This window comes from Manis pentadactyla, chromosome 13 (assembly GCF_030020395.1).
Source record: "Manis pentadactyla isolate mManPen7 chromosome 13, mManPen7.hap1, whole genome shotgun sequence".
Classification (NCBI taxonomy): domain Eukaryota; kingdom Metazoa; phylum Chordata; class Mammalia; order Pholidota; family Manidae; genus Manis; species Manis pentadactyla.
The window spans coordinates 69,650,691-70,227,406 of NC_080031.1; the positions used below are offsets into that span (position 1 = coordinate 69,650,691).

At 40.7% G+C, this 576,716-nt stretch overlaps 4 protein-coding genes and 1 long non-coding RNA gene across 20 annotated transcripts; 1 reads left to right on the forward strand and 4 right to left on the reverse strand.

Moving 5' to 3' along the window:
- Positions 1-101,471: 101,471 nt before the first annotated feature.
- PRDM6 (PR/SET domain 6) lies at positions 101,472-195,534 on the reverse strand. Of its 2 annotated transcripts, XM_036903169.2 has the most exons (9): positions 195,201-195,534; positions 194,129-194,720; positions 185,061-185,368; positions 131,858-131,985; positions 128,188-128,312; positions 117,210-117,552; positions 108,947-109,123; positions 102,554-102,702; positions 102,316-102,440 (listed from the first exon to the last, which is right to left on the reverse strand). In XM_036903169.2, the coding sequence occupies exons 2-8, from the start codon at positions 194,703-194,705 to the stop codon at positions 102,567-102,569; spliced, it is 1,794 nt and encodes a 597-aa protein (XP_036759064.1). In that variant the 5' UTR covers positions 194,706-194,720; positions 195,201-195,534; the 3' UTR covers positions 102,316-102,440; positions 102,554-102,566. The 2 variants fall into 2 exon arrangements, with proteins under 2 accessions (XP_036759065.1, XP_036759064.1); XM_036903170.2 differs by lacking the exon at positions 102,554-102,702 and having other exon boundaries at positions 101,472-102,440.
- A 26,322-nt stretch (positions 195,535-221,856) lies between these two features.
- LOC118921415 (uncharacterized) lies at positions 221,857-258,103 on the reverse strand. Of its 2 annotated transcripts, none has more exons than XR_008993188.1 (5): positions 257,709-258,103; positions 236,134-236,322; positions 234,635-235,419; positions 232,669-232,882; positions 221,857-221,913 (listed from the first exon to the last, which is right to left on the reverse strand). It is a non-coding gene; the product is annotated as an uncharacterized LOC118921415 (long non-coding RNA). The 2 variants fall into 2 exon arrangements; XR_008993189.1 differs by lacking the exon at positions 221,857-221,913 and adding an exon at positions 230,982-231,904.
- On the forward strand, positions 257,088-269,798 carry PPIC (peptidylprolyl isomerase C). Its single transcript, XM_036903152.2, has 5 exons — positions 257,088-257,301; positions 263,373-263,486; positions 263,930-264,023; positions 266,127-266,311; positions 269,115-269,798. Exons 1-5 carry the CDS (start codon positions 257,185-257,187, stop codon positions 269,241-269,243), a joined length of 639 nt encoding a protein of 212 aa, XP_036759047.1. The 5' UTR covers positions 257,088-257,184; the 3' UTR covers positions 269,244-269,798.
- Positions 269,799-282,058: 12,260 nt separating this feature from the next.
- Positions 282,059-480,212, reverse strand: SNX24 (sorting nexin 24). Of its 11 annotated transcripts, none has more exons than XR_005028328.2 (9): positions 479,625-479,818; positions 370,213-370,296; positions 354,292-354,396; positions 290,613-290,707; positions 289,204-289,236; positions 288,625-288,689; positions 288,382-288,413; positions 283,531-283,594; positions 282,059-283,122 (listed from the first exon to the last, which is right to left on the reverse strand). XR_005028328.2 is itself a non-coding variant. In XM_036903156.2 (9 exons), the coding sequence occupies exons 2-9, from the start codon at positions 370,269-370,271 to the stop codon at positions 283,092-283,094; spliced, it is 519 nt and encodes a 172-aa protein (XP_036759051.1). In that variant the 5' UTR covers positions 370,272-370,296; positions 479,625-479,654; the 3' UTR covers positions 282,059-283,091. The 11 variants fall into 11 exon arrangements, 9 of the variants coding, with proteins under 9 accessions (XP_036759051.1, XP_036759050.1, XP_036759054.1 ...); XM_036903156.2 differs by lacking the exon at positions 288,382-288,413 and adding an exon at positions 369,131-369,197 and having other exon boundaries at positions 479,625-479,654; XM_036903155.2 differs by lacking the exon at positions 288,382-288,413.
- A 15,574-nt stretch (positions 480,213-495,786) lies between these two features.
- Positions 495,787-550,425, reverse strand: SNX2 (sorting nexin 2). 4 transcript variants are annotated; one of them, XM_057490314.1, is made up of 16 exons: positions 550,267-550,425; positions 533,761-533,878; positions 529,285-529,448; positions 527,856-527,916; positions 527,488-527,531; positions 526,290-526,431; positions 522,627-522,705; positions 514,323-514,398; positions 513,246-513,359; positions 512,900-512,993; positions 511,380-511,585; positions 505,768-505,911; positions 504,473-504,557; positions 504,287-504,354; positions 503,035-503,092; positions 495,787-498,535 (listed from the first exon to the last, which is right to left on the reverse strand). In XM_057490314.1, exons 1-15 carry the CDS (start codon positions 550,372-550,374, stop codon positions 503,042-503,044), a joined length of 1,554 nt encoding a protein of 517 aa, XP_057346297.1. In that variant the 5' UTR covers positions 550,375-550,425; the 3' UTR covers positions 495,787-498,535; positions 503,035-503,041. The 4 variants fall into 4 exon arrangements, with proteins under 4 accessions (XP_057346297.1, XP_036759045.1, XP_057346296.1 ...); XM_036903150.2 differs by lacking the exon at positions 495,787-498,535 and having other exon boundaries at positions 502,929-503,092; positions 504,287-504,358; positions 504,477-504,557; XM_057490313.1 differs by lacking the exon at positions 495,787-498,535 and having other exon boundaries at positions 502,929-503,092.
- Between the last annotated feature and the right edge of the window lie 26,291 nt (positions 550,426-576,716).

Here is a 576,716-nt window from a genome sequence, read left to right on the forward strand (position 1 = left end):
TAACTAAGCCATAACTGTTCCAAAAAAAATAAAGTCAGTTCAGTAAATGTCATATCATAGGCCAAAATAAATCCTACCAGGGAAAAGAAATAAAAAAAAAAAAACTTCAGGGTGCTAAATGTCTTTTAAAACATAAAGGCAAGGGATGAATCCCTTAAGGAAAGGATTGATAGATTTAATTTCTTTAAGTCAAAAGAAAAACATAAATAAAACTAAAATGAAAGCAATAAATTAGGGAAAATATTTGCAACACATATGACAGATTTATGTCTTCATTATAGAAGGAAATAATAAGAGTTGTGTGCAAAAATGTATGTGAAAGAATTTCATAATAATGATAAATTAGATAATTCAGTTTATAAAATGGGAATAGCTTATGAAACAGTTAAAAAGTGAATAGCGTACACTTATTACAAAATTTGGTTGTAAATGAATACCTTAAAACAGTCACTTGAAATATATTTAAAGTATTTAAAAATACTTAGAAAATGTCTACATCTAGCTAAGTGAAAATTATGTTGCACCACAGTATGTTTAGTATGATACACTTCAAGTAAGCATATATTTTGACAAAATATAATTACGAAGATGTGATTATAGGTATTTAAAATTTTCTTTTGCTTTTCTGTGTTTTCAAAAATTTCAACAGTGGATACAGATATTTAAAGCAGAATCTCAATAAATGTTATTTTTAGAACATATTATAAACAGATTAATAGTAAATGATGACTGAGAAAACTATTGCAACATATTTAACAGAAAGTTAACTTTTTTACCTTGGTACAGCTTCATCTTTTCTGAGCTAAATCTTACCTTTATCCAGTTAATTGAAATACTTGAACAGATACGCCACAAATGTTGTATTTATGAATGTTTACTGCAGAAAAAATAAGTAGAATTGATATAAATGTCCAACCATGGGGTTACATAAAAATATGCTTATTCATAACATAGCATGATGTACATTTATTACATAAACATGCTATACTCATATAAACATGTTAATATAAATAAAAAGAATAATGCTATGATCAAAGCAAATTGCAGTTGTCTGTTTAAAATGGCCCCAATTACATCTTTGTTTAACTACCACCTTTTCAAAAAAGCTTCCTTGAGCACTCTATGTAAAATTCACAGTCCTGACTCATCTGTGCGCTGCCTATAGATGATTATTTTAGATGTGAGGATACATACAGACTAAGGATAAAGGGATGGAAAAAGATACTCTTTGCAAATGGAAACCACAGGAAAGCCAGGGTATCTATACTTACATCAGACAAAATATATGACTATAATGGGAGACAAAGGAGGGTATCATCTAGTGATAAAGTGGATCAATCCAACAAAAGTATGTAACATTCATAAATATTCAGGCACCCAACATAGATGCACCTAAATATATAAAGAAAACATGAACAGATCTAAAGGGAGAAAAAGACAGCAATATAGTAATAGTAGGGGACTTAATACCCCACTTACATTAATGAATATATCATCCAGATAGAAAATCAATCAGGAAACATCAGCCTTAAATAAACATGAGACTATCTAGACCTATCACATATATACAGAATGTTCCATCCAAAAGCGACAGAATATATTCTTCTCAAGTGCACATGGAACATTCTCCAGGATAGATCACATGTTAGGCCACAAAAGAAGTCTCAATAACTTAAGAAGATAGAAATAATATCAAGTATCTTTTCTAGCCACATGGTATGAAGCCAGAACTCAATTACCAGAAGAAAACCAGAAAATTCACAAATATGTGGAAATTACACAACATTATGAACAACCAATGGGTCAAAGAAGAAAAGAGAAATTTAAAAAAAGTATTTGAGACAAAAGATAATGGAAATACAAACACCCAAACCTATGGGATGCAGCAAAAGTGGATATAAGAGGAAAGGTGATAGTGGTAAACACCTATGCCAAGAAATAAGAAAATCTCAAATGAACAACCTAAATTTACACCTCAAGGAACTAAAAAAAGAGGAACCAATGAAGTCCAAATGTCATAGGAAGGAAAATAATATAGCTTAGAGTGGAAATAAATAGAAACAACAAAAATAATAGAAAATCAGTACCACTAAGATCTGGTACAGATAAAATTGACAAAGCTTTAGTTAGACTCACCACACACAAAAAAGATGTCACTAAATAAAATCAGAAATGAAAGAGGAGACATTACAACTGATACCACAGCAATAAAAAAAAAGTAAGAGACTATTATGAACAAATGTATACCAACAGTTTGGACAACCTAGAAAAAATGGACATAAAACCTACCAAGACTGAAGCATGGAGAAATAGGAAATCTAAACAGACTGAATACCAGTGTGGAGATTGAATGGGTCATCAAAAACCTCAAATCAAAACAAACAAACAAACAAAATTCCAGGACCAGGTAGCTTCACTGGTGAATTCTAACAAATACTGAGAGAAGAATTAATAGCAATCTTCCTCAAACTCTTCATCAAAATAGAACTGAGATCTTTCAAACTCATTTTTTAAAGCCATCATTACCTTACTATCAAAACCAGCAAAGAATATCACATGGAAATTACAGCTCAGTATCACTGAGAACATGCAAATATCTGCAGTTAGATATTAGCAAACCTAATCAATAATAATTAAAAGGATCATATGCCATAATCAAGTGGGATTTATTTCAGAGATACAAGGATGGATCAACATCAGCAAATCAATAAATATGATACAACAGATTAACAGAAAGGAAGATAAAATCCATATTATCATCTCAAAAGATGCAGAAAAAGCATTTGACAAAAATTCAACATCCTTTCTTGATACAACTCTCACAAAGTGGGTATAAAGGAACATACCACAACATAAATAAAGGCCATACATGACAAGCTCATAGCTAACATATAATGATGAAAAGCTGAAAGCTTTCCACAATTAGGAACAAGAGAAGAATGCCCACTCTCTCTACTTTTAGTCAACATAGTACTGGAAGTCCTAGCCACAGCAATTAAACAAGTAAAAGAAGTACAAGGCATCCAAATTAGTAAGGAAGGAGTAAAACTATTACTATTTGCAGATAACACGATACTATATATAGAAAACCCTGAAGACTCAACCATAAAATTGTTAGGACTAATCAACAAATTCAGTAAAGTTGCAGGATGGAAAATCATTATACAAAAGTCTCTTTCATTTCTATACACTAACAAAAAGTTATCAGAAAGAGAAATTAAGAAAACATTCTCATTTATTATTACATCAAAAAGAATAAAATACCTAGAAGTAAATTTAACCAAGGAGCTGAAAGACTTGTACAGTGAAAACTATAAGACACTGATGTAAGAAATGGAAGAAGACACAAATGAATAGAGACCTATTCCCTGCCTATGGATTAGAAGAATTAATATTGTTAAAACATGTAGAACACCCAAAGCAATCTAAAGATCCAATGAAATACCTATCAGAATTTCAATGGCATTTCTCACAGAACAAAATAAACAATCCTAAAATGTAAATAGAACCACAAAAGATCCTGAATAGCCAAAGCAATCTTGAGAGAGAAGAGCAAAGTTAGAAGCATGCTCCCTAATTTAAAACTACGTCACAGAGCTCTAGTAATCAAAACAGCATGGTATTAGCATAAAAACAGACACATAGATCAATGGAAAAGAATAGAGAGTCCAGAAATAAACCCACACATTTATGGTTAATTCCTTTACAACAAAGCAGTCAAAATATACAATGAAGAAAAGATGGAAATAAATAGTGCTGGGAACCTAACCAGCCATGTGCAAAAGAATGAAACTAGACCGCTTTCTTACACCATACACAAAAGTAAACTCAAAATGGATTAAAGACTTGAATGTAAGCCTGAAACCATAAAACTCTTAGAAGAAAACAGGGGGCAAATTCCTTGATACTGGTGTTTGGTAATGAATTTTTTTGATTTGATACTAAAAGCAAAGAAACAAAAATCAAAATAACTAAGTGGGAATAAAACTAAAAAGCTTCTACAAAGCAAGGTAAACCATTAACACAATGAAAAGGCAACTTACTGAATGGGATAAAATATTTGCAAATCATATATCTGATAAGGGGCTAATATCCAAACTACATAAAGAACTCATACAACTCAATAGCAAAAAAACCCAAATAGTCCAAATCAAAAATGTTCAGAGGACCTGTATAGACATTTTTCCAAGAAGACATATAGATGGCCAACAGGTACATGAAAAGATGCTCAACATCACCAATCATTAGGGAAATGCAAATCAAAACTGCCTGAGCTATCACCTCACATCTGTTAGAATGGCTGTTATCAAAATGGCAAGAAATAACAAGTGCTGGTGAGGATGTGAAGAAAAGGGAAATGATGTGCACTGCTGGTGGGAATGTAAATTGGTGTAACCACTATCGAGAACAGTATGGAGTTTCCTCAAAAACCTAAATGAACTACCACATGATCCAGTAATTCCACTTTCAGATATTTTTCCAAAGAAAATGAAAACATTAGGTTGGAAACATATGCACCCTCATATTCATCACCGCATTATTTACAATAGCCATGATATGGAAGCAACGTAAGTGTCCACCAATAGATGAATGAATAAAGAAAATGTGGCATGTATATATATATACATGGAATATTATTCAACCATAAGAATAAAATCTCCCATGGACATACAATGGGGAAATGACAGTCTCTTCAACAGATGGTGCTGGCAAAACTGGGCAGCTACATGTAAGAGAGTGAAACTGGATCACTGTCTAACCCCATACACAAAAGTAAATTCGAAATGGATCAAAGACTTGAATGTAAGTCATGAAACCATAAAACTCTTAGAAAAAAACATAGGCAAAAATCTCTTAGACATAAACATGAGTGACCTCCTCTTGAACATATCTCCCCGGGCAAGGGAAACAAACGCAAAAATGAGCAAGTGGGACTATATCAAGCTGCAAAGCTTCTGTACAGCAAAGGACACCATCAATAGAACAAAAAGGAACCCTACAGTATGGGAGAATATATTCGTAAATGACAGATCTGATAAAGGATTGACATACAAAATATATAAAGAGCTCACACACCTCAACAAACAAAAAGCAAATAATCCAATTAAAAAATGGGCAGAGGAGCTGAATAGACAGTTCTCTAAAGAAGAAATTCAGATGGCCAACAGACACATGAAAAGATGCTCCACATAGCTTGTCATCAGAGAAATGCAAATTAAAATCACAATGAGATATCATCTCACACCAGTAAGGACGGCTACCATCCAAAAGACAAACAACAACAAATGTTGGTGAGGTTGTCCAGAAAGGGGAACCCTCCTACACTGCTGGTGGGAATGTAAATTAGTTCAACCATTGTGGAAAGCAGTATGGAGGTTCCTCAAAATGCTCAAAATAGAAATACCATTTGACCCAGGAATTCCACTTCTAGGAATTTACCCCAAGAATGAAGCACTCCAGTTTGAAAAAGACAGATACTCCCCTATGTTTATTGCTTCACTATTTACAATAGCCAAGATATGGAAGCAACCTAAATGTCCATCAGTAGATGAATGGATAAAGAAGATGTGGTACATATACACAATGGAATATTACTCAGCTATAAGAAAAAAACAAATCCTACCAATCGCAACAATATGGATGGAGCTAGAGGGTATTATGCTCAGTGAAATAAGCCAGGCAGAAAAAGACAAGTACCAAATGATTTCACTCATATGTGGAGTATAAGAACAAAAGAAAACTGAAGGAACAAAACAGCAGCAGAAGCACAGAACCCAAGAATGGACTAGTAGTTACCAAAGGGAAAGGGACTGGGGAGGATGGGTGGGAAGGGAGGGATAAGGGTGGGAAAAAAAGAAAGGGGGCATTATGATTAGCATGTATAGTGTGAGGGGTGCACGGGGAGGGCTGTGCAACACAGAGAAGACAAGTAGTGATTTTACAGCATCTTACTATGTTGATGGACAGTGACTGTGAACGGGGATGTGGGGGGGACTTGGTGAAGGGGGGAGCCTAGTAAACATAATGTCCTTCATGTAATTGTAGATTAATGATACCAAAATAAAATAAAATAAAAAAAGAATAAAATCTCCCCATTTGCAATATGGATAGTCATTGGAAGCATTATGCTAAGTGAAATAAGACAGAGACAGATGAATGCCATATGATCTCACTTATATGTGGAATCTAAAAACAAAATGAATTCACAGATACAGAGAATAGATTGGTGATTGCAAAAGGCATGGGATAAGGGGGTGGACAAAATGGTTGAAGGGGGTCAAAAGGTACAAATTACCAGACATAAAATAAGTAAGTCATGGTAATGTACAGCATGGTGACTATAGTCAATAATACTGTATTGCATATCTGAAAATTGCTGAGAGTAAATCTGAAAAGTTTTCATCACTAGAAAAAAATTGTATCTATGTGTGGTGACAGATGTTAACTAGGCCTATGGTAATGATCATTTTGTAATACACAATATCAAATTGTTACGTTGTATATCTGAAGCTAATATAATCTTCTATGTCAATTATACCTCAATAAAAAATTTAAAATATAGAGGATCCTATTGACAAAATAAAAATATTTCTCTACCTTTTGAAAATAATTGCAGTTCTCCCAACTCTGTCCTAGCATCTCTGACCACCTTACTCAACCTGCATTATTTTAACACCTACCATACTATGTAATTTTCCTTTTATTTATTGTTACTTTCATTGCCTTTTCTCCATAGAATGTTGGTAGGCTCCTAATAAGAATTTGCTGAATGAATGAACAATTGCATTTGACTAAACGCATTTAAAAAATACAAAGAAAGATAACAAAATACTAACTGTATCTCTTTTTGAGATGGTGTGATTATGGCTAGTGATTGCTATTTTCTTTACACTTCCCTAGGTCATACAAATTTCTGCAATGAATATGGATAATTTTTATGGTAAGGAAAATGTGTGTGTGCATGTTTGTATATTTTTAAAGAATGTTAACCTACATCTCTAAAAGGATCTTTACCCTGAATCATTCTAGATCTTCCACGTTTTCAGAGACCTCCTGGGGAAATGATTTTACAGTCTTTCTCATCAACCTGTGTCAGGGTTTAAGATCCCTGAGAATGAAGTATTTCTTCCTATCTGACTCAGTTCCATTTGGCCATTGGCAAGGTTAAATTGGTCTACTGTCAGGCAGTAAGGCATGTGTTGGAGACAGGAGAAACGAGCAGGAGAGAAACGTGTTTTTTTTACAGTGATGGAGTAATAACGATGAAAACAAGGTAAGTTGGAGAGAGAGGGAGAGAGGACTCCCCTCCTAGAAAGGGCCAACCATCACAAATTGCAAACATTTATGTGCTAGCAGCCAGCGTTGGTGATTTGCTAGAAAAAGGTGATTTCTGCAAAGTCTCTGCTCTCAAGCAGTTTATAACACAGTAGGGGAGCTGTGGGCTAATGTTTATGCCTAGTCTCCTCCCATAAATCAGCAGGCATTTTTGACGGTAGGCATCCTGCTTATTAGTAGTGCATTAAGCGGGCAGCTGCTGGGGATGGATGGGGATGCTAATGTAATAACTAAATGTAATAACACTGTTCAGATATTGTAAAAAGAGTTTGACTATTTTCAATTACCCTTCTATGGACTGTCTCCTCTTTGTACCATCTGCAGCTTTATTTTATTGGATGGTGTATTTTTATCTCATTTTATTCCTTGACTAGCTTGTCCTTAGCACAATTATGACACATGCCTGCAAGATTCCAAAATAACTTCAAGCCTAGATTAAGTGAAAGATAAACAGGCAAAGCTGGGATGGAAAGGAGCACCAGGATCACGTTAGAATTCCAGAACCAAGTATCAGTGAATTAGTTTTGTGGTTTGGGGCATTTGGTCCTAGAGTGCCTCTCTTTCTCCTCAGGAAATGGAGAATTATTTGCAAGGCTGGTGTTTAAACCCTTTCTGCTTCCTGATTTCTGGGAGATGACAAAACTAAGCTGGTCATTTTCCATTATATAATGTTCCTGACAAGTAAGCTTTGAAACCTTTAACAGGAACCCAATTTCTTTGGCTTTCTACGCTGAGTACTTTCTAGTTCCTCACTCCCTCCTGAAGCTGCACAGCCCTGTCCTAACATCAGTGTTAAAGGTGGTGTTTGAATTCTGTCAAGTTCTCCCAGTCCCTAGGTCTTCACCATGAGTTTGAATGGTACTTCATGTTTACATCCAGACAAAATGGATTTCCTCAGCACGAGTGTTACGAGTGAGTGTAGCTGGGGCTCCGCTGCGTGCCTGAGGCACGTGCACCCTGTCCTTTTCGCCATACTCGCGGCACATGCCCTCCACATGGTTCTGCTCCTTCCCTAGGCTGCTGGGCCGCTGTGGTTTGGCGGAATGGCTGTGGGAACTGGAGTCAGGAGACCGAGGTTCAGGTCCCAGACTTGCTGTTTCCTGTCTGTGGCCTTGGTTAAATTAAGTCTTTAAACCTACCATGGGTGGTTGTGAACATTTAACACGAAAGCAAATGTGAATATGCTTTGCAAACTGCAATCAGAAATATAAAGACCTTTTTTTCTGGTAGTGAATTTCTTGTATCTCCTGTTGCCCCTCCCCATCAAAAGGGGTTCCCTTCATTTAAAATTCTCTGCTAGCCCTTTGTCACCTAGTTAATGCCTCCTCTGCCCTCAGATGCCATCTTAACCATCTCTACCTCAGCCTCCCCTGACCTCTTACCTGGGTAGTTTCCTCTTAATGTGCTTCGTAGTGAACCTCTCCTCCTACGCTCTTGAACTAGTCATAATTTTCCATCAGCAAGATTATTTACTGGTTATTGAAAGTCAGTGTAGCTGTGGAGGCAGACAGCCTGGATTCCCACCACGGGTGGTGCTTCCCAGACGCGCGATCTTGGGCAAGGTAAAGAATCCATCTTTGTGCCTGAACTGCACCTTAAAGGTATTTGCAGTGCCTACCACATAAGGCTGTACTGAGAAGGAATGAGTCAGTACATATAAACTGCTGCATACTGTGTGTGCCTGGCACAGAGTCAGCATCCAGGGAATGTTGTCCGCCACATGGAGAAAGGTGTTACCCCTGTGTGCACCACTAGTGTGGAAGCTCCCTGAGGACCAGGCTCTACCCTTCAAGTGCAAGCACAGGGCCTGGCTTAGAAAGTGCCTCAAAGAGTTTTTGAATGTAATAATGAATACTTGAATTAATGGATCTAAATTCTAAACCTGTCCTCATCTGAAAATGATGGGATCATGCTTTTATTCCATTATCCATGTTACATTAAGTCTCAGAAGTCTAAAAGACAGAGGGCTTAAAACCAAACCTTTAGGAAAATAATTTCCCTTAAATTGCAGCTAAATTGCAGATTATATACACCGTTCAGTTGGGTACTGCCTAGCTCATTATTTGTGGCATCTAAAATAATAATAAACACTTACAAATACAAACACCTCTGCTAGACATTTTGGATAATACAATAATGAATGACTATCTCTCTTTTGGAGATGCTGGGTGGGAAGTTATAGTATTAAGTTTTAACACAGTATCAGACCGAGGCTCCTGGAGGTAAGTGCCAGCAGAAGAGTGGACAATGTCTAGCCACTGGTGGCAGGCGATGGTGAGCTTTCAGTCACAGACACAGTAAATGGGGAAATTCAAGACTATTCACATTTGGTTCTCACCCCTTCTGCCATGTCCATCATTTTGTTAATATATAAAATAAGTTTACTTTACACTGTTTTGCCTGTATTTGCTATTTTTCCCCCCTAAGAGTTTGCTCTAAAGCTTTATAGTATAGACAAGTTACCCTGAACCATTTCCACAGCAACAATTTCTTAGCCTTAATAAAAAAAGGTATCTTACTAATTTCAAATACAAAAAAAAGCTCCCATTGAAAAAGTATAAGTTGTGTTTAATTCGTTTCATATAAAATACATCATTTTCAAGGATTTGGGTCTCCATTTCAGAGAATTATAAAGAGAAATGTATACTGCAGAAATGGCCAACCTATGGAGACAATAAAATGACTAGTACTTGCAGAAGGTGGAAGGACATGATGGACAGGATGGGAGCGCATGAGTTGGTAGCACACAGGGGATTCTTAGGGCAGTGAAAATAGCTGACGTGCTAAATATCACAGGATGGATGTGCCCTCAAACCTTTGTCCCAATGCATCAACCATACCACAATAAAAGTGAACCCTATAATCAGCTATGGACTTTGGGTGGTTAGAATGTGTCAGTGTATGTTCATCCTCTGTTAAAAAAATAAATAAATATACCATTCTAGTGAATGATGTTGAGTGATGTTGATCAGTGGAGGCTCTGCTTGTGTGAGGGCAAAGGGGATATTTTGTTGTAAGCCTAATACTTCTTCTTAAAGAAAAGTCTTCAAAAAGAGAAATGTATGTATCAAGTTTATGGTTTAAAGGGAGATCACTTCATCAGTCTCCATAAAGTGTCCTAGGCAAGGAGCTATCCTCAAAGTGCTAATTGGCTTGTATTATATCCAATCATTGCCTTTTCTTGGTTGAGCAGATAGATTTAGAGAAAGACAATTGGCCTGAGGGGGTAGGTACCATGTTGTCTCAGCGACCTTTCAAGCCTTTTGTCTTTTTAGCAGAACTCATCTCCCTAGAGAAACCCCAAATGCCTAGATCCTCTGCTTCCCTTACATCTTGACCATGGGTATAAGACTCACGGGGATCTGAGGATAAGTCTGCTAAGGAGTTTCTGGGAAAGCCTTTTCTCTCAAATGAGTAAATAAATAAATAACACTTTTCTTGTGCTTTGATGTTGTTTTGGGAGAAAGTGATGCCTGGAGCCATAGCAGCCTTTTGAGATTTGAGGATCAAAGTCAACATACTGAACATATAGCACAAAGATGGAAAGAACCTAGGCTCCCAAAGACCTCTCTAACTGCTGTACTCAGCCCCTGGGTGTATGAGAAACCAAACATGCTTGTTGCTAATGACCTTTAATTGACTATTCTGTTACAAGCAGTCAAAACTATGTGATTTATTAGTATGCCTTGGCCATGACAATGCAAGACCAAACAGTATCAACTAAGCAACTTACTTATTTTAAAGTGGGCCCACATGAATCACTGAAATGTTTAGAACAGGGCAAGAGACTGGCCTGTGGGGGTTAGGAATTGAGGGTTCTGTCATTCCCATTCTGGCATCAACTAGTAAAGCGACTGTTACTGAGCAAGTCACATAACCTCTTTCATGTGCAGTTTCTTTATGCATATGGTGAGGAATTTGCACTAAGAAAGCATGTAGGTCCTTTTCATCTCTAACATCGTGATTCTGGGCTTACAGCAGTGCCAAGTGGTGGATTCCCCCAGGAAACGGACTGTGAATCAGCTAAGCTTGGAGGAGGTTTATGAGGAAGTGCTCTTCGGATCAGCACCTGCGGACAGGTGGGACAGTTGCAGGATTGGTCAAAGGGAGAAAAAGAGCTGCAGTGCAATTTCCCTGGAGCTGAAGCTGGGATGGTGGAGTGAGGAGGTCGGGTCTTATTACATCTGTGGGTCACTGGAAAGGCTGCCCCAGAACAGTGTGTGACCTTGAGTGAAGTGTCTATAACGGCAACCCTGTGAGCGGCTGGCGGCTGACGGCTTTCTGTGTGGTGCACTTCCAGCAACTGGAGAAACATGCTTTCAGTCCTCACAGCATCCACCATGGATAGGGCCGGTTTACTTGTGTTAATAACATAAGGTTGGTAGCTTTCTTCCTTTTATTCACTGAATCAAGAGAAACAGTACAGAAACTTTCAAACCTTCATAAAAGTAGAGAGAATCATGTAATAAACTCCCATCTACCCATCCCCCACCATCAGTAATGGTCCACATTCTGCTATTTTTGTTTTGCGTAGTCCCCATTTCTACATTTTTCCTCCTCTACTAGTTTGTCTTAAAGCAGACTCCAAATATTCTAATAATTGCTCATGGTTGATTAAACTTAATATAGGATGTCCATGTATGTCTCTAATCTTAGAGGCTTTCATTATTAGATAATTTTAAATCATAGTATCGATAACATATAGCATGCACATTGGTTCCATGAGTTCATTTCAAGGGCTTCTTCTCATGGGCTGCTGAAAAGATACCTTCAGACCAGGAATTCCCACCCACCCTTTCTTTCATCCTGCAGTAGGAAACCAAGAAGTTCGGAACTAGATTTAGACTGTGAGAAGTGGGTCCCATTACCAGCAAAGCCTCGTAGGGTCCCTAGTGAGCAGTGTGTTTTGCGACCAGTGCTCATATGAACAATGGCAGGCTGTGGAGCATTACTCAGTAAAATGATGACTTTGTGGTTCCCAGGGCCCATAGGTCCAGGTTTAAAAATAGTGTTTGTTTTAGCTATGCCCTCACTTTTCAAAAATTCTTCCACATAATGGCCCTTTCAATCATTCTCATTTCCAAACAACCATGTCCACTGACACTTCCAATAACATGGAGGGTATCAGCCCTGTTGCCATAAAAAGGGATCCCAGACCATAAGGGGTTATGAACATAATGGAAGGTTTGATTCCTCTTAAAAGTCAGTTGGAAGGTACAGAAAGAAAGACATGGAAGGACAGTTCAGATTGAATGCATCCCCTAAACCACATGTTATCTCAGGAATTTACGTGAAGGATCTGTTACTTCGTTTTCCAGAAGGTGCATCTTTAACTGTGTTATTTTCTCCCTTGTGGGAACCCTGACTACAAAGCTAGACAAATGTTTTTTGAGTTTCTTAAGTGGTTGTGGAGAAGCATGAAGGCCTGCTGGCTTTAACTACTGCCTCACATTGCATCTTTATCCAGCAGCAGGACAACTGGTCCCTATTTATGGAGTAGGCAGAGCATAGAACATGTGACTGGGGTGGGACTGATAAGGGAGGATGAGAACCTGCAGCACCTATCCTAAAAAAGCTGAGGGCTCAGTTGTGATGAGAAGCCAGGCAAGCACAGCAATCTAATGAGAGTAGTTACTTTGGAAGCAGAAAAGTAAGCTGACTGTATCATATGTGTGGATACAAAATCTGCAAGCTTCTTTAATGCTAAAGGTACTCAGGAATCCAGTGAAAATATGTCACCTTATCTCCATATATCACCTTCAGGCAGTCTAAGAAATTTAGTTTTCTCTTATATTGTTTGCAAAGTCACTCAAATAATGAATTCAAGGTTTAAAATTAAAAGAATGCAGAATATACTTGGAGAGTGAAATACCAACCTTATATAGTACTTCCAGGGTGCTCATAAAAGATTTTTATTTGGAAGCATAAGTTTCAAAATCACAAGATGGAATACAGTTTTAAGAACTCTTCTTAGATTCAGTATCATAGAAACTGGGCAAAGAGGGATAAAATTATTTTGCCTCTAGGAAATAAAGGCTTGGAACATTAGACGGAAAAAAACTTAACAAAAATATCAGCAAACCAAACCCAATAATGTAACATAAGTTATATACCATGATCAAACTGAGTTTTTTTCTAGATTGTAGGTTAATTTAACATTAGAAAATCAATTCCAGAAATTCAAACAGAGAAAAGCCATCTGATTACTTCAATAATGAGAAAGTATTTGACAAAACTGAATATACATAATAGAAACTCTTATCAAAGAAGGAATAGAACTATACATCCTGAACATGGATAAAAGGTATCTACAGCAAACCTCCTTTTTAATGGTGAAATGTTGAGAGCATCCCCTTTAAAGTCAGAAATAAAACAAGGTTACCTGTTATTATTAATTCTATTCAAGCTTTCTCCAGTGAGGTTGAGACAAGAAAAAATAAATAAAAAGTATAAGAATTGGAAAGTAATACATCATTTATTTTCCCAGGAAAAACCATTGTGTAGAAGAAAATAATCTATAGATAAACAATTACAAGTTGCTAGATATAAAAAAAGTACAAAAGTCAATTATATTTCTATATTCCAGCAATGAATACTTACGCGTAGTTTTTAAAAAGACGCCACTAATATAACATCAAAAGTATAAAGATTTCAGGAGTGAATTTAAGAAGATGTGTATAAAACTTCTATGAGGAAAGTTATAAAGCTTTTTAAAAATACATTAGAGAAAGTGTAAGTTAAATCATATACCATATTCATGGATTGAAAAGTTTAACATCATTAAGGTGTCAGTGTTCCCCAATTGATATTTATGTTCAATAATATTTCAGTAAAAATCCCAGGAGTTTTTTTCCTGTGAAACTCACAAGTTGATACTAATATTTATATGGCAAATCAAGGGGTCAGGAGGGAACTTAGTTTAGTAGAAATGAAATAGAAATGCAACTATAATAATTGATACAATATGGTAAGAATAGGCATAACTGATCAAAGGAATAGAAAGTGCAGAAAACGTGTGCTCATGCACACACACACACACATACACAGAGACAGTTTATGGCAGCGTTGTCACTGCTTTTCAGAGACTTTTCAATAAATTATGCTGGGACAATTGGTTGTCTATATAATAAAAAAATGAAGCCTATACATTATGCCACATCTGAAAATCAATTCCAGGTGGATTAAAGACTTAAATGTGCCAGGTGAAATTATAAAACTCTTGGAACACGATATGGGAGGATCTCTTTACTACCTAGGATTAAGGAAGTGTTTTTTACATAAGACACAAAAATGCCTCACACACTATACAGGAAAATATCGAGAAATTAAAACTACATTAAAAGAACTTCAGTTCGTTAAAATTTACCACTAAGACCATGACAGGACATGCCACAAATCAAGAGAAGATATTTGCAAAATATATAAAAAACAGAAATGGGCAATGGAAAACAGGCCCTTCACAGAAGAGGAAATCCAGATGGCCAATGAAAAGACGTGCAACCTCAGTAGTAGTTGGAGAAATGCAAGTAAAATCACAATAAGGCTCCATTTTGTTACCACTAAATTGGCAAAAATAAAATCTGACCATATTAAACATCAGCGAAGGTATGCACAATTTCTATATATATTGCAAGTGAGAGGGTAAATCCACGCATCCAATATGCAAAACAATTTGGCATTACCAGTTAATAAAGATATACATACTTATGACCCAGTAATTCCACTCTCAGCATATCCCTTAGACCTAGAGATATTATAGAGTGAATACCAGGACCAATGTATAAAAATGTTCACAACAGCTCTATCGGTAATAGAACAACCTGGAATCACCTCAGATATCTACCAACAATAGAATGGGGGAAAACAGCAGTAAACAACGAGTCAATGGTATCATGCTACCCAGAGCAAAACTGTACTGCATGCAGCAAAATGGAAGACTCTTCACAACATGATGGTACTTGAACAAGCCACAAAGAACATGTACAATATGATTCTATGTATATAAAAGTTAAAAAAACATGCTGAAATCTAAAAATATACATTTTCTTTTTACAGAGGAAAACACATGGTATTGCGTATTAAAATAGGAAGGGACTGCTAATTGGAAATCCAGGATGGGATGGGATAGAAATCTGGGAGTTCAAAGATCTTAAAAGGAAACAGGTTCTTTACTTATGCTATGTAATCATTATATCCTTATTCTTTATACCTCACATACTTTAAGTATTCTTTTGTATCAACTTAATAGTTGGTAAATTTTTAAAAAGAGGAACTGACCTGTAGCAATCTTCATATTGATTAAATCTAATTTGTGGTTTTTTAAGGGCATACTTTCCTACAGTAATCATATCCTGACATTAATACTGGAATAGAAGTAAAAAATAAATCCTCATTATCCCAATAAACATGACAGAAAATCTTCAAAGAGGAACTTTGAGCAGAGGAGGAAAGAATAAAATAACCACCCACTTGCACGAAGCCAAAAGACTTCGCTGGAAAACGAGCAAGCGAGACACACAACCCCCCAGCCAACAGTGCCTTTAATTCCTTGATAAGGCTGTAAATTCTTCCCTGGCCTGGAGTTCAGTGTAAACACTCCGAGAGCTTGAGCGACCACAGAGAGAGACAGAGAGAAGGGGCAATGCTCACCATCAACTGTTCAGCACAGAGCCCGAACTCTCCGCATCTACCAGGGGCGCTGCTCCCTGCGGTGGGCAGAGGATCTGGGTCAGGGGGAGGCCAGGGCTCGTCCGACCAGGGCCCCTGGGTGCTGGGAGCCCAGGCAGGTCCTCAGCGGGGGCCCAGGCTGCAGCGGCTGCACAGACCTGTCCACCGCGGCCTCGGGTCCAGGGGCCCGGCTGACGGCTCTGCTCGCGCACCCACCTAGCCCCGGTGAATGAGAGCACAGGTCAGGTTCCCGAACTGTGCCGCAACAGCCACTTGGGGGATGAAAAATAGACACTCTGGGCACTAAGTCGACGGATACGTATTTCCAGGTTTGCAAGTGGGAGATTAGATCACATCTTGCAATTAATTTGGATGCCTTGCCTTGTCATTCATTACCAAGAATGAAACACCCCACTGTGTGCAGCTTCGGGTGGGGGAGCAGGCTGCCTGCTGCTCTGCCAGCCCCAAACTTCCCAGATGGCAGTTGGCAGTAATAGCTCAGCCTGTCGGCTGCAGCACTTAAAGCTGATGGATATATATTGTTTTTGTTTGGGGGGGGGAAAAAAGCCATTCTACCATTAATGACTCCTGGAGTATTAGCTCAACAATTTTCCTCTATATTAGAATAAAAGATGATTTAGAAAGATTTCCCATGGCTTCCTATACCAGTATATATTTTTTAAACCAACTTTTTGGAGTTATAATTCACATACTTTAAAATGCACTCGTGTTGTGTACGGTTTTATGAGTTTAATCCGTGTAACTACCACAATTAGAATGTCAAACTTCGCCAGAACCCCTGAAAGTACCCCTGCTCCTTCCCAGTGCCCCAGGGGGCAGACAATCTCTGATCTGCTTTCTGTCACCATAGATTACTTCTGCCATCTACAGAATTTCAAATAAATGGCATCAGCCAAAATATTTTTCATTCAAGGTCTTCCCCATTCTGATAAACTATTTTCTGAGCGGTCTTTCCTGATGCTCATTGCTCAAACAGCAGGACTTGATTTTGTTTTGTTTTTCTTCCACTGGTTTTTCCTATTTTAATCTATTTCCCCCAAAGGGAGCACTTCTGATCTGGTTTTAAACTTAAAAGGTTGAAAAGTTAAAGATTTCTAAATGGAAGTGAAAATACATTTGACTGCCATAGTGATAGTTAAAAAAACAAAAACAAAAACCACTCCAACATATCTGTTCCATATGAGTTAACCAGACATATGAAATGTGCCCAACCCGTGGCCATGGCTGAGTGCAAGTGTTGGCTTCTGGGGGAGTGTGACAAGATGCATTTATAATATCCATGAATAGAATGAAAAAGAAAATGCTGACAGATCAGCCAATTACAAAATAGTGAAAAATAAAAAGCTGCCAGTTGGAATTACCTATCAACATTTCCTCTCTGTGGAAGCCACAAGAAGAAGGTGGTTTCCCTTTCCACATTTCTAAAATGCCTTCTGCAGGCAGGCGAGTTTGGGGTAAAATAACTGATTCCCACCGATTGCCAGCTGTGCCCAGTCCCGGTAGAGCAGAAGTTTCTCTGCAGTGGGCAACGCTGAGGTTCCCGCTCTTCAAAGTAATCTCAGGCACAAAGCTTCTTAGGACTCAGGAAGAGACTTGCCTCCTAACACAATTTTCACCTCCTCCCTCCATCTTCCAGGCCATTAGGCTTTGAGAGGCTGTGGAACGGCATCCACCAGGCAGAAAAGGAGACTGCAGACTGTTTTCCTGCCTTCTATTTTTGTTACCCACCATATCTATTTTAATGGCAATTAAACTCTGGTGCCCCCGCTTATCACTGTTGGCTAATGTGTTTAATTCCACCACTCCCAAAGGGAATAATCCCGAATCTCAAGCCTGTGCTGTACTAGAGACCCATGAATGCTTAATCAGAGCAAACAGAGGATTTGGTTTGTATAAACAGCAAAAGCTCATGTCTTTTATGTCCAGAGAGCAGGACTAAAAAAAAAAAATGACGATAAATCATTAAGAAACAGCATAACGTAAATGTTGTATGTTTATTTAAAACTGCATACAATCATTTGTCTAGAGCTCCAGTCCAGCTTCAGAAAGTGACTTGCTGTAATGAGGTTCGGAGGCCAGCAACGTTCAAGAGCCAAAAGACGTATTGCCTCCTCCCCAAACTGGCTTATGGGGAAAGTGATAAGCTCTTAAAAAGAACCAAAGCGTCCTAGAGGGTAATGTAACAGTAACATATAGCTTTAATTTTTTTTTAAACAGTTCTTTGTTAAGGTGTCAGGTTACACAAAAATCTAAGATGGTTTTAAAAAGAGGATGCAACTTCTTTTTGTCTGGCTTGAAGTGAAAATTCCACACTGATAATAACATCCTTCTATTTGCTTCAAACAAAAAGCAGTATGACTACCAGAAAGGTGGGGGTCGGGGATTGGGCCGCCTGGGGGCGCCCTGCCGCGCCGCGGTGAGGAGCCCGGGGATGGGGTCAGGGATTCAGAGCCTGGCTTGGAATTCTGACTTGGCCGCTTCTCAGCTGAATAGCTTGGGGGAGACCTTTCTCTCCCTCAGTCTCCTCATCTGTAAAATGAGATGACGATAGAGGCATGAGCCTCCGAGAGCGGCTGCAAAGATTAAACCCATATGGAGTGCTTAAATAGTGCCCGGCGCCTAAGAAGTAAGAGTCGGCTGCTCAGAAAGAGGGCCCTTCCACATGCCTTTGAACACAGCGTGAAGAAAACTTCAGGCAGCGGTGGTTTCACTGGAAGGTGGTGACAGGTAGCGACTGAAAAGAACAGTTACGTCGCTCTGGAAACTGAAGGCCAGGTTTCCCGGAGAGATGGGGGCCCAAGTATTCTCAACTGGTCTCTGACGGGAAGGGTAAATACATGTCTGTTCCCACATTGCCTCAGAACCATAATATATGGAAGCCAGAGCAAACCGTTATTGCATATGATTGCACTCTTTTAAGATGCGCCTTCTTTTTTATTTAGCACAGCACAGACTCAGCCAGGCCATATACTGGGCCTGTCATAATGGTGGCACACTCAAGCCTGACTTCTTTAAGACAATGCCAGCATTGGTGAGCTCAAAGTCAGACCTGAGCCGTATCTGAAATGCCCCATTCATCTGCTCGCAATATGCTGCTGACAGGTGATGCGGATTCTCTTTTTTTCCTCATTGATTTATTTGATCGAGAAGGGTGGTTGGGGGAGCCCTTGATGAAGTTTCAATCCCATAGTAATCAAATAGACAGGGGCGGGTGGTGGGGAGTTTGTTTTATTAAGTAGATGTGATATAGGGTAATGTTCTCTGTATGTTCATACTTCTCAGAGATGCAAAAAAATAAAAAAATTCTAAGGAATTGTCCATAGAAAGAGGACATAGTTTATCAGTAGTTTAAGAGAACATATTCTTGGGAAGGAAACAGATCTGAAGAATATATAATACAGCTTCAAAAAAAAAAAAGTTAAAATTATGCAGTTTGGAAGAATATTAAAAACAATTTCAATATGACCCAAAGACAAAGTGTTGTTTCCTCTGTCTCACTGCTATCAAAGGCAGATCTTCTACAGAAGTCAGAAAGGTGAGGCTAGTGTGCTGGGTGACACTTGCAGTTAATGGGCTTCCTCTCTAAGTTTCCCAGGTAAAGTCATAGTGTGTATGTGTATCGTGGGACATTTCTTGTCCAGGTAAATAAAGACTCATTTTAAAAAATCAATTATGTCATTCATTTGAGATCACTGTGTTATTAATGATAAATATATTCATCTAATTCAGCCCTTTTGAATTCAATTTTTGAGACGCTGAACCAGTAAGATCATGTGCCCTGGTGTCTTGGTTTTGCCATTTCCCTTTAGTTTACTTGAATTTAAAGATGACATTTTCTTATAAAAACCCAAGCAATATTTATATTTGTATTAAAAACATTCAGGAAGCAAAGCTGTAAAACTTCTACCTTTCTGAGGCTGAAAATCTCAAAGCGGGGCTAAGATAGAAACACATGAAACGTTTTACAACAAAAGATAATATGTCTTTTCAACTAATGTTTTGAAGAGATTTCATTGTCTGTGTATGATTAGTTCTTCATAAAATGCACTGTGAAATGATATTTGCTGGAGAAATTCAGTTCCCAGGGAGACAGTCAAAGGGAGAATGTAGAACTTTGCTCGAAGGATGGGAGAGGGATGGAAGAGGGGAGGGAAGAGCCTGAGGCAAGCACTAAGAACCGTACATTCATCCACCAGCAAGTATTTATCTAGTTTCTCCTACATGCCAGGCACTGTGCTCATTTATGAGGTGCTGGAGGTACAGGCTGAGCAAACAGGTCCAGTCCTTGCTCTGTTTGAGCTGTTAAAAACAGGACAACGGGCCCCAAATGGCATCGTTTATGCTGAGCCCCACGTCACCAAACTGAGACTCAATTACAGTTCTGGCTTCTAGAAAAGGAATCTTAAACCAGTCCCTCAAGCAATCGCCTGATCAGCCTTGGCTAGGTAATTCTGCCTGACAGACCCCTGCCCTCCCCTGAAGGAAAGGAACCGTGTAATAACCAGCCCACTCTCCTGCCCCATATAACTTCCCTGTTCCTGCTCCATCTACCTGTAGAAGTCCTGCATTTTGTACAACTCCTCAGAGCTCCTTCTTATCTGCTAGATAGGATGCTACCTGATTTGAATAGATTTCTGCTCAGATAAACTCTTGCTTTTTATTATCCCTCAGTTTATCTTCTAACAGAGCTTAAAATAAAACTTTTTAATAGAATTAAGTCTTTTTATTTTTGCTACTGGTCTCGTTTAAACTCTTACTTTAGATGTACCCGGCAGGGGGGAACAGCTGTTGGTTGGTTTTCTCTCTCCTCCTACCTTCTGACCCCTGTCCAAGAATGTGGGTCCTCCTGTGCTCTCTACCTTTCTTCCTATGAAAATTTTGTTTTCATGAGCAACAATTCACATAAAAGATTAAGACTAAACGGTTGTCTCCCTCAGGAGATGTATTTTAACAGGAGACAGTCATAACTAATGGTGTCATTCCAGGTACCAGCAAGATTGCCCAGGAGGCAATTTTGGGGGGGTATTTGGGGAGGAGGGGAGACTTGTGGTTGGGAGGGGCTGCAGAGAGCTTCCCCTCCTCCCTGCAGTCACATCCCACATCCCCAGGCAAATATCCCAACAAGTACTGATTTAATAAACACCTAATATTTCTTTAAAATTGTTTGCACTTCTTCAGTGTCAACTAACCCGTCGATCTCAAAGTATTGCTCTGAAGTCACTTAAGTGAGCACAGAGAGAAGAATGAAAGTCTTTGAGCAGCTTTCTTCACTTCATAGCCCTGTAGACCTGATAATTGATTTCTCTTCTTACTCTTTGCTTCGCTGTGCATTTTAATATATTTGGGGGCAGTTTTGGGGGGGGGTCTTTTGTTTTGGGGCAATTTTAAAATTAGAACATAGCAGTAAAATTTCGTTTAAGGTATTTTCCAACAGTAAGGGCAGTGCTAGAGGCATCTCAGCTAGAGGTTCAGAGGAGAGCTGGGAAGACGGTGTTTGCATGCGCCGTGGAGCACCGTGAAGCTCCTGGGCCTGTGCTGAGACCGCGTCCGCTGCAGTGAAGTTTTACCCCTTCATAAGCTGTATAGCCACGGACAGCTCTTTAACCCCTCCCAGCAGCAGCTTTCTGTTTTTGTAAGATGTGGATCATCGTGGTCTTCTGAGATCGGTATAAGACTGATGAACGAAGGCATCTCAAATGCCTAGCCCTGATGAAGGGCTTCCTAACTGTTAGCTCACATTCTTTTACCGAGCAAGAGTTTATTGCCTACTATGTGCAAGGTGCTGTTTTAGGTATGGGCAAGTAGCAGTGGAGAAAAGTTTCTGCTCTTATGAAGATTGCATTCTAGTTGGAGTCACAAGCCAGACATACATGAACATATAACATGTCAGGCGGCAGTAAGTGCTATGAAGAAACCAATCCGAGGGAGGAGAGAGTAATGCTGGTTGGGAAGAGGAGTTACTGAAAGAGGAGGTCTCTCTGCTGTTTAAGCGGTGGGCTGCCTGAGGTGAGTGGCAGGCCCTGCAGCTGCTGGCAGAAAACAGAGAGGCTGGGGTAGGTATCACAGGACATGCAGACAGGGAGGCCAGAATTCACTGTCCCTTGGCCAGGCCCACTTTCGAGTTGTTCTGTGTCTTCTGGCCTGTCTGCTCTCTTGCTGCTCTTTAATTTCCCCAGTTATGAAATGGAGACACTTTGTGCTAGGAAGCAGCAGCGGCCGTGCGGACGGAGAGGCTTCGCCACAGCTGCCGCCTCCAGAACCCGTCCACATCTGGAGAAATCTGCACTAGCAGATGGTTATTCTGCTCCAGGCGCCTTGTAAACCGTGGGGCCCACCTCTCATTGGCAATAATCTTCCCCAGACCCTGAACTGGCAACCCCTGGGTCTTTTTGCATCCCAGTCAGCCTGCATAAAAGCAGGTGTTCTGAGTTGCAAGGGTCCCCAAAATGGACTTGCATTTTCTTCAAACATGGGCCGACCATTGCTGGAAAGAAATGACTGAATGATACTGACCAATGCCAATCATTCCACAGTGGTAAAAACTGTGGTATCCAAGTTATCTGGAATCCGAATTTGATGCCAGGAATGGCTTCCAAGAGAACTCATTATCTGTCTAAATCATCATTATGTCAAGACTAATGTCAGCATCTAGTATTAAGCCAAGTATAAGCCCATGGAAGCAGCAGGGTGGAGCCTTTCTTAGCCAGAGTATTACTCAGTCTAGCCATCATTTATTGAGATTCTCCTCCCCACAAGGCCTGTCCTAGAAGGCCAGGCCTCGGAGGGCCCTTGGAGGGACCTCACAATCAGGCCGGGTGGTCAGAGGAAAGCACTCTCTGCTTTGGCACACCTGGGGCTGGGATAAGAATCAGGAAAGAGCTTGTAATTATTTTATATACAGCGTCAAGCCCACTAGTATCAATAGCTAATCAATAGTCTCCAATTTGTCCAGATTAAAAGTCCCTCCTCTTGGGAAGAGATGAAATGAAGGAGATGGGCAGACAAAAAGGTGCAAACAGTGCCCCATAGCAGAGGAAGGCGGTGGGGATCATGCCCTTCTATATTCAGTGTGCAAGCCCTGCTTCAAAGGAGCACTGCGTGTACCATGGCCCTCCTGGAGGTATCAGGTCCCTCAAGCAGCAGTCTAATGCTAGATGACAGGTGAGTCATCATCACAGTATGAGCGAGGAGTCCAGGCCCGCACACTAGTCTCTCTGCCTACAATGCCTTTCCTTTCTCTTGTTACCTGCTTGAAATGTACCCTCTTTCTGAAGCCCTCCCTAAGTGAGCCACCTGCTTTTCCATTTAGTTTTCTTAGGAACTTGGGTCACATCTTCTCTTACATTCTGGTCTTCCATGTAATTATTAGTCTACATGCCCATCCTCCCAACTGAATTCGGGACCCTGGAGAGGTGGGTCTGTTCTGGAGAGGGGACTCAACCTACCTCTAGGGTGGGTTTTACAGCAGATGGGTGCTGAGATTCACACCCATATCCTCCTGGCTCCAAAATGGGAGCCTTTAACCACAGCTCTGTGCTTGCCATGCCCTAACATTTTGGTATATCCACTGTCAGTTATTTAACTCAAAAGAATGAAGGAAGCATTTGATCAGCGATTAGGGAGAGGAATTGCAGGGGGGTTCCCAGGTCCCACTGTGTTGATGCTCCCATACTCAGGCTGGGGGTAGAAGGGGCTCAGATGTTAGAATGGAGGGCCAGAGAAGGTGGAGGTAAGTTCCTTCGGGTAATCCTGGGTCATGGTATCTAAGCTGGCTGCCATTCCAGCAGCCTACAGGCAGGAAGCATCGCCTTCAGTGACTGCACACCCTTGTTACACTGATAGATGATGTCTGTGACCCTGGTAAATGAAATCTGTGAGAACTATTTTGAAATCTACCTGGTTTTTGTTTTCTCTGCTCTATATGATGTGTGCTCACTGACAAATAAGCTCCCTTTCTGCAGAGATTGCCTCCATAGTTGGGCTTCCCCATAGCCTGGGAGCTTGAGGGTGAATAAAAGCCCTCTGACTGTTTCCAAACCTGTAAACACAGTTTTTCTGGACCACTTTATCAAACTAGGACTTTGAGTTTTCTTGAATGACTTGTACACTTTGTTTGAAAATGTCTTTCCTCACACAGTGTAATGGAAAAAAAATCGACACAAATAAGAAGTCTGGCTGACAGGTGTTTTAACAGATCTAAAATTATAAAGCCAAGAACTCATTCCCCTCTCTTTAAAAATGACCAGGCCCTGTGGGCCCTGATTATTGTTTTCTCAGTTCTATTAATAGACTTACTTAGCTGGTGCCCTGCAATGTATAGTACATGGCATGTTTTATGGAAACACTAACACAGACTCTATTTTGGAAGTTTTTCTTTCTTTCAGACTTGACATCACATGTTTGATCAGAAGTAATCATAATTTATACATTTTTTTTGGTACAAGCTACTTGTTTTAGCTCCTCAAAGTGGGAAATGTCAGTGCAGAGAAAGGTCTATTTGTGAAGTAAAATCTCTTGAAACACAGAACACTTTTGACACTTGGAGACTGTTCCACAGGTCTGCATGGTTTCCCTCTTCAAAGTGATCAAATGCAACCTGAAGAGGGTTTTAGATGAAAACTCCACTGCTGTCTGCATTCTCCCGGGCTTGATAAACACGCGTGAGAACTAAAAACGGCTCAGCTCTGTAGTGTCACTGACAGCCACTCAGTCCACCCAACTTCCAAGGAACTACTTAATTAATTTTTCACAAAAAGTGATTCATACACATCGCTAAAACCTCAAAAAAGCACAAAGGATCGACAATAAAAAGCAAATCTACCTTTTACACTTGCCCTTTGTACAATTTCTTAGTTTCTTGTGTATCCTTACAATAATTTGTGCATATAATAAACATCATGTCACACATATCGTAGCCTACTATATATGCAGTTTAAAATACAGCTTTCTTCAAACACATTTTAGAAATAGCATCTTATCAGTATTATAACTCTACAGAAATATTTTTTAAACCTGCTTAGGATTTAAAGAGTCCTGTTTTGATGGGCATGGAGGTGATTTTAAGTCTTCCGCTGTTATGGACAGTTTTAAAATAAATCAGAAAAATGAAATAATTTGACTCTATGGGACCTCAAAAGTGTATGGTAGTCATTCCTTAAATCAGGAAGTTACATTCTAGGACAGATATTTTAGTGAATGGTGTACTCCATATATTCTTCATTTATTTCTCTCTTTTCCTCTTCTTTATTTTGTGTCTATTATGCAAAAATCACTGTCTCTATTAGTTACCCAAGACAGTTTTTATCTATTGTTCATAGTAGTTCAAACAGAAAATAAATCATTGATTATTTCAGCATTTTAAAATTCAGAATTATACCCCCAATAGAATAATCTTGTCTAAAGTATTGAACCTGAATCTAACCAAGCCCCAATCTGCCAAATTACAGAAAGTACAGGAGAGACAGGATTCAGTTAAACTGCACCATGAAGAAGCAATTAGCCAAATCAAAAAGTTAAATGTTTTGCAGGACAAATAATCCAGGTTTTTCCATAAGTTTCTAACACAAAAAAGGTAGAAACTGAAGTTTGTTCTAGAATAAAAGAAACTTACTACAAATATATGAATTAGATTTTGATTTTGATTTTGATTCAAACTATCTGTAAACAAACAAACTAACATCTTTGAAATGATCTGAAAAATTTGAATACGGCTTGGGTGATAAAAAATAAATTATTATTAGTTTCATTAGGTGAAATAATGGCCTGGTGGATATGTTTTTTAAAATGGTCCTAAGCAGAGATGTATACTGATATATTTATCAATGAAATGATATGAAGTCTGGGATTTTTTTCAGAATATGCATGTGGTTAAAATGAGAGTTCCTGTGGCCAGGATTCTCACCTGGCCCTGGTTGACCAGCTCACTACACACATGTGGGCAATACATAGCTGCTGACTCTATATGAAGAGCTCTACCTAGTGCTCTGGGCATGACACAGTGGCAGGGCTGCAAGGCTGCAGGAGAGCAGAGCAGAGGCTGGAGTGGTGGCAGCGCCGAGGACAGAGGCCCAGAGGACGGCTGTGCAGGATGACTGTGCAGAGAGGCCCAGAGGATGGCTGTGTGGGATGGCTGTGTGGACAGAGGATCCCAGAGGCAGAGACTGGCTTGCTGCATATAGACTCGCTCTGAGTAAACAGGATTTTAGTGACTGACCTGCCGCCTGGAAATAAAGTTGGCTATAGCCCTTTTACTCGGAGAACGTTTTGCTGTCATTTTCTTTGGTCACATTGAATCCATAGTGAACTTGCCTGGGGCTGAAACCCATTGGCAAGACAATGCCAAAAATAAAAACATTGGAGGAGATAAAGATGATTAGCAAACTATCGGAAATTGTTGAAGCTAGGTAGGTGGTGGGGACATGGGAGTCACTGTACTATTCTCTTCACTTTGGGAACTGCATCAGTTTGCTAGGGCTGCCATAACAAGTACCACACGTGGCTTGGACAACTCAGGAGCTCAAATGTCTTGCCAATGGGTTTCATCCCCGGCAAGTTCGCTATGGATTCAATGTGTGTGTAACCAAAGAAATTGACAGAAAAACGTTCTTTGGGGTGAAAGGGTTATACCCAACTTTATTTCCAGGTGGCAGGTCAGTCACTAGAATCCCATTCACTCAGAGCGAGTCTGTAAGCAGCAAGCCAGTCTGTGCTTCTGGGCCCTTCTGTCCACACAGCTATCCCACACAGCCGTCCTCTGGGCCTCTGTTCTCGGCGCTGCCACCTCTCCAGCCTCTGCTCTGCTCTCCTGCAGCTTTGCAGCCCTGCCACTGTGTCGTGCCCAGAGCACTGGGAAGAGCTCTTTTTATAGAGTCAACAGCCATGTATTGCTCACAGGTGTGCAGTAAGCTAGTCATCCAGGGCCAGGTGAGAATTCTGGCCACAGGAACTCTCATTTTATCCACAAGAGGCCATCCTCCGAAGCTCATGGATGAGTGCTTTCCGCCTCATCTTTGCAGGGTCCTTCTTGTGGGTATGTCTCCTCCTCTCTCATAAGCACACCAGCCATGTGGGATCAGAGCCTACCCTGGCAACCTGATTTCCCCTTAGTTGCCTCCTTAATGCTCTCTCTCCAAATACAGTCCCAGTCTGATGTACTGGGTGGGAGTTAGCAGTTCAACATATGATTTGATGAGGTGGGTGGGGGCACAGTTCAGCCTGTTGTAGGTACTGTGGGGAAAACTGAAGTTCCTATGGCCAGGATCCTCACCTGAACCTAAACTACTTGAGGATGTAACTGGCCTGCTGCTAGGCTACCGCTTCCACACCCGTAGGCAATAAGCTGTTATTGACTGAGTCATTATATAAAGAGCTCTGCCCAGTGCTCTGGGCACAGGCAGAGACAAAGGAGGACCACAGACCTGCAGACTGCTGGATGCAGACGTAGTTCTAGTGCTTAACCTGTCACTGGGAGAACAAGCCAGGTAATAAGGCCTTTTACCCCAAGAACGTTCCATTGTCATTCCTTGGTCTCACTGAAACCACTGGATGCAGGTGTGAACTTGGCTGGGGCTAAAACCCATTGGCAAGACAGGGACCTATGAACTCCTCCATAAATAAAAAGTTTTATACGTAAAAGAGATGTTAGTTTATGCAGGAGACAGTTTACCATGGGCAGCTTTTCTGCTAACACACAAAACGACGTCGGGTGAGCCTGATGTCTTACTTCTCCTCCTCTCCCACCCATTCACCTGCCACTGACCACAATCCAAGTGAGCCAAGTTGTTTCAGTGACTCTGTAAACACAGCAGACCTCGAACTCTAGAAGCCACTTGAGGAGGATTATGAGTTTTATGATTTGCAAAGATCACTCCAAGGTTGGGAAGCATCTGCGTTCCGAGAGTAGAGGGGCCGTGCAGTTCTCGCAGAGCCGGGCGCACGGGCTGATGTGCTGTTTGCATCTGTTCAGCTCCCGTTTTCCTTCCATAACCTTAGTTCTTGACCCCCATCACCCATTCTTCTTTCCCATCCTGCACTTTTTTTTTTTTTGCCCCTCTCCATCTCACCAAGCAAACCCAAGGACCATTCTTGTACATTTTATACCACAAACAAATATCAGACCTCCAGGTGTCAGTCTTTTAGAAAGACAGTCTTCTTGGCATTCTCAGATTACTGGTGGGTTTTCTTTTTGGAAAATTACTTGGACAATCTATTATCAAGAGCCATGACCTGGTAGTCCCACTTCAGAAATATATGCTTGCCCCCAAAATGGAAAAAAAATTACATGTACAAAGTTGTTCATAACACTAGTGTTTAGATTATCTGAAAGTTGGAAACAACAGATACATGTTTAATGGGAAAATAATTAAATTATAACACATCTAATTACTAGAAAATTGTACAACCATTAAAGGAGAATACCATAATGGAAAACCTTGAAATATTTCTTTATATGAATATTTTAAATTTTGATAGAGGGGGGAAAAAACAAGTCAGAATACAGACAGATCTGGGCAAAATTTTTATAACATTTACACAAAGACCTAATTTCCTTAATATGTGGCAAGTCTTACAAATCAACCACAGTAACAGCAAAACTCCAAAAGGTCAATAAAAGAAGGAACAATGACAACATGCAATCTACAGAGAAGGAAACACAAGTGGCTAAACATATGAAACAGTGTGCTCAAAACTGAAGAGAGAGCATCTTATGATTACAGTGAGATACTAGGTCTCATCTCGTGGCAAAGATCCAAAGACTGAGAAGAGGGTTTGGAGAATGAACTGCTGGTAAAAGTATAAATGAATTGTGGGAAAAATGGAAGTTCCTATGGCCAGGATCTTCCCCTGACCTTAAACTACCTGATGATGTAATTGGCCTACTGCTAGGCTAATGCTTCCATACCCCTTGGCAATGAGCTATTATTGACTGAGTCACTATATGAAGAGCTCTGCCCACTGTTCTGGGTCGCAGCAGAGATGGAGATGGATTAAGGACCTGCAGACTGCTGGATGCAGTGTGACCTGCAGCCGTGAGAATAAAGCCTGGTATAAACCCTTTTACCCCAAGAATGTTCCATTGTCATTTCTCAGTCTCACTGAATCCATAGTAAACTTGCCCGGGGGCAAAACCCTCAGGAAAGACAGAATATAACCTTTATGGAGCACAACTTCCCAATATCCCTCAAATTATAAATGCACATCCCTTTCCCTTTACAATTACTAGCAGGGGTTCCACTGCTAATAATTCTGAAAATCACCTTTCTGGGTGCATAAGGACATATGAGCAGCCTTTTTATATAAATGACCAAATTGGGGTCTAGTAGGGTACATTATGGCATATCTACATGCAGCCACACATGAAAATGACAAAGCTCTGTGTTTGCTGCCATGAAATAATGTCTGTAATGTAGTAAGGGGGGGAAGATTTCAGATTTCTTTTGTGTAGCAAAAAAAAATGTCTGTACATATGTTCGTTTATGCCTGCAAATGCTTGGAAGGTGTCTGGCAAGAGGAATGCTGGGCTACAGGCACTGGTTCTCTGGGGAATGAGGTGTGGGGGGACAGGCAGATGGAGGTCACCTTTTGCTTTCTATAATTTCATACCCTGATAGCTTCAAACATGTATTTATTTTTATAATATAAAAGATCTAAGTGACAGTTAAGAAAAATGTTCAAAATGCTGAGTAATACACAGGAAACAAAATCGAATTTGCAAAATAGTAAAAACGCATTCAGCAAATAAAAGGAACCGAATGCTCTCAGATCATCGTAGTTTGTGATTCAGGGACAGCATTATATGGAAATGTTCTTCTCCGTTACCTAAATTTTCTGTAAACTGCTTACATGGCCTTTCCCATTTTAAACTGATTGAAACAAAATAAAATAAGCATACTAATTTTCTCAATTGACTTCAACTGAAAACTGAAACTCCACACGTGCACCTAGCAGTAGGCCGGTGAAGAGCAGACCTGAGTGACAGCTTGCAGCTCCCCGAGAAACCTGAAATTGAGAGGAAAAGGAGAGGTTGCACCCTGGCCATCCAGCCCCATTGAAAGGTCTCATCTGAACATCCAGGGAACCAGCTGTCCATCTTGGCAGTTTTGAGAACCACATCATTTCTCTTGGCCTCAGATCCATGCTGTCCTCAGTGACTTCTCTGCTGCATAAACCATGGCCCACATTTCTCTCCCAGTCTCTCTTTCTCTCATTCTCTCAGCCCCCAGCTCTTCTCCATGTGCCCTCAAATCTTTACATGGGTCTCACTCTGACCCAAAGCTCTCTTAGATCTTCATTAACACCGTCTACTTCCCTGCCACCATCAAACCTGGCTGTCTTGCAGACTTCTCCACTAGGCCTCTCAAGGGCAGGTCACTCCTTCCCTCAGACCCCACCCATCAGGCCCACCTCTGCCTCTCAGGCCGCTGCCATCTCCTAACCGCTGTGACTCCCAAGTATACTGTCTTCCAGCCCAGACCTCTCTTGTAAACCCAAGGGTCATGTTTTGCACGGTCCTGTAATTGATCTCCTGCTGGAATGTCTTGTACACAAATATCACACCACGTATCCCTAGCCTGGTCCTTCATTTTCTTTCCACAAACCTACTCTCCTCCTCTAGTGCTTACCATCCTGGAAAAAGGATCCATTCATGCTGGAAACCTGGGACCCCCTCCACACTTCCTTCTCCCCCACTCCCATATCCAAAACATCACCAAATCATACGGACTCTTATCTTCTGAAGACCCCTTGGGTTCAGCCACCCTGCTCATCTTTACTCCACCATTCCAGCTTAAGCCACTCTCATATCTCAAACAGACCTTCACCATCGCCTCTACCTGGTCTCCCTCATCTTCTCGGGCCTCTTGCCTGTCTGGTCTCTGTAAAGCATTCCTAGGTGCGTAACATGGGGCTACAATCTTATCCTCCTTGAGACCCCTCAAATGCATGTCTTCACTCACAGGAGGAAGCCCAAGCTCCTTGGTCAGCTCCAAAGGGATTTTTACCGTCTGTCTACACTCTAGCCTCCTTTATAACCCAAACATTTAATGAGGAGACCAAGACAGAGATGGTACCTGTACTAAGGGGAATAAACAAGTAATCAACATAACCGTGACCAGGACAGGTGCTATGACAGGAATGAACAAGTTCTGGATAGACACTAATGGGTGGGAAGAGCTGACCCCCCTGACATGGGGTGATCAGGAGAGGCCTCTGGGAGGAGCTAATAGTTAGGCTGATTTCAGAAGTATGAGGAGGTATCAGACATTGCGAGGGCAGAAGGAAGGGTATTTTAGCATCTGCAAAGTGTGGAGGCTGAAATAAATGTTAAGGTAGAGAAAGCGAAGGGTATGTGGCTGGAGAAAGGTGGCAGGTGGAGTGGCATGACAGGCGTTGGGGAACTAGGCACGGGCCTCATAGCCGCCATCAGGGAAGTAGCTGGGACTGCCTTCTAAGGACAATGAAAACCACATTTCCTTCCCTGATGACATACCAGTCCCGTTGGGGCCCTTCCAGTTCTTTGAAAGGTTCAACCACCTTCCTGGCACAGGGCCATCCAAATCGGAGGATCTTTTTGCCTTCAAAGCTCATGTCCTTGTCTCTGGCGGATACCAACATGTCCTTCATGCCTCAGCTGAAGTGCCAGTGAAGCTTCCAGCTCCGCCCACACCCTGTTTTGTTGGTGCTTACCAACAAAAATGAATTGATTACACATCTGTTTGTCCACCACTCTACCCCAAGGACTGGACACAAGCCAGATCTCCAAAAATATTATTAAATAAATGAATACATGCACAAATTCATGAACATTGAGGTTAGGTTAAAATTTGTTGGGCCAAGGCTACCATGACATAGATACTTCAAAGTTGGAAGACATTTGGAATCCATTTAAGCCAAGCCAGTTGGTTTACTGATGAAGGATGGATCCAGAAGGGAGAAGCACATGTCCACAGTCATGGGCTCACCAGCATGACCCACTTGTGGGCCCAGAGATGGGCCCTCACATTTTTCTTCCTGAACTCTGTAGCACTTGAATAAGGTCCTAGGGGAAGTGAATTCCTCAAGACAAACTTTTTCTGGCTGCTAAGAACTGAGTAGGAAAGGGAAAATAATGTAGACAGCATTAGTACTTCCCTGACGGATTTAGTTACATAGATTAAAGTGTCAGCTTGGCAAGGTTCCAGCATGTCTCCGGTCTGACACTAGTTTTAGAAAGAAGGTAAAGATGTCCAGTGCTGGCTCCTTGACAAGCTGGGTAGCGGCGTCCCCTGGGTCTCCCTCTCAAACCCTTGGTTTCGTTTGTCACGGTGGGCCTGCTTGGCTCCAGAGAGGCCTACAGCTAGAAAGAATAACAGGAGTGTGCAGTTCAGGCCCGAGACCTGTTGGCACCAAAGTGTGGGAAAAGTTCTCACAAGGCCTGCCCACAGTCGGCCTGGTCCAGACCAAGGTTATTAATCTTTCATGTCCCCAAACACTCAAGTCCGAGAGCTTTGAGAAGGAAAAATAAAGTGGGATGGCAGGGAGGCAGTGTTGTGGGGTAGAAAGAACAACAGAAGGTGACTTGGGAGCCTGACCTCCATAGAAATTGAGAGGGTCGCACCAGATGAGGTCCAGGCCGACGACCTGCCTAATGACTGGGTTCAGAGATTTTGAATCCTGTTCAAATCTGACAGATCTGAAAGCATTTTCAGGCAGTGGGAGTAGCGCCTGTGATGGTGGAGTCAGACTGCCTAGATTCCCATCTTGGCTTTCCCATACATTACCAGTATGCTCTGAATGGCTTTTTGCTTCAATTTCCTCAGCTGTATAATGGGCCTCATGGGGTTGTTTTGAAGATTACAAGGGTTTCTCTATTAAAGTGGTTGACACATAAGAAGTGCTCAGTATTTTCTGACACAGGTACAGGATGACTAGACAAGACCTGGGCCACAGAGAGTCAAAGGTCATGGTCATTTACACAGAGTAGAAGGGTAATTCCTCAGCAGCCATCTGTTCTCAAGTGACGTCAAACGAAATGGTGCCCGGGACATCAATAAATGAGCAGGTTCCCAGACTGGCCATGCACCTTGACCTCATTTTTGCAAAATTTGCTGCAAAACCCATAATACATGTATAGATAAGGGATGGGAAGGAGGTGTACAAAGAAGGTTAGCAGCGACTCTCTCTGGGAGATGATGGGACTATCTGTGGTGTCTATTTCCCCTTTTATAATTATTTGTGGTTTCTAACTTTGTTCACTAAACGTATTAGTCTTTGAAAACAATTTTTTTAATGTTCAGGTCAGAGAAAAAGGAGAAACTAAATCAAATTTCTGTCAATGGCTTTATTATATGGATAGATTATCTATCATCTGGGAACCTAAGTCATTCTATTTGGTACCTTTTTCGTACAACTGTTTCTAGGTGCAGAACAAAACCAAACGAAACCTGGAGGAGTAGAGTAGCAGTGAGAAACTAAACATAAATGGTAGCACATGATAATTATTTGTTAAATGACGGAATGAACTAGATGATATTGTAGGTAGAATGTGCATGACATGGCAACAAACAGGACACAGAGTGAGATCCAGCTATACTCACAGTATAGCTCAGATTCTGCAGGAACACACACACACACACACACACACACACACACACCCCTCAGGTTTCCCCAGGCCTTACAGCCTCTGGGTACATACGGAATTACATTAACGTCAATAATTCAGATTCCACTGGTGCCGGCCCCTATCTGCTTAACACAGAATTCTTTGAAAATAATGAAGTCAATGGATAATGAGAAAGCAGAGACAAATGTAAAAAGAGAATTATGTTCTGTTGTCTCCTTAAGGTGTTTTTTCTCAGTTGGTTTTTAACGTATCGGGCTTTTAAAATAACTTTCGAAATGTTCTCCTTGGAAAGGCTACTACCTGTTTGCTTCACTGAAATCTGAGGGGCGTGAATGCGTCTCTGCCCAGATGGGGATGCACGGTCTAAATGTTTCCTCTCTTCCGTGGCCCGAGGTCAGCGCTAGGCCCCTACCACAGAAACACCACATTTTTAATTTGAGAAAAAAGGCTTCAAAATCTCTCCTACCCTTTAGCCTAGTGGGATTTCCCAAACTCCCCAGAGCCAGGAAGTCATCTTGTGGTGAGTTTGGGGTTCTTTTCACTAATACTGGGCAGTTTTCATTCCTCTGCACAAAATACTTACTGATTGAAATGGGATCTGGGAGCAGTAGCTGGAAATGCTCCAAATAATCCCTCACAGACCCTCAGTCCTTCTTCTCCTCAGTAATCTGAAAAGTAGAGGAGATCGCAGTGGATTTCAGGATTGAATGAGTAAAAGAAGACATACCCCAAAAGCATGGCTTTCAACACCTCATTCCTTCGGAAATATTTTCAGTAACATTTTGGGGAAAGAAGATGGGTAAATGAAGAGTTGAATTCAGTTCTTTTCCTGTTCCTCTGAAGCATTTTATTAGATACTTATAAGTTGCAGCTTATCTAGAAGAACCTGGAGACCTCCAGGGCTGGCCCCTTGCTCCGTGATGCCCTCCCTCTGCCTTCATCCTGAGCCCCAGTGCCTACTCCCCACTGCTTCTCCTGGGAGGGACCTGTCCCAGGGCATTAATGAAATCACTAATGTCTGGCCATATACACCCTAATACCACTGTTCCTAAGATGACATTTATATTATGCTCTGCCTCCTGTATCTCTGATGAGGGAGTTTTTACATGTCACTAAAAAATACTGGATAACCCTCATTATTAGCCCCATGATACCCTAGCTCATCAATACTTGTCCAGGCCTGATGAGATCATGCTATGGTTCTTAATCAGAGGGAAAGAGAGCAAGAAATACCTTGATTAGAAAATCAATTAAAAACCAGTTACCCCAGGTAAACAAAAAGAATCATCTGGGCATGAAAAGAGAACTAATCATGAGAAGAAGTGGCAGGAAGCTTTGCACAGGAAAAGGCATGGGAGTTTTTCTTTTGTTTTAGATAAAACTCTTGTCTTTAAATACAACAAATGCAGCCACTTGTCATTCCCATGTGCTCTGATTTTTCTGGGAACAGGGATGGAACTGTGCAGCATCATGCATAGATGTATCTGGTCCTCAATGCACCCAGCCACAGGCAGGAGGTCTGTCTGACGTCAGCAGGTCTTGGGTCCCTGCTCCAGAAGCAGCTGGGCTGATGGTGTGAAGTCCAGAATTCAGGGTCTCATTCCCTGAGAGTCCTGTTTAGTCAAGCTGAGAAGAGCTTAGAAATCTGCATTATAAGCAAACATTCCAGGTGAGTTGCATGCAAAAAGAAAGGCCAAGAACTACTCTTGTCAGAGGTGTGATCCTTAGTGCAGAAAGTTCACGATGCTTATGTCTCCCAGTGAAACAACCCACCCCAGCTAAGACGTGGAGCATTTTTGTCCCCCCTAAAAAGATCCCTTGAGCCCCATTGCAGTTCTACCTCACTTCTGACCCAGCCAACCACTGGTCTGAACCACCATAGGTTAGTCTTGCCTTTTCTAGAAACTTGTGTTATAAAATCATATTCATTTATGCCTTGCTTCTTTTGTGCAATACTATTTCTCTAAGATTTTATAGCTATAATGAATGTGTAGTATTTAGCACAGTGCTGGGCCACATTTACTTAATGCCAACTCTATCATCACCATCAACATCATTTCATCCTGGGAAGATTTTTCATTATTATTTTGGTTTTTTTTTCTTTTTTTGCTATTCAAAAATGATGGCAATAAATGTGGTGACCACACAGCCTTGGAAAGATACCTTTTTAGCAGGCTGATGGTCTTCCTGTTGGAAAGTTGAACTATGTCAGGGAACCCCTGAGACATCAGACACAAGACAGTCAGTTCGCCTGACTGCAACGTGGCTGCCATGTATATAGACTGACGGCGAGAGCTCCATGGCTCTGGTTACTGCAGTTTGCCATGATTTCCTGGAGACCTAGGGTATAGTTGTTCTACAAATATTCCTGCTTGAGAAATACTGGTTCATAAAGCTCATGAGTAACAAATGGAACCAGATACCCTTAGACATGTGACGAAAACTTTAACACAAGAGCACCTCTACCTACAATCTCAGCTTCTAGAAAGCTGCCCCTGGAGTTGCACGCATTCCCTTTAATTGCGTTCCAGTTATAATTAGGACACAGAGTACAGGTATCTAGAAAAATAGAGAGAATATGACAGGACACAAATGCTATTCTTGTGTTTGTTTCTGGTTCAACTATAGTTCTTTAAATGGGAATGTAGATAGCAGAGAAACCAGTGTTAGATTTATGTTATTATTGATATATTTATTTTTGTCAAGAAGGCTTTCAACCTGAAGTCACTGCAGAGAAGATTAGAAACTTTCCAGGAAAAGTCAATCCAGGCCTGAAACATACATGGCACTAAGCTCTATTTAGTAAGGTATTCCCCTGGTAGGAAACCTAATATTAGACATAATGCCTGCTTGGAAAAAATAACATTCACATTAAATAGTTTGCATTTGGAAGAAAAAGGGACAGCAACCCCCCCCTCCCAAACTCCCCCAAAAAGCAGAAGTCCTGAGTAAGGGCAAGTTCCATCTGCCATGCTGATGGTGACAGAACGAAGTGGTCCGGGGGAAGGACATATTGCGCGTCATGGCAACTAGGTATTCAGTGGTGATGGAATACAGAGGAGACCGTGAGGAGTCGGAAACCCCTCAGGTGGGCCCTTGGGACAAGCCCTCTGAGGCCCTGCCAGTGCTCTTCACTTGTGGTTAGTTTGGAAGAATCCCTTTGCTTTGTTTTAATACATAATTTTGTGGGCATTCCTATCCATTCATTCATTCATTAAATAAATATTGATTCAGTGCCAATTTTGTGCCTCATGCTGGGCAAGCTGCAAAGCTGCTTCTGGTTCTGTCTTAAAAACAAAATATGTCACTGTCATATGGAATGGTAGACCTGCTAATTCCATGAAATTCTTGTTCTATTTTTTAAAAGTGGAGGACTGTTACTTCTTTCAAACGAATTAAACTGTGGGGTTTGTCTCCTGTCTCGTTCTTACCTGGTCCTCCCTGATTGTGTTCTGCATATCTTTCTGAGTATTGTCTCCCTTGTGTCTTGATCTCCTTGAAGGCAGACACCGGGTCTTGTTCACCTTTCTCTCTCCAGAGCTTAGCACAGGGGCCAGGATCCAGAAATACTCAAACATTCTTGAATAGATGGATGAACAGGGAAAGAGGAGCTTTTCTAATTTGCCTTAGAAAACAAAAACTTACAGAAATAAACACTTACCAGGAGGTCATTCAGTTAAGATTCACCTGGAGCGCTGTTTTTAAATGCTCATTCTCAGGTGGCCCCCTGAGGCTTTATTAGGTTGGGGAGGGTCTGAGGGAAGCAAGTGCTTAACAAGCTCCCCAGGCGGCTCTTACCATCAGGCGCATTTGGGAAACTCTGCCCTACAGTAAAACAGCAATACAGATAGAAGATAAATTGTAAAATAAGGAATGTTTTATCTAGGGGCCTTATTTGTATGAACAATAAGCACTGGCACCTAAAACATACTTTAAAAAGCAAACAAGATAATGCTGGAAATCATTTACACAGAAGATCTGTTTCAAAGCCCGCCTTGCCTGCAGAGGGGCAACGTCACTGAGAATCTGACCGCCTGGTGCACAGGGAACCACAGCCCCACTGCCTCCCTAGTGTCCGAGCTTCGGGGACCTTAGTCCCATTGTTCCTACCTACTTCCATTTCCCTGTTTCAATTCCCAATGCAAATGAGGGCCATTCTGAGGTTGTCTGACACATAAATCTACTGCCCATTGATTTCCAGAAATCCTGTGGGTCCTGTGAAATCCTCTTAAATGAGTATCAGATACAGGAACAAAACTGGGAAATTGAATAGGAAACGCCATAGCTCAGGGCGAAATGTGAACGTTCATCTGTTCCACTGAAAAACACAGGCCCCGTGTGATCCAGCATAAGCCCAGGCCGATGTAGGTAAACACATATTTTAAGGAAAAGCCTCACACATGCCCCAATTATTGTGCAGATGTCCAGATTAGAGCAGGACAAATGTGGCAATGACTCTAATTGACTCCTTGGACAAATTCAAATTTTGAATAAGTCAGAGACAGGGTGAGATTGTTGTACCATCAGGTAGGAGCAACTTATTACTAAACTATTACTGAATTGACATCCTAAAACTTCAAGCAGCGCCTTCTGGAACGAGTCATGAAGCGCCACTTGCATGCTTATGAGGCCGCAGTGAGAAGGCCAGCGAATGGCAGGTCATGAGTCAGCCACCCGTCCTTCCTCTCCAACTCTAGCGCAATAGGATTTCGGGCAAATTTGTCCGTTTGCATTTCAGTGTAATTATAATTGAACACATCCTGTATCTACTTTGTTAGGGCCTCCTCAGCTGGGTGCTAGAAGTATACAGCAAACTGCACCTTGGTCTCAAACCAGGCAGGGTTTGTAATCTGATAGGAGAGTTGCCTAAAGTAAATATCATAAAGGTAGTCCCCACGATGATACAAACCAGTGCTTCTCGAACTTCAATGTACATTTGAATCTGGGGATCTTGTTATGAGGCAGATTCTGACTCCATCCAGCTAGGATGACGTCCAGGTCCTGCCTTGCTAACAAGCTCGCAGGTAACGCTATGGCATTGATCTGAGAATATTGCACTTTGAGGAAAGTGACGCTGGATGTCAGAGGAGGGGGGCCAGGAAGGGGATCCTGTACAACCTCGGAGCTCAGGAGAGAAGTAGACAGTAGACTATACTCTGAGGAGTGGCAGACATATGGATGGTACTTAAGGCTGTGAAACTGACTGAAGTCCCCGAGAAAGTGAGTGCAAAGAGAGTGGACCCAGGAGGGCGGAGCTGAGGGTGCATTTACGGCGCAAATTTGGGCTGGAGCCAAAGGCTCCTTTTGAGGGTAGCAAAAAACAGTTAGGAGCTCAGAGCTGGAGTCTGGTTGTGATAGGTCTCAAATGCCGCTTAAAAGGATTTGGACTCGAGAAGCAGTTCTTGCTCTCGACGGTCTTGGGCAATCCAGCTGTTCGTGTAGCCGATGGCAAGATGACATCAGCCTCATGCAGTCACCCGGTGCTTGTACAAATAGAGTCGCATTAAAGTTAGGCTAATATGCCACTCTGGGGCCTGATAATTCCACAAAACATTTAAGAAAGCCAGTTTGAGTGACTCTTTCAGTGCTGCCAGCAAGCTATTCCTGTAGCCAAGGGCAGACTATAAATATGACACATCTCCGTTTGGTAATTGCCTGACTTCAGATTAAGACTAGCAATTTTCTTGTCAGAGACAGGCATGCAGTAGAGAGGGAGTGGGGACATTTGGATAGCCCACACAGTTTTTGCCATGTGAAAAGTCATCTACAGTGATTTTCTTTTAAATTAACATGGCAGATTCGGCATTAGCACCAAATTTGTTTTTCTTTGTGGTTTTCTTTGGTTTGATACTCTTTAGAGGAGTTAAAAACTTTATTAATCCTGTTAAGTTCAGACCTGTTGTATCCTGTTATGTTCCCCTAAACTGGACTGACTCCACCGCAAGAGATGTGGATGAGAAAGTTGGAAAAAGTGAATACCTGTGAAGTGTGCCCAGGTTTACTAATCCCACCCAGCCTAATCAGGAAACCAAATATGCACGTTTCCAGGATTGCATTTAGCTCTGGTAACCGGTCAGTCAACATGTGTTTATGTGTCTTTTACATGCGAACATGTCTGTGTTAATCCTGCCTTCCCTAGGGCGCCCACTGTGGGGATAAAAAACCATAAATGTGACTAACTCATTCCATTTCAGAATTCCTTCTCCCCCACCCCCCATTTCTGGCCCACCCTATTCTTCCTGAAAATCCTTCAGGAGGTAGAAGAGCTTGCCAAAGTTCTATCCATAAAGTTCTATTTTATTTACGTACAAAAATCTGATACAGAAAAGACACAATGTTAATTTTGTTCATTAATTCTGGGTGGTGACTATCCTGATGTTTGTTATATTTGTTTTCCCTGCTTTTAAACTACTTTAACTTTTTTCAAAATAATAAAAATGCCTCTGCTGAGAACTTGGGATAAATAAACCCCAAGGCACAAGGTTTCCCTCTGACTTGTCTTTCTTGCCTCCACTTGCCTTAAATCAGAAACCAAGTCAAGAGATTAAAAAAAGGAGTGAGGAACTTTTGCACCTTAACTTAAAACTACTTTTGATTATGGTGATTTTTTTTAATGCTGAATTTGTTTTGCTAATTTACATGCACTAACACTCATGCTTTGGGACAGTTGGGTCAGAGTTCTGACACATCCACAGTCTATAACCACCACCGCAGTCAAGATACAAAACCATGCTAGCACCTTGTATAGTCAAGTCCTTGACCCCAGCAACCACCGATCTGTGTCTGCCCTATAGTTTAGTCTTTAACAAAATATTATTATTTTTTGTTTTATTAGTTTTATTTATTGGAGCATAGTTGATATATAGTATTATATTGGTTCCAGATGTACAACATAGTGACTTGATAATTATACACATTACTAGATGCTCACCACAGTAAGGGGAGGTACCCTGTTACCACACCAAGATATGACAATATTATTGATTATATTCTATATGTTGTACTTCCATTCCTCTGACTAATTTATTTTATAATTTGAAGTTTGTACCTCTTTATTCCCTTTACCTATTTCACCTGCCTCCCAACCCCCTCCCCTATGGTAACCACCAGTCTGTTGAATTTATGGGTCTATTTCTTGTTTGTTTTGTCTTTTTGGTTACAAATATAAGTGAAGTCATATGGTATTTGTCTTTCTCTGACTTCAAAACGCTATTATTTTTTAAGGACAGCCACTTCCTTAGATATGATTTTTATTTTCAGATGATTTCAGTTTCCCAGGTTCTAACTGGGGGAGGTTCTTATTCTTCAATCAGCACATTATCATTTATTTTCCAAACCAGTTGGAAGGAAACAGTAACAATAGTATAGTCTCTTATGGTAGAAATCTCACTCCATTTTTCAAGCCCCAAATATACATCCAAACCTTCTGAAATTTGCATTTAATTTACTGATCTTTTTGTGTAAGTGGATTTCACACGGCTCTCCCATAGAGAGGTAATTGAGCTCACATTCACATTAGAATCTCACTTGCAATTTCTGTCAGCATCCTTGGGAAGGGTGCGGAATGATACGACACCAAGTTTATTTCACTCTCAGGGGCTAAACAGTACTTCGTTTCCGGTTTCCACTGTGAGAGCCCACAGTAAGGTGATTTGACACGAAGCTGACAGCATTTCCTTTCTTCTTCCCTTCTATTTAATTATTTTTAGCAGAGACACAAAGACGTTTTAAAATTGCTTTCAGCACCTTCTTTTCAAATACTACATTCCAAGTTCAAGCTCAAACTTAAGTGTAATGAGCCCGTTATCAACACCAGACAGCAAAGAACATAATGAATATGTTCAAACACCCTCTTCACAAGGCTGCTATATCTTTCCTTATGAAAGCACAGTATAGATTGTCTACTTTTTATGCATATCATTTTCATAATCTACCTTGGTGCCTTAGCAATATACAAAGAGTTTCTATGAAAAATTGCTTCACTCCACAGTGTGGAGAAACTTAAGTGATGTAAAGAGAAGACAATTACATAATATGCATTAGGAAAAAACCCCAGAGATCTGAGGCCATATAAGATAGCAAATAGGTGGGCAGATGGACACATGTAACTTTTTATGGGCCTTTCATGATTTTAGCATGCATTATTTTAAAGTGTTTAATGCACATATTTACACATTAGCTTTACTTTGCCATAATGCTTTGGATATCAAATGGAAAGAAGCTAAATGTTTTCTTTCCCAAGAAACAAACCTAATGTGTATACATAAAAATTTCAGAGCATAAGCACTTTTTACAATAGCCAAGATATGGAAGCAACCTAAGTGTCCATTTGTAGATGAATGGATAAAGAAGATATGGTACATATATACAATGGAATACTATTCAGCCTTAAGAAAGAAACAAATCCTACCATTTGCAACAACATGGATAGAGCTGGAGGACATTATGCTCAGTGAAATAAGCCCAGCGGAGAAAGACAAATGCCAAATGATTTCCCTCATTTGTGGAGTATAACAATGAAGCAAAACTGAAGGAACAAAATGGCAGCAGACATACAGACTCCAAGAATGAACTAGTGGTTACCAAAGGGGAGGGGTGTGGGAGGGCGGGTGGGGAGAGAGGGAGAAGGGGACGGAGGGGTATTATGTTTAGTACACATGGTGTCGGGGCGAAGTCACAGGGAGAACAGTGTAGCACAGAGAAGGGACATAGTGGATCTCTGGCATCTTGCTGCACTGACGGACAGTGACTGCATTGGGGTATGGATGGGACTTGATAATATGGATAAATGTAGTAACCACATTGTTTTTTCATGTGAAACCTTCATAAGAGTGTATGTCAATCATACCTTAATAAAAAAATTAAAAAATAAAAAATTTCAGAGCATAAAAAGCCAAATCCAGTACAGAGTTATACGGCTTGTTGGTGTTTAATTTAACACTTAGATCTGTACATGCTTTTTCAACATGAGAACTATTTTTGTATGTGTTCTTTAGATAAAGCAGTGAGCTGTTTAACATATTTGAAAAATTAGCAGCCAAAATAATCAGCTCCTAATCTACATTCCCTTTATAACACTTTGGACATTTTAAATTTATGTATATGGCCTACTTGAATACTGAAGCAAATATACCCTGCAAATATTTATGTACAAATAAACAGTGTTTTAGCCAACAGGCACTCAGATGTGAGGACTGATGTTTTATGACTTGACTCTTAGCCTCGATAAAACATGCTCACAAGGCAACATTTCTTTTTGGGGATAAGTCATAACTTTGCCACAGAGGGCTATTAGGGGACCATTTACTGACATGGGACTGAACCTATGATTCCCACAGAGAAATGATATTTAAAAAGGAAGGCTGATTAATAGAGGGGATTTTCGGGAAAACCTCCCCAGGGGACCTTAAGGGGACCTGGGGCTGCCAGACATGCCATGCAATATTCCTTATTGGAATAGAGAATATTATGTTGCAGCCATTGCTCTCAAGTGAGATATGGCCTGTGCGTTATCACTCAGTGCTGCACGAAAGAGAACTGAAGGTTTAACCACTGGGAAACTCACACCATGACATCACAGTGCTGTTTTTAAAACTGTAACTAGTTTGCACAAGAGAATGTCTGTTTCCCTATCTATGTCTGGAGAGACATGGCCTTTATTTTAAGGCCTAATAGTGTCTCCCTGGGGGGGACTTACCCGAAGGTCTAATGGCATTGAGACCTGGGAGCTATTAAATTGATTTCATCGTGAAGCCACAACTTCAGTCCTCAAAGGGCCCCAGAGTGGTTATGAGAAGAAAGGAAGGAAGGTGCTCTCCCCCCCTGGCTGCTGAAGCTGTGGCAAGAGCTTCACAGCCTAGGTCCACCTGTGGGTACCTGGTGCCATGTGCCTCCCAACGTCACCCAAACAGGGAATCGGGCCCCTGGGTGCTTCGCCCTCTCCTGACAAAGCAACGCAGGTCATATCTGAGTGTTACTTGGACATAGCACTGAATACGGAAAAAAGCAGGTGAAACCCTTCACCTAGTCCCCTGTGTCTCTTGATCTCCTGAAATTTCTTCCTTTGAAGAGGAAAAAGGGTGAACAAGAGGAAATGAGTTGAAGTCACAGCATGAAAATTTGGATTGCATATAAGACATAATTGAAAACCATCTTTCATTTACATACAAGGTTCAACTTTTCCAATTGCTTCCAAATTATTAACTTGTTTTATGTATCCAGCAACCCACCATGGGATGAAGGGGTCTTATTATTACTACTAACTTAAAAATCAGGGCACCAAAGAGAGTCTCATCTTTCTTCTCAAACTCACAGAGTTCCTGGAGAGCTCCTCTACTCCTGTGACTAACAGTCCACAAACAGCAGACAGCATTTATGAGTGTTTACAATGGGAAACATATTCCACCTAGTGTTTTATATGGATATCTAATATATTTATCCAAACCTATGAGCTATGCATTTGATGCACTGTATATATTTTATACATAATTTACATTCATCTAATTTCTTCATCCCAATCCATGAGATGTGCATATGATGGCAAAGAAGTGAAGATGAGAAAAATGATGTACTTTAGTGGAAACAGCACTGGATCTAGAGTCTAATTAAAATTTTCCCAGATCCATATATAGTACAACTGCAAGGTAGGAGGGGCCTGCCTGCTCTGCCAGCCCATCTCCACCTAAGAGTCATTCAAATGAGGTTAGACCCTCATTGAGCTGGGAGTGGATTAAAGGAGTTGGTGAAAATAACCTGCTTAGCACATATAACATACAAAAAGTGCTCCCTAAGTCTTGGTTCTTAACATTGTTTTTACTCTCTAGCTCAGTGTCCTTGGCCAAGCCACTTCACCTCTCTGAACCTAAGAAATTATTTATGATAACCCTTGCCCACTTCATAAGCTCAATATATATGAGATAATATATATGAAAAAGAAAACAATTTTTGAATTATAAGTTTCAGGGAAATTTGATTTCATTTTTATGACTTCGAAGTTGGTCCTCAGCCCTGGTCAGTCTCCTGAGATTCACTCCCAAGTTTGTTATTGTCTCTTTTTGTGTGGAATTAACATGCAAGTCAAGACAGGAGAGAAAACCAATGTTACCCACACAGTAACCTAAGTGTTGTGACCAGTGTAGCTGAAGGGGGCAGGTGGGAGCTGCAGACTCGGGGTCCCAGGAGGCCTCGTGGGAGGCACCATTTCAACATCACATGCTCCCAGACAGCTCATGGTGAGTGTAGTCAAACTTGCTTTTTCCGTGTACCTTTTAAAAAGAAGCGCATTCATGTCCATCTAAGGTGTCATGACAGTTTGCTCTACAGTAAGGCAATGGTCAAGGGCCTCCCACCTAATTTCCTTGAGCCGTCACCCCATCAGGTGGGCCTGAAGGGTGCCGGCACCTGTAGAACTCACCACCAACCTCAGATACAATTTGTCTGGCAGAGTAAAAACTGGGCTTTCTGAAACAGGCCTCAGAAAATGGTGTCTATGATCGTTCTTTCATGAGATACCTTCATAATTTGATACCATTGGCTAGAAAGAGTTATGGAATTGTAATCAGTATTTTTAACACCCCGGACATGGGTCTTAGCCCTGGGCTTCTCAAACTTGTTCTCTAAAGGGCTGCTGATGGCAGCCAGAGGGGCCAAGGGCCTGGGTCTTTACATCAACAGCCTGGGGCCTTCCCCAAGCCTGGCAGGTTTTGAAGTTTCACATTTTCTCCTAAAATAATGTCAGTGTTGCAGTCTAAGCCATAAGCTAACTCTAGTAATTTTAATATTATTTTATACCTTATACTATGTATTATTTTCTCTCCACATCTTGTTTTGTATTTCTCAATGTTTCTATTTATTTCCAATCATGAAAGCATTGTCATTGCAGGAAATTAGCAAATTACAAACTAAAAAAATAAAATTGGCTCACCTATAATTCCCGAACTACTAACCATTGTTGGTGCTTTCCCTTCTAGGGGTGTATGTGTATGTGTGTGTTTATATACATATATACATAAACATTTTTATATACATATATATGTGTATATATATATACATGCATATGTTTATACATACACACACACACTAATACTAAATATATGATTATGTAAATACATACATACCTACAATTTGAGGTCATCCTATGGCTTGAGGTCATCTTCAAGGCAATATCCTGCTCTATTTACCTAACAGTAATTATCTGATGGACATTTTCATATAACAGTTTGATGAGTTGTAAGAGTTTTAAGGATGGGACCTGTAGCCTGGGTTTGAATTCAGACTCTGCTTACTTACCAGCCTTGGGTATCGTACAAACGGAGGTTAATAGCAGTATTTTCTTAGGGGTGGTTGTGGGGAGGAAGTACGTACAGACTCCCCACACAGTGAGCACTATATAAGTATTTAGTGCTATTTCCCCCCACTAATTTAAAAGGCTACCATTGTCATATACTGAATTCTGTTATTTGTTTAGGTCTGGGAACATCTAGGTCTTCTGTTTCCTTCCCCTGAGCACAATCTGAATGTTTATGTGCAAAAGCAACCTGTTTTACCTAACATTTTTACACCAAGAAGCCAAACTGGTCAGGCTCATTCCCCTTATCAAGAAAAAGTAATTTTCAGAATTTTCCTGCCTATTCTTTTTTGTCCATTTTTTCTTATGAACATTAGAAGAGCTTGCTTAAATTTGTCCCTTATTATTTGCATTTAAATTGTATTTGCTGGATGGATATCTGCATATACGAGCCTGCAAATCCTCCTATAATTGACTGCTCTTCATCTTCATTATAGGCTGCTTTATTTATACCTAGGCTATTACATTCTTGAGGCTTTTTTATATCACAGTCTCTCTTAGCCCTGATACTTACTCAGTTATTTGTAAAGCATTTTATCTCAACCATGATATAAAAAGAGAAGAGAGCGAGGCAAATAATATCTTGGCACTTCAGAAACATAATGGACGTACCTATGTCCCTCGCTAGCATTCCCCAGGCACGTTCCTTGGAACACTGGTGCTGTGAGATGCTGACAGGTTTTAATGCACACACAAAAATAGGGCTGTGTAGTTACATGAATTTCAGAAATTCAAAATCACAAATAATTAAATAACTTTCTATTCTGCAAGAACTCTCACAAACTTTAATATCCTGATGTACTTTCTGAATCTCCAAAAAGAGATTTTGCAGAAGTGCCCAAACTTTTGGCCATGTGATCTTTTCTAGAAGGAATCAAGACACACACCCATTTGGGAAACTGCTATAAATGGGCTGCTTTGAAGGTTTGGGGTTGGTGCCAAGGGAGATTTTTTTTTTTCCTTCTTTCCATAAGCACTGTCCAGGGAGGTGGACTATTCATTTTAAGTCTAGGATAATTGGCCTTGAATCTAAAGGAAATTCTTCTCAGATCTGGTCTGTGAGCTGACTGTGAGATTCACTTTTTGGCAATGGTGCTATTTTCACCTCTTCCAATATCTCATGTGTGTTTTAGTGGGAAGTTGGGAGAAACTCAGCAAGCCAAATACTTCTCTAAATGAGAAGCCCAATCCAATATTCTATTGGTTACACGCTGAACTGACTCAACACTGAGTCAGTATTGTTGACGAACAAACACAGAGCAAATGGTTCCTAAAATACATGCTGAATTTATTTTTAAAACTTTTCATTTGGAAGAAAACGATTTTTCTCTGGCAGGGAATTTTTATTATTTAAACAAAACAACACCCTGCACAAGTATTAGGCTATGTACCAAAATAAAGTGTTTTTTTCCTTCTTTGGCTGCAGGAAATCATTTTAATGCAGTCATTTGTTGGACCTTGGGGTAAAATTATATTTCATAGTTCCCTCGTTCCCAGGCTATGGTAAAAAAGAGATTGATGTCTGAAATTTCAAGTGTATTTGTCTTACAAATTTGTTTGATTCTCTTGGGAATAATTATCTCATATTATTTGAAGGTTAGTAATTCCTTAGGAATGACCTCTCTGTTATAATTAGACTAGGGGTATTTACATGCAGCTAGGAAAAGTGAAAGCTGGTGGACTTTGTTTCTGGCATTACTATTTCATTAAACTGTTGTTCTTTAATAGCAGGAGTCAGAGGGACACTGTTCAACCAAGTAAAGATTTTGTTTTTTTATTTTCTGAGAACAGATAATGTTGAAAAACATGGCAATGTTCCGTTAGAAATATCTCATATTACATTATGAGTGCCAAAGGAGATTGTTTTCTTTTTCCCTTCTTTCCATAAGCACTGTCCAGGGAGGTGGACTATTCATTTTAAATCTCGGATAATTGGCCTTGAATCTAAAGGAAATTCTTCTCAGATCTGGTCTGTGAGCTGACTGTGAGATTCACTTTTTGGCAATGGTGCTGTTTTCACCTCTTCCACAAACTGGGGAAGGCATTTCCAGTGGGTGTAGAGAGGTATGTCCAATGATTTCTTATTTCTAAATTTGCTGTTGATAGTTTAGTTAGACCCAGACTTGAGAATCAGAACTTCAGTGGAAGGACCGAATGAAGGAAGGGGGGAAGGGAAGCAGGAACAGAGAAGGGAGTGGGGAAAAAAGGAAGAAAATAACTGGATCCTACAAATGGTGAATCCAAGAAGTCACAATCCTTTAAGGAGATCGAAAAAACAAAAACAAAAACAAGAAAGACAAGAAAGACAGCATTGTGCAAACCACTCAGAACTTCAGCGAATATATGAGCTAGAAAAAGTGGAAAGGGAATTTAAAAGGACCTTCAACATATACCCTCCCATAGCCAAAAAAAAAAAAGAAAGAAAAGAAAAGAACAAAGATGGAAACACCACAGCTTTGGGATTCTGAGTAAGCTGGTTCATTCCCTCATTTCAGAAGATTAGGTTTTGATGTTAGGTCTTCGCATACACGGAGGTTTCTCCAGTCAGAGGCTCTATTCCGTTGGGTGAGGGGCTCAGACCCTAAAGAGACTCTAATCTTGCTACAACATAAATGAATTCTTTCCTACATGCCTTTAGATTCAAATAAAAAACTCAATTATGGAATGCATTATTCACACTTGGAGCACCCATCAATAACTCATCATCAGAGAAAAAAACCTGCACTTAGTAAGAATGTTGGAGAGATGCCGACTACTTCCATCTCCTACTCCATATGGGCACGTCCTTTAATGCCAGACAGATACTAGCCTGTTGTGCCTGATCTGAAACCGTGCTGACCTGGAAAGATAATGTATCTGCCTATAGACTCTAACTACTAGGATAAGCTTTTAAAGCCTATACATTGGCCTGTATGGGTTGAAGAACAGGTAGTGAGAACTTCTTATAAAGCTAGGATCCCCAGAAGGATTGTCCTTCTACTAAAAAAGAAACCTCTTCCCAGGAACAAAAGGAATCAGTTAAGAAAGCTCAAATGTCTAACAGTAAAAAACAGAAGCTGGGAGCCTAGGTCATCTGCAAATATTGAGTCTGAATTTATATCACCATGTGTGATGGATATAATCTGCAAATTTAGTATAAAAACTGTCCTAAGAACCCCCAACAGAAGCAAGCTTCTTTATTAGTCCCATAATCTTGGGTACACTCCCTTAAAAAAAAAATCCTTACTACTACTCAGTCCCTACTAGAACATTAGAAGGCAATGAGGAAATAATCCACAGTAAGTGAAAGTGAGCGAGACATAACTAATGGGATAATTACAGCTCAATAATGTTAAAAGAACTATAAGTATACTTTAAAATGGTTAAAGAAGTAAAGGAAGGACATTTTTACAGTGAAATAAAAGGAGAAAATGAAATTAAAAGATTTTGAACAAAACCAAATCAAACTTCTAGAAATAAAAATGTAGGCACTGAATTAAAAAAAACTTACTAGCTGCATTAAAAGCAGATAGGCCCATAGTAGAGAAAGCATTCATGAACTGAGAGGTAGATTTGGGGAAATGACCTAGAGAATAGCACAGAGAGATTAAACATATATATATTTTCAAGAATTTAAGAAGCACACAGAAAAGAAAGCAAAAGTCTAGCCTGAATACAAGCTTGAGAGATTTGATAATAGAAAGATTGGGAGGGTGGGACTGAACTATCAGCCCTGAATACTTTGAGTAGAGCGTCTGTTATAATCACAGTTGAAAACATAAGGCCATGTGTTTCATCAGCAGTTAATGAAGAACATCAGGACAAATCAGCACCAAGAGCTTTTAAGAATGCAGAGGACTAGGTTAGCCAGTAGTCTTCATTTAGATAAATAAGGCTCTAGAATCAAGTTTCCTCCAACTCAGTTTACTAAGCAAAGCACTTTCTGGTAACAGTAAGAAATTTTCTTTGAGCATTTCCAAGGACTGCTGACTTGTAGCCTTGAGGCCATGATCATTTGTTTTTAGGGAATTCTGTCTTAGGTCATTTATTGTAGGGAGCTTTTGTTCACTTTAAATTGTATACTATGTCACAGGAAGTTGTGACAGTAGCTTCAGCGATTTTAATGTTTCCCATTTTCTTAAGTTAGAAAAAGAACAGGTCTTTCCAAATAAAATAAAATAATGCAGTTATTTCAAAGATTATTTTAAATCACAAGAAACATATCTCATTTGCCCACAGCTTATGTGGGTAGCTGGAGAGTTTTCTGAAGTTGAGGAAGCATGACTCCTTATATGAGGACACAAATGACTCCAGCAAGATAAAAGCATCGCTGCATAGCTGGACATACCACAGGCTATTGCAAAACACTGAATATACACAGAAAGCTTAAACATGACCAGAGTGAAAAGACAGATTGCCTACCAAGGAACAACAATTACAGTGACATAAAACTTACTGATCATTACTGTATTCAACAGAAACCTCAAATATTTATGAAACACCTACAATTTGCTAGACATTGGTGTAGATGCTTGGAGGTAAATCAGCAAGCAAGACTGACAGAAAGACAGAAATAAAGAAAGAAAGGATCAGAAGTTGATGGAATAATATTTTAAATTGAAATAACCTTGTGATACTTAACTTGCTAATAATACTCTCTGGGATCTCCATTATATTAAACTCAATTTGCCTGTTTTCCTTTTTAATATAAAAGTCTATAGTAGTTATATTGGTTGCCTATTGCTGTTGTAATATATTACTATAGAGTTAGTGGCTGAAAACAACACAAATTTAGTTTCTTACAGTTCTGAAGGTCCGAAGTCTAAAATCAGTTTCACTGGGTGGAAGTCGAGGTGTCAGCAAGACTGGTTCCTACTGGAGGCCCTGAGGGGAGAATCCATTTCTTCTCCTTTTTTCAGCTTCTGGAGGCTGCCTGCAGTTCTGGGCTGTGGACCTTCCCCCATCTTCAGAGCCAGCAGTGTAGCACCTTTTACCCTCTCTCCCTTTCTTTCCCTCTCTCCCTCTCTCTCCCTTTCCCTTCTTTTCCTCCCTTCCTTTCTCTCACTCACTACACACACTTCAGCTTCATAAAATTTCCTCCCTGCCTCCGACTCTGACTCTCCTGCCTTCCTATAATTAGGACTCTTGCAGTTACACTGGGTTCACCTGGATACCCAGGATCCTCTGCTCAAGATCTTAATTATATTTGCAAAGCACCTTGTGCCATAGAAGGTAACATTCACAGGTTCCAGAAATTAGGATGTGGATGTGGATGTCTTTGGGGACCATCATTCTGTCTACCAGAGTGGCTGGTTCACCTTGCCTTTTGAAGGACAGATATCCTAAAACTCTGTACCCAGCTAAACAAAACTATTTAAAGGGTGAAGTTCAAATGATATTTCAGGCAAAGGTGGAGAGTTGGAGAAGAGAACCCCTCAAGGATTTTCTTCAACAAGAAGAATGTGAATACAGAAGGAAGAATTGAGAAGCAAGATGCAACTTCAAAAAAAAAAAAAGCATACAGCTGCATTAACTATATTAAACACAGTAATGGAAAATCTAATTCTAAATGTTTGAAAAACAAGGTGGCTTAAAGATGCTGGAAAACAATCATATGGAGGACAAGGTGGGGTTTGGCTTATGAGAGGAGAACCCGGTGATAGGTGCTTAGGACCCTGGGGAAAAGGCAACAATTTGAAGAACTTTAGGGATCACTGAGAACATTTTGAATAATCCCTGAAAAAACCAGAAATATTTGGAAATATGGAGGGGAAAAAAATCACCCAAAGCATGCAAGAACCCTCAGACTCCAAACATAGCACATGCAACTAACAATACAGCCTTTAAACATAGGAAAACGCAGTGGCGGGAAGTGCAAGAGGAAATTAACAAATGCACATTTCAGCAGGAGGGTTTGAATGCATCTCTCTTAGAATCTGATAGACAAAGGAGGCAAGAAATCAGTAAGGGTATAGGATCTAAGAACAATTCAGTAACGGGCTTGATCTGCCGAGCATGTAGAGAGCCTTGTACTGGCTAACAGAATCTGCACTCCTTCTAACGACACTGGAAAATTTGCAAAACTGATCGAACACTAAGTCACAAAGCAAGTGTCAAAACCACCAAATGATCTGTACCAGTGCTGGCCAACAGAAAGATGAGGCGGCCATTGTGTAACTTTAGAGTTCCTAGTAGCCACTTTAAAGATGTGAAAAGCAGCAGATGAAATTAATTTTAATAATATATTTAATTTTGCCCAATATATCCAAATATTATTTCTTTTTCATACTAAGCCTTAGTAAGTCAGCACATCTCGGTTTGGACCAGCCCCGTTTCAGGTGCTCATTATCCACATGCTGCTAATGACTGTTGGAACGGACAGAGCAGCACCACGTCATACAGACTACACACTCATGCCTCAGTGTGGTACAGCCAGAAATCAAAATCAAGAGATAGTTTAAAAAATAACAGATTCTGATGTTTGGAAATGCCAATGATAAATTTAAATTTAAATAAATTGCAAATCTAGACATTTAGAAAATCTTTAAGACTTCTAAATACTTCACGGTCAAAATCAAATGGAAATTATGGAATATTTAGAACTGGACACAAATGAAAATGCAGATATTAAATTTGGGGACAAAATGTATAGCTTTAATTAGCCAGAGACAGGCATATGACTTACATAGGAACTTGGTGTATGACAGAGATTGCGTGTCAGGTTAGTGGGGAAAGAGTAGGTTGTTCATTAAACAATGCCGACAACTGGCTTTTCACATGGGGAAAGCATGTATAGTTAGAATCTTATCTCATGCCATATACAGAAAATGAATTTCTGTTTGGCAGCAGAAAATATGTCCACTTGGAAAACAGGACAGTGTTATCAAATGGCTTAAATGACAGATCAAGGATATTAAACAAGGACAAAAGAAACTGTCTCTAGCCAAAAACCTTCAGTGATGACATCCTTATTTCCCAATTATTGTGGGAGAAGAGGGCCATAATTTATAGGCTAGTATGGATCTAGGATTCGTGAGCAGACAACAGAGAGGAAAGGGCAGTCTTGGAATTGCCTGGAACTGAGTGTGGGCCCTGGGCCAGGCACAACCTCAACTACTCAGTCCTGGCCCCATCAGCGGGAGAAGAGAGGTAAAATGCTTTCCTCCAAGGCGCTAACAGGAATTTACGTAGATCAGGTACACCGAGGGCCTAGAAAATGGTAGTTTATTGGCTCTGAAGTATGAGGTCCAGAGTACACTGGGGCCTCTGTCCTACAGCCGTGCACCCCTTGTGATACCAGAGACCTGAGGATGCATGGTGTCCCACTGGTGCTGTGACGTGGACACGAAGTGCAGGGTGGACATGAAGTCAGGCAAACTTGAATGTTTTCAAATGCAAGCTCCAACTCTTGTTAGTAGTTAGACCTTAGGCAAGTTACTTGACATCTCTAGCCTCAGTATTTATATCTGTAAATAGCGTTAATAACAATACCTGTGTTTCAGACAAGATTTTTAGTTTCAGCAAGAGACACCAACTCTGGCCAACATAAACAGAAGGGGACTGTGTGCATGGTATTGAGTAGTTATGGATGCTGCAGCCTAGATGTCCAAAGTCACGTGTCCCGCTGGTCCCATGCAGATGTGCCTACTGACAGTGCTGCTCACTGGCCACTCAGACTAGAACCACATCTGCTGTTGGAACCTGGAGGCAGCTCTCTGGAATAGCATATGTTCCAGGCAGTCCCCATGTCTTTATGTCATTAGTTCTCTGGTCCAGGTCCAGAACAGGTACAGCTGATGATGGAGCATCAGTTACTAGTCCGTCTCAGCAGCAAGAGAGGCTGGTAAAGTCAGTTTGCAGCTTCCACAGAGAGAGGAGGTGGATCTCTGCTTCCACCCAGACCAGAGATGCTCTCCAAGAGAATGGGAGTTCAGATGCTGGCTGGCCACAAAGGATGTCCACTATGCCTGTCTGAAGGACTACTAAGAAGGTAAAATGAGCTCATGACCATAAAGCACTGGGCACAGAGCATAGCCGAGTTTCAGAGCTCAGCTGGGCAGCCTGAGGGCAGAATACAGGGGACACGAGAGCATTTTGGGAAGAGCAATAGAACATATTCTGACCAGGAAATGGGGCAGACAGGTGAGAAAAGTTCTTTTTGTGTTCCCACCAGCCAAGTTAACAAATATTCCCAGAGATTCTGAATTTACACATAAGAAAGCAGGACTTTGAACAACGTTGAGCTAATGTAAGGTTAGCGACTAAGAAAACCCTGGGTTTGTTTTCCTTTTGGAGGGGACTTACCTGTGATGAGCCAAGAGAGAGAAATCTTATTCCATTTTCCCAGATCATTGGGTGGATATGAGGGCATGGCCTTTCTGAGCACAAGAAGTGAACATTGTTTTTATCCCTGTGAGTTATTTTTTTAAAACAGAACTTGGAAGATTTCTATGGAGATACTTTTAGCAGAAACTTAGAAACTCCTGTATGTTTTTTTTGGTGGAAGAATTTAATTCATAGAAAGACACGTCTCTCTGAATACTTCATCCCTACAATAAGCCTGAGTACATACTTACTAGCGGTTCTCCATTGTTGGGCCTTCAAGCACTTTCCTATGTCGTAATGAGACAGCAAACATGGGTGTCTCACAGTGATGACTTGCAGTGATGGATCACATGGATTTTTGCAATTTTTATTCAACTTCTTCCTGCCTAGACATATTTCTTCAAATCTGCCTCATTTTCTGCAATCTCTGGAACTAAGATTTCTATGAGACCGTAAGTGACTTTGAGGGGGAGCACCATGAATTCTATTTTGCTCTCACTTCCCACAAATGGAAAGGAAGGTTCAGCAAGTATTATTTACTGCAGGCAGTCTGTGGGCCCAGGCTGCACCCCACACCCCTGCTGGGAGAGTAGTCATCATTAAACCGCATTTGTTAAATAGCTCTCGGCCTGGGGTGCTGGGCTGTGCGAAAAGCGCAGTTCACACCCTCTGGGAGCTTACAACATCAACCAGGACATTTTTCACAGCCTGGAGGCACACTGGTGAGGCAGAACACTAAAAGCATCCATTCACACCGCAGGGCTCAGCTTCTGTCCCAGCCAGGAGGCAGCGGGTCACTGTCTGGCTTCCCAGGCCCTGGACCATCATTTAGAGGCAGCTCAACTTGAACTCAGTGAAAAGGCCCCTTATTGGAAGAATTCACTGAAAACCCATGTGCTAAGTCAGTGCCGTCCCAGGACCTCCTCAAGCCCCATCACTTCCCTATGATGAGAGCCAGGGTGCCCCGTGCAGGTCACACAGGTCTGTGCCAGGTGGTCTCTCCTGTCCAGAGACTCCCTGGCCGTCCAGTGCCTGGAATATGATGGACACCATCAGGTATGATGTCCATAATACACAAAACAGGACATGCAAATGAACAAGTGGGAGAGAAACCGGTCATTCTAACTTGTGGGGATCAGAGGAGGCTCCAAAGAGGAGAGGGCATTTGAATTAGGCCTTCAAGTTCGGTGAGAATTTGATGGGCAAAGACAGGGGGCGGAGGCAGGCACTGCAAATTTTTGGGTGAGTCCTGGAAATGTTGAGAGACATGATGACTTTATGAGTCAGGCCGCCGAATAATTCTTTCCCACATAGGGCCTATTTCACCTACTCCAAAAATACGTGGATGTGTAAGGTGAGAATCAGGATTGGCCATATTCCACACGGAGCCCTCCTGCTCTCCTTCTTCCTGCTGCTGCTGCTCCTCCTCCTTCATTCACCTGGGAGATGCCCCACCCCAGGACGACAGGAAGGGCAAGTAACAGACTGACCACAGCCCGATCAGCAGCAGCGCCGGGTCAGCAAAGACTTTGGGATGGGTCGGAAATATGAAACCAGCCAGCCCTCCCCGCCGTTCTGGGTCAGTCAGATGACCCCAACAAGGCGTTCTCACACACTGTTAAATATGTGTCATCCCTTCCTCCCGTCTTGAGAGTCCACAAAGAAGCCTCTAAGGGCACTTGGTCTGCCCGGGTTTGGCAGTGGCATTGACAGGGTAAGAGGCCACCGTCAAGCCTCCTAGAGCTTGGAGGGCAAAGGAACCTCAACGGGTGATACGGCCCAGCCCCCGAAGTTTAGTCTGGAAAGCACACAAGTCATAAAGCAGAGATGGTTGTTTCTTACTCAGTTTCTCAAGAAGATGCAGTTTAGAAATTGATGTGTCCACCCTGATACAAGAGGTCTCTTTCTAGAGCCTCCCTGTACCTCAGGCTACCGCCCTTTACTCTTCCTGTTGATTTGGGGTCACACATCCAAGAGGCACCTGCTTGTTCTTCCACCTCACATTCCCACAGCTACCAGGGAAAAGGATGGCCTTGACCAAGGATCGTCTCAAGAGAGGAAATATCCGCTCTGTACCAAACTCCTATTTCACCACATCCTACAATTTCTTCTGCCCATGGTAGTCTCAAATGACACCACACAGAGATACACTTTTCTATCAGAAGCAAGCTACTATTTCTTCTTTCCTTTTTCTAAAGAAAAAGGCAAATGATGCCATAGTCCAAAAGATTTCACAACTTCACAGGCAAAACCAGCCAAGTTTGAAAGAAAACATTTCAGCAACATAAAATGAGACCTCTAACACGTGCACAGCCAAGATCAGAAAGGACTTATTCTTTAAGTGCATGAGTTACTCAAGACATTCCCTGATTTTGCTGGAAGCTTGCCATCCTCCCATGCGCCCCACTTCTACAGCCATCTGACTCACAATTCTTTTTTAATGTGATCACTTATTAAAACCAAATATGTTCTGCTTCTATAATGTAGTGACAGCATATGTTTGGATTACATTTGTGTGTGTCGTGTAGAAAAAAAACGGATAATGTTGTTATAAATTAAATTCCTCTGGAAGCCTGATAACTCGTAGACTGTGGTTTCATCTTTCCACCTACAAAATCAGAAGAGTTCTGAAGATTTTGTAATGTTAAGAGAGGAGTTGTACAGAAAGGACTTGGAAATTTCTGGTTAAGAACAAGTGGCATTTGGGGGATTTGTTGCTATTATTGTCCTGATTTTTATTACAATTATTCTGACTGAACTTGTTTCTTCCATCTACAAATCAGACACTAGATCAAGTAACCCAGATGGGGTGTTCTCCGCCAGTGAATGTGCAATTCAGACCCATTGCGCCAGATTTAAACTACCAATAAGATTTTTCTTCTTTTGAAAAAATAAATGGGCATGTATTATTTCATCCAGGGCAGCAAGAGAAGAAGCTGGTCTTATATTAGTTTTATACTACTAACTTTTTGCTCTTCAACTTTATAACTAAATAACAATATATGGCAGATGTGTTGGTATTTAATGCATTTAATTTACTTTGATAGTCAAGTATTGTATGAGTAGAAGAAGAGATTAGGCTAAGATGGTTCTTCCCTGGAAAGATATTTTTTCCTCCTTCATTGCAAACATTGCACACTGAGCCACAGTGAAGTAGAAGGAAAAACCACCCACAACATAAATACCCAAAGAACAAGTTACAATGTTAGTAAATTTGTCTGCACTTTCCTCTAATCATGGTTATCGGGGTGCAAATGCTTGGAGTATATACACAGTATTTAAAACTTTATAACCTAACATTACAACATGACAACTTTCCATGCTTTATTAATTCTTTGTACATTTAGGTGGCTGCAAAATAGTGCATTATGCAAATGATTTACTTAAAGCATTAGATTGTTTTCCTCTTTGAAATAACATTACATTGGACATCTTTGTGCATGGAGCTCTCTCCGTCTTTAGAATTAATTTTCACTGGATACATTTTTCAGAAGTATGAATGAAAAAATACTCAGAAGTGAGAGTAAAAATATGTTTTCATCTTTATTCACAAGACTGTTTCAAGGACATACTTGTTTGATTTAATGGAATCTTTGTCCTGGCCATAGGGAACACTCACTCTCTGCCAGGTTGCAGTGTATAACTTCATAACTGCAGAGGATTCCCTCTTCAGAATGTCCCTGTTTTAGGAAAATCACATCCAAAAATTACTGCACTGTCCTTTTTCAAATTCCAAATTTCCATGCTGGGTTTTGGGAATATCTAGGGCTTGATTCAAGTTTGGTATAGAGAAGGGACCTCATTAAAGACGTGAAGGGCAAAAAGAGAGAGAGACAACTTCTCTTGACAGTATTAAAGTATTATTATATGGCGGGACCAGAGTGATTTTAATTTGTTTTTGCACCATTATGTTATAGAGTTCTCTGGAAGGGTGTGACACCAGGGTGTGAGACTGTCTTTGCACACACATTTCACATCTGCTTTGCTATGTGAATGTAACTGCGCCAGGAGCCCTCGATGTCAGTTTGCGACATAGAAATCATGCTATTGAGACTTAGTTCCTGAGCAACTGTAGGAGAGATTCCAGAGGGACAAATTCAAGAATGACTTCGAAATTATAGAGCAGATCATACAACTGTCATAAAGCTATCATCAGTTAATAAAACAGCATTTTCTTTTCATTAAAAAAAGTTGGCTTTTTTTCCTTCTTAAAAAAAAAAATATTGACATTGGAAGCCTGTGGAACTTTGACCCTAGGTCTGCTGACTTTTTCATTTCCTGTTTCTTTCTTCCCTTCTTGCATACAGTAGATATCTCTGAAACAAGCTCCCAATGTGTTATAAACAAATACACGTTTCCTCAAAATTGTCAAGCTTCAATGTCCTCGCTCCCAGATCGCTGCTACTCTGGGGTCCACTGCTTCCGAACGGAAATGTAGCCAGCCTGCCGCACCCGTCATCCCCTCTGCTCCCACAGAAAGAGGCTGTGGAGACATTCATAGGAAGAAATCCAAGAATAAACATGAGAATATTCTGAATGAAAGCAAATCTCTAATAAGGGTGAATACAACAGTCTGTAAAATGCTTCATAAATGAACTTGCTTTAAATGCAAATCCTTCTTTATAGATCCCTGGGGGGAAAATGAGGCACAGATAGGCCAGAGCAGGAAGTTCTCTCTGTCTCTCCCTCTCTCTCTCACACACACACACTCTCTATCCTTTCAGTGTACCGTGTTACCTAGTAGTAAGGTGGCACTCCAGGGCCCTATTTGAGGCCCTGGGAAAGTGCCTCAGCAAGTAGCCAGGCTCTGTGCTAACCACGTCAGCCCGTCAGCTGCCTTATAGAATTTACAGATGCTGAGCAAGCGCAGAGCAGAGTTCTCCTGTGTGATGGGCAGGGAAGGAGAGGTATCTTGTGAGACCCCAGAACAAGGGCACCAAACCTTGTCAGGACCAGGGCAGCCACCTGAGGACCGCATATTCAATCCAGACCTGGAGCGCGCCAGCAGTTGGCCAGGTGGGGAGTGGGATCGGGGGAGAGCATTCCAGGCCCAGCCCAGTGTGTTTGGAGCCCCCAAGCCATGCTGACTGCAGGCAGGGAGGACTGTCCAGGAGGTCTAACACAGATGGGGAATGGGGTGAGAGGAGCTGCAGCAATGGATGTCCCCCAAGACCAGGAGAGATCCTTGAACTTGATCCAAAAGGCAACAGGGAGTAATTACGTGGGGACACGCCACAGCAGATTTGCACATGGGGCCTGAGAGTATTTTGAATAGTCATTTAGCCATTTTGTAAGTTCTTACCATATTCTTCTATATCTTTTCCTTTGCAAACAGATGTCTGACTGTGCTTTCTATTGTTTTAGGGGAGGTGTGTTATTTGCAGGGCAGGAAGAACTACACCCTCCAAGATTCTTAGGCTTTTATTTGAAAAAAAAAAAAAAGCACTTAGGAGAACTTGGAAATTTCCAAAAAGGATATAGGGAGGAAGATGAAGATAGGGGCTTCCCTCCAGGTTAAAAAAATTGATTCCTTGAAGCTGGGGAAGAGAAGAGAGGAGTTAGTATGTTCTAGAACAGCGGGCATATGGGGACGAATTTGCAACAGCAGGGAGACCCTAAGGAGCTCCTAAAAGAAAATCGAGATGGCAGTGGTCATCCCAAAAGACATCAGTTGGATGCCCCTAAAACCTTGACCACATAAGACCCTGGAAGCTTGGCAGTTCCAAGGAGTCCAGAACCTCAAGAACACCTGAAGATAATGTTTCTCTTGGCCTGGAAGGATGGCCCCTCAAAATCAACAGAGTCAATGCATGAAAAATGAAGTGCTGTCATAGCTCCTGCTACTCCCGATGTGCGGACCACGACCCAGACCACATTTGCATATTGAAAGGCTGGGTCTGACTCCCATGTGAAAAATGGATCACAGAGAGGCAGGTGAAAGATAACAGTGGCCTGTACCCCAGTCCTAGAAGTGAGAATGAAAAGAAGTGAATGGATTTGCAAAATATTTAGAATACAGAAGAGTGAGTATATGGCGATTGGTCAGATGTGGCAAAGAGTGAGGCGGAGGAGTCCAGGATGAGGCTGCGTTCTGGCCTGAACAATTAGGTACGTGATGGTGTAATAAATGAGGCCATTTTCTGCAGCGGCTACCTGCACAGGGGGGTTGGAGACGCCCACCTGGAGATTTTCCTGGGATGATGTGCTGCAGTCATATACAGGGCATATAACATTTTACCAAAAGTGTATGAACACAGAGGTAGTAAATGCTCCTGAAGGCAGAAGCTGCAGCTATTGGCTAAGGATATATAAGCTCAGTGGTCAACACATTGCTGGAGATATCACCAAAGTCCTTTCTGTCCAGTGGCTCAAATACAGAAAATGAACTATTCATGTTGGAAGAGCCCTCAGGGGTCCTATGGCCAGAAATGTGGCATAAAGTGGGGATCTTCCTTGAAGGTACATGGGCAGCTTCTGCTTCTGCACTCCCAGGCCCCCAGGACCTGCTGCCTCTGAAGGGAGATCGGATTTGGGATTCATTCCTAATTCTAAGAAAGTTCTCCTTACCCCACACAGAGCACTGCCCCCTTTACCCACTGCTCCTAGTTCTGCCCTCTGGAGCTACACGGAGTAAATCCAATTCCTCTTCTATATTACATTTGAAAGCTGTTATCACATCTGTCCTAAGTCATCTTTACTCTAGGCTAAAACTCTACATTATTCCTTTCATCTATTATTTTCACCAGACATGTATTAACAGAAACAGCAACTGGTATTTATTGCATGTTGTGAGTGTTGTAGGGAGTAGGAATGTCTTTCCTGCTGTATGAGATGTCATCGCCATCCACCTGCTGAGTGGGCAGGACCCTGAAGACCAAGCTGTGCGTGGAAGCAAAAAGTATGGTGGGAACCTGGGCCCCTCTACGCGGACGGCCACCACAACACTTGCATGAGGCTGTGATGTGAGTAAAGATAAATTTTCCTGTGTTAAACCATTGAGAATTTGAAGTTTATCTGTTACAGCAAGTACTACCTTAACTAATACAGTGAAGTCAGATACTGCCCTAACAAAACCAAACATGTGTGGCCACACCTTAGCAGCCAGTTCTAGAAGTTTCAGAAGTGGTAGAAAGGGTCAGGAGGATGGTGCATGGCGGCTTCTAGCTGGCTTTAGGAAAATACTGTGGAAAGAGATACGCTCAGGAAAGAATTGGTTGGTTTTCAAGCAAGGTTGGAACAGGGAACAGGGAATAGAGAAAGTCTAGGGATCAAGGATCTTTCAAGGTGGGTAAGGTGAGTTGCTTCTGGACCCCAGAGAGTAAGAGATGAAATTGAAGAAGGCTTTGGCAATAATGGCCCATGAAGACTTTCCAGTTGAGCAAAGTGACTCAGTCCTGGAGCAGAATCCAGATTAAAGGTACATCACCTACATATCATGACTTCAACGAAGCTGCCATCTGATTGAGAGAGAGGCACAGAGACAAGAAGGGAACAAAATATGAATGTTCAAGAATAACAGCTAAGAAAGAACTCCATGTTTGGTTACTAAGCACAAGGAATGGATTGAAGCAAATAGGAAGCCTCCTAAGTTTTCTGAGAACATTCTATTGCCAGAGAGACCCTGAGCCTAGACCAAAGAACAAAACCTCTTTTGACTGTTTCAATGTTAAACATCTTTCAGCCCCTAAATTTACACCACCAGGGAGCTGAAGAGCCTGCAGGAGATGCTTCTCAGTGTCCAGCTCAGGAGAGCACAGTTTTCTTGAATCAGCCAGATGACCACCCCATCTGGGACCACCCCACACTGGGATGGAGTGAGGAGCAGACAGTGTCTTTGGAATCTATGACCAGTCACAGCACTGAGGACTTTACATCCTTACCTCACTTAATTTTTCCCTCATACCCACTTCACAGATGCAGAAAGTAGGTTTTAGAGTGGTTAAGATCACACAGTACACAGAGCCTATCATCAGCCCTAATCACCAGGTGATCTGAATCAGTAGCTCATATACAATGAACACTTTTTCCCCTAAAGGAAAAGAGAATGAATATTTACTAAGTGCGCACTTTATGCAAGGTGCTTTACTCACCCTACTTCACTGAATCCTTACAACCATCCACTGGCACAGTGAAACTTGGAGGCAATAATGTTAAGAGATTTTTAAACACAGAGTAAATGATGTATGTAGTAAATGAGTCCATATAAATAAATACTGGGAGCAGAAAGAAGGCACCAACTAGATACATGGAGCCCAAGCTCACTAGACTGGGAGTCTCTGAGAGCAGAGAGCCTTGTCCTATGAGCACTGCTGAGCACAGAGGGAGGACTCAGAGCTGCTTGGTAAAATGAGTCAATGAATGTGGGCCTTAGTAGGTAGACATCAGATTCTCCACGAGACGAATGCTTCATTCATACAAGCATTTATCAGGCAGCTACTATATATAAGATATTGGGAGGGGTGGGGCATGGCTCAGGGAAAGGAGAAGTAATCCAAATACACACACACACACACACACACACACACACACACACACACACACACACACACAGCACTTAGACATTAACTACCCTGATTAATTTCCCTGGGTATTGTGGAGCTGAGCTATACCTGGGCCAGCAGCATTATGAGGGAGAGACGCAGAGCACAGTTCTAGAAGCCCTGCATTTAAACCCAATACAAATATCCAGACTTAGCACAGTGTAGGGTGTTGATCCTCTTAAATCAACATTGGCAGATGTTCCATTGGAGTGGAATGACTGAAGCACAACCATACTAGGGGGTGGGCAGGAAGCCAGTCCAGTCAGCCTCTCTCAATGCCATGGAACCTGCGGGCTTTCCAGATTCCCCTGAAACGGACACGAGGGAAGGAATGCCGCATCCACCAGGTGGGGAGTCCTGTTTGACTCTCTTAACGGGCAGCCCTTGTCTGCAGCAGTTTCCCCATTCCTGCTGCTACTTAAACCCTTTCTTGTTCCTCCCTCCCTTCCTCCCTACTTCCTTCCTTCCTACTCTTCTTTTCTCTCTCCCTCCTTTCTTCTCTATATCTTCTTTTGTAATCTCTCTTCTCTTTTTCATCATACTAGTCTTTATCAGCCTCTGTCTAGCAGCCAGTGGAATTGAGAAGCTCCAAAGAGGACTTAAGCATCTCCTTGTCCTTGCTCTGGAGGCTGAGATTAAAGCTGGCAGGGAACAGTTAGAATGCAGTTTCAGGAGCAGCCGTTCACAGGCCACATCATACTTCCTGCTCACAAATCTACCGGCTGAGCTATTCACATACTGTCATTTCAGGCAAAATTGTTTATACATCATATAACGCTAGTCTATGTTGTGTCTGTTGGAGCCCTGGCGAGGAGTCCATCCTGGATTGGACAGTTGGACCCAGGCACATGGTCAACACAAAACACGAGAGATCCATATTTGGGCATGACTTATGCCTTAAACTCTAACGGGGTTTGGCACAACTGTGGTTCTGGAAATCCAGCCCACAGATCAAGTCACACATCAGAGAAAATCAAAACAGAATTAAGCTGGCCACTTTTTCTTTGCATAGACATGAGAGGCATTTTGAGTTCAGTCTGTGAAAGCTTGTTTTTCATGTTCAAGTCAGCATTTGGGCATGGCCAAATGTTATCAATGCCCTATTTTATATAACTTTTTCCCATACACAAATGAAGAGGCCCAGATACAAACCCAGAGCATGGATTCAGAGGCAGCACATGATCAAATGGTACTTTCTTTCCTGAAGAGCTTTGAGGTCCCTGCACAAACGCCCATCTGCCTAGAACAGTTTGCATATTTTCCTGCCTGGTGGATGGGATACAAACATGGCCAGGCCCAGTGATTCTCAGAGGTAGGAAGGCAGACACTAGGTCTCAGAGCTCAGCCAAGATTATCGGCTCGCCTTTGCCTTTGGCCTTGCCTTCCATGGACCCTGACATGTGTAACCTTTTCAGACTTATCCTCCACAATTCCTCTTCATGAACCCAAAGTCTCCATTACAATGGTTAACTCTTTGTTCACCTAATTAGCTTTCCTTCCAGGTCCTGGCTAGTGTGATGTTCCTCTCCATCACCTTCGGCATCTCCAAACTGAAATCCTAGGTCATGTGATTTCCGAATGGAAACAATCCCTCCTCTGACTATAACCTTGGAGCATGTTACACCCCTTTAAGGATGCTTGTCATTTTCCATTGTGTGTCCAATTGTAACCTGAGAGAATTCTGGTGTCACTAGAGAGAGCGCTAGACAAAAAGAATGCAAAGTTCCAGGACGTGCGGGTGACTCAGACTACAGAGATGAGTTTGTGTTCCTTGGCACCCCCAACACCCCTACCCAACTTCAGCATCTGCCCTGCACCACCCTTTCCTCGAACATACACTTCTTCCCTCTTAGTATTTTGGAAGGAGCGAGGTAGGGAGAGGGGGATGATACTGGAAAGAAAAAATACAGCAGGAGCTCAGGAATGAAGCTGTAAGAGAGTTCTCTCTCTCTACCACATGCTTGGCCTAAGGGCTTTCCTAGCAGTCAGTTTAGAAAATAAAGGATCAAGGCTGCCAGTGGGGGAGAGAAGTACAGATCTTAGATGAGCCCAACACAGCAACCTAGAAAATTAGGAGCTGGGCTATTCAAACACTAGCTGCATTCAATACATGAGAGGTCTTGAATGGGAACCCTGGATGGGAAGAAACCCCCTTTCCCTCCCCAGAGATGAGGAATAATGCTGACACACTTAAAAGTTTGAGATTGCTGGCTTCTAATGTAATCCAAAGGCTTGGTGTCTACCTATACCCACACACATGTCCTGGCAGTAAACCCCACTTCTTCACCAATTTTAAAAGTATACTTTGGATGTGAGGAGTTGTTGAAGGGAAAGGGTGGCACTTGCACAGGTCCACTGTAACAGGGAATTTGCCTGGTACCTGTCCTGAGCTTCTGGGAGGGTGCCTCTAAACCCTTGGAATTTCCTGAGTGACACGAGTGTCTTTTGTTATTCATGGGGTGGGGGTTATTCATGGTGTCCCACACCCATCACAGCCCAGTTTGTGCCGGTGAGATGAGTCAGGATGGGTCTGGTGGTGCCATGTGGTATCAGCCCCACGTATGGGGACAGGGACTGGAAATCAAGCCATGTGGATGATGATTTACCCAGTCATGCTTGAGTAATGAAACCCCAATAAAAACTCTGGACATTGAAGGTAGGGCAATCTCCCCTGCTGTCATACATCCATGCGCCGAAGGGTGATGCTCGCTGAGAACACAGAAGCTTTACTTTTGAGAACCTCCTAGACCTCACCCTGGGTAGCTGTTCTTTGTGCTGGTTCTGATTTGCATCCTTTTGCTAGACTGTAAAACTGTAATCATAATTAAAGCTCTTTGAGTTCTATGAGTCATTCTAGCAAATTATCAAACCTGAGGGGGTAGTGAAAACCCTCAAATTTGTAGCTAGTTGGTCAGAAATGCAGATGGCCTGGGAACCCTGACTGTGTGGCTGGTATCTAAAACGAGGGCAGCCTTGTGGAGAACAGCGCCTTCAGCCATGAAGCCTGACTCCAAGCAGTTGGTGTCAAAGGTCATGCCAGCAGTATAGTAGCTATCCGCAGGACAAGATTTGGACAGAAAGATGCTATTTCTCCATCTGGAGACCTGAGTTTCCCATGAAGGAATCAGGACCCAAGTCAGAACTCCATGTTTACATATTCCTGTGTCAGGACCGTATCCTAAACAGCCCTGTGGTTCCCTACATAACCAGGGCAAAATCCTAACCTGTGTTTGTGAATGAAGTAAAGAGGTCTCATGACTAATTCTATGATTTTCACCAATAATAATGCAAAGTTTTGTCAAAGTCATATGTCTTCTATGCCTAGGTTAGAAAGAGAGAGTGGAAGTATATGCATGAACATATTAATGGTAGTTATTTCTGAGTAGGACAGTTGGAATTTTCCAAAACACATATTGCCTCTGGCTTGCTGGTTTGTTTACATGCTGTTTTCCTTTCATAACCTATTAAATGAGATGAGGTGAGTGGGAAAAGTGGCAAGCATCTGGGAACAGAAGGAGCTTTTCCAAAGCATAGATAAGACATTGGGCTCCTTTGTACGCTGCTTATGCATAACTCATGTAATAATAATTTTCTCCTGTTGGTGTCCTTCTGGCTCTGAGACCTTGGGCAAGTCATTTTACCTCAGTTTCACTATATGTTAAATTGGGGCTTAAACAAGATGACTGCTAATATTTCTTTCCACTCTAAAATTCCGAGTGCACATCGAGAGATTTAAGTTTATGTGCCCTTGTCTCCAACACATCCATAGATGTTGGAGGTGAGGCAGAGGAGTTCCTGAATAGGTGAGTCCCCTTAGGGGAATATTTGCATAAAGCTGATTTAGCAAGTGAAAAATGGACTGTGACAGATTAATGCTGGGAGGCATGATCTGCTCTGTATCTGGCCCACACAGCCTGGTCTGATCAGATCTTCAAAGTCATATGGTCCCTATTTGGTTTTACAATGAATAGCTCAGACGTAGAAGTTAGACATCAATTAATGAAATCATCTAGCTCAGAGGTGAGCAATCCTCCTGGGCAGTCATTCTGGAAGCATAGACCATCCACTAGGTTCGCCAAGCCTGGGGCTTTTAGTCCTGCCAGTGACAGCACTGGTAGGATCCGTCCCGATTCCACATGACGTTTGCTCTGAAATACAGCAATGGTTGCCATGGAGGTCAGGGAGGGATTGGGTCCCACAGACTTTACTGATGATGACATGCAATTCGAACTCTGGTCAGAGGTTGGGCTCAGTACCAGGAAGTACTTGGGGTCCATAGATGAAGGACAAGGAACTTCGGATAAAGCTGCGTTTACGTAGTTTGTTGTTATATCCATCCTGAAGGGATCGAGGAAGGACTGCAGGTGGAATGGTTTGGGAAAGCACTTCAGGCTTCATCTTGTGGCACCATGTTTCTGGTTGGGAAAGGAAGCCCTGGACGTGTTCAGAGGTACTGAGAACCAAGCGCACCATGGGTCCTCCATAAATCTCAAGCAATCCATCATTCCTCCAGTCATAGAGAAGCTTCCTCGTCCAAACATGTAGTCATGGAAGGGAGCTTGGCCCCAGACCTCTCTCTCTTTTCCAAATGATGTAGTTCCAAACTCCAGGAAAAGTTCTGCGTGGTTTTTTTCCCCTTCATCCTATAGCAACTGATGGCACAAATCTTGGCAGCCCCAGAAACGGTGATTTCCAGATCAAGACACCAAGCAGTGAAGTTCTGCCACACGGTGGTCAAACTTTTATAACTTAATGGAAAGAGAATCTTAAATGATCACCAGAAGGCTAATTGGAAGTGGCTGTGCCTGTTTTCCAACAAGCTCTAAGTAAAAATGGATGTGATTCTGAAAATGGAAATCTATTATATGGAACTCTTCAGCAATGAAAGCACTTGCTGGCAGATAGCCATAAACTGCATTGATTTAAGTCAATGTTGCATCAGTCAGTATGCTTCACAGATGACACTGTGTTTTTTATTTAGTGATACATATATTACACGTTTCATCCCTACGTGTTGGGAAAGAGAACATCAAAAGTCCACTGTAAAGGTTGATAAGTTACTAACGATTTTTAAACACTGCTACTGCTAAGGTGATTGTTGCAGCTTGAACATTTGGAATTGCCCACTTTCTACTTTCAATACTGAGGTTTCGCCAAATGCAAAATTCACTTCTCAGGGTTCCCCTTTTTACATTGCCCTTTTAAATGATGCATGTTTTAATGGTTCCTTGGGCACATATGATTTGCAAGACCTGTTTCAGCTGTTACTTTATAGACCTTTTGATGGACCATTTGTCATTGGCTTTTGGAGAAAGAACTGAAGTTATGTGATCATGTATGTTTTCTATATAATAGCCATGTATCAAATCTCTACGTGCTTTTTAGTGTGGTGGGAAAATAATTTGATATATTAACCATGTGAGGTTTTCTTTCTTTGCATTTTTTTTCAGCCCTGTGACACTATGAGCATCTCCCGGTAGGACCATTAGGCATATGGCCCCCACTGGAGAGCAATTTCAGAAGGGACGGGTGAACAAAGGGGCAAACTATGAGTTTTTCTATTTAAAAGCTGCTTACCTTTGACAGAAGTGATGGGAATCAGACTGACTAACCTCCATCCAAGAGGGCAATCCTTAGAGCTGGTGTGAGAGAGAGCTGAGAATTTGTGAGTGGCCATGAGATGATGGACACTCTGCCCCGGCTGCGGGATGGGTGATCAGATGCAGAGGACTGGGTCTGTTTTCCATTGTGGTTATGGAGAAGGGCCAGCCCCACAGAATTCCTTTTGTTGCTGTGCCCCTCAAAAGCAAGCTAGATGGAGTGCGAATGTGGGAATGAAAGAGGGAAGAGAGAGAAAGTGCTCGGGAAGTCTTGAAGTGACAGCAAACAGCCACTGCAGAAGGAGATAGGGTCTGGGGCTTCCTGCCAGGGGTCTGCTGAGGCATTTATTGTAGCAGATGCCGACTTGGAAAGGTGGAGGCCAGTTAAGATTCAAAGTACTCGGCACATCTTAACAGAAGACAGAAGCTAAAGATACAAAGGGGCACGTGCACCTCCTACCTCCCCAATATTTCACCCTCTGAACCCTTCCCAGGCACCATATTGCTAAGGAAGACCCCCCTCACATATACCTGGATGATGTGTTGCTAAGGAAGGTCCCCAGCCCGCCTGCTGATGCCCTGTTGCTAAGGAAGGCTCCTGACCCATAAGCCCTCACAGAGGAAGGAAAGCAAAAGAAACCTGTAAGTGACTGAGCCTAATGTTAAAATGACTGACCGAATGTTACAGGTGACTAGATTGTCTTCTGACTGCCAGATGCAGAGGGCAACCCAATCTAAGGAGTGGAGCTATGATTCTTATAAGTTTATAGCTGGGGAAATGCACCTTCTCCCTTAGTGTCATGTGAAACAAATACTGTCCTTATCATCTACACAAACATAAAAAACATACTGAGCAAAGGACACCTTGACTTAGGTCCTAAGTTAAGAATTTACCTGGTGACTGGAAAGTCTCCAGGGGGCTGGGGTTCCAGTCCCAGCGGCGCCACATGAACAGGTGAGTCATCTGGTCTTTCTGAGATTCTGTTTTCTTATCTGTAAAATGGGAATAACACTGCTATGCCTCACAATGACTTGCACAGGGTCATGGGGGAGATCAAATAAGAAAAAGTATGTGAGTGTGCCTCTTAGGTTGCAAAATGCTGTTAACTGCAAGGCATTTTAACTATTTCTTTGTGCACAAGAGCATCATGGAGAGGCCAGTTCCAAGAGGCAAGAAGAGCTTTCGGGAGCCTGTAAGGTCATTCAAACAACCTGCCCTCAAGATCCAAGGCACAAAAGTAACTTGAGATTTCAAATACTTCTTAGCTGGCTTATGAGGAGAATGGCTGGTGGTCTATTTTCCAGCACTGTGATTTTAGTCACACCTAAATCCAGTAAGTATGGAAGGCATGATATTTTCTTAGCCCACCTTCACCCAAAATGCCAGGGTAAAGCCCTTGACATTGGCATTAACCTATTTGCATTTGGCCAAACATGTGTTCTTCTTTCCTTAACAACGATGTTTTCTGACTCCATCAAACTAGTTCTTCATGACTCCATCAAACTAGTTCTTCATATCAGAAGAATGTATTAAAAAGCAGACAACTGAAGGGGCGGAAGATGGCGGCGTGAGTAGAGCAGCGGAAATCTCCTCCCAAAACAACATATATCTATGAAAATATAACAAAGACAACCCTTCCTAGAATAAAGACCAGAGGACACAGGACAATATCCAGACCACATCCGCACCTGAGAGAACCCAGCGCCTCGCGAAGGGGGTCAGATACAAGCCCCGGCCCGGCGGGAGCCGAGCGCCCTTCCCCCCCAGCTCCCGGACGGAGAAGAGCAGGCAGAGCGGGAGGGAGACGGAGCCCGGGGCTGCCGAACACCCAGCCCCCGCCATCCGGGCCAGAGTGCAGGGCGCTCCATACTAGGAAAACAGGGCAGCAAGAACAGTGAGCAGGCACTGGAGGCTGGGCGACAGAGGACATAAGAAAAGCGCGCGACCATTTTTTTTTTTTTTTTTGCTTTTTTGCTGCTTTGTTTTGGCGAGCGCTTTTTGGAAGTCTTAAAGGGACAGGGACCCCAATACTAGGGAAACAGGGCAGAAAGACCGGTGAGCAGAGGCCTGAGGCTGGCACCGGAGAATAAAGAAAAACTAACGACCACCTTTTTTTATTAATTAAAAAAATTTTTTTTTTTTTTAATTAAAAAAATTTTTTTTCTTGTTTTTTTTTTGTGGTCGTTGTTTTGTTTTGGCGGGTGCTTTTTGGAAGTCTTAAAGGGGCAGGGCGGGTCACTTAATCCAGAGGTAGGGAATCCGGGATCTCTGGGCACCCTAACCCCTGGGCTGCAGGGAGCAGGGAGGCCCCTTACGGAGATAAATAGCCTCCCAGCAGCTCCTGCTCCAACGCGACTCCACCATTTTGGAGTAGCTGCCCGAGCCAGGCCACGCCCACAGCAACAGCGGAGATTAACTCCATAGCAGCCGGGCAGGAAGCAGAAACCCTGTCTGCGCGCAGCTGCGCAGCACAAGCCACTAGAGGCCGCTGTTCTCCCAGGAGAAGAGGGCCACAAACCAACAAGAAAGGAAGTCCTTCCAGCCGTCACTCGTCCCAGTTCTGCAGACTATTCCTATCACCATGAAAAGGCAAAGCTACAGGCAGACAAAGATCACAGAGACAACACCAGAGAAGGAGACAGACCTAACCAGTCTTCCTGACAAAGAATTCAAAATAAGAATCATAAACATGCTGACAGAGATGCAGAGAAATACGCAAGAAAAATGGGATGAAGTCCGGAAAGAGATCACAGATGCCAGAAAGGAGATCGCAGAAATGAAACAAACTCTGGAAGGGTTTATAAGCAGAATGGATAGAATGCAAGAGGCCATTGATGGAACTGAAATCAGAGAACAGGAACGCATAGAAGCTGACATAGAGAGAGACAAAAGGATCTCCAGGAATGAAACAATATTAAGAGAACTGTGTGACCAATCTAAAAGGAACAATATCCGTATTATAGGGGTCCCAGAAGAAGAAGAGAGAGGCAAAGAGATGGAAAGTATCTTAGAAGAAATAATTGCTGAAAACTTCCCCACACTGGGGGAGGAAGTAATCAAACAGACCACGGAAATACACAGAACCCCCAACAGAAAGGATCCAAGAAGGGCAACACCAAGACACATAATAATTAAAATGGCAAAGATCAAGGACAAGGAAAGAGTGTTAAAGGCAGCTAGAGAGAAAAAGGTCACCTATAAAGGGAAACCCACCAGGCTAACGTCAGATTTCTCAACAGAAACCCTACAGGCCAGAAGAAAATGGCATGATATATTTAATACAATGAAACAGAAGGGCCTTGAACCAAGGATACTGTATCCAGCACGACTATCATTCAAATATGACGGTGGGATTAAACAATTCCCAGACAAACAAAAGCTGAGGGAATTTGCTTTCCACAAACCACCTCTACAGAACATCTTACATGGACTGCTCTAGATGGGAGCACTCCTAGAAGGAGCACAGCACAAAACACCCAACATATGAAGAATCGAGGAGGAGGAACAAGAAGGGAGAGAAGAAAAGAATCTCCAGACAGTGTATATAACAGCTCAATAAGCGAGCTAAGTTAGGCAGTAAGATACTAAAGAGGCTAACCTTGAACCTTTGGTAACCACGAATTTAAAGCCTGCAATGGCAATAAGTACATATATTTCAATAGTCACCCTAAATGTTAATGGGTTGAATGCACCAATCAAAAGACACAGAGTAACAGAATGGATAAAAAAGCAAGACCCATCTATATGCTGCTTACAAGAAACTCACCTCAAACCCAAAGACATGTACAGACTAAAAGTCAAGGGATGGAAAAACATATTTCAAGCAAACAACAGTGAGAAGAAAGCAGGGGTTGCAGTACTAATATCAGACAAAATAGACTTCAAAACAAAGAAAGTAACAAGAGATAAAGAAGGACACTACATAATGATAAAGGGCTCAGTCCAACAAGAGGATATAACCATTCTAAATATATATGCACCCAACACAGGAGCACCAGCATATGTGAAACAAATACTAACAGAACTAAAGGGGGATATAGACTGCAATGCATTCATTCTAGGAGACTTCAACACACCACTCACCCCAAAGGATAGATCCACTGGGCAGAAAATAAGTAAGGACACGGAAGCACTGAACAACACAGTAGAGCAGATGGACCTAATAGACATCTATAGAACTCTACATCCAAAAGCAGCGGGATATACATTCTTCTCAAGTGCACATGGAACATTCTCCAGAATAGACCACATTCTAGGCCACAAAAAGAGCCTCAGAAAATTCCAAAAGATTGAAATCCTACCAACCAACTTTTCAGACCACAAAGGCATAAAACTAGAAATAAACTGTACAAAGAAAGCAAAGAGGCTCACAAACACATGGAGGCTTAACAACACGCTCCTGAATAATCAATGGATCAATGACCAAATCAAAATGGAGATCCAGCAATATATGGAAACAAATGACAACAACAACACTAAGCCCCAACTTCTGTGGGACGCAGCAAAAGCAGTCTTAAGAGGAAAGTATATAGCAATCCAAGCATATTTAAAAAAGGAAGAGCAATCCCAAATGAATGGTCTAATGTCACAATTATCGAAATTGGAAAAAGAAGAACAGATGAGGCCTAAGGTAAGCAGAAGGAGGGACATAATAAAGATCAGAGAAGAAATAAATAAAATTGAGAAGAATAAAACAATAGCAAAAATCAATGAAACCAAGAGCTGGTTCTTCGAGAAAATAAACAAAATAGATAAGCCTCTAGCCAGACTTATTAAGAAGAAAAGAGAGTCAACACAAATCAACAGTATCAGAAACGAGAAAGGAAAAATCACGACGGACCCCACGGAAATGCAAAGAATTATTGGAGAATACTATGAAAACCTATATGCTAACAAGCTGGGAAACCTAGGAGAAATGGACAACTTCCTAGAAAAATATAACCTTCCAAGATTGACACAGGAAGAAACAGAAAATCTAAACAGACCAATTACCAGCAACGAAATTGAAGCAGTAATCAAAAAGCTACCAAAGAACAAAACCCCCGGGCCAGATGGATTTACCTCGGAATTTTATCAGACATACAGGGAAGACATAATACCCATTCTCCTTAAAGTTTTCCAAAAAATAGAGGAGGAGGGGATACTCCCAAACTCATTCTATGAAGCTAACATCACCCTAATACCAAAACCAGGCAAAGACACCACCAAAAAAGAAAACTACAGACCAATATCCCTGATGAACGTAGATGCAAAAATACTCAACAAAATATTAGCAAACCGAATTCAAAAATACATCAAAAGGATCATACACTATGACCAAGTGGGATTCATTCCAGGGATGCAAGGATGGCACAACATTCGAAAGTCCATCAACATCATCCACCACATCAACAAAAAGAAAGACAAAAACCACATGATCATCTCCATAGATGCTGAAAAAGCATTTGACAAAGTTCAACATCCATTCATGTTAAAAACTCTCAGCAAAATGGGAATAGAGGGCAAGTACCTCAACATAATAAAGGCCATCTATGATAAACCCACAGCCAACATTATATTGAACAGCGAGAAGCTGAAAGCATTTCCTCTGAGATCGGGAACTAGACAGGGATGCCCACTCTCTCCACTGTTATTTAACATAGTACTGGAGGTCCTAGCCACGGTAATCAGACAAAAGAAAGAAATACAAGGAATCCAGATTGGTAAAGAAGAAGTTAAACTGTCACTATTTGCAGATGACATGATACTGTACATAAAAAACCCTAAAGACTCCACCCCAAAACTACTAGAACTGATATCGGAATACAGCAAAGTTGCAGGATACAAAATCAACACACAGAAATCTGTGGCTTTCCTATATACTAACAATGAACCAACAGAAAGAGAAATCAGGAAAACAACTCCATTCACAATTGCATCAAAAAAAATAAAATACCTAGGAATAAACCTAACCAAAGAAGTGAAAGACTTATACTCTGAAAACTACAAGTCACTCTTAAGAGAAATTAAAGGGGACACTAACAGATGGAAACTCATCCCATGCTCGTGGCTAGGAAGAATTAATATCGTCAAAATGGCCATCCTGCCCAAAGCAATATACAGATTTGATGCAATCCCTATGAAACTACCAGCAACATTCTTCAATGAACTGGAACAAATAATTCAAAAATTCATATGGAAACACCAAAGACCCCGAATAGCCAAAGCAATCCTGAGAAAGAAGAATAAAGTAGGGGGGATCTCACTCCCCAACTTCAAGCTCTACTATAAAGCCATAGTAATCAAGACAATTTGGTACTGGCACAAGAGCAGAGCCACAGACCAATGGAACAGACTAGAGAATCCAGACATTAACCCAGACATATATGGTCAATTAATATTTGATAAAGGAGCCATGGACATACAATGGCGAAATGACAGTCTCTTCAACAGGTGGTGCTGGCAAAACTGGACAGCTACATGTAGGAGAATGAAACTGGACCATTGTCTAACCCCATATACAAAAGTAAACTCAAAATGGATCAAAGACCTGAATGTAAGCCATGAAACCATTAAACTCTTGGAAGAAAACATAGGCACAAACCTCTTAGACATAAACATGAGTGACCTCTTCTTGAACATATCTCCCCGGGCAAGGAAAACAACAGCAAAAATGAGTAAGTGGGACTATATTAAGCTGAAAAGCTTCTGTACAGCAAAAGACACCATCAATAGAACAAGAAGGATCCCTACAGTATGGGAGAATATATTTGAAAATGACACATCCGATAAAGGCTTGACGTCCAGAATATACAAGGAGCTCTCACGCCTCAACAAACAAAAAACAAATAACCCGATTAAAAAATGGGCAGAGGAACTGAACAGACAGTTCTCCAAAAAAGAAATACAGATGGCCAACAGACACATGAAAAGATGCTCCACATCGCTAATTATCAGAGAAATGCAAATGAAAACTACAATGAGGTATCACCTCACACCAGTAAGGATGGCTGCCATCCAAAAGACAAACAACAACAAATGTTGGCGAGGCTGTGGAGAAAGGGGAACCCTCCTACACTGCTGGTGGGAATGTAAGTTAGTTCAACCATTGTGGAAAGCAGTATGGAGGTACATCAAAATGCTCAAAACAGACTTACCATTTGACCCAGAAATTCCACTCCTAGGAATTTACCCTAAGAACGCAGCAATCAAGTTTGAGAAAGACAGATGCACCCCTATGTTTATTGCAGCACTATTTACAATAGCCAAGAATTGGAAGCAACCTAAATGTCCATCAATAGATGAATGGATAAAGAAGATGTGGTACATATACACAATGGAATACTACTCAGCTATAAGAAAAGGGCAAATCCAATCATTTGCAGCAACATGGATGGAGCTGGAGGGTATTATGCTCAGTGAAACAAGCCAAGCGGAGAAAGAGAAATACCAAATGATTTCACTTATCTGTGGAATATAAGAACAAAGGAAAAACTGAAGGAACAAAACAGCAGCAGAATCACAGAACTCAAGAATGGACTAACAGGTACCAAAGGGAAAGGGACTGGGGAGGATGGGTGGGTAGGGAGGGATAAGGGGGGGAGAAGTAGGGGGGTATTAAGATTAACATGCATGGGGGGGTAGGAGAAAAGGGAGGGCTGTACAACACAGAGAAGGCAAGTAGTGATTCTACAACATTTTGCTATGCTGATGGACAGTGACTGTAAAGGGGTTTATAGGGGAGACCTGGTATAGGGGAGAGCCTAGTAAACATAATATTCGTCATGTAAGTGTAGATTAGTGATAGCAAAAAAAAAAAAAAGGGCAGTTCCTGTGTGGTAACCTCCAACGAGTTCTACACAAGGGTATAAAGGGCATATAAAAGTGTAGGCAAAGGGTCTGTTTGTGTTTATACAGAGGATCAAAGCCTAATTGGGCTACCCCGAAAATGAACTAAGATACGATATGAAAAAGAACTTCCAAAATCTGCACTCTCTGGAAGACTCATGCCAGAAGATGATCATCAAAAAACCCCAACAAAGATCCACGCACTGCTACAGCTGTAGATGCACTCATCCCACTAGTTCCTGGACTTGCCATGGGAATGAGGAAGGAGATATCTAAGCTGGCCTGTGCATACAGTAAAACAACAAATTTGACTGGATCTATACTGTTGGAACTCAACCAAGAATTTGGAGAAGTGCAAATTGTAGCGCTCCAAAGTCTTACAACTACAAACTATTTATTGTTAAAAGAACATATGGCATGTGAACAGTCCCCAGGAATGGGTTGTTTTAATTTGTCTGATTTCTCTCAGACTGTTCAAGTTCATTTGGACAATATCCACCATATCATAGATAAGTTTTCACAAATGCCTAAGGTGCCTAACTGGTTTTCTTGGTTTCACTGCAGATGGCTGGTAATTACAGATATGCTTTGGTTATGTAACTATACTCCTATTATGTTAATGTGTGTGTGCAATTTAAGTAGTAGCTTAAAACCTATACATGCTGAAGTTACTCTACAAGAAGATATATCAAAGAAATAATCAATCTTCCCATGTTTTCTTCCGCCTGCTACTTCTATAGCTTTTCTTCTTCCTTCCTAATTACAACCCTTAAATAGAATTCGTGCCTCATATCAAATTTACCGAGTATCATAATTCTTCCAAGTGGTAAAGATACCTCAAGACAAATGCTGGGCATAGAAGCCACAGGGCATAAATATGCAAAGAAGTAAAAAGCTAACTTTTTCAACAATAAGGCTTCTCTCTCACTTACCAACTTCACATTTCCCTGTATGGCCCCGGAAGATGACTGGTTAGCCAGAGACGGGTAAGATTCCTCAAGGGAGGAACAACCTAAGACAGGCACAGTCGCAGGGGGGCCATCAGGTGAGAAATTGGGGATCAACAGAGGTGAGGCTTAGAACCTCACCCCCCCGTTCTGAGAGAAATCTTCTGCATACGTGGATGTTTTATTGCCCTGGTCTAGCTTGGATTAACACATAGTCTACAGGCACACACCTGATCATCTACATGTACTCTCTTACAACACTAAACTATGTTTTCTACCTTTATCTTGTATCTACCTACCACTTCAGCATTTTATTAAAAATAATAATAATAAAGAGAGAAATGTGGTATCCACATATAAATCAAGTATAAAAACCAAATGAGTATTCATATTTGAACTGACTGTTTATAGTTCATAATGCATGAGCAAAACCGAAAGTTTCTGTGATGACTGCCCTTGTACTGTTCACTATGTAACTTATTCATTATGTAAGAATTTGTTCTACATGTAAAAACTTGTTTGTTATGCCTCAGAAGATTGGAGACTGACAAAAATTAGGCTTGGGGTGGAATAATGATTGTGCATTGAGCATTGACTCCCCTATACAGAATTTTATTGTCGTTAACAACCATTTGATCAATAAATATGAGAGATGCCCTCACAAAAAAAAAAAAAAAAAAAAAGAAGGACAGACTTCCAATGGTAAAATAAATTAGTAACCGGGATGTAATGTATAGCATAAGGAATATAGTCAAGATATTGTAACAGCTTGGTAGAGTGATAGCTGGAACCTAGAATTATGTATATAAATGTTCTACCACTGTGTTGTACACTTGAAACTCATGTAATGTAATACTGTGTGTCAACTACCCTTCAATAAAAAATAATTATTTAAAAAAAAAAAAAAAGCAGACAACTAATCTAAATTTAGAAATGTTAGTCCTCTTATGCTTTTTCTTAAGGAAAGTAAATCAGACGTCAAGAGGCTATGAGATACTACAAAGAAATGGGACCATAAAAAACAGGACCAGGTGATGGATAAACAAAGTCTGGGAGTGGTGGTATGTGAATACAGAGGACTATTCCACATGGGCCTTATGGCTGCGCACACGCAGGCCTGTGAGAGGAGGGCAGACACCAGCATGCTAACTGACAACAGCTCGGCCACATCTACTCAGACAGTCTGTCTTTTCATGCAATTAGAAATATTATAAAATTGTTTCTTGCATACATAATCTTTGTTATATAGCATGCTTTATAATGAAGCATTTACATATATACATATGACTGTACTTTACATGCATTGTAAGGGGTTTTCATGGATGATTGGACTACACCTATATTTCTGGCCTTAAATACTGACTTTGGAATCAAATCTCCACATAAAGTGTAACTTTATTAACATATTAGTCAATTTTACTGAGTTGGACAAAATTTTCAGTATGAAAGAATCATGCAGATCTCTACCGCAGAGTCATCTTATGTATCTTCACCTACCTTTGGAGAAGTACATTGATTAAAAATTTATTTGGAAGTAAATATCAGTCTTAGATTTACAGACCTTTAGAGAAGGTCTCCTTTGCTAGCCCATTCATTTCACTTCCAGCTAACCCATTTCCCGGGCTAACACTGTTTTCAAAACCACAGGAACTTGGCTTGCAGGGGCAATGGCCTCACTGGGGTACCAGGAGGTAAGGGGAGGCTTCACACTCACCCTCAAGGGCTGGCACGGGCAGGGGTATCCAATTTGACAATCAGTCCATTTTAATCACCTCCCAACTTAGACATGCAATCCTCAGGAAGGGCTCATGCAAGCAGGAAGTCAGACAATAACCTGACACGTCCTCTTTTGCTTGTGCTAACATTCGCTGGAGACCTAAACGAATTTTCGGTGAGAATAATTCTGCAAGCGCAAGGATATGAAATTATTATTGATGTTTTCAACAGGCAAAATTGTGATGAAGTCTGTCTGTTCTTTCTGACACCTTTCAGACTGGTTACTTCTAAACACCAGTGAATTCAGGAATTAGAGAGTGACTGTAACACATGTTTCCCAGCCTGGGAGAGACTTGAGAGATGGATTCTTCCTGTTTTTTATGCACTTGGGTGTTGGTGCACAGAGCAACTTGCATATTACAAGGGAGACGAGTGGAAAACAGTGGCTGCTCGTAGTATCCATTCTGTTCCTAACATCATCATTGATGGCAAAACCAAGCCTGGAAGCTTCATCTCCAGAAATGCTGAGGCTATAAGCATCCCTAAGTGTGGCCCTTTGCAAACAGGTTTATTAAGGATACCTGGCCCATTGCTTCCACATGAAAACACAAATTTCCCCATATTTTTCTATGGGGACCTGGGTGTTTCAAGGGACAAAGAGAAGGCCAGTGAGCCCCCCTTCTACCAATATATATCTTTTATCTCTTTTATATATTGGGATTTTAAGATTTCATTTTTTTAAGGTTCTACTGTTTTTTAAGAAAGGCTTAAAAATTACTGATCTAAACAGCAGTCCCTACAATTAATTTTTTTCATCTTCACTCAGACCTAAATAATACTCCGAGGTGAGGAGTTTCATAGATGGATGATAGACTTAAAGAGTATAATCTTGAATCAGTTTTCAATGGCAGCCTTTGACCTAATTGAATACTGTCTGGGCCTTGAATTATGACAGGACAAAGCAAAAACACCTGGGTGACTATGTATTACTTCAATGTCTGTCATTTCTCCCCTGACATGTCTCATTCTGGCTAAATACTGTAAATCAGTGACTTCCAGTTGGTCTGCATCATCTTCACGTCTTTATATTTTAGTATCCTTCTAACAAGGTAAGCCTCGTAAAAGACAAAGTTAGCTTCCTTTGGCTCTTCAACCCAAGACCTTCCTAGTCTTCCTTCCTTGTCTTGCTAGTTAGAAAAGTTCTTCGTCAGCCCATTCTGGGTGGTGAATTAGAGTTATGAGAGTCATCTCCACAATTTTTCTAGCTATGAGTAAAATGCAAACATCCCTCCAAAGTCAGAGTAAAGTCACATAGTTTGTATTCTCCCTGCAGGAGGGAAAGAGAAAGATCTCATGTGTGTGCACATATCTCTCTGATTCTTGAATACTGGAGCTCATCCATTGCTGGCTGATTCTTATACCACTTTTGGCCTCCAGCTCCTGACACATAGCTCTTTGCACATGAGGAGTCAGGTTCAATGTTGAGATTTACTGTTGACTGAGTGGCCCCATAAGAGGCAGAAAACCTGATGCTTGCTTTGAGGGGAGAGCTTCACTCGGAGGAGATGAGTTTACATTAAGGAAATGCTCTTTGGCTTTAGCAAATGACTTAACACTTCCCTTGGCGCTAAGTCACTTACAAGATCCACCCACTCGTCCTGTGCAAGAATGTTTCACGCCGACTACGGTGCACCCGGGAAAAAGGCATATATGACTCCTGCGCTGTCCAATGTGAAGAGGAAAATGTGGTCAGACAGAAAAGGCGGGGCACCTTACACAAAGGCTCCTTTGATGGAATCAAGCACACCTGACTGGGTGATGAGCCCCAGGCCTCTTACGGTCAGTCACCCTCGGCACAAACCAGCCCAATTTCTGATGTCGGTGCATTCCTGCCCTTTGAGGAGAGGCCCTCTGAGTACACCTTGGGCAGGTGGGCCTGTACCGCCCCAAAGGAGCACCTCCCCAGGGCTCTGCCAGCTATAGCATGGCTCAGGGCCCGGGCTCTCAAGGGCTGTGGAAGATAGGCCTCCAGTATAGCAAAGGCCCAAAGGGGAAAAAAAACCCCACAAGACTCAGGCTCCTGACCCTATCAGAAATGTTTCCACTCACTGGGCCAAACCCAGAAAAAGTGTTGGGCTGGACAGGGTGTTGAGTTTTTCTGTTGGCTTTGCAGGTTGACCCACTGACCAAACACGATACCCCACCACTGCTTAGGGTTTTGCAAGTTTGTAATCCATATAGAAGAAACATTGTTATATAAACCTTGCCAAGACTATAGGCCTTTTAAATTCCCAGCTACGAAGCTTGAAGAAATTTATGGCAATCTTGCTAGAAGGGGAGGCCAAGTAAACTCACAATGTTGATCTTAGGTCTGTTTAAATTTCTCTTGCCTTCTGGCACTTGAACTGGTAGTGGAAAGAAATCATTTACTCCTAGGTGCATTAAGCATTTGGAAACACAGGGGTACAGGGAAGAGCATTAGGAACGTAATTGATGTGACACATGTGGTCCTGGCCTGTGGAGGGCAGGATTTCACTCCAACACTGCAGCCTTTCGTGTCACGGGTGGCACAAAAACCTAACAGTACCTTCATGCAATAAATAAAGTGAATTATATGGAGGCTCCGTTTTCCTCCCAGTGAAGTCTTGGTAATTAAGCAGCCCTTCCCTCGCCCCCATAAAAGGACACACTGCTTAGAAATGGAGCTAGTCATCCTATAAGGAAGATCCAGTTGGCCTCAAAGTGTAAGAACTTGACTTTTTTTGCAGGTTTTCTCTGCTCCTTTGTCATTAGTCCTGGGTCTCTCTCTTCTGCTTTTTTGTGTCTGTAACGGTTGCTGGATTAGCAACAGAAGTCACTCAATTTCAGATCATTTTAGGACTGTAGCTGGTAGAGAATAAGTTGAACCCAAAAGAGAAAAATCAGCATTTAGCACACAATTTGGCCTTCAGTTGTCCATTGCATGCCTCCGTGGGAGAATTGGGCATTCAATCAACAGCGAAGGCTTTTGGCCAAAGGGTGCAATTCGGTGGGCCTCATGGAAGAGCACAAGGCACAGTGTTGCAGGAATCTCCACCTTGCCCGAAGCTGGAAGTGCAATGAAGGAGCCTATTTTTACATGCCAGATTACCTTGACTTCATACAACACGAAATGCAATCTGATATGACGACTGGTAATGACTCAAGTAAAAAGTCATTTTAATGTAAAGTCCTGGATATGATGTATAACTTTCCCAGGAAGCCTGCTAATTGTGCACCCCTAAGGTTCACGGCTACAGGAATTTTGTGGACGTGACGCCTAACCCTTATCTACCCTCTTCCCGTCGTCTCCACTTAAGCGCTCACTTGTGTGAAATCTGAGTGTTTTATGTAGGGGAAAGCTTGCTGGAGTTGAAACTGGAGGAAAATATCTCTGGATAGAATTTATAATTTAACAACCCAGTAAGTCGGACTGGAATTTATTGGAATAACATCTCCTAAGTATCTTCCATATCCCAACGTCCATAATCAGTGACCTAGATCTTTAAAAGGGAAAGAGAAAATGCCCTAGAATGTTTCTCAAGCTGAAGAAAGCTGAACGTATTTAGTCTGTAGGGTTATTTACAGATGTAGGGACTAGAGAAAGAAAAGACAGAGCAAAACACAACAAAACAGAACAAAACAAAGTCTTGGTTTCTGATTTTCCCCTAGCAGGAATGACTTTCTTGTTTCATTCTCTGTAGTCTCCACCCTATTCCCATTAAGTTCTTGGATTTGTGTATCTTTAGATGCAGACACCCGAAGGCTTTCCTTACTCAGGAAGTTACTCTCCTCACGCCTTGTGAGGTCTTGGAATAAAAAGTAGATGAGAAAGAAACAACTGCTGCTTCTCTGTCCAGACAAAAAAAAATTCGCACTGCATCACGTAGCTCAAAAGCAGGCCGATGGGTTTCTGGGTGTTTTGGTGGCTGGGTGGGGACGGGAGCATCTCAGTGCCACATGGGAGGCCACATCCCTGCGTGAACCCACAGTCACTGGGCCAGTGGCGGGTCGGAAGCAAAAGGGCCGAGCAACGTGTTTGGGCGCAACCGCTTCAGTCAGAATGCGCAGTTAGTTTCTGCGAGCATTTTGAGTTTCTCTTTTTCATCTAATTCTTCATTCCTACTAACTCCTACTTCCCACCCCCAAATACTAAGGCTTTTCTCGATAACAAAGAAAAATATTTTACAAAAAGGAGTTTTCATACTCAGAGAGTTCACTGCGCACTCCCTGAAGGAGGGGAAACACGGTTTGGGAAGGCTCTGTTTATTGATCTATAAATCACGGTCACCATGTCTGACCCAGTCGCTGGGGTGCCTGGGGTCAAGGGACCATTTAGAGCTTAGCTCCAAAGCTTCTCTTTTTGCTGGGCTCTTAATCAACCCTCCAAAGGCAGAAAGAACATCAAACAAGCAAGACCCCGAGAAGGACTGGTGGTTTAAGTGACTCTGCTCTGCTCGAAAGAAGGAATTTCTTAGAGATTCTACCCCATCATAAGTGCTTTTTCTGATTATTTGGAGGCAGATGAGGGACCGATAAGGGAGAAAAAGAGATCATTCCAAATAATACAAATGATTTAAAACCAAGAGCAAAGACAATAAATACCAAATCCTCCAAGTTCCTTCCTCTTTAAAATAATGATGAGAGCTTCCTAGGGTCCCTGAAAGGACTTGGGGCAGCCGCCCAGTGTGGTGTGTGACGTCCGGTCTCCCAGTCTGCCCAGGTTGGATCCTGGCTTCTTGTGCAATTTTTATCATCTATAAAGAGGTGTTAATTCCACTCCCTACCTTAGAGGGCTGCTGTGAGAATTCGATGAGAAAAGACACTCACTGTGTTGGGAATAGCCTGGTACATACTAAGTACTCAGTAAGTTAGTTATTATCATAACATGTTTCAAGCCCCTAGCATGATACCGAGGCCCTCAATGAAAGCTAGCTTCTCTACCCATAATTCTGAATTACCTGGGCACATACAAAATGAAGCAGCATGAATGATTACAAGAACATGACTTTTGATGCCAATCAGATCTGGATTCAAATCCTGACTTCTCTACTCACTAGCTCTGTGACCTTGGGCAAAATCCTTTCTATGTGCCTTGGTTTCCTTATCTCTAAATTAGATAACAATGCCTGACTCACAAGGTAGCTCTGAAGTCCAAATGAAAGTCTGACACAGGAAAATATTTCATTTGAGGGGGTGTCTGGTTTAGAAGCTGTCAGAAACCCAAGGTAATGCTCCGCTTTTATGGGTCTGATAAAAGCAGCATGTTCTGAACCCCCATGGGAGACAAGTGCTTTGTGCTGAGCACTGAATATACAAGGGTGCTTATCACACAATCCTACCTCAAGGAACTTCAAGTCTAGAGAAGGGAACACATAAGGAAACATCATTTTGATTCTCTGTGGCTCTCAAATGGTCAAAGCATATTCAGAAGACAAGAGAAGATTGGTTAACCTACTGTTCCCTTGCTTGAAAGACCTTCCTCCAGCTCTTCCCCAAATGAACTCCTGCTGCCCTCTGGTTCTCAAACCAGACTTCACTTGATGACGGAAGCTTCCTCAAACTCCAAGCTGTTATCCACAATGAACACACCCCATGTTCCCAACTTTCTAATACTCATCACATATATAGTGGCTTGTTCGTTACACTCCCTCCTACCTCAGCCCACTAGCATTTTCAGGGCTGTTCATTCATTCACTTGGAGAATGCAGTATAAACTTTTTATATAGGAAGAATTGCTATGCCCCCAAAATTTCTCATGGGTTAATGAACTGATTGTGAGGTACATCAAGTATTATAGGACATCCTGGGGGCCTCAGTGTCTAGCCTCCAGTCTGAAGGTGCAGGAGGCAGTTTTGTGATTAACACAATCCAGTAAGTCAAGAATGACTTTGACAGCTCACAAGTAAACCCTCACATCGATGGTCAAGTGGTTTTTAGTAAAGTTGCCAAGACCATTCACTGGGGAAAGGATAGTCATTTTGACAAACGACATTGTAAAAACTAGATATGCAGAAGAGTGAATGAGCTTGGACCCTTTTTTTATACCATATGTAAATAATAACTCAAATGGTTTGAAGACCTAAACATAAGAGCTAAAATTATATAACTCTTAGAAGAAAACATAAGGGGAAGCTTCATGACATTGGATCTGGCAGTCATTTTGTTGGATATGACACCAAAGGCACAGGCAACAAAAGGAAAAGATTGATAAACTGGATTTTATGAAAATCTAAAAAGTATGTGCATCAAAGGACACTATCAACAGAGTGAAAAGGCAACCCAAGGAATGGGAGAAAATATTTGCAAATCATATATCTGATAAGGGATTAATATCTGGAATATATCAAACCCTTACAACTCAACAAGAACAAAAAACTAGCCTGATTTTAAAATGGACAAAGGGCTTGAGATACCCCTTCACACCATTAAGATGCTACTGTCAAAATAACAGAAAATAAAAATGTTGGAGAGATTGTGAAAAATTGTGCACTGCTGGTGATGATGTAAAATGGTACAGCCACTATGGAAAACAGCATGACAGTTTCTTTAAGTTAAAAATAGAATTGCCATATGATCTAGTAATTGCACTTGGTATACACCCAAAAGAATTCAAAGCAGGATCTCAAGAACGTATCTGTATACCCCTATGTTTTCATATAAGCATTATTCACGATAGCCAAAAGGGCAAAGCAATCCAAGTGTCTCTTGATGGATGAATGGATAGAGAAAATGTGATACGTACATACGATGGAATATTATTAACTTTCAATAGGAAGGAAACTCTGACCAGGCTACAATGTGAATGTCATATGAAGACATTATGCTGAGTGAAATAAGCCTGTTGCAAAAGGACAAATGCTGTGTGATTCCACTAATTTGAGGTCCTTAGCATAGTCAAACTCAGAGAGACAAAAAAGTAGGATGGTCCCTTCCAGGGGTAGTGGGGAAGGAAATGGCAAGTTATTGCTTTATGGGCACAGAGTTTCAGTTTGACAAGTTGAAAGAAGCTCTGGAGATGAATGGTGGTGATGGTTGTATGACAATGTCAGTGTACTTAAAGCCTCTGAGCTTACACTTAATATATTAATTAATAATGGCAAATATAATACTATGTGTATTTTACCACACTTAAGAAATGTTTAAAAAAATAAAAGATCTACTTGGAAACTAAAAGCATTTTGGCAATGGTAAATATTCTGTCATGTATATTATCACATTTAAGAAATATTTTTTAAAAAGTAAGAGACTTACTTTGAACTGGAAGCATTTTGGCAATGAAAAGATGCTGAGAATCCCACCCCAGATTTGAAGTCTGAGGTTTATTCTCCATATGGGTTAAGCCTGGTTTCTCTGAAAGGCTGAAAGGGCAGTGTCAGTCCAAGTAGACAGGTGAGGAGAGAAGGCAGGATGTAGCTTGCTGGTGTTTGGAGCAAGGCTGGAGTGTAGAAAACCCAAAAACACTGGTCTGCATGAGCTTCACTTCCTGCTTCCTTAGAAACTCCTGTCTTTTGCAGGGAAATGGACTCCATCTGGTCTGAAACATTAGCACTTTTTGAAATGTTGCTTTGAAGATCTTGTTGATGTGTGAGAAAACCTTAGCCTCTTCTTATCTCCTTTGTTTTTAATGAAGGAGGCCTTAGTGATTGTCTGGAAGACTGCAAAGCCAGCCAGACTCCAATTCACATCCAAAGCTCAGGCCCCTGGAGTTTGAACACTTTCAAAACTTGGCCCAAAAGAAAAGGGTTGTAAGGAAATGCTGCAGAACTCTGGGTGTTTGAAAAGTGAGCTGGGATGAGCTCTAACTCCTTAAAGCCTTCTGCCAAAAGCAGGGAGAGTGCAGGAGGCCAGGATCCAGGCCTTGCCTCTTGGCTGCGTGGCTCCTGTTCACGGAGACACGGCCTGTGGAAGAGCAGCATGCCCCACCAGGCTAGTGCAGGTGTCCGTGTGAAAAGAGCTCAGTCTAGGAAAGCCATCTTACATGGGAAACAAGCTAGAAAGGGGGAGGAAGCCCGGGATGCTGGAAGGAAGCTCTTCACTGTAGGAAATGGTCTTTTAAGAGAAAAGAAGCCAAACCTATTCATGATTCTTCTAACCTCATTTTTGCAAGAATTACTCAAAGAATTTCTACACTGAATCCAGTTTATTTGTCTCATTTGAGGGATGAGTGGCCTGTTGTTTAGCCCAAAGCACATTTATCAAAGTTGCCCCTAGTCCATAGCAAATGGGAGATACCAAATACATTTGTCCCATGGATAATGTCAACTTTTAGAAAGCAAACTATTTCTAAACCCGAAATCATCTAGCTGTAGATTTTGGCCTATTTCCATATGTTTTCAACTAAGAATAATTTCTCTTAGAGTACTTGCTTTCTGGCCTGTTTTATGTGGGTGGAGCCCTCATATCTGAGACTCAATGGATCTGGTCCCTCTCTGCTCCTAAAAATGAGGACACAACCAAGAGGCACTTCAAGACTCAGAGCACAGGAGGTGCCCATTGAGAGGCGGGCAGTGCATGAGAAGGGGCAAACTGGAGCCTAGCATGAAGAAGGAATTTTTTTTCCAGAGTCATGTACAAAACTCACTTGGAGAAGCTACAGGACCAAGAAACAGCAATTCATTTCCTGAGCCTAAGGAAAGGTGATGTTTAGACACTGCTGAATCAACCGGATGTGTCTGTAAAGGGAGCTATTTAAAGGTCCTGTGGCTGCAGGATGAGTGACATCTCCACCCTCTGAGAAGGGTGAACATTGCTATCCATGACTTTCAAGAAACTTCACTGCACTCTCCTAATGCTTTCAAGTTTGAGCTGATTTTCAGGTTCTCTTTGTTTTAGCCCTGGGCTATTTTTATTATTAAAGGCCCAGAATAAATCTCTGTGGCTTAAAGGTTAAAACATTAGGCCTTTAACAAAAAAATTAAGAAACTGGGATTGAATAATATAGACATACACATTGCAGAGGAATGCTTCTGCAGATCATTGGGAGTTGCTGGAATCCAATTAAGTGGCTGTGGTAGTTTAAAAACATGGCCCCAAAAGTCTTTGACATTCCTCCCATTGAGAAGTAGAAGTCAACATCCCCTCCCTTGAATCTGGGCAGATTTGTGACAGCTTCAACCAATAGGATAGGGTGGAAATGATGCTTTGTGACTTCCAAGGCTGGGTCCTGCTGGGATGCCCACTCATAGAGAAGGCAGTCACCATGTAATGCGCTGGACTTCCCCAAGACTGCCATGCTAGAGAGGCCACGTCCAGGCATTCTGGTCAACAGCCCCAGCCGAGATCTCCGTTGAGCTTCTTGCTGACAGCCAGCACCACTGCCAGCCACGCTAGAGGGCGACCTTGAGCATGCAGCCCAGTCAGCCTCCACTCAACTGCTGGCTGCAACTGCTTGAGTATCCAAACAAGAACCACTCAGCTGAGCCCTTTCCAAATTCCTTATCCACCTATCGTGAGCCACATACAAAGCTTGCTTGAGCTACTGAATTTGCGTAATTGGGCACACAGCAATGGTGGCCTGAGTATGGTCCCTTGGCAGCTGGGTGACTTCAGTGGAAAAGGTGAGGGGACAACTTTGTTTACATACATATCACAAATTTGCAATATAAGGTTGATTAGGGTTTTTGCAAGATCCCATGCTATTCCACAAAAACCATTATATTCGTACAAGTTACACATGCACTATTAGGATTGCATGTAGTCAGCATGGTGTGACTGACTTCAATTAACAGGTACCGTTTGTTATATTTGATGGTTCATATTTACAGTAATTAAATTTGTATTTTTCATTTTGTTATACGTACATTTTTATTTGTTAGATGGCAGATATTTACAAAGTACTTACTATATGAGAGACACTATTTCAAGTGAATACATTTAATCTTCAGATTGGTCCCAGGAGGAAGGGATTATTATTATTATCCCCATTTTATAAATGGGGAAACTTAGTCACATTGAGATTCAGTATCTAGGTCATGGTCACATAATTCTTAAGTGTTGGATTTGAAATCTGACCCCAGGCAGTCTGGCTTGAGTCCATAAACTTTGACTCTGTGCTGCTCTCAATTATGCATTTTATTCCCAGTTCACACACACACACACATACACACAGCTCCAAAGTATACCCTGAAGTACAAAAGAAGAAATAAAAATACACAATTCAGGAAAATGTCATAAATGTAAACAATCACTGGAACTTAAGTGCAAATATAAATTATGCATCTCTATGGGTTGGGATGACTGAATCCCAGTATACATCTGAAAATTAGATTTTACAATATCATCTATCCACTTACCCCTTGTCTCTAGTACCTTATGTTGTCAAACTCTGTCATACAGGCTCATGAAGCAACCCAAGTCTCCCTCTTATTTTTAAACACAGCACCACAACCTTCCTGAAAAGCCAACAACAATTTTTCCAGAACAAGTGTGAAATCACACTTTCCAGTAAGAAATTTACAATTGTGCTGCTGAAACAGAGGCATCATTTAAAGTGGCACTCTGTACAGAAAGAAGTCACACTACTGCCAGTCAGCCTGTAGAGCCAGCTACGTGTTTATTGGTGGGCATCTGCTTGGCGAGACAGCAGAGCAAGGGCGGGAGATGCTCCCTTTCCAACAGCGCCAGGGGTTCGCATAACAGTGACATCAAGTGCGAAGGAGCAATCAGCATCGCGTGTAGTGATTACGAACATGGATTCCACAGCCAGAATGCCTACGTCCACACCCTGGTTCTGTCTGCCACTTGCTGGCCATGTGACCTTAGGCAAGGCACTTACCGTCTTTGTGACTCGGTTTCCCCATGTGTCAAACAGGAACAATAACAGAAGTGCCTCAGAGCTACTCTGGGGATTAAGTAAATCAACAATGTGAAGCATTTAGGGCAGCTCTTGGCGCAGCTCTATAAATGTCTGTCAAATAAGTAAATAGAATGCGTGCTCACAGATAATTTACCCCGCATTTGATGCACAATGTGATACATACGGATACAAATAGGAGGGAGAAATGTATGATGACTTTTGTTCTAATTAACACTGAAAGCTAATAGCACAGAAGAAGAGATTTTTTTGACTAAGCTAACAATTATTTAATGAGCCAGGACATAACTAGAAAAGGTGAGCAGGTTTGAGCAGTGACAGGGTTGCTGAACCACGTGGGCAGCAGAATAAAAGAGGAAAATAATTGATTATTGAATATCCACATTCACAAAGCACCGCGGTGGTCAAAAATATGCCTCCAAATCTTAATTAAATGTTGAAGGAAATAATGAAAATTGTAAATATAACCAACTCACAGCCACTGAAGGTCCTCACGATGTGCTGTACAAAAAGGCAGCGCTGATCACAAACGCTCCGATTCTCCACACTGAGCTATGATGGCTGTTGTATTGGTTATCTACGGCTACAGGTGTGCTCTGTAACAAAGAAGCACAAGACCTCTGTGGCACGTAACAGTCCCTGTACTGCTCCTGAGCAGAGAGCATCTGCAGATTAGCGCGGCAGCCCTGTTGGGTTTGGCTGGGCTCACACATGGCGAGGGGTGGGCTGGCTATCGGCTGGAGCTGCTGGGGCAGCTTGGCTCACTTTCAAGAGTCTCTCCCCCTCCAGCAGGCCACCCCGGGCATGTTCTCATGGCAGGGAAAGAGAGCAACAGACACACACAAAACCTCTTGAGGGCCAGGCTAAGAACTGGCACACAGTCTTCTCCTTCACTCTATCGACCAACAAGTTTTTGAGATGTGGGAAAATAGACTTCACCTCTTTAGTGGCCAAAACTACAAACTCCCATGGCAAATGGAATGAATACAAAGAGAGGTAAAGTAAAAGGCCATTTCAATGATTCAAAACCTTTCCCCCCAAGATTTACTCTCTGAGGGATGCATATTTTAAATGTATCTAAATTTGGTGGGCTGTATTTTTATAAAGTGCTCATAATGTGTTCTGCAGTTTGAGAACACTCTGACTCTACAGTAAGTCCTAAAATATCATGATGTTTAAGTTAAAACCACAATTGCTTAATAAGACAGAACTGCAATGCACACATCTAACTACCAAGCGCATTTCTGATACTTGACTGTTTTTATCATTTGTTGGAGAAAAGAAAATCAATGATGTTCTATTGGACAAATTCTAAAACTATAAACAAATACCACAACAGAACAGGATGAAATAACTCCCACATCCATCTGTGACCAGAGTTAGCACTAAAAAAACCACTTGCCTTTAATTCTCAAGTCGAAATTTCAAGTTTCCAACTTTGAAACCGTGTACGTTCTCTCAGTTAGATTCTGACACGGTACCGAAAGTCATCTTCAGTCAAGAAATTCTTAATTCCTGGCTTTTGTGCCTAACCTGAATGTCAAGGACTCTGTGACAGAGCCATCAAATTACTTCTGCCATTGCCAATTACTTATAAGTGGGAATTAAGGGTTTCTCAATTAAAAGAAACAAAGAGAAAGGAAACGAGATGTGGAAACAAACCCAGACTCAAGCTATCCATCCCGGAGCCAGATGACCAGATCCCCCTCAGGAAGCAAATATGGGGAAAGACAGACACTACCATTCCTATAGGTTACATGAAAAAAATTATGATGAATGTTTAAGTGTTTTATTTATTATTTGAAACTTACAACAACTCTTTTAAAATATACCTGAAATTGGTAGGCTACATGGTATGCTCTGCAGATGATAAAAGGTTGAGAAACAAGTAATGGTTAGTCAACATCTAAGAAAGAGCTTGTTAGCCCTGAGAGTCAGAAAAATACAGATTCTGAGGAGATCCAGGCATTTAACTGATTCAAGAGCAGTTGCCATTAGGGAATGTTGTGATTCTGCACTGCAGAGGCAACCTGCCAAGTCTTACTGACCCATGAGAGTAAGGGCAAATGAAATTCTTCTGGAGAGAATTTCCCCGAAGCAAACTTGATTGTCCACTCACTCTTCGCAAGATGCTGGGTTATGAGCTCCACGGTGAGTTAGTTTCTTTTGGCTTCTGTAACACATTACCACAAACTTGGTGGCTTAAAACAACAGAAATCTATTCTCTCACAGATCTGGAGACTCCAGGGGTCTGAAATCAAGGTGTCAGCAGAGCCATGCTCCGTTCAAAGGCTCTAGGAGAGAATCTTTCTCTGCCTCTTTCATTTTCTGGGAGCTCCTGGCACTCCTTGGCTTGTGGATACATCAACTCCAGTCTCTCCCTCCGTGTGTCTTCTATTCTGTCTCTTATAAGGACAGATTATTGGATTTAGGGCCCACCTGGGTAATCCAGGCTGATCTTGAGATCCTTAATCATATCTGCAAAGACCCTTTTCCAAAATATGGTCACATTGCAGGTTCTCTCTCATGGGGGCAAAGGGTGTGCCATGCAAATGCAGCAGAGAATACAAATAGAAGCTTGAAATTCTTTTATTAAGGGTGTTAAAGGCAAAATAGAGTGCTGTCTCTTACAAAATGTGTATGTGTATACTGGCTACCTGAATGCAGGGAAAATTGACAGAAAGGCCTTGTAAGATCACTCCCCACTTATATGGTGAGTCTGGGACCAAAAGTTCTGTTTTCCTGGTCTGATAGATAATGAAACAATTGATTCTGGTTGTGACTGGGATTCCAAATAATTAGTATTCCCTTACACTTGTATGCACAGTGTGCATAATTGCATAATTTCCATATTTGGGGTTGGGAAAAGGGAATACTCTGGGTTAACAGGTGGGAAAAAGCCTTGGCTAGCTGTGAGTTACTCTTTTAAATGGTAAACAAGTGACTTCTCTAACTTGCTGAGTTCACCTGGCTTTCTTTCTGGGTCCTTATGGGCCTCCTGCTGAGTTAAGCAGAAAAAGAAACTCCTCATCTCTGAGGCAGGCACCCAAGCTCTTTGTCATTTTTGCTAAAAGAGTGAACCAATCCACCCATCTTGTTCTTCCTCATTACTTAGCATCTTTATGTAGTGAATGAAGAAATACATATCCCTTCGTTACCTACTAGGAGTCTTCTGCTTTCATTTCCACTTCATCTTCTGTAGACAGAATTAACAACCGAAAGGCGCCTTTCCAAATGCAAGATCTTGGAGTCAGGGGCCCTTAACTTGAGATCCAGGCCCTCACTTGCTGAAATTCAGTGTCAAGTTTGGTGTGTTTAAGTTTTTCTGTGGAGTACTCACACTCGCAAAAAGGCCATCACCCCAAGAAAGTAAGAATATCCACAGGTTGTCTCAGTGCTGCAAACCATCAGTTTGCTGTCAACCATTGGCAAGTTCTTCAGTCTCTGTGTATAAAAGTAGTATCCATGCAGGGGATGGTGACAATGATACAAATTCAATGGGAGAAAAATCTTTGGTTCCAACGTGACACCAGCATCCCAGTGGAGGGCACACTGAGTGGGTGGGTGGCAGATCTTCCAGATGGGCCATGTGGACGGGGCTCTGTGGTAGCTGTTTAGCAGGGAATCTGAACACTTACCTCTTTTCATTTTGACTCAGCTTAGGAAGCAAGTCTGTGGTCTGGCCTGAACTCCTTCCTCCTCCAGGGAGAACTGATCACTCCCTCATCTCTGTTCCCACCTGTTCCTCTATGGCCTCCTCTATATTTTACTCAATTACAATCTCTCTCTCCCTTCCAGACTTTATTACCTCCATGTCCCATTCATTTTTGTGTACAAGCATCGGAGCACATAGACTTTTAAAGAGATTTGTTAAGCGAGTATGTGAATGAATGGATCAAGGACAGACATGAATTGTCTAAGAACTGGAAGTCCCATCGAAGCTGCTTAGAACCGTCCCAACCAGGAGGCTGAAAACCACAACGGGACCCAGGTCATCCTCCCCTGACACCCCCAGGAGGCACTGAACTGGATATATAGCCAGACCAGACAAACTGGTACATGGGAAAATGGTCCCTTGTGTATGCCCAGAGCACCCTTTAAGAATCTCCTGGGACTACGAGGTATTCCTGTTTCAAAAGTAGATCCTCACTTCTGATGTAATCTTTTCCGGAAGTAACATTTGTGGGTCACTGCCAGGCAACGATACCCATGTGGTAAGACAGAAGGAGCGGCATAAAATTCAACTCCTTGTTTCCAGGTTGGGGGCTGGCTGCTGAGCCGGACCACAAGGGAGGTCAGCAGCCTCGATGGAGAGCTGCCTGCCATGCTTGACCATTTGCACATATTACAGGGGAACTACTCATGGAAGGGACAACCCCCTAAACCAAAAACTCCGTCTTCCAGTTGCTTAGGCCAAAAACACCCTGGAGTCATCCTTGCCTCCTCTCTTTATCTAACACCCCACATCCAACCCATTCCCACATCCCGCCAATCTTCACACGCCCAGGATTCAACCACATCCTGCCCCCTTTGCTGCTGCTTCCTTCACCCAGAGACCATCATCTCTCACCTGCACTGAGGCGTCCTCCTAACCGTCTCCCATGGTAAGCCCAAATTCTCCTGGTCTGTGCTCTACCAGGCAGCCTGAATGGTCCTTTCCAGCCGACTGCCCCGTCTCTGCTCAAAGCCTGTCGTCCCACCTCACTCCAAGGCAACAGCCAAGTCCTCACGATTGGGCTCCATGGCTCAGTCCGCCCCACTTTACCTCTCTGACCTCGCCTCCTGCAATCTGACCCTCTCTCAAGCCACCCTAGCCTATGTCCTCCTTGCTGTCCTTGAAGCTCACATACTTTTTTTCAGAGTCAAGTGGAATTTTATTTTCTAACAGAACCTGAGATAAACCAAACAGCTGACTTTGGCTTCCTAAGAGCCCTGGAGCCCTGGACTTTCTGAAGGGGCACAGACCCAGGCTACCCTCTGGGCAAGAGCTTTCTGCTTTTTCACCAGCTTTCCAGAGGCCAGAGATTAAATACCAGGTCCAGCCTGCCACAGAATTGTGGCTGGGCTTGTGTGTTTAGGCACCCTTGAGAGTGGGCTCGACTTGAGCAAGTGAGCATGCAAGCAGATGAAAGAGGAAAACAGCCACCTCAAATACATCTGAATAGACCACAGGCCTGAATTCTAACTGTGATTGTGCTCGTTAGTTCTCCAAGCATTCTTACTCCATTTTCTAGTTTATTCTCTCCCAGGAAGAGTTTGTTGACTGCCTACTACCTAAGTTGCACACTAGAATTGAACAGCTTGCACTTGGGAAAATGACCAACAGAGGACTGGAAAGACAGAACCCAGGGGCAGATTAAGTCAGCACAGGAATGTTTTATTAATCAAATATATTTACATTTCTTGGCCAATTATCTTGACACGTGTGCCTGCTTTTCATTTACACACAACATATTCCTGGTAGATTGTATCATAAGAGCACAGCTGCATGCATGATCTCACTGGTCCTTTGCAGTTTCAAGATGTGAGTTTAATAAAGTTCAAAACCATAAACAAAAGGGTTGCTATACTAATTGCAGGATAATCATTCTTGTCGTATCAGCACTTCACTTATAGCAAGTGCTCCTCACCACCCACAGTGAGCTTCTCTTCATTTCCATGACTGACTAGCATAAACTTTTCAAACCTCAAAAAGCAAGACCTGAAATGGAGTGCTAAACCTAACCATTTTATTTGGTACAAAGTTGGAGAGAGAGAGAGAGAGAGAGAGAGAGAGAGAGAGAGAGAGAGAGAGAGAGAGAGAGAGAGAGAGAGAGAGAGAAGAGATGTATCTATTCCAATGGGGAACATTCACAGGAAGTTTAAACTAAGCGTATTTAGGAAATTTACACGTGCCTTGAGAGCATCTAACTATCATCCTTCTATTAGCATGCTGCAAAATTGGACATCTTCTTCTTGATATAACAAAATTAACTAACTTGGGGACATCGGGTTTCCAAAATAATTTCTGCTGATCTGAGCCAAAATTTTCCTTAATATTTCAGTCACCATTTTGGCATTTATGCCTGGGGTAGCCTCTTTTACAGGGTACTTAGAACTTCCCAGGAGAAGAATTTTGCCTCTGTTTTGCTATTTCTTTCTCTCCAAGTTGGGAGTACATGAGTATGTGTACTAGGTGGTTCAGAGGAGGTGAATCTGCGTGGGTTGGTTTTTCGCAGGAGACAATGCTCGAATGGGGGTGACCAGGGACTGCAGGGGTGGACACTTGGTGTGAAGTGCTGCTCTCTCCGACATGTGGTGATCACCTGCTGACAGGATTTTTTTTTTCCCCACACACAAAGAGTTCTGCTGTAGAAATAGATCTCCAACTTGTTGAAGTTTCTATCAAGATTGTTTTCAGTCAGGAGTGATGAGCCAATCTTTGGGAGAAAAAGGCAGCAACAGAGATGTCCTGTAAAGCAGAAACAGGAAATACATGGGGAAAACATGTTCATCATCTTGACACACAAATGTGCCTGTTAGAAGCCGAATTCGGGAAAAAAAGCACACTTTTTCAATGCCACAGTAAAAAATTGCATATGATAAAGTCAGGTCATGAGGAAATTTTCTAAGCTTACTTTTTGAGCACATCCCACAAATAATCTCATCTAGATCGTGCCTGAGAACTAGAACTGGGTCTTTGAGCACCTCATGCATGTAACCACGTTACTTGTGTCTCTGACAAACCAAACCTGTAATGACTCCGATCTTTCTCCTTCACTGCTTTAAACCAACAGGCTCACCATGTAACCTCATATTCTTAATGGACACAACTGCATAATTACTCCATTGATGCCTGAAGAGTAACTCACTTAGCATTCAGTCAGAACAAAGAAAGAAAACCAGATTGTGCTCAGCCCCACTCAGGATTTGTATTCGCTTATTAATAGTTTTCAAAAGCCTCCTTCCTTTTTGGCTGCTGCCCGACACAACCTGCCTTTCTGCCCATTTCCATTTGTCCCTAATGTGTACTACACACTTGACTGGATTCTTTTTTCTCCTACTGTGGAATTCTAGTTGCCTGTTTAGGTAAAAAAAAAACAACTTGCCAGCAATGGGCTATTTGAAATTCTGCTGCCCAGCAGCACAGATTTGGAGATCACAAAATCAGTGATTAAAATGATACATATTTTGAGTATGTTAGCATTGTTTCCACAAACACATCTTGTAAACAAATTACACTTGTATTTATTTTTAAAAGCTCTTGTTCTCAAAAAGCACCTTTGAAAAGAAGTATTTTCACTTTTAAAAAATTCCTGTCATGTAGTTTGCAGGGGGAGTAAGACTGAGGCTATAGAAGAAAGAAATACTGACGGTATCTTTGTTACAGGGTTACTGAGAATTAATCACCCATGTCAAGCAGTTAGAACAGTGGCTGGCAGTGATAGCAAAATAGAAGGTGTTACTGTTATTTTCATATAATGATATCATAGTGCTGTCAGCATCTGAGGCAATAAGCTCAGACTTTACTTTTCTGTTCAACTTTACCCAACAGATTCTTTTCTGAGTACGATGCCAGCATCTCAATATAGAGGGAAGATAATTCAATAGTTCTATATGTTTGCCCTCTATTCTGACATTTATTTTTCATCATTCTTCATATTGATCTGATGAACCATCTTACATTCATTACTTAAGCAAAGAAATTAAATTAGTATTTTAAATGCTAAGCACAACCAAGAATTACAGGCTAAACATCTGTGGCAAGGCCTCCACAGATAGAGCAATATTCCTTCTAGCCTGGCCCTTTCTGACCAGTTGTACCTGACAGCCGATGGGTGGGTTTGTAGCGTTTAATCTTAAGAAGGTTTGAAGTATGTGGTTCTTCCTGGGACTCCATGTTGTTATTTTGTGGTAGTTTAGATAAGTGGCAGTGATGGGAAAACCTCAAACTCTTGGGTGGGTCAGTACCCAAACACCTAGTCACTTTGTAAAATGTCTCTAAACCTCTTCACCTTAAAAGATCCTGACAAACTAATGACATTTGTGGAACCTGCAGCCATCATCACTTAAAGAAGCATGTCTCTTAGTACTTCCAGGACTTGGTGTCAGGATCTGGTAAACATTATAGAAAATAAAATTAAAGTCATATCAAAGAAAGAAATAAAATTAAATTATTTAATGGAAAATAAAATTGAAGTCATATCAATGAAGGAAAATAGAAACTAACTTTTTTGAAAATGTGCTTATTTACCTCATTTGTTATTCCTGGCCTGATTTCTGTAGGCATATGCAGCCTTAATGTGAGAAGGACAGATTTGCTCCTAAACACAGGGCTGCTCAGAGCAACCCATGGACCCCACGTTGTTCTGGAAACGCCCTCTTTTGTGAGATGTGCCAGGTTTCCTATTTTAAACAACTCAACACATACTTGGAGTTGAGTTTTTAAATTAGTGCAGAAAAAATACAGTAATGATGCTATTTCTACTATGAAAAGCAATTAAATGTTAGTGTCTCTTACAACCAATCACTAGCAGTTGGTTTTGCAAAGAAGTACCAGAGACCTGGGGCCTTGGAGGGCGGTGCCACTGAAGGAGACCCTGCAGTCTTAGTCCATGGAGAGCTTGACAGTGGGTTCAGAATGAAATCTAACCCAGCAACTGAAGTACCTGAGTGCAGCTTAGGAGCCCCCACCTCTGAGAGCACCTCAGCCACACCCTGGGGCAGGGGTTGTACTGCAAAGGTTTGTCACTAGCAAGGCCCCTCAGACCCCCACAGGGTCTGCAGAGCCCCATCTCTGAGCAACTCCAGTCCTGTCCCTGTTTGTTGCCTTATCACTAGAATGGGGTCATAAAAACCCTAAAGCCCTGGCCCTAACCCTGGTATCTTTTTTTTTTTTAACCCTGGTATCCAGATATTGCTGCTAAGAACTACTAGCCTGGTGGGGTCAACCAAAGACAATCAGTGTGTGCATCTTAATTTGTTTTGAAATGCACTACCTTCTGGTCCCCACCACTTGCAGCAACCTCTGTAACTGAACTGAGATGATGGCCTACAGGACTGAAACACCAACATTACTACCAGCCGCTCACAAGGAGAATAATATTTTCTCACCAATAGTCACTTGAATAATGCTGCCTATAGCAAACACCTAAACAAGAGCTCAATAAATATTTGTTGAGGAAATGAATGAAACAATGAAACAAGCAGTTGATGAAAAAAATTGATGAGTTGGTAAATGTTTGTACATCTTTGTTATCTGGATTAGAATGAAGTTTCTCCACCATACAATCCAATAAGCCGTCAGCTCTGTGAGGGTAGAAGGGGCATCATGATCTTTTTCTTTAGGTTGTACACATACTCTGACTCCCCCTATAAGGCTACACTTGAGTAGACAGTCAATAAATATTTACTAATTGAATCAAATTATATAAATTATACAAGATTTGGTTCTACAGCTTAGTTATCCATACAATAACTCTATGAAAAGCACACTCCCTGAAAAATGTAATTGTTAAAGATAAAGACAACAGAAATGAAAAGCTTATCTTAAGGGCACAGTATTCAGCATTAACTAAGGTTACTGAGATTTTTCTAGAAATGTGATGCGTGCAAGCCCACCTGGCACTACCCTTTGGCTTAGACCCCTAGCTGGACAAAAGATGGAATGTCTCATTCTTACTAAAAAAATTCAATCTCCATTGACAGAAAAGGGCAAAAAGGGACGAATTCAAGAGCCAGACACTGATTCAGCCCTGATAGTCTCCCTTCCTCACCTCAGATAACCTTCCCTTTCCTTAGCGATTTAGAGCTTTCATTCTCTTTACGCCATGATTAATAAGGAAGTTGCTAATACGGGAACTGGCCAGTCTTTGATTGCTGTTTCTACCACCCATTTGTAGGGTCCCAAGGAAATGTCTGTCCACTTTAAAAAGTAAAGGCTAAAGCAGTTGTTGGGAGGTTTGCAGAAGGAACCCCCGGCCCAGCACATACTTTAAGTATAAGCTTTGGGGACCCAAGTGATCTCAGGACCTGCTTTAGGGCTCCACGTCCATTTGCAGGGGTAGGCCTGTCTTAGGGACACATGGCCCAGCCTGGCCTGCTCAAAGCTGGCAATGACTCAGCCATGTGAAAACAGTGAATGTCTCCACTTTGTATTTGCTAAACAGAAAACAGTTCCTGACTAAATTTGGAGGAAAACACATGCCAAAAATCTCCCTTACTAATAAAGGAGAAAAAGACTTAAATGGAGCAGAAGGCTAGAGAATCTTTTGGTTAGGAGGCTGCCGCCATAGTAAGTGGGAGTTTGGGACGGCTGATAAAGCCATTAGAGTGGCACAGACCATTGTCATCAAACCCTTCCCGTGCCAGCTCTCGAGGGAGGGCAGGCATGTGGAGTTCATGAGCACCGAGTGGCGCACACTGTGTTCAATTGGGAAATGAGGCAAATGGCAGAACCGATTTTTCTCACTGAAAAAACAATTAGGAACATACAGGTGAGTCTCTTATTATCATTTTCCAAAAGTACAACCAAATGTTCAACCTTAATAAATGGAACAGCTTGCCCATCCAGGTGGCCCACCTGTCAGTTTCTTGTAGGTTTCTCATTAATACCGTTACATATTCCTTCCCCCTTCCCAGTTAGCACACATTTTTGGGAAATGTCTCCATCATTTAGGGCACAGAACTATAAAATCAGAACACACTGCTATCCACCAGAGACAATATTTTCAAGCAGCAGTTACACAGCAGCACAGACTGCTACTTCCATGATGAGGAGCCGACACCAAGTGGGGGGAAATTCTAGATGAGTGACTTGAGATTGGGCAACAGAGGTCAGGATTTAATCAAGTTCCTCCTTGGAGCCCATAATCTTAGTGACTATTTTCAGATATATATAAATATACACATAAAGTACAAACAGTTCGTGAGGCCCTGTTTTTTAAATGTGGCAGTTGGCTTCTCGGGTCTACAAAAGCAAATTAGAAGGGAAGGAAAATTTTCTATGAACCAAACATACGATAATAGATTAAAATGAAACACACAGTGTCCTTGCCTTTCGGTGGCTACTTCAGTTACGAGTCTCATATTTTTGTTAAGAGAAGACAGTGTAAGGGTAAAAGACAAAGGAGCTCACTTAGAGGGCTGGGTCCTGCTCTCCTGTGCCCAAGAAATCTACTGAGATTGCTGCTGTTAGGCGCTCTAGACCGACCGCTGAGCTTCACCTGCGCCGGCCAATGAGGTACACTCAGTCTCGGCCATGAGTGAAGGCAGGGGCTGTCAGCTCTCCTCAATGTGGGATCATTTCATGGACTGTGACCCCATTTCATTGAGCATCGCTGTTGAACTGCCAAAAGGCTAGATGAAGGTATACTTAACTTTCCTTGCCCTCAGAAAACAGTGACCTTGCATACAAAATCCTTTCTCTTTTAATGGATTAAGCTTGAGAGAAGAACATTCCCAGAGCCAGAGATGAAAAGCTAATTCCTTTTGATCAAATTAGCTGTTCTGGACTGTCTGTTCTAACCACAACCCTCTCCACAGCTCCGTCCTCTCAATGTTTCCTTGCCTGGGCTGTTTTCACTTATTTTTACAGAAATGCTCCCCCCCACACTCAGGAGTAAGTAAAGGGGCCCCCCCCCAGGCTTCACCCATATCAGGAATAAAGATAAAACTGCCTTGACAGAGTCGCTTGACACCATTTCTGCTCAGACATTTGACACCTTCACAGATACAAAAAAAAAAAAAAAAAATTCCTTGAAGCCCAAAACCTTATATTCAGCCTCATACCAACAAACTTTATTTTTTTTTAAGCTAAAATGTTACTGAAAACAAAATTTTCTCAACTAGCTGCTTCGGAACAATATACTGTATTATGAAGCTCTGTACATTTTAAATGTTTCTGAAATCCTGACAGGACAAAGGAAGTTCCCCATTTTTTTCCCTTGAATTTTGAAATTTGAACCATGTTCTTCCTCTTCCAGCCTCTTCTGCACCAAGACCAGGCTGCTGGATGGAAGGAGGCGCGTGGAAAGTGCACAAGAACTGAGTGTGGAAAACACGGAATGGAGCGCCCGCAGGGCTGAAGATGGTGCTGACGTGGGGAAGGTTCTGCATCTGGTTCTTCGGTCCCCAAGGCAGCAGCTGCATCAGGCCAGGTCATACTGGAAGAGCAGGAAGGGCTGGACAGGGGACCCCCTGATTCACGCTACTAAAAAAAGGTGCAATGAGAAAGATGTCCCTGCGCATTCATAGTCATGACTGTGGGCAGAAGAACCCATACAATTCCTCCCTTTGGTATTAAATAACAAGTTTAAAAAAGCTTTTTAGAAACAAAGCAAACACGTGGTGGGACAGGAAATGGTAATCATCCCAGGTCAGTTGTCCACTGAAATAAGTCTCATTCCCTAGTCATAAATAAATAATCTCTTTCCTGGTCTGACTTCCACGCCAGGATCAATATCTCTTAACATCTTACTTATTTTATTACTGCTTTTGGTTTTCTGGGACTGATTGAAAGTTGCTCAGAGGAAATCTTTGGTTTTGCTTAAGTGTCCGTGACATTTAATCATGACTTTCCTTGCAGTTTAATTCCAACCAGTCAATCAGTTAATCCACTTCAATTGATTCTGGGCTCTCGGTTATTGGCTTGCACTCATTGGGCATCCTCTGGTGTCGGCTCAGCTGGGTGGCCTGTGTGAAGCTTCTCTCACACCTCTCGCACCTGGTGGAGGCAAGAGAGAAAATTGAGACTGGGGAGTGGGGCCTGCAGGGTGATGGGCTTCCTCTCATCCTGCCTAATCAGAACAGACACTCCAAAGTGGCTTCAGATTTTACCGGCTCGAGAGGTTTAATTGGTGGCTCCTTCCAAGGCCTGGATGCCTGGGATGGGACAAAGCCCGGCTGATGCAGAACAGAGGGATCTGTCAATAGGCAGGGGGAAGGTGATTTCTCCAGAGAGCCCTGTCCTGCTGCAGCTCTGATCACTGTCAGTTCAAATAGATAAAGAACAAAAAGAGATTTTTAGGAGTGAGCCATCAAAGCAGCAGCTTGTCTGCAGTTTTCTGCTCCGTAACCCCAAAGAGAAATTGATGACAAATAGAATTTCACCTGCTGCTGATTTAAAATCAGGAGTTCTCCCCTCAGCACAGCAGCCGAGGAGCGATCATCTCCGAATTTGGGAACCAGAGGAAGCAGTACATTAGTGTGCAGACTGTGCGAGGTGGGGGTGGGTGGCCGCTTTTTGTTACTGCACAAGCTAGCTGCGGGATCACAGCCCAGCCAGACTTCGGGTTTAAAAGGTGTCTGCGCTGGGGTGGAGGACTCATAAAAACCCCAGAATCCACCAACATTTGTGTGGTTTAAGAAGTTCATCTTTCTAGAAGGCACAGGAGAAACAATGTGCATGCAGGCCATAATTAAGCGGGTGTATCCCTGAGAAGGAGAAAATGTCTCTTCTCCTTAACTTAAAAAAAAAAAAAAAAGTTAATCTGGATACTCCAGGCCCTCCCCATCCCAAGCAACACACACTTCCTAGTTCGATGGTTACTCAATCTGCAGAAGCAAACACACACACCAGCGGTGGCCTCTGGGTTTTCTGTGGTAGCAGTTGTCCTGGCTGGATGTCTACAGCTGTGCGTGTGCGTGTCACCCACACACACTGTAGAAAACTGGGCATGGCACCAGCTTTCCTGTCCCCACCCTGCTTGCATGGGCTGCCTGGAGCACTGGCTGAGCACCCATTGGGGCACAGCAATCACCACAGCTGTCCCCTTACTGTTCTCTCCTCACATCTTTGAAGGAAAAGGTACTCAGGACTGCTAGAGACAGTTGTGGCTCTTTCAAATGATGCAGTCTCCGGTCCTGGGTCCCTGCACCCCCGGGGCAGTAGCAAAGCCATCCTGAGCAAGTCCATACTGCTTGGCCCCATGCTGCAGGACTTGTGATCTGGGGGCAGCCCCCTCTCTCTCCTTTTTAGTACATTATATGAAGTGCCTTGCCATGGAAGTAATTACCCATAAAAATAGAACACATCCATCCACTTTGGGGATTCTTGCACATTTTTTAATGTTGGGGGTGCCAGAACAGGGCTATCATGCTTGATATTTTTCAGGAGTTCTCTGCCCACCGAACGTGCCAGGGTGAAGAAGTTGTGTTCCTCTGATTGTCTTTCAGGGAATATTTTTAGCAGCCTGTTTCACTGTTAAAAACTGCACTGTGATCTTGACAAATGTATAATGTCAGCCTTAATGTATCAGACCTATCAGCTCAATGAAAATAACTCAGAAGTATTGATCAGCTAATGATTTTTGGTGTATTCATTAACGCCATGGGCAGCTCATCCCCTCTCCAGAGCTCTTGAAGTGCTGATGACATGTTAGCGAATTGCTGATTGTTTATTAGGAAACGGATTAGTTACTGGATTAGTGTGTCAGAATATACTACCTTTCACTGCCTGACAAACTTTCAAATTATTATATTCCTTTTTTGAAAAAAATTCTGAAGCCCTAGAATCAATTGCAAAGAGAGCAGAATAGCTTCAGCAAAGCTGAGGAGTGACTATTTACCTGGGTCATGCTTTTGCGCTTCTAATCTTGTGCAGGAGATTATAAAGAATTCCTAAGTGGGAAGTGCTTCACAGAAGCCAAAAGGCTATGTCTACATGCAGTATTCACACATCCAGATTGGAAAGAGACCTTCAGGGGAGTTACATTTTCCTCAAGGGTTTGCCTAAATTCCTCACAGACATTTATGCTATTGGAACAATTTGTTGTAATAATCAGGAAATTCACAAAGTCCTATCTCTAGGGCTTCTGAGATCATCATTTCTAATGCCATCTGCTCACCAAGTGTGAATAAAAACACATGCAGATGTGTCCCAAATTACCTTAGTGTAGAGACTTTTCCCAGGGAATTTCCCCTTCTTGAGGAAAGTAGGCTCCTAGAATTAGTAAATACAATGTGTATAACTGAGGAAGGAAGAGAGTTGGATATACAAATACTTTTTAAATAAAGAAGAGCCTCAGTTTTTATGCTCATCATCTTTTTTAGAAAAGTTATTTTCAAATTAATTCAACAATTATTTTCATAATTTAACAAAACTCATCAGAAGGATGGTTCTGGCAGGTCCAAGCTGGACAAAACTGGACTGGCATTTAATTAACCCTCAACTGCATGGCAATTGAGTGATGGGGCCTGGGTACTTCAAAGCATGGACTTCATGAGGTGAAGCAGAATAATGAGAGAAAGATGTGGGTAACGAGCCAGGAGCAGAGAAATGGTCTTTGCTCCTGCAAGAAATACTCTGGGACACAAGGTCCTTCTCACCGTGCTATGTCAAGCCTTGAAGGGACACCGCAGGAACACTGAAGTGGAAAGTCGCCAAACACACCAGCAAAGACCTTCCTGCCTTCCTGCCTGTATGGGTATTGTAATTAGATTTGATTTCCTTTTAGATTTGAGATCATTCTTTACTTCACAGGATGACTGACTGGATTACAGGCACAGGGAGCTAAACAATTACCACCTTAAACTGAAAGAGGCACCAAAGGATGTCAAGTTCTGGCACACAGGAAACCCACAAGACTCTTTCTTTCCGTGCTTCTATGGCATCACAAAATAGTCCTTGAATTAAACCAAATTGCAACAGGGCTTTGTACATATCATGCATTTAATAAATATTTACTGATGTGCTCTTTTTATCTGCTTTGATTTTGCCTCGATCTTGTCAAAATATTAGACGTTCTTTGGAATAGCCTTTGGATTTTTTTTAATACTGAGCCAAACTGTCTTAGGTTCTCCTGCTTCTACCAAAGATGAAGAGAACCTCTCCTCTGCACAGTCCTGGTCTTCCCAGGCTCTGAAGCCAGGCATCAGTCAGACAGCTTCACGTGGATTCTCCAGGCAGAGGGAGCAGTCTCCCTGAGATCTTCAGAGATTGTTTAGTAAAAGAGCAGAAAGGAGTCCTCACTGTAAAGATAAGTTTTAGACTGCTAGCTGCCTTTCTTCCTCCCTTTCTCCCTCTTCTGCAAAGTCCTTGGCAACTGCTGTTGCATGAAATGATGTCTTGTTTTGTTCCTTGTTCTCCATGACTTCCAGTCTCACGATATAAACCGAAAACCAAGTTCTAAGTCTACAGACAGGTTACCTGAGAGGCCCACCTAAAGCTTGGGGAATGGAGTCATTCAGAGGGATTCCAGCCAATTAGATTGAGAGGCAAACCCTGGAATGACTCACTGATCTCTTACTGCCAAATCTTCTCCAGCCTTCTCAGGACGGCAGTAATCTTGATGTGCCTTCAAAAACCACAGTTCAGTGCAAATCTTAGAAGCTGGAGAGGGCTTTCCCCTGCTGCCGCTCCCCTCACCCCTGAGAATTCTGTGAAGGCCTTCTGGGCCCTTGCATGGGTGGGATAATTTGGGGAATGAGCCATTTGGGGCATCTATTTGGAAGTTGCCCAAGGGTACATTTTAGGGTGGTGCATCTTTACAAGGTTCTTTTCCTCATTTGCAACATTGTTTAAGCCAATACCCATTAGTTGAAGTTGTAAAATTAACTGTTGTGGTGAAACTCATTTTATTGAATAATTTGTAACAAAAATGTTTTTGAATGTTTGCTTTGTATGCTTATAAAAGGGTGTCTTCATAATATTTACAAATGTCCACATGGGATGGATATCCATGAGCTATGGTCAGAATTTCCCAAAACTTCCTTGGGATAGTTCCATCCTGAATGATCTGGTTGTATACATCAAAGGATTTCGTTTTCCATTTTCTAGAAGATGTTTAATTCTGGCACTTTTACAATGAACATACACTCAATTCTCCCTGGGAATATATATTTGATAAGTTAAAAAACAAACCTTATAGCATGTGCCACCTTCATACAATAAGAAGGAACTAAAACATGCACACAGAATCTTATCCAGCCAATTCTGGTTGTTTACTTATTTTTTTTTTCCCAGATGAAATTAGGTTATGGTCACACAAAAAAGTACACTTCTAAAAAGGAAAAAGATACAATTACTGAAGCCTTTCAAGTATTAATTTGATTAATTAAAAGTAAGTTAAAATGGCAACTGCATTGGAAACATGACAAAAACAGGATAAGGGAAAAAAATTGAGTACAGTCAACGAGGTTACACATAAGTAACATGTTAACATTAATAGAAATCTATTTCCCATTTTGACCCTGAAACCTCTTCAATTAATTACTAAAATCTATTTACACAGTAACAAGAAAGAAATCAATCTGACTCCTGGCACTGTCTGTCTGGCTGCCCTCTCTAACCTAAGGGCCAGAAGGATCCTCAGTTCTCCTGCATCTCTGCTTCTGAAAAGGCATGGGGTACGTGCCATCATCATTTTCCACATCCAGAGCAGGGGTGAAGCCAGAATTTTTGAACCCTCGAGAGTCAGGCTTGTGGGCGAAGCAAAGTCCACTGGGCAGGACCCAAACACCAGGGATAGGGCCCTCTGGTACTGTGCTAAACCATCTGCCCTTAGGGTGGACCAGAAAACAGTGACCCCATTGACTGTCGCAGCCCCAGAAGGCAGAGCTTGGCTGGCAGAGCACAGGGTTGTCTTCAGACCCCAGCCTGTCCCCTTAGCCAGGTACTTTTGTGCAGTGGCCAAGCTGTACTCTTGCACAGACACAAATTTAAACTACTTTTGTTATTTATTAATATCACAAATTAAGCCATGATGGAAAAAAGTTAAGAATAATAAATACAGGTAACCGATTCATGGAGAGGTGAGGGATGGTAACAGCCTCCCTCTGCTGACAGACAAAGGGGAGTCAGCCCCCAGCCGAGCCTGGCCACAGGCTGAGCACCGCAGGGACACTGTGCTATGCCAGTAGGTCCAAAGGGAAAACTGTGGGTCCTGAGCCTCTGGGAAGACACCTTGTCTGAGCCTGAGCAAGGGCATCTCCTACTGCCTGAATCACTTCCTTTTTTGCCTGATCTTGTCCTACAGAAGGTAATTAGGCTGTACATCTAGGCCCTTTTGATTGTCCTTCTTAAGCAAGGGAAAGCAAGTGTGGCAAATGAGTAAAGAGTTGTAAAAGGGTTGAACAGAAAGGAGTCCATCACATAGCCAGCAGAAACTGCTTTGAAACGACCCACCGAGTCACACCTGCTGATTCACCTTCCAAGCCTTTCCACATGCTGTTTGGATCACCACAAATGCCTCTGTCCTTTGTATGTCTGGAAAACTCCTACTCATACTTCAAAACACATCTAAACATCATCTCTCCCAGACATCACTGACTATGCCACTTCCGTGCTATCCTTTAACACCGTACGTACATGTCTTAGCATTCCTCACTTTTGCATTTTTCACCCTATGGTATAATACCTATTTATTAATTGGGCTTCCCATAAACTGTAAGGTCTTCAAAGACTGTGTATCTTTCACCTTTGTATCTTTGTGCCCAGCAGGGTGCCTAGTACACAAGCAGGTGCTCAATGTTTGTTGAATGAACAAGCACACACATGAATGTGCGAGTATATGAACAGGCCACCCTGCATGACTCGGATGTCTGTTTTCCTCAAGATTGCGCTCTGTCTAGAAACACACTCTCTTGCTCAAGTAGCCCTGCCTTGCCAAAGCCCTTGGGATTCACTTCCACCTCTTTCCTCATTCCTGGAATCTTTCAGGACTCAGACATGTCCTGTGTTCAGTTGTGTGCATATTTTTTCCTCACCAACGTGGTAATTCTGAGATCCAAAGGGCACACAGAAAAGCTGCTGAGTTGGCTGCTATAATAAATTCAAACATGTAGAAAAGAGGAGGAGATAGCTCACCAGAGCCCAAAGGGTTCAAGTTCCCCAGGAAACGATTATTCAGATGTCCTAACCTGGGGGCCACCTTGCTGGTGTCCGTGGACTTACTGGTGACTATAAGACAACACTCACATTCTAGAAGCACAGACCCTCAGGAACCAGAAGATTCTCAGAATGACTTACTCCTGCTTCTCCATTTTACTGATGAGAAAACAGACCCAGACAGACTGTCTCATGTCCATGTTTGCAGCACCTGAGAGGGTTCCTGAGTCCATCTTCCAAATGTCAGCCTCCAAAACAAGCAGGTCCTTTTGCAGCCTGGACAGAGGCCTTCCAAAGAGCCTTCTCCACAAGCTGGCTGAGGTGCGCAGGGCTGTGCAGATGCGTCGGCCAGCTCTCGGAAAAGGCTGAGAGAAAGAGGGGACCGAGGGTTGGCCGCTACTTACTTGAAGGGCTTTTCTCCAGTGTGGGTTCGGATGTGGTTGTTGAGCGTGGTGGCGCCAGCAAAGGCACGGCCACAGTAGCCGCACTTGAACGGCCGGTCACTGGAGTGAGTGACCACGTGGTTCCTCAGTTCGGAAGGCTGGGAAAAGGACTGGGAGCAGTGGCCGCACTGGTAAGGCCTGAAACGGAGAAAGCGGCCGCCTGGTCATTACCTTCTGTGTTAGGCAGTGGGAATCAGCATCCTGAGGCAGGGGCCAAAACTTCCTGGTGGCGCCTGCTCAGGTTTTATAACAGAATATAGAGCTTGGGCCACTGGGTTCCCATTAATTTACTTACTGTTGCAGGAACAAAATTCACGGAGCTGATAAGACACATTTATTCTCAAAAGAACATTCCTGTCCAATATTAACCATACCATTTTAGGAACCTCTACTTCCCTGTTTTTTGTTCCCACCCCTAGGCATATACTAGGGTCCTTCTGGGAGCATTGAGAGGACAGACTTGATGGAGTAGAATGTCACAAGAGAAAACTGGTAATTGACTTTTATCTTTCCACGGCACTTTTAACTTTTTGAGATGCTTTACCATCAATGATTTAGCTTAATCTTTACAATGATCCTAAGGGGCAGGGAAAGCAGTTGTCCCTGTCAGTTTAGAAAACGGGATGAACTTTCCTCAAACGAAATGTATTCTTGACACTAAGGTCACTCCAGGGTGTTTGGACTCTATTCTAAGAGCCAGGTAAACACACTGGCAAGTTAACAGGTTGCATGAGTTATTTAATTAATAGGAAACTGTCTTAGGGTCCCCTGCTAGTTCACAGAGGAACACAGGTGTGTACCCAGACTGGTGTCTTTGTTAAGGAAATCCTGACTGCTACTTACTCTTCCCTCAGCCCTGACTAATATTTATCCATCAGATCTTTTCCTTGAATTTCACTCCCCAGTTTAATCTGCTAGCCAGCAATGATTTTTAGCAGCACAGAAATGATGGGCTGTCACTACGCTTGCAGTAGGAGGACTGTGAAGCAAAAAGCAAGTGGAAGAAAGTTGTGATGACAAATACCTGATAATTAGCAAGATTATGAGAGCACGTTCTTTCCAGCTCATGAAAAGTAAATCAATTTTTGGTTTTCATAAAATAGATTAAAATTCTGTCCTCTACATAAGTTCTTCTGCTTACTTAAGCAGAATCTGGTGAGTGATAGAAAACCTGGGGAGTTTTCCCTATTCAAAGCTATTTCATATCACTCTTTGACAGGCCTCTAATTTGTTTATCAACATTTTTGTTAAGAAAATTAATAATCTGTCATGAGGGATATGAACAGTGCTTATAAAGCCCTGGGTTGTGGCCCAGACTTTCTGGCTGTAATTAGAAAGTCAACTGGTCTACCTCTAACAAATGCATAAGCTCCAGTGATCAGAAACCAAAACCAAGGACTGGGAGACAATAGTGAGTCAGCATGTACAATTCAATTAAGTACAAAATAAAGTGTACCCTCTCATTTGTCAAGTGAAGTGCTTAATTGTGGCTACTTGCCTCACTGAACACAAATACTATTATTTTACCAGGCTGCAGCACACTGAGCACTGATTGTAGAATTTTTTAGCTTGATTAATAGTCCAGGATTGATCAATAACTCAATACTATACAATTTTAATTACTTGCATTTAGAAATCTATTTAACTGCTCTCAAACAAGTTTCAAAGAAATATATAAGAGTCCTTGGTAAGGAGTTTATCGATCTTGACAAATTACACATGCATTTTATTACAATTATAAAATAATGCTTGGAAAGCCAATAAAATTGTATGTAGATAAAAATGTTCTTCTGCCAAACAAGGTCTTTGTGGTAACCATGAAACTTAAAGTGTTCCTCAAGAAATGATTCTCTCAGGGGTGAATTTTTAAAAATGTTATTGAAAATTAGAAATAAAATAATATATTAATATATGCTATACCCACCAACAATTGATTTTTTAATAGTGAAGGGACCATTAACAGTTATTAGCCTCTGGTTATCTATTTTTAATAGCTATTACAATAAACAATAAGCCACTAAATAAAACCAATTAATCTTTTCTTTTATTTCTAACTCTGCTGTCAAAAGTTCAGGTGATTTATTTCCTATAGTCAGAAGTCAATCCATCCTTTTTATGTTCACAGTCACAGTGGCAAAGATTTACACACCTAAGGGTAGAAATGACCAAAGAGAAGTTTGTGCTGAATTCTTCTATCAAGCTAACAGCCGTGAAAGGCAACAGGATCCCAGCACCAGCCGAAAAAGTGTTTGCTAGGTACCCAGTGGCTATGGCACAGCTTTTAAAAGTTTCCCAAAATTTGCTTGACTGAAAGGAAAGGCCTAGATCAGGGGAGACGGAAGAGGTGAGTCTGCTTCAGCCTCTCACCTCCACCAGCTGTAGGACTTGGACAAGTCATTGTACTTCCCTGAGTCCCCCTTTCTCATTCCTCTGGTCAGGGGAATGAGCAACCAGAAGCTCCCTCACATCTTGTCACGTCTGCTCCTGCTTCCAGATAATCCACAGACGTGGCCCCCTGCAGATCTTCCCAAAGCACCGCCGGGAGACAGTATCAACAGTGTGATGTCCCTCATCATGGGTGCTAGCCAGTCTCCGGTGCACAGAGCCTTCTGTGGATTTGTGTGTGTCACATGCTAATAGGTCATGGACCATTTAAACTTCTTGAGTTAGCAGTTGAGAATTCAGAGCAACAAGAAAATCTCATCCCAACATGTAGGACTAAACCTTAGTTTTTAGTTGTTCTCAAAAAATAATGATATCCTTCCATCCTCAGGTACCTTGAAGCATAAGATTTTAGACCACAGGGTCCCATTCACCTTTGCAGAGGCAGATTTTATGTAGCATTTAGAACTAAAATGAGTGCTCTACTTGCCACTAGAGCAGACTCTCTCTCAGCCAAGAAATTTATAGAAAGTTAGCCCTCAGAAAGCATAAAAGTTACACAGCAAGTAGACAAGATTCCTTCTTTTCCTGGATTTTCAATAGTTCCTAAAAAATGAATAAAAGGAAATGATCACAAAGTAATTAACATTGATGGCATGCATGCTAGGGTCTCATCTCAGGACATAGGGATACATTAGAGACAAAATGAGATCTTCAAGGCCAAGAAGCAGGGCTTAGAAAGCAATATGGCTGCTGTGGAACCTCAGACATCAAACTTCTTTCAGGAAAGCTGGCCCCAGGAGTGAAGACTCTGTATGCAGGCTTCTATTAGGACACCCTAACTCCTCACTGCTGTTTGCAGCTGGAGGCTCTGGGGCCAGAGTTAGTTGCCTTTACTCAGCTTTTTATTCTGATGGCTAACATTCCCATTCATTTGTCAAGGTCTGGCCAGAAGATAAGACCAACTTTACTAAACTTTGAGATACGATCAATTTCAACTCCAAAGTTCTGGCTCCCTTTGATGTGTCATCATACCAGAAGTTTGGGAGGCCTGACCTCAAGTGCTGTGTTTACCTTTACTGCTTCCAGGATCTCATGTCACTGAACCACTAAATGTAGGAATCTCCCTTCTGAAGCGCTTTGATTCTCCCCAAGTCATCATACACAGACAGCATTCGGTTAAGCCCCAGAACAAAAGCAAGCACTCCTCGCGGAGTGGTGACATCTCACAACCAGAAGCAGCTTACAGCTATTTGTTACTGCTGGAGACATCCAGCAATGGTATCCAGTGATCAACCATCTGCATGACCCAATACGGGAGCCACTAGCCACATGCAACTGTTCAGCTCCTGAAAGGTGGCTAGGGCAACTGAGAAATGGAAGTATTACTTCACTTAATTCTGATTAATTTAAATGGAAATAGCCTGGGGTGGCTAGTTGGAACACAAAATATCAAGCTTCGTGAAAAACTGGAAGGTGCTCTGTACTCAACAATGAAATAACTGAAAAATAGACAAAGCCTAGGGCGATTTATGTAGCACGTATCCATGCTGGTCAATTTTTCAACAGAAAGAAAGCAGCAAGACAACGTCATCCATTCCCCAGCATTCTCTGTGACTGGCAGCCCCTCTGCCAGAGATACTCCCATAAAATATGCAGTCTATCTACTGTGAGTCTGTATTTGGCTTGGTGTGCACATAGGAAGAGGATGAAACCTTTAACAAACTTAAGTGTGCTTTGGTTTACAATATTAATCATCTTCCTTTGCTTCTTCTTTCATGGCATGAAAGCCTCCAGGATAGAAGTTGTTCAGCTGGGGCCATGTTCTCTCCTTGCCCCACATCAGTCGGCCTGAGTGCAAGTCTCCCAAGACTTCAAAAGGCCTTAGGTCACTGCTGGCTGCGTGGAGTGGGGAAAGAACTTAGCTCTATGTTAGGAGAAAAAGATTTCAGAACAGCAGCACAAATGCAGAGCCAAAGGTCCTGGAGAGAACATGGAACTCTAGAAAGAAGATAACCTTCACACTTGGGGGAGGGAGGACAGTGGGATACAAGAATACTGACACATTCCAAAGAAACTATTATGATAATGGATTATCTCCTCCCACCAGATAGTACCTTCTAGAGTCATCTTCCCCTCTGGTACCACCGTGGCCAGTTACAAGCAATGACACTCAACACACACATGTGACCAGCTGACAGTGTGCCCAGGAGGCTAAAGGTACACTTTCCCCATGTGGCACAAACAATCAAAAAGGAGGGGGGAAAAAAAAGGAAGAGGATGCAAAATAAAGATAAGCATTAAAAAGACACTTTCTGCAGTAAACAAAAGAGAGTATATTCATCAGAAAATAATCCACTATGATTGAAGTCTTTGCTTACCCCTTTCTGGAGCCCCCCCAATGGGACTGTTGAGAGTTTCTGCAGCAGAAAAACAGAAGAGAAAAGGGATTTCTAACTCCTGGTTCAAACAAAAGTGATTCAAGCTAGCCTGGCCTAGGTCATAAGCTTATGCAAAACCCCAAATGTTTATGGAGTCCCTAAATAAAATCTTGGTTGGTCTAGACTCCAACAGCTTCTTCCCTTTAAATTCATTCAGGAAAAGAAAAGGTCGGCAGTCTGAGAAAAAGGAAAAAGAGATCTCTGGGTTTGTTTCATATTAACAGGAAAAAATCAAGAAGAAATAATTCAAGGGCTCCTGGCCCCTCATGGATGTGTTTTTGTCTCGTGTTAATTCCTACCTTGCCAGGTCAAATGGAATTTTTTTCTGCATTCAGTGTAAATAGCATGGTAGTAAAAACTGGTGATGCTGGAAACCCTGTGAATGCTCGGATCTCTTTCCGTTGTATCAAGGCACAGACTTTTTGATGGTCCCTCACATGAAAAAGCTTATGAATATTAGACACACACAGTCTCTTTGATGAAGGTTCAAATGTCTTGAGTTTCATGGCCAAATATTCAGTTCACTGAGTTAAAAATCTTTTGGACCTAAGTTTTAGGGGCCTGTTTCAAATTTGGACTTGTCTCAAACTCTAAACTGTTTACCTTCTGACTTTGTCTTCTGTCTGTCTCTTTTTTGCCTCTGGTTCTAGCAAGATTTTCCTATCAAAATAAAGGCATTTGAGTTTTTCACTTACTAGGGAGATGGTTTCTGACTCGTAGGTTCTAAGCTTTTTCACTGTACGTGGCTGAAAGGCCACAAACTGCCAAAGAGTAAAAGCCAGCTGATTTATGAAGTCAATCACTAAAGAAAATTTATATATTTAGCAGTTGTAATTCCCCACATGGATAATAAGAGAAAAGGCTCCATATTGTTTGACTATCATGAACAGATTTAGTTCCATCTTAATTCTGTATTCTCCTATTTAGCAATTCAGCCATGTGATTAAGAATTACTCAAGAGTACCTTTTACTTCCAAACTCGCTGATAGAAACAGAAAACAGTTAATTTCCAGTCTCATATGCTAAAAGCAAACTGGGTATCTAGAATGAAACTAGTAGGTTCAAAGTTCATGGGCATCTCCTTCTATTTCCCTGTTTCTCCAAGAATCAATTCAGTTGTGATGGAGCAATTCAAGCATCTCCCATCTTTACTAAGAAATACTGTACAGCTGACCCTTGAACAACACAGGTTTCAACTGCACAGGTCTATTCATACACAATTTTAAAAAATATATTGGAAAAGCTTCTGCTGGAGATTTGTGACAATTTGAGAAAACATTTTCTTTTCTCTAGCTTACTTTATTGTAAGAATACGGTATATAATACATGGAACATTAAAACTATGTGTTAATTGACTGTATGTTACCAGTAAGGCTTCCAGTCAACAGCAGGCTACCAGTAATGTTTTTGGGGGGTCAAAAATTATATGCAGATTTTCTGCACAGGGGTGTCAGTACCCCTAAACCTCACATTGTTCCAAGGTCACAGGGCCGTATTACTTTGCCTATAAAGGAACTACTTTTTTTGAAGTCACAATTCTTAGTTTTGTTTTCTTCATCAAAAATGATGACCACTTCTCAAGTCTTCACCAAAACAACACAGGGAAAGAAGTAGGTCCCGCTCTGCTGTCTTATCTAACTAGGTAACAAGCACTCACTACTTCACCTCATCTGAAAAGGCCTGGCCACATCATACTTGGTTTGGGCATCTGAGTCAAATAAGCCCATTAGGGTCTCTCATACTCAAACCTAAGCTGTGAGTTCCGGGATCTGGGAATTTACAACAATCATGTCATTTCACCTCTGTGTGTTCACTTATGATGGCAACGAGTCTGTACAAACAACAGACTCATGCATCTGAACTCACTCAAATTAAAAAACAAGTTCATAAAATGATTGTAATGCAGACTTTATATTTTAAAAAGCTACTAAAAGGTTTTGCAAACTGAGTAGATACATCTTGAGGCTACATGTATATAAGGAAGGCAAACTTTCACACACACAAAAAATCCTGAGTAAGGAAAATACTTTCAAAAGTTTGTTTCACCTCCAAAGCCACTAGTCTAAAATGTGCATAAATCTGGTGATTTTCACCATGGGGCTCTCCTACTGAAGGTGAAAGATTGTAGACATACTTGCTGTCAATAGTTCTAATGCAAATGTTTCAACATTAATCAGCTACCACACTTGGCATTAAGAGAGTGACTTCTAAAATGACACAAATGGAAACATACACATGCAAATGTGCATATGTACACTAAAATGGATCACTATTATGTTAGAAAATATCCACCCACTTTGCACCACACCTCCATCCTCTCTACCCTGACTTGGGTTTTCTAGCACCCTATTCTGCAGAGATGGGAGTGGGGAGCTTCGGTGTATAAGATATGGAGAGCTGAGTGGCTGAAGGTTAAGCCAAATTAAGAAAATAATTCAGGAGTCCTGCTTCTGAGTCTCCTATCCTACTTCCAAAACTCATCTTCTGCTTTTATATTCAAAGTGCATTTTCAAAGCTATTTCCTATTTTGAATTTAATCAAATATTCACAAGACATGAAGGAGAGATAAAACACAATCCTTTCTCACTGAATTATTTTTATTTTTGTCTTTTGCGCTCCCAGATATCAAGACTGTCAAATAAACCAGTTTTGATTCATAAATAATAGTTCCATTATATCTACTGTGCCACTCGTCAGAGTACCTGAAATTTTAATTCACTTGTTCAGCTAAATTTCATCCTCAGTTCATGGCCATAAAATTCTTTATTGACAAACTTTCAAACCAACTTTGACTCTGAGGTATCTAGTCAACATTTTTCTTCTGTGTGGATATTAGTTTATTGAATAAGTGGCATCTGTTTTCCTCCACATCACTAGCAGAGTAGGTATTTCCTTTTGACAGCTTTGCAGGATTTATGGGTTTGCATGCTCTGAAGAAAAATAGTACTAAGCAAAAAATTCCAATTCATTACCTCTGAGTACTTAATTAAGTTCATACCCATAGCCCACTGGAGGTGAACCCTGAAACTGTGACAGCAGCAGAGCAGCCAGCTCTATTATCTTCGGAAGACAGAGAGGATTCTAATGATCCTGACTTAATTTTTCCATTTATGATATTCATAAATGTTCCTTCTATTTTGCTCCCCTCTAGACCTGGACAGAACTGTTTGGCAAACAAGCACAGATTCCTCTCTGCCCCTGAGCACTGTTTGTGCAGCCCATCTAAACAATAATGCCAGGCAGTAGCCTAACATTACTCTCTGGCCTTCCAGAAAGTGGACACCTCTTACCACAGGGTTTCCCATGAGGTGCGGCTGCAGGAGGCAACTGGCCCCCGGGTGGGAAGACAAGCAGTTGTCTCACTAAGCAAACTCACAGAGAGCAGTGGAAGCCGGGGTTACCTGTCGGGGTTCTGTGTGCACACGTGCATCTGTAGGAGGATCCGCTGTGTGAAAGTCTTAAAGCACTGCCCACATTTCCAGAGATGCCAGTCACTGAACTCTGAGTGGAGCTGGCTTGTGGAAGTCGGGCTCGCGAGGACTCGCTGGTTTTTCACGTTGATTTGGTTAAAACCCGATTCGATGGGCCCAGACTTATCCAGGAGAGAGAAGTTCCTGCTGCAGGGGGTCTGTGGGAAAACGACGGAGCGCTGCTGAGTGGTGGGGGACAGTTTGCTGCTCTTGTTGAATGGCTGCAGGGCATCCTGTCTGCACATGGCTTCCATCACGGTTGAGGGCACATTTACTGGGAGAACAACAATCATTTTAGAAGAGCAGTTTTATTAGCATTTAAACTAAGCACGCATTTTAAAGAAAATTCCTATAAATCAACATTAAAAATTTTTGTTTTTCTAGACTCAGAATTAACCTAATATTTTGATTTGAGGGGGGAAGCACTATTTGTACCCATTAATAACTCATTCAACAACTATTTGTTAAGCAGCTACTATAGACTCAGGATTGTCTGTCCATGATCTTTGCCATCACAGAGTTCACTGTGACTTAAGACGTAAAGACTCCATAATGAAACTCCACAGCACACCCAGGGTTTGAGGGAGCTTAGATGGCAGGCAGAGCAAAAGGGGGAGAATGGGAGGCTGTCCAGAGAGGGTGGCCTTGAGCCGTGCAGAGAAGGTAGATTCGGTCCTTCAGGATTTCACCAGACTCTGTCGGCATAGGGCAGCTATTCAAGAAAAACCAGCTGAAGAGATGAAGGCAGCGCTATGAAAACCACTTGGAGACAGAAGTCTGGCACGTCGGTGGGACAGCAAGTGGAACAGGCTGACGGAGGAGGGCACGGGTTCTCAACACTGTGGGAACGAGGGGTGAGAGGTGGGATAGACTTCAAGGGCCTTTAAAGTCCAAATCAACAAATAAACCAAAGACTTCAGGCCTAGGAAATAGAACAGACTGTTTCCAAGCTGAATGAGTAAGATAAAAAAAGAATCAGTCAGGCAGGGCTTGAGTGAGGACTGATTTTCATACAGGAAGCAGTGGATAAGGTGAGAGGCGGGGAGGCAACAGAGTGAGGTGCTTGCACCTCGGGCTTCGGAAGCAGAAAGACCTGCCTCTGCCTTTTATGATCTTGGGCAAGTCATTCAATCTCCGGGTGCCTTGGTTTTGTTTCCCCATCTGTAAACTGAGGACAGTGGTAGTAACAGAATATGGCTTAGTTGTAGAGACAGCCTAGATTTCAACTCCACTGTTTACTGGCCTTGCCATGGGCAAGAATGGAACATGGAAATCCACAGTTTGATCCTTGGTAAAATTGAAATGGTCATCCTAAGGATTTTAGGAGCATTTGGTAAATGCCATGGTCGCCCCTCCCTAGATGGTGAGCTCTGTGAGCTCTGGCTTCCTCATCTTTAAACCCCTTTAGTGACATTTAAATGAGGTGATGCGAGTATTCATCACTGGGCTTACCATCCACAATGGCCACCATCCTCATCACTATAGAAGAGACTAGAATGAAGGGGCATGGATCTAACCTCAGGGGGTGATGGTGAGGCTGGGGAAAGAGCTAGAAGTAAGACACATTTTTGAGGAGGGAAACCTTGAAATTTGTTTTTCTTTTTTTTTTCAGTTGTTAGTCTATATATAATAAATATCATATGCTCACTATGTCAACCCACAGATAAGAGGTTATTACAACCTAATATGCTTAAAAACTATTATTGTTTTTTAAATAACTACTATCTCAATAAAATGTATTTATTGGTAATTTCAGGAGTCAGAGATGAAAGGTTACAGTGTAATCAAGGAAAGGAAATTAGAGAGCAAAAAAATTTGAAAAGGCTGGTGGACAAAAAGATGGGTGATAAGAGGTCAACTATGGCCTTTGGCCACCTGTTCAAGACCACAGGGAGGGAAACATGAGCTGGACACTCTCATTCAGCCCGGCCACAGACCTTGGCCGAGATTCCTACGCAGCATGACAAGTGTGCCCAGCTACAAAGAAAGAATGGTAGAGGCCCATGACTGCCAGAAGGCTTTGGGTGGACACATAGATGCCACGTGTGCAGACACACAGGGCTCGGTGGGTGCCACTGAGGACTCTCCAAGCCAGAGAGCATTCTGTGTAATCGCAGGCATTCTACGAGCCCACCCAAGGGACGGCTCTGTCCGCAGAGCGCAGTCGGCATGGTCCATCCTGGCTTAGGGAGGAAAAATACAACAAGAGACTCACAGACCTGGAAAGACCCTTGAGTTTGTCTAGTAGGCCTTGTTTTATGCTGACAGCACATATAAAAAAATAATATGTTTTATTAGACTCACGGGGAGATTTAAAAAAATTAAATCAGACCATGGTAGGGCCTCGCCATCTACATTTCTTAAAAGTTCCCCAGGTGCTTCTAATGTACAATCAGAATTGAGAATCATGGATCTAAACAAATCCTCTCTTATTGTGAGTAAAAAAAAACCAGAAGTCCAAGAAAGTCCAATAACTTGCCCAGCATCATATCTTTAGTTAAGAACACAGCTAGGCTGGAAGCTTTAGCTTTCTGTTTCCAGGGTATTTTTTTCTGACTACATGCCTACACTGTCTCTTGTTCACTAGCTGTGTTTCAAAGATAAAAAGGACATTTTACAACAACTGTTTTGAGCTTGTATATATATGTATCATATAGCTATTTATGTATAATTTCAACTTCTGAGGCAAAAGCGTGTAGTCAATATGAAATTTGTCCCTACATTTAAGACTTAAAAAAAAATCTTTGCACACAGACTGTTACTTTTTAAGTCGATAAAGATACGGAAGAATGTTTTACCATGTCTGGTATTTTTAAATAAGAAATAAAAACAGCAGCATTGAAAGGGATTAGGGGAGAACCCTTCTCATTTATTCCGTTTATGACTAACCCAGAAGAAACAAAACAGAGGGAAACCCACAGGTTTTCAGGCAACACGGAGCTCTTGAGGGCTGGGAAATGCCAGACTGACAGGAAGGCAGGCATGGGGGGGAGGCTGTGGAATGAAGACATCATCCACATGCATGAGAGCAGGAAGATGGACCAGAAGCTTCCCTGTTGGAAAGAGGAATATAATGCCCTTTGTGGGAAAATAATTCAAATAATTACTCTAAGTGTAAATGATAAATTCTGACTTCTCATTTGTGCTCCTCCTGGAAAGTAACCTAACGAATCAATTTTCAAACGCTGTTAAGGTCATGTAACCATTTTATTAAACCAAAGAATTTGGTGGCCAATGAGCTGTTGAAAGTTTAATGATCAATGTCAAAAGGGTAATAAAAAAAATTTGTACCAGTTTCTATAATGATCTGGGATACATGGAATCTGAGTTAATGATAATAATAATAGCATTTAGGGGATAATAAGAGTGGGGATGGTTGGAATAAAATTATTCTCTGTCCTGTTATTTTCTTCTCAAGCACACAACTCAAAACAAATGTAATATGCTCCCAAGATGCAGGTAGGAGTACCTGCACTTGACAGTCTACTTTTGGCATGGTCCTTTCTTGCACCTGTGAATAAATGCAGTCCTACTGAATGAAATGATCATATAATTCTGAGAGAAGAAAAGGTAAGAATAGGAATGAATAATTTTCATGAAAACAACCATATGTGATCTTTAAATTGTCTGGCAGAGCTCCTGAACACTCCTACGGGACCCTAGAGATCTACAAAGTGTAAGTTTTTAAAGCAGGACGTAAAGGACACAGAAGATTCTTCTTCCTAAATACCAACCTGATTGGCTCCACCATCAAAAATACTGAACAAACACAGGGAATTATCAGAAAGGGGACAAGATATGAGTCAGCAAACACTCATCCCAACTCAACAGCTTGCACGACAGACAATTGCAAAGGGCCCAGAGATGACTAGTTGACATGATCAAAAAGCTTCTACACACAGACGGAGCTGACAAAATCTCTCCAGTCTGCATGACAAAGAATAAGGGGAAGAGGGCAAACTCTCAAAGCCTGAAAGAATATAGCCAAGAAAGAATATAGTCACTGGATGATTAAAACACTGTGAGAGGCAAATGCAGGATCCATAACACAAAGTTCTACTTTACTGCCTTGTCCATTGATGGAGCCCATAAATGCTCAGTGAGTAGCTATCACGTGCCTAACACAGTGCTGGCGCTGCAGACACAGGGGGGACCAGAAAGCCACAGTCCGGCCCTTGAGCCCCTGAAACACTAGTGAGAGAGACAGGCACTAAACAAGGGTTTTTACAGAGAAAGATCCACTCAGTTTCATCAAATTGAAATTCCCATTAGTTTACCACTAAATTTAAGATGTCAGTTTCAGAAAGATGAAAATGTGAAAGACATTCATTTTAGGATGGACATGACACAGCTACTACAGGTGTGGTAAGTGCTCTGAGAGAGAACAGGGTACCAGGAAAGCATATATCTGGGATGTGTCCCTGAGGCAGTGACCTTGAGGGTGAGTCCTGAAGGGCACACAGGCTCAGACAGGTGTGAAGGGAGGACAAGGCAACGCAGAGACAAGCATGGCGGCCTGGCCATCTGCATGGCGTGCTGAGGGGGAGGAAGCTCAGGGCACCAAAGGAATAGAAAGAAGGCAAATAGGCCAGAGAGAGAACTTGAGAGGGGCCGCAGCTGGGCTGGAGAGGAAGGGGGCACAACCCCCACGGCCCGCAGGGCAGGGCAGTGCATGAAAATAAGTGATGGGGGGCAGGTTAGCACAATATGGGGTGCAGGGTCTGTAGCAAGTTGAATAGGGCATGGCCAGTCTAAAGATGAATTCTTATTCTGTGAAACACTGTGAGCAATACAAAATATTTCTGGAGACTCTATGTGGCCTGTAGGCTGCCATATTAAGAACTGGGGATTTATTATGAGAGTCACAGCAAGCCAAAAACAGGTTTTAAGCAAGGGAGTGTGTGATGATCAGATTTATGCTTTAGATGGATCACCACTCTGCACTGTTCAGTGAAAAGAAGGTGCAGAACGACGTACAGGGTGCGCTGCTGTTTGTAGAAAAGCAGAAGGACCGACGAGAGGAAGGGGAAGACAGGGAGTGCTTCCTTGCATGCTGAAGGGCAAAAACATGTCTGGAAGGATTCCTAAGGTTCAGGTGGTGGCAGCAGAAAGGAAAAGAAATGTACGTAAGCATATATAGTCCACAGGACTGGAGAGCTGATCAGACAGGAAAGTGAGGACGAGTGAGGCGTCTGCGTTTCTGGAAAGAACCACTGGGTGAGTGGGAGGGAGGGCTTCCGAGGTGGGGCAGAGGCAGCTGGCGGGGCCAGCGGAATGGTTTTGGTTTTCCATGTTCAGCGGGAGATGCCTGGAGACACACAAGTGCAGACGTGGGGAAGACAACTGGGTAGGGGTCTGGGGCTCAGGAGAGGGGTCTGCATTGTAAATATAAACCTGGGAGTTCCCACCTTAGTCCCCTGGGAAACAGCCTCTGAATTGGAGGTTTGTGGTTCTGTGTGCAGTTTACTCGGGAGTGCTCCTGGGAGTGAGTGAGGCAAGAGGATCATGCTGAAGAAGGGTATCAGCAGATCTGGAGCTGGGATGATCCTTCGGAGTTTCCCTGCTCTGGGACAAGGGAACCAGTCCTTAGGACCCCCACACTGACCAGGCACTGCATGTGAGCTGCAGGGGGAGGGAGCAGGAACACCGGTGAAGTGGCTCTCCTAAGCAGGAGGTATTTCCAGGAGACAAACTCACTTGAGAGCTGTCAGCCCCTCACATTCCCAAGAATGGGGGCAAGGGGTGCCTCAGTCCTACAGCCTGGTGGGGATCTGGGCCGCACCCTGCAGCACCCCCCAGCACCCAAGAGGTCCGGTCTCGCATGAGGGCAGGTTTCCCAGTGTCTTTCATCATTTATTTCTGTGGACACATTTTCCGTGGAGGCTGCCTTCTGTTGGAATCCTGCATGGACACCAAGGCCTCCCTGTGAGGTGACTGTCTCCTTTGCTTCTTCCAGGACTCTGCAAGGTTCTCCAGTTCTGGACCAATTTTAATAAATGTTTCTTGGCCCAGGGTTTCCAAACCCGGCAGGTAACTGGAAATCAAGCCCCCCACCATAGCTGGGGCTGATGTTTAGAGTATGACTCTAATTAGAGTTTTCACCAACGGCCCAAGATGGACAGTTCCTTGGCTGATGGGCTTGAGGGTATCCTTTTCCTAGTTGTCAGTCAGGGACCAAAAAGGAACCTCAGGTTCCTGGATTTATGAAAGGGCTCTAATCCCAGCTCCCTACTGTGCACAGGGGCCTGGGAGCTTAACCCCCCCAGCTGCACTGATGCTCAGCCTACCAGCCTTGAGCTCAGGCTCACTGGCATGGCCATCTCACATGGCACCTGCGCTCGTTTTGTTTGCAGTTGTGCTCACGTGCCTTCTTCTACCCTGAGTTCCTTGAGGACGGGGTCTTGGTTTCTGGACTCCATCACGATGCTTCCTACAGGGTCTTGCACATTTGATGTTCTCTTGTTGGATTCAACTATACTGTAATCTCCTCAATGTTCACAGACATAAGGTTTGAGTTAGGGCCTTCTTGACCCTGGGCCTCATTTCTCATTATTGGGGATGTGTAGAGAGGTGCCCCTTTTTATTTTCTGCTCTTTAAAATCAAGAGAATAAGGCAGGCCTCCTGGAGAAAGCGCTCACTTCCCGCGTCGCCATCACGTCTCACGTTCACTACCTCACTTTCACCTTCACTTGCCAAGGCAGAAAACACAGCAGGAAGATTTGTTGAACATTTATTCCCAGGGTTTTTTTTTTTTTTAATTTCCTCTGAAATGAATATGAACACACAACGGTCTTTACACTCTGCAGGAGCTAATCCCTCACTGGAAGCTTGGAGAGCCTCATTCCTTCTTGTGTATGAATCTGTCCACACAGGGTCCCCTTCAGGCTTTTCTGAAAGGCCCACAGTGGACGGAGCAGCTCTGTCTTTGGGGCTCTATTACATTTATAACTATGGTTTTTTTAAAAAGAAAATAACAGAAATTGCTTCCAGAACCCAAATGCCTGTGTGAAATGCTGCCTTCTCTTTGAGGCCCAGCGGCTTTCAATGGCTTGTCCGTGCGTGTGCCCCACTGCTGCACGGCGGCTGCTGGAGGGGCAGCTACTGAAGCCCGAACCCACCGCCATGCCCAATAGGAAATGTGTACTTTCGATGTTGAAAGAACCACGGGAAGGAAATGATACTTTTATAAATAAAAGTGCTTAATAAGTATTATTCACTAAGTAAAATTATATTTTCCCTGAACATCTTGGACCATGTATCAATTTTGTTAACAAAGAAAAATCTGGCTGAAACACTTCATCCCTTCTAATAATGGCAAGAAAATCCTCAGTATTTGTCCCCTGAGCATTCACTATTTCCTGTGTACTTAGTACTATAAGGAGGCTCTGTGGAGGTGTTTTGTCAAGTAAGTCTTTGATCTCAAGAAGCTTCTTTTTAAGGCACCTAATTTATTTTGTGGCTGGCTCAGAAGGATAAAAATTGTCTTCGAATTGCTAAACCAGTTGAGATGATTTAAATTACTCAGGGCTGAGGAAGGCTATCTGTTAAATGATCTGTCCATGCCTTTTCACACATTTGTGCTTTTAAATCACAGAATATTTTCCCGGTACAGAATAAGGAACCCTCATTAGAAGGCATTCCCAGGTCTCTGAGTGAATCATGGGGAATGTGAATCTATCTTAGAGTTAAAGTCATATATCTCCCGCACACTGTCTGATGAAGCTTTCTGCTGGTTTCTTAGGTAGCCAATCACGTGACAGATATATGACTCTGAGACAGGAACTGAAATAGAATGCCTATAATGCCCTTAGGGGGAAGGGGGATTGTTACTGTTGAGCCTTTTAGTCAATGACTTAATTCCCTTTCAACTTCCCTCCACTCTAGTTTAGCACTCTGAATGCAACCCCAAAGAGCTGCTAATTTGCCTACTGAATCCACAATACTGCAAGTGGCTATGGCTTTCTAATTTTCTTCCAAGGATTTCAGGTGCTAAATGATACCACATTTGCTCTGGTATAGTTGATTTAATACTCTAATCAACAACCTCAAGCACGTTTCACATGGGTTGGACTCAAGGAGATAGAAGGACTGAGGTGCAAAACACACGGTGTTTCCAGAAAGCACCATTTTTGAAGGCAGTGAGGCACTGCATCTGAAGACCAGATGGTACAGGCTTAGGCACCTATTGTCAGGTGGCTGGGAATAGCACACGGGACCCTCAACATCCTGCAGCCCAACCCCTAAAGCCCTCTCATCTGCGTAACGGCGTCATGAGTTGGAAGCAATGTTCCACTCCAGAGATCCACAGCAAGGGCAAGAAATGTGCTTCCTAGGTAGCCGTTCCATAGATGTTTCCATTTCTGACCCATAACTCAGTGAATGGCCACACCATCCTTCTAATTCCTCAGACCAAAGCCTTGGAGTTATCCTTGACTCCTTTCTTTCTCGCTCAGCATCTGATGTATGAGCAAAATGCTGTTGGCTTTACTTCCAAAACATATGGATGACCCAGCTGCCTCTCACCAGCTTCACCACTTCCACACGGGTCCCTGCTACCACCACCTCGCCCCTGGCTCCCTGTACCAGCCTCTAACTAGATTCTCTACTCAGCCCTCACCCTTACTGTCCAGGCTTCCCTCCGAAGCCAGGTAATCCACGAACAACTGCAGTCAGATTAGATCATTCTTCTGCTCTAAGCTCTGCAACAGCAGGCTTCACCCGAGCCACACAGTAAACTCCAGGGTCCTCTGGTGGTCTCCTGGGCTGTACACTATCCCAGCCCCACCCCACCATATCTAAATTAAGTTCTCCCCACCTCACTCACTCTGAAATACCTACGCTAACCTTGATGATGCTCTTCCAACAGGACAGGAACATTCCCACCCTGGAGCCGTTATACCATTAGTCCAGCTACCTGGAACACTGTTCTCTCAAAACACGCATGGTGGATCCTTCATATCCTTAAGGCTTATCCGCAGGGACACATTCCCAGAGGGCCCAGCCTGACCACTCTCTAAGACTGCAACTCCCAACTCCCAGCACTTTTAGCCCTTCTCTGCTTTGTTATCTGTACAGTACTTATCCTACCTGACAAACCCTTTATTCACCCATTTACTTGTTGAACATCTGTCTCCCTCCACTAAAATGTATGCTCTACGAGGAGAGAATTCTTGTCTGCACTGTTCACTGCTCTATCCGCAGCACTTAGCAGGGCACTGACCCACAGTAGGTGTTCAGTAAATATCTGAGCAATGAATGAATGGATATCTGGACTATGTGCTACATACTTTAGAACTCTAGACTTGGATATGTTTATTCCCAGACATTTCTCAATACCACAATAATGTCTTCAGAGTCTGAAGCAGGTTGTATTAAAGGACGAAACAGAGGGCCTTACAGAATTTCTGGAATCCTTGTGGATCAAATTCCATACTTCAGAGATAAAGTTATATGTCAAAGTTCTAATGTACAGACAGGCCCACGTCAGCAGACTGAGGGCTGCCCCTGGTGCTTTTCTGTGCATGGACCTAGATCTAGTTTAGGGGACCTGGAGTCTGGAGCATCGTGGGAAGACAGAGCATACTGGTCTCCACATCTGTATCTGTCTCCACCTTCAACTGCACGCTCATGTCCAACACTAAGATGTTGTTCTATGAAAACAGACACTTCCTTAAACTGGGGTATCACTGCAGGAGAGAAACTTTCCAATGGAAACTTGGGAAGTAAGAAGAATGTACTGTATGTCCAAAGACTCATTTTTTGATTTGAGATTGGTTTGGGGTTAGGGTAAAGTCGAAAAGGAAAGTTGATAGAAATATGTTTTTTTGAGGATTATATTTTTTACAAAGAAAACAAAGGCAAAATGGAAAAGAAATATCTGACTATCAGCATTTTGATCAGGAGTAACAGAACATTTTTACTGCAGTTTGTGTATGTTTGAGGGAAAGGAAGTAGAGAAGGAAAAAGCAAAATAACGCCTTTTTCAAATTCAAAATGAAGTTTTTAAAATAGATCTGTTGTCTCGGCTTCTTTCTCTATTGCGTAATCCTGAATTGTCTGCTCACAGATCAGTCAATTTGGTGACAAGAAAAAAAAAATACCATCATGGAAACCAGTGTTTCTCACTGAAGCACATCAGAATCATCTAATTCTGTTCCAAATATTGGAAATCACCTTACAACATTTTTCAAAGAATTGATACAACAAAAGTATAAAGTTTTTAAGTATAAAAGTAAAAGTGAAAGTTGCTACATTTGCCTAGGCATTAGATTCTTTTCTTAAAGATAATGATTACCATACGAATAAAGACAGAAGGAAATCACATGGTTCACTTTGGACTAGGAAATTTTAACAGACACAAATTCCTCAGTCATGTATCTACAATTTTCACTACCACTTTTCATTCCAATGACTCCTTAGGAGGAAGCACATCCGAGCGACTGGAGGGGCATGATTCCTGATTAAACAGTATTATTTGCTCATTATTTCATGCCTGCATCTAGTATGACTCCAGGAAAACTGCACACCCCTTCAGAGCAGAAGTTGTATCTTACTCTGCTCTTCCAACACCATTTGTAAGGTGGCAGGTGCAGAACCACACACATAGTAGTAGGTGCTCAGTAAATACCAGCTGCCTTCACATTGCTACCAGTGATTATTAAAAACTATGACAAAGGTTTTGAAACTGTAAACAGGTGAAGAAGGATTGGCCTGTGCAAGTCAAGAGGCCCTGTGAAAAAGCAAAGGACATAGAGGGAAACTGAAAATGATGAAACAGACACATGTACATTTGTGTTATGTATCAGAGTGAACTGCATTTCAGGAGTTTCAAACAACACTCTTAAAAATTACATTAGTTTTGAAATAGTATTTTTGAGATGTGAATTCAGAGCTAAAATAAATTCTTACAGTTTTCATCCTGGGCCATGCATTGTAAGGGAATCCCAAAGAAAGATGTATAGCTGTCATTGTACCACACCAGAAGCTCGGTGCCCCTGGGAATATCTATACAGGCTCGGTAGAATATATTCGACCTATTCAAAACAAAAGAAAACCCAGCTTAGTAATAGGTAGGATCCATGTGCCCCCATCCATATTTTTATTGCCCCAACAAAGTTCTGCCCAGTTCCAGCTAAACAGTTTCTGTTTGTCATAAAATCTGCACCCACCTTATCATTCCCAGCAGCCAATTACAGCCTGTAACCCAGTATGATACACAGCTTATAGTTTATTTCCACAGTGTCCCTCTATAGAGCGTCTGGGCTGAAAAGACAGATGTTTGGTCCAAGAGGCAGAAGAAAGGAAGAGTTCATTTAAAAAACAAAACTTGCAGCTCACACTAATGAGAAAAATCTCTTCTCTTGGTGAATTGCAGGTGCTGGGACCTCAACCTTATATATCAATTAATACCATTGACTTCTTAATTGAAAGAAAAGCATTACAAGTATTCTTATAACTTGGCATTGGGAGTCCCCAAATTTGTAATAAAACTAAACCAGTCTGTGATAGAGAGATGGAGAGTAATAAAAATCTTCCCTGTTGACTTTCTTCTAAAGTTTGATACAGGAGAAGAGAAAAACCTTCTGATGTAAAATAGATGGAAATTCAATAAATACAAGAGGAGCACTTCACTCTAGCTGAAAGATTACACTCTGAAATGATAGAGTGAAGTTACCAAGAAACGTACATTTTTTATAACAGCTTTGGTACTGTAAAGAAAAATCTACAGATTTAAAAATAAACACATACAAGGACACTGCGAATGGTTTTCTCAATGAGAAATTGCTACAAATATTAGCCTCAAGTTCCAGATAAAAGTGTTTAGGGTTGGTGGGCCTTAAATTTAGCCTTTGTGTAAGAAATTGGCTGTAGCAGGGCAATTTGTTCCTTGTATAACATTGCAGACACAAGGCGAATCCTTCACCACATTTTTCATGGCAGTGAGATATGCACTTGTCAACATATTTTGTCACCACAAAGTGGCTCTTGGCAATAGGATCATAAAGATCAATAAAAAAAGTGCAGATTCTCAATATTTTACTTGCAGCTGCAAAATTTTCATTTATCTTGTTATTTTCCTTACTTGCTGCCATTCTGTCTCACGAGGGCACTGCTAGCTAAGCAGAATGTTTTTCCCAACATTCTATGAATATCTGACAAAAACTCCAGCCAGTTGTCCAGACCTTGCCACCCTTTCCTCCCTCCGCATCTCCGAGAGCTGTGCATTTTATTAATTCTTTCCACTGCTACATAAAAAAATCAGAATGAGAGCCGAGCTATAAATCACTGGCATCTTCTAACTTGAGAAAAATTGAGTCTACTTTGTACTTCACCCTTGTAACATTTCATCTCTCGGTTTGGCTTCCCTTAATGTAAACACAGCGCCCAGCAAATGAATGTGCTAAAACCAAATGACACACTTTGCTGCTGAAAGAGCAGAACTGTTTTCGAGCAATGGGTGGTCTTCTGAGGCACAGTGCAGGCTGAAAGGGGGGGAAAGAAACGTGTAAGCATACACCGTTCCTTACAAGCGGGCAGAGCTTCCAAAACTCGCAGAAATCTCTGCATGTTGAAGCACATCAAAGGGATTTTTCCCTTTTCAGATAATATTTCCTCTGCTGACATGCATTTAGTATTGTGGTTGGACGACTCATAAAGATAGCTTCATGGCGTCCCAAAGCAGTTGAAGCAGAACACATGCCAACAAACATTACTGTCAGCCTCAAAATAAAAACAAAACGTTCAGCTGAGGGTCAATCAATCAAGGGCGCTTTGAAGAAAATTCCATTTAGATATTACAAATCATAACAGAATGAATCTAAACCAGCTGACTTTTTGTGAAGAGGACATTCATGTACAATAAAAATTAGGCTGGCTCTTCAGAGTCCAACTTTTCTATTTTCTTACTCTTGGACGTGGTCACTGGGGATGGATGCCAGTTTTTTAAATTGTGTTTTTGTAGTTCATTTTATAAAGATCTGAAGTAATCGAAAACAGATCAGGGGAGAGAACACGACGTTTAAGCGCCACCATGAAAGGAGAGTTATAAAATCCACTTAATATTGACAGATAGGTAATGACTTACTCATGCCCACCTTCCTTTTAGGGGTGTCTTGTTTCCCCCAAATTTGGAATTCACCTCAAGAGCTCCCTGGGTGCTCATTACAGAGCTAGTCTAACTATCTCTCCTGCTCAATGGACAAGCACAATCGTTACTAATTTTCTAGCTCCAAGTTTCATGAAGACTTCATGACAGAAATACAACTGCAATAAAGGTGAGTAAAGCCTGTACATAGCAGTGTAACTGAATACCGTTGTGCACAATTTCATTTAAACCATTATTTAATGAAATATAACTGCATACGAAATTAAGGCAGTGAGTCAATTTCATGATGCAGTATGTTCCTTTTGAAGTGGAGACCTGCAGAGAGCAAGCCAGATTTGTGCAGCCTTTAACCTGTAAGTAAGGGAAAATACAGCTGTGTGTGTGTGTGTGTGTGTGTGTTTAATGCTGTATTTTTAAACCTCCCCCACCCCCAAAAAAAGGAAAAGAAAATAAATAGCTGTAGGCAGGAATCCAAGTTGCCAAGCACAGGGTCTTCTGCTTTGAAGTGTCTTTGGTGCCTAATAAAGCTAAACAGTTGCTTCTGATTCTAAAGGGAACATCGCTGTTTATAACTGAGGTCATATATTTATATGGCATATGTTTTCAAGGGATTTTGAGAAAAGGCTTTTCCTTATGTGATCTGATGTCGCCCTCTCTTCTCCACTCCAGCCTTCTCTAACACTAAGTGTAACTGCTTGGCCAGCAGGTGCACAGAGCAGATGCGGCTCAGCACTTGGCAATCACCTTGCTTCTCGGTCACCAGCCCCACCCCTCCCCCTCCCCAGGGCCTCTCTGGAAAATGGGGCAGGGCCACCTTCTCCTTGTTACTCATAGGTTTTGCCCAAACATCCCAGGAAACTGGGGACTTCCCTGTGCTCTGGACCCACCTCAGCACCTGAAACATATTCTGAATCATGAAAGGGCCAAAGTCAAATGCTTATCACCTTTCAAGGGATCAGGAGAGGTTACTCATGCTCAGCATTGCTGCTAAGCATAATGGTTGTGGAACAGGAGCCCTGGGAAGGTTGAGAGGTCCTGGTTTCCCATGCCTTTGTGCAAATGAAACTGTTCCCTGTGGGAGACAGCTTGAAAGTGACCGAAAGCAAGGGAGCTGGGGCTGCATTTTGGAGTTCCTGTTTAAGTGTGTGTGCACAACTGCTGGGGCAAATCACCCCACATCTGTGGGCTTGCTGGGCTGCTACAGGCCTTTGTGGAAGTTCAGGCAATGACATGGAAGTAACTTCACCATGTGCACTGAGCGAAAAGAGCCTCCTACTATCATCTTTACTCCTGAATTCTCAGGAAATGGCTGTTGCAAGAACTAAGGAGATTTCAGAAGCCTAGCAAAAAAAAAAATATATGCCAGTCTTTGCAGAGTTCCTAGGACCCTGCAGAACTAGCAGCAAGCCTGAATTTGTATATACAAGCCAGAGGCCTCCAGCTCCGTAAGTGGTAAATCAAGATATACTTTACCTGTACTGAACTACTGTTAGATTCTGTTCTCCGCAGTGCCTTGCACATCGGATATACCTCATCCAGCTCGACTTACTAGGTTCCCCACCATCAATAAAGTGCTGTAGTGTCCCATCTTGGTCATATATCTAGAGAAGAGGTCAGAAGGTCAAGTAGTTAGAACGAATCATCAGCAATCATTTTCCCTGCTTCCCTTGGTGTCTTTGTGTGTCAGCTGCAGAAATTTATTGCCCATACGTTTGCTAGTGCTTAGTGAAGCTTGTGGAAACTCAACTGGAATAACAGGAAAATATATTTTGGTGATGCAAGTCGAGCACGTTTTCCTTATCAAGCCAATCTTCCCTGTATTAAACATATTTCTGGTATCTGAAGGATGTGAGTGCCCATGTTTCCCAAAGAATATTTAACCTACTTTGACAGGCTACTCTTAAGTAATGAGCTGCTGGATAAACAAAGCAAGCTGAAAGGAGAGGCCACATGGACATGGCTGGAATAGTCACACAAAAGGCCCCCGGTCCCCCAACACATAGCTGTTCGAAGACATTCTGGAGGCAGTAACCATCTGTTCTACAAGCTGGGTGACCCCTCGCAGAAGGCAGAGAGTTAGGGAGCTCTACAGAACTGATAAAACAGACTCTGATTGGAGGAAATAAATGGACTCTCACCTCGCAGAAGATGGAGGACTTCAGCTGTCAGGACCTGAAACTATTAGGAGAGGAGTCATCAAAAAAGAGAGACCCTCGAAAAGGGAAAGAAAAAAAGAATAACTCTTTCCTATGGATTTTAAATGTCTTCACTGAGCTCAGTTTAGTAATTACTGCCTTAGGTCATCTCAAGCAGATTTCCTTTCAAGATTACTTTCAAGGAAATGAAATCTGCTTCACACCAGGCAATAAGCATGGCACAAAAAGTCTTATGCAAAGCAACGAGCCAGCCCAGCACGCACGTGCGGAGGGAGCCCTGCCAGGAGAGGCAATCAGCTCCCGCTTCCAGGAACCAGGGTGGCCCCAGGCCCCTGGGAGGATGTGGTAACAGAGGAGTGGGAGGTCAGGGGGTACATAGGCACAGCAATGCTAGGACATCCCCAGTCTTAGGGGCATCGAGGAAGCAACGGCTACAGTTCTCAGAGGACCATGGTATTGATGGGACCTTTTAAAACCCAATAGCTTCTGAGATGCTCCCTTGAGCATCCTGAGAAATCAAGTCTCTTTCTCTTGCTAAACAGTCTTTCCCCTTTTCCTTTCCAAACAGACACAGAGAATAAGCCTCACTGGTTACATTTACATCCTCCAATTAGTTGGTCATTCATATTAATTTAGTTCAGTATTTCTATTCTGAGGGCCAAAGGCCTTAGTGATGACAGTTTCTTTTATTATCACCAGTCATTCTAAAACAGCTGATTTTTTTATTTGCTTTTCTTCAAGTCATTTATCTCCACCCCTAACCTTGCCAGTAACCTGCACAGATAAAAGACATCAATCTAATAAAGACAATTGTTTCCCAGTTAAGACTGGGTAGCGTGCCAGAGTGATCACAGCTGATAATCTACATAGCCTGAGAAGAATGAATAGATTCCTGGATTATATTATATTATTATTAAGACGAATGACTCCTTTAAATTCCTTGTTTGGGGATGATGGCAGAGAATGGAAACATTTCGTGTGGGGGCTACAACTGCTAGGTGATCTCTCTAAGGACAGGCTTCATATTCAGGTTAGCTTACACTGTAGTTATTTTGTTCTTGTTCTTATTTTTGTTTAAGGAAGCTGGTTCAAAGATTCAAAATCTCAGTGCTGAGCCTGCTGTTGACAGCTGATGCAATGTTGAACGAAGCCATCAGTTCCTTAAACGCCACTGTTTATCTAGAACAGAGCCAAAAATGCTGATGACCGAGGCCTCTGCCCCATCCTTTCCCCCTGAACAAACCTCCTGGGGGTGCTGCTGGTGAAAACAATTATGAAGCGCTTTGAGAAGTACGATTTTCCTCTGTGCTTCTAGCCAGTGTTCTCAACAGCAGGTAAAACTCTAATATTTACATGTAGTCGTGCTCCCTTGAACCATTTGAACATCAGACACAAACAATCTTGAGAAGGAGTATAAGAAGTGTTTCCTCCTACAATCTTGTTTCAGCCATAAACTCCTTCAACTAAGTATACTGGCACTATAGGCATCCTACACTTCCTGCCTGTTGGATGGAACTGACACTTGCCTACTTAAGGAAAAGTACTTGGCTACTGGTCAGGCTTTCCCCAAACACCACACAGTGCAGCACACGGCATAAGGCTGAGCCTCACTGGCTTCAGCTAGTACTGATCCTACACTACTTCCCGTGAAACTGTGGTGAAAACCCTGCACAGCTAGTTGGGTCCCTCAGCTGTGCACGCACTCGGAGTGGAGGAAACTCATTCCACCTTCATGCTTTCTTGCCCTCCCTCCTCGGATCCCAGTGGTCACCAAAGACAGTTGATGGTGCCCCCAAATACCTCCCAAGCCCATCCATCTCATCGGAGCCCAAGTCAGCCCCGTTCTCTCCTGAAGCCCTGCAGGTCTCTGAACCACTCTCACTGCAGCTTCTCCAGACCCCTCGGGCCTGTTGTCTTCACTGGAGCCAGAGCGCTTTCAGAACACAATCTACTTTCATCTGTTTCACCCGACTCCCTTCCCCCAAAGAAAAGCTTCAGAAATGTCATAAAATGTCAAGTCATAACAACATATATCCACAGCACGTGAGGTGTCCTCATTAGCTCATCATGCTAACCCAGCCAGCGCCTCCTATCAAAGTTATTTAGGGAGGTCAAAAACATACGCCTCTGCATTTGGCTCAAGACAATCCTGGGCCCTTTCTTGTCTGTGCTGTTAAGAGTTAACATTTAAACTCCGTGTTTTTTGAAAGAGAAACAATGGGCCTGAAGGCACTAATGCCTATTTCTGCTCATTCCTCTAGCAGAAGGAGAATAAAATTGGGAAAAATGGGATACCCAAACGGGAAAGCTAAATAGGAACTAGAGACTTCTCAGAAAGTTCTTGGTACTGATTTGCCCTATTATTACTTTTGAGTAAAGCTCAACTTTGTTTCCACTTAAGAGCTCAGTTTTGAAAAAAGAGAGGTGGGCAAAATTCTTCACGTAACTGAACTATATGTGGACACTGTGCCTGCGTCCATCTACTGCACTGTCAGGGGCTGCCGCCTTCCTCCTAGGAGAGAAGGGACTAAAGGTGGGGAAATGTTTCAACAGGTTTCCTTGCAGAGCAGAAACAACAATCTAAGTTCAGGAAGTTGTTCTTGAAGGTTGCATTAACATCTACATTGGTGTAACGCTAAAATGCAATTTTAAGTTAGTTACCTAATAGGCCTAAAAAATTTAAGGAATTTAAGGAGATGAATTAATGTCAAGACCAGGAGTTATTTTGTTTTCATTACCCTTCAGAAGATTTTAAAAAGCAAAGAAGTATAAAAAATCTTGTACAAAGTATTTAGACATTCCCCCTCAGGACCTATGAAAATGTCGACAAGATCAGAAATTTTATTAATTCAAATAGTGAGAAAGAAGACAAGAGAGTTAGTTCATATTAAGGGGAAGATATACTCTAAAAAAACACTTGTAGTTTTGTTGAAAACAGCATGCTTTCTTCTGAATGACCATGAACCACCAAAGTTTTAATATCTGCTCTGTTCTTTCTAAGGATGCTGAGCAAATGATCCTCCAGAGGTAGGGGAAATACATGTAAAGAAACATACAGGGCACTGGGTGGGAAAAGGGTTAAATACTGCCCTGGCAAACCCTCAGAAGTACAGAAAATATGTTTAGCATATTTGTTTTAGAAACCTAATTCCAACATTGCTGAAAGGGAGCATAAAATGGCATGTTCACGTTGGAGAACATTTTGGCAATATCAAAATTAAGTTGACAATGCATATATCCTACAACTCAGTAGTTTTACTGCTAGGAAATTATTTCAGTGAAACTGTGATGTGTGCCCAAAGAGGCAGTTCACTGTAACACTGCTTAAAATAAGTAATCAATAAGACACAATGGAAGTATCCATCATCATAAGAATGAATGAACTGTGGTTTATTCAGTAACACAGCATGAAACACTTAAAGTGAATGAACTAGATCTGTTTGTATTAAGATCCAATTGATAAAGATAAATATCAAAACATAATGTTGATTGAGACAACCAGGTTACAGATTGAGGCATTTGTTAACATTTCCAAAATACATAAAATAACATTTCAAAATACATAACACTCTTATTAGTATATTTGATAAGTGTATAGTGTAATATACATATAAGTACCTTTATAGCTATCCATATAATAAAATTCAGAAAAGATACACCTCGTCAGAGCACTGGTCATGGAAGGGAAACAAAGGGGACGAACACGTTACCTGAAATGTTTCATTTTTCTTACAAAAAAAAATCTGAAGCAGATACAGCAAAGTGTTCACACTTACTCTTTCAGTGGCCTGTATATTGGCATTTTTTAATGTGTAAATTATACTCTCTGCTTTTCTAATCTTTTTCAAAAAATTCAAAGAGAAAAATAAATGAAAAGACAACCTAATCATTTATTTCTTTGTAGTTCAGTTTTTCTATGTGTCATTAAAATTATTGCTCATTATAAACCATGTGTGGCATTAACTGCAAATCACATGCAAAAGGCATTTTATTGCAATCCCTGATATCAGTAAGCACCACTTTGTCCCACTATCTTACTTTTCTAGAACAAGAATCTACTTTAAATGAGAACAGCATGAGTAAAACATACATCAGTATCTCTGTTAAATACTGGTTGTGAGGGTTTGTCCACAGCTTGCTCATTTATAAATGCTGCCAATTTTCATTAACAGTAATAATAATCATAGAAACAAAGTAAGCCATGATGTGGACCCATTTTAACAGAATAAAAAGAAATCCATCTTCTGAATTATAGGAATGTGTGTATGTTAGTGCCTCTGTGCAATCTATTCTCTAAAGCAAGATATGCCAATCAGTGGCTCTCAGGCTGAATTCAGGCAATTGACCAACTTTGTTTTTCCTCCCACAGTGTTTTAAAAGTTTAGAAATTTTACCTAATTCCTAATTTTTCTTGAAAAATTACTAAAAAAAAAAAAGAAGATGGGTCCCTAATCTCTGGCAATAATCTGCTGCAACTGAGAAAATGAAGGTGGGCCCCTTTCAATCAACCATGTGCTTTTCTAGTTCTCCACAGTCCCTGCCACTCCCTATTGTCCTACGTGCTCCTTACTTCACTAATTTACTTGCCTTCCTGGCCTCTTTAAGCATGTAAGTTTGTAATCCCAGCTGTGAAGGAATTATTGCTACCACTGAAAGTTGGTCTATTACAGCTGGGGGGGCACTTTCAAGGAAAACTGCTGGAACTGATGGCCTGGGAACCCTGCAGGCATTCATCATTCCTGAGCTGTCCAGAAGCCATCATCTGATTGAGATCCAAGTTCTCTGTGCTACAGTGCTCCAGGGGTGGGAGAACAGAGAAGAGAGTTCATGTCTTTCAGTTTTACCAGCACAGGTTTTTAGTGATCTTTTTAAACAAGGGAAACCCTCTAATTCAAAGAAGTCTTCAATGTAATGCCACTACAAAAAGTTTAAAAAAAAACAAGGAAGTCCATGAGGAAGCCCCTCGACAGCCTCAGCGACCTCACCCTTGCTCTCTGGAGCAGCTCCTGGGGCCTCACCAAGGGCCTGTGGTGAACTGGGGGACTCTGAAAAGCCAAGGGCAGGGCCATTCTTCCAGCAGACAGGCCTCTGTGAAGGTATCAGTTACCAACCCTCCTGCGAGAAAGCTGAGTACGTTGGCTCAAGTTAGAGCCCAGGAAAATCAGGTTTGGAAAGACCTCAGAGACCATCTGTTCCAACCTGATCAGTTTATACGTAAGGAAAAAGGATCTCCAGAAGTTAGTGTCTTAGACAAAGTGAGACTACTGGTCAGGGGCAGAACGAAGCCCCCTCTCCAGGCCTCCCCACACCCTCCATCCCTCTACCTTCCCCTGGGCTGAGGCCTCTATCACCTCACTTACTTCTACAGATATCCTGAAGAGAGCCAATGACTTTAAACAGAAGGAACTTGAATTACAATGTAAGCATTAATCTGCTCCTCCCAGAACCTGGGTCTCTGAATTTTGGCATGGAAGAAAAAACAAACAAACAAAAAAGCCCAAAGGTGTTACATGAAAAGGATTAGCTGATTTTCAAGGAGGACAGAGAGATCTCAGGCTCCTTCTCCCACGGTTCCACACCTCGGCATGTCCCTGTGCCAAGGCCCCAGACACCAGCATTTGGTTGTACACTGAAATGCCAGCCTCTCTCAGTTTCTGCCAAGCAGCTGACATGAGGGAGAGGATTTCAGATCCAAACATCTAACAGAGGGCCCAGCATACAGAGGGAACTCAAAACACAGCGAAGGGAACTGAACTGAATTTTCACAACAGTTCTGTAGATTCTTAAAGATCTTAGACTTTATTCAAAGCTTGAGAAGAAATCAGCGTTAATGCAATTAAAACTTCATTCTAAGCACTAATATCTAGGGTTTTTACATCCTCCTTGAAACTAACTTCTTTCAATGCTATGAAATGCAAAGGTGAATTTCATATGATGATTAAAATGTAATAAACAACTGCCATAGAGCTGAAAAGAGTCTTTGGGAGTTTTGGGGGTTTAGACCTGAGAATCCAGCACTATTCTAAGTCCTACCCAGGGAAGGTCCAGGGAAGAACAGACCCAAAGATGGTTTCTCACATCTCTCTACCTATTCTCCACACAGTGCCTTAATATGGCCCCATCTTTCTGTAAAACTCCTAAAATTAGGGTTTCAATACTCACTGTTACTAGTAATTTGAGAAACTCCATTGAAAAATACAACATTTCCCAAGAGGGATAAAAATGTTTTACTCTGCGATCCTCTGAGTCAGGACACAGAGGTCCCTTACAGTGTAACCCTTGGATAGCTACACAACTATTGACACAAAAGGATGATTCTGGGCTGTTTTGACTGTGAAAAGTCAAAAAACAGAATTCCTTCATTGCTAAATAAATATCTTTCTCTTGAGAGTATGGTTGTTAAAGGAGACTTTCTTGAATGTTACCAGTGAAAACATGCAATAGAAGTCACTCAGTCGGGAGTGACCTGGAGGGTCAAGTGCACAGGTTAAGAGCACACCCGTGGGTGTCAGCTCCAATGTGTGTGAGTTACAGCTGTGGCTCTGCCTTGGGTAGCTGTGTGACTTTGGGCACTTACACAACCTCTTGAGGAAACCGAGACCCTCTTTGAAAAAACGGTGCTAATGATAGTCCGTATGCCAAAGGGCTGATAGGAAAATCAAATGAGCTAGTATATTGTAAAGGACTTAAAACAGTTCTGGACACACAGTCCAGCCCAGAGAGCACTAGCTATCCTTAGGCCATACCTATGATTAGATGGGAAACAGCAGCCCAGGTATGTCTGCTAACTCGCTCACGGACACTGGACCACAATACATGCACCGTGTGCAAACTTGTTATGACTGATGTTAAGGAACTGTAAGCTCCTTGAGGTCAGGAATACATTTTAATCATTCTTTAAATTCACCTTCAGGCACCTTACACAAGGCCTTGTACATACCAGGAAATCAACTTTTGTTAAAAGAGAAAGAAAAGGATTTGGGATGATATCAGTAAGGTGTAGGAGTAAAATAATCATTCCCATTTATGTCTTTCTCTCCCAGATGAGCTTTGTAAAAAATAAAATAAAATGTTTAAAATGCTGGATGAATGTGAATGCCATCTAGCCAATGGTAAGGAAGGTTTTCTTTAGTCCTACGTTTTCCATTTCCTAAATTTAATCAGTCTCCAGTTTAATGCAATGTTATAAAAATGTCATCCAAAAGACACAGGCACCCGCCACACCCTTAGGCGCACTCCTGGAGCACATCTGTAACTAACAGATAGTTGTTACATATGTTTTTATTAACTGTGGCTTCAGGATCCCAGTGCCTTATCACCGAACATCACCTACCACATAGGACAGGTGGTAGGTGAACACCACCTACCTACCTCTGAAGTCACTGACATTTTTGGCCAGAGGAGGCCCCAACTTAGAGCGCTTCATTCCACCCTGGGCACTGAACATGTTCAAGGGGGGTGGGCTGTCTCTGCAATTAAATGGACCTGGTGGAGGAGCAGGGGACATGTGTGGATGGCAGCCTGGAGCAGCAGCTCAGCGGGGAGCACTGCGGGAGGGGGATTCCAGGCACTGCTTCCCCATCTAGGGAACAGACCACTGGGGTCTCCTAACCGTTTTGCTTTCCAACTTCCAAATCAAGGCTTCAGGAGACACCACAAAACAGAATTTGATGAATGATTGAAAGCATCTGCTGCCATCTTAACCCACAAAACAGCAGCAGCTGCCGACGAAGTCACACACATTCATGTAACATTTTAGTTAATAAAATACTTTCACAAGCTTATTTGATCTTAATTGACCTGGAAAGTAGCTGGAATATTACTTCATTTTACAGATAAGAAGCCCTGGGCTGAGGAAGGGTAAGGGGCCTGCCCACAGTCCTACAGTTGATAAGTGTGTGTGACAAGGATGCAATCCTCCTGAATCACAGGCCACCTTGTTACTGCTATTTTCGTCACATCCCATTTGTCCTATCAGGGAGAAAGAATGGAGCTTTTTCCTTAAAAGCATCCACAATTCTCCAAACGAAGGTCATAAAAATGTTCATAATGATTAATAATGTCATTTATGAAACACGTTCCTATTTTCAAAGCACATGTCAATTTAGGGAGAATTCCTGAATCTGGAATTTACACAAAGCAACCATACAATGAAGAAAGATATAATTACCCAACTCTAGGTAAAAAATCACCATCCTTCCACTGGCAATGTGCCTAATGACCAAGAACATAAAAACATGGACAAGGCATACATTTGTGGATGAAGAAGTACATCTTACAATAAAATCTTCTTTGTTTAAGCAAATTCCAGCTCGTGAGTCCATATTTACTTGCGTTCACTTTTTTCTCAAATAAAAAATACTAGGTTTTTTTTTTTCCCCATTTCAATAATTTCTCTCACCTGTCCCCACTACAATAAATTTATTTTGTTGTTATTTCTAATAAGAAAACTCTCTCCTCTCACTTTGGCTTGTACTATTTTGGAATGTTTGGAATGCCAAGATTTTAAGATGAGGTTTCAAAGGTCAAGTGATAAATGCCCCATAAAATAAATGAGTAATGGTTATATACACCGTGGCTGTATTTTCAGTAACGCTGATAGAAAGCTATATACTGTACTTTGTCAATTCACATTCATCAAGTTCCAGAAATATTAGAAAATCATTAGATGTTTATGTTGAGTTTGCAGATAATACTAACATATAAGTCAAGACTGAAATACGGTAATCAGAAAAACAGTTGAAAAGTGTCAATAAACTGTAAAACACCCGTGGTCGTGTTGGCGAAGCCTGCATCAGACAGGGGCAGAAGCGGCCGTGTGAAGAAAGGGAAATGGGTATTTCGGTCACACTGTGGGTCAGCTGCTGCTAAGCGTCAGGCTGGCCGAGAATTCCAGCCTGGAGACCCGGGAGCTCCTAAGAGCTGCAGAGCGCTTGCTGAATCCTGCTTATCTCCGAGGACGCAGCAGCCGTCGATAGGAAACCTGCCATCCATCAATCTGGAGTCTTCTTCAGACATCTTCTGTCTGCTGATCAGAGGAAGACTTTGGGGAATCAGGATTCCATTATCAGGATTGTGTCTGTGATCTGAACAAGCCACTGAACCTTTAACTTTTCCCTTGGCAGAAGCATAAATGCTGGAAAAGTCCTGACAGTTCATTCATTTTGCTCCATCCTGGAGCCAGCTGATGTCTGACTGGTGAGACCCGCCCTCTTTGATGTTGTACTCTTTTGAGAGTGCCCTGCTGTGAAAAAATTTTTATCCTTCCAAATTAGAGAGAAATATTTCTGCATCCAGCTGTTAGCTGTGACATGTCTGCCATTTTTCAGGGCACTGGCTTGGTGCCATCTGCAGGCTCTGTTGCAAACCTATCTTTTCCCTCTGCTGCAGCATTAACATCCCTCATGCACAACTGTCTCCAGTGTCCACACAACATCAACACTGAAAAGGGAAATACTGCTAACCCTGCATTGCTGGGAACAGCCTCAGAAATACTTTCATGCAGCAAGTTCTTTTTCATTTCTTTTCTTCCTTTTTTAAAAGAGTTATCAGCAATGATGTCTTTCCCAAAGTATAAAATTCTTTGGCACAACCCACCCATTTAAAAATTGCTTCAGTTCAGTTTTTTTAAATCCCAGTTGTCATTAAAGCAACCAACAACAAGTCCTCACCTCCTAAATATATTGACACATAAAATGAATTTGGATCCTGTGAAAACTTGTTCCGTATGCACGGAGTCCACTTTTGAAAATGGACATTCGTTCAGTGAAGAGAACTGTGTAAATGAAGAAAAACTCTCAGGGAAGCTTGAATAAATATTTAGATCTAAGTAATCAAGAAAGCCTGCATCTTCTCATATTTATTCAGTGCCATCAGGGGCTTATAACGATTGCTGCCATGAATTGTGTGTATTATAAACAAAGGGCAGCTCACATTATTGCCACGTTTTTCTCCACATACTGAGATGAATGAGTAAAACACCAGTTTCTAGCTTCTCTCCCTTTCTGGCCTTCTTGCTCTTCTCTCTCATTTTCACTTTTGCTGAGACGGGAAGAGATTGGTGGAACAGATATCAGCCCTCAGCAGCAGAGAATCCTGCCTTGCAACCCGTCTCAGACTCAGACACCACCCTTTCTCATGTAACCGGAAGGTGGATTAGGACAAAAACAAATGATGGCGATGACGACAACATGCCATATGTGAAAAGCTATCCACTTCGAAAACTAAGCCACCAGGACATTTGAATTAGCATCTTCTGCATCTGGAAAAACAAAGCCCTAGTTTTCCACCAAACAGGCAAAAGAACCATTATGGTGCTAACATCATCCTTGAAATAATACTGGTCTGAACGGACAGGATTTGTATCTTTTCTATTTAATACACCAAATAGTTCTACACTTGAGAACTATAAGATATCACATTAAAATGACTGCACACACTATGAGACACACTGGAATTCTCCATATGGTTCATGCAATATACCTTCGGAAGTACTATTCAACCCTTCCTGTAGTGGAAGGTTCTGGTGAATAAATTCTAGAGTGCATGATACCATACAGACCTTGGTGAAAACTATTACTGATTTTACACCAGCATGGTAGCTACTGAAGCATACAATTGCCAAGTCTAGGTGCAAAGTGAAGTGTTGGACGGCAGTCATACTAAATACTTAAAAGGTACTAAGTAGGGAACATCTGTAAAGGGAATGTTGCTAAGAGAGAGGCTGCTTCCATGCATGTGTAGACAAGCACACACCAGGCCCTAGAACTCACCTTCTTTTTTTAGGAAGAACTTTCTGGAGACATACAATGTTTGTCCCCATGAAGTAATGGTTTCCTCTGGTTTTACTTCTCTTCAGAGCAGTCTACAGCTTTCTTTCTTCACTGAAATGTGTCACTCTTTAAATTATTATGTTTTCTTAAGTCTAAGACATTCTTTTCCTAACCACACCAGTAAAGCGTGATTCTCAGACACACTTTGGTAAGGGGAAAGTGACCATCTGTCCAGGGTAGAAAATACATCATCAGATCTTAAATAATTTAGAAGAGATTCCCCATGTCAACTCAGGACAGTGCCGGGCATGGACTCGGTTCCCAGTTTATACCATTGTGCCTGGATCACAGGACAATGCAGAAAAGCAGTGAACCCTCAGTTCCAGGGTGCTCAGAGAGTGAGAGCGGGAGGGTCACAGCTGGCCTAGACCAAGCACGGTCCCAAGAGAGGGACCTCAGGTTGCTCTCCTCCCAGGAAAAACCCAGTAAAATTCCAAGTTTTTCCTGGATCAAAAGACATGGGAGAGGGATGGATTTTGGCTTCTCAAAACCATTTTTCTTGAACGAAGGGCTGCCTGTTACACAGAGGCCTGAATGAACCTAACGACTTGCCATACATCTCCTTCCCATCAACATCCAGGAGAGGAGTCACCAAGGATGGAAGGTGATGGCAGTAAGGACAAGCCTCGAATATAGACCTCTGACCTCCCAGACAGCATTCTTCCAACAAACATTTCATAAGCAACTACTATGTGTCAGCCGCTGTGCTCCATGCAAGGCATTAAAAACTTAAGACCCAGACCCTGCCCTCAAGTAACTTACAGTACAATAGGAGAGATATGCACATAATCAAATCAGGAGACATTTATTCTGGCATGAAAATCTATAGATTTTGGACATTGGATGTCTAGGATGGGGTTCCTAGATGTGGGAATGGTAATCAATTACAATTTTGTAAAAAGGACCAGATTTAGAACTAGGGAGTTAAGCAAATTCTCCCCTGTGAAGGCAACATTAAACATTTCTTTAAAATTTGCCAGACTATAATCTCAATGAAAGCAAAGATAGAAATCTGTCTTGTTTGCCTCAGTATCCCCAGTGGTTAACAACAGAGCTTAGCATACTCTAAGTGCCTGGTGGGCTGGTTGGTTAGATGGACGCTTAAGTGAATGGAGATATGGAGGATCGGTGGACAGTCAGAAGAATACAGATGAAAGGACAGGATGGTTCTAGGTACCCAAGATGGACCGTGTCCATCTGTTCTCTGGGCAAACCAACACAGATAAGGATGAGCTGGATATCCAACTGGGGGAATTTTATGGGATGCAATGCTGCCTTTAAGCGTGTGCTTTGCCTCACTGGCTAAAATTAACACTTTCTTTAAAGATGCCAAACAGTGTCTGCAGAGTTGAGGCCACTGTAGAGCAGCCGGATGGAGACTTCAGTCAACGGCGAGGCCAGAGGCTACCTACCCAGAGCCTGGCACATACCTGTCCCTCTGCAAATGCTAGTGCCTCCTCCCATCCTAAGCCCCCAAACTGCCCCTTGCTGAGGGAGACGGTTGCTATCTCTTTTTGGTAACTCTTGTTCTACCCTCCTTCATGCTTGATTCCCTTTTTTTTCTGGGCAAAGTACTTCCTCTCATCAGGATCCCAGTAGCTGCAATTTACACCTAGTTGTGAACCTAGGTCAAGGTGCTCCACCTGGAAAGAATATTTGCATTTTGAGCTTTATCTTCAAATGAGGCTTGAGAGGGGGATGCCCTTTTAAAGGAATTTGAAGTATTGCATTAAGGGTTGAAGTCATTCTGGGGAGAACAGATGACAGTGTGGGACCCCTCCTACTGCACAGCTGGTACTTAGAGTTCCAGGTGAGTCTGATGACTGGGCTGCTCCACTGCCAGGACAAGAGCACAGGCTTCTGAAGGAGCTCAGAGGAGAAGCTAAGGATTCTGGTGACGGGGGAAACCTCAGGTCCTCCTACAGAAGGGCTCAGTGCAGAGAGGTCCAGAGGTGCCAGCAGGGCCAGTCAGCCTCACTTTCAAAAAGAGCCTCAAATTTAGAAATTGAAGTCATTTCCAAATGAGGTTATATGTACAATCACAGAAACAGACTGGCAGGATTAAGAGGCAGCCTCCTTTGCACACTCGAAAGCTGCCTCCTTTGACCAGACCACACTACCTGGAGTGAGCCATCCATTAACATTTTTATAAATCCTGTAATTAACATATGAATAGCACAATTATGTGTTTCTGGTGTTAAAAGCATAAAGTTGTTCAAGGTAAACATTTAAAGTACACCACTGTTTTTGTAACCCTGATTTGGCTTTTTTTTTTCTTTTTTCGATTTTCAAGGGCCTCAAAAAATGTAAGTGGCTCAGGCCCCCTAAACAGCCCTGGTGTGGGCTTGTGAATAAAGCTCCTTTCACACAGTCGGTCCAGAGGCTGGCCAGCGTGCAGCCAGTGATGGGCCACCGCGCTTCCCACAGAGAGACAGCCCTGTGTTCCTGGATAGGCAGTCAAAGTCCACAAGGCATAAATCCCCGGGAACCCAGCCAAAGATGCAGTCAACTTGACCGTCTAGGGGGTGTCCACAGATCCTCCTGTTAGCAGAGGTGTGACTGACGCCATAGCCCAAAGAAAAGCAGCCATCTAATTCTTACATTGTTATTACCTGTATGCTTTCTAATTATTAGACAAGACAGGATTCCCTTCTTTCCACAGGAAGTAACTGTGGGCTGTGAAAGGGAAAATCTCTCTTACGCTGGGATCCATAGGGAGGTTTCAGGCTAGGTACAAGCAGTTTGAAATCTCAAGAAAATGGTGTATATGCATGAGTCATCTTCTAAGAAGGTTCATAGCTTTAAGTAGATTCTCAAAAGGGGTATGTTTACTCACACACACACACACACACAACCACTAAATTCCACACATTCAGATAGGAGAGTACTGAATGGAGAAGTGGAGATGAGGACAGTGGATAAACTGGAATTGTGGAGATGTTTCAGGTACTTTTGAGAAGATTCTTGTCAAAGTCTGATAGGTTTCTTTGGTCTCTGAAGCACCTGATCTCACTCTCATTTCCTCCTCTCCAGAGCTGGAGACCTGGGCTTCCTCTATTCCTTTTACTACACTTTCATTCTGCATTTGACTGCTGCTGTGTTTTGATGTATTGGTTTTGCCTAAATCTCTGACCATATTTCCAGGACCACTAGATGAATAAACTGGAATAGAGTTCTTTGGTTGGTTTATTACAGAAGACATGTATTTCTAGGTTAGAGGTTCATGCAAGAGGGCCAGGTTACATCAGGTGGCTCAATGCTTCAGCTTTGTGAGCATTAAGCATTGCCCATTGCTGCATTTAGTGAGTTAGTGGTTTATTAATAATGCAAAGCACTCCCTTTCAGTTTCAATCAAACCCTTTGATGCCATCATTTTTTCCTACTAAAAAGAAAGTATATGATCACATTAGATCAGTCCACCCGATAGAGCCATTTGCTTTGTAAGCAGAACAATGTTTATAAATTAACGAGTTGTTTATCTTCCTCTGGCTTGTACCTTTATGGTTCCTAGTTAATTCCTTGGTAGATGATCTGAAAATTAGGAATCTTGGGTTCTAATTCTGGCACAGGCAGTACCAACTGTGTGACCCAGATAAGTCACTTAATCTGACTCTGCATGTCCTCCAACATGGAACACAGACATTAAATTAGATGATCTTTGGGATCCTCCAGCCAGCTTCCATGACCCTATGAATTGATGACTATGTGAAATCTACCTTAAGGCCTGAAGGATAAAAGCCATTTTGAATATATATAAATATATCCAATGCCCAATGAGGGGGGTAGGATAACATAACAGTAAGTCACATGCGTTTTTATTATGCCCGTACCAATTTAATTATAATACATACCTCACAAGCTGTAGAGTATAACTAAGTCAAGAATAAACTCTGAACAGTTATATTGTTTTAAATTCTATGCAATTGCAATTTAATAAATGAAAGTGAATTCATTTATACAAATGTGTACTGGGTACGATTAGACGTCAGTAGAAAGGAAGCATGGTGATCACGGTAATGGAATACAATCAGGCAGCCTGAGTCTGAATCTGGAATTCAGCAATTATGAGCTGTGTCGTCCTAGGCAGAGCACTTAATCTCATTTATATGATGAGGTAGACGTTAACACAACTCCAAAGGTTTCTGTGAGGATGAAATGAGATAGTACCATGTAAGAGCCTGACACATAGTAAGTGCTCAATAAACAGCCCCATCAGCATCTACTGTTACTGGCTCTTCCTTTCAAAAACAAGTTTTGTTCTTCTTCGATATTCCTGAAGAACTAAGTACAGATGGACATGACAGATGTTTTTCCAACTGTTGAGTGTTAAACAGCTCTGAGCAGGGCAGGAATCAAATCTAAGCTGTGTGACATCAGAGAAATTACTTAATTTCTCCAAGTTCATTTTCTCATGTATAAAAGGGGAAAAATAAGACCACAGGGTATGTAAGGGTTAAGAAAAATAAGGCATAGAGAGGACTGAGAAGAGAGCTCACATGCAACTACAAAAGAGAATTCCTAGAAAATGGAATTACTTTTTCTGAGTTTAGTGATCCCATTATCTTAAATACAAAATGTGCCAAATCAGAATGCAATTTGGAAAACCTCTATACAATTGTTCTGAATTATTACAAATGCCAAGACATTCAATAATGTTTAAAATATTGAGGCACATTCAAACTTGAAAATAAATTCCCCAACCACCTCAGTTTTATCTCATTGAATCACACCATATTTCTTTTTAGGTTAAAACAATAGTTTAAAGGCAGAAAATAATATTACTCCTAGATCCTTAAGACAATAAGAATTTCATATATTTATTTTACAGAACAATTCTGAACTTGGGGTATATTACTCAAACCTAGGTTATAAAACCAAGGAAATATAATCATGAGAAGCTTCACAGAATTTATACTTTTCTCTATCTCAATACAAATATTTAGTTTCTATAACTACCCTTGTAATAACTATGAGAATTAACCCTAAAAAAATAATTGACTTCATTAAAAAAATTTAAACTTAGGATCGGAGATTCAATTTAAAAGGGAGACATGTCTGATGAAAGAATGGGACCACAAACAACTTTAAAAACAGTAATAACTGTAATTATAACTTATTTAAGAATTCACAATTTGCCTACTCTTGGCCAGGAAACCATTCGCAAACCAAATTCCCAGCAAGAGTTAATACCTATAAGAATTCCATGTACCAGAAGAAAGAATGAATATAAAGACACGGTCTCATTCATGAACCCCTTTCTCAGACTTTTGCTTTCACTAAAAGCAAAATTATTTCTCAGACCTTTCCTTTCAAAACCCATCTCTCAACCTTTGCTTTCATTAAAAGCAGTTATATATCCTTACCAGGATATGTGCCAGTTTTTATTAAGTAAGAGCATTTCTTTCTATAAGCCAACTTTGCATTTCTTTTGCAATAAATTAAATACATGTCAAATTCTAAATGTCACAATTAAAATCCAACAATATCTGTTTTTTCCTGAAAATGAATTTTGTCCTGCTAAGAAGCTGCATAAATCCTGGCTAGTTCATACATTTTTGCTTTCAAGGATATAATGTAGCTATCAGAGCCTTTATATCATGTAAATAAATTTCAAAGATGGTATTAATATAAAAACTGTATCATATAACCCTAAAAATTTAATATAGCTGCCATGGCAATAACCAGATCATTTTTCCAAACAAATATATATTCCATCATGTCATTTTGAACTTTTTCTGACCTTTTTTTTTCTTTTTTAAAGACAGAAAACTACAATTGAGACCAAATGTTTTGTGAAAGAAAATACAGGCAAGCCAATTTGACCAAGCACAGATAATTTCAGATTAAAGATGTTATTAAATCTTAGAACTTAACCAATTTTTTTCCTAATCCAGTAATTATGATATAATTATGATCTGAAATCAGGATGCCACTTAGAAAGTCTATGAGCTTGCAAAAGTGCTTAGGAAAATTTTTGAATGTTTTTTGATATAAACTATGACTACACAGTTACATTCTTAAAAAAAATTAAATGCAGGGCTTTCAATTACATCCATATCTGTTCATAAACAAACTATAAAAATGCTTATGTCACACAGAGGCCATGCCTGCAGCATCTCTTCTGCCACCCAGCCTTCCCTTGTCCAGGTTGTCCTCCTCTGTCTCCCAGCCCAGCCCTGGTACTCCTCCCCCTCCTACCTACTCAGGTCATGTTGGTTCCAGAATCTCTGCCTTCTTTCAATTCAACTAAGTGCCTGTAATAAACCCCAAGTCCTCAAACCCCCACATTTTAAGCATTGGTTGGGATCAATCCATGGAAACAAGACAGTTGGTGTACTGAATTTAAGCTCCCAGGGTCCAGGAGCACCTGCATGCCCTGAGTGAGTCTGTGTCACCAAGGATGAGGTCAGCATATGCCAGTAAGGGCATGATTCCTACAGCTCACATCACCCACCTCCTCCTCCCAAGCTCATGATGCCCAGCTACACACACACACAAATTACAGGAAAAAATGGGTGCTAATTGAATAGCACAATGGCAAGACCTAACATTCACTAACTATTGTCTGTAAATTATGAGCTGTGCCCCTTCGGAACTGTCCACATGAGAAGAACAGCTCATAGACTACCTGAAAAAGGACTGGCAGCTTCAGAACCAAGAAATTCCATATTATACCTTAAAGTTCATGTCAGCCGGGCTAGATTACTAGTTGGAAGGATAATAAACTTCTTCTCCTTTTTCTTATTTGTCAAAGAACTACAAATTGAGTATTAGAATTTTTATTCATATAAAAATGGCCTAAGGTACTTTAAAGGGCAGGGAGCAAGCCTGGTGCTTAACAAGGGTCAGTAAGAGCTATGTGTGCCTCCCCTCTCTACAAGACCAGTTGACATTTCCAGTGGCTTCCCTCCATTCCCTCAAACACAAACGACAAACAGCACAAACACTGACACAAGACCAATGCTTTCTGTCCACTATGCCCAAATCTTGAACTTTCTGAAAATCACTGCTTTGCTTGAAGAAGAGGTGATACCTCAAAAAATCTGTTTACAAGAGACTTTGCTTGACAAAAAGCTTCACTAGTTTCCTTAAAACATCCAACTCCCAGAGTCCTCAAGTATGACTTGAATAAAACAAGTTCATGGTATTTACATTTCAAAAATACAGCTACTGTGTGAAATAGGGTTTACCTGGTTATACACACAGATAAAGAGAAGAGATGATAGAGGCGCTTAACAATCTTTGCTGTGAGTGGGTGAACCTTCATATGCATGTGATAAGATAAGCTGCTATCAGAACCACTCCTGACATTTTGGTTTTCATATCTGCCTTTCCCTTCTAAAATGCGTGTCACACTTCCCTCAACTTCATGTAATTGCCAACAACTACAGCTGCACTTTGCACTTGGGATTCCAGAACAGCATGTCCTGTGGTTAACAAGTGCCCACTTAAGCTCTTCTGGATTTTTTTTAAGTTATTAACATGAAAAACTCCTCAGGCCTAAGGAGTGTCTTATCTTTGGACAGATAATCATGATTGAAAAAAAAATCTTAAATCGAGAAAACCATGTGGGCTGCCATTGAGTGTGGCCTCTCTCCATATCTGAAAGGGAAGGACAAACCCGTAATGGACAGGATTTCCCAAACCTCAGCAAGGCATTAATGTTTTTCACTTTATCTGTGTATTACCCATACCATTATGTACTTAATATTCTTCTTTAAATGATTTCTGATCAGTTTGTTTATGTTAGCCTCACCAACAGCAATATTTATAAAATTGTGGGTTTGATGCACTATATACATTAGAACATTTTTCTCTATACCACCTAAAATTATTTTGACTAACAACACAAGCACACTTGGGAAACACTGGCTTAAGAAATAAGAAGACCACATTGGCTTCCAAGGCCAGTAATTTCAAGCTCTGTGGATCTCCTGGTTTGCCCATTAAGTAAAATGTCAGGGTGACCTCAAAAGTTTCTTCTCAATTCTAAAATGTGATGACCTCAGACTCCTAGAGTGAGGTGCACAGTCACCCTGCATAGTAAATCAGAGCAGAACTGGATCCAAACCTCAGTTTTCTGGACTCCCAATTTAGTGCTCCTCTGTTCTCAACCTACTGTGCACATAAATGTGCAAGCCATTTGGAAATGAGCATCTTGGGAAATGACAGTGAACATATCTAGTGCATACCTTGTCCCAGGGATGTATTATCTCACTTTATTCTCACAACCATCCATTAACCTACTTCACTGATAGGAAACAGAGGCCTGCAGATAAGAAGCTTGCAGAATATTATCAGGTTACTTAAGAAGTGATGTAGCTGGGAAGTGGGGTCCCAGGACCCTGGCTACACAACTTTGGCTTCTGGATATGTCCAGTACCACACCAAGAATTTGGGGTACCTCTCAGCTGCTGAGGTTCCCGTGCACATTTTGCTGGCAGACCTCAAAGGACATACGGAGAGCAGAGGGAGTGACAGAGAACATTGAAAAATAGTGTGGAAAGTAAATGGCAGCTGGAAAATGATAAGGTAACTGAAAAGAAATATATTACAATGTGTCTTTTTGCATACATCAGTTCAGTAACATTAAATCTTTAATTAGCACTACGACCAACCAAAAAAAGATAAAAAACAAAAAACAAAAATCTACATAACATTACATCCCCAACCTCCTTCCCCTCCAGAAAAGGTTTAAAATTAAAAATTTTGGACAAAATGTTCCAAAATAAGAGTCGAATGTACTATAAAATACATTTGCATTCACTTAGATTTACTGGCTTCTTAAATCATTTCTAACTAGGTTATTTTTTTCTTTTTACATTTTCATTCTTTCTACAAAAGAACAGGAAATAATAACAATAAGAGACACTAGGGCCTCTTGGGGTATGTACTTAGTAAAATAATCTACTGTGTTGTATGAATAACCTCATATATCTCACTGCTGTTGTCGGCCAACGTGAACCCTATAAACACATTAAAACGGTTAGGGCAGAAATAAAATAGAAGTTCACTTTAGGCCTACATAGTTCATGATACATCATGCAGCATGCCAAAGAATACATTCAAAGTTGTAGTCATATGATCATCTTGAAATTTGTAAATGAAATGATTTCCAAAAGGAGATAAAGGTCTGATTTCAGAGCAGGATAGGGCTGAAGATACAGCCTTATAGTTAAATCTTCCCTCAAACTCTTGCAAGGACTTAATTACTCACTTCACAGAGACCTCCGCAGAAGCCATGTGTGTCCAACAGAACAGGGAGACTTGGCCTAAAGAGAAAGTTTCATTTTTATTGTAAGATCTTAGACCATCTGTAACTTAATTTTAATATTTTAATTTCCTTTACTGAGAGTGAAAAAGTAATAAAACTTTTTAAAAATAATATCCCAAAGCAATGTGACAAGTTAACAAAACAAACTAAGGAAACTCTAAAATAATTCTGTTGAACTCTGATGTCCAGATGAATTGGTCTGGGTATTTTAATATCTGTGTAACGTGGATAAAATATGTGTGTGTGAGGGTTGGGGGTGGATGTGCATGAATAGATTCTTAGGAATTTAGAAATTCATCCAAAATCCAGCAGTTTGAGATGACTTAAATGAGTGTGATAATAGAATACAGAAACTTTAATTCTTAAATCATTTGTTTTATTTCAAAGCCATCAGGGGTGATTAATCAGCTTTAATAATAGTTTGGTGGCTGAGGTATAGTTCCTGGGGTTCTGGGCTAGGGAGCTGAGGGTGGTTTGGGGTAATACTGCCTTACCAACGTCCCATCTATAGCAGCGATTAGTGGACACACCCTCTGTTTTATCAAATTCACAGGTCTTTAACGAAAAGCTGAACTGCAGCCTTGGACTATGTGCACCCAGTGGAGCTACGCCAGGGAAAAACTGCATTCCCTCCATGGCCAACAATGCTTTCTCTCTTGTTTTCTTTGATTTGGTTTTTGTTTTGGGGGGGCAACAGCCTTAGCTTTATACCTCGTGAGCTTCACGATCTTTTTGCCTAAAGATTTTCCGCTAACACTTTTATCAGAGTTGATTTCTAAGCCTTTATCTGATAGGGATGAGTAAAATGTTTCAAATGCATATAGGCAAAGGCAGCTTCCTTCATGTTCATAGAACATTTTCCACTTTGCATAGAACCTCATTGTTTTCAAAATCCTTTCATATATTTTACCTGTGGTTTCCTGCCTGTATAAACCATCTAACAATTGCTAATTCTGGGTTGAACACAATCTTTTAAAACAAGATAACCTTTTAAAATCTCTTTTAAAAAAAGAGATTTGTATTTAGCAAAACTTTGTAATTACTTAAGGAGAACAGGGATCAGTGAATCTTTCCTCAAGAATATTTTTGCTCTTTTTGTACATTTATTTCAATAAGATCTGGTTGTCCGTATTGCCTCTGGAAGCTGAATGTGTCAACCACTGCAGGCTAACTGTCCCTGCACGGCCTTGCAATTAGCTTCTTAAAACACTGATGTCTTATATATTGCTATGCTACACATTGAAGTATGCTGAGCAGTAATTGGACATGGACCAATCATTGAAATGTATTCAAAAAATTTAATTCCTGGGAGCTAAACCACATACTGGTCAGCAGAAATCCTATACAGCAAATGACTGGTGGAGATAGGCGGTTAATTATTTCTATGTATGTTTATAGTTATTCTGGCTTAATTTCATTAAATTAATTCATTTTATGACAAACACATGAAAAAGCTCAATTCCTTCCAAAAATAAATTCAAACATGCCCATAAATTAGCTTTCTGTGTGTGCTATTATAATTTAAAATACATAAAAACTTTCTAAATAGACAGATGAGTTCTAATATCTAAATTTATTTACTTACACCAATTCGTATTTTGTTAACAGACTGTACCAACCCACTTCATTAAAGTAAACTTACTCTATTACCTTGAAATTAACAGGTACAATTTTTACTCTCTTACAGATGCTAGCTTGCAGAACTAAAATAAAGATCTCTCCTGAAAAACTTAACTGACTTTGCATGCATTTACATTCTTTTTGGTGTTACATTTTAGAGCTAAACTCTCCAATAACTAAGGCCAATTACAATTATAAAAGAGAACAAGGAACCCAAATACAATGGTAAGTCATGCTAGGAAAGATATATGTAAACAACACATTTATTTTTCAGATACATGTTAAGTTTTTACAAAGGGAAAAGAACTACAACTTGGCTGATAATTAGAAAAAGACATTTGGTAAAAAGACAAAGTAACTCTGAGTTGTTGGAGCTATTTATACAGAAGTAATCCCAAAGTTCATAAAGTGATCCTTAATTAACTGGTTTGATTAAAAGCGGGTAATTAATAAACGACAAGAGAGAATGAAAAGTTCGTTGTGGCATTTTGATAAACCACCCAAGATGTTAAATCAAGCTTTTCTGTTTAATTTCACTATTTTTTTTCCATTTGAGCTGCCAATTTTTTTAACATGCTACAGAAGGAAGAGAAACTTTCTTTTTTTTTTTGATTGATACACATCACAGATTTTTGTTTCAAATCAAATGAACTTTTTCAAGATAATCCTTGCATTTTCTGTCACACTTGTGGTAAAGCCATTATTCCATCAAAATTCTTTAAATAGTCCTCCCTTTTTTAGCTACTTTGACAAGAACACCATAACAATTCACATCACCCTTGACCTTCAGGGTGTATATCATCTTGTCAACATATAAACAAACACACTAGTGGTTGTATTTTAATAGATTTTGTAAATATCAAGATTCAATTTATCAAAAGGTTCACTCTAAGTGACAGCTCTGAAGTTCTGGATTGTATTTGCAATGCTAATTCTTACTTTTAATGGAAAAAAAGGCTATTTTGGTTGTGTTTTGTTCTTTTGTCTTTTTTTGTTTTGTTTTCAAGAAAGTGTAATAAGTTACCAGAACTATTTTTTTTCACCCTTTTCTATGACAGAAGCTTTGACTCTGACTCCATTTCAAAAGTAGACTACTAGTTCTATCAAAGGTGGTTATTTCTCTCAGTTACAGGAGAAACACATGTTTATACAGGAAGAATTTATGAGATCCTAATACTCTCTCCTTATGCAGAATGCGTAAACCTCTGATAATAAAAATACTTTGTTTTAAATGGAAAAAGACATTATGACAAAGGGCATTAACACTATTTCTATGATCAAGTCATTATTTTCTTTTTATTTCCATATTCATGGCTATCTTACATTAGGTGTTGCTGACTTTGTATCTTCTTTACAAAACATAAAATGTGTTATCAATATTAATGTGCCCTCTTTCCTTATCCAGTCCTTTACTAGAGATATAATTATAGGAATACAGTACACTTTGTGGGCTAAGAGAATTGGATGGACAAAATGTCCTTCCTGTTCATTGGGAAATGGTATTCTAGATAATATTTGTTAAAAATAACATGTAAGAGTTTATCAAACTTGAACTGTAATGGTATAGTATGTACATGCTGGCAAAATAGAAAAAAGTTAACAAAAAGCTAATCTATCTGGGGGATTAAAATTTTAATAATGAAAACCTCTAAAATAGTGATCAGAGAAAAACAGGAGTTGGTAGGAGATACAGACCAGCTTGTACAATCACAATTTTATCACGTTAGAAATCACACATGGAGACTATCTTATGGAGACACATTTCTCTGAGTCTGGGCCAGCACTCGGCCCAAAACAGTGATGCATTTAGAAACATTTCAAAGCTTCCCGAAATGTCAACACACTTTTGAGAGTGCTCCACCAGAGACAGGGGGATGATATACCTGCTCTTGTGAAAAGCTAAACAAGGAAACCCATTAGAAAGTACTTACAGAACATGCAGCATTTGGAAACTTCTCTTTGATAAGTTAGGAAGAGGAAACAAACAAACAAAAAAACCCCACAGCTTGCTGTTACTTGGTCAGAGGAATTTGTTTATCCGGCTTATGTGCTGGTTGAGCCAGCAATAAGTCTGAGTGGCCTGAAGTGTTTCTCCACATTTATGCACCCCATGTGTTAATGGATGGGATTCTTGGCCCTGTAAAGACGGCAGTGTGGGAATTTAACTCAAGGAATAGACAAAGGAAGTTTGGATCTCTGTACATGAACATGTTTAATTAGGACATCAAGAAAGCTTAGGTACAGGTATGCCTATACTTAAAAATACCATAGTGGAGACTAGAAATATGCTAAGAGAGTAGACTTCAAGTGCACTCATTGGATATAAAAAAGTAGTAACTCGGTGAAGAGATGATATGCTAATTAGCTTGACTGTAGTAATCATTTCACTATATACATATATCAAATCATCATGTGGTATACCTTAAAGGTACAAAATTTTTATTTAAAAATATATAAATAAATTTTTAAGAAGAAAGGCATTTTTATAAAAAGACCACATACTTTGGAATGAGACACACCTGAATTGGAAATAATGAGAGTTAACATTTACAGGCTGCTTGCTCTGTGCCCAGCACTGTTCTAAGTACTTTATATGTTAACTCAAAATAATCCTCAAACTGCCTATGGAAAAGATCTCATAATTATGCCCAATTGGCCCTTGAGGCATGTGAGACACAAAAACCTACACGCAACTCACCCAGAGACACTAGGTGACAGAGCGAGGCTCAAGCCTAGAACATTCTAGACACAAAACATATGACACTGCACCAGACACATAATAAGCATTCAATATCAATAAATGTCTCATGCTCATTCAGCAAATACTCATCAGAACTTGACATATATTTAAGACATGACCTTTATCCTCCAGTTGCCTTTATTCCGTCTACTGAGAAAGACAGTTATTAAAAGTTAAAAACTACCATGCATCATGGTGTTATGATAGATACAGCCTCTTAAGGCCTCGGTGTTTGATGCACAAAATGGGAATAATTAATCCACCCTTAAAGGGATGATTCAAGGATTAAGATGGATTACGTGTACAAAGTACACAGAACAATTCCTGGCACATAGTAAATGCTGCTAATTTTAATAATGATTTTTTAACATAATTAATAAAGTATAGTAGCAGGGAATACTATGTGCTATTAAGAATAAAGAAACAAAGTAGAATTCCATCTGTAGCAACTTCTCAGACCATCTCTTGAGAGAATTAGTAATTTATTGACTCAGATGCAATTTTTAATCTCTTAATACTCTAAGTACTTTAATGGAACACATGGACTTTATCATTTAAAAAAGACCCATAAATAAGTGAGAGAATTTAAATAAAGCCATTACAAAAAGAGATCCTCTGTGTCTGATTCTAATCCTAAAACACATGTGTACTGATGCATGCATTGAGAGATTAGTTATTCCCCATGCCTGAGAATGTCCTGACCCTTCAAAATGTGTTTCAGGGCTAATTGCTGTTCAGAGAGAGACAGAGAAGAGACAGGAGGGAATGAAGGGAAGGCGGGAGGGAAGGAAGGAGGGGAGGGAGGGAAGGAGGGGAGGAGAGGGAAGGAGGGAGGGGAGGGAGGGAAGGAGGGGAGGAGAGGGAAGGAGGGAGGGGAGGGAGGGAAGGAGGGGAGGAGAGGGAAGGAGGGGGAAAGGAGGGGAGGGAAGGAAGGAGGGGAGGGGAGGGAAGGAGGGAGGGAAGAAAACAAGCTGCCAGTCCGTTCAGATGGTGTTTTTATAAACAGGAATTTCTTAGGTTTGAAAACTGGATTTTCTGATACTCTCTTGATTAGATCCTAAGTGAAGCAGAACTTTATATGCCAAATTCGTTTATTGTAATAAAGAAATGGAAACATTTACAGAAAACCTATGATATGACAAGCAACATGCTATGAAATTTGTATCACCTAGTTTTCATTCTTACCAAAGTTGGAAAAGATTGGTATGCTGCATTTTACAAACGAGCAAGCTGAAGCTAAGAAAAGGTAAAAGCGACTTGCCCAAAGTCACATGAGGTGGAGCAGGGATTTGAACCAAACAACGTGATTGCTAAGGCGCTTATGCATCACAGCACCCCAAATAGCTCTGCCCACATGAAGGCTCATTTGCATAGCACTGGGAGGAGGAAAGGTGTCCAGGAAGATCACACAACCACCTTCATTTAATGTCCTCAAACATTTTTGTGCTTGTTTACAATGCAAGGTGTTTCCCAGACACCTTGATCCAGTGGGTTTAGGGGAGACCTATAGCTTTAATGAACATTCCAGGAGAGTCTTCCTGCAGTTAGAATTTGAAGACGTTTTGTTAATGGTAATCTAATAACCAACTCCTGGATTCCACACGATCCTAGATGGCTTCATAGTAACATATTATCTGAGAAATCCTTTAGAATATCATTTCTCTGAAAGTTCTGTTTTAGGATCAAAATCCTTTACTTTGTTTTCATCCACAGATCATTCCAGGAATAAATTTTAAAATTAGCAAACCTTGAAAAGAGTTAAGTCTCACAACTAACAATGTTTTCATTTTTCAACCCCAAAAAGTCACTTCCCCGTTTACATTTCCCAGTGATGCTGTGTACAGAGAGAACAGATCTCATTACCCTCAAATGAACAGTTCTAAGGATTAGAAATGGGCACTTTTTCCCAAACTCTTGATTTTTTTTTCTTCCACCTCTATTGTCAAATTTTCCCAGTGCTTCTGGTGAACAGGAATAAAAGACAGTGAGGGTTGGAAGTGGAGTGAGGTCTTTGTCTAAATTTTGGTAGTCTGGCTTTGCACTTAAATTTACTGCTAAGTCATTTGTACCCAAATAACAAAAACAATAAACATTTATCAATTTCCCTTATATGAACAGAAGAAACCACTTTGTATCACATTATAAAACACAAATAGCTTATTAATGATTTTGATTATGATCGGTGAGCAGCTGGAAGGTTTCTTTCTTGAAAACAAAGGTAGGGGTGATGTAAAACATTTGGAATTCTTGTTATTTGCCTAAGAATATTCTTGTTGAAATTAATCTTATTTCCTACATTCTAAGAAAATGTAGGAATATGTATCATCTATTGTTCAGAAGTTGTATCTTACTTAAACAGACAAAACTTGGTTAAAATGGAACCCAAGACACTGGTAAGGTCTTTTAAAGAAATGGACTGATTCGGAGCATGTGTCAGACCCCAGGTATGGTGGTAGTTCACAGGAGACCATTTCCGTAACTAACTAGCTAAGCCAAGAGAAGATGCTTGTCCCCAGAGTACTGGTCGCCTGGTCACCACCAGAGGTCTGGGTGCCCTCATTACTACAGAGATGCTCCATTTGAAACCTCTCCAGAAAAGTCATGATCAATGAGGGTCAGCAGCTCCCTGCTTTCAGATTTTAAGCACTCACCCATCTCCTCTGACCTCCCAAACCAGGCAGAGATCTAGGGATCGCCCCAGGTGTGATGTGGCCCGCAGCGCCAAGGTCCCCCTCTCTGCCTTCGGTGAGGCCACCCTACACCCTCTCCCACGAGTGAGGAAGATCAGGCCTAGTCATGCACAAACAAGAGCAAGAGGCTGAAATGAATTTGTGAGAATTCCTCTCAGGTTGCTTCCTCATTCCTAGAATTTTGCAGGGTCTACTTAGGTCCTACTTCAAGCTACTAAAATATAAGTGATTGAGACCTTAAAATAATATCTGCTCAGCCATAAATGAACCATGCCATCTCATAACCGGCTCCACTGCGCACAGGCCCAACAGAATAAACACATGGCGATCGGGGTGGCACCTACAGGGTCTCCATGAGGACCTGAAAACGGCCATAGGTATGCTGTCCTCCAAGCTGTCTAAGCAAAGGCATCCCACCGCTTCTCTCCAGAACCTGTACATTGGGCTCCATGTCCTTCAGAGCATGAAACTCCCTCTGTCGTCAATGAGACCACTCTGGGAAACCGCCTCTTTGTCAGATGTCTGAAGCCAAAAAACTTTTTTTCTACCTTTCAAGTCTCTCCTACTGCAACTCACACACACAAAAGACCAGAGAGAGAAATGGAGGAGAAAGCGCCTGTTCTGAGTACCAGATAATTTCTTTCCAAGCCGGATTACAATTTCCTCCAACCAAGAGTGTTCATCTAGCTTACATTTTGCTTTAAAGCTCTGAAGCACACAGGAGGAGTAAGCTTGGAGGGACCCTGTCACGTAGGCTTTGAATTTCTGGCAAATGGCTCACTGTGTATTTCATTTCAAAGGCCTAATTATGTCTGCATAAATAAACTGCGCTACGCAGCTCAATGCATGGCCATTTGTCATATTAAAACAATGGCATCCAATGTAAATCCCCATTAACATTGTTTAACTTTAATGCTTTGGGGTGTTTGCTACTCAAATGATTAAAAAATGGAGTGATTTATGACACCACAATTTACATGAGGCAACAAAACAAATAGACTATGAGTCACCAAGACCTAAAATGTACAGAGGCTCTGCTGGGTTAGTGCAAAAGGCACCCACAGCTGAAGAGTCCGTGTGTGTGTGTGTGTCTAGGTATATGGATTGAGCAGAGCATTGGGAAAGTTTTCAGGAAAATACACCACAAGGTTTAAAAGAAATGTTTTATAACTTGTTTACACTTAGCTTCTAGGGAAATATTTGTAATGCTGAGGTCCTGGCATTAAACATCTGGGATACACAAAATGTGGACAGAAGAAAAGGTACATTTTTTTCATATAAATGGGTGCAATGGCATAGGGCTTTTTCCCCCTTTACTTTTCTCTTTTAGAAAAGTGTAAGTGGAATATCTTTATTTTATATGAAGAAAGAAAACACTGAGCTTGAAGACATATCCTTTTCAGAGGTCACAGATCAATCTTCTAAAGTAAAACATGTTGCCTAGGCCAATAAATTCATAAATGACAGACTGTCTAACTTTCCAGACTTCCCTGGTCTTCACCATAAATTTTCCGGATGCAGCAATGACTTGGTTTTCACTACTGTCAAACTTGTCTACTTTCCTTTTGGATAAGGCCATTTTAATCCCTGATCCCTGTCCCACCTAAACCAACTTTTTTTTCAGTGTGATTTGCCAAAAACAGCAAAGTTTCTGAATTAGACACTGTCTCTGTGAAATATCCGAATCACTCTATCTAATGCCAGCTCTAAATTGGGCTATTGTCTTTAAAAGCAGATTTGGATAAACACATTTACCAACGGAGTAATAATATTTTCCCCTTAGCCCTTGAGAACCAAACTTCCTCTAAATACTTCCATAAAAGACTTTGAGGTCTTTTAACAAAACACCATATGAAGTGTGTCTAAACAGCACAAAAGTAAACTAAAATTTGGCAACATTCATTCTACCAATGTGAGTGGCTAAAGTGGACAATTTTAGATAAAATCATTTCCATTGCAGTCTGAATTATCCTGCTGGCCATCTACACTAAAATAATTATTTAGAAAACCACCAGATTGGCTTTTCCTGTTGTGCTGTGTAAACAGTCGCAAACGCAGAGAATTTGGGTATGGTTGTTCAGGACAACTGCCCCACAAAACAGAGAGGCACAGCCCAACCTGCCTCCAGCCCAGGAGGAACAACCAACCGGCCAGCCTGGCAGGTCAGACTCCACAGACGGCCCGCCCTGGGCCAGGTCAGAATTTTCCAGGGATCCTGTCTTTTCTGACCTTGCTCATTCCACTCTCGTGAGCTTTGTGTAAAGGCTATAATCCACATCAGACCATGGATTTCTCCAGTTTCCCAAAATATTCAAATATCCCAGCTCTCTCATTCCCCACCCAAACCTCAGCTGTCTCTCCTTTTCTTCTCCATGCTGTTCCTTTCAGTCTCCCTATGATGAGAGCCCACGGAGGTCCCACCTGAGACAAGAGATTGGACGCAGCTAAAAAATCTAGATAAGAAATCAGGGTGCACATCTAAGGGTCAGTATTAAATGGCACTAAAGTTTCAGACTTTATCATAGAGTGGTACCAGAGTTCACAGGGGAAGAGAGAGAGAGATCATATGCCTAGGATAGCGTCAGTATAAATGTGGAAGGGAAACGAAGAACAATAAAAAATGAAAATAATACAACTAACTGTAAAATGTTTTTTCTGCAATCTTGAACCCCAAGGATCCTGACAAAATCGACACTTATTTCCTTAGGATTCTTTTTGCTTACCCATGAAATGCAGCCACCTTTAGAACCTGGACATTTCATTATCTATGCTTACGATGAAATACCTAAAATGATCAGACTAGAGGAAAAAATACAATAGCCAGCTACATGGTTCCCATCATCCTTTATCCTTGTAGTGAGAGCTGAGGGCTTTTGAACTGACCATACGTGGCTTTGTAGACCTCCAAAGCATGTTTTCCTAACACTGAGAGTCCGAAGGGCCTCATACTGAATCATGAGGTGTGACGTGCCTCAGAAAGCATACCTGAGGTCCTAGATTAAAGACCACTCATATGAAAGAAGGAAGAACATGCACATGGTTTATAATAGAAAAAGAGCACAATGTGGACAAGGGATCAGGGACCCAATACTCTCTCATTCACTCAGAGGAGTACAAACTGATATAACCCTTCTGAAGGCAAATTAGGCAAAATTAAAAGCTATTAAAATATATAAACATTTTAACTCAGAAATATAGAAACCTGAATCAGGAAAACAGTAATAGATATGCAAAAAAAAAATCTATATGGAATCCAAAAGAATGTTATGCATACCAGGGAAACAATTTAAATAGGACAAATATCCAAATGCTAGAATACTAGGCAGCCACTAAACCTATAGTAAAGAATGATCAGTCATTGAAAAAACATGTAGAATATATTATGTTAGCCAGTTACAAAAACATTCATAGTTGGATTTTGGACTTTCTATTTTTTAAAAGTTGATTGGCATAGGAAAAGACTAAAATGAAAAATAGTGAAAATGCCAACAGTGATTACCTTGCAGAGAGCTCATAGGTCACTTTTATTTCATCCCACTTTCCGATATATGCTCAATTTAAAATTTTTCTGCCAAATTAAGGTAGATAACTACAGAAATGAAGCAAACAGAGGAATTTTAGTATAGAATTCTCGACGGAACATGTACAAATGTGCTAACAAGGACTATTCAGCAAGAGAAAAAGAAGTGACTATAGAGAGAAACCATAAACCATCTCAATCACCATCCATAGAAGATGTGTGTCCCATCTGGGGGAAACCCAATAAATGAAGGTTCACATTTATAAAATAAATGAACTAGGGAACTATGAGGTGATTATATTTCAAAAAGTTTACTTCCCTACTAAAATATTAATTCCTAAGTTGTCTGAAGCATGCTCCTTTGTACCAAGGTTCTCGAAGCTGTTTGTCCATCAGATCACTGCTGGAGCTTTTATAAAATGCAGACCATCAGACTGCATCCCTGATGATTTGATTCAGTGGTCAGAGGTAAGACTCAAGATTTTGCATTTAAACAGAAAGAAGCTCCACAACCATTGAGTTGTTACAGATTAAAGGAGGCCTGAGGGATATTTCATCAAAATGCAACCTGAAGGTCTTGTTTTTAACTGTTATACAAACTAACCAACTGTAAAAAAAGATATCTGGGGTATGAAAAAAGAAATATGAAAAAGAAATGAAGAGAGATGGGAAACTACTGCTTTTATTGCTGGGTATAATGATAGTGTTGTAATTATGTGATATTTTTAAAACCTGTATCTTTCAGAGATAGATACTAAAGGATTTGTAGGTAAACTGTTACAGTATTTGGGACTTATTTTAAAATATTCCAACAAAAAAATACAAAATAAAAACAAAGCAAAAAGAAAGCAGGAGAGAATGGAGGAACAAGAATGGAAAGAAAAAATTATTCAAAATGCATACAAAATATAAGATGATTTATTATACTATTTCTCTCTCTTATTTTTGTCTACTGCTTATGTTTAAAATTCTATAGAAAGTCAGGGAAAAAAGCATCCAGGTGACTTGGGAAGCATGGCCCTAGTGAATAAAAGATACTTAGTTTGCAAAACTGGACCTGAGGCAACTTCTCAGGACCCTCTCTCTTCTATAAAGTAAGAACTTTTACTTTGGAATTACCATTTGTAAAACATCAACTCACAGATCCTTAAGACAGCCCCATGTGTTCAAAGGTAAAGAAAAATGGAGTCCATATTTAATATTTATCATATATTGCCTTATTCATTATTCTAATAACACTATAAGAGAGAAATAATTCTCAATATGTAAAAGTCAGAACGATGGCTCCAACAGTATAAGCAGCATGTCTAAATTTGTTTACTAAAATAATGCTATATGACAAAATATAGGGAAACAAGCAAATTCTGACTCATTCATTTGATGGACAGTAAATAGAACAATTACAAGAATATTAATTATACTAGAACATGCTTAGGTAATAATTTTAAGTGAAAACAATTTTTTCAGCACAATACACACAAATAAAGACAAATATATAATTTTCTAGAAAACATTTAAAATTTTAGAGTTTGTCTCCAGGTGGTGGGCTATGACACTTATAATTTTTTCTGTATTTTCTGAATTAACACCAATTACTTTAATAAGGGGAAAAAACAATTTAGCAAAGAAACCCAGAATTGCACAACTTGTCTGCTACACCCCGTAGACCAAGACTTCACCTGCCCGGCTCTGCCCATCTAACCCTGCCCACTGTAAGGCACCACTTCCCGATGATGGAGCAAAATATCACATCCATTCTATGCACAAGCAAACAAACAGCAGACTGCCTGGAGGTGGAGGACACCAGATAACTGTGCCAAGAAAACACTATTTGGTTGTGACACATCCCAGCATCACAACATTATCCAGAATATTTTTCAATTATGCACATTTGTTTCCATTTAGAATTTTCTATCTTCATAGTCTCAAAACATTTATCCATCTCCAAGCTTAGAGTTTCTAAGAGCTTTTCTGGAACAAGGTGTGCTGAGAATAAGCAAAGACCTTTAATAAAATGAAAGATATACAAAACAAACCAATAACTCTTCACAAGATGTCTAAAGTGTATCAGGCACTGTAGAAGACATAGTGTGGGAAAAAAGCCTTTAAAGATGGATTTGTAGGTAAACTGTTGCAGCAGCTAACAATTTCAAATTAAATGTTGAAATATAAATTAAAATAGTACTTTTTAGCCTTGCTGAAGTTCTGGAATAAAGCTGACCTGATTTAACTGTAGCTGATAGAGCCATAGATATATTTTTAAATGTCCTTACTTAGCTTGCCCTCTTGAATTCCTTTCTGTTGCTTAACTTCCAAACAGAGATATTACTGCTTAAATGGACAAATCATCTGAGAAGGGTCTCTCTGCTGCTGCTGACAACGTAGTTCTAAAAACAGAGAATTATGGATTATCAGAGAGGGAAGTTTTGAAGTATCAGTTTAGGGTCTGAAGTATGTCTTGTGAGGCCACCCAAAAAGACAGCCTTTCTTATTATAGTCCCCCAGCATGAAACTCTAATCTCCAGCCCACAAACAGACGCATTCCTCTAATTCCAAGAGGGGGCAGGGCCAGGCGTCACCAGCAGAAGCTCTTGGTCTCGGTAGCAGGAGTGGAGATGTCGCAGCCGGTGGCGCTGAAGGCGGCAGGGCTGTAGCCCCACCTGCAAGAGGCACCTGTAGCCCGCAGCTGTCAGAGTCTCCCGCCTGGCAATTCTTTCTCCACCTCCCATAAGACTATCATCCTTTGCCCAGGTCTCCTCAACTCCTAACCTTTATCACCAACCTTGTTCTCATTCCTTCATCTTTAAAATAATATCCCCTTGTTTTCCTCAAATCTCTGCTTACTTATACATTTGTATTCCTTAGTGTTCTCGAGGGTTACAGTTAGTTCCTCTTTTTTTGTTTTCTGGTGTGCAGAATACGAGGTGACACTACTGCTACACGTGAGCCAGTGGCACATTACTCAAATTGCCTGGACGTGTCATGGGAACACACACACCCCTAGCCAATATATGAACTCTGTGTTCTAGTTTTCTGTTTGTCTCTGTATTGGCACAGTTCAGTGCTGTTTGTTGAAGGACTACATGAGGGCTGAATCCAGCAAGATGCATTCACTTGTCACAAAGCATAATCTACTCCTCTTTGTTTCAACTGAAGATCATGTACCTGTGTGTGGCCCTACCATGATCACCATGAGAAACAGGAAAAAAACAAAAGCCTGTAACACGGAGAACAGCTGCCTGCCTTAGAGAGGTCCTATTCCTCTGCTGAGCACCACTCTACCCAGACTTGCTCTGTTCCTTTGCCCATGTCATCAGATGCTCCCTGGAGCTCCCTGCCAAATCTAAGATATTCTAGCACTCCAGTTCCCTGAAGGTGCTGCGCAGCATGCCTGTCAGCTCCCGTGTACAGTAAATGCTGGGGCTCAGAGATGTCCCCGGCTTTTACCAGCATCGCCCTCTGTCTGAATGAAGGGAAGATCTCCAGTGTCAGTGGGATGTCCATTACCTAGAGTCATACTGGTTGAATATTATCCCTTGACTGAAACCCACGTCCTCTTCTGCAATCGGTCCTCCTCTAGTCACCCTTCTGAAGATTTCAGATTTTCCCATACACACCTTCAATCTCAACACTCTAACAAGTTTTCAAGAAACTCACTCGTGTCCTCATTCTTCAGCCTCATTTCTTACTGTCACCCCACTGAGAGAGACTAAGTCAACCTTTTCTACAAAAACAACTTTCTTACTCCTCCTCTGGGCTTTTGCTTTTGCTATCTTCCCATCTTAAATTCCATCCCACCTCTTGGTTACCATTCCACATATACTCAGCCCTAAAAATCCTGATGCAAACCCACCTCCAGAGGCTTTAGATGACTCTCCTTCCCAACGGGGCCTTCATCACCTCCTTGGTTACCCCTCTGGCTTTCACAACCAGTAACTCTACTATACTCATTGTAACTGGTCTGTTTCACCTCGCAGAATGTAAGCTCCTCGCAGGCATGGACTATGTCCCTGAGACATACCACCACCCTCCAAAGACCCTGTGCATGGCCTGGTACATAGGAGAAGCTTATCAAGTAAGTGTTGGATGACGGGATACATGTTTCTCCTCAGACACACTGTAAACCTTGCCAGCATTGGGACTGCCTCCATCAACCCTGCTAGTTCGCACAACGGCAGTCACCATGTATGTACAGCAAATGCTGCTTGGACTTCACATTTATCCCCACACAACACACTGCATAGTTGCTTTGAATGAAACTCCTTGCTCTGGCAACTTTGGCAAAATTTAAGTAGAACTTGTATCACTAGAGATTTTACACCAGCAGAGTGAATCTGAGAAAAATCCATCAGTGGCTCCAGCCAAACAGGAGAGGTGACAGGCCACCAAAATAAAACCTACTCTTTCTCCTACTGGTTATCTAGTCCTTTCTAATGTGTCCCTAAAACACCCATTTTAAACTTTCCAGACAGGAACTTGCTGTGATCCAACATCAAGAACATGAAAATTTCCATCATGCCAGGCCACTAAACAGGGTTTTCAGAAGTAGAAGTCAATGCCACACCTCTCCCTTAGTTAGGAAAAAAAAAGCCAAAAACCAAAGGTACCTCGAATGACCCACTGCCTTCTAAGGCATTCCAACCTTGGCTTGACCACGTTAGCCATAAAGCCCCTAGGACAGACTGCCTGGCTATGTTTACTGCCTTCTTCAGGACCCCGCCCCCCTGCTAGGAGCCCTTAGACGGTTACAAATTGCCTGGTTCTAGAGTTACTCTGGCCATGGGTCCAAAACGAAGGGAACTGTTGGGATATTGGGCACCCGTGAGGACCCGGGGAGACTTAACAGAAAACCCATAGCCGTGTCAGAGCCCCAGAGCACCGTGGCCAGGTGGTAAGAATCAGTTTGTACATAAAGCAGGAAGCAAGACAAGAGTCTCACGGCAGAACTTGGTAGCTGGAAAGCCAGTTTATCTGAGGTACAGAACACAGAAATTTGCCAGCTACAGAGAAGTGAGGTAAATTAGGGAGAACAAGGAAATTACTGGCTGGGAGACAGAGTTATTATGAAAAGCTGATTTCACTGTCCAAAAATGTTAGCCTGCATTTATTCTCAAAATTATCCAAATATTTCAGCAATTATCTATTTATATGGTTGCTTTCTGGACATTTCCTTACTGTTTCTCTCCAGTCTTTTTACACAGTGGGAAAGCAATTTGCTTCTCAAACCATGTCCTCACTTCTGTCACCCTGCAAGGCCTAACCAATCTGCCCAAGATCCCAAAAGGTCTGGACTTGGGAAAAGGTATCAGCTGGCCTGAGGGAGAATGTCCTGTGACAGACAAAAAATTTTTATTCACTTTGCTACATAAGTAAGTTTGATTTGCATATTTATCCCCTGTAAGAGCCACTGTGAACAGTGGTCCAAATGTGCTTTTAAAAGATATCTCCATTTTAGCTCCAGACTTGGAAGACAAGGTGTGTGAAGGTGTGAAACAATGTGACCGCTGGAAACCAGTTTCACATCACCTTGGCTATGCACACTTTGCAAACCAACTTCTTTCTGTTTGGTATATTTCAGAAAATAAAGCTCATAGTAATGAATACATGAGTCATTCTCATGCAGGTGACTTAGAACTCAAATTGAATTAACTGTAAACGCAAGCGATTTGAAAAAAATGAAGGCCTTATGTTCAGTGTTGTCACTATCGTAGTTAAAGATTTCTTCACCGTGTGGAGGCATTTAGTTCCAGGCCCACATTTGGACAGACGGAAAGCTCCCCTGGAGAGCACAGGTCAAAAGAGCCCAGCTCTGCCCAGCCTCCTGAGGAATGAGCAGGGATTCCAGGATCCAGCTTCGCCTTATCACTCGTGCCACGTGGGACAGAGTGTTCCCTGAGTTTTGCAGGGCATGGCAACAAAATGAGGGAGCCCTTTCTGAAATCTCTGACATAAACCAGAAGATGATAGACAAATGTCTGCTGCTTTTCTTACTATTACCATTGTTAATATCGAAGAGACTTGGTCTGTGGGTGTTTCTCCCTGCAGATATTTTGGCAAGCGAGATCCAATACACTCAGGATATCCAATGATTCGTTACATTTTCAGAGTAAGGAGAGAGGGAGGGAGAAAAGGAGGCAGGGGGGGTGGAGGAAAGACCAACACAAATACCAGACTCCACCGCCCTAAGCATAGACAGCAGTCCACCCTCACCCCAGCTTCACTTTCTGTGGCTCAGTTACCCGCGGACAACTGCAGTCTGGAAGCAGATGACCCTCTTTCCGGCGTACTGTCAGAAGGCCGATGGTAACTAGCCTAACGCTAAGTCACAATGCCTACATCCTTCCCCTCACTGCTTCTCATCACACAGGCATTTTATCGTCTCACATCATCACAAGAAAAAAAAGGGTGAGAACAGTCCAATAAGATACTATGAGAGACCACGTTCATGTAACTTTTATGACAACATATTATTATAACTGCTATTTTATTTTTAGTTATTGTTGTTAATCTCTTACTGTGCCTAATTTATAATTAAACTGTATCTAAGTACATATATATGGGGAAAAGCATAGTATATATAGGGTTTGGTACTATCCTTGGTTTCAGGCATCCACTGGCGGTCTTGAAACATATCCCCCAAGGCTAAGGAGGTTTGCTGCATAGCTAATAACAATCAATGGCTACATACTCAAAGGATTTTCAATATGGAGAAAATGCTTATGATTTTATGGTAAGAGGCAAAGAGCATGGTTTCATACATATATTAAAAGAAAACACTAACTGCAATAAGAAAGAATGACACCAAATTAAATATAGCTCATTTTTCTTTTCTTTTTAAAATATTTGTCTGCATTTTCCAAATTCCATATCGTAAATGTACTTAACTTTGGTAATCATAAAAAAATAAAGATTTCAAAGTATCACCGTGAAAAATGCAAGAGAAAAGTATATGTGCCCACGTGTGTGTTCCCATGGGTGGGTGCCTCTATGAGCAGAAGAGATAAATGAGATTTTTGGTAAAACAGGTAGGTAAGTCAGATTAAGCATCCTTCTCCTGGGGAAAGGATTCCTGTCTAGATCTTAACTGGAACATGTAGATTCCAACACATTTAGGACTGGCGACATCATTCTGAGGTCACCATGCTACTGCCTCAGTGCCCCGTCCCCTAGAGGCAGAAGTAAAGCTGGTTCCTGTTACCAGCAGAGGAGGAACGCAAGATGAAGTATTCACAACGCTGCCTAACTACATGCCACTTCCTTCACATTCAGCTTGCGATCCAGCGCACACAGGTTCATAGAACTAGAGACATCTTAACCCTCCTGGAGTCAAAGCTCTACCTACCTATACTCCCCAGCTGACCTCCAGGGCCCCATGGATTTAAATAGCAGTTGCACACTCACAACTCCTATTTTATTTCTCTAGCTTGTGCTCTGAGTTCCTCATAACAACTTCCACTCTCACCCTACCACAGCCTGACCTCCACACAACACCCACATGATGCTTGTGAAACCTAGGCAGGCTCATGCCACTCCTTAGTCAAGATCTACTTCACTCAGAGTAAAATGCACAGTCTCTTGGGTCTGAGTTCTCTGGTGCTGGCTGCCTCTGCCTTTCTCTCGCATCATGCTCCCTACCTCACTGGGCTTCTGGCACACTGGTCTCCCCAACAGGCTCAAGATTCATTCCTTTTTCTATCAGGCTCAATGGTCATCTTAATAGGATTGCCAAATTTAGCAAATAAAAATACAAGACACCCAATCAAAACTGAATTATAGATAAATAAGTTATTCTTTAGTATCAGGATATCCCAAATATGAGTTTACCAATGAACTGAGGCTGCCAACAGCATCAAGTGATAAAGCAAAACTTCAACAATTGTCAAGGAGATGGTTGAAGGAAAGAGAATATGGAAAGGGTGGAGGAGACCTGGAATTAGCCCAAAATGAATTCTTGGGAGATGTGACTTTAAAAAAGTAAAAAGTGTAAGTTGACCAGAATAAACAGGAGCAGCATTCTGAGTACAGAAGCAGCTTAGCAGAATCACAGCAGTGGAAAGCAGCAAGACATTGGAAAAGAACAGGAAACAATTCACTTAGAGTGAAGAAGCAGACAGGCAGTAAACCTGGGCTGGAAGGACGGTGCGTCCATTGGTGAGGCTGATCTTCTCCCAGGAATGTCCTTCCTCCCAATCCCTACCTCTCCAAGTATTAACCATCTATGTTCCCAGGCCATCTTCTCCTCCTTCCCTGGACTTCCTAGCAGACAGTCATCTCTCCCTCTCTGGGTACAACAAAAAGCACTTGGGGGCAATTATTCATGGTCTTACCACTCTACAGTCCTGGAGAGCAGAGTGGGTCTTGTCCATCTCCATGACCTGCATGACTCCTCTCAATAAATGGATTTATCTGAATGCTGGGGAGTTTAAATTTTCTGGGGAAATAAATATGGAGCCCTTGGTCCTGGAACATAAAGTGGACTAATCATGTCAAACCCCTGAGCTACCTGGTCTCTGTGAAGCTGTGGCTGGGCTGTGTCTGAGGAACCAAGGCGGTGTCCACCAAGGAGGGAAAGCTCACATCCAGGTCCAGAGGCCAGGGTCAGCTGCATGCAGAAGTCTGTGGCAGAGGCTGGAGCCCTGTAATGTAACAGGAGTTCGCATCCCATGGTAGACGCATGCAGGCAGCAGAGAAACAGACTGGTTAAGAGCAAGGACTCTGTGGCCCACAGCACCTTGGTGGGAATCTACCTTAACTACAAACAACCTTAGGCAAACTGCTTAATTTCTCTGTGCCTTCATCTGGAAAATGGGAATAGTAAGTCTTTACCTCACTGCACAATCCTGAGGATGAATTAAGATAACCCCTGTAAAACTCTTAGCAGAGTGCCTGGCAGTCTCAGCTTGTGTGCACTTGTATTATTGTTAGTGGAACAACAGGGCTTACCTAAGTGCCTTTTGTGTGCTAGACACTCTGTTAGTCACCAGGCGTACAAATCATTTTAAAAATCATTAGAGCAACTCCAAAATGTTGGGCTCATAGGCCAGAAAGGACTGTGAGAGCACTTATACATTAAGGATAGAGAGACACCTGTTTGGGGAGGTGCAGGGCAGGGGAGGTTAGTGGATGCAATTTGAAACAATGTCAGGACACCCAAACAGGGTTATCCCACAGACAACTGAGAATAGAGGATTTAAGAGAGATCAGTGTGGGAAATAGAGTCTGAGAGCCATCCTTCATTGGGAGCAACTGAAATAGTAACAGGTGAGCTCTCTGAGTGTGGGAAGGTAACACCAGAAAACCAGCAGCCTGCTCACAGACTCCCTCTACCAGCGGGCAGAAATGGCAAGCAGAGGAGGAAGGCAGAAAAAGATTAGTGAATGTGCAGATACAGTTGGCATATGGAAAATTTACAGACTGCAAATCGCAGACATCGTGCAAGGAACATATGGCCTCTCTATATGATAGAGGCCTGCACGGAAGGGCTGGCAGGAGAAATGGAGAAGACCGTGCAGTCAGACGCAGTGCTGGTAAGAGCTGAGCGAGTTAAGGTGTCTGCTCATGGTCACATAGCTCAGGCCCAGAGAAAGCTGGAACTCAGGCCCCGGGAACACCACCCACTGCCCTCCAGGAGGCCACCTCCTGCTGAAGCACATCTGGATTACTTAAGGGCTAATTACACACTGCAGTTAACACACAGTGTGAAGCTTCCTGCCTTCTTGGCTGCTTCCTTATGCTTGGCCAGGTAGACTCCGAAATACAGAGATGAAAGTCATGGGAGTATATTTTGTGATGTTAGTAGTTCTTTAATATTTACGTGTATCTATCTATCTATCTATCTATCATCATCTATCTGGATGGGGGGTGATTAGGGAGAATATTGGAAATGTCCAGACATTAGCCAAAGTGTAGCAGGAATGAAAGCAAGATTGAGACTAGAATTAACACAGGAACAGACTAGATTAAGTGTAGACTGAGGCAAACTAGACCAGGTTTGCTCACGAGTAGTCAAGACAAGGGAAGAAGCAGGAAACTGAAAGCCACAGGAATGAGGAGGTGGGAGGAGGAGCCTGGCATTTTGTTTCTTAAATTGTAGTTCCAGCACCATGTGGTACTAAAAAATAGTTTCCTGTTAAAAAAAATAGATTTCTGGCCCCAGTGGAGAACTAGTGAATCAGAATCTTTTAAGGGTCAGGTCTTCAGATTGAATTTTGCTTGTCTCCCTGTACCTGGAGATTCTTATTAATGTTAGAATTTTAGAATTACTGAACTAGAGAAAAAAACAAAAAACAAAAAAAAAAAAACCACTGAAAATATACATTTTTTTAAGTTGTAGGAAAATACATGTAACAAAAAATTTACCATTTAAACCATTTTTAAGTATAGTTTACTAGTGCTAAGTAGATTCACAGTGTCATGCAACCAATCTCCAGAACATTTTTACCTTGCAAAACTGAACTCTATACCCATTATACATTATTCTTCTTTTTTTCTTCTTTATCTACTTATTTGTATTGAGATATCATTGACATATAACATTATATATTATTTTCAGGTGTACAACATAATGATTCAATATTTGTATGTACTGTGAAATGATTACCACAATAAGCCTTATTAACATCCATCACCACACAGTTACAAAATTTTTTCTTATGATAAGAACATTCATTATCTACTCTCCTAGTGACTTTCAAATATGCAGCACAGTGTAATTAAGTAGAGTCACCATGCTGTAATATATCCAGTGTGTGAACTTTTTATTGAGGTATAAAATACATTTAGAAAAGTGCCCAATCTTAAGTATATAATTTGATGAATTTTCATAAACTGCACACACCTGTGAAAACAGCACATGATTGAGAGCCCGACATGGCTAGGACCCCAGAGCCCCCATGTCCCTCCCCTCCACAACCCCCAAGAGTAACTGTGATGTTGACCACCTGACACCATGGATTAGTATTGCCCATTTTTAGTTTTCATATAAATGGGATCACATAGAATGTGTTCTTTTGTACCTGGATTTTCACTCAGCATCATATTTTCGAGCTTCCCCGTTGGTGCTGGGCACCGTTGCAGCCTACCTCTGCCTGAACAGACCAGAATTCATCCATTGAACCGCTGATGGAATTTGGGTTGTTTCCATCTTTTGGTTATCGTAACAAATGGTGCTCTGCTAATTCCTATACATGTCTTTTGGGGGGATATACATGCCTTTCCGTTTTGTAGATGCCCAAGAGTAGAATTGCTGGGTCATAAGTCTGTTATACATTACTATTGTTACTGTTTATTTTATAGTTTTGCTAAAGCTCAGTTAGCTATCCTAGATTCAGAGCTGACATACAACCACTGGAGCATAGACTCGAATGCAGGCATCCAGGTTTACAGGACCAGGTCTAAGCTCAATTGGTTGTCAAATATTTTTAATATCATCCCTTCTTAGGCTACCTAAGTAATAACTCCAGATGCCACAAGAGAAATGATTAATATAAAATAACTATATGTTAGGAAAAATATCAATTTTAGTTTAAATTTTTGTCCATTATGACATGTTCTGATGTTTATGTTTATTTTTTCATCTATAATTTTCTAACTGCAGACTGTCACTTGGAATTCTTGCTTTTTATAGGGTCAACATGGGCACATATTCAAAATCTATACAGTGTACTGCTTTGATTGTATTCACTGGTACACACGCAGTTGTACACACATTTCACAGACAGCAGCAAATGTGCTACTATGTTAATTTGTTGTCATTTAATATTTATTGACAAGCTACAGTATGTTAGACATTGAGATGTTCTTCTACTCAGAATTCAATACCTCATGTCAAACCTACCTAATGAAATGCTCCTGATTTGAGGTCCATAGTCCAAGACCTTCAGGGCTTAGGGCTTCCCTGTGATTTTTCTCGATGTTACAAGGTCATTCCCCTTATATTTTCATGTTGCATGTCAGTTCTCTGCTGTGAGGATGAAGGGTGATCATTTCACTTACTGAACTTGTACATTGGCAGAATTTTCTTTATGTACCCACTATTTTAGTTACCTCGGCTGCCTTCCATTAAAAATGTACTTTTAAAAATTAAAGCCATCCAATGATTTTTTTTTTAATCCATGTTGTATAGGATCCCTTTAATACATAGACCTTTATTACATTAAGCAGTACTAAATAAATTTGCATGTAAATGTTATTTAAGCCTGATTTTGTAGTAAGTAATTAAATTCAAACTGTGTGTCATGGTCTACTGTGTACAATCTTTTGTTTTAACAGACAAAAAATAAGATTCTTTGTATGTACAGAGTCTACTAGAAACTTAAAAATTACTACTAAAATCCCAAGTGAAAAAAGGGAAAATCTCTTTGATACAAAAAAATTCATAAACATTGTCTCTCTAATTTGCATACTAGTCCAATATGACTCACTGACATGGAGAAAAAGAGGTATGAAAAAATTAAATAGTTTCTTTGAAGCCTCACATACAGCTAGATAAATTAACAAGTCTCTCTACTTAGAAAAACATTTCAAAGAGATTTGATCCTTTTTTTTAACAGAAGTTAAAAAGGAAAACAAAGTTCTTCTTCCTCTCTGAGGACCATTAAAATCTCCCTAAACCTCAGCAGGTATCTGGTCTTATTAAAGATATATGCTATAAAGCATATGAAAATAGCAGAAGTGTTTCTATATAATTATAAAAACAGGCTCTTCAGACTGTTAATGAAATTTCCCACCAGAAAAAAGTACAGACAGGAGGATGGGACTAGACACAAAATCACAATCCATTCATGTGTGAGAAAAATTTAAACATCTGCAGAAGATCCTACGAAAACAGTGCCATTGGTTGCTGCTCTTAAAAGTTTGCAGTATTAAGAAGAGAGTGCAAATATCTTGTAACCAGTGATTCAATAAAATAAATATGTATTACATTACATAGTCATCTCTCAAAAGGCCATTATAAAAATCTTCCAACAGTTACCACTGGTTTATACTTAAAGACAGTTTGGGTTTCTTATGATGATACTAATTATTTTATTAGAAAAGTTCATTTCTAGAATTTTAAAGCTTAATAACTAGACTTTCCACTTTGTAGCTTATCCAGGTCAAATTCTAAATTGCAACTAACTGCAATAAGTTGAAATTAAGTACTTTCCTCAATTGTGCAGTATTTTCCAGGCCTCTTTCCCCCAGGAACTATCTGTGTAGTTTTTATATCACAAATGAAGTTTAATATTAGTTTGGGACAAAAACAACAGCTTCTTAAAGTATTATACTCTAACCTAAAATTTACTTATGGGTTATATACCATTTTGGAGTTTGCATGGATTATCTGAGAATTTAGTACTATTGTAAATTTGTGATAAACATCCCAAGCATGCTAACAACACTTAGGTCTTGGTACTTTACAAGACACTGAAAACATGACTTGATTACATTTAATTTGATTCCAATTAAAAAGCACTTAAGTTTCTACTGAATTAGATTACACTGAATGTTTCTATAAAAGACACTTCATTACCTGAAGCAGCTTTAATTTAAAATGATCACAGAGAGTGAAAAACACTGTTCATTTAAATAAGATGGGCTTAATCCCATATCATTATTTCACAATTGCATACTGTAGGTTTTGGTTTATTAAATAAACGTACAAAGACCCTGGTAAAAACATCTATAATACTGAGTGCCTCATTCACAGTTTACCCAAGCTGCATAACTTTTAAGTCTTAACAGAAATCAGAAATAAATATTGGGTGTGGGAGGGGGAGAGGGGGAAGTGTTAAATAAAAATGAGGAGATAATAAGACACTGAAGTTTAAATATTGCCATTTTACTGAATTTTTAAGCAGTGAGTTTTATAACTAATTAAAAATGAAAACAAACTTCTGACTTATGAGGCAACAATAGCTAAATAAATGCAAGGTGCCCCCAAGTCATAGAACTTTCTGAAACTTCACATTTCCTTTTTGAAACAAATAACTATCTTGAAATCAAATTACTATGTATGTATTTGAATCACGACAAACCAAAATGTTTGTCTTCCCAGTGTTCAACAATTTTCTAAAGTGCTATTATTTTACAAGCCTCAGTTTGGATTAGAGTTCCAAAAGGGGAAAATTATAATTAAAAACAAAATGAGGACTAGAACAAATGTCTAAAGTCACTAATTTTGTACTAAGCATAAACTGATGGCTAGCTTTCATTGGATAGATCTCTGCTGATACATTTGGCTTGCCTGTCTCTGATATTTCAGGAATAAAGGCAAATTTGTGGTTTGTGGTTAGTGATTAAACACCAAGTGAACTTGTGTGTCTGTGTGCTCTTGTATAGGAAAATCTGCAGCATTTTGAGCATTTTGCACTTGTAACAATGTCATTATTATGCCTTCCAGAATTAACTGATCTAAAATCCAGTGACTCTACGATTGGATAATTAGAACTCTAAGGACCAACAAATAAAACACATTATTGACTTTCAGATCTTCAATCAAACAAATATTTACAGCTGCAATTTGCAAAAATTATTTCCCTTTAAGTTGGCATCATCTCAAAAACCTGTGCTACTGATCTGAAACACAGAAGGATCATCAACAGCCTCTTCCCAAATTAGGTTTAAACTGTAGAAACAATGCTACAAACTTGAAAACAATCTGCACATGACCCACTGAAGACAAATGAAACTTGGTAACTACAAGGTTCTTCAATGGCTGCCTGACCTTGAAACCCAGAACAGCAGGGGGTGGTGAGGAATACTGACTGGTTTAGTGACCAGTAGCTATAGATATCAGAGAATGTGCTTGTTGTCAATGACAGTTGCTGAAATCTGTCTATACCACACCGGAACAATCAATTTTGTAAATGATTGCAATAATCAAGGAAATTGCCTAATTTATAAATCCTTGCATACAGCATTTTAATGGATTCCTCCATTTTAATGCTGATGCCTTCAGAGCTAAATGAATTGTTGTCTGGGCTGTCATTACCCAAAATGATAAAAACATTCCGTCTGGTGGGGAAACCACATCTCATGGATATTCAGGCCCTCAACCCATAATCACTCACGAGTGACTTCCATGAAAGTTTCACACTGCTGAGCCTCAAGAAGAGCAAGAGAGCAGGCGTGCTCATGTCGAGGCCTTGGAGCAAGTCCCCGTCACAGTGTTGGCATTTGAACAGACCACCTTTTAGACAAACCACAGCCCCACATTGTAGGAGTTTTTCTCCCCTTTCTTTCTGCCTAACGCCGGGTCACTCTTTGTCACCAAGCCCTACAGTCAGCAGGCTTGGCCACTCAAAAATCCCAGATGGTGAAGCACACCAACATGGATGACGCTGGAGGCACTGAATCACATGCGTGATGGCCCAACCCTGACGCTCCCACTAACAGGTAAATCTATGGCCTCCGCCTGAAGACCCAGTCTGCACGCTTAGCTCTCTCGGTAAAGCCGGCACACGCAGACTGCTCTCCTCAGTTAGACCTTGGCCAATTGATTCCAGCCAATAGGGTGGGTTGTCAGTACTTTACTTACTGCTCAATCTCACTAACCTGACATTTATGGTGCACTGATTGGCCTCTGTCAGTGGTGCTGGTTGTAAATTCACTTTGAAAAGCTTTGCGTTAACAGCCTTCAACCAGGCTCCGAGAAGAGCTCGAACAGGCGGCCTGACAATTGCTCGACCTCCTGCCCTTATTACAGTGAGTAAATCAGGGTTTGAGCCATTAGGCTGGAGCCTGGGGCCTACACAAAAAGGATTGACATGACGAAAGGTCAACCTCTGTCACACATGTGTAACAATTTGGATAATGGAATTCTGTAACTTATCGGAGCAAGGTGGCAAATGCTTACGAGGAAAAGTATATTCTGCTCTGGCTTCTCTGGCTTTTACGCTAAGCAGTTACACCAGAGTCTGTATTTCTTGTGTAAATACACAAGGAATGTCTGAAGTCATGAAATCTTGAGTATATACGATACTAAAACAGAAAGAGAGAGAGAGCGAGGCAGTGGCTCTCAGGCATGGAGTTCTTTAGAATGGCAAAGCGTTGTTCCCACACTACCTGTGTTATCAAATCACATCCATCTGAGAGAAGAGGCTTTTTGACATCATGGACACAGTTTCTCACTAAGTACTAGGCAGTTTTTTCATATTCAAACAAAAATTTCTAAAATCGATGAGATCATACTACAACTACACCTGACAATTGCTGGGTAACACAATTGCAGGTGATTTCTGGGTAACACAATAGATTTACTCAAATAATTAAAACTACCTTACTTGACACAGTAAATACAAAGAGTCCCCTGTAGGTTCCTCAGCCCAGTGTTGTCACAATCAACATTTCCATCAGATTGTTTTCTGCCATTCAGTGAGTGGGGATGGCAGATTTCATCTGTTCAGCAACCTCTGAGATTGATCTTACTTTCTATACCCTAGTTTTAAGTCAGCATGGGAAAAGAAAAAATTATATAAGAAAATATGCAGTCGTGGACAAGAAATACTTGTAAACTTGTTTTCTTCACATGGACAAAATGCTATCAATGAAGAAAGCAATCTATAAACAACAGATACACTGAACTGACTAATGCAACAGAGTCCTACAGATACAGAACACATCACTCTCTATAATCTGTAAGTAGAGCACCATAGTGGCACACGCACGTTTGGAGTAAACCTCACTAACATGAGAATTTCCAAAGGGCTATTGTAATTTTTGTTAAAAGCAGAGTCACTTTTGGACTTAGAGAGCCAATGGTGGCTCTGTTCAGAGTGATGCATAAAAAAGGACCAGGGCTTTTATTAGACCTTTTCAAAGCTAACTTTAAATACTAAGTTTTGATTTTTAACACAAAGCTGGAAACCATTCCAAGAGGCGGCAGATGGTTTTACAGTTTATGTAAAACTAAAAAATGCTCACACTCTATCAAATGGGCACCACTATAAAAGACATCTTCAAATCAAATGAGGCAAAGCCAAAGAGATACACCAGCTGTTACTCTGAATAATTTAAAACATAATCATAACATTGCTATGGTTTATTTTTAAGGAGAAATTATTTGGATTTTTGAGAAACTCAAATATTCAAAAGCACACTGACAAGCAGTCTAATATATTATATGACAAATTGCTAAGAAACACAATTTTTATTTCAGTATAACTGTAACACAATTTTTACTCCACATATTTCCATCCCCTGGCGTTTGGCGAATCAAACCAAAATGAGCCAAAGTCTACAAAGCAAAATATGGAGTAGATAGTTACAGTACTATCACTGGAACAATTTTTAAATAAGTGCAATTTAATTTTTAAATGATTTTAATTTAAAATGATTAATTTTTAACGATTTTTTTCTCAACATCTAAATATATACAAATGGGTACAGTACTATATGGAAATTGGGTCATTTATAGAAATATACATTAATATATTTAAAATATGAAATCAATTCATTTCCTTCTAGTACTAATTATCTGTGATGGTTTTGAAATAAATACACATTTAGCAACATGTGCTTTATTTTTAATAATGGTTTCATTACTGTCTTTTGACCTAAGCTAAATGGTACTGATATAAAATAGACCATTTGCTTAAAGCAAATTTCTTATTAAATCTAAAATACTGCCACACAGTATCAAACCACAAAAAAGGACATTATCTCCCTTTATGTTCTAAAGAAAAATAATGAAGTTTTCTACATGGTACAAATGAAAATGAAATGCTCAAATTTACTCAGGCACAGAGAAGACAGGTTCTATAAAATTAAATCCCTTTCTAGTCCCTTGACTATGATCCTAATAAGTCACTATATTATTTCAATTAGCAGAATAATTTTTCCAGGGTGAAAATGAGTGCAATCTATTTTGTTACTGTTGCCAAAATTTCTTGTCAAATCAAACTTTCAGTTGAAAGGCCTAATTTTAGCCTATCTAAAACCGTAACATTATTTTAAACTTCTGTATTTTATTCCAGTAGAATCTTAAGTATACACTATGTACATTCCTCAGGTCCAGTCATATTAAATTCTGATGTTAAGCAGAAAGGGGGAAACCATGTGCTAACTAGATTAATTTATCTCAAGGGAAAAACAGCACATTAATAATTGAGATAATGTTTTCATAAATGTTGGGATCAAATGTCCCTTTTCACTTCTTCATTAGAAAACACATTAGGACAAAATTATCTCACTCTCATCAATAAGACCTAATTGCTGAGAAAGACTGTTTTCTTAACAAAATGTTCAGAAAGATTTTTCCCATTATGTCCAAATAGTTAGAAATATATCATGCACCCAAGTCTTATTGGAATAAATGTATATAAGCAGGGCAAGTGACTATTTAATCCATCCTGTAATGTTTTTGTTTTAAATTATCTGAGTTTATTATTTTTTGTAAAACACATAAAGTTCTGATTCCAAAAGAAAAATTGGCCAAAAAAAGGAATAATTTGGCATTTAGATTGTTAATCTCCTTAAACTCCTTTTTTAACAATTAACAATCTCCTTAAAGTATTACCTTGGCTTCTTGCTAAAAAAAAGGAAAACTCTTACAACTCTCCAGAAAACCTTAAAGAGTCAAAACATATTGAAAGTAGTGAATGATATTTAACTTTCTTTAAGTTCCCATATTTTTAAGAGCTAGGATTATACAAGAAATATTAACTAAAAGCTGATAGCACACTTACAAACCAATCAAACAAGCTCTCCATGGCTGATATATGTTAAATATTAAAAAGTCATTTTCTAAAAGGAAAATAGAGCTTTTAATGATTAAACAAAAGGAGTAACTAAGGTGAATCTGATTGTTTCTATAATATGCCTGTATGTGTATAATAAAATACAACCATACTAAAAACAATGAACTGTAAACTGAAACAAAAATCCATCATCTACTTGGAAACAGTGACAGGGAAAGATTAGCAATCCATTTATTGTACTGAAATAAAGATAAGTAACTCTGGTAAGATCCATCAGGACCTGAGTATTGAACTCTAAATATAAAGACATTTCTTCATCAGCAAGTGACTTGAAAAAATGTGAGGACGAGAAATGATTCCAGTTGCCTTTTAAAATGAAATGGTCATGATTCGATTGCTTTTAATTTTTTAAAATATCAGCCGATGTGATATTCTGGAAGATATCTAAAAGAATATGTTTTAAAAATGGATAATTACTACATGAGTCATTAAGCAATTATTGCCAGAAGTTTCCTATAGACCTGTGGTATATTCCAATTACTAATTCTTTCTAATATAAATAATTTAATGATCAAAATTTTTCACAAGGGAATTAGGGTTTAAAAGGAAAGCCTAAAATTTAAGGAATAATCCAACATTTAGAATCTTCTGTTGTAAATTTAACATAATTCAAATAGTCACATTTCATAAAAATACTGAATCATAATACTTAAAATTAAAGATAAACTCATGCTTTCTATCTTAAAAATAATTATACTAATAAAAATCTGAAACCTATTAAAGTGTTTTCTTATAAATGGACATTGGCACTAAGTTAGTTACGTGGCCCTGGTCAGTCACATTTTACATGATCTCCCACTAGACTGATACATTTTGCATGGCTACAGTTTTAATACCCCTTCATGAATCCCCTAAACGCATGTCATTCTAACTGTTCCTACAGATGACAAAAGTAGATTATGTCCTGAATTTAGAAGTAGAGACCTGTGGATCATTCAAGCATACATTCAGCAAAGTCTTTTATGACCTAGAACCAAGTCTAGGCACTCCCCAACACGTCAACTCACATACCCCAAACAACCGGTCAGACTCACTTTATAGCTACTCAAGAATCAACTGTAACAAAAAAACTGATTAAATTATCCAGTCTTTTTTCAACAGAATTTTAACTTCATCAATACAAGTAAGTAAAGGTACAAATGAAAGGCTTCATAGTTTTCACTATTAAAATACATAATCATATTCTGTATGTGCAGTGGGCTCCTGCCAACATCCCAACCATCCAAGGGCTTTTAGAAAAAGAAAAAAGATGAGCCTTGGGATTTTTTTTTCATGTTTACAGTTTTGTCCCCTGGCTCTCTAAAAACTGATGGGCTCTAAACCTGACTATCAGAAGGCACTATAGTAGTGCTCAGTTTTAACATTTGCAGATAGAACAAATCTGCGCCACTGAACAATTGTTTTATGATTTATTCAGAAAAGTGTTGTCCGACCTCTAACTGCATATGGTATTAGAGTTCCTAATAGCACCACTTTAACATGGAAAGTGCCTGGAAGCATTTTATAAACTTTAAACCATATTGGAAGTTATAACTAATTAGTCAGAAACAAAAACCAACTAAGAGATATTTCAAAATCAGATGCTTTGATTATTTCTCACTTGTCAGTTTTTCCTATCCAATAGCTCTGACTTCCAGCCTGCCTCTAGGTACCAAGCCATTTTCTCCTAGCCTGTTTTCCTATAAAAATTTGTGTAAAAAAAAAAAACTGATAACATAAATATGCACAACTTTTTTTTCTCATTCAAGAATCCTATCCTGAAAGATTAAAAGTGTGTAACTGTTTTCCAATTTAAGAGTGAAGTGGAACCTGGGGGCCTGAGCATGGGGGTACGTAGCCCAAGGCCACCAGGTGGTCATCCTGGCCTGCTGGCCGGCCTGTGAGCTCATACACTGAGCTCCTCCCGCATCAAAGGAGGCTTTGCAGGCACGGTTCCCCTAGTTATGGAAGGGTTCTGGTGACCAGGTCTGTTTTTCACAACACTGTATCTCCAAGTGCATCTCAGCAAAAATTTGAGGGCATTATTGAGTCAAATGAGTTTTAGTGAATATGAAGAACCTCACCTTAAAATGATCATTTTGATAGGCCACTGAGACAAGTGTGTGGCGAGCTGCCACAGAAATTACCCATTAATGGGGCCCTAAGGTCCATGCCAACTTGGCCGCTGGCATTTATGAAACTTTCTTTTCTGCCGATTCCCACTCCATTACATGGCCTGGACTCAAATGGCCAGATTTACATGCTGCCCTCAAGGGTAAGACTTCCAGCATCTTGACTTTCATCAGTAACTCCAGGGGTGGGAGGTGGCCAACACTGGGGCAGAGATTATCTGCACTAAGGGTCTGTCTCCTTGGAAGGGAACCTCAGTAACCAACAACGACACTCTAGGACAAATTTCACCTTAAGATTTGTCAAGGAAGTTGCTTATTCTTAAACAGTAACAGCAGGTTAAGATTGTGCCATTGCAATATCACCAGTTGGATGATGACAAAGTGATTGGACTTTTCTACATTTTGGTTTCCCAGCTTGTTGAAGACTGCATAATTGTACTTTGTCGGAGAGGAAGCCAAATTTGTGATTTCTGACTCACAACATAATTTGCTTACTTTGGGTACTTTGAACGTTAGGAAACGTTTCAGTCTCTCACATTCAGCATTTGCAAAACTGTTTTTTATCTGGGAAAATGAGGCTCACTCTCCTTCCTCCTGTGTATGCTTATGTTCCTTCTTGCCCAGTGTGCAAAAGCGTATTAGAAGAGCTTAGAACGGGACACAAAGTTCACCTAGCTCACACCTCAATGCTATACTTTGCTCCATCTCCTCGGCTGGTTTCTCGTTCTCTCAAGATCCAGGGAGACCAATGGTCAAATCCATCCCAGCTGGAACAGAAGCTTGTCAAGGTGATACCATCTGCAGAATCCTGTAGGCCCTGGAGGGCCTATTGTGCCAGGCCCAGCTGTGCACCTCTCCTTATGCACCAAGCATTTTCATGACCTGAGAAATCTAATCTCTACTACCTTTGGGGAAACAAGGGAGGCTCTCCCCGATGTAGCCACCCACCAAGGCTCCGGCTGGTGGCAAGGTGCTGGGCGGCGGGCGACTTACCTCCCAGAGATGTTGCGTGTTCCTCACCGCGCCGGCTTGCACCTTCTCTGGGGGCAGGACGACGCCCTGGAAGGGCCCAATCCAAGTGCCCTGCTGGATCCTCTGTGCCGCACAGATGCCGTAGGCCAGTCCGGGCACGGTGCTGGTGCACAGGCACACCTCCCGCGGCAGGTCCCGAAGCCACTCGGGCAGCTCGGGCGGGGGCGCGGCGGCCGCGGCGCTGCTGGTGCCCACGAGCCGGCGCAGCGAGTGCAGCGGCCCGTGCATGGGGCACTCCCCGTTGCGGTTGTCCGCACACATGTCGCAACCTGTCGGAGACAGGTGGGGGAAGGGAGGGGAGACGGTTAATCCGGCCACCCCGGGCAGCCCATACTCAGATAAACCCCTGAAACCACAGCATCCCCTCCTGGATAAGCCACCCGCGAGGGAGGGGACGCCGTGAGGGCGCCGAGGCCGCTGGGAATGGGGCGGAGGGAAACCCGCGCCGCTCCCTTGGAATCTGCCGCACCCGAATCCAGCTGTACCGAGTCGAGACCCCGGGCGCCCCCAAAAGCCTTCCGAGCTGGGAACTGTTGGCACGGTTGTCCTCTCCGCGGAACCAAGGGCTCTCTGTCTCTTTCCCTCCTCCCTTCCGTCTCCAGCTCCCTCTGATCCTCCCCTGCTCCCACGTGTCCTCTCCCCACAAGGTGTTCAAGGCGAGTTTATTCTTAGGCCGCGAAAAAAGCCCTTCCCTTGCTCTGAGCTCGCAGTGAGTCTACCTTGGTCTTACGGGTATACATTGACTTTCCTCTTTATACAATTAAAGTGGAAACTTTAAAAATCACCAAAGCAGGTGGGCGACCCGCGTGGCACGCCATTTCCACTCCCCGGGACCGCGCACGGGAGGGTGGAGCCGGCCTTGGCCCGCGTGACCCGAGCCCCAGCCCCCGCAGCCCCGGCGCAAAAGCGATGAGGTGCCTCGAGGGCACCAGGAGGGGATGGGTGGGTAAGTGGGGCTGTTCTAGCGGGGTTGGGGTGCCTGTGCCTGCGTGCAAGCCCATCCCAGAAGCCAAAAAGGAACCAACAGCAAGTTTAACAGTCGGAGTAATGGGTCTTTACTGATAAGGATAATGGCTCAAGAGAGAGAGCCCCAACTCCCGCCCAGATGGCTGATCCCCAAAGCTAAATGCAATTGATAAGCAAAGTGAGAGCTGTCATGAAGCAGGCTCTCTCCCACGTTCCCCAGAGCAGCCCGCGTGCGAGGGGTCCCCCATCTTCCTGGCCAGTCTCTGCGGATGCCCAGGGTCCCTCCACACAAACTGGGCCGGAAAAGGCCGGGCGTCCGCGGGAAACGGGGCCTGCGGCGACCGAGCTGTCGGATCCCAGCGCCCTCCAGGTTATTAATGGGCCCGACGGAGCCGCGATGTCTGCGCCCGGCCAGAGGGACCTGCTTCAGGGAGGAGGCCTCAGCGCCCGCTTGCACCACCCGGCCTCCTGGCCCAGCCTCCCTGGGGAGCCGCCTGTGGTGCTGGGCCTGGTATCCAGCGAGTCCCGACTGGCAGAGATGGAGATGGCCAGAGCTGGGCACAGGCAGATGAGCCAGTGCTGGACGGCGGGTCACCCTCGGGGCCTCCCAGTACCTGCAGCTGGCTTGGTTGTAACCCATCCTGGTGGCTCACCCCAGGTGTGCCCTACCCCTGCAGCAACAGCCCGACGCCCAAGGAACTCCTGACAAAGTGAGTCACTGAGGAGTCTTCCACTAAGAAACACCTCGTGGCAGCTCAGCGCGATGAGCGAAACCTTGTTCCCCCATTTGTTTCACAGGCAGCTGAGGGCTGACATGTGAACATCCTATGTCAGTCAGAAGGGATCCAGGGGGACCAGCGGGCTGTGCTTCCCCCCAAGTCTGCTACTCTCCCAGTCCTCCCCAGGGCCCAGGAACCTCCAACACATAAAGCTCCCCCTATGCCCCCCAGCAACACAAACTAATGTAAAAACAGTATCAGGCTCTGAATCTGACCCTTAGAGCCTGAATAGCAGGTACTCTAACCCCATCCATATGTCAACCCCTCCAGAATATATACTCCACACACCCTCTCAAGCCTCTGTGAAAATAAAACCTCCAAGACAAAGGGGAACTGGAAAGAGGGACAATACAAATTCATAATCACCAAGTGCCTACTATGTGCCAGACACCTGTCTTGAACCAAACAATCACCATGTTGTCTAAGTATCATGATTCCTGTTTTGCAGATGATGCAATTAAGGCTTCATGAACAATGTAACTTGCCCAAGAGCCAGAAACTAGAAAGTGGTGGAGAAATATTCAGTCAGGTTCTGACTGACTCCAAAGCCTCCAACCCTAGAATCTAGGAAGAATAATGAAAGCTATGAGACTTTTATATCCAAATGCCAAATGCATAAACTCAATCAATAGAATTGAAATAGTTCACTAAGTCACTATTTTGGGGCCACAGAAATTGCTATAGCATGATTGAATTCCAGAGATTTCTCTCTTTTGCACACGCTTGTATTTGGGGAGGTGAAGAGAATGAATTGGAAGGTAAACAGATTACATCCATAATTTTGAATTTTAGTGCCTGCCTTCAGAGATAGCCTTTCAGCACCTTAGCAAGCAATAGCTTAAAACAAATGAAAATACGCAGAGGCAATGTGCCCATAAAAATAAAAAGAAATCACCCTGGGGAGGTGCTTAACTACCATTCCCATTCTGGTTGGCTCAATGAAACAAACGGTGAGAACCAAGAGTGTTTGCTGCTCACTCCCCTAACAGTCCATACCAATGATTCTGTCAATCCAACATCTGTACAACATGTCATACCGCACCAGCTGCATCAGTAATAAAATGAGAAGCAAAAGTACCAGCTTCAGCCACCATCCCCACAGTCAGCAAGCACACTCCTGGGATTTGTTACACATGATAGAACTCTGCCCACTCGTCTCTCCAGGAAGTCCTCTAAAGCCCTCTTCAACCTCCTAAGTTTTATTTGTCTCCACCAGGTGTTGGAGAAACTTAATAGAATTTTGCAGAGTAAAAAGCTGAGGCTCTCCTAGTGTGTAGACTACCAATATGTTAGGTCCACGGCAGAGTAGGCAAGGCCAATCCACTTTAATTAGTCCACCCAACAGGAGTCTTCTTAGTTCATAAGCTACTGCATGCTATATCAAAATATTCTGCCAGAGAAGTTGACCAGTTACATCAAAATACATGTCATACCCTAAAGTTATTATGTTTTAATACACAAAACCTCCACCACTGAAAATATTTGGCTCTGACTTATGTCTCAGAGTAACAAAGGAGCTTGAAGATGTTTAAAGAAAGTAACTGATTACTCAAAGGTTGACAAATGTGGTGGAAATAGACAAACATTCTACGAAAGTGTTTTCTAGACAACCAGCCATAAACAACTACATGAAAGGTTTGAGGGACACGTGGGCTAGATGCCCAAACTACACATTTAAAAAAACACGTATGTATTATAACACACAAAGCATTCCATACAGATTTGTATCTGTAAAGAGGAGGCAAATAAATGTTCTTACTTCTCTTAAAACCAGGGTAAGTTTTTGTACAAGTTCATCATTTTTTTTCCATAAGTTTTCTATATCTGTGAGAAATATCAAATTCCCCCAGCAAGATACTTTGCAATGCCATTTCTGCATTAGGGAATTGTATGAAATCATGGTCCCTGTTCTAGTTTAAATAGATCTGTTAATGCTTCTGTTTATGGTCCTTGAATAAGACTCACTCACCTACTGAAAGCCAGGCAGAGTAGAGTGGAAGGCAGACTGTCACTCTTCTGTCCTGTCCTGTATTGTTTATTTTTACTAGTGTACATACTACCTCTGTAATTGCAAATAGATCTATTTCAAGGTAAAGGGGCAAAGCAGGCTGTGGTTTTCTTTTCTGGCATTCACTTCTCATACGAGGAAAGGTGAAATGTAAAACATTTCAGGGGTTTTTTTGGACAGGCGGACAGGAGCGTGTAGGCACAGACGGAGCCGGGACCACGGGGGCTGAGACCCACGCCACGCCAGGTCTCTGCTCCTTAACCTCTTCGCCTGCCCTCACCAGTTCTCTGGATATAAGGAAACCAAGTCGCAGCTGAGAAGCCTGCCTCCCCGCCCGGGCGGGGGTAACAGCTAGACCATAAATCCTCTGCGATCGCCGCTGAGGTCGCGGCCCTCAGTCCGGCAGGCCGAGCCCGGCGGGGCCGGCGCCCATCGATCGCCGCACGGGGACGCGGCCCCAGGAGTGCCGCCTGCTGGCAGTACCGCGTGCGCTCTGGGCCCGTGCACCGGCGGGGTGGGCGCGGGGTCGCCGGGGGCTGCGCCAGGGCAGAAGGCAGGCCGAGCGCAGCGGCCGGGAGCTTCCCGCACTAGGGTTCTCGCCTCCCCGAACCCCGGCCTCTCCCGCCAGCCCGGCCCGCACAGTTGGCTGGACGGGACGGGACCGGGGCGATGCGCGGGATGGGCAGCCAGGCCCTGCCGGCCGGCCGGAGACCCCGCACCTACGTCTAACTTGTGAAGGCCTCGGCACCCTCCTGCGGGCAAAGGGCTTTCTCACAAGCCCCGACGTGGCCGCCGCCACAGCCCTCCGGCGTCCCCCGCCGCGCCCTGCCAGCCCTCGGCCTCCCCTCCACCCAGCAGGGGTCTTTCCTTAGGCTCCCCCGGTGGGTCTGGAAGCAGATCCAGAGGCGAGGCAGGTTAGTACGGCCGCCGGGAAGTGGAGACAATTGTGGTAGCGCAGAACGTTCTCCAGGACGCTCCCTGCGCAAGTTTAAAGGTCCCCGCGAATCGCAGACGCGCCGGGTTTTCCGTGCCTGGCCTGGCTGCTGGCTTGGCCCTGGGACCAAGACGGAGAGACAAAGGGGTGAGCGGAAGACAGACGGAGGGAAGCAATGTGCATGTTGTCTCCCGCTGACTGTATTAATAAATTAAATGGGAGCGCGGGGCGTGAGGGTGGGGGAATATTCCGCCGAGATAAACCTGGCCGGCCCCTGCCCCAGCGAGGCCGCCGTATGCGAGGCTGAGATGATGAATAGGAGGCGCGAGAGGAGATCGAAGCGGGTCCGCGCTGGCTCCACTCTCTCCTACAAAACTATAGGGCAATTAATTGTGGCTTGTCCCCTCATCCTTCATCTCCTGGTGGCACATATCGATGGAGATTACTGCTGATGGACCATTTTATCACCTTAAATAAACAGTCGCCACCTCTTCTAACCTCAATCTAATATATGGCTCTATGTTCAGTTTCGGGGCGCTAGATAACGAATGATGTAAAATAAAAATAGCTAAATCATGTGTGTAACGGGGTGGGGCTGGGCTTGCACACAAAAAGAGAGAAGAGAGAAAAAGAAAAATAGGACAACACCGAAAAGCCCGCACACTGACGCCGAACGTGCCCACCACCAGGGACCAGGTCTGAAGTCTGAGTCCCCCGCCGGCCCCCCGAGAGCAGCGCGGCTGGGCGGGAGGAGCGCGGGGAGCGCCTGACGGCAGGAAGAGCCCGCTGGGGGGTTGGTGGGCTCAGGAGCCTCCCAAAGAGGGAAGTGTTGCCTTCTGGGTGGGAAGAGTTTAGAGAAGGAAAGAAAGTACTCGCCCTCCTTTTAACTCTTTCCCCGACCCGTCTACCGGACAAACCCCAGATTTCCTTCTCTCGCCCGGCCCCGCTCCCCAAACCCTTAGGAGGGTGGAGCCACCGGCGTGAGAGCCTCGGGTCCTACTGCTACGCTAGTGTACACTCCGTCGCTGTTCCGAACGCTGTTCCTTGCACACAGGGCTCCCCATGAATGGGAGCGGACCGAGACCTCCAGCTGGGGAAGCTGCACTGTGCCCCACTCTTCGCAGACAGACCCTCGGGTCAGCTTAGTTCCCACTCCACTCCCAGGTATGAGAGAGGAACATAGGGAGTGCCCAGAATCATCCTTCCAAACACTAATGCCCAGTACACCTTGGCGGCCTCTCACTGCCCTCCAAGAGCAGAGAAACGAGGGCTCAACCAACCACTAGCTCCGAGAACCCCATCAGCAGCCACTGTAAGAGAATCTGAGGCTTCAAACAGCCCAGCAGCAAAGGAGGTCAGTAATAGAAGACTAAGAAAAAAGTCCCAATCTCCGTTTATATTCCACAACACCCCACCCGCAAAACAGAGGTGAAAGAAGAGGCAATTAAGTGTTCAGAGCTTCAGTGCAAAGTGTACTTCAATCATAGAATAAATTAATACATGGAGTTAGATAACAGAGATAAATTGGAAGAGCTCATCCAGGCAGCTTGTATAGTTTCTGCTGTTTTAAAATCTTTTTGTGTGAAAAAAAGAAACTACAAAACCTTTCACCCTGCCTCTGCCATAGATGCCAATAAAGTCTCAAGGTGAAACTAGTGTTGGTGATTCACAAGTGTTACTGATTTCAGGCAGAAAGCTACTCTTCTAAGGGAAAAGAGCAAGCAAGGAGGCCCTTTTCTTTGCCTTGCCAGAAAAAAAGAAAATGACTCAATGCAAGTAATACATGTAATAAAATGAAGCAATGCTAAGTGGTCACTTCACAGCATTCTTTTAGAGGGAGATGGCAATAGACTAAAAAAACTTATGAAAACCTAGGCATGACAAATTAATAGGTGCTTTCCTTCTACCCCCTCTCACCACCCCCACCCATATACAACCTGGAAATGGGGAGAAGCTCTGTTTTTCAGTTTTCATGTAACATATCAACTACCCTTGCTAAAGGAAAAAAGATTTTCCCACCCTTTGCAAGTTCTGATTTGTTTTGGTCCCTAGTTAGATTAAACTCACATCACTTTTCACTACATCCTTGTAAAACACATACCATGGTTTCCAATCAGAGTGTACTCTTGCCCTGGGTTGTTCCTGAAAAAATGGGAGACCTTCCTGGTCTCCCAGCATGACACAGTTACCCCAGCTTTCTGTTTTCTGTCTCAGTTGCCCTTTAATTAGGGAACAACGTGAAACATAACTGTAATAGCACAATCTGACTCCTTTCCCTTCTTTTCCCTTGCACTACGCACATGCACACAGTCCACTCAACTGAAAAGGAGATACTAGAAGATTAACACAGTAGGAATAACTTAAATAAATCATAATTCATTTCCTCCAGCCAGAGGAAAAAAGTTACCTAGGCAATAAACTGGTTCAATAGCCACATATTAATTAGGAATCTATCCCAACTCTTTCTCTGATTAGTCTAGGTTTTTCTCTGGTTAAAATGTATTGAACCTCAAGACAGCACTATAAACAGTACAAGGAACACAGTGCAAGCCAGGGCTTTGGGGGTGCACATGCTGGTGTCTTTTCCAGCACTGACTTAATTCAGAAGAGACACTGCAAGCTTGATCAAGTAGTCTCAGCCACCATGACTATATTTCACTTAACGGTAAGAAATGCTGTTTCCAAAGCACTTCTTATCTTTTATTTCACGTTTTTAAAGAACTGTTCTGAAAACGACATAGTCAAGCAATGCAGTAGGAGATAAGTATTTTTGGAACTTCATTAAGACAATGCAATTTTATAAAATTTTCCGAAAATTAAATAACAAGAGTCTTCTTTAACTGCAGAGCAAATTCGAGTTGAAACCCTCCTTTTAAATCAGTTCTTTACCCTCAGACTGTAGAAGGGGGAAATGTAAATACAACTTCTCTTTTTGTTAATAATTATCTCCATCAGAACAATTAATCTCCAACCATTATGAAAGGATTGATAAACCTCCCTCACTAGGCTCAGGCAGTGTATTTCATCAAAGTAATGACTTGGGAGTCCTTTAAGTAACTATGACCTGTAGTCTTTTTTTTTTTTTGCTTTTACAACGAATTAAGAGGTTCACAGAGTGGTAGATATTCTGCAAGAAGGGACTTATTTAAAATAAAATGATAACACATGTTTATGATCAACTTTCCTCCTACAGAAACTAGATGAAGGGATGAGATTAAGAATATAGCTGAGTGGGTGCTGCTCTTTCAAATGCCATATTGCTTTCAACCTGAGTCTCTTAACATGCGTTAAAGTTCTCTCTAGAGGTCTCTGGAAGTATATTTATCACTTACCCCAACACCTTAGGTATAAACATATCATAACTTCTGAAATTACCAAAAAGAATTAGATACAAAACAATACACATTCTTGGTCTTTATTTAGAACTCTGCCTCCAAACCTCGAAATGGAACTGTACTTGTAATAAGTGTTTGAAACTGTGAATATAGGAACGGAAACTAGAAAGAGACCTGGTGGCTCATTCTGCATTTGCCATTTACTTGGGGACAAAGAGAGCAAGCGTCGAATACTAAATGACTGCTGCCCTCATTTAAAAAAATAAGTAAGCAAACGAGCGTGGCTACAAGATTGCAAATATGTACAGGTTAAGGGTGCACGGAGAATGCGGGATTTGCAGAGAATGACCCTGCTCTGAAGTCGGAAATTTTTTCTCACTAAGCAGCTGGCATTTCCGCGCCTCCCCCCCCCCCCACGCCTCCTTTGCTAAATAAATAGTAAACCGAAGAATAACGCCTGCCTACAGAGAGACCGACCCAGCGTCATCCCAAACTCTTACTCCAGTGGGGCCGGCCAGTCGGCGGCTCCAGGCCAGGGCCCCCAAAATGAGCTGTCGCAGTTAACTCCAGAGGTAAGAGGGAGAGGAAGAGAAACTAGCCCTGGACTCCATGCTCCCCAGAAATGCTGAGAGTCCCTCCCTTGTCCCCTCTAAGGCCAGGCCAACTTAGGCCCGGGCACACCCCACCGCGCGCTGCCAGCACCCGCCCGACCTGGGACGCTACCCCGCGGGAGGGCCGACATCTGTGCGCCCCGGGGCTTCGAGCATCTCGGGTCCTACTGAATTGAGGCTTCGAAGCAGGGTTGGAGGAGAACGTAACCCCGAGGTGCCACAAGGCCTTCCCATCCTCTCGCCTTCTTCTCTAACGCCAGACAACTTTTGCCACCGTGGTCTGAAAGGTGCCGGCTCGCGGCCTGGACCAGCCCACCACCGGGTGCCCCTCATCCGACCCGTCTCCCGACGGGCGCCCGCGCCCCGGGAGAGAGCGCGCGGGCTGCGGCTACGTACGGTTGTTGGGGTCGCTGGTGTGCTGGTTGAGCGGGATGATCTCCATGCGCTGCTGGCCGTACAGGTAATAGTCCAGCTCCTCGGCGCTGCAGCGGAAGCGCGAAGCGCCCCGACCATCCCCGCCGGCGCCGCACTTGGAGGGCCCCGTGCCCGAGGCGGCGCTGAGGCACAGGTCCTTGGGGGGCAGCGTCTCCGCGGCGACGGTGGCGGCGGCCAAGGGCGCGAACACCGGCAGCTGCGCCACGGGCAGGGCCGAGAGACCGGCCAGCGCGGCGGCGGCGGCGGCGGCGGCGGCGCAGGAGGAGGCCGAGGTGGAGGAGGAAGCCGGAGTGGAGGAGGCGGAGGAGAGCGACGCGGGCCGCGGGCGCAGGCTGTCCGGTGAAGGCTCAACGCGCTCCGGAGGCGGCGGCGGCGGCGGCGGCTGGAGGGGCTGCGGCGCGCCCAGGGGAACCCCGGCGCCGCCGCCCTTAAGCGGGCCTCCGCCGCCGCCGTGCGGGAAGAGGTGCTGCCAGTGCTGCAGATAGGCTGGGTCCACTTTGAGGAAGGCCGAGCCGCCGGGGTCCCCGGGCTTCAGCATGTCCGACGCCTCCAGCTGGCGGGGCAGAGAGGAGAGAGCGTGAGCGGGGCGCAGGGCCAGGAGCGCGGGACAGAGAGCACGGCCGCCGAGACCCTGGAGCGAGAGCTGAGCCTCGGGCCCCGCCAGCGGCAGCCCGGTTCCGCGGTCCCTCCGCCCAGCTCCGCCGGGGCGCAAAGTTTACTCTGAAGCCGGGGCGCTGGGCGGAGGTAGCTGTGTGCACGCTGCCTTGCCGCCAGCCCGAGGCGCCCGGCTCCCACCCTGCGCTGTCGGAGCCCGGCGAGAGGGCGCTTCCCCGCAGGACTCGGCTGCAGGACGCGGCCCCCGCCCTCGGCCGGCGCCCGGAGCCGACCCGAGCCGGAGTGGCGCAGAGCCCGAGCCGCGGGGGCCTCCGGCGCCAGGAGGCGGGACAGTCTCGCCCCCCGCCCCCAGCCCGGGACATCCAGCCTCCTATCCCTGGGGCCCAAGACCCTCGGCCCTGGGCGAGCCTCGCCTTACCAGAAAACTCGGAGCCCGCGGCGGGTGCTAGCGCGCGCGTTTGGGCGGGCGTGAGGGAGTGTGCCCCCCGCGGGCGCTACATGCCCCTGGGCAGCTCGGGAGGGGAGCCTTAGAGATCCGGCTGCGCGGAACCCGCCCCGGCCGCGAGCGAACGGTCTGGAGGCCCGCGGAGGGCGCGAGAGTGTTTCTGCCGAGCGCGCGGGAGTGCGGGGGACCCTGGCGCCGGACGGAGCCGCGGTGGGCTGCTGCGCTCGGCAGCCGCGTCCCGGCTCCTGGGCTCTCCGCTCTGGCAGCCTCCCGGCTGGACACGTGGGTTTTACGACAGCACAAAACACGAGTGATGTGTGTGTGTGTGTGTGTGTGTGTGTGTGTGTGTGTGTAGAGGGGGGGGGGAGAACAAGAGCGGGATGTGGGGGCTGGCGGGAGGCGAGAGGCAGGGCAGAAGAACGAAGGGGAGGGGAGAGGGGAGAAGGAAGTTCTAACTCGGCTGGATCCACACACTGCCTGGGCGCCTCTCCTACACAAATACCTCCTCCTCCTTCCCACTACTTTTTTTTTTGTTTGTTTGGCGTGACGTATCCTGCTCGCCTGTTGTCTCTTTCTGCCCATGATAAGTCTTTTCTAGGTGCCGGCTCATTGCCCTGATCCCGAAAGCCGTGGAAACGCGCAAACCGGAATGCATCTCCGCACGCGCTCGGTGTCCGCTTCGGGGCAGGCGCGCGCGGCCGAGCGAACGGACCAAGTCCTGGGACCGGGTTTGCGCTTTTGCCGGGCTCAGTATTTCCGGGAGTACTGCTGGGTGCTAGAGTCCTGTAGACCGCCACGCAACCTCTACCCTAAATCCTGGAGGTGGGGAGAGCCGGGGGGCGGAGAGGTTGCCGTATGAAACACTCCGTCGGCAGCGCAGGAGGCCAGCCTCCTGAGCCAGGCGGCGTGGGACCGAGGGTCTCTCAAGGGCGGTGGTTAGTCTCGGCGGGACTCCAGATTGGCCGCAGGTCTGGGAGGCGGCTGCAATGGAGTCCCACACTGCCCAGCGCTCAGCCCACCCACTCCTGATTTGTCGTCCTGTGGGCTCGCACCTTCTTGTTGGCATCCGAGGCAAGTATCCGGAGCTATACGTCTGGTGGAACTACTGCTCCCAGACACAGGCGAGGTTATTTGCCTTTGGTTGCCCGACTGTCCGGAGGAGTCATCATGTAAAGGTCTCTCGTCCCAAACCTGGAGTCCAGGTGTAGGATCCGGGCGCAGCCCCACCCGCGCCTTGCACACTCTGGGAGCTTTTGGCTGCGCTTCCATGCTGGTCTCACATCCACGAATCAGGCCCCAGCTCGTCCAGGCTTTTGCAGCCCTCGGCGGGGGTAGGCCACCCAAAGGGTGTGTGAAACTGACCGGTCCTGCGCTTCCCATCGCCGGAGTTGTGCCCACATCTCAAAGAAGAAATGTCGCTTGTCTTATCCCCAACCAACCAACTTCTTTAGCACCTGCCACTCTGAACAATTAATAGCCATTCTTTGCTGATTTCTGCTTGTTTCTTTTTGGTTTCCCAGCACTCTTTCTGAGCCTGGGAAATGCGCTGTTTAGACTGTCCGGGTCTCACGCAGGCTGTCTCGATGCCGGTTGGAACAAAGTTGGACAGAAAATGTTTTGACTGGCGTCGTTGTGACACGGTCATCAGTCACCTCTGGATCGTTAAAGCAAACACCACGAGGGAAACCCCACTGTGCTGAGGACCCCCAGACTAACCGGGCAGTCTCAGGGGGCTTTGAACAACTCCACCCGGAGGAGAGGATGAAGCTGCAGGCCCGGTTCAATCCGTCTGCTCACAGAGCTGCCGAAGAGCAGCTTTGGGGCCACGGGAGAAGGAGCCAACTCGCTTTCTCACACGCTCGCGCTTCACTGCTGAGCGAAGAGGAGATTCTGTTTTCTGGGAGACACAGGGAGCACCGGGAATGGGAGCCCGACGCCGTGGTAGCGGCCCACGGCCTTCTTGTTTTTGCCCAAACGTCTACTTACAAGCGTTCGGTCCCAGGACTGGCTGTCCCAAAGAATTCCTTCCCGTACCGCCCCGCAAACGCACTTTTAAATCTCAGGATTTTTGAGACGCTTCCCGAGGCCTCTCGCGGCCCTCGCTCTGGGACGTAATAAGATTAGCCGGAACGGTTGAGGGGAGCTTTCCCCACGCCAGGGGCGAGTAGGCTCTTCAAGTACATTTAGTCCGCCTAGCGACCACGAGGAGAAAGCCCTTCATGAACCGCCCTGTTGCAGATGCGGACACTGAGGCTCAGAAAGGTTGGCAGGTTGCCTAAGGTCACGCCCTTAATGAGTGACGGAGGAAGATGCAAACCCGGGTCAGTGAGGCGCCAAGTGCATTTCCCAGCCCACCCTGGTCAAATTTTTACTCTCACCTTCGGAGTGACGCCGGACGGCTGTGCGGCCCCCTCGGGGGAGATGTGGCTCCCCGTGGTGCGGGGACGGGGGAGAGGCCTGTGTGTAGTGGCCCTGACCCGTCCGATTCCAGGCCTCCCCAGAGGCCCCGGGCGGACTCGGGTCTCGGGGCCAGGGGACCTGGGAGCCCAGAGGCCTTAGGGAACTCGCGTGGAGGTGAGCGGAAGTTAGAGGGGGCGCTCAGGTCACTTGGGGGCGGGGTGGAGCTGGACGCGCGCATCCGCGGCGCTCCCTCGGTGGGGCCCGACGCGGGGCGGGGCGCTGCTGGGACCGGGCGGGGCCGGGTCGGGGCCCGGGCCGCGCAGCCCTGCCCACCGCGGGCGCCCCCAGGGCGGCGGGGGGGCCGCTTCGCGCTCACCCAGCGGACCCTGCGCCCGCCTGCCACCGCCGCGCTGGCACGGCTCAGCGGTTTTTAGAAGTGTGCCCACCGACCACAAGGGCCTGCACCCCTCAAATCTTCTCCCCTCCTTTTCATTATTTAGAAAAAGACCACGGAAACAAATCACTTCGACCACTTAGGAAGCAATCAAACCTTTATAAAAATCCATCGCTCCCAAATCGATGGGTGCATATTTGCTGGGAATTTGTTCAGGAGGAATAAATAAGGAGCGTGAGTGTATTAAAGGCAAACGGGGGGACACGGTGGTGTTTTTCTTCATTGATTAATGACCTCTAAAATAAAACAAGTGAGAAGAGGAGCGGGATCGATAAATTAACTACCCAAATTCATCATTTTCTCGAACAATTTTTTTCACCTGAAAATTATCCTTAGTAAGCCCATTGTACCCCTAACGGGGAGGGGAAGAAGGGGACAGGAGGCCAGAACCAGGAGGGAGTGGCAGGGAGGTGCGGGAAACCGAGAAGACGATTCTGGCTGGGGAACCCTCTGTCTGATTTCGTTTGTCATGCAGTTTTAAAGTATGCCTTTCGTATTATTTTTTTCCTGACGGAGGAGGGGGAACAAATGGTCCGTTGCCTTTGACAGGACTCCAATAAAGGATTCAGTAGCTCTCCTCTCTGCCCTCGGCGCTGGCTTCTAGGTTTAAGGTCATGGATGGCTGAGTTAATAATTCATTAATATAGACATTTATTCAGAAGGCTTCTCTGAGATCCACTCTCCCAGCCTCCTCCCAAAGATTTATTTTCCTGGGAAATGGATGGGTGGGGGGTTGGGGGGACTGTCGGGCTGCAGGTGGCAGGAGCGGGGAAGAAGAAAAAGGAAAACGGAGAGAGAGCTGGGCACAGCAAGGAGGAATCTTTGTTTAGCCAGACTAGCAGACAGGTCCCTCGAGCCCACCATCATAAACGTGGTTGAAAACGTGGCATCCAAACACCACGGGGTCTCTGGCCTCCCGTGGTTCTGTTTCCTACTTGTACATCTGTTCATTTACACTTGTTCACAAAGCTCCTTTCCTCCACACTTTAGGATCAGGGAAGAGCTGTCTAATCGAGGACCTTGGAGTGCAAAGGGGAAAACTCCGGAAAGACACTCCAACTACCCCCACGCCTATGAAGTTCTCAGAGGAGGAGCTCTGCCACTTGCCTGGACCTGGAATTGAAGAGCAGAGGCAGCTTCTGCTGGACCCCCTATCCCCTCAGAAAGGCACTGTGGAGGCATTTAAACAAGACCAAAACAAGCATCCAAATCCTTCTGAAGTTTGCCTCACAGGAGGGGCAACAAAAAGTAAACAATAAACAAGTACTTGGCAGGTGATAATAAGGGCTAAGGAGAAGAGTAGAGAGAGGACAGGAGGAAAGGGAAGGGCAGTAAGTGCAGGGTGTTACTGTTGAAACTGCAGTGGGCAGGGAAGACTTCTGTAAGGTGAAATTTGAGTAGACACTTAAAGCCAGAAGATGCCCCGGTTTTGTGCCTAGAGAGGGCTTTTCTGCCCTAACCTATGGCCTAGGGGCTACCAGGTGAGAGTGGCCTCCCCTGCAGAACCTCCAAGGCCCCAGCCAAGGATTCTGCCTCCTCGGCTTCTGGCCACTCTTGGCTCCCTTTGTTTCTACCTGTTCCCACCTGGTTCCTGCGACACACTTTGAGCCACTCCATATCGTTTCCAATACATCTGTTCACTGCTTACACCAGCTAAAGTCACCTCTGTTGCACCTTACACAGTGACCTACCCCAAACTCTCTGGGCCTCAGTTTCTTCAATGGCCAAAGGAAAAGAAGAGATTAATGTGGCTTTTAGGAAGCAGCTACCAAATTCTGACTTCCCGCTCTACCACCTATTTTATAACACCCCCTCCTGGATGCCACGATTCTAAGGTACATGGGGTGTAAAATGTACCAAGAAACTGAAAACCAGAAAATCCACATCATTTATTTTCTTCTCTGCCATCTTCTCATTGATCCCTTTGCATCTTTGCTCAATTGTCCTTAGGGATAGAAAACAGTGCCAGCTACTGTCAGAAGGAAAGAAAGGGTGCGAGGAGCAGCACATGGGGAGGAAGACCCCAGAAAGCTTAGCAAGAAGTCAGCTCTTTTGCAGATGCTGCAGCAGGAGCCTCCTGATGCCGTTGCAGGCTGTCTCCTAGGCTTTCCTCCTGTCATGACAGTGCTGGGCAGGCAAACTCCTTACTTTGCCATGTCAAAGACGACCTCTGGGACGACGACGAGACCAAGGTCAGCCTATTTCTGACCATTGTCTTTCATCGTTTGCCAGAATCACTGCACACAGCACCTGTTCACTCCACTTGAAATTCAGCCAAACCCTCCAGCTCCTTTCAGTCCGGCCACCCAACAGCTGTCACTCACACAATGCCTCCCAGCCACTCCAGGCCTGATTTGGATGTGACCTACTGACCTAGAGGTGAAAGGCTCTACAGTCCATTACCAATCCCTGGGGCCAGTCATTTTCCCAGGAAAGACTCTAAATATATCCATTACGTTTGCAGGGAAACCAACTATTATTATTTACAAAGGCCTCATGAGTTTAAAACATATCAGGACAATTCAGTTCCATAAAGATTTAATGAGTAGCCACTGAGTGAAAAACAGCTGTTCTCCTTTCTTTAAGTCTTGACAAGAAAAAGAGAAATAATTAGACAAGGACAACTGCCCCTTCCGAAGCTCATGTATTCCCTTGACTATATCTGTCTCATCTACCCTTCCCCCAGGAATCTGCTCTTCCATTTTTCCAAAAATTTGTAAGAATAGACAAGCATAACTGTTACCTTCAAATGAACAGCTATACATATCTAGTGAGCACCTACTGTGTGAAAGAGACTACCGGTAAGAATCTTTGGGACAATCTCTTTTGCAGGTCTTCTAGGAAATGCTACCTGATCCTAACAGTCTTCCTTTGGTCACCAGATTGTAGCCTAAATTAGCTGAAGCCTGTAGGCCTTAAGTTTTATAGTCAGGATGAGCAAGCATATTGCAGGGCATCTGTTTGAAATTAGGAACATATGCTATGGTTGATTCACTTTCTGATGGTTGATGTGGTGGGGTCCCATGAGTGCCTAGCCACAGTCTCTACAAGCCAGGAGGGCTTCCAGTTAACCCCATAAATGAGGGAGACCCTGAGGCCTTCCTCCCAGGGAGCCTGAGAAACCAGCACCCACAGTCCCACAGGGCCCCTTATGTACATCTGTGAAAACCCTGCACACCTGTGTGCCCTCTCAGCATACACTCTCCTGGCTGGATTGGTGTCCTATCTTCCTCTGACTTAGGGGGTCAGAAGATGACACTAAGGCTTGTTGTTATTTTATTATTCCTGGTGAGTCCGTGTTCTCTGTGTAAGAGCCTCTCAGTTTTTTTAAAAAAAAAGGAACCTATTCTCAGTTTCCTTTCTGAAACTGGAAAACTTGTCTTTAGACCAAAATAAAGACTATGCAGGTTGCTGGGGGGAAACCAAAAGAGTACATTGCAGTGCCCCTGCCTTCAGTGATCTGGGAAATCCTTCAGGACCCAGCTTTGCCTCTCCAACTCCCAGGATCTGGAGCCAGTAAGCGCCAAGAGTTCCAAAGAGGAACCCATCACCACTTTAGGACAGGAGATGATCAAGCAAAGCTTCAGAAACAAGATGGGCCATTAAGATTTTCTGTGGGCAGAAAGGAACTAGGAAAGGCACTGTAGGACAGGGGACCTGCCTGAGTGATCCCAAAGACAGGACCCTACACAAATAAACAGGGGGCCCAGGTGACCTCTCCTCCATTCATGAGAATGACAATTGGATGTCTGGCTGCCCTCTCTGGAAATTTCCATCTGGGGAGGCTATCTCCTTGGGAGCCCTGTGGTCATATTCCATAGATTCAGAATGATGTTTTTATGAGAAATGTCTTGACCTGGTATGCTCAAGTTTGGTCTGAGAATCAGCTAACAATTAAGATAACTGAAAAACAGTTGAGGGCTCTAGTACGAAGTTATCAGCACAACAGAAATTGTGCTGGACTGTGACTTGGGAATCTTGGCAATGCCACTTCCTGGCTCTGGATGACACAAGGCATGGTTCTCTTTTTAACTGTAAAGTGTTTTGTAAAAATTTTGTATATTTTACATATATAATATATATAACATTTATATATATATATGGAACAAGCCTGAGAGACCATTTAAAAGACTAGTAACCTGGATTTTTCTGAAGTTAAACCAGTGTAGGAAAGTGTTTTAGAATAGACAGATACATTTCCCAAGCATCAGACTAATTATGGTTAATTCCCCTTTGAAAGAAAAAATAAATAAATTATAGAAAAATGACAAGATTCTTGAGACTTAGAGAAAAAAAACCATTTTTTCATTGACAAGACTGCCAGATTCTTAAATAGTACTTTAAAAAGGCACTGCTTGATCATATAATACATTCTTAATCCATTTTTATAAAACAGCAATTGACAAGTGACACTAGAACATTAATTGTAAAACTAACATTCTAAAAATCAGTAATTAACAATTTGACTTTTAAAAATAATTTTGGGTCACTAAGTTTGACCATATTTTGGGCATTCTCTTCTTGTTTATCTACACTGGCAAGGATTTTTCAATTAAAACAAATGTTTGTCTGGACAAGTATTTTATTTGGCAACAACCTAATAGTTTAAGTATAGACTTAAAAATCAAATGTTTGCTCCATAAGCAAATGTTCTCAAACAGAAGCACTTCTAAGAATTGTTTCCTCAAAACAAATGTTCATCTTGGAGGAGCGAGAAGGGAAGTCCAAGCCTTCTCATAAACTTCAAGAGGTCCATCACTACTATTCTGTCACCCACAAGACCTTCTCTTGGTCACATTCTCTTACATATTTTCATGAGTTCCTTTACAAGTCTAGCCCCCAAAACACTTTGTAACCATCTCTATTAATGGTTGATCTCTCATTTCCAGATGCAGAAAATACCACTTGTTTACCAGTTGTGCCAACAGACGTTCTAGATTTGAGTCCTAACAGGCTAAGCTGAGTCAGCCAGCCAGCCCTGAACTATCACTGCTACCAAGGAAATTGACTGGCTAGGCCCAGACCTCAGCCCCTGTGCAAACCACAGAGACAGGATTGGGACAGGAATCACTTTATAAAGGAGAACGAGGGCGATATTACTAGAAGAGTGGGAATGAATGCTGACCAGGTAAAAGCAGATGTCCCTTCCCTAGGAAGGTTTTGCTGCTAATAGCTACAGGTCTACTCTGGCAGGGAATACCCAGGCTGGTGACAGCGAGTCTATCCATCCCTTGGATAACGGGCACCAGTACTTGGCCTTCCCTCCTGAAATGACCAAGAGTATTTCCTAGGAGCAGATCCTTAACAATACTGGCTCCCAGAGCAAGTCATCTGTGACACACCAATAGGTGACTGATCCAGTTTCCATCTGCAGCACTCTTTTCCCTATTCATTTTCTAGAATTGATTTAGAAGTAGCAGAAGAGATAGAAGCAGAAGCCCTTGGGTGAAACTTCTAAGAAAGCTTTTAAGAAGAAAAAGCTTCAGCTGCCATGCCCTTCAGACTTTTGACTTTTGACCTTTGCCTCTTCCCATGCCTATCATCCCTGAGCACAAACATAGTGGGTGAAGGTACAGAAGTCACCTTGCTACCCAAAGGAAGACAGGTACAGACAAAGAGGGAGGAGCCGAAACGTAGTAGTCCAGGTGCCTTGTCAATCACAGCCTTAGACTGCCTAGCCTATCCCTAGACTTCTTAAGCAAGACAAATAAACCCTTTGCTTGCAGCCAAATGTAATCTTTACCAACACCTAAATCTCCAAATCATCAATGTTTTAGGATTTCATTAATTAGGCACACCACCTGGTGACTCTCTCTTTCTAATAATTATTCTTGCAAACCAGGTGCCAAGCTCGTGATTTTTCTGCTTAAGGAAGACTTACACTGTCAACGTAGGCAGAACAGTTAGACAGCATAGTCAGTGACTCTAAGAGCATTTGGGTTCAAACCTAGCTCCCAACACTTAAATTAGTAGTCATGTGATCTTAGATACATTACTTCCCATTTTCCATACCCTAAAGACCTGACCTATAAATCCCTAAGGTTATGAGCATTCAATGTGTCATTCCTGCAAAAATCATTAGAACATAGAGAGCATTCTATGTCTTATATCTCATTACATACATTGCCTTTTAAAAAATGGTTTAAGAATTAAGTCTCCCACATTTTGGTATCCTAGAGACATCTCCAGTTAACACAAACAGCTCCACAGTGGACATATGACATGTGGACACAAATGGTTAATTGTCCCAGTTTCTTGTCTTCTGGCTTTTCGCTCCTGCTTCCATAGGGTGGGGACGACTGGTTCCAAGGACAATTGGCCGTTTCAAAATTATTATGTCTCCAGTTTTCTTACTGAACTCTGGCTGAAAAACCAAGGTTGGTTATATTTCTACCTCTACATGTTTATGAATCAGAATCCTATCCAAACACAGTCAGTGCTCCATCCCCAAGTTCCCCTGTCCGTACATCACATGGCAGCTTGATTCCAGTCACTTTCAAGATATTTATTCTGATGTTTGGGTTGATCTCTTAAATGCACATTTACTTGTTTTGGCTGAATTTATTTTCTCTTTGTAAGAAAAAGCTGGACATAGAATCAATAATTATGATTGAGAACACAAATATTTCACACAAAAAGAAATGCCTCAGGAGAAATATATGCCAGTTAGTCCATAACAAGTAGGCTAAGTTAGTACCTCTCAGTAATTAGGACACTCACCTTGTAGTTAACTGGTTAACTTAATACCCACCACCCCTGCCTAAGTATATGCTGTTTGCCAGGAAAAGAACTGGGTTTTGGGATAGAGATAAATACTTTCAGTTAAAATTTATTGAGCGTAGACTGTGTGCCAAGTCGTGGGATAAGTGCTTTTCATGTATTGTTTCAGGTAATATTTACTTTGATATAAGTTACCTTTTAAAGGAAACGGGCTTTTTTCTGTACAGTTTTACTACCTAAGAGAGCATCTCTAAATAATATAGTTCATTTCACCTGTTTTTGAGCTTTATAAATAGAATCATGCCGACTTCTTTCTTTATTCTTTTGCTTAAAAATCATATTTGTAAGGCTTATCTATATTGTTGTATATAACTGAGTCCATTCATTTTTAATGTTACATTTTATAAGAATATACTATAACTTATCCATTTTACTGCTGATGGACATTTGAATTGTTTTCATTATTTGGTTGTTATGAGAAATGCTGCTAGAACATTCCTGAGCCTGTATCTTGTTACATGTACACATGAGGCTCTGTATGTTACAGATCCATGAGTGGATTTACTGGATCAATAAGTTTGTAAATCTAAAACTTTACTGGAAAGTGACAAACTGTTTTCCAAAATAGTTACATTAATTTGTACTCTCACAAACAATATAAGAGAGTTCTTGCTATAGTATACTTTGTTAGCACTTGGAATTGTTAGTGTTTAAAATTTTTATCTATCTGGTGGCAAAGTTTCACATTTTGATGTTTACATTTCCCTGATTATGAATGAGTTGAGTGCCACTTCATATGGCCATCGACTATTTAGAGTTTCTCATTTGTGTGGCATCTATTAATGACTTTTGCACTACTTTATCTTGTGGTATCTATTTTTTAGATCTTGCTTTGCAGGCCTTTTTTTTCATTCTCATATAGTCTATGTATGAGTCATTTGTTAATCAAGCACATTGCAAGTATCTTCCTCCCTTCTGTGATTTGTATTTTCACTCTCTTTATGGGGCTTTATTTTAATATAAAATTTAATCATTTTGTACAATATATGAAAGATGGAATAATAGGGACTGGATTTACCCTCCTCTCCAAAATAACTAAGAAACTGAACAAACTGCACAAAACAAGAGTTGTCCAAACATTAAACATCAGGCAATAAAAGATGAGATGAGGTCTACAATTGCCTCTGCCTATTGCCTCGAGACATGAGAAAACCATGTAGACACCAGCAGACTCTGAGTTTGGAGACAGAGCCAAGATTTTGGGGAGTCCAGGGCAGCCAGATCAGAGGACCAGAAGAGAGCCAGACAAATAACTCCAAAGATGTGCAGAAAGCCCCCTAAAACGCTCAGCAAGTGTTGAACAGCTTATGTGTATGAGTCACCCATTTCCCCTCCCCTGAGGAAATCAATGATTCTACTTTCTTAAATATCCTTCTGGAGACATTCGACGTGAATATACCCCCCACCCTCTCCCAAAAATGTTATATGACACATTCTGTTCCACACCTTAACTATTTTAACTTAAGAAATACAGCTTAGATAGTGTTCCATAGCTGTAAGTAAAGAGTTTTCTCCATTTTTTTAACTTTATGGTTAAATCATTAATTTAAGGAGTTCTCTATTGATGGCCATTTAGATAGTTTCAAATCTGTTATTACACATAACAGTGAAATTTGGTACGTATATTCTTTTGCATATTCTGATGAATATTCAGTGGTGTGCCAGGGCAGGCTTCTATGGGTTTTCAAGAGCCATTTGTTAAAATTTCAGGAATTTTGATTGCTGGTTGATGTTAGGAGAATAGCTTGAATTTGACAATGGTAGAAGTATTTACACCATTAAAACCAGAAAAGTCTACAAACAAAAGGCCCCCATGCCCTTTTGTTTGGGGGAGAGTTGGCTGTTAATTATGCACAGCTTCTGCTGAGTTCCCAGTAATAGAAACACAGGACCAAAGTTTATGTAACACATGTAATCTTGACAAATATAGCCAAATTGTCCTTCATGCATCTCTACTAGCAATGTATAAAAGTTACTCCTGAATTATCACCAATAGTGTTATCAAAATTATTAATCTTTGCCAATTTGATGGGTGAAACTGGTTTCTCAACGAGGTTGTAATACAGCACTTATGGAAATGAACATCTTTTTCTATGTTGAGTTCCAAATTTTTTCTTCTTTTTATAAAAAAATCTATATTCAGATGCTTTGTTTATTTTCCTCTTTTGATTGTGGGGTTATATTATTAAGGAGATAATCCCTTGTTGTGGGATATGAGTTGCCAGTATCTTTTTCCAGAATATTGTTTGCCATTTGAATTTGCTGTAGTGGTTTTTGCAATACAGATTACTTGACACTTTTGTATATAACTAAGTTAAGCAATATCTTCTTGATGCTAGTGATGTTAAACATATTTTTATGTGTTTGGACCACCTATATATATCTCCTTTGGAGGAATGTCTTTTTAAATCCTTTGCTGATTTTAAAATTAGGTTATTTGTGCTTTTATTGTTGAGTTCTAAAAGTTCTTTTTGTATTCTGAGTATAAGTCCTTATCAGATATGTAATATACAAACATTTTCTCTCATTCTGAGGGTTGTCTTTTCACTTTCTCAATGGTGCCCTTTGAAGCACAATGTTTTTAATTTTGGTAAAGTACAGTTTATTTTATTCCCTTGTCAAAAACTACATTTTGATGTTGATGGAGATCACAAAGATTTGCTCTTTCTTTCTCTTAAGAGTTTTGTAGCTTAACCATTACACTTAGTCTATAATGTCTTTGGGGTTAGTTTTTTTAATATGATGTCTGGTAGAGGTCCAACTTCATTCTTCTGCATGTGGAAATCCAGTTGTCTGAGTACCCTTTGTTGAAAAAACTGTGACATCATCATTGACTGTTCTTGTTATTCTTCTGGAAAATCAACTGACCATAAATATATGGGTTTCTTTCTGGGTCCTCAATTTTATTCCATTGATTTATATACCTATCCTTATGCTAACAGCACACTGTTTTGATTACTATAGCTATGTATCAAGTTTTGAAATTAGGAAGTGTGAGTCTTTAAACTTTGCTCTTCCTTTTCAAGAGTATTTTTCTTTGCTATTCTGGGTTCCTTGAATGTCAGTTTTAGGATTGGCTTGCCAAACTCTGCAGAAAAGCCAGTTTGACTTTTGATAAGGATTGTGTTGAATCTGTAGATCAGTTTGGGGAGTATTGTGATCCAAACAATATTAAGCTGTCTAATACATGAACATGAGGTATCTTTCCATTTATTTAGTCTTCTTTAATTTCTTCCAATAATATTTTATGGGTTTCAATTATAGGTCTTGCACTCCTTTTGTTAAACTTACTCCTAAGTATTTTATTCTTTTTTATAGTATTAAAAATAATGTTTCCTTAATTTCATTTTTGCATTTTTTGTTGCTTTGTGTAGAAATACAATTGATTTTGTATATTTTTTGTATCCTGAAATCTTCTGATCTTAGTTAATTCTAGTAGTTTTTTAAAAATTTAGTTCTAATAGTTATTTTGTGGATTCCTTAGGATTTCCTATACAAAATCATGTCACCTATTTAATAGAGGCAATTTTACGTCTTGCTTTCCAATCTGGGTGGCTTTTACTTCTTTTTCTTGACTAATTGCCTTGGCTAGAAACTCCACTACAATATTGAATAGAAAAGAGAATGCAGAGTGGACAACCTTTTTCCTGATCTTAGGGGGAAAGCAATCAGTCTTTCATCAGATTAGCTATGAATTTTTCAAAGATGGCCTCTGTTGATTTGATCATTTCTTTCTTTTCTTGTTTTATTTTGCTTTTTGTTTTTTAACCATGAAAGGTTTTGGATTTTGTCAAGTGCTTCTTCCAGTCTTTTGAGATGATCTTATGGCATTGGTCTTCTGTTCTATTAATACAGTGTGTTTCATTGATTGATTTTTAGATGTTAGGTCACCCTTGTATTCCTGGGATAAACCCTGCTTGGTAATGGTGATTAATCCTTTTCATGTGTTACTGAACTTGATTTTCTAGTATTTAGTTCAGGAATTTTCTGTCTGTTTGCCTAAGAGATATTATTTATAGTTTTCTCTCTTGCAATGTCTGTCAAATATCAGTGTAATACCGACCCTACAGATTGAGTTGAAAAGTGTTCCCTTCTCTTTTATCTTTGGAAAAGTCTGCAGGATTAGTATTAAATCTTTGCATACTTAATAGAATTCATCAGTGAAGCCATCTGGGTCTGGATTTTCTTGTGGGAAGTTTCAAACTTACAATTCAATCTTCTTACTTGCTATAGGTCTATTCAGATTTTCTGTTGTTTCTTGAGTGAGTTTGGGTAGTTTGCATCTTTCTGAGAAATTTCCCATTTCATCTAGGTAATCTTTGTTGGAATAGAGTTGTATGTAATATTCCTGTTAGTACTTTTTATTTCTGCAAGATTTGTAGTGATGCTTTCTTATAACTGCATTGTGAAAGCCTTCATTACTCTGGGATAACTAAAATTTCTCCCATTTTTTTCCTACTATTTTTATTTCCCACATTTTAACATTTAGCACACTAGAATTTATTTTCACATAAATTGTAAGGAGAGATATAATTTTATTTTTCTCCAGATAGCTATGCAGGTGTCCTAATAATATTTGTTAAATAATCATATCTAGGCTTTATCGTATCCTTAATCCTTGGTTAATTTGGGTGTATTTCTAGTCACATGCTGTTCCATATTTGTGTCTGACTATTCATATGCCAGAAGCATGTTGTCTTAATTAATGTAGCTTTATATTTTCATATTTGGCAAGGTTCACTACTCTTTTGAAGAATTATCCTAGCTAGACTTGCTTGTATATTTTTTCAATATGAACTATATATAGAATAGGCTGTTGGAATTTTACTAGGCTCAAGTTAATCTTTAAATTAAGTAATTGAGTTGACACTTTTATGATATTAAGACATGTTTAAGAACATGGTATGCCTTTCTATTTCCTCATGGTTTTTTTGTGTTTTAAACTTTTCCGTGTACCATGCAAAAATTTTGCTCAGTTTATCTTGAAGAATTTTAGCTGTCTTCTTACTATTGCGAATGGGAGTTTTCTTTACTAAATATACTATCTAGGTAGTTTTTACAAATGAAAATTACTCAGATTTATATTTAAGTTGATTATGAATTGATAGACTGAATACTCTTTTTGGTTATTTGCTGTAGTTTTTCTATTGGTTCTTTTGTTTTTCCAGATGTATAATTACATTATCTACAGATATTATTTTACCTTTTGCTGCTCATTATTTCATGTCTCTAATTTTTGTTTCATGTATAATTGTGTTGTCTATTATCACTAGACTAATGATATTGATAGTGGTTCCCTATGAAGCATGGTGCTGGTTTTAGAATATAATATTTTTAAAGTTTCTTTTTAGATTGAAAGGTAGCAGAAGTATAGTGGTTAAGAGCATGAACTTGATCTGAATGACTGGCTTGAATCCACGCCATACAACTTATTGGACATATAAAACTCTATGGACATCAATTTTCTCATTTCTAAAATGAGATTTATAATAACCTATCTGATAGGATTGTTGTGCAGATTATATCAATAATATATACATAAAGTGCTTACAACAATTCCTGGCATATAGTAGTGCTATATAAATACTGATTATTATTACAGAATTATATTTATACACAGTACATTTGTTCCTCCTTGAAACTATGGGAATTTGGATAAGTAAATGATGCTAAATGTTTAATAAAGATATAATTTGTCAAATATATGAATTATTTGAACACTAATCTAAGAACAAGTCAAGGTATTGTCTTCAACTATATAAAAAATTACTGAAGTTGTAAATAAAATCCTCCCTCTTGCTCTGAGCTACATCCTTCTCCCTTACCACAGTTTAGTCAGGTGAGCCAATACATTCTCCTATCTAAATAAGCCATTGAACACAGAGCTTTTTACCCCTGGTAAATATTGTCTGATTCAAATATACTGATGTGAACTTGTGTCAAAAAGTCCTTTGGTATTTCACACAGGGTCAGGGGATCAGACATCCCCTCTTTGCTCCTTTCCCCTTTGCCCTAACACTGCCCACCAAGGAGCTTGCCCTCATCAGGGTTTACCCTCCCCCTGTTCTCCCAGGCTTACAACCTCACAATTTGGGTAATGGAGGAATCCTCAACTATCTTAAGCTCCTTGCAAAACATCACCTTTCTATTCAAGAGTTCCAGCGCAACAGAAACCTTACAGGCCAGAAGAGAATGGCATGATATATTTAATGCAATGAAACAGAAGGGCCTTGAACCAAGGATACTGTATCCAGCACGATTATCATTTAAATATGAAGGAGGGATTAAACAATTCCCAGACAAGCAAAAGTTGAGGGAATTTGCCTCCCACAAACCACCTCTACAGGGATTCTTAGAGGGACTGCTCTAGATGGGAGCACTCCTAAAAAGAGCACAGAACAAAACACCCAACATATGAAGAATGGAGGAGGAGGAAAAAGAAGGGAAAGAAATAATCATCAGACTATGTTTATAACAGCTCAATAAGCGAGTGAGGTCAGACAGTAAGGTAGTAAACAAGCTAACCTTGAACCTTTGGTAACCACAAATCTAAAGCCTGCAATGGCAATCAGTACATATCTTTCAATAATCACCCTAAATGTAAATGGACTGAATGCACCAATCAAAAGACACAGAGTAATAGAATGCATAAAAAAGCAAGACCCATCTATATGCTGCTTACAACAGACTCACCTCAAACCCAAAGACATGCACAGATTAAAAGTCAAGGAATGGAAAAAGATATTTCATGCAAACAACAGAGAGAAAAAAGCAGGTGTTGCAATACTAGTATCAGACAAAATAGACTTCAAAATAAAGAAAGTAACAAGAGATAAAGAAGGACATTACGTAATGATAAAGGGCTCAGTCCAAAATGAGGATATAACCATTATAAACATATATGCACCCAATACAGGAGCACCAATATATGTGAAAGAAATACTAACAGAATTAAAGGAGGAAATAGAATGCAATGCATTCATTTTGGGAGACTTTAACACACCACTCACTCCAAAGGACAGGTCCACCAGACAGAAAATAAGTAAGGACACAGAGGCACTGAACAACTCACTAGAACAGATGGACCTAATAGACATCTATAGAGCTCTACATCCAAAAGCAACAGGATACACATTCTTCTCAAGTGCACATGGAACATTCTCCAGAATAGACCACATACTAGGCCACAAAAAGAACCTCAGTAAATTCCAAAAGATTGAAATCCTGCCAACCAACTTTTCAGACCACAAAGGTATAAAACTAGAAATAAATTGTACAAAGAAAGCAAAAAGGCTCACAAACATATGGAGGCTTAACAATATGCTCCTAAATAATCAATGGATCAATGACCAAATTAAAATGGAGATCCAGCAATATATGGAAATAAATGACAACAACAACACAAAGCCCCAATTTCTGTGGGATGCAGCAAAGCAGTCTTAAGAGGAAAGTATATAGCAATCCAGGCATATTTAAAGAAGGAAGAACAATCCCAAATGAATAGTCTAATGTCACAATTATTGAAATTGGAAAAAGAAGAACAAATGAGGCCTAAGGTCAGCAGATGGAGGGACATAATAAAGATCAGAGAAGAAATAAACAAAATTGAGAAGAATAAAACAATAGAAAAAATCAATGAAACCAAGAGCTGGTTCTTCGAGAAAATACACAAAATAGATAAGCCTCTAGCCAAACTTATTAAGAGAAAAAGAGAATCAACACAAATCAACAGAATCACAAATGAGAACGGAAAAATCACGACAGACTCCACAGTAATACAAAGAATTATTAAAGACTACTATGAAAACCTATATGCCAACAAGCTGGAAAACCTAGAAGAAATGGACAACTTCCTAGAAAAATACAACCTTCTAAGACTGACCAAGGAAGAAACACAAAAGTTAAACAAACCAATTACGAGCAAAGAAATTGAAGCTGTAATCAAAAAACAACCCAAGAACAAAACCCCCGGGCCAGATGGATTTACCTTGGAATTTTATCAGACACACAGAGAAGACATAATACCCATTCCCCTTAAAGTTTTCCAAAAAACAGAAGAGGAGGGAATACTCCCAAACTCATTCTATGAAGCCAACATCACCCTAATACCAAAACCAGGCAAAGACACCACCAAAAAAGAAAACTACAGACCAATATCCCTGATGAACGTAGATGCAAAAATCCTCAACAAAATATTAGCAAACCGAATTCAAAAATACATCAAGAGGATCATACACTATGATCAAGTGGGATTCATCCCAGGGATGCAAGGATGGTACAACATTCAAAAATCCATCAACATCATCCACCACATCAACAAAAAGAAGGACAAAAACCACATGATCATCTCCATAGATGCTGAAAAAGCATTTGACAAAATTCAACATCCATTCATGATAAAAACTCTCAGTAAAATGGGCATAGAGGGCAAGTACCTCAACATAATAAAGGCCATCTATGATAAACCCACAGCTAACATCATACTGAACAGTGAGAGGCTGAAAGCTTTTCCTCTGAGATCGGGAACAAGACAGGGATGCCCACTCTCCCCACTGTTATTCAACGTGGTACTGGAGGTCCTAGCCACGGCAATCAGACAAAACAAAGAAATACAAGGAATTCAGATTGGTAAAGAAGAAGTCAAACTGTCACTATTTGCAGATGACATGATATTTTGTACATAAAAATCCCTAAAGACTCCACTGCAAAACTACTAGAACTAATATCGGAATTCAGCAAAGTTGCAGGATACAAAATTAACACACAGAAATCTGTAGCTTTCCTATACACTAACAATGAAAAAGAGAAATCAGGAAAACAATTCCATTCACAATAGCATCAAAAAGAATAAAATACCTAGGAGTAAACCTAACCAAGGAAGTGAAAGACCTATACCCTGAAAACTATAAGACACTCTTAAGAGAAATTAAAGAGGTCACTAACAAATGGAAACTCATCCCATGCTCATGGATAGGAAGAATTAATATAATCAAATGGCCATCCTGCCCAAAGCAATATACACATTTGATGCAATCCCTATCAAATTACTAACAGCGTTCTTCAATGTACTGGAACAAATAGTTCAAAAATTCATATGGAACCGTCAAAGACCACGAATAGCCAAAGCAATCCTGAGAAGGAAGAATAAAGTGGGGGGGGGGATCTCACTCCCCAACTTCAAGCTCTACTACAAAGCCACAGTAATCAAGACAATTTGGTACTGGCACAAGAACAGAGCCACAGACCAGTGGAACAGAATAGAGACACCAGACATTAACCCACACATATATGGTCAATTAATATACGATAAAGGAGCCATGGACATACAATGGGGAAATGACAGTCTCTTCAACAGATAGTGCTGGCAAAACTGGACAGCTACATGTAAGAGAATGAAACTGGATCACTGTCTAACCCTATACACAAAAGTAAACTCTAAATGGATGAAAGACCTGAATGTAAGTCATTAAACCATAAAACTCTTAGAAAAAAACATAGGCAAAAATCTCATGGACATAAACATGAGTGATTTCTTCATGAACATATCTCCCCGGGCAAGGGAAACAAAAGCAAAAATGAACAAGTGGGACTATATCAAGCTGAAAAGCTTCTGTACAGCCAAGGACACCATCAATAGAACAAAAAGGTATCCTACAGTATGGGAGAACATATTCATAAATGACAGATCCGATAAAGGATTGACATCCAAAATATATAAAGAGCTCACACATCTCAACAAACAAAAAGCAAATAATCCAATTAAAAAATGGGCAGAGGAGCTGAATAGACAGTTCTCTAAAGAAGAGATCCAGATGGCCAACAGGTACATGAAAAGATGCTCCTCATCGCTTGTCATCAGAGAAATGCAAATTAAACCCACAATGAGATATCACCTCACACCAGTAAGGATCGCCATCATCGAAAAGACAAACAACAAGAAATGTTGGCGAGGTTGTGGAGAAAGGGGAACCCTCCTACACTGCTGGTGGGTATGTAAATTAGTTCAACCATTGTGGAAAGCAGTATGGAGGTTCCTCAGAATGCTCGAAATAGAAATACCATTTGACCCAGGAATTCCACCTCTAGGAATTTACCCTAGGAATGCAGCACTCCAGTTTGAAAAAGACAGATGCACCCCTATGTTTATTGCTATACTATTTACAATAGCCAAGATATGGAAGCAACCTAAATGTCCATCAGTAGATGAATGGATAAAGGAGATGTGGTACATATACACAATGGAATATTATGCAGCCATAAGAAAAAAACAGATCCTACCATTTGCAACAACATGGATGGAGCTAGAGAGTATTATGCTCAGTGAAATAAGCCAGGCAGAGAAGGACAAGTACCAAATGATTTCACTCATATATGGAGTATAAGAACAAAGGAAAACTGAAGGAACAAAACAGCAGCAGAATCACAGAACCCAAGAATGGACTAATAGTTACCAAAGGGAAAGGGACTGGGGAGGATGGGAGGGAAGGGAGGGATAAGGGTGGGGAAAAAGAAAGAGGGCATTACTATTAGCATGTATAGTGTGTGTGGGGCACGGGGAGGGCTGTGCAACACAGAGAAGACAAGTAGTGATTTTACAGCATCTTACTACGCTGATGGACAGTGACTGTGAAGGGGTATGTGGGGGGGACTTGGTGAAGGGGGGAACCTAGTAAACATAATGTTCTTTCTGTAATTGTAGATTAATGATACCAAAATAAACAAAAAAAGAGTTCCAGCGGTTCTTAAGACCTATAGCAAATAAAGTCAAAATGTGCTGTTTCTCTTATCCAAATTCCTTCATCACTCTACCCTGATCTAATTGACACTCATGGCCATAGTTCCAGATACGCCCCTTTCCTCTTGCCAGAACGGTCTCTCCACTCTCCCCCATAAAGACCCGTTATCACTTATGACTTTTTGCCTTTGCTTATTCTGTGTTTTCTGCTTTGAGGTCCCTTCTCCCTATTCCATACCTCCCCATATTTTAGTGTCCTGCTAAGTCTTATTTTCTCCAAGTAGCCTCCACTGCTCATGCTCACCTTTCTGAGAACACTTAGTGCTCCACTGTTTGGGCCATTATTTTGGCACTGACATTGTGAACTGAGAAGCATTGAACTAATGTCTAAAACATGTACTAGATTTGTCTTTCAAATATAACAATGCATTTCTGGAGTAGGGATTGTGACTTACTTTTATTTTTTTAATAAGACTCAGTAAGAGACATTCTACAAGGCACACAGAGGTTCTCCTCAAATACTTGCTCAATCACTGTCAGATGAGTGAGTGCCCTTACGAGTAAATGAATGAATGAATGAAGGGGAGTATACATAAATAAATGGAAACATGAATAAATGAATTGTCCCTAAGCCCCCATCACGTGGAGGCTTGTCAGAAACAAAACCAGAAGGGTCAAAGTCGGCAGGTGGCTCATGATGCTCAGACCACAGCAGGTGTAGAAGATGGGGCTGGCAGATGAGAGAGAGCGTTTGAGTCCAGCTCCCCTGGGCGTCAGGAGGGTTCTTTCTGGAACCCAAGTATACATAACTCACCCCCTTTCATATCGGACATAAATAACTACAAACTGAGTTATTTCTCCGTCAGTATATTCCTAAATCCTTCCTAAAGAAGAGGGTCTTAGCTCCTGAGACCCCCCACATGGCCCTCACACAGCCATGTGTTGGACTTGTTGAACTGCACGTTAGCAAGCAGTTCTTCCAACGAAGGAAGGAAAATTAAGGGATTCCTCCTTTCAAATGGAATGACTGATAAAATGATCACATTACCATTATCTCTTACCAATCTTCCCTATGGTCTAATAATTCCCATTAAGACCTCAGAACCACAAGCAATAAGTGTGTGGTCCGTTTTTTTTTTCTTTACTAGGAAATGCCAGCACACATCTGTGAATTAGCAGATTGCACTCATAACTCACACAGGAGTGATGCCATGACATTCTAAATGAGGTCCATTGAGTGTAATAATGGTGTGGAGAAATCTGAGTATAAGACATTATGTGATCTAATCAACACAGAGGAAAGAATCAGGAACTTGGCTGGTCCCAGCAAAGCCCCAAATAATCTGAAAGAGCAAACAAATTAATCTGAAATGCCTTGAATTTCATGAATTCAACATGCAATGCCGAGTTCAGAAATAAGCTACTTCAGCTCCTGGAATAATGGGAGAAACTTTCATTTATTATCTCCACCCAAGTTCCAGATACCTGAATGGAAGTGAGCAAATACACACACTCACAAGGGCACCCCTGCACAGGTGGATGTGATGGTATTGGGGAGGGGAGGGAAGGTAGTAGGCCAGGGGAGATGGATGTCTGATGAGAAAAGAAAGAGGTGGGGATGAAGAATAAATTCCTCTCACTTCTCTGAAGGTACAGAATTCCAATGACTGGGAAAATTAAAGTTGGGGCTGTCTGGGAACCCCCATTGTGCCTGCATTTTTCCATCACTTCCCTGGTGAGGGGCTTGTTATTGGCAAATGCAACATATAATTGTATCATGTGAAACCAGTACACTGACCACAGCTAATTTGTCCAGGAATGGATCCTGACCTCATCATGCTCTCTAACCCTGACTAGGTGGCCTTGTCCATGATATCTGCGCAGAGGCACACTCTGTGCTGGAAGGGGATTGGCTGAACAATCAGATCTTTTCTCGTGGGTAGTGTGAATTTGGGAGTCTTTGGGTCTATAAAAGCCAGCTCTTTGAAGGAAGAGAGCAAGAAGCTGACTTCCTACAGAAGTGAGGAATAGAAAGATGCCAGTTGTGGAAGGAACAATATGACCCATTCTCTAAAGTTGCTTTGCTCTTAAAGGACATTGCAGCCTTAGTGTGATTGGGATCTTTAAGACACCCTGAGTCAGTCTTGTTTATTCTTGAAGTATCAATACACCTACTATATAAATTTTTCCCACCTGGGGTATTAGGGGTACAGAGAGGCTGTTCAAGCATTTCTTGTACTTATTTCTGTCTCAGATGAAAAAATGTAGCCCCAACACCTGCAGAGGTGTCCTTTGTTTGTGGCAGGCATAAAATGTCCTTGGGAACAGGAGTAAGACTGTCTTAGCCCAGGGAGCAGTGCCTGACACATAGTAGGGCTTCACAAGATAGGTGTTCAATGAGCAAATGCTGGGTGAACAAAATGTCTCCCCTATAACATCCTCCTTTCAGTTAGAGAGGAGAAATACCACCCACCGCTGCTTCTTGCTAGGAGCTAGCCAGAGAGCTGTAGAAGGGGAGTGTGTAGGTGGGGCAGATGGAAGGTGTGTCTCAGGGAGTCGCCAGCTCCACATTGCACAGCTCAGCTACCTGTGGGGTTCCAAGCGTCCTGCAGAGAACAGCCACAGTGGGCAGAAGGGGCTCTGGCGCAGGGACAGCGGGTGGGGGGGGGGTGCAGACTGGGGAAAGCCCGTGGGGCTGGGCGTGACTGCCCCTTAGCCTGTCCTCTCCATCTCCCTCTTACCCTTGCCTCTTCTTCTTCTTCCAGCATTCTTGCTCTTGAGTAAAGGAAAGGGAAGTTGACTGAGTCAAAAAGTCAGATCTATTTTCCTTTCCACCAAATACATTACAATTCTTTTTTTTTAATGCTGGAAATTAAATTTTCCTTAGGAAATGCTAAATTCATTACTGTTGAAGCCTTTGAAAGGCCTCACCTCCTTCCCCTCTCCTTCTTGTTAACTCTTTACAAGCCACACTGCCTCTTCACTGTTCCTCATGACAAACAGGTGGGCTTCCACCTCAGGGCCTTTGCACTTCCCTCTGCCTGGAAATGTTTTCCCCCATGTCTTCATGGCTCAATCCCTCTTCCCTCTCTATCCCTTATGAAAATCTCACCTTCTCAGTGAGGCCTGCTTTGATTGCTTCCTTCCTTCATTTTTCTCCGAGGTGTGTATCATTATTTTATAGAGCTTATGTTTTACTTATTTATTTTGTTTAGTGTCTGTCTCCCACCGTAGGTTGTAAGCTCCATGAGAGACAGAATCTTTGCCTCTTTTCATTTCATTCTCTTACCTGGTGCACAGAACAGGGCCCGCTCTCCATGAATACACATGGAATTTCAAGCATGTGTACACTGTCATGTCGTGGGGAACTCCAGAGCTTCATCTCCCACTGTGCTGTGCCACATCCCCCTGACTATGAGTCAGGCACCCCTCAGCCTGCCTACCTAACACTAGGTAATCAGATGGCTGCACAGGGTGGACATCGAGTGGCCCAATACAAGGGATTATATTGGTACCAATGAAATGGGACCAACACTGAATGGAGAGTTCATCCAACTAGGTTAAGTGAGCAGCTGTGTTGCAAAGGCTCAGCAGAGTGTTGTGGTGGAGAGCCGAGTGGCAGCAGTGACAGGGCACCACGATCCGGTGTTTGAACCCTAACGAAGTATCTTTAAGTCAGTGTTACATGGAATCAAGGAGGGAATCTAGATAAAAGGCCAAATGTTACCCCCACTGCTCCAGTGTTGCATGTTGCTTATCATAAGGAAAATGAAAGGAGGAAATGAGAGAACTCATTTAATTTTTTTAATGGGCTGAAATTTTTCATCTTCACCTCTTTTCTGGATTGAAATTCAGAAAATGTGATAGAATGTTCTGGAAATTCTGTTGCCATCAAAATTAAAGTGATGGTGGGCAAACTGAGAGCACTTTGAGAAAGGAGGGTAATCATTAGTGTTTCTCTGGACCAGACACCTAGCAAAGTTAGGAGAGACTTTCCTGTGAACAATCCCCCTGAGGAACTAAAACTGGAAATGCTTGAAGTGTGCCTGCTTGAAAATTATAATAATCTATTTTTTTTTGTGATTTGCAAGTTCCAAGTTATGCACGTTGAAAGTTAAGCTTGAGGCGTGCCAGTTTTAATGACCCATATTTTGTGCTAGGATTGGGTCAAGAATTTCCCATAATTTCTCTTCATGGAGCACAAGCTTCACTAGGCTCTTTTCCAGTTACAAAAACCAGAGCCATTTTTACGAGACAGGGCAGTGTGCCCACCTTGCTTGGGAGCTGAGCAGTAGCCTCATGTGACGTGTATATGGGCATCTCCTCTGCACTTCTATGAAGGTGCTTTACATCTGAATTTGTACCTGGGATCTAGAATATTTGGATCATGATTACCTGGCAGCTCACACTCCCCTTGTTGTAAAGTCCATGGAGTCGCAATAGCCATTAGATGGAGGCACGAATCACAAGCTAACTTATTAGCAGAGGTACCAGCAGAGGCTACCAGGCAGCAGCTGGAAGAAATGTGCAGTCCAGCCTAATGACAAGCAGGAAATATTTTAAAGTAGATTAGCACATCCAATTAGCAGAGGAGGCAACATTTGTTTCTTTTTCACATACAGTATTCTTTCAATAAGCATGGTTGAGTACCACCTCTGAGCGAGGCAAGCTGTAAAATACAGGGATGCCAAGATGAACAGGGGCAGTACTCACCCTGCTCACAGGATGTAAGCTGTTAGATGACTGCCAAGGGCATCTGCTCAAAGGTATCTGGCAGATTTCCTCAGAGGCACTGAAGCAGGTCAGGAAAACTAGGTGAGGTACAAGGTATTTGACCCATGACAGGGTGATAGCTGGATATGACAAGGATATTACACATTTAAGAAAATGTAAAATTTTTAAAAAGTGGAGAAGGTGTAAGACAAGACTCCACACTTCAGGATCTGGTATAAACAAGCTGACAGAAAAATATAGAAAGAGTAAGTTTACAAAATCCTTAACTTTAAAAACTAATTTGCTCAAGTAATATCTATTCAACTTAACCTATTTGTTTAAAGATTTTTTTTAAATGAGGTGGAGATGAATTTCTTCTTTCTAAAGACTTCTCCTGATGGTGATGATAGCAAGAAGTGGCTCTGGATTGTTTGAAGGCTCCCACATTTCCATCAGAACCTTCTAGTTACCGTAAAAGAAATGAACTTTCTGCCAATCTCATAAAAAGAGCTGCAAACATAGCTTCCAGACAGTCCTGTAGCCCTGCTCCACCCATCATTTGCCACCAGACTGTGGCACCCAAGATTCTCCCCCCATGGATATTCTGGTGATGCTTAATGCTTGCTCGTGCTTTTCAACAGCACAGGAACGGTGATTTTGTGAGAAGTAAAGGGGGGTGGTGCTGGGTTGATTAGTGGTCCCCAAATTCATGTCTGGAATGTGATCTTATTTGGACATATGGTCTTTGCAGATGTAAGTATTTAATATCAAGTCATCCTGGATTAAGGTGGGTCCTAAATCCAATGACATGTGTCCCTATTAGGAGGCCATGTGGAGACAGACACCCTGGGAGACAGCCATATGAACACAGAGGCAGAGATTGGAGTTTTGCTGCCAGAAGTCAAGGAGCCAGCAGAAGCTGGAAGAGGCAAGGAAGGATTCTTCCCTCATGCCTTTGAAGGGAGCTTAACCCTGCTGAAATCTGGATTTCAGATTTCTGGCCTCTGAACTATGAGAAAATCAATTTCTGTTGTTTTAAGCCACCCAGTTTGTGGTACTTTGTCATGGAAGCCTCAGGAAACTAATACAGGGGTCATGTCAAAGAATCATGGGTTATAGGCAAAAGGCAGCAGATATTAGTAGAAAGAATGGGTGATTGAATTATGGGTGGATGGATGAATGAATGGATGAGTGAATGAATGGGTGGGTGAATGGTTGGATGGATGGATGGGTGGATGGACGGTGCTACATCAACAGAAGGCTCCTGTCTCCTCTCCCCTGCTGCAGTGATGCCTTGAAGCAGGCCGAGGCACTCATAGCGAAGAACCATTCAAACTGGTCCCTTAAAATCAGCACTGCAGGTTTTGAGTTGGGGAAACAGGAAGAAGGAGTTGCTCGAGGCCACTCCATGCATACTGTGGGGCTGGAATGAGTTCTCTAGAGTCTCAGAAAATAGGTCCAAGTCTAATGTCTTTGAAATCACTGATGAAAACCATACAGTGAAGCACACAGACCAGGTGTGAGATCACCACGGCGCAAGTTACTGCAGTTACTGCATGAGCGTGGGCACATGCTTCCTCTCTTTGAGTCCTGGTTTCTCTTGACTGAAAAACAGAAATAAGACAATACTGAACTCTTACTATCCAAATATTTACCAGAGAACTTGCAAAGCTCATTCTACAAATTGCAGAGCTGCTCTAAGTAGAACAACCCACATCCTGCTTTGGCCTGGATAGTTCCAGCTTCAGGTATTAATCCAATGTAATGATGCACAGCTCCTCTGTCACTCACAATTGTTCCAACTTGACTGTGAGCTACATGTCATCCAAGTTTTGAGAAATTTTCATAGACATGGCAGAGAAGTTTGCTGTACACCGGGCCTAGGCTAGGAGATGCAGAGATCCCCACTCTCACATCTCAGCCCTAGGGGACTGCACTTTGTGTTGTTTGCATTCATTGTGCATCTTTAACACATACGCATATTGTTATTTTCATTTCAGTTCATTTCAGAGTAGAAGGAAGATAGAGTTGTACATGGTACTGTATAGTACTGTGTATCAAACACAAAATGCCCACTGATGTGTTGAATAATTAAATGACTGGTGTTCTTATTACTTTATATGATGCAGAAATTCTTGATGGATTGGTATATAGACGTTTAAGATGTTTAGTGACTTTTGGAGAGACTGACTGCAATTTTTAAATAAGTCTGCAACTCATTATAAATTTTTTTTTTTGACGGCATCTCTCATATTTATTGATCAAATGGTTGTAAACAACAATAAAATTCTGTATAGGGGAGTCAATGCTCAATGCACAATCATTAATCCACCCCAAGCCTAATTTTCATCAGTCTCCAATCTTCTGAAGCATAATGAACAAGTTCTTACATGGAGAACAAATTCTTACATAGTGAATAAGTAACATGGTGAACAGGACAAGGGCAGTCATCACAGAAACTTTCGGTTTTGCTCATGCATTATGAACTATAAACAGTCAGCTCAAATATGAATACTCATTTGATTTTTATACTTGATTTATATGTGGATACCACATTTCTCTCTTTATTATTATTCTTTTTAATAAAATGCTGAAGTGGTAGGTAGATACGAGATAAAGGTAGAAAACATAGTTTAGTGTTGTAAGAGAGCAAATGTAGATGATCAGGTGTGTGCCTGTAGACTATGTGTTACTCCAAGCTAGACAAGGGCAATAAAACATCCACGTATGCAGAAGATTTCTCTCAGAACAGGGGGGGTGAGGTTCTAAGCCTCACCTCTGTTGATCCCCAATTTCTCACCAGATGACCCCCCTGCGACTGTGCCTGTCTTAGGTTGTTCCTCCCTTGAGGAATCTTACCCGTCTCTGGCTAACCAGTCATCTTCCGGGGCCATACAGGTAAATGTAAAGTTGGTAAGTGAGAGAGAAGCCTTATTGTTTGAAATGGTTAGCTTTTCATTTCTTTGCATATTTATGCCCTGTAGCTTCTATGCCCAGCATTTGTCTTGAGGTATCTTTACCACTTGGAAGAATTATGATACTCGGTAAATTTGATATGAGGCATGAATTCTATTTAAGGGTTGTAATTAGGAAGGAAGAAGAAAAGCTATAGAACTAGCAGGTGGAAGAAAACATGGGAAGATTGATTATTTCTTTGACATATCTTCTTGTAGAGTAACCTCAGCATGTATAGGTTTTAAGCTACTACTTAAATTGCACACACACATTAACATAATAGGAGTATAGTTACATAACCAAAGCATATCTGTAATTACCAGCCATCTCCAGTGAAACCAAGAAAACCAGTTAGGCACCTTAGGCATTTGTGAAAACTTATCTATGATATGGTGGATATTGTCCAACTGAACTTGAACAGTCTGAGAGAAATCAGACAAATTAAAACAATCCGTTCCTGGGGACTGTTCACATCCCACATGTTCATTTAACAGTAAATAGTCTGTAGTTGTAAGATTTTGGAGAGCTACAATTTGCAGTTCTCCTAATTCTTGGTTGAGTTCCAACAGTATAGATCCAGTCAAATTTGTTGTTTTACTGTATGCACAGGCCAGCTTAGATATCTCCTTCTTCATTCCCATGGCAAGTCCAGGAACTGGTGGGATGAGTGCATCTACAGCTGTAGCAGTGCGTGGATCTTTGTTGGGGTTTTTTGATGATCATCTTCTGGTATGAGTCTTCTAGAGAGTGCTGATGTTGGAAGTTCTTTTTCATATCATATCTCAGTTGATTTTCGGGGTAGCCCAATTAGACTTTGATCCTCTGTATAAACACAAACAGACCCTTTGCCTACACTTTTATATGCCCTTTATACCCTTGTGTAGAACTCATTAGAGGTAACCACACAGGAACTGCTTTTTCTTTTTTTTAATCATTAATCTACACTTACATGACGAATATTTTGTTTACTAGGCTCTCCCCTATACCAGGTCCCCCGTATATACCTCTTTACAGTCACTGTCCATCAGCATAGCAAAATGTTGTAGAATCACTACTTGCCTACTCTGTGTTGTACAGCCCTCCCTTTTCTCCTATCCCCCCATGCATGCTAATCTTAATACCCCCTACTTCCCCACCCCTTATCCCTTCCTACCAACCCATTCTCCCCAGTCCCTGTACTTTTGGTACCTGTTAGTCCATTCTTGAGTTCTGTAATTCTGCTGCTGTTTTGTTCCTTCAGTTTTTCCTTTGTTCTTATATTCCACAGATAAGTGAAATCATTTGGTATTTCTCTTTCTCTGCTTGGCTTGTTAAACTGAGCATAATACCCTCCAGCTCCATCCATGTTGCTGCAAATGGTTGGATTTGCCCTTTTCTTATGGCTGAGTAGTATTCCATTGTGTATATGTACCACTTCTTCTTTATCCATTCATCTATCGATGGACATTTAGGTTGTTTCCAATTCTTGGCTATGGTAAATACTGCTGCGATAAACATAGGGGTGCACTGATCTTTCTTATACTTGATTGCTGCATTCTTAGGGTAAATTCCTAGGAGTGCAATTCCTGGGTCAAATGGTAGGTCTGTTTTGAGCATTTTGATGTACCTCCATACTGCTTTCCACAATGGTTGAACTAACTTACATTCCCACCAGCAGTGTAGGAGGGTTCACCTTTCTCCACAGCCTCGCCAACATTTGTTGTTGTTTGTCTTTTGGATGGAAGCCATCCTTACTGGTGTGAGGTGATACCTCATTGTAGTTTTAATTTGCATTTCTCTGATAATTAGCGATGTGGAGCATCTTTTCATGTGTCTGTTGGCCATCTGTATTTCTTTTTTGGAGAACTGTCTGTTCAATTCCTCTGCCCATTTTTTAATTGGGTTATTTGTTTTTTGTTTGTTGAGGCGTGTGAGCTCTTTATATATTCTGGACGTCAAGCCTTTATCGGATATGTCATTTTCAAATATATTCTCCCATACTGTAGGGTTCCTTTTTGTTCTATTGATGGTGTCTTTTGCTGTACAGAAGCTTTTCAGCTTAATAAAGTCCCACTTGTTCATTTTTGCTGTTGTTTTCCTTGCCCGGGGAGATATGTTCAAGAAGAGGTCACTCATGTTTATGTCTAAGAGGTTTTTGCCTATGTTTTCTTCCAAGAGTTTAATGGTTTCATGACTTACATTCAGGTCTTTGATCCATTTTGAGTTTACTTTTGTATATGGGGTTAGCCAATGGTCCAGTTTCATTCTCCTACATGTAGCTGTCCAGTTTTGCCAGCACCATCTGTTGAACAGACTGTCATTTCGCCACTGTATGTCCATGGCTCCTTTATCAAATATTAATTGACCATATATGTCTGGGTTAATGTCTGGATACTCTAGTCTGTTCCATTGGTCTGTGGCTCTGCTCTTGTGCCAGTACCAAATTGTCTTGATTACTATGGCTTTATAGTAGAGCTTGAAGTTGGGGAGTGAGATCCCCCTTACTTTATTCTTCTTTCTCAGGATTGCTTTGGCTATTCGGGGTCTTTGGTGTTTCCATATAAATTTTTGAATTATTGGTTCCAGTTCATTGAAGAATGTTGCTGGTAGTTTCATAGGGATTGCAGCAAATCTGTATATTGCTTTGGGCAGGATGGCCATTTTGACGATATTAATTCTTCCTAGCCACGAGCATGGGATGAGTTTCCATAAGTTAGTGACCCCTTTAATTTCTCTTAAGAGGGACTTGTAGTTTTCAGAGTATAAGTCTTTCACTTCCTTGGTTAGGTTTATTCCTAGGTATTTTATTTTTTTTGATGCAATTGTGAATGGAGTTGTTTTCCTGATTTCTCTTTCTGTTGGTTCATTGTTAGTGTATAGGAAAGCTACAGATTTCTGTGTGTTGATTTTGTATCCTGCAACTTTGCTGTATTCCGATATCAGTTCTAGTAGTTTTGGGGTGGAGTCTTTAGGGTTTTTTATGTACAGTATCATGTCATCTGCAAATAGTGACAGTTTAACTTCTTCTTTCCCAATCTGGATTCCTTGTATTTCTTTATTTTGTCTGATTGCCGTGGCTAGGACCTCCAGTACTATGTTAAATAACAGTGGAGAGAGTGGGCATCCCTGTCTAGTTCCTGATCTCAGCGGAAATGCTTTCAGCTTCTCGCTGTTCAATATAATGTTGGCTGTGGGTTTATCATAGATGGCCTTTATTATGTTGAGGTACTTGCCCTCTATTCCCATTTTGCTGAGAGTTTTTAACATGAATGGATGTTGAACTTTGTCAAATGCTTTTTCAGCATCTATGGAGATGATCATGTGGTTTTTGTCTTTCTTTTTGTTGATGTGGTGGATGATATTGATGGACTTTCGAATGTTGTGCCATCCTTGCATCCCTGGGATGAATCCCACTTGGTCATGGTGTATGATCCTTTTGATGTATTTTTGAATTCGGTTTGCTAATATTTTGTTGAGTATTTTTGCATCTACGTTCATCAGGGATATTGGTCTGTAGTTTTCTTTTTTGGTGGGGTCTTTGCCTGGTTTTGGTATTAGGGTGATGTTAGCTTCATAGAATGAGTTTGGGAGTATCCCCTCCTCCTCTATTTTTTGGAAAACTTTAAGGAGAATGGGTATTATGTCTTCCCTGTATGTCTGATAAAATTCCGAGGTAAATCCATCTGGCCCGGGGGTTTTGTTCTTTGGTAGCTTTTTGATTACCGCTTCAATTTCGTTGCTGGTAATTGGTCTGTTTAGATTTTCTGTTTCTTCCTGGGTCAATCTTGGAAGGTTATATTTTTCTAGGAAGTTGTCCATTTCTCCTAGGTTTCCCAGCTTGTTAGCATATAGGTTTTCATAGTATTCTGCAATAATTCTTTGCATTTCCGTGGGGTCCGTCGTGATTTTTCCTTTCTCGTTTCTGATACTGTTGATTTGTGTTGACTCTCTTTTCTTCTTAATAAGTCTGGCTAGAGGCTTATCTATTTTGTTTATTTTCTCGAAGAACCAGCTCTTGGTTTCATTGATTTTTGCTATTGTTTTATTCTTCTCAATTTTATTTATTTCTTCTTTGATCTTTATTATGTCCCTCCTTCTGCTGACCTTAGGCCTCATCTGTTCTTCTTTTTCCAATTTCGATAATTGTGACATTAGACCATTCATTTGGGATTGCTCTTCCTTTTTTAAATATGCTTGGATTGCTATATACTTTCCTCTTAAGACTGCTTTTGCTGCGTCCCACAGAAGTTGGGGCTTAGTGTTGTTGTCATTTGTTTCCATATATTGCTGGATCTCCATTTTGGTTTGGTCATTGATCCATTGATTATTTAGGAGCGTGTTGTTAAGCCTCCATGTGTTTGTGAGCCTCTTTGCTTTCTTTGTACAGTTTATTTCTAGTTTTATGCCTTTGTGGTCTGAAAAGTTGGTTGGTATGATTTCAATCTTTTGGAATTTTCTGAGGCTCTTTTTGTGGCCTAGAATGTGGTCTATTCTGGAGAATGTTCCATGTGCACTTGAGAAGAATGTATATCCCGCTGCTTTTGGATGTAGAGTTCTATAGATGTCTATTAGGTCCATCTGGTCTACTGTGTTGTTCAGTGCTTCCGTGTCCTTACTTATTTTCTGCCCAGTGGATCTATCCTTTGGGGTGAGTGGTGTGTTGAAGTCTCCTAGAATGAATGCATTGCAGTCTATATCCCCCTTTAGTTCTGTTAGTATTTGTTTCACATATGCTGGTGCTCCTGTGTTGGGTGCATATATATTTAGAATGGTTATATCCTCTTGTTGGACTGAGCCCTTTATCATTATGTAGTGTCCTTCTTCATCTCTTGTTACTTTCTTTGTTTTGAAGTCTATTTTGTCTTATATTAGTACTGCAACCCCTGCTTTCTTCTCACTGTTGTTTGCTTGAAATATGTTTTTCCATCCCTTGACATTTAGTCTGTACATGTCTTTGGGTTTGAGGTGAGTTTCTTGTAAGCAGCATATAGATGGGTCTTGCTTTTTTATCCATTCTGTTACTCTGTGTCTTTTGATTGGTGCATTCAACCCATTAACATTTAGGGTGACTATTGAAAGATATGTACTTATTGCCATTGCAGGCTTTAAATTCGTGGTTACCAAAGGTTCAAGGTTAGCCTCTTTAGTATCTTACTGCCTAACTTAGCTCACTTATTGAGCTATTATATACACTGTCTGGAGATTCTTTTCTTCTCTCCCTTCTTGTTCCTCCTCCTCGATTCTTCATATGTTGGGTGTTTTGTGCTGTGCTCTTTCTAGGAGTGCTCCCATCTAGAGCAGTCCCTGTAAGATGTTCTGTAGAGGTGGTTTGTGGGAAGCAAATTCCCTCAGCTTTTGTTTGTCTGGGAATTGTTTAATCCCACCGTCATATTTGAATGATAGTCGTGCTGGATACAGTATCCTTGGTTCAAGGCCCTTCTGTTTCATTGTATTAAATATATCATGCCATTCTCTTCTGGCCTGTAGGGTTTCTGTTGAGAAGTCTGACGTTAGCCTGATGGATTTTCCTTTATAGGTGACCTTTTTCTCTCTAGCTGCCTTTAAAACTCTTTCTTTGTCCTTGATCTTTGCCATTTTAATTATTATGTGTCTTGGTGTTGTCCTCCTTGGATCCTTTCTGTTGGGGGTTCTGTGTATTTCCGTGGTCTGTTCGATTATTTCCTCCCCCAGTTTGGGGAAGTTTTCAGCAATTATTTTTTCCAAGATACTTTCCTTCCCTTTTCCTCTCTCTTCTTCTTCTGGAACCCCTATAATATGGATATTGTTCCTTTTGGATTGGTCACACAGTTCTCTTAACATTGTTTCATTCCTGGAGATCCTTTTATCTCTCTCTATGTCAGCTTCTATTCGTTCCTGTTCTCTGGTTTCAGTTCCATCAATGGCCTCTTGCATCCTATCCATTCTGCTTATAAACTCTTCCAGAGTTTGTTTCATTTCTGCAATCTCCTTTCTGGCATCTGTGATCTCTCTCCGGACTTCATCCCATATCTCTTGCATATTTCTCTGCATCTCTGTCAGCATGTTTATGATTCTTATTTTGAATTCTTTGTCAGGGAGACTGGTTAGGTCTGTCTCCTTCTCTGGTGTTGTTTCTGTGATCTTTGTCTGCCTGTAGCTTTGCCTTTTCATGGTGGTAGGAATAGTTTGCAGAGCTGGGACGAGTGACAGCTGGAAGAACTTCCCTTCTTGTTGGTTTGTGGCCCTCCTCTCCTGGGAGAACAGCGACCTCTAGTGGCTTGTGCTGGGCAGCTGTGCGCAGACAGGGCTTCTGCTTCCTGCCCGGCTGCTATGGAGTTTATCTCTGCTGTTGCTGTGGGCGTGGCCTGGCTCGGGCCTCTGCTCCAAAGTGGTGAAGTCACGTTGGAGGGGGAGCGGCCAGGAGGCTATTTATCTCCGTAAGGGGCCTCCGTGCTCACTGCACCCCAGGGGATTAGGGTGCCCAGAGATCCCCGGATTCCCTATCTCTGGATTAAGTGTCCCGCCCTGCCCCTTTAAGACTTCCAAAAAGCATCCGCCAAAACAGAACAACGACCACACACACACAGAAAAAAAAAAATTTTTTTAGTTATAAAAATAAAAAATAAAAATAAAAAATGGCCGCTCGTTTTTCTTTATTCCCCAGCGCCAGCCTCAGGCATCTGCTCACCAGTCTTGCTGCCCTGTTTCCCTAGTATTGGGGTCCCTATCCCTTTAAGACTTCCAAAAAACACTCGCCAAAACAAAACAGCAAAAAAAATGGCCGCTCGCTTTTCTTATGTCCTCTGGTGCCAGGCCTCCGGTACCCTCTCACCGTTCTTGCTGCGCTGTTTCCTTAGTATCCAGGGCCCCGCTCATGCACTGTGCGCTCTGGCCCGGATGGCTGGGGCTGAGTGTTCGGCAGTCCTGGGCTCCGTCTCCCTCCCGCTCTGCCTGCTCTTCTCCCGCTGGGAGCTGGGGGGATGGGCGCTCGGCTCCCACGGGGCCGGGGCTTGTATCTTACCCCCTTCGCGAGGCGCTGGGTTCTCTCAGGTGCGGATGTGGTCTGGATGTTGTCCTGTGTCCTCTGGTCTTTATTCTAGGAAGGGTTGTCTTTGTTATATTTTCATAGATATATGTTGTTTTGGGAGGAGATTTCCACTGTTCTACTCATGCCGCCATCTTGGCTCCACCCCTCTCTCATTATAAATTTTTATATTAAAAATAATGGAATATAACCTCTCTCATTCCAAAAATCCTCTATCTGGCACATTTTCAGGAGCAAATTAAGTTGATAATGAGTGGCACTTCCCTCAGTGCATTGTGAAAACTAACTAGAGCATATGTACATAAAGCATGTGGCTCACGTTGGATGCTCCGGCCCCTCACTTCAAAGAAAAATACCATGGATAGCAGGAATTTCAGCCCCCACGCTCAGGGGGCAAATATAAGTGCAGCCCCTTCACTTATATTTTAAGTGCCCACTTAGGCTGGAGGACAGAATGTAATATCACTTGGAGAGAGCGTCCAGCCTCGCCTCGGACTGTGATGGGAAGTTCTGGGTGCTCCCGTCATGCCCCCCACAGCCGCCACCCTCAGTCACCAGTCCACACAGTGCCGGGGCTCCCCTGACCCTGCATGTGGTTCCTCAAGCTCCTGCTGGCTCCCTGCTCTGCTAGCCCCATGCGGGGTGCAGGAGGGCCACGGCACAGCCCCAGTCCTCCCTGCCCCCAACCCCACTGTCTCAGTTCCCAAGCGCTGCTGTAACAAATCATTACAAACTCAGAGACTCCAAACAACACAAATACATTCTCCTAAGAGTTCTGGAGGTCGGACTCCCAAGTGGGTCTTACGAAGTAAAACCAAGGGGTCAGCACAGCTGGTCCCTCCTGGAAGCTCTAGTGGAGAACCAATCCACTTACTTGCTTTTCTACCTTCTGCTTTTTTCAACTCGCAGATATTCCCTCCATGTCCAAAGCCAGCACTTGTCAGATCATCACATCTTCACTGATTCTGCTCACCTGCCTCCCACCTGTGGGAGTCCTGTGGGTGATGGCACCCACCTGGGCACTCCAGGCTACTTTCCCATCTCAAGATCCCTAGCTTAATCCCATCTATAGTGTCCCCTTTTTGTCATGCACAGCTTCTGGGACTAGAAGTGGGTGTTTAGGGGGCAGCATTATTCAGCCTAGCACACCCCACACGACCCTCCCCTCCCTGGAGCCTTCCACCTCTCAGACTCTCCTGGGAAGCAGGGCCCAGTGTCCTCTGCTCTGGGACCTACACTTCCGTGTTCATGCCCATGTGGCCACCAACCTGCCTTAGTTCCCCCCATCCCCTCCCCAGCCGAGGAGAGTCTTCTTTCAGGTTCAGAGGTGAAAGGAAAGGCCCTTCCTCACCCACTGTTCAAACCCAGTCTTTAAGTGTGTCTTGCCAATGGGTGTCAGCCCTGGGCAAATTCACTCTTGATCCAGTAAGACCAAAAAATGAAAAGAGAACCTTTTTGAGGTGAAAGGGTTTATACCCAACTTTATTCCCATGGTGGCAGGTCAGTCACTAGAATCCCGTCCACTCAGAGCGAGTCTGCATGCAGCAGGCCGGTCTCCGCCTCTGGGCCCCTCTGACCCCGCAGCTGTCTCAGTCTCTGTCCTCAGCGGCGCTGCCACCACTCCAGCCTCTGCTCTCCTGCAGCTGAGCAGCCCAGAGCAACAGGCGGAGCTCCTTATACAGAGTCAGTAACAACATATGGCCCACACGTGTGTAGTGAGCAAGCCTACCAGGGGCAGGTGAGAATCCTGGCCACAGGAACTTCCATGTTCCCCAGTGTCCCTCAATCTTTGGGCCTTTGGGGCACAAAACAAGTTATTTATAGTATGCTTCTGCTTTTTGTCTAGGTATCCCCTTTTCCTGAGATTATGGACCAGAGCCAACCATCCATAAAAGGTTTTAAAAGGAGGGAGGTGAAAAGGAGAAATAGGAATAAAGTCTGTACATTAACATCCAGTTGCCTCTGCAAAAGAGCATAGAGCTTTGTGAGGGATAAACTCAGTGGTGTGGCAGGGAGGGGTCCCAGGGAAGCCTGGGCCCGAGCTTCTCCCTCCTCCTCATGACTTCTCACCCTATTTCCACCGAGCCACCACCTTGCCTGGCCCTGGCTCTGGGCTTCCCCTTCAAAATATTGGCCCCAAGCTGCACAGAACCTTAGCCCTTGTTCCCCTTGACTCCTGAGACAGGCTGGCACTTTCATAAAAAGCCATACTTAGTACCAAGACAGAAAAAAAAAGGGAGACAGGTACACAAAATACAAATGGCATAAAAATCATCATGACTCCTTCAGGCAACAGTCTGACTGTGACGATACCTTTTTGCCCAGGAGGCTGTTGCAGCCGGGCAGGAAGAGTGTCCGGCTTTCTCCCATGATCCCACCCCCAATGCCACCTCATCCTTACCTTCCACTCCAGAGCAGGTGCCACATTATTCTTTGACGCAGGGCAGCAAAGCAGACAACTCCCCTTCTTCCTGATCCAAGTTAAATCGAAGGCTACATTCCTAAATCCGCCATCCATCCTACCACTCGGCACTGCTTCCTCGCCTGAGGGGCTCCCCGCACCACGGTGATTGACATGCGGATGATGGCAGCCTTCAGGTTATCAACTCTACCACCTGTGGAGAATTTTATGTTATTCATAGGTGAGGCTGACCCTCTACCACACACACACATAAAAACATCTCAAGAAGGCATAACTATATTTTCCTTATATAATTACACACTTGTAGAGCAGGAAGGTAAGTTTTCCAGGGAAACAAATGCACAATTTTAGGAAAGAAGGCATAATTTATTTTTTAAAAACAAATGTAGAAGCAACCCAATTTAAAAATGGACAAAGGGCTTAACATTTCTGCAAAGAAGAAATGGTCAAAAAGGACAATGAAAAAATGCTCAGCATTAGTCATTAGGGAAATGCAAATCAGAACCACAATGAGATACTACTTCACACTCACTAGGATGGCTATCATTTAAAAAACAAAAACAAAATAACAAGTCTCTGTGACAATGTTGGATACATTTCTGGTGGGAATGAAAAAATAGAACATACATTGTAGAATACAGTCTGGCAGTTCCTCAAAAACTTAAGCAGGAATTATATGACCCAGCATTTTCACTCTGAAGTAGGACTGAAAATCTGTACATGCATATTCACAGCAGCCATTATTCATAATGGTCAAGAAATGGAAATGACCCAAATATCTATTAGCAATAATTAGCACGATTTCAACAAATGCCCAAGTGTTCTTAGCAGCACTGTTGACAAAAAAAAAAACAACAAAAAGTGGGACACCCATCAACAGATAAAGAAATTCTGGTATCTACATAAAGTGGGTTGTCACTTATCCCTAAAAAAAAATGAAGTCCTGATATGTGCACAACATGGATGAACCTCGGAAACACTATGCTAAGTGAACAAAGCCGGACACAAAAAGTCACATATTACATGACTTCGTTTATATGAAAAATCCAGAACAGGTAAACCCATTCAGACAGAAAGCACACTGAGGTCGCCACAGGCTAGGAGTGACTGCTTAATGGGTACGAGGTTTTTTTTTTTTGCATGAAAATGCTTTGACACTAGGGAGACGTGCTCATTGCACAGTATTGTGAATGCACGAAATGCTACTGATTCGTACACTTGAACATTACTGATGTCATGTTGTGCGAATTTCACCTATTTTTTTAAAAAGGAAAAAGAAATACAGAACTACGGATAAGAGGACCAGAGACTGAGTCCTGATTTTAGTGCTTATTAGTTATTTCACTATGAACAGTAACTTAAACTCCTTCTGAGCCTCAGTTTCCACATCTGTAAAGTGACACAATAATATTGACGCCATCTACTTCACAGGGTTTTTGTAGGAACAAAATGAGCCATTGCTTATGACATATTTATACCATGTAACTGATAGGAAATGCTATATATATTGTTATTGAGGTAATCATTAAAATGTACACTCAGTAAGACCACTTCTTCTTTTCATACTTTTACATAATCCATGTTGCAGTAAATGCACTCGCAACATTCTGCTCTTGGTTGATTTACATATTGTAAGCATAGGATGAAAACAGACAATTTCAACCCAAATAAGTAGACAACATCTTAAAATTTACTCTAGGATATCATATCTCATTATAGAATTGACCCTATGGGGGAATATAAAACATCACAAATTCTTTACGGACAGACGATGGAAATGTGAGTTGTTTCACATGCCCAAGAGGCATGAATGACACATGGGGACTTGGGCTCTATCAGTCTTCATTAGAGTAGGTCGCATAATGTTTTCAACAGAGGAATGATAAAAATATGGGACGGGGGAGCAAAAACATCTTTAGTCTAAGAAAATGAAAATAGGGCTTACCTGGTGGTTGTAGTGGTTTAATGGTTAGTTCCCCTGTTAGTAGTCTTCCCCCAAATTTCAATCTGGCTTCAGTCCATTTCAGATCAGGATCATGGGAAATTTGAAAATACAAAATAACGTTAAAATCATCCACATATCAGAGAAGTTAGGAAATACTACTGAAAGATCAAAAGATCTCTTCCTCCCTCTTTTTCTTTCTTACTTTCATATCATAAGAAGACCCCTTAGGAATTTGGTAATAAACAAGTGATGTCTGATGAAATCATTAGGATTTTTATAGCATATGTATGAGGCTGGCAAACAGTTACTGTTCTCTGATTTTATATCTCTTATGTTATCTCACCAAAATATGCTAGGTGATAATTTCTTGAAACCTTTTAAAGAGTAAAATAAAAGAGAATTGAGGGTTAGTTTTATAGGATTTCACAAATAACCTGGACTATTTAAATATAACTCTTTTTTTTAGACTGCCATAGTCATTTCATGCCACTGTGAGATTCTGCAATGTAATAGTAAAAGCCTGTGGTAAAATTACTCATTACCCGCTATTTAGTAATTTGCAATAAAATCCTCTAACAGACAACCAGACCTATGTAGCTGTTATATGAATTTCAAGCAAAATTTTAATAGCTTGGTCTAGCCAGAATGTATGTACTTACTGTTGTGAAACTGGTTTAGTTTTATTACCACACTTCAAGTGTTTAGCAGTGGACACTTCAGTCCCTAACATAGTGTGAAGCCATTGTAATTCTGGAGTTGGGAAGTCAGGCCCAAAACAGGTGGTTCTGAAAAACAAAGAATCCACTGTAGTTCCAAGTGACCAAGGACACCTCATGAACTCTGCATTTTGAGTGTTTATTATATTAAATTACACATATGAATAGTTTATTTTCTCATTTTTAATTAACCTGAGACAGGTATGTACCAAGGATCACTGACGAGCCTGAAACAGCAAGGTGGTGTATTTCCCAAAAGAGCTTAACATTCTCCTTAATATTATAAAAAATAAATATAACAATTCTATTAGTCTTTTTGAACTATTAAAAAGTTTTCAGTCCCTTACTACTGTTTTTGAGGAGCTCTACACATCAGTAATGTGACCTTTAACAGAAAAGATCTAACATTACTGAGTGTTAGATTCTACCCTATATGATAGATTCTACCCTAGATTAATATGTGTGTATATACACGCACACACAAGTATGTGTATGTATACATTAAATGTGTATATAGATATATATGTACACATCTATACAAAATTTCATTTAATTGTCACTAAAATCTCATGAAGAAGGTGTTACTATCACCTCAGGTCCTATAGTTAATAGGTTAAACTGGGGCTCAAACCCAGGGTCTTTTGACTCGAAGGACAAGGCTTACAAACCCAAATTAATGAGCTAACTAAGGAACCAGCAGCCTGCCATCAGACAAGCCTCCTGGGTGTTGAGAACAGAAAACCAGACCCAAGCCTGCCCCACTAACAAGCATTTTCCACGCACCTGCTATGCGCCTTGTGAAGGGTGAATGAGACAGACATGGTCCCTGCCTCCGCAGCGCTTGCACTCTGGAGGTGAGTTAAGACTCTGAGCCAGTGACTTAGGTGACTCAGAAGAACTGTGGAAGTGGCACTGGTGACATGTCACAGGTGAGGGGCCTTCTGGATCCCAGGCAGACTCTTGGCGTGACGCCTATAAGGTGAAAATAAATCTTGTAACTGCGTCAGACATAACAGGTTTAAAGTGAGACCTTCAATTGATTTAAAGAGCAGTGAGAGAGCACCCACTAAGTGCAAGGTACCAGGCTGAGCCCTCCTTCCTATGAGGAATTCCAGTCTTCCACGCACCGCCCGTCTCATACACACAGGCGTCTGAGAGAAAGCTGTACTTCCCTTGAAAGATCACTGGTATTTATTAAAAATCTCATTGATCACTCTAAAAGTGGAATGGACATAAGAGTCTTTTCCATGTGGAGAGCCTGGTTGGACCTGAGGACACAAGGGCAGGGTGTTCCAGACCAGATTACATGCAGGCAATGACCACAGAATTGGAGCATTCAGGCCATGTCTCCCTCCAATGCATCTAACTGTGGAAACTCAATCACGTCCAGAAATGAATCAATTTCCTTTGCCTGTGTCCTTAAATTTGATGAATAGAGCCTTTGCTTAGAGCTACTGAAGCTGCCATTCATCTCAGTTAGTTGCTAAATAAAACGTTGTTCTTGGATGTAATTCTGGTGAATATGACTTTGGAGATTTTTTCGTTTAACTATGTAAGCCCAAATTATTCCCCAAGTGATTCTACATTTGAGCTATTTTTGTTTCGCATGCACTATATTTTTCCACGTTAGAAACTAGGAATCTAGGAAGACTAGGTTTTCTCATTGACTGTGAAGATGAGTCAAGTAGAATTGCAAATTTCTGAGACAAACAGCTAATGTAATCATCATAATTACTTTTCTATTCAATGCAGATTAATAATCTCTACTTCTGTATATTTATATATATAAAATTTAAAGTAATGAAGACAAAGTTTAAATGAGCAAATAAGCTTATCTTACAATAATAATTAATGATATAACTATCTTATAATAATATAATTAGTAGTTAACAATTAATAATAATAAGATAAGCTTATCTCTTCTGTCTAATGGAAGAATAAGCTATTTTGACTTGAAGTAGAGGATCTAGTTGGCCCTTCTTCATATAATAGTTCAGAACCTTACAAGTCTCCTGTGGTTAAGGACTTGCCCATCATGTAACTAGCAGTGGTAGAATGTAACTGGACCATGAGTCCGTTTTTTCTTTCCTTTCTTTAAATTTCTAGAATTTCTAAATAAATTTTGTTAACTTAGTGAGGCATGCTCATTGTTTAGAAGTCAAAAAGTAACAATCAAAAGGCTTCTCATGAAAAGCACCAGCCCCTGACCCACCCCTTCCCCACACCTCCAGTCTCTGTCTTGATGGAGTACCACTTTGAGCTGCTGCTCCCAACATTTATATATCTGCATTTTTCTACATTTTAGGTTTTTATTCATAGCTTTTATTATGAAAAGTTTCAAAAGCATATATATGTGTATATATATATATATATATATATATATGTATTTACATAGTTATACACTCACACATTTTTGATGAAGTCTTCCAAAAACTACAAATGTCACAACACATCACTCTTAAATATATATAGTAATATTAAATAAAGAATGATGCTCTCTTTGCTTCTTGTGTTTCAGACATTATCACACAACTTTCCATTATGGGAGCTGAGGATTTTGTTTTCTTACACCACCTTCGGTCTGTTTCACACCCCCCATCCTCCTAGTATAATGAATAGTACAATTTTTGGGTTGAATATATTCAATGTTATGTATGCTTTGTTTTTCCTGAAATTAATAATTTCCTTGGTTTTTTGTTAACTTTCTCTGCTTAGTTTCTTATTAATTCTTCCTACACCTCCCAAAAACCTTTTCAATTATTTCATTCACATGCCATTTCATCAATCTATCATTTTATATTTATTTATTTATACAGGCTTTTTTATTTAGACACCCCTCCTAGAGAGCGCCACCCGCCCTTGGCTCCGTCCCCGAATGGCCGTTGCCCGTCTCAGGTTCAGACTCGTGTCTTTTGGGTCTCAGCCTTGGGTTCCCTGTGCTGGCAGACACAGCCTCCACTAGGCCCATGAGGAGGGAAGGGTGGCATAAAGGACTGCGGCTCTCTCCTGAGTCACACTCTCTGGTCAGGACTGGGACCCCTCCTCGCCTGTGTGCAGCTGTTGCCCTGGCACCCTGTTCCCGAACATCCTGAGGGTTCCTGCCACCACACTCCTGCACTGCAGCTCTGCAGACTGCACTGGGCATCTTCTTCTTAGTTTATTTACTCCCTTGATTTGGTGGCGCACAATCTCCAGGAACCTCCTGAGAAAAGTGCATGGAAGGCAAAGTTTTCTAGAACTTTCATGTCTGAAAAATGTCTTTATTTTACACTTCATCGATATCTTGGCAGGCACTGCATTCTAGGCTGGAAATAACTTTCCTTCAGAATTTGGAGTCAGTCTTCTGTTTAAGCTTCCAGGAACCCAGTTAGGAAGTCTAACATAATTCTGATTGCTGATCCTGCAAATGTGGCTTGCCATCTTTGAAACTTGTAGAATCTTCCTCCTATTTTGAAATTTTAAAGTGATGTGCTTCAGTGTGGTTCACTTTTGATTCATGATACTAGACATGTACCCTAGTGACCCATTCAGTCAAGATTCACGTTCTTCAGTTCTGGGAAAGTGTTTTGAAAAAAACTCTGATGCTTTCTTCCCCTCCTTTTTTCTACATTCTCTCTTCTTGTTTCCATTTCTGTCTTTTTTCTTCTATTTTCTGGGAAACTTACTCAATTTCCTTTTTCAACATTTCTAACCAACCCAATACCATTTCTGCTATTATGCTTTCAATTTCTAAAAATCAGTTTTAGTTCTTTGAAATTTCTGGGGTTTTTGTTTTATTATTCTGGAATCTGGTGTTTTTGGCTAATATCCTGTGTTCCCTACATGCAGTATCTTCTCTTATCTCTAGGATAGTAAAGATCATTTTGGTGTTTTGCTTTGTTTTCTTGTTTTCTTCTCTCTGCACTGCTTCTGATTTCTCCAAATCGCCTTTTTCCCCGTTGGTTCATTTTAACTTCCAACTGCAAAATTAGTGACATCTTAATGATATTCGGCAATCCACCGCTGTCTGCTTCTGTTTGGCATGGGCACCTAGAAAACAGACTGGAAGGAGTGAGTTGTTTGGTTTGGGCTTGACCGTGTGGAGCTTCACTGCAGAATGATCTGGAATGAATGTCTGTTGGGGAGCTTTTGATATCAGTGGGTTTAGGCCTCTCTTCTAGGGCTGCTCAGTTTCCAAACAGAATACTTTTCTTTCTCTTGCCCAGAAGGTAAAAGGCTGGCTTTCAGTATTCTGGGAGAAAAAGCTGAGTGTATAAACATTTGCTTAATTTCTGCCTTTGATATGACAGCCCCACCCTTAGCACTGTCTGATACCCCCACCCACTATGCAAACATCGTCAGTTTACCCAGTGCTGGGAGTAGCCCTTCTGTAGCCTGCAGGGCTGGGCGAGGAGCTGGTGCCCAGGATGGAGGGGGCACTAGCCAAGGGCTGGATTCACTTCCACAACAGCTCTCATGAGGCCTGCTTATTTTGCTCTGCAACCCAGCTCTCCCCCATGGGCTCCAGAGTCCCTGCTGCTGCCAAGCCCCAGCCTGCTGAGGACCGTGCATAGAGAGACCAGGGTGGTCCTCAGCTTTCTCCACTCCAGGTTGAGGATTTGGTTTCCTGCAATTGCTAAGATGCCTCCTGTCCATCTGCTTTCCAATTTACAAAATGTTTTTCTTATACATGTCATAGCCACCCAGGTGGATTAATCATTTGTTTTAAATCTCCTTCCTGTAGTTTTCACAGGGTGTCAGAAAGCAGCAAAATTAGATGAATATGTTTAATCTCTCACATCATCTGGGACACTCCACTGTGTTTTCTTCTACTCCATTATAAACATTTGTGCTACTTGTGTAAAGTATGTAATTCAAGATGATATGAAAAAGGAAATTATGATATTTACCTAAGTTACCATCTTATCCAGCTAAACTATCCATATCAGAAAAACCATGAGGTGATAAACAAATGTTCTTAATTTTAAAAGAAAGAAATGGTTGCAAAAGGAGGGAAGAGGGAGAATTTTAATTTATTATGCATGATGTTATAAATTGCAACTTGCAACAAAGAAAATCGAAATGACTAGGAAAAAAAAAAAGAAGATAAATGTAGACTAAATCCCTTTTATATAGCAAAAAACAAGCAATTAAGGGGAAAGTTCCAGAAAACAACCTGACATTGATATGTGTACTAATAAAAGTTGAAAATAACCAATCAATGAATCACTATGTTGTATATTTGAAACCAATATATTACATACCAACTATACTTCAATAAATAAAAATCAACAACAAAATAACATGCATTGCTCAGTTCCCTTATGACTTTTATGTAAAGAACAAAAGGCAAAAGGCTTTATTGTATTTCCTGTAGGACAATTTCTGTAGGATAGCTGAAATCTACTCTAATCTACGGTCATGAAGTCCATGCATGGGCTCAGAGTAATGGCTTTTTCAGCGTCTGTTGATTAAAGTCACAAGAATTAAAATGTCAGAAGTGCCCAACAACTGATATCTCCAGGGACACCCTGCATTTCCCCTTAGGTCTCTCTCTCCACCAAGTTACACAGAGACCTGCTAATGAGTCAGTGTCGGACACCTGCACCATAGGGCACCATAACTGGCATCTCAGAATGAGCTAGAAGAATTTGGGCAAGAGGAAGGAGTTTAAGAAAAATCTTCAGTCAAATATAGCATACTTAATAAAAACTTTTTTTAAAAAAGCACATTCACTGCATTGCAAAGAGGATAAAGGGGAAGCCCTAAGGAGGAACAGTCTCCAAGACTGGTCATTCTGCCATTGGGAAGATGCAGCTGATGCCAGGCATGATGTGATGAGATATCTCTCTCAGGGCCAGGTGGATGCCATGGGGGTTGAGTTGGGGCTCAGTGTACTACCTAGACAAACAAGCTGTTTTGCAACTATACCCTCCTTACCCCATGAGGCTGACTCCCCTTTAAAAACCTTGCCACCCCCTGTAAGTCAGAGAAAGGCCTTGATGGTTCTTTGGGACAGTTTGCCTTATCAGAAGCAGTAACTGGACTCTGGTTTCCCTTTGTTTCTTCCCATTGGCTCTACTTTATCTCACTTATAAGCTAAAGTAACACTTGGAATGAAAACATTTATGTAATAATGTATCAGCTGACTGGGTCAAATTAACTCTGATTCACTTTACATCTTAAGCCAAAAAATATTCATGATCTGACATTAGCTAATCAGTATGAAATTTATGTCATTCTTCAGGTGAGAGATCTAAAGAATAATCTCTTAAAATTCTGATATCTGGGTAGGAGATATTATTTCCTCATTTCCTCACGTCACAGGGGAAAATGGTCACCAATTATATTTTAAGACACGTGCTATATATTGTGCCACTAAGATTAGTACATCCAGGCTTGTTGTGCGGGCTAGGGTTCCTCATAAAGGGTCCCTGACACAGCCAAATGCTGTCTACAAAACTCAATTTGGACCTGGTAGCCTGGCTTTGCTTCTCCAACTTGATCTTACTCTTCAGATGTGGATTCTCTTGATGATGTTTGCTAAAACCTGAGGTCTTGGTGGGTTGACTCAGATGCTGGTTCAGCTTATCGCTGACCCAACATTTGTTATCTGAACCAGGTTTTATGGCCTCACACACCTGCCCTCCCCAGTATGACCTCTGAATTTCTACTCTTCACTAGAGCTGGCAGGTGGAAATTGGACTTAAAGGGAGATGCCCTTGCAGCTACTCATATGGAGGGTGGGCTGATGTGTTCCAATGTGCTTTGTTTGCAGGGGCCACTCTATGGTTGCGGGTGCAGATCACCCTCTATCGGTCAGGTTTTTTGATTGCAGACAGTAGAATCCATGCTAGATAGTTTAAGCAGAGGGGTTTATATCAGGTACTTCATAGAATTTGTGGAAAAACTATAGAACTGGGCTTGGTGGTTACTCAGCCAGTTTCAAAGAAGCCAGGAGAAATGGCTAGCCACTCCACCAGACTCTTCAGGTGAAACTTCCCTGCCAATAGCATCCACCATACCCTGGACACTAGGGACTCAAAAGTCTCCAGCAAACCTGGACCAGGAAATCAGGCACCTCATGCATGTCACTTGCCGGATCTGACCACTCTCTGCAGAAACACAATTCACAATTGTCATCTCTGCTTCCTAATCCTAAGCAGTATGTCTTCCTTGTGAAAGCCAGGTCATATGCAGAGACGAGCTACCAAGGAGTTTTGGGAATGTAGTTTTAGCATCCTAGCCTCCATGGTAACAGGAGGAAAATGAGGGGGAAATTGGAAGGAGTGTGGAGAGGCATTTACAGTATCTGCCCCATGCTAAATGGGTTGGGAATTCCCCACATTACTCACCTGGGGTGCAAGAAGCTCCCACCCTCAGGCCTGGGCTCTAGGAGTCTAGAGAACAAGGTGTTCCTAGGGGGTGAGGGAAGACAGTGTCTGGCCAGGGAGGCAGGCTGGGAGTTAGAAAAGGAGCTGGTGCAGCAGGAAAACCACTCAGAAGGGGTGGTAGCTGAGGGCTTCTAAGGCAGCCACATCACATCCAGAGCCACCGTCCGTGACTGTGAGGTGGAATGTAGCTGTGAACAAGATTCAGGAGCCAGTCTGCTAGGCTTGAATCCTAATTCCACCCTTTTTGCTGCATCATCTTGGAGGGTGTGTGTGTGTGTGTAGGTCCAGTTTCAGCTGGGGCTGGGTCTGTATCCATGTCAGGGTGGTAATATGATGAGAGAAAAGGGGGAGCAGTCCTTCCTATACGAGATCCTCTCTACTCCTAACCTTGGGAAACTGGAGTATTCTTTTATTAAGAAAGGGAACTGCTTTCCTTACAGAGAGTCTGTCTCTGCATGAGGAGCCACAGAAACTTGCAGGAGAATTGTAAAGATTCCCTTAAGCAAATAAGCTCCAGTATCACAATTGTGGATTAAAAGATTATGACAGAGTGTATCAGTTATCTATTGCTATGTAACAAATCACCCCAAAATCTTAACTCTCTCTCACACTTCTGTGAGTTGGCCAGGCAGGTGCTTGCTGGTTTTGGCTTCACTCAGCCCCAGCTGCAGGTGGCTGGCTGGGTGGCTGGGCCGGAAGCCTCAGCTGGCCCCCCTCACGGTCTGGCAGTCAGAGCTGGTTGACGTGCCTGGTTCTGGTCCGTGTGGCCACTCAATCTCCTGCAGGCTGGACCCACTGCCTTTTGTGGCATCTCTGTAGGACTCCAATAAGGAAAGGCAGCACTTGATGCTGAGGCTCAGCAACTCAAACCACCTGACTTCCACCATCTTCGACAGGTCAGAGCAAAGAAGGCCAGGCCAAATTCAAGGGGGTGGAGAAACGGACACCACCTCTGGATGAGATGAGCAGTGAAGTCGCATGCTGAGAGTGCATACTGAGATGGGGTGGGATCTGTGGTCACTCAACAATCTACTGCACGGGTAAGTCCAAAACTGATACAGCTAAGCATGCAGGGATGACAGATCCCACATCCAGTACCCATCATCTTAACACAAACACAACCATCATTCTGACTAATAATTTTCGACTTTCTTTTTTTGGAGTTCAGAAAAATTGAAAAACTCTTTTTGCAACACATGTAGTTGAAAGCAGGAATTTTAAGTAACTTCTTGGTAATGGAATTAACAATCTCCTTCATCTTTTTTAAACCCTAGCTTAAAATTCATCCACTCATAACAAAAACCATCCCCTGTATAAAGCCCCTTCAAGCCAGAGGAGTCTGGAATTCCAGGATTTACATCAAGCCTGAAGGACTTTATTGGGCCCTGTTATTGAAAACTTCGTAATTTCCATCTTTCTCTGGCATGTTCCCTCACTGAATGCAAACCTAGGAGGCTTTTCAGAATTATTCCAACCACCTTATGATGTACCCTTGGTAGAAAGGGAGGTAAAACTCCTGCTTTTTCCCTATTTAAAAACTTTATCTGGACTTATGATTGAAAACAGTCTGATGGTGGCCATCACTGCCAGGAAATCCTCTGCTGGCAGCCGGGGCACAGAGAGCAGCTGTGCAGAGGTGGACATGTGGCCTGCTCCCCTGCATACCGCTGCTGGTGACAGCACCAGTCTGTGCTGAGCCACTTCCCTTCCCTAGACCTTTGCGTTCCTATCTGTAAGCCAAAGGCGCTGGATTAAAGCTCTCCCGTTTGGAATTGGTGAGACTCTGGGAGCAGGCAGATGGGGCAGGGCGTATCATTCCCCTGCCACATTCCTCCATGGCCTGGCTGGTGGCAGCAGCATGGGCCAGGCAGGCTGAGATCTACAGGGGCTGGTGAAGCCCTGGGAGCAGGTGGGGACTGACTCAGAGTGCCCGCCTGGACAGACAGTACCTCCACACCCTTCTGTACTGACGCTGGTATTCTTTTTCCTTCTCCTGGCTACCTTTTCAAACTGGATTTTCAGTTGCCACATTTGAAAACTATTGTGTGGTGTTAATGAAATTTGAAAATCTTTTTCTTCTGCATTTTTCTTTGTTACTGCAAGAGAGACAATACTTAGCAGTCTTTCACTTCTGTAAACTTATGCCTTCCAACAACATGTTTTAAACACAGAACTTAACTCATCATAAAAGACATCTCAGAGCATTACATTAGTTGAAGTCAATGAAACAATAAAATGCAAATTTGGATGAGCAGAGTAACTGAAAGGCTGAAAGGAAAAACACCAGAACATTAACAGTGCTTACTTTAGAGGATTGGGGCTTTGAAGATTTTTTTTCCTTCTATTTTCCTGAATTTTAACCTTTTCTATTGTGAAAAAAATTCACACAAAAAATTAATTTCCTCAAAATCATTCATTATAATAGATGCATACTTAAAGCCACATGGTTAATGAGCAATTAAGAATTTTGTTTCCACTCCTAAAATAATTCATTACCTTGTTTGTATAGATTGATGTGAAAACTGGCTTACAGTCTATCCTATATTTGACTCTATAATTTTATGGCTCTAGACTAGCCTTGTGACACTGAATACAGGCTAGGTTTACAATATCAGTGTCTTCTCTCTCCAAGGAAAGCATATTAAACCACCACTCTGATGCCCGGGCTCAGTCTGGAAGCTACATTTCCTTTAGACCTCACCTCAAATAGGAAAAAACAAACAAGCAAACAGAACAGGAAGAGAAGGAACGTTTTCTGCAACAATTTCAAATATGTGCTATCAGCTTTCTATCTTATGTTGTGCTCTTGACCAGAAATCCTATGAGCCACTGGCTTATCAGCATCATGATGGAGGAAAGATATTCAAGGAGAAAGCCACAGCAGGCGCTGTTAGCCAGGGGCCAGCACCGAATGCACAGCATGATAAGAATGCCAATGTTTAAAGGAGCTGGAACTTTTTGAAACAGAGTAGTACATGGACTTTGTCAATCTGATGTTTTAACGAGGATAGAGATGCCACAATTTTACTTTGACAACTTTTTTTGGTGGTGGTGGTAGGCATATTTGTTTCTGAGGATACTAATTATATCTCACGTTGCAGCCAAGAAGAAATTGCTCAGCAATTTTGCTCCTGCTACTGTTGCTCAGCAATTGGACTCCGAATTGGGTATTTTTTTTTAAACCAGTAATACTGGAAGTCTTTTAATATCCCTTAAAAATACCAATAATTTGAGCTTTCCCAAATTACAAGTTTTTAAAGAAAAATCATTCAGGCAATCTCTATTACCAAGTAGGCAAATGACATAGACGTTTTAAAGTGGGTTTCTCTCTTCTTCTGCAATAGTAGGTTTCCCTAAACACAGTAAGTCATTAGCAATAAGTGAGAGCCAATTTGTATTTTAACTTTTAAATTAAGCATAATATCTAGAATGATTAAGTCCCACAAAACATATTTTGAAGTAGGTAAATCGGTTTGTGGTGACTTCACAAATGTTCCTTTGACCTTGGATTATTTATTTCAACAGTACCTGCTAAGGGCATTTCATATGATATAAATCTCTTTAGTTTCTTTTTGGGTTCTAGGGTTTTATGTTAATTGACTCATAAGAAAAATTAATTTGCTCAAAATTATTCATTATAATAGACCCATACTTAAAGCTGTTTAAGTTACATAAAACACAAGTATCAGCAAAGGTTTAGAAACAAATATTTATACCAACGCTGTTTAAAAGTTGGCTGCCTTGGTGCGTAGTAAATAACAGTGAATAGGAGAGAACAAAAGCATACAGATCAATAAAATAAGATTGCCTCCAAAGAATTTTTTAAAAGGTTGCCTGAGCTGTCAAGGCAGACACACCCAGTGCTCCATCAATGCAGCACAGAACAGAAACCCTCAGGGCTTCACAGCATTCGCTTTAGCTCCCTCACTTAAATGGATTTTCCCTAATTTGGGGGGATATAACTAATGCTTAATCATCTCCTACTTCACTCTTAATTTGCAAGAACCATATTCACTTGCTCACCACTTTAGATCACTTACCAGTTATCATACTCAAATACAACGATGCTTTCCTGCTCCCTAAATTTTTGACTACTTACCTTAAGTTAGGTATTTGTGAAATCTCCATTACACTTGAACTTCATAGAAGCAGCCTGTTAAAGCTACAGAGGAACTTCAGTTCCTCAGTTTCTAACACTGCCCACCTCACAAGGCTAAAGAGGATACTGTACACAAGGTGCCTTCTCATAAGGGCAACTCACTGAAGGCCAGATTTCCCGTCAGCAGTCATTCTTAAGGAGCTGAATGTCTCTGGATCACGGATTGGCATGCAACAAGTGTTACTTCACATGGTTTCAATCTTCTTCGTGTACGCATCCTACCTTTGAAGTTTCTTGAGAGCAGGAATCTTTGCATCTCTGTTTTGTACCTCAGTGGCCAGCCTAGGTTAAGTGCCAACAAATGTCAGTGTTACTGCATCTTTTATGGTTGGTGAAGGAGCTCAAGGAGGATGAGAATGGGGCATCACCAGTCATTAAGAGCGTTGGTCAACTTTGTCTAAGTTGTCAAATAAAAGCAAGGTTACTTTTTAATTCCTTGAAGACTTTGGCACTGAAAGTTTGGCAGGCTCAGTCCATGAAGGGGAGAACATTTGCATAGATGATTAGCTCCACAAAAACGTGCTTTGAGCATTAAAGACAAGGACAGTAACATTGCCCCAGCCTGCAAGTTCTAGCCAGTAGACCCCACTGCCTCCTAATGATGCAAGGTGACTGTACACTTCCCTCATCCTAACACTTGAAAGAACTTTCCTAGGCAGAAACTCACCATTCAAAGAGCTAATATTTAACAAAAACCTTACCCATGTATTCAATAATGCAAATTTAATTTAACAAAAGTATTTGTACCAGTTTCATTGTAGTTGGAGGACAAGGTAACACATGACTCAGCTAAGATTATTTATATAAATAAGGAGAAAACACAGAGGACAAAAATAATGGGTTGTAAGAGACATTGAAATGGAGCTTTAAGGGCTACATTTGTTTTAAAACTAGTGGCAATCTAAAACTTGTCTCCGAATACTAGGAAAAAAACTTCTCTGATAAAACTGTACAGTTTGGTATCCATAACCATTAATAAATAACACAAAAGCAGTCTTTCTTTGTGATGAATCAAAACTACCACAACAAAAATAGCAAGCTATAAAAATAGATGTGTACTGGTATTTTATATATTTTGTTTATTTTGATAGTACAAAAGGTAACTGCCAACAGATTAGCTAATCCCTTTTAATTTATACATGTAATACATTTACATACATGTAATACATAACATAACCATTTAGCATTTATCTTATATTTTACCTGCAATTTTAATTTTACAATTTATACTTTCATTATATTACTTCTAATGCTTTTGAAACATGTTGAAGAGACTATACAGGAATGCATGCAAATTGAAGTACTTGTATTAAGCAGTGAGATTGATCATAAGTGACTGTAAAGTTAAAGACCGAGTTAAGAAGCCCTATGAATCCCAAGCAGGATAAATAAAAAGAAATCTACCCTTAAGCCAATTCTAATAAAATTGCTTAAAAAACATACATATAGAGAAAATATCAAAACCATCCAGATTGAAAAAAGACAGATTTCACTAGAAGGAGGGACAATTAGACTAACGGCAGATTTCTCAATAGAAACAATGGAAGCTAAAAGTCAAAATAAATGACATAGTCATACTACTCAAAAAATAATTTTATACTGGGCAAAAATAGCCTTCAAGAGAGATATTTTCAGATGAATAAAAATAAAATAATTTTCACCAGCACACTAGCACTTCAGGAAATACCAAATGTAGTTCTTCAGCCAGGAAGAAAATGATGTAGATAAAGTAGATACAGGTAGTAATGAATAGTGATGACAATGTAAATATGTGGATAAATCTAAATGTATACAGCTTTATTAGGTAAGAATGATTATTTGTTGTAGGGGTAAAAATAAAATAATGATTAGAATGGCATAAAATTCCAGATGGCACATGGAGGTAAAGTGTCCTGAGGTTAATATCCAGAAAGAGAGTAAAAGTAGGTAATATTGGGTTTTCAAAAATCAAGACTGTGTGTTGTAATCTTGAGTCTAACTGCTTAAAAAGTATTAAAAGAATGTGTAACTATTGCACTAGTAGCGAAAGAATAGAGGATACTAAAATCTGACCCATCAAATCAGAATAAGGCAAAAAAGAAGAAAAAAGAAGAACATAAAACAGGGTATCAATAGAGAGAAAATACTAAGAGATTAGATTTAAATCTAAACATATAAGTAAATACATTAAATGTAACTAGGCTACATATTCTATTTAGATAAAGATGACTAAGCTTCATTTAAAACCATTGTAGGGTATTTACAAGAGATAGATGTTAAAATGTAAACACAGGAAGATCAAACGAACCACAGAAAAAAATAAATGAGGCATTCAATAACCAAAAGAAAGATGGTGAGTTATAGTAGTACCAGATTTTAAGGTAAAAAGCATTGTTAAAAATAATGACACTTCATGATGACAAAATATTCATCGAAATATAGTATTATATTTGTCTATACTCAAAGTTGCCTTAAAACAGATAAAGAAAAACACATAAAGAAAAAATTTACAGAACCTACAAGGAAGATAGACAATCTACAAATCATAATGATAGATTTTCACATATATACTATAACTCAGTAACTCTTAACAAGCAGATAAAAGTCAGTAAAGATAGAGATATGAAATACGGGATTGACAAACATGATCTAATGGACACATATATAGATTACTCAACCTATCAAGGGCAGGATGCCCTGAAATCACAGGGAATAGTTTCAGAGAAATTGATCAGATTTTATGTCATAAGTCCCTACATGTTTTGAAAGAATGAGATAATACAGAGTATGCTCCCTCATCACAAATACAACTAAGCTAGAAACCACTAACAAAAAGAAATTTTAAAAGTCATGCTTTGAAAATAAAATATTACATTTCCAAATAATACATGGGTTAAAAAAATAAAAGTGTAAATTAGAAAATGTTTTCAACGGAATAATAATGAAAATAGTACATATCAAAGCTTGTGGGGATCATCTAAAGTTAAGCTTATTAAGGGAAATTTTATAATTTATACATATATAAACATATACTAAACTCACAACAGATTGGTGGTGACCATTGGTGGGAAGTAGGAGAAATGGGTAAACTATTTTGCTTTTATTTTTGCTTTAAATAAATTGGTGGGGGGAACCTCATTGTCTTAGTTTTCAGAGTTTTTTCTTCTCAGGGATGCTGCAATATTCATGGATTAAAAAAAGAATTTGGCTAAGACACCATTAAAAACTAAAATACTACCACCATGCATCCAGCAAAATGGCTAGAATCTGAAACACTGACACCAAATGCTGGCAAGCATGTGGAACAACAGCAGCACTCACTCATTGCTGGTGGGAACACAAACGGGTACAGCCACTTTGGAACATAGTTTGTTGGTTTCTTATAAAACTAAACATACTCTTACCATATGATCCAACCATCACTCTCCTAGGTATTTTCCCAAAGGAGCTGAAAACTTGTGCCTACACAAAAGCCTGCATACAGGTGTTTATAGCAGCTTTATTAACAATTGCCAAAACCTGAAAGCTGTCCTACAGTAGGAGAATGGATAAGCAGTGGACACCATACAATGGAGTATTATTCAGTGATAAAAAGAAGTAAGTTCTCAAGCCCTGAAAGGTTACAGAGGAGATGTCAATGCATATTACTAAGTCAAAAAAAAAAAAAAAAAAAAGACTGAGAACCAAGATGGCAGCTTGAGTAGAGCAGCGGAAATCTCCTCCCAAAACCATATATATTTTTGAAAATACAACAAATACAACTAATCCTAAAAGAGAGACTAGAAGACACAGGACAACAGCCAGACTACATCCACACCCATGAGAACCCAGTGCCTCCCTAAGGGGGTAAGATACAAGTCCCGGCCCTGCAGGACCCGAGCGCCCCTCCCCCCAGCTCCCAGTGGGAGGAGAGGAGTCGGAGAGGGGAGGGAGAGGGAGCCCAGGACTGCTGAACACCCAGCCCCACCCATCCGCACCGGGGCACAGACACACAGTGCATGCGTGGGGTGCTGGATACTAGGGAAACAGGACAGTAAGACCTGTGAGCGGGTCCCTGTAGCCAGCGCCCTGGGGACAAAGAAAAGCAAGTGCTTTTTGAAAGTCTTTAAGGGACAGGGACCCCACAGCTGGACGGAAGCGTCCAGGGACACTTAGCCCAGCAGCTGGGAATCCAGGGGAACTCTGGGCGCCCGAACCCCTGCAGTGCAACTCGGAGGCCCCTCACCATGATAAGCAGCCTCCCGCCTGTTCCCCCTCTGACGCGGCTCCGCCATATTGGAGTAGCAGCCTGAGGCAGGCCACGCCCACAGCAACTGCCGAGCTAAATAAACTCCATAGCGGCCGGGCAAGATCAGAAGCCCCGTCTGCACGCAGCTGCCCAGCACAAGCGGCTAGAGGCCGCTGTTCTCCCAGGAGAGGAAGGCCACAAACTGGCAAGAAGGGACTTTCTCTTACCCAACACACGCGCCAACTCCCCACAAATATATCTATCGCCATGAAAAGGCAGAAGAAATTGATACAGACCAAGACCACAGAGGCAAACCCTGAGAAGGAGATAGACCTAAGCAGTCTTCCTAAAAAAATTAAAAATAAAGCTCATAACCATGCTGATGGAGCTGCAGAGAAATATGCAAGAGCTAAGGGATGAAGTCCGGAGGGAGATTACAGATGTCCAGAGGGAGATTACAGAAATAAAACAATCTCTGGAAGGATTTCTAAACAGAATGGATAAGATGCAAGAGGCCATTGATGGAATAGAAACCAGAGAACAGGAACGCACAGAAGCTGATGCAGAGAGAGATAAAAAGGATCTCCAGGAATGAAACAATATTAAGGGAACTGTGTGCCCAATCCAAAAGGAACAATATCCGCATGATAGGGGTACCAGAAGAAGAAGAGAGAGAAAAAGGGATAGAAAGTGTATTTGAAGAAATAATTGCTGAAAACTTCCCCAAACTGGGGGAGGAAATAATCGATCAGACTATGGAAGTGTACAGAACTCCCAACAGAAAGGACCCAAGGAGGACAACACCAAGACACATAATAGTTAAAATGGTAAAGATCAAGGACAAGGACAGAGTTTTAAAGGCAGCTAGAGAGAGGAAAAAGGTCACCTACAAAGGAAAACCCATCAGGCTATCATCAGACTTCTCAACAGTAACCTTACAGGCCAGAAGAGAATGGCATGATATATTTAATACAATGAAACAGAAGGGCCTGAACCAAGGATACTGTATCCAGCACGACTACCATTTAAATATGAAGGAGTGATTAAACAATTCCCAGACAAGCAAAAGTTGAGGGAATTTGCCTCCCACAAACCACCTCTACAGGGTATTTTAGAGGGACTTCTCTAGATGGGAGCAATCCTAAGACTAAATAGATGTCACCAGAGAAAATAAAATCACAGCAAAGAAAGCAGACCAACCAAATACTAACTAAAGGCAAAAAATAAAATCAACTAACCACAAAAGCAGTTAAAGGAAGCACAAAAGAGCACAGAATAAAACAACCAACATATAAAGAACGGAGGAGGAGGAATAAGAAGGGAGAAAAATAAAGAATGACCACACAGTGTTTAAAATAGCTCAATAAGTGAGTTAAGTTAGACAGTAAGATACTAAAGAAGCTAACCTTGAACCTTTGGCAACCACGAATCTAAAGCCTGCAATGGCAATAAGTACATATCTTTCAATAATCACCCTAAATGTAAATGGACTGAATGCACCAATCAAAAGCCACAGAATAAGAGAATGGATAAATAAGCAAGACCCATCTATATGCTGCTTACAAGAGACTCACCTCAAACCCAAAGACTATAGGAACAAAGAAAGACTGAAGGAACAAATCAGCAGCAGAATCATAGAACCTAAGAATGGACTAACAGTTACCAAAGGGAAAGGGACTGGGGAGAATGGGAGGGAAGGGAGGGATAAGGGTGGGGAAAAAGAAAGGGGGTATTACGATTAGCATGTATAATGTGGGGGGGGCATGGGGAGGGCTGTGCAACACAGAGAAGACAAGTAGTGATACTACAGCATCTTACTATGCTGATGGACAGTGACTGTAATGGGGTTTGTGGGGGGCATTTGGTGAAGGGGGGACCCTAGTAAACATAATATTCTTCATGCAATTGTAGATTAATGACAACAAAATTAATTAATTAATTTAAAAAAGAAAGAAAGAAAGAGTAATCTATCTCAAGGAGATAGAAAAATAGCAGTAAATTAAGCTCAAAGAAAGGAGAGAGAAGGAAATAATATAAGTTAAAAACATAAACTAATGAAGTGAAATCAAATATAATCACCAGCTCTCCCAGTGAAGCTGTTGAAGGAAAAAGAAAAAATAAATAAATAACGTCAGACACAAAAGATGATCTTATCGTAAGTCCTACAGACCTATAAAGTTATAAAAAGACATACTGAACAACTTTATATATACATATAATATTAAAATATAAAGGAAACAGATCAATTCCTCAAAAAATACTACATGTGAAAATTGGGAAAATAATTTAAATAATCATTCAACTGTTTAAAAAATTAAACCTGTAACTCAAAAGTGTACAAGAAAGAAAATTACAGGCTCTGATGGCCTCTGTGAAACATTCAAGGAAGAAATGCTGCCCATCTTTCACAAAACCTTTTAGAGCCCAGGGAAAGACAGCTGCTATATGTCAACTCATAGTCATGGGCCAGAGTCACCCTGATCTAGAAACTGACAGGGAATTCAAGAAAGAAAAACTTCAGGCTGGTCTGACTTATGAACATAGATGCAAATATCTTGAATATAAGATAAGGAAACTTACCCATTAACATTAAAATGGACTACTGGTGATTACCATGGTCTGAACTGGAAAGCCAGAGCCACTTGACTAACTGTTTTTTCCCTGAACTTCAAGAAAAATCCTTTTTTCAGGTTTTGATACGTTTGTTTGAAAAAAAGCAAAATGAGCGAACTATATCCAGCAATATATGAAAAGCCGATAAATGTTGGGCATATTCCAGAATGCGGAGTTGGGTTAAGATTCGAAAATGCCATTCAACGCATTGACAGACCAAGCAAAAACCACCTGTTTTTTTCAGATGATTTCAGTAGATGATGATGATCAAATTCATGAGAAAAACTCTTAACAAACTAGGATTAGAAAGGAATTTTCTTAAATTGAAAAAAAAGACATCCTCTCCCAAAAGAATCCTCAGCAAATACCAGACTTAATGGTGAAGTACTGAAAGCTTTCCCTCTGGAACTGGGATCAAGACAAGTTTATTAGTTACCTAGGGCTGCTGGAATGAAACACCACAAACTGAACCGCTACAAACAACACAAATGTATTATCTCAGTTCAGGAGTCTGAAAGTCTGAAATCAAGGTGTTTTTGCAGGACCATATTATCTCTGAAGGCCATAGAGAAGGACCCTGCCTTGCCTCTTCCTGGCGTCCAGTGGTTGCCAGCAATCCTTGACATTGCTTGGCTTATGGATACATTGCTCCACTCTGCCTCCCCTTGGTGTTTTCCTTCGCGTGTGTCTCTGTCTCATGTCTGTTTATAAGGACACTAGTCGTACTGGAGGAGGGCCCACCCTCATCTTAACTTGACTACGTCTCCAAAGACCCTACTTCCAAATAGGGTTACATTCACAGATTTTGGGGTTTAGGGCTTCAACGTACCTTTCTGGGGGGACACAATTTAACACACAGAAGGATTCCCCCAGTTGCTATTTCGTTTTGTACAGATCTAATCAATGCAATAAGGCAAGAAAAAGCAATAAAAATTATAAAAATTAGAAAGAAGGCTCTCATTGTTCATAGATGATACAGTTGTCTATGTAGAAAATCCTAAATAATTCACAGATAAATTGTTAGCATCAATGAGTTAAACAAAGTTGGTCTCTTCAATACTGATGTACAAAATCACTTTTATCACAATATAGTAGCAACAAACAGGAAAACTCTTTAAAAAGGTGTAATTTACAATAGCATAAAAAAAATCCCAAATCCTTGAAATCAATCTAACAGAATATGTGTAAATTCTTTAGGCAGACAATTAAAAATTTTATTGAGAAATTAAAGAAGATGGAAATAAATGGAGGAATATTTCATGTTCAAGAACTGGAAAACTCAGTATTACTGAGTATTACATTATGTCAAGTCTTTCCAAAATGATCTATCAATGCAATGCAATCCCAATCAAAATCACAGTTTATGGAAACTGACAAGTAGATTCTCAAGTTCAAATGGATATGGAAAGCGTCAAGAATACCCAAGGATCTGTTGAACAAAATGAGAGGAGTTGTACTAATGAATATGAAGACTCATTATAAAGCTATTTTCAGTAAGACAATATGGTACTGCACAAAGACAGACGAATACACCAAAGGACAAAAGAGAGGGCCTAAAACAGGTCCGTGCATGTATGGACATTTGTTCCATGATGGAAGTAGGTAGCATTATGGAGCAGTGAGTAAAGGAGGGGCTTTTTAATAAATTGTGCTGAGACAAGTGGGTATTCATATGGGAAAAAAAATTTGAATTTGATCCCTACCTTGTGCCAGTCACCGAAATAGCCACATGCAAAAAAGTGGATGAGTTTCATAAACATCAATTTGAGCAAAAGAATACATAGCATAACATTCCATTCACATGAAGTTAAAACAAAACTAAACCATAATGGAAGAAGTCAGGATTGTGGTTAGTCTGGGGAGTAGAAAGTAATTGTAACTGGGAGTGGGTACAAGAGGAGTTACAGAGAGATGGTGAATATTTCATGTATTTACAGGTGGGGTGGTGGGTCTAGTTGGGTTTGCTTTGTGATAGTTCATTGATATTTACATTTTATGCACTTTTCTTAATTTGTACTAAATTTCCCAATAAAACGACACTTAAAAAGTAGCTAGACAAATCCATTCACTGAACAGGTATTTACTAGAGTAGTAAATACCTATCTACCAGGCATTGTACTAGATCTGGGTCACCAAAAGGAATAAATACAGACATGCTCCCCACGCTGGTGATGCTTACAGTCTGGTAATGGAGAGAAACAAAAGCAGTTACAGTCATGAATACAGATAAATCTATACAACCTCTCAGTGGGATCAGTGCTCTGATACCCTTTGCTTGCTACAAAAGGGGGCCTCTTTCTTTATTGGGGGTGAAGGTGAAAAGGAAAGCCTTCATTAGACTGAATATCAAAATAATTCAGAAGTGTTCTGCCCACCCCCCAAAAGTGGCAGTCTTTCTTTTTAAATATAACAAATGGTTCCAATGTAATTTTAGATCTACACTTAGTTACATGGTTGGAATGTTATCTGCTTACCAGAGGAAACTCGGCTTGAAAGGAAAGGCACCAGGCTATATTACTCTAAAATTTAGAAAGTTATTTAAAATCCTAATTCAGAAAGCATTGAGTTTAAATATAACGCTTTCCTGACTATAAAACACTTACATGCGCTCAACAGCTGGGAAATCAGAAAATCACAAAGAAAACAAAGATCCGCAATTCTATCACCATAGCTACTATAAATGTTTTGGTGCATTTCTTTCCATTTTCAAAGACGCCTTTATATCTTTATTTTCACAGCTGAGATCAGAATTACTATGTGGTTTTGCAATCTGAGTTTTCCATTAAAAAATATAACGAGCATTTCCCCATATCATTAAATAATCTCCATAAACATAATTCTTAAATTTGTAAAAATTATATACCCAATTTGAATCATCTCAGTGAGAGAGGCCAATTATCTAGTACAGTCAACCCATCCGAGGTCCCAACGCTCTGCGAGGAGGCCACAGCTTAGCTTCAAGTCTCTGATGGGACATTGGAATGTGGCAGGCGCGGCCTCCAAGGGCAGCTGCGGTCACAGACGGGGACCCGCCCGCAGTGCCCCCTGCCCCACGGCGCGCAAGCTGCCAGGCAGACCAGGAGCCCCGAGCGCCCTCGAGATCCGCCCAGGGCTACCACGCGCCTACGCGGTAAGTTCCGAGGTGCGCCCGCCGCATCCCTAGGCTCTCCGGCTCCGGGCCGAGCCCGAGGGTCCGCGCGCCCCGGAGCGCCGCGCCTCAGCGGTGCGGGTTCGCTCCCGCCCCCGGCGTCCGGTGCTTCCGCGGCAGGCACGGCGGTCGCCCCCGCCTGCGTCCGGAGCCGCGCCTCCCGGAGCGCCTACTTGGGGTCACTGGGCTGAACTTGGGAGGAGCGCGCCCCAGGTTCCGGCCCTGCCCGCACGCCCGCCCCGCCACCGACGGGGAGCGCGCAGGCGCAGCCGGCCGGGAGTCCAACCCGCAGCCCGCAGCCCTCCGCGCGCCCAGGTCGCGGTCGCCGCTCGCCATGGGCCCGGGGCCCCGGCTGCTGCTGCCCCTCGTGCTGTGCGCGGGGCTCGGCGCGCTCGTGCCGTGTGCGGGGGCCTCGGGCGCCCGCAGGCGAGGCCCCACAGTGACTGCCAAGGTGACCGGCGGCGTGCAGCAACTTCTCCTGCCGGCCGCGGGATGGGGGGGAGCTTTGGGGCCTGGGACCTCAGCGTCCGGGCAGCGTCAGGGGGCGCGGAGCTGGGCGGGGGGCTGCCGGCTCGGAGCGCGTGGGGCGCGGGGCCGAGGCCCAGCCCGCCCCCGCCGCCTGCGGATTACACTCGGTTCCCGGGTGTGTGGCCCGACGGGACCAGGCCGGGGCCCCGAGCAGCTTCCGGAACCGGCGGGCCCTTTCTCCGGGAAGGGGCAGCCCGATCACTGCCTTTGGCGTGGCGGGGCCTGGGCTCAGAAGCAGGAAGGATGGGGGCGGCGGGGAGGAGACGCGCTCGGCGCCGAGCGGCTGCGGCCTGGCCGCCCGCCGCGGGTCGCCCGGCCTGGAGGCGTTACCTGCTCTGCTCCAACGGGAGGCTATGCTCCGTTTAGGATCCGTCGTCCTGCCCGGGAGGGAGACGTGCGCTCTCAGCCTTGAGCGGCTGGCGGGAGACCTTGGGCTTTGGGGTGGAGCTAGCGGGGCACAGACGGCGCCGGTAAGGCCGAGGGACTCTTCATCTCTTAGGGGAAACTCTGCCATGGACTGCGTCTTTCCAGCCTCAGTTCTTTTTTTGAGCGTGTACCCAATGTTAGAAGGTAACGCGAGGGTACAGAGAGGGACGGAGGCTGGGAGGGAATGATTAGGTTGCGCTTGATCGCCACTTCCAGAAAAACCCTCGGGCTAGGAATCGACGGAGGGGCAGCTGCAAGTGGTCCTAACGGTACTCCAGTGTTTGCCAGTGGAAATGATAGTGTGGGACTAGGAGTAGAATGCTTAAATCGTCTCCGCAGACCCCGCCCAAGGAGCGGGGAGAATGAGGGAAGGTTCCGTAGGTGGACCCAACCTCTGGGGCAGCCTGAGGGAGCAGAAGGCCACGCCCCGCAGCCTGCCCGCGCGAGGCAGGCTTGGCCTGGCTGTTGGGAGCGCTGATTGTGCTCCCAGCCCCTTGATCTTTTGAGCACTTCTAGTTTTGGGAAATGGCTTGCACAAGGCCCCAGAGCTGAAGCGCTGGGGGTGGAGGGTTCCTTAAGTTTGCACACAGTACTTGACCTACAGCCATAAACATAAAATTCATAAAGTTATGAAATGAAGGCAATACAGTAGTTCCCCCTTCTCCACGGGGGATATGATCCAAGGCCCCCAGTAGGTGCCTGAATCCACAGAGAGGCCCCAACCCTGTACGTACGTACTGTTTCCTATATGTACACACCTGTGGTAAAATTTAATTCGTGAGTTAGGCACAGTATGAGATTAGTAACAATTATAACAAAATAGAACAATTACAAAAATACAACGCAATAAAAGTTATGTGAATGTGTTCTCTTGCTCTCAAAATATTATTGTATCATACCATTCTTTTGAGATGAAAAAAATGCCCGCGTGATGAGATGCAGTGAGGCGAAGGACGCAGGCACTGTGCCTTAGCGTTAGGCCACTACTGGCCTTCTGACCATACTTCAGAAGGAGGATCATCTGCTTCTGGACCGCAGTTGGCCGAGGGTAACTGAAACCACAGATAAGGGGGGACTACTGTAAACCCAGTTGTAGATTGGGTGAAGGATAAGAAAAATCACCTGGGAAAGAATTTAGGAGGCAAAGGGGACTGCATGTGTAAAGATCTCCAGACAGGGAAGCAATCGGTGCATCCAGAGGAGAGAAACGGGGCAGTTTGGCTTCAGCCTGGGGATGCAACGGGAGTGGCTTGGGATGAGTTTGGAGGATTGAGCAGCAGCAGATCAAGCAGGGCCTTTGAGGCCACAGTGAGGAGTGTGGGTTTTGAGGCAATTAGTCTTATAATTTGACGTTTTATTCTAAGGAGTCAGAGCCACTGAAGGGTTTTAAGCGTGGGACATGATCTCATATGCTTTTGGACAATCACTGTGGTCACTCAGTGGAGTGTGAACTGGGCGGTCACTCAGGTCTCCGTGTCACAGTCCAGCTGGTGGTGGCTTGGATTAGAAGTGATAATCATGGAAATGGGGAGCAAGAGAAGCACTTGAAATAGATTTTTCAAGTGTAACTAACAACTTGCCGGCGTTTTCTCTGGGGTTCGGGGAAAGGGAGTAGGATTCCCGGATAAAATACAGGATTCCCAGTTAGATGTGAATCAGAGACGAGTGATTTCTTAGTGTGAGTACATCACCTGCAGTATTGGCGAAGAAGCTTCACCAGGGAAGGCAGAGACCCACTGCAGAGCGAGTCATCACAAACTCCGGGGGACGGAGGGGAGGAGCTGGAGCATCTCATCTTAGCCCCTAGTCTAGGGTGCTCTCATTGAGAGAGTTGTCATGAGCTGTTCTCAGAATTGTCACAATATTTATCTTTTTGTCCCACCCAAATTTGTCATTAAGTTCTAAAAGCTAATTGTGTAGGTGAGTCTTCCACAGATTGGACTCTGCTGAATTACTTTTTCAGTGGACTTGTAAAACAACTAAGTCTACTGAATTGGAGATGTTAAAAATTGTTTCTCTGACAGGTGTGGAAAAGTAGACGAATTGGCCATCACTCCAGTGTGTTGTTTTCCCCAGCCATCTTCTCCTTTTCTTTCCTCTTGACTTCATTTAAAAATAGGAATCTGTAAATAAGAAAGACATGACGTGGTCTGTCCTCCAACAGGGCCCTTTTGTGGCTGCCGCCTTGTCCGTGGATCTGGCTCCCAGCCAGGGCCTCAGCTTCCTGCACAGAGGCCTTCAAGTCGGGGCTCTGGCTCACTGCTTCAAAGTCCAGACTTTGAATTGGCATTTGCAGCCTTGCACTTTGCAGCACATGCCATGGGCTCTGTGCCAGGCCAGAGAATACTGCTGCCATCTTTCCAGCTGCAGTGGCACAGTCACAGCCTGCTGCCACTTTCTGAGGATGGCATGGCCTAGCGGCTATGGCTGGGTGACTGGGCGAGTTAACTCCTGTCTGAGGCTCCCTTTCCTCCTGTGAATGGAGATGGAAGTCATACCTACCTGGGAGGCCTATTAGATGTGATAAATCAGCTCAAGGGCTTAGCTCTGATTTAAGTTCCTGATTTAAAAGTCAGTAGTTCGTGTGATTTGTGTGATCTTATGAATCCTCCTGTGTCAGACATCATCATCTGTCTCACAGATGAGGACCGGGAACTCAGTTTAATTAACTTGCGCAAGGTCCCAAGGCCGCTTAGGGATGGCGCCGGGTTTGAGAACAGTTTCCTCACATCACAGCTCAGGCACTTGGTGTCTTCCCTAGTTACTTTGGAGATGGAAGGGTTAACCCTGCAGGGGTTTGGGTCAGGCTATGTGAGTGTCTCTTCCCTCCACCAGTGCTCCATGATTTTCAAATGACTTTCTTAGGCAGCCTCGAGGGAGGAGAGGGAGGAAAGGAGTGGCTGAGGTGCCCACTTTTCGAAAGTGCACTGTGGAAGCACCGCCTCATCCAGGAAGCCTGCCCAATCCCTATAGATAATCGTCACTCTAACCACAACATTTTATCTGTCCTAGTCTTCTTATCAACCTTGGTTTCCTGTTACACTGTAGCTACTTGTGCAGGCCTTCTCTCCTGTGGCTCCCTAAGCCCCATGAGGACAAGGTCTGTGCAGCCCCACCCCTCACCCAGCACAGGGCCTGTTCCCAGGGCTTGCAGCCAAGTCAGAGATGACCTGAGGGTGAGAGGTGTGCGGGGAGGCTTTGCCTGGCAGCCCCTTGGGCCCTGCTTCACCCTCTGTCTAGGTGTGTGTGTGTGCCCTGCTCCTCATTAGGCATTGCCTGGCAGTTTTTGAGGACCTGCTTGAGCCAACCCTGGGCTGGGCACTGGGGGTCTTAAAAACACTGCTTCTACCCCTTCGGAGTTCCCTGACTACACCAGGAGAGCTGGATTCAAAGTAAATTGCAGCCCAACTGGGACGCAGCCTAAGACTGAAATTTTAACTTTCACACTCCTTGCTGGGAAACTGCAGTAAATCACTTAACCTCCCAAATCCTCACTTTCATCATCTGTAAACTGGTGACAGTCGTGCCTGCTGCTCCCACCAAGGATGGGGTGAGGATGAATTCTCTAAGAGATGCCAGTGACTAGGTGTTGTTCGCATCCTTCCTTCTCTCCCCCTCCTCCCGTGTCCCCCTTTATTTAAATGTCTCTCCCTTTACCCCATCCTTCCATTCCCGTGGCCAGCATCCTTCCTCTGCCTTCTGGAAAAGGCAGACCACAGACCACACTTCCTGCTGTGGTGCTTGGGTTCCAGAGGGGATTCTGCCAGGCAGGGCCGTACCCATTCTTGTCCCTGGAGACTGCTGGCCTCCTTCAGGCCCGCCTCCTGTCACGCCTTTCCAAGGATGCTTCCCTCAGCCCTTAGCGTTCCTCCCAGCCTGGGTGTCTGGGGGTGCTGGGCCCACGCTGCCTCAGCACAGGGACTCCTCTATAGCTCGTACCCTCACAGTGAGTGCCTTTTAATGGATCTTTGATATACTTGTTCACTAAATAAGGTGTGATTTTATCATTTCCATTAGCATTGGGAAAAATGCTCTGTAAGTTGAAGGATGCTACAGTTTGGGAAAAAACTGTATGTATGATGGAGCATGTATAAGAAAATCAGGTTTTTATTGAAGAGTTAGACTGCGTGACATGTCTTTCCTTCATCTTCTCATGCTGCTCTTGCACATTTTATTTTCCTTGCTGTCTAAACATCCACAGGCTTTATTTTCTCTAGTTTTTCTAGTGTCTTCTATGGTTTTCCTGCAGTATTACACCCCTGATTCATTTCCCACTGCTGCTTGATTATTGCCTGTACTGGATTTACTCCTTGGCTTGGGACTCCCTTTGCTAAGGATCTTCCTGTCCCTGAAGCTTGTTGAATTGTTCTCCTCTATTGCATTGCCTCCTCTTTTAAGGGCATGGTGTTTTATGCATTCTGTAAAGTTCTACCATGTAAATAACAATACAGTTTTTGCTGCTTTGCCATGTAAAAAATGTAAAATGCCACATGGAACACTAAATATCATGTCACCCTGTGACAGACATACTGACGTATTGGCAGAAGCTCTTGTCTTGAACTAAAACTTGACAGTCTTTACTTCATGATTTTTCTAAACTGTAAGACATCTTTTCTTTGACAACCCTTCTTATATTTTTTAAAGCCATCTCTTGAATGTCTTTTTTTACTCATTCAAACAGTAAATTGGTTCCTATAACCTAAACTTGCTAGTAGAATGCCCTTAGACTCCGTGGCCTTTTCAAGCATTCTGTCTCAGAGTCATCTTAACACAGTGATTTGTGATGCAAAATGTATATAATTTCATTTCAGATCAAACAGTTTTTTGAAAAAGGCCAAGAGAACTTTTAAGGTTTATCTGCAAAAAAGTGACTCACACTGACTCCTGGAAGTGTTTTCTCTGCCAACCGAATTCAGTGTCTAAAGTTTACAGGGTAAATGGTTGCGTCAGTGCTCTGGGCGGGGCTGGGGACCTGGGGCCTGACTGTGCTTGGAAGTGAGTGACAGGCTTTATGGAGAACCATGTTGTGTTTGATCATCTTTCACAGCTCCCTTGACAGCAGATGTCTGTTGAGAACTCATTGGCAGTTTGGCACTGTTCAAAGCTGCAAAAAGTAAATCTAGATGGTTAGAGTATTTCTCTCCTCATCTCCTCACCATTTTCTTTCTCCTGCCAAGACTACAGAGCATTAGCTTGCAGAAGAGCAGCAAGTTTCCACTCTAATCTTCATCCCTAAAGCTGGGAAACAGGAAGTAGCAGTGTTTGTATGGGGTGTGTGGGCAAGTGGACGGTATGGAGCCAAACATCCAACCCAGTACCTAGTAACAGTGCCTGGCCCATAGGTGGTACCCAATAAATGTTTGTTGAATGAATATTTGTGAGGGAAATGCACCCACAAAATGGTTTCAGAGGACCTTTAATTTAGCTCATGCTCCTTCAAGACTCATAAAATACTGCTGAGCAGGGCTTTCATATACAGATCAATTCTCAGATTTTAATTTTCTCTTACCTTGTATTGGTGGCTTTTCCACGTTATCACCTTCCACTCTGCCTGTCAACCACATGCAGGTCTTCTTTGATGTGAGGATTGGAGACAAAGATGTTGGCAGGATTGTGATGGGCCTCTTTGGAAAAGTCGTGCCCAAGACTGTGGAAAATTTTGTCGCTCTGGCAACAGGAGAGGTATGTCTGAGCTTTATTTCCTTCGTGCACAGCATTAGATCTTCCTTCTCTTAAGCTAAGCATAAAGATGTCTTCTGGGAAATACACTATTAAATTACTTGGTCAGAGGAACCCGAGACATAACATTTTACTTTATTTTCCTATAAAATCTGATTTTTCAGGCATTCAGTGTCCTTAGGGTTCTAGAAAATGAGGGGCTGCAATCAAGTGAAAATGCAGATTACCCTCTTCTACTTATTCACACTAATACTTTCCTCCCACAGTTTATATATTTATTTTGCCAGCTAATGATAAATATCAGTGAATTATATCAGGGACCTAATCAAGCTCTATAGCTGTTTTGTGTTATTTTCTCATTTTGTCATTTCGAGATAAAACACTGGGATTTCTCTTTCAGTATGGGTTATAGCTGCTTGTATATTCAATTGCCATGATCTCTTTAGAAAGGATATGGATATAAAGGAAGCAAATTTCATCGTGTCATCAAAGATTTCATGATTCAAGGAGGAGACTTCACCCACGGAGATGGCACTGGAGGTAACCCTGTCGTGTGCACGTTTCCCTTACCTACTGACCATGTGGGAACCTTAGATGAAGCCAACATATTCACCCAACCTAGCGAAGTCCAAGATTTAAGGAATAAAGTCATAAAGACCACCAAACTATTTCCTTAAGAAGGATAGGTTTTGGGGGTGCCTCATTTGCCTGAATCCTGGTAGGTACAAATGAGTGGGGCTTCCTAATTTGAAACATTATTACTTTGATGTTCTTTATCTTTCCACGGTGAGTATATTCATTTAGTAGACTGTTTTGCAGCTATTAAACTGCGAGACCACTAGTATATATAGAAAGATGTCTGTCGTGGGAAGGACAGGAAGACTGTAAGGTTGTTTGTACACTGGATTGGCAGCCACCTCCCAGTGTGGATGCTGGTAGAGGAGGACTGGGGCTGTCAAGACAAATAATTACATTTATAGAGTTTCAAATATCCCTAAGCTTACTGTTGTTTCTCATTGAGGAGTCCAGCTCCCCAGCTCCCTGCACTGTTTTCCCTCAGAAATGTGGTGAGGGCTTTTCCTGAACACAGATGATATACATAACTACATGCAATTTAAATTTACTTCAGGTTGAAGATTTTTGGTTCAGGAAATACTGGTCTTGGTGGACATTAAAGTGCCGACCTGTTGAAGAAACACTCAGGCCACTTTCAAAGCCCAATTTTCCTTCTATGTGTATGGCAATGGTTTATTTCAGGAGGACTACTTTTAGCCCTTGCACAAGGGCTGCAGGGTGTGGGGATGTAGAATGGGGCAGAGAAAACAGGCTCAGGTGACTTGGGTTAATGGGCTGGAGCAAGTGCCCAGGGGATGGTGTGAAGATGCTACAGAGTTGGGTCTCCCTGGGAGAGCCCTTTGGAACTGGCATCCCTCTGTCCTACCCTGGGGCCCAGCAGGAATGGTGACTGAGCCTCACTGTGTCCTCTTTTCTAGGTGTCTCTTTCTCTCCGCCTTCCCTGCCTTGTGAGTGCATGTGTGTATGTGTGCATGCATGTATGCAAACATGCGTATGCATGTCTTGAGTTAAAATTCTCCAATTTTGAGCAGGACCCTTTGGATAGTTAAATGTAGCCTAGACCTCTGTAAGGAGAGCTTTCCTTCCGGACCACCTCACCTGTCACTGACCAACTAGCTATACATCACTTACCTTTGGTATCCACTTCCGGTGCTTCTGTGGATCTTAAGGTTGTAACCGATGGCTAAGGAGACCTGTAGAAGGGGAGGAAGCGGGCATGACAGGCACTCAAGGTGCTGGAGGATGAAGCAGATATTTCTCATGGTCCATAGTGTTGTTTTATGGGAAAAGATGTGTTCTGCTCTGCTCGCTGCTCTGCCAGAACTCCAGCCCACATGCCTGCCTTTGGAGCTTCCGTTCGAAGCTGGATCACTGATGCTCCCAATCGCCATCCCCTCCGCACCCTGAAGTCATTGGGCTTAACAACCTCCAGGCTGGCTGCTGTTGCTCGCCGTGCTCAGGCAAGGAAGCATACCAGCTTTAGAGTCGGGAGGTCAGATGTTCAAGTTCTGCTCAGCTGTTTTTTAAGTTTTGTGGCCTCTGTTTGTCACTCGGAAGGGGATTGAGAATCTAGGTTCCATAGAGTCGCGGTGGGAACTAGCTGAGGGTGTGTATTAGGTGCTTACTGCTCCCTGTTTGGGTGTGGAGGTAGCAGTGACCCAGGACAAGCGGCCTGAGCCTGGGGACGGGGATCGAGCCACTAGGCTGGTTCACAAACCTTCCCATCTGGCTTTATGACATCATCCTGCCTGTTAGCTACTTCTCATTTCAGAGCAAAATCATGGACTTGCTTGGTGACGGTTTGGGTCTTGGTTTGGGGCCCGAGGGTCACTGCCAACTCTGCTATCTTGTGTCACCTTTAAGGCTTTTGTTTGTTTGCTTCAGTCCCTGGTGCCCTGCTTCCCTGAGGAGTTCATTTTATCCTCTCCTTATGTTAGGCTATCTTATCCCCCTCCTACCTCCTGTAGGGTTCCATTAGTCAATTCTGCTAAAACCTTAGGCTTCCCTTCAAAGAATTTACTTTCATGCATCTGCTGATTCTCCCCTTTTCTGTCTTGTCTCATCCAGGTGTAAGCATTTACGGTGAGACATTTCCTGATGAGAACTTCAAACTGAAGCATTATGGCATCGGGTGGGTCAGCATGGCCAATGCCGGGCCTGACACCAATGGCTCTCAGTTCTTTATCACCTTGACCAAGCCCACCTGGCTGGATGGCAAACACGTCGTATTTGGAAAAGTCATCGATGGAATGGTAACTTGATATATTATTTTTTCCCATTCAGAGCTTTATAATGAGAATACTTTCAGTGATTATTTTCATCTTAAATGTGCTTGTTAGAGGTCCATTGTTACATGCTGATTGTCCTCTTCAAAGGTGGATGAATTATATATTGTTAGGAACATGGGATAGAAGCAGCTGAGTATCTAATTTATCTCACTATTTGATATAAATGGAAACTTTTTAATGTAACCAAATAAAACCAGGGCTCCACGTGTGCATCCAATGGGATATTATTCAGCCTTACAAAGGAAAGAAATCTTGTCACATGCTTCTACATGGATGAACCGTAAGGATGTTATATTAAGTAAAATGAGCCAGTCACAAAAAGACTGGCTGATTCCACTTATATAAGGTATCTAAAAGTAGTCAAATATATAAAAACACAAAGTAGAACAGTGGTTGCCAGGGACTGGGGGGATGAGGAAATGGGGACTTGGCATTCAGTGGATAAATAGTTTCAGTTTCACAAGAAAAAGTTCCGGAGATTACTTGCACAACACTGAATATACTTAATACTATTGAACTGTACACTTAGAAATGAGTAAGACAGCAAATTTGATGCTTTGTGTTTCCTACCATCATTAAAAAATACATGTGCTTTTAAAGCTCTGAGCCCCATGTGGTTCAGTACAGATGCAAATCATCTTCAGAGATACACAGAGTAAGAATAAAGTTACTAAAGAGAATTCAAATCTGCACCGGTATGTCTCAAAGAATATGCAAGGGGTCATTCATAAATCCATAGAACACTTCTGAAAGTCCTCATTCTCTTCCACTCCCAACATTTCTCCTCCTTAAGAACTGCCAGAGAAGCTCTTCCAGGTGCTGAACCGGCTGTGTAAGGTCTGCCCTGCCTGATCCTGGGCCGTCCTCCACTCCCTTGTCCTCTTTATATTTCGTCTCATTTTGTTTTGCTTTCATATGAGTTGTTTGCCTCCCTTGTCCAAAGGTAATGAAATCAATCTCACTCACGGCAATTCTTCCACAACTTCTACCTGCTGTTCTGATTCTACCGAACAGAAAGCCGGGAACAGAGCCGGCGGAATAGAACCTCTCTTACAAAAAAGGCAGTGTTCAACTGCCTTACTTAACTCCAACTGCACAACAGTGTAAAGGCCTCTTCCTCTACCCTGGAAGGCTTCACAAGCCCAGGGCTCACCCATGAGCCATCAAAGATGGAATTCTCGTTAGCACATGGGGCGCCGGGGAAACACGCTGGCGCACAGCACTCCATGAGGGGATAGCACTTTGCATCCCATCACAATGAAGAACATGCCCATATTCTCATGAGCAGTTACTGTCCTCAAAAGAATCTATTCTTAAATAATAACAAATTCTAGCACTCCTCAGGACTCTTAACTGTGCTTTTGAAATGAGCTAAACACAGGGTTTTTGGCCACTGAGCCTAACCAGGTTCTACCTAGTTTAAATGCAAACTGACTCACGCATTCATTCACCAAGTGTTTTGCACACAGCATCACACTAAGCTGTGAGAGAAATGAGGAGCACAAGTTCTGGGTTTTCTTCTGGCCATTGCTTTTCTTCCAGCTCTGATGTCTGTCTGCCTTCCCTCATCGACTCCACCAACTTCCCTCCACCCGCTGGTATGCATCCCGGGAGGCCTGCTGCCTGGTCTCATAGGCACAGTCCTTGGCATTTTATGGGTCATAAACATCTTTGAGAAACTAATGAAAACTATGAACTTTCTGGAAGAAAAGAAAATACATGTGTATGTGTGTGTTCCATATAGTTTAATTTGCAGATTCTCCAAAGTTCCACTCCTGGATCCCTCAGGGATCATCTGGATTGCTTTGTTAACACTTGAGTTTTCTGGACTGCACCTCAGACTTATAGAATCAGAACCTCCAGAGCTGGGTTCCACAAATAAGCATTTTTCATCATTGTGGTAAGATATACACAGCATTGAAATTTCCACTGTAACCATCAAATAAGCATTTTTAGGACATGCCACAGGTCATTCAGACGTGTAGCCACTGCTTCAGGTACTCGTGTGTGTATATACACACACATGCACACACAGTCTGTTTAGAAATATATATTATAAGAAGATGAATGCTGGTCTTTTATCTCACATTAACCTAAGTTAGCCAGAGATTGGATTAGGTGACATACCATGTCCAAGGCACCCACACACTTCATTGCTATTTCTGTCTCAACTCTGGTTAGAAGACCCACCAGAGGCTGATGTTCTTAGTCCTTGACCAATCCTCCCACCTTCAGTGTGAACCATGGGTGGTACCTGGGCTTGTGAAGCCTTCCAGGGTAGAGGAAGGGCCTTCACACCACTGTGCGGTTGGAGTTAAGTAGCGTCACACTCAACCTGCAGATTAATGGCTGGCAGCAGACCCAACTGGCTTGCTGTCCCATTTTATTATTCCTGTTACAGCATGGAGCTGAAGCTGACTCAAATTGGGTTGAGATGAATGAGTAGAAATACTTTTAATAGAGCTAGCTGTTTACCAAAACATCTACATTTTTTAAAAGAACATAAAGTGATAATAAAAAGAAGTGAGGAAATACACAGATATGTTCTCTGATTAGCAATTTAGTGGGTGAATTTTATTCTGTTACGTATAAATTTCCTGACTGTTTTAAGTTTTCCATCATTTGCTTGCATGGTTTCTGTAATCATAAAAACAAAAACAAAAAACTGATTTCCCACTTGGGCTCTCAGACTTGGCATTCATTTCCCGTGTTGGTCGCCATAGTTGCTGGTCAGAAGTGAACCCCAGGCCTGCTTTTCTCTCATCAGACAGTGGTCCACTCCATAGAACTCCAGGCAACCGATGGGCACGACCGCCCTCTCACCGACTGCACCATCACTAACAGCGGCAGGATAGAAGTGAAAACGCCCTTCGTGGTGGAGGTCGCTGACTGGTGACCAGCTGGCGGGAAACAAGCACAACACGCTCTGGCAGGGCTGTGCGCACGTGTCTTCTGATTCATCAAAGTGACTGTTCTACTTGGGTTTCTCACTTTCTTCTGTTTCCCACCCCAGATCACAGGAATGTTATAAAAACCAACCACTCAAAGTTTAGTTTCCGTGAATTTTGGTAAATCAGTTGCTTAGAGACTTTGCACAGAAAAGATATATATATCCCCTTCCTCCAGTGGTGCTGTTTTTAAACTAGAAAACTTTGTATTGGCTTTCTTCTGGAGAACACAATCATTATTTTGCTGAATTAATTATGATGCCCACGTTGAGTGAGGCTGAAGATGGGTCTGCAAAAGGCAGGTTCATGAAGTTCATTATTTTGTATTCAACCAGAAATTCTTTTCAGGTAAAGGGAGATTTGATTAGGATAATCTCATCTATGTCATAGGGACTTTTACCTGATCAAAGGTGCTTTTGTGTTCTCTATATTAAATACTTTTTATGTAGATCAATTCTTCTGGTGAGACTTTTTAAAATTAAAATTCTTAGAATGTACACTTACTATGCTGATGGACAGTGACTGTATTGGGGTATGTGGTGGGGACTTGATAATGGGGGGAATCTAGTAACCACAGTGTTGCTCATGTAATCGTATATTAATGATACCAACAAAAACAAAAAAAATGAATGTACAAAAATACACGTACCCTTAATGTTAATGAACAAATTAGAGAGGGGTCTGTCAAAATACTAACACAACTGCCTAATTTGGGATGGAAGTGCACGGAAACAGTGCCCATCTACCTCCCAAATGCTTGAGCTGATTATTCACTAATTTTTACTCAATGTAGCATTTTTAGAAAGTTCCCTGAGTCTAGCTGCAACAAAAAGGAAACTTTTTGCTCTTACATACATAATAGGTGTGCCCCCATTTATGTAATGGGGATGAAGATTCAGGCTGCACTCACTGGATGCGCAAGTAAGATCCTGTTGGGGCCCTGCTATAACATGGTGTACAGGGCGGCCTCAGCTCTGTTCAGATGGAGGATGCCTGCCAGAAAACAGTCCACAATTTCTCCTCCATGACCCACGTACTGAAGGCCCAAGACAATTCCATCTCTTGAGCTGTATTCTAAGAACATCATTTCAGTGAGAGATGAGGTGAAATGAGCATTCTAACTGTTGATAGGGGTGTTAGTTGCTATAACCCTCCAGGAGAGAAATTTGTTAATTTTTTTCCAACAAAAACGCTCTGAAGGCCTTTGATGTGCCAGTAGCAGTTTTGAGTTTTGGGGCTGCAGCCATGGGCAGTGAGAAGGGGCTTCATAGAGCTCACATTCTAGAGGTGAAGACAGAATAAATAGGGCAACAAACAAAAAGGGTGTGAGTCGGGGGTGAAGGCAAGGCCGTGTTTGCGGGATAGCGTGGGAGGAAGTGCTGCCCGAGTGGCCAAGAAGGGCCACCCGAGGGGACATTCGAGCTGAGGCCTGAGGAAGAAAGAGTAGGTGGCGCTCAAGGAAGATCTGCTAAACCGGCCTTCCAGGCAGAGACGGAAGAGAAGGTGCAAGGGTCCTGAGCCCAGCATGAGCAGATTCCAGGCAGGAGAGAGCCTGAGAGGTTGGGAAGGAAGGCTGGCCCAGGGCCATTTCAGGTGGGGCAGGCACGGGGAGGGGGCTTGGTGCCAGGGTCAGGGGGCCCTTCTTCTGCAGTGCCATAGGTGGCTATCAGTTTTAAGCTGGGGAGGGCATGATGTGGTCCATGTTTAAGGAAGATTATTTGGTCTGCTATGAAAAGAATGTTTATGGGGGAGATAACATACGTACTTAAGAACTCAGAACACTCATGCCCTTTGCGGTCCCACTGCTGGACGACTGCTTTAGAAAGTGATCTGAAGTTGTAAGGGGTGACACTGTTTTGGCCAGGGCAGCATGCAGGCCCCAGTGTGCTGGGGACGGCTGCCCATTTGGGGGAACCACACCATTCCCTCACATATTTTAGTCCTCAGGGTAGGCTGACCCTATGGATGGGAACATATCTGGGCTCATAAACTCATCTGGTAAATATTGAGTGCCTGATAGAGCTGCAAACAGTGTCAGCCCTTATGGTTCCCATGGAAGGAGACAAGTAATTCAAACATGAATGTACAATAGGACATCAGGTAGTCATGAGTTTCTGAAGAGAAACAGAGCAGGGAGAGAGGGGAGAGAGTGAGGAATGGTCAGGGAAGTCCCTGAGTGGGAACTGAGGGAAGAGGGGGGCCACAGGGATGTCATGGGGAGAGTGTGAGGCAGAGGGGACAAGAGCAGTGGTCCTGGGTGAAGAGAAGGCTGGTGGGTTCAAGAGACAGCAAAGTTCAGGTGTGCAGAGCAAGGGTGGTTGGGGAGCGAGATGGGAGAGGGAGCAGGGACGTTCTGTTGGCTTTCCAGATCTCCTGTCCTGGCGCAATGACTAGCTTAGGGATAGGTGTTTGACCCCAGCAGTGAGCCCCAGTCATGGGACTTGTGCTGGCAATCTCGGAAAAGGATGTCAGGGAGCAGGCCTGAGAAGGAAACTGGCAGAGAGAAGTTGTGACAGGAGGTAGAGAAAGATTTCTGAAAATACCAAGTAGCCCCTGAGTCCAGCCATGCCTGAAACCATATCCATCCCCAGCTTTTTAGCTATGCAAGCTAATGTATTTCCTTTTTGCTTTAGCCAGGGTGAACTGACTTCTTTTGACTTGCCATCTAAAGTCTTTCTCTAATACAGCAATACTGAAAAAGTTTTATATATAAAAGATGTGAATTGCAGAATTATTTACAATAGCAAAATATCGGAAACAACTCAAATGTCCCAAAATGGTTATAAAACATACATCACTCCATAGAAGAGTATGCATTATTAAGACTCATGCCACAGAACTTAGAGTAATATGGAAGAAATGATCTTTTCAAGAAAGAAGTAGACATTTTGCTTGTGGCATGATTTCAATTCTGTAAATACATTCTCATAAAGCAAATGCAACAAAATGTAAATAGACATAAAGCAAAAGCAAATGGAATTTTTTAAAGATTCTTCCATTTATATCTTTTACTTTTTTCAATCTTCCTTTTTTTTTCTCTAGGGTACCTTTCTTTTTAATAATTAGAAAAAGAAAATATTAAAAAATTGTTTTAAAGAGGTAATGGGACGAAATTGAAGACAGATGACCTCTTAGACATATTAAGTGTCTTTGGTCTCAAATGTCAGACAGCACATAAGAGACGCCACTGTTGCCCCCACATAAGGACATGTGTTTTCTACTGTATTTGCTATTTAGTTTTTTCACTAGTACAAGCATAATGACATCTCTCTAATGACAAGGCAAAAAGCTGCGCGTTCTCCAAGTGCTGAAATTCTGAGACCACTAAGGCATGGGTAGCCAGTTGTCAGTTCACCTATTAGATCCAGTGACCAGTAAGCTAACAACACGCTCCCTGTGAAAAGCAGTGTATTTCTCGTACACTCTCAGGCCTTATGCTGAAAACATCAGCAAACTGATGATAATAAACTATTGTGTTACAAAAAGTCTCTGCTTTCTGCAAAAGCTTTTAAAATAAAAAGTTCACTCTTTTGCCAGTTGGCTGCTAAAAGGACACATACGTAGCAAAGGGTGCATGAGGAATCAGAGGGAAATCACAATGGCCACCAGCACTATTCCCAAATTATTGCAATTTAGTCATAAATCACTTTAATAAACAATTTAAAACATTTTGGTGTCCTTAGCCATAAATTGTTTTATTCTAAGTGCTCATTAGCAATTTTCTGGGTCATTAGGCTATTAGGTAAGGATTCAGTAACACATACTCTTGGGTCAGATTAATGCGAATGACACTTTCAACATTATTCACTATGTTGCTGATGAATTTTTAGGTTTGGAACCAAACTCACCAACCTCATTTTTCAGGGCAGCCGTTTTGAGTTACATAAAGACAAAAACATGGCAAGGATTTTATAGCAGGCAAAGGATTTGTTTTTGTTTTTCAACATTCCTATTATTCAGACAGCTGAAGAAATCTTTGATCTGAAAGGTTTGGAAATTCAAAGCCCCCTCAAGGCACTTAATTAAGAAAGAGTAAAAACAGTATTTGTAATGGAAAATTCTAATGCTGTTAAGCATGTAACAGCTTTTACTTAAGTCTGTAATTCAGCTTATGGACCTAAGATTTTTGCCAAGCCTAAATTCTAGGTGTGTCAGAACATCACCCCCTTGTAGACTTGCTGGTGTCACTGATACTCTTGAGCTATGGGAAAACAACTGGTGCCCATGAGGAAGTGGAGTGACGGGTCACGCGAGTCCCGTCTGCAGCAGACAGACAGGTCCATCTGACGACTGTTAAGAGTTGAAAAAAACTGCACAACAAAATCCCTAAGTGGAATTTTAATCTCATCACCAGTTCCATCAGAATGCTCGGGAGGCACCAATTTGGAGGATTTCGAGAGGACTGAACACGCCAATACCCCTTCCACTGCCCACTCCTGAGGTTTTGTTAGGAGCCATGTAAGCTTCCACATCTATTAATTCCTCAGAGGGTGTGAAGAAATTTCTCCCTGAAGCACACTGGCTTGTTCAAGTCTTATTAAAAACTACAGTCACCTTCTGCCCTGGGTGGTAAGTACCATGTCCTGTCATTTGGATAGATCCTGCAGTTAGAGAACTTGGACCTTTTTCTTCCATCCCAGACACACACGACAGGTCCACTTTCCGTGTGTCTCCTGGACACCAGCACCTACACTGTGACAGAAGGTCCCGAGGAGAGGAATGAGAACCGGAGCGGAGAAATTCACGCCTTTGTCTATCCCTGTTGTCCTGGAAGTAGAGTTCTCCCAGGAAGTCCTCGTAACTTTTGAATTGCCTCCAAGCCCTGCGAGCTTCCCCCTGACTCTGCTCCCTGCCACCCTTCAGGACTCAGTATGTGGGCCCCCTCAGCCAGCCCTCCCTGGAAGCTTCCTTGCCCTGTGTTCTCACTCACTTCCCATCTCCCCCTTGGACTGGAAGCTTCTCTGGGGCAAGGATGAGACCTTATTCCTAACCAACACCCCAGACAGGGTTTCCTGCATCACTGATGCTCAGTATGTTCAGGATCAGGAAACAAAAAGAATGTGCCTATATACTATGAGACACTTAAAATCTCAGGACCATAAAGATTGTTAAACATTGGCATTCATCTTTCAGCTGTTACTACCGTTTCTCAAAGACCATTACCTTAAAAAAACAATAGTTTTTCCTCGGTGCTTTCTGAGTTGGGGTTGGAGGGGCACGATAGAAGTAGATTGGCAAAAAAGAGATGGGTGTCAAAAAGGTAAGAGGAAAGGCCTGGCTGTGGTGAGTCCTAAGTGGCAGTGGCTGTGGTGGCCAGTAGCTGTCTTTGGGGTCAGGCCTTGGTCGTGAGTGTGTGGCTGGCAGGGGGGAGGCCCAGCCCCAAGTACAGCAGTCTGGGTCTCCCTGGGAGGCGATGAGAAACCACTCTCTCTAGTTGTAAATGCTGTGGAAGTCATGGCATCCACTTTGGAAAGCTGTACATTTGAATGCCCATTTGTTGAGCAATTACATGGCTTTCCTGGGGCTCAATGAGGAGCTTGCCCAAAGTCACCCTGCTCACCAGGTAGGTGACTCAGGTAGGTGGCGCCAGGATGCCCTCTGTGGTCAAAGAGACGGTTTGCTCTCTGCGCTTTGCTTGTTCGCGGCTATAGAGCATATCTCTGACCCTGTGAACTGGACAAGAATTTAGAGATAATCCAACACAAATCCATCACCACAAAGGGAAAAATCTAGGTGGGTTCCTTCTGCTGCGGGTCAGCGTTGCACTTGGTTTGCTTGTACAAAGCTGCAGAACTGGAGGAGAGACGAAGGCCTGGGAAAGGACTTAACCCTGCAACCTGGAGCTCACCAGGGATGGCGTCCTATCTGAGCTCAGGTTGCCAAAACAAAATGCCATAAACTGGTGGCTTATAAACAGCAAAAATCCACTTTTCACTATTTTGGAGGCAGGCATTAGTGGATCTGGGGTCTGGTGAGGGTTCCCTGGCTCACAGATTGCCATCTTTTCACTGCACCTTTGCATGGTGGAAGGGGCAGATAATTCTTTGCCCTCATGACCTGGTCGCCTCCTAAAGGCCCACCTCCAAACACCACCACAGTGGAGGTTGGATTTCAACATAGGAATTTCGAGGGAGGTGGGGGGGACATAGAGCAGGTCCTAAGCCACTCCTACTCCAGTAAATGCCACCACTCAAACAGGTGTTCAAGCCAAAACCCCATCCTTGAACTCTTTTCTCCCTTCCTTCCACCTCCTGCATCCAAGTCCATCCTCAAGCTCATTGGTAGGTCTGCAATGCATCTGGACCATCGTCTCCACGGCTACCACCCTAAAGGGTCATCTGCCACTCAAGAGTATTTGAATGGCCTCCTAACAGTCTCTCTGCTTTGGATCCTGTTCAGTCCACCCTCCACAAGCAGCCAGAGTGATCTTTCAGAAACAGATCAAGTGTGATACATCAGATGCATTATCTTAGGTTGCATATTGCCCGCTCACACTTCTGAGCTCTTGGGAGGATGTTTTCTTAACTCATGTTTGAAATTCATAATAAAGAAAAATAAATTAATGTAAAAACTTAAAATTTATTTAATTAAACCTCAGTAGAGCCAAATAAAATGAAGTGAAACAAGCCATATCCCTCCTGAGTAAAACCCATCAATGCCTTCCCCCTGCACATAGGCTATTGGCCAAACACTTGAGTGCCACCTCCTGAGGTGGGCCCTGTGGGATGTGGGCCCCAGCTTGTCATTAGCCTCTATAGTCACCTGCTCTCCTTGGGCACCTTGACCGCAGCTCTCTCCTGATTCGGGGCTTGGGAACCTGCTGCTGTCTCTGCTCCCCTCTCCCCCCACATTCTTTGCCAGGCTGATTCCTCCAACATCCTTTCAGTCTCAGCTTGAATGTTCACTCCCTCAGAGAAGGTTCCTGACTTGCCCCAGTCTAAATAAGCAGTCTCCTCTGCACATAAACAAACCTTATTTTTCCTTCATAGCACTTAAAACACTTTATTATGACAAATTTGGGGGGTCTTTACCTATCCAATATCACACGACTGTTTAAGGATTCTCGTTTATTCAGATTCAAATTTAGAAAGACACCAAGGATTTAGAAAGACAGCATGTTGCCTTCGGTGATAAGAAAAATGACCACCATCAGCAGACATTTAAATTTCATATAAAAGAAGTTTCTTCTTACCTTCTGCTACATTTGAAGTACCTTATTGGTTTTGTTGAGTTGCTGATGGGTTGACCTGTTGTTGTCTTAAAGGTATCACCAGCTTTTTGCAGTAGCCTTACCGGCATTGCTTGATTCTGTGTACGCTCCCCCTAGAAGTATTGAGGAATTTTTTTTTTATTAAAAAAAGCTTAAACCTTTTAGAAATGTGCAACATGGAAATTATTTGTAGTGTTCTGTAGCTGTGGTTCCCAAACTTTATCAAGCATCAGGGTCACCTAGAGGGTGTGCCAGATTTCTGGGGCTCAGCCGGAGCATCCCCATCAGGGACAGGGACTTTGAATCTTGTGTCTGACAAGTTCTTGGGTGACACTGCTGCGGCCAGCCCAGGGCCCAAACTTTGAAACCCACTGCCTAGAATGTCACAGAACTGCTCAGGAGGTGGCACTCAAGTGTTTGCCTAGAGTGCCTGGGTGCTCAAACCTATCATCATGTTGTTATTCATTCGTTAAGAACAACAGAGATTTAAGAAATGATATAATAACCATGTCGTTAGCCAATCTGTTACCACTCTACGTATCAAACTGGTGCACAAACTGGAGAAAATCACTTGTCTTCAGAACCATCAGGACGTAATGAATGAATCATGGGAATCTGGGAAGATGTTAGCAAATCCTGATTTCAAGGTCCTTTCCTCCACATGCATATAGGAAGCCCCTGCTGTGAAGCTGTAGCCAGCATGGAGCTGGGTGTGGGGCACAGGCTGCTGGACGTCTACTCCTTCAATAGTGATTCCTGAGACCTCCTGGCCCTTCACTGGAGAAAAAGGGTGAACAAGTCAGACGCTGCCCTGCTCTTGTGCAGCTCACATTCTCTGGCGAAGGAAGACAGCAAACAAATAAACAGGGTAGTACAGATGGCAGCAATGGCTATGGTGGAATTAACAGTTTGCTATGGCAGAAAAATGGCATGGACTGGAAGCTGGGTGCTCAATTAGCTGGGGTGACCGAGGAGGACCTCTTTGAGGAGGTGACACTTAAGCTGAGACCTAACAGGTGACAATGAGCATGTTCTGAAGAGAAGCGGAGAGGGTGTTTCAGGCAGAGGCCAGTAGGTACAAAGGGCTTCTTGAGGGGCACCAAGGTTGGCAAGTCCAGGGAACTGAAAGGCTGTGTCTCCAGGAAGATGAGTACTGGCAAAGGAACTTGGACACGGTGTCAGGAGCTGTCAGGAGCTGGTTTTAAGTGCGAATGGAAGCTACTGGAGGATTTTCAGCATGAGGGTGACATGATCTGATGGGACATTTTAAAAAGATAGCTCAGGCTCCTGTGTGGAGAATGGACTACAGTCTAAATGGAAGCAGAAGACATGGGAGGAGGCTGCAACCGAGAGCACGGAGCTTGGCTTAAATCAGTGAGATGGGAAGCAGTCTGGAATTTAGAGTGTGGAAATATTAGCAACTGTTACAACACCCATTCTTTCAGAGTTGAGCATTTATGTGGGGTTCAAAATCACACAGAGATACAAATGGTTGTAATGTGAGCTGATGGGGAGTGGATTAGCCTGAGTTTTGTGAATAAAAAGTTCAAATCCGGATTCCCTTTATTAACTGGTGGCCTTGGTCAAGCCATTTGCCTTTCTAGACTTCATTTTTCTCACCATAAAGTGGAATATGGAGCATACATGCTTTGGAGAGGTGTGTGGTGGGGCTTCAGTGGGATAATCTGTAGACAGAATTGAGCTCACTACCTCTTGGCCCCCAAATTAGTGCTCAATCACATAGGCTACTGATTAATAATCTCTGATCTTCAGTTTATTTTTCAATGAAAGTTTGTAAAAACTTTGTAAAGTTGTAATGGGATCAAGTGTGAAAAACCCAAGTCTATGAATGTGTGGCCCTCAGTAGGCGCCCAGCATGGAGGCATATCCACATGAACGGAAGTGCAAAGCTGGAGACACTGCTGATGTCACATGGAAGGATGGCACAGAAATGAAGACAGAAAATGTTTCATGTTTTATAGATCAGATTTACAATTATACTCCTGGGAGATACAACAAAACTTCCTTCCCGTAAATTCTGTACCAAAATTACATGTATTCCGATGGCTTAACAATTTATCAGTCCCCTCCTCTCCCCCTCACACCAAAAGAAACTCTTTACCCTCATGACTCCTGACTGTCATTATGTATCTGCATGGACAGGAAACACAAATGTTGAAGAAATTTCAGGTGGGAGTTCGTGTCTGCTACTTCCCTGGATTTCTGCAGCTGCATCTGAAACCTAGAATTATCATCAAAGATGAAAGCCAGGGCAAGCCCAGATGCCAAACATTGCTTCCAAGCTGAGTAGAGACTGGAGCGCGAGCCTTAATCCCTGAACTTTATATCCCTTTCCATTAAATGGAAAGCCACTCTCTAGTAAATGGCCAAAAATTCCAGAAAACAAGGATTTTGTCTCTATCCTGTGGACAAGGAACACATGCCTTAATCCAGTGAAGGAACTCAAATGCATTTCATTGAACAAGTGGATGAATAAATGAATACATAGTCATATAGGGTGTTAGATTGAGACCACTGCTCAAACTCATCTGTCATCCTTGCTGCTGCTTCAAGAGGCCTGCTATAGATGGAGCATTTGTGTCTGCCTCAATGGCAATGTGTCTACCTAATGGCCAATGTGATGGTTTTGGAGGTGGGGGCATTGGGACGTGATTAGGGATTAGTGCTCTTAGAGAAGAAGCTAAGAGAGATGGCTCACTCCTTTTCCACCACGGGAGGACACAGTGAAAAGAGCCCTCACCAGACCCAGAATATGCCAGTGCCCTGATCTTGAACTTCCCAGCCTCCAGAACTGTAATAAATGTTTGTTGTTTAGAAGTCACCCAGCCTATGGTATTTGTTAGAGCAGCAGGAACCAACTAAAGAAGGCCCTTCGTGTGGCCACCTGAGCACCCTGACTTCAGGGTGTTCCTGATAGTGGGCTCTGCAGGAGGCATAAACATCAGTAATCTTTAAAGAAAGGTAGTTCATGGACCATCTTGAGTCTTCACACCCCTCAAACAGTGGTTCCTAACATCGCTATCAGAATCAATGGGCAGTTTTTCTAAGTACCCAAGGACAGGTCCCAGCCCAGATTGACTGATTCAGAGGCTTAGGTGACTCTGGTGCATATTTCTGGTTTAGAACAATTGTTTTAGAATCTCAGAGGTTGCCAGGGGTATGAGAATATAGCATCTGCTACATGTACCAAAACTCCTGCCCCTGTGGCAAATATCTCTAATTGGTTACTATACCCTTACTAGTTGAGTCTATACTCACTCAAAACCTTTTTTAAAGTTTTTTTGATGGTAAAATATACTTGACATGAAATTTCCCATTTTAGCCATTTTTTAAGTGTACAGTTCAGTGGCATTAAATAAATCCACACTGTTGTGTGACCACCCCCATCATCTCCAGGACTTAATCTTCCCCAATTCAGCACTAATTCCATTTTTCCCCCTCTCCAGCCCCTGGTAGCCACCATTCCACTTTTGTTTCTACAGTTTGACTACTCGAGGTATCTCTTCAAAGTGGCATCCTTCTGTAGTTGGCCTTTTGTGACCAGCTTGTATCACTTAGCATAACGACCTCTAGGTTTATGCACATCTTAGCATTTCTTTCCATTTTAAGTCTGAACACTATCCATTGTTTGCATAGAGCATATTTTGTTTATCCATTCATCCATGGATGGACACTAGGGTTGCTTCTACATTTTGCCTATTGTAAATAATGCTGCCAAGAAATTGGGTGTGCAAGTACCTGTTTGAGTCCCTGCCTTCACTTCTTTTGGATATGTACCCAGAAGTGGAACTGCCAGGCCATATGGCATTAATTTTTTTAAGAACTGTCGTACCATTGTCCATGGAAACTACACCCTGTACATTCCCAACAGCAGTGAGCAGGGATTTCAATGTCTTCACATCCTCACCAACACCTGTAATTTCCTGCTTTTCTGGATGGTACCCACTGTAATGGGTGTGTCAGATCCTTAAGAGAGCACTTTGGTCAACGTTGATGAACAAGAATAAAGCCACTTGTTATTTATAAATTGTGATCATGTCATTTCTTAACTGTTCACAGGGAAATGACCGGAGGATTTCCAGGTAGTGACAGTCGGTGTTATTGGGGTTGTATAGGTGGCCTGTTTGAAATGAGGGGGTGGGGAGTGAGTAGAAAGGACACAAAGAGAAAACAAAGGATGCCAGATCCGCCAGTAGACAAGGTGGCCAGGTGATGGAGTTGAGGCCTGAGAGGCCCTCTGCGCAGAGCAGCTCTGGGAGACAGTCAGAGGTCAGTCCCAGGCAAGCTGCCAAGTTGGAGAACTAGGACGAAGGAAGTGAAGCCTGTCCCCATTTCCTGGCTTCAGTGGTAATGGAATTTCTTTTCTTTTTCTTTATTGTTTTCTTCCTTCTACTCTTTACTTCTCTATTGCCTACAAATCCATGCTTTGAAAAAAACCCATGTTGTGTAAAATAGAGGGAAAGGAAATAAATGCATGTTATTGGCTTGCATGTGGATGAAATAGCTCTGGAAGTATACACATAAATTAAGTATGTGTTTGTCTGTGGGAAGGCAAGTGGGAAACAGGCAATAGAATGGGAGATTTTTCTTTTTTATATGCCCTTTTATATTATCATGAAATTTTCACTTTGGAAATGTATGCCATTATCTTTCCAATGTCCATTCCTGAGCTGCACAGACCAGAAAGTTCCAGCTCCTTCCCAGACTCCCTTGACACTGTGGATTGACAATGAGGTTCTGCAAACTGGATGCACTTTCATGAGATGCAGACGCACGTGTCGTCTTCCTCGGCTTTGGGCTGCGGTGGTGATAAGCAAGGCCGTGGATACTGAGAGGCAGCTGTGGTCTGGATGGTGGCAGCTGAACACTTAGCTCCGGTGCCCCATCACCAGTGCTGCTTGGAGGCGGTTATGGTGGTGACAGTTACTTCCTCATCCTACCTGCTCATCTCTGGGTCGCAGCAACCTCAATAGCTCCAAGTAGCCAATTCCTGACTCCTTGAATTCCTGCTTAAGGCAGAGGTGGTACCTCTGCTGGCAGGTGGGTGCTGGAAGTTGCTGGAGCATTTCTGGAAGTTGTTCCTGGATACCCACCAGGAGTTCATTCCCCTTATCCTTCCGAAAGTTTCTGTGTGCATTCAGTTTCCTATTAGTCCGTTCTGCTTAAAATACTTAATGTATTTTAAGTATTGCTAATTCCTGCAGTGGAGTTGAAATGGAATATGAAATTACATATTAAAAATTTTAATGAAATAAAAAATGAAATTCGTCATTCAGAAAAAATTTAATTCTCAAAGAAGATTTCTTGAGTAGTGTACCACCAAAGATGCCTGGTCTTCATTTAAAACAACTTTTAACTATCGTGGTAAACCATCAACTATTTAATGAGCAACTATTGGCTTGATGGTGAGATAATTTAATGCTTATCTTGTCAAATTAGAAGTATCTATGTGAATATGTGAGAATTTGTATATGTGTGCATATAAAGAGATAAGACACAATTTGTGTTTCCAATAAAATCCTGAAAGAAAAATGCAAATATTGCTTGTTCTTTATTTTTATTTAACTCAAAATAGCTAATAACAAAAACATTTAAAAAATATCTCCAACACTTGACTATTCAGTTATTTTTGACTGAGGACAATTGATTATTTAGTTCTTACTTTGTTTGTAACACGTAGGAACCTACCCAACACAAATGTATCTCTAAAAGTTTGCAGCAGGTTCTAAACCTGTATCTTTTAGATCCTAATCAAAAACCATGACTTAGTTATCCATTTTGAATCTACATAATTTTTTCCCAAATAGAAGCTTATATAAAAACCATAAATAGGCTATTAGTTTTTAATGAATTCCCCAATACAACACATACACACTTTACATCTATGTTTTTTATCCTTTACTATTCACAATTTGAATGTTAGATGTACAGTGGAGTTATAGCATCAACACTTTTAACTTACATTAATTCAGTATATGAGGTCCCTGGAAAGAAACCAATAAGGGAAATAACAGTAAGTCCTCTGGCAGTTCAACCTATTCAATGAACGGATGCCTTCGAGCAAACCATGATGGGGGTTGTCAATCTGGTGTCCTGTCAGCCACTGTCAGCTCACATCTGTCTCTTAGAGGGCAAGCATCTGGCCAGGCTAAGTGTGATTCTAGTGTTCAAAGGTACATGCTGTTTATAAAAATAGCCCTAAACAAACACCAACAACCTCAACTGGTCTTCTGCCCTTGAAGAAATGGTCAGTTCTTCCAACACTGGACGAAAAAGAGGCTCTGGTGGATGGACAGATTTCCAGTAGCGTGCCTCTCTATAGGGCTCTCAAGAAGAACCTCGATACCCCGTTTTATCTTAGACCTGACATCAGAAGTGAACCCGTGGGTCGGATGCAACTCCACCGTTGCATAAATAAAAATGCTATCATTTAAAGAATGCTCTGATATTGTCAGTATGATTTATTTTCCAGGTTTGCTCCTTCCTCCTGTTTTGCAGTGTGTTTCTGTGATGCTCTCCTGGAGCCTGGACTTGAGAATGTACCTACCGCCAGCTGAGAACAATCTCATGAGGAAAAGTGTAGCGTGCCATAACATCTGGAAAGAACAACCAAAAAAGCTACCAAAGTTGATCAGTCTCAGTATAATTCAGGATAAGATTTTCAATTAGCAAATGTGCAACTAAAGCAGAGAGTAACCGTTTTGTCACCCTCGGTGCTCCCAGGATCTTGTACAGCCTTCTCCTCACGGGTTCGTAAATTGGCAGCTGCATTCCATTTTTTAAACACTTGGCCTTAACCTTAGCACTGCTCAGGTTCAGTTTCTATTTTTAAAAGCACCATTCTAATGGAAACATCCTTGCCCTGAATTAAGCTGGGACAGTGAATTTTACCACTCACTAGAGTTGTTATGTCATAGACTTTAGGTTGATTTGGTAGATATTGATTTCCTTGACTACGACTTCGAAACCCACTTCAGCTTCTCCGAGCCATGTAGGATTTCTACCTGAGCTGTAGATGAGGGTAAAATATCCCATGGAGAACTCCTTCAATGACCACGTTTGGAAAATCTGGAAAACAAAGGAAAACTGCTTTTCTCATGCCCGCCAGTAAAATATAATTGTGCTTTGTAGAATCTACCAAAGGAAGGCATCCAGTAAGTGCGGAATCTGCATCACCGTGCAGTTGCCCTTGTTCCGGGCGTGCTATCAGTCATGCTGCTCCAGCCGGAGCCCCTGCAGTGTACCACCGGGCGCTGCTGGAATGCGCAGCTAGATTTGTAGCTTATTGATTTAAGGGATGTTCTAATGGTTAATGCTGCTAGGCCCCAGCTCTTTATCTGAATGTTTTCTCACAAGGAAGATGGATTACACTGGCAATTCAATTTCTAACAAAATCTCAATATACTTGAAGGAATTCCAAGATTTCTACTGGGAATACTTCGCTGCAGTTTTTCCATTGTGGTTTACAGCAGTGTTTGGTCCAAGTTGTCTTGAGTATATGCTTGCTCTATTATACATGCTTCTAGTGAGCAGTTTGACAGGGGTCCGTCTTTCTAACTTAAAAGGGCAAATTTCCAACAAAGCCATCCTGTCAAGTTTGAAAAATATGCTACATTTTTACAGGAGATACAAGAGAAGCCCAGAGGTGTATGGTATGCTGTACCATATTCCAGTTTTCAGGGTAGGCAAAATACGAATGGATATTTAAACAGGGGAACTGATCTATCACGTGGCTCAGATGTTTAATTTCTAAACTTCAATCTGTACATAATTATATCCAGGAATTATGCTAACGTCAACCACTTTAAATAAATACAGTTATTATATAAGGAAATTAAGTGGTCCAATACTTGAAAACAAAACACCAGTGTGTTCATTTATTAATCCAGCCTCTATAGAGTACCTATTATATAAAGCCACTTACAAGGGGAGGACCTCACCAGGAGGGCAGGAAAGCTGGTGGAGGGGAGGACTAGCCAGGGGCAAGTCTGCAGCAGGAAGGAGCCTGGCAGCTTCTGAGACCCCATTGGGGGCTGGGGCAGCAAAGAGGAGCTGAAGGAGGGGGACTCAGGGCAGAGGGCCAATTACAATCTCGTAAAAATGGGCAGGGGTTGTGGCTTTATTTGAAGAGTGTTGAGAAGCTATTGAAGGATTCTAAGCTGAATGAGATGGAACTGAATTGTGTTTCGAAAAGATGATTCTGGCTGCCGTTCAGAGAGGGGGCTGGAGCAAGTTTGAGGCAATGAAGGATGTGATAGGACTCGTGAGGGATTTCATATAGTATCTACCTAACAGGTCGTTGTAAAAACTGACACGTGGAACAAAGTATTTGGGCCTGAGCTTGGCACATGGTAGGTACCAGCTATTATTACCTACCAAGAACAGTCTAATTCCTGGGGATGTAAGTAATAACTGTCCCCAGCCATGCCACTGAATTTACATGTGAGTCAGGGAGACAAACAAATGAATAAACAGAGTATGTTTTAAACGTATCTCCAATACCTGAGTATTCAGTTACTTTCAGTTGATGACACTAGATTTGTTAGTGTTTGCTTTTACCAACATGAACTACAATTTTTCATAAAATGTATCTTTAAGTTTGCAATAGGACTTAAACTTATATATTTAGATCCCAATCAAAAGCAATAATTTAGCAGAGTTCATTTTAATTCTATATGTCTGCCACACAGTACACTGAAACCAATAGCCACTGAGATGCTTATTTACTAACCCAACCTTTATAGAGTACCTACTACGTGAAAACACTTGCAGGGATCTGTTAATTTCAATAAAAGACCCCAATGGGACATTTTACATGCATTAGCATACATGCCTTTGTCTTTTGCCACCCAAAATATAAAAACCTATTTGAAGGCTAGTGAAATTACATCATAAGCATATTTAGCTTAATAGAGTTAGATAAATATGTTCAGCAGAAAAGGACAAATAGGAAAATAACATTAAATACTTTGGGTAATTCTACAGTCTTGTAATAGGTCAAGTAGCAGTTTGAAGTCAAGGAAAAAATGGAAGCAGGGCATAGGGCTAGAGTGACAGGGGTCGGAGAGTGAGGGAGACCTCTGTGGGAAGGTACCATGTGAATGAAGAGGTGCAACAGGCAGCTGAGACATGTCTGTGGGAACGGCATTTCCAGCAGAGGGAACAGTGCACGCCAGGGCCCTGCATCGACTGTCCAGCAAGTGCGAAGTATATGCTAGATGCTGGAGGGAGAATGCGACAGAGAGAGGAGGAAGGGAAGGAAGTTTGTGATCACTGCTATGAAGGAAGCAAACAGGGTGCTCTGATAAAACCGAATGGGACCGAGGTGTTTTAGAACAAGGTCCACCAACCAGTAACCAATGATGAGCCATTTTTTTTCTTTCTCATCTGGTCTACTTGAACCTTGGATTCTGGCTTCATCATACATATAATTAAACACAATGTCCGCTATTGCATGAATTACTCAAAAACCACCTTTATCTTTGTTTCCCACTGCAAGTTGATGAGCAGGAACATGATTTAGGATAGGTTTTGTTGTTATTTTTGCTGGTCTTCATTTATTTTATAAACACTTACTGTGAACCTTAAAAAAGATGAACGGGGGCTACTTGAGATGAGAGTCAGCAAAAGCTCTCAGAAGTTATACTTGAAGATGACGGCACCAACGAGGTGTGGGGACAAGAGGTTGCAGGAGGAAGAAACAGCAAGTGCCCCAAGAAGGAAAGGGGTTCAGCACCTCTGAGGTCCTGGAAGAATTCCCGGGAGGCTGGATCAGATGTGGGCGTGTCCCAGCAGAAGCACGAGCCAGGGCTGGGCCTCAGAGGGTCCTGGGAACACCGGGACATGGGAGTATGGAGCCTACCAGGAGGGCTGGGGTGGAAATACCACATTGGGTCTCAGCTGTACACGTGCGGTAAGATCACACGCAGAGTGGAGATGATCCAAAAAACCAGTCTAATGAGAAGAGGAGGCAGCCTTCCGGTGAGCTTCCAGAGACAGGAAAGGGGGAAAGCCAAGAGGAGATGGTGCTGGAAGGAGTAGAAAGCAAGTTGTCAACAGGGGCTAAAGCTAGTGGACAGGAAGACTGGAAAATGTCCAGAGTGTAGCCACATTGCAGGGCCTGGGCACCTGGGCAAGAGTTGTTTTGAACTGTCCACAAAAATCAAAAGCCAAAAAGCACATAGTAAGAGAATCATGTTTGAGCATTAGCCTTTTATGACAGGACAGTGCTTGGCTGTCAGAACTTTAGAAAGACACTCCTTTGATTCTGTCGATATCTGCATGTCTGCGAAGGCATTTCCATATTCAGTTACCTCAACATTATGTGAGGAGGCCTAATAGCACAACAATGTGCTGCAAGTAAAGTTGATCTTTAACTTAGGTACTGAAGATTTGCAAGAACATATCATTAGTATAATACTTCTAAGACAATAGGAATCTGATTTATGAAACTGAGTTGGCCAAAATTCCCCTAGAAGAGGTCCAGTGACTGGCCCTCCCATACCTGTCCATCAAACCCATGATTTTCATTTACCCTCAAACAAGAATCCCGTTTTTGTGCACCTCATTCATCCACACCAAGACTGTACCAAGGATACAAACTTTCTAGCTCCAGACATTTGCCCTGATGTTCTTTCCCAGAAAGCTCCTCCCATTCTCTGCTGTCAAGCCAGGTGCACAGCACATGCTGCTTAATTAGCTGGATGACTCGGAGTTCCAGATCTCAAAATATCTTTCCTCTTTCATAAAGCATCCTGGCTATTCTTGTCCACAGGGATCACTCCGCTCTCTCTAGGAATTTCAGTCTAACGCATAAAGTATCTGAGCATAAACACTAACCTGGAAAAAGTATTTTTAAAAGATAATGAGAATGCTTTATAAAACATTGCTCACTTAACCTAGATTAGGTTACATTATGAGTATTTGTTAAATATAGCATTTTGTTTAACATAATATCAATGAATATAACATGCACATTTGTTAAACGCGGGAAGCAGATGGTAAAGAAAGGCAGTTATTCCTCACTGGAAGACTTTTACAGGAGAAACACTATGAGACTATATTCTCATATAGCAAAGGCAGTTGCCTCTGATCAGGGTGCTAGGAATCGTCTCAGCAGAGCGGGGCTGCAGCCTGGCCGGCCTTCTTCCAACTGACAGCTAAGTGGGTGATTTGTGTGCACACATCCCTGCTAGAGTGGACAGCCCCGTCTCTCCTGGTGATAAAGTTTCATTTATTTATTTGGAATGCAGGAATGGTTTCAATAGATAATTTATCTATTCTGTTTAGTCATTATACCGTTTAGTTACTTTCAGAAACAAAGGCTGAACTTCACTATATGCTAAGAGCACTGACGGAGGAATGAGGCAACAGGGGGTCCAGCCATCAGCCACAGGAGACTGGCCAAGTTAGGGACCTCCCTGAGCCCCAATTATCACATTTGCCAATGATGATACCCAGCCTGCGTATTTCATGAGGTTGTTGAGGAAACTGAATGAGATAATGTCTGAGAATGTACTCATGAGGAGCTGCATAATGGAACACTCGGAGAGGGACTCTGAGTAATTTAAATTTCTTGGCACAGAGGACAGACTCAGGCTAAAATACTGAGTGCATTTATACTTAAATTAGTTCATTATATTTAAATATACAACTTGTAAAAATATATATCTGACCCTCAAAGATGCTATAATCTAACTGGAAATGGAGATATGCGTGCAATGTATATACACAGCTTTGGGAAAGAGCCCTTTAAAATGGGACCAGAGCCTCGCGTTGGAACACTAGCATCTGGATAGAAACAAGCAGAGGCCAAAATACCACCATCAAAAAAAAAAATTAAAGACAATAAATACCTTTCCCCTTTATTACTCTAATTCAAAATAGCCTGGTAAGAGAGAAAGAAAAATTACATTTCCTCCTGAAAGGCCTGCCCCAATTAAAATTCTGAATGTCTCGTACACCAAGAGCCCTGGTTTATTGGCAGATTATTAAGCCCAGGACCAATGTCACTCTGTTAGACCTATATTAAAAATGTGGTTTACGTGGTGCGGGGTCAGATCAGTAAAGAGCTGTTAGCAGATGACAGGTTTGATTACCGCTGGCTGCAGGCAAGACGTATGGATCCCTGAGGAACAGCAGCACGGGCTGGTGGGACAGTTTGCTGCAAAGGTCAAAAACAGGCATGTCAGCATCAGGGGACAACGGTAAACAGAAAACACCACAAACTAGCTTTGAGGGGATCAAACTGCTGAGCAGGGGCATCTCCAGGCTGGTGTATCTCCCGGCGTGGGTGAAGAACGGCAAGCAGAGGCAGAGGGAGCAAACCACCACTCAGGCCCTCTGCCACCCATTTCTTGGCGGAATTTGAAGCAGATCTGCAATCTGTACAATAAATCATTGCTGAAAAGTGTGGGTTTTTTTTTTAATCTTGTAGTAACAATTATTGATAAAATAGGTTCTTTTTCTTTACCTCCCAGATGGAACTGGTTACTTCAGTAACTTCCTATCAAATATTTATAATCTTAAAATCAACTTCCTAAGGAAGATTTCAAGAAAATCATAACTCGAAACAACACTTGTGCCATGGGAATTAAACATTTACATTAAACATTTAACAAAACCTCATTGCTCTTCTTGGTTTGTGTAACTCCTGACTGGCTCCTATTGGTTCTTACCTTGATTCCTCAGATTCTGTCTCTTCAAAAGATCTAAAAATTTTTTAAAAGAGAAGAAAAAGACCATATAAGTTGGACCAACGTTTGTGTGTGCTAATTATAATGCTCCACAATCCCCTCCTCCCCCCAACCAACCCACCCTCCCCCACCCCTCCCCTTTGGTAACCGCTAGTCCTTTTTTGGATTCTGTGAGTCTGCTGCTGTTTCGTTCCTTCAGTTTTTCTTTGTTCTTATACTCTACAAATAATGAGTGAAATCATTTGGTACTTGTCTTTCTCCACCTGGCTTATTTCACTGAGCGTAATACCCTCTAGCTCCATCCATCCAACATCTTTTCTTAAAAATATACTACACATGAAACCCAACTTCCCAGTAAATGCACACAAGCTGCAACAGGACACACTGACAGTGCGCATTATTTGGTGAGCGGGGTGTAGAACTCTTGCTCTGGAGTGAGTAGAAAGTGGCCCTGAGTAAACTCTGCAGGTGAGGAAGCTGTGGAAGGTGTTTACAGCCTCCGGTCCAGCAGACAGCTGGGGTTTAACACACACCTCCGGGTGTGGTTAGCTTGCACGTCTTGTAGTTGCGATGGGTCCTTTGGGCAGGTGTGGAGATGACAAGATAGTTAAAACCCTCTCCCTGCTTGGATTTGCAAAGAGTTTATGGTGTGTTTCTTTGCAAATGGATGTAACATGTCAGGGATACTGCTGACTGCTTTCTGCTCAGCACAGCAGGTGCCCAGAGCTGGGCAAGTGGTTGCTTTGCAGTTAATTCTTCAGAACTCTTCCCAATGATGGATGGTATCAAATACCTAGTGCCTTGGTGGAGAGAGACTGGGATCTGCAGCCCTGCATTTAGAGGTTCCTAAGGGAGAGGCGCGGGGCAGTGGGAAGAGATTACATGGGACGGCTGTGCTCTGCCGGGCCCAAGTTCAGAGATCCTGGGAAAGGCACTAAATTCCTGTGTCTCATTTGTTCAACTCTACAGTGAAGGCAGTGGGGTAAAACCATCTCTAAGATCATTTATACCTTTAAGATTTTTGAATATATGTGCCAAGGGAATACAGATTTTCTCAAGCAACCACAATAAACATATTAGTCCCTGAACAGGCTATCTAGCTTCACATTTCCCATCATGCAACATCACTCCATGTAACAGCTTAATTTAAGAAGTAAATTCCTTAAGTCTATACCTGAGTTACCGGATGTTGGTCATTTGGCTGCAATACGGGGTTGAGGACTCGGGAGAAATTCTTTTGACTATGTGCAGGGGGTGAGCAAGTGCTGTCCCAGGCAAAGGAACGCGTGTGGCCAGGCTGGCCCTGCTGGCCCCACTTGGGTTACTCATTAGGCCAATGAGTGACCGAAGAGTACCTTAAGATACATGTGCAATGTGTGAACAGTTCTTACCCACAGCTCTCCGCCTTTGGTAAAGAGGGCAAGTGCCGTACATTTAGGAAGTCAAGGAACAGTTTGGGAAGTTCTTCATTTTCTAAAATGACAGCCTGTGAGAGTAGAAAACAGAATAAGAAAGTGAAGTCAGGTGGGCGATGAATTAAATGCACTATTTAAAGAAGTCCTAGCCATCCATCAAGATTCTGAACAGCATCGTTCCTAACAGTCAACGTGAGGCGTGGTCCCCACTTTCCCCCCTAAGAATGTGGGCCAACACATGCTCTCCATTGTCAGCAAATGCCCCATTTATCTACTCTTTCAGCCAACCAGCACTTAAGGAGCACCCACTATACTTCAGCTGCTGATGAGGGAACAAGACCGTGAGTCACTAGGCAGACACAGTTCCTGCCTTCGTGGAGATTCTAATGCAGAAGGAGTGTTTCAAAATCCTGGGAACACCAATAACATTGCTAGATATGTACACTAAATTTTCCTGAGTGATAAAGTAGTCTGACGTGTGTGTGCATGCACGTGTGTATCTATAAGAGACCACTACTGTTTAGGAAATATTATACATGGCTTTTTTAACTGGAAGATTTACTCAAGATCCCTCAGGTATCCCCAGTTTTGGCATTAGGAGCAACTGACATTTATTGCTGTTTAGACAGCTCCACTTAAAGGGTCAGTAACAATTTTACCACTAAGTGTTAATCAGCATATACACTGGAAAAAATCTATAGAGTTTTTCCATTTAGGGAGCTCTGCTAAAGAGCTGGCATAATGGCATAACCATGTTAGTTCTCAAATATCCAAATGATGCAATTTCAAGGAGAAATCTAATGGAGAACTATAGAGTGCATTTTCATACATAGCTGTTTTGTAACAGCATCTGCCAGAGTGTGTGAGCTGATTGCACAGTTGCCCCTCCCTCCCTTCTATTATAAAGTCCATGGAAAAAGCATTGAAGATTGTATAATAATCTCTGAAATTAATATAGCTTTTCTCAAGGGTCATTCTTATAATTTACCAAGCACCCCCACCCCCACCCAATAAGTACATGTTGTATAAAGAACTATGAAAACTTATGGTGAAATGCCGTTCACACAGATGATCAGGGACAGAAAAGTACTTGGCATTGTACTTTATTTATCAAACCAATATTTACTGAGCATCTATGATGTCAGGCACTGGGATATGCAGTGAATACTATGGGTCCAGTAGAGTGTGGGCTGGTGGAGAAAATTAGCCATCAACCAGTAAACAAACACACACAAAACTTAAACTTGCCTTAGAATATACTGATATGGAACTGAAAAATTCTATCACTCCCTAAATGTTTTCCCAGTCACCTTCTCATCCATCTATCTATCCATCTAAAATGTTTACTCTTTTCTTGATTACCCAAATAGAAAAATGAAAAAAATTCATAAAACAGAGAAACTCCTATCCAGAGGCATAATTTCATTAGTACTGTAGTTTATTTCCTTCAAATCGTTTGGCTTTCATCTAAATTTTTATCTACCCAAAGCAACTTTTGGGGTACCCAGAAGATCATTATTTAATGCCCAGAACTCAAAGGTTCTTGGAATCATCATACATATGAAGCTTCAAGGAATTTTTGCCCTAACATTAGTAGCAATGGTTATCTACCATTCTAGATATCTAAAAGGATGATATAATACTTACTTGAATAATAAAGCTTCATGTTATAGCAAATACAGAGCTGTTCACCCAGGCAATAGTTTTAATTATGTGTACAAGTGGTAGTTTTCAGATTTAAAAAAATGGGGGGGGGGTAACATTCTTATCTCCACCCCCACCTTTTAAAATAAATTAAATCAATAACAAGTGTGGGACACTTTTAATGACCTGAACTACTTAATTTCCAGGATCTTTAGACATGTCATCCATCACTGCAGTGTGGAGGAAGACATCTCTTGAGTGTTCAGGGGGTTACTTTGGTTTTATTAATGCAAGATTTAGGGAATTTTAACAAGGTGAATTGTTTATTTGCCTTGACAGATTGGCTTACAATGCACTGGCTACATCTATAGCATGATCATTAATGACAAAAGACAGGCAAAAAGCTGTTTACACTGCAACACCAGGACAGGAATTAATCCTGCTCAGCCTCCCCAAGCACAGTACTCCTAATAGATGATGGTGTTGTTTTAGGAAAGAGATACTGGCAAAACAAGGGAATCTAGAAAGCGGGTATTCCATGAGTGTTTTTATTAAATGCCCACTGGGTATTCTCAAACAGTGTATTCCACAGAACAATGACCAATATGGATTTCAGGATTTACAGTTATAAAGAAAGCGGCATTGGGAAGGGGTTAATTAAGCACTCAGTTAGTTACCTGGTGGGAGTACTTCCTAAACTCTGCTAAAAAGGCTCGTAAGAAAATAATTAATACATAAGCCCAAACAGGGATAGAGTGTAATTTACTTAATTTAATATGTACAAGTGAAATGACTGTCATTAATTAGTACAGAGATCAAAAGAGCAATTAAATTAGTTTAACCAAATCTTTTGATTCCTAACCATGTGCTCTCCTTCCAGGAGGGACCCAGTGGTGAAATGGGACCTCATGATAGTTCCACTTACGTCTTATTCAGTGTCTTGAAAAGCTTTTGCTCAAGAAGAACCATCCCTTGAAGCTCTACCCTGGGTCATCCCACATGCTTGGGACTCCCATCTGGTCTAAATCACCCAACCTTATTCAATAGGTAAGCTCTTAATTTACAAAAAGTATAAAACTTGCATTTTTGAATATCAAATCATATTTCCCCACTGTTTTAGCTTGCATATCTTTACTTTTGATTGCTCTTCCCTGGTTAGTCATTTGCATTCTTTAGCGAGGTGGTATGGTGTTGTTTGAAGTGTGTGGCTTGATAGCAACACCTGGGTTTGAACAACTCCTGTCTCCCTTGTGGGGCCTTGGGGGAATGAGATGTCCCCAAGGGTCTCTGGCACACAGCCGGCATCCCATAAATGCCCACTGTTTCCTTTGGATCTCTTTGTTATATTCTCAACAACCTAATTCATCAGTTTTGGAAGTCTGGATTATTATCCAGTTAACAAACAGAGCTTCTTAGCCCCCTCAGTCATGATCTCTTTGCAGATTGGATGAAAGCTGAGAATCTTGCATGCTGAAAAATACACATACATTTTTAATTGTGCTGACAGTGGCAGGGGGTTCACAGGCCCCTGGCAGCCAGCTGAGGATGCCTGCTTTCAGCTCTGATGTGGTAGTTATACTGCGGGACACACTTTTCATCTGGCCTGGCGCCTGAAGCACTGGCGGGCCCGTGCTGTATGCCAGCTTCCCAAAGAAGGCACTGGCCTTCCTGTTTCGGTTTTCTACTTCTTTGTCAATTAGAAGCCCTGTGGAGCTGCCTTGCTATTGCAATTCATTACTGCTTTCAGGTCTGGGCAACAGCTGAAAATATCTGTCTGGCGGTGAGGCTACACTGGTGAAGAAGTCTTTCTGACAGACCAAGATCTGCTGCTGCATCGAATTTAGAAAGAAGTTCAAGTTCTGTGTCCTCTATGTGACTCCAGAATTCAACAATCTATGGTGCTGAGGGTTCCCAAAGCCAGGAAACCTGAGTATGATTTACACTCTAATACTCCTAGGTCAGGGGACAGCTGACGAGGCACCAGTCCTCTACACCAGTTATGTGAGGGGCATTTTGAGCTGCAGGGCAGTGAAGAGTTCCAGGCCCAGTGCCATCTGATTGATCAATAATTCTGATGGTAAAGTTCGGACACTGGATGCAAGTTAGAACACATGGCTGGGCAATTGATTTATGCAGCAAAACATCAGAATTCACGATGAATGTCACCAGTTGGAGAACAAGTTGGAAATACATTCCATTAAGTTATATCTTATAGGGTAGAAGTACTGAGTCAAGTAAGAGGCAGAGTTAATTTCCCAGACACAAGATGCAGAGGAACTGTTCGTGTACAAATGCTGCTGGTCTCAAGCGGCAGGTCAGCAAGAAGTGCAGACTCCACAAGGTGTGAGAGGAGCACAGCAATCCTCTCACTCCGCTTGAGGCAATATTACCCAGCCCCCACAGAGAGCAACAAAAGAATAAACTTAGGAAGAGCTAGAGGCAAGCAATGAAAATGATTGATTAAAAGATTCTAAACAGTTTCCCTAAGAAGAGGGCACCTGTTAGTGGGTGCCAGGGGTGGAATGAGGCTGTGGAGGGCCAAGGAGATGACACACTCTTAGAATAGACTACAATTCTGTTAGGAGGGGTGGTGATTTTCAAAGCTGCTGAAACAAGAAGAAAGGACTGTGCAAACCAGCAGAGAAGGCATCTGCCTCTAACCGAAGCCTGTGTAACGAAACCAGCAGAAGTGGCCCAGGTGTGGGAAGAGTCGGCATCGTATGAGCTTCTGAATATCCCAGGCCTGGAATGTCTTTTAGCTGCTCTTTCATACACATGCTGACTGGGGATGCTACAGAGTGAACTGAAGAATGCACTTAAGGAAATTTCCATCCTATTTCTCACTTAGGAGGTCAGTAGACTAAAAATCAGGTTCTGATTTAAGATCCACACAGGAAATGGGGTTGAACCACAGAATGGTGACAAGTGGCTATCCTATGAAACAGACTTTGTTCTTACTATATCCCACTCTGATAAACATTAAAATCAGGGACTTGAGTGTACCTTTTAAGAAGCAAAAACATAATTACTATTTTTTATACAATGTTCTTTACTTGGAGAAGAATAAATGACTTTCCTTAACATAGACCAGATGCTCCTTCAGAATTACTGCTCTAAAAGAATGGGGGAAAAAATCTCATACTCTGTGAAAACATTTACCAAAACACTGCTTGCATGGGGCAGAAAATCAACAGCATTGCTATCAGCGTCCCCTGCAAGCTCAATGTTTACTCCAGGAGAAATGTCTTTTTCGTTGAAAAGGGGCAATTATCATCATGTACCACAAATCACAAAATCCCAATTTTTCTACCTTATCAGCTTTACAAAAACATGTTCCCAAAGGATCCCATTGATTAGTTGTACATGTTCCTTCTCTGACACCCCAAATACTTAATTGTCAGTTATCTTTTCTTCTTCAGGAAGTAAAATGTAGTCACAAAATTAGAGGGCCCTGTTCTGCCTGAACCTTCACTAGATGCCATCATGCGGTAGAAAACACTGGTAAAATATCACAGGCTAACACTGTCCGCAAGGGAGACGTATAAACATTGTAATGATTTCCCACGAGTTTCCATTTTAGAAAATTGTCACTAAGGCGAGCGTAAACGGTGACACATCCCCACTGAGGACACGGTGAAATCGAACACTGGCATTCTAGTTAGGTCCAAACCTACCCAGCAGCCAATTATAACAGGAACGGAACATCTTGTTGGAAACCTGGACAAGACCACTTTGCTAACCTTCCCAGACTGCTGCACAAGCCGCACTATTTTCACGGATTTGATCCTTTCATTCTCTTTTCAAAACATTAAAAAAGAAAAACCAAACCACGTTTCTTCCCATTTTCTATCAAGGTTTGTTATAAACGTTGCAGAGAGCCCCTCTATCACAAGAGCCAGGGTACTGAACTAATAATAATAAGTCCAGAGGTTTCTGAGGATCTTTAAAGCCCTTTTCCTGGCCCATCTCGTTTGGTTTGAAGTGACCGATTGTTGCGGTGACCAAGTTCATGAGTTTTTCCTCTCCTCCCCAGGAAAGATGCTTCAGACCGTACCTACTTCAGAGGTGCAGCTAAGAACAGGGAGGGTGAAAATCAATACCTGCTCACGGTAGTAAGCGGGCTACAGTGCCACCCTCCTCTGGGACTGAAACCCACCAGCTCACAGAGGCTTCACAGTCCTCGGCCTCCCACAAAGCCCCTCCCCAGCACTTGTTCACGATTTCACAAAAAAGAGCCACACTAAGGTCATCAAAGGAACGCTATGAAAAAGTCAGCCAGTAAACAGATCTTAAGAAGGCTCGTGAGCACTTAAAAAAAAATCAGAGATGCTCTGAAGAACGCACTGTACCATGCGTCCTTTTCATGTGTGACACCACTCCCAGGACATGTCTGCTCTGTGCCTGGAAAAACTTGCACTATTCATAGAATGCAAGCAGACATCTGCTGTGGCTTCAGAGGGCTTTAGAGATGTCTTGCAAGGAGTCTGAGGACCTGCACTAAAAGCTGAATGCTGACTAGGGCCTATTTAAAATGGTAAAAAATCTGTGAAGAGAAATCATGTCATTTAGCTTAAGAAAGATTTGAAAGAAGAAATACCATTTCTGATAATATGGCTAAAAATACAAAACCAACCATGAAACAATAGAAACCGGAAAGCCAACCAATCTTCTGAGCTGTTTTAATATCAAAACATATGTTCTATGTATTTTGTGAATATTTATTCACACATAAATATTTATTTAACACCTACTGAGTACAACCATTGGCACAATGGTTAGCCAACCATACATGGTCCTGCCCCCTCAGGATGTTATATAGATTCACAGAAAGGTGAATGGTGTTCAAAGAGTCACAGTAATGAATATGATGAAACAAGGAGATGGGAGAAGCGTTGCTGGCTGTTTAGGTGTTAGTAACCAGGAGCCCTCATTAGCCTGTGGGGTGGAGGAAAGTGTTCCTGGGAAGGTGATCCTAAGGCTGGGAGCTGAGTGAGCTAATAGGTTAAAGGGAGGTAATTAGCCTATTAGGTCAGCCTCATAGGTTAAGAGGAGCAGGATATTTTCACGTGTAGAAGGTAGAAGCACAGCATTAAGAAAATGAAAAGGCAGCCAGTGTGGCTGGGCTGAGAAAACAATGAAGCTGAGCAACGGAATAGGGAACTCTGAGCTGGAGAGGCTGGGCGGGGTTCCTGGATCAACTGAAGGATTTTGCTCTTCCTCCTCTGTGGATTTGAGGGCCATTGAGCTGTGCTCCCTCACTGGGTGGTAGGTGGTGGACGCAGGTGCACATGACATGACCGGATTTACATCTTGACTACTTCTGTAACAGCAGTAGTGTTCCTCAGACCCAATGATCACGCATTAAATCCTCTCTTTGGCTCTCTCTAAACTGCTCCTTAATCAAGTCATTGGGCTAATATTAATGACTATATTTTCCTTTTATATTTGGTTGTTTTTTAAATCTGCCTGGTCTCTTTTTCTTAGATTCTTGACCTTCCCTTATGCTTCCAATTATTTTGGGCATTAAAATTTTTGCTTTCCATTAAATTGTCCTTTTATTCGAAGTTTTTGGGATTTAATCTGGCTGTTTTGTGTCTGTTGATTCTCACTCATAACCGTTTTACTTTCTTCTGTTTCATAATTTTGGTTCATGAGCTCATCTTCAACAGGGCTTTATCTATAGGACAGAACCAGGCCAGGTTCAAGGTATGCCCTCCCTGAGTGGTTTTGCATCTGCTCCTAAGAAGCTCATTCCTGACCCAGGATCCTAGTAATCTGTGTGGAGCTTATGATTAAGTTAACTTCTTACAACTGGGGGTTGTGAGACCATGCAGAAACTGAAAATATAAACCCTAAACTCACATAAAACATGTCTGGGAGACTTTAGGAAAACTTGTCCATGCTCAGTGTATTTTTTTTATAGGCTAATCATCTCCAAAGGAGGTTACAGACATGTGGGGAGTTAAGCAAGACCATTAACTGTGATTCAGAAAAACAAATATTAGAATTTCTATCTATCTTAAATTAAAAAATCAGGAAATCCATCTTTTCTAATTTTTGAGGTATGGAATAATAGAACATGTATATAACTTGTTATTAAATATGCACCTATTGTAGTGTTATGCTCAAACATTTAAAAAAAATAAGGATAGACAGTTCTAGGCCAGTAGACTGTGCCTCTGACTATAGTGCAATAAAGAGTTGGTAAAGCCAGTAAGACCCAGTCTTTCCAAACACCACCACTGACAGGTCTCCCCGAGCCTCACTGACCTGTTCACAAGGGGGTAGCTCTATCACTGCAAACACTCTCCCCACCTCTTTTCAGTTGGCCAACTTCTACGTACCCTTCAAGTCTTAGCTCAAGTGTTACCTCCCTTAGGAACCTTCCGCAAACCCTCAGGTTGGACTAAATAATCTTTTTTTGGGAAATAAAATCAATTCATGCAACATGATGATTAATACTGAATTGAGTCACATTAACTTTCAACAATTTCAACCTATCAAACGTGACGATTTTCAGGTGGTTTATAATAACAACAAACTTATGTGATGCCTACTCTGTGTTAGGTTCTTCAACTTATTTAATTTTCACAATGCTGCGAGACCCTATCATCCACATTCTATACATGAGGGATTTGAGGTTCAAACATCACCTACCTGTGCGAGGTTTCTCAAGGGGTAAGGGACAGTTGTGATCAGAACCCAGGTCTCTCTGACCCCAAAGCTACTGTCAACCAATGCTTTGATTCCCTGAGACACTCCCTTATTCATTCCACAAACATTTATTGACATTTACTGCATGCATAATGGCACTATGCTACATAGTTTAGCTCTTTTCTCAGTGAATTTTATTGGAATCCTTTATTTTTCCCAATATATATTTTTCCACTATATTTGCAACTTTAATTTATCCCATAGATAAATTTAAGGGAACCACTGAAGTTGGCCCCCTTAAAATACATTTCTGATTTTCCTTGGATTTTAAATTTAACATCTCAACTAATTCTTACAAGAATATAAAGACTCCCAGAAGAAGAAAGGCAATAAATTCCATTCATCTCTGTCCTATATTTAAAAAACTGAAAACAAAACAAAAGCAAAATCCAAAAGGATCTGTCTGGCCTCATATGTTTTTTTTTGTTTTTTTGTTTTTTTTTGAGAGGGCATCTCTCATATTTATTGATCAAATGGTTGTTAACAACAATAAAATTCTGTATAAGGGAGTCAATGCTCAATGCACAATCATTAATCCACCCCAAACCTAATTCTCTTCAGTCTCCTATCTTCTGAAGCATAACGAACAAGTTCTTACATGGTGAACAAATTCTTACATAGTGAATAAGTCCTTACATGGTGAACAGTACAAGGGCAGTCATCACAAAAACTTTCGGTTTTGATCACGCATTATGAACTATAAACAATCAGGTCAAATATGAATACTCGTTTGATTTTTATACTTGATTTATATGTGGATCCCACATTTCTCCCTTTATTATTATTATTATTTTTTTAATAAAATGCTGAAGTGGTAGGTAGATGCAAGATAAAGGTAGAAAACATAGTTTAGTGTAAGAGAGCAAATGTAGATGATCAGGTGTGTGCCTGTAGACGATGTGTTAATCCAAGCTAGACAAGGGCAATAAAACATCCATGGATGCAAAAGATTTCTCTCAAAACAGGGGGGTGAGGTTCTAAGCCTCACCTCTGTTGATCCCCAATTTCTCACCTGATGGCCCCCCTGCGACTGTGCCTGTCTTAGGTTGTTCCTCCCTTGAGGAATCTTACCCGTCTCTGGCTAACCAGTCATCTTCTGGGGCCATACAGGGAAATGTAAAGTTGGTAAGTGAGAGAGAAGCCATATTGTTTGAAAAGGTTAGCTTTTTACTTCTTTGCAGATTTATGCCCTGTGGCTTCTATGCCCAGCATTTGTCTTGAGGTATCTTTACCACTTGGAGGAATTATGATACTCGGTAAATTCGATATGCGGCCTCATATGTTTTTAAAACCTATTTGACAACCTCTGACCAACTCAATTCTTTTTTTTGACTGGGTAAAAATACTTTAAAGCCACATTTTATAGACTCTGGAGCCATTAAATGACCTAACTGTAGGTTGAATAACAATGTGACTCAATCACACATTTAGAGATAACATCAGAATTTATGAGTCATTTTCTTGATGATCCAGTAGAAAAAAAAAAAATTCTAAAAGCAGCTACACACTGGCTTATAAGTCAAAACGAAGATCAGGAGACTCAGACATGTAAATAAAACTGTGTATTACAAACAAACCAAAACTGACTCAGTAATTTAAATAATGGAATAAGACACTAATTTAAATACAAATTATAGAATATGCTTATGGAAGTGCTATCTTATTACTTTAAAGAAGAAATAGTAATCAGAACTGGGCTTGTAAGATGTTGCCTGGAGAGAGCCTCAGGAGACTGGTTTTTAATGAAAGATTTACAATTAGCATAGCCTATACATGTTGATGAATTGATGTTTTTTAAGTGTTTAAAGTGCCTGAAAACAATTTGCACTCTCCAGTGCCCTCAACATTCCCTGTCTGGTTTACTCCTCTGATTTAGCATTCTCCTTCTTCACCTACTGTACACTCTGACCCAGCTCCAGCAGAGGTGGGTTTGATGGGGCACAGTTTGGATGGACTAGACCTTCCTCGGTATGCACTCTTACGGCCCTGCCGTTGAGACACAGTATTCTGGGTGAGTATCTTTTCTGTTTAAATGAAGGCCTCCAACACCTTGTATCTTTGTCTTGTTATACACACTGTATTGAGGCTCCTATTTAAATGCTACACTTACACAATTAATGTTCTACATGAATTTAAGAACCTTGGATGAGCATAGCTCACAGCGGACGGCATTAGTGGGAACGCTGAGTGGGAAATGGTGAAACAGTGAGACAAAGACTATTTCAAGATGCAGTAGCAAGTCCTCAGAGAAATGAGACAAAAACTGAGAAGTGGCCTTGTGGAGACCATTCACAGGTCTAAAGTTGAAGCAGATCTACATAGGAAATGATAAAGAAAGTGAGGAAGAGGCCCATAACTTCTTGGCTGTGACAAAAAACATAGTTGATGAAACTATTCACATAAAATACACAGGTGGACTGATAGCAGCCCCAGTGGACCACACTGAGGGGGACAGGAAACAACACAGGATAGGTGACAGAGGTGGCCTCTGTGCCCACGGCTGCTAGTCACGGACAGCAGTGTTCTTGGAGTCCACGGAAAGAAGCATATACTCTAGCCCTTCTGTCAAATCTAATGCCAAAATAAATCCACATCTTGGAGTTAAGTTATAGATGTTTATTCGGGGGCTTCCACTCCACAAAGAACATGGATCCCTTCCTGGAGGTTTTCCAGATGGTATCAGCCTTTTTCTGACAGACTCACAGGCTTCCCCCGGAAATAGGAACAGAAGGACATCACAGAAAGGTATTCTACATGTAAGCAAAGTGCCTGAATTCTCTGCCTGCCTTCTGCCACTGGAGGCTGTGGTACATACCATTGGTTGCCTACCAAAACCCATTCCCCCTTCTTCCTCATTAATGGGACATTGATTCTGTCAGAGGGTACAGCAAGCTGCCACACTAAAAAATGCAAACAACGATAACAACGAGCAGTGACAGTAACACCCGCCCCCACTGCAAATCCCAAATTCCCTTGCCGTGGACACAGATGCAGCCACTAAGATGTCAGTGCAAGTCACTGGGTGTGAACGACTCAAAAAGCTTCTTCTTACAAGTGACGGTTAGGCCCTCATCTTTTTGCCCATCTTTCTAGCACTTTATTCCCTCTTTTTGCCTGGAACATGAGTGTGATTTCTGAGCTCAGCTGCCATCTTATCAACAGGAGGGAAAGGCCAAACGAATCAAAGAGATCCAATGCCTGGTATTCTTGAGTCACTGGGCCAAAACGCACCATCACCTGCCACCATCTCAGGTCCACACCAGAAAGAACAGCCTATGAACAATGAAATGAACAATCAGGTTCACACATGCATTGCATTGTCTATAAAAAGCAAGAAGAGGACCAATGAATATGTGAAAGATGTGTCTGTCTCACATAGCAAGTGCCACAAGCACATACTGTAGAACAGTAAAGAGATCAAGCATATAGGTAATGAGACTAAGCAAAGAAAACTGTAAGCTAGAAAAATATCCTACTAAATTGGGTCTATTAAACAAATCATAGACAGTATCCCTATGGAAATGGAGAGTGTTTCATTAAACTTGTTTTACAAAGGATTGTCCAAATCATTGTAGAATGAGCCATAGGGAATAATTTGGCATTGGCTGGTAGACAAAAATACAATTCTCCTTAAATAGGTCCTTTTAATCACAAATTTTATGATCTTTTAACAACTTTCTATTAAGAGCAATTAAAGGGAGAGAGCAAAGGTTTCCACTGATACTCTAGCATGTTAAAAGGACTAACTAACTTCACCTTCAAGCAGAAGTTTTCTATCTTAAAGATCTTGGCTAACTTTGAGGGGGAAACACTAATTTATTTAAAAAGAAAAAAGAAGAAGCTGGAAGATGTGCCTCTGGTGTCCAAAGATAACATTTTTAGATTCATATCTGACCCCTGCCAAATACAATGGAGTGACCAGCACATGACAACCCAGATGCCTTGTCAGGCCCACAGGCGATAAGCTCACCAGTCACCCAGACCAGCCATCCAGGCCGTGGTCTGCTCAGCCGCCCTCATGCTCAGTCTGTCCCAACTGTGCCCTGGAGAAAGAGCCACAGAGGTACCAGGGAGCAGCTGATAGGCACGTTCCTATTTTTCTGGCCACAAATCTTTTTCACATCATGTTCAGCTGGACATGATCACTGGAGGGTGGGTGGGAGGGCAGCCAATAATCAAGTGAAAACTAAACCTATTATTTTATAGTTACTGAGAAGTGATAGGCAGTTTCAGTTTATAAGAATTATGTGCACATCTGAACACTCATTTACTTAAATTGTTTAATCTTAGGCCTAAGTTTCTTAGGTCCTCTGTGCTTCACTAGGGTCAATAATAGTATCGACCCTGGAGGTTGTAGTCATGATGAGATTAAGACTCGTGCTGATAAAGAGACGGCTACAGTGCCTGGTATAGTGTAAGCACCTAATAAATGTTATTTTTATTATTATTCTCAGTAGCAGTATAGTATGAGAAAAAATAATCAATTACAGACACTGAATAATTTAAATATCTGATTAAAGATAGTAAACACTTTCTTATATGATTGTACTTGTGTCATTATCTTTAAGAAAGCTCACGTCTTGTATGTAAGCAAACTATGCCATAATTTCCTGGCCTCTTCATGTATGTACTAATGCATACACACTGGCCAAAGTATGGATTCTATGGAATTTTTACACAGAATGCATTCAGTCAGGTCTTCAAAGCACCATCTCTGTGGGCCAGCAAGCTCAGACGTGACCCAGCTCTGCTGTACGGAGCCCTTTCCTAAGGCACTGCCCCTCACTATCAGTGAGGCCGCCAATCCATTTGTCTGGATTTCTCACTTCCATCAGCCCCCTCTGACTTTTCTGCTCTCCTTGTCCAGCTAAAGATTCCATGATCTCCCATCATAATTGGTTCCCTGAAAAGCCTCCAGCCCCATCACACCCTCCCATTGTTCTTAGGACACCTTAGTCCCAGTTGAATTCTGCCTCTTCTTACCCATGCTCAACCCAAGCTGCTGAACACTGAGAAAACCACACCATACAGACCACCTGGTTTCACTTTAAATTCAAGCTCTTCTCCACAAGACACTGTCTTGCTACTTTTCTCTAGAACAGTGGTTCTCAAACTTTAGCCAGCATCAGAATCATCCAGAGGGTGCGTTAAAACCAGATTGCTGGGTCCCATCTCCAGAGTTTTGATCCAGTAGATCTGGGGCTGGTCCTCAGCATCTGCATTTCAAAGAAATTCCCAGGTTCCCAGGTGAGAAGCCGCTGCTGCTGGTCCGGGAACCACACGCTGAGAGCCAGGGCTCCGGAGGGACCACCTTCACTCACTCCACCCCTCCCATCCTTCTCTCTGTGTGTGTCCCTTACCCTTTCTCCACCCTCATGTTCAGCTGACAGTCACTCTTCACAGTTCAGTGAATATATGGGAGCCACTGGACTTGATGTCCCCCATATTCACCCCACCTGCTCGGCCTGCATGACCCCTCCTTCAACCTCTCCCCCGCCCTCGGCCACCATGGAGAAAGTGGCCTCCTTCCATAAGAGGCCGCCTCCTCCAGGTCTGCTCTGGCTTTCAGCCCACCTCTTGATGCTGCTCTCAAATATTTCTTTCCTTAGTTACCGTCCTTCTCTCCTCTGCCTGCTCACTGATTCCATCCGCCCACCATCCATTCATCTTTCTATGCTCTCTGCTGAATCGTTCTCATCAGCATATACATGTGCTCCAGTATCTCATTTTAAAACAGCAGAGCAAAATCAACGAACCAAAACTGCCCGTCAGAGGATACAGCTTATTTCTCTGCTTCTTTCCGTGGCAAAGGCTCTTTGCAGTGTTCTCCAGCTGCCGACTCCCTTTCTTATCTCCAGGCCATGCCCTATGCCACCCTCCACAAACTGGCCTGGGCTTCCACCCTTCTCAGCCTGGCAAGATCGCACATCTCCTGCGTGTTGCTTAATTTATGACTACTTTTGTCCTCACCTCACTTGGCTTCGGAGCCGCCAGCACTCAACAAGACGACCCCTCGCGTTTAACATCTCCATTTGAATTTCCCACAGACACTGTCAATTCAAACTGTTCAAAGTGGAACTTGGGTGTTTCCTTAAAAAACAAACAACCCCCCTCCTATGAAAAAAACCTGCCCCCCTTCCTCTATCCCCTTATCTGGGCACTCTCTCACTCCCTGATCACCTTTTCTCACTCACTTGTTTCCTTGAAAGCACTTGGAATTATTTCATTTATACGTTTACTTGGGTTTTGTCCACGCGAATCCAGCTCCAGGGCCTGCCTCCTTTACCTCTTCACAGACAGGGCTGTGAAGGCACGCGGTGCTGTCCCAGCAGGAACTGGGGCCAGCAAAGGTAAAAACCGAGAAGGCAAATTCTGGCTTAATATAAGGAGAAGCTTTATAACTGGAGTGTCCCATGGACTGTTATACTTTGGGAGGTAACAGTACCTCGCAGGTGTTTTACCAAAAGCAGCTGAGGGCCCAGTGGCTCCAGAATGTTGTAGCAAGGATTTACAGACAAGTAGGAAATTACACAAGGCATGTGCTCAGGAAAACCAGTCATGTCTAATATGTACACAGTATTTTATGGCTTGTTGAGAAGCTTCACATTTACTGGGCCACTTCATCCTCATAACCACCCTTGAGGTCAGTAAGATCAAGAGTATTCTGTGGATGAGAAAACGGACTCTGAGATGTCAGATGACTTTCTCCCTTCTTAGTAACAGCAAGCCCAGATCCTCCCCGGTGGACTGTCTATCCCATCACCTTGGTGGTGACGCTGGTGAACTGAGGACCCAGTCTTGGACTATTTCCCAGCTGCACTCTGTCCCAGAAGGCATCCTGCGGCTCCTTCTGGTCCCCCAAGAGTCAGCTGCTTCCCCTTCACCCTCTGGCGAGAAGTGGACTCCCAGCCCCTCCCGCAGGCTCTGGAGCACAGCCCAGGTGTGGCTGAACACAGGGGCAGCCTCAGCCAAGGAGGCGGCGGTGGTGGTGGCGGCGGGGGACAAGAGGGCCACAGAACTGGACGATGCGGCTCACACAGTGCCAACAGAATAGGCGACCGCTCATCTAAGTCTTGGGAAAAATGAACTACACAGCACAGTGGTGCTACCATTTCGTGTCAGACTTATCCCGCCCCTGCAATGAGACCCTTACAACCCCTTTATGACAGCTCATTATAAGCGAACATCAATAAGGATAAAAAGGGAAATTGGAAACAGCCCTGTTCAGTACATTTTTTAGTGAAAAAAAAGTAGGTTGAAATTAACAAGCCTAATTTGTTTTTATGTTTTAGATCTAGCATAATGAGTGCTAAAAACTGTTGTTAAATTTCAAGTGTCTTCTATTTTTTTTTTTTTTACACAGCCCCCCACGTCTTCATTTTGGGAAGAGGAAAACAGCTACTTGCTAGATCAATCTTGTTTTCAGCGCCACTTTGCAACCAGACAATAACTGAGCTAGAGAGCAAATAGGACTCTTTTAGAACATGCCTCCAATAGTGAACAACACAGTGAGAAGAAGCTTCCCAACTGTGGTAACTTTTCTTGTTTCATCTCCCTGATATTTTCTTAGGAGGGTTTTTGGGTCAGAGTAAACTCCTGAGGACTGATATGACATTCCTTCTGAAACTAATTACATTACCCAGCAGGTGCCCACTTCAGTCTGAGCAGCAGAATGCAAGATGTTCGGGGAATTCAGTGCACTGTGGGTTAATGCACTCATTTTTTAGGAGCTTCTTTAAGCCTCGATATCCTCAGCTCCACTAACCGTGTCATTTGCGTAGAGATAAGAGAAGGATCAGCCTGATATGTCAAAATAAAAAAAGTGACAAAAATGCAATTTTTGTAGTGTACCTTTGTGCCTTTGCTGCTCTTACAATAGACTCTGAAATGTTTAAAATGCTTAGAACAAATTGGCTACTTCTATTTCTACAGGAAAAACTACCTTTCAAATTAAGACTTTTCAACAGATTGCCATGATGGTCATACACGTGTAAGGTGGGAACGAGTCGCAGAGAGGAGGGTGACTGATCTGTATCTGTGTTTGAAATCTCAACCAGGAAACCCAGTGTTGATAGAAAAGGCATTTCTTCACTACTTAATGCAAAGTGGGTTACTCTGGAAGGAACAAGTGATGCTGACACTATACCAAACAATGGGGCTCAGTGATTTTCCAGTGGCCTTCTATTAATTTAATGAGCAATTAATATGTATATGTAGCAAACCCAACAGTGTCTTTTCAAATATACCAATTCACTCTAAATAAAATAGAAGCCATTACAATCGTCATTTTGCTGCTTTTATTTGAAGGACGCTGGTGAAGGTGGAGTAACACTGTAGGTATAAGCTAACTCCTGGGCTTGGCCTAATAGTCTGGCCTGATCAGTGACTCAGATGGATCTGACTTTGAGATGAACCAACTCTAAGGAAAATGGTTTACGTTTTTTGTGTATGTGGATGGTAGAGCCAAACATTCAACAATGCTTAAAAAAATCACCCGATCTAACTGCGTTAAGGCAGGCAAAGAACAAAAGAGAAGAGAAACTATAAGATACCCTTCCCTTATGCAAAAGTCACCAAGATATGCAAAATTTGAATAGTATTCCATTTAGGAGAAAAAAAGGGCATGGAAATGAAAAAATCAAAATACAACCTAAATTACTACCCCTGCGAACAATAATGTCAGGAAAGCTCACTTGCTCCCCGTATTAAGAAGAGATATGAATTTCATTTACTTCTGTGTTTGGAACTAATTTAATAATTATTCTTTCAACTATTGAGAAGGAAATAATTACTCTTTGCAAATCGACCCTCCCTTTTAGTCTGATCTCCTCAATTTCTAGATGAAGCTGACAGGCAGGTTTTGGAATTGAGTATTGAAAAGTTTTATTTAGAGAAACAGATCATTACCTAATGATACCATAACCATGTATTATTATTATTATCACTACACTATTATTATTATCGATACAGCTTTTTAAAAAAAGTTAAAGGCTTTCCAAGTTTAAAGATTTAATAAGTAGGCAAATATATTACTTAATGTATTAAATAACATTAATAATTTAATAATGCATTATTCACTGTAGATAACATAAGAAAATCTCCTGTGGATGGGCTTAACCTCTGTTACTCTTACTTTTAAATTTAATGCCAGTTCTTATTCTACTAAAACGCTTTGTTGAAAGTTAACTAACTTCTCTGAATCATGCACATAACCAAATTGATCTTCCTTTAGTGTTCGTGTATCACTGCACACATTTCTTCCAAACACACACATTACACTGTAGTTATTTGCTTAGATATCTGAATGGCCAAACCAAACTCCTCAAGGCAAAGATTATGGTTTAGTAATCAGCTCTGCGGTAGGGAGCGCTCACCGAAAATGCTCAATAAATATGTTCAATGCTGGCATCCTCTCCTCAGTTGTTGACAGTATGCTACATATTCTGACAACTATGAAATTTATTCTGTGAAAAATGCTTTGTTATAAATTACCCTTTTAGAGGACCCATAGGTCTTTGACTCCAGTCACACAAATAATAATTAGTTGTCTATAAACCTAAAGTTTTGTAATACATAAAGCAATTAATCTGGGGCAAAATTCTACATTTTACATGCTAAATACAATAGGATCAAACGTGTACTAAAATAACTGCTTAAAACAAAGAGACTGCGATCTCCACCAGGCGACAGAGAGCCCTGGAATATGACACACTCGTTCCTTCGGTTCAATCCCACCGCAGGTAGGAAGTAATAGGTCCTCCAAACACAGCAGGTGCTCAGCAAACCTGTCTCCCTTCTTCTTCCTGCCAGCATTCTCTACTGTTGGGGAAGTCAGGGGTGAAATTCACATGGAAAAGATTCCTGTTACCTATCAGCCATTCCTCCCTGAAAAATACATGTATGTGACAAAGGCACAAATAAAATGAGTTAAATTACTTTCTTCCCGTCTCCCTGTCTCCAGCTGTCCTCTGTCCCCCTGTCCCTGACTTCTACCTCTTTCTCTTGGTTGTCTGGTGGTGTGTGTTCCAAAAGCCACATTTTAAGATACAGCTATAGCCGTTCAAGGCTGTCTACACTGCAGGGACAAGTCACCTTCCAAACCTGAAGCAGACCAGGGAGGAGAGCATCAAAGATTAATGAGCAAGAAAAGGGGGTGTGTGGCCAACTGTTAGCGTGTATTTCATTTTTCAAGGTTAGGATAAAAGTTGCTCGAACTGTCCAGGCAAAAAAGTAGATTCTGTGGGCATGAGAGAAATTTGGGCAATGAGGGAAATCTAAAACTGAATCGTGCTGAAGGTCACACAACTGTATACATTTACTAAAAAATGACTGCACACTTGTAAAATGGATTTCCTGGTAAGTTACCTCAGTAAAGCTACAAAAAAAAGTGCATCCTTTCTCTCTTTTCACTCTCCTGTAACTAACATTTAAGAGCCTAATTGTTAGTTGATTTGGCTAGATAAATCCTGTAAGATGCTGAGCAAGTTTTTATTGGGTCAGCAAAATGTTTGTTAAGCACGGCTGATACTTGGCATCAGATATTGCCAAGATAAAGGGGAGGAATTTCTTTTTCCTAATAAAAGTCTAATTAAACATACCACTTTTTGTATATATAGTTGTACGTCAGGTAGAAATAGTACTTACCTGCTAAAAACATACTAAATTGGCCCAAATTACTGAAATTAGGACAAATCCCAAATGAGGAATTCAAAATAGATTTCGATAACTTTACATCTGTCTATCTGAGCCAATCAATCCTGACCATGGTTTAATTTTTTCACAATCAACACATTGGCATGCAAACTGAGTGCTGGTAGCTTGGCTTGGAAGCCTTCTACTCTCTCCCATGATACCATCTGCATCTTCAGCCTGCTGGACCTTGAGCCTGCTGGACCTCAGCTTGCTGATGACCTTTCACCTCATTGACCAGCTCTTGTTTGTTAGAGACAAGGAATGAGCCTGGTCCACCCCTCCTTTTCAGGTTGTCCTGCTCACCTGTCCACACTGTGCAGGGAAGGAAAGGGCTTCTCTCTTCTCAACCCTCTTTTGAGTTCAGCAAATCTGATGCCAGCTAGTCTTAGTCTTGTCTCTCTACCTTGGAAATGAGAGCGTGCAAATCATAGGAAAAGCCCTGATTAGGTATCTCTGCATCCTGCTGCCTGAAGGAAGGGAGGCGGAGAATGCAGAATGTGGGGACGCCCAGTGAGGGCCCGCCATCTGCCCTACACACCTGCGTTTCAAGCACACCTCTTTCACTGTAAACCCGTTATGCTTCCAAGCTTGTCTCTTGTGTGAAAGGCTGGAAAAATGAGTTGGCTTTTCTGGTACTAGAAGAAGAGAAGAAAAGGAAATGTGAAAAGTAACTGCTTTTTGTTACAGAAGTAAATTAATACCTCACTTCCTAAAATCTTTATTGCAAGGGTAGGGGTAGAGGAAAGGAAGAGACAGAGCTTAACATTTATTCACAACCCACTTGGGACCCAGCGAACTTGCCCCCACCCAGGCCTGAACAAGCAAAACAGCCTATAATAAACCATTTCCTTTATAAGGAATAACAGATATGGGAATGCTTTTAGAACAATCATTTGTAATAACAGCTTATTTATGAGACGGACCCGGTGAAGTAGGTCTGCAAAGTTCTGCTATTATGAGCAAGCAGCTTCGTCATAAAGGTTTGTTAAAAGAAAATTTTACTTATATTTAAAATTGTAAGTTGCAAAAAAAATTAAGCTATTTGGCTGAGCTGACTAATACGTATATACTAAATAATAAATCCATGTTTTCTTATGTAAATATATTTACTGTTTGTTCATATGGTTTTTGCCAAGTGGTTTTCAGTATTTAAGCAGTCCGGAGGGGGGAAAAAAACCTCACAACTGGTAGGTTAGTTTGTCCTTAGTTTCCGAGACATAAAGTCAATGCTGGACACAGCTTCAAGGAAAATATTTATAAATTCAACATCTGTAACTACCTATTATGGAAAGGCATTTCAAAACCAAATGTAATTGCTGACCAAGGCTCTGGGTGGACTGCTGCATAAATGCAGATGACCGACTGGTAACTAAGAAGTGGGCTGTCAGCACAGCTTACATGTCCATGTACGTTTAAGGCCGGAAGGCTCAGCTGTGGACATTACCTGATACATCTCAAAATGACCAAATTGTATGCCAAAGGCAAGAGGAAAGATTTTATTTGTTTTCTTCAAATACAGCATGCTAAAAATTAGTATTCTGTGATTCTTACTCTATTTGCTATTCCCTGGAAACATCGGCATAAGAGATGACCACAAATGTTCATTATTTAAAAGCACAGCACACATCTGATTTCATTAATCCAAGTCTCCATTTAAATAGATGATCATGGTTTCCAAGTAAGATTTCTTTTTTCCTTAGGGTTAAGAAGGTTTAGTCAGTCCTTCCTGGCTTCCATCCTGGTCCCCAAATCTACACCCCTTTTGACAATGCAGTGGGCATGCAGAGCTGCAGGCTGCTCCTTAACTATGGAAGCAAATCAATAGCAGCTGAATGCCATCTGTTTCGGGCCGCAGAACAGAACCAAAGTGTAAGCCATGCATCTTCCCTTATTGAAAGGTTATTTTATGCAAGTAAACAATTCATCGTCTTCTTGCACGCTTGATGCTCATTTACCACTTTGATCAATAAAATATGCAAAACAACAAAAAAATTGAATCCTAAGAGTAGTTCTGATGCCAGTGTGATAGTTAATCAATACCTGGCCTCTGTTCACTAGGGCAAATGGTGGGGGTACTGTGATTGTGACCTGTGAAATCCAGAGTGCTAGACGTGGCTCTTTCAAAAAAGACTTTTAGAACAGAGATACATTACATTTACCCTGTGCGTTAAATGTGAGAACTCATTTCAGTGAATTAAATCAAAACACTAACATCAACAGGCTTGAATGTTACTGATTCAAGCCAGTCCCTCTCAGAGCTCTAGAAAAAGTAATTTTGGTTTATATGCCTTTCAGAATCCCAAAGACAAATATTGGATGAGATCGCTGACACGGACCTTTGGCAGCAGCCTTTCGGCTCTTTCTATGCTCTGTCTTATTAAGTCTCGGTTCCCAATGTATTCATGTTTCAGGTGAACTCCGTTTTTCTTCTAAAAACAAACTGCTGTGGGAATTTCCTGTGCATGACATTTCTTTTCGTCATACCACAAGCTGCCTTATTATAGTAAATCTCTTGACAATTGATTCAGGCAGAATACTTTTCTCCCAACAAAGAGAAGTGCATCACCTCACAATACTACCATGCAAAAGCCCTCCAATTCAAGTCTGTTTCCTAGCAAAATCCAAAGCATGAAAAAATGGGAATTTGTTTCAGTTTTAACCAGATCTCTGTAGCTGAACTGTGAATTTTAGTGTAGAACAAGAATAGGAAAATAAGATAAGGTAGACATCCTTCTAGAAAATCTACAAAGCAGTTTAATAGAAAGAAAAACACTGTCATGTGGTATAAGAAATATCCAAGAAGATGGCTTTCTTCTAGCATGTCTGAAGATTTTCTGTACACTATAAGAGTGACAAGAATTACATATTCATCAAATACTCTCCAGTTTTTTCAGGTAACTATTACAGCACAGTTTAACATTTAACCATTTTATACTTGACCCTGGTCTGAATTCATCTCACACACCTTTCTGATCATTAGATAATTTGTGCTACCCTATACACATATTTTGTCCTATTTCTTCACATGTATACCTAAGTGCACTGTGAAGTATCTTAATAATAAATGGGGACGTTGAGTAATGCTATTTATTATGTAGAAGGAAGGAGAATAAGTATTAAAAGTCTTAGTGGACTATCTCAAAAAAAGAAAAAGAAAAATCTCACCAAATTTCTGTAAGTACATTTATAGTCATTTCACATCAAAGACTATTATGAACACATATCTGCACAAAGTATTTAGCTGAGACTAAAATTTCCCCAAAGTGCTGTTCTGAAACAAGCTGAATTGGTGTGGGAAGTAATTTCTTGGTGATATTCCTAGCTTCATACAAGAGAACTTATTTCTAGCTATTAGTTAAAAACCATTATTCTAGAACTGTATCTAATTCATCTGCTCAGATTTCAAAATAAAAAACCACTACATATACATAACAATTTAAATATTTATTTAAGTCACATAACTGTGATGAAATTAATAACAAGAGCTTGACTACAGAAGTGTAGAAGCTTTGAGTCAACGACCCAACCAGCGGCAAGGGGATAATTTAAAGGCAGAAATTTCCAGTGCACGCACTGTTAGCCACAGTGAACCTGTTACTGCTCTAAAGGGAATTGTTTGCCTCTTATTAGATTTTCTACAGCACAGCCATAAGTGATAAATGTACTGCTCTACTCACTGTCAAGTTAATCAATGCTGCCAAAGTTTTGTTGACCTAACAGTAATCCATAAAGTGAGCAGCATTTTCTCTGTCCCTATGACATCTCGGTCCACAGAAGGGCTGCGCATCCAAAAGTAGCTTTGCATGAGGAAGAGTTGCGGTTGGGGGCAGGAGTGAGAAGGGCAGATAGGAGAGACAGATTGGGTGATTTTCAAAATTATCAGGTGTTATGGGCCCCCCTGTCCTGATTTTAAAAAAAGAAAGAAGCATTATGGTTAGAGCTTCAAAAAAAAGCAATTCTGATGTTTAAAATCCTAAGCAATGAATAACTCTTCCTGATGAAAGATGAGTCTTTCCACAACCCCCTGCTCCGACCTTAAAGCAAAACGAGTAAACAAATAAGTAAGAAAACACCCAAACCTTTCAGAATCTCCAAGCAAAAGAGCCATTTATACTGCACGGTCTACACTTGCCTAGAGTATGAGGCACTGATCAAATGCAGGGCAGGGCACCAGTAATGAGAATGCTAATGCGGACAGGACAGAAAGTCCCAAATTTTGCTCCACTGCTAATCAGAAAGGCACGACCATTAGAAACAAGGAAAGAAAGGAGACAACAGGAGAGGAGAAGCTGCCCTCTGAACAAACCACTGGCATGCTTTCACAAGCAATTACAGACATATGAAATATGAATCGCAATTGATTTTTCTTCCTGGGGTCAGCAGGCTCCATGTTTTATGCACTCTAGGCATTTATTTGGGGAGTAGACTGACGAGTTTTGTAGAATGACCTGTGCTGTGTCACCTTCGCTCAGTCCCTGGTACTTCACTGCAGCTTCTCATCCCTGACACTTGTCCCTCCCAAAAACTCACTGGCAAGGGATTCTTTGATAAAGACGTGGAACAATGCAATTACCAGTGTAAAGGGCGGGCAGACCCTGACCAGGGGATGCTTAGCAACCTTTTGTGTGCAAGGGAAAAATAAATAGCATCAATCTGGAAGAGTGATTTCTACAGCAAATCTTCTCATTTAGCTGGTGATAAGACAGCAGGATTACTAAACTCCTGGGATTTGTCTTGACAACCATAAGGGGAACAAAAGAAAGTTGTAGTTATGAGAATAGATAATAATGGTTTCTTATCCTTAAATAAGGCTTTTAAAAACTTCAACCATAAAAGGATAAGATCTTCTATTTGTTTTCTACAACTCTGACTATGAGATTTTCCTGTTTTAGTATTCACAGAGTTTTAAATTGTGAATGTTACTGATCATAAGACAACAAGGCATTATTTAAAATTACTTTTGTCTTGAGAACTGCCCTTATATCTTTCTGTATTGGTTTATAGGTGTTGTACATCTTTCCCTATCAGTATATAGGGAATTACAGCAATTTTTTTTAACTGCTATGGAGTATTTTGTACAGCTTTCCATTGTATGGATATTCAATATATTATTAACCAATTCCCCCCGTATTAGGCAGTTTTTAATTACATTGCAATGACATAAATGCCTTACATATAGCATAGCCCAGTTATGCAAGCATAATTGTAGGGTAACTCTACAGAAAGGAATGCCAAATGGCTTTTTCAAAAGGTTGCCACCATTGGCAGGTAAGTGGCACTGCTCATTCCTTGTCAACAATGAGTACATATGTTTTGTCTTAATCTTTGTAGGCTACAAATACGTTATCTCATTTTAACTTACTATTTTCTGCTTAACAAAGAAGTTTGCTTTCTCTTGTTTACTGACCATTTACAGCTTTTTTGATGGATGAATTCTGCCCCTTCTCCTATTGGATTGTCCTTCTCCTAGTGGTTTGGATAAGCCCTTTGTACATCATGGGAATTAGACCGTCACATGTATTGTGTGTATTTTTTCAGTCTATGTGTCCTTGTGATTTGAATTTGTGGTGACTTTTCTACTGTATGGAATTTAACATTTTTATGCAGCCTAATTTTAATGTTGCACATACCAAATAATACAGAAATATGACTGTCAACTTAGTATGATGCAATGAAGTAAAATATTGCACAATAAAAGTAGACAATGCCTACATTTCAAGCTAAGACTATGTCCCTAACTTTCAAAGAAAAAATTAAAATAACAACAAAAAAAGGTTAGAATAATGCAGAATATCATTAAAACCAAACTATCCATCTGGCAGTCTTGGAAATGCAGTCAGGTGGCTAAGCTAGAGTTAGGAGATGCTGCAGGGAGCCCAGATGGGTGGCTTGCAGCATGGGCAACCTAGTGTGGAGAAGCAGAATCAGGACCTAAGAGCTGTAACAGAAGGTAAAATGTGATAGGGTAACGGTCAGCTAAGGTGCACTAGGGTTTAAATCTATCATACCTGGGTGTGGAGAATCAAAAAAGGTCCCATGAAAGAGAGGGTACTAGAAATGAACCTTTCAGGACACAGAGGTAAACAGAGGGGAGATAAGGGTATGTAACCAGGTACAGGGCATGATCAAACAGGGACCAAACTGAGGGGACAGGTGGTAAGCTAGTGTGGCTTCATGTAAGACACACAGCTGTGATTCTGAACACCTGGCCTCAGGTTACCACAGTTTGGTAGTTGACAAGGAGCCATGAAGTAATGTTTGGTAGGTGGGTATCATGAGCAGAGGTGAAGGTAAGAGGGACTACCCACCCCAGAATAACTAGAGCAGCTGGCTAATGAGGCCCCTACCATGAAATGGACCAAAGTACAAAACACTGATAATGGCAGTGGGGATGACAAAGAAAGTCCTCTTTTGACGAGTCATGAATAGCTTCCAGGGCATAGTCATTATGGGACTACTGTTAGTGAAGACAGTGATTTTATAAAGGAATCTAGGACTGGCCCAGAATGCCCAAGATTTCTCCACAATAGCACAAAAGCGGTTGTGTGGAGAGAGTCTCCAACACGGTGGCAGACAAAGTGAAGATTAGTGCTACTGGAAATGAGCCCAAGGTGCACAGTGGGCATGAGAGTGCACAGTTTAGTGTGTGTGGAATATGGAGAGGGTCTCAGCAGGCATGAGGCATCCAGGGTTAGTCTCCTATCAGGAGTGGTTTAAAACAGTTAACAGACAGATGCTCAGAGTTCCTACATTATATCCTCTGCTCTGATGTCATTGCTCTACCTTCTTGCACAGGTGATGGAGAGAGAACCAGAGAAAAATCCACTTATTTGTATATCTGCTACATGAAAGGCATTCTGAGACAAGAGACAATAGCAAGCCACCTTGCATCACTGAGGGTCAGGGAACAAAGATGACAAGATAAAAGCAGCAAGTCCCACCAAGGAAGCAAAGATTCTCTGTGGAAAAATAAACATACTTTAAAAACCAATACCCATTCTGTAATGGGGATAAGGAAAAGTAGGGAAGGCAAAGGGGAAATTTTTACAAGTACAGCTGACCCTTGAACAATACAGGAGTCAGAACACAGTCCCCCGCAGTCGAAAATCTGTGCACAACTCTTGACTCCCCACAGATCTTAACTACCAATAGTCTACAGTTGACCAGAAGCCTTACGGAGAACAGAAACAGTTGATTGACACATATTTCATATGTTACACACATTACACACTGTAGTCTTACAATACAGTAGGTGAGAGAATGAATATGTGTGTTTTTTCAAATTGTCGCAAATCTCCAAGTCTTCCAATATATTTACTGAAAAATACACATATAAGTTCATTACAAGCAAGATGGGCACTTGCCAGACACTGAATTGGGAAAGGCATATGAAAATCAAAATGTTTGGAAACAGAGTAAGGGCCACAGAAAGACTATATATATGCTTTTTAAAGTTCTAAACACACTGTAACTATGCTATTTGACTCACTAAAACTCATCGGCATGAATGGGACGGGGCACTCCACCCAGAGCAGCGTCTCCAAACATTTTCATCATTCACTTCTCAAAGGAAAAAGAGCGGAGCCCTCACCCTAATACATACATATTTATTTAATTAGGTGTGATATAAAGGTTTTGCTGTAATAATTATGTACTATGTAAGACATACACAAAAGGAAATTTTAAATAGAAAGATGAAATAAGATTTAAAACAAACATTATTTTATTGCATTTATCAATGATAAAAAGAACTCTTCCGAGCTTGTTAAAAATTAATAATAATAGTATTTTAACATGAGAGCAATGTGACTGGATATGGTCTTAGCTTGGAACGCAGTGATTTTCTTCATTATGCCCATGAGTGACTGAAAACTTCATCTCCTGAAGATTGGTTTTCATGACTGCCTCTGTTGAAAACAGTGTCTCACAAAGGCAGGTTGATCCAACATCTGCACTCACTGACTTACAATACTAACTTTTCCAACTCCATTCTCTACTAACACAAACACTCTTGAATGAGATTCGGCCAGGAAATTCCCTTCTTTCTTGACATCATACAGGTTTTCTTATAGAACTGGAAAATGTCATGTTTAGAAAAATACAAGACCAAGAATTTTCCTGAAACTCTTCTTGTGAAAGGTTTTTGAGCAGACTGGGAAATTCTGTTGCCAAGTTTTAACGGAGGTAGAGAGAATTTTAGGCTACACACATCTGGCAACAAAATCCCATAATGATAGACAGTTTTTTGAACATCCAATTTCAAAATGTCCCCTCCCAGGCTGGGATTCTCTCAAGAGCTCTGACTTTCCCCCGTGGTGCTCCAAGGGCCCGTAGCACGAGGGGCCAGGTTAAGCAAGGGCAGGCTCAGCGCAGCATCTGCGCATGCGGCCATCTCCCTGCTGGGCACTGGGCGGGTCCCGTCTTCCATTGGTGGTTCCTCTGAGGGGCTCCTATTAAGCCCCGTGTGCCTTCTGTGAGGTTTACCTGAAAGCAGGTACTAGAGCTGCTCAGCCTCGGCAATCAGCAAGAGGCTGCAGGGAACATACAAGCTGGGCCATCAGCGTCAGCTCCTGGTGGTGAACCCCAGGCTGTCTGACACTGGGACTCATGAAAGGGCCTGTAGCGGTCTGGGCAGCATTATTAGTCAAGCTTAATTCACTTCTTTATCAGGCCAAAAATAAGCTGCAAGTTTCCTGACCGCTTCCTGCATACCAGTGCATGCCCCCTTGAGAATTTCTACATGGACAAGATTCCTGCACAGGCACCCTTCAGATCACCTCCCCTTGATCAGCAGGTTCTTAAAAAAGTTCAAACTGGTTTGCCTGCTGGTTGCCACTATTTGGTCTACTGAGGAAAACAGAGGTACTTTCTAGACAGGCTCACGTGTGCCGTCCTACGCAAAACGGGCCTGTTCAGGTGGACTGACTTCTAATCCCCGCTGACGCTGTAGAGCCAGGATGGTGGTGAGAACTATGAAATGCTAAGTGCAAAGCAGCACCGAGAGTTACCTGGCTCAGAGTAGGTTCCTAGAAGAGGTTTGTTTTATGAATTAATGAATACCTGAGTGAATGCATACAAGGCTGGTTTCCACCAGAACTTCCTAGTGACAACATTCTGCATCGTCTCACAGATTTCTGCCTTGACTGGTTTCCCAACAACATTTTATATTAGTCATGGTTTTAGCTGAACTGGTGGGATGGCTCCTGAAAGAATATTTTCTAATTCCCAGGGCTAAATAATTAATTTACGCATTAACCTCTGTGGCTCCTTGGAGTTGTAGGGATACTTGGGACTTGGGGAAAATGAGGACAAACAGACATGCCAAATATGGCCCAGATCGGAGGAAAAATGGATGATGCTTCCTGTCTATTAGTTCACAGTCCCTGGCAACTTTATAAGGCTTATCTTTCTAGAAAAGAGGAGGTTAAGTAACTACCCGAGTGTAAACAGCAGCCAGTCGAGGCTTAGGACTCCGAACCCACATTCGCTGATGCCCAGACACGCTCTTCCACCCCATCCCCCTGCTGTGGCCTACTCACCAGAATCAGCCACCAGCCTCTAAATCCAGGGGTCAGCTAACAGCCCCAGGGCCAAATCTGGCCTGTCTGCTTCTGTAAACACAGTTTTCTTAGACCACAGCCCCTCTCCTTTGTTACGTATCATCTATGGTAGCTTTCACTCTACAGTGGCAGCGGTTGAATACCTGTGGAAGAGACCATATAGTCCACAGAGCTTAAAATATTTACAGAAAAATTTTGACAACTCCTGCTTAGTGTAGACACGCTTGTGTTAACAGCTCTAACCCTTCCTGTCAGAGAGACAAAACACATTTCTCTTTTAAGTCATTCACTTTCCCCTTTCCAAATTCAAGGGTCCATTTTGATTTAGAACCTTTAGAAAGCCCTTCCCTTATTACCTGAGATTTGGGAACGCAAATGGTTTTGGTACTAACATTTGATCCATTTCCTCTTTCCACTGACCAGAAGGTACAAGTGACACAGTTAACATACCAAAAATAACCCCAAATCAGTAATAATGTTGGTTTGCATTACCTATTTTAAGGAATCTGGAACTAATTGCTCTCAATTACTCTGCTCTACTCTTTGATCGCTTATTTATCCGATTGGGAAAGATAGATTTAATAGTGCTTGCCTGAAACAGGTTCTTTAATTGGAAACACCACAGCACTTAGTTCAGTTGGTACTCCAATTAAGAACAATTTGGAAAAGTGTCGTTGATTTTTTTTTTAGACTTTTGTCTCCTTGATTAGATTTCCAAAGATCCAGACAAAACAAATGACAACAGTAGCTAGCACTATTTGGCCCAAATAAAAGCCCAACAGCCAGATTACTTACTATGAGAAATGTGAGCCATCCTCATCCATTTCATCAGTGTCTTACATTTATTTCCCTCTATCCTTGTCTCTTGTGTAGCTAAGTGGCAATACCTCTTACAAAAGGCATCATTTTGTACCTACCTTTACATAATTATCTTCTCCCCAAATAAGCCAAATCAACAGAAGAAATTATTTTTCTTGATTAAACACCTACATTTCTCTTGGGAGGGAACACAACAAACAATTAATCTTTCCTTATTTGTTCTCAGAAGCCCTTTCCTCCTCAAGGCAGGCTCTGCGGGTGCCTGTGGAAGCCAGTCGGCAGCAATTAGGCCTGAGCAGAAAATGAATGGACCCCAGGCTGAGGGCGTAATCTGCTGAGGGCCTGTGTGAGGGGGCAAGGTTCACCGGGAAAACTCCCCTGTTGTCTGAACACCGTTCAGAATTACTACCTGACTTCAGCATAATTAACCAGGCTTGGGAATTTATATGAACTAAGTAATTGGAAAGAATTAGCAAGAGATATGTACATTAATCTTTACCAGTTACATGGTGCTTAATGAAATTAAGGGTCTTGTGCTCATTCTTGCCTGGCTGAGTTTGCACACTTTCTACTTCACCTGTAGCACAAGGAGAATATGTCTACGAAGATTAACAAAACAAAAAACAAAAACTCTGGAGGTAAAACTAGCAACAATCCAAACACTCAACAGCCAGCTCCTAGTTAAATAAATTATAATGCATCCATAGGACAGAATATTAAAATTGTGTTTAAGAAGAATCTTTACCTACTCCAATCAAAAAGTAAAAAATAATCAGGATGTTTTTCACTGTCCATTGCTTTGTGTTTTAATAAACAATTTACAGTGACAAAAAAATTTTTTTTAATTTATAAAAAGGACCTTTATCTGTCAGAGATACATACTGAAATATTTATAGATGAAAATAGATCCCTGGGGGTTTTGTTCATAATACTATGGGAGAGTGGGGTATGTGTGGGAATACAGGTTAAGACTGCCCCTGAGTAAGTCTTGAAGATGATGATTGCTATCTGGGATTTTATTATATCATTCTGTCTAATTTTTACAGGCTTAAAATTCCCATAATAAAAAAATTAAGACATTTTTAAAAACCTTGTCTTAGAGGAATATTTAATACATGGTAAATGTTCATGATTTGCTTTAAATTAAAAGGGGAGTTTATAAAGCATTATAGATGACACAAAAAATATATTAAAACACATGATCAAAAATATACATTGGAAAAAGACAAAGGAAACACACCATAATTTGGAGATGGTTAAATCCGGGTTTCTCAACCCTGCCACTGTTAACATTTTGGGCCAAATGACTGCTTGTTGGGGCTGTCCTGTGCATTGCAAATATTTAGCAGCAACCCTGACCTCTACCCACTGGATGCTAGTAGCATCCCCATCCTCAACTGTGATACTCAAAAATGTCTCTATGTATCTCCTCATGGCTCCTGTGAGATGGAAGTATCCCCAGTTCAGAACCTGTGGTCTAAGTGGAAGAACTACAGAAAACAAATTTTATTCTTTATGTTCCTCAAAGTCTTTGAATATGCATATGTGTATGAAGCAGAACAATAACAAAAGGTCCTGTTACACGAAAAATGTATTAACCTGCAAGGAGAGAACTCTTGATGTCTGTGAAGAAACAGATTTACTTACATGAGAAACTAAATGACTGTGGAACAGATATGCAATGATATTCCTTTGATTAAACTGGCATCATCAAGCTACAAGCGAACCTCACTGCAAAAGCCAATGATTTTAAAACTCCTGAGTCCATCACGCACAAATCTGACAAAATACAAACCAAAAGTATCTCCAGAATAATCTTGGGCTCTCCAAACCTTCTCTGAATGGGAAATGGCAGTATTGAAGGGAGAATCATGCCCACTCTAGCCATCTTAAAGGAGCTGATATTCACAGAAATATAATGCTAGTTTTGTTTTATTTTTCCAGGCAGAAGCATCTACTTTTCAAGGTAAGTTTGAATGTGAAGAAAAAGTACTACATGGTCTTTCTCTCCATATGCCTGAAGTGGCTTCACTGACAAGTTACTTCTAGAAGAGGCTCTGACATAGCTTTCCAGAAATGAGTCCAGGTATGTGTGTTGTCACCATGTATCCCACCGGTCCCTTTTCCAGAAAGAGCATTCAACTGTGAGCCCTGCCAGCAAGCACAGCCAGCTCCCGGAGAATTTAACCCAAAGCACTCATCTTATTAACCTAGGGCTCTACTTTAGGACACTGAAACTTACTCCATGCCTACTGAGAGTATTTTTTTTTAAATCAGTACAGACTGCCAAACCAGCGGTCAATATTTGGTAATTTACATATTTAAAATTCCCAAAGTTTTCAGTATTAAGCCAACTCAAAGCTTTGGGGCCAGAGTGCACTAGAGAGCACGTTTCCACTCCATTCCCTGCTTTCATACACACTTCTCTTCGTGAAATCATAGTCATTTTTGAGGTTCTTAGAGCTTTTCAAATTGCCAATACTGATTTCATTCCCACTAACTTACATTACCTCTGATGGTCATTATCCACAACTCTGTAGGTCAGGCTTCCCCCAGGCTCAACCACCCAAGATAAGCAAGAATGCATTATCGGAACTGTAAAACTACTGGTTTAATTTATTTATTTGAAAGGACAGTGTACTGTTTTCTTTACAGAACTGACATATATGGCTGATTTCAGAAGTTTAAAAAATTGTTCTGTAGCCAAAGCAATCCTGAGAAGGAAGAATAAAGCAGGGGGGATCTAGCTTCCCAACTTCAAGCTCTACTACAAAGCCACAGTAATCGAGATAATTTGGTACTGGCACAAGAACAGACCCATAGACCAGTGAAACAGAATAGAGTCCAGATATTAACCAAAACATATATGGTCAATTAGTATATGATAAAGGAGCCATGGATATACAATGGGGAAATGACAGCCTCTTCAGCAGCTGGTGTTGGCAAAACTGGACAGCTACATGTAAGAGAATGAAACTGGATCACTGTCTAACTCCACACACAAAAGTAAACTCAAAATGAATCAAAGTCCTGAATGTAAGTCATGAAACCATAAACTCTTAGAAGAAAAAATAAATAGGTAACACTCTCTTGAATATAAACATGAGCAACTTTTTCATGAGCATATCTCTCCAGGCAAGAGAAACAAGCAAAAATGAACAAGTGGGACTATCTCAAACTAAAAAGCTTCTGTACAGCAAGGGCACCATCAGTAGAACAAAAAGACATCCTACAGTATGGGAGAATATATTCATAAAGGACATATCCGATAAAGGGTTGACATCCAAATTATATAAAGAGCTCACGCACCTCAACAAACAAAAAGCAAATAAGCCAATTAAAAAATGGGCAAAGGAGCTGAACCAACACTTCTCCAAAGAAGAAATTCAGATGGCCAACAGGCACATGAAAAGATGCTCCACATTGCTAATCATCAGAGAAATGCAAATTAAAACCACAATAAGATATCACTTCACACCAGTTAGGATGGCCACCATCCAAAAGACAAACAACAACAAATGTTGGTGAGGATGTGGGAAAGGGGAACCCTCCTACACTGCTGGTGGGAATGTAAATTAGTTCAACCATTGTGGAAAGCAGTATGGAGGTTCCTCAAAAAACTCAAAATAGAAATACCATCTGACCTAGGGACTCCACTCCTAAGAATTTACCCTAAGAATGCAGGAGCCCAGTTTGAAAAAGACATATGCATGTTTATCACAGCACTATTTACAATAGCCAAGAAATGGAAGCAACCTAAGTGTCCATCAGTAGATGAATGGATAAAGAAGAGGTGGTACATATACACAATGGAATAATGTTCAGCCATAAGAAGAAAACAAATCCTACCATTTGCAACAACATGGGTGGAGCTAGAGGGTATTATGTTCAGTGAAATAAGCCAGGCAGAGAAAGACAAGTATCAAATGATTTCACTTATCTGTGGAGCATAAGAACAAAGGAAAACTGAAGGAACAAAACAGCAGCAGACTCACAGAACCCAAGAGTGGACTAACAGTTACCAAAGGGAAAGGGACTGGGGAGTGTGAGTGGGAAGGGAGGGATAAAGGGGGAAATGGGGCATTATGATTAGCACACATAATGTTGGGGGGGACATGAGGAGGGCTGTACAACAAGACAAGTAGTGACTCTATAGCATCTTACTATGCTGATGGACAGTGACTGTAATGGGGTATGTGGTGGGGACTTAATGATGGGGGGAGTCTAGTAACCATAATATTGCTCATGTAATTGTAGATTAATGATACCAAAATAAAAAAAACGTTCTGTACTAAGAATTATTTTCAATAAAATTTATGCCATTTTGAGACCAATGGGAAGTATACAAGTCACTGAGAGAAATAAAATGCATGTGAAAGTAAGCAGCACAAATCTCTACACTTAAAATATAAACCTTTAAAATATATGACAAGAAACACTGTGCTAAGTAATTATTTGCAGTCTTCATAAAATATTTTCAGTCTAGCACAAAAAAGTCTTAGAGACCTATTATAAAGCCTTGGAATCTATAGGTCACTGCCTACAAATACTAAATTCAGGAAACAGAAAACTTCTAAACTTCTTTTATTCTTCAAATTTTGCCAATTATTTCACCAATTATGACAACAAACTTGCCTGGCAAATTTTGATATGTAATTATCAAATTTTGAAAAAACATTGAAAAAACAGCCACTGAAACAAGGTTATAGGATTTCTAACCAGGCACAACATGTATGCACAACAGAATCTGAAAACACTTGCTAGCAATGATGGATTTAAGTTATTAACAGATCAAAAAGAGATGGATGGTGGTTTGCTTTTCTTAATCTACATCATCATCTAGATCTATTTGAGATATGTGGTGCACTAACAAACTTGGTTAAGGTTTCGATAAAATCAGTAAAAATAATCTGCCCCCCTTACATTGAGTCTGTATCGATCAATAAAATCACTTGTACAAGGAAAGTACTGTTAAGTACTGACAATCTCAGCCATTAATATTATTTAACACACTGTTCACAATCTTTAACGAGAACAAAGAACACTTTGTCTCATGTTAAAAGCAGGACCTTCATAGATTCTGTTACTTGTATAGGCTTCTACCGGGATTTTATGAAGTTCTAACTTCACATCCCTCCTTCACCCATGCATCCGCATCCCCAACACATAAGGTCTTGTTCTTTACTTCAGCTGAGGTTTAAAGCACATCCTTTGTACGGAGAGAAACTGACAATACATCACTTCCTAACCCGTGAATGAAACCCAAAATTCTAGGGACCTGAGCTTTAAGGAACAGGGCAGCCATTGGGATTGCAAGGGGGGTCCCCTGCTACATTCTGAGTATGCCCAGAGTCATCATGCCTTTATCATGTCAGGGTGTAGGAAATGAGAAATTGTCGAGCACTCCTCAGCCAGAGTTGGACAGCTAGGAACAGAGAGGTGTGTGTGTGTGTGTGTGACACTAAAACCACAAAAATAGAAAGCAGAAGGATAAAAATATACAAAAGAAATTTTTTCCCTTTACAAGTATAACAATGATGAGTAAACTCATTTAAATAAAACTTAGAATAATTCTAAGATCTTAAATAGAATCCTGTTCTAAAGTTAGCCTTTGCAGTTTGACTATGCACAATTCCAGCAGTTTATGATATGCAGAGGTTTGCAATTTTGGTGATATAAGCAAGAGGGAGCCCCTTCTCTGGTAAGTGAGCCTTGAAAATACTGAAGATGTGAATCACAGTTCAGTTCAGTCTGTTGATCTCAGCTTAATTATGTCTACCCTACAATTCTCAGGGAGTGGTAAGAAAAAAAACAAAACAAAAGACTCTGAGGTCTGCACAGAACTTGGGGAAAAGACCCTTAAAAGAATATTAACTGCTAGGACTCTTTAAATAAGTAAATGAAAGATGAAAATATATATCTAAAAAATGGCTCTTGGTCATCAAATAGACATTTTAGGTAATTGAGACTAAAATGTCTGGGAGTTGGGGGAGAAAAGATGGCAGAGTAAGAAGGCAAGATGGAACCCCCCCCCCACACGCACACACCCCTACACACACACACACACACCCCTACACACACACACACACATTTTAGGTAATTGAGACTAAAATGTCTGGGAGTTGGGGGAGAAAAGATGGCAGAGTAAGAAGGCAAGATGGAACCCCCCCCCCACGCACACACCCCTACACACACACACACACACACACACACACACACACACACACACACACACACACACACACACACACACACACACACACACACACACACACACACACACACACACACACACACACACACACACACACACACACACACACACACACACACACACACACACACACACACACACACACACACACACGGAAGCAACTGCAACAAAGGTACCTAAGGCTGAAACTGACCTGCAGACGCAGAACAGACCACCTACACGTGGTGGAGAAAAGAAGGCAAAGTGGCAGAGCTACGATGGAGCAGGACAAAAGCCCTTCCCCAAGCCCAGCCCACAGGCAGGAGGAAGAGGAACAGAGAAGGAGGGGATAGGTGCCCAGGGACTCAGCACACCTGGCCCTGGAGATCTGCTCTGGGAGGTCCACAGTGCATTGGGTTCTGGTGATTAGCAGGGCTGGATACCAGAGAGGGTTGAAGCACTCTGGGAAGCCTAGACTCCTGTCGCTCCCTCAGCCCAACAAACAGGTCAGGGACTCTCGGGCTGCAAATGCTCCATCCCCCTTGCTGGCAGCTAAGCCCTGAAGTGTTTCCCTGTGCGCCTCCAGCGAGCCCACCTGCTGGAGCCAGCAGCATCAGACTTTGCTGCCTGGGAGGCAGAGGGAAGCATTCCCAGGTTTCTCCACACTGTCTCATCCGATTAGAGAAGCACCTGCAGGAGCCAGCTCCCAGAACTCCTTCCTAATCCCAGGCAGCCTGGCCGGGTGCCTTGGGCCTGCTGCCACTGTGCACCCCACTGCTGCCGCCTGCCCCAGAGCTCCATGATGGCCCTGTCCATCTGGTTAGACCAGCAGCCCTGCCATTGCTGCAGGACAGGCAGAGGATGGCCCTACCTACAATGGTCCCAGCAGTGGCTCTGCTGCTTGGCTCACAAAGGGCCAGATGAGGCAAACTGCCTTTTGCAGCAGACTGAGACAGACCACTGCTGGCAGACAGAAAGACAGCCCCATCCATAGCCCTCCAACAGCAAACTGGGGATCCACTGAAAAGGGAAACCAGACACTGGAAAGGAAAGAGTCTTGAGCTTCTGGGCACCACTGGACACCTTCTTCACCCTAAAGCCCTTATTCTTTAGACAAGGAAGCAAAGCAGATCCATCCAATACAAAGGAAGAAACACCGAAACCCTGACAAAAAGAGGAGGCAGAGGAATATATTCCAAACACAACTACAGGATAAGACACCAAAAAGAGGGCTAAATGAAACAGAGATCACCAATCTTCCTGATAAAGTTTTCAAAGTAACAGTCGTAAATATGCTCATTGATCTGCAGAAAAGTATTGATACAAGAGCAAAAAAAGAACCACTGGGAGCTAAAGAATACAGTAACTGCAATGAAATATACAATGGAAGGAATGAATAATGACTTCTTCAAGTAGAGGAGATAATTAATGAGATGGAAATTAGAAAAAAAAAGCAACAAAGCTGAGGAACAGAGAAAAAAGAATCTCTAGGAATGAAAGAATGATAAGAGAGTTGAGAGACAGCTCTAACAAAACAATATTCACATAATAGGGGTATCAGAAGGAGGAGAGAGAGAGAGAGATAGAAAGTCTCTTTGAGGAAACAGATGTTGAAAATTTGCCTAATCTGGGGAAGGAAATAGACACTCAGGTCATGGAAGTTCAAAGAGCCCTTAACAAAAGGAATCCCAGGAAGACAATGCCAAGACATATAATAATTAAAATAACAAAGGTTAAGGATAAGAAGAGAGGATTAAAAGCATCCAGAGAAAGAAAAAAGATTACTTATAAGGGAAAAAATACCCATCAGGCTCTCAGAAGACTTCTCAACAGAAACTTTACAGGCCAGAAAGGAGTGGCATGAAATATTTAATGTATTGAAACAGAAGGACCTTCAACCAAGAATCCTCTACCTATCAAGATTATCATTCAAATTCGAAGGAGAAATTAAACATTTCCCAGATAAATGAAGACAGAGGCAAATTATAACCATTAAACCACTGTTACAGGATACGTAAAAGGAACATCTATAGATAGAAACACTCCTAAGCCTAAATAGTTTTCTTAAGTGAAAATAAACCCATAGTAAAGGTAGTAGACCAATTACTTACCAAGCAAGTACAAAAACAAAACAAAAAACAAAGCAAAAGTAGTAAAACCAACTATACACAAAATCAGTCAAGGGATACACAAAAAATGCAGATTATGACATCTAATACATAAAGTATGAAGGAAGAAGAAGAAGAAAAAAAGTAATTTTAGATGGTGTTTGAAACAGAGCAATCATCAACTTAAGAGAGACTGTTACATAGTTAGGAAGCTATCCTTGAACCTTATCATGATCACAAACCTAAAGCCTCTAACAGATAAAAAATTAAAAAAGAGAAATCCAATCACAATACTAAAGAAAACCATTAAATAACAAGAGTATAAGAGAGGAAGAAAGGAACAGAGAGGAACTATAAAAACAACCAGAAAACAATAAAATGGTAATAAGTATAAACCTATCAATCAGTAATGAACTTAAATGAAAAGGGACTGGATGCACCAATCAAAAGACAAAGAGTGGCAGAACAGATAAAGGAACAAGACCCACCTATATACTGCTTACAAGAGACTCATTTCAGACTCAAAGATACACACACTGAAAGTGAAGGGATGGAAAAGATATTTCATGCAAAAAATAGAGGGGAAAAAGCAGGAGTAAGTACTTATAGAGAGAGAATAGGCCTCAAAACAAAGAAACTAATAAGAGACCAAGAAGGACATTACATAATGAAAAAGGGGTCAGTCCAACAAGAGTATATAACCATTATAAATATCAATGTACCCAACATAGGAGCACCTAAATATGTAAAACAAATACTAACAGAATTGAAGGGGGAAATAGACTGCAACTCATTCATTTTAGGAGACTTTAACACTCCACTCACATCAATGGGATCAATCAGACAGAAAACAAATAAGGAAACAGAGGCACTGAGCAACACATTAGATCAGATGAACTTAACAGATTATCTACAGGCACATTCCACCCAAAGGCAGCAGTATACACATTTTCCTCAAGTATACATTGAATATTCTCCAGAACAGATCACATACTAGGCCATAAAAAAGTTTGAAATTGTATCAAGCAATGTCTCAGACCACAGTGGCATGAAACTACAAATAAATTACATAAAGAAAACAAAAAAGCATACAAACACATGGAGGCTAAACAACATGCTTCTAAATAATCAATGGATCAATGAAAAAATCAAAACAGAAATCAAGCACACATGAAGATATATGAAAACAAAATTACAACAGTCCAAAATTTGTGGAATGCTGCAAAGAAGTTCTAAGAGGAAAGTACATAGCAATACAGGCCTACTTCAAGAAACAAGAATGATTCCAAATAAACAGTCCAAACTCACAATTAAAGAAACTAGAAAACAAAGAACAAATGAAACCCAAAGTGAACAAAAGGAGAGACATAATAAATAGCAGAACAGAAACAAATAAAATGAAGATAAACCAGTAGAAAAAAATTAATGAAACAAAGAACTGTTCCTTGACAAATTTAACAAAATAGGCAAACCCTAGACAGATTTATCAAGAAAAAAAGATTATACAAATAAACAAAATCAGAAATGAAAATGGAATAGTCACAACAGTTACCACAGGAATACAAGGAATTATTAAAGGATTTTATGAAAAATTATATGCCATTAAGTTGGACAACCTAGAAGAAATGGACAAATTCCTAGAAAAACACAACATTCCAAGACTGACCCAGGAAGAAAAAGAAAATATGAACAGACCAATTACCAGCAATGAAATTTAACTGGTCATCAAAAAACTCCCAACAAACAAAAGTCCAAGACCCCAATACCTGATGGCTTCACAACTGATTTGTACCAAACATTTAAAGAACAGCTAATACCCATCCTTCTTAAAGTATTCCAAATGGTAGAAGAGGGAATACTTCCAAATACATTCTGTGAGACCAGCATCACTCTGATACCAAAACCAGACAAAGACACTACAAAAAAGAAAATTTTAGACCAATATCCCTGATGAACACAGATGCAAAAATCCTCAACAAAATACCAGCAAACCAAATTAAAAAATGCATCAAATGGATCATCCATCATGACCCAGTGGGATTTATTCCAGGGATACAAAGATGGTACAATATTCATAAACCAATCAATGTCATATACTACATTAACAAAAGGAAGGATAAAAACCACATGCTCATCTCAATAGATGCTGAAAAAGTATTTGATAAAATTCAACATCTATTTATGATAAAAACTCTCAATAAAATGGGGGCAGAGGGTATGTATTTAAACAAACAAAGGCCATAGATGACAAACCCTCAGCTACCATCATGCTCAACACAAAAAGTTGAAAGTTTTTCCTCTAAGATCAGGAACATCACAACACTTTTTCAACATAGTACTGGAGGTCTTAGTCACGGCAATTAGACAAAACAAAGAGAGAAAAGGCATCCAAATTGGTAAGGGAGAAGTTAAACTGTCACTATTTGCAGATGACATGATGTTATACATAGAAAACCCTAAAGACTCCACCAGAAAACTATTAGAACTATTAACTGGATTCAGCAAAGTTGTGGGATACAAAATTAATACACAGAAATCTGTTGCATTCCTATATACTAGCAATGAACTAGCAGAAAGAGAAATCAGGAAAACAATTCCACTTACAATTGCATCGAAAAGAATAAAATACCTAGTAATAAACCTAACCAAGGAGGTGATAGGCCTGTACACTGAAAACTGTAAGACACTCAAGAGAGAAATTAAAGAAGACACAAAATAATGGAAATCTATCCCCTGCTTATGGAAAGGAAAAATTAATATTGTCAAAATGGCCATTGTCCAAAGCAAATTACAGATTCAATGCAATCCCTGTCAAAATACCAACACCATTTTTCAATGAACTAGAATAGTTCTAAAATTCTTAAGAAGCCCCAAAGACCCTGAATAGCCAAAGGAATCCTGAGAAAGAAGAACAAAGCTGAGGGGATTATGCTCCCTGACTTCAAGCTGTACTATAAAGCTACAGTAATAAAAAAAGTATGATACTGGCACAAGAATAGACCCATAGATCAATAGAAAAGAACAGAGAGCCCAGATATAAACCCATACATATATGGTCAATTAATGAATGATAAAGGAACCATGAATATACAATGGGGAAAAGGCAGTCTGTTCAATAAATGGTGTTGGGAAAACTGGACAGCTACAAGAGAATGAAACTGGATTATTGTCTAACCCCATACACAAAAGTAAACTTGAAATGCATCAAAGACCTAAATGTAAGACATGAAACCATAAAACTCTTAGAAGAAAGCAAAAATCTCCTCAACATATAAGCATGAGCAATATTTTTCTGGACACATCCTCTTGGGCAAGGGAAACAAAATAAAAAATGATCAAGTGGGATTATATCAAACTAAAAAGCTTCTGTACAGCACAGCAAAGGACACCATTAGCAGAACAAAAAGGCAACCTACAGTAAGGTAGAATATGTTCATAAATGATTTGTCCAAAATAGATTAAAAAGTCATACATCTCAACACCAAAAATCAAATAAACCTAATTAAAAAGTGGGCACAGGACCTGAACAGACATTTCTCCAAAGAAGAAAGAGATGGCCCAGGAAATACAACAGGCAGAGGAAAAGATGCTCTATGATGCTAATAATCACCAGGTAAATTAAAAAGCCACAATGAGCTGTCACTTCACACCAGTTAGGATGGCCAATATCCAAAAGACAAGAAATAAGTTTGGTGAGGATGTGGAGAAATGGGAACCCTCCTACACTGTTGGTGGGAATGTAAATTGGTACAGCCACTGTGGAGAGCAATATGGAGGTTCCTCAAAAAACTAAAATTAGAAATACCATATGACTTAGTAATTACACTTTGAGAAATTAACCTGAAGAAAACAAAATCCCTGACTTGAACAGATATATGCACCCCTATGTTTATAGCCAAATTATTTACAACAGCCAAGTTATGGAAGTGACCAACATATCCAGCAGTACATGAATGGATAAAGAAGATGTGGCATATAAAGAGAATGGAATATTATTCAGTCATCTGCAGCAACATGGATGGACCTAGAGGGTATTACGCTCAGTGAAATAAGCCAGGCAGAGAAAGATAAATAACATATAATTGCACTTACCTGTGGAATATAAAAACAGAATAAAAAATTAACAAAACAGCAGGAGATGCATAGACTATAAGAAGTGACTGGAGTTTGCCAGTGGGGGATGGATTGGGGTGGGTGAGTGGGAAGGGTGAGGGGGATAAAAGGGCACAAAAATTCTCAATCATAATATAAGTTGCTTGGTCACAGGGATGGTAGTATGCATGGAGAAAATACAGTCAATGATTCTGCAACATCTTCCTGTGTTGACAGTAACTGCACTAGTGGGGGTGAGAATTTAATGATATGGGTAACTGTTGAACCACTGTGATGTATATTTGAAAGTAATATAAGATTATATGGCAACAATACTTGAATAAAAAAGGCTAAAATGTCCAATTTATACATGGTTTACAGTCATTAAAAGTAATTCCATAGATACACATGAGTGTGGAAGAAAACAGGGTTCACAAAATGGTCTAAGGGCATGCTACAGCTAGTCAAGAAGCTGCTTATCAAGTGAAAGACAATATGGAGATAAAGCCATGGTGTCACCAGGCACTTAATAGCCACAGAATTCGGGAGGAAACTGGAACCGTGTTAGAACATTTTGTCTGCAGCAACAGGTGACAAGGCAGCAGAGCCACTGCTCTCCCAACATTTTCAAAATATAACAGCATTCCAGCATTATAGAGGAAGTTCCCACGACATAATGGGGACGGGGACCGAGTTGCTGTAGAATCTCTGGGTGAGTAAAAAACTCCTGGAAGAAAAAGAGAACAGGCTAGACAATAAGCCTAGTGGAAGCAGGAAGGCAGCCTACTTTGGAAGAAAATGTCTTCTTAAGCATGGGGTGTTGGTGAAAAGGGTCAAAGGCAGACACAGAGACTCTATCATTCTGTGAACCCCGTAACATTAAGCCTATGTGCAGGCTGTGTAATTTAAAAAGACATGTTTAGGTCATGAGGCAACCTCCTTGAGGATCACCTTGTGGGAATGTTGAAGGTCAATTTTACACCGGCTGTGTTTCATGAAGGTGTGTTCCAGCTGGCGTGGGCTGGGCTGCACTCTGTGTGTGACCAGTCACTTGGGGCCAGGCGTGGGCTCTCCCAGAGATTCCTGCATCACCACATTCCCACCCTTGAATCAATATGTTATGAAATTCATTTTGATCTTGGAAGCAAACATTGTCAAATAACGCCTTCGAGTCATTAAAATAATTAAACTTGTTTTCCAAACCTCTCCACGTTTAAAGAACGCATTATAGGAAAGTGTGTGTGCCGTTGCACTGAGCCTCCAGTGTAAATCCTGGTGACAGCTGGCTAACCGTGAAGAGTGATTCAGTACTTGAACACTCACTAGGGCTCTGATATTCCTGGAAAGGAATCCTTAGGATTCTAAAAATGCTATCTATAAATCTATCAATCTTTGTTTTATCTGTGTCTATATTTGTTTTTAAAAGTTATATATACATGGATATCTATATAGCTCTAGCATCTCTAAGGTGATCAGAAGGAATCTGTGGCAGCCTTAAACTGAATATAAACAGAGATCCTGATAAGACAAGCAAATACCATAGCAGGCTCTGTCCTGTGGGCAAGGTGTGAACCCTAGCACTTCATGCATCTACTTGGGGGTCACACAGGCAGAGGAAACTAAGACAGTCTAAGGTTTGCTCAAGGTAGGTGAACACGGGGTCCTCAAGGCCAGCTCCAAACAAAGCCAATGAAGGATACATCCCCAGGGGAAGGGAGACTGAGAAATAAACCCCTTCACAGGTGCATAACCTCAATTAATACCTATTGTGTGCTCCATAAAAACCATCAAGCTAAGAAGTCCCAACTGATAATGTTTCTGGATGACTGGCAAAAACAAATAAAAAATTCTGTGTGTATATTCAGTTCAATCTTGGCCATAGGAAAAAAAAAAAAAAAGCCAAAAGGTACAAGGAAATGGACTACCAGCCAAAAATACCAAAAAAGGTCAAATAAACAAAACACACACATACACTATGAAGAAACAAAGCTCCATGAGCAAGAACCAGCAGAAACAATATAGTCAATTTAGACTTAGGAAAACATCATATATTACAAGTAATAGACTCAGAATAAAAGACAGAATAGAAAATGGGAGAGGCAACATTCAAAGATATCATAACTGAGCATTTTCCAGCAATGTTGAGAGGTGCCTACATTCAGATTCATGGAGCATACATGTGCAGTGCGTGCGCACGCACACACGCACACAAACACTGATCAAAAATGTAAATTAAAAGAAATCTAAACCTAGATACAGAATATAGTAATAAAGTTCTAGTAAAACAGAAGAACACTAAAGATAAAACGATCCTAAAATAATCAGAAAAAGAGTTACTTTCAAAAGGTAGAAATTAAGCATTTCTAACTATTTGTATGAATTGATATTTTATTCTTTCTTACATGTCTTCCAAAAGCAAAGAGAAAATCTGTCCTTTAAAAATAATCAAATTTCTTCTATCTTATTGAGACAGGGACCATGGGCTTAGACAGAGTAGGGTGAGGGCCTCCAGGAAAAAACAAAGCAAGATAAATCCATTGCGGGATTTGCTTTGACCTACTGAGGGGCCCAGCTTATTTTTCTGACTTAACCCAGGTGCTGCTTTTCCTCCTCCAGCCCTAAACTAATGATTTGCAACCTGGGCAATGTAGCAAGCAAGCCCAAAACAATGTAGTAAAAACAGGAAGGATTCCATCTTGAAAATAAGATTGCATTTTAAAACCCAATTAGTTAAAAAGTAAGTTTCTTAACATTACTCTTTAACAAACAGACAATAACTCAGCCCACCTTGGGAGCAAAGCAGGCAGTCTTAAGTGATATGCTCCCAGACCAAGAAGCTGCCATCCTGGGAGGAAATCAGAGCAATACATTTCTTGTAAATAAACAGGAAGACTAATATGAACCTTAATAAATATCTCTTCAAAGACAAACATTTTGGGACCACTTAGCAGGTGTACATTTCTAGTCCTTTGTCTCTCAACTGCCTACAAATCCCTTTGACAACACACAATCCTGGGGCTCTCTTGTCCCCTCCTGGCCTGAGCCAGGAGCTCTGTCCTCTTGCTTTATCTCTAAATAAAAGCCTCTGCCTTGCTCTCCTACCTTGACTGTTTGCAAAGTTCATTCTTCGACTCCATGAACAAGAACCCCGGCATTATTATCACTACCACGTAGCACCAATGCATTCTTTTTTAATACATAATATGGGATCTTACTGATCTTAATTTCCTTTACCTTGTGATATTTTGCTACTTCACAATCCTGTTTTGTTCATTAGTCATCAATTATTCCAACTATGCCAAGAAAATATTAAAATAAAGCCAAAGAATGATGGAATCATCTGGAAGGATAATTAAATCAATAATAATTATTATATCACCCTTTAGTTGCATTGTATTGTTTTTAAGGAGTAAGTCTTTTAAGATTTTTTTGCCTGGTCATTAACATCAGGCTGCCTGTATTCTGTACAGTGTAAGTTGGCTAGGCACGGGTCCCGTGTACACACCCTGGTGGACCCACTTGCTTTCAGTTTCGCCCCTCACCTTGGCTTCTACCTCCACTGCCAACTCTAAGCCCACAAGCTCTTCAACACAACCACTGGCAGGCTGCCTCCTGACCCCCTGCAGGCTCTCAGGGCTGAGTTCATGCTGCTGCATCCGTTCATACACTCCCAGAACATTTCATCTTCCAGAAAACTGTTAAACAGTTTTTCTTCCTTTGATGATTGCCTCTTTCCCCATCTACCCACTACTCAACTGTTGGGGTTTATTCCTTCTTAAGTTTTGATACTTTTATTTCAGTGGGGTCTCGGAAAGGATGGGAAGTCATCTCACACCAGGAGATAAAACTATTATAGAAATCATGTTTGATGGTCAAATCAGAATGGAAAACCCCCATTCCTTTATCCTTAAGATTTCTCCTCCTATATAGATGACTGAACAAGGAAAACAGATACACTCAGTTTTCATAGAATTCTAAATGTTCAGTTACAGATTTAAAAAAACAATTCATCCATTGATCTATCAAAGGAATTTGGGGGTAGTTAATTAAAAATGTGATAGTTCATGATCATAAGGTCTTTTGCTTTGCTGTGATTATTATAGCCTTAAGTAAAACTATGTCAAGACCGAAAAATTTCTCCCGATTTAGAGAATCGGCAATGCATCATGCAAAGAGCCCATACCGGGAGATGAGAAACTAAAATTCCAGTCCCATGCCTTTAACTAACGTACTCCAGGAAGTGAGGCATGTTTCTCACCCAACTGAAAACCCCACAAAAGAAACCCCAAGTTTTTTCCTCCATCTCTAGGATAAAAGAGCAGTGTGGGCCACCTTAGGATACAGTGTGCAGAAGGTACCAGCTTCTCCTTCAACAAGAGGAAGAGCTATTTTCTTGGAGCTAATCTACCTGTCTCAAGAGCTAATCTGCCTGTTTAATGGATGGGAAACTGAAGCCAAAGGGATGACCACAAACTGAAGGGAGGAGGCAAGCAGGACTAGGTGACACCTAAGTTTCCTGGGAGCTTAAGATGCTGTGGTTGTTAACCCTTCCTCAGGTTTCTGGCCAGAACAAGCTCAGCTCAGACCGACGGATGATGGGTCAGCGGCAGGATGGTGCCTGCTGATTAGTGCTGCTGGCACTTAACGCTGGGTTCACACGACTCACGGTGAGTGCCATTCTAACTGCGGTTACATAGCTTCAAGGCCAAAAGCTACCAAGAAATGACCCCTCTGCTGGACTTTCATTCCACTTGGGACTGATAAAGCATCCCTCTCATCTTTGTAATGCTCCACCCAGCTCCCCGTACCTGCAATTAGAATCAGGTGGAAAAGGGAGATGAGAAGCTCCTTGAACTCTTTAGGGAATTAGAACTGACAACAAATTGGATGCTAAATGCACAACAGGAGGCAAGCCCTCCCAGTCCTTCAGCCACATCTTTCAAACCCTATTTGTGAGAGCAGAAAATTCTAAGCTCAATTTGAGAGTCACTGTAAACTCCTCTCTGTGCCAGATGATTTTATCTGTATATTTATATCCAAAGTACAAACAACTTAAAATGTTTACACTGAGTAGTAATGGAAGTCATGTGTCCAACACAATGGGAAGAACAACAGTCAAGCTTTCTTCAGAATGAAACATCGAAGACATACAATATCTGTGGAAAATCTGGCTTACAAATACAAATACATTGTTTACCTATTCCATGTAACTATAGAGAAGATGCATTTTTACCCTTTGCATACCGAGATTTAAGTCTTTTTGTTTTTGTTTTTGTTTGGTTTCAGGGTTGCTTGAATATCTGGAAGTCCTATGGCTCCATACAGAGTCCCAAGGAGCACAGCCACACACTTTGCTATAGTTTGTGATCCACAAGTCTCTTAATCTCCCACTCATAGGGAGAGGCAGTGAAGGATCTGTCCACCATGCCCCAAAGCAGATCAAAACAGTACAGAGAGCCCTCCCCAGATGTGCCTGGGGCCTCCAGCATGTCAGCCTTTCTATGTGAGCTCTGCAAAGACTAGGAAAACTACCGGGGCCAGCCATGGGCTCTTGGCATCTTTCTACTGGGAGACAGCCCTCTGAATTTATCATCAACTCTGAGCCCATGGCAACAGCTTCCCCTCAACTTCTAGTCACCACCAATCTATACATGCGTCTGTCACTAAATTTGGAAAACTTTGGTCATTATTTCTTCAGATACTTTCTGCATGAATCTCTTCTGCGACACCTGTGGCTTGGCATGAATTTTAGAACTTTTGGTCCCCCACAGGCCTTGGAGATACTCTGTACATTCCTTTTTACAATTTTTTCTCTTCTTCAGATTGAACTTCTCCCTCCTTACCTTCAGATTCAGTGTATCTTTCCTTTGCAGTCACAGTGCCCCTGTTTGGCCCAATGTATGATTTTTTAAAGTCTAATTAGTTGAAATTCAAGTCTAAAATTTGATTTTCCTTCTTCTTATTGTTTGTACATCTCTCTGCACTCTCATTTCCCACTGGGTTCAAAAGTGTCTTCCCTCATAAACTAGTTGGTATAGCTGCGTTAAAGCCATTTTCTGATAATTCCAACATCTATGTCATCACAAGCATCTGTTTGTTATCTGTTCCCTTGAAAGTTGATCACATTTTCTGAGTCTTCAATTATTGGATAATTTAGAATTGTATCTGATTCATTTTCAATATTATAAGTTTATGAGTACTGTTTAAGTTCAGAATGCAAATTCTATATCATTCTATGTGGGTGACGGTTTCAAAGTCAGTTAGGTTTTCAAGGCCTTGGTTACCCTTTTTTAGAGCCATCCTGCACATTTGCTATGCAGGGGTTGGTCAGGGACTTGGTCCAAAATGAATACTCAAAATATTTTTTCATTCATTTTCAGTTTTTAGTACAGCTTGCTTCAAGCTGAATTGGAAATAATGGATTTTGAAGGTCAGTGATACATATGAAAGAGTTTCCCAGCAAATTTTATTAAATGGGCAAAGAGAACAACATTTCTTACATGCTACCAATTCCATTTTTTTGCATTTACCATTCTTACGTTCTATATGATAGCTCATCTAATATCTTTACGGGTTACATTAATTTGATCTTATCCATTTGCCTATAAAAGTACATGTCTACATCCTTTTGAGATTCAAAATCCTCCCCATGTTTGGCTTTATTTTCCTCCTCAGTTCCAGCATATCTAATATTAAGTACAGTATAAAATAAAATTAAAAAAAAATAATCCTCCCTGCAGAGGCTACCACAGAGTGATTCAAGTATGAAAAATTATTTGTTGGAGATGGGCAGAAGATGGCGGCGTGAGTAGAGCAGTGGAAATCTCCTCCCAAAACCACATATATATATGAAAAAATAACAAAGAAAACCCTTCCTAGAATAAAGACCAGAGGACACAGGACGATATCCAGACCACATCCGCACCTGAGAGAACCCAGCGCCTCATGAAGGGGGTAAGATACAAGCCCCGGCCCCGCGGGAGCCGAGCGCCCCTCCCCCCCAGCTCCCGGCGGGAGAAGAATAGGCAGAGCGGGAGGGAGACGGAGCCCAGGACTGCCGAACACCCAGCCCCAGCCATCCGGGCCAGAGCGCAGACACAGTATGTGCCCAGGGGGCACTGGATGCTAGGGAAACAGGGCAGCAAGAACAGTGAGCGAGCACCGGACGCCAGGTGCCGGAGGACATAAGAAAAGCGAGCGACATTTTTTTTTTTTTTTTTTGCTGTTTTGTTTTGGCAAGCGCTTTGTGGAAGTCCTAAAGGGATAGGGACCCTAATACTAGGGAAACAGGGCAGCAAGACCGGTGAGCAGATGCCTGAGGCTGGTGCCGGAGAATAAAGAAAAACGAGCAGCCACCTTTATTTATTTCTTTATTTCTTTATTTTGTGGTCGTTGTTTTGTTTTGGTGGGTGCTTATTGGAAGTCTTAAAGGGGCAGGGCTGGACACTTAATCCAGAGGTAGGGAATCCGGGGATCTCTGGGCACCCTAATCCCTGGGCTGCAGGGAGCAGGGAGGCCCCTTACAGAGATAAATAGCCTCCCAGCCGCTCCCCCTCCAACGCGACTCCACCACTTTGGAGCGGCAGCCCGAGCCAGGCCACGCCCACAGCAACAGCAGAGATAAACTCCATAGCAGCCAGGCAGGAAGCGGAAACCCTGTCTGCGTGCACTTGCCCAGCACAATCCACTACAGGTCGCTGTTCTCCCAGGAGAGGAGGGCCACAAACCAACAAGAAGGGAAGTTCTTCCAGCCGTCACTCGTCCCAGCTCTGCAAACTATTCCTATCACCATGAAAAGGCAAAGCTACAGGCAGACAAAGATCACAGAGACAACACCAGAGAAGGAGACAGACCTAGCCAACCTTCCTGAAAAAGAATTCAAAATAAGAATCATAAACATGCTGACAGAGATGCAGAGAAATACGCAAGAGAAATGGGATGAAGTCCGGAGAGAGATCACAGATGCCAGAAAGGAGATCGCAGAAATGAAACAAACTCTGGAAGGGTTTATAAGCAGAATGGATAGGATGCAAGAGGACATTGATGGAATTAAAACCAGAGAACAGGAACGCATAGAAGCTGACATAGAGAGAGACAAAAGGATCTCCAGGAATGAAACAATATTAAGAGAACTGTGTGAACAATCCAAAAGTAACAATATCTGCATTATAGGGGTTCCAGAAGAAGAAGAGAGAGGAAAAGAGATGGAAAGTATCTTGGAAGAAATAATTGCGGAAAACTTCCCCAAACTGGGGGAGGAAATAATCGAACAGACCACGGAAATACACAGAACCCCCAACAGAAAGGATCCAAGGAGGACAACACCAAGACACATAATAATTAAAATGGCAAAGATCAAGGACAAACAAAGAGTTTTAAAGGCAGCTAGAGAGAAAAAGGTCACCTATAAAGGAAAACCCATCAGGCTAACACAGACTTCTCGACAGAAACCCTACAGGCCAGAAGAGAATGGCATGATATATTTAATACAATGAAACAGAAGGGCCTTGAACCAAGGATACTGTATCCAGCACGACTATCATTCAAATATGACGGTGGGATTAAACATTTCCCAGACAAACAAAAGCTGAGGGAATTTGCTTCCCACAAACCACCTCTACAGAACATCTTACAGGGACTGCTCTAGATGGGAGCACTCCTAGAAAGAGCACAGCACAAAACACCCAACATATGAAGAATCGAAGAGGAGGAACAAGAAGGGAGAGAAGAAAAGAATCTCCAAACAGTGTATATAACAGCTCAATAAGGGAGCTAAGTTAGGCAGTAAGATACTAAAGAGGCTAACCTTGAACCTTTGGTAACCACAAATTTAAAGCCTGCAATGGCAATAAGTACATATCTTTCAATAGTCACCCTAAATGTTAATGGGTTGAATGCACCAATCAAAAGACATAGAGTAATAGAATGGATAAAAAAGCAAGACCCATCTATATGCTGCTTACAAGAAACTCACCTCAAACCCAAAGACATGTACAGACTAAAAGTCAAGGGATGGAAAAACATATTTCAAGCAAACAACAGCGAGAAGAAAGCAGGGGTTGCAGTACTAATATCAGACAAAATAGACTTCAAAACAAAGAAAGTAACAAGAGATAAAGAAGGACACTACATAATGATAAAGGGCTCAGTCCAACAAGAGGATATAACCATTCTAAATATATATGCACCCAACACAGGAGCACCAGCATATCTGAAACAAATACTAACAGAACTAAAGGGAGAAATAGACTGCCATGCATTCATTCTAGGAGACTTCAACACACCACTCACCCCAAAGGATAGATCCACCGGGTAGAAAATAAGTAAGGACACGGAAGCACTGAACAACACAGTAGAGCAGATGGACTTAATAGACGTCTATAGAACTCTACATCCAAAAACAACAGGATATACATTTTTCTCAAGTGCACATGGAATATTCTCCAGAATAGACCACATACTAGGCCACAAAAAGAGCCTCAGAAAATTCCAAAAGACTGAAATCCTACCAACCAACTTTTCAGACCACAAAGGCATAAAACTAGAAATAAACTGTACAAAGAAAGCAAAGAGGCTCACAAACACATGGAGGCTAAACAACACGCTCCTAAATAATCAATGGATCAATGACCAAATCAAAATGGAGATCCAGCAATATATGGAACAAATGACAACAATAACACTAAGCCCCAACTTCTGTGGGACACAGCAAAAGCAGTCTTAAGAGGAAAGTATATAGCAATCTAAGCATATTTAAAAAAGGAAGAACAATCCCAAATGAATGATCTAATGTCACAATCATCGAAATTGGAAAAAGAAGAACAGATGAGGCCTAAGGTCAGCAGAAGGAGGGACATAATAAAGATCAGAGAAGAAATAAATAAAATTGAGAAGAATAAAACAATAGCAAAAATCAATGAAACCAAGAGCTAGTTCTTCGAGAAAATAAACAAAATAGATAAGCCTCTAGCCAGACTTATTAAGAAGAAAAGAGAGTCAACACAAATCAACAGTATCAGAAACAAGAAAGGAAAAATCACAACGGACCCCACAGAAATACAAAGAATTATTAGAGAATACTATGAAAACCTATATGCTAACAAGCTGGGAAACCTAGGAGAAATGGACAACTTCCAAGAAAAATACAACCTTCCAAGATTGACGCAGAAAGAAACAAAAAATCTAAACACACCAATTACCAGCAACGAAATTGAAGTGGTAATCAAAAAACTACCAAAGAACAAAACCCCCGGGCCAGATGGATTTACCTCGGAATTTTATCAGACACACAGGGAAGACATAAAAAACATTCTCCTTAAAGTTTTCCAAAAAAAAGAGGAGGGGATACTTCCAAACTCATTCTATGAAGCTAACATCACCCTAATACCAAATCCAGGCAAAGACCCACCAAAAAAGAAAACTACAGACCAATATACCTGATGAACGTACATGCAAAAATACTCAACGAAATATTAGCAAACCGAATTCAAAAATACATCAAAAGGATCATACACCATGACCAAGTGGGATTCATCCCAGGGATGCAAGGATGGTACAACATTCGAAAGTCCAACAACATCATCCACCACATCAACAAAAAGAAAGACAAAAACCACATGATCATCTCCAGAGATGCTGAAAAAGCATTTGACAAAGTTCAACATCCATTCATGATAAAAACTCTCAGCAAAATGGGAATAGAGGGCAAGTACCTCAACATAATAAAGGCCATCTATGATAAACCCACAGCCAACATTATATTGAACAGCGAGAAGCTGAAAGCATTTCCTCTGAGATCGGGAACTAGACAGGGATGCCCACTTTCTCCACTGTTATTTAACATAGTACTGGAGGTCCTAGCCACGGCAATTAGACAAAACAAAGAAATACAAGGAATCCAGATTGGTAAAGAAGAAGTTAAACTGCCACTATTTGCAGATGACATGATACTATACATGAAAAACCCTAAAGACTCCACCCCAAAACTACTAGAACTGATATCGGAATACAGCAAAGTTGCAGGATACAAAATCAACACACAGAAATCTGTGGCTTTCCTATACACTAAAAATGAACCAACAGAAAGAGAAATCAGGAAAACAACTCCAATCACAATTGCATCAAAAAAAATCAAATACCTAGGAATAAACCTAACCAAAGAAATGAAAGACTTATACTCTGAAAACTACAAGTCCCTCTTAAGAGAAATTAAAGGGGACACTAACAGATGGAAACTCATCCCATGCTCGTGGCTAGGAAGAATTAATATCGTCAAAATGGCCATCCTGCCCAAAGTAATATACAGATATGATGCAATCCCTATGAAACTACCAGCAACATTCTTCAATGAACTGGAACAAATAATTCAAAAACTCATATGGAAACACCAAAGACCCCGAATAGCCAAAGCAATCCTGAGAAAGAAGAATAAAGTAGGGGGGATCTCACTCCCCAACTTCAAGCTCTACTATAAATCCATAGTAATCAAGACAATTTGGTACTGGCACAAGAACAGAGCCACAGACCAATGGAACAGGCTAGAGAATCCAGACATTAACCCAGACATATATGGTCAATTAATATTTGATAAAGGACCCATGGACATACAATGGTGAAATGACAGTCTCTTCAACAGGTGGTGCTGGCAAAACTGGAAAGCTACATGTAGGAGAATGAAACTGGACCACTGTCTAACCCCACATACAAAAGTAAACTCAAAATGGATTACAGACCTGAATGTAAGTCATGAAACCATTAAACTCTTGGAAGAAAACATAGGCAAAAACCTCTTAGACATAAACATGAGTGACCTCTTCTTGACCATATCTCCCCGGGCAAGGAAAACAGCAGCAAAAATGAGTAAGTGGGACTATAGTAAGCTGAAAAGCTTCTGTACAGCAAAAGACACCATCAATAGAACAAAAAGGAACCCTACAGTATGGGAGAATATATTTCAAAATGACACATCCGATAAAGGCTTGACGTCCAGAATATATAAAGAGCTCACACGCCTCAACAAACAAAAAACAAATAACCCAATTAAAAAATGGGCAGAGGAACTGAACAGACAGTTCTCCAAAAAAGAAATATAGATGGCCAACAGACACATGAAAACATGCTCCACATCGCTAATTATCAGAGAAATGCAAATTAAAACTACAGTGAGGTATCACCTCACACCAGTAAGGATGGCTGCCATCCAAAAGACAAACAACAACAAATGTTGGCGAGGCTGTGGAGAAAGGGGAACCCTCCTACACTGCTGGTGGGAATGTAAGTTAGTTCAACCATTGTGGAAAGCAGTATGGAGGTTCCTCAAAATGCTCAAAACAGACCTACCATTTGACCCAGGAATTGCACTCCTAGGAATTTACCCTAAGAATGCAGCAATCAAGTATGAGAAAGATCAGTGCACCCCTATGTTTATCGCAGCACTATTTACAATAGCCAAGAATTGGAAGCAATCTAAATGTCCATTGATAGATGAATGGATAAAGAAGATGTGGTACATATACACAATGGAATACTACTCAGCCATAAGAAAAGGGCAAATCCAACCATTTGCAGCAACATGGATGGAGCTGGAGGGTATTATGCTCAGTGAAACAAGCCAAGCGGAGAAAGAGAAATACCAAATGATTTCACTTATCTGTGGAATATAAGAACAAAGGAAAAACTGAAGGAACAAAACAGCACCAGAATCACAGAACTCAAGAATGGACTAACAGGTACCAAAGGGAAAGGGACTGGGGAGGATGGGTTGGTAGGGAGGGATAAGGGGGTGAGAAGTAGGGGGGTATTAAGATTCGCATGCATGGCGGGGTAGGAGAAAAGGGAGGGCTGTACAACACAGAGAAGGCAAGTAGTGATTCTACAACATTTTGCTATGCTGATGGACAGTGACTGTAAAGGGGTTTATAGGGGGGACCTGGTATAGGGGAGAGCCTAGTAAACATAATATTCGTCATGTAAGTGTAGATTAGTGATACAAAAAAAAAAAAAACGACAGTTCCTGTGTGGTAACCTCCAATGAGTTCTACACAAGGGTATAAAAGGCATATAAAAGTGTAGGCAAAGGGTCTGTTTGTGTTTATACAGAGGATCAAAGCCTAATTGGGCTACCCCGAAAATGAACTAAGATACGATATGAAAAAGAACTTCCAACATCAGCACTCTCTGGAAGACTCATGCCAGAAGATGATCATAAAAAAACCCCAACAAAGATCCAAGCACTGCTACAGTTGTAGATGCAGTCATCCCACCAGTTCCTGGACTTGCCATGGGAATGAAGGAGATATCTAAGCTGGCCTGTGCATGCAGTAAAACAACAAATTTGACTGGATCTATACTGTTGGAACTCAACCAAGAATTAGGAGAAGTGCAAATTGTAGCGCTCCAAAATCTTACAACTACAGACTATTTACGGTTAAAAGAACATAAGGGATGTGAACAGTCCCCAGGAATGGGTTGTTTTAATTTGTGTGATTTCTCTCAGACTGTTCCAGTTCAGTTGGACAATATCCACCATATCATAGATAAGTTTTCACAAATGCCTAAGGTGCCTAACTGGTTTTCTTGGTTTCACTGGAGATGGCTGGTAATTGCAGATATGCTTTGGTTATGTAACTATACTCCTATTATGTTAATGTGTGTGTGCAATTTAAGTAGTAACTTAATATTATGTTAATGTGTGTGTGCAATTTAAGTAGTAACTTAAAACCTATACGTGCTGAAGTACTCTACAAGAAGATATGTCAAAGAAATAATCAATCTTCCCATGTTTTCTTCTGCCTGCTACTTCTATAGCTTTTCTTCTTCCTTCCTAATTATAACCCTTAAATAGAATTCGTGCCTCATATCAAATTTACTGAGTATCATAATTCTTCCAAGTGGTAAAGATACCTCAAGACAAATGCTGGGCATAGAAGCTACAGGGCATAAATATGCAAAGAAATAAAAAGCTAACCATTTCAAACAATAAGGCTTCTGTCTCACTTACCAACTTTACATTTCCCTGTATGGCCCCGGAAGATGACTGGTTAGCCAGAGACGGGTAAGATTCCTCAAGGGAGGAACAACCTAAGACAGGCACAGTCGCAGGGGGGTCATCAGGTGAGAAATTAGGGATCAACAGAGGTGAGGCTTAGAACCTCACCCCCCCTGTTCTGAGAGAAATCTTCTGCATACGTGGATGTTTTATTGCCCTTGTCTAGCTTGGATTAACACATAGTCTACAGGTACACACCTAATCATCTACATTTCCTCCCTTACAACACTAAACTATGTTTTTTACCTTTATCTCGTATCTATCTACCACTTCAGCATTTTATTAAAAATAATAATAATAATAGAGAAATGTGGTATCCAGATATAAATCAAGTATAAAAATCAAATGAGTATTCATATTTGAACTGACTGTTTATAGTTCATAATGCATGAGCAAAACCGAAAGTTTCTGTGATGACTGCCCTTGTACTGTTCACTATGTAACTTATTCACTATTTAAGAATTTGTTCTCCATGTAAGAACTTGTTTGTTATGCCTCAGAAGATTGGAGACTGACGAAAATTAGGCTTGGGCTGGATTCATGATTGTGCATTGAGCATTGACTCCCCATACAGAATTTTATTGTTGTTAACAACCATTTGATCAATAAATATGAGAGATACCCTCACAAAAAAACAAAAAACAAAAACAAAAAAAAAAAGTACACACTTCCAATGGTAAAATAAATAAGTAACCGGGATGTAATGTATAGCATAAGGAATATAGTCAAGATATTGTAACAGCTTGGTATGGTGCTACGTGGTACCTAGAATTGTCATGTATATAAATGTTGAATCACTATGTCGTACACCTGAAACTAATGTAATGTAATACTGTGTGTCAACTACCCTTCAATAAAAAATAATTATCTAAAAAAAAAGAAAAAAGAAAAATTATTTGTTTAGTGCACTAAGTACAGCTCTTCAGTTTTCAACATGTTGAAAATTAAGTCCCATTATAAAAATTTCCGTATTGTAGTGTACCTTCTGAAATTTATATTTTTATGTTTTATAACTTCTGATTTGTGGCATAAAAATTTTAAAATATGTTTGCCATTACAGACAGAATGGCTTAGAATAGTCTGCCACCTTTTTTAAATTTTAAAACGAATCAACACTACAAAGAAATGAGTTTTCAAACCATAAAAAGACACGGAGAAACCTTAAATGCGTATTACTAAGTGAAAGTAACCAATCTGGAAAGGCTACATACTGCATGAGTCCAAATATCTGACATTGTGGAAAAGGAAATCTAGAGACAATAAAAAAGAATAGTGGTTCCCCCCGAGGGAGGGAGAGGAAAAAGATATGAATAGAGCACAGAGGATTTTTAGGGCCGTGGAAATACTCTGTATGGTATTTTAACATCAGATATATGAAACCCATAGAATGTATGGGTTCATACAACAGTAAGAAGGTAAATTATGTGTTAATGTAGATTCATCAGTCATAGCAAATGTAGTATGGGATGTTGATAATGGGGAGACTATGCATGTATGGGGGTAGAGGAGATTTGGGGTATCTCTACCTTCCTCTCAGTTCTTCTGTTAACCTTAAACTGCTCTAAAAAGCTAAAGTCTTTATTACAATTCCTTCTTGATGCCCTGCCCCATAGGCAAATAGTGTAATGGGCTTGGCTTTTATTCTTTGAAATGTACTCTGTTGCATATACCAATCATATGTTGCTTATCCATTCTTTTTGAGTTAGAAACTAAAATGCCACCTCTCTGCTACTATAAATAATGCTATGAATATCTCCCTTGTAAAGATCCCATTATGGAATGAGATTATAGACTCATTGGTTATATGCTTATTTAATTTCATAAAATGTTGGCTAGTTGTTCTCCAACACAGCAACATAGGTCCTACTTCATTTTGCATCATGAAGGTTCCTCCTTTTTTAACCCATATCCTTACAATCATTTGTATAGGTTGATCTAAGTTTTACCAACTTGGTATGTGTAAAATAGTATCTAATTTTTGGTTTGGGTTTTTCCAATAGCTGACAAGGCTGAGACTATCTCGGGAAATGTGCCTACCATTTAGTGGCTGCCAAGAGGCTGAGCCCATGTGGGGGGAACAGCATGAGGCAGGACCTACTGGAGGTAAAGAAGGCTGAAGCTGGCTGGATCACGGCCTGGCTCTAGAGCAGCAAATACATACTGTCCCTCAGGGAGGAGACAGTCAGTGGGAAGGTGGGAGCAGAATGGAGCTAACTAGAGTTCAAACCCTGTGCAGAGCCCTTTTGTTTCCAGGAGATGGGGGGCCTAGAACAGAAGCTGGGGAATGAAGCCTTCATGCTTGACAAGCACAGGATTCACGATGAGGGCCATGGGATGTAAAGCCAGGAGCTTTCTCTCCCTGAAGGCTCTGGGGAAGTGACAGGGAAAGGAGTTTCAAAAGAGACAATGGGTTGTTAAAACACATGAGCCTGTTTCCTATAGTGGGGAAAATTCAATAAATGTTGGAGCTACGTGTAATCACAAGGTGTTCTCAAACCTACTATACACATGCACCTCACGTAACTTACATGTGTACATGTTACATGGTACTGTTTGGATTAGACAGGTTGCCATGTTGTGTGGGGCAGGAAGGTTCTAAGTCTGGTTCAGGTAACGGCTTATCCTCACCCTTGGGGAGATTTAGTAATGTGGTTACCCTAGATACATAAAGTAATTTACTTTTGTTTAATCCACATCACTGGTTCTCAAGTTTTGATATGAAGTGCAAGATAAAAACTGAAGTTGATGATAGAGTTTGTGTTGGCTGAAAGGGTCCCCCCGTCAGTGGTTTGCTCTGTTGGAACCCTGTGTGACTTATATCCCAACTGCCATACTGGTGTACTTAAGCACCGGCCAGGCCAGTGAGTGAGTGATTGCGGAGAGAGCCTCTCCAGTCACTTGTTGTTCTATATACTGACTTTATTCTTGGCTGTCATCACTTTAACCTCTGGCAGCAGAGTTCCAGGGAGAAGGAAACACCCTGAAAGCACAGATCCCCCCAAATCTGCCAAGATGTCAGGAGGCATGCATCAACTATATTTTCTGAACTTTCGGTATCTAGAAATTGTCCTCTAAAGAAAAAAAGTGAGAGGATTCCTACTTATGAAAGAGAAAGGGACGGAAGGCAGAAGGGAGGGAGGAAAAGGTGTGCATGCGCCGGTCTTTCTAAGGGATCAGATCATCTGAGGGCCGAGAAGAGGTTCCTGTGACTACATCCTGGTCTCTGTGGCTCAGGACCTGTGTTCCCCACATCATGCCGCTCTGGGTTATTGTTATCACAGACGTAGTGATGGATTACTATAATTTTCTTATAATCTGGGTTCCCTGAATTCATTCCATAGTATGAGAAAACATTCTCATTGTTTATTTAATGGATGGGTAAATGCGCAAACACCAAGCATGGTCCACATCTATCATTTTCACTTAATTTTTCCACGAAACAAGCTCAACAGCATGGACACGAGGCAGTGGGCCTAACCCAAGGCAAGAAGACAGGGGAAGCTGCTGCTGCATCGGAGCGCGTCTGCTGCGTCCCTTCTGAGGAGGAGCTTCCTGGCGCTGGTGAGAAGGGGCTATTGAATGGGATGCGAAGGACAGTGGGGATGAGGGCAGAGCCCAGAGATGAGCCGAGTGATTCTGCTCGTCAGCCAATACAACGACAGGGCACAGAGGAGGACTTCATGCCTATGCCTGGTTGGGGCACGTGTCCTGGCCACTCATTTCCCAGTGCAGAAAACTTAGTCACGTGGGCAGAACTACTGTAGCTCCAGGGGGAAGGGCATTCCAGGCCCAGGGCCGAGTCCCCCTCTGAAACCAGTAAAACCAAGATAAGTCCAGGATGAGGGTAGGTTGGGAGAAAGGCTTTTTATTCTTTACAGTCACTGGCGGCTCACACTCTTCAGCCTGGCACACACCCTGCTTCCCACCTGCCCCTTCTGGCAGGAACTCCATGGGCGGGTCCGTGGTGACTGGCAGGTGCCAGACCAGTTACATGCCAGGAACAGAGGGGAAGAGAGAATGGCTGTTTTCTCTCCACCCCTTGTCCCAGAGGCTGCAGGAGGCCACAGCAGGAAACACCTATTGATATGTAAACACACTAAGGCCAGGTGGGAGATTCTGGAAATTCTGCCAGTGACCCAACAACTACCTACAAGGGAAGCTGATAAATAAAATCTAGTAGTACGTCAGTTAGAAAGGAGCCAGCGACAAATCTCTGCTCCACTTACAAAGACACACTTTGTGCAAGTCCAGTCACTCATAATTCATGTGGGCACAATCAGTATTACCACACATTTAAAATTTTCAAAAGGAAACCATATTACGCTATCCATGTAAATGGAGGCTATCTGGGTTCACTGAATTCATTCCATAGTAGAGTCTTACTGTTATTTAATGGATGGGTAAATGCGCAAACACCCAGCATGGACCACATCTATCATTTTTATTTAATTTTTCCACTAAAAACAAGCTCAACAGCATGGACACGAGGCAGTGGGCCTAACCCAAGGCAAGAAGACAGGGGAAGCTGCTGCTGCATCGGAGCGCGTCTGCTGTGTCCCTTGTAAGGACGAGCTTCCTGGCGCTGGTGAGAAGGGACTATTGAATGGGATGCGAAGGACAGTGGGGATGAGGGCAGAGCCCAGAGGTGAGCTGAGAGATTCTGCTCATCAGTCTGCACAAGGCTGCCCAGTACAGAAAGAAACTCAAAATGCTTCTCCATCTTCGTTAATATAATCCAGCACAGAAGTAGTGAATTCCAATGGAAAAATACTTAGAAGTCTCCCTGAGCTTGCTGCAGCCCAAGTAGAGACCAGTGAGTTATTTGAGGAAATGGTGGAAGAGGGCCTAAGGGGATGAGTTGTATCAGAGAAACATGGAAGAGCATGTCGGCATGAACTGGGCAAGGACAGGTTATCCCCATGTGCACACTGGGACCGCTGTGAGTGAGGCAGTGGGCTGTGCTGATAACAGTGTGGGAATTCAGTTACCACCTCTTCCCTCAGGTCAGCACCAACTCTCTCTCTCTCTCTCTCTCACACACACACACACACACACACCCTATATTCCTTCATACCAGATACAGCCCCATTATTCCTTCCATTCACTTTTTCTCTCATACACACATGCCTTCATTCCACATGCATCTTTCGCATTCTCTATGAGTGTTACACAGATACACACTTCCACCTTCCCTACTCACACAATCATTCTCAGACTCTGCTGTCTACACACTAACCCAAAATAGGTACAACCTTTCACACAGATAACTTATTTTAGCTCCCTCATTAGAGCCAGCCTAAGTGCTCAAAAACTCATATGCCCTGAAGGGAATGCACTTTCATATACAGTCTTTCTATTCCACATACCATTTCACCCACAACACATTCAGCCCAAAGCCTTCAGCCCCTAAGAGAGCTGCGCTTCTGGGAAGCTCAAGCACACTTCCTCTAACACGCTCTGTCTGACTTCTCACCCTGTTCATGTGTATTGTCATACCACACAACACACATGTACACTGTCATTCACCATTCCCTCTTACCAATATCAGAAACACTCACCAGGCATGTCCCAGAACATACATAGACCTCCACACCTGAATCCCCACATAATCACACCACACACATACCTCAGATAAAATGTACCACACGGCATTCTGTGACTTCACATACATATGTACCTGCAGGCCATGTGCCCACATAGGAATATTCTCATGACCATCCCAACTCCTACAGACTTCACACTTATTCTAGTTTTCTTGTTTGAAACTTCTTTTCCTCATGTTGGGGCCCTTGAGATGACTCCACCCCCGGTCTGGGAGGAGCAGGAAGCTTCCACCTCCTCCACCTCCTCCTCTCCATTCCATGTGGGTCAGCAGGGTGAGTCCTCTCTGTTCCCACAACACAGGGGCATGGCAACCATCAAGGAAACTTATTACAGGCGTGTCTGGCTGAAAAGAGGTGTGACTGTCTCGTGGAGTGGGGCGGAAGTGTTAGAGCATGCCTCAAAAAAGACCAAAATAGTATAGTGTGTTTTTTCTCAAGCAGCCCAAAAAACATCTCAAGGCTTTTTAATATAAAAAAGCCAGAATACGTTTTTTCTGAGGAGACCCTCTTATGTGTCTCCACAGAAACGCCTGACTGACATGGAGTGCAGCTCGAATACCAAGGCCCCACAGGGGAGAGAGCAGGCTGGCAATGCAGTGGAGCCTCCAGCCCAGGAGGAGAGCCCCAGGGCCAAGACGCCTGAGCGGCTGGTGGACCTGGACAGTGGCTTCAGGTGCCTGGGCTACTGCCGGGTTTTCCCCAGCTTCGAGGTCCTGCAGGACCACGTGGACAATGCGGCCGTGAGGGCTTCAGCTGCCAGGTTTTCAACTGTGCCTTTTCTCGGATGCACAGCAAGTACAAGAAAAGAGCACAAGAACTGGCAGGAGGAAAATCAGAATGATTCCTGGGTGTGAGTGGGATCTCAAAGTAGACCTACATGACAATCTGTGTTGGGCCAACCTGTGCCAATGGCTTATCCTTTGTCTGCCACTCAAATTAAGGCCTATGAGCCACTACTACTGGACCTCTTTCAGCTCCTCTTTTTTGAAGGACTTGGCTGTTTTAGCTATTACTTTAATTGATTAAGCATCCTTACTAGCCCTTCAATAAATCATTGTTTTGCCTCAGTTAGCCTGAGTCATTTACTGTTGTTTGTAATCTAATGTATCTTCATGGATGCAAATTAGCTTTAACATGATAATTTCTTCCTTTTTAATCACTGGAATGGTATAGGCTAGAAAGAAGTAGCACACTATAGTCCTCTGAGTTTGTGCTGAAACAATGAGGGGTATATACTTATACTCGGTATGTATACTATGTTCTTGATTAGTTAGAAAGCTGTGTTGAAAAGGTTTACATATGTATACAAAATAATTGGACTTCAGTAGAGTAGACCCGGGCTTACATTCTTTACCAACTCTTAGCAGCTTTGCACACTTTGGGTCAGTGCTCTTGTCTTCAAAGAGGAGAGCATGTTACCTAAAACAATAGGAACTGTGAAGGTAACAGACAGACTCAGGCGCCCTGGTGAACACAAGGCTTGCTGCGTCTGAGCACCAGCCCTGCGCAGTGCTCTCTGGATTCGTGACTGTACTGAATATTCACCTGAGGCCTCCAGCCCTTTTTGTTTTTAAACTCAGAGAAGCTGACACTGTTCCATCCTTTCCTTGGTGTTTCCCATCATTGGAAGAGAGAGCACTTGTTTTACCTTATGTAGGTCTTTCTGCTTGTTCCTCTCAGCTGAAGGAAGCATCCTAAAGTATTCTCTTAAAAACACACATTCTAATTTTCAAAGATGTTGGCACTTCATCACAGGCAGTTTTTACACACTCATTCTCAATTCAATTCCATAGATGTAGAATCCAGTCTCTCGCTAATTCCTAGACACCCAAACCTGAAGGCTGGGAATGCCATGAGAAAGCAACACATCTTGGAGCAGAAAACAAAATACAAAACCAAAGTAATCTGTAGAGTTGAATAAAAAAATGGACGTGCCCTTTCTACAACCATTGTTACCTTAAAATTTTCACTTTCCTGATCCACAAACCATTTTTAAACAGAATCTAATTAAATCTAAAAGAACTAACCAACAGCATATTTTTAATTTTAAATTTCACTTAATCTAGAATGTTTGGTTGCTTGGTATACGTTGCAACCCACCCATAAGTTCTGAGACAAAATACTGAGATGCCTGTTGTTACTTCATAATTAAGCTACCTTATATTGATCGAGGCACATCTTACCTGTAAATATGTTTCCAAACCTTGTCGTCGTTGTTCCAAGACTTTTGGGACCCAGTTCCTAACATGTTTAGAAGGGATTTCTGGAGTTTTTATACATTTCTTAAGCTATAAAGAAAGAAACAGGAAATATCACTTAATTATAAAGACATTATTTCAGAGAAAAAGCTAATAAAAGAAAGTGAACCACTGCTATCTTCAGTATAAAGGTAGAAAAAAAATAAAATTAAAATGAAATTCTGCCAAAAAATTCTAAACTGTCCTAAATGTTCAGGTCTCAGGATAAGAGTTTTGTGTTTTTGGTAGTTATTGTTATTACTACACATCATCTGTTATTTCAGATTGGAATTTTTTTTCCTGAAAAATTAAAGTTCAGTATATGAATTATAAAGGGATTAAAGAAGTTTAGACTTCCCCAAATCAATTAATACAATGACATTTTGCTTGGAAGAAGTACTTTTCTACTGAAAAGTTTTTCTACAGGTATAAAAAAACCAAAATAAGATGTAATTATTTATAATGATTACCCTGATAATACCTTCAAGAACTTGACCACACCATTTGGAAAGTTTCTTGAAGGTTCTATAATAGAATGAACTTCAGTTTTTTAAAACAGAGAGACTGATCCTTCCAATGTTTCTAAGAATTGGATCCAAATTCTGTTCATAGAAAATGATAAGCCTTCCTGGGCAGCAGTTTTAAGCAACTACATAAATAAAATAAAAATTTCAACTGGAAATGGAGTTGGAGCTACCTGTGGTAGGCACACTCCACCACATCCACACCCTAAACCTGGGAATGTCACCTTACATGGCAAGGTACTTTGCATACGGTATTAAATAAGGGATCTTAAAATGGAGAGGTTAGCCCAGATTATCCAGGGGGACTCAGTGTGATAACAAAGATCCTTATAAAAAGGAAGCAGCAGGTCAGACAGAGACAGACTGGAAGATGGACGTAACTGGCTTTGATGAGAAAGGAAGGGTCATGAGCCCAGTCGACCTCTAGGAACTGGAAAAGGGGACAGAATGGATTCTCTCCTACAGCCTGCAACACCTTGAATTTAGCCTAGGGAAACTAATTTTGGACTTCTGACCTCAAAAAGCATAAGATAATAAATTTGTGTTATTTTAAGACACTAAGTTGGTGTTAATTTGTTACAGCAGCAATACAAAACTAATACACTGCCTGTAAAATGTAATGAATTTTAATGTTCTAATTAAAAACTTAGAAAACCTATTGAGACAGTGTGTTGGGGAGCTGGAGCCAGTGTACTTAATGAGGAATATGCAGATTATGACCTGCTGACTGAGGAGGCATGAGCCACCCACACAGGGTCGGTAAGTGGCTCCCGTAGCGACCGAGCTCCCTCTTTGGGGAAGGGAAAACCAGGAGGTCATTTTGATTGAAGGTATAGTTTCAATAAACCCATACAAAGGAAGCAGAGTCACACGATTTATTATTTACAGATCCCAGAAGTTGGGAGGGGAGGCAGTCCTCTGTCCCCATCACGAGTGGGCAGGAAGGAGATGGACAGCCAGGGCAGCAAGCACCTGTTACTCACACGGTGGCTGGGGCGCACGTCACTAACTTGTCGTGGGCTTAATTCTAAGGGGTTATTTTATCTTATTTATTTGTCCTTTATAATTTTTTTATTAAAGTATAGTTGACATACACTATTATATTGCTTTAAGTTTATAACATAGTTATTCAACAGTTAGCTACATTATTAAATGCTCACCCCAACTAGTGTAGTTACTGTCAACATAAAAAGATGTTACAGAACCACTGTCTAAGAGGTTATTTTAAAAGGTGCCCATGTTGAACAAAACCTGTGGCTAGTATGTTAACTCAAGTCCCTGTCTAAATATCGAGACTGGGTGTGAGCGCTATAAAATGCCAAGGCAGCAACTCGGAAAAACAAAGTTGTTTTTCAAAAGTTTCAAAACCTCAGAAAAATGAAAGGTGCCTTTCTCATTACAGATTATCTGTTTACCATGCAGGCAAAGAAAGAGCATAACAATCCCTAAGAAAATGCACACAGTTCAACCACAGGAGCTAACACTGAGTAAAAAATTCTTTTCATCCTTAAGAATACATTTGCCATTAACCATTCTAGGCTGAAATTTGTCCTACATCATGAAAAAGGGCTCTTGTACATTCCAAAGATTAGCACTTCCAGCTCAAGATAGTCGGCTGAGCCTATGTGTGCCTCCTCACTCAGTGGTAAATAATAAATTATGTGACTCTACTTCCTTTGTATGCGTTTATTGAAACTATACCTTCAATCAAAAGTAACAGTGTGAAAGTACTGACTGCAAACCCCAAATCTATTCTCATTTTCCTTACCAATAGAGTTCTTAGGTTATTGGAAATAACAATGTACTTAGCTAAATTCAGCAAAAAAGTGAAATTTCCCAAAGCCCCTTCAGAAAGTGGAAGCCAGTGGTAATCAGAAGTCACTGAGAAGGGCTTTCCATAAAAATTATTTTAAAGTGGAACAGATTCAGCTGGCTTACACCTTCTATCCTATCCCCCTTTCACCTTCTTCCTGCCAAGAATGTGATCCTGATGGCTGGAGCTGCTGCAGCCATTTGCTGCTATGAGGCAACCTTGAGGATGTTGGACAGTTGTTACAGATGACTGAGCAGAAAGAAAAAAGTAGCCATGTGCCTAACAGCCTCCTGGAGCTTCTACAACAGCCTGGGACTGCCCACCTGCAGACTTGTTAGAGGGAAAAATAACTCCTTTTTTTTTTTAAAGGTTATTGGTATTTGGACTTTCTATTTTATGTACTTGTTTCACCATGATAGGTATTTTTTTTTAGCAGAATTCCAAACGGAACAGGACACAGAAGAATGAAAAGAACAGGGAAGAGACAAAAAGAGTCTCAATAAATTAAAAAAGATTGAAATTGTATCATGCAACTTCTCAGACCAAAATGGTATGAAACTACAAATAAGTTACACAAAGAAAACAGAAAAGCTCACAAACACATGGAGGCTAAACAACATGCTTCTAAATAATACATGGATCAATGAACAAATTAAAACAGGAATCAAGCAATTCATGGAGATAAATGAAAACAAACTTATAACAGTCCAACATTTGTGGGACAACACAAAAGTAGCAATACAGACCTACTTCAAGAAACATGAACAATCCAAAATGAACAGTCTAAACTAACAATAAAAGGAACTAGAAAATGAAGAACAAATGAAACACAAAGTTAGTAGAAGGAGGGATGTAATAAAAATCAGAGCAATAAAATAGAAGGATAAAACAATAGAAAAAAAATCAATGTAACCAAGAGCTGGTTCTTTGAGAAAACTAACAAAATAGACAAACCCCCAGCTGATTTATCAAGAAAAAGAGAGAACATAAATAAAATTATAAGGAATAGTCAACAATGGCTATCACAGAAATACAAAGAATTATTAGAGAATTCTATGAAAAATTATATGTAAGTTGGACAAACTAGAAGAAATGGAAAAATTCCCAGAAAAATACAACATTCCAAGACTGACCCAGGAAGAAACAGAAAATATGAACAAACCAATTACCAGCAATAAAATTTATCTGGTCATCAAAAAACTCTCAGCAAACAACAAAAGTCCAAGACGAGATGGCTGATTTCTACACAAACATTTCAAGAAGAGCTAATACCCATCATCTTAAAGTATTCCAAAAGGCAGAAGAGGAGGGAATACTTCCAAACACATTCTATGAGGCCACCATCACTCTAATATCAAAACCAGACAGATACCACATAAAAAGAAAATTTCAGAACATTATCTCTGATGAATATAGATGCAAAAATCCTCTCAAAATATTAGCAAACCAAATTCAAAAATATGATCGTCCATCACAACCAAGTAGAATTTATTCCAGGGATGCAATGATGGTATAATGGTATAATATTTGTCAATCAATCAATATCATACACCACATTAACAAAATAAAAGATAAAAGCCACATGATACTCTCAGTAGATATTGAAAAATCATCTGACAAAATTCAACAACTATTTATGATAAAAATTCTCAACAAAATGGGTATAGAGAGTACATACCTCAACAAATAAAGGCCATATATAACAAACCGACAGCTAACACCATACATAATGGCAAAAAGCTGAAAGTTTTTCCTCTAAGATCAGGAACAACACAAGGATACCCACTCTCACCACCTTTATTCAACACAGTACTAGAGGTCCTAGTCACGGCAATGAGACAAAACAGAGATAAAAAGCATCCAAATTGGTAAGGAAGAAGTTAAACTGTCACTATTTGGAGATGACATGATGTTATACATAGAAAACCCTGAAGACTCCACCAAAAAACTAATGGAACTAATAATTGAATTCAGCAAAGTTGCAGGATGCAAATTAGTATACAGAAATCTGTTGCATTCCTATAGACTAATAATGAACTAGCAGAAAGAGATATCAGGAAAACAATTCCATTTACAATTGCATCAAAAAGAATAAAATACCTAGGAATAAACCAAACTAAGAAAATGAAAGACCTATACTCTGAAATTTATAAGACTCTCATGAGAGAAATTAAAGAAGACACAAATAAATGGACATCTATCCTGTGCTCACGGATAGGAAGAATTAATATTGTCAAAATAGCCATTCTGCCCAAAGTAATATATATCAAAATACGAATAGCATTTTTCAATGAACTAGAGCAAATACTCCTAAAATTCATATGGAACTCCAAGATGCTGAACAGCCAAAGGAATCCTGAGAAAGAAGAACAAAGTGGGGGGGATTATGCTCCCTGACTTCTTGCTCTACTACAAAGCCACAGTAATCAAAACACTTTGGTACTGGTACAAGAACAGACCCATAGATCAATGGAACACAAAAGACAGCCCAGATATAAACCAATGCATATATGGTCAATTAATAAATGTTAAAGGAGCCACGAATATACAGTGGGTGGGGAAAAGGCAGTTTGTTCAATAAATGGTGTTGGGAAAACTGAACAGCTACATGTAAGCGAATGAAACTGGATTACTGTCTAACTCCATACACAAAAGTAAACTCGAATGGATCAAAGACCCAAATATAAGATATGAAACCATAAAACTCATAGAAGAAAACAGGCAAAATCTCTTGAATATAAACATGAGCAACTTTTTCTTGAACACACCTCCTTGGGCAAGGGAAACAAAAACAAAAATGAACAAGTGGGACTATATCAAACTAAAAAGCTATACAGCAAAGGACACCATCAGCAGAACAAAAAGACATCCTACAGTATGGGAGAATATATTTGTAAACAACTTATCCAATAAGGGTTTAACATCCAAAATATATAAATAACTCAGATGCCTCAACACCCAAAAAGCAAATAACCCAATTAAAAAATGGGCAGAGGAGCTGAAGAGACAGTTCTCCAAAGAAGAAATTCAGATGGCCAACAGGCACATGAAACGATGCTCCACATCACTAATTAATGCAAATTAAAACCACAATGAGATATCACCTCACACCAGTTAGGATGGCCAACATCCAAAAGACAAGAAACAACAAATGCTGGTGAGGATGTGGAGAAAGGGGAACCCTCCTACACTACTGGTGGGAATGTAAATTAGTTCAACCATTGTGGAAAGCAATATGGAGGTTCCTCAAAAAACTTAAAATAGAAAAGAAATACCATTCAACCCAGTAATTCCACTCCTAGGAATTTACCCAAAGAAAACAAGATCCTGATTCAAAAAGACTTATGCACCCATATGTTTATCACAGCACTATTTACAATAGCCAAGAGATGGAAGTAAACAAAGTGTCCATCAGTAGATAAATGGATAAAGAAGATGTACATACACACAATGGAATATTATTCATCCATAAAAAGAAAAGAATGCTCCCATTTGCAACAACATGGATGGTCTAGAGGGAATAATGGTCAGTGAAATAAGCCAGGCAGAGAAAGACAAATGCCAAATGATCTCATGCATTTGTGGAGCATAAAACAAAAGAAAAACAGAAGAAACAAAATAGAAGTAGACTCACAGATACCAAGAAGGGACTAGTGGTTACCAAAGGGGAGGGTGTGGGAAAGGTGGTTCGGGAGGAAAAAGGGGATTAAGGGGCACTATAATTTGCAATCACAATATAGGTAGGTCACAGGGATGGCAGCACAGCATGGAGAAGACAACTAATGACTCTATAGCACCTTACCATGTTGACAGACAGTGATCGCAATGGAGGGGCTGCGGACTTGATAATTATGGTTGAATGTTGAAACCACTGTGCTGTTTAGGTGAAATTATAAGATTGCATATCAATGATACTTTAATAGAAAAAAAAGAAATCCTGCCATTTGCAACAATATGGATGGACCTAGAGGGTATTATGCTCAGTGAAATAAACCAGGCAAAGAAAGACAAATGCTGTATGATTTCATTTATTTGTGGAATATAAAAACAAAACAAAACAAAATGAACAAAACAGCAATAGACTCATAGATGCTGAGGAGTGACTGGTGGTTACCATGGGGGAGGGGCTGAGGAGGGGCTGGGGTGGGTGGGTGGGAGTGTGAGGGGGATAAAAGGGCACAAAAATTCTCAATCATAGTATAAGTTGGTCACGGGGATGGTAGTACAGGATGGAGAATATAGCCAGTGATTCTGTAACATCTTCCTATGTTAACAGATAGTAACTACACTAGTGGGCGTGAGGATTTAATAATATGGGTAACTGTTGACCCACTCTGTTGTATACTTGAGACCAATATAAGATTGCAAAGCAATGAAACTCTAATAAAAAAAAGAGAGAGAGAGAACAGGACAGGGAGGAAGGAGTAATCACCAAGTGAGGGATTAACTTCCTAAAAGCCAGAAAGCAGGAGCACCCCAGTGAAGCAAGCAGAGCAGAGGAGCCCCCGGCAGACTGCCTGCCTCAGGAAAGGGACTGCAGAGCGGGAAGCCCAGTCCTTTCAGCAGACCTGAGAGCGTTACGCTCAGGACTGGCACAAGGGGAGGGGGAGCCAAGAAGGATTAGACTCTGCCATGGCTTGTGACAGTGGACACTCCAGCCCTCCGCCATCATCTGAGTGTCTGGCAGCCTGGTTTTACCCCAGCACTCACACCCCCACCCATAAAAAAGGGCCAATGTCCTAAAGAGAATGCATGAAGCATCTGGGTTGCACAAGGCTGCCTGTCATTCTAGTCCTTCTGGGTTTGGTGGGGGCCACAGCCTGTCAGCTGGCTCTCTCTCCTCACTCCCTACAAGGACGCCCTCCACTCAACACACCCTCAGAGGAACCAGACCTACATACCCAAGGCAGAGAAACCCATGACCCATGCCCAGAATAGTTAATCTAGCTGGATGGGTAACAGAGGATTGCTTTCACAGGTAAGCCAGCACTGTGAGAGCGAAACGACCGGAAAAACAAATGAAACTGCTAATCCCAAAGGAAAACAAGTAACAGAAGAGACCTTTAAAAATTCCATTTTGTATCTGCAGAGAGATTTGAGAAGACAATGCTTCTATTAAACAAGAACAGGTTGCTATGCAAAAGAGAAGGAAAAGATTTTAGACATTAAAAAACATGACACAGAAATAATTTAAAAGGTAGAATATAAAACCATGGCAGTCTCTCAAAGTGTAGAACAAAGTGAGAGAAAAGGTAGATAAAAAGATAAACTGTCAGAAGTGTTAATCCAGGAGGTTTCATATAAAAGAAGCATTCCATAACAAATAAGAGAAGTTCTCAAAGAAATAGCAATATTTTATATGACCTAATATGTATCTTCAGATCAGGAACCCACTGAGTGCCAACATACTATATTTAAACAGCTGCACCCTTACTGACTTCTATCTGCTGAGATTTCAGGAGATCCAGGACAAAGGACAGAGGGAAAACAGCCAGCGGAGAGCTAAGGTGCTGGTAAGGAGCTGGGCAAGGGCTGTCACGGCAGAGACAGAGCAACGGAAAGGCAGGGAAGTCGGTGCTTAAACACCAGCTAGGAGACTGGTTCAGAGGCGGCATGGCATCCACCACTGCAGGGCCTGGGAGGCTAAGCTGGGAATCTGCAGATCCTGGTAAGTGGGAAGCACAGCGCATGTTTTGGGCAAGGAAATAACCTGGTATGTTTTTTCCTTTGACGAGATCATGCTAGATTCTTCAAGTATGGATGGAATCCCTCTAAGGGACCAGGGTCAAGGCCAAGCACTCAGTCAGAAGCCCCTGCAGGAGTCCAGGCAGGAGACGATGGTGCTGTGCACTATGGCCCTGGTCACAAAAGTGGGGAGTGGACAAAAGCTGTGGGGGGATGTGCAGAGCAGAGGAGATCAGAAGGGCTCCAAGACATTCACTGCTAGTTTCTCACCTCACCTGACAGCCATACTTTCGACAACTTGCCTGCTGCTTACTGAAGGTGGTAGAATGCCAGGTTTAGGGTAAGTGGCAGAGAACCCTAGCTATCTCCCCAAATCCACTGTCCCTCTTCCACAAAACAGAACTCCTGATTTTCAGTGGAGTTCGTGACCACCCGGAATAAAGAACGCACTTCCCAAACATTCTCAAAGCCGTGTGTGCGGACCAAGGACTCAATTCTGGTCAGAGGCAGGTAACCAGACATGTATGCGCACCTGTCAGGAAGTGTTCTTAAAGGGAAGGCCTGCTTCCTTCTTCCCTTTTCTCTTTCCTGCAGGCTGAGTTGCCATGTAATGGCTGGACACAGTTAGAACACAGAGGTAGAAGCACAAAGTTTGGGCCACTGTTGATCATGAAACTGTTCCCCAGCCCTACATATTTATGTGAGAGAGAAATAAAGGTGTATCTGCTAACATCTCCATTATTTTGGTTCTAGAGGCACCTGCAGCCAAATCTCATCATGCGTAAGCAGGGATAAGGCAGCTGTTGCTACCTGCCTACTGATGTTCACTCCCTCCTCCTTCTGACAAAAAGACCCCAGTGCCATTCAGAGCGCTGACATGCTGGGCAGAACATCTCAATTTCCCACATTCCCTTGTTATCAGGATGGCCGTGTCCCAGAGTCATTAATGAAATGTAGTGTAAATCTACTGGGTAGGGCCCCTGATTCCCTCAAGAAAAAAGGAGAAGAGAAAAGAAACAGTCTTTTCTTCCTGCCAGAAATGTAGAAGCAATGTTTGGAGGGACAGCAGCTATGTTGTAATGAGAAGGGTTAAAGTCACACGATAAGGTGAAGATAGTGAAGCAGAAAGACAAAAGGGGCTGGGATCACGGATACGGGGGAGCTGCTCCATCCACAGGGACTGCCTGCCTTTAGATTCTTGCGATGTGGGAATTAAAAAACCTAGTCAAGTTTCTACTATGTACAACCAAAGATAATCCTCATATAAAGAAATCCATTGTTCATTTTGGTGGTTTTAAGTCAGAGATGCCCAAGTGGAGATATTGTGCAGGTAGCTGGATATGAGTTTGTAGATCTGGGAGACAGAATGCAGAGGTGGTATTTGGAGCCATGGCACTAGATGACATGATGCTGGGAGTGGGGCACAGATGGAGAAAAACTGCTGTGATGAGCAGAATCCTAAGAAAGCTCCCAAGACCCCTGCTTCTTTGTACTTGTCTGAAAAACCCCTTCCCATGAGACTGGATGAGAATGTGGTGGGGTAGACCCTCCCTTGATTGGGTTACGTTGTGTGACAGGTGGTGGACAGGCCTTCCTTTGATTAAGTTATGGTTTATAAGACCAGTCCTAGTAGACTGCTGGCTTAGAGCACAAACTGCCATGTTCTGACAGGGACACACTGGCCGTGAGGGTGGCTTCCAGGAGCTGAGAGCTATCCCTGGCTGACAGTCAGCAAGAACAAAGGACTTCAGGCCTGTGGCATCAAGGAACCGAATCCCACCTATGCCAGCTTGGAAGATGACCCCCAGCCTCAGATGAGATCACAGCCTTGGCACACCCAGCCTGGTGGAACCTGAGCAGAGGACCTAGTAAACCCTGACTGGACAATACCTGTGTGCTACTCTGAGCTGCTAATTTTGTGGTCATTTGTTAGGCTACAGTGCAAACCTAAGACAAGGGCCAAGGTTTGAGACATCCAACACTGAGAGGCAGGGAAGAGATGCAGGCATCAGTGAGGAGGCGGCGAAACAGGGCGTTCAGTCAGGAAGGAGTTTCAGGAAGCGGCATGATCAGACCATACGACCGGTGTCGGGGGGTCAGAAACGCTGGGAAGAGAGAGCGGTGAGTGGGGACGAAATCACACTAGGAGAGGAGAGGGCTGGGTGACTGTGGGAAGGGAGAGTGGGGTCAAAGGTGGATTTTATTGTTGAATGGGAAGTAGTATAATGTTCATTTACTGACAAAATTGGTCCAGTATAGGGGAGGAGGGCAGGAAGGATGGTTGTAAGGGAGTAATTATATATCTCATCTCTACGTGAGGTATTTCTCAAACAAGAACAAGCCCCAGATGCTAAATTATCCTGTGGTAATTAGCTTATAAAGTTTCAGTGTGAACATAAAGAAACTTCATGTAAAACAACAGAATCACATTTCTGATATTGCAGAATAGAAAATCAACCCCATTATCTGTATCTCTCCTTCTTTTTTAAAATTTTGAAGATACAGAACGGAAAACATTTTTCCTGTGTATTTATGACAGGGGTCCTGAGGAAGGCGATCATCACGCTGCTGGGGTCGGTGACAGCCCTTGTTCGTGAGTAATGAATTGCCTTAGATGAGGAGAGACAAACCCAGGACAATTTCCACTGGGGCTCAGCTGCTCACAAGATAAATGCTCCTCTGCCGTTCCCCCCGATGATTAACTGTTCTGGCCATGCTGCGTCCAGCAAATGGCCTTTCTGATGCCTGCAGATAGCCACCAGGTTCCACCAGCTCACAGACACAAGCCCCTTTGCCTGGCACGGCCACTCCCTTCCTTTTTATACTGTTACAAAAGTTTACCCAGCACATAGTCCGTGTAGACCTGCGTTGGATACACTGGTTATGGTAAGCATTTTCCACAGAAGGGGGCAGAAATACCTTTTCCCAAGCAGGTGAAGAAAAAGATGAAAAAAGAAAAAAAAAACCTAAGGAAAGAAGTGAGGGACATTTGGGGTAAAATCTAGTCTTTTACTCCACACATCTTCCCTGCATTATCCCGGTTCCTCATAGAGACACTACAGGCAGTTTAAACCCAATTGGCGGTTTTTGGTTCAGAAAAGTATACCGTATTAAATACAAGAATGCAATGTCTTACTCACGCCAGTAGGAGGCAACGACAGGCATGAGGACAGTCCATTCAGAAATGAACCAGCACCCTTTTTTCCTGAAACCTTTGTGAATAAGAGGGCAGGTGGCAACACACAGGAAAGAGCTGGGAGGATATGCGAAATAAAGTCAGCAGTTTGTGATGCAAAGGTTTTCTCTGCACAGCTGTGATTTGGGGCCTAAGGAGCTGAAGCTGTTCTCCAGGAACACCGTCTGAAGTAGTGAGTTGTGAGGCTGGAGTGGGGCGTGAGCAGGCGCCACAGGGGTCCCAGAGAAGCTCTTACAAGATCAAGGCTCTTCTGGGCTGTAGGGAGGGCCCCCCTAAATGCTTTTCAAGCAGAATGCTATACTACTAAGAGTGACTGGGGAAGAACTGGGTGGGGGTAGTGCTCCCATCTAGGACTAGCAGGGCTCAAGGGAGGGCACATGCAACATGGGATTGACCTTATAGCAGACTAAACTCCCACAATAGAAGCTCTTCTTTTCAACCCAGACATGCCTCCAATAATGCCTAAATATGCATGGTGTTCCCCAATTATCCCATTTGCCAAATATGTAATACCTTACATAAGCCAATACTAATAGGCAGTGAAGAAGAGACGAAAGATAAGACACAGTCCTACTTTTTAAAAAATGTCTTTTCTAGTTAGACGAAATTTAGGGATAACTAAATTTGAATGTTTTCTCAGATGCTTTTCATATAAGCGGAAATCACTACTCAAAATGGAAGAGAAGTTCCAAGAACCAAGAGATTAGGGAAGAAAAGAGACTCATGCAGACAAAGGGGAACATGGCCTGTTTGGGCTGGAATAGATCAGAACACAGAGGAAAGGCCATTCAGCCTGGCAAAGACAGAGAAGTAGCAATGCTCATATGCTGGGGTGAACGAGGAGACTGGTTCGGCCGCCACTGATGTTTCCTTAAGAGAAGCAGTGAGAAATAAAGTTGGCAAGGAAAGGGGTTTGTGGCAGACAAAATAACAGTTCTCCCACAGAGGTCCATGTTGTAATCCTCAGACCCTGAGAACGGAAGCGAATCTTACGTGGCAAGGGTGCTTTGCTGGTATCTGGAGCATCTGGAGATGGAGAGATGAACTTGCATTATCGAGGATCTCAATGCAATCCAGCCTCAGGATGCTGGACAAGATAAGGGAACTGATTCTCAACTAGAGCCCCCACAAAGGGACACAGCCCTGCAGACAGAGTAAGATAATAAGTGGGTGCTGTTCCAAGCCACTAGTTTATGGTGATTAATTATGCCAGTAATAGGAAACTAATACAGGGTTTAGGATTATTGGTTTTGAGGGATGGTGTGTGTGATATGGTGGAATGAAGATGAAAACAGTGTTTCAGGGAAAGTTGTCTGCGCAGAGAATGGATCAGAAGACATGGATTAGAAACCGCTGAAGCAACAGGACTCTGGATTTGAGGTAGGAACCGAAAATGAAAAATTAAATGGTACATAGTATGGAAATTTGGAACAGTGAATCAACAGGACTTATTGACACTCTGTGGAAAGGAGAGAAAGGCAGGAAGACCTTTGAGGTCTCACTGTAGAAGAAATGACTCTTATTGCCTAAAATCTGAAAGAGTGAAAAGTTATGTGTCAGACAATGTAAAAATGTAAAACTTTTGTAAATTAAAATAAAAGTCATAGCCAATATAAAAGGTCCTTGGTGAAAAATGCTTTCAACAAATGACATTAACATCTTACTAACAGGCCACATAAACTAATGGGCAAAAACAAATGAGACGCCAGCAGACAGAGAATCCCAAAATAGAGGGAAGCCTACTTCTAAACAAACCCAAGAAATAACCAATTCGAACAACAATGAGGCAACATATATTGCTCACTAATTAAACACACTGTGGATGCTCCCATCAATTCACACTTGCTGGGTGCGTCGTAAGCCTGTTATAACCATTTTGGAAAGTAAATTGGCATTACGTATCAGAGGCTGTAGAAATGTCCATACCTTTGACAGAGAATGTTTCCTTTTGTAATCTAGATTAAGGAAACCGTCTTGAACATAGGGGAAAAATTAATTATAGGTAATGAAGGCTGGCCATTACTGAAGTTGACTGACCCTGTGATGCGTATGATCTCATTAGTTCATAAAACCATCCTATGACATTAGTGCTCTAATTATTCTCACACTACTGATGGAAAGCCTGGTACAGAGAGATCATGTAACATGCTCCAAGGATTTCAGCTAGGAAGAGGGAGAGAACATTCTGCTTCCAAAGCTGGCATACTTAAATTCCACACCATAGTTTCCACCAGTGGGGAACACGGTGGGCATGGCAGTGTTTGTCTCATTAAAAAAATGCAGGAAAAGAAGGAAAACAGGAATTGTAAGAGGATCACAGAAATATGGGTGGGTAACAGTGGATTATTTCCCCTGCCCCCCAACTTGCTGCAATATTTAGCTTTATAATCTAAAAGTTACTTGCAAGGAGGAAAATAATGCACATACAAATAAAGCTCTTGAATATTTCTAAAAATTAGGCAGAAATCCTAAGAAAGGGTAAACCATCAGGGTAACTTTTCATATTTTAATATCAACAATTATAAAAGTTTGGGAGAAGTAATATTCATTAAGAACTTTCTTCAGCCAACCAGAAAGGAATGGAAACAGGGGCCCCAAAATTATAATGAAAGGGTAGTGTTGCACAACACAGCAGCAGCAGCAGTCAATAAAAAGCTTGTGCATCCTGACTACATTTTTTTACTTCAATCCTTAACACATTTTTACAGTCAAGATTACAGATGTGCCTTTATTTTTGCACCCCCACCCCATCATTGTTTGTACTTGACTATTACCTTTAATCCAAGTCATTCAGTCACTATGGGGCAAGTAAAGGAGACTTCTCACCCTGCCTTCTGCTCCACAACACACAGTGAATACATACCTAAACCCTGGACTCACAAAGCTGTTTCTATCTCTGTGTCTCTGTGAGGATGTTTTAACAAGGCTGCTCAAAACGTGCAAGACTGAGAGATTTGAGAATTGTTACTCTGCGAATTCTGATAGCTTGATGATGTTAAGAATAGCTAAAACTACAGATAGAAGCAGGGAAATTGAGGGAAAATAAAGGTCCTAGAAATTGTAAGACTCGCACTGTGAGGATCTACGAACCGCCTATACTCCCTAGGGAGAAGGTTCTCTCCTGCAGAAGCAAACAAATCCTATTAGAGGAAAGAGCAGGGGATGGACCTTCACTCTAAGAAGCATGGGCAGTGACCTGCACAGGGTGGGCCTAATTGGCTGTCCCCCAGCTGTGCCTCGGGTGGAGCTGGTCCTGAGTATCTGGTGAGGCAGCTGGGCTGTGTCGGGGTCATGGAGAGCAGGGCACTCACCTGGGAGGTTAGGAAGGGGGCTTGTGTGTGACAGGCTGCCTCCTCCCGACTGGCCCTCAGAGGCTGGGCAGTGGGTGGAGCTCTGGGTTTAATGTCACGGTAAGGAGTGATTTCATGAGAAAGCTCATTTCAGCAGAAATTGCTCTAGAGCCTGTTTCCTCGCAAACAAGCAAACAAAAGCAGAGCCCCTTGAGAAGGAAGGGAGACTCCAGGTTTGCTCTTGTACTGAGAACCTCCAGCCTACATCTGCACCCACCTGCCTTGGTGCTTCTGGAAGCAAATCTGGATTTAACAAAACTTTAATTGGAGAACTGCAGGCCGACCTAACACAAACATGTACAGAGAGAAACAGTCTCAGTAACTTCTCAATAAGATCCTGTTAAAGTGTTAAGTCCTCCACACTCTAATTTTCTGGCTAAAAACAAACAAAAAAACCCAGTGAGAAAATTCATTTAAGAAAAATGCTAAAGAACTTTTAATACAGAGTAAGCACACTCTGTTACGCACTGACATTTCTCAGAAAATTAAGAAATGAAATTAAAAGAATGGACTATCTTTCTGAGTTCATATATATGAATTCTCTATATACAGGAAAGAAAAAAATGGTAAAATTGCACTAACTCATACATAGTGATTTTCTGGGAAATTTCATGAGGTATTTCTAGTTATTAAAGAAATTTCAACACCTCAGTAATGTACAACCTGCAAAACATCAAATTTGGGTAGAAAATTAAAAAGCATTCACTCTTCTATTATTCACTGACCATTTCTTCCACAACTATAAGCTATCCTTTCTGCATTCTCGTTTCTTTTATCTAAGACTTTAAGTGAAATGGATCTGAGAACTAAAACACCAGGCTTGCAAAGTGGCCTTTACGATTCAAAGGAAGAGTTACACGTGTTCTCCGTTTACATGTCCCCCAAACTGTCCTCAAATACCTGTGATGTGTATATTGTTTTTTCCAGCTAAACTTAAGTTGATTTTAATAACTTTCTTCCTGTAAAATAATCATTTGCTTATTTTTCTTCTATTTGTAAAACACCTGAAGTATATTTCTTGGATGAAATAAGATCTGTCTTCTTTCTAAACCCACACACCCAGTTCAGTGCATTGCAAGCAGCCTCACATCTATGTATGTAAAAGATCCTAACAGAAAACCCACCTACTGGGAAAGCATACCTCTAAGGGACAGAATAATTTATTTTAAAAGGAACTTGACATCATGATAAAAGAAATTGTAAGGTTCTGTGAACGATTAATGTTCTTAGGAACCACAGAAAGCAGTCTTAACATTTTGCCCCATGCTGTATAGAGAAAAGAAGAAGAAAAGAAGTTACCTTTTTGTGTAAGGCATGAAATTCGCTGTACCTTTTTTCAACAAAATGTTTTCTTCCATTCATTAGCACTTCTATCTTAAACACCTAAAGAAAAAATTTAAAAGATTAATTCCACCAGTTCAAAACCCTCAAGTGTCTGATGTGGTAAGTTTGTGACCATGATATATTTCATCCCTTTAATTACAGTAGCTGATCCCCCAAAACCCGAAAGGCTCAGGAGACCCTCACCCAACAGCACTGATTAATGAGCACTCCAGTCAAACGCCCACTAGCCAACTGCAGGATCCCTGCAAATGTGTCTCAACACAGAAACTTAAATGTATTAAAATGCTCCTTAACTTCTTAATCAGAGAATACTTCCCCTGCAAAAATTACTTCACTAAATGGTGATGGAACTGAAGTAAAAGTGTGACACAATCAATGGTGACCGACTGGTAAAAATTGCAGGCCTGTCACCTTCCATGACGGGCACTGCGATGAAGGCCGCGCCGTGTCACCTAGAAGACGATCATGCAAACAGGAGTGCGTTTTGGGTTAATTTCTCCCTGACCTGCATATTCATCTCTAGCCTCAGCTGGGCTTATTCTGCTGTTTGCAAAAGAGGGAAAATGTAGGAAAGGTTCATTTTCCCCTGCGTGATACTAGTGACAGCTTGTGCTCCCAACTCCAGAAGGTTGAAAGGCCAGATGAAAAGGCTCTCTGGGTACACTAATTAGTAGGCACGCACATGACATGTCTTTGATTCTTAGGTCAGTGGGTCAAGACTGGGAACAAGGGATGAGAGACTGTGGAACGCTCATGAAGACACGACATTCAGGTGGGCATGGCAAGCAACTGAAGAGAAGGTGCTCTTTTATTTTCAAGAGTTCGTCTATGATTCCTGCTTTACTGAGCAAGAGTTTGTCAAAACCAAGATGAAAGAACAGTGTTCAGTCACTGAGTAAGCCTCATTTCCTGTTTCAATTTTGCCCTTCTGGGAAAAAAACAAAACAAAACCTAAAGTGGAGATCCCATGACACTAAGGAGTATTAAATGCATGCTTACTTTAATCCTAGAAGAACTATTTAAAGTTTGCATGTGAGATACAAGGTCACACCGTCATTATGCTAACAGATCCCTATGCCTCTGTATTTCTGTCTTACAAGTAAATATGACACTTTTAGGCCAGAAATAATGTCATCAAACATAAAATGTGTCTGCATTTTGGTGTTTTTTTATTTACAAACAAAATCTTCTGTTGCATGACTTAGTTTAAGCAGCCTGTTTTTATTGAATAAGTGATCAATTTTACCAATTTGATCAATTTATACCAACATATAGTTTTTCAAGAAATTCCCCTAAAAAACACACTTCCTTGGTGAATCACATTGGTTTTTGTTATAAAATAACACATGCTTATCGAAAAGAATTTTTCAAAAAGTTCAAAGGATATAAACTGAGAAGCATAAGCTTCTTAATTCAGAGATTTGTGTAAGTCCTTGCGAACTCAAGAAGTCTCTTAAATATCCTTTCAGAAACTATCTATACAAATATAAGCTCTGTATGTACACATGCATATAGAAGTCATTTTTTTTCTTACACAACTGGAGCCATACTACATAGTTCTACTACTTTATCTCCTCTCCTATTTTTTACTTTATTTAATACATATTGAACATCTTTATTTATCAGCACATTTTGACATACTTCATTCTTCAATGGCTATGTAATACCCTCACATATTACTGTTACCATATTTTATTTATTAGGACCCCAAGATGGATATTAAGTTATGACATTAATTTGTGCCATATATACATGTTTATATATATTTATAGTTATTTATCTATATACATAGATACATATATCATCCTTGTTCCTGCACAGACACATACATACATACATACATAGGATGAATTACCAAAAAATCTTGCCAAACTTTCCCCCCCTAAATGTACTGTTACACCGCCACTTATAAGATAGGGAATGTCTGGTCCAGCCTCATTAGCAGTGGCATTGTCATTTTGGTGACAATGAGATGAGTGAAATGAGAATTAAGTGGGTATATTGTGGCCAGTGTGTACAGTGGCATAAATGTCCGTTCCAACTAGCTCACGTAAAATCACATAGAGGCCTGACCCACCTGTCCAGCTCTCTACTCTTGGAGACATCCCTGTTAAGTCTTCTAATTTACATTTGCTTTCAAAACACAAATTATATTTATGTGATTAAACTCTAGCCACAGTCCTAGAAACATTACTAAATCTTTAGAACTCAAATTGAAAAATAAGTATTACTTTAAGAGGAAGATTTTATTTAATAAATGTGGTTTAATTACATGTTAGTCTATTTTTTTCCTTTGTGATAACATCTCTGGAATTAAATTGGAAGCCAATGATAAAACATCTCAAAATCTGGGTTTACATCCAATTTTTCAGGAATGGGTCTGAAATAAAATAAATTCAAGCTAAAGAATCCAAATTTCAGGTTGAATGGTCCCTGTGTCCAAAAGATCATATCTTAAAAAGTTATTTATTTCCAAACAAAGCAAATAAAAAAAATAAGTTTTTCCTATAACAGGCTATAAGTATCTAATAAATAACTTAAGCACCTTCCAAATAGAGAAGGGGTGTCTATATGTCTATATACAAATAAAACTTTTAAGTCCTGTGTTCTAAGTTGTTAGGGTCAGAACATAGTTATACTGAGAATCTGAGACACACATGAATGACAGCAGTCAGTTTTGAATAATAAGATTTTCTTATAAATATATTTTCCTACTTGTTCGATTAGAACAAGATGCATCAAATATTAACTCGGGACTTGAAATCAATATTTTCTCCTTCTTGAGTAGAAATAAGCAAGAAAGAGAAAATAAAATGTTAAAGGTATTATTCTACTATAAAAAGTTCTATCTCTAGAAGAGCAATTTTTTGTTTGCCTGTTGGGGGCTAGGCTCACAACAGGTATGAATTCCCATTATGCAGGGTTTCTTATGAGGGAAAGATGGTCAAAAACCTTATTATTAATTATTATATTTGATGAATAAGTAAATTTACACTTTCAACACCACTAGTGTAAAAATTTACTTTGTTCTTATTCTGAGCCTTTAATCATATTTCCTCTATTCAAAGAAGCCACAGTGATAAAGTGAGAGAGATAATTAATGTAATTACACCATTGGTTGGGGAGAAGCTGCTAACAACTTTTCTCATATCTTTGAAAACATCTAAACTTCACAGATTTTTTAATGTTTTTCAGAAAAAGATGTTACTTCAAATAAACCACAACTTAAGGAAAGAGAATAATTTTCTCAACAATTGCCACTATAGAATAGCTGTGTAAGAGTTGGGCATGATTGTGTGTGTGTGTGTGTGTGTGTATTTTTTAATTTGCAAAGAAATTTCATACCAAAAAGGACCCCCCAAAATAAGAAAAATCTCTAAAGAATAAAAAATAAAAACAAAAACAAAATTAGAGCAAGAGTGAAAAGCAAAGACAAAAGAAATCTAAGTTTCCTAAACTGTAAAGAACAAAAGGGTTTACCATATCTCAGGGAAAAATAAGACACCTACCTAGTCTGGATTTTTATTTTTTTAATTACAATAGTGAGAAAAAGCACTGCCAATATACAGATGGAGACAAGCAAGAACAAAGATCAGGACAATTGCAAACGTTTTCTCTGCCACACTAAATGCCTCCCCCCAAAAGAGTAGAAAACTGCAGAGTTTTATGAGAATATCATTTTGTAGTCATCCAATTATTCACATGCACAGGCAAAAAAAAAAAATGCAGTCTCAATTGTGGGCAAACTCAGAAAATGACCCACACATTCTTTTTCAAAGATATGACTAAAAATGTAGAACAGCCAATGGAAAAATGAATCACAATTAAGAACTCAAAAATATAGTAATATAAAAGGGTAGCCATTGTTTTGTTCTCATCAAAGACTGTAATTCAGGGAAGTAGGAAGTGAATACAAACCCTGAAAACGTCATAAAACAGCTGCTATCAGAAAGGGGCTAAAGAAGTCTCCAGCAGGAAGCACGCTGGTTTCATGGCCATTTGGAGACACCCTCCGCACGGGCTGCTGTTGCTCTCCTCTACAAAGAAAGGGTTTCTGGTTGAAGTTCTTGGTATATAAAGAAACAAACCAATCTACAGAAATCCACAGAAAACCTGGTTTGAAATTTTTGCTTCACAGGCCTTCCAAGTTTGATGGAAGTTTGAACCTAGAATTTCATATCTGGACAAAATTTTCCACAAAGAAGGGAAAATGCTCTTTGCAGACATGTAAAAGCACGAAAATTTTATGTATTATGTACACATTCAGGAAATTTTCTTTGACAACTCTTTTTTAAAGAAATTCAAAAAAGAACCCAAGAAACTGTAGACCTAACCTAGAAATAAAATCGGGAAAGAAAAGTCCTAAAATGGCAGCTTTTCAGCCTAAAAAAGCATTCAAATTAGAATGACAAGTCAGACAGCTCCAAGAAGAATGCTTTCCAGAAGAAAATAGGTACAATTAATATGACTTATACTTAATAAGGCTTTAGTGATAGAGGTACAGCATTCACCTTCCTCAGTCAAGAAAAAAAAAGAGTCCTTAAAAATTCCAAGACAACGAACCAAACTTGTAAAACATGTGAAGGTCCAAATATAAAGCAAAATAAAGGTAACATAACTCAGTACAGTTTAGAAAAGAATGTCCATTTCAAAAAATTATTGAAGCATTCTCCACTGAACAGTACAGATTTGTAATTTACAAGGCTACATTCCCTCTTCTACAGCTCCAAACACTTGATTACAGTGAAAATACAGATAAATATATGTACATACATATATATAAAAATGGTATTATTGGGAACATTAATTATTGTATGCAGTTTTCAGAATCAATCCATACAACACAGGAGACAATTATTTTAACAGAATAAACTGTTTTTTTCATCAGTGTAAAAAATAATGGTGTAACTATGAGAAAAATGGACATGGGTGGAGAAAGAACTGGGTGAACGGAAGGGGTCCCAAGTTTTTCATCTCATATAATTGGTGTCAAAAGACACTGCTAAAAATTGGCAGATGAAGAAAGTGGTTCAAGTTGTAAAGTAACACATAAAGCTGTCATGGTAATTCCTTAATGATGAAATGAAAATCATATACAGAGTGAAAACTGAGTATGAAGGAGAGGGACATACAGGGTGGTGTGAACTCAATTCAAATTTGAAAGTGGAGGGATGATGGAGATTTTTTTCTTTTTTTATCATTTAGAAAAGAATGAATTCTGGAAAAAAGCATTTACCACATACAGTTTCTTATGGCTGTTTTTCTTTATTTTCTTTTTTTTTTATTAAGGTATCACTGATATACAATCTTATGAAGGCCTCACATGAGCAGCCTTATGGTTTCAACATTTACCCATATTATCAAGTCTCCCCACACCCCATTGCAGTCACTGTCCATCAGGGTAATAATACGCTGTAGAGTCACTACTTGTCTTCTCTGGAACAAATACTAACAGAGTTAAAGGGGGAAATAGAATGCAATGCATTCATTTTAGGAGACTTAAACACACAACTCACTCCAAAGGATGGATCAACCAGACAGAAAATAACTAAGGACACAGAGGCACTGAACAACACACTAGAACAGATGGACCTAACAGACATCTATAGAACTCTACATCCAAAAGCAACAGGATACACATCCTTCTCAAGTGCACATGGAACATTCTCCAGAATAGACCACATAATAGGCCAAAAAAAGAGCCTCACCAAATTCAAAAAGATTGAAATTGTACCAACCAACCTCTCAGATAACAAAGGTATAAAATCAGAAATAAACTGTATAAAGAAACAAAAAGGCTCACATACACATGGAGGCTTAACAACATGTTCCTAAATAATCAATGGATCAATGACCAAATTAAACCAGAGATCAAGCAGTATATGGAGACAAATGAAAACAACAGCACAAAGCCCCAAATTCTGTGGGACACAGCGAAGGCTGTGCGAAAAGGGAAGTATATTGCAATCCAGGCCTATTTAAAGAAGGAAGAACAATCCCAGATGAATAGTCTAAATTTACAATTATTGAAACTGGAAAAAGAACAACAAATGAAGCCCAAAGTCAGCAGAAGGAAGGATATAATAAAAATCAGAGAAGAAATAAATAAAACTGAGAAGAATAAAACAATAGAAAAAATTAATTAAACCAAGAGCTGGTTCTTTGAGAAAATAAAACAGATAATTCCCTAGCCAGACTTATCAAAAAGAAAAGAGAATCTATACACATAAACAGAATCAGAAATGAGAATGGAAAAAACACTATGGACACCACTGAAATACAAATAATTATTAGATAATACTATGAAAAATTATATGCTAACAAACTGAATAACCTAGAAGAAATGGAACTTTCTAGAAAAATACAACCTTCCAAGACTGACTCAGGAAGAAACCAAAAATCTGAACAGACCAAAAACCAGCAATGAGATTGAATCGGTAATAAAAATACTACCTAAGAACAAAACAGCCATACCAGATGGCTTCACCACTGAATCTTACCAGATATTTAGACAAGACATAATACCCATTCACCTTAAAGTTCCCCAAAAAATAGAAGAGGAGGGAATACTTCCAAACTCATTCTATGAAGCCAGCATCACTCTAATACCAAATCCAGGCAATGACACCGCACACACACAAAAAACTACAGACCAATATCCCTGATGAACATAGATGCAAAAATACTCAACAAAATATTAGCAAACCGAATTTAAAAATATATCAAGAGGATCATACATCACGATCAAGTGGGATTCATCCCAGGGATGTAAGGGTGGTACAACATTAAAAAATCATTAACATCATCCACTTATCAATAAAAAGGACAAAAACCACATGATCATCTCCATAGATGCTAAAAAAGCATTTGACAAAATTCAACACCCATTCATGATAAAAACTCTCAACAAAATGGGTATAGAGGGCAGGCACCTCAACATAATAAAGGCCATATATGACAAACCCACAGCCAACATCATACTGAACAGTGAAAAGCTGAAAGCTTTTCCTCTAAGATCAAGAATAAACACTCTCCCCGCTTTTATTCAACATAGTTCTGGAGGTTCTAGCCACGGCAATCAGACAACACAAAGAAATAAAAGGCATCCAGATTGGTAAAGAAGAAGCCAGACTGTCACTGTCTGCAGATGACATATTGTACATAAAAAAAAAACTAAAGAATCCACTCTAAAACTACTAGAACTAATATCTGAATGCAGCAAAGTTGCAGGATACAAAATTAATACACAGAAATCTGTTGCACTCCTATACACTAATGATGACTGAACAGAAAGAGAAATCAGGAAAACAATTCCATTCACAATTGCATCAAAAAGAATACAATACCTAGGAATAAACCTAACCAAGGAAGTGAAAGACCTATACCCTGAAAATGACAAGACACTCTTTTTTTTTTTTAAGTGGTTTTTAAATTTTAATCTTTTCTCAAAGTTATAAATGAACATAATTTAAGAAGTCAAATAGTGCAAGGCTGTGAGGAAAAATAGTAGTGTCCAAATCCCCTTCTGATTCACACCCCCAGGTGACCATTTAAATTTTTTTGGCTGTTTTTTCCCAATATTTATTTACCTCCATATTTCTAAATAGTTTATATATATTGCTAATTCCTTTTTTTAGGTATTTTCCTTTTCACTTATTTTTTATTTTTATTTTTTATTATTATTATTTTTTCCCTGGATAATTATTTTTTATTGAAGGGTAGTTGACACACAGTATTACATTAGTTTCAGGTGTACAACACAGTGATTCAACATTTATATACATGATAACTCTAGGTACCAGCTATCACCATACCAAGTTATTACAATATTTTGACTATATTCCTTATGCTATACATTACATCCCGGTTACTTATTTATTTTACAATTGGAAGTGTGTTTATATATATATATATATATATATATATATATATATATTTTTTACGACAAGACACTCTTAAGAGAAATTAAAGAGGACACTAAGAAATGGAAATTCATCCCATGCTCTTGGCTAGGAAGAATTAATATTGTCAAAATGGCCATCCTGCCTAAAGCAATATACAGATTTGATGCAATCCCTATCAAAATACCAACAGCATTCTTCAACGAACTGGAACAAATAATACTAAAATTCATATGGAACCGCAAAAGACCCCAAATAGTCAAAGCAATCTTGAGAAGGAAGAATAAAGCAGGGGGGATTACCCTCCCCAACTTTAAGCTCTACTACAAAGCCACAGTAATCAAGACAATTTGGTACTGGCACAAGAACAGACCCATAGATCAATGGAACAGAATAGACAGTCCAGATATTAACCGAAGCATATATGGTCAATTAATATATGATAAAGGAGCCATGGATATACAATGGGGAAATGACAGCCTCTTCAACTGGTGTTGGCAAAACTGGACAGCTACATGTAAGAAAATGAAACTGGATTACTGTCTAACTCCACACACAAAAGTGAACTTGAAATGGATCAAAGACCTGAATGTAAGTCATGAAAACATAAAATTCTTAGAAGAAAATATAGGCAACACTCTCTTGAATAAAAAATGAGCAACTTTTTTATGAGCATATCTCCTAGGCAAGGGAAACAAAAGCAAAAATGAACAAGTGGGGCTATATCAAACTAAAAAGCTTCTGCACAGCAAAGGACACCATCAACAGGACAAAAGGGCTCCCTACAGTATGGAGAATATATTAGTAAACAACTTATCTAATAAGGGGTTGACATACAAAATATATAAAGAGCTTACGTACCTCAACAACCAAAAAGCAAATAATCTGATTAAAAAATGGGCAGAGGATCTGAACAGAGACTTCTCCAAAGAAGAAGTTCAGATGACCAACAGACACATGAAAAGATGCTCCACATCGCTAATCATCAGAGAAATGCAAATTAAAACCATAATGAGATATCACCTCACACCAGTTAGGATGGCCACCATCCAAAAGACAAACAACAACAAATGTTGGCAAGGATGTGGAGAAAGGGGAACCCTCCTACACTGCTGGTGGGAATGTAAATTAATTCAACCATTGTGGAAAGCAGTATGGAGCTTCCTCAAAAACCAGGAATTCCACTCCTAGGAATTTACCCTAAGAATACAGGATCCCAGATTCAAAAATGCATATACACCCCTATGTTTATCACAGCACTATTTACAATAGCCAAGAAATGGAAGCAACCTAAGTGTCCATCAGTAGATGAATGGATAAAGAAGATGTGGTACATATACACAATGGAATATTATTCAGCCATAAGAAGAAAACAAATCCTACAATTTGCAACAACATGGATGGAGTTAGAGGGTATTATGTTCAGTGAAATAAGCCAGGCAGAGAAAGACAAGTACCAAATAATTTCACTCATCTGTGGAGCATAAGAACAAAGCAAAAACTGAAGGAATAAAATGGTAGCAGACTCACAGAACCCAAGAATGGACTAACAGTTACCAAAGGGAAAGAGACTGGGGAGGGTGGGTAGGAAGGCAGGGATAAGGGGATTAAGGAGCATTATGATTACCACTCATAATGTAGGAGGCAGGGCACGGGGAAAAGACAAGTATTGAGTGTACAGCATCTTACTACGCTGATGGACAGTGACTGTAATGGGGTATGTGGTAGGGACTTGATAATGGGGGGAATCTAGTTAACACAATGTTTCTCATATGATTGTGTATTAATGATACCATAGTAAAAAATAAAGAATCAAAAAAAATTTGAGTTAACCTTCTTTAAAAATCCACTTATTTATGACTGCTTAGAAACAAAGTTTATGTAATGAAAAATTTAGAACTAAATTTCTGTATTTAACCAATTAGCACCTTCTTTAAATCTATGGAACACACAGTAGTGCCGAAGAGAAGTCTGGAGGCTAAGGAGGCCAGGCCTCGGCATGTATCACTGTCACTCTTCACACAGAATCAGCATTTCTAAGCCCGTATGTAAGGAGCTGCTAAAGAGGAAAAAAAAAAAGGACATTCCAAGAGATTCTTGTATTGATTTCTTTTACCCCAAACAAAGAGATTCTTGCAGTTACCTGATATATCATAATTACTTGATTTGTCTGATTCCTTTAAAGAAAAAACAATGAATTCAAGAAAAGGTGTTGACTTGCAAAAAATAGAACCATTTTGCAAGTTTTTTGTGGTTTGTACAGGTCATTTTCCCTTGGTAATATGACATATGTGGCCTCTATAGAGAAACCAAAACTATGTACCTCATAATTCAGGTCATTCCCTAGAGCCTGAGCTAAACCTAGAGCAGCCACCATCGGAAAACTTACACTGCTTCTGAGGGTAGAAAGGATAACACTTCCCTCTGAGCCTGACCTCTAGGTTTAATGTGTTAGACATTCACAGTTAAGTCACCTGCATCACCTGGATATGATATTTTTTTCCTTCCCTCCTTACTTTTGCCCAGACTTGGAGAGCTGCCTCCTGCCTCGCAGGCACTTCCTCCCAATACAGGCACACAGATTTAAAGGAAAGTTTCTGATGAAACCCTTTCCTGGACAAAAAATAGTTCATCACATAGGGAACCAATACCTCCAACCACAATTAGTTCTTCCCTGTCACACACATTCCCTCTCCAAGCATCCAAGCCCACGACGTCACATCATGGTGTTGCTAAGCCTATCCTTCCACAAACTGAAACTCATAGTATCAGTCTGATGTGGGCACATGAGCACATGTCCAGACCGTGAGCTGCCTGGTCCTCAGGAATAAACAGTACACCCACAGTAAATAGAGTTAAGAGTACTACAAAAGAGTCATGTTCGTTTTATAATTTTACAACATAGCTTTTCATGGGATAGATCACAAAAAGAAATTAATCTGAAAAGCTATGTATGAAGAATGGAAGTGGAACAAAAAATATATAGGGGTGATTTTTTTGTCAATTACTACATGGACATATACTGATACGAATTATTTATTCAAGACAGTGGTGCCAAATCCAAATTGAAATATAAGTGAAAAGTATGTTTATAATTCTGGAAAAATTGTGAACAACCAAATATTTAGAATGATTAATTATAGCAGATTCACATCATAGCTCGATGATTTAGTAACATGAAATGAGATTGTTAATCTGGCTAAATTTTGAGGTTACAGATAGAGTATATACTGTTAAGTGTTTAATATATAACCATAATAGCATATGTATGAATGTACCAAAAAAAAAACTGGGAGAGAAAAAACAAAAACCAAAATATTTTGAAAGGGTGGAAAATTTTTAGTGAAAAGTGAAATTAATGTATTATATCATTTTTTAAAGTTTGGAGTGAAAAATGTTCTGTAATGAGAAAACAATAAACTGTAAATCAGATATCTTGGGTTCTAGGTCCCTCTTTGACACAGATTAGCCACACAGATGGGAAAATCGCTTCTCTACTCTACGCCTGTTAATACCTATAAACATGAGGGGTTGAGCAGATGCTTTTAACACCTTAACATTTACTCATGTATAACAGCCTGTCTTGCTTGTCGCATGTACTTCTCTCCAGGTCCGCTCTGGGACACAGCCTATGCCATATGCTCATGGTCGGTGCTGTGCTTTACAAATGTTAACTCACTCACAACTAACGCTGCACGTTCACCTTGCCGTGCAAAGCCACCGTGTCCAGGATCAGATTCTGTTCAGTTAGGTAGCTTATACCCTCCCTTACCAAAGAGCAAATTCATTTCTCAGGGCAGCCACCCTGCTCTCTACCCTACTTACCCTCCCGCCCTCCTTCACCTGGGTGCAGTTTCTGGCTGTGAAATTCAAAGGCTCTCTCACACTTGCTCCAGGTTAATCTGGCCACACAGAGGTTTACAAAAAGACTGGACCACACGCCTGCCCTCTGCCCACTTCTCATGCCTTCTCATCACTTGCTTCTGCGTCTTTTCCAAAACTCTCACCCCTCTCTCTTCCTTAGTCTCAAATGCAGTAGAGACTGTTTGTGACTATTTACCTAGGTTCCCTGGTTTCTAGGCATTTCCTCTTGCCCTGTAGGGACATGCACAATATCCCAAGGCAAGAGGTAGTGAGCAAGCACTCACACTCATGCTCACAAAGGGATGGGTGTGGTCAACAGTTCACTACTAGAAAGATTCAGCTAAGCTATCTATGATAATGTGACACTTAAAATCAGGGCCTTTTAAGGACATTTTTCTGAAGTTGCTACAACCTTGTGTCTTCATGGTGTGAGTAAGGTTCACTGGATCCTGGTACCTGTGAACTGTGTAGCCTGAGTCTGGGGCCGGGAGGGGAGCTGGGGCACCAGTGGGCTGCCTGCCCGCTCCCGACTACTGTGCAAAAACACTGTCCATCAGATGGTAAAGAAGAGGTCTCAGTTTGCTTTCTTTTGCTTTTTTAATTAACATCATTATTTTTCAGCTTTAGTTATCTTCCAAGACCCAAACAACCTGGAGTTAATAGACCGTTGGGATCTCTTGAACATGCTTTCTGAAATACAGTAAAACTATAATCACTAATTTTTTTGGCCATGAAGTCAAAACACGACACAAAACACCACAGAAGCAACTCAAACGAAGCCCTTGCACCATTTTCCCATTCGGATTTCTCTCTGATTTTAAGATATGACCCCCCCAGATGAGTTCTGTGCCTATTCTAATTCAAAGCTATTCCCACTTCATTAACACAATTCATTTTTTACTTCTTTGTTAGTCCCAAGGAGAAATTCCAGGCTTTAAAAGATTCAAACGACTTGTATCTAAATGAGATCTGGACTCTCTCTTCTCAACTTGCCGATTTACATGAAATCTCTTAGAGTTTCTCTGCTTCCACGAAATGTGGATGCCACTGCCCATCAGGCACAGGTTTGCCTCTTTGCACAAACAGTCCAAAACAGTTTTCCTGATCTGTTTCAACTTGAAGTGTTGTCAATATATGGATTGTCTTGCTTTCTAATTCAGTGAAAAATCTAGTTTTCCATTAGTCTCTGCCTTTCTAATTTTCGATACAGCTTTACTAAATGTAATTATTAAAGGCAGATTCAAGAAAGCAATTACTGAGCTACTGGGTTGGATCTCTGAAGTCTTAATAAGTGGCAAAAAGTTGTAATTGCACTAAGAGTATAAAACAAATTTTTCTACATATTAGACATACACACCCTTGAATTTGTTATGTGGAAGAGACAAACAGTATATAAAGCATCCTCTCTTAAAACACAAGTTTTAACCATCATTTAAACTTTATTCGAAAGCAGGGCTGTGCGTCATAAAGAGAACAGAACATTTCAGAGAGGTCATATTCTGTTTTTTCCAGCGCTCTGTAACTTCAGTAAACCGCTTCACTCCCTGCATCTCCTTGTTCCCTCCATCTGTCAGTATGTGAGAATGTTAACCTGGACGGCCATCAAGCACCCTAGCTCTACAGGTCTATGAAGCATCTTTTAAATTCCTCATCTCTGCTAGGCTCAGTACTACATGCAGGACAGAGCTTCCAAAGCTTAAAATTTAGTAAAGAAGAAAAATACAATTAATATTAATATCAGTAATATAGAGCAATATATGAGTGCTTATCCCAACAACATAAACCAAAATGCTCTCAGCTGTACACAGAAACGGGGGATACAACTTCCTTGCAAATTACATAATTTGGCTTTATATCTATAGGCAAATAGTAAAGCATTCATTATGTGGTCACTGAATGCTGATCTTGGACAAACAAAAAATTCTGCGAATGGAGCCGCTGTCCCCAAACCAAAATGCCACTGAAACAATTAACAGTCATGTCGCAATCCTTTCATCATCCTTGACTCAGCATTGTGACATTACTTAATAATTTGTGAGAGGAATGAAGAGCAGGTTGCTGTTATTATTTCACACATGAGAAGACCAGAGGTCAGAAAAGTAAATGACTTCTCAAAAGCCTCATAACTAATCAGTGGTTTGTCCTCCAGAATATGGTCATGGGCAGACTTTCTGTAAAATTACCAAGGCCATAGGGGCCTTTGTCCCTGTAACTTTTTCACTCTCCAGAGAGCCCCTCCCTGCTCTTAGCGATGCCCCTTGGTCAGTCAGCACCACTCAACTCAGTGCCTGTTATTTACCCCGAACACCCTCAACCTCCAGCAACCACTCTAATTCTGTCCTATATTAATTAATTGGTATGTGAAGAACTTACCTTCATGATTTCTAGAATCTGTGCTGATGGATTTGGGACAGAGGTCTTCCACCAAGGCCCGAGTGTGTGTGCTGAGCTTCTTATCACAACCACCTTTATTTTAAGGTACATCTGCAAACTTAGAGCCACACCTCAGTGCTTTGTTCAAACCCCCCTTCATGAAAGTCTGACAACCACATCTGAAGGCAAGGGGAAAATTTTTTTAAAAGGAACAAATAAGCAAGCAAGCAAACCACATGCTTACTCCTTTGACTGTCGAGTTGATGATCCACACCGAATCACCCTGCCCAAGGTGCAGTCTGGATGCCACATGTTAAGAGTGTCACTGTCACACAAGAGTCTTTTGCATGGAGAAGCCACAGCCAGACCAGAGGTCTTTCCCTATGGCATTTGAGAAGCCAGAAGAGATGTTTGCCCCCGGGGGAGTGGGCTTTAAGTATTTACAGAGCAAATGAGTAAAGAGATCACAGTGAAGTTTTGTCGATCTCAGTAACAAAATTAAGGCCAGCTGGTAAATTTTCTGTACAGTCCAGAGCTGAGAAAAAGGCTCATGACTTCAAGTTTGCCACGTAAGTAAGCGTAAGAGCCCACATCCCAAATCTCCCAGCAGATAAGGCTGACTGACGGCTTCCAGGCAGCTCATGTGAGGAAGGATTAATATCCAGCCCAGTTTCTGGTCAGAGATTGTATTTTGGGAAAGCACTACACGCCACTGTTAAATAAACAGCCTTTCTTTAAAGTGAGTCAGTAAGGGCAGGAGTGTCATTAAGCCATAGAAATAGCTAACATAGAATTTGAGATGCAGAATGTTAAAGATAAAGGTTCCAGATCTATGATTCAGAGAAAAAGCATTTTACAAGGGAGCACCAAGTATGACATGTGGAATAAAAGCTTCTAAAATACAAGAGCGTGATTACAAACACAAAATCTGAAATAGTCACCATGAAGAATTAAGAAAAGTGGGTAAACATGGAACTTCTGCCTTTGAAACATGAAGAAAATGAAACAGGGCTCAAGAGATAAACTTTGAGGAGGGCAAAGGGGATGCACCAAAAGAACCCACTCCACCGAGGACCTGGAAACAGAAAGCAGAGATCCAGGTCTCCCTGGAAACAAAGTTATGAGCACATTTTCCTCATGCAATCCGAGTGAACAGGGCACATGTGTGTACACAGACGACAAATATAGAAAGAAAAGCCAGATACAGTGGGGAGTGCTGTGCAGGTCTGTCTTAATTCTGATATTAAGCAACCAGGCTCTCCTGGATAAATCATTTACTCTTTCTTCTGGCTCCAGTTACTTTATTTACTATTTGGTAAAAATGTACGGATCACTTCTATGTGTAAACATGTGCTAGATGCTAGGGACACTGTGAACTAACAGCACAATGCCTAGTCCTAAATGCTCAGAGGGACAGGAAAGACCAGGGACCAGAGAGAGAGCGTGAGGGGCAGCCTGGTCAGGGATCTGTCCCGAAGAAGGTGATGAACACACTGAGGTCAGAGGCCTACAGGGGATTGAGGCCCAGAGGGAAGGTTAGTTTAACAAGAGCAGCAGATTCACTCGAGGAACTGAGGACAGGAGCCTGTAACTCAGGGGAAGGATCAAGAATAGCCATTCGCTGTAAAGTACTAAGTCATAGGGATGAAAAGGACAGCATAAGAAATATAGCCAATAATACTGTAATTACTTTGTGTGGTGGCAGATGGTAACTACCTTATGGTGAGCATTTCAGAATATATAAACATTGAATTACTATGTTGTAAAATAAACCTCAAACTATTATAACATAGTACGTCAACTGTACTTCAACTAAAAAAAAAAAATGAAATAAATAAAAATGAAAGTAAAGAATAGCTCTTAGTTAGGCAGGGGCCAGACCCCAAGGGACCTCGTAAGCCACATGAGGGATTGACTAGCCTTTACCACATGAGCAATGAAAAGCCATTCAATGATATTCAATGATTATAAGTAGGAGTTGACTTGACCAGATGTGAAGAAAACGCTTTCTGACTGCAAAAAAGCAGATTCTAAAGAGTTTGGAGTAGATGGAGAAGACTGACTAGCAAGCTATTAAAGTCTTCTCCAATGTTCTGCTCCCCTTCAGAAATGTCATGTTTTTCCCACCAGCAGTGTAGGAGGGTTCCCCTTTCTCCACAACCTCGCCAACATTTGTTGTTGTTTGTCTTCTGGATGGTAGCCATCCTTACTCGTGTGAGGTGATATCTCATTGTGGTTTTAATTTGCATTTCTCTGATGACACGCAACGTGGAGCATCTTTTCATGTGTCTGTTGGCCATCTGAATTTCTTCTTTAGAGAACTGTCTATTCAGCTCCTCTGCCCATTTTTTAATTGGATTATTTGCTTTTTGTTTGTGGAGGTGCATGAGCTCTTTATATATTTTGGATGTCAACCCTTTATTGGATCTGTCATTTATGAATATATTCTCTCATACTGTACATATACACAATGGAATATTACTCTGCTATAAGAAAAAAACAGATCCTACCATTTGCAACAACATGGATGGAGCTAGAGGGTATTATGCTCAGTGAAATAAACCAGGTGGAGAAAGACAAGTACCAAATGATTTCACTCATATGTGGAGTATAAGAAAAAAGGAAAACTGAAGGAACAAAACAGCAGCAGAATCACAGAACCCAAGAACGGACTAACAGTTACCAAAGGGAAAGGGACTGGGGAGGATGGGTGGGAAGGGAGGGATAAGGGCAGGGAAAAAGAAAGGGGACATTACGATTAGCATGTATAGTGTGGAGGGGCACGGGGAGGGCCGTGCAACACAGAGAAGACAAGTAGTGATTTTACAGCATCTTACTACACTGATGGACAGTGACTGTGAAGGGGTATGTGGGGGGAACTTGGTGAAGGGGGGAGCCTAGTAAACATAATGTCTTTCATATAATTGTAGATTAATGATACCAAAATTAAAAAAAAAAAATGTCGTATTTTTTATGTTTTCCTGTTAAGTATTTTATAATTACCCCATATCAATTTAAAAATTAACTCAGTCATATAACAATAAAAAGCTGGACCTTTACAAGTCTAAAAATAAACTGGCTAGTTGGTATTTTAAGAATGAAGTGACTAGGACCTTTTAAGAGTCTTCTCATCAAAGGCTATACTCCCTCCTCCCCACAGGACCGTGGCAAAGCTGCTCTGCTGGTTAAGGCGAGGAGGAAACCACCGAAGGTCTGTGGGCACTGGTCTGAGGAGGGAAGAGGGGCTGGGGGTCTCTGGCTCTCCCGCACGTGTGGAGCCCCCTCCAGGCAATGAGGGCAGTGCAACTCAGCAGCCGGCAGGTGTTCCCCGACGGCACAAATCGAGAAAAAGTGGGGGCAGGGAGGGGACCAGTTGTCAGGAGCGCCACAAATACCACAAAGGCTGGCCTCAGGGGAGAGGCAAAAACAGAAGGCACCCCTGGGGCTCCATCGGTGCTGCCCAAGGGTGAAGTCCACAGCCCGCTGAAATGGAAATGGGAACAAAGCAAATCCTATAGCAATACCAGGATCACCGTTGAGATGGTACCACTGAGAGAATGGAATTCTGAAAGATACGACTATTTGTGTTGTCCTATAGAGGTCCCCGGATGAAATGTACATGTGAGTGTCTGCTGAAAGGGATTCACATACAGGTGTGCAATGATCCACAATCTCCAGGTGAGTGTTCATCGGGATGAACACAGGTATTTTCGATTTATGACTGAGTTCATATGTTAGGAAGATCAACTTTGGGTTTCAATCAAAACTATGTAATGAGTAGGCTGGTGACATGATTCTGAAGAAGAAGAAGGAAGTACCGACCAAGGGCCTGGTTCCCACCCGCACACGACTGGGAGGAGGCGACCAGGGTGGGGAGCAGCCTAAGTATCTGTAGCCTGTTCGTGTACTGTGGGAAGTGCCCTGAACACAGAGGAGACACCTTAAGCCAGTCTTAGGAAAGGGGATGGGTGGGGAACAGCCTGAAAATATCCAAAGCAATCTCCTTTAGCAGCATTCCCCCCGACTTCCACCTCAATCTGATTAAAGGGGGGGATGTCAGGAACCACCCACCACCAAGTCTCCATCATCAATAGAACCACCACCTCCCTAAATTCCTTCTCCTCACGTCTCTCCATTCGCTCATCAAAGCCTATCTCCCCTTAGGCTGGGCCTTGGTGGAAAAGTGGGGATGGCTCTCATTTTGAACCCCCCTCCCTACTCTTAAACCTTGAAATGAAGAAGAAAAAACTTGAAAGGTAAAGTAGAAAGAAAAGAGAGTAGAGATGGATTCATATGAACAGAGGAGCAGCTTGGGCTGCAGTCCAGGGAATTAGCCTAGAAGAAGGGACCTCCAGACATAATAGCTAAGAGTACCTCAAATCCTGATCACCACAATGAGAGGACTAAAGTTCTAATACAACTGTGCTCGACTTTTTTCAATGACATTTCCCAGTGTCAAAATATCTGGTGATTGTCTTAAACTCCTAGTCTTCTTCCTTTATGGCTGTTAATCCTAAGAGCAAAATGATGGTTCACTATTTATAGAATAAACTGGTATCTTTCTGCCTTTAAGCTACACGCTCTCAATGCACTCTGGCCTCCATGCTGCATTCCTCATTAGTGAAAAGCATGCACTAGAAAGAATTACTCCATTAGGTACTTTGCAAGAGAAACCACACCGCTGTAATGTAATCTCGTCTTTATTGCTGGGTCTGCCTCTCAAAACAAGCCATTCCTTCAGCAAGTACTGAGTGAACGGCTTTCATGGGCCAGGCTCTAAGCTGGTGTACAGTGGGCAGCAAAAGACACGGGGTCTCTCCCCCGTGGAACCCAGAGAACAGATGGAGATGAACCAATTGTAAGCAATGATTCTGACCAGAACAGCTGCTGGAAGGAAACGTAGAGGGTGCCAAAGTCCTCTTAACTGGGAGAAGCCTGGCTGAGTCTGGGCGATGAAAGACACCTCAGAGATTTAATTCTACACTCTACACTTGGTGATATGGACAGGCTAAGGCAACTGTCCGCACAGTATACACATGCCCGGTGGTTTACAGCTCTCTCTACTCTGAAATCCAGAACCTGGACTTATCTATGTAGACCAAACACCTGGATTCAAACTCCAGCTTTACATCTTCCTGGCTGTGTGTCCTACAGTAAGTAACTTAAACTCACAGGTATCCCTTTTTTCATCTGTCATATAGAGATAATAGTAATGTCTCTGCGAGGATTTAAATAAATTTTTTTAAAGTAAGCCCTCAAAACAAGTGATAGGTGTTATTATTTCCATGACCAAAATGTCCCTGAATTTTAGTCAATCATATTAAAATAATTTAAACTAGTACTTAAGCCCTCTCCACCCCCAACTTTAATAGACCTGAATGCCTTTTTCTAGCTTTGGCAGTGATGATTCTAACCAGAATGCTCTTGGAGTATGTGTCCAATATGTATCATATTGTTGATATGAGAACCACTGTATTTCTTTGAGTATTTCAGTTTCATATGTGAACTACATAAGTGTGTTTTTATAATTAAATATTTTGAATAGGTGATACATTCAAGTGTGGTTTAGAAAGTTGTTTTTTTTTAATGATAGAAAACAGGGAAAAAAGCCTCCCTGGAAACCAGGACCCCTATGGCCAGGCCACACCCCACCTCCCACTGTGGGCTCTTAACAGATCCTTTGGCTTAACTGTGTGCACTTTGGAATGTCTTACTTCCTTTCCTTCTACACTAAAGGCAGCGCATCACACACTGTCCTACCTCCTGCGTTTCAGCACTGGGTCTCAGCCATCTTCCCACACGAGGACATAAAGACGGCCCTCTTCCTCCTTGTATGGGCTACAGACGATTTGATTGCATGGATACAGCGCGTTAAAATAAATGTATTTTTGACTACATCTCCTTCTGGACTGACACAAACTTCCCTAATTACGGTTTTGGCAGTGGCTGATGGAGAAAATGGGTAGAAATACTCTATTTTCATTTGCCTTAATTGTTCTCTGTCAAAATCGAATGGCAACTAATTATTTTTGGTATATTTTATATGAACAATCTACACAATCACTATGTGTTTGTGTAGTTTACATAATATTTTTCCTTAAATTATTTGAAAACATCTGTTCTGTATTTTACACATACCAGGATCATTTTCCTGTGTATTTATGTGAGAAAAGTGCGAGCTGCTACAGTATCTGATCCATTACCTGGGGATGTCGGCTGTCAACCACAGCTCTGGCAGCGATTTCCCCTCCTCTCTCCCTTCCCACTCTGGGTGAGCTGTCAAGTTTCTAGTTTCTGACGTGCATTTACATCACTCAATGACATCTGACAGCAGTGAAAGGCCACAGAAAACTGCTTATTGATCAGAGCAAAACTAGTTGACGGAACAGATGAGGTTGTATCACAGAAACGCAGCCACATTCAGGTGATGACATTTTGCCCCCCGTACACAAGAGCTTAATGGAATACAACTTCATTATATCATGCCACTTGTGCTTAGAGCACCAAACCCATCTCCTGACTGTTTTGTCTATGGGGTGATGAGGACAATCTATTTGGACTGGTATCAATGCATTACTAACCTGATTTGTTCATGAACTCTTGCAAACTACTTGTGAATCTGTCCTAACAAATGCGCCGAGAGACACTGAAATCTCAATCTTACTAAAATCTAATAGTGCTGCCCTTGAAAAAAAGAAAAAGGGAATTACCACTTGGTGAGCCTTAACTCCTCAGTTTAAAACTTTTACAGCACTGGCTAAAGAACTTTAAACGGACACTTTTTTGACTCTTGTGACTCTGTCAGGGGGAAAAACACATGTAACTTGAGAGATACTCAAAATTTACTTATAAATGGGACAGTTCAGTTATTTCTAAGAAGGAAAATGCCGGATGAAGGCCCTCTGTATACACACGATCCTTTCAGTTGTAAAGATAATGATTTTAATCATTTCCCATGCCCTGTGCCAATGCAGAGACGACTGTAAAGTGAGAAATCAGCAAGTCTCTGGGACAGAGATCATTAAGCCGGACAGATTCCGAATATTTTGCCACAAACATAAGAAAAAGACAAGACAGCAAATGGGACAGAATTACCAGCCCTCCCTGACTCCTAGGAGAAAAAATACTAAGACTTAACCCCGAGGGTTGTCTGGCTTTTATCTTCTCTCTTTAAGTCCTCCCTGGAGGTGGGGGTATTCTCCCCAGTTCCACATTCCCATACCCCCTTCACAACATGGCCACATCTGCATCCCACAGGGACTTAGTATTTTCATTAAGTAGCCTTTTTACTTCAATAAAACGTATGGAAAACTTGAAAGTGAGGATAAAACGAAATACTCATTTTTATAAGACATTTCTTGCTGGAGTTTCTGAGCCTAAACCCTGCTCTCTTCTTTTAGAGAGATTGGCAAAGTAAAGCCACGTTGAGGACTTTTTTATGGGGGTGGGGTAAATGGCACAGGACTGAAAGGTAAGTGAAAAGGAGTAACTTTCTCTCTTGTTAATTAATATTGTTAAGGGTGCAGGCACCACAGAAATCATACCCTGTATCCACTGAATGAGCAGGAGCTGGAGACTGAGGACCGGGGCTTGAATCCTGCACCTCCCACTTACTGCGTGACCCCCACAAAGTTACTGAAGCTCTGGGCGTTTCACGGTCCTCTCATCTGTATAAGGAGATATCAGGTTACTGAAGCTCTGGGCGTTTCACGGTCCTCTCATCTGTATAAGGAGATATTCAGCACATGCAGCTGAGAGAACTGCTCTGAGGAAGTGAGATCACACATGCAAGGTGCTTAGCATAGTATCCGACACTAAGAAAACAGTTAAAAAATGCCGTCATAAATATTAATTTCTTCCCATCTCTTCACACAGACCTTCAGTTTAAAAAACAATTTTTAAAGGATAGAGGACATAAGAAACCCAAGGCAGAGGTTACATGAGGATAAGAAAGAAATGGAGAGAAGGAAAACCCACAGATTAACATGGAAACACTGGAGTCTGGGCAACAGGAGGGTTTCCAGACCCATTGCAGCAGCCCCTACGCTGGCAGAGCTTTCCTACCCACCTCACCCCGCTTCTGTTTCTTTCTTTCAAGCAAAGACCACTGCTCTCCTCTGGGCTCTGGTGACCTGCTCATGTGTGGGCCTCCTGCTAAGCCCTCAGACTCCTGGAGACAGAGGCCTGGCTCCCCTCGGGGTCCCTGGGGCCCAGCATGGTGCCCGGCGGTACCCCTGTGTGGAGGGGGCTCGAAGTGGGCTCAGTGATGGGCCCTGAACATCCTCCCTCCCAAAGGCCAGGCCAGCACAGGCCAAGCCTTGTGGGGCAAGTCATGTATGTCTGAACAAGGGATATGCTGCCATAGCTTCTGACTTTTTGCTTAGAGCACCAGTTTCCATAATGAAAAAAGTACAGAAAAGCAGAAAAGTGTCAAGTGGGCTTATTTCAAACAGGTTAGATTTTTCAACAAATACTCTTTTAAGTTTTGCCACTTCACAAATCCCACCATTTCAGCTTCATTTTTTTGTATTTTGAGATCACTAGGATATAATCTTTTTCAATCACCCAGACCAAAATGTCTGCCTTAGGCCAGTTGTAAACTCAGTGCTTCTGAGGCACAGGCCACATGGTGTTTTCCAAATACTTTTGCTTCGCACACTTTGTGGCCTATGCCTAAATGGAAACAAAAAACTGACTCAATGAGACCCATGTGCTGCACTCACAATCAGTAAGGTACAGGACAACTGATAAATATAATCCTGTAAGGTGCATAATGACACAAAATAGACACAGCAGCAGGGTGGAACCCAAGGTGAGCCGGGCAGGGAATCAGGCGGGGAGAATGGCCTGGTAGCCCTGCAGTCCTCAGAGAGCCCAGGTGGACCACTGTTACCCAGCACATGATCAAGGCTACAGCCCTTTTCTTCCAAATATGTCAGTTTGGATGATACATGTCACACTAATAATGAAGAGGAACACCCCATCCCCTGCAGGTTCTGTGGTCTAAGGCTATGTGTTCACCCGATGTGTTTGTGGTTCACTGTTTCGTGTGTATTTGCTCTTATATACATCTGCTCCACCTGACTCTGAGTTATATTCTATTTCCGTCTCTGGTGCCCAACTGATTCCTTGCCACAGAGCAGGTACTTAATCATGGTGGAATGATTAATCCTGAGACATTTCCATGGACTAGAATATAACTGATGGGACTGAGTTTAACATGGAATGCGGTGAATGGTCTGGTGAATTCACTGAAACTTGAATTCTTAAGTGATGTCTTTAAATCTGAAAAACCTAACTGCAAACATCATCTCACAGACAGTAATATCTGAGTTGGGAAGTGAGAAGGACATTAAACTAGTGTTCAAAAAATTTGGGCAGATCTCCAAACAGGTGCTCCCAGAGGCAAACTGTGATGCTGTCTTATGAGGCTTGCTGGAGGCAGTTACCCAGTGGGAGCATGTGGATTTACCAAGCCTTCTGAATGAGTGGCTGGACACCCCTCATCAGCAAAGTGAGATCTGCAATCACAGCCTTCTTCTTGTAGGTGAGGAAGCCTCTTACGAGCACTTGCAGAATGAACCCCACTGTCAGGAACTGACCCTCCGCACACCCACCTCCCGCTCCCACCTCCCTCCACGCCCCAGTCCTTGCTGATAACCTCAGGATGGACTTAGGATCCTTAGCTATCAAAAAGACTGCACATCGAATATGCCTACTTAAGGCCTGAACGGGGGCTGCAGATACACAGTGTATCCTAACATACACCTCACTGAGGACACCGAAGACTTGGAAGAACCGAACTGAAACACTGATGTTCGAGCACACCTGGTTAAAATGACTCCTGGGAGCAAAGGTCTCAGAAGCCGAGCACGTGAACAGCAGCCCAGGAGCAGGGAGACGCAAGACGGCGTGAGCAGCTAAGACATATTTGTCGAAACGGGAGCGCAACCAATGGCAGTGACATTTTTTCCCAGATAAACTCCCTGGAGTTTAAGCCACAGTCGAAAGAAAAACAAATCTAAGATTTATCATCAATGAAAAAACATACAGCTTTCTTAGTTGAGCTCCATCAGTCACACAGTCCATTTTTTTTTTTTAGATAATTATTTTTTATTGAAGGGTAGTTGACACACAGTATTACATTACATTAGTTTCAGGTGTACTATATTCATTACATCCCGGTTACTTATTATTTTACCATTGGAAGTGTGTACTTTTTTTTTTTTTTTTTTTGTGAGGGCATCTCTCATATATATCGATCAAATGGTTGTTAACAACGCTAAAATTCTGTATAGGGGAGTCAATGCTCAATGCACAATCATTAATCCACCCCAAGCCTAATTTCCGTCAGTCTCCAATCTTCTGAGGTATAACAAACAAGTTCTTACATGGAAAACAAATTCTTACATAGTCAATAAGTTCTTACATGGTGAACAGTACAAGGGCAGCCATCACAGAAACCTTCGGTTTTGCAAATGCATTATGAACTATAAACAGTCAGTTCAAATATGAATACTCATTTGATTTTTATACTTGATTTATATGTGGATACCACATTTCTCTCCTTATTATTATTATTTTCAATAAAATGCTGAAGTGGTAGGTAGATACAAGATAAAGGTAGAAAACATAGTTTAGTGTTGTAAGAGAGCAAATGTAGATGATCCGGTGTGTGCCTGTAGACTATGTGTTAATCCAAGCTAGACAAGGGCAATAAAACATCCACGTATGCAGAAGATTTCTCTCAGAACACGGAGGGTGAGGTTCTAAGCCTCACCTCTGTTGATCCCCAAATTCTCACCTGATGACCCCCCTGCGACTGTGCCTGTCTTAGGTTGTTACTCCCTTGAAGAATCTAACCCATCTCTGGCTAACCAGTCATCTTCCGGGACCACACAGGGAAATGTAAAGTTGGTAAGTGAGAGAGAAGCCTTATTGTTTGAAATGGTTAGCTTTTTATTTCTTTGCATATTTATGCCCTGTAGCTTCTATGCCCAGCATTTGTCTTGAGGTGTCTTTACCACTTGGAAGAATTATGATACTAGGTAATTTCGATAAGAGGCACGAATTCTATTTAAGGGTTGTAATTAGGAAGGAAGAAGAAAAGCCATAGAAGTAGCAGGCGGAAGAAAACATGGGAAGATTGATTATTTCTTTGACATATCTTCTTGTAGAGTAACTTCAGCATGTATAGGTTTTAAGCTACTACTTAAATTGCACACACACATTAACATAATAGGAGTATAGTTACATAACCAAAGCATACCTATAATTACCAGCCATCTCCAGTGAAACCAAGAAAACCAGTTAGGCACCTTAGGCATTTGTGAAAACTTATCTATGATATGGTGGATATTGTCCAACTGAACTTGAACAGTCTGAGAGAAATCAGACAAATTAAAACAACCCATTCCTGGGGACTGTTCACATGCCATATGTTCTTTTAACAGTAAATAGTCTGTAGTTGTAAGACTTTGGAGCGCTACAATTTGCACTTCTCCAAATTCTTGGTTGAGTTCCAACAGTATAAATCCAGCCATATTTGTTGTTTTACTGTATGCACAGGCCAGCTTAGATATCTCCTTCCTCATTCCCATGGCAAGTCCAGGAACTGGTGGGATGAGTGCATCTACAGCTGTAGCAGTGCGTGGATCTTTGTTGGGGTCTTTTGATGATCATCTTCTGGCATGAGTCTTCCAGAGAGTGCTGATGTTGGAAGTTCTTTTTCATATCGAATCTTAGTTCATTTTCGGGGTATCCCAATTAGGCTTTGATCCTCTGTATAAACACAAACAGACCCTTTGCTTACACTTTTATATGCCCTTTATACTCTTGTGTAGAACTCACTGGAGGTTACCACACAGGAACTGCCCTTTTTTTTTTTGGTATCACTAATCTACACTTACATGACGAATATTATGTTTACTAGGCTCTCCCCTATATCAGGTCGGCCCTATAAACCCCTTTACAGTCACTGTCCATAAGCATAGCAAAATGTTGTAGAATCACTACTTGCCTTCTCTGTGTTGTACAGCCCTCCCTTTTCTCCTACCCCGCCATGCATGCTAATCTTAATATCCCCCTACTTCTCCCGCCACCTTATCCCTCCCTACCCACCCTTCCTCCCCAGTCCCTTTCCCTTTGGTACCTCTTAGTTCATTCTTGAGTTCTGTGATTCTGCTGCTGTTTTGTTCCTTCAGTTTTTCCTTTGTTCTTATATTCCACAGATAAGAGAAATCATTTGGTATTTCTCTTTCTCCGCTTTGCTTGTTTCACTGAGCATAATACCCTCCAGCTCCATCCATGTTTGCTGCAAATGGTTGGATTTGCCCTTTTCTTATGGCTGAGTAGTATTCCATTGTGTATATGTACCACTTCTTCTTTATCCATTCATCTATTGATGGACATTTAGGTTGCTTCCAATTCTTGGCTATTGTAAATAGTGCTGCGATAAACATAGGGGAGCACTGATCTTTCTCATACTTGATTGCTGCATTCTTAGGGTAAATTCCTAGGAGTGCAATTCCTGGGTCAAATGGTAGGTCTGTTTTGAGCATTTTGAGGAACCTCCATACTGCTTTCCACAATGGTTGAACTAACTTACATTCCCACCAGCAGTGTAGGAGGGGTCCCCTTTCTCCACAGCCTCACCAACATTTGTTGTTGTTTGTCTTTTGGATGGCAGCCATCCTTACTGGTGTGAGGTGATACCTCACTGTAGTTTTAATTTGCATTTCTCTGATAATTAGCGATGTGGAACATCTTTTCATGTGTCTGTTGGCCATCTGTATTTCTTTTTTGGAGAACTGTCTGTTCAGTTCCTCTGCCCATTTTTTAATTGGGTTATTTGTTTTTTGTTTGTTGAGGCATGTGAGCTCTTTATATATTCTGGACGTCAAGCCTTTATCGGATGTGTCATTTTCAAATATATTCTCCCATACTGTAGGGTTCCTTTTTGTTCTATTGATGGTGTCTTTTGCTGTACAGAAGCTTTTCAGCTTAATATAGTCCCACTTGTTCATTTTTGCTGTTGTTTTCCTTGCCCGGGGAGATATGTTCAAGAAGAGGTCACTCATGTTTATGTCTAAGAGGTTTTTGCCTATGTTTTCTCCCAAGAGTTTAATGGTTTCATGACTTACATTCAGGTCTTTGATCCATTTGGAGTTTACTTTTGTATATGGGGTTAGACAATGGTCCAGTTTCATTCTCCTACATGTAGCTTTCCAGTTTTGCCAGCACCATCTGTTGAAGAGACTGTCATTTCGCCATTGTATGTCCATGGGTCCTTTATCAAATATTAATTGACCATATATGTCTGGGTTAATGTCTGGATTCTCTAGTCTGTTCCATTGGTCTGTGGCTCTGCTCTTGTGCCAGTACCAAATTGTCTTGATTACTATGGCTTTATAGTAGAGCTTGAAGTTGGGGAGTGAGATCCCCCTTACTTTATTCTTCTTTCTCAGGATTGCTTTGGCTATTCGGGGTCTTTGGTATTTCCATATGAATTTTTGAATTATTTGTTCCAGTTCATTGAATAATGTTGCTGGTAGTTTCATAGGGATTGCATCAAATCTGTATATTGCTTTGTGCAGGATGGCCATTTTGACGATATTAATTCTTCCTAGCCACGAGCATGGGATGAGTTTCCATAAGTTAGTGACCCCTTTAATTTCTCTTAAGAGGGACTTGTAGTTTTCAGAGTATAAGTCTTTCACTTCCTTGGTTAGGTTTATTCCTAGGTATTTTATTTTTTCTGATGCAATTGTGAATGGAGTTGTTTTCCTGATTTCTCTTTCTGTTGGTTGATTGTTAGTGTATTGGAAAGCCACAGATTTCTGTGAGTTGATTTTGTATCCTGCAACTTTGCTGTATTCTGATATCAGTTCTAGTAGTTTTGGGGTGGAGTCTTTATGGTTTTTTATGTACAGTATCATGTCATCTGCAAATAGTGACAGTTTAACTTCTTCTTTAACAATCTGGATTCCTTGTATTTTTTTGTTTTGTCTGATTGCCGTGGCTATGTTAAATAACAGTGGGGAGATTGGGCATCCAATGTCTAGTTCCTGATCTCAGCAGAAATGCTTTCAGCTTCTCGCTATTCAATATAATGTTGGCTGTGGGTTTTTCATAGATGGCCTTTATTATGTTGAGGTACTTGCCCTCTATTCCCATTTTGCTGAGAGTTTTTAACATGAATGGATGTTGAACTTTGTCAAATGCTTTTTCAGCATCTATGGAGATGATCATGTGGTTTTTGTCTTTCTTTTTGTTGATGTGGTGGATGAGATTGATGGACATTCGAACGTTGTACAATCCTTGAATCCCTGGGATGAATCCCACTTGGTCATGGTGTATGACCCTTTTGATGTATTTTTGAATTCGGTTTGCTAATATTTTGTTGAGTATTTTTGCATCTACATTCATCAGGGATATTGGTCTGTAGTTTTCTTTTTTGGTGGGGTCTTTGCCTGGTTTTGGTATTAGGGTGATGTTAACTTCATAGAATGAGTTTGGGAGTATCCCCTCCTCTTCTATTTTTTGGAAAACTTTAAGGAGACTGGGTATTATGTCTTCCCTGTATGTCTGATAAAATTCCGAGGTAAATCCATCTGGCCCGGGGGTTTTGTTCTTTGGTAGTTTTTTGATTACCACTTCAATTTCGTTGTTGGTAATTGGTCTGTTTAGATTTTATGTTTCTTTCTGGGTCAGTCTTGGAAGGTTGTATTTTTCTAGGAAGTTGTCCATTTATCCTAGGTTTCCTAGTTTGTTAGCATATAGGTTTTCATAGTATTCTCCAATAATTCTTTGTATTTCTTTGGGGTCCGTCGTGATTTTTCCTTTCTCGTTTCTGATACTGTTGATTTGTGTTGACTGTCTTTTCCTCTTAATAAGTCTGGCTAGAGGCTTATCTATTTTGTTTATTTTCTCGAAGAACCAGCTCTTGGTTTCATTGATTTTTGCTATTGTTTTATTCTTCTCAATTTTATTTATTTCTTCTCTGATCTTTATTATGTCCCTCCTTCTGCTGACCTCAGGCCTCATTTGTTCTTCTTTTTCCAATTTCAATAATTGTGGCATTAGACCATTCATTTGGGATTGTTCTTCCTTTTTTAAATATGGTTGGATTGCTATATACTTTCCTCCTAAGACTGCTTTCGCTGTGTCCCACAGAAGTTGGGGCTTAGTGTTGTTGTTGTCATTTGTTTCCATATATTGCTGGATCTCCATTTTGATTTGGTCATTGATCCATTGATTATTTAGGAGCGTGTTGTTAAGCTTCCATGTGTTTGTGAGCCTCTTTGCTTTCTTTGTACAGTTTATTTCTAGTTTTATGCCTTTGTGGTCTGAAAAGTTGGTTGGTACGATTTCAATCTTTTGGAATTTTCTGAGGCTCTTTTTGTGGCCTAGTATGTGATCTATTCTGGAGAATGTTCCATGTGCACTTGAGAAGAATGTATATCCTGTTGCTTTTGGATGTAGAGTTCTATAGATGTCTATTAGGTCCATCTGCTCTACTGTGTTGTTCAGTGCTTCCGTGTCCTTACTTATTTTCCGCCCAGTGGATCTATCCTTTGGGGTGAGTGGTGTGTTGAAGTCTCCTAGAATGAATGCATTGCAGTCTATTTCCCCCTTTAGTTCTGTTAGTATTTGTTTCACATATGCTGGTGCTCCTGTGTTGGGTGCATATATATTTAGAATGGTTATATCCTCTTGTTTGACTGAGCCCTTTATCATTATGTAGTGTCCTTCTCTATCTCTTGTTACTTTCTTTGTTTTGAAGTCTATTTTGTCTGATATTAGTACTGCAACCCCTGCTTTCTTCTCGCTGTTGTTTGCTTGAAATATGTTTTTCCATCCCTTGACTTTTCGTCTGTACATGTCTTTGGGTTTGAGGTGAGTTTCTTGTATGCAGCATATAGATGGGTCTTGCTTTTTTATCCATTCTATTACTCTGTGTCTTTTGATTGGTGCATTCAGCCCATTAACATTTAGGGTGACTATTGAGAGATATGTACTTATTGCCATTGCAGGCTTTAAATTCGTGGTTCCCAAAGGTTCAAGGTTAGCCTCTTTAGTATCTTACTGCCTAACTTAGCTCACTTATTGAGCTGTTATATACACTGTCTGGAGATTCTTTTCTTCTCTCCCTTCTTGTTCCTCCTCCTCGATTCTTCATATGTTGGGTGTTTTGTGCTGTGCTCTTTCTAGGAGTGCTCCCATCTAGAGCAGTCCCTGTAAGATGTTCTGTAGAGGTGGTTTGTGGGAAGCAAATTCCCTCAGCTTTTGTTTGTCTGGGAATTGCTTAATCCCACCGTCATATTTGAATGATAGTCGTGCTGGATACAGTATCCTTGGTTCAAGGCCCTTCTGTTTCATTGTATTAAATATATCATGCCATTGTCTTCTGGCCTGTAGGGTTTCTGTCGAGAAGTCTGATGTTAGCTTGATGGGTTTTCCTTTATAGGTGACCTTTTTCTCTCTAGCTGCCTTTAAAACTCTTTTTTTGTCCTTGATCTTTGCCATTTTAATTATTATGTGTCTTGGTGTTGTCCTCCTTGGATCCTTTCTGTTTGGAGTTCTGTGTATTTCCGTGGTCTGTTCGATTATTTCCTCCCCCAGTATGGGGAAGTTTTCAGTAATTATTTCTTCTAAGATACTTTCCATCTCTTTTCCTCTCTCCTCTTCTTCTGGAACCCCTATAATACGGATATTGTTCCTTTTGGATTGGTCACACAGTTCTCTTAAGATTGTTTCATTCCTGGAGATCCTTTTATCTCTCTCTATGTCAGCTTCTATGAGTTCCTGTTCTCTGGTTTCAATTCCATCAATGGCCTCTTGCATCCTATCCATTCTGCTTATAAACCCTTCCAGAGTTTGTTTCATTTCTGCAATCTCCTTTCTGGCATCTGTGATCTCTCTCCGGACTTCATCCCATTTCTCTTGCGTATTTCTCTGCATCTCTGTCAGCATGTTTATGATTCTTATTTTGAATTCTTTGTCAGGAAGACTGGTTAGGTCTGTCTCCTTCTCTGGTGTTGTCTCTGTGATCTTTGTCTGCCTGTAGCTTTGCCTTTTCATGGTGATAGGAATAGTCTGCAGAACTGGGACGAGTGACGGCTGGAAGAACTTCCCTTCTTGTTGGTTTGTGGCCCTCCTCTCCTGGGAGAACAGCGGCCTCTAGTGGCTTGTGCTGGGTAGCTGAGCACAGACAGGGCTTCTGCTTCCTGCCCGGCTGCTATGGAGTTAATCTCCGCTGTTGCTGTGGGCGTGGCCTGGCTCGGGCAGCTACTCCAAAATGGTGGAGTCGCGTTGGAGCAGGAGCTGCTGGGAGGCTATTTATCTCCGTAAGGGGCCTCCCTGCTCCCTGCAGCCCAGGGGTTAGGGTGCCCAGAGATCCCTGGGTTCCCTACCTCTGGATTAAGTGTCTGGCCCTGCCCCTTTAAGACTTCCAAAAAGCACCCGCCAAAACAAAACAACTACCACAAAAAAAAAAAAAAAAAAAAAGGTGGCCGCTCGTTTTTCTCTATTCTCCGGCGCCAGCCTCAGGCATCTGCTCACCGGTGTTGCTGCCCTGTTTCCCTAGTATTGGGGTCCCTATCCCTTTAAGACTTCCAAAAAGCGCTCGCCAAAACAAAACAGCAAAAAAAAAAAAAAAATGGTCGCGCGCTTTTCTTATGTCCTCTGTCGCCCAGCCTCTGGTGCCTGCTCACTGTTCTTGCTGCCCTGTTTTCCCAGTATCGAGCGCCCTGCACTCTGGCCCGGATGGCTGGGGCTGGGTGTTCGGCAGTCCTGGGCTCCGTCTCCCTCCCGCTCTGCCTGCTCTTCTCCCGCCGGGAGCTGGGGGGAGGGGCGCTCGGATCCCGCCGGGCCGGGGCTTGTATCTTACCCCCTTCCCGAGGCGCTGGGTTCTCTCAGGTGTGGATGTGGTCTGGATATTGTCCTGTGTCCTCTGGTCTTATTCTAGGAAGGGTTGTCTTTGTTATATTTTCATAGATATATGTGATTTTGGGAGGAGAATTCCGCTGCTCTGCTCACGCCGCCATCTTCCGCCCCTCTCTGACACACGGTCCATTTTAAACAGCATGTTGAACAGGATTAAACCCGCAGAGGCGAATTATCTGCTGCCTATGTGAATTACTAATAATTTAAGAGTCTATAAAATACAGACAAAAGCTTTAGTAACTATAATTACTTTAACTCTAGTAGCATGTAATTTTAGATTTGTAAGAAAAAAGGTACTTAAACATTTAATGACCTTAACATAATTCAGATATAAATATTATAATTTTTTTTTAAACCAGGCATTCCATTGGGTGACTGCTTTGTTTCAACAACCTATCATTCTCAACCTTCTCTTGCTCTGGTTCTTAGAACTATGTTAAACTTAGCCCCTGAATTCTTTGCAAGGGCTGTGAAAAGTAGACACAAGGTCCCCTGTCCCCACTGTGCCATTTAGATTTAGGACAAACTAGACACAACTTTAAAAAATTCATGTTCTTAATTATAATATGCATTAAATTGATATATATTTTAATGTATCTATTGTAATGTATTGTATACCTGGAAAAAGAAGAGAAGCAGAAGATATCTGTATAGCAAATGGAGAATTTAACTAGAATCAAGAGATGACGAAGTAGGATAATATCACAAATGGAGCAAAGCAGGAGGTTATCAAAAGTATAAAAATTTAGAAACACACTTCTCCTCAAACAGATTCACAGAGTACTTATGTTTTAAGTTACAGGGGTATGGGGCAGATTAGCTATGAGAAACTAAAATTTAAGGATAATGAAGAAAGAAAACTCAACATTGTATACCTGGCCAACAACTTCCCAGGTTTGAAAACCACTCAACATGGCACTTCTTTCATCCCACAAAGATGAACTGTGTAGGAACCCCATATACCTGGGGGATAGTTGGTTCTTTGAAGCACAATCTGCAGGTCAGAGGTCATGGGTCAGTGGAGGGCAAGGCATGCTCAGTGATCATTACAACACAGGGCATATGCTGGTATGAGAGAGACAAAATGGGAAATGGGGTGGTTAGCGATGACTCACCGAGGAGCAAGTCTGAGTCGGGATCTGGGTTCTCTGTTTATAGGGCAGACTATATATAGGGCACGCACCCAGCATGGTGGCGGATGCTCCAGGAGTGGGAACAGGTACAAAGACCCAGCACAGCTCTCACACCTCTGAGCAACATTAACAAACTGGGCTGAGTTAAAACTTGGCTGAATCTCCGGAGAAGGGAGATAGGAGGAGGGGAATCAACTGGCTGATAGGAAGTTAGAGATACACTGGGACATGATGGGGAAGAAGCTTTACTGAACCATCCCTACAGGTCTGAACTTCGGACTGCACACAGCTAAGAGTGGGCAGAAATATTCAGAAATATTCAAACTTTACTGTAAGTGGAGGGACCTAGCAAAGGAGTGCCTCCTACAGAAGAGTAAGTGATATACAGGGCAGGTCGGGAGCCTGGGCACAGGGCCACAGACATTTCTGGCAAATAGCTAAGTGCCCAAGTGAGGGACAGACCATGGTTAGCCTTATGTTTTATGCTGGGTCCCCAGGAAGGTGGTGATGCCAGAAATTAAAGATACAGGGGGCAAAAGATTAGTGTTTGCTTTGGGAGAGGGGAAAAAAAGCATGGAGATAATGAGATCAGCTTTTGACCTCTTGAATGGAGGTTCCTGCAGGATATCCAGAGGCAGACACCAAGCAGGAAGCGAGACAGGGCAGAGGGATTCCACCACAAGGAGCATCCTGGGATCAGGCATCAACTGGGCACCATCTTTACTTCCAGGGGCCCAGGTCAGCAAGCACAGGAACAAGTGTGCAAGACACTCCAGGGGAGGGGATGGAGGGTCAAGTTCCTGGAAGAGAAATCTTCGAAGTCCAAGGGGCACCGAACAGAGACAGTCCAACAGTCAGAGGTCAGGTAAACCCTGCACTGGAGTAAGGAGTATGAAGCAAGGACAGCCGAGAAGCAATGATGTCCGTAACCTGGGCAGTAATGGAGCCGCAATGCCTAAATACCTACTACACACCAGCCCCTCTTGACCAGGCTGATCTTCCTAAAGTCCTAGGCTGCTGACTCTCTCTTTGCTTTTTGTTCATAACTAAATGCTAAATTTCATTCTTTTAACTGCAATGTCTTCAAACAACCTATAAGTTCCTACAGGAAAGACACTTCATCTTATCTACCCTACATTTTCCTTCGTGTCACACACACTAAGTAGAGACATAAGAAATGCTTATTAAATGAAAACAAGCTATTTTTCAAGAAATCCAAAACTTAGTAAGAAACAGTTTCTTATAACGAATACTAGCAATAGTCTTTTAAAAATATCTCGATCATTTTCTCCTTAAAAAGGGAGCAATACTTTTATTAGTAAAGGAACAAAATTATGGCTCTCAGGTCTTTAATAGGACAGATGTTACCCTTCTCCCATTATCCTTTCCAATACCATTCCCATATGGCCACACAGAGCTGAAATTTCAACATGCTTTCTAATGCAGAGACTTGCATATTCTCTGCTTTTAATTTCTTAGGATTTTATATTTCCCATTTTAAAAATTGCTTCTACTAAGGTCCTTGATTATTCCACTTGTGAGTTAATCATTCTTAATAAGAAAACCTCCCCTCATGAGAACTGTCTCATAAGAGTATATGCTGCCCTTGAAGATCAAGGTCTCACTGAATTCCTCCTTCATTGTAGGAAGCACCTAGCAAAGAGGTGATGCTCAAGTCAGTGTTGAAGAAGCTTTATATTCTTTAACACAAGCACTACCAATAGGCTGTAGGTCAAACAGTTGCTGTATGTCAAACAGTTGTTTTCTGGTACAAATGAAAAATTTCCATTGACTTCATTATAGCTGAAGAAATAAGTGCAGTCAAGCTATTATTGCTATAGCCAGCACCAAACCCTCTGCTTAGAACATCTGTTGCCAGAATCCTCCAACAGCAAGGGATTTATGGCTCTTGCTCCAAGTCACTTGGCTCCAGGCAGGTGGATGTTCAAGCAGGTTGGAGCCGAGGAGACTGGGTTGCTTCAGGCAGAGATGTGGTGAAGGCTGGTGGGAGGGGTAATAGTTATTCCAGCAGGAACAGAACAGAGCAGAGCTTTCAAATCAAGGGAAATGGCATCAAGAGAGAGCAGCTCTGAAACAGGCCAGGCCAGGCCAGCATGAGCAATGCACACACACTGTACGCTTCTAGCCGCTGAAGGCTGCATACACACCCACCAAAGGAGGGGAAACATATGAAAGGTTTTCTGAGTCTGGTGTTTGGACTCCGATTTGGGAACTGCCCCACTGACCACATGAGGCCCAACTGCTTAGTAGTAAGAAGCCCCACAGACCGACAGTTCTCTACCCTAGTTTCACGTTAGCTTCCTCCACAGCAGTTTGAAAATACCAATGTCCAGGCCTCCAACCAGACCAGCTAAATCAGAGTCTCTGGGCAGAAAACAGGATAAACAGACACATGTACCCATCATCAAGATCTAACATACTTTCTATTTTTCCATATTTACCTTGATTTCACTTTTTCTTTTAAGAACTAATATGCTGCAAAAATGAACAAGTGGGACTATATTAAGCTGAAAAGCTTCTGTACAGCAAAGGACACCAGCAATAAAACCAAAAGGTACCCTACAGTATGGGAGAATATATTCATAAATGACAGATCCGATAAAGGGTTGACATCCAAAATATATAAAGAGCTCATGCACCTCAACAAACAAAAAGCAAATAATCCAATTAAAAAATGGGCAGAGGAGCTCATTTTCCAGCTCCTTTGGAGTTCTCCAAAGAAGAAATTCAGATGGCCAACAGACACATGAAAAGATGCTCTACATCGCTTGTCATCAAAGAAATGCAAATTAAAACCACAATGAGATACCACCTCACACAAGTAAGGATCGCCGCCATCCAAAAGACAAACAACAACAAATGGTGGCGAGGTTGCAGAAAAGGGGAACCCTCCTACACTGCTGGTGGGAATGTAAATTAGTTCAACCATTGTGGAAAGCAGTATGGAGGTTCCTCAAAAAGCTCAAAACAGAAATACCATTTGACCCAGGAATTCCACTACTAGGAATTTACCCTAAGAATGCAGCAGCCCAGTTTGAAAAAGACAGATGCACCCCTATGTTTATCACAGCACTATTTACAATAGCCAAGAAACGGAAGCAACCTAAGTGTCCATCAATAGATGAATGGATAAAGAAGATGTGGTACATATACACAATGGAATATTATTCAACCATAAGAAGAAAACAAATCCTACCATTTGCAACAACATGGATGGAGCTAAAGGGTATTATGCTCAGTGAAATAAGCCAGGCGGAGAAAGACAAGTACCAAATGATTTCACTCATATGTGGAGCATAAGAACAAAGAAAAACTGAAGGAACAAAACAGCAGCAGAATCACAGAACCCAAGAATGGACTAACAGTTACCGAAGGGATAGGGACTGGGCAGGAGGGATGGGAAGGGAGGGATAACGGTGGGGAAAAAAGAAAGGGGGCCTTAGGGGCTGAGCCAACATGGCGGCATGAGTAGGACAGGGGGAATCTCCTCCCAAAAACATATATATTTTTGAAAATACAATAAAACTAATCCTAAAAGAGAGACCAGAAGACACAGGACAACAGCCTGACTACATCCACACGTGTGAGAGCCCAGAGCCTGGTGAAAGGGGTAAGATACAAACCCCGGCCCGGCGGGACCCGAGCACACCTCCCCCCAGCTCCCGGTGGGAGGGAGAGGGAGCCCAGGACTGCTAAACACCCAGCCCCAGCCACCCGCACCAGAGGACAGACACAGTGCATGCGTGGAGGACTGGAAACTAGGGAAACAGGGCAGCAAGACCTCTGAGCGGGTGACAAAGCTGATGCCCCTGAGACAAAGAAAAGCCAGTGCTTTTTGAAAGTCTTAAAGGGACAGGGATTTAACAGCTAGACGGAAACAACACAGGTCACAGCCCAGTGGCTGGAAATTACAGGGAAAACCGGGCGCAATAACCCCCTGGGCAACATCTCTGAGACCCCTCACGGAGGTAAACAGCCAAACAACCCCCCCCATCCATTACCCCTCCGGGCGCTGCAAAAACAGAGAAACAGCCTAAGGCAAAATGCCCACAGAAACGAAAATTCCTACACTTCGGCCAGGCAAGACACAAAGACCCAGTCTACACGCAATTACCCAACACAAGCCACTAGGGGTCACAGTTGTCCCAGTAAAGAAAGGCCAGTAGCAAGTGAAAATTTTGGCCCTCCCAGATGACAGTCAATAGCACCTGTCAACATGAAAAGGCAAAAAAATATGATCCAGACAAGACTAACCCAGACAGCTTCGGCATCTGCTACATCTTCCCCTGAGAAGGAATCTGGGGAGATAGATTTAGCCAGTCTACCTGAAAAAGAATTCAAAACAAAAGTCATAACCATGCGGACGGACTTGCAGAGAAATATGCAAGAACTAAGGAAGGAGAATTCAGAAATAAAACAAGCTCTGGAAGGACTTCAAAACAGAATGGACGAGATGCAAGAGACCATTAATGGACTAGAAAACAGAGAACAGGTACGCAGAGAAACTGATGCAGAGAGAGATAAAAGGATCTCCAGGAATGAAAGAATTATAAGAGAGCTGAGTGACCAATCGAAAAGGAACAATATAAGAATTACAGTTATACCAGAAGAAGTAGAGAGAGAAAAAGGGATAGAAAATGTCTTTGAAGAAATAATTGCCGAAAACTTCCCCAAACTAAGGGAGGAAATGGCCTCTCAGAACACAGAGGTACACAGAACTCCCATGACAAGGGATCCAAGGAGGGCAACACCAAGACACATAATAATTAAAATGGCAAAGATCAAAGACAAGGACAAAGTATTAAAGGCAGCCAGAGAGAAAAAAAAAGGTTACCTACAAAGGAAAACCCATCAGGCTATCATCAGACTTCTCAACAGAAACCCTACAGGCGAGAAGAGAATGGCATGATATACTTAATGCAATGAAACAGAAGGGCCTCGAACGAAGACTACTGTATCCCGCATGAATATCATTTATATATGAAGGAGGGATTAAACAATTCCCACACAAGCAAAAGTTGAGGGAATTTGCCTCCTACAAACCACGTCTTCATGGCATCCTACAGGGACTGCTCTAGATGAGAGCACTCCTAAAAAGAGCACAGAAAAAAACACCCAATATATGAAGAAGGGAGGAGGAGGAATAAGAAGGGAGAGAAATAAAGAATCATCAGACTGCATTTATAATAGCTCAACAAGTGAGTTAAGTCAGACAGTAAGATAGTAAAGAAGCTAACCCTGAACCTTTGGTAACCACAAACTTAAAGCCTGCAATGGCAATAAGTACATACCTTTCAATAATCACCCTAAATGTAAATGGACTGAATGCACCAATCAAAAGACACAGAGTAATAGAATGGATAAAAAAGCAAGATCCATCCATATGCTGCTTACAAGAGACTCACCTCAAACCCAAAGACATGTACAGACTTAAAGTCAAGGGATGGAAAAAGATATTTCATGCAAACAACAAAGAGAAGAAAGGAGGTGTTGCAATTCTGGTATCAGACAAAACAGACGTCAAAATAAAGAAAGTAACAAAACACAAAGAAGGACATTAAATAATGATAAAGGGCACAGTCCAAGAAGAGGATATAACCATTATAAATATATATGCACCCAATACAGGAGCACCAACATACCTGAAACAAATATTAACAGAACTAAAGGAGAAAGTAGAATGCAGTGCATTCATTCTAGGAGACTTCAACACACCACTCACTCCAAAGGACAGATCCACCAGACAGAAAATAAGTAAGGACACAGAGGCACTGAACAACAAACTGGAACAGATGGACCTAATAGACATCTACAGAACTCTACATCCAAAAGCAACAGGATACACATTCTTCTCAAGTGCTCATGGAACATTCTCCAGAATAGACCACATACTAGGACACAAAAAGAGCCTCAGTAAATTCCAAAAGATTGAAATCCTACCAACCAACTTTTCAGACCACAAGGGCATTAAACTAGAAATAAACTGTTCAAAGAAAGCAAAAAGGCTCACAAACACATGGAGGCTAAACAACACGCTCCTAAATAATCAATGGATCAATGACCAAATCAAAATGGAGATCCAGCAATATATGGAAACAAATGACAACAACAACACTAAGCCCCAACTTCTGCGGGACGCAGCAAAAGCAGTTTTAGAGGAAAGTATATAGCACTCCAAGCATATTTAAAAAAGGAAGAGCAATCCCAAATGAACGGTCTAATGTCACAACTATCAAAATTGGAAAAAGAAGAACAAATGAGGCCTAAAGTCAGCAGAAGGAGGGACATAATAAAGATCAGAGAAGAAATAAATAAAATTGAGAAGAATAAAACAATAGCAAAAATCAATGAAACCAAGAGCTGGTTCTTCGAGAAAATAAACAAAATAGATAAGCCTCTAGCCAGACTTATTAAGAGGAAAAGACAGTCAACACAAATCAACAGTATCAGAAACGAGAAAGGAAAAATCACGACGAACCCCAAAGAAATACAAACAATTATTAGAGAATACTATGAAAACCTATATGCTAACAAACTAGGAAACCTAGGAGAAATGGACAACTTCCTAGAAAAATACAACCTTCCAAGACTGACCCAGAAAGAAAGAGAAAATCTAAACAGACCAATTACCAACAACAAAATTGAAGTGGTAATCAAAAAACTACCAAAGAACAAAACCCCGGGGCCAGATGGATTTACCTCGGAATTTTATCAGACATACAGGGAAGAAATAATACCCAGTCTCCTTAAAGTTTTCCAAAAAATAGAAGAGGAGGGGATACTCCCAAACTCATTTTATGAAGCTAACATCACCCTAATACCAAAACCAGGCAAAGACCCCAACAAAAAAGAAAACTACAGACCAATATCCCTGATGAACGTAGATGCAAAAATACTCAACAAAATATTAGCAAACCGAATTCAAAAATACATCAAAAGGGTCATACACCATGACCAAGTGGGATTCAGCCCAGGGATTCAAGGATGGTACAACGTTCGAAAGTCCATCAACATCATCCACCACATCAACAAAAAGAAAGACAAAAACCACATGATCATCTCCATAGATGCTGAAAAAGCATTTGACAAAGTTCAACATCCATTCATGATAAAAACTCTCAGCAAAATGGGAACAGAGGGCAAGTACCTCAACATAATAAAGGCCATCTATGAAAAACCCACAGCCAACATTATATTGAATAGCGAGAAGCTGAAAGCATTTCCGCTGAGATCGGGAACTAGACAGGGATGCCCAATCTCCCCACTGTTATTTAACATAGTACTGGAGGTCCTAGCCACGGCAATCAGACAAAACAAAAAAATACAAGGAATCCAGATTGGCAAAGAAGAAGTTAAACTGTCACTATTTGCAGATGACATGATACTGTACATAAAAAACCCTAAAGACTCCACCCCAGAACTACTAGAACTGATATTGGAATACAGCAAAGTTGCAGGATACAAAATCAACACAAAGAAATCTGTGGCTTTCCTATACACTAACAATCAACCAACAGAAAGAGAAATCAGGAAAACAACTCCATTCACAATTGCATCAAAAAAAAATAAAATACCTAGGAATAAACCTAACCAAGGAAGTGAAAGACTTATACTCTGAAAACTACAAGTCACTCTTAAGAGAAATTGAAGGGGACACTAACATATGGAAACTCATCCCATGCTCGTGGCTAGGAAGAATTAATATCGTCAAAATGGCCATCCTGCCCAAAGCAATATACAGATTTGATGCAATCCCTATGAAACTACCAGCAACATTCTTCAATGAACTGGAACAAATAATTCAAAAATTCATATGGAAACACCAAAGACCCCGAATAGCCAAAGCAATCCTGAGAAAGAAGAATAAAGTAAGGGGGATCTCACTCCCCAACTTCAAGCTCTACTATAAAGCCATAGTAATCAAGACAATTTGGTACTGGCACAAGAGCAGAGCCACAGACCAATGGAACAGACTAGAGAATCCAGACATTAACCCAGACATATATGGTCAATTAATATTTGATAAAGGACCCATGGACATACAATGGCGAAATGACAGTCTCTTCAACAGATGGTGCTGGCAAAACTGGAAAGCTACATGTAGGAGAATGAAACTGGACCATTGTCTAACCCCATGTACAAAAGTAAACTCAAAATGGATCAAATACCTGAATGTAAGTCATGAAACCATTAAACTCTTGGATGAAAACATAGGCAAAAAGCTCTTAGACATAAACATGAGTGACCTCTTTGTGAACATATCTCCCTGGGCAAGGAAAACAACAGCAAAAATGAATAAGTAGGACTATAATAAGCTGAAAAGCTTCTGTACAGCAAAAGATACCATCAATAGAACAAAAAGGAACCCTACAGTATGGGAGAATATCTTTGAAAATGACACATCCGATAAAGGCTTGACGTCCAGAATATACAAAGAGCTCACACGCCTCTACAAACAAAAGCAAATAACCCAATTAAAAACTGGGCAGAGGAACTGAACAGACAGTTCTCCAAAAAAGAAATACAGATGGCCAACAGACACATGAAAAGATGCTCCACATCGCTAATTATCAGAGAAATGCAAATTAAAACTACAATGAGGTATCACCTCACACCAGTAAGGATGGCTGCCATCCAAAAGACAAACAACAACAAATGTTGGCGAGGCTGTGGAGAAAAGAGAACCCTCGTACACTGCTGGTGGGAATGTAAATTAGTTCAACCATTGTGGAAAGCAGTATGGAGGTACATCAAAATGCTCAAAACAGACTTACCATTTGACCCAGGAATTGCACTCCTAGGAATTTACCCTAAGAATGCAGCAATCAAGTATGAGAAAGACCAATGCACCCCTATGTTTATTGCAGCACTATTTACAATAGCCAAGAATTGGAAGCAACCTAAATGTCCATCGACAGATGAATGGATAAAGAAGAAGTGGTACATATACACAATGGAATACTACTCAGCCATAAAAAAGGGCAAATCCAACCATTTGCAGCAACATGGATGGAGCTGGAGCGTATTATGCTCAGTGAAACAAGCCAAGCAGAGAAAGAGAAATACCGAATGATTTCACTCATCTGTGGAGTATAAGAACAAAGGAAAAACTGAAGGAACAAAGCAGCAGAATCATAGAACTCAAGAATGGACTAACAGGTACCAAAGGGAAAGGGACTGGGGAGGATGTGTGGGTAGGGTGGGATAAGGGGGGGGAGAAAAAGGGGGGTATTAAGATTAGCATGCATGGGGGGGTGGGAGAAAGGGGATGGCTGTACAACACAGAGAAGGCGAGTAGTGATTCTACAACATTTTGCTATGCTGATGGACAGTGACTGTAAAGGGGTTTATAGGGGGGACCTGGTATAGGGGAGAGCCTAGTAAACATAATATTCGTCATGTAATTGTAGATTAGTGATACCAAAAAAAAAAAAAAAAAGGGCAGTTCCTGTGTGGTAACCTCCAATGAGTTCTGCACAAGAATATAAAGGGCATATAAAAGTGTAGGCAAAGGGTCTGTTTGTGTTTATACAGAGGATCAAAGCCTAATTGGGCTACCCCAAGAATGAACTAAGATACGATATGAAAAAGAACTTCCAACATCAGCACTCTCTGGAAGACTCATGCCAGAAGATGATCATCAAAAAACCCCAACAAAGATCCACGCACTGCTACAGCTGTAGATGCACTCATCCCACCAGTTCCTGGACTTGCCATGGGAATGAGGAAGGAGATATCTAAGCTGGCCTGTGCATACAGTAAAACAACAAATTTGACTGGATCTATACTATTGGAACTCAACCAAGAATTAGGAGAACTGCATATTGTAGCTCTCCAAAATCTTACAACTACAGACTATTTACTGTTAAATGAACATATGGGATGTGAACAGTCCCCAGGAACGGGGTGTTTTAATTTGTCTGATTTCTCTTAGACTGTTCCAGTTCAGTTGGACAATATCCACCATATCATAGATAAGTTTTCACAAATGCCTAAGGTGCCTAACTGGTTTTCTTGGTTTCACTGGAGATGGCTGGTAATTACAGGTATGCTTTGGTTACGTAACTGTACTCCTATTATGTTAATGTGTGTGTGCAATTTAATTAGTAGTTTCAAACCCATACATGCTGAAGTTACTCTACAAGAAGATATGTCAAAGAAATAATCAATCTTCCCATGTTTTCTTCCGCCTGCTACTTCTATAGCTTTTCTTCTTCCTTCCTAACTACAACCCTTAAATAGAATTCGTGCCTCATATCGAATTTACCGAGTATCATAATTCTTCCAAGTGGTAAAGACACCTCAAGACAAATGCTGGGCATAGAAGCCACAGGGCATAAATATGCAAAGAAGTAAAAAACTAACCTTTTCAAACAATAAGGCTTCTCTCTCACTTACCAACTTCACATTTCCCTGTATGGCCTCGGAAGATGACTGGTTAGCCAGAGACGGGTAAGATTCCTCAAGGGAAGAACAACCTAAGACAGGCACAGTCGCAGGGGGGCCATCAGGTGAGAAACTGGGGATCAACAGAGGTGAGGCTTAGAACCATCACCCCACCCCCGTTCTGAGAGAAATCTTCTGCATACGTGGATGTTTTATTGCCCTTGTCTAGCTTGGATTAACACATAGTCTACAGACACACACCTGATCATCTACATTTGCTCTCTTACAACACTAAACTATGTTTTCTACCTTTATCTTGTATCTACCTACCACTTCAGCACTTTATTAAAAATAATAATAATAAAGAGAGAAATGTGGTACCCACATATAAATCAAGTATAAAAATCAAATGAGTATTCATATTTGAACTGACTGTTTATAGTTCATAATGCATGAGCAAAACCGAAAGCTTCTGTGATGACTGCTCTTGTAATGTTCACCATGTAACTTATTCACTATGTAAGAATTTGTTCTCCATGTAAGAACTCCATGTAAGAACTTGTTCATTATGCTTCAGAAGATTGGAGACTGATGAAAAGGAGGCTTGGGGTGAATTAATGATTGTGCATTGAGCATTGACCCCCCTATACAGAATTTTATTGTTGTTAACCATTTGATCAATAAATATGAGAGATACCCTCACAAAAAAATATATATATACACACTTCCAATTGTAAAATAAATAATTAACTGGGATGTAATGTATAGCATAAGGAATATAGTCAAAATATTGTAACAACTTGGTATGGTGATAGCTGGTACCTAGAATTATCATGTATATAAATGTTGAATCACTGTGTTGTACACCTGAAACTACTGTAATACTGTGTGTCAACTACCCTTCAATAAAAAATAATTATCTAAAAAAAAAAAAAAAAAAGAAAGGGGTCCTTATGATTAGCATGTATAATGTGGGGGGGTGGGCACGGGGAGGGCTGTGCAACACAGAGAAGACAAGTAGTGAGTCTACAGCATCTTACTATGCTGATGGACAGTGACTGTAATGGGGTTTGTGGGGGGGACTTGGTGAAGGGGGGAGCCTGGTAACCATAACATTCTTCTTGTAATTGTAGATTAATGATAATTTTAAAAAAAAGAGAATGTGGGTGAAAAAATATAAAATACCTGATTTCATGAATTTCAAAATATAAGAGTTTTTACTTCAAAAAAAAAAAAAAAGAACTAATACGCTATTGACTCAGCTAAACCCATACTTAACCTTCAGAACAACACTTGTCCCCCTTTTCCCAGGCCAGGGAACTAAAAATCTGAACTCTTCCCATAAATACACAAGAGGAGTACTGTTGGGTCAGCCAGAGCCCCAGACCTCTGGCCCCAGGCAGGTGGTTCACTGCACTGTACACACTGCCGGCAGGGACTTGCGTTTCAGTTATTAACTTAAAAGGTTATAAACAGAAAGGAATTTTGGGTAGGCCCTACTGTGTCTCAACTGCATATGGATGACGTCTTGCAGCTAATTTTCCCCTTGCCATCAGAGGGAAGCAAGGTCCAAGGGAAAATGAGGTCCAAGATAATTTACCAGTAACTCTGCACTGACACCCTAATGCTTCACACAGGGACACTCAGTCCCCATGAACCTTCCTTTCCATTGCTTCGCATGAAAGTAACATCAACTTTCTTCTGAACAGGAAAATCACAAGTATTTCCAACAACACATCACTATACACACACACATTGGTGCGCACACACGGCTCCCAGGGCATCTGCACAGTGTCGGTTTGTCTTACGAACCTGAGGAAAGCATGCGCTGACACCGCTGGTCTTTTTCCCCAAAAAAGAAGACAGAAAGACAACAAATACTTTCAGTTTTTGAAGGAGTAAGCAGCAAAGGGAGAGAGTTTTGGCTATTTAAACAAGGTCCATTAATATTATAGGAAACCTGGTCAGTGAACAGTTTTCCTGGTTACAGAAAAATTCAGAAATGTGAAGAGTCTAATAAAGACAGACTACTGAAAAATACTTATTTAAAAATTTTTGGATGGCCAACACGTATGGGCTTGCACACACACAGATTTACTCACTATGTCTTGTTTGGAGATTTAAAAGACATCTTTGTATTGTCACAACTAGGTGTTTGAAGGGAGGCACTCCCCTCTCCCCCTCTACACCAGGAGAGTGACACACACCCGTGCAGAACTACCCCCTCTTTCAGTGTAATCTGTTGGGCTATCTGCTGTCTTCTGATTCTTAGGACTTCACGCAGAACAGATATTTGACATGTATTTAAGGCAGCAAGAGAACGGGATGGAGGTAAGGAAGAATGCTGTTGTGTTTCCTAAAATAGCCTGAGAATGTAATTTTGAAAAATAAGAATAGGAAGGGAGTACAAATACCCTTGCTTACTGCTGGGCCTCTCTCTTTGAAAAAACTGTAATGGCACTTAATTTTGGAAATGCACATAATGACATCTTTGATTTCCAGTTAATGTACACAGTGACACCTACTGGCACACTGATGAGGCAATGAAGACGAGACCCGAAAATTCACACAAAGGCAGAGGCCTCCAAGATACATATGTTGTTCATGCAACTCATGTTAAATAGCACTTGAATTAAGCGCAAAATACTAAAGTGCTGTACTGATCTGATACTAGAAAGCTAGGGAGACAGCCCACAATTCTGGCTTTCAGCTTTATGCTACTGAGCACCGTGAGATTGACTTACACAAGGTTTTGGAGGCTTTCCTTAAACATTCAGTTCACATTTTCCGAAAACCTTAGGCATTTATTTTTGGTGGTCTGAGTGAAACTCAGACTTCACTAAAGTCAGTATGTTTGGCTGAGGGCAGTCACGTAACATGATAATTTTTTAAATTCATTTACACCAAGAAAATAGCAGTTGGGAGAAACTAGCTGCTTTATAAATGAAGTGTGGCCTATTATAAATAAGCTGTACCCTATTATAAATAGCTGTGAAACGAGGTAAGTCTTAAAAGACCTTTTTTTTCTGATTGCATATATGCTATTATTGAATTTTGGCCATCAAGAAAAAAAAAATCTCGAGATGAAGCAGATAGAAAAATATGGGCGAGTACGTAGAGCATCCATCAGAAATCTGATAATCTATAGTGGTCTAACTTTAAAATAAACATAAGGGTTTGGGGCAGGACAGGAAGTTTCTGAGATGATTAGAATGGCAGCTGCCATGGAGGACCCCAAGAATGAGAGCAAACCCAACCCTAGCCAGCAGCAACCAAACTGGCCTCAGTCAGGCAGAACCAGAAGGAATTTGGTGCGTAGGAAGTTCTGCCCGTGAGGTCCACCTGCTGACGGAGTGTAATTACCTTAAGAATTGGATATGCATCTCCCAGGCCAAATCTGACTGACTAGGATGGCTACACTGTACTGCTAAGGTTTCCAAGGCTGAATTAACAGAAAAGAGTGCTGGGATCAATTAGCAATGTCTGCCATGGGTGTGGAGGAGGGAAATTACATGACGTATGCCAAAGGTCTGCAACCTCATTATCCTAAGATTAAAACACAAACAACTCTTCTTCCTAACCTTGCTTGTTTCTATCCTGCTGTTTTTGTTTGTATATTTGGTCTTTCCCTTTGTTTCTCAGTGAAACTGATGTTGAAAACAGTCCTTTCTTGGCTGAAATAAGGAGATGGGAAGATTTTCTTCAGTTAGCTGGAAAGGCAGGTGAGTGTGGCGCAGATGACTGCGGAAGCAGGGCACACAGACCCTCGGAAAGGGAGTGACTGGTGGCACTCATGGAACATACCTCGCAGAAATCTCCCGACAGGAGAGACAGTTGATCCCTCAGTTGAGGGACTTAAATCACAAAGAACACAGCTAAGGTGAGGCTGTGTGTCAAGGCACCAGGACCCAAAGGTGCCCACACTGTTGGCCTAAGATTTGGGATATGAGATGGTGTGAATTATCTCAGGGGTACTGACCCTAAATCCAAATGACAGTGAACTCTCCACCACTAAATTACTTGACCTTTAAACCTGGCTGCCATGTATTCCATTAGTTAGAGGAGACAGCATGTTGTAATTAACAAGTTTTACCTAAAAATCAATGAAAATGGAATAAATTCATCAAGAATGAATTAATAGCTAAACCTACTCCCAAATTCATTTTCTCCTCTATACTTTTCTGTCCTATAGCTTTTCCATTATAAATACATATTACAAAATTTGTGTTATTAATTTGTTTATTAATGGGATACATAGTAACCCATCCAAAGTATAGATAAGTCATTATAAGCTCAAGCAACAGTTCCCTGCTCCAGCCCAGACAGCCCCTTTTAAATGTCTCTACTTCTAGGCCTTTTGGTAGTTACCTCCAGAAGTGGATTAACATGCATATTCTACTTCTTCACTGGTCAACCTTAAAAAATATCTAATTACCCCATATGTAAGATGAGGGTTAGCTCATTATATTACTCTCCCCTTTGCTTGCCCTGCCCCAATATTTGAGGTGTTTTATTTTTAATGGTTACTTTTACAACTTCAAATAACTCTCTATATGAACCCCACTGGTACTTCTCAACTTCAAAACCTGAACCTTTTCTTACCTCCTTCTACCACCATCCACACTCTTACTTCTATACTGTCCAAAATTCCTACCATTTACATAGTGACACCCCTACTGAGTTTTCACGCATCCATGCACTGATTCTAAAAGCTGAAAACCAAAACACAAGATTTACATTATTTTGAAATGGTACATGTAAAAGGCAAAGTAGCATGCTAGAGTTATACACAATTACATGAGCCATTAAAGATTAAGTACCATAAAGGCAAGATACTAATATGAAAAGAATTATGAGGAAGCAATTAGGGGGAAAAAACACTACTACATGATGAAACAAAAGATCACCATTTCTTGCATAATTATTAAAAATTATATGTCTAAATTTTTATAGTTATTTTTTATTGTTGTTTGGGCCTCATTAAAACGTAAGCTATCATCAAAACAAGTTAACAAGATTTACAAAACTGTTTTTTTCAGAGACAGGGAGTATTTATTGGAAACTTTCTCTGAGAGTATCCATAGGTTTTGGGGGGATTGAACACTGCAGAATGAGTGTCAAGGTGGGAATAGGCAATGGGCAGGTTAAACCTACACAATGAGGCAGGACAACTCAAAAAGACACCAAGTACTGCTCAAAGTCAGCTGGAACACTGTAACCAGGCAGTCCAAGGGCTCAATTTATAAGTTCCCTGAGCCAAGACACTGCAGTCCAGGTATAAACACAAACCGAAAACTAAAATGGTAATCATCATGAATGGACAGCACACGGCACATAACTTGCAATGAATGTAGCAGTGCCAGCACATTCAGAATAGGCTTCTACATATGCCTTAAATAATCTGTAATACATGCAATAAATGCATGGAACTAATAAGGGATTTTGAAGTCCTATGCATTAAACATGTGATTCGAAGTTTTCAAAATCAAACAAATTCTCTGAAAACCAAGGCAACTAGTCCCACAAAACCATGAAGGAGTTGTGCAGCCATTATTGTCTTTACTTTTTAGGAATAAAAATTTGAAGTTTAAAAACAAAAGAGATAAAGTAAAACAGACTTATTAATTTCACCAAATAATACCAGTAAGAGCAAAATTTCCCTAACTATATTTTACCTTTAGAAAGTGCTGTTAAACTAATAATGATTTAATGAAACCTAGCACTTGCAGCTCAATAAATGTATTAAGCACTCATTTATTGAAGAATATTTTACCTTAAAGGTTCTTTTTATTTTTACTTGGCAGCTAGACTACAGCATAACATATACTCCTGTACATTTGTCTGATCCTGTCTGTATGAGAATGTGCAGGAGATACTCAAAATTACTGAGAACATCTAGATTACATTAAACTACTAGGTAATAGGCCTCTTGTCTCCCTAGCATACCACTGAAACCTTCCCTCCACTGTAAGCATTTCAAGGGCAGAAAAATACACTATATGCTTCACTTTATCAACACATAGTACTAAAACAATGCCTTGTCCATAACAGTTGCTCATTAAAAATTTACTGCAAAAGCATTATTTGTAAGGGCAAAATACTGAAAACAACCCAAATTCCCAGCCAGAGCAGATTAGTTGGATAAACTATAGCACCACTACCCAATGAAGTACCACATAGCCTTACAAATGATGAGATTTCCTATTAACTCATATGGAGAGTTTTCTAGGATCTACTGACTGAAAACAAAAATGAAGTAAGAAAGATTATAGTGTAGTATGACATTACTGGTTATGAAAGGAAAAATAAGGAATGGAGATATAAAAAGAGAAGATGACACACTTGGAATAATTGAGTGTGTGTGTGTGTGTGTGTGTGTGTGTGTGTGTGTATAAAAGAGAACCACAAGAAGTGTAAACCAGTACCTAATAAAAAAAGTTATTCCTAGATATGTGCACAGAATAAAAGGGTAGCAAGACCTTTAAAGAAGTTTTTTGTAGTTTTGAACCAAATATTGTTCTATATATTCAGAAATTTAAATTATAGAAAAACAGAAAAAAACAAACTCAGAAATTGAATAAAAACAGAGAAAAGAACCTAAATGTATATTAAATCCCTTACATCACAATACAGAGTAAATAATTAAGTCAAGCAAGCTGAACACAATACTCTGACTACACAAACACAATGAGACAGTCTAAGACAAGAAGGACTGCATAAAAGTCTTAAATTTTATTTAGTATGCTTACTGTTAGAATAATTTGAGTCTTAAAATAATTTGGGTTATGAATGAAGAAAAAAGTTACATGAAATGTAGTCATAATTAAAAATGTGTATATAGTTATACTTTTAAATGCATATATCCATATACATAATAGCTATATAGTCCATACGCATGTAACTTTATTCCTTAGTTCTATCTACTGACAGGGCTTAGTAGTAGTGATGCATCATAGCACACTTAGCATTCAGATCCTGGTTTCTAGACACCATCCCCACTGAAAGGAAGAAGGGGTCCTTGGAAAAGTCTGGAAATTGGGAAAGTAGGTGAACCTGCAAATTTTTCACAGAAAGCAAGACATGATGATCAATGACAAAGGGGGCATGTCGAAAGGACACAAGAGTCAACTTAAAGGGAATCCCATGGGACAAATCTGGGACAACTGGGCCATTAACGAGAATAATGGCAACAAAAGAAAGAACTTTTAATGAAAAAAGAATACATGAGACTATAGAGATAGGGGGAGCAGGAAGAGAAGCTCCTCTTCACAGAAGGATGCCAGTTAATAAATGTGGAAGAAATAGTACAATTAGGAAATCACCATTTTGCAGCTGTAAATATAGTTTCTTCAGACAAAGATCATTATTCCAGTTAACCATTGGGTCAAAGCAGTGGAATGTAATTTAGAGGTGAAATAAGTGTGCAACTTATTTTCAAAGGGTCATCCAAGAAAACTAAAAGGTGTGTGTGTGTGTGTGTGTGTGTGTGTGTGTGTGTGTGTCTGTGTGGTGTGTGGCAAGAAATACACACTAACATAAAGCTAAAGTGGCCAAACGTTAACAACTGCCGAACCCGAGTGAAAAGTGAAAAATATGCTTTCAGTGTTCCTGTACGAATAACCTTCTTTCAAAATTAATCATTAGGGGGGAAAAAAACAGAAAGAAAGGAAGAAGTCTGCTACAAGGACTACCCCACTTGCAGGTGCCAACTTCATTACAGACTTCAACCTTTGACCTCTCAACACTCATGTTCTTACACTTATAGTCTCTGTTTCAATGACAGTAACACCATTTTGATCACTTGACAGTCTCCTAATTACACACATACTTTGTTCTTATATGATTGTTACTAAGTCAATATCTGACACTCACAACCCATTTCTTCACAAAAACATTCATTTTCCTTGCCAGACCCAAAAATCTGCTCGAAGAATCATATAGTTGAACATAACAACAAGAGATTGGGAAAAAAAAAGTCTTATATGTAAATAAATCAGACCAAGTTCAATTTCATTTTTAATAAAACTTGAAGATCTAGTAATATTTTACCAGAATGATGGGCAGCCTTTCTTGGGAGGATGGGCTATTGCTGGAATACCAATAAGTATGGGAGGAGACAATGGAAAATGTGAGGTAACAATGCAAAACTTATACTTTAAAAAAAGGTTGTTTTTTTTAAAAATACGTATGTATTATCACTGCAAAAAATGTAAACAAAGGGAGGGGCTGAAGATGGCGGCGTGAGTAGAGCAGCGGAAATCTCCTCCCAAAACAACATATATCTATGAAAATATAACAAAGACAACCCTTCCTAGAATAAAGACCAGAGGACACAGGACAATATCCAGACCACATCCGCACCTGAGAGAACCCAGTGCCTCGCGAAGGGGGTAAGATACAAGCCCCGGCCCCGCGGGAGCCGAGCGCCCATCCCCCCAGCTCCCGGTGGGAGAAGAGCAGGCAGAGCGGGAGGGAGATGGAGCCCAGGACTGCCGAACACCCAGCCCCAGCCATCCGGGCCAGAGTGCAGGGCGCTCGATACTAGGAAAACAGGGCAGCAAGAACAGTGAGCAGGCACTGGAGGCTGGGCGACAGAGGACATAAGAAAAGCGCGTGACCATTTTTTTTTGCTTTTTTGCTGTTTTGTTTTGGCGAGCGCTTTTTGGAAGTCTTAAAGGGATAGGGACCCCAATACTAGGGAAACAGGGCAGAAAGACCGGTGAGCAGAGGCCTGAGGCTGGCACCGGAGAATAAAGAAAAACGAACGACCACCTTTGTTTTTTGTTTTTTTTTTTAATTAAAAAAATTTTTTTTTCTTTTTTTTTTGGTGGGCGTTGTTTTGTTTTAGCAGGTGCTTTTTGGAAGTCTTAAAGGGGCAGGACGGGTCACTTAATCCAGAGGTAGGGAACCCGGGGATCTCTGGGCACCCTAACCCCTGGGCTGCAGGGAGCAGGGAGGCCCCTTACGGAGATAAATAGCCTCCCAGCAGCTCCTGCTCCAACGCGACTCCACCATTTTGGAGTAGCTGCCCGAGCCAGGCCACGCCCACAGCAACAGCGGAGATTAACTCCATAGGAGCCGGGCAGGAAGCAGAAACCCTGTCTGCGCACAGCTGCGCAGCACAAGCCACTAGAGGTCGCTGTTCTCCCAGGAGAGGAGGGCCACAAACCAACAAGAACGGAAGTTCTTCCAGCCGTCACTAGTCCCAGCTCTGCAAACTATTCCTATCACCATGAAAAGGCAAAGCTACAGGCAAAGATCACAGAGACAACACCAGAGAAGGAGACAGACCTAACCAGTCTCCCTGAAAAAGAATTCAAAATAAGAATCATAAACATGCTGACAGAGATGCAGAGAAATACGCAAGAGAAATGGGATGAAGTCCGGAAGGAGATCACAGATGCCAGAAAGGAGATCGCAGAAATGAAACAAACTCTGGAAGGGTTTATAAGCAGAATGGATAGGATGCAAGAGGCCATTGATGGAATTGAAACCAGAGAACAGGAACGCCTAGAAGCTGACATAGAGAGAGACAAAAGGATCTCCAGGAATGAAACAATATTAAGAGAACTGTGTGACCAATCCAAAAGGAACAGTATTCGTATTATAGGGGTCCCAGAAGAAGAAGAGAGAGGAAAAGAGATGGAAAGTATCTTAGAAGAAATAATTGCTGAAAACTTCCCCACACTGGGTGAGGAAGTAATCGAACAGACCACGGAAATACACAGAACCCCAAACAGAAAGGATACAAGAAGGGCAACACCAAGACACATAATAATTAAAATAGCAAAGATCAAGGACAAGGAAAGAGTCTTAAAGGCAGCTAGAGAGAAAAAGGTCACCTATAAAGGGAAACCCATCAGGCTAATGTCAGATTTCTCAACAGAAACCCTACAGGCCAGAAGAGAATGGCATGATATATTTAATACAATGAAACAGAAGGGCCTTGAACCAAGGATACTGTATCCAGCACAACTATCATGCAAATATGACAGTGGGATTAAACAATTCCCAGACAAACAAAAGCTGAGGGAATTTGCTTCCCACAAACCACCTCTACAGAACATCTTACAGGGACTGCTCTAGATGGGAGCACTCCAAGAAAGAGCACAGCACAAAACACCCAACATATGAAGAATCAAGGAGGAGGAACAAGAAGGGAGAGAAGAAAAGAATCTCCAGACAGTGTATATAACAGCTCAATAAGTGAGCTAAGTTAGGCAGTAAGATACTAAAGAGGCTAACCTTGAACCTTTGGGAACCACGAATTTAAAGCCTGCAATGGCAATAAGTACATATCTCTCAATAGTCACCCTAAATGTTAATGGGCTGAATGCACCAATCAAAAGACACAGAGTAATAGAATGGATAAAAAAGCAAGACCCATCTATATGCTGCATACAAGAAACTCACCTCAAACCCAAAGACATGTACAGACGAAAAGTCAAGGGATGGAAAAACATATTTCAAGCAAACAACAGCGAGAAGAAAGCAGGGGTTGCAGTACTAATATCAGACAAAATAGACTTCAAAACAAAGAAAGTAACAAGAGATAGAGAAGGACACTACATAATGATAAAGGGCTCAGTCAAACAAGAGGATATAACCATTCTAAATATATATGCACCCAACACAGGAGCACCAGCATATGTGAAACAAATACTAACAGAACTAAAGGGGGAAATAGACTGCAATGCATTCATTCTAGGAGACTTCAACACACCACTCACCCCAAAGGATAGATCCACTGGGCGGAAAATAAGTAAGGACACGGAAGCACTGAACAACACAGTAGAGCAGATGGACCTAATAGACATCTATAGAACTCTACATCCAAAAGCAGTGGGATATACATTCTTCTCAAGTGCACATGGAACATTCTCCAGAATAGACCACATTCTAGGCCACAAAAAGAGCCTCAGAAAATTCCAAAAGATTGAAATCGTACCAACCAACTTTTCAGACCACAAAGGCATAAAACTAGAAATAAACTGTACAAAGAAAGCAAAGAGGCTCACAAACACATGGAAGCTTAACAACACGCTCCTAAATAATCAATGGATCAATGACCAAATCAAAATGGAGATCCAGCAATATATGGAAACAAATGACAACAACAACACTAAGCCCCAACTTCTGTGGGACGCAGCAAAAGCAGTCTTAAGAGGAAAGTATATAGCAATCCAAGCATATTTAAAAAAGGAAGAGCAATCCCAAATGAATGGTCTAATGTCACAATTATCGAAATTGGAAAAAGAAGAACAGATGAGGCCTAAGGTCAGCAGAAGGAGGGACATAATAAAGATCAAAGAAGAAATAAATAAAATTGAGAAGAATAAAACAATAGCAAAAATCAATGAAACCAAGAGCTGGTTCTTCGAGAAAATAAACAAAATAGATAAGCCTCTAGCCAGACTTATTAAGAAGAAAAGAGAGTCAACACAAATCAACAGTATCAGAAACGAGAAAGGAAAAATCACGACGGACCCCAAAGAAATACAAAGAATTATTGGAGAATACTATGAAAACCTATATGCTAACAAGCTGGGAAACCCAGGAGAAATGGACAACTTCCTAGAAAAATATAACCTTCCAAGATTGACCCAGGAAGAAACATAAAATCTAAACAGACCAATTACCAGCAACGAAATTGAAGCGGTAATCAAAAAACTACCAAAGAACAAAACCCCCGGGCCAGATGGATTTACCTCGGAATTTTATCAGACATACAGGGAAGACATAATACCTATTCTCCTTAGAGTTTTCCAAAAAATAGAAGAGGAGGGGATACTCCCAAACTCATTCTATGAAGCTAACATCACCCTAATACCAAAACCAGGCAAAGACCCCACCAAAAAAGAAAACTACAGACCAATATCCCTGATGAACGTAGATGCAAAAATACTCAACAAAATATTAGCAAACCGAATTCAAAAATACATCAAAATATCATACACCATGACCAAGTGGGATTCATCCCAGGGATGTAAGGATGGCACAACATTCGAAAGTCCATCAATCTCATCCACCACATCAACAAAAAGAAAGACAAAAACCACATGATCATCTCCAGAGATGCTGAAAAAGCATTTGACAAAGTTCAACATCCATTCATGTTAAAAACTCTCAGCAAAATGGGAATAGAGGGCAAGTACCTCAACATAATAAAGGCCATCTATGATAAACCCGCAGCCAACATTATATTGAATAGCAAGAAGCTGAAAGCATTTCCGCTGAGATTAGGAACTAGACAGGGATGCCCACTCTCTCCACTGTTATTTAACATAGTACTGGAGGTCCTAGCCACGGCAATCAGACAAAATAAAGAAATACAAGGAATCCAGATTGGGAAAGAAGAAGTTAAACTGTCACTATTTTCAGATGACATGATACTGTACATAAAAAAACCATAAAGACTCCACCCCAAAACTACTAGAACTGATATCGGAATACAGCAAAGTTGCAGGATACAAAATCAACACACAGAAATCTGTGGCTTTCCTATACACTAACAATGAACCAACAGAAAGAGAAATCAGGAAAACAACTCCATTCACAATTGCAACAAAAAAAATAGAATACCTAGGAATAAACCTAACCAAAGAAGTGAAAGACTTATATTCTGAAAACTACAAGTCACTCTTAAAAGAAATTAAAGGGGACACTAACAGATGGAAACGCATCCCATGCTCATGTCTAGGAAGAATTAATATCGTCAAAATGGCCATCCTGCCCAAAGCAATAAACAGATTTCATGCAATCCCTATGAAACTACCAGCAACATTCTTCAACGAACTGGAACAAATAATTCAAAAACTCATATGGAAACACTAAAGACCCCGAATAGCCAAAGCAATCCTGAGAAAGAAGAATAAAGTAGGCGGGATCTCACTCCCCAACTTCAAGCTCTACTATAAAGCCATAATAATCAAGACAATTTGGTACTGGCACAAGAGCAGAGCCACAGACCAATGGAACAGACTAGACAATCCAGACATTAACCCAGACATATATGGTCAATTAATATTTGATAAAGGACCCATGGACATACAATGGCGAAATGACAGTCTCTTCAACAGATGGTGCTGGCAAAACTGGACAGCTACATGTAGGAGAATGAAACTGGACCATTGTCTAACCCCATATACAAAAGTAAACTCAAAATGGATCAAAGACCTGAATGTAAGCCATGAAACCATTAAACTCTTGGAAGAAAACATAGGCGAAAACCTCTTAGACATAAACATGAGTGACCTCTTCTTGAACATATCTCCCCGGGCAAGGAAAACAACAGCAAAAATGAGTAAGTGGGACTATATTAAGCTGAAAAGCTTCTGTACAGCAAAAGATACCATCAATAGAACAAGAAGGATCCCTACAGTATGGGAGAATATCTTTGAAAATGACACATCCGATAAAGGCTTGACATCCAGAATATATAAGGAGCTCACACGCCTCAACAAACAAAAAACAAATAACCCAATTAAAAAATGGGCAGAGGAACTGAACAGACAGTTCTCCAAAAAAGAAATACAGATGGCCAACAGAAACATGAAAAGATGCTCCACATCGCTAATTATCAGAGAAATGCAAATTAAAACTACAATGAGGTATCACCTCACACCAGTAAGGATGGCTGCCATCCAAAAGACAAACAACAACAAATGTTGGCGAGGCTGTGGAGAAAGGGGAACCCTCCTACACTGCTGGTGGGAATGTAAGTTAGTTCAACCATTGTGGAAAGCAGTATGGAGGTACATCAAAATGCTCAAAACAGACTTACCATTTGACCCAGGAATTCCACTCCTAAGAATTTACCCTAAGAACGCAGCAATCAAGTTTGAGAAAGACAGATGCACCCCTATGTTTATTGCAGCACTATTTACAATAGCCAAGAATTAGAAGCAACCTAAATGTCCATCAATAGATGAATGGATAAAGAAGATGTGGTACATATACACAATGGAATACTACTCAGCCATAAGAAAAGGGCAAATCCAATCATCTGCAGCAACATGGATGGAGCTGGAGGGTATTATGCTCAGTGAAACAAGCCAAGCAGAGAAAGAGAAATACCAAATGATTTCACTTATCTGTGGAATATAAGAACAAAGGAAAAACTGAAGGAACAAAACAGCAGCAGAATCACAGAACTCAAGAATGGACTAACAGGTACCAAAGGGAAAGGGACTGGGGAGGATGGGTGGGTAGGGAGGGATAAGGGGGGGAGAAGTAGGGGGGTATTAAGATTTATATGCATGGGGGGGTAGGAGAAAAGGGAGGGCTGTACAACACAGAGAAGGCAAGTAGTGATTCTACAACATTTTGCTATGCTGATGGACAGTGACTGTAAAGGGGTTTATAGGGGAGACCTGGTATAGGGGAGAGCCTAGTAAACATAATATTCGTCATGTAAGTGTAGATTAGTGATACCAAAAACAAAGCAAAAAAAAAAAAAAAAAGGGCAGTTCCTGTGTGGTAACCTCCAACGAGTTCTACACAAGGGTATAAAGGGCATAAAAAAGTGTAGGCAAAGGGTCTGTTTGTGTTTATACAGAGGATCAAAGCCTAATTGGGCTACCCCGAAAATGAACTAAGATACGATATGAAAAAGAACTTCCAACATCAGCACTCTCTGGAAGACTCATGCCAGAAGATGATCATCAAAAAACCCCAACAAAGATCCACGCACTGCTACAGCTGTAGATGCACTCATCCCACCAGTTCCTGGACTTGCCATGGGAATGAGGAAGGAGATATCTAAGCTGGCCTGTGCATACAGTAAAACAACAAATATGGCTGGATTTATACTGTTGGAACTCAACCAAGAATTTGGAGAAGTGCAAATTGTAGCGCTCCAAAGTCTTACAACTACAGACTATTTACTGTTAAAAGAACATATGGGATGTGAACAGTCCCCAGGAATGGGTTGTTTTAATTTGTCTGATTTCTCTCAGACTGTTCAAGTTCAGTTGGACAATATCCACCATATCATAGATAAGTTTTCACAAATGCCTAAGGTGCCTAACTGGTTTTCTTGGTTTCACTGGAGATGGCTGGTAATTATAGGTATGCTTTGGTTATGTAACTATACTCCTATTATCTTAATGTGTGTGCGCAATTTAAGTAGTAGCTTAAAACCTATACATGCTGAAGTTACTCTACAAGAAGATATGTCAAAGAAATAATCAATCTTTCCATGTTTTCTTCCGCCTGCTACTTCTATAGCTTATCTTTCTTCTTCCTTCCTAAAATTACAACCCTTAAATAGAATTCGTGCCTCATATCAAATTTACCGAGTATCATAACTCCTCCAAGTGGTAAAGATACCTCAAGACAAATGCTGGGCATAGAAGCCACAGGGCATAAATATGCAAAGAAGTAAAAAGCTAACCTTTTCAAACAATAAGGCTTCCCTCTCACTTACCAACTTCACATTTCCCTGTATGGCCCTGGAAGATGACTGGTTAGCCAGAGACGGGTAAGAATTCCTCAAGGGAGGAACAACCTAAGACAGGCACAGTCGCAGGGGGGCCATCAGGTGAGAAATTGGGGATCAACAGAGGTGAGGCTTAGAACCTCACCCCCCCGTTCTGAGAGAAATCTTCTGCATACGTGGATGTTTTAGTGCCCTTGTCTAGCTTGGATTAACACATAGTCTACAGGCACACACCTGATCATCTACATTTGCTCTCTTACAACACTAAACTATGTTTTCTACCTTTATCTTGTATCTACCTACCACTTCAGCATTTTATTAAAAATAATAATAATAAAGAGAGAAATGTGGTATCCACATATAAATCAAGTATAAAAACCAAATGAGTATTCATATTTGAACTGACTGTTTAGAGTTCATAATGCATGAGCAAAACCGAAAGTTTCGGTGATGACTCCCCTTGTACTGTTCACTATGTAACTTATTCATTATGTAAGAATTTGTTCTACATGTAAGAACTTGTTTGTTATGCCTCAGAAGATTGGAGACTGATGAAAATTAGGCTTGGGGTGGATTAATGATTGTGCATTGAGCATTGACTCCCCTATACAGAATTTTATTGTCGTTAACAACCATTTGATCAATAAATATGAGAAATGCCCTCACAAAAAAAAAAAAAAAAAAAAAAGGACAGACTTCCAATGGTAAAATAAATAAGTAACCGGGATGTAATGTATAGCATAAGGAATATAGTCAAGATATTGTAACAGCCTGGTAGGGTGATAGCTGGAACCTAGAATTATGTATATAAATGTTCTACCACTGTGTTGTACACTTGAAACTAATGTAATGTAATACTGTGCGTCAACTACCCTTCAATAAAAAATAATTATTTAAAAAAAAAAAAAGTACAAACACTGAAATGAAAAACTAGAAAGGCCAACAGCACATATAAGCTGGCAGAAGAATCAACAAAACTGAAGGGAGATCATTAGCGATAATCTAATCTGAAGTATAAGAAGAAAAAGAGTTGGAGAGCTACACATTTTTAATAGTGAGAATCTTCTGTCTTTGGAGAAACTATGTTAAAACAAGCCAAAGAGGCAGCCTTCATTCCCTTGAACTGCTTAGACCATTTGTGGTATAATGGAATTTTGATTTTCAAACTCCAGCCCTTTAAGTCATATGGGGCAGGGCCTTAGATCCTGCTTCCAGACAAAGCATTTGATCTCTAGTTCTGGTACAGAGTCTAATCAGCATCTGTAGGCTTGGCTGAGCTGCTTCACTGTGGGATGAATGGACTTCAGCAAAATGTGAAAATTAGAGTTCTGAAGAATATTCTTTAAAAGAAAGTATTCATTTGAAGCCATCTATTCCCTCCTCTCAACTGTTATTCAAGACAGCAAGGACTGGATTGTTGTTCTTTGCAAATCCAGAAAATACTTCTCAGTGAATATTTGCAAGTGGATGAATTGATTGTGTATGTCCTCAACATGACTGTTGTTCAAAAACATTTTCTTCATTAGGATTTATAATTGTGCACTCTCAATAACTCCACTAATTTAAAATTATCGTGTCCTTTAAGAGGTAGGAAGAGTTCACATATATATAACTCTCCAGTTTCTCTTTTAAATACCTATATATAGAATCCCATTTTAATAAAAGATATTATGCTCCCACATATAATATCCTTTATTAGCATATATATTCTAAAGTAGTGGTCTTTGGATTATAGTTTCAAGAAATAATCCTTAATTTAAATACAAGTAAATAATTTTGTCATGTTTTTTAAAATTAAATAAATGGCAGTTTTCTGTTCCTAGAGCTTTAAGAGAAAACAAAATCTGGATGTAGAAACATTGTACATTACTGAAATGTTCATTAAAGAAATAAAATAACAAAAAAAAAAATGTAAACAGAACAGTTAAAATTCCTTCATTCCCTCCCCCACTAGAGGTAACTATGATTATCAACTTGCTGTGTATGTATCTGCATAAAATTGATACAGTATTTTCCCCAGAAATGGTCTCATGCTGTACATAGCATTTGGTAACTTGTTTTTTTTCATTGAAATAAAATTGATATGTAATATTATATTGGTTTCAAGTATACAACCTAGACATGTGACAATTTTTTATAAGGTATTATTGATATACACTCTTATGAAGGTTTCACATGAAAAACAATGTGGTTACTACATTCACCCATATTATCAAGTCCCCACCTATATATCCCATTGCAGTCACTAGAGATGTGACAATTTATCTACATTATTAAATGCTCACCCCAACTAATGGAGGTAACTTACTTTTTTAATCAAACACTTAACCTTATAGAGTTCTTGTAGTTACCTACTAATCCCTATTTTAAAAAATAGAATATTAATTTTAGCAAAACAAGTAGGTTCAAGTCAACATTCTTGAACAATTCCAATCAGGGGAAAATATCATTAGCTAAAGTAAATGGGTAAAGTTTCATAAGGTCAAAATACTTGATACATATATCCTCATTTTGCAAAGGTACTTTGCAGAATAATAATTCCATTACGATCCCACTTCTGTCTGGAAGGGCATATACCAAACTCTTGCCCCAAGAGGTGAAGGAAAGGGAAGAAAAGATGCTTTCCGTTTCTATTTCACTTTTGTATTATTATTATTTTCTTTTATAATTCTTGCAGAAAGTTATTGAAGGGATAAAAGTTTTAACCAATAATGCTCTGAATAGGTACAAAAAGGATTATGGTTAAACTAAGATTCATTTCCTTAAAAACAATCAATTATAGTCAAAGATTAACATTGGGAACGTCGTGGTGAAGACAGGGCTGTAAGCTCATTCTTTAAAAAAATACCCTCTTACCCTCTAAATTGAAATCTCTTCCTTACAGAGAAGGAATGATGATAGAGTTGGAAAATCTCCACTTTGCTAATATCATAGTAAAAACCTATTCAGGCAAGAATTGTCAATGGATGCTGAATCAGGGAGGAAACATTTGATAAGGAAGAAAGTATGTACATAATCTTAAACTGCCTCCAAATGTTATTTATTAATTACAAAAAGAGAACTAGCAAATACACAACAAAACCTAACCAAGAGATCACCAATTATGGGTGAACAGAGACCATATCCCTCTGGATGTGACACCCTAAGAACACAGTAACACTAATAGGGTTTTCCAGTCCCAAATCCATGACCTGAATCTACCCATTAGGAACCATCAAAGCCAAACTGAAGGACAGTCTATAAAATTAACTGACCTGTCTTTTACACAAATGACAATGTCATGGAAGACAGAAATGCCTGAGAGATAGTGCCAGACTAAAGGGAACTAAAAGGGCATGACAACTATAGTCAATGATTCTGTGACATCTGCCTATGTTGACAGACAGTAGCTGTACTAGTGGAGGAGAGGATCTACTAATATGGGTACCTGTTGAACCAATGTGTTATATACTTGAAATTAATGCAAGATTGTGTATCAGCTAGACTACTAGACTATGATTTTTAAAAATGAATGTATATACATAAATAGAATCAGAAATGAAGGAGTGAAAACCACAGAAATAAAAAGAATTATTAGAGATTACTATGAAAGATTATATGCCAATAAATTGGACAGCTTAGAAGAAATGGGCAACTTCCTAGAAAACTACAACATTCCAAGACTGACCCAGGAAGAAACAGAAAATCTGAACCAATTACCAGCAATGAAATCAAATTGGTAATCAAAAACTCCCACAAAGCAAAACTCCAGGTCCAGATGGCTTCACAGCCATCTACCAAACATTTAAAGAAGAGCTAGTAACCCTTCCTTCTTAAAGCATTTCAAAACATAGAAGATGAGGAAATACTTCTAAACTCATTCTGTGAGACCAGCATCACTCTAATACCAAAAACAGACAAAGACACCACATAAAAAGAAAATTTTAGACCAATATCCCTGATGAAAATAAATGCAAGAATACTCAACAAAATATTAGCGAATTGGATCCAAAAATACATCAAAAAGATCATTCATTATGGCCAAATAGTATTTATTCCAGGGATGCAAGAATAGTATAATATTCGTAAATCAATCAGTATTATACAGCACATTACCAGAAAGGATAAAAACCACATGATCACCTCAATAGATGCTGAAAAAGCATTTGATAAAATTCAACATCCATTCATGATAAAAACTCTCAAAAAAATGGTTACAGAGGATACATACGTCAACATAATAAAGGCCATATACAGCAAGCCCATAGCCAACATCATACTCAATAGTGAAAAGCTAAAAAGCTTTTCCTCTAAGATTGGGAACAAGACAAAGATGCCCACTCTCCCCACTTTTATTCAACATGGTATTGGAGGTCTTAGCCACAGCAATCAGACAACACAAACAGATAAAAGGCATCCAGATTGGTAAAGAAAAAGTTGAACTGTCACTATTTGCAGATGACATGATATTATACATAGAAAACCCTAAAGAATCTGAAGAGACAAGCTCCATAAACCAGCTGAACCTGAGTGGAGAGGATGAAGAAAATACAGAAAAAGATACAAAAAAGACACAGTGGGATCAGGAGGTTCACTGCCTACAGATGGTGGACAAGTGACACAGTTTATTTTCTGAGCACCACTTGTATACACAGGCTCATAATGATGTTACTTCCATTTCCGGTGATCTCACTTCTGGTGATCTCACTCCCTGGTGCCCGGATCTGGTGATGTCACTTCCAGAGTGACATCATATCTGGCCCTCCACATCTCCCCTTCTTTACTATATTAAAAATGAAGGTAATAAAGATAATACATAGATATAATAGAGATTATAGAAAGTCTTCCCTTAAATATATCATTTTTAATATAGCCCTTCCCTTAAGTTCCCACAGTGAAAGATTTCTTTAATTTCCTATAGTAAAATAGAATAGTGGGATTATGACCACAGCCTGGGCTGAGCATGGGCAGCGAAGCAGCCATAGGAGGAGGAGACTTCGCTCGGAGATGGTGGGTGGGGTAAGGATCTACGCCTCACCTCTAGAAAGTCAGGGGGGTGAGGATCTACGCCTCACCTCTGCTGGCCCCCAAGTTCTCTCTTGATGGCCCCACTGCGACTGTGCCTGTCTTAGGTTGTTCCTCCCGTGAGGAATCTTACCCGTCTCTGGCTATCCAGCCATCTTCCAGAGCCAACCAGGGCGATGTGAGGTATGAGAGTGAGAGAGAGGCAGCATCGGTTTCTGTCCTTGGCTGTCTATGCCTGCATGGCCTCCATGCCCAGTGCCTGCTTTAGGGATCCCCTGCCAGCCAACAAAGCCCTAGTTTAGGCAATATATTTTAGGGAACTCAGGCCATCTTTTATAATGTAAGATATTTCTTCTGGAACAACAGGGTAGTGAGGTTTTAGAAAAAGTTTGGTTTGAGAAGGGAGGAGGAGGATCACAGAACAAGCAAACAGGAAGAAAGGTGAAAAGATTGGAAAACCTCTAAAAGATTGGAAAAACCTCAAGGGGCTGGGAGCTCTCTCCTTTCTTTCCTTAACTGGAGTCATAGGTGACATTGGGTGTTGAGGGAGGAGGACTCCTGGGGGGGTCCTCATCATCACTTTGGGAGCTGACTGCTGTATGATGATGTCTGAACAGCTGTTCGGGGAGCCAGCGAGGGCCTGTAGCAGACATGACCTCTCCCCCAGGTAAGCACTGCTGCTGGAATCTAGGTCTTTATCAGTTTAGGAATAATAAACTATAAATCACAAAAGACTTACAATTTACAATGGTTAAAGATCTGAGGAGAACTTACTATAAGACAGCTGACATAAGGATATTTGGATATATCTGTAATATAAAACATTTAATAAAGTTTAGCATTATTCCTTTGTCAGTGCTTACCAGGTAATTGTATATTAAATAAGCTGAATTAGCCAAATATTTTTCCTAATGAGGAGAAAAAATTCCTCTAACATGTTCCAGCGGCCCTCTGGAAACTATCAGAGTTGACTAGAAATAAAAGCACCTTTTTGAATTTGGTGTTGGGAAGTTGTCAAAAGAAAGTTTTTAAGGGACTTGCCTAAATAGAATTATAGGTTATTATTAAATAATACTTATTATTTAGCCAGAATGACAATAAAAAGGTTTAAAGGCAAACACAGCAGTTTACCCAGCTGTAAACAACACTTAGCTTACAGTCCTTTTAATATTAAGATCTTATATTCTTAAGCACTCAATAAACAGCTGTACTTAAGAACAAAGTTACCTTCTGTTACTCTCAATACAATGCCTTTCCATTCCTTCTATCTTCTCTTATCAAAATACACATCCTTTAGCATACAGAAATGTTTTCCTTATTATATTAAGTAGTTTTAATTACAACTTAAAACCATTAGGTTGGACACCACAGAAATACAAAGAATTATTTGAGAATACTATGAAAATCTATATGCTAACAAACTGAATAACCTAGAAGAAATGGACAACTTCCTAGAAAAATACAACCTTACAAGACTGACCCAGGAAGAAACAGAAAATCTGAACAGACCAACTACTAGCAATGATATTGAATTGGTAATCAAAAAACTACCCAAGAACAAAACCCCTGGACCAGATGAATTCACCGCTGAATTTTATTAGACATTTAGAGAAGACATAATACCCATTCTCCTTAAAGTTTTCCAAAAAATAGAAGAGAGGGAATACTTCCAAACTCATTCTATGAAGTCAGCATCACTCTAATATCAAAACCAGACAAAGACACCACACACACAAAAAAAACTACAGACCAATATATCCCTGATGAACATAGATGCAAAAATACTCAACAAAATATTAGCAATCCATAGAATTCAAAAATACATCAAGAGGATCATACACCATGATCAAGTGGGGTTCATCCCAGGGATACATGGATGGTACAACATTAGAAAATCCATCATCATCATCTACCAAATCAACAAAAAGGAGGACAAAAACCACATGATCATCTCCATAGATACTGAAAAATCATTTGACAAAATTCACCATCCATTCATGATAAAAACTCTCAACAAAATGGGTATAGAGGGCAAGTACCTAAACATAATAAAGGCCATACATATATGACAAACCTACAGCCAACATCATATTAACAGTGAAAAGCTGAAAGCTTTTCCTCTAAGATTGGGAATAAGACAAGGATGCCCACTCTCCCCACTTTTGTTCAGCATGGTTCTGGAGGTCCTAGCCACAGCAATCAGACAACACAAAGAAATAAAAGGCATCCAGATTGGTAAGGAAGAAGTCAAACTGTCACTGTTTGCAGATGACATGATATTGTACATAAAAGCTCTAAAGAATCCACTCCAAAACTACTAGAACTAATATCTGAATGCAGCAAAGTTGCAGGATACAAAATTAATGCACAGAAATCTGTTGCACTCCTATACACCAACGATGAACTAGCAAAGAGAAATCAGGAAACAATTCCATTCACAATTTCATCAAAAAAATAAAATACTTAGGAATAAACCTAAACAAGGAAGTGAAAGACCTATACCCTGAAAACTATAAGACACTCTTAAGAGAAATTAAAGAGGACACTAATAAATGGAAATTCATCCCATGCTCTTGGGTAAGAATTAATGTCAAAATGGCCATCCTGCCTAAAGCAATATACAAAATTCAATGCAATCCCTATCAAAATAACAACAGCATTCTTCAACAAACTGGAACAAATGGTTCTAAAATTCATATGGAACCACAAAAGACCCTGAATAGCCAAAGCAATCCTGAGAAGGAAGAACAAAGCAGGGGGGATCTCATTTCCCAACTTCAAGCTCTTCCCAACTACAAAGCCACAGTAATAAAGATAATTTGGTACTGGCACAAAAACAGACCCACAGACCAGTGAAACAGAATAGAGAGTACAGATATTAACCAAAACATATATGGTCAATTAATATATGATAAAGGAGCCATGGATATACAATGGGGAAATGACGGCCTCTTCAACAGCTGGTGTTGGCAAAACTGGACAGCTACATGTAAGAGAATGAAACTGGATTAGTGTCTAACTCCACACACAAAAGTAAACTTAAAATGGATCAAAGGCCTGAATGTAAGTCATGAAACCATAAAACTTTTAGAAGAAAACATAGGCAAAACTCTCTTGAATATAAACATGAACAACTTCTTCATGAACTTATCTCCACGGGCAAGCGAAACAAAAGCAAAAATGAACAACTGGGACTATATCAAACTAAAAAGCTTCTGTACAGCAAAGGACACCATCAGTTAAACAAAAAGACATCCTACAGTATGGGAGAATATATTCATAAATGACATATCCGATAAAGGGTTGACATCCAAATTATATAAAGAGTTCACACACCTCAACAAACAAAAAGCAAATAATCCAATTAAAAAATGGGCAGGGGAGCTGAACAGACACTTCTCCAAAGAAGAAATTCAGATGGCCAACAGGCACATGAAAAGATGCTCCACATCGCTAATCATCAGAGAAATGCAAATTAAAACCACAATGAGATATCACCTCACACCAGTAAGGATCGCCATCATCGAAAAGACAAACAACAAGAAATGTTGGCGAGGTTGTGGAGAAAGGGGAACCCTCCTACACTGCTGGTGGGTATGTAAATTAGTTCAACCATTGTGGAAAGCAGTATGGAGGTTCCTCAAAAAACTCAAAATAGAAATACCATTTGACCCAGGAATTCCACTCCTAGGAATTTACCCTAAGAATGCAGCAGCCCAGTTTGAAAAAGACAGATGCACCCCTATGTTTATTGCAGCACTATTTACAATAGCCAAGAAATGGAAACAACCTAAGTGTCCATCAGTAGATGAATGGACAAAGAAGATGTGTACATATGTACACAATGGAATCCTATTCAGCCATAAGAAGAAAACAAATCTTACCATTTGCAACAACATGGATGGAGCTGGAGGGTATTATGCTCAGTGAAATAAACCAGGCAGAGAAAGACAAGTACCAAATGATTTCACTCATTTGTGGAGTATAAGAACAAAGCCAAAACTGAAGGAACAAAACAGCAGCAGACTCATAGAACCCAAGAATAGACTAACATTTACCAAAAGCAAAGGGACTGGGGAGGATGGGCGGGAAGGGAGGGATGAGGGGAAAAGGGGGCATTACGATTAGCACACATAATGTTGCGGAGGAGCACAGGGAAGGCAGTATAGCACAGAGAAGACAAGTAGTGATTCTATAGCATCTTACTACACTGATGGACAGTGACTGTAATGGGGTTTGTGGGGGGAACTTGATAATGGGGGAAATATAGTAACCACAATATTGCTCATGTAAGTGTATATTAATGATACCAAAAAAAAAAACTCATTAACCTTCAGTAAACACTGAAAAATAGGCCATTATAAACTGTAACACCAGCATTCCTCAGATTGATACATTTATGAACATATTTTATCAGTTCTGGAAATGTGCCTTACAGCACAATTTCTCACTGAGCATAAAATATGTCTATATAACTTAGCAAAACTCTGAGAATTCTGGTTACCACAAAAATTCTTAGGCTGTTTGCAGATATACACACTGTTACACATTAATACACTATTATTATTAAGATGTTCATTTGCTACACTTGTTTACTCATTCTTACCAAGCATGCTAGATTACTTATAAAACTTTTACCAAACATTAGACAAAGTCAAGCCTTTCTTTAAGCATCTTTCTGAAAGATGTATCAGATAACATCAACTTTAATGACTTTAAGTAAACTTAGGCAGCTGATAACTATAAGGACATGTCCATTTCAGTTAAATCAGCATTAATGCTTAATAACTTTTATTAGAATTTGTGGAAGTTTTAAAATGTCCAATTTTTGCAAGTGTTTGTGTGTAAATTAGTTTTTATTATACCATCCGGAGGTAGAAAAATATTTTTCATTTACACATTTAGACATACAAACATATAGATTGAGACGTAATGACTACAGTCAAAATAAAAGAATACGTACACAGACAAAAACTAATAGAAGGATTTTCTAGTTACTAATATTCAATTGCAAAGTGATGATGTAAATATGGGCTGAGCTATTGTCTGTTTGCTGAAAAGTAAGTTATAGATGGAATTCATTCTGCCTTCTACAATATAGTTTACGGCTGGGCTTGCATGCTCACTTAATTGCCCAGTTTGCAAATGACTAGAGAGAATGAGGTAAAGTTGCAAAGGGAGGGAGTGGGAGATAAGGAGAGGTTATTTTAGACTTTCCAAGGTCAGCTAGCTCTGACTTGGAGTCCGTAGGCACGTCATCATCCTCCCCCTCCTATGACCCAGATTCTTTCTAAAAGTATTGTTGTTTCTTCGGGATTAGTTTCTGCTCATATTCAGGAGGCAAAGATTCATCACTCCCTGAGGCTGTGGATTTTACAAGCGTCTCATAGCCAGTAGCAGCCTGTTTAAGTTGTTCAGCCACAACATTCTCTTCAAGAGGTTCATCTGGCAAACAGGAGGCTGTGAGGGAGGAGTCCAAACTTTCTTTCACTAAACTCCACAGGGCAAATGTTTCCACGGGAAAGTCCCCAGGCCCATGAAGGGTGAAGTGCCGTTTAAGCTGCAGCCCCACTACTTGCCAAGTCTGCTTAAAAGCAAGAAAAGATTTTAACTGCCAGCTGCGCACATTACTGCCGCAGGTGTGAAGCATAGCTTTAAGTGTAAGTACAAAGAGTGATTGGTCTTTTGATCCACACTGACCCATAGCTATAGCTTTAAACATACAAACAAAAATTTGAGGGTCCGCAGTCCTTGGACCCTTGCTATCCCAAGTTTTACTCCTGATGCTGCTACTCCCGTACTACCTCCAGGACTTCACCAAGTCCGTACCTTATAGACACGCGTCTGTTCACCAACGGGAGCTGTTCCTCACTGAAAGTGCTGGCTGTGCCCTGGAGACCTGACTCTTCTCAGGTTCCCTTCACTCCGGACTCAGGTTCTTATTCAGGTGCCACCTGTGGAGACCAGCTCCACAAACCAGCTGAACCTGAGTGGAGTGGATGAGGAGCTTGAGGAAAATACAGAAAAAGACACAGAAACCAAAGCTGGGATCAGGAGGTTCACTGCCCATGGATGGTGGACAAGTGACACAGTTTATTTCCTGAGTACCACTTATATACACAAGCTCATAATGATGTCACTTCCATTTCCGGTGATCTTACTTCTGGTGATATCACTCCCTGGTGCCCAGATCTGGTGATGTCACTTTCAGGGTGACATCACATCTGGCCCTCCACAAGAATCCACCAAAAAACTACTAGAACTAATAACTGAATTCAGCAAAGTTGCAGGATACAAAATCAATAGGCAGAAATCTGTTGCATTCCTATATACCAACTATGAACTAGCAGAAAGAGAAATCAGGAAAACAACTCCATTTACAATTGCATCAAAAAGAATAAAATACCTAGGAATAAACCTAACCAAAGAAGTGAAAGACCTATACTCTGAAAACTACAAGACACTCATGAGAGAAATTAAGGAAGATACCAATAATGGAAATCTATCCTGTGTTCACGGATAAGAAAAATTAATACAGTCAGAATGGCCATCCTGCCCAAAGCAATTTACAGATTCAATGCAATCCCTATCAAAATATCAAAAGCATTTTTCAATGAACTGGAACAAACAGTTCTACAATTCATATGTAACCACAAAAGACTCCAAATAGCCAAAGCAAACCTGAGAAAGAACAAAGCTGGAGGGATTATGGTCCCTGACTTCAAGCTCTACTACAAAGCTACAGTAACCAAAATAATTTGGTACTGGCACAAGAACAGACTCATAGATCAATGGAACAGAAAACAGAACCCAGATATAAAACTACACATCTTGGTCAATCAATATACAATGGGGAGAAGACAGCCTCTTCAACAACTGGTGTTGACAAAACTAGACAGCTACATATAAGAGAATGAAACTGGATTATTGTCTAACTCCATACACAAAAGTACACTCAAAATGGATCAAAGATCTGAATGTAAGTCATGAAACTGTAAAACTTTTAGAAGAAAACACAGGCAAAAATCTCTTGAATATAAGCATGAGCAACTTTTTTCTGAACACATCTCAGGCAAGGGAAACAAAATTAAAAATGAACAAGTGGGACTACACCAAACTAAAAAGTTTCTGTACAGCAAAGAACACCGTCAGCAGAGCAAAAAGGTACCTTACAGTATGGGAGAATATATTCATGAACAACTCATCTGATAAGGGGTTAACATCCAAAATATATAAAGAAGTCATATGCATCAACACCCTAACAACAAATAACCTGATGGCATTATGCTCAGTGAAATAAGCCAGGTGGAGAAAGACAAATACAATACGATTTCACTTATTTGTGGTATATAAAAACAAAGCAAAACAGAAGGAACAAAACAACATTAGACTCATAGACACTGAGAAGTGACTGGTGGTTACCAAGAGGGAGGGTAGTGGGCGGGGGGCAGGGGTGGGTGACTGTTGAACCACTGTGATGTACATTTGATTAAATTAAATGTTTAAAAAAAGGACATGACAACCAACTATAATGCATATCTGAATCTTGCACTAGGAGGAAAAAAATATGCTATAAAGGACATTATTGGGACAATTGACAAATTTGGAACACAGACTACAAAATATTGTGTCCATGTTAAATTTCCTAATTTGACTATTTTACTGTAGCTATATTAAGAGAATATTCTTGTCTTAGGACATATACAACGGAATAGTGAGGGGAAAGAGGTATAATGGATGCAAATTAATCTCAAATGGTAAGGGAAAAGAAATTGCAATATGTAAGAGAGAGTAAGGGCAGGAAAAAGAATGATAAAGCAGAAGTGGTAAAATCTTAAAAATTCATGAATGTGGTTATAGAGGAATTCTTCATATTACTCTTGTACTTTTATGTACATTTGAAATTATTTCAAAATAAAATAAAAAATATACCCACTTTGGTCCCATTACATCTATAACCTGCTGACTTCCAGGACCAAAAAAGTAGGCATAGGAATCTGGTAGTTCATTCTCTGCAGTCTAACAAGGATCTACAATAGGGTTGGGGAATCAGAATTACACAGTACTTGAAACTTCAGATTGTAACTGCCACACAGAGCTACAGCTTAAATACAGCTGCATATCCAAGGCAGCAGGAAGTAGCTGAAGCAGTCAAGCAACAAGGTATTGGGCAAAAGTCCCATTGGTTTTGGCTGGATGTGCAATAGTCCCAATATATTGGAACATTTATTGAGTGCTTACTATGTGCCAGACACTCCTCTGAGCACTAACTCACTGACTCATCAAAACAACAGATTAAGGTAGATACTACCACTATCCTCATTTGATAGATGAGGAACTGAGGCACAGAATTGTTAAATTATGTGCCCAAGATAATAAACACAAGTAATCAATAGTATCAGGATGTGAACTCAGGCAGTCAGGATCCAGGCAAGTGAAGCAATACTGTGTCTCTGTGCCATACTATGTCTGTCACTAAGTGACAGCAGCCTGGACTGAACTGAAAACCAGGAAGACAGGGGAGGGCAGAGGGGACAGGAATCCTCCAGAGCACTAGATATGGATGGTACAGAGGCGAAGAGAGGGTGGTTTCTCTCAAAGTAAGTCTGTAAAACAAAACTCTAAAACACATGAGAACAACCAACAAACAAAGATGGAGGGAAAAATGCAAACAACAAAACAGTTTGAAAAAGTTAAAGAACACTTAATATGCTCAAAGAAAGAAAGGAAAGAAGGAAAAAATAACATCCATTAAAAATGATAAAAACTATAAAACAAAAGTAAAATGAAACATATATAGGTAGACATGCAAACAAACCAACTATAAATTCTATATATGAAAAAATAGTCATTGAAATTAAGAATTCAGTGCTTCAGTTAAACACCAGATTAGACAAAGCTAAAGAGAGAACTGGTGAAATGGAAAAGAAATCTTGGGAAATTACCCAGAACACAGCCAGAAAGATAAGAACATAAAAGTATGACAGCAACAACAGGGCATGAAGGACAGATTGAGATGCCTCTGCATACATCTAAAAGTAGGTCCAAGTGCAAATACTTTTCCAGAATTCAATAAAGACATGTGACCTCAGACTGAAAAAAGCACAAAGTGATAAGAATAAATAAAAATATTTTCTCTCTCAGGCATACTGTAGTGAAAAGGTTGAACAACAAAGATGACAAGAAAAGTCTTAGAAGCTACTACAGAGAAAATCAGATTATTTACAGCTAAGTAACATTTAGGCTGTATTCAGACTTCTTATCAGAAACTACAGATGACAGAAGATAATGAAGTAATATATTAAAAGTGCTGATAAAATAAAACTCAGACTTATGAATGGAGCTCAACTATCCACCAAGAGTATGGGCAAAATTAAGATCTTTCATTTTTATTAACTTTTTAATGTTATTAATGCTGGGTTTGTAGGCCTGGTTGGTGGTACATCAGTAACCAGAGATCCTTGCTTAAAATTAAGAACGATAACCCAGCAAATAAAATGTAAGCTCAGAGGCAACCAATGGGATGCAGTAAAGATAATGAATAGATATTGATAAAATATTTCTTAAAATGATTTTGTTTAAAAAACTGAACAAAAATTCTAGATCCCCTATGGCCTCATCCCCCACGTAAAGGAAAATGGGATGGGGAGATACAGTACTTAGGTATGCTAAGGTTCTTGCCTTGCTCAGGAGAAAAAGATAAAGGTAATGAATAAATTTAAGTGTTAAACACAAATTAAGATGATGGAAATGTATTAGTAGTCAAAGTAAATGGACAACTTCATTCAAACTCACCTTGATTTTTTTCATACAAATTAAAGTATTGCATGGGCATTTACAAATTAATTACTAAAAATTAATGCTTTCCCAATCTTAATAATCAATTAGCTATCTTTAATCTTCTGCCATAAATCAAGTCTGAACCATCACGACATTCCAGTGTCTTCTTGCACTCTTGCTCACCTATGACCATGCCCCTGACATTTACGAGATCTAACACCTGCTCTGAGCACACACTATTCTTTCTGTTCTTATTTTTCCCAAACCCAGAATCCTCTGAACCTCTGTCCTTATCTAAAATCCATTGATTCTTTAAGTGCCTGCACATCCATGAAAGTCAGGGCCCAAAGCTAAGGGAGGGTGGCTTGGCCCGGGGTTAAGCTGGTGGGCTGAGTATAGGCTGTAAGCTCCCCTTCATGACCTCAATTCCTAGAAATGACATGAGACGTGTAAATTTTAAAATAACAAATCTATGCCCACATTAGAAAACAAGAATAGGTGCTCTCAGTAGACCAAAAGCTATCACAGATAATAAGGCATTATAAAGCAGCAAAGGGGAAAATTCTCAGAACATGCAGAGAAGAGGATGACACAAAGGTGGAAGAGGTTGCAAGGGGTTCCAAGCCCAGAACTGGAAGAGCCTGGACCAGTGGGGGCCTGGGGCAGTGGACACTGGGAAGTGAGCTGCAAGTGTCTGTGCCAGCTGGAACACAGGGGAAAGGCTTGAGAAGAGGAGGCAGGGAAACCAGCAGGGAAGAAACACACCACCCAAGAAAAACGGGCAGCCCCCAAATGCAGGGGGCTGGTTATGGACGTACCACTACCCAGTCCTACAAAACCCAGCGCACTTTCCTCCTCTGCTTCTCACAGAGCAAGGGAGCCCCCACCCCCCACCCCACTGAAGGCCAGCTCTTCACTTGCGCTTTTTACAAACTGAACTGTTTTCTTCCTGTCTCATTTCAAGTATGTCATTTCCCACAAAAACATGGCTCTGAAATGGCAATGGGTACATAAGAATACGTGCGTCAACTGGTATTACTGTCAGAAGGAGAAGTGTTGGCACACAAGTATTTTGCTTTCTGCAGGGGATGCATTTTTCTGAGAAGCTGGGTATAAATCGTCAGCTCTCCATTCAGAGAGACTACCTGCGTTCCAGAACAGTCTCTCAGCAGGGAGATGCTCAGCCCTCCTGGTGAGCACACAGCTCCCTGCTCCTTGATGCCCGTTACCAACCTCACAACCCCCACCCTGCCGTCGGAACCTTCCTCTTACTCGTCCCCTGACACACTTTACAGTCTCTATTGCTAATTCTCTATTATTAAATTTAAAGGTGAACCAACAGCAGTTGGGGCTGAAATCCTTGAGTACAGACTTTAATGAGAGAAATGGATTGTCTGACACGTGTTTTGTCAGATAAAGAAACAACTGAGGGTAACTCAAGATAGTAATCATATGCAGGGAGAAGATTTACTATTCATATCAGACCAACTTATTCCTTTAGCAAGTTATAAAAAGTATTTCATATCTGAGACTTCCAAGTTCTCATTTCATGTTAAAATGGACATTTATCTATACAGTTGAGTAAATCAAAGAGTGTATGTTAATACTCTGACACTAAATCTGCTACCAATGAAATTACCACAGAAAATATTTATCAGTCCATCCAAGCAAAGTTCCAACATAAGAATCAATGATGTGACAATCTTGAGTAATATATTCTGACAGTCGTAAAAACTTATCAGATGCATTAACACTTTAATGTAATGTACAGACGTTAATAGATGTGCACAGAGTTATGGCAGAAGCTGAGCATCAGTAAAGCAACCAATTAATCAAGTCAGTTTAAAATTTGAAAAGAAAAAAAAAGGGAACATGCAGGAAGATATGCCATTTGTTCAAGAAACATCAAGAGATTTAACTAGACACTGACTGTATATGAACAAATACAGAAAGCTACTGTTGCAATAATAACAGCGCTTAAAACAGGACATCCTTGAATATATAGAAAAACAACTCAGAGCAGTTTCATCTTTGGCAAGAAGGGGATTTAGAGTTGGATTTGGAATAAGTGATTCCCAACCTTTCTTGAGGTCACTGATTTGAAAATCTGGAGACCTCTGTGGAAACATACATACATCTACACGTAAGATTTTACATGCAATTTCCAGATCAGGAACCCGTGTTGAAGAACAGTGATTTTCCTTTTGAAATACCGATGAGCTAGTTAACTGATACTGATTAAACCTCTGTAGCTGAGTTGATGCCTTTTCATGGTCTCTACACCCCCTTGCTCTGTTCTCCATTTCTCCTTCCCTATGTTCCCCATCCCATCCCTCTGTCTCTCTGCCCAGCTTTCCCCAATGCCTCACCCACTCTCATTTGTCTCTATTTCCTGAGGTGGTCCAGATAGGGAAATAAGTTGTATTTTTGAGTGACTTAATTAACTGATGTTGTATGTTATTATTCACAATCTTAAAAGCCAAGTGAGCATTTAGTATTGTATATAATTGTCAAATCACTATGCTGTACACCTGAAACCAGTTAAAAGAAAAAAAGCCAGTGAGCTGAAAACTTTATACTTACAAAGACTGAGAGATTAACTTACGAGGAAAACAAGAGGAAGGGAGGGGAAAATAGGGTTTTCCAAGAACAAAAAGTTGTTTCTATCTTGCTCACTTTGGCCTCTGTATCTGTTCCCACAGGCCCACCCTAGGAAGAAGGCCTGCATCCCTACCTGTGATGATCTCAGAGTTTCAGGAACAGAGAGAAATGAGCACCCTCAGTGGGCCTGGGATGCAGGGCACAGGGACCAGGGCAGGAGCTTCTTCCATGCCAGGCCAGGGCCATGAGGCCAGGAGGGCTCTGGAACCAAAAGCTGCGGGTGCCGAGATGGTGATGAGCCCCGGCCCCACGAATCTGGCATGCATCCTGGGAAGCCAGCACTGTCCACAGCTCCACCACATGTTCTGAGGCATGATGGAACACGCCGAGGGACAAGGGTGAATGAGATAGGTGGGGAGGGGCATCCAGTTAGCCACAGCCAGCTAGCTTGTCTATAAAATTCATAATCCCTACATTGTGGCAAGTATCCAAGGTGAATTAGACAAATTAGACAAACTTTCATGCTGTTAAGACAAAGACCATGGAGGGACCCCTATGTATCTTTCATCTATTGCATGCTTTCTCTGTGGCGGGCCCTGTATAAACAGAGGTATAGATAGAGATACTTATATCTCTATCTATGCATTCATGACTTAATTTAATCCTCAAAATAACCATGTGATATGGTTATATAATCCCCACTCTATAGACATGAGAAATCTGATGCTTAGTACTATTGACTGAACTGCCCAAAGTCAAATGTACAAACTCAGAAAGATGGAATCTGAACACAGATCTCTGATTACAAAGCCTGTGTTCTAAGCCTGCAGTTCTCAGTGTCTCAAACTTACCTGCACAAGGCCGTGCCCGGAGGATCTTGTATGAATGCAGACTCCAATTCCAGGAGGTCTGGGCTGTGACCTGAGAAGCTACATCTCTAACAAGCTCCATGGACCATGGAGCTGATCCATGGACCACATCTTGAGTAGCAAGGGACTAAATAAACAATTACATGCAACTGATTCCACACGCACAGCTGTGACTTCCAAAAAGCTGAGACGGCTGCCAGCAGTACATTTCTACACAGGTCACTAAAGATGAAAACCTGCAACTTGCTTTATAGCTGTTACACTGTGTAGGGATATATATATATATTTTTTTTTTGATTCACAACACACAACCTGTAACCAATTTTTAATGAAATAAAATGAACCTCCAATTTTTTTCCACACACTCCTGCTGTCTTCAGCCAGCAGTCTCTCCCATGTCCTACTCCTAAACCAGATGCATTCTGTGTTTCTACAAGGAAACCATCAGAATCTATTAAAATTACTGTACGCTGATAGCAGCAGGGACATGACAAATCGCAGGCCAAGAGTCAGATCCACAGAGCGGGTTTCAGGGCTTTGGGGGCAGGCCCATTTGCAACCAAATGATATTGTGTGAGGCTGGCATGCTCAGTGCATGACAAACTGATGCAATTTCCGTGCTGTCTGCAGGCCAGGGGAGATTTCTCTGATGCTAGTTGTGGTTAGTTTACAGAATTGCACCGAGTTCCCAGATCTGAATCACTTGGGGCTTGAAAGGGCTTCACTTGACAAGTTACAAATAATTACACTCCACTCTTTCCATTGTACTCTATTATTTTGCCCCCCTTATCTCCAGGATTTGAGCTTTTGTGAACAAGCAAGGTCGGCTTCTATTCTGACCATAACACAACAAAACACTGTTCTTTTCTGATACAATAAATAAAACGAGGCCCTGCACAGACTAAACATTTTTATCAGGCCTATTTTCCACTTTTATAGGCAAGAGTCAACTTTGGGCTCAGTTAGACGGGTTGAGTTGGACATAAGCAGGCAGGCAAGTTTCTGCACCCGGCTTAGGGGTGAGCTCCTGCCATCTGGTTACTGTACATACTCATTTAAGAAATGGGACATTGATGGACAGATGAAGGGCACATGGGCAGAGCTTTTACAAGGTTTCTACTTCTGTTGTCCCCCTTGTCCCCTACTCCATCCTAACAGCCTCTTCATTCAGATGTTCTTCATGAAGAAGTTTTTCCAACCTCGGATGCAATGAGAACCAAGCTGCCTTATGTCAGTGGCACACTTCCTAGAAATACCCAAATCTCCAAATTCAAGTCTGCTGCTTTGCTTTTGAAAGATTTTAAAGAGTGTATCAGGCACCCAAAGGTGACTCCTAAGAATATTACATTGTCTATTGTGCCACATATTCTAATTAAGTAAATGTGAAACTTTATCTATGTTTTTACATTTTTCCAAAAAAAAAACATGAGGTGGAAGGAACCAGTGTTTTGGGTTTAAAGTGCACCCTCAAATAACATTTCATAAAGTTTTAGTTCCCAGAAATTTTGTTTTTTTAATCCATAATGATGATTAACAGGGACTCCAATAAAGTAATCTAAACATCTTCTTTTAAAATGTATTTGTTGAGAGGCGGAAGATGGCGGCGTGAGTAGAGCAGCAGAAATGTCCTCCCAAAACCACATATATCTATGAAAATATAACAAAGACAACCCTTCCTAGAATAAAGACCAGAGGACACAGGACAATATCCAGACCACATCCGCACCTGAGAGAACCCAGCGCCTCGCGAAGGGGGTAAGATACAAGCCCAGGCCGGGTGGGAGCTGACCGCCCATCCCCCCAACTCGCTGCGGGAGAAGAATAGGCAGAGCGGGAGGGAGACGGAGCCCAGGGCTGCCGAACACCCAGCCCCAGCCATCCGGGCTAGAGTGCAGGGCCCTGGATACTAGGAAAACAGGGCAGCAAGAACAGTGAGCGGGCACCGGTGGCTGGGCGCTGGAGGACATAAGAAAAGTGACCGACCAATTTTTTTTTTTTTCTGTTTTGTTTTGGTGAGCGCTTTTTGAAAGTCTTAAAGGGAGAGGGCACCCAATACTAGGGAAACAGGGCAGCAAGAACAGTGAGCAGATGCCTGAGGCTGGCACAGGAGAATAAAGAAAAACGAGCGGCCAACTTTTTTTTTTTTTTTGTGGTCGTTGTTTTCTTTTGACGGGTGCTTTTTGGAAGTCTTAAAGGGGCAGGGCCAGACACTTAATCCAGAGGTAGGAAACCCGGGGATCTCTGGGCACCCTAACCCCTGGGCTGCAGGGAGCAGGGAGGCCCCTTACGGAGATAAATAGCCTCCAGGCTGTTCCCCCTCCAACGCCACTCCACCACGTTGGAGCAGAGGCCCGAACCAGGCCACGCCCACAGCAACAGCGGAGATTAACTCCATAACAGCCGGGCAGGAAGCAGAAATCCTGTCTGCGCGCAGCTGCGCAGCACAAGCCACTAGAGGTCGCTGTTCTCCCAGGAGAGGAGGGCCACAAACCAACAAGAAAGGAAGTCCTTCCAGCCGTCACTCGTCCCAGCTCTGCAAACTATTCCTATCTCCATGAAAAGGCAAAGCTACAGGCCGACAAAGATCACAGAGACAACACCAGAGAAGGAGACAGACCTAACCAGTCTTCCTGACAAAGAATTCAAAATAAGAATCATAAACATGCTGACAGAGATGCAGAGAAATACGCAAGAGAAATGGGATGAAGTCCGGAGGGAGATCACAGATGCCAGAAAGGAGATCGCAGAAATGAAACAAACTCTGGAAGGGTTTATAAGCAGAATGGATAGGATGCAAGAGGCCATTGATGGAATTGAAACCAGAGAACAGGAACGCCTAGAAGCTGACATAGAGAGAGATAAAAGGATCTCCAGGAATGAAACAATACTAAGAGAACTGTGTGACCAATCCAAAAGGAACAGTATCCGTATTATAGGGGTCCCAGAAGAAGAAGAGAGAGGAAAAGAGATGGAAAGTATCTTAGAAGAAATAATTGCTGAAAACTTCCCCAAACTGGAGGAGGAAATAATCGAACAGACCACGGAAATACACAGAACCCCCAACAGAAAGGATCCAAGGAAGACAACACCAAGACACATAATAATTAAAATGGCAAAGATCAAGGACAAGGAAAGAGTTTTAAAAGCAGCTAGAGAGAAAAAGATCACCTATAAAGGAAAACGCATCAGGCTAACATCAGATTTCTCAACAGAAACCCTACAGGCCAGAAGAGAATGGCATGATATATTTAATACAATGAAACAGAAGGGCCTTGAACCAAGGATACTGTATCCAGCACGACTATCATTCAAATATGATGGTGGGATTAAACAATTCCCAGACAAACAAAAGCTGAGGGAATTTGCTTCCCACAAAACACCTCTACAGAACATTTTACAGGGACTGCTCTAGATGGGAGCACTCCTAGAAAGAGCACAGCACAAAACACCCAACATATGAAGAATCGAGGAGGAGGAACAAGAAGGGAGAGAAGAAAAGAATCTCCAGACAGTGTATATAACAGCTCAATAAGGGAGCTAAGTTAGGCAGTAAGATACTAAAGAGGCAAACCTTCAACCTTTGGTAACCACGAATTTAAAGCCTGCAATGGCAATAAGTACATATCTTTCAATAGTCACCCTAAATGTTAATGGGCTGAATGCAACAATCAAAAGACACAGAGTAATAGAATGGATAAAAAAGCAAGACCCATCTATATGCTGCATACAAGAAACTCACCTCAAACCCAAAGACATGTACAGATGAAAAGTCAAGGGATGGAAAAACATATTTCAAGCAAATAACAGCGAGAAGAAAGCAGGGGTTGCAGTACTAATATCAGACAAAATAGACTTCAAAACAAAGAAAGTAACAAGAGATAAAGAAGGACACTACATAATGATAAAGGGCTCAGTCCAAAAAGAGGATATAACCATTCTAAATATATATGCACCCAACACAGGAGCACCAGCATATGTGAAACAAACACTAACAGAACTAAAGGGGGAAATAGACTGCAATGCATTCATTCTAGGAGACTTCAACACACCACGCACCCCAAAGGATAGATCCACTGGGCGGAAAATAAGTAAGGGCACGGAAGCACTGAACAACACAGTAGAGCAGATGGACCTAATAGACATCTATAGAACTCTACATCCAAAAGCAACAGGATATACATTCTTCTCAAGTGCACATGGAACATTCTCCAGAATAGACCACATACTAGGCCACAAAAAGAGCCTCAGAAAATTCCAAAACATTGAAATCCTACCAACCAACTTTTCAGACCACAAAGGCATAAAACTAGAAATAAACTGTACAAAGAAAGCAAAGAGGCTCACAAACACATGGAGGCTTAACAACACGCTCCTAAATAATCAATGATCAATGACCAAACCAAAATGGAGATCCAGCAATATATGGAAACAAATGACAACAGCAACACTAAGCCCCAACTTCTGTAGGACGCAGCGAAAGCAGTCTTAAGAGGAAAGTACATAGCAAACCAACCATATTTAAAAAAGGAAGAACAATCCCAAATGAATGGTCTAATGTCACAATTATCGAAACTGGAAAAAGAGGAACAAATGAGGCCTAAGGTCAGCAGAAGGAGGGACATAATAAAGATCAGAGAAGAAATAAATAAAATTGAGAAGAATAAAACAATAGAAAAAATCAATGAAACCAAGAGCTGGTTCTTCGAGAAAATAAACAAAATAGATAAGCCTCTAGCCAGACTTATTAAGAGGAAAAGACAGTCAACACAAATCAACAGTATCAGAAACGAGAAAGGAAAAATCACGACGGACCCCAAAGAAATACAAAGAATTATTACAGAATACTATGAAAACCTATATGCTAACAAACTGGGAAACCTAGGAGAAATGGACAACTTCCTAGAAAAATACAACCTTCCAAGACTGACCCAGAAAGAAACAGAAAATCTAAACAGACCAATTACCAGCAACGAAATTGAAGCGGTAATCAAAAAACTACCAAAGAACAAAACCCTGGGCCAGATAGATTTACCTCGGAATTTTATCAGACATACAGGGAAGACATAATACCCATTCTCCTTAGAGTTTTCCAAAAAACAGAGGAGGAGGGGATACTCCCAAACTCATTCTATGAAGCTAACATCACCCTAATACCAATACCAGGCAAAGAGCCCACCAAAAGAGAAAACTACAGACCAATATCCCTGATGAACGTAGATGCAAAAATCCTCAACAAAATATTAGCAAACCGAATTCAAAAATACATCAAAAGGATCATACACCATGACCAAGTGGGATTCATCCCAGGGATTCAAGGATTGTACAACGTTCGAATGTCCATCAACATCATCCACCACATCAACAAAAAGAAAGACAAAAACCACATGATCATCTCCACAGATGCTGAAAAAGCATTTGACAAAGTTCAACATCCATTCATGATAAAAACTCTCAGCAAAATGGGAATAGAGGGCAAGTACCTCAACATAATAAAGGCCATCTATGATAAACCCACAGCCAACATTATATTGAACAGTGAGAAGCTGAAAGCATTTCCTCTGAGATTGGGAACTAGACAGGGATGTCCACTCTCTCCACTGTTATTTAACATAGTACTGGAGGTCCTAGCCATGGCAATCAGACAAAACAAAGAAATACAAGGAATCCAGATTGGTAAAGAAGAAGTTAAACTGTCACTATTTGCAGATGACATGATACTGTACATAAAAAACCCTAAAGACTCCACCCCAAAACTACTAGAACTGATATCGGAATACAGCAAAGTTGCAGGATACAAAATCAACACACAGAAATCTGTGGCTTTCCTATACACTAACAATGAACCAACAGAAAGAGAAATCAGGAAAACAACTCCATTCACAATTGCATCAAAAAAAATAAAATACCTAGGAATAAACCTAACCAAGGAAGTGAAAGACTTATACTCTGAAAACTACAAGTCACTCTTAAGAGAAATTAAAGGGGACACTAACAGATGGAAACTCATCCCATGCTCATGGCTAGGAAGAATTAATATCATCAAAATGGCCATCCTGCCCAAAGCAATATACAGATTTGATGCAATCCCTATGAAACTACCAGCAACATTATTCAATGAACTGGAACAAATAATTCAAAAATTCATATGGAAACACCAAAGACCAGAAATAGCCAAAGCAATCCTGAGAAAGAAGAATAGGTAGGGGGGATCTCACTCCCCAACTTCAAGCTCTACTATAAAGCCATAGTAATCAAGACAATTTGGTACTGGCACAAGAGCAGAGCCACAGACCAATGGAACAGGCTAGAGAATCCAGACATTAACCCAGACATATATGGTCAATTAATATTTGATAAAGGAGCCATGGACATATAATGGCGAAATGACAGTCTCTTCAACAGATGGTGCTGGCAAAACTGGACAGCTACATGTAGGACAATGAAACTGGACCATTGTCTAACCCCATATACAAAAGTACACTCAAAATGGATCAAAGACCTGAATGTAAGTCATGAAACCATTAAACTCTTGGAAGAAAACATAGGCGAAAACCTCTTAGACATAAACATGAGTGACCTCTTCTTGAACAGGTCTCCCCGGGCAAGGAAAAGAAGAGCAAAAATGAATAAGTGGAACTATATTAAGCTGAAAAGCTTCTGTACAGCAAAAGACACCATCAATAGAACAAAAAGGAACCCTACAGTAAGGGAGAATATATTTGAAAATGACACATCTGATAAAGCCTTGACGTCCAGAATATATAAGGAGCTCACACGCCTCAACAAACAAAAAACAAATAACCCAATTAAAAAATGGGCAGAGGAACTGAACAGACAGTTCTCCAAAAAAGAAATACAGATGGCCAACAGACACATGAAAAGATGCTCCACATTGCTAATTATCAGAGAAATGCAAATTAAAACTACAATGAGGTATCACCTCACACCTGTAAGGATGGCTGCCATCCAAAAGACAAACAACAGCAAATGTTGGCAAGGCTGTGGAGAAAGGGGACCCCTCCTACACTGCTGGTGGGAATGTAAGTTAGTTCAACCATTGTGGAAAGCAGTATGGAGGTACATCAAAATGCTCAAAACAGACCTACCATTTGACCCAGGAATTGCACTCCTAGGAATTTACCCTAAGAATGCAGCAATCAAGTATGAGAAAGATCAGTGCACCCCTATGTTTATCGCAGCAGTATTTACAATAGCCAAGAATTGGAAACAACCTAAATGTCCATCGATAGATGAATGGATAAAGAAGAAGTGGTACATATACACAATGGAATACTACTCAGCCATAAGAAAAGGGCAAATCCAACCATTTGCAGCAACATGGATGGAGCTGGAGGGTATTATGCTCAGTGAAACAAGCCAAGCGGAGAAAGAGAAACACCAAATGATTTCACTTATCTGTGGAATATAAGAACAAAGGAAAAACTGAAGGAACAAAACAGCAGCAGAATCACAGAACTCAAGAATGGACTAACAGGTACCAAAGGGAAAGGGACTGGGGAGGATGGGTGGGTAGGGAGGGATAAGGGCGGGGAGAAGTAGGGGGGTATTAAGATTAGCATGCATGGGGGGGTAGGAGAAAAGGGAGGCTGTACAACACAGAGAAGGCAAGTAGTGATTCTACAACATTTTGCTATGCTGATGGACAGTGACTGTAAAGGGGTTAATAGGGGGGACCTGGTATAGGGGAGAGCCTAGTAAACATAATATTCGTCATGTAAGTGTAGATAAGTGATACCAAAAAAAAAAAAAAAAAATGGGCAGTTCCTGTGTGGTAACCTCCAATGAGTTCTGCACAAGAGTATAAAGGGCATATAAAAGTGTAGGCAAAGGGTCTGTTTGTGTTTATACAGAGGATCAAAGCCTAATTGGGCTACCCCGAAAATGAACTAAGATACGATATGAAAAAAACTTCCAACATCAGCACTCTCTGGAAGACTCATACCAGAAGATGATCATCAAAAAACCCCAACAAAGATCCACGCACTGCTACAGCTGTAGATGCACTCATCCCACCAGTTCCTGGACTTGCCATGGGAATGAGGAAGGAGATATCTAAGCTGGCCTGTGCATACAGTAAAACAACAAATTTGGCTGGATCTATACTGTTGGAACTCAATCAAGAATTAGGAGAAGTGCAAATTGTAGCACTCCAAAATCTTACAACTACAGACTATTTACTGTTAAAAGAACATAAGTGATGTGAACATTCCCCAGGAATGGGTTGTTTTAATTTGTCTGATTTCTCTCAGACTGTTCAATTCAGTTGGACAATATCCACCGTGTCATAGATAAGTTTCCACAAATGCCTAAGGTGCCTAACTGGTTTTCTTGGTTTCACTGGAGATGGCTGGTAATTACAGGTATGCTTTGGTTATGTAACTGTACTCCTATTATGTTAATGTGTGTGCGCAATTTAAGTAGTAGCTTAAAACCTATACATGCTGAAGTTACTCTACAAGAAGATATGTCAAAGAAATAATCAATCTTCCCATGTTTTCTTCCGCCTGCTACTTCTATAGCTTTTCTTCTTCCTTCCTAATTACAACCCTTAAATAGAATTCGTGCCTCATATCAAATTTACCGAGTATCGTAATTCTTCCAAGTGGTAAAGATACCTCAAGACAAATGCTGGGCATAGAAGCTACAGGGCATAAATATGCAAAGAAATAAAAAGCTAACCATTTCAAACAATAAGGCTTCTCTCTCACTTACCAACTTTACATTTCCCTGTATGGCCCCGGAAGATGACTGGTTAGCCAGAGAGAGGTAAGATTCCTCAAGGGAGGAACAACCTAAGACAGGCACAGTCGCAGGGGGGTCATCAGGTGAGAAATTGGGGATCAACAGAGGTGAGGCTTAGAACCTCACCCCCCCTGTTCTGAGAGAAATCTTCTGCATACGTGGATGTTTTATTGCCCTTGTCTAGCTTGGATTAACACATAGTCTATAGGCACACACCTGATCATCTACATTTGCTCTCTTACAACACTAAACTATGTTTTCTACCTTTATCTTGTATCTACCTACCACTTCAGCATTTTATTAAAAATAATAAAGAGAGAAATGTGGTATCCACATATAAATCAAGTATAAAAATCAAATGAGTATTCATGTTTGAACTGACTGTTTATAGTTCATAATGCATGAGCAAAACTGAAGGTTTCTGTGATGGCTGCCCTTGTACTGTTCACCATGTAAGAACTTATTCACTATGTAAGAATTTGTTCTCCATGTAAGAACTTGTTTGTTATGCCTCAGAAGATTGGAGACTGACGAACATTAGGCTTGGGGTGGATTAATGATTGTGCATTGAGCATTGACTCCCCTATACAGAATTTTATTGTTGTTAACAACCATTTGATCAATAAATATGAGAGATGCCCTCACAAAAAAAAAATACACACTTCCAATGGTAAAATAAATAAGTAACCGGGATGTAATGTATAGCATAAGGAATATAGTCAAGACATTGTAACAGCTTGGTATGGTGATAGCTGCTACCTAGAATTGTCATGTATATAAATGTTGAATCACTATGTTGTACACCTGAAACTAATGTAATGTAATACTGTGTGTCAACTACCCTTCAATAAAAAATAATTATCTACAAAAAAAAAAAGAAATGTATTTGTTAAGCCTTCACTTATGGATCGGCATGGGTCGCCCCCCTACCCCACCCCTGCTGCAACAAATCTATGACACAAGCATAGAATTTCATGAGACAAAATTTGTTTTACTATCCCCACTTTAGAGATCGGGAAACTGAGGCATAGAAAGGTCACGATGTAACTTGCTTCATAACTCACACCTGTTAAGTAGTAGAGCTGGGAACTGAGCCCACAGAGTGACTCATGCCCCCTTCTACACTGCGTCGTGGGTCCACGCCTCCGTCTGCTCACATACAGATCGACCACAAGCACTACATACCTCATCTGGGCAGAAACCAATAGCCTGGAGAGTGCTCACGTGGAAGTGCAGAGAAGTAATAGTGAGACTGCATTCTCATCTGTTGCTGGAGAAGCTGAAGCGTGAGATCTCAGCTTCCCAAAGTGGACAGCTTTACTCCTGCCTCGCTCCCTCTCTGGCTATAAACTGGACCCCTCCTTGTCCCTTGTCCAATATAGAAGCACTAGCCACATGCTGCCAGCTGGCATTGGAAAGTGGCTCCTCCAAATGGAGGTGTCCTGTCAGTGCAAGAAACACACCAGGTTTACAGAATTACTACAAAAACAATGGTAACTAGTTCATGAATAACTTTTATATGGAAGACATGTTGAAGTAAATACTTTGGAGTTAGTCAGCTAAATAGCACATATTACTATAATTCATTTCACCTGTTTCTTTTAACTTTTAAAAATAGGGCTACTAGAACATTTTAAACCCCTGTGTGGCTCACATTACATTTCCCTTGGACAATGCTGCTCTAAACTCATCCCTGAATCGGAAAGGCGTGTGGCTCAGTGGTCGGCACACACCCGTGACCGGACAGGGAAAGCAGCACCCGCTATGAGTTTTTTCCCTTCCTGAATCAGTTCTCTTACTTCCGCCTAGCAGCCAGTGGTGAGATTTTCACTTGGGCCCGTAAGTTACTGGAACCGTCAGAGAGAAATCAGATTTTGGAAATTGCCAGTTGCAGTTTCCAAAGCCCGCTGGCATTCTTTCCAGACTCTCTCACACCCATCACTGTCCCGGTCCAGACCTTCGTCCTGGTTGCTTCCCATCCCTGCTGGCTGGTCAGGGCCACAGCAACAGTCCCACAGCTGACTCTGGTCAGTCAGCCCCTTGGGAACCATTCTGTATGCCAAGCCAGGGTAAACCAACATGCTTTCTTCATTTGTGTGTCACTTTGCTGTTCAGAAACTTGCTATGCAGCCCTGTTTATTTCTGCACAAAGTTATCAGACCTCAGAGTTCCTGATCCCACCCGAACCTGATGCCAGTGATGGGCGTCCTCTCCTCCACCCTCTCCCCATAAAGCAACTCAGACATTCCACCTACTGGAACTTGCCCTCCTCTCTCTACTCCCCATTCAAAGTGGAACGGACCCTGACACTCTCAGCACACATCACTGCCCTCCCTTCGGGAGCACCTGCCCCTGCCCCAGGTCCCCAAAAGACTTCCATTCTCTACCCACCACCACTTCCTCCACACAGGACATGCTCTCTTCACATCCCCTGAAACAGGATGTTCATTTCATTTCCATCTTGCCACCTTTGCTGGGGGGGATTCCTTCACAAAAGCCCACTCCTTTCCACCGGCTTAACCTAAATCCTCCTGAGCCTTCAACATGCAGCTTAAGCATGATTTCTTGCAGGGAATCTTCTAGGTGTTTACTCCTCACTGATCTCATTCTCCCAATCTGCATTCAGTACAATCTGCAGCTTCATTATGTCCGACCACACAGCAAACATTAGTGCTCCATGAGAATTGTGTCGTTTGGTACTGAGGTAACCTGCGAACTTGTTGAGGGCGTGTGTCATGCCTCGTACACAGCTGGCTGGCAACAAGCAGGCATTGCAGTACTCGACTTACTGAGTCACACTGATTAATTATGCTACTTTATAACAGAGAAATGCTGTGCTTCCCACTGTATGTTCACACAAAGAGCACAGCGGTTAAATGGCATGGAGCTTTCATAATTCCCATCTATCTTTTATAAAACTAGTTCCTAAAATGAACTAGCTTAAAATGTTACAAATATATTAATTAAGCAGTCGATCAGTTCAAAATATGTTAAGGTGCTTTCAAAGACCAGTATTTCATTTTTATAAACAGATGTCATTATACATGGCCAATGAAAATGAGTATGTCTCTAACATAATGCAAATGTTGCTTAAAAAAAAATCTAAAAAACTGTAAAATAAATATACACTTTCAAAATGACAGGACTGAGGCCAATTACCCAGTGCCTACTCAACACTCATTTACAAGCAGCCTGTACATCACCTAAAGGAAACCAACAGAGCCGTTTATAAAGGCTTAACTACAAGATGGTGCACAAGGAATTCTAGAGACGAGGTCACAGTGCAATGTGGCCCATCATATGACACAGTGCTTTTGCAGAGGCCCAGGGCTGCCAAAAGAAGCGAAAACTGAACAAATCAAACAGAAGCGATAAAGTCCACCTTTCATATAATCTAACATTCAAACACATCTACACACAAGATTTTAAATCATTTTTTGCCCCTAATACTTAATACACCAGTGCCTGGTGCTTCTGGTTCTATATCCATTTTTTATGTGAAAACGTTTCCTTTATTTTAACTCTACACACTACTGGACATTTAAGCTTACAAACACTTCCTCAAATTACCAAAACTCAGTGTATGGTGGACCATCCTCAGTACTGAGTTTCTGTTTTAAGTTCCGCTCTAGTGTTTAATGACAACACTGGAAAACTCTCTTTGATTGCCTAAGTCTACATCCAATGAATTAGTGCATTCCGTGGTTCAGGCGTGACCTACAGATCTGTTCCTTGCACACACAGGAACGTCCACATGAGGCACCAGTGTGACCTCCCCAAACACAAGGGCCCACAGGCAGCAGCAAGGCCAGGACCCTGGAGACCCGACTGGTCTAGGTGAGAGCCTGGTCACTGGGGCTGCTGGCACTTTGGTCTAGTCAAAAATACTCCGCAGAATAACTTCTCACGCTCTGCCTGCAATAAAGAGCACCCTCCATTCTCCTCCTGTGTTTTGGATCCAGGACAGTAACAGCAATGGTTTCTTAGTACACACCTTGCATTGAGACCAGGTGCTTTTCACTTCTTACCTGAATTATGTTCTTATCCTCACAGGTCTCAGTGCTCGCACTGCCCCCATCTCACAGGTGGGGAAACTGAGGCACGAGGAGGCACATGGAGGTGAAAACTCAGGGCAGACTTTCCTGCAAGACCGACACTTGCTGCTCTGCTGCACTCCCCTAGACTGCAGAAATCTCAAGCACATGATGGCAAAATATTAAAAGACTTCTTTAGGAGTGCACGTCTGCATGGACCTTCCATAAGGCTTATATACTTTCCCCCATAAAAAATAAAGCCTTAATAGGTGAGCTCTCTGGAGTTCTGGGGGAATCTCTTTTCAGGGCACTGTGTTTTTCATTTGTTAAAACTGTATACTAATTTATTTTCATAGAGTATCTGCTGGACACAAGAAACTATTCTAAATGGACAAAACAAACACAGGTCACCCACTGATTGAATTTCATGAACCCCAAATCCCCTCGCCATACTAGAATTTCTATCAAATGTTTACTAGAAAGACCTTACTTTTGTTGTTTTCGTTTTGCTTTGGTGGAAAGTGAAGGAGGAGGAGAGGAATTAATGGTATCGAATTGGACTCGGATCAGAAATCCCACACAAGACTAACTCAGAGAGCCGTCTACAGAAACCCAACATAAAAATTTAAATTTTTAGGAACAAATACTAACACTTACTACTGTAGAACCATCTGTGTATTAAGGAGCTTTATACCTATTATTTCATTTGATTAAACAATTCCTATTGGTTATGAAGCAGCTACTATTATCCCCATTTAAGAAGCCAAGGTGCAGAGCATTTAAGCAACTGGTGACCATTAAAGTGCTTAGGGAGTGGTTGGGTGTCATCACTGCAAAGTCCACTCTTGAACCACACTGTACTTCCCTTCTAGAACATTCTCCCAAAGAGGGCAAGTGGACAAAATAAACATACCTTCAGCTTCTGCCTGATTCACAAGAGCTGGTTCTAATGCAGTATGGTCCAGTGTGAGAACAAGTAAAACAGGCTGACACTAGTCAGCACCCAAGCGTAGATGTGCATTTTCCTCTCTGCTTAAACAATCCCTCCTATTCAACGCTGCTCCTGGTTCCCCGATGTGTTGGCCAACAAGGAAACCCACTGAGAGGTCCCCTCCCAGCTGCCTTGCTGTCCCTCCCATGGGTTTCTTGACTGTGGTTTGGTCCCTGGATCACAGGCAGGCCTGAGAGAGGCCCAGGAATAGCAGCAATACTCACTGGGCTCACTGCCGTCTGGGGCAGACCCCTTGGCGGGCATTTCACATGCACTCTTTCATTTAATCTTGGCAATGACCCTATGGGTTAGGTACTTGTCAGTGACCTTACGGATTAGGTACTGTGATTGACTCATTTTAAAGATAAGGATGCTGAGGTTAACAGTTTGTGCATATTTCAGCTTGTTTACATTACTGTATTTATATGTTCAGCTCTCCATGGAGCAATATAGGATTAGTTGATGTAACTATAACTCTAGTGTAGTGTGTTCACAAATAGGACAAATTCCTTTGAGAGAGTTTTACAATGTCTGGAGGGTCATGGAGAGAAAACTGTTGGAAATGATGACATCCCCAGTGCCCCGTACAATGCCTGGTATACTGCAGGCCTTCTAGAACCAGGGCTTGAATCAATGAGTGTGAGTAATACCGGGGCTGATAAAACTGTGGCTCACCCTCCACAACTCTGCCTTCACCCAGCCCTCACCCACTGCCATCCATACAGCTCCTGCCTGGTGTCTGTGCCTGCCTTTCCCTGCCAGCACCCTCTCCAGGCCAAACACAGTGCCCAGTATGCGACCACGCTCACACACATCGCATAAACACCAAACCAAACTTCCAGCTGAACAGGCTGTCAGTCTCCCCAGCCGGGCATTTAGAATTCTCTGGGCCACCGAGGGATGAGCTCTGCAGAACGTTCCTAGACCCAGAACTCACTGAAGGAGAGAGTCCTGCTGCAGAGGGCACACTTCAAAAAAAAAACTCTAGGTTAAAACTAGCCTCAACTGAACCTGGCAAAGCTGAACACTGATGAGTCAGAAGTCAAATGTTCTGCTCAGAGCAAAGCACACAAGAATGGGGCTGGGTGGAGACTGGCCCCACCCCACCATCCACGGGGCAGTAGACTGAGACATTGGTAAGTGTAGGTTTGGTTGTCTGGCCTCTGCTACAAAGACTTTCTACCTAGAGAAAGTAGGAAACCAAGGTTTTACCTGAGAACCCCATTGGGAGTCTAAAGTGAAGGAAAGAAGCTGGATTTCACCTGTGCACTCGACAATTAGTAATTATCAGTTGTCAACAACTGGTTGTTTAACCACATAATCAACGTTCTTCATTTGTTCTCACACAGGAGGTGACTGGGACAGTTTTCATTCCCTAATTTGAAAGCACTGGGAGAACTTTTGATACTGCTTTTTAAAAACAATTCATATGAAGCGGTGGGTTAAATAGGGAATTATTCAAAGATGGGAGGAAAAACATTCATACTAGATGAAAGAAAGGTAAAATATATGATGACATCATTAACTTGTCTTGGCAAAAATTTAATTAGAAGTATTAGAAGTAACAAGAGCTGCCCACACAGCAAGTTCTTGCTTTGTGTCCAGTACTTACACAAGATCCTTGAGAGAAACCTGAGGTAGACATTTTAGGGAAGGAAGATTGAGGGAGGCAGGCTAAGGAACCACACTGTGGCTGGAACTAAAGTGACATCCGGGACCACTGCCGTTCGCAGGAGGCAGGCTGACTCAATGTCCTTTCTGGCTCGGCAGGGTAGCTCTGATTACAGGCAGATACGCACAGGTCACCTCACTGTAAGTAACGAAGCCAGTATGTGGCACCAAGTCCATCTGGCTCCCAAGCTGAGTACTGACACTCCTTAGGAGTTCTTCAAACCCGCTGAGGTCACAGAAGCTTTTCTTAAATTTGTTTGGTTTACAGATCCGAGCACTTAGGAATGGTTTTAGGCACCCAGACCTACATGCACTTCTGCTGAATGAGAACGTGAAACAAAGCTGACATTGTCCATGCTAACTACGCACTCCATAGGACAACTTTTTCAAACAGGGTAAGCCACCTACTCTATAGTTGAAAGGCTTAGCTACAAATTAAAATCACAGCTTTTAAACCATTCCCAAGCCTGAGCCCCAATTACATGAGAATGAATCTCTGGGGATAAAACCTAAAAATCGGTATTTTAATTCACCACCAAGAACTACTGACTTGCCCTCTTAAGATGTGTTGAGGCAAGCAACCCACCTTGATGCTCTCCACAAGCATGGGGGGGGGACATTTTTTGTGCAGTACTGTACTTCTCCTGCTCATTAGACTTAATCACCCAGGGACCCTTAAAAATTCCCATGCTAATCCGTGACCCCAGAGCCATCAGACGCCCGAGGGCGGGACCCAGGCCCCAGCAGTGGAGAAGCCCTCCAGGGGATTGCCAGTGCAGCACGGGCTGAGCACCTCAGCTCCAGCCTCTAGCTCTCTGCACTAGAAGCGCAACCCTCACTTGGGTGGTTCTAATGGGCCATCCACCAGTACACTGCCACCTCCGCGAGGAGCCTTCTTCTCAAACTCCCTGCCTTCTCCCTCAGCACCAGGCTGACACCCCAGCGTCCTTCCATGTGTCATTCATTTCTTAAGGGCATGCCCGCTTAAGAGAAATGCTGCACGACTCTCCCGGCTGTCCTGCAGAATCATTCCTACTCCTGAATGACTCACCTCATATGTGTACGAAGCATTTGTCATTCTCTTACCACTTTCAATTGTATCATCTCCACTTCCTTTTCCCTCTAATAGCGTTTTCAACACTGTCACTTCTTTTGCTCTTGTGGACAATTTAGGGTTAATGCTGTTCTGGGCATGTGAAACCCAGGGACAATGCTCACAGGCTAAGGAACTACACTGTGGCTGGAACTAAACTGACATCCCAGGGCCACTGTCATTCGCGGGAGGCGGGCTTACTTGATGTCCTTTCTGGCTCAGCAGGGTAGCTCTGTTTACTGGTAGAAAGTTCCTATGGAAAAGTTTTCAAGTAGAGGAGCTTTGTGCTGCCACCTGATCATGTGCAGCTTCTCCAGAAGCAGAGCTTAGGAGGTTATCCTGAATTCCCAGAGCACACTTTTTGATTAACTACAAAGGTCTTCATGGTTGAGAAGAATAAAGACCTTTGCACATTTCATTCTAAACTTTTAAATTATGTAAATCTTCTTACACGGGGCATGAGAAAAATTCTACACTGAAAGCAAAATGTTTTTATCTAACAACCTTTGTATGCAAGAGCAGCAGATTCGTTGTGAAGATAATCTCTCAAAGAGCGAGTCAGGTGTTGATTAAAGCTTCCCTAAAACATATACTACTTTGGACTATTAATGAATGGCTGACAAAATTCATTCACATCTTCAACCTGCACACCAACCTCCTTTCCATACACAAGACATCAACAAAAAAGTTCATTCCACTAAGAATATGCATTTGCTTATATTTCTATATTAGATAAGACTTGGCTCATAACTTTGCAAAATTTTTTCAGTGCTATCACAGATTACTTCTGCTAAACTATCAATGGAGAACCCACAATGAATTTAGAGTCTGTGATGGAAAAAGCAGATCTGATTTCCCTACAAATTATAAGACGAAATGTAGCCATGACTTATTCCAGTAATTTTTATGGGAAAGATCAAGATTATTGACTTTCAAAAGAAGATCTCCACTAATCTCTTAAATTAATTTCAATCCTGCTCCTAATCACTGGCACTCAAGAAGGAATTTTAGGATAATATTTAAAGTTAATTAAAAACCATGTAAGCATTCATGACAGTCAAGCATGACCTCTGCTCCACAACGCATTTAAATGCATGTCACCTCGACCTGTAACCCAGCAATGTAAAAAATTTTGGTCAATATAAATCAAATGTACACTAATTTATTCAGCAGGTTTCCTAGTATGTGAATCAACATTAGAAATCTAACTAGTATTTGTTATTCTGTTATTGACAAAAGTGAAGCATATTTAAATGATAACAAGTACTCAGGGGTGTCATTTGGAAGTTAAATTGTTCCCCAGGGACAGCCTCTGTAAACGTCTACATTTAAAGGTCATTTACCACCAAATTATGAACAACTGTTGCATTTATTAGCACAGGCTCAATAGTTTGGAAGGGGCAGCCATCTATTTTTACTGACAATGAGATCTAATTGTTCTCTAATAATAAACAAGGAAAAGAGACCTTTTCTATATAACTTTTATTCCCTGCCCTATGATCATTTTTTAAAATGGAGATGCAAACTTTGGGTATGCATCCAAAGGAAAAAAGTCTCCCAACTGCAAGGATTAAACATTTATTAAAGCATCATCAGATCATAAAACCTAAAGCTTATTTTCTCATGTTCTATTCATCTGAACTTTTAAAGCAAAAAGGAGAAAACCACTACAATGTTTGTTTATGAATCAAGTGTGTAGTTCAGATTTAGAAGGAAGAGTGGTGATTAATTCCCCATGAGGTGCATGTCACCAGATTACTCCAGATCTGGGTGTTTCTGTGAGGGTGTGTTTAGATGAGTTAATATTTAAACCTGTACACTGAGTAAAGCAGATTGCCCTCCATAAGGTGGTGGGCCTCTGTGGACTCCAGAGGCAACATTTCCAGCGCATTACTCCAGCCCCTTTGGGTCCATCCAGTGACCCGAAAAGCCACTCATTTGGAGTGGGGCCCGGACTGAGAAGGCTCTGCATCAGGTCCAGACTGCTGTGCAAGCTGCTCTGCCACTCGGGCCCTATGATCCCGCAGACCCAATGGTACATGCAGTGGTAGCAGCAGATAGGGACGCTGTCTGGAGCCCCCAGCAGGTCTCCTTAGGTGAACCAGTGCAGGTCCTTCAGATTTTGGAGCAAAGCCCTGCCATCCTCTGTGGACAGCTACAGAGCAGCTGTCCTTTTGAGAAAGCAGGCTTGGCCTGCTTGGGGCCTCAGCAGAATGCTTGACTGTGGGCCCCAAGTTACCCAGTGACCTCAGCTGCCCACCATGAACTGGGTGCCGCTGGACCCACCAAGCTATAAACGTGTGCGTGCAATGCAACACTCCGTCCTCAGGTGGGAGCGGTGTACACATGACAGGGCCACAACCAGCCCCTGAAGCCCAAGAAAGTTACATGAAGAAGGGGCCCAAACACCCAAGGGTCCCCACTCCTTTATACTGCCTTCCCTCCCAGCCTGCACCGACGGCCTCAAGGAGGCCCTACAATCAGTAGGCAGAGAAGAGACGACTCGGACAGGTTTGCACAATGTGATTCTGCACGATATGCAGCACCGCCTGAAGCTGACAGCTGCAGCATGACAGCCCCTCTCAGGGACGGCCTGCCGGACAGCAGTGAAAGGCCATCCTCCCTACAGGCAGAACTGAGCAGTACACCTGGCTGTTCACCCTGCTTGGAAGGACAAACGGCCAGACTGGAGATTACACATGATTCACGGGCTGAGGCCAGTGGTTTCCCTGGATGGTCAGTAATTAGAAAGAGCATGACTGGAAAACTGGGGACAAGGAAATCTGAGGAAGAGTCACATACACAGGCAAAAAAAAAAACCCCAAAGTGCAGATATTTGTGTCTCCTGTGAATGCCCATCAAAGGGTGACCTCAGAGAAGTTTAATAATCAAGTGGACGGGATGACCTGGCCTATGGACACCAATCAGCCTCTTTCCCCAGCCACCTGTCATTGCTCAACAGGCTCATGACACAGTCCTGGCGGCAGGGATGAGGCCTGCGTATGGGCTCAGCAACATGGACTCTCACTCGCCAGGGCCAACCAGCTACGCCCACAGGTGAGCGCCAAAGTAGCAGCAGCAGAGACCTGTTCCAGAGCCTGGATATGGGACCACTCCCTGAGGTGGTCAGCCGGCCCCTCGTAGCAGGTTGACTGCATCGGATCACTTCCATCGTGGAAGGGCAGGGTTCTGTGTTCACTGGAACTGACACTTACTCTGGATGTGGACCTGCCTTCGCTGCTGCAATTCTCTTGCCCAGCCACCACCGGCGGGGCTGATGCCACGGTAGTGCACACAGCCCTGCTCCCGAGACAGTCACTGCACCGCACAGTGTGTGAAGCGCAGCAGCGGGCAAGGGGCCCTGGAGCTCACTGTGTCACCATGGTCCCCACCCTCCCGAAGCAACTGGCTTCATAAAATGTTGGAAGGTCCTTTTGTAGCCTCAGTGGTGGTGCCAGTGAGGGGGCAACAGCTTTCAGGGCTGGGACAAAGTTCCCTAGGATACTGTATATGCTCTGAATTGGCGTCCGATGTATCACTGGGGCACCGTGTCCCCCACAGGCAGGATTCATGGATCCGGCCTCAAGGGGTGGAAACAGGAAGGAAACCACTCTCAACTACCCCTGGTGACCCACCGCAAAACGTTTGTGCTTCCTTTCCCGGCAGCCTTACGCTCTGCTGGCCTCGAGATCTTAGTTCCAAAGGGAGAGATGTTTCCATCAGGAGACATAAACGTGATTCCACTGGACTGAAAATTTGGGCCGCCACCTGGCCATTTCAAACTCATGGTGTTTCTGGGTTGTCACGCAAGGAAGGGAGTTACTGTGCAGGCTGGGGTGACTGATTCTGACTACCACAGGGAAATGGGGCTAGTCCACAATGGAGGCAATGAAGAGTATGTCTGGAATACAGGAGATCCCTTCGGGTGTCTCAGGATGAAGATGCCCTGTGAAGAAGGTCAATGGAAAATTACAACCATGAAGGACTACTAATGGCTCAGAACCTTCAGGAAAGATCTGGGTCACCCCACCAGGGAAAGAACCAGGACCAACTGAGGGGCTTGCTGAAGGCAAAGGGCAGACAGAAGTGGAAGCAGGTGGTTACAAGTACTAGCTACAACCACAGGGCCAGCAACAGAAACCAGGACTGTTGCTGTCTTAAGTGCTTCCTCCTAGTTTTGTTATTAATATGTTCATATGCATATATATTAGTATATAAATATAAAGCAAATATCTTTTTCTTCCCTCTCTTTCCCCTTATCATGTAACATAAGACTTACTGACTTTATATTGTAGCATTTAAGTTACAGGATATCATGGAGAAGAGTAAAAAGACCTTAGGACTTTATCTCCTCTTCTGATAAGGGGTTAGTGTGTTTTTGGTTGTATGCAGATAGCTGTATCATGACAGGCAGAATTACGACCCTGTTATTGTCTCTATTTGGAGATTAAGTATCCTTTAAGGAGATGCATATGGGTGTCACTGTTGATAAGAGGCAGATTTGTGATGGTTAATTTTACGTGTCAACTTGACTGGGGCACAGGGCATCCAGATATTTGGTCAAACATTTCAAATGAAGCATGTCCAAAATAGGATTTCTGACCTTTTCCCTACCTAAATTCTTCCACAGTTCAGTAAATAATGCCACATTCTCCCATGTGCTCAGGCTAAAAGCCTGGGAGTCATCCAGTTCCTCATTCTTTATCACACTCCAAATCCAGTGCAGTAGTGAATCCTCGGTGGCTCCATCAGAATCTATCCAGAATCCAACCGCCGTCCACCACTTCCACCTACAGACACCATTCTGAGCCATCTCAGTCTTTCCCTGGGAAACTACAATAGCTCCCTCCTTGAGCTTCCTGTTTACACCCAGTCCTCCTAGCTTGGTTCTCCACACCACAGTGAGACTGGCCCTTTCAAAATGTACTCATGTAACCCATATGGAAGGGCAGGGAATTCTCGTTTCTTCACTACTATGTCCTCAGCATCTAAAAGAGTGCCTGGCACAAGGCTGGTGATCAATAAAGACTTATTGAATCACATCACTTCTCTGCTTCCCATCTCTCAGAGTAAAAGCCTTTTCATTCTGTACCAGGCCGATGGGCCAAGTCCTCCCCACCACATCCCTCCACCTCCCATTATCCCCCTACCTTATTACCTATGACCTCACCTTCTGCTACCCTGACTCCAGTCCAACCCTCTTGGACTCCTCTATTCCTACAACACACTGGGCACATTCCCATTTGCACATGCTCTTTTGCACACACTGTTCCTACCGCCTAGAACACTCTTCCCCTACAAAACCTCATGACTCACCCCCTCACTCACGGTCTCAGTTCTAATGTCACCTTCCCAGTGAGGGCTTCTCTGATGATCCCCCAGCCCTCTTTATTTCCCTTCCCTTGTTTATTTTACTCAGTAGCACTTTTCTGAGATACAATATATAATTTATTTATCACATTTATTTCTGCCCCTCCCCACCCATCCAACTAGAATGTACACTCCTTGAGGGTTTGGACTTATGACTGTTTTGTTCACTGCTGTATCCCCAACATTCAGATTAGTACCTGTCACTTACTTGATTGCCAAAAACGTTTGTTAAATAAGTGAATGATTTCTTTCCATTTTCCACTGACATTAATTATACACAATGCTACTATGACTAACATGTATTTCTCTGTTTATCTGTGGAAATAGACCAAAAAAATGGGAAGACTGGGTCAAGGGATCTATAAACGTTCTAAAATATTGCCAGATTGACCTCTCAAATAAATCTTCCAAGTTACAGTCACACTAGCAATGTGTTAGAGAACCTGCCCTCCTCCTCCTCATTCCCATCAGCACTGGTTTGTACCAGCTTATTTCATTTTGCCTACTCAGTTTAAGAAAGCCTCCTTTCACTTTGCCTTTCTTCAATTACTAGTGAAATTGACTATCTTTTCTTATGCTTTGGTCATCTATCCTTCTGATATCTCTCTCCTCTTAAAAACAAACAACCGAAAAACCATGTTTATTACTTGTTAGCTGTTTCCTGAAGGAAAATTTTTGTGAATCTTTACAGTCCTACTAAGCCACTCAGACCACTCAAACTTCAATCCCATCCCCGCCACTTACCAGCTCTCCATACTGCTTTCCCTTCCCCATGTCCTGCCTTGAACCTGAAATAATCTTCTCCCCTTTCTCAAACTGGCAAGTTTCCACCCATCCTTCCAGAAGCTTTCATGCCAGCTATACCCATGTAGCCACAATACCCATGTGCTGCCTGGTAGAGGGAAGCATGCCACACATAATCACATGAATGAATTTTTGCTCTACCTGCCTTATGTAATCTGGACAAGAGGAAGAATTTCCACTAGAAAGGTGGAGAGAAGGGTGAGGGTGTAGAGAAAGAAAAGCTTGTAATTTCTAAAACAACTTCTAAATTCCTAAGTTCATCTAAATTCAAAGAACAAGGTAAAGGCAGCTGGTGAGACTCAACGTACATGTTGGTTCTTAGGATAAGAATTACAAATTGAAAATCTGAGTCATCTGCCTTTTTGATAAAAATCAACAAAACAACAATAGCTTATTTTGAAAACCTACCCACCTCCTTCAAATAAAGAAAAGGAAATCAACTAGAAGAGGACACCAGCATGATCCAAATATGCCCAATCTAGTCATCAGAATTTAGCCATGTACATGGGATCTACTCTGTGATACCCCTGCTCACCTATGAGACTGGCAAAGACCCAAAAGCCAGACAACACGCTCAGTTGGCGAGCTGGTGAGCAAACACACACCTGCATAAACTGCTCTGGGAAAGTAAAATAGCATGATCCCTAAGCAGGGAATGTGACAATAACTGGTAAAATTAAATATGCATTTACCTTTCTCTCCAGTAACTCACTGGTAGGAATCTATTCTAAAGAAACACTGGCAAAATTCAAAAGTGCTCCAGGCTAGTGACAGCAGCCAAGGATGGAGAACAATGGAGCCTTAGACAGGGAATGCAGCATCTTCACATATGCTATGTGTAGAGACTGCGAGGATACGTCCTTAAGTGGAAAAAAAAAAGCAGGTAGAAGAAAATGTTTTAATATACCACTGTTTAACATAAGAAAAGGACTGAGAGCACAAATGTACCTGTACTTATGTGTATACACACACACACACACACATATCTAATGGAGGGATAAACTTACTCTTTTTTAATGGTCATCAATGGGAGAGGAAGGAAACAGGGCAAAGAGGACATAAACAGAAGCTAATCTCAACAGAAAATCCTGATGTGGTGTATACTTTACACAAGTATAAAGCAAAATTATTTTGAAAAATCCCTAAGAATATGAAATAAATGAAAGTAGGTAACTAATTGGTGTTATAAACTGAGAAGAACCAATCCAAGTGACTGTGAAGTAGTCATTTGATTGTACACTCCTAGTGGGATAGATCAAAGAACAAGATAACTCATTTTTTCAATGTTTTAAGTTGTATTAGTAGTCATGTTATTGATGGTAGTACTAGTATTACAATTAAGACAATGATGTGTACAGTGTGAGAAAAAGTAAATTGCTAATCATGATATTCTAATTCTATCAATTTCACCACCTAAAGTACTGAGATTTTCAGTGTGGGAGAAAGACACAACTGAAGATAGAAGAGACTAAGAAAAAAATCCTGTTATCCTGAATTTACCATGTATTTTATCTTAAGAAAAAAATTCCTAGCTTTGGCCACTGAAGAGACCTAGAAACCTCCATAAATTCAGTGTCAATGTATATAACTCATGCCCATATCATGGTCTGTAAATATCATTTCTCACTATAAGTAACCAGAGATCTTTAGAGAAAATGCCCATTGCAGATCTGGGGTGGGAAAGGTAAAAGACATACCAGGAAAAACTTGTTATACTAGAAAGCAAAGAAGTTATCAAAGATTACGATGGTTATTTATCAAGAACACAGCACTCAACTTGGAAAAGCCAAACTTGAAAATGGCCAAAGGTTGGACAAAAAGTAAGTAAGAATGATAAAGGCAATGGATTGAACTCTATCAAATATGCTAATATCTACAAACTCATAACAATATTAATTTTTCAAAGAAAACTTCTGTGATAACCTTTAGTTTGTGATCTTTCAAGGCAACCAGCATATTATTTTGAAAAGTAAAAGAGTCAATCATTTATCCTGCCTTTTCTATAAAAACTATACTTCAGAGTAACTATTTTATAAGATAGTTTCTCTTTCTACATGTATTGAAGCCAAAAAAGGAAGAGAGAATGATAAAAATAGAATATCAATACTTAGCAACCACTAACGAATTAATAGATCTAGGCAATGTTCTTCAATGGCTGCTAGCATCACAAATCAAATCTGAAAATGATCAAGCCTCTACCTTTTTACAAGGTGAGGAACAGAAGAATGCAATTGTAATGACACAAGGATGTAATCAGCAAAATCTAGTGTGGGAAGCTCTTCGGGACAAAGGTCACAGTTTATACTAACAAAATTATTGTAAAAGAAAAAAAAAAGAGAGGTGGAAATTATATGAACCTTGTTTCAATCCCAATGCAAAATACACTTAAAAACAAAAGTACACACATGGGAAAATTAAGGAAATGTAAAAATGGATATTTTTGACATTGGTGAATTACTGCTTATTTTTAAGTGTCTGATAATGATATTGTGATTATATTTTAAAAGAGTCCTCATTTTATAGACATACAAACTGAAAATATTCACAGATCTGTCTCAGATTTGCTTCAAAATGAATCGGGGAGGATATGCGAGGAATAACGGGAAAGAAAAGGAAAGAAAATTGGCTGTGACTTCATCATTTTTAATGTTGAGTAAACAGGTCATTATTCTCTCCACCACTGTATATGTTGAAATTTTCCATAACAGTTACTTTTAAATGGGAGGGGAAGCAAGACAATAAAAAATTAAAACAGAAAAGACACATGCAAAGCAAAATAACAGACAAGTCCATTACAGTGCTGACTGAGTACCTGGACAATCAGCACAGGATGCAAGATAGGAGCCACAAAGCTCCTTTGTTTTGGAGGGATGCTGGGAGGGATGGAGAGAACGGAGAAGGTGGGAAATATGTATCTCTATGCCCTGGATAATACATCCTACTCGTTTACATAAATATATTAGCCTTTATGATCTTGAACAACAGAAAAACCTGATGCAGCAACAAAAAAAAACAACATGCAGTAAAATAAGGCTGGGAAACTAAACCTGAATTGAACACTCATTTTGAAAGTTGTAATAAGAATACCAGTAGGTTGTATTTAATTGCTGCTTCTGAGGTACTCCAAAGTATTTACCAAGAGTTAGTTGTATACAGCATAAATATTTCTCCTTGACTTCTGTTTACATTATTAATTCAAATTAAAGCACTTAAAAAAAAAAAAAGTAAACTTCAAAGCAGTCCCTACTCAAAATAATAAGAATTAAATCACAAACATAGCTAGAGACACCACCACCACTACTTGCATTTCGCAAAGATTATCTCATTTAATCCTCAAATCACCCTGTAAGGTAGGTATTAGTATTCTCCTGTTCTACAGATGTGGAAAATAAGACACAGGGAGATAAGTTCATCGCCCCAAGTCAGACTTTGCACTAAAGGCTGGAGGCAAGAATTGAATGCAGACTCAAGAGCCCATTGTTTATGCCTTTCACCATCAGGGTGTGTCAAATTCTGTCATAAAACGGCAGGATATTATAAATAAATCGGCTTTTGCCAAATGGCACAAATATCCAAGAAGCATATGAAATCACGCAAATGACAGGTTCATTTCTAATAACATGCCTGCCTCATTTTTCAGACAGTGTAATACAATTTGGACTATTAACTTGGTATTACTTTAAAGGAGATGAAACAAAAGGCAATGTGATATCCTGGATTGGATCCTGGAACAGGAAAAAGTACATTAGTGGAAAAACTAGTTAAATCCAAAAGTCTGGAGCTTCCTTAATTGTCATGTACCAATGCTAGTTTCCTTGTTTTGACATTACCATGGTAATGTATGATGTTAACCACAGGGGAACCTAGCTGAAGTACTAAACTTTGCAGCTTTTCTGCAAATCTAAATTTATTTCAAAATTAAGAGTTTATTAAAAAATAATAAATTGCAAAATAAAAACTACAAAAAAAGATTAAAATGTATTTTTAGATCAATGAAAACAAACTTACATCTGACCCTAAATTTCTAAGCACCATATTTGCAAACTTCAATCCTCTTGTACCTATGTTAATTTATTAAATGAAGGTAGCATTCTGGTTGTTAATGTTCAGGAATATTTTCAAACTGTATTTCTTATCCTTACAAGTAAGGAACGTATCTTACATGTGCCTGATTGAATCACTCCACACATATTTAATGAACGCTGTCTTATGCTGTGAGTTTACCATGAATGAAGCATTGTGCTAGCTATGTGCTTGCCGCACAAAGGCCTCTTTTATCATAGATGCTTATAATGGGTGACTGAAAGACATTGTTGCGGACATTGCCCTCTCACTGTGCTCTGACCTTCTCCCACTGTGGCATCTACAGGAGTAGGTGTCAGGAATGGATTGACATTCCCAGCTCCAGAGATGCTCTCTATTTCAACTCTATCCTGGTTCACCACCCTTGCCACAGTGATTGCTCAGGTAGCCCTGGCCACAGCCAATCAGCACGCAGAATTTCCCTGGCAACAGGATTGGCTGCAAAACCAATGGGGATAGTGAGATATAAAGGGAGATACATTTGTTCAGAGCATCTGGGGAAAAAGTACCTTTACTCTAAAGAAACATTTTCTCTTCCTCTGGATGTTGTAATATACAAAAAATAATGTCTTTAATCTGCACCTGGTTACCATTTTGTCATGGGGTGGAAGCTAGGAGGGACTGGCAGGTGGTCAGGCCCCTCACTCGACCTCTCATTCTCATTCTCACACATATAAAATGCCAATGAATCTTCCTGGAGGTCACTGTTAATTCCAAGGCATTATGTGCACTGTGGTTATGTTAAAAACAACAAAGCCCACTGAGAATTGGGATGATACTTAAGTATTGCTAATTCTGTGGTAATATTTACATTTCCCATTGTGTTGTCTAAAAAGTTAGATATTCACAGTGAAATATTTACAGGTGAAATTATATATTGGATTTGCTTTAAAACATTCCACAATTTTTTTTTAATGGAAGAATGAGGAGTGGTCAAAAAAGAATTTAAAATACTGAAGGTGGGCAATGGGTAAATAGTGGTTCATTATATTGTTCTATTTTTGTATTTTAATCCATAAAATACTAAAAAATCCTTGTATATATCTCAATATTATGATAGTGTATATATGAAGCAGTCTTAGGTACTGAAGAGTATGATACAGCTAGTAAATCTGTGAAAGTCCTGATCCTAAGAAAAAGATAGATTTACAGAAGCACAACAGAGTCAAACATATAGTTCAAATGGGCTTGAAAAACCATCTAATTCAATGCTTTGATATTTAAAACTACGAAAAAAAGAAATCTAAAACAGTCAAACTTTTGTATTATCTAAGGAGTAATTTTAGTTTTGTAAAATACTAGCCTATACTGGCATGCAAAACCCGCTTACCCTCACGTCCAGTGCGCTTTCACCCCCAGCTTACAAGACCACGCAGCTGAGTCTAGCACTTCCCTTCTTGCGGAGAATTCTTGGCTCTGGCAAGTTCTAGGATTTCACCTTCAGTGCTCTCTCTTCCTGCCTCCACATGCTTTTCCTGGGAATCAACTTTTATGCATTTTTATCTTTTGTACTGAGTGACCTAGAGCCGTATTTCTAGCCGAAAACGCTACATACCTGAACTCCAAACTCAAACAGCCTTACACTCCAGGGAAAACTCAACAGGTCCCCATGTAAAATCCTCTCCTGTTTCAGTCCTTATCTGGTCACTGGCATGCACATCCACGGGAGTCACTCATCACCAGCCCGGGAGTTGCTGGTAGCCATCCCCTTGCCTGTCCAACCTGCCTTAGCTAGAGCCCTCAAGAGCTCTCTTCCTTCTGGTCATTTTGCAAGCATTCTTAAATGATTAAATGCCCCAGGGTCAGCTTTCTAAATACAAAGCTAATCATGTTACTTCCTTCCTTAGAACTCTGCCAGGACTTCCCACTTTCTGGGTTTGAAGGTCCATACTTCTTTATGGCTCCAGGTTAGGGAGCTGGTCTCTCCCCAACTCTGTCAGGAGTCAGCTTGCACAATACAGTCCCTGCTACTAATTCTAAACTCCAGCCTGCACCTGACCCCAGGCCAACCCATTCAGCGCTTCCCGCCTCAGAAGCACTGCTTTTCTTCTCCCATTAGAAACTCAGTCATTCATTATTCACTGTACTGAATTCTTACTATTTGACAGGCCCTGTAACCAGGGCACAAGAGAGGAGACTGACACTGGCCAAGTCTCAAGGAATTTAGAGCCTAGCAGGGGGATGGATAGTAAGCAAATAAGCTCTGGGGGCAGGGGGAGCCCAGCGGGTGGAGCATAACTTACTGAAGAAGTAATATTTGAGCTCATCTGCATTTTGTTACAGTTTCCTCTCCTGCTTCTTTATAAACTAAATGATTTCGAAATGCATTCTTCCCTCTTTTCTTCTCTTTTTTTTTTTTTGGTGAATCTGGGAGTTAAAAATGCCTTTCCCCTGCGATGAGATTTTGCTCTGCACTTCCTCTTTCTAGAATTCACAATCCCAGCAAAAACCTAATCAGATGCCAAGTCAGCATTCCTAAGCACCCCAGCACACCACCCTAAGCAAAGCAGAACTGCCGCCTCCCTCCTCATGCCAGAGGCTGATATCAGGGCACCCTGACTCTCCCCTGCCTTCCTCCTCCTGGACGGACTGAGACTCCCTCCGAACAAGGACAACATCCTTCTAGGGCTCAATTCGCCACCTGATGCAGCGCAGGCCCACAGTCAATGTTTGAACGTTAAAAGGGCAAACATTCACTCTTTACAGGTAAGTAACTCTGCACACTGAGCATAGCTTTGTATAAAACCTTTCGAATAACAAGTGAACAGTATCTGTGAACACAATAAAAGGCGCAGAAGTGCCACTTCTAGTTAATGGTCTGCAGAAGTCTTAGTAGGCATCAAAAAAGTATCTACGGGGATGTCTTATTTCAACATTTGACATAGTTGCTAAAAATTTGAAGCAAATGTCCATAGCCATCAACAAAGATCCTAGTAAGCAAATTAGGGTGAGTTCCATCTGCTGTAGGTCCCTTTTTCTAGTAGTTAGAAGGAGGAGACAGATCTATTCACACTGACACAGAAAGAGATATATAAGTTGTAGGATGACAGTTACAGTAAAATCTTGCCATTCCTCTGTAAAAGAAAAATGTATTTTCCAGGCATAGGGGGAAAAGTCTGTAAGAAAGCCCCCCTACATTTTATCTGAGAGCATGGGACTAGAAGCAAGGAGAAAATGCCATCCTTTTCTGCATGAATCAATCTGTCCTGAATTTATTAGAATGTGAGATACTTCTTAAGACACAAACATAATCCTTAAGTGAAAAGTTACTTTTATACTAAAATTTGCATTATGTTATCAGTTTCTTGTTGAGAACACTGTTTTTTTTTAAGATTTTTAAATTCTGGGTTTTTTTTTTAAGATGAAATATTATTCACTGCTCTATTTTCAGCACCTAGAATAAAGACATACAGCAGACAGTTAATATCTGCTGAATAAATATGAGTTGTGCTGGGAGGGAAAAAAGTATCTAACAGCTGCTTCACAAACTCACAAAGGAAAAATGTCACTTGCAAAAGGTATCTTAACGGTATGGTTACCAAACTACAGGAGTAAGGCTTTTTTAAAAAAGTAAAATCTTTTAAAAAGCACACAAATTCTCATCACATGAGACATCTTCAAACTACTAAGTTTTCCAAGAAAAGAGCACCTTCCAAATCAATTAAATTCACAATCTTCAGTCTGGCATGTGCCTGGTCAGAATACAAGTAATAAAAAATATGCGAAAGCTTTGGAGGAAAACACCAATCCTCTAATAAAGGCAAACAATGCCCAATGAACCTTAATTCTGATCTATTTAAGAAGTGCTCCTTTGGGAGGTAATTAACTTTTAGCTTGGACTACGGAGATTACCTTTATCTAAAACCAAAACCCCTAACAAGCAGCCTCTTTAGCTTCAGATCCTAAAAGGATGCCCCAAAGATGGGAGGCCCTCCATGACTGTTGATGCTCTGGGAGAGGTGGGATACCTGTGAGAAAGACAGACCTAACGAAGGTTTCAGGACTATGGAAAATAAATGTCTTGACTCAGTTCCAATTTAAGGCCAATCACCGTACCCTTTTTTAAAGAAAGATAGTGAATACTTGAATGTTAATTCATTGGAAAAGATTATTTATATAAATAACGGCCACTATGGAGCTCAGCTCCCGCTCAGTTGCAGTTTCCTCCCCAAAGGAAGACACTTTGACTATTTTGGGGGAGAGGGGGTACACTAGAACCAGCAATCTACTTAATTCTAAAAACCCACATACTCCTTAGATCTTTTTTTCAACCACTACTCTCTTAGCTTGAAAAATTCCATTGAGAGGATGATTTAATCCTCCTTACGAAAACACAAAGTTCCAAATAGGCTGTCACCAAAAACCAGTAACAGAGGTGCGGTTAAAATTCATCTCTGCCAAGTTAATGTAACTGGTGTTTAACAAGTGAGTGAATCACAGTGAATAAAATACCAGCCCATTCACACTGCCCTCTGCCATTTCTCCAAAGCCTACGTGTTCTTTAAACACTGGAAATAAAGGCTTCCAATGTCTACCCAGCCTGAGATATTTCTCCCTCTGCCTTTGACTGCCTGGATAAAGCTGCTTTAAGTTCACTGGGGCATCAGCCACCCAGGCGCTCTAGTTTACTTACTAAACCTGTTACCCGAAGGTTCCAGGCTCCGGCCTCCGCACCCCCGCCTACTCCTCCATTCTGACAGCCCGTCCTCGTTTCTCGTTTCTGGGGATCAAAGTCCTAGATACGGAACAGGTGCGCAGTTAAGTACCTGATTTTGCCATTTCACGGCACTGCAGAACTAGAAGAAAAAAACAAAAAACTTTGCAAACCATCTAAAAACAACGCCTGTTTTCACTCTGGCTAATAAACAACTACACATGACGGCTTTTAAATTAGCATACTTTCCTTCGAACGAATCCTACGGAACTTGGAAGCCACACCAAGCCGCCGCGAAGCCAGCCTGCCGGGGCGCAGGGGGCGGCTGCGCGCAGAGTGGCCAGGGCCGCGGCCGAGATTGGCCTGCCCGCGCCCCTGCCCCGGGCCTGGGGGGAGGGGTCGCACCCGGGCCGGGGAGGGCGCCGTTTGCCTGGCAACCGCGCCGGCTTACTGCCTCCGGGCCGGGGGAGGGGAGGGCAGCGTGGGGACCCCCGCGCGCGGGCAGCCACGGCCGGGGAAGCGCCTCCAGGGCTCGGCGGCCGCGGGCCCGGCTGGCGGGGCCCTGCCCGGCCGTGGCGCGCGCCTACCGTGTATCCGCGCTCCAGGTCACTCTCCTCGTAGCGAAAGGACGGTATGTAGACCTCCATGGCCGCGCCAGCCGGCCGGCGGGGGGCGGGGTGGGGCGGGGCGAGTTCACGGCCGCCGCCCCGCCTCCCTCCGCTCCCGCCGGTCCCGAGGCCGCGCCGCCCGCGCCGGAGCCGCAGCCTCCCCGCCGCGCGCCGCTTTCTGGAGTCGCCGAGGGCCGGGGACCGGGGGCCGGGGGCCGGGGCGGAGGGCGCAGGCGCGTGGCCCCGCCCGGCCTGCTGGGCGGCGGCGATCAGCTGGTCCCGCGAGTCCGCGGAAAGGGGTGTGCGCCCCTCCGCGCCGGGCCACCCCCGGTCGCCCCTGCCCCGCGGCTCGGCCGGCGCCGCGTTTGCAGTTTGCTGAACGCCGCGCTCCACCGACCCCAAGGCCGCGAGGAATCGGAGAGCACGGAGCGTCTTGATTTTCTTCTGATTGCTGGAATGTACGTTTTTGTTCTGGGCTGGCATTCACAGCAGTGAACCTCCCAGCTTCTTCCAAGACTCCTGTCCGCCTTCGATTCCAGGGTCAGCGCCTGGTTCTGAGTCAGCCGGCGAACCTGTCCGTGGTATCAGGATCCGGAGCCCAAAGTCGGGTCACTGAGACAGGCGCACCAATTTTAAGATGCTGCCTCGAAGTAACTGCATAGGGCTTTTAACTATTTTAGGAAACAGAAGACAAAAAAAAAGGGTGGGGTGAGGGGGACAAGGAATGTAGGAAGGTAGGAAGCTGAGGGCAGAATTTGCCCTGTGGGCCAGGAACTAATAGCCTGAAAGTAGCTAAAATATGAAGTGTTCCAGTTAAGGAAACTTGATTACCAGGTTACCTTTGTAAACTCTTGAGTTTCTTCCTGAGGTCAGAGCACAGATAGAGCAAAAACTTGGAGGTGACATATGGGTCACGGAGAAAGGACCTCAGCCACCAAGCTTCATTAGCTTTTTAGGCTGCGAACAGCTGCTGCTGATGCGCTTTGCCCTTGAGACCAGGAGGCATTTCAGCTGGACAAACTCTGAAGTTTATGATGAGACGCTGTCATGGAAAAGAGGACTCGATCGGGCCCTTTGCATTAAGAACTTGCCTCATGTAGGACCCGCAAAGCCTCCTGCATTGGCCTCAGCTGAAGACAGCCCCACCCCCAACCCACACACTTAGAACTCCAAGATGTGTCTGGCTCTCAGAACTCCAAGCCTCAGCATAAGTTGTGCCCTATGACCACACCGCCTTCCTCTTTTCTCCTTCTGATGTAACCATAGAGCAGTATAAACTCCATGCTGTATGAATTCAGGGCCCAGCTTGTAGATTCCCTTAAGCCTTTGGTGACTCTCAGACTGCACTGTATGGCTTATTTAACTGCCTCAACCACTGGGTTTTTAGGGCAAGTCAGTACCTTAAAAAAAAATTTTTTTTTTGTCCCTGGCTTGGCATAGTTAGTGCCTGGCATATTTTTCTTGAAAGCTTTGTGTGAGCATTATACTTATCTTTACAAAACCAGGTAGTATGCCAGATGCAAGTACAGGCCATGTCTCATACAAGCTTTATAACGACCCCATAAGGAAGTGTTATGTGCAATAGGACTTTCAAGGTCTAAGTAGTGTTTCTAGTTTTTATTTTAAAAATAATAATGGCTTCTGATGGCAGAAGAGTCCCCGGAACAATTTCAAAATTGGTTGAAACAAGTTATTAAAAGTCCCAGTGGGTGATGTGAGCCAGAGTTATGTAGTCACAAAATTGTGCTACAGATTGCTGATCAGGCTTTTAATATGTTTTCTATACTGCCCTTCCCCAATAGCCTGCTGGTAGCCTGGCACGTCTGTTTTTGTCTGGCATGGCTCACCTATCTATCCACTGGACTTAAGTGGCAGAAATGTCCAGGTCCATGAAGATCTAACAGATGGTCCAGATGAAACCTATTTGCTGTATTCTACTAATAGCTGTGTATAATTTAATTTGGCCTCGCTTAAAATATATTCAAATTTTCAATATGTGGGTGTGTTCTCGAGGGTCTTTCAGCTCAGCCATAAGTGGTTATATTACAATTTCAATTATTACAGATGGCATAGTTGAGACTCAGAGAGGATCAATAACTGAAATTTATAATAGTGTAGTTAATAATCAGAACAGCTAATAACTTCCTAACCAAATTCTGTGGATAACACCAAGTAGGGGAGAAAAGAATAGCACTAAGGTAAGGGAACGTGTACATGTATTATCCTGCTGTTCCTACATATATTTTAGTCTGACTATAGTTTGTGACAGCCCAGCTAGATACCACTTCAGGACATTAATAAAAATACATGGCAAATAAATATACAAGACATTAAACAGTATCTGTAAATAAAAGCAAAAAATTTAAAAAGCAAAATAATAAAATTCTGCTGAAATCTGGGTATAAATTCCTTACTCTCAAAATACCACATTTACCTAGCACTGGGTAGAAATATATTTTGGCAAGCTTAATGATAAATTGCTTTAAATATCAACTTATATTAGAAGTTTTGACCAAAATCTATCTACAATGCATTACACATTCAACGTTCAATTATAAGACTAACACATAATGACCAAATAAGACTTATCCCAAGAACATAAAGATGGTAAACATTAGGAAATCTGTTGTATACACATTGTCAGATTAGAAAAGAAAATAATTGAGTATCCCAATATAATCTTAAAAAACATTAATCAGTACACCTTTTCCTAATAATACTTAATAGTGTAAAAATAGCAGAAAACATCTTTAATTTGATAAAGGTTAACTACTATAACCTCACAGCAAATATTAGATGAGGAGGCATCATAATAGCGTCAACAACTTTATCACAAATATTTTTTTACATTTTGCTGGGGTGGTAAGCCAAAGCAGTAAGACAAGTAAAACAAGAGATACAGATATTGGATAGGAAGATGGAAAACTGAAAGGTCCATGTAGATGAAATGATCTACGTAGAACAGAATCAACCAAAAAATTTAATTTGGCCTTGCTTAAAATATATTCAAATTTTCAACATGTGGGTGTGTTCTCGAGGGTCTTTCACCTCAGCCATGAACTAATGAAAGAGTTTCATAAGGTGCCAGATATTAAACCAACATATACAAATCAATAGGTTTCTTACACAGTAGCTTTCATACACACCAACAGTAACCAATTAGAAAATAACAGAAAAAGCCAAAGAATTTCATTAATAGCAGCATTAAAAACTTACAATGTCTAAGGATAAACTTAACAGTAAATGTGCAAGACTTACATGAGAAAACTAAAAAACATTATTAAAGGACATAAAAAGATATGAAAGTAGTTACACACATTCCCCAATGGGAAGAATCACATTCTCGATGGGAAGAATCAATATTTTAAGGATGTAAATTTTCACCAAAAAGAGTTGTAAAGGCAATTAAAGCCCCAACAAAGAGAAATTCTAAAATTCATTTGGAAGATGAATATCCAGGGTAAATTTGAACAAGAAGGAAAATGAATGTGGAGATAAGTTAATCTGTAGGACATCAAACATACCATAAAGCTATTTAAGTCAGAATGATCCTGGAGCAAATGATCAAAGGAACCAATAGCCCAGAAAGAGACTCCTGAATATATGGGAACATAGTATGAAACAACAATGGTATTTCAAACCCTTGGGAGTTAAAAAATAAACTGTTCAATAAATGGTGTTTAAATAATTTGAGTGTTTAAATGGTGAAGTTTTAATAAAAGTTAAAAGTAGTTTAAATAAATGGTATAACAAATAGTTTTTGGATGACTAGGCATCCATTTGGGAGAAAAGTAAAATAGGTTTTCAAAATGAATTCCAATGTTGACTATACTTCAATTATGAAAAAAATTTAAAAATTAATAAAATATAATAAAATGAATTGCATATGCAGTAAAAAGGTCTATGAAAACACAAAGCTATAAAGCCTTAAGGTAGACAAAGTCTTCTTATTACAGTATACAAATGTCAGAAGACATTAAAGAGTGTATTTTAGACTAATGATTTAAAATTAATGTAAGCCAAAGACCACAAAGTTTAAAAAACACTCAATAAACTGAGAAAAATGTTTCCAACATATATAACCAAGGGTTAATATATATTTTATATGTGAAAAGACTAATTTTTTTTAATGGCACAAAAGAAAGTGGATATAGTGTGAGCAGGCAATAACTCCCAGAAGAATGCAAATGGACCAAAAAAAAAAGAAAAGGAAAACCTGTATTAGTTATTTATTACCACATAACAAATGCCCACAAATTCAACTACTTAAAGCAGTAACTCCATATTATCTTCCACAGTTCCTGTGGGTCTGGAATCTGGAAGCAGGTGAGGCATCATAGGTTTTAGTCAAAAGGTTCACCAAGGTTACAGTCATCTCAAGACTACTGGGCTGCAGGAACCACTCACAAGGTGGTTTACTCACAGGCTTGGGAATTGAATGTTGGTACAAGGCCTCCATTCCTGGCCTCCTGGACTTCTCCACAGCATGGCCTGCATGTCTTGAAGATGTTGAGGCTAGCTTTCCCCCAAAGAAAGAAATCCAAAGAGCAGCTCAGGACAAAGGCCACAATGACTTTTTATCACCTCCCCTCAGAAGTCATACTCTTCATTTCTGCACTATCTTAGTAAGTACACGGTAGCCTTCTTTAGTGGCTTAAGTCTCAGGAGGTAAGAATTGATGGGGGCCATCACGGAAGCTAAATACCACATAACCATGAGCAGAGATGCTCAAATCCAGTAGTAATCAAGGGAATACAAAGTAAAACAATGATATCATTTGTCAACTTTTAGATTGGTAAAAATTTCAAAGGTTATACCAGTGTTGGCAAGGATGTGGGGGAATGAGTACTATTGGTAAGACAGAAAACCAAGACAGCCTTTTTGAATGACAAATTGGCAGTAGCTATTACAGTTTTAAAGGCACCATATTCAATCCAGGAATTTCACTTCTGGAAGTAGCTTCCTTCCCTACGGCAGGAAAGTTTTGCACAAGAATACCACATTGTTTATAATGGCAAAAATTTAGAAACAAATTCTATCATAGATAAAATAAGTTGGCATATCTATGTATGACAAGTATGTTGCAGTTTTTAGATACAGAGATTTCTGGGTTAAGATAGCAAGTTGAACATACACAACTAATTTCACATCTTCTTCCAGCCCTTGTAAAACTACAACAAGGACTTTTTCCTTTTTTTTTTTTAACCCACAAAGATAGGAAGAACAGGGGAAAAGAGAGCAGCAACAAGATTTTTGTCAGCTAGAAAGCAGATGGATGAGAAGTAACTGGTTTAGCTAACAAGAAAATGGCAAATTTAAGCCAGCTGTGGAAAAGCTGAAAAATCAACCTGATTTACACAGCACAAGATCCGAAAGGCTCAGCAACAGGCAAGAGCAGGTACCTCTAGAATGGCAGGTTGCTGGTTAAAGTAAGGATTGAGTGAAAGCTGAGAAGCAGGAAGTTTCCTTAGTCCCCTCTTCCAACTCTACAATTCTGGAGGATATTTCCTGGAGAGAGGGTAAAAGAGAGTCTTGCATTGGAAATTTCCTGGCCCAGCTGAGTAGAAACTTTTACAAAAAAAAATAGGTGGAATCTGGGGTAAATGACCATATACATATTGGGTGATGGATGCTGAACCCTTATAGGGGCTGGCAGCTACACATTTACTTTCTATACCAGAAACAGGGAAAGTATTCCTTGGGAAATCTGACCAGCCCAAGAGGAAAAATATGGAAATATTGGAATTTCCCTACAAACAGCACAATGACATCACTCTTCAGTGACTCAAATTTGGCAGGCCCATGAGTTCACTCAGAGCTTCCAATCAGCTTTCATTTCCCACTGCTAAACTTGACGAGACATCCTAGCACTAACAGACGTCTGAGGAAAGCATCTAACAGGGTAGAGAGACCAAAATAGAAAAATAATTTTGAGGAAACAGAAACAGGGAAGAAAAAAATATTATAAACTCTCAGGAATATCCTCAGAGAGATATAAGAAAACATTGCATCTATGAAACAAGCTACTTAAGAATAGGATCAATCAGAAAACAAAAAAGCACATCAGAGAGTAGAACAAAATGACAGAGATAGAAAATAGGAAAGAAAAATAATAGCTCCAGTCCAGGACATCCAATATCCAAATAATGGGTCTTCCAGAAAGAGAAGACAGAGAATATAGGAGGGAGAAAATTACATGAAACAATGCAAGAAGACTTCCAAAACTGAATGTCACATTTCCAGATGGAAAGCAACCCACACGGCTTGAAAACAGATGTATACTATAGCGGTTCTTTGTGAGATTTGACAACACTGGGAATACAGGAAGATCCTACAGTCTCCAGAGAGGGTGAGGGGTAGAGTGGGATACATATCATATACAAAAGATCAGAAAACAGAATGGCTTTGAAATTCCCAACATCAACACTGGAAGCTGGAAGACTGGAGCAATGTCTTCAAAATTCTAGAGAAAATTATTTCCAACATATACACAGATAAATACACTGTCAAGGATTAAGGTGAAATAAAGTTTCAAAAGTTTAGTTTGTATCCCCCCATTTTCAGGAATCTAATCTGTGTATCCATCAAAATGAGGGGATAAATCAAGAAAGAGATAAAAAGGACAGGAGACATGACCCAGGGGAGGGGTAAGGGCATCTTCAGGACCAGCACAGCACACTCGGCAGAGAATGATAACCAGTCCACACTAGAGTAACCTAACTGAAGAGGCAGACATCCCTAGGGCTGGTCCACAATGCTTTCTGCCATATCTTCTTTTAACCTAAGAAATGATTGGTGAATAGACAACACCAACACAAGGGACTAAACCAAGAAAGAAGAGGCATGAGACCAAGATACAGGGAGTAAATCCAAGCGGAAGGTAAAGGCAACTCCAAAGTTGACAGCAAGGGAAATCCCAGGACAAGACTTCAACAGGCTGGAAGAGCACCAGTCCAGAGAAAATGGAAGTCCCCAGGAGAGAGGACCTTAAGGAAAACAGCTGGAGTGGTTACCTTACCTGACATGGGCAGTCTTGTGGGAAAGTGCACTAAGAGACTATGGGGAGGCATGGGAAAAAGTAGCAATAGATCACACACACACACAAAAAATCAAGGAATGTTTTAATTCAGGAAAAAAAAATAGGGAAAATAAGGGAAGCCTAAAAAACTTTCACAACCAAGAGGAGCAGAAGGAGACATGACAACCACATGTAATGTGCTGTTCTGGATGGGATCTTACAACAGGAAAAGGACAGTAGGCAAAAACTGAGGAAATCTGAATAAGGGCTGGGCTCTAGTTAATAAGGTATCAGTATTGGTTCATGCACTGTAACAATTGTACTATACTAACGTAAGATGTAAAGGAAAACCAGGGGTAGAATATATGGAAACTCAATATATGTACTATCTGTGCAATTTTTCTATAAATCTAATAAAGTTCAAAAAATAGCTTATTTTTTTTTTAATGGAAGAAAGTGAAGACTAAATATACAACTTCTAGTGGTGAACAGTATGGACAAAATAATGCAAGTTCTGAATACCAGTTTAACCAAAAATTTTAACACAGCTACACAGGAAGTGGCGGACACGAATGTGTGAAGCACACAAATGGCAGAGTAAGAGAATTTACTCTCATTACCACAAAAAATGGTTAAGTAGATGATGTCTAAAACTGACGATTCAAAAAGTAGCAGTATATTCATTTTATTTATAAGTTTGAAGGCATAGAAATGGCAGACGAAACAGCTAAGAGTACAAAGAGGTTTTCTTGAAAGAAATTTGGGGACATGTGGGGATTGAATCACTGGATTTTGTTACTTAGCCTTTCTGATGCTAGTTTATTTTCAAACTCTGCTTGTATTAATTTGATGAAATAAACTATGTGAAAAATCAGAAAATTAAAGTATATTTTTATCTACTGACTTGCAAAAGCTTTCGATTCTCAGGCAAATCAAAAAATAAATTCGAAGAGGGAGCCAAGATGGCGGCGTGAGTAGAGCAGCGGAAATCTCCTCCCAAAACCACATATATCTATGAAAATATAACAAAGACAACTCTTCCTAGAATAAAGACCAGAGGACACAGGACAACATCCAGACCACATCCACACCTGCGAGAACCCAGTGCCTCGTAAAGGGTGTAAGATACAAGCCCCGGCCCGGCGGGACCCGAGCACCCCTACCCCAGCTCCTGGCAGGAGAAGAATAGGCAGCACAGGAGGGAGACGGAGCCCAGGACTGCCGAACACCCAGCCCCAGCCATCCGGGCCAGAGCGCAGATACAGTGCATGCATGGAGGGCCCTGGATACTAGGGAAACAGGACAGCAAGAACGGTGAGAGGGTACTGGAGGCCTAGAGCCGGAGGATATAAGAAAAGTGAGCGGCCTTTTTTTTTGCTGTTTTGTTTTGGCGAGCACTTTTTGGAAGTATTAAAGGAATAGGGACCAGAATACTAGGGAAACAGGGCAGCAAGACCGGTGAGCAGACGCCTGAGGCTGGCGCCAGAGAATAAAGAAAAACAAGTGGCCATTTTTTATTTGTTACTTATTTACTTTTTTTAATTAAAAAAAATTTTTTTTTTTTTTGTGTGTGTGTGTGTGTATGGTCATTGTTTTCCTTTGACGGGTGCTTTTTGTAAGTCTTAAAGGGGCAGGGTGGGACACTTAATCCAGAGATAGGGAATCCGGGGATCTCTGGGCACCCTAATCCCCTGGGCTGCAGGGAGCACAGAGGCCCCTTATGGAGATAAATAGCCTCCCAGCCGCTCCCCCTCCAACTTGACTCCATCACTTTGGAGCAGCAGCCTGAGCCAGGCCACACCCACAGCAACAGCGGAGATAAACTCCACAGCAGCCGGGCAGGAAGCAGAAACCCTGTCTGCGTGCGCAGCTGCGCAACACAAGCCACTAGAGGTCGCTGTTCTCCCAGGAGAGGAGGGCCACAAACCACCAAGAAGGGAAGTTCTTCCAGCCGTCACTCATTCCAGCTCTGCAAACTATTCCTATCACCATGAAAAGGCAAAACTACAGGCTGACAAAGATCACAGAGACAACACCAGAGAAGGAGACAGACCTAACCAGTCTTCCTGAAAAAGAATTCAAAATAAGAATCATAAACATGCTGACAGAGATGCAGAGAAATACGCAAGAGAAATGGGGTGAAGTCTGGAGGGAGATCACAGATGCCAGAAAGGAGATTACAGAAATGAAACAAACTCTGGAAGAGTTTATAAGCAGAATGGATAGGATGCAAGAGGCCATTGATGGAATTGAGACCAGAGAACAGGAACGCATAGAAGCTGACATAGAGAGAGATAAAAGGATCTCCAGGAATGAAACAATATTAAGAGAACTGTGTGACCAATCCAAAAGGAACAATATCCATATTATAGGGGTCCCAGAAGAAAAAGAGAGAGGAAAAGGGATGGAAAGTATCTTGGAAGAAATAATTGCTGAAAACTTCCCCAAACTGGGGGAGGAAATAATCGAACAGACCACTGAAATACACAGAACCCCCAACAGAAAGGATCCAAGGAGGGCAACACCAAGACACATAATAATTAAAATGGCAAAGATCAAGGACAAAGAAAGAGTTTTAAAGGCAGCCAGAGAGAAAAAGGTCACCTATAAAGGAAAACCCATCAGGCTAACATCAGACTTCTCGACAGAAACCCTACAGGCCAGAAGAGAATGGCATGATATATTTAATACAATGACACAGAAGGGCCTTAAACCAAGGATACTGTATCCAGCACGACTACCATTTAAATATGATGGTGGATTAAAAAATTCCCAGACCAAAAAATGCTGAGGGGATTTGCTTCCCATAAACCACTTCTACAGGACATCTTACAGGGACTGCTCTAGATGGGAGCACTCCTAGAAAGAGCACAAAACAAAACACCCAACATATGAAGAATGGAGGAGGAGGAATAAGAAGGGAGAGAAGAAAAGAATCTCCAGACAGTGTATATAACAGCTCAATAAGGGAGCTAAGTTAGGCAGTAAGATACTAAAGAGGCTAACCTTGAACCTTTGGTAACCACGAATTTAAAGCCTGCAATGGCAATAAGTACATATCTTTCAATAGTCACCCTAAATGTAAATGGGCTGAATGCACCAATCAAAAGACACAGAGTAATAGAATGGATAAAAAAGCAAGACCCATCTATATGCTGCTTACAAGAAACTCACCTCAAACCCAAAGACATGTACAGACTAAAAGTCAAGGGATGGAAAAACATATTTCAGGCAAACAACAGCGAGAAGAAAGCAGGGGTTGCAGTACTAATATCAGACAAAATAGACTTCAAAACAAAGAAAGTAACAAGAGATAAAGAAGGACACTACATAATGATAAAGGGCTCAGTCCAACAAGAGGATATAACCATTCTAAATGGATATGCACCCAACACAGGAGCACCAGCATATGTGAAGCAAATACTAACAGAACTAAAGGGGGAAATAGACTGCAATGCATTCATTCTAGGAGACTTCAACACACCACTCACCCCAAAGGATAGATCCATTGGGTGGAAAATAAGTAAGGACACGGAAGCACTGAACAACACAGTAGAGCAGATGGACCTAATAGACATCTATATAACTCTACATCCAAAAGCAACAGGATATACATTCTTCTCAAGTGCACATGGAACATTCTCCAGAATAGATCACATACTAGCCCACAAAAAGAGCCTCAGCAAAATTCCAAAATATTGAAATTCTTCCAACCAACTTTTCAGACCACAAAGGTATAAAACTAGAAATAAATTCTACAAAGAAAACAAAAAGGCTCACAAACACATGGAGGCTTAACAATATGCTCCTAAATATTCAATGGATCAACGAACAAATTAAAATAGAGATCAAGGAATATATAGAAACAAATGACAACAATAACAAAAAGCTCCAACTTTTGTGGGACGCAGCGAAAGCAGTCTTAAGAGGAAAGCATATAGTGATCCAGGCACACTTGAAGAAGCAAGAACAATCCCAAGTGAATAGTCTAACATCACAGTTATCGAAATTGGAAAAAGAAGAACAAATGAGGCCTAAAGTCAGCAGAAGGAGGGACAAAATAAAGATCAGAGAAGAAATAAACAAAATTGAGAAGAATAAAACAATAGCAAAAATCAATGTAACCAAGAGGTGGTTCTTTGAGAAAATAAACAAAATAGATAAGCCTCTAGCCAAACTTACTAAGAGAAAAAGATAATCAACACAAATCAACAGAATCACAAATGAGAATGGAAAAATCACGACAGACTCTACAGAAATACAAAGAATTATTAAAGACTACTATGAAAATCTATATGCCAACAAGCTGGAAAACCTAGAAGAAACGGACAACTTCCTAGAAAAATACAACCTTCCAAGACTGACCAAGGAAGAAACACAAAAGTTAAACAAACCAATTATGAGCAAAGAAATTGAAACGGTAATCAAAAAACTACCCAAGAACAAAACCCCCGGGCCGGACGGATTTACCACGGAATTTTATCAGACACACAGAGAAGACATAATACCTATTCTCCTTAAAGATTTCCAAAAAATAGAAGAGGAGGGAATACTCCCAAACTCATTCTGTGAAGCCAACATCACCCTAATACAAAAACCAGGCAAAGACCCCACCAAAAAAGAAAATTACAGACCAATATCCCTGATGAATGTAGATGCAAAAATACTTAATAAAATATTAGCAAACCGAATACAAAAGTATATCAAAAGGATCATACACCATGACCAAGTGGGATTCATCCCAGGGATGCAAGGATGGTACAAATTCGAAAATCCATCAACATCATCCACCACATCAACAAAAAGAAAGACAAAAACCAGACGATCATCTCCATAGATGCTGAAAAAGCATTTGACAAAATTCAGCATCGATTCATGATAAAAACTCTCAGCAAAATGGGAATAGAGGGCAAGTACCTCAACATAATAAAGGCCATATATCATAAACCCACAGCCAACATTATAATGAACAGTGAGAAGCTGAAAACTTTTCCTCTGAGATCGGGAAATAGACAGGGATGCCCACTCTCCCCACTGCTATTTAACATAGTACCGGAGGTCCTAGCCACGACAATCAGACAAAACAAAGAAATACAAGGAATCCAGATTGGTAAAGAAGAAGTTAAACTGTCACTATTTGCAGATGACATGATATTGTACATAAAAAACCCTAAAGACTCCACCCCAAAATTACTAGAACTGATATTGGAATACAGCAAAGTTGCAGAATACAAAATTAACACACAGAAATGTGTAGCTTTCCTATACACTAACAATGAACCAATAGAAAGAGAAATCAGGAAAACAATTCCATTCACAATTGCATCAAAAAGAATAAAATACCTAGAAATAAATCTAACCAAAGAAGTGAATGACATATACTCTGAAAACTACAAGTCACTCTTAAGAGAAATTAAAGGGGACACTAACAGATGGAAACTCATCCCATGCTCGTGGCTTGGAAGAATTAATATCATCAAAATGGCCATCCTGCCGAAAGCAATATACAGATTTGATGCAATCCCTATCAAATTACCAGCAACATTCTTCAATGAACTGGAACAAATAATTCAAAAATTCATATGGAAACACCAAAGACCCCGAATAGCCAAAGCAATCCTGAGAAAGAAGAATAAAGTAGGGGGGATCTCACTCCCCAACTTCAAGCTCTACTATAAAGCAATAGTAATCAAGACAATTTGGTACTGGCACAAGAACAGAGCCACAGACCAGTGGAACAGACTAGAGACTCCAGACTTTAACCCAAACATATATGGTCAATTAATATTTGATAAAGGAGCCATGGACATACAATTGGGAAATGACAGTCTCTTCAACAGATGGTGCTGGCAAAACTGGACAGCTACATGTAGGAGAATGAAACTGGACCATTGTCTAACCCCATATACAAAAGTAAATTCAAAATGGATCAAAGACCTGAATGTAAGCCATGAAACCATTAAACTCGTGGAAAAAAACATAGGCAAAAACCTCTTAGACATAAACATGAGTGACCTCTTCTTGAACATATCTCCCCGGGCAAGGAAAACAACAGCAAAAATGAACAAGTGGGACTATATTAAGCTGAAAAGCTTCTGTACAGCAAAAGACACCATCAATAGAACAAAAAGGAACCCTACAGTATGGGAGAATATATTTGAAAATGACACATCCGATAAAGGCTTGACGTCCAGAATATATAAAGAGCTCACACGCCTCAACAAACAAAAAGCAAATAATCTGATTAAAAAATGGGCAGAGGAACTGAACAGACAGTTCTCCAAAAAAGAAATACAGATGGCCAACAGACACATGAAAAGATGCTCCACATCGCTAATTATCAGAGAAATGCAAATTAAAACTACAATGAGGTATCACCTCACATCAGTAAGGATGGCTGCCATCCAAAGACAAACAACAACAAATGTTGGCGAGGCTGTGGAGAAAGGGGAACCCTCCTACAGTGCTGGTGGGAATGTAAACTAGTTCAACCATTGTGAAAAGCAGTATGGAGGTACATCAAAATGCTCAAAACAGACTTACCATTTGACCCAGGAATTCCACTCCTAGGAATTTACCCTAAGGACGCAGCAATCAAGTTAGAGATGCACCCCTATGTTTATCGCAGCAGTATTTACAATAGCCAAGAATTGGAAACAACCTAAATGTCCATCGATAGATGAATGGATAAAGAAGATGTGGTACATATACACAATGGAATACTACTCGGCCATAAGAAGAGGGCAAATCCTACCATTTGCAGCAACATGGATGGAGCTGGAGGGTATTATGCTCAGTGAAATAAGCCAAGCGGAGAACGAGAAATACCAAATGATTTCACTCATCTGTGGAGTATAAGAACAAAGGAAAAACGGAAGGAACAAAACAGCAGCGGAATCACAGAACTCAAGAATGGACTAACAGGTACCAAAGGGAAACAGACTGGGGAGGATGGGTGGGTAGGGAGGGATAAGGGGGGGGGAGGAAGAAGGGGGGGTATTAAGATCAGCATGCATAGGGGGGCTGGGAGAATGGGGAGCGCTGTACAACACAAAGACAAGTAGTGATTCTACAACATTTAGCTATGCTGATGGGCAGTGACTGTAAAGGGGTTTATAGCGGGGACCTGGTATAGGGGAGAGCCAAGTAAACATAATATTCTTCATGTAAGTGTAGATTAAAGATAACAAAAATAAAAAAAGAAAGAAAAGGGGGATTACTCCATGATAGGATAAAACTAACTGTAAATCAACAATTAATGCATGCTTTAAATATCCTTAACTTTGATCACTTAAAGGGTATCAGATTATCGGCTATGGAGGTACACTTTTCTGATAATATTCTTTACTCTTAAAAAAAAAAAAAGCAGTCCCTGTGTGGTGACCTTCAATGAGTTCTACACAATGGTACAAAGGGCATATCAAAGTGTGGGCAAAGGGTCTGTTTGTGTTTATACAGAGGATCAAAGCCTAATTTGGCTACCCAGAAATTGAACTAAGATACGATATGAAGAACTTCCAACATCAGCACTCTCTGGAAGACTCATACCAGAAGATGATCATCAAAAAACCTCAACAAAAATCTAGGTGATGCTGCAGTTGTAGCTGCATTGATCCCACCGGTTCCTGGACTTGCCATTGGAATGAAGAAGGAGATATCTAAGATGGTCTGTGCATACAGTAAAACAACAAATTTGACTGGATCTATACTGTCGGAACTCAACCAAGAATTAGGAGAAGTGCAAGTTGTAGCGCTCCAAAATCTTATGACTACAGACTATCTACTGTTAAAAGAACATATGGGATGTGAACAATTCCCAGGAATGGGCTGTTTTAATTGGTCTGATTTATCTCAGACTGTTCAAGTTCAGTTGGACAATATCCATCATATCATAGACAAATTTTCACAAATGCCTTGGATGCCTAACTGGTTTTCTTGGCCTCACTGGAGATGGCTGGTAATTATAGGTCTGCTTTGGTTATGTAACTGTATTCCTGTTATGTTAATGTGTGTGTGCAGTTTAATTAGTAGTTTAAAACCTATACATGCTTAAATTACTCTACAAGAAGATATGTCAAAGAAATAATCAATCTCCCCATGTTTTCTTCCGCCTGCTACTTCTATGGCTTTTCTTCTTCCTTCCTAATTACAACCCTTAAATAGAATTCGTGCCTCATATCGAATTTACCGAGTATCATAATTCCTCCAAGTGGTAAAGATACCTCAAGACAAATGCTGGGCATAGAAGCCACAGGGCATAAATCTGCATAGAAGTAAAAAGCTAACCTTTACAAACAATATGGCTTCTCTCTCACTTACCAACTTTATATCTCCCTGTATGGCCCCGGAAGATGACTGGTTAGCCAGAGACGGGTAAGATTCCTCAAGGGAGGAACAACCTAAGACAGGCACGGTCGCAGGGGGGCCATCAGGTGAGAAATTGGGGATCAACAGAGGTGAGGCTTAGAACCTCACCCCCCCGTTCTGAGAGAAATCTTCTGCATACGTGGATGTTTTATTGCCCTTGTCTAGCTTGGATTAACACATAGTCTACAGGCACACACCAGATCATCTACATTTTCTCTCTTACAACACTAAACTAAGTTTTCTACCTTTATCTTACATCTACCTACCACTTTTGCATTTTATTAAAAAATAAATAATAATAATAATAATAATAATAATAAAGGGAGAAATGTGGGATCCACATATAAATCAAGTATAAAAATCAAACGAATATTCATATTTGACCTGATTGTTTATGGTTCATAATGCGTGGTCAAAACCGAAAGTTTCTCTGATGACTGCCCTTGCACTGTTCACCATGTAAGAACTTATTCACTATGTAAGAATTTGTTCACCATGTAAGAACTTGTTCATTATACTTTAGAAGATTGGAGACTGTTGAGAATTAGGCTTGGGGTTGATTAATGATTGTGCATTGAGTCCCCTATACAGAATTTTATTGTTGTTAACAACCATTTGATCAATAAATATAAGATATGCCCTCTCAAAAAATAAATAAATAAATAAAAAATAAATTCGAGGAATCCACAGCAATAATTCTAATCACACTACTCAAGAGCCCGAGGCAAGTATTTGCTTTATTGGAGCTATTTTTAAGTGTCAATACACTAAAAGTCAATATCATTTCTGAAACTTAGGTTTCCTTCTTTCACTACTTTCTCTCCTAGTCCCTTATTTCCAGAAAATCTATTCTTTCACCTTTTCACATCTACATCCCCCAATTTGTGCCTGTCACCTCTCTAGCTTTATTTTATCTCTACTCCTTAAAATTTTTATTTCAAGTCCCTTTCCTCTTGACTTTCTCTCACATCCACCAACAATCCCTGATCCTGAAAGAGTCCAACAATGTTGTAGGTCCTGCTGAACAAACAGAAGCTTTCCTTGGATTGCTTCATTGTAAATTCATGATTTCCAAACTCACTTGAAAGCTACTAGTCATCAATACTCCTCTTACTCATCATCTCTGTTGTTTTCTAAAGACGGTGTAACTCCGGGGAGAGGAAATCCCAGAGCAAAATACGTAGCTGAAACCGAAATCAGTCAAAGGGAGAAACAAAGTTTAACACCCGTTTATTGCTTACAAACTGTGGTCCAGGGGCCATCTCTCCGCTCCGGCACAAGCAAGCCAAACCTTCTCCCAACCTCTCAGGTTCAGGTAAACCCTAGGTCGCCCAGGAAATTACCCACTGATATGGAGATGGACTCTCTCTCTCTCCACCCCTTAGGAACCCCTGTTTATATGGAGATGCACTAAAGCCAGGCGAGAGATTCTGGAGTATTAACAGTTTTACGCACAGATGGACATTCTTCTTTGGCCTTGTCTTCTCTGGCCTCCAGTCTTCTCTGGCTTTCTTGCTAACCTCACTCCCTGATGATGGCTTAATTTCCTGTTTCACCAGCAAAATAAAAGTGTTCCTGCTTTATTTCCAAGTACACCCCTCCCCCCTTCCTTTTTGTTCAGAGGAACAACCCTACTTCTTTCTGTGAGGCTCTTTCCTTCTACCTGACTTAGTCACTTCCATTCATCCCTTAGATACTAGTTTTACCCATTGTAAAACTAATTTTGTCCACAACAGGCTCATCTCGTTCTCTTTGTTCTCTGAGAATGACTTCATTAATACTCATGGTTTTAAGGCATGGAGCATTTTTGCATTTCTGAGTTGATGATGCAGTAATCTCATCTGGCTTCTGTTTTCATACATTTTCATGTTGGCTGTCCAAAGGCACTTTAAAAACAACAGGCCCCTATGCATTTCACCTTCCTTCCAGCCTACACGTACTATGTCAATCAAAGCGACAGTATTCTGTCAACAAAGCCAGAAACCTGGGCATCACCCCCAACAACTGCCTTGTCCTTTTCTGACACCCAAACCATTGCTTCCGTGCCTGACACGTAGTAGAGACTGCGCAGCGGCTTACTCAATGAATGAATGAATGAAAGTTGCCTGTTTATTTCCATTTTCCTAAGCTATCTCCTTTTCTACTTCCACTGCAGTGGCCAGACCCTCACCATCACTGGGCTGGATGACTGCTGCTCCATTGTCATCACGATCTTTTTTTCCTGCATTACTACTTCCCTTAGCACACATTTAGGGTTATGTGTTTGAGTGTGGAAATAAACTACTCTTTTCTAAGCAATTGCCACATTACCCTATCACCCTTCTTTTCCACTGTTCCCAGGCTTCTTTAAAGGTCTGTAGCTCATTTCCTGACAAGACTCATTTAACTGGAGTATCTTTTTAGTGGGAGTAGTTCTAAACTTCTGTCACTGATTTTGACTACTCATTTTCCCCCTTCACCTCTGATCCTCAGCTCCAGGACTCCAAGAGATTTCAGGAGCAGACTGTTCTGCAAAGGGAACCTTCCCAGTAAGCCCATTCAGACCCTTTTCAAGCATACACCCATTATTTTGAAGAAGCCCTAAACACTAGTGACACAATCAAAATGCAGGTACTTTGTTTAGACTGACTGAGGTATAATTCAGGAAACAATGGATGCTTAGTTGCTGAAAAATTCATATAAATTGCTGAAAATTAGGCACTTGCTGAAAAATTCATATAAATTACCTTAATCCCCTTAAGAAGGACCTAAATAGGTACTATGATTACTTTCCAGTTTACAGATAAGGAAACTACAGTTTAGAGAAAAATAAGTGGGCTCAAAGTCAATGGTGTAGATTGAGCCAGAGTTCAAACTGGCAGGCTATGTGCATTACCATGTTCCCAGTCACTCCTTCACTCTGTTGGCCGTGCCACAGCAGACTCTACAAGAAATAACAAGGGCAGTCATTCCTCAAGATGCAAACAGCCTGGGCAAAGCAGTAGGACCAGACAATTATAATGCAAGGTAGATACTACAGTTGAAAGGTGCAAAGTGTTACTAGAGTCCTCCTGAGAGATGAGAGAGCTTCCTTGCCTCCTTCCTTAGGAGACTAAGGATATATGGAAGATGTGGACTTTTGGCTTTCAAGTTTAATAAATGGATACTATTCAAACAATTGCTAATAACAGGGAAAAAGGAACTCAGACAAAGGAACCTCAACAATCCCAATGACCAGAAGAGAGACAGCATGCTCAAAAGACAGGGACATCATGTGATTAGAGCAAAAGCTGGGTGAAGGTAAGGGGTGAGATCAAGGCAGGAAAAGTAGTTTGAGACCAGATTCTGGATAATTTGGACATTATCTGTAGTCCGTAGGTAGTCTACCAATAATTTCTGTGCATAGAACTGTGATGAGTTCTTTTCTTGTTTTAGCAGCCAGTTGTAGGCTGGCAGAGACTGGAAGAACGTGTATCCCACAGGAAACTTAAAGACAGTTCTGGTCCATGATCACAAGATCTTGACCCTAGGAGAGAAACAACAGAAATGAGAGGAGAACAGATTTCAGATAAAGAAATCAACTTAAGTTGGTCTTGGCAACACAATACCTAAACAGTGTAACTGTAAACATGAGCATTTTGCATTGTATCTGTTATAAGAGGCTGGGAAACATTGTTAACTGAAATTTAGAAAGCAAGTTTGGTTGAAGAGCCTACTGTCATGCATGGACACACACATTTATGTACACATACAACTCCACACACGTTTCCACATATATAGTGAAAACACCTGAAATAAAGATCTAGGAAATAAAATACAGGTTAAAATCAAGATAACTCAAGCCTTGACTATGGAAGCAGCAAGAAGTCAATTTATTGTTTAGTTTTGTTAAATTTTGTCTGACTTCAGTATTTATTAAAGTTACATATGTATAAACTTAAAATAGAACTTTTTCCCCCTTAAAGTACTCCCCTAAAGCAATTTATCCCAAAACTGACCTTAATAAAAAAAGTTTGCTGTGTATTAACAGGTGGGCAGCTTCATCTTAATTGGATTTAATTACAGCTTCCACTGACCCAGTTAAGTACTTAAAATTATTGTCTTTAGAAAATTGAAAAGTATGTGATAAGAAAGATGAGCATTAATTTCATTGCAATAAAATATTAGACAGCAAGCCACAACTTTCCTGTTTTGTACAATCTTCTATTGTTAGTCACTTCTGAAGTAAGTTTGAAGAAATAAATTTCTGTATCCCAAAGGACTTCCTAGAATTCTGTTAATGAGTAGAACAGGAACCTTGAAAAGCTATTACATATTTTCATGGAGGAATGTTCACACATGGTTAACACACAGATAGAAATCCGGATCTGCTTATCCGTCAAGTGAGAAAGTTGTACTAAACAGTCTCTAAGTTTTCTTCTCGCAATACAAACTACCATTTATTCATAGTAGATACCCAGTACCCATTTCTCACAAAGCACTATTACTACAAAGTCTTACATCTGAATTGTACCTGTTCTTTGAGAACACCTACTAGTCCCTTTTATGTAGCTTTGGATTCTTCACTGAATTTAAGATGATAAATAACCAACTAGCTGTTGAACTTACGCTCCATCTCCATAGGCATTGCCTAAACCTGTGCTGTCCAATATGGCCACTAGCCACGTGACAAACGATCATTTAGAACACGGCTAAGTCTGAGTGGAAATGTGATGAGAGAATTAAATACACAATGGATATCAAAGACTTGAAAACAGAACATAAAGCACATACATAACTTTTAATATGTTGGGTTACACATTAAAATAGTATTTTGGAGCTACTTGGTTAAATATTAATTTTACCCATTTTATTCTTCAGAATCTGGCTATAGAAGATTAAAAATCATGTGTGACTCACATTTTCTATTGGTTTCAACTCTAAGGACTTCGTCTACAGATTACCTGTCCTCATGGCTTGGATTACAAAGATTACTTACATCTCTTACAATTCCCCTCTTCTTGCTATTTCTGTCTGGCCAACCATCTCCCTTCATTACTCGATACTATATCCTTCACTATGAGGGTTAGAAATAGTATTTGATTATGGATTTTGGATAAGGAAGGGGATGGTGATTCTCTTTTATTTCAATACTTCAAAACAGTACTATGTCACGCACAGAGATACCGTAACATAAACATTTACTGACTTGTGAATATAAGGAAATGCCTCCAAAGTGCCCAGCCAGTGACTGGACTTCCTTTTACAGATGTTACCTTCCCTCCTCACTACCAGCATTCCCCATTTGTTTAAAACAGGATGTCTTTTCCTCAGCCTACCTGTACTTACTGTCTCCCTGACTCCTCAGTCACATGACTACCCATGTAGGGAGCCACAAGAAAAGTAGCCATATAACTAATTATGTTTTATTAAGATAGAAAAATGTAAATCTTCATAATTCCCTTAGACGTCAAAGAAGCATTTTTTAAAGGTATATAATCATCCTTCTCATCTGATGTCCGCCCTTTAAAGACCTACCTGATTTTAAGGGGTCTATTTTGTATTTAAAAACCACTTATCAAAATAATTTGTACAAAGAATGTGTAAAACTTTACTAGGTCTGGACAATAAAAGTTTAAATAACAACAAAGAAACAGGAGTATTTTGAGGTTAGTATAAACATATGTATGTATAAAGCAAGGTGAATAGTTGAAAACAGCCCAGGACAAGGTGAATAGTTGAAAACAGCCCATCAAATAAAACCTAGCCTTTAATGTTTTAGAAAATTATGTTTTTACATACATTTTTCTCTAGCCTCATTTTACTTTACTAATGGAAGGTGGTTTTGATTAGAATTTGATTTTCTAATAGAATAATATTGATATTGAAGTTTGATGTTTTTAAACAAAATATTTTATAGAGGCACTTCAGGAATCAGTTTTATATCCTTGTTTTAGAGATGAGATTTAAGTGACACGCCCGAAGTCACACAGCCACCACGACAGCAGACTGAACAGATGGATGTTCACTCAAGTTCAGCTTGTTCCACTGTGCTATGCTGGCTTCGTCCTTCAACTTTTATCTGGTTTAAGAAAAAAAGATTTAAATGTGGACTTAACGACTGAAAGATTCTGTTATCAGCACTCTCAGTGCTCCCGTTTTCCTATTTATTTGGAATGAAACTGTTTTAGTAATATGGATGGGAAATGTGAAGATCGATGGGCAGTGCTGAAGATCTAAAGTCTTGTTACAATGCTGGTAGGCATCAGAGGCTCATACAATTTACTTGCAATTTCCAGCGGACTCCTTATCTTCTAGTAAAGGCTGTTAAGGGAATGAAGTCTGGGCTGTTTCTCTCTTCAGCTTGATCAATACTGGAAATATCTTATTTTAAAAAACTGAATGTTCTCATAATGTACCACAGTAGAACGGAAGATTTTGGCTTGAATAGTTAAGTTATTATCCTCTGTGTAAACTGTATCTTTGGAAGTAGTGTAACTGGATATACTAGGAAAATGTCACTGTAGTGTAACCATTCCTAGCAAGCCTATTATTCTGCTCAGTATTAATGTGACAAAGATAGCAACTGATATATTTTACTATGACTTACTCATTTACCAAAAGTATCTAAGTTATCTCCCACTGAAGCAACAACAGAAGTTTGTACTATTTCCACTGTCTTCTTAAGAAATGTTATTTTGTATCTTCCAGGATCTTTTTCCAGTTTAATTCATCAAATCTTTATTATTAACCTATTATGTATCAGGGCCTCTTCTAGGTTCTAGAAGTGTAAATACGATTAATACCTACAGTAGCCTTTTAACACTTCAAGTACGGTAAGTGGAAGTCAACGTATCAGGGATACTCAGACATTAAGGGTATCCAGTAGGTAGCTAGACTCAGCCACACACGCCGCATCTGACTCCTCCTGCAGGGAGATGCAGTTGTTAGGCTGAAGAAGACCAGCACCTTTAAGAATGTGTTTATCAGAAGAACTCTGATGCCAGTCACAACTTGAACTTTCATCAGCATTAAGGATTAAATAATAGTCATCTAAACAGGATACAGAATAGGTAAGAACGTTGCCAGAGACAAATTCCATTTTACTTCAAATTTGCTTTGTGCTATCCCTGGTGATTAAATCATGGGGTGTTTCAGCATGGCATCATTCTTTGTCAATTATGACTACAGGTGATCTTCTTTAAGTTTAAACAAAAATAAGAAAAGCCAAGGAATAAATTCAATATATACAAAGCCTTGGATTTTGAAAATAATAGAAGATGATCAAAATGCACAGAACTTCTAATAGAAGCACATAAATACATTTTTTCTTAATTCTTAAACTGGGCCCTTATAATAAGGATGGATGAAAACAATTAATTATTTTCTCCTTTACTCATGACAAGAACATTCCCCAGAGTTGAATCAAGAGATAAATGTTCTTTGGTTTATGATTTCATAAAAACTTGAGCTTCATTTAGTCATATTATGATGAAAGAAAGCTTTTTCTGTCAATTACAAAAACTACTAATCATAGCATCATCATCTCTATATATCTAGAGGAAAACGTTTTTGCTATTAAAAATGTCTGCAGAAGATTCTTAAAATGTTTACATACCCAAATAATTTGTTACTAATATTTCATAAGGAATATCATTTTATTACTGTAATCACAAAATCATAATTTCTGTACAGGAATGTATAAGTGAACATTAATCAATGCATTGATAAGTCACCTCATAAAGAGGATGAACACACTACAGAACATACTGTAAAGAAAAAAATATTGTAAAATTTTCCAGCCTTGCAATGCACTTTTTAGTGCAAGTATTTAAGACACAATAGTGTTCAATTCAGCAAAGTACTGCAGAATGTCATGCCACAGTCCACTTAATTCAGAGTGTCAGGACATGCAGCTTGTAATAAAATATAACCACATGTAATTCATAAAATATATAGTTGTTTATTTAGATGGTTTTAAATGATTTCACTGTGGAATTCAGCATAACTGGAACAAACATCCAAGATCTTCTTAACGGGAATCACCTTCGTGCTAGGCAATGGCTTTGGCTTCAGGTAGGAATGCCTCCCAGTATTTTATCAGCTGTGGGTGACAATAAAAGTAAAAGGTATTCTCATTACATTTGTGCCATCTATAGGCATATATTCTGTAAAACGTTTTTAAAAATCTATAGAAATAGCTAACAATGCTTAACATTTACTAAAGTCTGGTTCCTAAAGGGATCATTTAAATTCCCTTACCTAAAGTCTGTCAAAATGATTCATGTATCAATTATTTAAAATATTAATTATTCCTGGCTAATTTCAGTTTTTGATGTAAGCAATTTTAAGAATACCTAAGAATTAAAAATTTTTTTTGCAAAATTATATAAAAATAGAGATTGTTAGTGTAAATTAAATAAGATTGCCTTAATAATAAAACTGCAATGAACTTCTCTAATCAAGTTATATTACAGTTATCTAATTCAGAAGATATTCACATTTTATGTTATTTTTAGCCAAAAAGAAAGAAAAAAGGAAGAAGAAAAGGAAATATTGGGCAAGAAAGGAGAAAGAAACTGGAGAGAATTAGCTACTAGTCTTTCTTAGTCCAGAGAATGAGATTTAAGTATACAGTTATATTTAAAACAATTCCTTTAAAAACAAGCTCATCTAACTTATTTTCATATTTTAAAACTCTGACTTTATGAACTATTTAAAAACTAAATATAATTTGAAGATAAAGTATCATCAACCAATTGAAAATAATAATTTATCGTGATATATAGGCAAGTTTCTAACCCACAAATTTTAAAACTGGAGGAAGACATCTTCCAAGACATTTAATAATTTGATGTACTACCCACATAAAACAAAAATAAAAATAATACAACCCACCCCCAAAACCTTTAAAATGTAGTTTTCAGTTTAAGTACTACTATTATAGACAAGAAGAACTTGTAGGAATGTCCTCTAAAGGGTATGATCAATAGAGAAACAAAACTAGGAAGACAGGGAGGAAAACATGTGCAGCATGTTTCTTCAGCCTAAAATGGGAAAAAGTGTATCTTGCCTAGTGCTCAGGAGTAGAGGCAAAAAGGCCCTGAGTGTCCTTTTTTTCCCAAATTCTTTAGCATTTTTTCATTTGCTGGCATTGGTTTTTTCTATTGCATTTCTCATGCCTCCTTAAGTTTAAAAGCTCTTATCAATGATTATCATTTTCAAAATGAAAAAGTATACCAAAGATAAATTACAGCATCTGTAGGTTATAAGTAAGTTACGGAAAAAATGAGCTTACCTGTTGTTGTGTTTGTACTAGTGATTCTAAGTACTTGATAATAACAGTTTTAAAATCTTTCACCCGTTCTTTCTGTTTAGTACAAATACAGGAAAAAAGTTCATTAGTAAAAAATTAAATTTGTTTTACCACAAAACTGCAACAAAATGTGACCATGTTGGTAAGAAAAGTGTAAAATTATTATACTTGCCTCAAATCTTCCCACTTCTTTTCGAATTGTTTTAGAGATCTGTTCAAAATCTCTTTCTCCTTGTTGCACTTTTGCCTCCCACTAAAATAAAAAAATATGAACAAATTTTTAATTCTTGTCTGGGAAAAAAAATCACAGAACTAGCTATCATGACCACTCAATTTAATGGACTGCCCTGAATGAAAACTCTGAGAAAGGTCAACATTGGCAAAGCCCAATTTAACACCATTCAAACTGGTATCTAACTTTCCAGTAGTATAAATGCCTATCAGCTTAATTTTCACTAATATTTCACTGTCAGACTCACTCAAGATTAGGATATTCTGGTACTTAATGAACTATAATCTCCATAGCTTAATTAAATATAACTAAGAGGAAAAGATTTTCAGCAAAAAAATTACTATCAAATAATGTAAAGTATCATTTTCTCATTTCTTTTATCATTTATTTTCAACTGTATCAACAATGTTCTGCTAATTTCATGTATACATGTTCATCACAATTTATATGCCTACAGAAATACTTTAAATGAGGACATTTATGACAAACACTTAAAAAACATTTCTGTAGTGGTAAAATATCCAACTTTAAAAAAAAAACATGTGGAATTACCATCTACTGGAGACCTATCAGTAAATATTAAATTTAGTACAGAAACAACAAAACGTTGTGATTAGTGGCCAATGGAACAAGCTAAAATAAAGTAACTGAAGACTTGAGCAATGAAATGATATTTTCCCACTATGTAACTAAAGCACTGGTACATACTCTTCAAAGAGCAGGTACATTTACTTTTAGTAATATAAAGGTTGTCCTACCTCTTCAATTTCCTTATTGAAGCATGGCAAAAAAAGTGTATAAATTATAATAAACTTATATAAATTTACTAAATACCATATATAATACATATATATGGGGGATAATGTAGCCTAGACAGCTAAATGTGGGATAAGAATATCTCTAAAACTGTTTTTAGACACAAAGTAAGAAATTATCTGATATCAAATTAACCACTTCAAAAGAAATGTATAATTATTATTTAAAGGTTAATTTAAATCTTTCCTTTGTATGCTTCTTTATCCATTTCATATTCATGTGGAATTAACAAAGGGCTCTGGAGACTTGAATAACAATCAAAATGTTAAAGCAATTCTAGCACAGTTCATAAAATTATGGAAAAATAGCTAAGTGTTGAATGGTTTGGAAAAAAATTTATGAAAAATTATGCATATATGAATGACTCATGGAAAATTTGATTAAATAGATAAATAAAGCATTTTGAATTAATCACCTCTCTGATTTCATTTTTAGCTTGCTGTATTTTATCTGGTTTGTTAGCAACCATCATTTTTGCCTCAATTTCACGTTTTTTGAGCAAAGTAATTTGAGCATCTTCCCATTTTTGCCAGCACTTCATTCGATGGTCAAACACACCCTATAAGTGAATGACATAATGCTATTAAGTGAGAGTTTACACTGAAACACTTTCATAATACTAGAAGCGCTGTAACACCAAAAACAGTAAAACCAAATATTTAAATTGTATTCTAATATGCTGATACTGAAAATAAATTTCCATATTCACTTGCTTAAAAACAGAAAAACTGTGTGACTAGATGAAATATAAGAGTTCTGAATAATAATTAACAAAATATATACAATATCCATTTTGTTAGCCTTTGAGGTTTTAAATGTGGATTATACTAACATTTCTAACAGAGTTTTATTCTTGAAGAAATATTTAATAGGAAAATGGTGTCATATCTACACTGTAAATTTTTCTATTAAACAGTATCAGAAGCAGATTTAAGTTTTGGTAGTAGATAGAAATTGAAAAATAAAAATGAGAAAAATCCATTACAGGAAGTAGTTAAGTAAAAATGTGGTGGAAGACAATAACAAAGGCAAAGAAGTTAAAAATAAAGGTATAACAAAACAAAACAGAAAAAGATAGTCCTACACAAGATGAAAAAGGCAAGGGAATAGATGTATCTGGTATACAGAAATGAAGACAGAGACAAAAAAACCGTAACAGAAAAGTCAACCAAGTCCACTGGTTCTTTCAAGGGGTCTGGCAGAGCAAATGGAGGAATGAAATGAAGTGGGAACATAAGAGGATAATTATAAATCTCATGAAAAAACTGATGGATAGGATGGGAGAATACAACAGTAATAACCCCTTTTCTAGCTTGATGTTGGGGACATGTGCATTTTATTTTAGTATTTACTAATTGAACAAATGAAGCAAGCATTAACAAACTGGGTGAGCCTGAAAGCAGTAAACCAGAGTTATTTTCACTTATTCCAAGCAAACAGCTTTTTGGATTAAGAAACAGTAAATAAATACATGTTCTTACAGGGACCTGCTGAAAAGGAAAGTATATAGCTAGTGTATTTTAAAAATGTAGGCTTTGGAAGAAATTGAATTTGGATTCAAATATGGTTGACCCTTCAACAAGACAGGTTTGAACTGTGCAGGCCCACATATGCGGATTTTTTTCAATTAAGTATATTGGAAAATTTTTTTCAAATTTGTGACAATTCGAAAAAACATTTTCTTTTCTCTGGCTTACTTTAAGAATACAGTATGTAATACATGTAACATACAAAATGTGTTAATCACCTGTTTATTATTGGTAAGTCAAGTTATAGGTGAATTTTCAACTGTGCAAGATGTGGGTTGGGTGCCCCTAAGCTCTGTGTTGTTCAAGAGTCAACTGTACCAGCTTTGTCAGTGTATGATCTTAGGCAAATTCATTAAATTTTCTATAAGCCATAGCTCTCCCAAATACAAGAGAGGGAAAATGAGATTTGTATTTGTGGCCTAGAAATAAAAAAAAGTATGTAGCACAGAGACTTACTTAACCTTGTGGATATTTAATAATTAGTATGCACTCTTATGGATTAATTCTAAATAACACATATAAATGTGTTAACTCTAGATTTCTACTACAAGTGTAAATAACTTAGTAATATAAAAAAAAAACCATGATTGAACTGCATTTACATCATATATCATATTTCAAAAATGTGAGCAGTAACATTGAAAACTTCAGAAAACCAGATTCTGGGTAGATTAGTAAGTCAAACATCCTATCTCTAAGTACCTAAATCCACTTTGCAGATTTGTTATCTAATTTCTCTTCTAACATTAGGAAGTGAATCTTACTGCCCCCTTTATCTGCTTTTATTGTATTTAAAAGACATTTTCCTTAAAACAGTTCTTAGTAAGAATTTCCTTTAGCCAAATTAATTTCAGCAAAAATCACAAAAGTAATGCATATAACACAAAGAGATTCAGAAAAAGTTACTATCATTTAAAACAAACAATCCTGGCTGCTTACCTCGTACATATTCACAAAACCAAAAAGAAATTTAAGATTTCAGGCCTACTCTGTCTTTAGGGAAATAGAACCATATCTGCTCTTCATTTATAAATTTAGCTGTTCAATAGCAATTTACTTACTTAAAATATGTATCAATATAGGGCAAAAGCTAACCAAAACTTCTTTTAATTTCAATACTTGCTTAAGTTCTTAATATATATCAACTGGTTTTTTTCAATGATATACTAATTTAAGCTAATTCACAAATGTCCACCTGTAGATCAATGGATAAAAATGATGTGGTACATAAATACAATGGAATATCACATAGCCATAAAAAAGGATGAAATCTTGTCATTTTTAACAACACAGATGGACCTAGAGTGTATTATACTAAGTGTTATACATCAAGACAGAAAAGACAAATACCATATGCTTTCACTTATATATGGAACCTAAAAAAACAAACAAGAACAAACTGAAACAGACTCATAAACAGAGAGAGCAGATTAGTGGTTGCCACTGGTGAGGGGTGGGAAATGGGTGAAGGAGGGAAAATTAGTGAGAATGTTTGGTATCTTGATCTGGGTGAGGGTTATATGAATGTATATACATGTCAAAATGCATTGAACTGTACACTAAGATTTGTGCATTTTTTTATATATACCTCAATATGAAAAATTTGGTCCTTGCCCAATTTATTATCTCATAATGTTCCAGAACCACTGACTGTTTATTGTAGTACAGATGTAGGAGCTATGCTAAAAGTAAGGCTACTAAAGTCTGGTTATTTCAGAAAAAAAATTTATCTGAATTCTCTAAGAATCAACTTCCTCTTCATTTGTTTTCTATCTGTTGTGAATAGAAAAAAAAAGAAAAAAAGAATCAGAAATATACTTGATCTAAGAATGTTACCTTAAAAATAATCAAATCATGACTTAATGTGTGCCTTTGAATGTTAAAATGCTAGCCCACTCAAGTGGCATGAACCTCTCTCCAAGAAAGATTTACATTGACATTCACGTTGGTCCTGCAACCCCCTACTAATACTAATTTATGGTACACATTTGTATACAAGCTGGTCTAGGTTAGACAAGACTGCCATTGTGAAGTGGTCTTCCTGGCCTACCAGGAAATCTGACACTGTAATTTTACTTTAATTAATACTATATTCTAATTTAGTGAATCTAAAAGTATGCCCCTCCCACCCCCACTTCCTTGAGTCCTGATAGAATGCTGATTAGTTACAGTCAAACAATGAAGCTTTCAAACTCCTTGGAGAACCCATCTACTGATTTTTTGTTTTTTTTAAAGATTATTTCATTTTATAAATTAGGTTCCCAGTAAGCATTCTTTTTTTTAGCCAAGGGATACCACATTTTATTTTCATTTCTCACTTTTTTTTTTTTTTTTGGAGAGGGCATCTCTCATATTTATTGATCAAATGGTTGTTAACAGTTAACAACAATAAAATTCTGTACAGGGGATTCAATGCACAATCATTAATCCACCCCAAGCCTAATTCTCATCAGTCTCCGATCTTCTGAGGCACAACGAATAAGTTCTTACATGGTGAACAAATTCTCCCTGTAAGCATTCTTTATGAAGAGCTTTAAGCACTAAAAACACTGAGAACTACTGCCTTTGACTGATTCCTGACCCTGCTCTAGTGGTTAACAGAAGGCCAGTACACAAGGTAACATGCAATACAGTTGCCACTTAATACGTTAGCTTCAGTATTAGCCAACGTGTGGAGTCCTGGATGCCAGAACCCATGCACTGTACAAAAGAGAAAAGCAGAAGGTTCCTGGATACAAGGCTAGGCCTAGGCAATATGGAATGGGTGAAATTTCTTTCTTTCTTTAGGGCTCTAATTTCTGATGTTCTTAGCTCCCCACTTTGACTCTACACTCTAATTTCCAAAGTACTCCTAGTTTCAAAATCATTAACAGGAAAGTATTCTCAATATGGTTAAAACAAAGGGCTAAGTAGTATTAAATAGATGTTAGAAATAAAGAGGCTAGAAAGCTGGGCAAAGAATAGTTCACAGAAAAAAAAGTAATACAAACAGCTTATCATCTGTAAAGATAGTTAAATTTATACTAAAAAATTAAAACTCATAAAAAACATAACTAGGTAGAAGAAAGAGCACATATGTTGATGGAAGTACAAAGTATAACCTCTTTAGACAGTAATATGGCAATATTTATTGAAATTTAAAATTCATATACCCTTTGGCCAAACAATTCTACCTTTAGGAATTTTACACCCAAAGAGTTATTATAAAAAAACTTAATATTTATGATTGCACTGGTTAAATAATTCAACCTACATCTATATACTATATGCTGGAATATTACACAGCCATTAAAAGGGATGTTAACATATCATATATGCTAATATAGAGACTTCTCCAAAATGGACTAGGCTGAAAAAGACAGGCAAAGAACAATTCATACAGTGTGCTCCTTTTTGAAGGGGAAAAAAGAGATGGAGGAAGGAAGGGAAAAGAGTTGAAAGGAGGCAGTGGGGAGGGGAAGCAGGTGACAGTGAAGGAAAGAGAGGGAGAAGGAGACAGTGAGAGACAGAAAGAGAAGAGAGTTTAGCTTCGCACACATGCATAGCTAATTCTATGAAGACACATAAGAATCTAACCAAGGAAGAGAGACTAGAGGTTTTAGGCAGAAGAGAAAATTTACTTTTTGGGGCTGTTAGAATTATTATGAGCATGTATTACTTTCTCATATACAAACAAGTTAGCTTAAAACAAAAAAACAACACCTAAACCAAAAATAAAGACCACAAAAATTGCCTGGCACCCTATTACATAATTTCTCAACTCCTTTGTGAGGTTGAGTTCCAGTACACCCACCCCATGATAACTAATGTTCATAATACTTCAAATATACCAAAGACCTTAAAGTACCTTCTGAAATGTAAGACAAATAAAATAACATTCAGTTCAGCTTAACTGAACATTTGAGGTATCTGTAGGATACTAATTTCCCTTAGTTAACTGGACTACTTTACCAAATATTCATCCTTAAACATTACTACTAGATAACACAATTAATGATCTAATCTAGTCCTATCTCACCTATAAATACAAGGTGACTATACATTTCATTACATACACAGAATGTTAGGTTACAGCTGAAATTCATGCTAAAGCCACTATCAAACATATTGATGCAATAATCAGCTCTAGTTTTGTCTGCTTCTTAATATAGCCTATTATTACAGTAACAGTCCACTGGGTAGTTTCAGTTCATGCTAGAATAAGCAAAGGCTGTCAGTTAGTTGCAAACTTGTATATGTAATATATAAGTAAATATGTATTGGTTTTCTTATTTATATTCCTTAGACCTCTTAAAGACATCAATTCTGTGCATTACACTGTCCAAATCATAGAGGAAGAAAACATTAAGCTATGAATAATCATGTTGAAGCCATTTCTTATGTGGTAGTACAGTATGGAATTTACACACTTAAACACATGCCTAAGGGGTAACCAAATTCTTATATGCAAACCACTTTAGTGTGAAGAATGTGAGGAAGACTACACAATGAGGCTTACTTTCACTGCAGCAATGAGACGAATGTAGTCACTAAGTAGTTCTGAAAACACATAAAAGTCAGCAAAAGCTTGTTCTTGATGTAACTGGTCTATCTTCTCCTCAACCTCGGCAAGCTGAGACAGAGCTCTAGATAAAGCAGTATGATCCTCAGAATTACCTAACATGGCAGCACTTTTAGCAAAGGCAGCTGTGTTAGCTGAAAGTTCTGAAATAATAAACATTCAATTTAGTATTCACAAGAAAGTTTTGAAATATTGCACTGACTTACTACTTTCTCACTAAATTTTATCTATTAACAAAATCCTCAAATAATATTTTTAAATAATTAACATAAAACAACCAACCAGTCATTAAAATACCTTGGACATAAATGCCAACTGCTCAGAGCTCCACTGAAAATTAAGAAGAAACACTGTCTATACTCCCAGGGGATGATCTATGTCAAATAATTTAATGTAATAATCTGCCTCTCCTGTCTATGCTGAAAAAGACATATTTTTAATATGGAAGGCATTTGGAACACTTAAAATTGATTTATACTCCATTCTTTACATTTATTTGACATTGAATATAATGTCTATAATTTTTAATGAGAGTATTATTTAGCCAGAAGGAAAATAAGGTAAAACTGTACAAATAATTCACATCTTATTCTTTTTGTGTGTGCAAAAATGCTTAGAAATATTCTAAATTTCTAAAAAATTATTTTTGAACATGATCTTTTTAGATACTTCAAACAAAGAAACATAGACATTTATAGGCTGGACACTGCCAAGAACTAACATACATTGCCTGGAAACTGCTTTGTTGCTTTCCATTATAGAAAGTTTTCTAAAAGAACCATAAAGCCCATGTATAAGAGATAATACAAAAGGCAAAAGATGTTATAAACTACTTTCAATAATAAACATGTAAATAGACTGCTGTAATTATTTTATTGAAATGTACTGCTGGTAATGGCACACAGTACTTAAAAAGTATTTTATAAAGTTGATTAAAAGCCTTACATTCTTTAAAAATGAAACAAAACCAAAATACCTCACCATGGAATTAAAAAATTACAACTCAAATTTTTTATGATTTTTTTAACAAAATATACCCCCAGATTTTTCAATATGATGGTTCAAAAATGAAGGAAATATTTCAGAGTTTTTGAGGAAATACAAGCACAAATGAAGTATCTTAAAGAAAAATTCCAAATATTAATTTTTGAATCTCATTTGTATTATAATCAGTTACTAAGACATTTTTATTCATTAAATTAGAAAAATATTTAAGTCAAATGAACAACATTTTCAATCCAAAATTCAAAATATAAGCTCAGAATTTTCCTACTTCTAAACTAGAAGTTGGATTAAACAAGAATTAAAAAATTTCAATAATAAAGTTGAAATAGAGAACATTCTCTTAAACTGTTTTCTCTCTTCTATAACTTCAGAATATACATTTTAATAAAAGTTAAACAAAATATTTGAATTAACTTATGCTGTTACACACATAAATAATAAGGCAAACAAACCTTTTCTATGGCAGACCAAGGCTTCAACACTGGCATGAAGTTTCCTAAGTTGCTGATCCAGATTTTCAAATTGCTGTTGCTTTTCTTCAAACCACTAAGAAAAAATGAAAAATGGAGCTAATTTAGCCAGAACAAACCACTGTAAATTAGGTTACCAATAGCAAGCTACTTTCCTTGCTTTAAAGCAACAAATTAACCATGTATAACCATGGTGGTCAACTGATGTGGCCGAGAACTAAACTCAATAAGCAAATTAATATCCTATTTTCTACTTGTACAGCTTTAAAATGCAATTGTTGGGCTCATTAATTCATCTCATTATTCAAGTCGAAAAATCAGCTCTTACTGCATCCGATTCATTCATCTTGATTGTCATTTTGTTGACAGCGTCGGCAGCCTTGTTCACCATCCTCAATATTCCTGCTCCACTCAGAGCCTGTGTATTAACTGCTCTAGGCAGCTGGAATTGAATGACAAATAAGGGCAAACAAACCGGTTAAAAGCCTGGAGGTTTAACTGGGCACAAAAGAGACTGCCCTCCCCACTCAAAAAAAAGAAAGAAAAAAGAAAAGAGAAAAAGGAGGTTGTTATTTTCCTCACTCTCGTGCATTTCGATAGTGAGATCTAATTTCTCAAATACACTACTTGTACAATCTCAAAGGGAAACTTTAAAAAATAGAGTTTCTATTTGCTTTTCTTCTGCAAGTTTACATTTAGATAGAACAACACTCTGTCAAAATATATTAAGAAATTGCCAAGCACTTTAACACTGGCCACCTGTTTGCTAGTAAAAATAAACTCGTTTATAAGACTTAAGAAAGTCTTGAGAAAAATCTCCATATTTTTAGTTAGGACTGTGTGATTTTCAATTTTTTTAAATTCTGGGATTCAAGTAAATTTTTTTAAAATCTCAAATGGTACCAATAAGAACTCCGTGTTTTTAAGAGCCAAAATATGTCAAACATCTCAAATACAACGAGCAGCACGGTTGTAATTTAAACTCTTTCAAGTTACAAATCTGCATTTCACAAGCTTAATAAGAATATTAGAATGCAGACATACAAACCCATTCAACTATCTCTAAAATGAGATCTTTGAAATAAATTTACTTCAACATGATGCCTAAGCAACAAATGAGGGCATTCAGAATTAGGCTATTTATAAAACATGTTTTAAACTGATGGCAAATTTTCAAGAAAGGGACTGATCATCCTACAGTTACCAATGCAAAAAAGATATTTTGTTAGTAATTTAGTTTAGTAATTAAAGTTAATTAAAGCACTAGGCAAAAAATGGTTATTGCTTTATGCCATCTATTAATCCAATTTTTACTGAACATCTACTCTTATATAAATTATTAGACTGACAAACATAAAAAATGAGAACATGTATGCGATGCAAAAATTTAAAGTAGAAATAATACCTCTGAACTTTCCAAGAACTGCCTTAAGTCAGGATCCTGTAGTAAAGTTGGATGCTTTACTGTTCTTTGAAGATACCTAGATTTAAGAATAAAATTGCTCTTTATCAGTAGCATCTTATTTTAAATCTTATTTCAACAAAATAATAATAATAATAATAATAATTTAAAAACCTAGGTAAAAAGAAGTCCTTAGTCTGACTCCTATCATGTAAGTCTGCCTTCACTCTAATTACTTAGAATCTTCAATGGTTTCAAAGTAAAAGCAATTTAATGATGAAAAAGCCTTTTGTTCATCTTCGGAAAGTTCACAATTATGTAAAAAGAGACATGGCAGGGAATGGGTGTGGTTGTGGGGAGGGGTTACATAAGTTACCAAATTTCTCAGTTCAAAGTGTTAGGGCTGTAAAAGTGTGTACGAGTTTGTCAAATAATTTTATCTGTGGAAGAGTCAATATTTTCCCAGTAATTACTCCAGAACCGTAAGAAACATCACTATTTACTCCAATATCTTTTTTATTGCTTTTATCACCAAAATGGAGAAGAATCTATCATTCTTTTTTCCTTATCAGATTTAAATTATCAAATCAGTTTTGGTTCTTATTTGATAAGGACTAAATTTTCTTCACTATTTGGATTTTTAAAGTTTTGCTGTCTTTAATGTCTTCCTATGTGGTACCCACAAAATACAAATAAGAAGTAAAGAGAAACACCATTATTAGATCACTATAAGCCCAACTGTAGTCATTTTCTCCCACTAAAAAAGCTCACATTTCTGCATTCATAATAAATTACCAATCATTCTTTCACAAAAAGAAAAAAATAATTTTTGATTACTTAACTAATCCAATTTTAAATCACTTCCCCAGATTAATGATCACATGTAATAATATTTCAATTATAGTATTTCACCTCATAGTTAAAACATCTTTATTCTATTTCTGCAGAATAATTTCTGCAGTAGTCAATTTCTTCTATCTCTCTACAAGACTATAAAATTTATTAAAAAATGTGATCACCTTCTCTTAAGTCAAATTCTATATAAGGTTAAAATGACTATTTTACTTTCGCTTAAGTGTCAACTTCTGTTTTTGTGTATTTAAATAAAACATACCACATTAAATTTCATCTTAAGTCATTAGCCTACATAAGTCATTATAACAGAAACAAAGCACTTAATAGAAATGTGGAATACAATCTACACTGTGGTTTAAAAATATATTTGCTATCTACATTATCAAGCTAAAAAAGAGATACAGCAGGAACACTAATCCTGTAAGATTAAGAAATGTTGGTATTTTCCCACTGCAATTTTACTTATTATTCTAACACTGAAGTTCTCCAGTACTATTAAGTAAGTTATTTAGCTGTTTAGATTGCAGCCTGCCTCAAGAAGCAGTTTGCATAAGTTGTTCATCTGAGTGCACACAACAGCTGGTAAATAGCAAGCACCAAGACATTTGTAAAATGGACAAGCAGGAAGACAAATATCTAGTGAGCAACCTTTAAGACATAGTCCAGTGTTTCAAACCTAGTTCTACTATACCTAATACTAATAGTTAATTCCAAAGTGAGTTCTGCAGAACATTAGTCTCATGTAGTTTTCCATGAAAAAGATTGGATCACAATCAAGAAAGTATGAAATGTAAAAATTCCTCAATCTTCACATTCATAATGAACAGCAGCATATTAAGTGTTGTGAGAAGTCCTGCAGGAAATGAACCTGGTTTAACTTTGTTAAACCCTATGTTAACAAAACTCAATTGACTTTTTTCCTTTTATCACCCTATCACATACTAGCATTTTGAGTAATCAATCTTGGAAAATGGTATTCTAGAAAAAGACAGTAAAACTTTAATTCTTCTTAAGGTTACATGGATATAAAGGGCAACTAACCATTAGAAAAAAAGTACTAAGCTTACAAAATGTTAAAATTAAGAATAGAAATATACAATGGATTTGAAGTTAGTATTTATAAATACCAATTCAGAATTAAAGTCAGAGAGGGCTGTAGGAAGGATAGGATAAAAAACAAAAAGAGGGAAAAGAATGTAGGAAAAAGACTTGAAAAGAGGTATGGGGAGAAACAGAAACACTGAAGGCAGACAGAGATGGAAGACACAATGGAACTGGATGAACATGAAGTATCAGACTGAACAAGAGGCAGTCAGCAGTTGTTCTTCAGATCTGCTCTAAGGAAATGTTACTGAAAAACTTAAGAATAGTAACTATGGCTTTCAAGTTCCTATTTACTTACCAAAACAAAAAAAGTTAAAGCAGGATATCATAATGCTTAAGAGGAACAAAGTTGGACATTTTCTCCTGCTTGAAACTCAAACACATGTGCTAACAGTGAGGGAATAGAAAGGCAGGAAGAGTCTGGGTCTTTGCTGACACTCATTTATTCATTGAATAAATATTTATTGAGTATTCACTACATGTCAGTTACTGTTCTGAGTACTCAAAATTTATCAGTGAACAAAAGAGAACAAGATCCCTTCCCTAGTGGAGCTTGTGGTTTAGTAAGAGCGGATAGACAGTAAACATAAACATATAAATTATGTAGTATGTGACAAGGTGGTAAATGCTGTGGAAAAAAGAAGGGAGAACTATAGAGTTAATGGGCTCAAGTGTGTAAAGCGTGGCTGGTGGCAATTTGAATAGGTCACAACACAGTCAATGATCAGAAAAGGCTTCACTGGAAAGGTGATACTTGAACGTTTGAACTTGGAAGAGGTAAGGGAATTGGCCATACAGATATCTGAGAGCAAAAGTTTTCTAGGCAGTGGGAGGCCACTGAGAAATTCCTAAGATGGGAAAATGCCTGGAATTTTTGAAGAGCAGCAAAAAAACGAGTGTTGCTAGAGCAGAGTGATCAAGGGCGTATAAGATCAAACAGGTAACAGAGTGAGCAGTACAGGCATGGAAGGTTTTGCGGGCCATTATAAGGACACTGGCTTTTACAGAGTAAAACTGGGGGCAGGGGAAAATATGATCTGATTTATGTTTTCGAAGGAGGACTCTGGCTGCTATATCAGAAAACAGTAGAGGTGATAGGATGGTAACAGGGAGATCAATTAGAAGCTCATTGCAGTTAATTCGGGCATTTGGACTAGTAGACGACCAGTGATAAAATGGTTGTATTCCAGATACCAGAAGGAAGCAGCGGGATCTCCCAAATGAATCAGATAATCCTCAGCATCTGCCTACCTACAGACTTCCTGATTTGAAAGAGAGCATTAATTTACACTAATGGCTTAAGCTTTGCCAGTTGGGTTTTTAGGTGCCTGAAATGAACACAATCCTAACTGGTAAGACTTAAATTTTAGAGCTAGAGAACAATGCATTTAAATTGAGTAACTTGCCTCAGGTCACACAGATAGTGTGTAGTAGAATGCAGGTTTCAAGAAAAAGGATTCTAAATCCTATATACTATATTGTGCTACTCTGTATTTCTCCATTTGTATTTGTAGTTAAGTGTATCCTTAGCTATGAAATAAAATCAAGACACTCTTAAGGTAAGATGGTGAAGCACTCACAACATCAAGTCAGTGGTCTCAGGGACACTCACTCTTAACAGAGGTAGTTTCTGCTTACTTTACTGAGTATGGCACAGGGTACCTGGATTCTGAACCACTTTCTCTCTCTTCCTGTATTTTAATACTGGATGCTTATTCTTTTGTTCAAGAAGTCACCTGGACTAAGTTTAAGAAACAAATATGTAAATGAGTATCACCGCATATTCAGAGAAATACTTCCCTGACCCATCAGATCCAACTAGGTTGGGTACCCCACAAATACACCTGTAATACCGTTCAAATTTTAATAACTGCCACAAAAAAATCACTTTAGAAAAAGCAGGCCAGTTCCTTTACTTCTATAGCTTTACACCTATATTTTCTTTGGTAACCTTTTCTAATATAAAATGAACTTTTCCCTCATACTCCAGTTTATTTTTTTCACTACTGTAAATTCCACTAAGGTAGCTCTTAAGTAACATTTATCAGTAAAGAAACTGTCTTCATATATACACGAGGCCAGGTTTCAATATCTCCTTAAAGCTCTCAATGCTCTATAATGCAAGATGGTATGGCAAGTACTAGGCAGTGCATTCAAGTTAGAAGAAAGGTGAATGCAGAATCAAATGATATGTCCTTGGCACAATAAATCTTCATTAAGTTCCTTATCAAGCATGCCATCTGAAATATTTCAAGTTTACTCATAGAAAAATAAGACTTGAAAGCTCTCTCAAAGGGTCATGTTTACACTTCCAGTAAGAACTAACTGAAATCAAGGCAGAGCATTATCTACCTTTGTTCTTAAACATACTCAGTCTATGACCTCTTTCACAACAGAATCAATTCTAATACCTAACCTAAACTTCTCGTGATGCAATTTAAGTCCTTTTCCAAAGTAACTGCAGATTCTCACAGACATAATCTCATCTTTCAAGTCTTCTCTAATGGAAAATTTAAAACTGCACATTCCTTAGTTTTTCTTACTGCAAGCTGTTCAAACCTGACTTTATTAGGGCATTTTCTTAAAATTTAAACACTTTATTACTAAAACCCAGAAATAAGTCACCTTAAATATAGTTTAAAAAAAGTAATCTGTACCCTGGAGATATACACTATTCCCTAAAATCTGTTCTACCCACCCTAACCACTGATTTTAAGCCAGAAGAGAAAACAAAACAAATATGCAAATTTAATTATAATAAAATAATCTTCAATTAACAAATTGACATTTTTTAAGATAACAACAACAAAAAAACCCCTATGAGGCCAACATTACTCTAATACCAAAACCAGGCAAAGACACCACAAAAAAAGAAAATTAAAGACCAATATCCCTGATGAGCATAGATGTAAAAGTACTCAACAAAATATTAGCAAACCAAATTCAAAAATACTTCATGATCAAGTGGGATTCACCCCAGGAATGCAAGGAAAAATCTCTCATCATCCACCACATCAACAAAAAGAAGGACAAAAACCACATGACCATCTCCATAGATGCGGAAAAAGCATTAAGACAAAATTCAACATCCATTCATCATAAAAACTCTCAACAGAAAGGGTATAGAGGGCAAGTACCTCAACATAATAAAGGCCATACATATATTACAAACCCACAGCCAACATTACACTTAACAGCGAGAAGCTGAAAGCTTATCCTTTAAGATCGGGAACAAGACAAGGATGCCCACTCTCCCCACTGTTATTCAACATAGTTCTGGAGGTCCTAGCCAAGGCAATAAAACAACACAAAGAAATAAAAGGCATCCAGACTGGAGAGGAAGAAGTCAAACTGTCACTTTTTGTAGATCACATGATATTGTATATAAAAAACCCTAAAGAATCCACTCCAAAACTACTCGATCTAATATCTGAATTCAGCAAAGTTACGGGATACAAAATTCATGCACAGAAATCTGTTGCATTCCTATACACTAACGATGAACTAGCAGAAAGAGAAATCAGGAAAACAATTCCATTCACAACTGCATCAAAAAGAGTAAAATGCCTAGGAATAAACCTAACCAAGGAAGTGAAAGACCTATACTCCGAAAACTACAAGACTCATGAGAGAAATTAAAGAAGATAGCAATAAATGGAAACACATCTTGTGCTCATGGATAGGAAGATTTAATATTGTCAAAATGGCCATCTTGCCTAAAGCAATCTACAGATTCAGTGCAATCCCTATCAAAATATCAACAGCATTCTTCAATGAACTAGTGTAAATAGTTCTACAGTTCATATAGAACCACAAAAGACCCCGAATAGCCAAAGCAATCCTGAGAAGGAAGAATAAAGCTGGGGGGATTATGCTCTCTGGCTTCAAGTTCTACTAAAAAGCCACAGTAATCAAGACAATTTGGTACTGGCACAAGAACTGACCCACAGACCAATGGAACAGAATATAGACCCCAGATATAAACCCAAACATGTATGGTCAATTAACATATGATAAAGGAGCCATGGCTATACAATGGAGAAATGACAGCCTCTTCAACAGCTGGTGCTGGCAAAACTGGACAGCTACATGTAAGAGAATGAAACAGGATTATTGTCTAACCATATACACAAAAGTAAACTCAAAATGGATCAAAGACCTGAATGTAAGTCATGAAACCATAAAACTCATAGAAAAAAACAGAGGCAAAAATCTCTTGGACATAAACATGAGCAACTTCTTCATGAACATATTTCCCCAGGCAAGGGAAACAAAATCAAAAATGAACAAGTGGGACTGTATCAAACTAAAAAGCTTCTGTACAGCAAAGGACACCATCAGTAGAACAAAAAGACATCCTACAGTATGGAAGAATATATTCATAAATGACATATCCGATAAAGGGTTGACATCCAAATTATATAAAGAGCTCATGCACCTCAACAAACAAAAAGCAAATAAGCCAATTAAAAAATGGGCAGAGGAGCTGAACAGACACTTCTACAAAGAAGAAATTCAGATGGCCAACAGGCACATGAAAAGATGCTCCACATCGCTGTTCCACATCGCTAATCATCAGAGAAATTCAAATTAAAACCACAATGAGATATCACCTCACACCAGTAAGGATCGCCACCATCCAAAAGACAAACAGCAACAAATGTTGGCGAGGATGTGGAGAAAGGGGAATCCTCCAACACTGCTGGTGGGACTGCAAATTAGTTCAACCATTGTGGAAGGCAGTATGGAGGTTCCTCAAAACACTCAAAATAGAAATACCATTTGACCCAGGGTTTCCACTCCTAGGAATTTACTCTAAGAATGCAGGAGCCCAGTTTGAAAAAGACACATGCACCCCTATGTTTATCACAGCACTATTTACAATAGCCAAGAAATAGAAACAACCGAAGTGTCCACCAATAGATGAATGAATAAATAAGAGGTGGTACATATTCACAATGGAATATTATTCAGCCATAAGAAGAAAACAAATCCTACTATTTGCAAAAATGTGGATGGAGCTAGAGGGTATTATGCTCAGTGAAATAAGCCAGGCAGAGAAAGACAAGTATTGAATGATTTCAGTCATCTGTGGAGTGTAAGAACAAAGAAAAAACTGAAGGAACAAACAGCAGCAGACTCACAGAACCCACAAACGGACTAACAGTTACCAAAGGGAAAGGGATTGAGGAGGATGGGTGGGAAGGGAGGGATAAGGGGGGAAAAGGGGCATTACAATTAACACGTATAATGTGGGTGGGGGGACACAGGGAAGTCAGTATAATACAGAGAAGACAAGTAGTGATTCTACAGCATGTTACTCCGCTGATGGACAGTGACTGTAATGGGCTATGTGGTGGGGACTTGATAATAGGGGGAATCTAGTAACAATAATGTTGTTCATGTAATTGTACATTAATGATAGCAAAAAAATAAATAAATAAAAACCCTGTTTAGTTAGAAAATGTTTTAAGTCTAAGTAATTACTAACTTATTTTCTAAAAGTTGGGCTCTGAGTTTCAGATTTGTTTTCTCACATTTTCAGCACATCAGGGAAGGAACAGATTCTGGGAGTGAGGTTTCTCCCATTCATTCCCCTTTTAGTCTGCCACAATGAAGACAAGTTTTCAAAACTATAGGAAATGTGTTGAGTCAAGTGCTCTAAAGGAAGCAGAGCATCTGTATCAGCCTTTAAGTATACAGTCAACTAAAGCAATGTCTAATACTTTTTTGAACACTGAGAAGTGTAAAAAATTATATAAGAGTAAAGGTAGAGAGGACACACCTGTTCACTGTATTTAATTAAGTTCTTACTTAACACTGTTCAAGTAATAATTCAAAGTGAAGTTTAATTTAGATGAACTATAATTAACCAAATTATCCAACATAGCACACGAATGTGGATATAACTTCCTAAAAACCTAAATAATACAGATGAGGTATTATTTTTTCCAAATATTTCTACTAACTCTTTCCCCCATTCACAAGTTTCATGTTTTCTTTTTTAAGCTTGGCAGCTTCCTAATTCTCTTGCTGATTACAGCTATAATTCTATACCTAACTAATTCATAACTATATTCCATCTTGAAACATGATACAAAAATAGGTGTTATGTTGTTAGACTATTAATGAGGATTAATAAAAACAGAGTAATATGTGTTGTTGAAATAACAATTCTATGTGCTGTTGGAAGAAGCATTTTCTTTAAGTCTGGAAGCAATCAATGAGAGTCACAAGTGGTACTTTGAAAAAATTCACTGAAATACAGTTGTGCCATTAATGGTATTAGGCTTACATTACAGAAGTAAAAACATGACAGCATTATAAAGCACAGCTGTCTAGAGTTACCTTTCAAGGGCTGCTCTCCGTTTTTCTACGAACTCAGTGGATGATGAATCTTCTTTACCCACTTTGACTTTGGTCATGCCTTTGAAAAAATTAAATGAGATTCATGATGATTTAACATTATTATAGAACAGTCCTTTCTAATTATTTTGGCATAATTTGAAATACTTTAAATTTGAACTTGACAAAAAAGATCCTAAACTTATAACTAGAATTATACTTCTGAGAAATTAAAACATGATATATTAATATCTCTACCTGAGAAGTACTTAGAAGAACAAATAAAGCAGAGGCTGAGCACTGACTTGGATTCCTTATCTGTTACATAATACACTCCTGATAAATTAAAACGTATTTGCATTTCAATATGCATAATGGAATTCAATTTAGTAAATTTAAGTGCAATATTTTCATTTCTTACGACCAGCAATTAAGGTTCTTTACTTTGAGGACTAGAAAAATAAAAGTAAGTGTAATCCGTAAGTTTGCTACATATTTTCCTTATTGCTATTTCTAAGAACATGTTCTTACTTATTTATAATAGGTGGTTTTATAACAGTTGAAATAACAAGCTCTTTCACAGAGACATTTAGAACTCCTCAAATTTAAAAAATAAAAATCACGTTAATCATTTCTGTATTGGCAATTTCAATCTTAACACTAATATATCACATGAAGATTTTTCTTTCTGTCCATGCTCTTTTTCTTTTCAAAAATCAATTCTGTAGAAGATCCATACTACAAAGTAGAAGAAGCTTGAAAATATTATGTTAAGTGAAAGAAGCTTGTCATAAAGGATCATAAATTATATGATTCCCTTATAAGAATGTCCAGAACAGGCAAATCTACAGAGAAAGGAAAGTAAATTAGTTGATTGCTTAGAGCTGGGGGGTTGGGGAAATTAGAGGACGGTTGAGGGGTAATAAAATATTTCATTTTGTGATGATTTACGCACAATTCTGAATACATTAAAAGTCACTGAATTATACATTTTAAATGGATGAATTATGTGGCATTATATCTCAATAAAGCCATTAAAAATGGATTACATTAAAGCAAGTCATTCTTATTCAGGTTGGTACAGCTGGTGAATAAGTAAGTATTAGCTATGAATGTTTTGTTTAACATAACTCCTCTGAAATACATTAGTTTGAAAAGAAAAAAAAAAAACCCTAGAACTACTTACCCTGAATGGAGTACTAGATGTGGAATACTGATTATTTCACATACTCTGTTTCCCTGAAATATCTTACTACCATGTAAGCTTTTTTTTACCGTCAAGAATATTCTACTTATGCTACTTCTTAGAAGTAACCGCTATGGACCATTATGGTAAATTAAAACCTTACTCTTAAACTGCATTACATGTTGTTGCCTCAAATCCTTTCTGGAATAAACTGTAGTATACAAATAAATAATTTTAAGACAATTTAATCCACCTTAAATGTGTATTAGACAATTCTACAATAACATAGCTTTGTATTATTTTTATGAACTGAAGTTACCTATTTTTGGTAGAAAGTAAAAGCAAGCCATAATTGTTTGGAAAAAATCATACCAAAATTAGAAGCAGAATAGGATAATGGTTAAAAGTACAAGCTCTGGAGTAAGATGACTGCACTCAAAGCTCAGCTCTGCCTCTCAATAGCTGTATGACATGGGTCATGTTACATAACCTTGATGAACCTTAGCTTGCTTACCTATTAAATAAGGACAATGATAAGTTAACCTCAAAGTTCTGAGGATTAACTGAGAGAATGCACATAAATTATTTAGCACAGTGCCTTAGCACACTAAGCACTCAATACATGTTACTTATTCCTATAACTAAACTGATAGTCTTAGAATATAATAGGCTATCCTGGACATATATACAGATAATTTGAACATAACTGTATCACTGGCCCCTACTATCCTTTGAAGGCCGTGAGAATCAGTATCAGAAAAGGATGCTCTTAGGATTTAGTTTCCTATTTCTATTTTGAAGTTAAATGTGCTATTATTGTATTGCAACAATTTGTGGAAGGTTGAAGGTTTCTAAGGCAAAACATTAGTTTGAAACACAGTGAACTTGGATATGAAAATTTAGTTTTTAAATCTGTCTTTGGGTCAATATTTAAGGACTAGAAGCATATCTAGCTACCAAAATGAGAAAAATGATTTGTTTTTCCTCTTTTGGTGTATAAAAACAACTGCACAACTTTAAAGTTAAAAGAAAAAAGGATATTAATAATAAATAATTTATGATAAATGAAACTCAAGTACGATGTCAAAAGATAACAGAGCAATAGATTACAGAAGAGAGAAATAAGATTATTAACTAGATCAGCAGTTCTCAAAGTATGGTCAGAATACCTGGAAGGTTTCCAAGACTCCTTCAGGGGGTTAGGAGAAGGAAGGTGTGTGTAAAAAACAGTTAATAATACTAAGCTATTATTTTTCTTTTTTACTGTCATTCTTTTATCAGAGCTTAGTGGCTTTACAAAGCTTATTTGATGTGTTGTATCACAATAGACGAGTGCAGGAGGAGAATGAAAATACAGCTATCTTCTTTAAGCCAGAAATAAAGAGACTTACAAAAATGTAAAAAATAAAACAAAAAAACACAAACTACTCTTATTATTAAATTCTTTTTGTCTAACAAAGTTATTTTGTGCAAAAATTTTATTTAACAGGTATGAGGTTATCGCTATTTTTAAATGAATTGTAAATACAATTAAAAAAAATTCTCACACAATAAATATCAATAGCTACAGCCCAACAAAAGCAGAAGTTCTTTAAGGTTCTTAATAAATTTGAGTCATGTGAAGGGTCTTGAGTCCATGAAGTTGAAGAACCACACAATCTGATTTCTGAATTAAAAAAGAAAGTCTATAACAAATCCATTTAAATATATCAGGTTTCAAAATCATAAAAAAATCAATGAAATTACTTTCCAACAAAATGTTTAAAAAAGCAAAACCAGTAACTTAAAGATCAGCAAAATTCACTTTAAATATTTTTCAGGATAATAATATTATACATAAAGGAAAATAAAAGCAAATAAAAACCTATGATTAAAAGGACTGAAATTAAGTGCTACTAAATATTAAGAGATGAGAGAGGTCTTTAAATGTTGGAACAGTGGCGATTCTTCTCTTTTATAGCTTTCTGCATACTCTCAACTCAGCCTTTACTACTTGCAAAAGTAGAAATGTTTTTAAATGTTAAATCAAGGTATGAAATAAACTAAGAGTGCTTATATTGCTGCAGTAAGACCAAGACTATATCAATCTTCTTTTTGGACAATGAAGAGCTGAAAGCCAAACACTTCCATCCCTTAGAAAAATGTTAATATGCTAATATTAAATGTCCTTTGAGTGTTACTCAGTAATGGTACTCTAAATGAACCTAAAATGTTAAGAGTTTTCAACTGCTTGCAACTTCACAAACTGCGACCCAATATTTAACATCATCATTTTACATAAATCAAAATCCACAGGGGTTAGAAAATAAAACTATTAGTTTATACATTCTTGAGTTGATGAATTATTGTCATAACTGGAATATTTAAGTTCAGTATCTCTGGACATTATGAGATGTCATAATAGAGAATGACCAAGGAATCCTTAATTTCTATTGTTAGAACTGAACAGCTAACAAAAATTCTTTATGATTCATACTTACCTACTATACTCTTTTCTGGAGCTGGTGGCACAATATAACCGACATGTAAATACTTGCTTGCTAACTTGCTATGCAAACCAAGAAAATCACTGAATCTTCTTTTAACTGAAAATTCACTCTTACTGAACATGGGAAGAGAAGTCTACAAGTGAAGAAGAGGTGTATTTCAAACTTTGAGTATTAAGAAATTATTGTTTAATTACTTAAATAATTAAAAGTGCGAGGGACACCTCCACTTACATCTCACTGCCACCTCAAATTTGTATTTTCCCCTGCTAGAACATAAGGTCCATGAGAGAAGGGCGCTTGTCTGTACCGTTTACTACTATACCCCAATGCTTGGAATGGAGCCTGACGCCATGGTTAGTGTTTAAGAAACCTGTTCAGTGAATTAACAGATCTTACCATGTTCACACTGTGTTCCTCCCCTTGTGCTGCCTTTTCTCTGGGATCACTCTGACAACCAGTGTTACTCTAGTCAGTATGTTAGGCACCCCTTCTTCCTTACATCCAAGCCCTACTGATTCTACCTCCTACACAACTCAAGAAACCACTTATTTTGCTCCCCACTAGAATAATTTCTTTAGTACAAAGTATACTTCTCACAGTTAGGATTGCTGCAGACCCACTCTCTCTCTTTTAAGAACGGAAGTTCTACAATTCTTTAAGAATTGCAATGACCTTTTAATTAGAAATCCTCACCTCTATTTTAACCCTTCCAATTCATACTGAATCAGAAAGATCTACTTTCTAAAATAAAAATCTAATTGTGCCACACTCTTGTTTGAATGTCTTCAATAGTTCTCCACTATATTCAGGAGGAAGCCTGGACTCTAATACAGGGAGGTTTACTGCTGAACAATTCAATGAGATTTCACTTATTGCAGATCCTGAGAGGCACAATGCTTTCTTGACTTCTTGTTTTTACACAAATCCCTTTGACTGGATCAAGCATTCTTCTCTTTCTCCAACCCCCATCACTTCTCCTACCCTTGTCTCGAGTAGTCCCTTCCTGCATATTCTCACAGAACAGTACCTAGCAAACCACTCACAACTCGTTGCAACTACTTACTTCAATCTTCAGTAGATGGTAACCTCTGTAAATAAAGACAGGGATCACTTACACCTTAACCACTATCATATCCTCATCCTAAACATACGGAGGATTTAGTATTTTTTAAAGGCGCAAAATGCTTACCTTTGTTGTTACTCTATATGCCATGTAAGCATTCATGCCATCTCCTATGAGAAAAGTCAAACCATACTATTAAAAACAGTAAGCTTAACCACACACACACAAAGGTAACTACGTGAGGTGATATGTTGATCAACTTGATTGTGGCAAACATACATGTTACATCATCACATTGTACATCCTAAATATATACAGTTTTTGTCTGTCAATTATACATGAATAGAGCTGGGGAAAAAAAGCCCAAAACCCCTACAAGCTTAAAAATAAAAGTGCCATTTTAATACTGTAATAATGCATTTTGCAAAGATAAAGAGCACATTAACCACCAGGCTAGTTGGCAAAAAGAAGTATAAAATAAAATATTGACTCACCAACTTTCTCTGGATCTGATACACCAATTTCGAAAACATCTCCATTTGCTTCTTCTTCAATCTAGAAAAGATATTTATCAAAGATTCCAATTTATACAATTGTAACACTAATAACTGTAATTTTTGCCATCTATCTTTCATTAGGGTCACTGTCACATCAAACAATTTAAAAAGCCATTCAGCACTCCATTTCTGAAAAACAATAAAAAGCTTTAATATTTCCTTGTCCTTGGAACAGCTCCCACTGAGGGAAAAAAAAGCTTTCATAGTTCCTATGTAAAAAAAACACACATACAAAGAAGAGGAAAAGAATCATTTGGAGAAGTAACAGAAAATCTTTGTCTTTATATTTCCTCAGATGCAACAAGTTTGTCTTCTGTTGGAATTCTGTAGAATTTTTTGTCGTATATACTGAACCTACAGATTCAGATTATTAAACTCATTAACTAACCTTAATTAATTTTAGCATTTTTCAAAGTTTTATCTATACTCTTAACAAGTAGGAAGTAGCCATTACTTTTGCTGATAATATCCTACATACGTGCAGAAATTATTATAAGCAACTTTGGCATCATGATTTGTCTAGTTACCTAGTAAACACAAGTTCTTGAAGCCAATGAAAGCACTACAAAGCTCACTGAAAAAAGCAGTAAGTCGAAAAGATGATAATCCTGTGAAACTACAGAGAAGTACTTTGTAATGCCTCTAAATAAGCAATTCTATTAGCAGCTCTGCAAGTAAGTTTTGTTATTCTCAAGAAAAAAGCACAGAAATTGTTAAATCTTACAAATTTTTTAAAGCAATATTAATAGTCTAAGACTACCCAAAGTGAGTTTTTCTAACCATAATCTTTTTTTCAAGGTTGCTCTGTTGTACAGATTTTTAAAAGGTGAACCTTATTTTACTGAAACATACATAAGTCTACAAATCCTAACTAAGTGAACATATCCTTGCAACCAGATCCTAGGTCAAGAAAAATACCATCATTAGAGTCCAGGAGACCCTCTTATTTATGCTTTCCCTCCACTCACAACTCATCCTTAACCCTACCAACATACCTACTAACATTTATTGTATGCTTTTGTCATATAAAATTACTCAAAATACCACTTTCTTGTAGTTTTCAAAGCACTTTCATACAGTATCATATTTGACCAACACAGAAACGCTGAGAGGCACACATTACCATCTTAAGATCACAAATGACAAACACCTTGACATAAGAAGGAAAGTGATATGCCCAATTCACTAGACTAAAAAGTCCTGGGGAATATTAGAAGCCAAACCACCCAACTTCTTTAGTCCAGTATTCTTTACCCAAAATATTTAAAAGGCTTTGATTAGAAATGACTAACAGGAGAGTGATGTGGGTGGCAACAGAAAACTTACTATTTACATATTAATTTAAAATACAAACATTTTTCCATACCTCCTCCCCGGATCTATCAAAGATCACAGGAGCAGACATACTCTTTGATTCAATTCTGGGTGCAATGAGTGTAGTAGGTGTCACAGGCGTGACTGCAGGAGACGGTTCTGAGGAGAAGATAGGTTCCCTTTCGGGACTGTCCAGAGAAACTTCTTCTGTGGCTTCTAATACAAATTAGGCAAGTTAGTTAAGGCCACTTGTAATAAGCCTCCAACAGTCTATACAGTAGTTAATAAATTATGAAAAGTATTTTTATACTACCCAAAAACACATGTAAAAATGTTATATAAAAATTGTTAGAATTTTATGAATCCTTCCTTAGTTGTTTATTAAAGCTTTAAAACCAACAGTGACATTGTTGATTTTAGGAAGAATTCCAGTAAGTCAGCTTAATATCCAGACTAGCAGTAGGGAGAAAGCTAGTAGGAAAGCAATGATGTGGGCAATTCCACATGCATTTGTGTATGGATTTGTAATATATCTTACACTAGTGGTAGCTTACCTTCCAAAATCTTTTATTCAAGCTAACTTCAAGATTATTTTGTACATACAAAGGAATTTTACAGCAGAATGCTGCCCAGAACTATCCCAATTGGGATTAAAAATTGATTATGGAAATTACAAATAGTAATCCAAAGCAATTAACTTCTAAAACTTACCAGATATTAGTTGAATACACAAATACGAACAAAGCAAACAGGTGTTTTGGTTTTAATTTAAAATGCCCATTCACTTGAAAAATCTAAATTTAAACATATTTAAAACCAAATCAAATCAAGAAACTGAGTGTCTACAAACTATGTAACACTGTGCTAAATGCAATGGAGAAACATAAAGAAATGTAAAATGTCATACCTGCCCTCAGAGAGCTTATAATCTATTTGGGAAAACAAGACATAAGCATGTGGAATGTTAAATAATAATAAAAGATAAAAAATAACCAAGAGAACAATAAAAGGAATGTTATAAAACATTTAATTGCAATAAGAATTACAGAACAAACATTACAATCTGAGTTGAGATAGGAAATATACTTTAGGCTGGGAAAAATCAGGAATAATTCACAAAACTGATCTGAGAATATTTGGGTAGGAAGAGAAAAAACAGGGGAAGAATTCCTTGAAAATAAGTAATAGCACAGGCAAAAAGAAAGCCAGAAAAATGAAAATTATAACCAGATGCCATAGTGAAAATCACACTTCTGATGGTTTATAGAATTGATACCAGGAAAAGGCAGGCAGGACTATAAGGGAAACAAGATCAGGCCAGTGGTCTCTACTCTGAGATTCTCAGATTCCTAAACATTTGGGAAGGTAGTAATTATTATTCAGTGAGCCATTTTAATATGAATACCTCAAAAGCAGAGCAGTTATAACATATTTATGTGATAAGGCCATTTATATTAAATACATTTACATTTACATGTAAACAGGTCAACATTTTATCAAGCTACTCTTACTGGTTATCTATGTCATGCTGATGACATTCTTACTCAGGACAGCTCCCTATGATTTTTATATTAAAAATAAAAATGATTAATAACCCAGACCTGTCAAACTATGGTAACCAGAGGAAGAAAAACAGACTACAGAGTTTGAGTAGACTACAGATGATCCTAATATAACAAACTAAAAGCTTCATGTAATTTCAGGCTGTTAAGATTGATAATAGTTACTGATCTTTTAAAGAAATGAAACCAATGAGAAATATAGAAGAAAGAAAGCAGTATGGTATATCAAAGCTAGGAGGTGTGAGATCTTTATAAACAAGCAAAACAATGAGCAGCAAGGACAGAAACCTAAGATTCTCTGGAAGAGGTACTGTTATTGGCAGCAGACCAACAAGCAAGAACTGTGAAAGACACAGTAACTTTAGTGAGATACCAGTATAAATAAAGTCATTTTTACTTTTCACGTTTTACTTCACTAATAATAGGTTTTGTGTTCTTCGCATGGACTCTGACAGGCTGCTTCTTAAATATGAGAAACCTCAAAATAAGAAAAGCTAAATATAGGCTCTATGAAGCTAATATGGAGGGCGAAAATGAACATTAATGCACACTAATATACAGCATGCCTTAAATTCTTCTCACAACATCTTTTAGCGAAAGCAAACTAATATACTACAAACTCACAAAGTTTAATTTAAACCAAACCTAAGGGTTCTGGAAAATGTCCTATAGGGCATCTTAACATCTTCCTGGGGGACATACTTTGAGGACAAGTATAAATTGATTATGTCAATATCAACTATGTAATATTTCACTTGCATGACAAACACCCAAGAATTTTTGAACAAAAGAATACTCAATAACTTAAATTTGGTATCATTTGCTGAAAAGTACTGGTAAGTACCTCGGCAGAAACAAGTTCTAAAAGTTTAGGACAATTTCAACATTGGCAACTTGCTAAAACCCTTACTCATTCCTCTTGAACAGCTTCTTAAAAGTATGCTCAGTGAAGCTTAGCACAGGACCAAACAAAAATGGTGGAGAGGGGCTCTAGAAAACCGTACCTAGTGAGAGCACTAGGTAATAACAAAACTATGTCACATTTGACCTTTTTCTGGTATCACTTCTGACATAATAGTACTTGAAACATTACCCAAAACACATTAACCTACAGACCAATACAATCTAATCTATGGTTTTCAGATTAAAATGGCTAGAACACTAGAGCAATTTCTATAGTCTCTTCTCTGACACATGAGAAATAAATTAAGAACATGTTCTTATTACAGGACTACAGTTTTCCCCATCCTGGTAACATATGCTACTCTCTATTATGGATCTACCTAGGACCATACTCCATAGGAGGAAGAGTGAAATACCTGCTTAAAGGTATTATAAATAAGATACCAGTGTAGCATTATTTCCTTCACAAAAAGATGATCAGATTAGGTCTTAGAGCACCTAATGATGTCATTAGAAAGGCATCTGAGTTCATGATAAAAGATAAAGCATAAAAAGTGTTTATGTTTGTAGGTAACAAAACAAATGACTGTTTGCTGTTTAGTCCCCATTTCTCCATATTTTGTTTTATAAAAAAGAAAATAAACACTGACATCGACCACATTTGAATTACAGTATTCAGTACAGACTGCTCAGTAGACTAAAATATGAAGATTTTTCTAATCAATCTAAGTGGGCAAATATCACTGTATAGTCCTCACTTGGCAAGTTGTTTGATCCTATGTGCACACTATGAAAAAAAAACACTCTATGCTTACATACTCTCACAGTACTGTCATTAATGTACTCATAGAATTCTGACGTGTCAAAGTGAAAGAGTCTTTAATAAAATGGATAATCTGTAACATCTTTGTATGACCCTAAACTATTAGAGGAATACACAAAAGTTTAATCACTACCTACTTAGTAGAGAAGAGATGGACTTGTGTCATCTTTTAGACTAAAACATAAATGCCATGAAAAAACTTTGAAGAACTTCCTGGAAGAAAAGTCTACAGAAGGAAATAAAAAGGAGTATTACAACTTTTGCTAGTTGTGATTTTACCCTAAATTGTTAGGTAGCTACCAAAAAAAAGGGGGGGGGTGAATATGACTGATATTTAGTATCAATTTTCTGACATGATAACATACATGAATTTAACCTACAGACCAATACAATCTAATCTGTTTCTGTAATCTAATGAATTCATCTGCAGTGAAAACTTTTCATGAAACTAATCAAGCAGGAAATTATATGGACCTTTGTGATGAAAGAGTGTATCATCAAAGATATTTGTATAAAAATACAGAATGGTTTGAATATTCAAGCACTATAAACATATCATTACATTTTAACTCAATGAAAGCCAAATGAGGTAAGTTATGCTGTTAAACACAAATATTTACTATTTTGATTCTTTGTATCATTAATTCCACAGAAGAGTTTGCTTTTTAGTATCCAAACATTTGATTTTTCCTAAATTTTATCTTAAAGCAGATAACGTTTTGAAGAGGGTCCAGTATTTTTAAAAGTAGGATGACTATACCAAATCCTGCTTCCATATCAAAAATAAATTTTTCAAGCATCAGTTTACTCACCTAAAAGTGAACCAAAATGGGAAATACTGAAGTATTATATATATAATTATAAATTAAGTTATTTTTAAATCCAGAGCTTCATTTTGCTTTGTGACAATTTATAATAAAGAATATAATCAGTGCTATTTCTCAAGGTATAAATGTCATAACCATTAATTAGTTGAGTCTAAGTACTAATCAAACAATCAAATTATTAGTATGTGGCTTATTTTCAAAAGCTTAACACTGTAAAGGATCACATATTTGCATCTCTCAACAGTCTATATTTTTCACAAAGCAATCTAATTGGAAATTTCCTATCCTAAGTTGTTAACAAAAGCTACCATACCTTACACAAAATTTCAGTTATGCTTTAGAGAATATTTTGTAACAGTATATATACTACAACTGGTCATTATTCTTTTAAAAAATAAAGATTTTAAAATTACCTGCAAAAAGATCTTCTCTGTCATCATCTAGCACAGCTTCGGCCCGTTTGGGACCATTGGAGTCTGCACTAACGTCTTCTGTAGGAAGACTAGCTGGCTCAGGAGATGATGGACTTGACTGTTAAAAAAGGAGAATGGATTGGTAGGCTTTTGTTATATTCTGTCTCTATACACTACAGAAATAGCATGTTCTCTTGATAAGAAAGGAAGAAAGAACAAGAGCATCTATTTATAGTTTCTCCTCTGAGGTTAAAAATGAACCAAAAACACACTTCTACTCATCTTCCTTAACAAAAAGTCATTTAAGATTAAAAAAAAAAAGTCACCTTTTTAGAGATAGTAATTCATTATGCTGACTTACAATTAACAAAAACAAATTTTAATGCTTTACATAGTCATATGTAATATTATTTTGTAATAGGCAAAATGAGATCTTGAAAACATGTTGCATGTGTAAATAAGTTCAAATTACTGCTTTACTATAAGATTTAATACTAGTTATATAGAATATGATTACTCTAAAATTTCTATACTAGCTTCTAACTAAAAATATGCCCTTTTCCCAAAGATTTACATTGCAACTAAGCTTAGGGACTATTTTTGAACTTCTTAACCTTAAAATATTGATGACCGACATATGGAATCTAGACTGTGAAGCTTTTAGCTTTATTATAGTTTTCGCATAATAGAACGAATACTCTCTTTTAAAAAAATAATAATATAAAAAGTAAATTGTACGGGTAGGTCAAATGCTGTAATTACACAGCTGGATATTTTCACAGAACCCAATATACCTGTGTAACCAGCATCCACATCAAGAAAGAGGACACTATCATCATCAACACCAGAAGTTCCACCCATGTTCCCTCCCCTTCTTTCTCCTCTCTCCACCCAGGCTTCTACCAGCATGGATTAGTTTTTCGTGTTTTTGTTCTTCATAAAACTGGAATCATACAGAATATACTCTTTTGGGTTGGGTTTTGTTCTTAATGGTGTCTACATGAGAGTCTTCTATACTGTTGTGTTTAGTAATAAGATTATTCATTCCTGATGCTGTAAAATAACTCCCTTGAGTGAAGAATGTACCACAACTGATCTCTCTACTGTTCGTGGGCATTTGGGTGGTTACCAGTTTTCACCACTACCAATAGTGCTGCATGAACTTTCTAATAATATATATATGTATCTTTTTGGATACTTGTGAACAAATTTCTATTTGTTACGTACTTAGGCATGGACTACCAGGATCACAGGATATGTGAATGTTCTGCTTTAGAAGAAAATACTAAACAATCTCATAAAGTGGCTGTATGATTCCCATTTCCACCAACCATGTGTGAGAATTTTAGCTGTTCCACATCCTTGTCAACACTTTGATATAGTCTATCTTTTTCATTTTAGCTATTACGGCAGGTGTGGAGTATATTTTATTGTTGTTTGAATTTGTATTTCCCTGATGAATAATGATGCTGAGCCATTTTTCATGTTTAACAACTAATTGAATATTCTCTTTTGTGAATGGTCTCCAAGTATTTTGCCCATTTTTCTATTATTCTTACTGATTTGTGTAGGTTCCTTATATATTCTGAATACAACTTCCTTGACAGATACATTTTCTCCAAGTCTGTGGCTTGCCTTTCCACTTTAATTGTAGATTTTGATGAACAGAAGGTCTTAATTTTAATAAGGGTAAATAATCAGTAAACTTTTCTTAAGATGAATAATTTTTTGAGGCCACTCCTAATTAATAAAATTTTTTGATCAGTTATAACTAAATTATTATCTATGGCAAGAGGACATTTCTTTAGAGCTTTCAAAAACTGTTTCAGTTCCTTACGGGAAAATTTAAAGGAGAGGTTTTCTTTTCTCTCAGGAGCTCATTTTTACAGACCCAAACTCTCACAAAGGTAGGCCTCCATTTACCCTAACAATTTTGCTTGAAGGAATTTAAAAACAAACTTGCTTCTTCTGGGAGATATTCCTGACAACCTCAACCTCTCCTTTAGCCAAGCCTGGATAGATGACTGGCCTGTATTCAATCCCATAGAATAGCTACTACTTCCCTCATAATTTCTCTTACCACAGCATAATTATTACCTATTTATAGACTAAAACCTGTAAAAGGAAATTAGAGTATCTTCTCTTGTTTACTGCTTTTCACTCAGTTCCTGGCAGCACACACTCAATGATTATCTGCTAAATGAATTCTAAGAAGATAATCATGAATATGCTTAAGAACTGGCCACGGATTTGTCAATCAGAGTGTCTGTAATACTGAAAAGTTTGAAACAACCTAAAGCATGTCTACATTATGCTTTAACCACTCATGATAAACACCCTCAGCAAACTAGGAATGCAGAGGAACTTCCTGAACTTGAGAAAGGGTATCTATTTTAAAAACTACAGCTAGCCAAACTTAATGGTGAGAAACTTGAAGCTTTCAAGAACAAGGGAAGGATATTCCCTTCCACCACTACTTTTAAACACTGTACTGGAAGTCCTGGCTAGTACAATAAGACAAGAAAAGGAAATATAAGGTATACATATTGGGAAGGAAGAACACAACTGCCTTTGTTCACAGACAACCTGATCATCTAAGCAGAAATCCCAAAGAACTGATCAAAAAACTCCCAGAATAAGCAATTATAACAAAGTTGCAGCATACAAGGTTTAAAACACAAAAGTTAATCACTTTCCTATATACTACTAATGAATAGAACTTGAAATTAAAAACAGCACCATTTACATTAGCATCCCCCAAATGACATATATAGATATAAACCTAACAAAATATGTACAAGATTTATACGAGGAAAACTACAAAACTCGGATGAATAAATCAAGAGCTAAGTAAGTGGAGATATATTCCATGTTCATGAATAGGAAGGCTAAATATTATCAAGATAGCAGTTCTTCCCACCTTGATCTACAGATTCAATGCAATCACAATCAAAATCACAGCAAGTTATTTTGTGAATATTGATGAAATGATCCTGAAGGTTATATGGAGAGGCAAAAGACCAAGAATAGCCAACACAATGGTGAAGAAGAACAAAGAGGACTGAAGCTACCTGACTTCAAAACTTACTGTAAAGCTACAGTAATCAACACAGTGTGGTATTGGTGAAAGAATAATAGATTAATGGAAAAGAAGAGAAAGCCCCAAAATGATGCACATAATTTTGACAACTGATCTTTGATAAAGGAGCAAAGGCAATACTGTGGGGGAAAAGTCTTTTCAACAAATAGTGCTGGAACAACTGGATATCCACGTGCAAAACATGAATCTAGACAGACTATACACCCTTCACAAAAATCAACTCAAAATGTATCATAGGCATAAAGCCCAGATATACAAAATTCCTACAGGATAACATAGGAGAAAATCTAGATGACCTTGGGTTTGCCGATCAGTTTTTAGATGCAGCAACAAAGGCACAATTCATGAAAGAACTGATAACACAGACTTCATTAAAATCAAAACTTTCTGCTCTGTGAAAGATACTGTCAAGATGGTGGAAAAACAAGCAATAGTCTGGGGAAAAAAATATTTGCAAAAGACACTTCTGATAAAGAACTGTTACCCAAAATGCACAAAGAACTCTTAAAATAGTAAGAAAATGAACAAGCCAATTAAAAAATTGACCAAAAACCTTAAGAGACACATACAGCAAATAAGCACATGAAAGGATGCCCCACATCATACGTCATCAGGGAAATGCAAATTCAAACAATGAGATACCATTAAACCCCATAATGGTACATTTCTATACATCTATTAGAATGCTCAAAATCTAGAACACTGACAGCACCAAATGCTGGGAAGGACGTGGAGCAACAAGAACATTCATTCTCTCAACTTTTAATGCATGGGAGTGCAAAATAGTACATCTCCTTCAAAAGACAATTTGGCAGTTTATTATAACCTAAATATACTCTTACATGGTCCAGCAATCACACTCTTTAGTATTAATCTAGAGGAGTTGAAAACTTATGTCCATACAAAAACCTGCACATGATGTTTACAGCAGCTTTCTTTATAATTGTCAAAACTTGAAAGCAACTAAGATGCCCTTCAGTGGGTGAATAGGTAAATAAGCTATGGTACCTTCCATACAATGGAATACTATTCAGCACTAAAAGGAAATGAGTTATTTAACCATAAAGAGACACACAGGAAACTTCAATGAATATTACTAAGTGACAGAAGCCAGTCTGAAAAGTCTGACATTCTGGAACCATATAACATTCTGGAAAAGACAAAACTATGAAGACAGTAAAAAGATTCATGGGTTTGGGAGGGAGAGATGAACAGGCAGAACACCGAGGATTTTTTGGATAGTGAAACAACTCTGTAAATACTATAAGGGTGGATATATGTCATTACACATCTGTTTCAAGCCCACAAAATTTCCAACACCAAAACTGAACCCTAATGTAAACTGTGGCCTTTGGGTGATCATAATGTGTTAACAAGTTTCATCAGTTGTAACAAAGGTACCACTCTGGTGGAGAATGTTGATAATAAGGGATAGGTAACGCATGTAGAGGGGCAGTATATGGGAAATCTTTGTACCTTCCATTGAATTTTGCTGGGAACTTGAAACTGCCCTAAAAAACAAAGTCTGCTACATTTAAAAAATGTAGCAGAATGGCATTTACTGACTCAGAAAGATGCTAGTAATATGCCATTATATGAGAAAAGTAAATACTTATAGATATGACCCAGTTTCCTAACATTTATTAAAAATAAATGTTTTCTGCTCTTTATCTCTGCTGAGAAAATAAGATATACTTGTACTGAGTAAGATACTAATGTCCTACATATAACATGAACACTCAAGTTTGCTTTAAACAAAGGTTTCTACCTTTAACATTTCAAAATATTCTTGGAATCAGGAGCTCTGGATTGTCATGCCACCTGCACACTAACTTTTCTATGGTTACATAATGGATTTCCTTGGATACCAATTTTTTGGTCTATATAATGAGACATAAATATAACATGAAATATAACTATATAATAACATTAGATAATTGCTATTTTAACCTATTATTTTATAAATTTTAAATCGTCACCCAAGTTCCTCTTGCATTTCTCAACCTTGCTTGATAGAAAAAAAAATTAATCTATCTTAATTTTAGAAAACTAAGAAAAAAGAAGTTAATCTATCTTAAAAGAGATAAAAATGAAAATTTTAAAAATTAAATGCAATTTTAAACTAAATATTAATTTGTTGCTCTGATTTAATGCTTACATAAATGAAACTTATGACCAAATCTCAAGGGAAAAGACAATGAACAGATGGCAACCTCAAGAAAACTCACATGTTGGAGGTTATGAGTCAAATAACTTTTAAAGGCCTTTCTGACTGCTCCATGAGGTAAAGGTAAATATATTTGAAATGAAATTACAAAAAAAAAAAAAAGAAAATTTCAGAACTGAAAAAATTATCTGAAATTTTCACAGAAGGACTCAATATCAGAATGAAGCTGCATTAACAGACAGGAGATATTGTTAATGAACTTGAAAATAAATCCATAGAAGTATCCCATATGAATTAACAATGAAAAAAGAAAAGTGAACAAAGTCCCAGGGACCTGTGGGACAATATCAAAAAGTCTAACTAATACTCATGTCATTAGAGTCTCAAGGAGAGATGAAAGACTGCTGCAAAAAGAGGGGAAAAAAGGGTGAAAATTCTTGAATTTGGTGAAGGGCATAAATTAGTAATTCAAGAAGCTCAGCAAACCCCAGAGGATAAAACCAAACAAAACTATACCTATCCATATCACCATCAAAGTGCTAAATATAAAAGATATAGGGAAAAAAGAGAAGGTAGTTAGAGACAAAACAACCCATTTTTACAGGAGGACACTAATTCAAATGACTGTGGATTTCTCTTCAGAAGGCTTAAAAAACAGTGGAAGAACACTTGCAAAGCGGAGAAAGAAAGAACTACTGACCCGGGACTCTACAAACAGCAAAATATCCTTCAGAAATGGAGGCAAAATAGTTTTCAGATGAAGTACAAATAAGAGAATTCATCAACAGACCTGCTCTTAAAAAATGCTGAAGAAAATGATCTATGTCGAAGAAAAATTATACAAGAGGGAACACTGAAAAAAGGAAAAGCAACAGAAATGGTAAATACCAAATAACTAGAAGAATTTTTCCCCATTAATTCTTTAAAATATATAGCTATTCAAAGTAGTACCACAAAAAGCCATAATATTTAGAGACTATTTACAATCTATAATATATTCTCACCCTAATTTATAGTTTGTATTACACTGTTATCTTGGGTATTCATAGTTCTATGACACAGGAACTAGAGAAAGAAAAATCAGCATGCTTATATAACAAAAAGGACCTTTTTGTCTCAGTTCAAAACCCAAGAATGAAGGGCAGGATGGAAATGGTGTGGAGGGTGGGCAACTCCAGTACTGGCTGTGGTGGAAACAGTCACCCCATTGTGGGGAGACTGTGAGGCATTCCTGTGGGTGTCCATCCACCCAGTTTGGAGTACCCTGCCACACACTGTTCAGGGACAGCCACACAGTAGTCACTAGAGGCTGTCAGGAATCATTTCTGCCCTGCCTCTCCATGCCATTTCAGTTTCCTAGCGAGTGCAACAGCTGAACCCACTGGATGGAAAGAGTATAGAGTGGCTGCTAAGCAAGAAGTGACAGAAGGGAATATGGATGGCACATAAGGACAGCTTCTTTGCTTGGAGTACAGGTTCTAGATAATCAGGACTATAGTTATCCAAGATATGCAATTGGGAAAACATTAGTATTTTTAATAAATGTACATTTTTTCTTCCCCTACAGATGACCCAGTGGTGTATTAGATTATTTTTATAAAATCTTCCACACTTGTTGCTAATATCTCTTTAATTAAAAAGCAGTGCTTTAAATGCCAACCAAGATTAAAGAAGCCTACTAGAGTTTCCCTCTCCCCCGCTGATTAACACTACAAGTTCTGGATAGAATACAAAAAAAAAAAATGATCTAAAAGTAAATAATAAGTTAGCAGAGTAGGGAGTCAAAAATATGAAAAATGATCCTTACAAGGGCAAACTTTATGATTTTTCCTTATATCTCTCAGCTTTTCCTCAAGATGGCACCAACTGCAGAACTACACTAGAAGTGTATGCAGCAGTGACTGAGAAAAACCTGGCTATAAAATATAGGGCTCCTGCAACCTAAAGAATGTAGGTGGAAAAGACATTCTCCTTTTGTCTACCCTCTTGCCCTACAATGATCTCTCCTGGTCCTGCCCTGGGACCAGACCTGGTGGTTTAGCTGCATGACACCACAGTGATGAGAGCACTGACATCTAAAAACCCCAAGAAAGTATGGGAACCCATAGTTTGAAAAGTAGGGGATAAAAATCCTCATTAGTGTTTTCTCTCCCTTCTTTCACTGCTTTTCTGCAAGGATAGCCCAGACTGAGCAAAACTGTGTGACAGTACAAGCAGCCAAAACTCTGAGAGAAGCCTGTGTTTCTGGAGAACAGCCTCAGAAGAAAAAGATAAATGTCTTTCTCAAGCAAAGAGCAGGTCTTTTACTGTCCGAAATCATAAAAATGACATCTCTGAAATAAACAACAGGCAGACTTAGGGCCTATTATACGTGACTTGGGTTCCCTAAGCTTGGGTTCCTCAGCTATAACACAAACCAAAGGCAAGTGCAACACTGATCTGGACCCACTGCCCCCCCATCTCAGCACAGTGGCAGGAGAAGGGCAAGGAAAACTGACACAAACATGATACTCATACTGCTTACTATACGCCAAGTAATGAAGTTCTTTTCTGTGTCTTCCTCCAGCAATGATAAAGCTAGTTAGCTTACAAGGAGGGTGAAATTCCAGACCCTTTACAGTTCTTGAGAGAAAAAGTCTGTGAGCTTGAAGATAAGTTGGTATAAAACATCCAATCTGAATCACAGAGAGGGAAAAAAAAAAAAGCACAGACCCTGTGAGCCAACACAAAAGGCTTAACATTCATGTCATTAGAGTTCTAGAAAGAAAGAAGTGCAGAAAAAATATTCAAGAAATGATGGCTTAAAAAATTCCCAAATTAGGTGAAAGACATAAATTGACAGATTCAGGAACAAAGAAACTCCAAACAGATTAGCCAGAGAAAACCAGTGCAGCCACATCATAAAAATGGCTGAAAACCAATTAAACATAAAAAATATCCAAACAGCTAAAGAAAAACAAAACAAAACAAAAATACATTTAATTTAAAAATTTCTGAGAAAGCAAAGATTATATATAACACTGGTAAAGTTTTCAATGTATGGAGATGTAATACATATGATGTATTACCATAAGTAATAATGTATAGGAAGGAAGGTAAATGGTCCTATATGGTTGTAAGGCTCTGAATTTTATTTGTAGAAATACAGTATTAACTCTAATCAGATTATAAATGGTTAGGGGTATATGTGGGGGGGGGGGTGTACATATACACAGCAACACCTAGAACAACCACTTAAAAACACACACACATAAAGAGAGAAGGAAGATAAATCAAAAATCCAACAGATAAATTAAAATGGAACACACACAAACATTAAAAAGAATACAAAAGGGAGAAAGGGGCAACAGGGAAAAACAGATGATAAAAGCAGTGAAGATATAAAATGGTAGATCTAGTGTAACCACACAAATAATTACATTAAATATAAATAGTCTAAATACACCAATTAGAGGACACCAATTAGGTGGTCAGATTGAATATAAAAATAGTAACACATAATATGCTGCCTACAAAAACCCTATTTTTAAAGCTATAGATTAAAAAAATGGGAAAAAATGTCATGCAGACAATCAAAAGAACTTCAGTGCTACAATAACATCAGATAAAATAAACTTAAGAACAAGGAATACCTTCAGCAATAAAGATGCATATCCTATGATAAAAGGATCAATTTACCAAGAAAAAATAACAATACTAAATGTCTATGTGTCTAATTAAAAGAGCATCAAAATACATGAAGGAAAAACTGAAGTAAAAAGAGCAATAAAAAACTAAAAATCTGCAATTATCTTGTAGACTTCAACACTCTTCTCTTGGTAATTGATAGAACAAATAGATAACAAGGAAGGAGAGAAGACCTGGAAAATACTATCAATCCACTTGACTTAACATCTGTAGATCCTCCAACAATAACGTCAGTCTAATACACTGAAGTGCACACAGATTATTCACCACAATCAACATATTTTGGGCTATCAGACAATCCTTAACAAATTTAACAGAATTTTAACCACAAATCATTCTCTGACTGCAACTAAATTAAACCAGAAATCAGTAACAGAAAGCTACCTAGAAAACACCCAAATTCTGGAAATTAACACACTTCTCTAAATAACCCATTGGTCAAACAGTAAGTCACACAAGGTAAACTAGAAAATAGTTTAAACTGAATGAAAACAAAAACACATTATTGAAATTTGTGGGGTGCAGCTAAAGCAGTGTTTATAGAAGAATATATAGCTAAAAGAATAATATTCAACAAAACGTTTCAAATGATCCAAACTTGTGTTCTAAGAAACTGGAAGAGCAAATTAAACATAAAGTAAACAGAGTAAGGGAAATAAAGAGCAGAAATCAATGAAATTCAAAACAAAAACAAGCCAAAAGAAAAAAATCAAGAAAACAAAAGCTGGTTCTTGGAAAACATTCCCCCAAAATGGCAAAGCTCTAGCAAGATTAAAATAAATTAATAATAAGCACACAAATAACAGACACAAATTACCAACATCATCATCAGGAATGAAAAAGGAGGGTTTTCACCAACAGATCCCACAGACACAGTAAAAAACAGACAAGGAAGTTATGAAAACCTTATGCTCATAAATTTCACAACTTAGACTGAGCAAATTCCTTGAAAGACACATACTACCAAAGCTCAAAGAAGAGTACTTTATCTGTTAAAGATATTGTATTTGTGGGTATGTCTTCCAACAAACAAAACTACATGTTCAAATTATTATACTAGCAGTTCTATCAACATTTAAGGAAGACGTAAGAATAACTCCATAAACCTCTTAAAAAATACAGAAGAGGACACAACATTCCCCAACTCATGTTCAAATTATACTAGCAGTTTTATCAACATTTAAGGAAGACGTAAGAATAACTCCAAAAACCTCTTCAAAAATACAAAAGAGGACGCAACATTCCCCAACTCATTTAATGAGACCAGCATTCTGATACCAAAATCAGACATCACAAGTAAAAATAAACAACACAGGTATCTGTCATGAACACTGACACACACAGCCTGAACAAAATGCTTGCAAACCAAATATATCAATCTAGTAAAAAGGACAAGTACATTATGACTGTGTGGAGTATATCCCAGGAATGTAAAGTTTATTCAGTGTTTGAAATTCAATCAATATAATCCACTTTATCAATAAACTAAAGAAAACTGTAAGATCATCTTATGTAGAAATCAACATCCATTCATAGATAGAAATTGCAGAAGACTAGGAATAGAAGGGAGCTTAATTAACCTGACAGTCAACTACCAAAAAAAAAATCTCTTTATAGATAACAACATATTTAAGGGAGAAAGAATGAATATTTTCCTTCTATAATCATGAAAGGGGAAAGGATATCCACTCTTAGAGCTTCTACTCAGTATTGGTTGTCTCAGTTACTAGCACATTAAAGCAAGAAAAAAAAAGCCATAAAGACTGAAAAGGAAGAAAAACTCAAATCACAGACAACATGATTATCAATGTAGTAAATCCCAAGGACCCTACAAAAACTGTACTAGAACAAGTGTTTAGCACACTGCAGGATACAGGGTCAATGTGCTACCAAAGAGCAAATGTAAAAAGAATAAATCACCAAAAAATACTTAGGAATAAATACCAACAAAATATGTGCTAGATCTGTATATGAAAGCTACACACACTGATGAAAAAAATCAAGTAAAACCTAAATAAATGGAAAGAAATAGCATAAAGACTCAATACTGTTATTACATTAATTCTCCTCAAACTAATCTATGGATTCATCACAATCCCAATTAGAACCTCAGCAGGACTTTTTCATAGAAATCAATAAACGGATCCCAAAATTATATGGAAAAGCCAAAACAATTTTGAAAAGAGTATCAGTGAATTTACACTACTCAATTTCAAGACTCAGTTACCCTAATCAAGACAGCAAACAACTGGCAAAAGGAGAGTCAGCAGATGAGTAAAACAGCATAGAGTACAGAAACAGACCAACACATAGATGCTCAAAAGATTTTGACACAAATGCAAAGAGAACCCAGTGGAGAAGCTTTTTCAGTCAGGCTTCGTTAACTTAGCATAAAGCATCTAAGATTCACTGACGTTGTATGTACTGAAAAACACAATCAACCAACTTGACTTATTAACATTTATAGAACACTCCACCCCAAATCAGACTATACACATTCAAGTGCACCCATAGTATGTCATCATTCAATAAATTTATGGCAGACTCCCATATCTACATCTCTAGTCCATCCAGCATTTCTAGATGCCTGATGTTATCTTCACTGGTGTATCATATATCCAACTGAAATAAACTTGTAATTCTTTCTAACAATCACCTGAAGACAGGTAGGCATTATGTATTAAAATGTTTTTCTTTTAATGTTATTTCATCAACTTCCCTCTCTCCTTTTGTTACGTGCATTTTCCTTCTTGAGGCCTTGAACCTCAGACTTAAAATTCTAATTCATCAACCTACCAATGATACCTCCTGCTCAGTTACCCCTCTAGCATGTTAACCTTCTAGGTAATTTTGTTACTGACATGCAAATCTACCATAGCTCTCACCACTTACATAACCATTTCAAAGTCCTTCATAATCTCACTACATAGTAAACCTTTTAACATTGTGTATTCAGCCACTTGAATTACTTATGGTTCCCTAGAATATGGACTAATCTTTAAGTGACTCTTGCCATTCTCCCACTTTGAAATTTCACTCCATTCCTTCAAGGTCTCTCTTAACTATTACCTCCTAAATGAGCTTCTCCCAGACAACAGAAACACTTCCTTTTCATTTACTGTGTGTCAAGAACATTGACAGGAATTAGAATCTCCCCAATTTCACTGGTATTTTCAGTGAAAACTGGTGTTTTCAGATTGTATAAACACAGTCTGAGTTCTCTGTACATGCCTTTTTGTCTCCCCTGGAGATTTTCTGTTCACAAAGACTTGTATTTTGCTGATATTTGAAAGGGGAAAGGATATCCCCTTGTGTTCTAACTCCCGTTATCATCTAAACAGTATGACAGAGTAAACGCTAAAGTATTTACTGAAGTCAACCAATACAGTATCTTTTAAGCACTTACATACAGCATGAGGTTACATGGTAGGAAAGGAATTTGAAGACCTGTGAGCCTTCCATCTGGAAATTTCATTTGAAATGCTCTATAAACTCTATCATGTGACAGTGCTGGGTAAACTGTTCTTCATCTTAGCTTCAAGTTTGTAGTTAGACCTGAAGTCAGTACAATAACCAGGTGTAAACATCTATGTTCAAGTGGTTTTCAACAAAGGTGCCAAGACCATTCAATGGGGAAAGAGTAGTCTTTTCATCCAATGGTGCTTGTGACAACTGGATTGCCACATGCAAAAGAATGAAGATGAATCCTTATCTCACACCACATACAATACAAAAATTAATCCAAAACAAGTCAAAGATCTAAATATAAGAGCCAAAAACGATTAGACTTTTAGAAGAAAACACAGATATAAATCTTTATGACATTGGATTTGGCAGGGCATTCTAAGATAGGACACTGAAAGGAGGAGAAACAAAACAACAGATAAAATGGATTTCATCAAAATTTTTAAAAACTTGCTTCAAAGAACACCATCAAGAACACGAAAAGACAACCCACAGAATGGGTGAAAATATTTGCAGATCATGTATCTGATAAGGAACTTATATCTAGAACACATAAATAATTTTTACAACTCAGTAATAAAAAGTCAAGCCAATTTAAAAATGAGGTAAAATCTGAATAGACATATCTCAAAAGAAGATACTCAAATGGCTAATAAGCACATGAAAAGATCATTAGTCATCAGGAAAATGCAATGAAAACCATACTCGGATACCACTTCACACCAATTCGGATACCACTTCACACCAATTAGGATAATCAAAAAAGTTAGATAATAACAAGTGTTGCTGAAGATGTAGAGAAACTGGTACCCTCACACACAGGAATGTAAAATACTTTCTGTGGGAAACCATTCTGACAATTCTTAAAATGACTAAATGCAGAATTACCATATTACCCAGCAATTCTATTTGTACATGAATGTTTACTGCAGCAATATTCATAATAGCTAAATGTGGAAACAACACATACATCCATCAACTGATGAATGGATAAACAAAATGTGGTACAGCCATACAATGGAATATTATTCAGGTATAAAAAAATTATTAAGTACAGACCTCGAAATCATTATGCTAAGTGAAAAAAGTCAGTTACAAAAGACCACATATTACATGATTTCATTCATATAAAGTCCAGAATAGGGAAGCCTAGTGAGACAAAGTAAATTAGTGGATGCTCTAGGTTAGGGGTAGGTAGGTTTGGGGAGTGGAGGTGAGGATGGGATGATAGTTAAAGGGTAGAGGTTTCTTTTTTGAGGTGATAAAAATGTTCTAAAATGGTGAAGGCTGCACATATTTGCAAATATACTAAAAACCACTAAATTACACACATTAAATGGGTGACTTGTACAGTATGTGAATTATATATCAATAAAGCTATTTTTAAAAAGGACATATAACTTTCCTGGTTTTATTTTTGTTTACATACTATTCCATGTTGCTTTAGGGTAAGTACTTCTTGAGCTTAGGGTTGTATCATTTAAGGTAAAAGCAGTGTTCCTAAACAAGCCCTGTCTCTCAGGTACCAAAAAATAAGCTTTTGCCAGATTTTTTTCCCTTATCATTCTTTTCCCTGCTCCGACGAGCCTCCTACCACTGTTTCACAGTCACAACAGAAACATGGAATAGAGATTTTAAATATCGTTTCTGAACATAGCTTTATGTGACAGCTTTTAATTTTGAAAGGAAAGTTATTTATATTGCATTAAAAATATACAAATGCACTAAGATGTATAGTCATTACAAGCTTAACAATTATGACTGTGAAGCTGTCTATAATCTGATTTTCACTTACAGATTTCAATGGATTTTTTTTCCTCCAAATGCCCTCAAAGTAAAAGTTTCTACATGAGTAAAATAATTTTTAAAACTCTTACTTAAAAAAAAAAGACTAAAGACAATAATTTGTACGTTTTACTTTAATTTATAGAGTAGGTAATAACTATTTTCTTAGGTAATAACTACTCAAAGCAGATGATATGCATCAGAATTATCTGGGGCTTTGCAACTCATTGCTGTCTATGGACCAGGAAAGTCAGGAGGAGTTTGTTAAAACTGAGTAATAGCGGGCTTATCCCAGCGCCAGAGAATCAGATTTTGCACTTTAACAAGATCCCTGGTTAACTTATGTATAACATTTGAAAAGCAATGATTTAGAAAGCTAATTAAACATGCAAAGTCCATAGAGGCAAAGGCATCTGCATTCTAAACAAGAATTCTGTGGTTTCTCCTCCACTCTCAAGTCTGAGAAGTTCTATTTAAAGCAAAAGTTCCAGAGCACTGGAAGAACATTTCTTTAGTTTTGGTGTGCTAAGAAATACTGCCACATACCCTTCCCCAAATTGTTAGAAAAGCAAAAAAAAAAATTCTGAATTTACAAATCTCACGGTTAAACTACAATAAAATAACCCGAATGAGTGAGTTTATGAAATACAATTTAGATGAACAATCAAAACCAACATTTACAACTTCCACAGTGCACTAACCAAGATACATGTATTCAAAACTTCTATAGACTTTTACTGAAGAAGGAAAACAACACCTCAAATACCTTATTACAAAGTCTAATCCAAATGGAAAATATAGACTATAGTTCCTTTTATTCAAATCTAAAATTAAGAGAATGCTTAGTGCTCACAGCATTCTAGTTTGCACTAAGTAAATCAAATTAGTTCTGATCCTTGCTGGTATGAAATATACAGCCCTCAAAGGGAATATAGGTTTTAGGATAATGAATAGACACTACTTTCAATGCATCTTAAGGTAGCTGTATAGTATGTACAAAAGGTTAAAAGCATATTAACCCCAAAAGGTAATCTGTTATGAAGACAATTTTTACTAATTCTTAGGAAGATGGTTCTAATCCAGCAAGTAGTTACTAAATCTAGATGTTCAAGATTTTGTAAGGAACATAATGATGATCAATTCATTTTTCCTAGCCCCAAATAGCATATAATCTGAGGGGAGATGGGGTTTGAGCAGGTACCTAAACACACAATTAGTAGAATGTGGTCAGTACTTAACACGGTTCCCGAAGCTCCCAGGTTCAGGTAACTGAATTTCAGATAATGGGTATTTTTCAGTAATTTCCGACTGATTTGGTGCAAAGTTGGACAAGCCAAGAAAGCTTACTAAAAAGCACTTTTTAAGTACACCTAGAGGTAAACGATCCTCTGGGAAATTTGCTTACACATTCGCACATTTAAAATTGGACTATGAAGTGCGTGTACCCTCATCAAACACAAAGCAATTCAAACATACAGTGGATATAGAAGGCCCAATACAGTTAAGTTCATAAAGGGGTGTTTCCTTTGACAAACAGGAACACTCAACTTCAGAGATCGCTGATCATGCGAGAAGACAGGAAAGGGGAACGCGGATCTGTTATTTCTCCTCCGGTAACGTTAAAAAAAAAATTCCCAGCAGTTTCCTGGATTACTCCCTCCTTCAACTTTGTGTTGTATAAACACTCCGATCCTTAAAAAGAATAGTAACTAAAGAAGACAGACAAACCCATCAAATGCAGTTACTAACAGTTCAAAACAAAAGTACTTCCCTCCAGGGGAACTAACAGTGCTCTAAGGACCGTGTCTGGGGAAGGTGCACCCACGCGCTCCCTACAGAGCCTCGGCCACTCAGCGCTCACTTCCCTGCAACCCCCCGACAGGGGCACCCCCTCCGTGGGAAGGGAACTGCAAGCCCCTCTCCAAAGGGGCTGCGGAGGTCTCCGCGGAGGGCGGCGAGGTGTACTGGGACCCGGCGCCAGACCTCCTCTGTCTGCAAGAGGTGCGAGTGGCACCGAGCTGGGCCAGCTGAGCGGGTAAAGGACTGCGATGCTCCGTTCAGTCCCAGCTTCTCTGAAGTCCCCGGCCGGCCGGCTGCTCTCCTGAGGAGGCCCGGCCGCCCAGCTCAAGCTGCAGCCCACGGGCAGGTGCCCGAGCTGGGGCCCGCGCGTCACAGGTGTCGCCCTGACCAGGTCCTTGCAAACCCGGGGGGTGGGGAGGGACAAGTCGGGACGGGGAAAGGCACCTAAAGGTGAGACGCTTGGCAGCGGCGGAGCGCAGCGCGGACGGCGACGCGGTCTCACCTCTAGGGTGGAGACAGTGCTGGTGAACAGGTCTTCTCCTTCCTCCAGCTCCTCAAAGTCGGTGGGCTTCCCGTCCCCCAGCGGAGGAGGTTCCCTCTCAGCCGCCATCTTCGCTCGCCCGGACGACTGCGCGAGCGGGGCCGGGCGGCCCTGTCACGTGAGCACGCACGGCGGGGCCGGTGCGCCGGCCGCCCGGCTCCCCGCCCACCGCGGCCCCGCCCCTCTGCCGCCGCGTCCGCCTCCGAGCCTGGGTCGCTGGCCTCGTCTCACCGCCCGCTCGCTGTGCTGACCTTTGTGCAAGAACTTGGACTTCTGTTACCACATCATCTTAGCAAGACTGGGTCAGACGATTTCCGTTGGCATTACCATTTAAAAATCTTTGGAAAGTGGAAGAGCGTGGGGACCAGTCTTTGGTCTTGGATTATATACAGGCTGAGGGCAAGACTGAGAACTGGCGGAAGGGAGACATCGCTCTTAAATCTCCAGGCTGTCCAACTCGACTTCCTGGCATGATGGAAATATTCTGTGTCACTGTAGCCGCCGGCCACGTCTGGCCACTGAGCACTTGAAATGTGACTAGTGTGACTGAGAAACTGAGGATCTTAATGAATTTAAGTCTGTTACCCACATGGGCTGGAGGCTACCAATTGGGTAATGCAGCTCTAGAAACCAAAAAAAGCCCTGAATAATACGTTGTCTGAGGTTTACTGCAATTTCATTATGGTCCACACAATATTGTCCTCAATGAGGAGTCCGAAAAAAAATGACAATTAGGGAAATCAGTGGATGTTTGGTAAGAGTGCCATATTCAAGTCCCTCTATCAATTACTAGCAGTTTATCATGGGCAGTTTTCTTGAAAACTTTCAGTTTAATTTCCTTATCAGTAAAATGGGAATGTTATTAACCCTCCACTTACCTCTCTGTGCAGGATTATTGTCAGGATCAAATGAGGAAATGTGTGAAAGTATTCTGAAAGCTATAGAGTGCTGTGCTAATGCAAAAGTATGTTTGTGGAGAAATAAAAGGGGATATTGCAAATAGCAACCTGAGGTTACAATTTTGTTGGAGGAAAAAAATAGCTATTTTTTACAAATTAACTACACACTCAGCCCTCACTGGCCTGGGAGTTACAAGACCTGGATTCTAACGGTTACATGCAAAATTTAGCATCCCACGTTTTTTTTAATTATAAACATGCAATGCATGGGAACAAAGTTGTTCTAGTCGCTAAGATTTCTCCCATCCCCTAAATTTCTAATTTCCTATGATTATTATGAAGAAGCATCAACCCAAAACATGATGAATTTAAGTTGTATACCAAGGTCCAAATGTTGAATGGGTGAGTTAGGTGCATGGACCGAATGTCACTACTGACAAATCAAAAACTTCATCGAGACTGAGAGATCTCTGAAATAAAAGGTTTGATTGACCCTTTACAGCCAGGAAAAGGAGTAGGACAGGATCCCCAGCAGCAAGGCCAGTTAACAAAAACAACTTATCACCAGACTTAAGAAATAGGGATCATTTACAAGATGTTCTCAAGGGAAGTAAATTGTTTAAATTTACATTGGCTACAGATAAAGGAGGTTGGCTAACTTGAAGGGTTGGGGGGAGTTCAGGGATAGGAGTTTAGTCCCTTGAGAAGGCTTGTGGATTGGTTGTTGATGATGGTCAGGAACTATTCTGGGGACTTCTAGATAATTGTTCAAAAAACTTCATCCAGGTACATGGAGATTCTGGTTAGCTATTGACCAATTACCTTCCCTTGTCTCTCTCCCCATTCTCTAGCCCTCTATCACTTAACTTTAGGACATTTCAGAAATTTTCCTTTTTACTACATGTTACCGTCACCGTTTCTTTCTAGAGTCACTGCTGTCTGCCTCTCTGGAAGAATCTGCTGTTGAGACACATTCCCTGGCCTTCACTCCACCACTTATGGAGAGTCTGGAGTTTGTCACTGATCAGAAACTTTAACCTTTTTTGAAAGCACATAGCCTGGGTTGAGATGATTCTTCTCAAATAAGGACATCTTCAATTTTTACCCATGCCTCTGTTTATTGCTTACTACTTTCTGTCTTACTAAAGTCACTGCATTCCTAGCTTATCTTCTTTACTGGACATCTGAATTAGTTGAAATATATAGGTCCACCCTCTTATAACAGACAGAGAACCACATTAAGAGTAACTTTAAAAGAACGTAGTTTAATTATTCCTCATGTAGGATCATGAAGGCTCCATGTGATCTTCCAGGGATTACAGGTTCCTTCTGTTCTACCCTCCTTAGGATGTAATCTCTTCCTCATGGTCCAAGTTGGCTCGCCAAAACAACCACCTTCTACCTTGCAGAAAAGGAGTCAAAAGGGAAAAGGAATGCTATCCCCTTCCCTCTAAGGGCACACACCATGGAGTGCATGACTTAGGCTTGAGTCAAACATAGCACTGACTCCCTTAACCCTGCTGACTGGTGGGAAGTCAGAATAGGCTGCATTTCCCCCAAACTCTGAGCAGCTTTGACTGTCTTTCCCTATGCAACCTAACGTCCATGATTGAGAACTGTAAGGACTGTCTTGCTATTTTTCCTCAGCAATTGTTCTTTCTTGCTCCTTTGCTTCTGTTTCATCTCTGAAATCGCAGATTCAACCATCAGCTTCTCTAATCTTATGTCCATTTTGCTGAGAGCACTTGAAAAAATAAATCCCAAACTCAACTGAAGATCCTGTAGGATCATCAACACAAACTCCACACTGCCTAGATAGTGTTAATTGTTTAACAAATCCTTCAACTATTCTTTCTGGTAGCAGTTCTAAAAATTCATTTTCTCTTCAGGTATCCTATCACATTTTCTCCTATTTGTCATCAAATGACTTAGGCTCCTTATTCAATTACAAAATCAAAATCTGCTGAGTGAATCCTTCAACCTTCAAATACAATTGAAATTCTCTTCTCCCCATGCTCCCATCACTCACTGCGTCTGTTTCTGTAACACCTATCATTTTGTACTATGATCATGGCTACTTTTCTATCACCACTAATAGTCTAGAGGATCATTAAATTCAGGGGCTATTACTTATTTGACTTTGGATCCTGGGTAGTCCTGTATTAGTTATCTGCTGCTAATCATATCAAACTCAGAAGCTTAAAAACAAGTATTTCTCATGATATCTGTGTATCAGAAATCCAGGTGCAACTTAGCTAAGTGCCTCTAACTCTGGGTCCTCTCACATGGTTGCAATAAAGATATCTACCAGAGCTGCAGTCAGTTCAGGACCCACCTAGGAGAGGATCTGCTTCCAAGCTCACACACGTGGCCGGTGGCTGGCTCTAAGTCCTTGCTGGCTGTTGACTGGAGATGTGAGTTCATTGCCCCACAACCTCTCCATAAGGGTTCTCACACAACATGTCAGCTTGCTTCCCCCAAAGCAAGGACTCTGAGAAAGAGAGAGACAGCACCAAGAAAGGACAGGAGAGGGTGACCAAGACAGAAGCCAGAGTCTATTTGTAACATAAACTCAGAAATGGCATCTCATCCTTTTTGCTGTTTTCTTTTCATATGCATGGGTAAAACAAGGGTGTGAATAATAGGAGGCAGAAATCTTGGGGGCTGTTTCAGAGGTTCCCACAATCCCCCACAGTGTTTAGTACTCAGTGAAATAGATACCCTATTAATACCTTCAATCAATAAATGAATGAACATATGACACTCAGGAGAGACAGCTATGTGGGATATCTAGACTTGGCAGTTAAAGCCACTAGTGCATGAGAGGACCCACAAGGTCCGGGAAGCACAACACTAAAGGTCATCAAGAAACAGGCAAGAAACAGGTGCTATAAAGAAAACTAAAACGCAGCCATCAGAGAAATAGGAAGCAATCTAGGAGAGAGGGCTATGAAGGAAGCAAAAGAATAAAGAAGATGAGAGTGTTTGGCAGTATCAAATACTGTGGGTATATCAATAAGATGATAACTGAAAAGGATGAATAATTATGAGCACAAAAAATGGACACAGCAAGTTGTGATGGTTAATTTTATTTTATGTTGACTTGGCTGGACCCCGGTTCCCCAATATTTGGTTAAGCATTATTCTGGAGGGTTCCATGAAAATGTTTTTGAGGCTGAGAGTAACATTTAAATCAGTGGATTTTTAGTCAAGTAGATTATTCTCTGTAATGTGGGTGTGCCTCCTCCAACCAGCTGAAGGCTTTCATAGAACAAAGACCGCCCCCGGAGAAAGAAGGAATTTTGCAGCAGACTGCCTTTGGACTTGAACTGCAACTCTTTGAGTTGTCAACCTGGTGGCCTACCCCATCAGATTTTGAACTCACCATGCCTCCACAATTGGACGAGCCAATTCCTTAAATCTTTCTGTGTGTGTATATATATGTTATATACATACACACATCCTGTTGGTTCTGTTTTCTGGAGAACCCAAATATGCACATAAGGCTTCATATGTATTCATGAAACATATAATGTGGAGGAAGGACAGAATAGGTCAGTAACTGGCTGGAGATTCAGGTTTAGTTTTTTTGTGTATGCTTGTTTTATTTTAATTAGAGACATACATACACATGTTTATATATAGAAAGAGAGATGAAATAGAGCAAGAGGTTGAAAGTACAATATGGAGAAATTTAAAATACAATATGGAGCTGTAGGGAACCAAGGGCAGGTCACCCCAGGATGTTCCACTGTGGCATGCAGATTATTTTGAGCTGAAAATTATCCAGGTCCAGAAGACTCAAAAAGGAACTTTGACCTCCCACCCCACAACTACATAAAAAGAATTTAGATGGAGGAACTACTCCAGGAGGAGAGCTAGCACCATAGATAGCTATATTATAATTAAACTAGGTGTGGTAGACAAGGAGGGATGTGCTAAGTCTGTTAAAATTCCTTTGTGCCACCTCATTGTTATTGTGTGGCCCAGCATATATTTGATAATTAAACATTTACTCTCTCCATATTCCTGTGAATTATTTCCCTTTTCCTTTGAAGTCTCAAACTCCTATCCCCTTTTCCTTTGGTTCAGGATGACATATATACCTCATTCTCCTTATTTTTGGAATTATGGCCTCCCCCTATGTATGTACGTATATATATTTTTTTCTCCTGTTAATCTGTTTCAGGTCAATTTGGTTCTTAGACCAGCTAGAAGAACCTCAAGGAAATTTCTTCCTCTCCAACAGAGTAATGAAATCTGAAAGCATACAAGCAGGAATGGAATAAAGAGCAAGAGAGGAATTTGCCTTAAAATTAAGAGAAGGTATACTTCTTCCTCTCAGAATGGAGAGAGGGAGGTTGTTGTTTGTGTCAGCTATTATACATAACAAACCATCCCAAAACTTATTGAAAACAAAAACCGTTGGTTAGTTCTCATGAGTTTGCAGGTGAGCAAGGCAGTCCCGGGCCAGATTTGGCAAATCTTGTCTTTCTACAGCTTGTTTGTCTATCTCCGGTTAGCTGAAGTGTTGACTGGGGGCTGCTGGATCAGGCTCATCTTGGCTAGGACAATTCAGCTCTCTTCCATGTGCTCCCATCCTTCTAGACTGGGCTTCTTTTCAAGGCTATGTCAGGGTTCCCAAAAAGGAGGAGGAGACACACAAGAACTTTTTCAAGCCTTTATAAAAGAAAGTCCCATAGCCAAGACCAGGGTCAGAATGAGAAGGGACTACAAAATTGCAGGTCAAAGGGTATGGAAAAGGGGAGGCCATTTATTTGGGCCATTAGTGCAATTAATTTTCCACAGGGTGGATGAATTCATACACTTATTTGTAAATACAGGAACAGGAAAATGGAAACAGTCCACACCCAAAAGCAGTATTTTTTTTCCTGTGGGTAAGAAAGGTTAATTTCTAAAAGAGGTCAGTCTCAGCACAGATGGCCTGAGGAAATTGAAGAGTATTTTCAGTGGATCATGTGAACATTTGGAGACAGTATTCAATCCGGGACATGTAAGGAACTGGCAAACAGTTCTAGAAGCCTAAGTAAGCTAGAGACCATATGTTTCTAGCGGCAATAACCCCAACATTTGTGTGATTTTTCTTCTACAGTCTAACATTGGAGGTGTAGGAGTGGAGGTGGATGGTTGGATTCACTCAAGGCTAGACATTTTTAGGGTAAGCTTCGTGGAGGGATAAGACAGCTAGGAATTTTGAGACGCCTCAAGAGGGAGGGGTGACCAAAAATAGGTGGTTTCCAATGACAATGAGGAATAGGAAGAGCCATTTATCTCAAAGGAGGGATTTTTTTCAAGGGTACTGAGATGTTGATGCTGGGGTTCCTCTTGTTCACGGAGTCAAAGAATGAACTTCCCAAACACTCAAGATAGGAGAGCAAGAGAGAGGCTTTTATTTAGAAATAAAGCGAAAGGACAGTGTTCGTGGCTCATGCCAGGAAGAGACAAGAGAGCCCCACAAGGGGTGGTGCGTTGTCTAGGGGATTTATAGGCTGTTGAGAGATAAAGGGCTAGGCATGCACACCTGCTAAGTGGTCCCGAAATGTTTATCTTTGAGGAGACATTACGTTTCTTGTTAGTCTTCTGGGTTATTTACAAGAAATTTACTGCTCTGATTTCCTCCCAGGATAGCAACTTCCTGGCCTGGGAGCTTATCACTCAAGACTGCCTGCTTTGCTCCCAAGGTGGGCTGAGTTATTGTCTGTTTGTTAAGAAACTTACTTTTTAACTAATTGGGTTTTAAGATACAATCTTATTTTCAAGATGGAATCCTTCCTGTTTCTACTATTTGTTTGGGGCTTGCTTGCTACATTGCCCAGGTGGCAAATCACTTGACTAGGGCTGGAGAAAGAAAAGCAGCACCTGGGTAAAGTCAGAAAAACAAGCGGGGGCCTCCCAGCAGGCCAAAGCAAATCCCACAATGAATTATCTTGGCTTTGTTTTTTCCGGAGGCCCTCGCCCTTCTCTGTCTAAGCCCATGGTCCCTGTCTCAATGTGTAGTATGAAAGTGATATTTAGAACCCTATATGAGCTATATTTTTGGTGAAAAGTTATATTACTCAAGGCAAGGAGGTTGTATTATTCAAGGCAAGGAGGTTGAAGTAAAAAATTAGTGATGTAAACACATTTGGCTTTAGGAATGAGAAGAGCAAGAGTGTAAGTGGGCTACACGGCAGGGTATATAGCAGGTGAGAGGAACAGATCAAGAAGACCCTGGAGAGATCTTATTCTTAAAAACCTTGTCCTTCTGGTGAGGGAAGTGACATACCGGGTAGCAGCTATAAACAAGTAAGATTCATTACGATCTTTGCAATTGTATTGGGAAAAATAATCATTTTGTTGCTTCATTTTAACAATAGTTAAACGAAAAATGTTAAGTTTCTTGTAGAAAAATAATGAAGGACTTCACATTTGTTGAAGGAAGGAAGTCAGTCAGTCAAGCATAATGTTCTCTTTCTCACAGGTCATAAATGCAAACAAACTACCATTTCTCTGTTAAAAAGAAAAACACAGTCCCAACCTGGGGTGACTGGAGCTACTGCCCAACTTAATTGCCATTTCAGCCTCTCCCAGGAGTGGAATTTCAAACCAATCAGTCTGGAACTTGTAGTGACATAGCAGAGGCCTTTACTGAAACATCCTTTCAAAATAACTGTTTCTGTACTTTTATTTCTTGAAGACCATAAAGGGAGGCATGTAGATCATAACACTTAAGACAAACAAGCAAACATCTTTTCTCTTCCCGTTTTGCCTGCTTCCCACCCGCCGCCCACCCCACTGTCCACAATCATTTACAAGTCCACTGTTGTAGCCCCAGCCGACATCATGGCCAGGACCTGAGCGGTCACAGCACCTGCACTCAGAAAGGACCCACGCTTCGTTTAATGTTTCACTGTCTTGAAACTCTATGACAACTTTGAACAAGGGGCCCTGCATTTTCATTTTGCACTGGGCCCTGCAAATTCTCAGCTAGTCTGTACTCCATCCTGAAAGGAAGGGAGCGACACACAGTAGCAATTCACAGGAGAATTCTGCTTTATTAGGGAAAGGTGCTGGGTTATATAGGAAGGGGCATGGGGTGATTGAGGTGTCACTTCTACGGGGCTGGTGGCTATTGGCTAGGTGCTGGGATTAGGGGGGCAAGGGGTGATTGGGCTTCAGGTGGTGCCGGCGGGAACCGAGGACCCGGAAGAGAAGCAGGAATTTCGCCATCTTATGGGTGGGGGCCCTTCAGTTTTCTACAGTGAAAATTTATTACTTGTTGAGTTTTCCACCCTAAAGTTCCACCATGAGTACTTAAAATCCGAGCAGGAGGAAGGGGATGGAACACAGCACACAGGAAAAAGAGTGGCCACTCTCATTATTTGCAGATGACATCATATTGTACATCGAAAACCCTCAAGAATGCACCAAAAAACTATTAGAACTAATATCTGAATTCAGCAAAGTTGCAGGATACAAAATTAATAGGCAGAAATCTGTTACATTTCTATATATCAAAAATGAACTAGCAGAAATATAAATCAGGAAAACAACTCCATTTACAATTGCATCAAAGAGAATAAAATACCTAGGAATAAACCTAACCAAGGAGGTGAAAGACCTATACCTGGAAAACTACAAGACACTCATGAGAGAAAGTAGACAGCAATAAATGGAAATCTATCCAGTGCTCATGGATGGGAAGAATTAATATCTTCAAAATGGCCATCCTGCCCAAAGCAATTTATAGATTCACTAAAATCCCTATCAAAATACCAATAGCATTCTTCAATGAACTAGAAAAAATAGTTCTACAATTCATATGGAACCACAAAAGACCCCAAATAGCCAAAGCAATCCTGAGAAAGAAGAACAGAGCTAGAGGGATTATGCTTTCTGACTTCAAGCCCTACTACAAAGCTACTGTAATCAAAATAATTTGGTACTGACACAGGAACAGACCCATAGATCAATGGAACAGAATAGAGAGCCCAGATATAAACCCAGGCAATTATGGTCAATTAATATACAATAAAGGAACAATGAATATACAATGCGGAAAAGATAGACTCTTCAACAACTAGTGTTGACCTAACTGGACAGGTACATGTAAGAGAATGAAACTGCATTACTGTCTAACCCCATACACAAAAGTAAACTTGAGGGGAGGATGGGTGGGTAGGGAGTGATAAGGGGGGGGTAGAAGAAGGGGGATATTAAGATTAGCATGCATGGGGGGGTGGGAGAAAGGGGAGGGCTGTACAACACAGAGAAGGCAAGTAGTGATTCTACAACATTTGCTATGCTGATGGACAGTGACTGTAAAGGGATTTATAGGGGGGACCTGGTATAGGGGAGAGCCTAGTAAACATAATATTCGTCATGTAAGTGTAGATTAATGATACCAAAAAAAAAAAAAAAGGCAGTTCCTGTGTGGAGACCTCCAATGAGTTCTACACAAGGGTATAAGGGCATATAAAAGTGTAGGCAAAGGGTCTGTTTGTGTTTATACAGAGGATCAAAGTCTAATTGGGCTACCCCAAAAATGAACTAAGATACGATATGAAAAAGAACTTCCAACATCAGCACTCTCTGGAAGACTCATGCCAGATGATCATCAAAAAACCCCAACAAAGATTCACGCACTGCTACAGCTGTAGATGCACTCATCCCACCAGTTTCTGGACTTGCCATGGGAATGAAGAAGGAGATATCTAAGCTGGCCTGTGCATACAGTAAAACAACAAATTTGACTGGATCTATACTGTTGGAACTCAACCAAGAATTAGGAGAAGTGCAAATTGTAGCACTCCAAAATCTTACAACTACAGACTATTTACTGTTAAAAGAACATATGGGATGTGAACAGTCCCCAGGAATGGGTTGTTTTAATTTGTCTGATTTCTCTCAGACTGTTCAAGTTCAGTTGGACAATATCCACCATATCATAGGTAAGTTTTCACAAATGCCTAAGGTGCCTAACTGGTTTTCTTGGTTTCACTGGAGATGGCTGGTAATTATAGGTATGCTTTGGTTATGTAACTATACTCCTATTATGTTAATGTGTGTGTGCAATTTAAGTAGTAGTTTAAAACCTATACATGCTGAAGTTACTCTACAATAAGATATGTCAAAGAAATAATCAATCTTCCCATGTTTTCTTCCGCCTGCTACTTCTATAGCTTTTCTTCTTCCTTCCTAATTACAACCCTTAAATAGAATTCGTGCCTCATATCAAATTTACCGAGTATCATAATTCTTCCAAGTGGTAAAGATACCTCAAGACAAATGCTGGGCATAGAAGCCACAGGGCATAAATCTGCACAGAAGTAAAAAGCTAACCTTTACAAACAATAAGGCTTCTCTCTCACTTACCAACTTTACATCTCCCTGTATGGCCCCGGAAGATGACTGGTTAGCCAGAGATGAGTAAGATTCCTCAAGGGAGGAACAACCTAAGACAGGCACAGTTGCAGGGGGGCCATCAGGTGAGAAATTGGGGATCAACAGAGGTGAGGCTTAGAAAACCCCCCCCCGTTCTGAGAGAAATCTGCATACGTGGATGTTTTAGTGCCCTTGTCTAGCTTGGATTAACACATAGTCTACAGGCACACACCTGATCATCTACATTTGCTCTCTTACAACACTAAACTATGTTTTCTACCTTTATCTTGTATCTACCTACCACTTCAGCATTTTATTAAAAAGAATAATAATAAAGAGAGAAATGTGGTATCCACATATAAATCAAGTATAAAAATCAAATGAGTATTCATATTTGAACTGACTGTTTATAGTTCATAATGCATGAGCAAAACCAAAAGTTTCTGTGATGACTGCCCTTGTACTGTTCACCATGTAACTTATTCACTATGTAAGAATTTGTTCTCCATGGAAAAACTTGTTTGTTATGCTTCAAAAGATTGGAGACTGACGAAAATTAGGCTTGGGGTGGATTAATGATTGTGCATTGAGCATTGACTCCCCTATACAGAATTTTATTGTTGTTAACAACCATTTGATCAATAAATATGAGAGATGCCCTCACAAAAAAAAAAAAAAGTACACACTTCCAATTGTAAATAAATAAGTAACCGGGATGTAATGTATAGCATAAGGAATATAGTCAAAATATTGTAACAACTTGGTATGGTGATAGCTGGTACCTGGAATTATCATGTATATAAATGTTGAATCACTGTGTTGTACATCTGAAACTAATGTAACGTAATACTGTGTGTCAACTACCCTTCAATAAAAAATAATTATCTACAAAAAAAAAAGAGTAAACTTGAAATGGATCAAAGACCTGAATGTAAGTCATGAAACCATAAAACTCTTAGAGTAAAGCATAGGCAAAAATATCTTGAATATAAGCATGAGCAACTTTTTTCTGGACACATCTCCTCAGGGAAGGGAAACAAAATAAAAAATGAACAAGTGGGACCACATCAAACTAAAAAAATTCTGTACAGCAAAGGACTCCATCAGCAGAACAAAAAGGCATCCTACAGTATAGGATAATATATTCAGAAATGACTCACTTGTTAAGGAGTTAACATCCAAAATATATAAAGAACTCATATGCCTCAACACTCAAAAAATAAATAACCCGATTAAAAAATGGGTAGAGGACCTGAAAAGACACTCCTCCAAAGAAGAAATACAGATAGCTAACAGGCACTTGAAAAAATACTCCACAGTGCTAATCATCAGGGAAATGCAAATTAAAACCACAATGAGATTTCACCTCACACCAGTTAGGATGGCCAACATCCAAAAGACAAGAAACAACAAATGTTGGTGAGGATGTGGAGAAAGGGAAACCCTCCTACGCTGCTGGTGGGACTGCAAATTGGTGCAACCACTGTGGAAAGCAGTAAGGAGGTTCCTCAAAAAACTAAAAATAGAAATAGTATTTGACCCAGTCATTCCACTCCTAGGAATTTTCTCTGATTCAAAAATATATGTGCACCCCTTGTTTATCACTGCACTGTTTGCAATAGCCAAGATATGGGAGATGAATGAATAAATAAGAGGTGGTACATATATGCAATGGAATATTGTTCAGCCATAAAAAGAAAAGAAATCCTGCCATTTGCAACAACATGGCTGGATCTAGAGGCTACTGTGCTCAGTGAAATAAGCCAAGCAGAGAAAGACAAAAACCATATGATTTCAATGGTTTTGTATTTCTATTTTTAGTTTTTTGAGGAATCTCCACAAACCTTATTTGTGGAATGTAAAAACAAAGCGAAATGAAGGAACAAAATAGCAGTAGATTCATAGATACTGAGAAGTGACCAGTGGTTACCAAGGGGGAGGGGTTAGGGCAGGTGTGGGTGGATGGGTTGGGGAGGGGGGATAAAAGGGCACAATAATTCACAATCACAATATAAATTGATCACGGGGACTGTTGAACCACTGTGATGTACATTTGAAACCAACATAGGATTGTATATTAATGATACTTTAATTTAAAAAAAAAAAAGAAAAAAGATAAGGATTGGCTTTAGGTAGGAGCAGAAACATATCTTCCACTTAAACAGGAAGAAAGGATGTGTGCAGATGAAGGTAGATTGTAAAGATACCTCCTGAACCCAATACATATAGCTTTTTCCTATAAGAACATTTAATTTATAAATTAGGCACAGTAAGAGATTAACAATAACATAATAAAAAAGAACAATTATAATAATATACTGTCATAGGTGAATGTGGTCTCTCTCTCAAAGCATCTTATTGAACTGTACTTACCCTTCTTATGATGATGTTGTGAGATGATAATGTGCCCACATGATGACATGAAGGGAGATGAATGATGTAGGAATGTGACATAGTTAGACTACTATTAACCTTCTGATATATTAGAAGAAGGATCATCTGCTTTGAGACCACGATGGACTGCAGGTAACTGAAAGCAGGAAAGTGAAACCACAGATAAGGGGGAACTACTATACCCAAAGTCAAAAACGCACTAATATTTTAAACAGAACATTGGTACCCAAACTGCAAGGGCTGTATTTAATCAAGTTCCATCAGCCTGTTTTATATCTAAAGGCTTTAAATACTTTGAGAATATGGCATTAAAGGTAGAAAGCCTCACTGTAACTGGTATTTACTTGGAGGATGTTGGCCCCATCCAACGTGATTATCCTATGAAGTTCTCACATGAACAAATTGACAACTATAATAAAAAAATACCAAAAAAATATATCCCCATAATAAAAACTTTATAGAGTTTAAAAAACTGTTGGAAAAAAGTGATTAGATAATCTCTACTGATTAAATATGGTTTTTCAGAGCACTTTTAGGGCCATTTTGCATAATTTATTCATGAAACATCCTATCATAAACTAAACAAAGAAAACTCAGGTTTTTTATTTAATTAGAATATTCCTTTAAATGTGGAGGACAACAAGGGAATGGTATGTAAAGGCCACTTCTTTAGTAAAATGACTTTAATATAAAAACACTGAAAAATAAAATGTTCTCACTATGGACACTATGAGTAATGAACAAAAATGTCACAATCTAAGTATGTAAATAACATATTGACTGTATAATATTCTTCTTACATCTATGCAAATATTTTCCATTTATGCTCTATTTGTCAAAAACATTTTAATTACAAATGGCACCATCTTTTTTCTTTCTTGTAAGCCCTATATTTATTGTCAGCTAAAGATATTTTTAGAGTTTTAGGCTTCACTGGATATTAATTTTAGGAAAGGGTTAGATATTGGCTTCAGGAAAAAAATTTTAATTTTATGAAAAACTACCAAATGGATGAAATTGTTTCCAATTTCTTGTTTGCTGGCACATTGGTTTCCAAATAAAAACGTTATGCAAATATATGGAAATTGTTCTTTTAATAGAAAGCATGTCTATGTTCTATGTGTGCAGCGTTCTTCCACCATGAGAACGATGCTGACTAGGACCCGTCTCCACTAACAGGAAATAAGTTTCTTGGTAAACTCAGGGCTCTGGAGGATTGACTTGTCTAATAATGCTGCTTTGAAAGAAAATTCAATTCTCATTCAAATGTCATCAGATTCACTGCTTTGAGAGATTTTTAAAAAGAAAGATTAAAGCCTGATATGGTATCACTTCTGCTAGGCCTAGTCCCCAAACAAGGGCTTCATACTTACACCTAATTACAGTTTCAACCTCCCCCAGAAATGTAGTCAGTCAGGAATTTTCTGGTCACCTCAGTGATAAGATCATCTGTCACAAGCACCCTCTTCATCCTCCGGAAAAGAAGTTGAGGCATTTTAAGACCTCCTATTCTTCCTTCTAAGAGAAAGTGACCCTGCCTGACACAATCCCTGTCTTTCGCTAATAATGTTTCTCCCACCCTCCTATTTTCAAAAACCTGCCATTTTGTACAATTCCTGGGAGCATCTCCAACATCAGTAGACTTTCTTGTTCCAATGAAAGATTAAATCATTTTGTCCATCATTGCCCTTGGCATGGTATCCTACACATTGTACTCATCAATCAATACTTGCTGCTTAATTAAAAATAAATCTAAAAAAGAAACAAAGGCAATTCTTTCAGATCAAAGGAAGCAAACTGTGAGCCTGCAGGTTTTTAAACATATGGGTTTTATTTGTCCCACACTTTTTTAATATTTTAATCAACCTGAAATATTTAAAAATCAGGAAATTTCACATAGATGTCTGGCTTCTCTTTAAAATATTAAAAAATCTGGCTACATAGCCCAGACATCTATGGGCAAATGCTCTTCAGGTTTCCATGGTCCCCAGTTCACCCTGTTGTCCTCCCAATAGGAATGCATCCCACCTACCATGCATGCATGGATCCCCCAAATCTATCCCTACCTCATTCTTCCTTAATAATAAGCATCAGGATTCAGCAGGTGTCATGGCAACTCAGAACAGAGAGAAGTTTTCCTCTTTCCTTATAGCCTGAGGCGGCCATGTAAGTTCTGACCATCATATTTTTCATGTAAACAGAGTTTTATATGCAACTTCTGGGAAATGTCTTTAAAAGGAGGAGACATGCCCTTCCCCCATTTTCTCCTTTTGCAGGCTGGAATTCAAATGTAATTGCTGGTGCTCCAACAGCCATATTGGACCATAAAGTAAACGTGGGTCTTGTATAGCAATAAAGTAGAGGGGGCCTAAGTCCCTGGCTCTGAGAATCTGTGTATCAGCCCAGGGATGCCTACCTCCAGGCTTTTGCATCAGAGAAAAATAAGCTTCTCTCTTGTTTAAGCCACCATTGTTTAGGAGTTTCTGTCACATATAGCCAAACCTAATCCTAAATAATATAACTACAAATCATCTCTGATGAGCAGAACTTTTCTTCTTCATGACTATTATTATTAAAAGGTAAAGATTACAGAACATCATAGTCTTTAGGAAGAAGGATGTATGCAATAGGTCCCACAGTTTGGGAGTAGTAGGCGTACATTCCATGAATACAAATTGGTCCAGGCTTTTCAATCTCTGATAATATTGTGCGGTCATAAAGTATGCAGGCTTTGCAATTTCCGAATATCCCTATGCTTCAATTTCCTCATTTGTAAGAGGAAAGTAATACAAACAGTAACCTCCTTAATAGCTTCTCAGAAAGATTAGATAAAATAATGCACAAAGCCAAACAGAAAAGTTCCAGGCAGATGAGACAGAAAGATGGCCTGGAGGTGGCAAGGAATATGGAGTTTGAGAGGCACAGTTCATTTTCTGCTTACTCTGCTCTTCCAACATCAACAAGTATTAAAAAGGGTTGGGAGTAATAGTGAAAAAGTTTTCATCAGACTATGAAACAGCTCAATATGTTGTTACTTCAAGCCAGAATTTTAATGATGTATTAAAATTTAAGACTAATGTGGCAATCTCATATCTTACTCTTTTATATTACACTTAAATCATCCTGTTAAAAAACAAAACTCATCCAAGTAAATGTGAACATCTAATTGGCTTTATTAAGTGATTCATGTATCAGGCAGTATCCCCTCTAGCGAGTAGAGAGATCCTCAGAGGAATTGTAAAAAATGGAAGGTTTTTATAGACAGGAGAGGGGCGGGGAGGGGAGTTTCAAGCAAAAGAAAAGGAATTGTTTCAGGAAGGTCACTTTCTCTTAGCGGGAGGGTCTAAGATCTTCAAATTTACTGGAATGAGTTTTGATTTTTAATTGTCTTCCAAAAGATGTGTGATGGCACAAAAATAATTATTAAGACAACATTCACTACTGCTCATCCGAGAAGTAAAGGGAAGAGAGCCACAGGAAAAGCCACCATAGCCAGTCAGTCATTTCTACTGGCAAAAGCACTGAGGGTGGAGCACAAGATGGTCTTCTGCCCTGGGGGCTGTGAGACACCCAGTCCCTCTGCTGTCCTCGCGTGCTGTCAGAACTGGCAGGATGTGAAGGGCCCCCACCCATAAGATGGTGAAATTCCTGCTTCTCTTCCGGGTCCTCGGTTCCTGCCAGCGCCATTTGAACCCCAATCACCCCTTGCCCCCCTAATCTCAGCACCTAGCCAATAGCCACCAGCCCCGTAGAAGTGACACCACAATCACCCCATGCCCCTTCCTATATAACCCAGCACCTTTCCCTAATAAAGCAGAATTCTCCTGTGAATTGCTACTGTGTGTTGCTCCCTTCCTTTCATTGGTGCTGAAACCCGGGAGACGGGACACCCCAACTGGGCCCCGTCTTCCCCCGACACTAGCAGCAGCTTGCCCTCGTCCTCTTTTTCCGGCGCTGGCTCCTCACACTCACCACTCCTCTTTGGCCTTTGGGTAAGTTTCCCCCCCGGAGCGGGCCGCTCTTCCCCGAGCTATCGCAGCGCCATTGACCGTGATCGTCCGGCAAGGCCCTGACGCTCGGGGACGAGGAGGGAATTCTCCCCGCCTTAGGCCTTCACGGCTGCGGAGGACCCTCAGGCCCCTCCTCCAACAGCCATAAACGAGGTGACTCCTTTGCGGATGAGAACGCTCCCTTCCCCCCCCTCCTTCCATTCCTTCCGCAGAAAATTACTTCCACCAAAAATTCCTAGTACAGGTACCTCGGACTCTGGCACTCTGCGTTCTTAGAGAAGTCTGGGTGACGACCCACACATCCTAAGAAATTCCGACTCATATATGAGTTTCCGCAGACCCCCAAGGATCATCGGGGACGCCCTTTGTCTCCTTGCCGTCTGCTCCCAGTCCGAGGGTCTCCGTTCGTCTTCCCCTGTTTGTCTCCTTCTCTGTCCTTTAGCCATGGGAGCCTCCTCATCCCTCCCTGGAAGCTCACCTCTTGAATGCCTGCTCAAGCATCTAGCCACCCTCTCCCTGACGCCTGATATAAAACCAAAACTTCTCCGCAAATACTGCTCCCAAGATTGGCCGACATGCCCCCTAGACAATAACAACCAATGGCCCGCAGGGGGAACTCTTGATCCTAACATCACTCACGATCTCTTTAACTACTGCCAGCGCCTGAAAAACTGGAAGGAGATTCCCTATACCGAAGCTTTCCGCCTCCTCCTCCCCCCGCCTCCCCCCAAGTTCTCCTAGCCTGCAAGCCATCTCTTCCCCGCAGAAGCCTCCCGTTCACTCCCTTCCCCCTCCTCTCCTACAACAGCCCCTCCCCCTTCCTCCACCACCATCTCCTCCCCCACCTCACCCCCCTGCAGATCAAGCCTGAGCCTTTCAGCCCCCCTCTAAGTTCCAAGAGCCTCCTCTGTCTTTGCCCTCATCACCTGTTTCTCCCACACAGACTGAGCCAGAACCCTTCAGTCCTCCTCAGACTCGGTCCCGAGGGCCTCCCAAAATTATCGCCCCCCTCCGGGAGGTAGCAGGATCCAAAGGCATCGTGCGCATTCACGTCCCTTTCTCCTTAGGAGATTTAGCCCAACTGGAGAAACGCCTAGGTTCCTTTTCCACTGATCCCACAGCATATATCAGAGAGTTTCAATAGACCCTCCAGTCATACAGCCTCACACACCATGACATTTTCATGCTCCTGGCCAATACCCTCCTTCCTGAAGAGCAAAGACGAGTTTGGGACTTTGCCCAAATGCACGCCACCGAAACCCACAGGACTGACCCCACCTATCCCCCTGGCCCCACCGCTGTCCCCGAACAAGACCCACACTGAGATTATAACACTGCCGTGGGTCTCCGCTCTCAAGATATCTTCGCCTGCTGCTTAATAGCAGGTCTGAAAAAAGCAGCTCGTAAATAGTCAATTTTCAAAAGCTCCCTCCGAGTTCTTAGACAGACTCACCCAAGCCCTATTACAGTTACCAGCCTGGACCCAGAAACGCCTGACGGGAGACATGTCCTTATGACATACTTCCTAGCTCAAAGCTACCCCGACATTAAAGCTAAACTCAAAAAGTTAGAACAGGGCCCCGCTACCCCACAGACTGAGATCCTAACAGTGGCCTTTAAAGTCTTCCATAACCGGGAGGAGGAGAAAGAACGCCGTAAACAAAAGGCTGATCAGGCCAATTTCCAAATGTTGGCCCAGCTGATAAAACTACAACCTGGGTGCTCTTCTACAAACAAGCCCCCCCCCAGGAGCTTGTTTCAAGTGCAGACAAGAAGGACATTGGTCAAGGGCTTGCCCCTCCCCCAGATCTCCTACCACCCCATGCCCCAGATGCCACAAAAAGGACCACTGGGGGTCTGATTGCCCAGCCACCCGAAGGGGAGGCTGGACGAACAACCCCCACCCTAAGCCCGCCATAGTGGGGCTGGCAGAAGAAGATTGACGGGGCCCGGGGGCTTCTCGCCCAACCATTTCCATCACCAAACAGGAGCCCAGGGTTACTTTAATAGTAGACGGTCGCCCCATCTCCTTCCTCCTAGATACAGGAGCCACCTTCTCAGTCTTGCGAGAATACCGGGGCCCTACCACGCCTGCCATTACTCCTATAGTCGGGGTAGGAGGTAAACAGATTTTCCCATTAAACCCCCCCCCTTTTATGCACAATCCAAGACAATCCCATACCTTTCTCCCACTCCTTCCTGGTTATGTCCCAGTGTCCCATCCCCTTACTAGGACGGGACATCCTTTCTCTCCGCCATGTTTCCATAACTATATCCACTCCCACAGCCCCCAGTACTCCCTTTGTGATGGCCCTCACAGCCAATGACACCCCTCTACCCAATGAAAGCTCCAGTTCCGCCCTCATACACCCTGTAAATCCCAAAGTTTGGGACATTACAAGCCCCTCCGTAGCTCTATGTCCTCCTGCCTCTATCAAATTACGTGACCCCTCTCAGTATATCTGTCAGGCCCAATACCCCCTAACCACTTCAGCCCTCATAGGCCTCCAACCCATCAGTCAAGATCTTTTAAACAAAAATTACCTTAGACCCACTCACTCCCCGTTTAATAGCCCCATATTAGCTGTTAAAAAAACCAACAGATCTTTCCACCTCGTCCAAGACCTTCGCCTCATCAACATGGCCATCGTCCCTATCCATCCCTTAGTCCCAAATCCATACACCCTTTTATCGCAGATCCCTGCCTCGGCCTCCCACTTCTCAGTCCTAGATCTCAAGGATGCATTTTTTTCTATCCCTCTGGACCCCTCCTCCCAAAATTTTTTCGCCTTTACCTGGACGGACCCATACACAAGACATTCTGAACAACTCACTTGGACAGTTTTGCCACAAGGCTTCCGAGTCCACCTTATTACAATACGTGGACGATCTTCTACTCTGCAGTCCCTCGTGGGAACAGTCTCAACTTGACACTGCCTCCCTACTTAACCTTCTAGCTTCCAGAGGTTACTGGGTATCCCCCGTCAAAGCTCAAATCTCTTCCCCTTCTGTCACTTACCTCGGATTTCTTCTATCTCAACAAAGAAAGTCCATTACCTTAGACAGAAAACGGCTCCTCTCTGACCTGCCGTTCCCAAAACCAAGACAGAAATCCTTTCCTTTCTAGTTCTGGCTGGGTATTTTAGAGCGTGGATCCCTAACTTCTCCCTGTTGGCAAGACCCCTATACGACCTCAGCAAGGGCCTCCCTGAAGAACCATTATCCTCCTCACCCCGACACTCCTTCATTAAGCTCCATCAAGCCCTTGTGGAAGCCCCAGCTCGCCATCTTCCTGATTTGTCGAAGCCCTTCTCATTATACATTCATGAGAGGTCCAGTCAAGCTCTCAGAGTCCTAGGCCAACATCATGGCCCATCCTTTGCCCCAGTAGCTTATCTTTCCAAGAAATTGGACCCCACAGTTCGGGGATGGGACCCCTGCCTACGGGCATTAGCCGCTGGACTTCTCTTGCAGAAGGAAGCTCATAAACTGACATTTGGGGCGCCCCTTACCATTCTGTCCCCACATCACCTAAAGGATCTCTTAACCTACAAATGTTTACAGACTCTCCCTCCCTCCAGACTCCTGACCTTACTGTCCTCTTTCCTCCAAAATCCCGTTCACCCCCTTTGCCATCCATACCCGAATCATGACTTTTTCCTCCTTTACTGCTCCCTCGCTCTCTCTCGCTTTTTTTCCTCATCCCTATTGTCTTCCCCGCCACCCCAGCCTCCTTTGTGTGGCGATTCAAAGTCAGACAGACTTACACACAGCATCAAACAAAAATTACTGCCCTCATTGCCACATCAGACTGCCCCCTGAAAGGCTGCTCCGAGCCTTTATACCTCCACTTTCCTCCCTCCACCGAAGTGTTCCCTAGCAGCTACCCTTATTCTCCCTACCTCTGCTTCCTCTATGACCAAAAACAAGCTTATTGCAGGCGATGGCCAGACACCTACGAGGGATGTCTCTACAGGTCTTGCATCATTCACTACATGGGTAACTCCCGGTACCCACAGTATTACTCCTCCAACCCATTCTCTTCAATACTAACAAACCCCTTCCTCACCTGGCTGTGGCCCATTGCAGGCCCTATAATAATCATTCTTCTCGCCTGTCTCTTCTTGCCTTGTATAGTAAAGTTTATCAAATCCCAAGTGGTTAAAATCTCTAATCAAACTTTCAACCAGCTTTTACTCAGGAACTACCAGCTTTTAGCCACAGAAGATCCCTCACCCTCACGTAACCTCCTCACCACACGCTGAGATGGACCCCTTCTCCCCGCTGGAAACTGTTCCTGGAAACAATGGCCGCAGACACCTTGGCTTCTGGCACCTGTGTCCTCTTGGCACCATTAGAATCAACAAGTCCTCGACCTATGGTTACAGGGAACCTTCATTGATTTCCAACCTGAAGAAGTCCACATCTACTCATCCTTACTGTGGGGAGTCCTATCAACCCTTTCCTCCCAGTCCTCAAGCCCTCACTCCCTTCTCCGCCCCAGTTCAGCAGGAAGCAGTCAGAGAGAAAGCAACGTCCACAACCCCATAGAGGAGAAAGGGGGGAATGAAGGGCCCCCACCCATAAGATGGCGAACCTCCTGCTTCTCTTCCGGGTCCTTGGTTCCCGCCGGCGCCACCTGAAGCCCAATCACCCCTCGCCCCCCTAATCCCAGCACCTAGCCAATAGCCACCAGCCCCGTAGAAGTGACACCACAATCACCCCATGCCCCTTCCTATATAACTCAGCACCTTTCCCTAATAAAGCAGAATTCTCCAGTGAATTGCTGCTGTGTGTCGCTCCTTTCCTTTCAAAAACTACTGACATTGGAAAAAGTTAACAGTATATTCCTAAATGCAAGAAAAGGATCAGGCTATACAGTATTATGCATAGTTGACTGCAATGAGAAACTACGTATGTTAATAGTGATTTTCTAACTGGTTAAGCTGGAGTCAGGGTCCTGTGTTTTCTAATTTGTATGCACAGAGCTGAATTATGTTTATAAATGATGTTTATTATTTTTATATTAGTCTAAAGGAAAGTAGTACAAAGAGAAAGTGAGTAGTATGCCATGAGATCCAACACATTTTCTGGAGGAGGCCTCTAATTAATCTCTGAGCTTTCTAGAAGCCAACATATAGAACACTCAGTTATTGATGCATAAGATCCATAAGATAAAAGCAGCTCAATTTAATAGTATATTACTAGTCCCATTTTTCACGTGCAGAAACAGAGACATTAGTTGCTCAAAGTTCTATGGCTAATGTGCGGCAAAAATACGAATAATGCCCTGGTATTCCATGTTGAAACACATTCATTTCTTTACTCTTCGTGGCTGTCCAAAAGAAGATGTAGTAAGAATAGAAAACATGGAGGAGGTGTCATTTGAGTTTGACTAGAAGAGAGTGCAGAATTTCAGCTATGAGGGAAAGGAATAAATAAGACATTTCAAGCAGGAGCAAAAATGTAGCAGCAGAAAAGCAAGATAAGGGAACAATGAGCTGTTTGTTCTGGGTTACTGAGTTAGGTTCTGGATACTGAATTTATATGAAATATAAACTTGTTTTATCCTTTGATTTAGTACAGTAAACATTTTCATTTAAATCTGGTTCTAAATATGATTCAACATCACCAGAAACATTTTTAATGGAGATAATAGTAGTACCTACTTCATAATATTTTTGTGAAGCTTAAGTGATATGACATTTAAAACAATTGCCAGTTACTTGGCATGAGTAAACATTCAATGTAAATTAGTTTGTATTATTATTTTAATTGTTATTAGGCCAACATAGTTCCTTCCAGGCATTCTCTAAATGCATCATTTTTCAAAACTTCTTTCTGAATTTTTATTTCCTTTCCCCTTTCCATCCTTCTTTCCTTTTCATCTTTTCTTTCTTCCTTTCTTTTTAACTTTATCCTTCTGGAGACAATGCTCTGGCTTCCATTATTTAAACTAGAAAGTGGCTGTAGAAATTTCAGTTCACAATAGCTAGGCAGGCAACCAAGCAGAATATTACTCAGCCTTAAAAAAAAACAAACTCCTGCATTTTTTGACAACCTGGATGAACCTAGAGGGTATTATGCTAAGTAAAATAAGACAGAAAGACAAATACCATATGATTTCACTTTAATATCTAAAAAACAAAACAAATGAAGAAATAAACAGAGAAAAGCCTAGAAACAGACTCATAAATACAGAGAGCAAACTGGTGGTTGCTAGAGGGAAGGAGGTTACGGGAGGGAGATACGCAAAATAGGTGAAGGGGATTAGGAGGTATGAACTTCCAATTATAAAATAAATAAGTCATGGGTATGGAAGGTGTCATTTGAGTTTGACTAGAAGAGAGGGCAGAATTTCAGCTATGAGGGAAAGGAATAAAAAAGGAAGAATATAGTCAATGACATTATAATGATTTAGTATGGTCACAAATGGTAACTACACAAATTGTGGTGAAAACTTTGTAAGGTACAGAAATGTCAAATCAGTATGTTGAACACCTGAAACTATTATATCATATCAACTATACTTCAATTTAAAAAAAAGAACTAACTTTCTAGTTCCAGAAGCAGAACCAAGATGGGCTTTTATCCTTTACATCAGTAGTTCTTAAAATGTGATCCTCCAGCCAATAGCATAAGCATTATTGAGATTTTTTAGAAAAGCAATTTCTTGGTCCCACCTCAGATCACTTGAATCAGAAGTGCTATGGGTGGAGCCCAGAAATCTGTGTTTGGTCAGGCCCTCCATGAGGTTCTGGTACACACTAAAGTCTAAGAATCAATGTTCTCTATAAGTCAACTTACACACAAAGACACAGCCCCATAGAGTCTGCAAAAAGTATAAACAAATTGATTATCATCTTCCCATGCTCTCATGACCAAATAGTGGAGAAAGGAAAGGATCTAGCCAAAATGTAGGGTTAATTTCTCCAGTCACTCTAGGCAAGTGGAGGAGAGGGTTGGGTGGAGGCATTCATACAGCCAACAAGTCTTCAGGGAAACTGAGTTTGACCTTGCTCCAAAAAACAAAGTCAACATGAATTAGTAGAGGCTGTGACACTGGCAGCATGAGCTGGGTGTGTGCTATATAATGTATTATGCTGTCCCAGAGAGATGGTCACTGGGCCCTCCCATTAGGCTGGCTGGCTGTTACCAAAAAGACAAAAAATAACAAGGATTGACTATGATTTAGAGAAAAGGGAACCCTCCTACACTGGGAATGTAAATTGTTGCAGCCACTGTGGAAAACAGTATGAAGGTTCCTCAAAAAATTAAAAATAAAACTACTATACAATCCAGCAATTCCACTTCTGGGTATTACCTGAAGAAAATGAAAATATCAATTCAAAGAGAGATATACACCCGTATGTTCATTGCAGCATTATTTACAATGGCCAAGATACAGAAGCAACCTATGTGTCCATCCTTAGATGAATAGCCAAAGAAAATGGTACACATATACACAATGAGATACTACTAAGCCATAAAAAGTAATGAAATCTTGCTCTTTGTGACAATGTGGGTGGACTACAGGATATTACACTGAGTGAAATGTCAGGCAGAGAAAGTCAAGTACTGTATGATTTGACATATATGTGGAATCTAAAGAACAAAATAAATAAGCAAAACAAAATAGAAACAGACCCATAGATAATAGGAAACAAATTATTGCTTACCAGAGGGTGGAGGGAATAGGGAAACTGGCAAAAGAAGTAAAGGGGATTAAGAGGTACAAACTTCCAGTGATGAAATAAAAAAGTCATGAGGATGTAAACAAAAGCATAGGGAATATAGTCAATAATATTGTAATAACTTTATATCGTTACAGCAACTAGACTTTAATTAACAGAATTAAAATTAAATATACCTAAAAATACAATTAAAAATTATCCCGGGGATCAGTTTGTGATGTATAAAAATATAGAATCACTATGATGTACAACGGAAACTATTATTGTATGTCAATTATACAATTAAAAAATGCTCTATCCTTCTGTACAGCAAAGGGCACCATCAGCAGAACAAAAAGGCGTCCTACAGTATGGGAGAATATACTTGTAAATGACATATCCGACAAGGGGTTAACATCCAAAATATAAAAAGAACTCACATGCCTCAACACCCAAAAAGCAAATTACCCTATTAAAAAATGGGCAGAGGATATGAACAGACAATTCTCCAAAGAAGAAATTCAGATGGCCAACAGGCACATGAAAAGATGCTCCACATCACTAATTATCAGGAAAATGAAAATTAAAACCACAATGAGATATCACCACATACCAGTTAGGATGGCCAACATAGAAAAGACTAGGAGCAACAAATGCTGGCAAGGATGCAGAGAAAGGGGAACCCTCCTACACTGCTGGTGGGAATGTAAACTAGTTCAACCATTGTGAAAAGCAGTATGGAGGTTCCTCAAAAAACTCAAAATAGAAATACCATTTGACCCAGGAATTACACTCCTAGGAATTTACCCTAAGAATGCAGCAGCCCAGTTTGAAAAAACATATGCACCCCTATGTTCATCAAAGCACTATTTACAATAATCAAGAAATAGAAGCAACCTAAGTACCCAGCAGTAGATGAATGGATTAAGAAGATGTGGTAGATATACACAATGAAGTATTATTCAGCCATATGAGGAAAACAAATCTTACCATTTGCAACAACATGGATGGAGCTAGAGGGTATTATGCTCAGTGAAATCAGCCAGGCAGAGAAAGACAAGTACCACAAGTACAAATGATTGCATTCATTTGTGGAGCATAAGAACAAAGCAAAAACTGAAGGAACAAAACAGCAGCAGACTCACAGAACCCAAGAATGGACTAATAGTTACCAAAGGGAAAGGGACTGGGGAGGTTGGGTGGGAAGGGAGGGAGAAGGGGATTAAGGGGCATTATGATTAGCACACATAACATAACGGGGGGCACATGGAAGGCAGTATAGCACAGAGAAGACAAGTAGTGACTCTATAGCATCTTACTACGCTGATGGACAGTGTCTGTTATGGGGTATGTGGTGGGGACTTGATAATGGGGGAAATCTAGTAACCACAATGTTGCTCATGTGAGTGTATATTAATGATAACAAAATAAAAAAGAAACTGGAAAAAAATGCCCCATCATTTTAATGAATTTGTGTTAAAGTATTACTGAGTAGATTAGCATGCTATGCATATTCACTTAGGTAAGCACTTGTTTGAAAATTACCAGTTCTCTGTCCTGCTAGTATGTCCATCCTAGCTGTTTGCTTCAAGTACCCCATCATTTGCAGATTGCTTTGTCCCTCTCCGGTAAACAAGGATAAATAGGCATTAGATTTCTCCTTGCTAATAAGGAATTTATTCAGGTCAATTTTGAAGCCCTGAGCCCTTTGGCTGTGCTGTTCTTGGCTGCTTGCTATGCTGTCAGGTCCCATCTGGGAGACGGCAGGAGGATTCCTTAGTTTCCTTATGCCGGGCTCTCTAGGGCCATGTTCACCCTTTACCTTCCCCCCAAGGTGAAGCTCACCTTGAACCCCTGCTAGCCAGCAAGCATTCTGTGTCATTCTGGCCAGCCATTTCCTGGGGCCTGGGCCCTTACCTACCCCTTCTACATTGTATATTTTCCTGATGCTCTCTTTCCAGAATCTCCACTGAAAACCCCTGAAGGTGTACCTCTTATCTAATCCTAGATCATACTCTCTGCTTTCAACCCTACTGTAGTGTCCTCATTAC

Bases quoted from the DNA above. Each gene is read 5' to 3' on its own strand.
- PRDM6 (XM_036903169.2), bottom strand. From the start codon at position 194,705: ATGCTGAAGCCCGGGGACCCCGGCGGCTCGGCCTTCCTCAAAGTGGAC. The intron at 131,986-185,060 runs GTAAGTCGCCCG...CCTCTTCTCTAG, and splicing joins ACACGCAACATCTCTGGGAG to ATATATGACCAAGATGGGAC. The intron at 102,703-108,946 runs GTAAGTAGCGGC...TTGAACTGACAG, and splicing joins ACTGGAGAAAAGCCCTTCAA to TGATCAGAGCTGCAGCAGGA.
- SNX24 (XM_057490311.1), bottom strand. From the start codon at position 480,128: ATGCCAGCCCAGAACAAAAACGTACATTCCAGCAATCAGAAGAAAATC. The intron at 370,297-479,624 runs GTAGGCGCGCGC...TTTTTTCTTTAG, and splicing joins ACCTGGAGCGCGGATACACG to GTGTTTAAGATAGAAGTGCT. The intron at 369,198-370,212 runs GTAACTTCTTTT...TGTTTGTGTTAG, and splicing joins TTCATGCCTTACACAAAAAG to GTCGGCCTGCAGTTCTCCAA.
- SNX2 (XM_057490314.1), bottom strand. From the start codon at position 550,374: ATGGCGGCTGAGAGGGAACCTCCTCCGCTGGGGGACGGGAAGCCCACC. The intron at 529,449-533,760 runs GTAATTTTAAAA...AATTTGTATTAG, and splicing joins CAGAGAAGATCTTTTTGCAG to AAGCCACAGAAGAAGTTTCT. The intron at 513,360-514,322 runs GTATTATTTCTA...ATTCAATTCCAG, and splicing joins AGTTCTTGGAAAGTTCAGAG to CTGCCTAGAGCAGTTAATAC.
- PPIC (XM_036903152.2), top strand. From the start codon at position 257,185: ATGGGCCCGGGGCCCCGGCTGCTGCTGCCCCTCGTGCTGTGCGCGGGG. The intron at 263,487-263,929 runs GTATGTCTGAGC...TGATCTCTTTAG, and splicing joins TCGCTCTGGCAACAGGAGAG to AAAGGATATGGATATAAAGG. The intron at 266,312-269,114 runs GTAACTTGATAT...TTCTCTCATCAG, and splicing joins GAAAAGTCATCGATGGAATG to ACAGTGGTCCACTCCATAGA.